The 555,920-nt window shown below is 40.8% G+C and overlaps 61 protein-coding genes, 1 long non-coding RNA gene and 1 other non-coding gene across 93 annotated transcripts; 29 read left to right on the top strand and 34 right to left on the bottom strand.

Moving 5' to 3' along the window:
• Nucleotides 1–36,988: 36,988 nt before the first annotated feature.
• Nucleotides 36,989–37,800, bottom strand: LOC108021416 (trypsin-like). Its single transcript, XM_017090128.4, has one exon. It carries the CDS (start codon nucleotides 37,788–37,790, stop codon nucleotides 37,014–37,016), a length of 777 nt encoding a protein of 258 aa, XP_016945617.4. The 5' UTR covers nucleotides 37,791–37,800; the 3' UTR covers nucleotides 36,989–37,013.
• A 3,498-nt stretch (nucleotides 37,801–41,298) lies between these two features.
• Nucleotides 41,299–42,166, bottom strand: LOC108021417 (trypsin-like). Its single transcript, XM_017090129.4, has one exon. The coding sequence runs from the start codon at nucleotides 42,137–42,139 to the stop codon at nucleotides 41,363–41,365; it is 777 nt and encodes a 258-aa protein (XP_016945618.3). The 5' UTR covers nucleotides 42,140–42,166; the 3' UTR covers nucleotides 41,299–41,362.
• A 4,087-nt stretch (nucleotides 42,167–46,253) lies between these two features.
• LOC108021415 (trypsin-like) lies at nucleotides 46,254–47,063 on the bottom strand. Its single transcript, XM_017090127.4, has one exon. The coding sequence runs from the start codon at nucleotides 47,061–47,063 to the stop codon at nucleotides 46,287–46,289; it is 777 nt and encodes a 258-aa protein (XP_016945616.2). The 3' UTR covers nucleotides 46,254–46,286.
• Nucleotides 47,064–54,456: 7,393 nt separating this feature from the next.
• Nucleotides 54,457–55,485, bottom strand: LOC108021420 (uncharacterized). The gene has a single exon (XM_017090131.4). The coding sequence runs from the start codon at nucleotides 55,340–55,342 to the stop codon at nucleotides 54,950–54,952; it is 393 nt and encodes a 130-aa protein (XP_016945620.2). The 5' UTR covers nucleotides 55,343–55,485; the 3' UTR covers nucleotides 54,457–54,949.
• A 24,983-nt stretch (nucleotides 55,486–80,468) lies between these two features.
• LOC108012133 (uncharacterized) lies at nucleotides 80,469–81,392 on the top strand. Its single transcript, XM_017077428.4, has 2 exons — nucleotides 80,469–80,612; nucleotides 80,744–81,392. Exon 2 carries the CDS (start codon nucleotides 80,752–80,754, stop codon nucleotides 81,073–81,075), a length of 324 nt encoding a protein of 107 aa, XP_016932917.3. The 5' UTR covers nucleotides 80,469–80,612; nucleotides 80,744–80,751; the 3' UTR covers nucleotides 81,076–81,392.
• Nucleotides 81,393–89,836: 8,444 nt separating this feature from the next.
• spir (spire type actin nucleation factor) lies at nucleotides 89,837–130,867 on the top strand. 9 transcript variants are annotated; one of them, XM_065868913.2, is made up of 18 exons: nucleotides 89,841–91,044; nucleotides 101,560–101,624; nucleotides 114,424–114,541; nucleotides 115,181–115,290; nucleotides 116,907–117,024; nucleotides 117,085–117,164; nucleotides 119,732–119,761; nucleotides 119,891–120,021; nucleotides 120,482–120,593; nucleotides 120,889–121,021; nucleotides 125,929–126,002; nucleotides 126,066–126,285; nucleotides 127,477–127,563; nucleotides 127,846–127,991; nucleotides 128,423–128,761; nucleotides 128,824–129,027; nucleotides 129,088–129,401; nucleotides 129,459–130,867. In XM_065868913.2, the coding sequence occupies exons 1-18, from the start codon at nucleotides 90,447–90,449 to the stop codon at nucleotides 129,676–129,678; spliced, it is 3,099 nt and encodes a 1,032-aa protein (XP_065724985.2). In that variant the 5' UTR covers nucleotides 89,841–90,446; the 3' UTR covers nucleotides 129,679–130,867. The 9 variants fall into 9 exon arrangements, with proteins under 9 accessions (XP_065724992.2, XP_065724990.1, XP_065724985.2 ...); XM_065868912.2 differs by having other exon boundaries at nucleotides 89,842–91,044; nucleotides 117,082–117,164; XM_017086944.4 differs by lacking the exon at nucleotides 119,732–119,761 and having other exon boundaries at nucleotides 89,842–91,044.
• A 2,232-nt stretch (nucleotides 130,868–133,099) lies between these two features.
• La (La autoantigen-like) lies at nucleotides 133,100–134,755 on the bottom strand. Its single transcript, XM_017090396.4, has 2 exons — nucleotides 133,694–134,755; nucleotides 133,100–133,588 (listed from the first exon to the last, which is right to left on the bottom strand). The coding sequence occupies exons 1-2, from the start codon at nucleotides 134,666–134,668 to the stop codon at nucleotides 133,394–133,396; spliced, it is 1,170 nt and encodes a 389-aa protein (XP_016945885.1). The 5' UTR covers nucleotides 134,669–134,755; the 3' UTR covers nucleotides 133,100–133,393.
• Nucleotides 134,756–136,623: 1,868 nt separating this feature from the next.
• TRNAQ-CUG (transfer RNA glutamine (anticodon CUG)) lies at nucleotides 136,624–136,695 on the top strand. Its single transcript has one exon. It is a non-coding gene; the product is annotated as a tRNA-Gln (tRNA).
• Nucleotides 136,696–138,779: 2,084 nt separating this feature from the next.
• Nucleotides 138,780–139,697, bottom strand: LOC108012340 (uncharacterized). Its single transcript, XM_017077645.3, has 2 exons — nucleotides 139,427–139,697; nucleotides 138,780–139,360 (listed from the first exon to the last, which is right to left on the bottom strand). Exons 1-2 carry the CDS (start codon nucleotides 139,560–139,562, stop codon nucleotides 138,885–138,887), a joined length of 612 nt encoding a protein of 203 aa, XP_016933134.3. The 5' UTR covers nucleotides 139,563–139,697; the 3' UTR covers nucleotides 138,780–138,884.
• A 16,082-nt stretch (nucleotides 139,698–155,779) lies between these two features.
• rk (G-protein coupled receptor rickets) lies at nucleotides 155,780–174,226 on the top strand. 2 transcript variants are annotated; one of them, XM_017090440.4, is made up of 14 exons: nucleotides 155,780–156,795; nucleotides 158,509–158,580; nucleotides 159,173–159,316; nucleotides 159,640–159,783; nucleotides 160,356–160,427; nucleotides 160,502–160,573; nucleotides 162,357–162,425; nucleotides 163,505–163,642; nucleotides 163,703–163,843; nucleotides 163,902–163,967; nucleotides 164,028–164,171; nucleotides 164,234–164,601; nucleotides 171,197–172,981; nucleotides 173,611–174,226. In XM_017090440.4, the coding sequence occupies exons 1-14, from the start codon at nucleotides 156,254–156,256 to the stop codon at nucleotides 173,925–173,927; spliced, it is 4,074 nt and encodes a 1,357-aa protein (XP_016945929.3). In that variant the 5' UTR covers nucleotides 155,780–156,253; the 3' UTR covers nucleotides 173,928–174,226. The 2 variants fall into 2 exon arrangements, with proteins under 2 accessions (XP_016945929.3, XP_070853910.1); XM_070997809.1 differs by lacking the exons at nucleotides 155,780–156,795; nucleotides 158,509–158,580; nucleotides 159,173–159,316; ... (4 more) ...; nucleotides 163,505–163,642; nucleotides 163,703–163,843 and having other exon boundaries at nucleotides 164,028–164,175.
• A 124-nt stretch (nucleotides 174,227–174,350) lies between these two features.
• On the bottom strand, nucleotides 174,351–178,455 carry NimC2 (Nimrod C2). The gene is made up of 5 exons (XM_017071973.4): nucleotides 178,296–178,455; nucleotides 178,131–178,233; nucleotides 177,648–177,703; nucleotides 176,670–177,588; nucleotides 174,351–175,780 (listed from the first exon to the last, which is right to left on the bottom strand). Exons 1-5 carry the CDS (start codon nucleotides 178,358–178,360, stop codon nucleotides 174,818–174,820), a joined length of 2,106 nt encoding a protein of 701 aa, XP_016927462.3. The 5' UTR covers nucleotides 178,361–178,455; the 3' UTR covers nucleotides 174,351–174,817.
• An 841-nt stretch (nucleotides 178,456–179,296) lies between these two features.
• Nucleotides 179,297–181,580, bottom strand: Cyp28a5 (Cytochrome P450 28a5). Its single transcript, XM_017090628.4, has 6 exons — nucleotides 181,328–181,580; nucleotides 180,914–181,160; nucleotides 180,745–180,849; nucleotides 180,131–180,677; nucleotides 179,804–180,070; nucleotides 179,297–179,741 (listed from the first exon to the last, which is right to left on the bottom strand). Exons 1-6 carry the CDS (start codon nucleotides 181,513–181,515, stop codon nucleotides 179,578–179,580), a joined length of 1,518 nt encoding a protein of 505 aa, XP_016946117.3. The 5' UTR covers nucleotides 181,516–181,580; the 3' UTR covers nucleotides 179,297–179,577.
• A 3,514-nt stretch (nucleotides 181,581–185,094) lies between these two features.
• Nucleotides 185,095–187,864, top strand: NimC1 (Nimrod C1). Of its 2 annotated transcripts, none has more exons than XM_036813937.3 (2): nucleotides 185,095–185,368; nucleotides 186,011–187,864. In XM_036813937.3, exons 1-2 carry the CDS (start codon nucleotides 185,156–185,158, stop codon nucleotides 187,736–187,738), a joined length of 1,941 nt encoding a protein of 646 aa, XP_036669832.3. In that variant the 5' UTR covers nucleotides 185,095–185,155; the 3' UTR covers nucleotides 187,739–187,864. The 2 variants fall into 2 exon arrangements, with proteins under 2 accessions (XP_036669832.3, XP_036669841.3); XM_036813946.3 differs by lacking the exon at nucleotides 185,095–185,368 and adding an exon at nucleotides 185,616–185,927.
• Nucleotides 187,865–189,065: 1,201 nt separating this feature from the next.
• NimB5 (Nimrod B5) lies at nucleotides 189,066–190,731 on the bottom strand. The gene is made up of 3 exons (XM_017085959.4): nucleotides 190,360–190,731; nucleotides 189,521–190,063; nucleotides 189,066–189,458 (listed from the first exon to the last, which is right to left on the bottom strand). The coding sequence occupies exons 1-3, from the start codon at nucleotides 190,659–190,661 to the stop codon at nucleotides 189,362–189,364; spliced, it is 942 nt and encodes a 313-aa protein (XP_016941448.2). The 5' UTR covers nucleotides 190,662–190,731; the 3' UTR covers nucleotides 189,066–189,361.
• Nucleotides 190,732–191,186: 455 nt separating this feature from the next.
• On the top strand, nucleotides 191,187–194,798 carry NimB4 (Nimrod B4). The gene is made up of 3 exons (XM_036813953.3): nucleotides 191,187–191,627; nucleotides 192,861–193,424; nucleotides 194,201–194,798. Exons 1-3 carry the CDS (start codon nucleotides 191,338–191,340, stop codon nucleotides 194,691–194,693), a joined length of 1,347 nt encoding a protein of 448 aa, XP_036669848.1. The 5' UTR covers nucleotides 191,187–191,337; the 3' UTR covers nucleotides 194,694–194,798.
• A 261-nt stretch (nucleotides 194,799–195,059) lies between these two features.
• Nucleotides 195,060–195,604, top strand: NimB3 (Nimrod B3). The gene is made up of 2 exons (XM_017085980.4): nucleotides 195,060–195,307; nucleotides 195,361–195,604. Exons 1-2 carry the CDS (start codon nucleotides 195,144–195,146, stop codon nucleotides 195,575–195,577), a joined length of 381 nt encoding a protein of 126 aa, XP_016941469.3. The 5' UTR covers nucleotides 195,060–195,143; the 3' UTR covers nucleotides 195,578–195,604.
• A 500-nt stretch (nucleotides 195,605–196,104) lies between these two features.
• NimB2 (Nimrod B2) lies at nucleotides 196,105–198,594 on the top strand. The gene is made up of 3 exons (XM_017084769.4): nucleotides 196,105–196,629; nucleotides 197,200–197,736; nucleotides 198,208–198,594. The coding sequence occupies exons 1-3, from the start codon at nucleotides 196,199–196,201 to the stop codon at nucleotides 198,515–198,517; spliced, it is 1,278 nt and encodes a 425-aa protein (XP_016940258.4). The 5' UTR covers nucleotides 196,105–196,198; the 3' UTR covers nucleotides 198,518–198,594.
• NimB1 (Nimrod B1) lies at nucleotides 198,515–200,809 on the bottom strand. Its single transcript, XM_017085947.4, has 4 exons — nucleotides 200,593–200,809; nucleotides 199,640–200,197; nucleotides 198,864–199,067; nucleotides 198,515–198,807 (listed from the first exon to the last, which is right to left on the bottom strand). The coding sequence occupies exons 1-4, from the start codon at nucleotides 200,766–200,768 to the stop codon at nucleotides 198,552–198,554; spliced, it is 1,194 nt and encodes a 397-aa protein (XP_016941436.3). The 5' UTR covers nucleotides 200,769–200,809; the 3' UTR covers nucleotides 198,515–198,551.
• A 292-nt stretch (nucleotides 200,810–201,101) lies between these two features.
• Nucleotides 201,102–211,854, bottom strand: NimA (Nimrod A). Of its 2 annotated transcripts, none has more exons than XM_017073280.4 (5): nucleotides 210,975–211,845; nucleotides 207,904–208,078; nucleotides 207,733–207,850; nucleotides 202,446–203,149; nucleotides 201,102–202,261 (listed from the first exon to the last, which is right to left on the bottom strand). In XM_017073280.4, the coding sequence occupies exons 1-5, from the start codon at nucleotides 211,275–211,277 to the stop codon at nucleotides 201,861–201,863; spliced, it is 1,701 nt and encodes a 566-aa protein (XP_016928769.4). In that variant the 5' UTR covers nucleotides 211,278–211,845; the 3' UTR covers nucleotides 201,102–201,860. The 2 variants fall into 2 exon arrangements, with proteins under 2 accessions (XP_016928769.4, XP_016928779.4); XM_017073290.4 differs by having other exon boundaries at nucleotides 202,092–202,261; nucleotides 202,442–203,149; nucleotides 210,975–211,854.
• Nucleotides 211,855–213,309: 1,455 nt separating this feature from the next.
• Nucleotides 213,310–261,453, bottom strand: Ance-3 (angiotensin-converting enzyme Ance-3). The gene is made up of 9 exons (XM_017086232.4): nucleotides 260,921–261,453; nucleotides 260,062–260,568; nucleotides 259,199–259,357; nucleotides 258,899–259,139; nucleotides 258,118–258,842; nucleotides 257,541–257,644; nucleotides 257,388–257,486; nucleotides 214,603–214,743; nucleotides 213,310–213,966 (listed from the first exon to the last, which is right to left on the bottom strand). Exons 1-9 carry the CDS (start codon nucleotides 261,155–261,157, stop codon nucleotides 213,651–213,653), a joined length of 2,529 nt encoding a protein of 842 aa, XP_016941721.3. The 5' UTR covers nucleotides 261,158–261,453; the 3' UTR covers nucleotides 213,310–213,650.
• On the top strand, nucleotides 222,151–225,142 carry Vajk3. Its single transcript, XM_017086259.4, has 3 exons — nucleotides 222,151–222,219; nucleotides 222,487–222,525; nucleotides 223,810–225,142. The coding sequence occupies exons 2-3, from the start codon at nucleotides 222,514–222,516 to the stop codon at nucleotides 224,644–224,646; spliced, it is 849 nt and encodes a 282-aa protein (XP_016941748.4). The 5' UTR covers nucleotides 222,151–222,219; nucleotides 222,487–222,513; the 3' UTR covers nucleotides 224,647–225,142.
• Vajk2 lies at nucleotides 235,888–238,018 on the top strand. The gene is made up of 2 exons (XM_017086265.4): nucleotides 235,888–235,964; nucleotides 236,744–238,018. Exons 1-2 carry the CDS (start codon nucleotides 235,953–235,955, stop codon nucleotides 237,569–237,571), a joined length of 840 nt encoding a protein of 279 aa, XP_016941754.4. The 5' UTR covers nucleotides 235,888–235,952; the 3' UTR covers nucleotides 237,572–238,018.
• LOC108018697 (uncharacterized) lies at nucleotides 241,384–242,242 on the top strand. Its single transcript, XM_017086275.4, has 2 exons — nucleotides 241,384–241,633; nucleotides 241,692–242,242. The coding sequence occupies exons 1-2, from the start codon at nucleotides 241,439–241,441 to the stop codon at nucleotides 242,043–242,045; spliced, it is 549 nt and encodes a 182-aa protein (XP_016941764.3). The 5' UTR covers nucleotides 241,384–241,438; the 3' UTR covers nucleotides 242,046–242,242.
• Nucleotides 252,116–254,109, top strand: Vajk1. Of its 2 annotated transcripts, XM_017086247.4 has the most exons (4): nucleotides 252,117–252,320; nucleotides 252,707–253,186; nucleotides 253,254–253,838; nucleotides 253,946–254,109. In XM_017086247.4, exons 1-4 carry the CDS (start codon nucleotides 252,309–252,311, stop codon nucleotides 253,949–253,951), a joined length of 1,083 nt encoding a protein of 360 aa, XP_016941736.2. In that variant the 5' UTR covers nucleotides 252,117–252,308; the 3' UTR covers nucleotides 253,952–254,109. The 2 variants fall into 2 exon arrangements, with proteins under 2 accessions (XP_016941728.2, XP_016941736.2); XM_017086239.4 differs by having other exon boundaries at nucleotides 252,116–252,320; nucleotides 253,254–254,109.
• Nucleotides 261,454–263,839: 2,386 nt separating the features above from the next.
• Nucleotides 263,840–264,343, bottom strand: Acyp (Acylphosphatase). Its single transcript, XM_017077781.4, has one exon. The coding sequence runs from the start codon at nucleotides 264,234–264,236 to the stop codon at nucleotides 263,874–263,876; it is 363 nt and encodes a 120-aa protein (XP_016933270.3). The 5' UTR covers nucleotides 264,237–264,343; the 3' UTR covers nucleotides 263,840–263,873.
• Nucleotides 264,344–265,109: 766 nt separating this feature from the next.
• Ance-2 lies at nucleotides 265,110–267,518 on the bottom strand. Its single transcript, XM_017072833.4, has 4 exons — nucleotides 267,110–267,518; nucleotides 266,106–267,052; nucleotides 265,491–266,051; nucleotides 265,110–265,431 (listed from the first exon to the last, which is right to left on the bottom strand). The coding sequence occupies exons 1-4, from the start codon at nucleotides 267,131–267,133 to the stop codon at nucleotides 265,125–265,127; spliced, it is 1,839 nt and encodes a 612-aa protein (XP_016928322.3). The 5' UTR covers nucleotides 267,134–267,518; the 3' UTR covers nucleotides 265,110–265,124.
• A 141-nt stretch (nucleotides 267,519–267,659) lies between these two features.
• LOC108021445 (Angiotensin converting enzyme) lies at nucleotides 267,660–271,798 on the bottom strand. 2 transcript variants are annotated; one of them, XM_070997822.1, is made up of 7 exons: nucleotides 271,613–271,798; nucleotides 270,232–270,859; nucleotides 268,866–269,229; nucleotides 268,241–268,807; nucleotides 268,034–268,174; nucleotides 267,800–267,972; nucleotides 267,660–267,736 (listed from the first exon to the last, which is right to left on the bottom strand). In XM_070997822.1, the coding sequence occupies exons 1-7, from the start codon at nucleotides 271,781–271,783 to the stop codon at nucleotides 267,720–267,722; spliced, it is 2,061 nt and encodes a 686-aa protein (XP_070853923.1). In that variant the 5' UTR covers nucleotides 271,784–271,798; the 3' UTR covers nucleotides 267,660–267,719. The 2 variants fall into 2 exon arrangements, with proteins under 2 accessions (XP_070853923.1, XP_016945659.3); XM_017090170.4 differs by having other exon boundaries at nucleotides 270,232–270,838.
• Nucleotides 271,799–273,592: 1,794 nt separating this feature from the next.
• On the bottom strand, nucleotides 273,593–277,537 carry LOC108021501 (angiotensin-converting enzyme). Its single transcript, XM_070994391.1, has 7 exons — nucleotides 277,400–277,537; nucleotides 275,991–276,597; nucleotides 275,254–275,617; nucleotides 274,190–274,756; nucleotides 273,983–274,123; nucleotides 273,749–273,921; nucleotides 273,593–273,689 (listed from the first exon to the last, which is right to left on the bottom strand). Exons 2-7 carry the CDS (start codon nucleotides 276,574–276,576, stop codon nucleotides 273,673–273,675), a joined length of 1,848 nt encoding a protein of 615 aa, XP_070850492.1. The 5' UTR covers nucleotides 276,577–276,597; nucleotides 277,400–277,537; the 3' UTR covers nucleotides 273,593–273,672.
• A 1,894-nt stretch (nucleotides 277,538–279,431) lies between these two features.
• Smg5 (Smg5 nonsense mediated mRNA decay factor) lies at nucleotides 279,432–285,234 on the top strand. 2 transcript variants are annotated; one of them, XM_017089249.4, is made up of 6 exons: nucleotides 279,432–279,606; nucleotides 280,093–280,243; nucleotides 280,393–282,035; nucleotides 282,109–283,464; nucleotides 283,788–283,946; nucleotides 284,019–285,234. In XM_017089249.4, the coding sequence occupies exons 2-6, from the start codon at nucleotides 280,104–280,106 to the stop codon at nucleotides 284,258–284,260; spliced, it is 3,540 nt and encodes a 1,179-aa protein (XP_016944738.3). In that variant the 5' UTR covers nucleotides 279,432–279,606; nucleotides 280,093–280,103; the 3' UTR covers nucleotides 284,261–285,234. The 2 variants fall into 2 exon arrangements, with proteins under 2 accessions (XP_016944738.3, XP_016944747.3); XM_017089258.4 differs by lacking the exon at nucleotides 279,432–279,606 and adding an exon at nucleotides 279,621–279,746.
• Nucleotides 285,235–285,572: 338 nt separating this feature from the next.
• CenG1A (Centaurin gamma 1A) lies at nucleotides 285,573–342,013 on the bottom strand. 2 transcript variants are annotated; one of them, XM_017082829.4, is made up of 8 exons: nucleotides 341,242–342,013; nucleotides 293,141–293,373; nucleotides 289,187–289,328; nucleotides 288,842–288,976; nucleotides 287,503–288,777; nucleotides 287,331–287,448; nucleotides 286,890–287,265; nucleotides 285,573–286,825 (listed from the first exon to the last, which is right to left on the bottom strand). In XM_017082829.4, the coding sequence occupies exons 1-8, from the start codon at nucleotides 341,588–341,590 to the stop codon at nucleotides 286,502–286,504; spliced, it is 2,952 nt and encodes a 983-aa protein (XP_016938318.3). In that variant the 5' UTR covers nucleotides 341,591–342,013; the 3' UTR covers nucleotides 285,573–286,501. The 2 variants fall into 2 exon arrangements, with proteins under 2 accessions (XP_016938318.3, XP_016938325.3); XM_017082836.4 differs by lacking the exon at nucleotides 341,242–342,013 and adding an exon at nucleotides 305,702–306,407.
• LOC139352317 (uncharacterized) lies at nucleotides 319,809–322,931 on the top strand. Its single transcript, XR_011603644.1, has 3 exons — nucleotides 319,809–320,391; nucleotides 321,937–322,476; nucleotides 322,693–322,931. It is a non-coding gene; the product is annotated as an uncharacterized lncRNA (long non-coding RNA).
• On the bottom strand, nucleotides 326,866–327,808 carry LOC108016257 (uncharacterized). Its single transcript, XM_017082882.4, has 2 exons — nucleotides 327,575–327,808; nucleotides 326,866–327,506 (listed from the first exon to the last, which is right to left on the bottom strand). Exons 1-2 carry the CDS (start codon nucleotides 327,772–327,774, stop codon nucleotides 326,954–326,956), a joined length of 753 nt encoding a protein of 250 aa, XP_016938371.3. The 5' UTR covers nucleotides 327,775–327,808; the 3' UTR covers nucleotides 326,866–326,953.
• Nucleotides 328,150–329,441, bottom strand: LOC108016223 (uncharacterized). Its single transcript, XM_017082853.4, has 2 exons — nucleotides 329,252–329,441; nucleotides 328,150–328,940 (listed from the first exon to the last, which is right to left on the bottom strand). The coding sequence occupies exons 1-2, from the start codon at nucleotides 329,394–329,396 to the stop codon at nucleotides 328,192–328,194; spliced, it is 894 nt and encodes a 297-aa protein (XP_016938342.3). The 5' UTR covers nucleotides 329,397–329,441; the 3' UTR covers nucleotides 328,150–328,191.
• LOC108016234 (uncharacterized) lies at nucleotides 329,557–330,585 on the bottom strand. The gene is made up of 3 exons (XM_017082863.4): nucleotides 330,480–330,585; nucleotides 330,245–330,410; nucleotides 329,557–330,190 (listed from the first exon to the last, which is right to left on the bottom strand). The coding sequence occupies exons 1-3, from the start codon at nucleotides 330,583–330,585 to the stop codon at nucleotides 329,599–329,601; spliced, it is 864 nt and encodes a 287-aa protein (XP_016938352.1). The 3' UTR covers nucleotides 329,557–329,598.
• LOC108016246 (uncharacterized) lies at nucleotides 332,024–332,991 on the top strand. Its single transcript, XM_017082873.4, has 2 exons — nucleotides 332,024–332,182; nucleotides 332,239–332,991. The coding sequence occupies exons 1-2, from the start codon at nucleotides 332,113–332,115 to the stop codon at nucleotides 332,949–332,951; spliced, it is 783 nt and encodes a 260-aa protein (XP_016938362.3). The 5' UTR covers nucleotides 332,024–332,112; the 3' UTR covers nucleotides 332,952–332,991.
• LOC108016266 (uncharacterized) lies at nucleotides 333,663–334,571 on the top strand. The gene is made up of 2 exons (XM_017082894.4): nucleotides 333,663–333,815; nucleotides 333,876–334,571. Exons 1-2 carry the CDS (start codon nucleotides 333,737–333,739, stop codon nucleotides 334,529–334,531), a joined length of 735 nt encoding a protein of 244 aa, XP_016938383.3. The 5' UTR covers nucleotides 333,663–333,736; the 3' UTR covers nucleotides 334,532–334,571.
• Nucleotides 335,736–336,586, top strand: LOC108016275 (uncharacterized). Of its 3 annotated transcripts, none has more exons than XM_070997803.1 (4): nucleotides 335,736–335,891; nucleotides 335,955–336,233; nucleotides 336,299–336,485; nucleotides 336,567–336,586. In XM_070997803.1, exons 1-4 carry the CDS (start codon nucleotides 335,853–335,855, stop codon nucleotides 336,569–336,571), a joined length of 510 nt encoding a protein of 169 aa, XP_070853904.1. In that variant the 5' UTR covers nucleotides 335,736–335,852; the 3' UTR covers nucleotides 336,572–336,586. The 3 variants fall into 3 exon arrangements, with proteins under 3 accessions (XP_070853904.1, XP_070853900.1, XP_016938395.3); XM_070997799.1 differs by having other exon boundaries at nucleotides 336,564–336,586; XM_017082906.4 differs by lacking the exon at nucleotides 336,567–336,586 and having other exon boundaries at nucleotides 336,299–336,529.
• Nucleotides 342,014–342,649: 636 nt separating the features above from the next.
• On the top strand, nucleotides 342,650–344,350 carry mRpS23 (mitochondrial ribosomal protein S23). The gene is made up of 3 exons (XM_017069613.4): nucleotides 342,650–342,806; nucleotides 342,862–343,023; nucleotides 343,083–344,350. The coding sequence occupies exons 1-3, from the start codon at nucleotides 342,763–342,765 to the stop codon at nucleotides 343,444–343,446; spliced, it is 570 nt and encodes a 189-aa protein (XP_016925102.3). The 5' UTR covers nucleotides 342,650–342,762; the 3' UTR covers nucleotides 343,447–344,350.
• Polr2C (RNA polymerase III subunit RpII33) lies at nucleotides 343,412–344,315 on the bottom strand. Its single transcript, XM_017069606.4, has one exon. It carries the CDS (start codon nucleotides 344,313–344,315, stop codon nucleotides 343,488–343,490), a length of 828 nt encoding a protein of 275 aa, XP_016925095.1. The 3' UTR covers nucleotides 343,412–343,487.
• Nucleotides 344,351–344,694: 344 nt separating the features above from the next.
• GatC (glutamyl-tRNA(Gln) amidotransferase subunit C, mitochondrial) lies at nucleotides 344,695–345,252 on the top strand. The gene has a single exon (XM_017090326.4). The coding sequence runs from the start codon at nucleotides 344,731–344,733 to the stop codon at nucleotides 345,175–345,177; it is 447 nt and encodes a 148-aa protein (XP_016945815.3). The 5' UTR covers nucleotides 344,695–344,730; the 3' UTR covers nucleotides 345,178–345,252.
• On the top strand, nucleotides 345,174–346,321 carry PolG2 (DNA polymerase subunit gamma-2, mitochondrial). The gene is made up of 2 exons (XM_017090325.4): nucleotides 345,174–345,864; nucleotides 345,920–346,321. Exons 1-2 carry the CDS (start codon nucleotides 345,174–345,176, stop codon nucleotides 346,312–346,314), a joined length of 1,086 nt encoding a protein of 361 aa, XP_016945814.3. The 3' UTR covers nucleotides 346,315–346,321.
• Nucleotides 346,271–347,963, bottom strand: Orc5 (origin recognition complex subunit 5). The gene is made up of 2 exons (XM_017090324.4): nucleotides 346,678–347,963; nucleotides 346,271–346,610 (listed from the first exon to the last, which is right to left on the bottom strand). Exons 1-2 carry the CDS (start codon nucleotides 347,770–347,772, stop codon nucleotides 346,326–346,328), a joined length of 1,380 nt encoding a protein of 459 aa, XP_016945813.3. The 5' UTR covers nucleotides 347,773–347,963; the 3' UTR covers nucleotides 346,271–346,325.
• A 47-nt stretch (nucleotides 347,964–348,010) lies between these two features.
• Arpc1 (Actin-related protein 2/3 complex, subunit 1A) lies at nucleotides 348,011–349,840 on the top strand. The gene is made up of 3 exons (XM_017090575.4): nucleotides 348,011–348,104; nucleotides 348,171–348,452; nucleotides 348,512–349,840. The coding sequence occupies exons 2-3, from the start codon at nucleotides 348,380–348,382 to the stop codon at nucleotides 349,570–349,572; spliced, it is 1,134 nt and encodes a 377-aa protein (XP_016946064.1). The 5' UTR covers nucleotides 348,011–348,104; nucleotides 348,171–348,379; the 3' UTR covers nucleotides 349,573–349,840.
• Nucleotides 349,841–350,079: 239 nt separating this feature from the next.
• PolG1 (DNA polymerase gamma, catalytic subunit tam) lies at nucleotides 350,080–353,803 on the top strand. Its single transcript, XM_017089506.4, has 3 exons — nucleotides 350,080–352,115; nucleotides 352,170–352,986; nucleotides 353,049–353,803. The coding sequence occupies exons 1-3, from the start codon at nucleotides 350,162–350,164 to the stop codon at nucleotides 353,704–353,706; spliced, it is 3,429 nt and encodes a 1,142-aa protein (XP_016944995.3). The 5' UTR covers nucleotides 350,080–350,161; the 3' UTR covers nucleotides 353,707–353,803.
• Nucleotides 353,804–353,996: 193 nt separating this feature from the next.
• On the bottom strand, nucleotides 353,997–356,902 carry b (glutamate decarboxylase-like protein black). Its single transcript, XM_017089507.4, has 3 exons — nucleotides 355,995–356,902; nucleotides 354,839–355,206; nucleotides 353,997–354,772 (listed from the first exon to the last, which is right to left on the bottom strand). Exons 1-3 carry the CDS (start codon nucleotides 356,709–356,711, stop codon nucleotides 354,175–354,177), a joined length of 1,683 nt encoding a protein of 560 aa, XP_016944996.3. The 5' UTR covers nucleotides 356,712–356,902; the 3' UTR covers nucleotides 353,997–354,174.
• A 1,550-nt stretch (nucleotides 356,903–358,452) lies between these two features.
• On the bottom strand, nucleotides 358,453–364,405 carry Sos (Son of sevenless). Its single transcript, XM_017089383.4, has 7 exons — nucleotides 363,029–364,405; nucleotides 362,619–362,976; nucleotides 361,557–362,479; nucleotides 360,642–361,490; nucleotides 359,672–360,544; nucleotides 358,976–359,600; nucleotides 358,453–358,913 (listed from the first exon to the last, which is right to left on the bottom strand). The coding sequence occupies exons 1-7, from the start codon at nucleotides 364,100–364,102 to the stop codon at nucleotides 358,870–358,872; spliced, it is 4,746 nt and encodes a 1,581-aa protein (XP_016944872.3). The 5' UTR covers nucleotides 364,103–364,405; the 3' UTR covers nucleotides 358,453–358,869.
• Nucleotides 364,406–365,923: 1,518 nt separating this feature from the next.
• On the top strand, nucleotides 365,924–368,093 carry LOC108006685 (probable cytochrome P450 28a5). The gene is made up of 6 exons (XM_017070227.4): nucleotides 365,924–366,147; nucleotides 366,420–366,666; nucleotides 366,731–366,835; nucleotides 366,903–367,449; nucleotides 367,516–367,782; nucleotides 367,922–368,093. The coding sequence occupies exons 1-6, from the start codon at nucleotides 365,960–365,962 to the stop codon at nucleotides 368,083–368,085; spliced, it is 1,518 nt and encodes a 505-aa protein (XP_016925716.4). The 5' UTR covers nucleotides 365,924–365,959; the 3' UTR covers nucleotides 368,086–368,093.
• Nucleotides 368,094–368,377: 284 nt separating this feature from the next.
• Nucleotides 368,378–369,357, top strand: LOC108021004 (uncharacterized). The gene has a single exon (XM_017089473.4). It carries the CDS (start codon nucleotides 368,745–368,747, stop codon nucleotides 369,255–369,257), a length of 513 nt encoding a protein of 170 aa, XP_016944962.3. The 5' UTR covers nucleotides 368,378–368,744; the 3' UTR covers nucleotides 369,258–369,357.
• Nucleotides 369,338–370,453, bottom strand: LOC108021003 (STING ER exit protein). Its single transcript, XM_017089471.4, has 4 exons — nucleotides 370,235–370,453; nucleotides 370,011–370,165; nucleotides 369,645–369,950; nucleotides 369,338–369,528 (listed from the first exon to the last, which is right to left on the bottom strand). The coding sequence occupies exons 1-4, from the start codon at nucleotides 370,353–370,355 to the stop codon at nucleotides 369,373–369,375; spliced, it is 738 nt and encodes a 245-aa protein (XP_016944960.3). The 5' UTR covers nucleotides 370,356–370,453; the 3' UTR covers nucleotides 369,338–369,372.
• Nucleotides 370,454–370,523: 70 nt separating this feature from the next.
• Nucleotides 370,524–372,084, top strand: Adat1 (Adenosine deaminase, tRNA-specific 1). Its single transcript, XM_017089469.4, has 2 exons — nucleotides 370,524–371,428; nucleotides 371,490–372,084. Exons 1-2 carry the CDS (start codon nucleotides 370,557–370,559, stop codon nucleotides 371,800–371,802), a joined length of 1,185 nt encoding a protein of 394 aa, XP_016944958.3. The 5' UTR covers nucleotides 370,524–370,556; the 3' UTR covers nucleotides 371,803–372,084.
• On the bottom strand, nucleotides 372,071–378,512 carry CAH1 (carbonic anhydrase 1). The gene is made up of 3 exons (XM_017089470.4): nucleotides 378,241–378,512; nucleotides 373,144–373,302; nucleotides 372,071–373,025 (listed from the first exon to the last, which is right to left on the bottom strand). The coding sequence occupies exons 1-3, from the start codon at nucleotides 378,272–378,274 to the stop codon at nucleotides 372,406–372,408; spliced, it is 813 nt and encodes a 270-aa protein (XP_016944959.1). The 5' UTR covers nucleotides 378,275–378,512; the 3' UTR covers nucleotides 372,071–372,405.
• Nucleotides 378,513–382,791: 4,279 nt separating this feature from the next.
• Sec71 (ADP ribosylation factor guanine nucleotide exchange factor Sec71) lies at nucleotides 382,792–389,077 on the bottom strand. The gene is made up of 3 exons (XM_017088147.4): nucleotides 387,980–389,077; nucleotides 383,539–387,581; nucleotides 382,792–383,417 (listed from the first exon to the last, which is right to left on the bottom strand). Exons 1-3 carry the CDS (start codon nucleotides 388,758–388,760, stop codon nucleotides 383,280–383,282), a joined length of 4,962 nt encoding a protein of 1,653 aa, XP_016943636.3. The 5' UTR covers nucleotides 388,761–389,077; the 3' UTR covers nucleotides 382,792–383,279.
• A 389-nt stretch (nucleotides 389,078–389,466) lies between these two features.
• LOC108008432 (E3 SUMO-protein ligase ZBED1) lies at nucleotides 389,467–391,897 on the bottom strand. Its single transcript, XM_017072285.4, has 3 exons — nucleotides 391,672–391,897; nucleotides 391,233–391,613; nucleotides 389,467–391,128 (listed from the first exon to the last, which is right to left on the bottom strand). The coding sequence occupies exons 1-3, from the start codon at nucleotides 391,806–391,808 to the stop codon at nucleotides 389,637–389,639; spliced, it is 2,010 nt and encodes a 669-aa protein (XP_016927774.3). The 5' UTR covers nucleotides 391,809–391,897; the 3' UTR covers nucleotides 389,467–389,636.
• Nucleotides 391,898–392,158: 261 nt separating this feature from the next.
• Nucleotides 392,159–399,176, bottom strand: Eato (Engulfment ABC Transporter in the ovary). 2 transcript variants are annotated; one of them, XM_017089496.4, is made up of 15 exons: nucleotides 398,748–399,157; nucleotides 398,458–398,581; nucleotides 397,847–398,047; nucleotides 397,308–397,778; nucleotides 397,096–397,248; nucleotides 396,852–397,030; nucleotides 396,236–396,452; nucleotides 395,876–396,176; nucleotides 395,501–395,813; nucleotides 395,284–395,435; nucleotides 395,041–395,224; nucleotides 394,696–394,933; nucleotides 394,012–394,635; nucleotides 392,954–393,953; nucleotides 392,159–392,891 (listed from the first exon to the last, which is right to left on the bottom strand). In XM_017089496.4, the coding sequence occupies exons 1-15, from the start codon at nucleotides 398,928–398,930 to the stop codon at nucleotides 392,447–392,449; spliced, it is 4,785 nt and encodes a 1,594-aa protein (XP_016944985.3). In that variant the 5' UTR covers nucleotides 398,931–399,157; the 3' UTR covers nucleotides 392,159–392,446. The 2 variants fall into 2 exon arrangements, with proteins under 2 accessions (XP_016944985.3, XP_036672084.3); XM_036816189.3 differs by lacking the exons at nucleotides 392,159–392,891; nucleotides 392,954–393,953; nucleotides 394,012–394,635; ... (3 more) ...; nucleotides 395,501–395,813; nucleotides 395,876–396,176 and adding an exon at nucleotides 396,507–396,582 and having other exon boundaries at nucleotides 396,313–396,452; nucleotides 398,748–399,176.
• Nucleotides 399,177–399,615: 439 nt separating this feature from the next.
• Nucleotides 399,616–400,878, top strand: LOC108021446 (protein FRA10AC1 homolog). The gene is made up of 2 exons (XM_017090166.4): nucleotides 399,616–400,085; nucleotides 400,148–400,878. Exons 1-2 carry the CDS (start codon nucleotides 399,645–399,647, stop codon nucleotides 400,487–400,489), a joined length of 783 nt encoding a protein of 260 aa, XP_016945655.3. The 5' UTR covers nucleotides 399,616–399,644; the 3' UTR covers nucleotides 400,490–400,878.
• p38b (p38b MAP kinase) lies at nucleotides 400,482–402,472 on the bottom strand. Its single transcript, XM_017090165.4, has 2 exons — nucleotides 402,332–402,472; nucleotides 400,482–402,228 (listed from the first exon to the last, which is right to left on the bottom strand). The coding sequence occupies exon 2, from the start codon at nucleotides 402,102–402,104 to the stop codon at nucleotides 401,007–401,009; it is 1,098 nt and encodes a 365-aa protein (XP_016945654.1). The 5' UTR covers nucleotides 402,105–402,228; nucleotides 402,332–402,472; the 3' UTR covers nucleotides 400,482–401,006.
• Nucleotides 402,473–403,433: 961 nt separating this feature from the next.
• On the top strand, nucleotides 403,434–409,938 carry LOC108021208 (uncharacterized). Of its 7 annotated transcripts, none has more exons than XM_017089805.4 (7): nucleotides 403,434–403,950; nucleotides 405,889–405,940; nucleotides 407,927–407,985; nucleotides 408,049–408,205; nucleotides 408,421–408,758; nucleotides 408,822–408,973; nucleotides 409,044–409,938. In XM_017089805.4, exons 1-7 carry the CDS (start codon nucleotides 403,863–403,865, stop codon nucleotides 409,116–409,118), a joined length of 921 nt encoding a protein of 306 aa, XP_016945294.1. In that variant the 5' UTR covers nucleotides 403,434–403,862; the 3' UTR covers nucleotides 409,119–409,938. The 7 variants fall into 7 exon arrangements, 6 of the variants coding, with proteins under 6 accessions (XP_016945294.1, XP_016945295.1, XP_036668827.3 ...); XM_017089806.4 differs by having other exon boundaries at nucleotides 403,435–403,950; nucleotides 409,176–409,938; XR_010653481.2 differs by lacking the exon at nucleotides 403,434–403,950 and adding an exon at nucleotides 404,128–404,426 and having other exon boundaries at nucleotides 409,176–409,938.
• Nucleotides 409,939–410,421: 483 nt separating this feature from the next.
• On the bottom strand, nucleotides 410,422–413,228 carry TM9SF4 (transmembrane 9 superfamily protein member 4). The gene is made up of 6 exons (XM_017089920.4): nucleotides 413,067–413,228; nucleotides 411,719–412,953; nucleotides 411,434–411,661; nucleotides 411,185–411,368; nucleotides 410,982–411,120; nucleotides 410,422–410,921 (listed from the first exon to the last, which is right to left on the bottom strand). Exons 1-6 carry the CDS (start codon nucleotides 413,070–413,072, stop codon nucleotides 410,821–410,823), a joined length of 1,893 nt encoding a protein of 630 aa, XP_016945409.3. The 5' UTR covers nucleotides 413,073–413,228; the 3' UTR covers nucleotides 410,422–410,820.
• Nucleotides 413,229–458,135: 44,907 nt separating this feature from the next.
• nur (nemuri) lies at nucleotides 458,136–458,746 on the bottom strand. The gene has a single exon (XM_017084658.4). The coding sequence runs from the start codon at nucleotides 458,723–458,725 to the stop codon at nucleotides 458,216–458,218; it is 510 nt and encodes a 169-aa protein (XP_016940147.3). The 5' UTR covers nucleotides 458,726–458,746; the 3' UTR covers nucleotides 458,136–458,215.
• Nucleotides 458,747–473,921: 15,175 nt separating this feature from the next.
• LOC108009615 (E3 ubiquitin-protein ligase NRDP1) lies at nucleotides 473,922–475,835 on the top strand. The gene is made up of 2 exons (XM_017074104.4): nucleotides 473,922–474,501; nucleotides 475,008–475,835. Exons 1-2 carry the CDS (start codon nucleotides 474,133–474,135, stop codon nucleotides 475,635–475,637), a joined length of 999 nt encoding a protein of 332 aa, XP_016929593.1. The 5' UTR covers nucleotides 473,922–474,132; the 3' UTR covers nucleotides 475,638–475,835.
• A 9,601-nt stretch (nucleotides 475,836–485,436) lies between these two features.
• Nucleotides 485,437–535,975, top strand: DIP-kappa (Dpr-interacting protein kappa). 2 transcript variants are annotated; one of them, XM_017085781.4, is made up of 13 exons: nucleotides 485,437–485,709; nucleotides 489,045–489,230; nucleotides 519,990–520,031; nucleotides 520,238–520,443; nucleotides 521,033–521,098; nucleotides 521,162–521,201; nucleotides 521,297–521,452; nucleotides 521,538–521,666; nucleotides 523,976–524,113; nucleotides 527,212–527,376; nucleotides 527,528–527,587; nucleotides 528,616–528,702; nucleotides 533,606–535,975. In XM_017085781.4, the coding sequence occupies exons 2-13, from the start codon at nucleotides 489,077–489,079 to the stop codon at nucleotides 534,364–534,366; spliced, it is 2,004 nt and encodes a 667-aa protein (XP_016941270.3). In that variant the 5' UTR covers nucleotides 485,437–485,709; nucleotides 489,045–489,076; the 3' UTR covers nucleotides 534,367–535,975. The 2 variants fall into 2 exon arrangements, with proteins under 2 accessions (XP_016941270.3, XP_016941271.3); XM_017085782.4 differs by lacking the exon at nucleotides 528,616–528,702.
• On the bottom strand, nucleotides 496,876–499,441 carry Gpo3 (Glycerophosphate oxidase 3). The gene is made up of 2 exons (XM_017085771.4): nucleotides 498,757–499,441; nucleotides 496,876–498,701 (listed from the first exon to the last, which is right to left on the bottom strand). Exons 1-2 carry the CDS (start codon nucleotides 499,273–499,275, stop codon nucleotides 496,995–496,997), a joined length of 2,226 nt encoding a protein of 741 aa, XP_016941260.3. The 5' UTR covers nucleotides 499,276–499,441; the 3' UTR covers nucleotides 496,876–496,994.
• LOC108018270 (uncharacterized) lies at nucleotides 523,821–548,953 on the bottom strand. Of its 6 annotated transcripts, none has more exons than XM_017085817.4 (6): nucleotides 548,344–548,953; nucleotides 545,735–546,119; nucleotides 545,002–545,117; nucleotides 544,420–544,941; nucleotides 542,944–543,103; nucleotides 523,821–524,151 (listed from the first exon to the last, which is right to left on the bottom strand). In XM_017085817.4, exons 1-6 carry the CDS (start codon nucleotides 548,662–548,664, stop codon nucleotides 524,105–524,107), a joined length of 1,551 nt encoding a protein of 516 aa, XP_016941306.3. In that variant the 5' UTR covers nucleotides 548,665–548,953; the 3' UTR covers nucleotides 523,821–524,104. The 6 variants fall into 6 exon arrangements, with proteins under 6 accessions (XP_016941306.3, XP_016941299.3, XP_065719003.2 ...); XM_017085810.4 differs by lacking the exon at nucleotides 523,821–524,151 and adding an exon at nucleotides 541,910–542,090; XM_065862931.2 differs by lacking the exon at nucleotides 523,821–524,151 and adding an exon at nucleotides 542,187–542,477.
• Between the last annotated feature and the right edge of the window lie 6,967 nt (nucleotides 548,954–555,920).

Here is a 555,920-nt window from a genome sequence, read left to right as displayed (position 1 = left end):
ATCTCAACCCTGTAGCTCCTTTAGTTTTCGAGGTCCCAGCGTTCACACGGACAGACGGACATGGCTAGATCGACTTTGGTAGTGATACTGATCAAGAATGAATATACTTTATGGGGTCGGAGACGCTCCCTTCTACCTATTACATACTTTTCCACGAATACAATATACGCTTTTACTCTACGAGTATTCAAATTCCAGTTTTAAGAAAATGTTGAAATAATGCCACAAAGACAGTTCAGAACTGGCAATCCAAATATTTAATAAACAAATTTAAATTTTCTCAAACATAATCAATTTTTCATGTGAAGTGGGTTCTGAAATGGTTAATTCCTTTTGAAACGTAATCCTAATATTTAATAATCAAATTTAAATACCCACAAAATTTATCAATTTACCTTTCAAGTGGGTTCTGAAATGGTAAATTCCGTTTGGCAATAGCCACATATTTAATACAATAGGGACTTCTCTTGTTCCGCAACTTTTTCCAACAAGAACAACAAATATTTACAACTTTAATCTGATATTATGCTTACAAATTGTTTAACAATTGGTCCAATTACACTGTGAGAGCTCTCAATGGAGGCTTAAACCGATAAGCTTCTGCTCGGTTGAGGTCAGTTCGAGCGACCTAGTAACTTAATACCTTTAGCATGCCATCAATTAATCCCTCAAGTGTGCAAAAGCGCACATGTGAAGCGGCTGTGTAGCAGTTTGATATATTTATAAATGCATATTCATGCAGCATTTGCTCACTGGGGCAGAAATATTAAATTAATGCATGCACAAGTTTATGTTACATATAAAAACACGCGTTGTTCAATGGGTTGTTCTGAAAATAAATTATACTGGATGTTTTAAATTGAAATTTTAGAAATCATGATTTTTGCATAAAAGAGTTTACTCAATGGATTATTGAAATATTCAAAAAATTTATATTTCGAAATATAAAAAAATTTTCATATACTCCAAGTTATCACCATTTTTATAAACTCATCTTTGCCTTTTCAGAAATTAAGAACATTTGTTGCCACAAGTCCTCCAAAGGCATTTATGCACACTTGCGTGCACTTTGTTGTTCCAGTTGCAAGCGTAAAATGAAATCGCGGCACATTAACTCTAACTGAATCCCAACTAGGCAGAGGAAAACGGTTAACTTTCGCCTGGCATAACCCAAATAGAGACACAAACACGCACCACCCACAGCCAAGTAAATACCATTTCATTTAATAACTCGAACTAAAATTTAAGAAAAACTGTGCAAATAAACGAAACGCAAACAGAGCTGCATAGTAAAAAGGCAAAGGGAGCAAGGTACGACGACGGATATTGCCACGGAAGTGAAATCAGGGCAAATGTCGCCGACAAGGACATTGAGTGCATGTGCACAGGGCATCGCAAACAACCCCCTTCGAAGACCCAGAGGTGCTATTCGCCCGTTGTTGGCACTTCCGTCGGCTGCTGGGGGTTAATCTGCTTCAATTAAGTCCATTTATTTGAATTTAATTGCTTTCCGAGCGCCTTTTGATGGGCGGATGGTTAAAAGTCCCCATCACTCGCAGCCTTAGCCTCGTGAGCCTCGGGCTTAGAGATCTCATCCTTTTGGGCCGTGTCATCTAATGCACTTGGATGCCTTGATTATACATGAACGTTACGGCCAAGGACCTGATCCTAGACGGAATATTTCACCCGAACCAACCTCCTGAGATTTTAAACAGATTTCATAAGGCAAATCACAGTCTAGGTGTTTAGATAAAGGGTTTTTGAAGGTATTCTTCTTTAAATTCTTAAAAGTTATCTAAACAAGAGTGGCATTTAAAAGGCAATGCCCATTTAAGTAGTTATTCATTTCATTTTATAATATAGTTTACAAACTATCAATGGCGCAGCAATTTGTTTTAAAGGCATTGTTACATCTGAAAACAGAAATATAAAATAGTTTTGAATCCAGAAGGCTTTGGCTACAACCTCGGTATCCAACGGCCCAAGATATATGCTCCGGAGAATAGCTTTCCCCAGCTCATTCCCTTCCAAAGGCTATCCCTAGCCAAATGCCAGTCCCTAGTACATCCTTTTTTCCCCGAGTCTCTGTGTGATTTTCCAAGCGCTTAAATCTCGGCGTGTGCCTGTAAAAGTGAGACACGTGCAGGGGCGTTGGTGTGTGTGTGTGGCGTAGTTCGCTGGTTCTACACTCAGAAAAAAACCGTATGCCAAAATGAAGTAAAACAATCTTGATTTAAGAAATATTTCTTGTTTAACATTTTAAGAACGTTCCCACTGGAAAGGTCTTATATTGAACATAATTTGGATTTTTAAAAACGATCAACTCTGAAAATTCCCAACGTTTTATTCTCAAAGTGCTTAGTATATATAATGCGCATAAAATACACGATGTAATCATATAAAATAAATTAAATTTATACATCACTTTATCCGTTCCCAGTTTCCAATTCGTTTTTCTCTTACTAGCACACCAATGGGACTATTGTGTAATGTCTATAGCTAAATTCCAATATAAATTTAAACTATGTATATTAATTTGAGAATTATTTCTACTTAAAGGCAACTTTATAATTTTAAGAACAAATCCAACTTGATATTGGTACAAATATGCATAGATTAAAGAATAATTCATTCTTAATTGTAGACATTAAAGGTCTAAAATCGTACTGAAATGTAGTATTTTCTGTTCTCGATATCAATTTTGGATGCTTGAAAATGATTGATTCAAGCATGAAATACTTAATTTTTATTCAGAGTGTAGTGTGTATATGCTAGCTCGTTCATTTGTTGGCAGGACTTCTTTTTGCCCCGACTCCTTGCTTGTTCCGGTCTGCATAATTACAGGGACGTGAGAGCTTTAAACTTCATGTGCGTTCTAAAAAAGAACTCTTTCACTATCACTTTCAGGCACGACATGCTCGACATCGCAAGAGGGTGGATGGGGATTGGTGTGAACAAAGTGTTTATGTCGGTGGTGCTGGTTCATTAGGAACTTGCGACCACCCCCACAAGCTCGAAATGCGTTCCATGCAAATGTATTCGGGCTCTACATTAGCTTGTCCAGACAGCAGTCAGCTGGTGGAACTACGCCCCCGTTTTCGGTTTCATTGTTTCGGATTACGCTGCGTATACGTGATGTGTGCGCGTACAGTGAACACGAATAGTTTCTGCTCATTTTGGGTCAGCGAGGCATGCTCAGCAAATGCTTTCAACGCACTTTCAACCCACTGTTTCAGCCACTGTTTACATTAAATTACAAAATGCTTCCTTTTGCCACCGGATGGCCATTTAAGTCGTCGTTTGTGGCTTTATGCCGGCAGCTAAATAAACTATTACGCGTAATTAGCCTGACTTTTGTGACTGGGATTAGTTATATTGCGGTTGCCGTGACGAAGGGATTAGCGCAAATTGAATGGAACAATTCACCCCAGGCTTTTTCACCAAGGTAAGCTATGAGGCTAAGAGAGCTCGAGTTCTGATTTAAGTCAAGTTAAAGTAATGTTTTTCCTTTTGGTCCTGGTCTTACTATCCCTTTTCGATTGCTATTCTCTTTGCCTGTTGCCTTTCGGTCGTAGTCCCTTAACCCAAAAACCCAAACTGCAACTACAAGCAACTGAAACTGGAGCTTGAGCTGAAATGTAATTATATTCGCATCTCCTTGCTAGCATTTTGCTAAAGGTGGTTATAATCCCACAGACACTCCAAAAAGCATTTTAAGCAGGGACTTATACAAAATGCATGAAGCCAACTTACGCACACAGAGCTGAGGAAACTGGGGGAAAATGCAACTCTAGCAGGATACAAGGATAATCAGTGTGACATACATGTGTTCTTGCAGGGAACGGACTGCAAATTATGATTTTGTGAATTATTAAATTTCCATTGCTCTTTACCATTTTACATCTAATGTTGTTAGATGGAATAAGTTTTCAAGAACAACTCCTTTGCCTTTAAGACCCTTGAAAATATTTAATCATCGGCAAAAGGAGCCAGGAGCAACCGCATAGGCACATCCGTGTCACTAGTATAGCATACTTTGTAGCGCACATGCACATGGGCTGTACAATACAGACGCATGGTGTTCGTATGTGCGCGAAAGTGAGTGAACATTACACGCAAGTCAAATAAAATTTTGCGCTACACAAGCACACAATCGCACAGTCACATACACACAGTCGCTGTGTACGTGTACTTGCTGCTGGCACTCAGGCTCGCAAAAAGGCGCGCATAAAAAGCGTCTTTAAAATGCGCTCGGAAATTGTTGCATGTGACAGTTGCCGTACTACCTAATCGAGTCCTAATACTTTGTAAGCTGGCTGGCAATGTAATAGAAAATACTTTTTTCAAAGGTCGAAAATTTTGGCTTGGCAATGAAGAGTTTTGATTTATGGCTTTCCCATGATATGATTGCATTTTCTAATATGTTTAGAAATAGCATTTCCCAGCAGGCTACCAATTTTAGTATTAAAATTCCAATACGAACTAAAGGCCGCTCATTTATTTAGATGGAGTAATCCTTTTTGAGTTTTTTGGCTTCTCAATATGAGAATTTTAATTCTCAAGTTGGGAATTGATGAGCACATTTTGTGATCCATTCAAGTTTGTTTTTTAAAATCAGTTCAACTGTTCTTAATATGAGCTTTTCCTCAAACTTTGCAGTTAAATTCAGTACATCCTCAAATTGAGAATAAAAATACTCAATTTGAGAACGTAATAATTTTCTCTGTGTAGACATCCTATAGGTTGCCATTACTTATTAAATAGAACCAGTAATTTAGCCGCACTTAAGGGATTATTAATTTCCTAATATACTTTAATACATGTAATAATAACAGTTTCTCAAAACTAATCGAATTTAAAATCTAAATTTAATTGTGTATATTTTTTCCTTGCTAGCGAAGTACGATTTAGGTAAACATCAAGAACTTTCAGGGGATGGAAAGTATTTCTGCTTCCTGAAGTGCATATGCAGATCAATTTGAGAGTGCCTTGATTTTATATCCCCTTTATTTTATTTGCTGATGCAGTTCAGGCTTAGGCATTGGCATTTGCCTTTGTAGATGTGAGCCACTGTGAGTGTGTGTGCACGTGCGGTTTTTGCAGTTGACACACTAACACAAACAAGGACCAAGAACACACACATGCTCAGAACTCACGACTTTAGCAGCGGCACGCAAAACACATTTCATTTACGTTGAGTTTTCCACAGCGCACCACGCCCCCTTTTCCTTTCTGGCCGCCCTCGCGTACCGAAAAGAACCTGAGGATGACTGTTTATAAACTGTTTTCCTGCGGCTTTCCAAATACCTTGCATCAATGTTGTAAAGTGTGCAAAAAACTGATTTCTTTACATTGTTTTTTGGCCTGCTCGTTTGAGCGTAAAATTTTCGTTTAGCTCTCAACCAGCCGCCAATGCACATAAAAATGAAATAAAAAATCCATAAACAGCACTGCGAAATCTGGCAACAGCAGCAAAGCGAGGCCAAAAACATGGGAAAAGTGTCAACTAAATGTTCAAGTCGAAAGCATTTAGTGCAAACTGTTTTCGTTGTAGATTGGGTATATAAAATACAAGGAAATAAAACTGAATTGGTTTTGGTGGTATGTAAATAAAATGGTTTTGTATCAGTTCAAACAATTTAGTTTTATATTCTGAAGAGTAATTTAAGACGAGCCTGGCTTAAATATTAGGTAAATACTTTCGTTAACTTTAATATTTATCAGCCATGCACTAAAAGCCCTTTTTGTATATCCAAGCAAAAGCCTCAGTTGGCCTGTACAAATTTAAACACAAAATTGAAGCCTTTTTTGTGGCCCATTTTTTTATCTGGCTGAATTTCCCTCTGTCTATATATTTTTGTTGCATTTTTTAAACCTTTTTTGGGCCTATTTGAAACACTTTTTTCCGCCAGCTTTGGCATTTTTATAGCCACAATTTCTGTTTATTTGTATAGTAGTATATCTACACTTGTTTGTTTTTATTTTTCCCGTCCTTTCTGCTGCACCGGGCTTATTTGTCTGTGCTCAATTGATTGAGCTTTATTTGTGTTTGTGTGCGCTGGGAAAGGCAAAGAAGTTTTTTTAATTAAATTTGAGCGGATTTTAAAAGTCAGATGATTGTGCGATGCTCTTTGGGGGAAAGGACTGTTTGCTTCTCCTATTTCCGCAATTGTAACGCATTGATTTAATTAAATTATGCCAAGGCAAAAAGGAGGTCACTTTCCATAGTGGTATTGCATTTAATTAACAGCTTACATTAATAATTACTGTGCTTATTCTGATTTACACATTTTTAAACAAAAACAAAAGTAGCATTTTTGTTATTTTGGAAGTGGAATTAATTAAATCAGTTTGCCTAGATATGTAGATGTTGTTATTGAATTGGCTCTATGGCCAAAAATCCATGTTAAATTAGGAATGAAAACGTATATTTACCAACATACACATAAATGGCTACTCACCCTCTGAGAAGTTTTGATTTCCTGCCCAATAATGTTTAAATGAGAATTTAATTTTCTTTTAATTAGTAATTAGTAAAGCCAACAGTTAGGTTTCATGCTTCCGTTTTACCACAAGCTGATATACAAACAGAGTTCTTTAGTTTATTTATCCATATTTAGGAAAGATGTTAAGGTATTGTTGGAATTGAAACATTGACATCAATCAAGAAATTGGGAAAGTCATTAATTTTATAAATTGTTGTATATGCAATATTTGTTTAATGACGTATTCTTATAGATTTTATGCATTTAGAACGTATGGGGTAGCAGAATTATTTATTTACAGACTCGGTTTCTGTTAAAAACATAGAATCAAAGTGCCATAACCCATAAATGTTTTTTGCGGGGGTGTCAATGAAATATTTTTTGGAACACCCTTCGAAAAGCTTTTAGAACTTCGTTACTAAAGTGTAGAGTTCTAAAGCTCAGTATTACATTTTATGCTTTTAATGACACCTGAAGACTACCTTTGTATGACAGCCGAAGAACAGTATAAAAGTCAACCAACTGTTATACTTAAAATTTCTTAGTAATTTGGCGTTATACCGTTATAAATGTAATGTAACGTTTTTTTAAACCATATGACACATACTCCCACGCTTTTCTAACATTTATAACAAATAAGTTTTATGTAATGTAACGCAAAATTAAATTCAAACATATGACAAAAGTGGGAGTGAAAAATAATGTTATAATTATACATATAATTGTTATACATATGGTAAATCCTCCCTGTTTTTCTGGCTTTATACAGTTAAAAATAAGTTTCATGTAATGTAAAGTAAAATTATAATCTTCTATGCATATGTCAAATCTACACTTTCCTTAAAAGTGGGGGTGGAAAATAAAATAGTGTATAATTATAATCTTTTATACTTATGGTACATTCTCCCTCGTTTTTCTGGTGTTATACCGTTACAAAAATGTTACATGTAATGTAACGTACAAAAATACAATCTGTTATACATATGACAGATCCACATCTCTCTAAAAAGTGGGTGTGGAAAATAAAAGACATTCGATTCATTTTCCTTTGAGGGGAAACTCGAGTGACTCTTGTAACTGATTTGCGCTATTCATTCTTGGTTTGTCGTTTTTTCGTTGTTTGTCATTGAAGTACGAGCATTTGCGGAATTTAATTTAGTCGACTTTCATTTGCAGCAGAATGCAGAAAAAGAATGACAAGATAATAAATAGTTTGATTTGAATTGCTTCAGCTCCGTTTCAAGTTTTTTACTTTCAGTATTAGTGTTTTCTAAATAATGACTGTGAGCGGCAGATTGGTAAATTGATAGAAAAAGAATAGAGAAACGAGCAGAGACAATGAAATATCTTTTCGAAATATCTTTTACAACAAGTGTAATAAGAAAATTTGGAGCCAAGGTAATTACTTTTGTCTGAAATATTTTAATATGAACAATTTTATATATAGACTAGAATTCATTTAATTTTTGGAGTATCGGAACATACACTTAATGACAAAAATTCTATCAGGGACCTAAATTACATTTAATTTGCGACCTTTTTCAAAATTTGTACGGTTAGGGTTGAGGTAGGTACATCAATAGAAGATTTTCCCGAATTAATTGCTGTGTCATAATTATTTTTATTGAGCATATAAAATCAAATTCAAGAACGAATGATTATTTATTGCCCATCATGATTTTGATCCTTAGATTACATAAAAAATTGTTGAATCTATAGTATGAGAATTTGATTTTCAAGCTACATCAAATTTGACAGTAGCAAAACTCTCTTTCTTTCCTTCTTTTTAGCTTGATATGTGCATTAAAAAAAGGGATATCCGTCATTTTAAAAAATATAACAAAGAGTTGTATACTATTATGAAAATCCACTGAGGTAAACATTTTAGTCGAACTAATCCGTTCATAAATGTAATTGCTATTAAAAACACCTTCCGACACCATGTCAGCAATCCAAAGCGAGTCATATCATGCATATATCATTTTAAAAAATAAATTGCTCCGACTGTCTGTTCTGTGGCTAGCCAAAATGACCACAGCCAGCAGATGAAAGAGCGAAAAAAGTGTATAGTAACGGGGCTGGACTGTTGATTGGAAAAACTTAACAAGCACATTAACACGGAATGAAAAATACAGATTTCGCCGGTGGAGCGGCAAATTAATGAAATAAAACTTAACCTCAAATTTCATAATAAATGCCAAACCATTTTCTTTTTTCCGTGGGTGTGGGTGTGAGTGGGTGATGGCCAAAGTTTGGCATAAAACTTCCTGCTGGGCGGGCACACAAACGATTTACACTTGCGGTTTTTCCGAGCGCTGCTCGCTCTTTTTACTTTTACCTACCACCTAGACCAGAGTCAACTTTATTAAAAATCACTTAAAAATAACCGAAAATAGCTGGCAGAGTAACAGCCACGGCCGCAAATGATGACAATGATGGTGTGAAGGTAGCTGTGGCTTTCGATGGGTTTTCCGGGTGGCTAATGATGAAGTTTTCAGGGGGAAAATCGGGCCATGTCCATGATGATGTTGTTTGTTCGAGTCCCCTTTTGGCGGCTGTGGGCGTAAATTTAGCATAATTCAGGCAACAGCTGTTGCCACAAACGATAAAGGCCATGAATGGGAATACAGCAATCTCGCAGCCAGGACGATGATGGCCAGAAGCTCACCCGGCCACCCTTTTTGGCATTCCTTCTGGAATTCGCCATCAGCCACCCCCTTTCATCATCAACTGCTGCTGCTGCGGGAAAGTATATGGCAAATAAAGCTATTGGAATGTTTATAAACACACAAAAATTTTAGCACGACTTCATTTTTCAAATTCCAAGTTTACCACCCCCCCCAGTAAGGTGGCCGAAACGGAAGGGAAAGAAAGTACGAAGTGGTGGGAAAAATTGGGAGTTGAGAAGTCAGGAGCAGAGCCAAGTCGTCGCTGGCAGGTGTTGCATTGAATTAATGGTGCAAATGGCATTTCTATTGCCTGCGAAATTGAGTTGCAATAAATATTTATGCAGTAAAGTGAAAAATTGGCAAAGCAGGAGACAGCCAAAGGGAGCATTTCCACCCGGCCATGTATGCGTGTGTCTAAGTATGGAATCAAAGTTGGCCCGTCCAGGCGTTGGCCAGAATGAATATTCCCCATTATTTAACTTCATTTTTCAATCGCCTTTTCACCCCCAGTCTTCCCTTGGTGGGGTTTTTGTTTGGGTCTGCGTCCTACGACGCATCATTCCGAATGCGATGCATATGGCCCGAAGAGTCTATTAATATTCATATATCGGCTCCCTGCCAAAAGTCGACCAATCAAATGCAGCAGGCGCCAAATGCAAACACAGTCTGTGTTGGTGGCAGGCAAACAAATGTGGGATGGCTAATAAATGGCAGATTTAACCTCGAAGAATGTTGTGAAGTTCATCTGGTCTTATTTATAAAAGCGAAAATGTGACAATATTCCCATGTACTTAGGGCATTTTCTCAAATTGTGTCTATACAATATGATATTAAATTGAAAGTAAGCACTTATAAAAATTGAAATTCATTTTAATATACAATCTAAAGCCAAATATGAATATTTTATTGACCTAAAATAAAACATCACATACCTATATATAAAAAATAAGTAATTCTTTTTATAGTTTTTAATATTAAGCAGGTAATTATGTTGTAATGTGGGTTCTCTTAAATAAATAAATAAGAACTTAAGTAACATCAAGTAACGTAAGTAAAGATCTAATTTCGGGATCGTATTGTATGATAGGAAAATTTCCGAGCTTTAAAAATATTTCCCTAATTAATCTCATTCCTGAGTGAGATATAACCGAAGTGATATCCCAGATTCAGCCGTTAGTTTGCATATGATTGGCAGGGAGGTAAGGGAAATTGGTAACCTCGTTTCCCTTTCTGCGAGCTTGGCCAACTTGGTTCGCTCCCACTGACGACAGTGAAGGCAACGATGTCGTTACCATTTTGTCTGCCATTACGTTGGAAAAAATCTGTCAATTACAAGCTGGGGAAGCGAAAAAGCGTGTCTATCACACAGTCCACTCGGAATCGGTTCAGAATCGGTCTAGTCCAGAAGACCGGGCCAAGCAGTCGGGAAAATCAGGCAAGCAAACAAACAAATCCATGGGAGTGGGCCAAGTGATGTGAGGATAGGTAGGCGCAGAGCCGAAGATGAGGGTTTTCAGAGGAAAGGAATGGCAAAAGGACGAAAACGAGACAGTGAACTGACCGCGACAGGTTGCATGTCCAATGTTTCTGGACCTGCTGCTCAGCCCATCCTACATCACTTATTCAATTTAACCGATTTTTTGTTTTCGTCTGGGATTGAACCAATGGACATTTAAGGCAGGGGTTTTCAAGGTAAATCCTTGAAAATTAAAATACTCACAAAAATTAAAACCTTCTTCGTTTCGTGTCAAAAAATAATATGTTTTATGATTTACTTATAACACTCTTTTAATATTCTTAACTTCTAACTTATGAGTACTTGATTGTTACAATTTGTTGTTCGCCAATTTTGATAAAGATTCTCTGTGCCCTGTTATCCCTAAATGGCAACAGCTCGTGGTAATGGCCAAGAAAAGGACAATGAAAGCAAAAGGAATAAGGGACTAGAATGGGAAGACAATCGAGAAAATAAAGCATGTCGGCATTATTCCCTTCTAAGGGGACTACACAGACAAACGTTGAAGCGAATTGTGCACTATTTTACACTTCTTTTCATTGGCGTAGAAACGAGGACTTGGCAGGCTCGGTTTGTTTTCCAGCAAAAGTCTGACAAACCTGTCACGTGATTGCTCAACTGAAACTTGGCCCAACTGGACACCAAAGTTGGCGGTCAGGGGTGGAGGGCCGATTTTTAACGGGGGATTGAGTTATGGGTAATACGAAAATATCTATAAAGTCATTTAGTAACTTAATAAAACCAATAAGTATTTTACTCTCAAATGTGGCCATAAAGTTTTTGTGAAATATTATTTAAATATATATTTAATAAAAAGTAGGTATACATTTGATTTAACGTAGACCTATATAATACATTATTAATCTTAAGACTTAAAATTATTAAAAATGGCACTTTACCTGCTATCAGAATTCATGTAACTATTTTCAAGTGAAGCAGGTTAAGTTTAGACCTGGTTGGCTGGTAATATTATTAATCCCAGGGCTTTATGTAAGGCCGGCTGGCAATAAGATCCTGGCGCCAGCACCTGCAAGCCATCCCTCCTCAGTTTGAAAGCGCCTAGTCCCTGGCTCTGTCGTCGCCGTGGGAGAACTGTTAACGGGGAAAAACAAAAATGAAGAGCCCGGGAGAATCCTTTTCGCCCATCCCTCTACTACGCAATCCACAGGATGGGCCTCTGCTGTTCCTATGTCATAGTCATAGCCATGGCGACGATATTTTTCTAGTGGCTGAAGCTTTTAATTGAATTTTCCGCTATTTACGGGCTGAAAGAGACGCTTAAAGAAGGCAAAAGGAGCGCTGCGAATTGGCTTAGAGGGAATCGGAAGGTAGAGGCACTGACAAGCCGCCAACTGAAAAATATGGCGCTGAAAAGTTAAAGAAAAGCTAGAGTTGCCTGGCAAAGAACGCCGAGAAATTATTTATCGTATAAACATTGTCCGATTTTTCTTTCCACCTTCACAAGAGCCCCCAAAGGCCTGTCCAGGGATTTCCTTTATTAACATTTAAGCAAAACAAAAAATTAACAAGAACTGCCAGAAACCCTTTTACAATAGAACTGTACCATTATTTTATTTTGCTCTTGCTGCCGAGTAATTATTGTGAAAAGTTTAATTTCCCCAAGATCTTAGATGAATTCATCTGGGGAAAACCGTCTGTCGCGGGAATATAATGGGCAGGTACTTGCTTAATTGTTGCCCAATACGAAAATTGGTTGGGTATCATGTTTCAGTAGCCCACTTACCCCAAGAGAGTCGTAGGCTTTTGCCTAAAAATACAAATCACAGTCCAAGCCAAAGATAATTGACAAGGGAAAATGTATTCTGGCTTTTGCTCACTCGTAAGCCGACCAGAACTCTCGAATATTCCGGAGTTGACAGTTGTCCATCAAACCATTAGGCTAAAAACAAATAAAACCGACTTCAGACCACAGTCGGTCTCTCTCTCTAATTAGAAGTCGGCTATAAGCCAATATTTTTCAATATCCCAGTAACGACCTGGCAATGCTGGCTTCGTTCTTGACCAACGCACAAGCACAAAGGTATGTACGTATATATCACTTATTAATAATCAAATGCACTCGATGAGCATATATCTTAATTTTTGGCAATTGGAATTAGACCACAAAGGCATACAGAGCCGAAGAGTCCGGCCAAGGAAGTCTTGACCGTTTGGTTTGGCCTTTGTTTAAGCTTTTGTCTGAATACTCTATCTCATAAAATGACATTTATGAGATGTAGAGTCAAATGAAACCGAATTTAACTGAGGCTGTAAAATTAAATTTGCAAGTAATCAACTTACGCTGGATTCAATCGTCTCTGCTCCCTTAAATCACTTAAAATAAGGTATTTATCGGAATAATATTTTCACAGTCTGCCAACAATTTTCTCTCCTCTTCAAACTCCATATACACTTGAATCAAGAAACTTTCAAGAGAAATCGTTTCCGAAAAACAAAGCATTCTCCCAACTCGGCACTAACCAATTCGGTAGCTTCGTTTACTTGTTTTACATTTATTATTATTTTTTGTGGCCAGAGGGGGTGTGTTATTTTTGGGCGAGTCCTGAACATTCGGTTGTCATCTCGACTGTCGTCTCGTTTGTTTGGTATTGTGCAAGTGCTTGCACTTTGTTTATCAGTCTTGGTAGCAGAGACCCTGTTCCTGAAGTGCTGCAGGATCTCCAGGAGCTCTCGTCTCCTCGTCCTCGTCCTGCCCGGCTTGTTGCTACAAAAGTACACGTAATTGGGCTAATGGATATTTCGGTACTAACACAATTTTGCTAATAAAGTTCGCAAACACACACATAGGCCGAAGGACGAAAGGACTAGCAGGACATAGGCGTCTGCGGCAGCTACTCTGAAAGTGTGGCGGCATAAGCAAGGCAGTCCAGTGCAAAGCAAAGGAAAGGAAAGGACACTGGACTGCGGACAACAAGGACATCTCTGCGGAAGGAGTAGTCCTGCCTGGACAACAGCTGCAGCAGGTTGTCTGCGATTTTTCGACCGGTCTCACCCACAGCTGCAACTGCCTATCAGCTACATTTTTGCCTATATTGGGCCGTAAGTGCGTCTCTATGTTTTTGTTGACAACTCCTTACTGGCCGCACAAACACAGGAATTTCCCACACAGGCACAAAATACCAGCTCACAGGGCCGAGAGCCGCACTCTGATTTACATAGCCAAGGATGTAGGATGTAGGATGTGGGATGTGGGATGTGGGATCCAGGATGCAGGAAGCCATAGATTTAGTTTTGCAGTCAGAGCATACAGGCCGGATGAAAAGTAATGGGGCAGCGTGGTCAAGGTGCCTCGAATGCCAATAAATGAATCGCCATCGATATCCTTACGCATTTCCAAAGTAGCCTCTTTAATTAAAAGCTAAATTTATTGAAAATCGGCATTTCATGTTGTTTTAGCCTTTGGCTAGTGGTATTCGATATACTTGTTTAAAAAGTGTAGATATGTGTAAATTGATTTCCAGTTCACTTTAATAGCCAAGAAAATAAACAAAAACTTTTATTGTTGGTCAAATGTATTTCAATTTCTGTGATTAAAATGGGCTGTGTAACTTAACTTTTAGTTCAATGCAATGTACTTTCAATATACGTTCAATAAAAATGAGACCATTAAATTTAGTATTTATTTAAAAATATTGTGTTCACACGCTGTTGACAATTTGATAAATCCCATTTTATACAGGAAATTCTAACTTAGTTGTATATAAGAGGCCGTTTAAATGATTTCTGTATTGAAATTGATTAGAGCTGTGACAGTTTCCCCAGTTTCTAATTGCACTTGCCAATTGTGGATGGCAATTTGAGTCGCAGGAAATCGTGCGGCAGCTGGAAACTGGGATCACATCGAATTCCGAATTATACATAAAAGGCCCCCGATAAATTCACGTCGACTAGACTTGCAGCCTTCTTGATGGCGCCTGCCGTTTACTTTTCACCACAGACTGTGGCTGGTTACCGCAAAAGGAGGCAGCATCCCTGCTCCTGTGGCCCCTGATCCTTCGATCCTGCGATATGGGTAGATGGTGCGTGAGCAGTTTGCACTATATGCCCAAGTTTGTTTTGCAGATGAGCGTTGGGTGAGTGTGCGTGTTTGGTTGGAAACCCCCCGCTCGTATCTTCAGTGGAAATTTCCAAAAATTTCGATGCCACACATTCTGTGGGGGATTGCCGAATGGAGTGGATAGGTGGATAGGTGGATAGGTGGATAGGTGGATGGCTGGATGCATGTCCTTCAGCTGGCTTTGACTCTCCTCTCGGCTGGCTGGGCTCCTTCAACCACAAACAAAACCCATCCAAGCAGCTAAACTCACACCCCCAAGACCCCTGGCTCCCACTCGCCTGCTCCCGATTCCATTTCCCATTTTGCAGTAGTTAAACTCAATTATTATGCAAAGTCAACAATGTCTATTTGTGCCACCAAAAAGGTGAAGTCTACTGCCGGGAGAGGAGCTCAGGCTCACTAGCAGGGAACTGGGAGTGGGGAAAACTGGGGCTGTATACCCATCACGACCAAATGCATTTAAATACATTTTGATTTGCAGTTAAAGTGAAAACTTGAAACGTGTTCAGAGCTACGTGGTGCGGTTATCTTCCGCCTGCTATTCTCTCACCCTGGGAAGTGGATTTTCGAAAGGCCCCCCATACCATCCCATCTCATCTCATCCCAGCTCAGTCCCACAGAGACGCTCACAGATGACAAATAATTTGTGCAGTTTTATTGAAAATGTTTGACTTTCGTTGCCGGTTTTTGCAATTTGCCCAAAAAACTTGTCGCGATCCGCTTGACTTCTTGGGAATATTGCTTGAAAAAGAGGTTGCGAATGGGGTAGATGGTTGTTGGGTGTTTAAAATGGTTTTAATCGGGAGTGCTAAAGAAATCCCCAAGTGTTTGAAATCACTTGAAGAGCTAGCTCACGTAATTGATTGTTTTTACTTTTCTATTTATATTGACATTAAACATTAAATATATACTTCAATGCGGTAAATGATGGTAAAGATCAGGAATATTTTGTTTTACCCTTGAATACTTAGCAAATGAATATAAAATATTTTTAATTTTTTTTTAAATGTTTCTAAGGCTTTGAATATTTTTATTAAATTTCTTGTATATTTTGTTTAGTACTTCTTAGAGCACTCACCATTCGACGTTGAAATCTGAATCCCTGCGTAGTTTTGTCTAGTCCTGCCGTTTGCTGTACTTTTGCTAACAATAAGTTTTTAAGTAGTTTGACATTTGAACTTGCATATACTTTTGAGCGCAATAAAAATGCGCAGCTATCCGGAAATAAGAGACGCAACAAAACAAATAAGCAAAGGCACAAAATGGTGGCCCCACTTCCGCCCGGGCCGCTTTCCCCCGCACTTTCTCCCACTTCCTGCTCTGTGTCCATGCGAAGTGATGGCGGTGGAAAGGGCCAAACTTTGTCAGCGAAAAATTGCGGCGCAGTTTATTGCAAAAGTTCATTACAGTGCAAATGTTGCCAGTCTTGGTTAAGAGGAGAAAGGGAGCGAGGGAAAGTTAAGGACGAGGGAAAGGACCCGGGAACGCCTTTAAGTCTTCTTTGTCTTTTGAGTTGTTTAATTATAAAGTGCGAAAAATGTTTGCATACTTTTCGGCTGTCTGTGACACTGATGAAGAGCAGAAGACAGCAGAGGAGGAGCCGAGCAGGTGATGCAAAGTTGGCCTCTATTTTTGCACTTTTTTGCACTTTTTTGCTATTTACTCCATGAGTAGCGGGCTGTGGCAAAGTTGGTAACTAATTTGCATTTTCTCATCAACGCAGCCCCGCCTGCATAACTAATATGAGCAGGGAGATTGATGGGGAAAGGGGCATGTGCAGGGCTTAAAATATTATAAATAGTTTGGCTGCGATTTTGCATAGTTATGTGCAGAGAGAGAGCGGAGTCACTGAGGATGGAAATCGGGGATCAGGGAACAAGGACATAGAATCCGGTCCCGGGCATTAGTGCTCACGTCAATCATACGACATGTGGTCCGCTCGGCCGGGGCAATTTATCATTAAATGTGTTCGAGAGGCTCGGTAGATCCTGCACACTTGATAAATGAAGTCCTCACTGCGGTTGCTGTTTTTTTTTCGGGGCTTTCGCTTTTTCCAATTTTTGTTTTACGGTTTTGTTTTATGGTCGCTTTATGCAAATGAGCGGGAAGAATTTTCCATTTGTAGTTCCCCACTTTGGTTTGGTTTTTTCCCTTGACTAATAGAATGTCAACTTCGCCTGGGAGCGGGATAAAGGTGTTGGGCAATCTGGAAAAAAGGTGTTGATTAATGACAAAAAAAGCTGGTCAAGGGACTGCCAATCTGCTTAGTGATTGAAATATCTTAAATGTGCTTGCTGGATTAGAACGTAAAAGTGATTTAAATAAAGTTGGTTCCATTTCAACAATAAATGAAAAACTGGTTTTTGTTCACTTCTTTTAACTTTCCTTTTCATTTTAGTATATTATTCTTGTATAACTTTGCCTGCAAAAATAATATTTCCAGTAAACTTTACCTCTCTATCCCATTTTGTGTATCTTACATTCAGCTTTCAACAACAGTTTATCACATGGTCACTCCTATCAATGTAAGCAAAAATATGCATTTTATCCCATCAATTCAATCCATTCGCTGTCAACTTAAATCTTTATTAAATGTGTATTTTTTAAATGTATATTTTTACACAAATTGTTAAATCCACTTCGCGTGATTGTCGCAAAAACAAACTTTTTGTTTTAAAAACAATTTCCCGCTAACAGCCGGTCAAAACCTTTTGCCTTTTTTAATTGATAGCCCATTTTTTCGACCCACTCATTTCGGTTTGCTTTGTTTCGATGGAATAAAATATTCATTTCACCGAGACCGATTTCAATTTAACGGTTCACGTTTATAAACTCATAACTTTTATGGACTAATTCGTGATGGCTGCGCTTGCCAAAGTAAATAAATGCGACCCTAAAAAGTTTACGATTTATACGCGACTTTTGTCGTCCCACGACGGCCAATAACTTTTACCAACAGTATTTTAACGCTAATTAAATTTCGAAAAGCAAATCATCGGCGGCGGCCATAAGTCATGCATACCAAATGAATTGAGTTTGGCGGATTGGCACGGATCTCACGAATTCTCATCGCCCCAAACGGTGATTAGGTTTTGTTTTTATTAATAATTTTCCAGCTTCTACCAATTGTTTTTATTTAATTTCTTGAGCTACGCGCTCGATTGGCCCTGTCTTATGGTTCGGGGGCCGGCAGCCAAGTCAGAAAGAAGAGCGAAAAAAAGGTCCTGGAACAACAGGTGTCCCAGGAACAGGCTTCCGAGACAGGCAATCAAAATGCCAGGGCATACACTAATCAGCTTGAGGACATGCGGCAAATTTTCTAAGAGAGCAGCTGTGCTTTTTTACCTACGGGTTACACTGCGGATTTCTTAGTAATAGTAAGTAAATAAATAAATATTACTTAAAATATATAGTATTTTACTTTAATATGTCTGAATAACAGGGCTTCTTCCCAATAAGTATTCCTCATGTATTGTAAGAAAATTTAATTATGTGTTTTAAAAGATTATTTTTTAATTGGCTAAGTTATGCATCTTCCCTATTATAACAACATAAATGACTTGAAGCACACCTACTTAAAACCTATTCTTAGTAAACATCCCTATTCCGATCAAACCAGGTCAGATTGTTATTCCCAGGCAGATACCACCGTGTAGCTTTTGAAGGACCTTTCTCATATCTAAGTATCCCATCATATCCATCATACCCCGCGCTAAAACACACATAGAGGATGGGATGGCAAGTGTAACAATGAAGTGGAGTAGGCACTTGAGGCGAGCACTTGCAGAGAGCGAGAACATTGGCATAAGTACCGCTCAAGGCGGTTACAAGCCAGGTGGTACACCCACCATCCCAAAGACCCAGCCTTTAGACCCCTGCCCCACCCACCTTGTCCCCTTTGGCCATATCTTTCACACGCTGTTTATATTTGCATACATTTAACCTGCGGCCTGGCTCGGTGTATAAATGTTTTTCCCCGACTTTGTTGTTAGTGCGGATAGGCAGAGATTTGTTTTTACAACTTTGTTGTTTCTATCCACGAGCATATCGAAGTTACAGATACACCATGTCTGCATTTGCATTATTTATGCGTTTTTTTGGGGAAAGGTGCGGGTGTACTTAGGTATTACCATTGATATTTTACCGGAACCATGTAATATTTTCTGCTTAATTAAAAATGCCCAAGAAGAGCCAGTAGAGGAAAATTAAAAGTTATTATATTGTCATATCTGAACCTTATGAAGGCATCCGTTATGCTGAAATATTAACGATTACAGCTCTTAGGATCTTTTGATTTATGTAGACCTTTGTAGACCTCGCTTAGCTACATGGAGATTCCATTTTATCTGCTCCACTCCCGTAAAAAACCCACAGGTGCACGCAGGACACAGAACTCGATTGGGATCAGGACATTTATCACAACCCGTCAGAGCATCAAAAAGCGAGCGGAGCCACTTTCCCGTTTTCTCATATCGGAAAAACGAATTGGGTCGCGAAACAGTTGCCTTGCCACTTTCCATTCTCTTTTTGGCCTCTGCGGTAAAGGAAAATATTTACACAATCAATTGAATTTTATTGTAAAATTTATTTTTATGAATTATTAATGACTTTTACTTGGCACCGTTGCCGTGACGGCAGAGAGTATGCTTCTTATCTGAATCCATTTATCCGAATATCTGCCATCGCAGAGCCAACCGCATTTATTTCAAGAATTTGTGGAATTTTCCGCATTTTGGCCGACAAATAATCGATGGCCAAAGGGTGACTTAAATATGTCGGATATGTGTGTAAATATTTTAGCAATTTGCGGTCTGCCAGGTTAGTCAATTTGTATAAGTTACCGAACCCGTGTTCAGGTATAAATTGTAAGTGTTGTTTTTACTCATCAAGCTCTAAAAATTAAGACCAATTCATTTGCACGACAATTTTCTGGGTAGCAGCTGCTCGTAAAAGACCGAGTAGCCTTTGGGGCAAAATTTTTCAAATAAATATAACACTTTGCTTGAAAGTCAAGCTCAGTCTTAGTTTGAATCTTTTGTGGATCTTATGCTTCAGGCTAGGATTGTGTTAAATAGATTCACAATTTTCGGTAATTGTAAATTGTTTTGATTACATCAGTTGAGCAAGGAACTGAGATACTTAAAGCACTTGACTTACCTCACTTTTTGATAAACAAATTAATTTTTAATTAAATATATTTCAACAGACTTTTCAAAAGCAAAACTATGGCTAAAAGTTGTTATGGTCCAGAAATTATTATTATTATTATTCGCATTCGTGTGACAATCATATTTAAGCTTATAAGGATTAATCACAACCAAATGTCTGTTTCAGTTGGATAATACTCGCCATGAAAGGGCCAAAACAATTCTTCGAGTCTGGAACTGCAAATCAGCTTTTGGCCAACAAGTTAAGTGAATTTCTACAGTTCATTAGCCATGATGTTCATCTGATGCATGTTTTGCTTAGATGGTTTCTGCATGAATTCCAAAAGCTTATAACCCTGGAGGATTGAATTTGAACTACGAGAATCTATGTTTTAATAAGGTTTCCACACACCTGAGATGTATTTGCATTGTTCAAATTGAAAATCGTTTTGTGTGCATGTTTATTTGACAAGGCTTACTGTTTTATTCAAGTGGTTTGCTGCTAACAACAAATTTTAAGAAATTTGAACAAATAATTATTATTTGGTAGTATTTACTTTATTTCTAAAATTATTTTCTAGGGATTCCTTAACTGAGAATTGAGTTTTACTCGTGACTTAACAGATAGCCTCATTTGAGCTGCTATGTTACAATATATCAGGAATAAAATGCACTCAAAAACTTGCGAGTGCTCTTTTAAGCTTGAAATACATTTTAAATTAACTCTTTGAGCTGCAATGTTAACGTTTATGCAGTCCACAGCTCACTCGAAAACTTGAGAGTGCTCTTTTGAGTTAGAAATACCTTTACAAATATTCTCAAACAAATCAAAAATCTCTTTGGAGTGAAATGTTCTCAAATTTTACGAACTGCTATTCGTTCACTAGCTCAATTTCCCGAGTCCTTAGCTTTCTCTTTCCCAGTTTGGCCGAAGATAGGAACTCACCACTGAAGAGAGTGTTTCTCCAATCACTTTCTCTTAACTCTCTCCAAAGCTCACTCAATGGGTCATCGGGAAGCTTTGAGTCACTCGGATTTAGCAGCTGAACTTCAAATTTTGGCACATTTTTTAGTACAAAACGTGTGGGGCACGTGAAATTTTATTTATTTATTGCGTTTATTTTACCATCTATTTTCTGGCGCTGCGGAGAAAGCTTGAATTTTGCTATTCCACTTTTACAACTGGTTTTTTTTTGTTTTTGCTATCTTTTTTTATTTTTGAGCAAAGAAAAGTGCAAATAGAGTTGGTTTTACTTTTCATCTGTGTGGATTTTGCTTTATTTATTTGCACTCACGATTGATAAATGAAATTCGGCCTGAATCGTACGCAAAACTATCTGCTATTCATGGCCGTGCCGGCGAAGGTCCTTTTGGCCTGGCTTAGACATGTTAATTTCGACTTAATGCTGTTTAAGTTAAGCCTCAATATTTGCGCCTAATACGCATACATGTGTAATGAATGTAGGCGCTTAGTCACACACGCACACAGGCGCACTCAAATATGAGTGACTTACATGTGTAAGTCGGTAACACGACGAAAACAGATGCTATCTTGCATACATTTAGGCGCACAGGACAGTGGGTTTTTGGCCAAAATAAGGCTGGGATTGGTACTGGGAACTGGAACCAAGGCGTCAGTCACGTGCGTCCCCAAGGGGGGGTGGGGGGTGGATGGACAAAAGGGGTAAAGGGGGCAGGGGCGGGGGCGGACCCATTCGGGTCAGTGACGTAGCCTGTGGAGCGATAAGCAAACATTGTCCATCAAAAACACACCAATGCCACCTACACACACCCCCAAAACACCGCATTGTATTGAGCATGACATATTTGTCGATTTGCAAATTTATGTCGGGCTGCCAGCTGACCATTCCCCACTGTTCCACTGTCCCAGGACCAACAGGACTAACAGGACTCCCAGGACATTGGCTTAGATCGAGCCAAAAACACAGCCAGCACAGCACAACCCGGTCATAAAACAAGGACTCCGAAATTAAATTAAACAATTTATGAATAAAATATCTGTCCGGCTGGGAGCCCTATTTAAATGAAACCTGACTCAAGCAATGAGCTCTTCTGCTTTTTAAGACCAAATTAAATATTTAAATTGCTTTTTAAATGTGTATTATTGGCATTAATGATTTTATGAAACTTTATGATGCCTTCACTAAGATGTGAAAATTGCAAATAAAGCTTGGCCAATACTGATAAGCTAATAGTAAACACGCAGAGAGAATTCTGACGTTCTCAAATGAGTTGAAAATGTTCTTAAAAATAGATCGATATTTTTGAAGTATAAAATGTTATTTACTTTGTTTATCACAACAACAAAACTTATGTTGTTAAACAATCTCAACTTAACTTTTCTCTTCTCACTATTATAATATTGAGAACATTGACATCAAAACTTACTTACACTGTTTTTAAGAAACAATGTTCTCAATTCAAGAACAATGTACTTTAATATTTCTCTCTGTGCAGGTATTTGCCTAACTAAACTGGTTCATATGACATTTAAAACAGACTTTACAAAATATCATCAAGATTCTATGATCAATACTGAAATGAGAAAGATTTAGAAGGTTTTATTTTTGGTAAGCTTTTTCAAGAAACAATTGCAATTTTGTCTCTTAAATTGAATATGTTACATACCTAAAACATTCCCCTGTATTTGCAAACAAATTAATTAAAAACCCAATGAATAATGCAAATTATACATAGAGGAAACTAAAATTGCCAATTAGAAAATAGATTAAAAAACGAAAAACAAGCTTTAAAAATTAAATTTGTGTTTAAAACGCCCTCTTTTCCCCAGGGGAAATACTTCCGGCCTCACTTTAATATTGGATAGTTTTCGATGGCATCAGTTTAATAGCCGCGAACAATGCAACGCCCTCCTGCGAACCCACACCCTCATAGAGCCAATGACTTTTACAAGCGCTTTGCATAAAATTATTCAATTACATTTTAATGTGGGATACTTTAGGCTGATTTGCGCACACGGCCCACTAACACAGCCGCAAAAAGCAAACACTTACTTGGGCACGTTCGCACACTCACACTCAAAACCCCCTCCCCCCCACACACACACACACACTCGATGCTGCCCACTTCATTAAAAATCCTGTCAATACTTATTAAACTCAAAAATCAAATCAATTTTGCGCTATAATTACAAAAATGTCTGCCGCCGGTCGTAAAGTGCTCACCAATACAAAGGATATGGCACGTATTTTCGACTGCATGTGCAGGCGTATAATACCAACACATAAACAAAACAAATGTCAATTAAAAAGTAAAAATTGCTAGAAAATGGCGCTCGACCTGGCTAAAACAAAAGAACTAAAACCAGCCAGGACAGACAGGAGATGGTGGAAGGGAGGGGGATCCTGTGAGGCTGCCAGGACGACTGGCTTTGAGTCCTGCATTCGACAAGCAGAAGCTTTTGGCATTTGTCGTGCATTTTGTGTGAGCGCACAAAACTTTTTCGGCCAATGCCAAGCGAACATTTTTCAACGCCACCGCTTCTGCTGCCAGTTTTCCCGACTTTTCCGAGGCCCAGTTTTTCCCCCATCTGCGTTTTTGGCCGTTGTTGCTCTTTTCGCTTTTCCCATTGCCACTGCACAATTGGTACGTGTACCGACCATTGCTCTGCATTTGGCCAGGTTTTCGGTTAAGTTCGCGGAGGTGGAGCGCCAGATTGGGACTTAGTTAGTTACAGTGAAAAGCGGCTAAGTGGCAGCGGAAGAGTTAAATTAGTGACAAAATTGGTGAGTGGATGACGCCGGTGAATGGGGGCCGGGGGTCTGTCAGCCACCGGGGAGCAGGGCAGTGGCCTACCCCATCTGGCCAACTGATCAAAGGACAACTGGCCCCCGTCGGCTGGTCCTGTGCTGATTAAAACAGGGACAAAAGCCGATGCTCCATGCCAGATGACCGAAAAGGAAGGCAAATCTCAGATGGTTCACAAATCAATAAACAATGAAAAACTCTCAAATCGTGGATTAGCTCCGCATGTGCAAAACTACTCAGCTCATTAGATGATGGTACCTTCCAGATTCTACGGTATTTAAAAAGAAGCCTCTAAACACTCTTATCTTTAACATTTTACCCTGATTTTTAGAAGGAATATGAACGAATCTTAAATTACAATTACAGTTAAAGGTTTATGTATTAAATTATAAGTTATCTACAAAAGTAAATCCATTTAGAAATTATGTTTATTTGAAATCCCTTATTAGAGCTTAAGTTTTTTCACTTTTTCTATTTTATTGCTTAGAAATATTTAAGTTTTGGATTGAAGACTGTATATCATATCCTCAATATCAACAGCTTTAAACATTTTAAGATTACATTATGATATAGATATATCATATGTGATATAATTGTAAATTTTTTGTCATTCCAATAGTAGAACAGTCTAGAAATTAAGTCTTCTATTAGAGCTTAAGTTGATACACTTCTTTCGTTTGTTGCTTAAGAATGTTTAAGTTTTTGATCGCAGACTGTATGTCTTCTATATCAAGAACTTTTAACATTTTTAGATCACATTATTATATTAATATATCATAATATATATATCAAAAGTAAAGAAACTGTTTAAAGAAATAAATATATTTTCCTATAGGAACATGGCTGTTTTAACTCTTAAGAATCAAAATCTTTTTACTTTTTAACAGAAGAAAGTTCGTATATGAAAAGTGCGTTATTATATGTGTATATGTGTAATTTTTTTTTTCGAAAAACATGGGTTTTTAGATACCTTGTATAGTAAATGGGATGTTTTATTTGGTTTGTGCATTCCACATTCAAGTTCATTCCGCTTTTAGATGGCCAAAAACAGGGCTCTTCGTTCGCGGACAGCACAAGTGCAATAGCCGGAGTGGAAGGACAGCACGGAGTGCTTGACACGCTGGCCAAGTTGCCGCTTGCCACTTGAATCCTTGGATCCTTGGAGGAGTGCAGCAGGCGGAGGGGACAAGGACTCGGCCTAGACAGTCGGAAAAGGTCTGAGTTCGCGTGTAGCTCGCTGGGAAAAAATATATAAAATCGAAAACGAATATATATATCTAGATAAATAAGTATAAAATCGGGAGAATGGAAGGACAGCAGGAAAAGCACTCGCGACTGAAATCAACAAGCAACAATTACAGAGACAGATGAGGCAGAGGCGGTATGGCGGAACAAAAAAAGCAACAACGAGGGTATCCTGATTGAGCTTCGCCTGCCACTCCCCCTGCGCCACACCGCCCACTTCTTATCCTTCGACTGACAAAGATCGAAGACGTTGACAATGGGCGAGCGCTTCAGCAGCGATAAGTGCATTGCTCGATAATCGAAAATGAAGCAATGAAAACAAAAGCTCAAACAGGAAGCCAAAGTCAAGAACCCCAGGATGACAGAGGGGCGTGGCAGGAGCCGGGGCGGGGGCGGTGAAGGCAACAACAATTATTATCCCTGCTGTGATTGGTGGGCGGGGGGAAAAAGTGAGGAAAATCCCATCCAGTCAACCCCCATTCGATTAAATTTACAGCGCTGTGTGTGGAAAATGCCTTTTCCTTGGACCTCCTCTTCGTCCTCAACTTCCCATGCATAAATAATATCGATGTGAGCAATGCGTCTGGTTATCTGAAATATTTGTGGGCCTTTCCTCTTGGCGGCAGGTGGAGAAATTTTGGGTTGATACAGCGTTAATGTCTAAGCAGGTGGCAATAACAAGGGGTCTTAGAGTGTAAGTGAAAACTCCCACTTCCGGTGGCGGAAGTCAGTTTTCCTCCCCAGGATCAAAGTAAATTTGGAAATATTCAGCAGTCAACGTAACTGGTAACCTAGCTTAATTGCCTATTAAAGCCTCTGTTGGAGTTGGGATAACAGTTTATACTTTATAGAAGGGGAATGCTTATAGATTTAAATGAGTTTGATCATTTGCAGGTAACTTTTAAATATAATTTTATTGTATAAATAGAAATAATGCAAGAACAAAGCTAATATTATTCCAAAAACATTTATGCAAATACCTAATCGATCTGTAATTAAAATCATAACTATATTTATTTTACAAATTAAAGCTAGTATATAATACTAAAATTAATATTTGTAAAGGAAGAAGCGCTGGAAGCTTAAGTCCTTTGGCCCAAATTTCATATATATTTTATATGTTGTTTCTACAATTTGTTTGTAAATCAAAATTAAAAATCTTAAGAAAGGGTTGTATCTTGTTCGGCAAATCATTATTATAAAATATTCCTATGTTTATAAATTAAAATTCGTAACTGTGTTGCCAATGAAGAATTTATAGGGTCGGAAACGTCTCTTTCACTGCAATACAAAGTTCTGCAGGGGTAAAAAAAAGAGTAAGCACACAAAAACAAAAGAATAATTTAATTAGCTCATGGTGCTGAACATTCTTTGGTCTCTTCCCCACATTGTTTATTTATTTAACCAGCTCAAAGCTTTTGTTTGGCTACGGTTCTGTGACAAAATAGTTGGGAGCCACAGAAAACATTTAATAATTAATTTAATGGAACATTGCAAAGTTGCAATGCATTGGGTATTTTGTTTTAACCTGATCAAAGGCACATAGAAAACCAACCACATTTAACTTAATTCATAAAGTAGAACATTTTCAGTTACCCATTTGAAATGTTTTTTCTGGCTCCTTTCATTTCATGGCACTTTATAGTATATAAATTATGATTTAGCCCCGATAGCTGGCGAAAGCTCAAGTGTTGCCAACAAGTTGCCAGGAACAACATTCAGATTACATCCTTATCGTTGTCGTAGACGCCTCATTTGGTTTATAAACGGGCGAGGGAGGGGCCGGAAAAATAAAAGAAAATCATGCGAGCGGGAAAAGAAAGGCAGAATTGTCGTATCTTGCGAAAATATCAATTACAATTAAATAGATTAAACCTTATCATGCAACAACTGTCGCACAAGTGTCCCGAACAAGGACGAGAATGTCGCCAAGGACGTGGAAAGAGGGGGGGGATGGTTGGTTTGGGGGGAGGAAGGAAACAAGCGGCACAACCGGCAAACAAACTTTGGGGTGGGGGTGTGGAAAGCGGGTGGAAAGCGGGCGGAAAATTTGGGGGAGGGACATGCCAAGCTGGAACAAGCACAAACCAATATAAACATACATACATACACAGCGCAACAGTGAAAACGCTTCACAAGATTAATGAACGTACAAAAGTTTAGAGACAATGACGACGCCGGCGACAACAGACAAAAACAACGACAACGACAACGACAATAACAACAGCAACGAAAACCGGCAACACCATGACATGCCCCGAACAACAACAACAACAATAACAGCCGGAAAAGTGTCGGAAAAAATGAGAGAGGAAAATATATGGCATACACTTAGGCGCGCCAAGTCGGTAAGTCGTGCAAATTTATTTTGGCGTAAATTTCATTTCACTAATCGAATCGATTCTTATGCGTTTCATTTCATTTTCAGCTTACTGACTTTTCGCCTATCTTCTCCGCTTGATTTCCCTGCCTTTTTTTCGGGTGTTCATCACTGGCCCTGATTAAGTGTATATTGGGCTAGGTCAGCGGATGGAAATGCGAATGATTTTGGGGGTCAATACTTTATTGTTCGTCCAGCAGACAGGATGAAGCATGCTCGAACATGTCCTGGCGCGAATTCGTATGGGGTTCGTTGGCCGGTTGACACTGGTAGACCCATTCAAATGCTAATGAATTCGGTATGGCACTTGTAATTTAATTACTTTGGGATGAACAGTTACCCTGAACTCTTAAATCAGTTTATTAGCAGGGAAATTAAAAAAAATTCGTTGAAGGTTTAAGACACTTAACAGACAAGTCTATAAATATTTATACATCAGAATATATCTTACTAATGACTAATTAACTAATTAATATTAGAACATATTTTATTTCAACTAAAAAATTTGTTTGTATTTATATTTCAATAATTTAAAATAAGACTATTTTAAAGTCAATTTTAACAACGGCCAAATGAGGAAGTAAAGGACAAATATACATAGTGAACAAATATATATAGATTTCACTGTTTTTGAAATCTTGTATTCCTTAAAAACTTTTAGAACATTTTTTTAAGTGCCATTAAAGGTTAAAATCACTTAACAGACAAGTCTCAAATATTTATACATCACACTAGTTTGTAGATCTAGTTTTCCTTAAAGGGATTTTAAAGTGCAAACCGATTTTTCTTAGAATTCAAAATTTTGTTTGTATTTATATTTTAATAATTTCAAATGAAAATATTTTAAAGCCAAATTTAACAAAAGGAAATGAGGTAGCTAAAGACACTTAACAGAAAAGTTTACAAGTATATATAGATCCCACTATTTTCTAGACCTAGTTTTCCACTAAGAAGTTTATAAAACCTTATAAAGTGCTAACAGACTTTAAGCAAATTTTGAATTATGTTTGTTTTTAATATTTTAAAGCAAAGTTTAAGAAAATCTTAGGAAGGTAGTTCGCTTATCGACAAACTCAAAGCGCGGATTCAACAAAACTCGTGCATAGTGGAAGCACATATTTCTTATTTTTAAAGGAATTAAAACTATAAGGTGCGAGAATATGCCATAAGTCCCCAACTCCACTGGCTTTTTAAGGAAACTTTTTGAGCATCATACACTTCGCCAAGTTATGTCTTTTTTCAAGCGACCCACTTAGCGGCTTGAGTGAAACTCATCAGCATTGTTTCAGCCCGTAGTTTTTCTTCCCTGGGCTCCCCGCTCATCACATAATTTAAATGTCGGCAAAGTGTCTCCTGGAATTTGTTTGAAATAGCATAAATACCCCCTGCTACACAATTTCCCACTTTTCCACTTTCCCCGCCCCCTTCCGCCACTCATTGTTTTTGCTCGTGAAGCTTCCGCCTGAGTTTCCGCTACAAAACGCACATACCCTCGGCCGCATTTCCCATTTTCCAGACAGCTCCATCAGCATCGCTTTTGCTTTCTTTTCCGACTGCCAGCGACTATCTTTCCCTTGCCTTTTCTTGTTTAGTCGTTTTGGCTTATTAAACATTTATTGTGTTTGCTGAGCTTCCGCTACAATTTGCTGTTGGGCTTCCCGTAAAGATTTTAGCCCTGTTTTTTGGGGCCGATTGTTGCTTAGATTGCGCCTTCTTATTTTAAATCCGTCACCGCCTTTGCGTCAACAACTTGGCACTCTGTTTTTTGACCCAAACCCGGAAAATCCCATGTGTCCCAAGTGAGCAGCCACCGCCGAACGCGACTTTTCCATCATATTCACTTACAAAAAGCCTTAGGGTCTCGGGTTTTCAAGGGTATAGGCTGCTCTCCTTAAAGAATTTAAGCTTAATTTAAAATTCCCATCGAATGCTTAAGATATTTTCTAAGAAATAAAATTAATATTCTGCTTTTTGTAAGACAAACAATTTTCAAATAACTTAAGACTAATACCTCAAGTGTATTTGGAAAATACCTATAAGTGACTTTTAGTCAATTATTAAATAAGAAAAGTCCCAATTTAAAAGATTTCTGCAGATTATTGCAAATTTAAGAGGTTGATGAAAAATAAATAACATTTTCAGACATCATCGCAGAATTAGAAAAAGAATGTTTGGCCTAAATACCCATTTGCACACATGTGAAATAAGCCAAATGAACGCACAGCATGGGAAAAATGGCAAACCAAAAATGAAACATTTTGTATAAGCCGCTCCTAATAGTCAACTCAATACAGACATACAAAAATAATAGCGCAATTTGTGTGAGCAACAAGAAAATATATGGCCATGCATTTTTTATGAATTTTTCCGGGAAAACGGCGAAAAAAAAGAAAAACGACAGCGTCAAAACAGCAAAGCGGCAATGGGGGACGCGGTTGCAAAGCGAAAACAATTTAAGTGTCCTTCGGTTGCCACGCTAAACGCCTTCAATTTAACGCCAGACACACGCCACAGGGGCAGACAGCCAGGGGGGGGGCTGGGGGGTGTTTTGAGGGGGTCCTGCCACTCCTGCGAGTCCTGAGTGTGCGTGTGTGTGTGTGTGCGAACTGATGCCGCAATGCGTGTTGACCGCCAACGCCGCTTTTGCCGCCACTTTAAAAATCTGAACGCATGTGAATGGCATCCGAAAGTATGCTACAGCGAAAATCACTTAAGCGTTGAAAATTTGTACTGCTAAAAAAAGGGAGCAGCGCATAGCAGAAAGGAAAAAAGGTTGAACTGAAGTGAAACTTTCCCAAAATGTTGATGAGGTGTGGGAAGCAGCAACAACTGTAACGTCTAGCGAGAAGGTAACAAAACTTTCAGTCAAGAAAAACATAAAACTTTCGCCCCAGCCTTTCACTTCTTACTACCCTTACCACCCCCCAGAACTGCATACTCTTACTCATTTATAGTATGGAGATGCTGAGTAGCTTCTTCAAGTATGCGTGCATGTGGTGGGAGCACCTTATGCATATGTATGTGCACTGCAAGAAACAAAATTCGGTTTTAAAAATATTTATTTATTCTTAAGCTTAAAACGAAATAAGAGCCCAGATTTTATCTTTATTTATATTTTTCAAGGATTTATAACGTTTTTAAGGCCTATGTATCCATTTCAGTAAGCAAAATGGATTTATCCGTGCCTTATTAAAAAAAAGCAATAAAAAAATTTTAAAAAATTTAAACAAAAGACTCATTTTGTATATAACATTTCAAGCTAGAATAAGAAATGGTATAATCTTGTAATCTTACCAATTTCATTAAAAAAATGGAATTATCCCTGCCCCATTAAACAGAAACTAATAAAATATTATAAGGATGTTAATAAAATACTAGTTTTTGAATATTATTTAATACATAAAATATTACTATTAAATTAAATATTAAATATTTAAAAATATTTCAAGCTAGAATATATATAATTATGATTAATAATTAATTAATTATATATTATATAATATTATATTTTAAAACCTAATTTTAAATCGTTTTTTCACAGTGCATGCGTCACGAGGACTGCAAGTGCAATCTGCAATTATGATAACATGTGCGCCCTCGCCGCCTTCTGTCCCCGGAACTCGGTCCTTTGGGCCCTGCCTGCTGCCAACAAAACAAGTTAATAGTTTTTACGCAAAATTTTCTCAACAGGCAGCTGCCTTGTTTCAGGTTTTTGCGGCATGTTGAGCTCTGTTCTGTGCAGCTTCCAGTGGGGAAAGTGCATTTGCAGTTCTGGTTTGCTGTTGAGCTCTTTTAAAATGTTGTTTTCTAGTGTATGCTATAGCGCATTATTATTGAAGAAGATTTACTTTATTAAATGGATGCGGGGACAACAATTTTTATTTTGACAATGAATTCCTTTTGGTAGATAATGGAATTTTGGCTGCGATGAAATTTCGATTTCTACTAACATATATCCTGCACAGCCTATTTTTGCTTGCCAATTATTTGCAAGAGCATGGATTCAAATATTTATGATGAGGAATTCGAAATGAATGTAAGCTTAAATAGGGAAAAAATTGGCCAAAGCTTTGGCTGACTCACGAACCATTGACCCCAATCATTCCCTACACTTGTTCACTCCACCGCCTTCCGACCTCGTGAAAAATGTCGTTCCCTCTTTGGAAAATACCAAAAAGTTGCTACAAAAAAAGTCAAACAAAAATGAGAGAAAACTTCTGTGGAAACATTTCCCATTCAACTTCATTCGTTTGAAACCGAACAATTCCAAGGCCTTTTGCAGCCACTTGTTGTGGATCTGGGTGGGTTTGTAGGGGGTTGGGAACTGGGGAACCGGGGGGACTGGGGCTCTGGCCAAAAACACATGTAGACCACGCCCGCTTTTTTCAAGTAACAAGTATGTCAAGCCAAATAAACCCCACAGATAAGAAAAATCAACCAAAAAATTATACGTAAATAAATTACATTTTAACCGAAAATCGACAAAAAGAGAAAATTACGACAAGGATTACCATAAAAGGCCTACGTAGCCCGCTGGAAAAATGATTGTGCAAAAACTCAAGCAGAAATAACAACAACCAAAAACTGTTGAAAAGTTTTTAAGTGCAGAATTTATAGCTACCGATTTGTTGTCTGGGCCTGGTCCTGCTGCTTTTCTGGTTTTGGTCCACCCCGATCCACTTGCACTTAGTGCTCGAGCAAAATCAATATGGCCTGGAAAAGCGCATAATGAGTGGGCCACCGTGTATGGGACTGCATTTTGGAAAATATGAAAAGTCGAGGAAAGTTTATGGCGAATGAGTAATGAGTGGCTGAGCCTGGTTCAAAATCCTTCTGGCCTCTCCTCCTTTAAAATATTTGCCCACTCGTATTAAACGCAATTTTGCAAACGCAAACTAATGTTTGTGATTTACAATTTTATATTAGTTGTTCAAAGTTAAGTTTGTTAAATTTATATATCAAGTTCTAAAATAATATCCTAGGTGGATAATGTTAGACCTAAGTTTAATCAAATTTCAGCAAATTTAAACCACAAAACGTGATATTTCCTTTTCAATTCGAAATGCAAGTTCACCATCAGTGTTCATACACTCAAGTATTTGCGATACAAAATAATTTATGTGGGTGGAATGCTACTTGCAGGCACTTCACATGTTGCAAGCTGCCATTGCTGATCCTCTTTTTTTTTAATTAGTTGTTGTTTGTACTCTAAAGTTTGTCAAGCACTTGAATAACTTTTTTCGCTTGACATTTAAATGCGTATACATACATGGCACTTGATGCGACTGTGTGAGTGCGGCAGTACGAATGTGTGCTTTGGTCGTGTGAATTAATTAATTAAATATGAGGTGGGCGGGGCTTAATTGGCAGGCCTGGCTTCGAGTCCAGTATTTACTCCGATCAGCTTAATTCAATTTGCGTGCAGTCAAGAGCCAAGCCGGTAAAAATCCACGACTTCATATCAGCGCTAACTTAACTTAATTAATTTAAATATGATTGACGATGTCATATACCCCCACACAAACACACATGCAGCGCAAAGTCCACTGCAAACAAACTATAAAAAAGGTATGTATTTTATGGGGAGGATTGATAGGTTTCATAAAAGTTATGGTGACATTTTTAAGCTTAAAAGCCAAACAGATTGTAAATAGTCCTATATGTGGTTTTTAGACTTTACAACATTTTGTAAAAAGCATAAATCTAAAAAATTCTTCATTATGATTAACGTTAATCCTCATATCTGATTTGAATAATGAGTATTAAATATGGAGCTTATAGAAATTGTGACTTGAATTTTTTACCTACTAACGTAAAGCAAAACTTTTAAAGCCACCCCGATACTGACACAATCAGAGGAAAAGTTGACACAGTTTCTCCCTTAATCTGCCACTCAGCCAGACGGGCATAAATTATTATTATATTATGCAGAATAAAAAGGAAAAAATGTAAGAAATCAAAAAGCGACGTTGAGGCTTCGCCCGAGGTTCAGTTTTTATGCGACTAAGTCCGCTGTCTGGCACTTTGAGCGTCCCCCGTCGCGGGAATCGAGGAGTTTTGGGCTTGGCGGAATTACTCGTAAACCTGTTCGAAGGATGCATTGGCGATGGGAGGTCGAGAGTTAAAAACTGCTGATTACATTTGAATCCCCTCATAACTGTCAGAAAGTTACTTGCCTGCAGACTGGTCCGCTCGTGGCCTGCCAACGGCAACGTGGCGTATGTGCAATCCGGGGTATACTATATACGGGGGTATCGTGCGGGAACGAGTTGGCTGTCATTATGTCATAAACACACGAGAATGCGAGATGTTTATACTTAAAAAGTGCTCATAATAGGGCTGTCTGTCAGCTCAGTTGGCTAGAGGCCACCGTTCGTAGACTCTGCGATCCGATACGATGCGATGGAATCTGCCACCTGTCCAGAAGTTGGATGATTTTGTTCTACGGCACAGAACTGCAGACCCCCCTACCAATCCTCTCTTGATTTTTATACCTGATTAATTTTAAATGCAGCCCCGATGATTGCTTTCCTGTATATCTGTTTTCAGTGTTGGTTAGGAGAACTTAAAGAATTTCATGCTGCATATAGTATAAACTTTGAAGTTCTGAATGGTCAGGTGATGAATAAATTGCATAAGCTTTGAAAACAAATTTATTTGGAAGAAATGTTCGCTGTAGGTATTTTAAACCTTTTTTTATGTACGGGAAAAAAATTTAAGTATTTTTTTAGATTTCATATAGCAGAGTATATTTAACTACAAGCTAAACTATTTCATTTTGCGTTGAGGGATATTATCCCTCATATCTCTGATATACTTTTAAGTATATCTTACATTTTTCTCTTCTCATTTTAGTCGCCAAATTACACCCAATATATATACGTACATTTTATGGTTGAATTTCATTCTGTGGGCGGCCACCTGCCTGAGTGCCCAGACTGCTGCGGTTGCCAATATTTCGCAAAACGCTGTAATTAAAATTGTTATCTTATGAAATTGAAGCGCACACATATAGATGCAGTGCCGGTGTAACGGAAATCCATGCAGGACGTCAGCGATTTGCGCAATGCCACACGGCTGGCATATAATTTTACACATGTCTCGATGACTAGGATGCTTGATGCCCGGCTGCCGGGGTCATAACTGCCAAATAACCTGGTAAACCCAACGCCAGCCCCTCTGGAACGCCCTGCTGCTCCTCCTCCTTGGATTAAACGATGTTGCTGCAGTCTATACATCACGATGCAAGGGTCAATTGCCGGGGCACAATGTGAGCTATTTCTGGCATTTTTCAAAGTTGGGTGATTTTTTGGGGATATGATATAGGAAGTCTGGTGAGTGAAGCTGTTACGGTGGTTCACTATATAATAGATGGCCAAGGGGGGGTCTGGGATAGTCGATGGGCGTCTGAAAAATGAATTGGTAGCCTTTTAGTCTGGAATTGAAGTGAAATACAGCAGCTTAACCCGCTAATTTTATTGGAAAAATCAAGTAGCGCAGAAATATGAAACAACCCGTTAGATTCCTTTTTGTAAAAATAAAATATTTTACATTGAGCAAATAGAATCGATGTTCAAAAGGGTAACCCATGTATAATTTCAAATAAAACCCCAGCTAAAGCTTGCTCACTTTCCAATTAAATGGTTTTCAATCGACACACACATATGTTGTCATAAATTAACATGACTTTTTGATTGGTCCTGTTCAAATATATATACTTTATTAATAAAGCGGACTTTACATGTCCGTGTTATGATAGCAATCCCAAAAACTGACTTTATTATTTAGTGTCCTTTGATTTCGGAATGCCAAGAGATGTCAATCTGTGCTGGCAGTCTTTCCGGTAATCCCTACATGCCACGACATGACAGCTACAGGAGTTGCAGACGAGGGGCTGCCTATAACTTGCTCATTTATTAAGTGATAATAGACTGGCTCCTGTTCACGCAAAACAAGCAAGGACACCCGGCCACCTACTCAAGGACGCCTGTCAGCCCCAAAATATGCAAAGAATCGTGCACTAAGTGGGTGTTGACAAAGTTGCCGTTTTGGCCACTCGGGCATATGGTGGCCACAACAATTTCATAAGAAATTCGTGTAAGTCTGTTGGCTTCCCAGCATATTACTCACCAGATACTTGGGCATACAACTCCCTCCCTTCCTCCCATTCCCCCTGTGGGCTTATCCTCGGTCGTTTAAGTTTGGGTTTGGCATATGTAAAACTTTTAGCAAACATGACAACACACAACCGAGTAATATCGCATGCCATAAATTACACTTAAGTATTTAACAGCTTTATAGAAAACAACCAGTGGTTGGTTACGCCCCCCAAAAACGAAGATCGGGCCAGGCAATAAAATACCGACGAGGGCGTTTAGACAGACTGGGCGGAATTGCTTTTCGGGCCAAGAGTTCGTATGTTCTTATTTGCATGGCTCTTTGTCGCATTCGTATACTAAATTTTATCTAGTATCTAAATACATTTTTCATCAAAATTCCAGTCTAGCCTGGTTTGGGTAGGAGGTTCTCAATTCCGACTGGGTGTGGTTTGTCTAGCCAAAATCGTGATGACAGCAAACTCAGCTGGGAAGCAACAAGGCGGGGTTCTTGAATTACTTTCAAGATTTTATAAAAGGGATTTTTGTTTTATTACGGCAAGATTTTTCACAAAGTTTGCGAGAAGCCTTCTTATGAATTTATATGACAGTTTGAAATCTGAATTTAATTTCCTAAAATTTCAAATAATTTTCAGTTTTACTTTTAGTCTATTTGAGAAAACATCTCCAGACTGTACTTGAAATTGGTAAATTTTATTAAGACAAAGGAATAAATAGTCCAAGGACTGTTATATAAACCTTTATTTGTTACAGGATTAGTCATTCTAAACGTTTTTGTATCTTGTTGTGGAGTGAACTTTTTTTTAAAAAAATGGGATGACAATGTCATTTTTATATTTCGGAAAGGTTAAATTTTACAGCACTTCGATAGGGGCTGACACAGAAATATTTGTAAAGTAATGTTTAGATCCAATGCATATTTAAACTAACTAACATTATAAAATCGGATTAGTAATTATATAATTTTTTTTTGTATTTTGTTTTCGGGGTAACTAGGTTATAAAAAATCGAATGGGAAATACCAATTTCAAATTTCGAAAAAGGCTAATTTAAAAGCACTTCAATGGGGGTGTTATGGAAATATTTTCCTTCGAAAAAACTCTTTTTAACAAGGCAAGAAACTAGAGACGATCGCACATTCAACATATAAAATTTCTGATATCAACTTTAGTGACGAAAATCCGATAACATATTTTCAGGATTCTATTTGAAAGTCGGCTAAAGTTCATTTAAATTGCATAACTTAGCAATGGAGTGTTGTATTGGAATGGTATTTTTGTATAGAATACCATCTTCTAAATTTAACTACCGAAATTTCTCCAGAACCAATCGGCTGATTAAAGATTTTAAATCCAAAAATTAAAGAAATCACAATACCTTGATTACTGCAGATTTTCAATTCTGCGGATATATATGTATAGTAGTCGGCTTCGCACGCTCTTCTGGTGCGCATCGTCACTACGTGTACTGCCGTCCACGAATTCCAATCGCTCTGTAGTTGGAAAAGATTTCCACCCATATGATTATTTAAAAGAGTCATAAAAACAGCCAATTCTCTTGAAATACTCTTGCATTTATTTAATTTTTTTACAATGAGGCACTGGTATCCTCGATCCACTGCTTGAGGGAGGGGACATCGGCGTAGACACCGGGGTAGTTAGACCAGGCACATCCTTGGCCCCATGAGACCACGCCTACCTGCTTGCCGTTGGCCACCAGAGGACCGCCAGAGTCACCCTGGCAGGCGTCCTTCTTCTCGCCGGTAGCGCAGACCATGGTCTCCATGACCGACTCAGATCCGTATTTGTAGGTACTGCTGGCGCAGTCCTTGTAGTGCAGCAGGTCGACGGCCACCTGGAGCAGGGTGTCAGGGGAGGAGCAGAAGAGGAAGCACTTGGTGCCCCAGCCGGTGACGACGGCACTGGTTCCGGAAACGGGCTGCGAGCTCTCCAGTTCGATGGCTCGGATTTTGCTGGTCTGGCGAACAGGGGTGCTCAGCTTCATGATGGCCACATCGTTGACCTTCAGCTTGCTGTTGTAGCCCTCGTGGAACTTGAAGGCCCGCACGCTGACCACCTCGCCGCCGGAGCTCCTGGACTTGGATCCCAGGCGAACCTGCAGCTCGTTGGCGGCATAGGACTGCATGCAGTGGGCGGCGGTCAGGATTGTTTCCGAGTCAATCAGACTGCCGCCGCAGAAGTGGGAGCCCTTGGTCGTCTGGATGGACACCTGGTAGGGGAAGCTCTCGATCTCGGCATCCTCGCCGTTGACGATCCGTCCGAAGGGGAAGTCGAAGTCCGGGTGTCCCTGGCAGCAGGCACTCAGGGCGACCAGCGCCACCACGCTCAATACCAAACGATTCATTTTCAAAGCGATCACTAATCTAAAAGCTGTTGGAGGCCTCATCTTTTATAGTTCACCTTATCGTTTGACCATTCATAGGCCGTAAATCAGAGCCTCTCTATCAGGAGTCCCGCTCCCTCACGCCTTTCCAATGTCTCATGGGTAGATGTTTTTGTTGTCGGCTATAATCGCGTGCCAATTCCCAGGCATTATCTGCCGATATTAAATCTATCTGGCAAAGTTCCAACCAAGTTTAAATAGATGGGTCTAAAATGTGTTCGATTATATTGATCTGGGTTTTTTTGGAGTACGTAAATGGCTTGTGTTGGTACTTGGGAAATACTCATTGTAAAGTAATAAAAGCTAACCCTTAAGACATCATACATAATCATGGATAATTATTTATTGATCTTAAAATAAAAAAAATAAACATAGTTTATTGATCTTAAAACTTAAACTCTCATTAAGCTAGACGCTTCAGAAGGTTCCAATTAAGTAGAAAACCCAGTATTGACGCTTTTTAAATATGTGTGCTAATGTCAATCAAATAAAATATTTTTTTTATTAAATGTGGAAATTTTATTCTTAAGATTAGCACACTGTTACCCAACAGGCAGCTTAATCTAATCGGTTTTTACAATAATAATACAATAATTAGTCTAAGCGTTAAGTTAAGTTTTCTGGCTAGGCTGTTGGGGTGCTCATTTAGCCTTTCCATGTATTTCAGAGTAAGTTCCTGCATCTTGTGTCCAAGTTTGGGCACGTTGAGATCATGTTTGATGTCTCTGGTCCCCATAAGCCACGGAGCTCCAGAGTTCCATTATGTCTATTGAGTTGCGTATAAGGAAAAGACGAATTTTTTTTTTATTGTTAAGACTGTCATTTTCTAGAAATTAGAACCTGAAAGCCTTGTTCGACTCAACAGTTTCCATGACTATCTTAAAGAGTTGATCCAGCCTAGCGTTTATATCAACGATTGCCTTCTCTAAAGTAGACAAATTCCTGTTGGGATTGCGGTCATCTCCAGGTATATGTGCGACAGACTAGCTAGCTTCAGTGCTGGTACTGCTCGGAAGGCTATTTTTTGCCATATTTGCATAATAGACGCCATCTCTGGTGGCTGGCATGGAAAATAGTTGACCGTGTCGGCTTTCGTTGGTCCTATTATTCGATGCGTTGCTTAGTTTTACTCCAGCTTTGAGATTTTTGCTTAATTGTATCCTGACTTTGCAGCCCTTAAAACCAGCACGGTGGTTTTAGTTGGTAGGATGATCCCCGGCACAATTCCCAAAAACAGGCTTCATTAAATAGCAAAGTAAAATAGTGTCCAAAATTTTTGCATTTATAACATTGGTCGAGGTCCTTATTGCGAGTAGCCTTTTCCACTCTATCTCTGTGCCTTCCAATTTCTTTAATTTTTAGCTACTCGGCGACATTCGGAGTCATCTTGACAATTTCATATATTTTGCCTATCACCATCACTTTGGCTGTGAAATATATATGTTCTTCGGCACCAGCTTAAATGGCTTGTCCTTAAGGAGTTGGTGATGCCAAAACTCGCAATTTAAGGCAGTCAGGCTACGGACCACATTGCGGAATGCCTCTGCACTGTCAGTGTATATGCAAGTAATTTCGAATTTAGATGTACGTATCTCAAATTTAGCTACAGAGATGATTTCATCTACGGTTTGTTCCAGAGTGAGTATATTAGTGACCTTTGTAACACATATGGGTGGAGGTTTTGGCTTGCGCTTAGCCATTGGGCTCAAACCTCTTATTTTTCCCCATATCCTCAAAAGAGTTCGTTTCTCAGCTAAAGGTGCCAATCAGTTGTTTCGCTCGGGCATTATATTTATCGAACTCGGTAAAGACACCCTGGTTGCTGATTAGGAGCCTAACACCAATTTCAAATTTCGGAAAAGCCCTATTAGAAAACACTCTAATGGGGGAGTTACGGAAATATTTCCCACCCAAAACACCTTTTAACATGGTAAGAAACTACACTCAGAGAAAAAACAGTTCTCAGCGTTCTTGATTTCAGTATTTTCGATATCAAAAGTGGGCCAAGATCGATTCATACTAAAAATCCTAAAATCGTCATCGAAGTCTTCTCGGCGAACGGGCTTTTGAGAATGGTCGATCTCGATTTCGAGAAAAGCCGTTCTTGGTTTCAACATCGATTCGATTCCGATTTCGAGAAGAAAATAAATCTTGGAATCGTTGTGTCTCGCCTCAAACCTCATACACCACAAATATTTTAAAGATCCATACTTTTTAATGGCTTTCGCATAATGGACCATAAAATGGTGTTTAGGCTTTACTTTGCCAAATGATTTAACGTAAATAGTGTGATGTTTTTGCACTAAGTTTCGTAGCGTTTCTAATTCCTTTTTCCTATAATTTGACTAAAAAAAACTCTATTACATCAAGAAAAGTTAATAACATTTTTCATTCCTAATTACCGTGTGGAACTCTGTCTCCAATCATTAAGGGCAATAAGTGGGTAAGACATTCTGTTTCGCTTGCAGACGTTTTTAAATTAAATGTTTTTAGTCGATTCTTCTATATTTTTACAAACGAATTGTCAACTTCTCCGTATGGAAATAGCGATTTGCTGCTATTTATTTTATTTAAAGTGATTATTCTGTAATTAACTAAAGAAATAATAATGTTGCAAATATCAAATTTATATACGCCTTCGAAAATGTCATGCATAATGTCGAAACCAAAATTATTTATAACTTTAAACCAGTTTCTTGAAAATGATTCAACTGTTAGACTTGTAATAAGATTGTTCAGTGCGTAAACTTTCAACACTTTTGAAAGAATCTATTTCCATTTCGGGTTTCGTTATAAAACAAACGCGGCAATATCGCTTTGAATTAAATGATTGGATATAACCAAGTATGCTGTTAACAAGTAAGTTGTCGCCAACAATCAATGATTATATAAACCGCACTTTTTTCAAGCCGTTTTTAGTTCTTATTTTTAATGCACTCTCAAGAACATTTAATTCCCGCTTTTTAAGCTTGTCTGTCGTTATGATTGCGGAATGAAAAATGTATTGAAATTAAATATTTTGGCTTCACTATAGTGACGACCTTCAACATACAAAAGTTCTCATATTAACTTCTATGACAAAAACTCGACTAACGTAGTTTCAGGTTTCATTTTGAAAATGGCCTAAAATTCATTTAAATTGCAATGGAGTGTCGTCTTGCAATGGTTTTGGTACCAATGGACGCGTATTTTGGTATAGAACATGCAAAAACTAAAAGATCTTCTAAGCTTAATCTTTTTTACTTTCACCGCATTTTTTTCTGAATCAATAAATAAGCCGAAAAGATCTTATAACCAAAATCCATCACTGAAGATTTTAAATTCTGCGTCTATATATAGTAGTCGCCTTCGTCCACTCTTCTGGGTAATTGTAGTGCCGTCCACAGGGATAAATACTAGTTCCAATCGCGCTTGGTTGGAAGAGAGTTCCACACATATGATAATTTAAAAAGTCATTAATAAAGCCAAATCTCTTGAAATACTCTTGCATTTATTAATTTTATTACAAAAAGGCACTCTTGCATTTAATTTTTTTACAACGAGGCACTGGTATCCTCGATCCACTGCTTGAGGGAGGGGACATCGGCGTAGACACCGGGGTAGTTCGACCAGGCACATCCTTGGCCCCAGGAGACGACGCCCACCTGCTTGCCGTTGGCCACCAGAGGACCACCGGAGTCACCCTGGCAGGCGTCCTTCTTCTCGCCGGTGGCGCAGACCATGGTCTCCATGATCGATTCAGATCCATATTTGTAGGTGCTGCTGGCGCAATCCTTGTAGTGCAGCAGGTCGACGGCCACCTGGAGCAGGGTGTCAGGGGAGGAGCAGAAGAGGAAGCACTTGGTGCCCCAGCCGGTGACGACGGCACTGGTACCGGAAACGGGCTGCGAGCTCTCCAGTTCGATGGCCCGGATCTTGCTGGTCTGGCGAACAGGGGTGCTCAGCTTCATGATGGCCACATCGTTGACCATCAACTTGCTGTTGTAGTCCTCGTGGAACTTGAAGGCCCGCACGCTGACCACCTCACCGCCGGAGCTCCTGGACTTGGATCCCAGGCGAACCTGCAGCTCGTTGGCGGCATAGGACTGCATGCAGTGGGCGGCGGTGAGGATGGTCTCCGAGTCGATCAGACTGCCGCCACAGAAGTGGGAGCCCTTGGTCGTCTGGATGGACACCTGGTAGGGGAAGCTCTCGATCTCGGCGTCCTCGCCGTTGACGATCCGTCCGAAGGGAAAGTCGATGTCCGGGTGTCCCTGGCAGGAGGCAGTCAGGGCGACCAGCGCTACCACGCTCAATACCAAACGATTCATTTTCAATGGGATCACTAATCTAAAAGCGGTTCGAGCCCTCGTCTTTTATAAAGCACCTTATCGTTTGACCATTCTACTGGCTTTGTCTCCCAGGCCGTAAATCAGAGCCTCCCTATCAGGAGTCTCGCCCCCTAACGCAATTCTAATGTCTCATGATTAGATGACTTTGCTGTCGGCCATAAACGCGTGCCAATTCCCAGGCATTATCTGCCGATATTAAAGCTTAATAGATGGGAAAATCTAAAATGTATTCGATTATATTGATCTGGGTATTTTTGGAGTACGTCAATGGCTTGTGTTGGTACTTGGGAAATACTCATTGTAAAGTAATAAAAAACTAACCTTTAAGACATCATACTTAATTATGCATCATAATTAAAATGAGCTCTCTTCAGCCTAGACGCTTTAGAAGGTTTTAATAAATGAGAAATCCCAGTTTTTACTCCATTTAAATATGTGTGCAAATATCAATCAAATATTATAACATTTATATTCATTTTCTAAAGTTCAAGTTATTGAAAATCTCTTTAAGGAGTCATCAGGCGTTCTTGAATTACTTTCAAGATTTTATAAAATAAATTTTTTATTTTATTGTGAATTTCAAATAATTTTCAGTTTTAATTTCAGGCAAATGAATAAAAAGCCAAAAGTCTGCCTTTAATTTGTTACAGGTTTAGTCATTGTAAACGTTTTTGTATCCTGTTATGGAGTGAACTTCTTTTAGAAAAATGGGATGACAATGTCAATATCACATTTCGGAATGGTTATACCCGTTACTCGTACAGTAAAAGGTTATACTAGATTCGTCGGAAATAATGTAACAGGCAGAAGGAAGCGTTTCCGACTCCATAAAGTATATATATTCTTGATCAGGATCACTAGCCGAGTCGATCTAGCCATGTCCGTCTGTCCGTCTCTCCGTATGAACGCTGAGATCTCGAAAACTATACAAGCTACAATACTGGGATTAGGCCTGCAGATTCCTGAGATTCCTGCGCAGCGCAAGTTTGTTTCAGTAGAGTGCCACGCCCACTCTAACGCTCACAAACCGCGCAAGCCTGTGGCGCCCCCAATTTAAATATACAAAATTGTAACTGAAATGTATTGGTCTCGTCAATACCTATCGATTGATCCAAAAAAAAATTTGCCACGCTGACTCTAACACCCATTACTCTTAAGTCTGTCTACTGCCGGTAGGTGGCGCATTTCAATCTCGCTTTGCTGCTTGCATATCTCCATTTCCCTTTGGTCCCATTAGCTGAGTAACGGGTATCTGATAGTCGAGGTACTTGACTATAGCGTTCTTCCTTGTTATACCCGTTACTCGTAGAGTAAAAGGGTATACTAGATTCGTCGGAAAGTATGTAACAGGCAGAAGGAAGCGATTCCGACCCCCTTAAGTATATATATTCTTGATCAGGATCACTAGCCGAGTCGATCTAGCCATGTCCGTCTGTCCGTCTGTCTGTCCGGATGAACGCTGAGATCTCGGAAACTATGAGAGCTAGGCTATTGAGATTTGGCGTACAGATTCCTGAGCTTCTTACGCAGCGCAAGTTTGTTTCAGTAGACTGCCACGCCCACTCTAACGCCCACAAACCGCCCAAAGTTGTAACTCCTACAGTTTTGATGCTAGATAGAAAATTTTAACTGAAATGTATTGTTCTCATCAATACCTATCGATTGACCTAAAAAAAAGTTTGCCACGCCCACTTAAACGCCCACAAACCGCGAAAACCTGTGACACCCACAATTTGCATGCTAGATAAAAAAATTTTAACTGAAATGTATTGGTGTCGTCAATACCTATCGATTGATCCAAAAATAAATTTGCCACGCCCACTCTAACGCCCATAACGCTTAAATCTGTCTACCGCCGGTAGGTGGCGCATTTTAATCTCGCTTTGCTGCTTGCATATCTCCATTTCCTTTTGAGTAACGGGTATCTGATAGTCGAGGTACTCGACTATAGCGTTCTTCCTTGTTTTATTTTACAGTTCTCTGATAAGAGCTGTCAGAGAAATATTTTTGGAGTAATATATTGTTCCAATTATTTTTCAACTGAACCTACATCTTAAAATGGGTTTCGTAATTTCAAATTTTTTTTTTGTATTTTGTTTTTTGCGACAACTTGGTTATAAACAGATTTTGTTATATTAGAAGTGTATATTTATTCAAATTTAACATTTGTTCTGCTACCTATGTGGTAGCTTGAGGAGATTGTAATTATAGGGGATAACAAAATGTTGGTTTCCAAGATTATACATTAATTCTATTTAATTTACATTTTAATTTCATTAGACTCTGGAAAGTCAGTCCTTTAAGCAAAATCACACTTAGGTACATGTAGTAGGACTCGTGTCGAAATGTCTGAGCCATTCATTGGACTTGTGGAGAATGTGACACAAGCACATTTTCTTGCGTGGATGCCTATATTCCATTATGCAGTCCACTTTTTAAAACGTGTGACGTACTCCTGCAGTACTCCTGACCATAACCGCAGTGTCGTCGGCGTATGTTGTGTCGAGGATGTTATCATCATCAACTTCGGTACAGCCCCAGGAATCTGGCATATCCGACAATTACACTAAATTTCCTTTCCAATAAGAATTCTGAATGAGGAGGAATAGCTGTGGCGTTAGTAGGTTCTTTAGCTTGATTAGGAGACCTTCGTGACATACCCTTAAAGACTTATTGAATGTTCATGGCTTCCAGAGCAAAATTTACCACGCGATGTAGCTGTTCAGGTGTACCGTGACTTTTTCGGAAGCCAAACTGCCGCTTAGGAAAAGCTCTGCTTGCACTTTCTAGTCCAAGGATCCGATCCAGTATCACTCTGTCCATCATTTTGCCAAATGCAGGTAAGAGGCTAGTTGGCCTGTATGCATCTACTTTGGTGGGTTGCTTTCCAGGCTTGGGAATCATCGTGATAATAGCACTTTCCGTGCACTTAGGTAATCACTCAGCCTTAAGACGCTGTTAAACAACAAGCCTATAAATAGTAGTGCTTTGGTGGGAAGAATCTTCAGGAACTAAAGCATTTTGTGGGTCCAGATTGTTTCTATTTTAGTCCGGAGGATGCCTTTGGTTCGGGGTAGCAGCTGTCGCAGCAGTGTATATTTTTCCCATAAACATGCATCTTCAAGATAATCTGAATGGTTAATCACAGTGTTGAGACTTATGCTTCTGTTCAGGGTTTCCTTAAACTTTTCAACGAAAGAACGGGCGGTAGTATTGACTTCCTTATGGCCTTGTATTGCGGTACTTAACTGAGCGTTTTAACAATTGACAAAGGATCCGAGGATAGCTCGTGTTTTGTTTCGATCGAAAGTTTATTAAGTTGAACTCCGTTGAAAAGTCCAGAGCAGTTGGCGTAAGTCTGGATTTGGATAGAGCTAGAATATATGCCCTCTTGAAGACGCTTTCCCCGACAACAAGATCTTAAATTGATGCTTGACCTTAAAGTCGCCTTCAGCCAAGAATTTCGGACACAGAGAGGCTAGTAGCTGGTCGAAATAGTTTTTGTCCAGCTCACGCTGGGAAGAAAATACATTGAAGCTATTTTATGGACACCTCCATTTGTTGTAAGATCGAGTAAAGCCAGCTGTAAATCAGTTCATGTTATAGACTCAATCTGAGTGTAAATAATGTTGGTCTTAATAATAATAGCAGGAACGCCTTTAGCTGTGTTATTAGGCTAATTGGCAAAGTATTGGTCATAACCAGGTAGGTACATTTTAAGACTGGGACGAATATGAGTCTCAGTAATGAGCATTTGTTAAAGACTATGAAATTAAGAAATCGGTACATTTTGCTTCTCCGATTTCGCTAGGTTAAGTCTTCTAAATTTAACTTGTTCTACTTCCACTGCAGTTCCTTTTAAACGAATTGGCTTATTAAAGACCTTATTAAAATTAAAGAAAATCACAATACCTTTTGATATTTATATCGTTATGATCGGACTATCACTGCAGATTTTCAATTCTGCGGCTATATGTAGTAGTCGGTTTAGCACATTCTTCTGGTACGCTTCGTGACTACTTGTACTTGTAGATCCAATCGCCCTGTGTTGGAGGAGATTTCCACCCATATGATAATCTTAAAAACAGCCATATCTCTTGAAATAACTTTGCATTTATTGAACTTTTTACAACGTGGCACTGGTATCTTCGATCCACTGCTTGAGGGAGGGGACATCGGCGTAGACACCGGGGTAGTTGGACCAGGCACATCCTTGGCCCCAGGAGACGACGCCCACCTGCTTGCCGTTGGCCACCAGAGGACCACCGGAGTCACCCTGGCAGGCATCCTTCTTCTCGCCAGTGGCGCAGACCATGGTCTCCCGGATCGATTCAGCTCCGTAGCTGAAGGTGTCGCTAGCGCAGTCCGTGTAGTGCAGCAGGTCAACGGTCACCTGGAGCAGGTTGTCGGGGGAGGAGCAGACGAGGAAGCACTTGGTGCCCCAGCCGGTGACGACGGCAGGGGTTCCGGAAACGGGCTGGGAGCTCTCCAGTTCGATGGCACGGATCTTGCTGGTCTGGCGAACAGGGGTGCTCAGCTTCATGATGGCCACATCGTTGACCATCAGCTTGCTGTTGTAGCCCTCGTGGAACTTGAAGGCCCGAACGCCGACTACCTCGCCGCCGGAGCTCCTGGACTTGGATCCCAGGCGGACCTGCAGCTCGTTGGCGGCATAGGACTGCATGCAGTGGGCGGCGGTCAGGATGGTCTCCGAGTCGATCAGACTGCCGCCACAGAAGTGGGAGCCCTTGGTTGTCTGGATGGACACCTGGTAGGGGAAGCTCTCGATCTCGGCGTCCTCGCCGTTGACGATCCGTCCGAAGGGAAAGTCGATGTCCGGGTGTCCCTGGCAGCAGGCACTCAGGGCGACCAGCGCCACCACGCTCAATACCAAACGATTCATTTTCAATGCGATCACTGAACTCAAACAACTTCGCGGCCCCTCTTTTATAGTGCACGTTATCGTTTGACCATTCTACTGATCTTGCCTTCCAGGCCGTAAATCAGAGCCTTTCTATCAGGAGTCTAGCTCCCTAACGCCTTTCCAATGTCTTATGATTAGATGTTTTTGCTGTTGGCCATAAACGCGAGGCAATTCCCAGGAATTATCTGATGATAGTAAATCTATCTGCCAAAGTTCTTAAAGAGTTAAGATAGATGGTAAAATCTAAATTGTGTTCGCTGATATTGATCCGGTTATTTTTGGAATACTTAAATGACTTGTGTTAGTAGCACTTTGTACTTAGGAAATACTCATTGCGAAAAAATAAGAACTAACCTTTAAGACATCATACTTAATGATATATCATAGCTTTATTGATCTTAAAATAAACTCTCATTAACCTAAACGCTTCGGAAGGTTTCTGTAAAGGAGAAAACCCAATATTTACTCCTTTTAAATATGTGTGCAAATGTCAATTATATATTAAATAATTTTTATTTATTTACAAAAGTACAAATTGTTGTACTGACAGCTCATCTCTATCAGGGGTCTAGCTCCCTTACGCCTTTCCAATGTCTCATAATTAGATGTTTTGTTGTCGGCCATAAAAACGTGCCAGTCCCCAGGCATTATCTGCCGATGGTAAATCTATCTGACAAAGTTTAGCTAGACGGGAAAATGTACAAAATGCTCGCTGATATTGACGATGACGCGTTAGTAGCACTTGGAACCTGGGAAATTCTCATTGTAAAATAATAAAAACTAACCTTTAAGCCATCACTACTTAGTCATACATCATAAATTAATGATCATAACATTTTTTTAAAGCAGAGAAATAAATATTTACCCCTTTTAAATATGTTTGCAAACGTCTATTAGGTATTATAAAATTTTGGTTCACTTTTATAAAGACAATTTATTGTGCTGACAAGCAAATGGAAACAAATTACCAAAGTTTGTTTCCTCGCAATGCCATAAACCAATTATGACAAATAATCCGAGTTCTTTAACCTACAATCCCGAGTGATTCGGTTATCTTAACTCGATGTAAAAACCTCAGAATGCATTCACATGCCGGAGACAGCTGCAATCTGCTCAACCAACAGAGCAGTCACAAAGAACCGCGAACAGAATAAAGCTTTATCTTATCATGCAGACTCTAAAGCCAGTCCGTAACTAACTTTCGAAGGACACCGTGGTTTGGGTGGGGGATAGTACAATGTGGATATTTGGTAGTGTAGAACAACCCCTTGGGGCCGCGTACAAGACAAACGATGGCGAACTGAGTTGAGTTGACCAGCCACGAGCAAGTGCAGCAAGAAGTTAACATGACCATGAATTTGAGCTGCCAAAGTTCATTTTTAATTTAGCGCACACACAGATCCCGATCCCAGTTTCCCGTTTCCTGTTTCCCCTTCAACCAGAGCAGGGAAACGCACTCCAAGGAGAACAATCTATTAAATCCGCAAAGGACGAGCCATGGAGGCAGCGGCATTGCACGGGATTCGAAAACGGTCTCATGTTCTTCTTGTTCCGAAAAGTTGTTGATATCTATTACCGAAGATTTGAAGCAGTTCGCCGGCATCTCAACTTAACTTAACTCCGGCAGGAGTCGCCCAAATCGGGGCAAGGATGTGGGCGTGCATGTCTGTTGTGGCAGGGACTTAAAGACAGTTGCCAGTTGAATGGAACTCACTGCCAACTGGGCAACTGATGCCGGGATGTGGGGATACTGGGATGCAGGAGTAGAAGGAGGAGTGGTCGGGTTCGGGTGCCCCCTGGCACATCCACATGTCTGACATGACAGTTGGTTATGCCGGGGCCACAAGGCACGTAGCGCATTGCAGTTAAGATTTGGATTTCCTTCGCCGGGCGTATCAAAGGAAACAACGCAAAAAATCTAGAAAATACTACAAAACACTTATCTGGGTGACAAATAGAAAAAGAGCTGAATAAAAGGCGTTGGCGGAGGAGCTTCGAGGGGGGTTCGAGATGGCAGCGGGTTCCAGCATTGAAAGAAAAATGTCTCTGAGTAGATTAAAAAAAATATGAGGAAGGGGATACAAACGAAGCGAAGAGTGACTGCAAAATGGAGCCATACAAAGCTAGGAAATGGCTCACGTTGTCGTTATAATAAAGGCTCCACAAGGCACAAGGCCACAGTGGGATGGATTGATATAAAAGGGCTCTAAAAAGTATAAAATAAAATATCAACAGATCAACCATTTAAGATTGTGTTGTTGTGTAAGCTAGAAAATACGAATAATGATTAGGTTCTAAATTTGAAGTAAATGCCTTGCTCAGTACTTGGTATGCTATTTATGAAATAGATCTTTTCTATATTAAATGAACTACCTTCAAGCCGCTATGCCTTTAATATAAGTTTAGGATGTTCTCATGAAATAAGTAAATAGGTATTTAAAGTAGGTATTTAATCAGTGCTATAGCAAAACAGTAAAAATTTTAACCTGTTAAGGTTATATGAGTATAAATAAACCATGCGGGGATCCACGGGTGGGTGGATATAGGGGTTAAAGCCCTCACTCGGGTTAACAAGTATATGTAATGTGTATTATATTCCAACTTTTTTTAATTCTCCTCTAACGTAAACCAATGCGTCGCTGCCCTTCTTTAAATCTAAACTACTTTAGTTCATTGTAGGAAGGTATAGATGTTTGGAATTTGTTGAGATCAGATACGATATGATCATGCGCGGATCCATGGGGGGATATAAGGGAAAGATCGCTCCACTCAGCTTAAAAAGTATATGTAACATGTTTTTATTCACATTTTTGATTTTTGCTCAACATATTTTTGTAAATCCCCCACAACCAAATCCTGTATGCTTTATTTTCTTGCGATTATAAATATATTTAAAAATCTCGAATAATATGGTCTGCAATGAGTTGACTACCCCTTTTAACCCCTTTTTCCCTACATAAAACCACTGTACCCGCGACATGGTCATGGCTGCTCATATGTGTGTCGCTGTTGTCTTAGCATCGACCGCCTAGACAACCTGCAGGCGATTTCCCCACCGTTTTTGCGTTAGTCTGCTGTTGCCATTTTGTTCGCAGTATTTATTTTTTCTATCAACGTACGTACTTGCTGTTGTTGGTAATATTTGCAAGGCGACTTTATCTTAACAAGATCGAGCCAAGAACCGGGGACCGAGGACGGAGGACCCAGAACTAGTGGGATGTGAGTGTGGCGAGTGTTTCTGTTGCGTCTGCCATTCCCTGTGTCATTTAAAATCATTTTGCAAGTTTTGAGCTGACTTTGAGTTTGTCTTTCTGTTCCACTTACCCTCGACTTTCTCTACAACATCCAGGCGTCCATTCTTCCTGTTGTGCGTTCAGTTCATGTGCACGGATTTGTTTCGTTATCGTTTGTTGGAGTGTCAGAAGAGACAAGTGCGGGACCGAGGCCAAATTGCTGGGAAGAGGAGCCAAGGGGCCAAGAAACCGAGTGTGTGTGGGGTCGGAAGGCCCTGCAAACAAAGCCGGGGGCTCAGCTAGTGCTAAGTCCATCAAGTGAGCAGACAAATACCCACGTTCGATCCGATTCGATCCCAGTTAATTCGTTTACTGCTCCGGCCCACAAAGGAGGTTAGCCCTTTCCCTCGAAAAGAGCCTTATAAAAGGCTAACAGCAGAACAAAATGCATTTAACTTGGCACACTCCCCATTACTCACTTCATTTTATGTTTTCCCAACTCAGAGAGCATTTTTCATTTGGCCAATTTCAGCTAAATTAACTTTACCTTTTCCAGTCCTCTCCAAAATAATATTCTGACCCACTCATAAAGCACTTTTAACTTTCGGACAGACACTCTGCTCTACTAAATCATAAAAAGAGATGAAAATATGATGTGTCCCGGAGACCGTAAAACATTTGAGGAGAATCCACAAAAAGCGAAACAAAGCTCCCATTCCGAGGACATTTTTATACCGGTTCGGGTTTTGGGGTTTCGGGTTCAGGGGGTCCATAAAACTCCTGGCGGGAGTACGGCGACCATTTCTGGTTAAGGCGCCCACATACGAGCCATAAAAAGAGTAACAACAAATACTGAATTTGTTATTAAATAACAACATAACGATATCTAATTTCAAGGGCCGTGTGCTGGTGTAGGCTGAATAATATTTAATAAATTTCGTTAGATAGGTATGATACGGGGGGGCGAGCTGCGACCTGGGAACTGGGTGCTGGGAGGTCATAACCATTGCATATTTCTCCCGGGGGTGCCCATTGTTGCCATGGCTGCCAGTTGGAGGCTCCGCCAGTCGGCCTATTAACCACATTTTAAGCATAATTGAATTTCGTGCATAAATTTCGGTTTATGGGTCGTCGCAGGGAGACCACGACCCGGCCAGATTATTACATTATTTACTGGGTGTGTTGTGTGTGCGTCTGTGTACATTTGTTGCCGCGAGCGAAAGAGATGGCCGGCTGCAGAGCGAAAGAGAGAGGCGACCAGGTGGCGCCACCAGACGACAGGGGCATCAATTTTATATGACTCTCTGTTGTTTCGTGCTTTTTTCCGCCTTTTCAAATGGTTCATTGCCTCCCGCTGCTGCTGGAGGACCCGAAAAAATATTTATTAAATTTCCCTTTATGATATAAACACAAACATGCGACCGAACACAAGCAATTGGTTGCAGTCTGGCCTCTAATATGTTTTGTGGCTAGCAATAGGATAGGGACTAGGCTCGGGGATCACCGATTGGGATTAGTTCCAGGCTAGATTGACCATTGGTTGAAGAATAATAGGGGTAAGTAAATAAAAAACCAATTGCATAAAAATTTGTTTGAGTTAATCTCATAACAATTTATAGTAAGGTTTCTTATGGTTATGGTTCAATATTAGTATTCTTAAAGTCTTAACCTCCTTGAAATTGCGTAGTTTTTTAAGAACTAATAAAATTGTGCAATAATACGAAAGACTACAGGTGTACGAGCAAAATCAAAGCATTCTTATCACAACCTGCTAAATATTGCTAGTAAATAACAAAGTTATCTTTACAACAGGACACGTGTAATACTCTTTACTAGATTGCACCTTTAATATGATACTATATTACCAATTTCATTCTGCAATTACCCAGAATTATCCAGAGACAATCATGGCCATGCTCACCAATTTCCGATTGAGATCAACCAAATCCAAGCTGGCGAAAACTTCTGTGGCGGAACAAACAAATCTTTGGCTCCCCAAGCCAGCAAAACCAAAGTTGCCAAACAAACAGTTGCCGCTCCATTTAACCGACTTTCCCTGCTCACCCACACATATGCTGCAGTCATATGTTAAGCCTCAAAGCGTTGCCAAAAAAAAGTAGGAGAAATGTGGTAAAAAATGCCAAGTATGTACAGTGAAAGTTCATTGCCGCTTTTTAGGCGCCAACAGAAGCTTACTATGAAAAATTCCGCGCAACAAAAAAATGGCAGCCAAGAACAGAGGCAACACATCAACTTTTTATTAGCTGCAAAATAAACACATGGGCGGGGAGGGGTTCCCGAAGGGGGTTTAGACTGAAGAGCAGAGAGCAAGACGCAAACAAGAAAACAAACAGCCGACAACACAAAACGCAAACAGTGGCGGCAAGAGTTGAGTAACAAATATTTACAGCGCGGTACAGACTGGGCCAAAACCCCCCAAGCCACCCTCAACTCGCCACCCCACCATTCAAGCCAGGCTATTTGGCTTTTTTTTTGTTGGTTAAGACACTGCCAAGGACCCACAGTCAATGTCGAGGCTCTCGCCGCGGTCCTTCGCGACTTAATAAATCTTATTAAAGTGTGCACAGCCTCTAAAATATGCTACGTTTTTATTTTTTTAGCCGCCACCCGGCGGAATTTCGCCCGTCATTTAAAAGGCCCACCGAAAAGGACGAGGGGTCTGTCTACCTTGTTTTTGCTTTACATAAATTTATTTCTCACTCCGCCGCGGCGGACTATTTGGCATCGAAATCGCAGGAGGGTCGGGTCGGACCGACTTTAATGTACATCAATTTGGCTTGATTGTCGGACCTATGGCCGTGGGTTGGGCGGGACTGCAATTGGGTTTCGGTTGGGGTGGAAAAAGTTTATCCAGAAAATGTTATTACACATTATGACTGCCGGTGGGGAAGCCTGTTTCTTGATTTATGGCCAGTGGCAGCTACTGTTGCACTATTTAGGTAACAGAAGCTAACCAAATAATATAGCTCTTTTTAAAAACTGGATTAAAACAAATAGTTTACTTGTTTAACTTTAGTTTTTGAGAAACCTAAAGAGAAAATCCAATGGTAAAACATTAAGATGTAGGTAAATTAAAATGGAAGTGGGTAATCTCACTTTTTAACAATGGCTGTAACATTATTCTGCGAACTTGGTACTATAAAATAATAATTGTTTTCATTGCACAGCAAAGGCTTCCATAAACCATTTCTACTTTTTAGAATAGAATTTGGGTGATTCTGAGCAAAATGCACACACAAACATATGTTTTATCACCTACAATTATATGAGGAGTGTGCAAAAATAGCAGAGATAATTTTCCAGTATAGCTATATGTCAAATTATAAGAAAGTCACTGCTACACCTAGAAATTATAAATTTTTTATACATTTCAACACATGGTGGTTGACCTATAAGGTATAAATTTATTTTCTTATTAACAAAAATCCTTAAAATGTAATATTTAATTTTTTAAAGAACATTTACGTGTTTTATATCATACCCTTTCCCCCACAAACATCTTTGGATATCCCTCCGAAAGGACATTATTCTTGTCAACATGGGCTTCCCTTTGGGCGGCACCTTGGGGTTTGGTTTTGGGGATATCGCCAGCAGCCGGCGCCCATAAATTTGCGGTCTTAATTCAGTTTAGTGGCCTGCCCTCGATTTTGTTTCGCTGTTTTTTCTCGGCCCTCTTAATCGCGCTAAATTAGATACAAGCCGATGGCCATGGCCAAAAGCGATACAGATTCAACTGGGCTTAGCATCCCACTGCCAATGGCCTTTTTGGTCTTTCACTTTGGCATCTAAAACAAATTATCGAATTAGTCTGTTTTTGTGTGTGGCCAATTTTTATTAGCTGTTTAGCGCTTTATTTGGTTAAGAAAATTGATTTTCCCTTTGTTTCTCTTCGAAGAATGCTGACCAAAAACAAGATAATTGCCGGACAGTAAATTAAGTTGGCCCGTGCAGACAGCTGTGAGAAGTCTACGTAATTGCAAAAGGAATTTCGCCCTATTAAAAACGGAATTCCCCAGTTTCTACTTAAAGTTCTACTTATCTAATCGCTCAAGTGCTTTTGGTTGGTCAAATAGGAATTCCCCAGGGAACTGGTCATATTTTTAGCAAGTGGTATCTGATTAAAGTAGCAAACCTTAATAGATATTTTATTTAAATTTCAAGGTGACCATTTCTTTGGTTTTTATTATTTTTATTATTTTTATTGCTTTGAATAAATAAAAGTGCCTTCGTCGACCCAATGTCGTCATCAGCGTGACTTGTATAACCTTTTGGCATATCATAATAATTGTGATAAGCATTCGCCGAATGCAATCAATCATTGGCTGTAGATGGCCAGTCCAGTCAGATTGATTGCCCATTGGTTTGGGACTCGGATTCGGATTCGGATTCGGAATGGTATTGGGAATGGAAATGGAATCGCTGTTGACGGATATCATCTGAGAATCGAGCTGTTGACTCAGTGCAGTCCGCACACACATTCCCGAATGGATGTTTTTCAGGAGAATAAGTTTTCACACGTCCCCATATCCTTTGGATATGTCCTTGCTCGCCCTCTTTCCTGCCGGCTGCCTTCTGCTTTTATTAAGGGGCCTTCCGCCGCCTGAATAAACACTATGGCTGACCAGTGAGCAGATTTCTTTTGTCACGACTCAGGCATCCGCGGGCAGCCGAATACTTCTCGTGGACCAGCTCGAAGAGCTCCTGCTGGAAGTATCCGTGCTCCAGAAAGTGCGTATCCTTGTGGCCACGCCGCCGTATTTGCTTATCCCTCAGCCGGAACTCGCGCCACAGCAACTGGATCTGCAGCCATTTTTTGGCTATGAATTCGAGAGTCTTTCGCTCGGATGGCGTCTTCTTGTAGTTGGAAATCGCATGGAAAATGAAATTCGCACTGATTTGTTGCTGCAGCGCCAATTGGTCCAGTACCAGGATATCTGCAGAATCCTTGTGACCCCCCGGAATGGGATGGCTGGTGCTGAGCTTCAGTGCCACAATGTTCGGCATTATAATTATTTTTTCACTGTTTAATTTATGGCTCGCACTGTCACTTATTATAATTTATTCGCCAGTTTCAGCCTTGTCCAATGTTTTTAATTAATACTATTAGTTTCCCTGCTCTGCACAAAGCCCGTCAGTTCGGCGGTATTTCTGCAACTAAATGCTTGGAATTAACTGCCGTGCTTTTATAGCGATTTCAATATGACTTTGATAAGCCCATGGACATTCGAATAAATTGTCGAATAGTGTGGTTTTATTAATAGGTCATTTCGCACCTGATAAAAGATAATATGAGGTAAGGCATGCGAGTTATGACGACTCTTAAATAAGGTACAGGGAAAGTAAAAGTATATGTAATAGTATTTAAAATTCCAATTAAAATGGTGGCTACTTAAAGAATTTAAGATACATTTAATTAAAGATCTTTAAAATTCTTATAATATTTAAGTAGTTATTACTTTATACTTGATGTAAGAACCGTAGGTTCTACTTAAATACCCTACATTATTGGAATATTTTTAGTGAACTGTCACATTGAATGGCCAGGAGTGTGGGCGGGACGGGAAGATAAAGCCAAAATACCAGTTATCAAATCACGCTCACGGATCCAACGGCTGATTCATGGGGGCCAGTCGTATGTGCGCAATGCGCTATCAGGGAATTATTGGGCGATAAGCTCGATAAGCCCCTGTCCGCACACACTACCTCCCACTACCACTTCCAGGAACCCCTACCAAAAACGCAGCCATAAAGTGGCTACAATAGGAATAGGGCCCGTCCTGACACATTAGCCTACTCAACAAAATCGTCAGACCAAAGTCAATGAACACAATCGTTAAGCGTTGCTCTAGGCAACAAAATTTTATCACCCCCAAGTGGGTGGGATTTGGAAAGGGGCTGGTCCATGTCGAAGGGGGGTTTATGGGGATCAAAGCGTGACAATGTTTGTCGTCAAGTGTCGCAGACTCATCGCTGATAATTGTTACGATTATCCACGCCCATGCCATCATTATCACGATACGCCCAGTACCACTTAGAATTCAGAGGGAGTTAATTGGGGGTGGGGGGTTCAAACCCATTCGACTGCTCCTTACACTCATGATTTAATTATGTTCCCATTGCATTTGTGAAGTGGAGCTCAAATCACGACAAAGCTACAATTTTATGTACATTGAACAAAAATGATGAGATGGCGAAATTCGCATAAATAAAGCAGCTTTTAGTTAACGTTTTTAGTAAAAATAGTTCCCAATGAAATTATCATTTGATTTAAATATTCGTCGTTGGTTTTTATTCCCTTTTCACTTCTAAAATGTATTCAATAATAAACTCATTACCAGCGCTCATTGGCAGCTGATAATTCCTATTTACAATTATTTATAAAACTTATCACTGCTGTTTAATAACATGATACATATTAATATAGCATTGAATTTGCTTTTAATACTGCTTTAAATGATTCAAATCAAATGAGCTGTCAATTGTGACCTTTTGCCATTGGCCATTTCTATTTTTGATGGTTGCTCACATTTGAATAAATTCAAATTTCATTATGGCTGCATCAAATGTGCTGTTAACACTATAACTAAATACATTTTAAAAACCAAATGATGTAAATAATAAATGACTTTATTTTCAGTACTACATATCGTTTTAATGTGCATTATTGTCATTTATTATTCTAGATTCGAAGCATCTGAACTTTTTTTTAGATTTATTAAAAAATTTAATTTTTGCATTGAATTTAAATAAGCAAACCCAAACAAACATAGTGAGGGAGTTAATGAAATTTCTGGTTGAAAATCGAAAAAAATAATGACAAAGTTTGAATTATTATTATGACTTTGGTCGAAATTGAATGGTAAGTACATTTAAATTGGTTCATAAATTAATTTTAAGAATATAACGAGCCTAGAGAAAAATTCCGATTAAAAGTAAATTAAATCCTGATTATTATTTGTAAATACATATTTGCTGATTGTTGCGAGAAAATAACGTTTTCAAAGTGAAAACCATAAATGATTTTGCCTAACGGCTACAATTAAGTTTTTCATAACTGTGGAAAACTCTTATTGCAATGACAGACATCAATTATAAAATTATTATTTTTAAATATTAAGTTAAAATTGTTTTAATAATTTTATCTCTACACGAATCAGGTTGGTTATTTTTCAAGTTCTTGAAAGAAAATTGTTAGTTATTGAAAATAAAATATTTTAATTAGCAGTTGCTTAATAGATAAACGTTGTTCAGTTCAGCTGATTGCAATTTTTGCATTTTAAGCTAAATGCTCATTCATATAGGATGAGTAACATTGGAGACACCCACAATCCAGCTTTTCCCACCATCGCATATGCCATTACCATCGGCCATTCCACATTAGACACGCTTCATTCCTTTGCACATTTCATTGGTCAATTGACTGTGAAAACCTGTGAAAACAAAAACACAACCATGGTAGGGACAGCAGGAGGACCGAGGTCCTGGCCAACAGGCCATGGAAAATTACTAATGCATTTCTGAAGAGTTTTTCATCAACTAAAGTCCCCAGCAGCAGCTGCTAACTGGATGTTACCTGTAACCTGACTCTCGCTGCCATTCTTTAAGGCAAATATCATTAGCATTATGATGCCACTCCACTCCGCCCGTCGGCCACGTCACACCCACTGCCATCCAGCTGGGTCCCCAGCTCCATTTCCATGCGGAATCCCCGCTGCTGTGGGCCATCAGCCACCTTCCGTATTCCATATGCACATTTACACAAACCGCTCTGGGCCACTCCTTCACACAACCTGCGGACATGTCAAACAAGTGGGAGCACACCGACTTTCTTATATCCTTTTCAGGACCATCTTAATGTAAGAAATATGAATTCAAACTTGTATTTTGGTAAACTAAAAATATGAGCTTTATATTTAGTTATAATACACTTTAGAGATCCTAAGTTATTAAAAGTAAAGCTTCATTAAAAAAAATATAAATACCATTAATTATTTACCAGCTGAGCAATTTATAAATTAATAATTTTTCTATGCCTTTATTATTTTAATGATATTAAAAAAAGGATATAAACGCTTGAAGAAGTTACATGTTCTTTTACCCGAAATAAAAGGTGTAATTAAAGTCTTGAATAATAATCGAAAGAATGCAAATGTTATTCAGCAGTTTTTCAAGTACCAAGGATAATATGAGCTTTAAAGTTCCTGACAAGTTTTATGTTTTTGCTTCTTCAGTGGCAAAGATAAGTAGCACGACTAGCTACAAATGAACAACAACGTGGACGGGAAAGGCAAGGCAAACGCACGTTGAGTGAGAAAAATCATGTGCGCAAATACAGAGCAGATTGCAAAATCTATTGCCCGCTTGTAGGCGCAAATGTTCACTATGCGCTGCCTGCACAGTGGGTAAAATTGTATTTAACTAAAGAAAAATATTTTTTGAGTTCCAAAAAATTATGTTATCAAAAAGATATTAAATGTACTTACTGCCAGAAAAGTTAATTAAACAACCGGAGTCAAACACTCAAAAAGTATTCGTTTTCTAAAAAATGTTTCATTTAAAAAAAATTTATTTTATTAAAGGATTTAAAAAATTCGTTTGATTTTTGACCAACTGTCTTTATTTTAAAAAGTTAAGTTAAAAACCTAAATTAAAATTACAAAAAATTACAATTAGTGAACTTATATGTTTAAGCTATAAAATTTGTTAACTAAATCCTGTCAGAAAAATTCGAAAAATTCACTCAACATTTTTAAAATTCAGAGCGAATAATTTTAGTGATAACTTGACCCACTGATACAACAAATTAAATATATTAATCCGATGTTTATTTCATTACCTATTTTATCAATTTTAAAATGATATGTGCAACATTTACTGGTCCCACTGTGCACCGTCAACTTGTGTGTGAGTGGGCCGTGTGTGGTTGTGTCAGTTGGTTGCCTGTGTAAGTGTTGCAATCGAGTTGCCTAGTGCAACTTTTTGCTATTCCATATTACTTGAAAAGCAGGCGATGCGAGCGATAAATATATACAACATATTTCCATTTGCAGGATTGCATAAGCTAAAGCCACCTGGCCATATTTCAGAATGGTTGGCGGTGGCTGTGGTGTTGTTAGTGGCTCTACTTGTTCTGGCTTAACCTTTGGCCCACGCATGGCAAACGCAGCCAGTGCTGGGTATTATTTTATTCAATTTTTGTCAATTTGTTGCTTGGATACCTGCTAAGATCCAGGTAGACAGCTTGAGTGTGGGAGTGAACCATTCAATCAGCAAGAATTTTCACCTCTTCCGAAGCCACCAGCACCCACTGACTGGCTAAAAATGAACTGCATACGTCTAGGCCCAACACTGTTTACTTTGGACCGGGCCAAAAGCCAGTCGACCCGGGAAAATTGTTATGAAATTCTCAGCTCACTGCAATTTTTCTGCCTATCTCAATCTGTGTAAAGTGGCCTCGTTGTTTGACAAGTTGTTGGAGTTGTTATTCGTGTTTTTGGTCCTGTTGTATTGTTGTTAGCCGATTGTGCTTCTGGTTTAAGCCATTGATTGCATTGAGCTTGGGCCTCGTTGATTTTTGACTTTTTCCATCCAACCAGCAGCAGCAGCATCAGGCTGAAGTTTTTAAGTCTTTTGGAAAATGTTTTAGCTCCACTCCAACTCAGTGTCCCTTTTGTGGGTTGGTATGTGTGTCTGTGGATGAGGACATAATCTGACTGATGTTGACTGAATGGATAGGCATTTTAGTAGGCCTTCTGCATTATCCGGACGCACAAGACAGCTCTGAAACGAAAGTTGAGGAGTACTTCAAATATCCTGCATAGTCAACTTGGCCTCAATATTCCTGAGCTGCATATATCCGATTTTAAGTACTTGTAATTGCTATTTCGGCAGACGGATTGCGAACATGATGGAATCCAAGTACCAAAGTAAATGCAGTTCAGCATGCATCGATATTTAATAAAACCGTAGGAGCATAAGGATTTAGTACGACTGATGGCATTTTTGTATGAGGTTTGCCAAGTTTGAGCTTTGATATTGCCAAATATTCACCCAAGGTAGCTGATTTTTACATTCGACTAGCAAAAGTTAAAGGAAATTTTTCATTGATGGCATCCAAGTACCAAAGTAATTGCAGTCTCAACATGCACAATCACCTTCCTAATGAAAGACATTTCGCCCGAAATATCGAATTTATTTAGCCACACTTAAACTTCTGCATTTGCCCATAGACACCTGTACAACACCTGAAAAACATTTTAACCCCCCGACGGCGGTGCTGAACTATTTTATTTATTTTTCCCTCGGATGCTTTGTTTCGAAAAGGGCGTTATTTTAATCACCGCTTTGCCGAAACCCGCACAGCAGACTCACCTGCCCCCGCTGCGACCTTTGCCCTTGCTGTTGCAATTCCTGCTGCCCGGGAGCAAAAAAGCTGGAAGGGTGGGTTCTACGAAAATATGGGGTTGGGGGGTGCGTTACATAGTTTGCAAATAAATTAGAATTTGCTACAGCCAGCGGCAAGCAAATTAGAAACCGCTTGAACTACACGAGGCGAAATGTGCGTGTTATAACTGCCAAGCACACAGATACTCAGGCACACAGGCACACAGATACACAGATACTAACACGCACGGAAGTACACAGCCCAAAATGAATCTAACTGCCGCCAGCTAAATGTGCGTGCAAAAGTAAACACGAAGCAGCCGATGAATAAGGGCGGGGGCGGAACGGGAAAGTGGGCGTAGAAATGGGTGGGAGTTTTCAGGTGTGGGGTCACAAAAACAACAGAAACGCCCAGAGATGAATACCGACAAAAAGTCAGAAAACGAAAGAGTAACCCCAAGTAAACATAGTTCTTGATTGTAAGTCTGACTTGGAAATAGGTAGGGATCCTGTGAGTTACCTGTATATTAATAATAATACTTAAAGTTGTGATCCTAACATTTATAAATTGAACAATATAATATATACAAAAATATTTATAACGTGTGCATATAGAAATTTCAAAAACAAGCTCTTGTAAGTAAATACATAGATAGATGTTCCTATTAAAAATATATAAAAAATGTTATCCTTTAAAATTCTACTTCCGTTCTGATGAATTAATAAAGAATATTATGAGCCAAAGAATATCATATTTTGTCTGTCTAATAATATATAGTTTTTCTGAACCTTTTGCTTCCCTATTGAATACCCAATTACCAAAAACTAAGTAGCTAGTAATGGGTACCTTTACATCCTAGTAAACTCTCTTTTTGCTGGTAAACTAACCGAAAACACCTTTAGCCTCTTTTTAGAGCCAGTCAACGCCTCCGTCGCCTTTGGGCCCGAGAGCCCTTTTCCCGTTGCGGAGCCCACCACATGCATTTCAATTAACGGCCACCGAAAGCACTCCACTCGCAAAAACACGTGCTCCTATCGTCCTGGCCACGCCCACACAACAGTCGCGGAGGAGTGGCCGCCCATCCAAGGTGGCTCCTGGCCACATATCCACATTGTTTATGCTGCGGGGACTGCACTTTATCAAAGCGCCAGGCCGGGCCGAAGCTAAAAACAAACTGCGGTCACCAGCGCCATTTTGACTTACGACCCGCCATCTTTTCTGATACCCTATATGGTGGATAGGTCAGAAGATGATCGGAAATTTTCCAGATATGTATAGCAGAGTTCGCAAGAACGTCTTTTATTTTTACGATTCATTTATTATATTTGTTTTTACCTTTCGTGGCACCAAAATTCATCTACTAACGTATACTCTTTTGCTAGCTTAGTAGTTACAATAAATCACTTTGTATAGTATGTTCACAATAAGTCAATATTGATTATTATACATTGCAATTGTAACTAAAACTTCCAACAAAAGTTAATTTTGTAGTGTTAGGATATGAGTAAATAAATCAAATATTAATGGAACAAGGATTTGGAACTGATGGGACAATTGGGTTTCTAAATAAAATAGATGAGTTTGCCATAGGAGAAACTTACAACAACTAACTACTCAGTTTTTTATTGAGTCACCATTTAATAAATACTTTGAATTAGCTAGCTATTAGACACTTACTTAGCCTCCAATTGTTTGACAAAGACTTTTACAACACTCTTCCAAGGGTAGTTGAGTGTCTGATTTTGCTGCACTTCCTGTTTTGAATCTGGGTGAAAAAGCTTTTCCCATGGCACGCGCACGCACTTCCGGTTCTTGTTGTCTGTTACCTGCAAGTTACCTGCCAGGAGTCGGTCAACGGACCAAGTTCCCTTCGCCCAAGGCTGTTTGGGGAGCTGTTTGTGGGGGCGGAAGGAGCACATGCTATGTATTGCTCCCCAGCCATCGCCCCCCGGACTGTATATTTTTGTTACCCATCGGAGGACAATTTTGTCAGCTGCATATGCAAACAATTACCGCAAAATAAAAGGTAAACAAAATTACTTCCGAGCAATTTCGCGTGCAAAAGCATGACGCACACCCAGGAACCCCTGTTCACCGAGTCCTGAACCTCCCATTTAAGGACTCCCCCCACCACCGAGCATCCCTAATGCATGTGTCTATATGGCAAATTATAACTTTTGCTCGTTTGGCAAAGAATACGCGGTGGGGCGCCGGATAGAACTCTGGGAAAAATTGATTTCCAAGCACAAATTAGGGTAAATAGGAAAAAAGGTTGTTAACTAACCCTTTTAAATAGTTTGCAACTATGGTAATACTTATCGGTACCAAAGCAAAAGCTGTAAGTACATTTTTTTTACATTTAAGTTTACTTATAACCATTTCTCAAATAGGAAAAAAAAAATTTAAATACAAGACATTGGAAATCAGTATATTAAATATGCTGTGGGCTGAACAAATATAAAGACCTAAAATTTAGGCGTTGTTTCATTATATTTTAGAAAAATTACCTTAAGATGGTTCCTCAATTGTTATTTCTCCTAAAATATAATGACAGATAAATTGTTTTAGTTGAGTTTAGGGTGTTTGGGCATTTCTGCAGAAACTAAAAACTACTTTACAAATATTAATAACAGTTAAGTTTACCTTTTTCTTTAACAATCTGTCTAACCCGTTAACCTGTTTTAAAGTAATCCATCAATCAACGAATTTCCCAAGCTAAAAACCAGTTCTATTTATTTAAAAAAATACCCACAATTGACTTAATAGCCTAAAAGTGGCCAATCGTGCAGCATTATGACCCGTGCTCGATCCAAGGGTCTCATTGGGCCTGGCAATAAGTTTTATACAATTGAAACAGTTCCAAGCAATTAATTTCTCCACTTAACACGCAAACTTAAAGTGTAAATATTGGTTTCTTTTGCTCTGGTTTCTGCCACTCCTCTGACTTTCTCTATCCCCAATAATACCTCCCTTTCATTCCGCTCGCCACAACCGCAAAGTATGCAATTATTATATGAAAAGAAATCGAGTGGAGAAAGGTTGGAGATGGAGTTATTCGAGTATAATTTCAATGGGCGCCACAATCGACTTTAAAAAGCAGTTGAAACTTTTATTCTTTTATTCCTTTTTGAATTCTCTCGCACTTTTAATGATTTTTGTTGTAGCTGTTGGTTTTGGGGTCTTTAATTGGCCCACACTCGGCGGGATATCTTCAGATGCAGCTCACAGTTGGGCGCCATTATTACTTCCCTTGCATTTACCTTCAGTCAGCCCTTTTTTCCATTTCGGGCCAGGCCAATAAAATGTCTGAGTTTTGTCTCCTCCCCCTTGGCAGCCCACTGTGCATTTGGTTTTATCGGCTCCGGGCTTTTGCCCCAAGGCGTGAATGGGTTGAAAGGCAGCTGTGGAACTGTACGGGGGATCTGGGGTTACGGGCACCGAGGAAACCGCTTATCAGGCAAATTTCTCGCCTTGTGTTGGCGCGTATTATTGAGAAATTAAGCGCTCAGCGTGTGCATTCACACACAACACGTAGCAAAGGGGTCGGGGTGCTCCTCGTATTTTGCAGCCACAAAGCGGAAGTTCCAAGCTCCGCTTTTATAGTCAGAAAGCATCATCAGGTGGGGCTTGACAAAAGTTAGGACGAACTTTAAAGATAAAACCGGAGAATGCGAGCGAGTTAGGGAAGTATTATCCCTATATATGCAGGCGTTTTGTTAAAGTGTTGAGCAAAATTATGATGGGTTTTCAACGGTTTAAAATAAGTTTGAGATAAGTGCAATGCTTAGAAATTATATAAAGATTTTCTTGTCTCCAATGTGAGCGTCTTTTTGTACACATCGAATATTTCTTAATATAAATATATACAAATTTATTAAAAAATGTAAATTCTGTTCACAACTCAATAGACTTTTTTGTGTTCAATCTATAACATTAAACAGCTTAGCTAGAATTTCAAGAATAGATTATAAATTTCTTGGATTAAAATCGGATATGATATAATTGATAACAATTTTCTAAGACGGATTAGCCATCAATTCCCACTTAGAAATTACTCTTGAAATCGATTCATTTAAAATTGACTTCGATTCAATCAGCTTGAAAGGACATCTTTGTAAATTTTAAAGCCTACTTGCGGGCGACCACCATTAACCACCATTACACATTGAATATTTCTTGCCTTAATATATACAAATTAACCAACAAATTTAAGTTCACTTCACTTACATTGTGGAACATTTAACAGCTTAGTTAGAATTTCAAGAACAGATTACAAATTAGTTGGACTGATATAGGATAAACAAACTAATAACAATTTTCTAATACGGATTAGCCAACAATTCTAACTTAGGAATTACCTTCAAAATAAATTCATTTAAAATTGACTTCCATTCAATCAGCTTGAAAGGACATCTTTGTAAATTTTAAAGCCTACTTGCAAAGCCTACTTACATATCGAATATTTCTTACTTTAACAAATACAAATTGATCAAAAAATGTAAGTTCACTTCACATACATTTTAGAACATTTAACAGCTTAGTTCGAATTTCAAGAATAGATTATAAATTTGTTGGATTGATATAGGATAAACAAATTGATAACAATTTTCTAATACGGATAAGCCATCAATTTCCACTTAGAAATAACTCTAGAAATTAATTCTTTTAAAATTGACTTCCATTCAATCAGCTGAAAGGACATCTTTGTAAATTTTAAAGCCTACTTGCGGGCGACCACCATTAACCATCGCACACTTACTCACATAAGTCCGCACCCACACGGTGACAAGGCAAATAAGTCACTGGCACTTAACGAGCGACGCTGGCCAAGGACTTGTATCGGTGGGATGGTCCTAACAGGCTCTACAAACATAATCACAGGATAAGCAAGAGGGGGGGTCTGGATATGGAGGACGAACCAGGACGAGTGCAACTCGAAGCGCATCCAGCCCAAAAGTATGCAACAATTTATGCATGTTTACAAAGGCAATTTCTGCAACACGATGAGTGGCTGTGGAGAACGGGTTCGAGGCTATATGGTTGGGTCCCCGGGCAGCGGCAGGAGCAAACAAACGACCAGTGGCCACTGGCCAGGACGCGTTGCATCCCGTTTTTTAAGGGGGAGGGGTTTTTGGCACACCGCAGAGCATAGACAAACATTGATCACTTACAGGAAGCCAGGGGACTGGCCACTACCGACTGCAACTGCCGGCAACTGGCCATGGCCATAAGCCAACTGGCCATTTTGTCAGCTGCGCTGAGTTGCAGCAGCCGTCGCATGTTAATATCTGCCCCGGCATGGGCATCCCAGTATCCCTGTAGTCCTGTATCCTGGATCCTGTTGCCCGGCATCCTGGCAGGTTGAGGGACTAGCTCTTGGCCGTGGTGCGTCCAGTGGTCAATGGATTAAAGCCAAATGCCCGCGTGGGAGACGTTCAAAGCCATCGCACTGGGAGCACTCTTGTTTTCTGGCCATGGTCGATAAAAACGGCCGCTTGACGTATGTTTTTTCGAAGATTTTTTGGGAAAATTCATTTTTTCCTTGGCAACTAGGTATTTTGTGTTTTAAAGAAGTTTCTGCGTGATGGTAATAGACTCTATTATAGGGCGGAGCCTTAGAAATAGCATAGGAATCAATTCTGAACGTGTCCAAAAGAATGCAAGAATAAAAATCCCTGCCTACTCTTAGACACCCTTAGAAATAATTTGAAATCCTTAGTGATTTTTTATAATTTTTAAGTAAGAATACATTAACTGTACACTAGGTATTTTGTGTTTTAGAGAAGTTTCTGCCTGATAGTAATAGATCCTATTATAGGGCGGAGCCTTAGAAGTAATATAGGAATCACTTCTGAATGTGTCCAAAAGTATGCAAGAATAAAAGTCCCTGGTTACTTTTAGACACTTATAGAAATAATTTGAAATCCTCAGTGATTTTTTATAATTTTTAAGTTAGCATACATTAACTGTACAACATTTTTCTTTAAATCGCTTTCAGTTCCAGATAACCTTAACAATTTATCAATTCGTATGAGTTATTTAATTACATTTGAAGGGAAGTGAAACCTTTAACTTGTATATATTTGTTGATTTAAGCAAGTAATGTTTTAATTGACTTTAAAACCATTTACACCCCTGTTCTTGCCCTGAAATTCCCCATTTCCGATTCACGACAAAGCAAATTATCAGACTGATTTGTTTACCAAGTCCATACCTTGCAACGCAAATAGATCACTCAGCCGGGTGAGTCATCATCATTTGGCAATCAGCTTTAATTGGTTTGGCACCGAAAGCCAAACCAACTCCGCTCGCAGGGTCCAGGGTCCAGCCACGTGCCCCTCAATTCAGGCGATCTTGAACCAACAATTTCCGCTGCCAATAATATTGGCAAACATTTTGGCGCAGTGTCAATTAATTTGCCACACACTCGCTGTTCGCCGCTCGCATTTCCTGCCACCGCTTTTGGCCCACTCGACAACAAAACTGGCAAAATGAAGTTGACGTTGGGTGGTTTTGGGGGGTTTTGGGGATTGGGTGGTTGGGTGGTTGGCAGGGGCCCGCGGTGGATGTCAGGTGTTTGGCATTCGGGTGTCGATGTCACTTGACGCCTTCTGTCGCGGCTTTCAGTCGCCGTCGCCCTTTGAGACCCTTCCTCTGGATAGGGCTTGCCCCCTTCATCCAGCTTGCCAAACAGCCCAGCAATTGCTATTTAGCTGATTGTGCGGTTTCGCCTTAAAACGTCTGCGATTTGGCCCCACCGCCCCTCTAAACGTGGATGCCCCTAGTCGACTTCTGGCATAAAGTGCATTCGCTTAATTAATTACAGCATTTTGTCTTGTTGCTTTGAGTGAATTAAATTGAGATGCCGCTGGGTAATGCTTTGCAGGCGGGGGAGCCAAGGATTAGAGATTAGATGGAGGTTAGACCCATTGAAATATTAGATTAATAAATCAGGGCCAAAAAACTTACAGAGCATGCCTTTCAATGCAGCAAAGCCAACAAATCAGCTAGAAAAACCAGCTCACATTATGATCGATTTTTACCAATTTGGTTTCTATTTTAATATTTGCAAACAAACATATTTGGGACCTTTTAACACAAGTTATTGATACTTTAAAAAACAAACTAAAAACTCAAATTACAATAATTCTAAAGCTAGGACTATAGGTTTTTGAAGGAAAATCAATATATGTTATTCCATATTTGATTCCTTTGACTTAAATGAGTTTATTTTGATTCCACTGCAGAAAACAGCACTTTATTAAACCGCTACATTGTTTACCAAATATGCAATTCATCTCTGGCTGTCAATATGCAATCGCTACAGCAAATTTACCCAGAAAAATACGATTGTGCACGTGGATGTTCATGTGAACACATATTACATATGAGTATTTATATTTATCTGTGTGTTTACTTCCCTGCCAGCTGTTAACTTCATACTGCATTTTATTTATTTAATTCGATTCGTTTTCATTAACTCAACTCTCGCTTTGCCATCTGTCTAACCAAGAACGGTATTTTATTTTGGTATTCTGACTTTTGTGCTTTACATTTGCAGGGTCTGAAGGGCAGGGCGATCTGAAAAAAGGACCCCGCACAGTTATGCAAATGTAATTAGTTGCATGACCGAAACCATAGAGCAATATTTATGGCACAGACTGTGCCGAGAAGTGAAAGCGGCCTGTGCTCCCCCCCAATTCCTCCTCCTCCCCTCCGGTCATGTGCAACTGTTGTTGCCGGACGAGAGTATCTGCGAGATACTTTTAATTTTTTACGATTTTTGTGGGCAAGAGAGCTTTATGTTACCCTTTTTTCCAGATCCCTCCACCGCTCCACCGATTTTTTTGTGCCGCTTAGAATATTTCCCTTGTCTGCCCTCCTTGTTTTTGTTAATTTTTTATGGTCCCAGGGACAGGGTTTTGGGAGGATGCAAAGGGGATGCAAAGGGATTCGGTTTTATGGCGGAAATGGCAACGCTTGCCACAAAATAAAACAAAAGATATTTGCAGTGCGGTGTGCGACGATAAAGTAGACTAGGTCGAAATAAAGATAAAATAGGCGAACGTTTTGGCTGCCCCAACATTCCTCTTGTAATTGCTGTGCAGCTGAAAATCTGGAAAAATAGAGGAGTGTTTAAATATTCGCCCTGCACTTTTGCCTTGCCTTAAAAGAAAAATCTTTAAAAAACAGGGCGGCGAGCGGGTAGGGGAAAAGCGAGGTAAAAGGAAAACAGTTGGAGAGGAAAGCAGCTGAAAACTTTTGCCAGCCATTTGCCGGTGAAAATTGAGATTTATGAGAGCACTAGGTAGGATAGAGATAGATAGGGAAGGGGTACGAAGAGAAAGGGGGACGCACACAAAGCCCGGCTGCATCTATTTTGCCGAGTTTGTTTTTGCCAAGTTGGAACTTGGCATATTTCTCCATTACGAACGGCGCTTGCAAATTGATTTGATTTGATTCGATTTTGAAGTCGATAAGCCCGCTCTTCCTGCGTGCATTACGAACCAGCCTCGGTTTCCTTTCTCCCTGCATTTATCCTTTCTCCTTTATCTTGGGCAGGAACGCCTAGGTGGGGAATTCGTAACTTCTGCTGCCTTCGAGCAGTTGTACTATACATAGTTCCCCATCAGGACCCCCTGGAACCTCCCAGTTGATTGGCAGACTCAAAGTGAAAGAGTGGGTCCGAGTGAGAGATGGGGATAAGCCAACAGACAAACGATTATGTAAATATCTGGCATCTGGCCGACGAGAGTGGCTGGTGGAGATCTTTTCTTTGCAGGCATGTGCAGATTGCTTTTATTAATTAAAAACGCTGTCCACTTCTTTTATAACAGCAAGGCGTGTGCCGCCACACTTCTCAAAGGTAAATTAAAAATGAAATCGATTACATTTATTAAGAAGATCCGAGTTGAGAAGATATTTTTGACATCTTTGTTTTTTTATATTAATATATATTTTTCCCAAAATAATTACGATTTTCATTTTGTTTTGATTTAATAATATTTGTTTTTATAGATACTTTTGTATTTAATTAAAACTGATATGTTTTGCTTGCTTGATTTTATTTCCCTCAATAGTAAAACAAATATTTCCAACTAACTAAATAAATTTCGCCTTCGCAAACACTTGGGGGTAAATAATTAAAATTACAAGAATATTAAAATAATATTGAATATCAAAAAGCAAGGTGAAATACATGTTTTATGCTTGATCGCAAACAACAATACCTGCCCGATTCATGCGTAATGTGAAATGCAATTAAATTTGCATTCGAATGAGCTTTGCTTTTAATGTTCACTTTATATGAATTATCGCACACATATCACTTAACTCAAACATCCTAGTTACTTTATACATTTTAATTTGCCAAATTTGTTTTAGCACCTGTCTCGCTCTCGCCCCCGCAAAAACCAACAATGCCGTGGCTAAATACTAAAATTTGTTGCATACTTTTGTGCGGCGGACGAAAAATAGGCGCCAGGCCACAAAATTGCTGGGCACACACCCAACACACACACACCCCAAGCAGTAACACAAACACCAACAAACATCTGCAAAACCAAAAACCCGAGCGGCAAAATAAATGGGGCGGATAGGGGTTAAGGGGCTACGTGGCTCGCGATAATTATGTATGAAGCAATTATTTCGCGTGTCCAGAAACAACAACAACAACGGTCAGACATGGTGGCAATAACTGTTTTGTTTTCATGTTTAAGGGTATTTGAGTATGTGTTCAGGTACAGTGGAACTTCTTTCGAAGGGATAAGATTACATAACTTCAATTTAATTAAAAACAATACTTTATTTTACAAAAGAAATTAGTAAAGGTATCAAAAAGTATGCAACGAATGCATCTTATAAAATGTATCCTTTAATCTTCTTAATTTAAAATAAATTGTTGCATACTTCTTGGCAGTTCTATAGGAGATTTCAAAAATGCTTCAAGCAAAAGAAATCAGTTGGAGTTTTCAATCCCTTCCAAAGCTGTCATAAAGTATGCAAAAAATAACCCATCGATTTCAGAAAGTATGCAATGAATGCATCTTGTAAAACAATTCAATTAATCTTCTCAGTTTTAAATAAATTGTTGCATAGTTTTAGGCAGTCATAGAGATTTCAAAAATGCGTTCAACAAAAGAATTCATCTGAGGTTTTCAATCCCTTCTTAAGCTGTCAAAAAGTATGCAATAAATGAATCTATTGAAATAAATCCATCGATCTTCCGTATTTGCAATTTTTTGTTTCATACTTTTAGATACTTTTACAAGAGATTTAAAAACGGTAGTGATTTCCCTTGCACCCTCGTGTAATTCGGGTTTTAGAAGTTTGCCTGTGCATTTGTGGTGCAAATGGTGCAACTGCATTTGTGTGTGGTTCTTGTTGCCGCTACGTGAGACCCACACAAATTGAAACCGACGAGACTGGCAACAATTTCGCTCCTGCTGCTGAGTTCACTAACAACAATAGCAACAAGAACAGCGAATACTGGTTAAATGCCTGACTGACGTCTATAATTATAAAGTGGACAACGGCGCTGCAGAAACAATAATAGCGTCGGTGGCAGGCTTAAAAACAACAACAATTTGCGCAACATTTAAGCACGTGTGCCGCGGCCTTCGCGGCTTATCCAATCCATTTTCCACCCACACTCTCCTATATCAGCTGGCCCAAAAAGAAAAGTGGAAAATATATATAATTAAGTCGCCAGCTCGCAAGTATGCAACACAAAACAAGAGAGAACGCTATAGTTGACGGCCTCGACTATTAGATACTCGTTATTCAGCTAAAGAGAGTGCGAAGGAAATGGAGATATGCATGCATCAAATCACCCGTTGCCCACTTTATTTGCATATAACTTTTCAATCAATGGTACGATTTGAACAATTATTGGCATGTAGGTGTATATTGGTATTCAGAACAAAATCTCATTTACACTTTTAAAAAATATTTCGAAATGTTGGTTGGACAGGTTTTTGCGTTATGGGCGTTAGAGTGGGCGTGGCATCCTGGTGAAACAAACTCACGCTGCGCAAGGACCTCAAGAATCTGCATGCCAAGTTCCACCTTTGTAGCTTTAAACGTTTCCGTTCATAAGGACAGACAGTCAGAATATATGTACTTTATAGGGTCGGAATCGCTTCCTTCGACCTGTTACATACTTTCCGACGAATCTGGTATACCCTTTTATTCTACGAGTAACAGGTATAAATACCCAAATGTACGCCTGCATTTTGTTTGCTTGTATTTCCCATTTTTTATAAATTGGTTTTTTGTGCTTGGCCGCCTTTTCAACTTTTAATTTCTCTAAAGGATTTTCGTCAATTGCAAAAAAAGAGAACCCAAGGACAGTAAAGCCGAATGGAATTTATGAATAAAATGCCCTCTGTTAAATCTTTGATTTAAAAGAGATTTATTTAAAATCAAATTCAATTTAAATTAATTTGTGCTACATTGAATGAGAAATGTATCGCTCTTAAAATGCCGAATAAAAATGCTTGTAAAGTGTGCAGTGCTGTTGTGGCTTAAGCGGATTTAAAATTGTGTTCCTCAAACTTTTTATTAACTTTTATCAGTTGTAATTAGTGTCTGCTGATCGACAGTAAATTGTATTTAATACGCTACCAAATATAATGGCCACGAGCAGTTTAAATACACCCCCGAACTATTCCAGACCTTTTACCTCCCGACAATAACTCGACCAACATTTTTCCAATGCCAGACATCGCAGAGGACAGGATCTGCAGGACCTCCTCCGGCTGGCAACCGTTTAAATGTGTAATGGGGCTGTGGGTCAGCTGGCAGGGATCCCATTGCTGCCCAGGGCCGAAGGTGAAAACACAGGACCCACTCTCACACAGACTAATTAAGCTATTTATTAGGTTTGAGGTTAAGTTCAACAGCAGTTAGTTGCAGTCATTTGGTGGTCAGAACCGAGTTTCCTTCTCCATCGGGGGTTAGCCATGTCAGAATCTCAAAATAGGGGGTGGTGAGGCCGGATGGGGGAAAAAAAACTGCAACGCGCTTTTGGCTTATAACTTTAACTTTGTTGGCTGTCCTTTGTGCGGCGCTGGGAGACCTGCCCTCTGCGGTTGGCATAAACCACTGCCACAGCCCCCAATCCAAGTCCCATTCCGCCCGCAAGCCCCTCAACGCTTCATGCACTTCATTAAAGCCACATAAATCAAGTCAAGCGGACCGAGAGGAAAACATAACAACGGCAAGCCATCCATTGACAGCAAAGGTTGATTTTTCCCTCTGACGTGCTTTTTTCTGGTTAGTTGCCTGGATTTTGCGGAGGTGTTGATAACCGCAAGGTAGTGCAAATTCAACTGGAAAATTTCAAATGCAGTCGATGCAATTAAATGATATTGCCTTTACCCTTTTATCGAATGCTGGATGTTCGGCTCGGTAATCCCAGTCGCTTTTAAATAGCATATCTCCTCCATATTTGCTTTAATTGTAATTTAATTATTAATATTAAAAGAAAACGTTAAAGTTCTACCCAATGGATGTCCACATAAAATGGGCAGAATAATTAGTCAGGTCCTTAAAAAAAATCAGTATGGCGTCAAACACATGTTTGGACCTATATCCATTACCAAATCCCAAATGGCAGTCGAATCTCTTTGATAAGAAATGCGAAAAACGTTACCAAAAAAATGGAAAAATATAGTAACAGAAATAAATGTGTGATACGAAATGGGCCTTGGCACAGATTGACGCCATGATGGTAGCATGTTGTAACATTGTTGACCATGTTTATACTTTTTTCTTTGTCTTTCCCTCCAGTAAACATTGTCTAGTATTGAGGGACTTAAAGAAAAAATGTACACTGATACATTTTTATTGTAAAGATTTTCTTAGTGCATCTTGGCCTTAATAATTATAAGCCCCTTAAAAATGTTGCCAAGCCTAAAATAAAAATCTAGATTAATTAAAAGCACTTGAGATTCATTTGTCTAATTGAAATTTTTCATTAATGTTATAATACCGATACATAAAAATATATCTCTGCATTAAGCTTAAGACTTATATTTTAAATGTAAAGATAGTTCAAAAAGCCAACAGTGTTTACTACACAGAGAAAGTTCTGACGTTTTCATCTGAGTTGAAAATGTTCTTTAATATAGAACGACATTTTTAAATCGAAAATATTTTTATTTTGCTCGAATCAAGTTGAATTGGCGGTATTTAAGTACATTGTATGTACAAATAAACTATTAGTTCAGTCCTGAGTGTATACTTATCAAGAAGTTGTGAAATAAACTCAATCTAACTTTTCTCTTCTCAACATTTCGTTCTTATATTGATAACAAAATGTACTTACAGGGTTTTTTAGAACGAATGTTCTCAGTTCAAGAACAATTTTCTCAATTCAAGAACAATGTTCTTGGATAGTTTTCTCTGTGTATATTTCTTTTTTTCAGTCTTCTGATTTCGCATGTAAATCTTTTCGCATTAATCCTCGGCCTTAACAGTTGTTGCTGCTGTCGTGCTGATTGTTGTTGCTGCTTGGGCTCACATAATGAAAAAGAGCAGAATCCTCGTGTTAAGGACGGCCTATCCATATGTATACATATATGTGCAATATAGTATAGGTAGGGTCCGAGGTATGGACTCGCGCCGTATTTTCCGCAGACGACCATGGGAAAAAATTTAATATTAATGCACTTAACACATTTTTCACTTACGCTGTAAAATTTATACGTTCACCCAACGTGAAACAATTTTTGTCACTTTTTTTTAAAGCTCCCACACTTTCGGTGCACATAATTGCAAATTGATTTTTTTAATGATAAAGTTGGGTAGTTCTCGACTTTTTATACCAGGTAATTGGAGAGTCTGTTCGACATTGTGAAATTTGTTCAATAAAAAACGTACATTTGAAGGTGATGATCAACCCACAGAAAGCTTATGATATGTTACAAATACTGCAAAATATCATAGAAATCATCTATTATGGAACAAAGCAGTCACATGAGAGTCACAGATACACATCGCAAATCCCTAAAAAACATAAAAAGAATATCAACAGTATTCAATTATTATATTTTAAGTTAAAAACAAAAACAAACATGTTTTACAGCATACTTTTAAACACCCATGGATGAGATTTCCAACCACAAGTGATTTATGCAGCACGCCTGATAAGCTCTTCGTGAAATGGGGTATATTATACTCGGAAAACTGGACGCCTTTATTATATCCCGCTTTTGCTTTTGCTTTTTGTGTTGTAGTTGTGCTCATTAAGGTCTTTTGGGCCAGTGATTAACACAAGCTGTTGCACACCCCCGGGCGTAGGTTGCGAGCACCAACCCAACGCAGAACAACAGGCACAATAAAAAAATTAAGTGTTGCCTGCCCTTAGGCTAACCCATTTTGGGTGTTGGTGCATGAAATCCCGTGCCACATTTACATGTAAAAGACAATTGCCAAATGAGTGAGCGAGAGTAGCAAAAAATACTGGATCTGGGTGCGAAATGAGCAAATAGTTGGGCAGCACGAACAACAAATAGCCGTGAGGTACGAGTCCTGTTGTGCACATGTTTCCAGATCTTTTTGAAGTGAAACTACAGAGTTTGGACGTAATTAAGCAAATAAAAGGGTCATGGGGGTGCCACAGCAATTGCTAGGCTTTTTAATTCACTTATAAAGGTGTCTAAAAGTATGCACTGAAAAAGGGAACGTCATCTTTCGGAACCAATCCATTGGACATACGAACTTCAAAAAATGCTGCATACTTTTAGACACTGTTTCATTTAATCTTACAATTCTAGTGATTTTTGTGGCAGCCACCTAATCTTCTAGCTCGAAAAACCAAAAACTTACAATTGCAAATCAGAAATACCTAGTGGTCACACAATTTTTTTCGTCAACGGAAAGTTCAGCGATAAGCCATGCTAGCTCACTCTTTTTTGGTAAACAAATAAAAGAACGCTTAAAGAACATAATCCCACCCAAAAACCCAGACCTACGCGAACTAAACCTGAGCTGCAACACGAATGCAGGGCTTTAACTTTCAATTAAGATCCATGTGTACTTTCACTTCATCGGCTCAAATCACATTTGATGCAAGCTTAGTTTACTTTATTTTCGCTCTTTTCTTTTCACTGTATTTTGCTATAGAGGACTTTTCGCATTGTTACCACAAAAACGAAAATAACAACTGCAATCCCGAAGCACTTAAGTCGCATGTAATTACAGGTTTGAAGAGGGGATGTGAGCTTTCAATACGGTCCCCTATTCATTGGGGCTCCCATATCTGTCAATGGATTTCATTTGGATTTTTATTGTTGTGCTGCTGCAGCCTGTCCTGCCATATCCTTTTCTTTTCCCTGACCTCCTCTTTATTGCAAATATTTGGTCACTAAATTCAGCTGTCCCTAAAACTATCTTTCCCAGCCCCTGACGAAGTTCTTTCTTAGTCATTTTCATTGTGGTAATTGTCCAAGTTACGCACATTAATGTCCTCGGCATAAGGATATGCCGTGACTTACTCCAGGAACTGTTGCAGTCAAGAGAATAGCACAGTCTATATTCTATGTATAATACATTTTAACTGTGGTAATTTTCCAAAAGTTGTAATTTATTCTAAAAATTTATGAAGAAAATTTATTATTTTATTACCTCTGTTATTGGATTGACTCATTTCTAGTTAGTTTTTTTTTAAATTATTTTGGATGGCTTATCTACTAAGACACTATTTCTTAAATAAGTCTAGTAGTTCCTAAATTGTAGGAAATTATTGTAATTATTGTAGGTGCATTAGGTATTGTTTATCTAAGAAAATTTGAATACATTTGTCATATTGATAAGCACACTTATATTCTTTTAAATAAAATATTTATAAGTGCAAAAACGATACCTAAAAATATAAACTGCACTGAACTTTTCCCCTTAAAGTCACAAAATCCCATTAACATATAATGGCTTGTTAGTTTTTTATATTTATTTATTTATTTATTTATACAATACTAACAACTAATTGTAAACAATTTGCTAACATAGGCCTTTAGCTCTTCGGGTTTTATATAATTTTCAATTTGATTTTTTTGTTCTATTTTATTATTGTCTAGCTTATCGACCATATGTTCAATTTTAATATAAAATATTTACATTGTTTTTTTTCCTCTTTCTAATCTACATTTATTATTACTTAATTATTTTTTATTTATTTTTTTAGTTTTTAATGCACATTTATAGTAATAACCCGAGTATTATTAATCTAATAACTTAGCCGCCGCTGTGCCCGCACCCTTAAAATCGCCCTGCTTTCCGGTGGCGCCCTGTCCCGTTGTTGTCCTGGTTGTTCGGGGCGAGTCAGCAGTCAAGTGGTTGTCTGTCTCCACTCAAGTGTCAGCAGGACTCAGGACTGTCCTCTGCTCATCGCACACCAACACAGCCGCACCGCCATGCCACACACACCAACACACGCGGACACAGGCTGGCAGCGCTCCAAGTGGCTGAAAAGGGAGACTTAGTTGGAGGACACTGCGTGTGCCATTTTCACTTCCACTTCCGCCCGTACACACACACAGACACACAAAAACACACAGACGTCCGCAATACGTGCATGCATATTATACATACATATGCATGAGTCCTTCACAATGTTGTCTGAATGCGAGTCCTGCGTCTAATCGTAAATATTCTTAGGCCCTGTTTTGCTGCTTGATCCCTGGCCTTAGTGGTATCCCCGCCCACTTCACCCCTCCCCTACCCCACCATCCCGGATAAGTTGTGTAATTTTCCGGCTTGAAAACTTATCTCGCTTTATACTTTCCCTCTGCTCTAGATTTCTTTGTTATTGGTGTAGTTTTGTTCCACTTTTTCTAGTTGTCCAAGTTTATGAGAGTTAGAGGCAAGAAAGAGTTAAATTATACATCATTATTTAAAAATTATTATAAGTGCCTTTCGACATTTAAAGGGCTATGAATAAAAAAATATGTGTTTATCTATAACAATACATTTGTCCAATTTTAAAAGCCAAAATGTTTTAAGTGACTGTAAATATATAAGGTACTCCTGTAAAATTTTTTTTTTTAATTTATGAAGAGCTAATTAGTAATTAAAATTTACAGCATGCGAGTGAGTTTATATCTACTTACTAAGGAGAGATTAATTATATTTGATGCTAAAGATTTGTAATTTTAAGGTAATGAAGAATCTTATACAGGCTTAAAGGATTCATTTTTAAAGTAAAAAGGTTTTAAAAAAATAGTGTATGCTTTTTAAGCTATGGGACCAACACCAAAGACCTCGTGGGAGAAACAATATTCTTTTGTAAGATCAATTGATCTTTTTTTAAATTTTACTTAGAACAACATCCCAAAAATGAAATTAAAAGTATTTTAAACACATTGACATTTATGAGAGTACTCAAAAAATAATTACTACCTTTAGAAGTGCAAGCACTTATCGCCATATTTATTTTATGAACCTGGCCAATAGGTAATTTCCAAGAACTTAAAATCCCCACAAGGATCCCCTTCCTTCGCCGATAAAAGCTTCATTAATCCTATTTCCCTGAAATCGTACACTTAAACAGGAAATTTCTCTTCCAAAGAACTTTCCCACGAACACCTTGCGTTTCCCCTTAAATCTTTAAAGCGAAACTCTCGCACAAAACTCGCTTAAAACTTGCACTCGAAACTTCATCTGCCGCACAAAGAGCAAACACAACACCGAAAAGAAGATCTGGCGCAGGACATGCGGGGAAGTGGGCGTTGTGGGGCGGAAAATTTGGAAAACCTGCGGGAGTGGGCGGTTGTGGGTGGCGGAAAAAGGCGAAACGGCCACTTGTAAGCGAACTCAAAGCGGGACAGGTCCCAGTTTCAAATATCAACGACGGATTCGGTGAGTGCTTAAGCTCATCTATCAAAATATTTGTCGTAGCTTAAGCGACGAAAAGTATGTTAAAAGAAACTTGGAAAAATTGCCAAAGCAACAGACACAAAAGACAACAAAGGAGAAACGAAAAGAAGCCCCAAAGAACACGACAAAAGGCCGCAGGTGCACTACAAAAAGGATATTAAATGTATAGGACCTGGGGTGCAAAGGGTTAATTGAAGATTTATGTCATCGTGGTATTTTTTAAATATTTGTTCCAAGCAAACACAACTTAAAATTTTTAAATATATTATATTAAATATTCAGAAGTATAGAAAGGGATTGATTTTTCAAATAAAATCATAAATTCATTGAGCCTAAAAAATTTTTATTTTATACAGTACGATAAGAATCGAGTGTTTAGAATACTGTTTTGCAGAAAAATCGATGTTTAAATAATCTACTCGATTAGAGACAAAGTTTGTCGTTTTTTTTTCATCGCTATAAGAAAATCTAAATAAAGGGCATTGATTATATGATGATATATGAAATTTAATCATATTTATATTAACTTAAACAAAATTATCAATATATTCATATGAGTTTTTGAAAAAAGGCGCCAGCCAGAATGCGGAAAAACATAAGAAATTGAAGATGAGACAGAATTTTGTGGCAGCACAATTTCTGTTATTTTCTCCAGGCGACCAGACTGGTCTAAAAAATGTTGATCACTTTTTTGTTTAAATATTTTTATAATTTTCTTAATATGCGTCCATTTTTTGAACTAAACGACTGTGTTGTATTATTTAGCTGTCAACAATGTGCGGGTTACTTAGCAAAGGCAGCAAACGAGCATGTGGTGTGGTTCTTTGCTTATTATTATCTTTCAAATGAGCTGACAACCCTAGCTGCGTGCTTTTTATTTCCAGAAGCAAAGCTTCGAATCCGCGGAGTTTTTAAAAAGGATCATATAGTCCCTTGACTAATTGTTCGATATAGTTACTCGATTCGCAAGATTTATTATCCCGATCAGGCCACACATAAAAGAAAGCGTTTTGCTAGCTCTTAAACTAACCAAACTGTTTCTACAAACAAAAAAGTTTTAAGTACAATTGACCAATACAATAGTTTAGTTGTGCCGAAGGACATTAGCTTCCAGCTCCCCGTCCATTAGAAATAAAATTTTTTGTATTAAAGCCTAGCTTTAATTTGTTATATCCATAAATTAAAAAATAGCTTAGTCAGTTTTACCAACAAAATAGTTACTGTCCCAACAAGAAAGTAAACACAGCTTACAAATTTATGGTAGTTTTACCATTAGGTAGTAACTAAAGCAACAATAAAATATGCGCAACTATTATTAATAGTTATTAGCCTTTTTTTTACAGTTAAGTAACTATCCGTATTGGTTAATTTTACCCATACAATTTTTTGTGTGTATGAGGGGTACTGGTTTAAGCCTTTCTTTATCATGGAAAAATATACCACAATTTGAACACTGATCTCTTTACTAGCCTCACACTCCAGAAAATAGTAATAAAATATTTAACAATACAAAATATAATCTGAAAAATTATAATAACTACACTAACTAATTAAGCTATTTCGATTACGTTTATATCTTGAAACTCAAGCCCTTGGGTATTAACCAATTGAATTGTTTCGACTGCAGTAAATCCACAACATGGGGATTTTCGCACTAATAGTAATCCGAAGGCATTCGCAGTTCATCGCACATTTTATATAATAATCCCACTCATCCCAACAATTGTCGGCGCACGGAATTCCAAATTAAAATTTCACATCTCTCCACAAGTGCTCCGTCTGCGGATCCGAAATGAATTGGAATCAGGCCTCCGGGCACATATCTTTCATTAGCATTTTTAATGCCTGTTTAACCTTTGTTTTTGAACCCTGTGTTTCGATTGTTTCCTGCTCAATTTCTCTCGCAGCTTTCAGCAGGCTGTGGGTCTTCCGTATTTTGCGTTGAACTGTCATATAAATATTTCTATATATCATACCATTTTCTTTTTATCCACACAGGCGTTAACACCTTTGGTAAGTTGAATTGAAAATAAGGAATATTAAACCATTTGTTTCAGAACTGTTAGACTTATGTTTATTTTTAAATAACTTCCTTATACAATATATATTTTCCTTCCAGTTATCTAAATCAAATCTATTTCTAGGAGCCAACATGAGTTTCTCTTTGGTGCGCAAACATCTTAGCCAAATGGGGAGCCCTAGGCCTCGTTCGTCCTTGGACCGAAGCTATATACCCATGGCCGGTCCACCCCGATTTCCGATGAGTACCGCCCAACGTTTGATCATTGGCGTCGGATCCTTGGGCATCATGATGATCATTCCCTATTGGTGCCTCTTCAACATGCGTCGGTGGTCGAGGATGCACTTGGGCCTTCCGCCGGAGGAGGAGGAGAAGGAGCCCCCACCACCGGAGGCACAGGAGGAAACAGACAAGGATAAGGACAAGAAGGACAAGAAGGAGGAGAAGAAAAAGTAGATCCTGGACCAAACAACACTCTTAAACGGTGACTTCAACGCCACTCTTTTACTGGGGTCTTCACAGTCATACTCCAGAAAATCCAACGATTTCAAAAGTCCCATTAAATTGTAGAAAAATGAGCTTCATTCTCAACACATTTCACTGGACACAAAAAAAAGTAGCAACAGCGTGGAGCAATTCAACACAATCATATCATATTAAAATTGCGAGTTAAATCGTTAAACCAGCGCATTTTATTCAGCCTATAAAACAAAGCAATGTTTTATTTATGGTTATTAATAAACAGGTAGCATATAACGTCTTAATAACAGAAATCTTTTTTTAACACATTTTTACGACCATCATAAAATGTCACCCTCAACGATAGTGAAAGTGGCGGAGCCTTATTAAATCATTTATGCCTGCTCAGGTTGTGACTTACTTGAATTGATTTACTTTACACCCCACAAATAGATCCGCTTTGATGTCTGCCCACCAATTAAGGATCCGCACCAGCATCGCAGACAATAAACCATCCATTGTCCACATCCAATTAGTTGGTTGAAACACCTCTGCTATAGGCCAAACCGAGAGCTCCTGTGGAAATGCTCCTCTAAAAACACAAGACCATTTTCCACGGCTGCCTGCCACAAATCAAAATGCTGAAAAACTAAACAAACCGAAAAAAATTAACAAAACGGCGAGGAAAACCAAAATAAAAACCCAAACAAGCCGAGGAAACCCAAAAAGCAAAGTGCCAACTTTCATTAAAAGTATTTTTGCGCTCATTGCCAATGCATTCAATTGTGGACTTTGTGGGTCTTTTCGAGTCCCATGCCTAGTTTAAGCCTGCGACTTGACTTTGACCACCTCCTGTTGTCTGTGGGCCTTGTATCGCATCCAATCCTCATGATCTACAACACACCATGACCTTCTTCGCCTTCCCTACACGGAAACAAAAGAGTTTAAAGGCATTTGAATAACAAATATATTTTAGTTTTAAATCATTAAAGAAAAACAACGTTTTTCCCATAATTATGTGTAAAAATATTTCTGCTACAATTTCCACTTTATAAATGTCAATCTCAAGATCGTCATTATCTTATAAAAATATTTTCCGTGCCGAGAGAGACTCGCCACAAGTTGAACCGAAGGAAAATCCAGAAACGGCAAACATTCGCACACAAAATTTGAAAAAGTAAAACCGTCGAAGGAAAGTGAATTTCTTTTTAAGCAAATCAACTTGCCACGCCCCCTATCTGCCCCAGCCCCCCAGCTCTTTAGCTAGGCCTGGAGATTCACAGATTTTTCGGTGAAACTTCATGTGCCATTAAACTGGTTCTGTCAGGCGCTGGACTGTCGATCGGATTTTTTGTTGGCTTTGGTTTGCTTTTCGGTCTGTGTTTGGGTTTTTTGTTTAGGTTCGGCAACTGCAAACACTCCTTGGTAAAAAGAAATGGTAGGATGGTATGAACTATCTTTTACCCTCTAAAAGGTCCTTTGAACTTGGAATTTTTAAAAAACTTTAAGCTTGTTCTGTAATCTAAGAATATATTTAGACTGAGAGTAGCATCCTCAACATAGAGAAATATTCAAGTAAATAGGAACATTCGTTCCTAAAAACCGTGTGAGTACATTTTGGTATCATTGTTCTCAATACTAGAACGAAATGGTGAGAAGAGAAAAGTAAAATTGAGATAATTTAATAATTTTTAATATGTACACACTACTGACTGGACTAATATTTTATTTGTAGGGATATACAATGTAAATACCACCAATTCAACTTGATTCTGACAGAATGAAAACATTTTTAACTTCAAAAATGTCGTTATATTTTTAAGAACATTTTCGACGCAGATGGGAACGTCAGAATTTTCCCTGTGAGGAAAAGGTTATAATCATTTTATGATCACTTTACATCTTAAGATACCTTATTGTAAGTTCTTACAACATTCAAATTGGTAAATTATTATGTATACGATTTATTTATGTTTATAGTTCTGCTTAAATTGGTATATGTTTCTGATGGGAAAACTCTTTTTTCTATAAGCATACAAATATCATAAGAATTTTTAAGTTAAAGTATGGATTGTATCCTCGTGTAGGGAATTACAGGGTATCCTGAGCATCTGCGGCGTGTGAATGAGGCATGTGCCCCCTTTGTTCCCTTTTGTCATCGCCCACATGAGGGGCTAAAAACTGGCTTAATTTTCCTTTTTGCCCCGGCATTCAAGTGGCATTTCAGGCAGCCAGGGAAACTGCCTCCTTGGACTTTTCGTGGGCGTTGCAAGTTCGCCTTTTTGGGGGCAGGAATCGGGAGGGGAGGGGGAACTGGGGGCGGAGAATGTCGACCGAGGGGCGACAGACACTTGCCGCACTTGCCACACGCTGCGTTGCGTCAGTTTAGTGTGTCAGAAGCCGCAAGAAGAAAGTTGCCCGGGTACGAAATCCAGCCGTTTTGATCCGGTTTAGTGGTTCGTTTACAGGTTCGTTGTTCCTTCGATTGGATATCGGAGTGCTTTTTTACTTTCTGCCGCCACGAAAATCGTCGTCCACTTTCGGTCGCAATTAATTATGCGGCGGGTTGAAAATGAAAGTGCGCGCTCAGGTTGCAAGTCCAGATCTTGGGTTCTCACTCTCTCTTTCTCGGGCTCCAAAGACTGTGTGGTCGCCTCTTTTCGAAATCGCTGGAAATGTCGCTTTTTTCCCATCATTAGACCGCCAGTGGACTTTATTTCTAGACACAGAAAAGAAAACATTTAAAGACTAGCTAGGTTTAAGGATCTGATTGTTCTTGAGCTAGTTGTTCTAAATGTATTATAAATAAATTTTACAAAAATAACAAAGATTGAAGAACCTTTTCAGAGGTTTAAATATTTAATTTCCTATTGATATTTACAAGTATACAAACACAGAGAGAAATATCCAAGAACATTGTTCTTGAATTGAGAACATTCGTTCTCAAAAACCGCGTAACTTCAGAATTTTCTCTGTGAAGGTTTAGTATTCCCTTTCTTTAGACAGAAGTATCATATATTTTCAGTGTTCCTCGAAAAGTGAGAACATTCTGGCGGAGATCTTCATTATCATCAAACGAGAACGCCGATCTGCGGATCCCAGAGCCCATCCTCCGATGGCTTCCCATCGAGATGTCGTTGTCATCGTCGAACATAGCGGCCCATAAAGAGTTTGCTTTATGCCCGCCGACCAACTCGCAGGTGGTCACTTAGTTTATGGCCGGGCAACCGCAAGATCGCACACCGATCCGATCCGAGCTGATTTGTAGTCGCCATTCCCGCGTCCAAGATTGCCGGCTAAAGCGGTTCCAAAGTGTTCTCTGAACGCTGCCACTAAAATATTGACCAGAAGGGGGTACACAAGCAGCGATTACTAAGACAGATCCTATATCAAGGAAAGTAAGAGAGATACAGATTGGATTTGGGTGGAGATATTAAGAATTATTAAGATTCTTTGTTATTATAGACTACATATGGTGATCCAAAGTTTCAATGAATACCATAACAATTACAAATGACTGGAACTCCTATTGTTTATTGCTTTCCATGCCTATTATGTCAATCGATTGACCCATCACATCGAGCCCATAACTTTTATTACCCCAATTATAGCAAGTCCGCCCACACTTTGGTGACCATTTCCAGCTCTCCAGCGGATTCGGAAGAAGGGAAACCTAACTCAAATTTATCGGGCTGTCAACACGCCAACCCCTCTGGGGACTACCGATCGATTTGTTCCCATGAAACACTCATTTCGGTTGTGCGCTAATAAAAATTAAGCGCCAGCCAATAAACGTTGTAGACAATTCTGTAAAATAAATAAGAGTAGAGGCCCACACAAAATGGCAATCGATCGACGGCTGGGCGACACGATCAGCGGTTTTATTTGATCTATATTGGGAGTGGGACTGAGTGGAGACTGTGACCCCGTCAGCAGAAAACTAGGAAAACACAATGCGGTATGGAAAAACTGTGGCATGTTTTCCCAACATCAAGTTGCCTCCGAGTTGGAGCTCATAATCGTTTAGGACGAAACTCGAAAAGCTCAGTATGCGCAGACTGCGGGTCTCGGCGGAAAATAACTCTAGACACAAATTATATTAATGGGCTTTTGTTGTGCTCTACTGAAGATCGGGTGGCGGAATCGACCGATTGGGGGAGTGGAGTATAGCATTTTGTCTCTGCACGAATCACGTTTTAGAAATTGCATTGCACATAGGAGGCTGCCGAAATGATCAAGCCACTACTAAATGTGCCCAGTCCACGATGGAGTCGTACACTAAAAAAATGAAAATATTTGTAAAAACCAGGGACCAAAAATAATCATTTCCCATGTTCTTTAGATTCCTTTAAAAACTTTTTCAACTTCGGGGTTCGCAATGAAAGAAATAAAAATTAATTGAATTTGAAGTATAAAAACTAGTTAGAATAAAATAAAAGACTCTCCCAACATTAGTTATTTCTAATAAAATATATTTTTTGGTTTTTTACCTCTTCTGTTTTAGTTGGATCTTCAGAATATTAGAAATGCTCATATACCATTATTTAAATTCGAAGCATTCAGGAATTAGTTTTCTATCTACTTTTTTTCCACTTGTACTTATAGTCTTCGGCCTGAGTCGGAATTAGAGACAATCTCTTTGGCTGTCAGGGGTTTTTGCGCAAGTTCTGGATGTGAAGAGCTTTTGGGCAGGCGGTCTTGAGTGGCACTTAGTTATAATACGCTGCCCTACCGTTTAAATGGGCCTCTCTGGCTCGCAGGCAAATCGGAGTTACCTGAAATAATTGCATGAACACAAATTAGAGCGCTTCGCATAGGAATCGTTCTGCGATTTCGGTGATTTTAGTGATTTCCGCCGATTCCTCCGCTTTCTCCGAAGGTCTCTTGTCACGTCTACTTGAGCACGGCCCCCGATTCTTCACTCTTCCCCCAATTATAGTTCTCCGATACGTTAAGCCCCCCGAAGAATGCTTTATAGCCGGCGAAAATAATGCGTATTGTGATCATTGAAGTTGGCCCAAAGAAAATAGAAAATACCTATTACTTACTTCCCAGCGGAGACATTCTTTTTGTCATCGGCGTTTTCTGGGTTAGCTGGCATGGTATTTGGCACTTGGGTCAATGTGCCACATGTGGCACAAGGTGTGATGAGAAATGGGTGTCAGGGGGCTGGAGATTCCCAAGAAGGTCTAAATTGCAGGTGGTTAGGTAATGGGAGGGCTGGAAATGGCAGAGAACTTGCGAATTTCCACCCTGAGATTAATAGAAAGTTTGAGAATTACTCGATTTGCATATGCAAATTAACTCGCATCTCAGCCGGCAATTAAGCGTACGTATTCTAGGCCTTTTCTGGCCCCCCATGAATATATGTATATACCATTAAAACCTGCACAAAATTCCCACATTCGAAAATACGGATTGTGATGAAGACATGAAAAAATTGATTACCTGAGAAGAACACGTACGATAATCATAACTCCGCCGCCCTTTTCACACAGTTTTCCCCCCTATTTTCATTCCATTCTTCTGGCCAACTGCAGCCTTCCAGAGGCCTAATTGCATCACGTTTTTAGAGCAGCTCCACAACTGCAGGCTGGGGCACAAACATGCCGACAGAATATTACACAATTGTAGAGGGCCAGGAGACAACAGAGCCGAGGAAAAGTAATGCCCATTAGTTGCACTGCCGTGATTTCCACACGTGAGTCGAGAAGCCAGGCCCTCCATTTCCGACCCTCTGTGTCTATCTATATCATTCCGCATCTGACGGGTTGACTGACTGTCAGGTTTTTGTCCATTTGCTTTAATGAACGCCAAGTCGGTGGCTGTGACAATAATAACCATTTCCGAACATGTCCCCAGATAGCAGAAGTTTTATTTCCCTCCCACCTAGATGATAACCAGTTGAATGGAGAACAGGAAAATGTACTAATCTTTAATTGGAAAAATGAAAATAATCATGACAACGTATGATTTATATTTGACTTCTTAAAGTCCATTTTAAACCGTTTTATTTCTGAACTTATAATATAGGTGTGTTATACGTAATTTTAATTAAATCTCTATTTTTCAGGAAATTTGTTTTAAGAATATTGCTTAGCTGAAATACCCTTTTAAAGGGCCTGAAGTGCAACTGTTTCGGCTGCGGATTTATGCAACTTCTGGGCAAAGTGTCAAGCGCATCGAAGCGTTGCATCCTCTGCAGAAATTGCTGCAACATGTGGCAACAATCATACGCAATCTGCAGCAACCAAATTTGGCCAAAAAGCGACTTCACTTACCTGCGTTTGACACACATTTTCCGACTCCCATTTTCGTTTGCTAGAACTAACACAAATTGCTGGCCTTTAGGCAGTGGAGTAAATGCAACTCTGGCCAAAAACGGATGCACATTTCCGGTGCTTTTTCGCGGGAAGGGGTCGATTGCATGACAAACAATGCCCAGTCGCAGACTCAGTAACCACGCCCACCTACTGACCAGCCAAAGTTGAAAGTCCAGGGGCTATATATAGCCAGATATATATGTATTTATCTGAAGTGCCACCCGCGCGACACACGTAATTGACCAAAAATGCAACGCTTGGCTGAACCTTCCCCATAGAACAACAGTCGTCAAAAAGCCATGGAGTTAGTGGAGGAAATAGAATGGAAACGACTAAAAAGTATCCTGTAAAAAAAAAAGATCAAGTATTGTGATAGCATAAAAAATAGAGTACTTTGGATCAATTAAAAATATATTTTAAAATTACTTTTTTAAAAAACCGAATAAGTCTTTAGGGTCTGATTGGTTCAATATATCGAGAGTTTAATGTTTTCTTTCAATAAAAAGCGTTGGTGAAAGAAAATCAATTTAAAGGTGATTATAAAATAAAGTATCATTAAAAAGGTTATAATAAACGAGTAAAGTAAAAAGGTACTTTAAGATATTTTAATAAACTTATTAAACTCAACTTGATTCAAGCTAAATTTTGATAAGATACAAACATTCATACTCCTGAAATAGGTATAAATAAATCGTTTTTTATTTATTTAAGCACACTTTCCTGAAATAGGGATAAAAAATCGCATTTATGTTATAATGTTCACCTAAACACCTATTTTTTTTTTCCCATTTATACGTAAACATGCCCCAATTTACGGGGCATCATAACTACACCTATCCACATTTGTTTCTGGCTCTGTTTTCGCATGCACATTTATTTGGCTCTGGCCCGTTGAGTTCTGTGAGTTATAGTGAGTGATTCATGCGAGTCAGGTTCCCATATTGTGCGCAGAACAAAGACCTATCCGATACAGCTGCAGTATGCCAACCGCGTTTGCAGTGGGTTGAAGTTCGCCACCGGCTGTTGAACCCGCCATCTCAGCCGGCAGATCTGGCTGCCTATTTGGCCAATAATTACCATTTTTTTATTGGGTGTAAGCCAACGCAGTTGTCTAATTAATTCATTAGCGATTGGCTCATAAAGTTGCGACAATTGCCGTGTCTGGCTTCTGCGATTTTAATGACAATCTGCGATCCGAGGTGTCGTCATTTTTTCCTGGCCAGCTGGGGACCATCGCAGCGGTTCCCTAGCGGAGGACACACTTTTTATGGCTATTCGATGATTACGTGGGCAGGCTCCCCGGCCAATTAATAAAGGCTGTTTTGTTTGCTTGTTGCTTTATTTTGGATTTTTGCGATCGGACAAAAACAAGTCGTTAAAGTTTACCGCAGATGCCGATGCTGTAATAATATTGTATGCAAATCTCTCCCCCATCCAGCGAGTCGGCATTGATATAAAGTTTCAATTTACGGCTCATATATCATAACTTGGTCGGCGGACGGGGCTGCTGGGCCGTACTTATGGGCTTATTAACTCGTAAAATGCGCCTGTCACTGATCTTTTAGTTACAAATGTTGTCGGATGCTGCGCGGTTTTCCAGAGACCTTGAATCGGCGGATCGGTGAAATTCCATATAGATTAGTATCTTTCTGCGGCGGTTTGGTGTTTTTTTAGGTTGATTTGAAAGTGCAATATCAAATATTAATTGTGTTTTAACTTATATGAAGATTTGATTTTTTTAAACTTATAAATTAAAAAATAAACACAAAAATTGCCTTTAACCTATTTTTTTTCGATGTGACATACTATATAGATAATGTAATGCAACTACTTCACTTAACTTCTATTTCATTAAATTTAATTGGTTGAATAAATTTAATTAACATATCTTTTCAATATATTTCCACTAAATTATTTTTTTTTTTGTTAGCATGAACTATTTTTACCTAAATTTTAGGGTAATTACCGGATACATTTGTTGTATAAGATTAAGCCAACATCTCAATGGCAAAAAAGTAACTCCAATGTAATGAGTAGCTCTCATTAAACTCAACTGTAATTAGCTTTTTAACCTTTTTTCCTAATTTTTCTTAAGATCTAACCATTTCCGCCCACTCACACAGTTTTTATGACCAAGTGCGCCATCTAGTGGTGCAGCACAGAGACCGCTGTTGACCTTAACACAAATTGCTCTCGAAATTAGCAAAATTAAAATAAAAACAGTAAATAATTCCAACCAGAGCAAAGGCAAAAGCCAAAAGCAAAGGCAGAGCCAAAAGTTTCTTATCAGAAAAAGCAAAGCGAAAACCGGAATCAAAATAAAAGCCAGAGAGCGAAGAGCGTAACAATGACAGAGAGAGCGAGAGAGTAGGGAGAGAGAGAGCGCAAAACAGCTGAGCGCGACTTCCAATCGGAATTGCGAGCGGTTTCCAAGCAGAAGTAAAATTTAAGTCGCGGCGAGCGGACGTGTTTGAAAAATAAAAGCGGAAAAACAAAGCGAAAAAGTGCGATTACCAGAAAAAAACAGATATTTAAAATTACTAAGAAAAACAAGTGGAATAAAAATTTAATAAAAGCAAAGTGCGTGATTTCCAACTGCTGCAGTGTTGTGAAACTACCAACAGAATCTAACGGCGATTTGCGAATGCCGATTCAAAAAGTGCCAACAAAAACGTGACGCCAGTTTTTCAATATTCTCGAGCCGAAAATCATGTGTTTTTTGTTATATCCTTGTGTTTTGTGTTAAATGTAGCTGACGACAAACAAAATATTAAATTGTGTGCGGCAAAAATACCTTCTGCTTTGTGTTACTATTAGTGTTAAATTCCCTTTGCTTTGCCCACAACCACACACAACAAACCGAAAAAGGCAAACAAAAAAAAATTAAGAAAAGCGCACACAAGTGCAGGAAAATAAACCAAAAACAAACCGCTAAATTTGCAGGTTAGCCAGCCCTCCAGAAAAAGGGCGAAAAAATCAATTATATGTTGGCCAGTGCCGGATTTGCGGTGGAATCGGGTTGAAGACCATCGATAGCCACACATCATGACGGAGCACCAGGCGGAGGAGCAGGCGGCACAGCCCCCGACCAAGGTCAAGGCCACGCCCACGCCCACCCCCAGCTCGAAGTTCAAGGACGCCAAGGAGGAGGGCTTCCTGTCCACCTCGCCGGATAGCGCCAATGGCGATGCCCAGCAGAAGCTGCCAGCGGATCAGCTGGCCATGTCCTCCACTGGCCTTCATCCGGAGAAGCCGGGCGGAGCCCGCCCCCTCATCCTGCAGGCCTTCCACCAGTGCTCCTCGCCGGAGCAGTGCGTCACGCTGCACAACATCCTCGACTCCTTCAAGGCCCCCCTCTCCGAGGATCAGGCCTGGGCCCTGATCCACCAGTTCGCCGGACTCTACCACCAGGTGGCCGTTCAGGCCCACACCTGCGCCGCGGACTACGAGGCCGCGCTGCCCACCGGATTTGAGCTGCACTTCCACCGCGACGGGAGCGTCCACTTCTCCGGCCGGGAGCAGCTGCCCCAGGAGGAGCGTCTGCCCCAGGAGCGGATCCCCCAGGAGGAGGGCGAGGTCGGGGATCAGCCGGACCACAGCGCCAGCAGCAGCGGCGACAGCAGCGCCATCGTCATCAACAGAGGTACGTAGATCTGGACTACTTATAGCACTGACCTACAGGAAAAGCACTACATAGTATGTATTCGGTCACAGTTTGCGGAAATCGTATAGATCTTTTTCTTTCAAAAACCCTATTTCAACATCCAAAAATGTATTCTATTTCTTAAAGTGTTTCATTTTAAATGCTTTCTTATTCTATCTACAAAATTAAATATTTTAATGGAGATACAATAATGCTGCATTTTCTTTTACATTTAGGTCTAAAATTCAAAAACTTCTTAAAAAAATATAGTTTGAAAATATTTTCCAAATGTAGTATATTTTAGATACATTTGGGAATATTATCGTCAACTTATTTTAAAAGTATTCCCTCAGTAAACTTAAGTTTATAAATACTTGTAAAAGTTGTCCAGTTCAAAATTTAAAATATTAGGTTCTTAAAATCCATTATCGTGTTTTGTTTTTAAATGGTAATACTATGAGTATTATGAATTTTCCCTATCAAAGCGATGGCATATAGTTTTTAGTATACTAATCTTTAGAATCTCCATAGAAGCGGAAAAGTTTAATTGAACATTGAACATGAATTATAGTGTTTAAATAAGTGATTTCGGATTGATAACATAATGAACCTAGCAACCCAAATGACATTTTAATGTCGTTTTCGCTTTGGTATACCCCTTCACTACAAATAATGTTTTGAAAAATAATGCAGAACATGTAGTTTCTATAGACATTATTTTAGTTTTTAACTTTAACTACTTCCGTGTCTTTTGATTAGGGTTCCCCCAATTTTTCTCTAGTGGTTTCCTGAGGCTATAAATATGTCTTCTTTTTTTTTTTGGTCTGTCAGAGGTCAGTTGGGTGTTGATTTCAGATGCGGAACTGTAACAGTGATGAAAACTGGGCCTGTGATTAGCTGGGCCGGAAAACCGGTTGAATTGATGCCCCTCCAAACGGACAGGGCTTTGTCTTTTCGGCAAACGCTTTCATTTTCAGTTAATAAGCCACAGTTAACTTCTTTCTTTGGCTCTTTTATTTTCGGACAGTGATGTGCGTTTCCGTGTGCCATCCATCTGACTATTGGCATCGCCACGGCAATCGCCATCGGAATCCCAGCACTTTCCAAACAAACAACCCACACTATCCACATCCAACTCAGCGGGCCGATGATGACCTCTGCATTTAAGTTATGCAGCCAGCTTTGATTGAGGTTTTTCTCCACTTCAACTTCTGCCTTCTGTCTGATTGCGTGCTGGCTTGGGAAAGTGTAAACGGTGACTCCCATGAAGAAGGTCCCATCCCAGTACACCCAGTCTTCAGTGTTTTTCACTTTCTTTTGTATCTCACAGTGCACTGGAGAAAAATTGACGTCATTTTCTGCCTCAAATCAGGGGATGTTGCTTGGTGGAAAATACTAACACTAAAAAATAGGAAAGTTCTAAAATAGTTTATAATCCAAAAAATAAGGCTATATTTTCAATAATTTAAGTCCTATTTTTGTCCGTTTTCTCATCCTCATGTTAAATTAAATTAGACTTCAAGCTAAAAATACTTTTAAAGCCACGTTTAGTTTAACTAGAGGTTGAGAAAACGGCGCTTAGTCTGCTCTCAATTAAATACAGTTTGATCCTTTTCTCCGTTTTCTCATCCTTATGTTAAATTAAAGGTATACTTTAAGCTAGAAATATTTTTATACTCCATATGTAGAAGGTTTAGGTTAAAAACCCACTTATAGTTTAACTAGAGGTCGAGTAAACGGCGATTAGTCTGCTCTTAATTGAATACAGTTTGATCCTTTTAGCTCCTGTCAATTATATCTCTAGATTTAAATGTACTTTAAATGAAATAACCTTAAACAGCAATAATTTTTACCTGTGTGATGATCACAACATGCTCTTTCTTGTACTCCCCCTATTTTCTATAATTGATGAGGGGTGTTTTTTAGTCCCCGGATCTCTAGATCTACAGAACGTGTCTGAGTCTGTCTCGTAGCTAATTGTTTAATCATTCGTCTGCGGGGACTGTCAAAATACAGGCCGGTAATCTATCGGCTTTTAGATAAGCCACGTTAATTGGAAATGCGTTTGTGAGTGGGTAGTGATGGGATCTTCATTCTCCTAGGTGGCCCTTGAAGTGACTCACACAGCTTTTGGCCCACGACATTAACTGCATTCTACTGCATTTCTATATGCCTTCTCGGTGATGATCTTTGTAGGGGCTTCTCTATTTGGCCAGGCCAACTCTGTTTATAGCCGGCTTTTGTATCGGCGAGGCCAATTAGTTAGCTCTTATAAGCAATTAGCCAGGTACATGGCGGCTCTTAAGGGCACGCAGATACAGGAAGTTGCTTGGAAATCATAATTGAATTGTGTATCTCAGAGGTGAGTGAACTGTAAGAAATAGCTGATATAGCTCGAGGAATATGATGCTGAAGGGCATGTTTTAAAATCTTAGGCATTCGAAAAACTCTGGCACAAGTTGTTCGATCCAAAACCTCTTAGCATTATAATCTTAAGATATCTAATGCACAATTCCCAATCCCAATTCACACCCCACCTTTGTTTATACTTATCAGCGAGACTTTCTTCGGGGCAAACAGAGATCACCTTGTAACACCTTAATTGCCGCTAATTTAGCAGCTAAAATCCAAGCCATCGGGTGAGATATCGAAAGGTTTGCCCGGGAACCTCGAGAACCGCCAGCAGGGGCAATTAGTCTGCTCAAACAAGTTATTACAGATGGTAGATGGTAGCTGGTAGATGCCATCAGACCCCGGCACCTTCTAATGGTTTTCATTCGGCTGCTTCTGTTTTATCCGTGGCCAACAGCTGAAATCGTTGGAATATTTTCGCAGGTTACATTTTCGGTGGGGGCTTTGAACTTGCCGCATCGATTTCGATTCCGGTCTTGATTTCAGTTGGTCTCCGAGTGAAAATCGCGCTCCATCGCCTCCTGATAACCGCATCGCCAGGCGGAGCGAATCATTGATTGTGTCGAATTCCGCTCTAGACCCTGGGAGCTCTCGTAACCCTCGGGAACCCTCGGGAGTACCCCGGACCTTGGAGAAAGAGGTGTGGGCGTTGGTAGTTTTGATGGGAAAACGTCGACGGCGCCGTCGGGTCGCCGCGCCCTCTGGCGCCTCGATTAGGCGCGCAGCAATTTCCACCAGAGTTTTCCACATTTTCACGGGCTCACCGATAAAATTGGCGCTTGAATCTGTCAACACACAAACTCGCCATTACGTTTTTCAGCAGGCTCTCAGAAAATTGGGCAAACGGATGCCAGCAGGTGTTTGGTTATTGAAAATTTTCCACTGGAAAATTCGCCCACGCTTACTGTGGAGCCTTCTCCTCAAGGTCATGGGTCATGCGCAGTTCTGGAAAATCGGAAAAGCAGAATTTATGGAAAATGGTAAGGGCGAATTTGTTGTGGTAGGTTCTCTCTTTCCCAGCCAGCTGTTGATTGTGCTCCACCGTCTTTTTCGTTGAGTTTGCTTTGATTCATCTCATATAATCTGGTTCTTCCGTTTTCAAACACATTTCTCCCGATTTTATCAAACAGATCTGAAAGAAAGCTGGAAAAAATACCTTTGGGGGCTCGAATCATCCGCTTGGGTTGGGTGATGATAATTCATTTTCATGTCTATGACTTTCTTGTTTTCACTGACAATACGAACAACTGGCCGCTCAACTGGTTTAATGTTTAAATAATTACACTAAAAATTACCCAAACAACGGGCAACGAAAAATGCCCCGAAACTAGAAAACCCAAACAAAATTATAACGAAACTAAAGCTCACCAACAAATTGGTTCACTTTTTGCTGTCCGTTGTTTGAGGGAAAATAAAAAAAAGACGCTTGGTGGAAGTATCTTTAATTGGTCGGGGGGAAATTGTGTCTAATTTTTGGTTAGCCCATGCTTATCTCTTTGTCTGGTAAGAGTTTTGGGTGGAGTCTAAATGAAGAGTTACCAAATGATAATTGTAATGGGCCGCCTATTTATTAAGCCAGTTCAATGGGCTCCATTGGCCATTAGAGCTGGGGGTATTTTTAGATGGAGGAGTTTTGAAATGCTTTAGTTCCAGATAAAGGTCAACGATTGCCCATCAATTATTTTATTATTAGCCGACGTGGTTTATAACCTAAAAGTAACCCGAAACCACTTAGGCTTAGCCAAATATTATAGTTAAAACATCTTCGACTATTTCACATCCTCCAAATATTTTGATTTTGCAACTCTGGCTGACTGGAAACCCACTCGAAATTTCTTGGAATCTGGGACTATACATTATGTTTATTTCAGATTAGGTAGCTGCCTGAAATGCATCTATTATAAACTTGCTGCAATAGCTTATGTTTTTTAGGGGACCGCAGACCACACCACGTGCTTTTTGTTTTCCGTGCTGGCTTATATTATTTTTTTGACACATCATAGACCCAAATTTAATTGCCAGCTATTGTTGACGCTCCACTTTTTGGGACACAATTAATATAATAATTTTTTCATAATGACAACAAATGACATAAGCACGACGACGAACCTGAACCAAATTTCAGAGACCCAAATGCGGTGGGTTGTTTTTTTCTTTTATAATTTGGGCCTCTCCTAAACTTGTCCACCTGTGCAGTTTGCATTCGAGTTACGAAATCCGCTGACCATTGGCTGCATTTTGAAATGGAAATACTTTGTGTCGCCCTCGGACAGAGAGACCCAATGCAAGTCCCCCGAGACTTGGGTTTTGAAAGTGCGTCCCAGGCCCAATAAATCACACGATAATCCAAATTGTGGCTCGCTTTTCGCTCCGTTGTTTGGATGACCCAACCGATCCAATTGACCCTGAACCGCTTGCTTACGCTCCAAATTATAAATACATTTTGATGCAATTAAACGCAATCGAAAGCGGCAGAAGCCTTCGATAGAGCCACTTTTCGTATTCCTATCTTATCTTTTTTGTAAATATATAATTCTATCTACGTACATGTCAGGCCAGTCGGTTAATGCATGTGTTAAAGTATATATTCCAAATGTGTGTCGAGTGGCAGCCACATAAACAGCTTGGACTCGGAAGGTAGACAAGAAAACTTGCTAAAAGGTTTGTTAACCCGTGTTTCCGACGAATGCGAGGAGTAGAAATCTACTCCATGGGAACCTGACTCTCGGATATGCGATAAAGTCAAGCTAGCTAGAAAGAAAGTGTTGGTGTTTGATAAGCTTAGCGTTTTATATATTTGATAAGGTTCTATTTATGGGTCAATTTTTTAAGCAAAGCAACCTTGTGATATCATGCTGTGGTCAGTTTATATAGGGTATATGTTATTATAGTAACGCTTAGGCAGACTTAAGCAATATATACTTTTAACCGCTTACTTAGATAAAAGTACCTGCTCTTATGATAAGCTAGAATGTGTTTATTTGATTGTGTGATTTGATTTCTATTTATGGGAAAATGAGGAGTAACAACAAAATGCACTTGACTCTTGGTTGTTCTAATTTGTTTCCCATAAATGCGACACTTTTTCAGAGATTAGATTGTTGGATTATAGCTATAATTATAGATTACAAAAGTCCAAAACGACCTTGTTGAGCTTGGTCATGTTATAAAACAATAGCAAAGAATTTATTTTTAAAATTCAAAATCGAACCTTTACTTAGAAATATATTTTAAGCAAGTATTTTTTAAATCGGTAGAGTACGTTTTCTGATCTCTTGATCTCTTGTGATTTGATTCATGGTTTCCATTGTTTACCCGTTTTTGGTAAAAGTTTTGTTGAATAAAAGAATTACATTCAAGGCTAGCGGTTTAAATCTCTTGCAACTGATTTATTGTAAATTTATCCAAAGCAAATCCAATTCAGTGTTTGGAAACCCACATACATCTCATTTTTGCACCTTCTGTTGCAATCGCTTAACCGTTTAATTTATGTGTTCGTGAGATACATTCATCTTCAGCCGCCGATCCAATTTCGCTTGACACATTTACTGGGGGGCGTGGGCGTCTCCGGCTGGGGTAATTCACCTTGATGGCGATTTTCCACGGGGCCGCGATGACTGCGCAGGCGCAACTAAACTGTAATCGAGACTCTCGCTTTCTACGCGGCTTGATACCGCGCCTTGATGACTGTGAAATTAGACGGCAGACTGCAGATTGGGGGCTGAAGACTGGAGATTGAAGACTGGAGAGTGGAGACTGAAGACTGAAGACTGCAGAGCGGGTGCCTTCGTATCGCTGTTATCATAACCGACTAACCGACCGACTGATTGACTGACTCCGACTCCGACTCGCTAAAAAAAACTCAAACCTCTTTCACTTTGCATATTGCCGGCGCTGAAATTACAATATAAATTTATATACACGGCATACGTATAGAAGAAACAATCTTTAATCAGCATTTACGCTTTCATCTTTCACATTTCTCAAAGAGTGGAAAACAACACCAGCAACACTGCCATAAACAACAATTGTTGTTGGTCCACAGCAGCAACCTGTTGACGAGTTGGCTTGAGATACAGATACTTGGATTGCCGGCTATCTTCAGTGGGTTTTTGGCTCGGCTTTGGATGCGAACTATTTTAATTTGGTGGCAAATTTGCATAGTCTGCATACCTTATGAATTTGTTCGTCTATTTGTCGCTTTAATTTGCCATCGGAGGCCATAAACATATACAAATCTGCTCTTTCTTTCGCGTGCACAAAAGATGAAAGCAAGAGTGACATTTAAAGCGGTCGAGCCCAAAAATTTGGGAATCTTTTGTCTCCCCGCCCTTTGTTGGAAATTATTTTCCAAGTCTTATGCAATAAACGAACACACACGACAATTGAAGAATGGAGATCATGGATATTGTGGTTTTTGGGGCTGATTTCGGAATGCCATTCACTTGATTGGGAATATCTTGGCAGGAATTGTTACTACATTGTGGTCACCAACGGACTGTGTTTGGACTTATGGGCAATACGGGTATTATGAGTTTCCTTGTGATGCAAAATAGCCGCTGTCCAAAAAAAATAGCCTGGGAACTTGGGAATATATGGGTTTTGACTTAATGAGGTATGAAGTAATTTTTTAAATAACTTTTTGGGCTGTGGGAATTTAGACTTACTTAAAATAGAAATTTAAAAGAAAACTGTTTCCCTTGGGTAGTAAGGCAAGGTTACCTCAACTAATGTATCCTAATTTAAATAACAAGCCTAAAGTTTGATTCTTTTGAAAATTACAAAACTTGGTTCCGCTTGATTATTGTGTAACCACTCCGAAAACCAACGCCCGTAATTACGTTAATTACCAACTATCTATCATTTCCTGATTCATTATTCATCCGCGCTTATTAATTAATTAATAATTTGGCCGTAGAGACGCGGCATGCACTTAAGTGTAACCAAAACAAAACCGAAAAATTTAGAGGTGGAGAGGAAACTCATCAACAGCTCATTGCCCGCATTTGATTGATAAATATTTTAAATACACCTAAAGATGTTGTAAACATTCAACGCCACGTGAAACGCATGCCAAAAAATTCCACGGCTGTAAATTATGGGTTAGAAACAAAGTTGAAAAGGCAAATTGAAAAAATATGGTCTTTAAAATGCCGAACATTTTAACATTTTAACGCCTCAACAGATTTCGCTCGTCTAATTAATTTTTCACAAAATCTGCATAGATATCGTTTTTCTTTTTTGCCTAGATTATTTATCAATTTCTACAAAATATATGCAAACAAAAGGCAAGCGGGTCGGTGTGCGGTTGCCGTTGACTTGCACATGACTTTCCTGACATTAGAAAGTAAATTGCCATGAGGCCACTTGGTCAACCATCAGAGCCATGCACTCCACCAGCAACACCGATTCAGCAAAAAGCCACAGCACATTTATAAAACTTTATTATATAGTTTTCCATTGAACCTGATGAAATGCAAGTGGAGGAGTACTGGGATGATGAGATTGTCGGGGTTGTGGAAGGCAAACAATTGAAAGTCAGGCCAGCAAAGTGCTTTGGCTTTATTATTATTAATTGGATTCGACGGGAGGAAAGTCCATTGTCTGACCCTGAGACTGAGACTGGTTTCCCTGTACTTGGACTTTTTTTGCAATTTTCCAATCGGAAATGCAATTTTCATTATAGAAATTCGAATGTCCACGCTTTGGAGCGGTTCCCTGACAATCTAATCTTATCGAAATGGGCTCGTTAATTTCTTTTTTTCAGCGGGCAAAGTGCACAACACCATGTGTATAGGAAAGTAGAATCCCATTCTCTTTGGAAACGAATGTCGGATCACCAATTAACCGACTCAAAATTGACTGGTGATTCATTTTGAGATAAGGCAGTGTGATTTTATTTTTTTTGATTATTGATTTGGCGCAACCTGAAAGGCTCCGCAAAAATAAACCATTTTGGCCCCTTATTAACCATAATCTAGATCAGGAAATACATTGTTTTGTAATTTGTTTTAACAGAAGAGCGCATTTACTAGGCATGTTTAAGCTATTAACCTTTATTTATGGCCCATTTATTACTTCCTTTTGCAAATGGCTTCCACTTTTTTGTTAATATTTACTATTTGGTAAAGAAACCAGTTATTTAAACAGCTAAAACGTAAACAGGATGTAATATTAAATGACCCCTAGATAAGTATAAATAAAACAGCAAAAAACAATCTTGTTAAATTTTATCTGTATATTTACTCATCTAAATCACGTCAGTTAGGACTCACTTGTTGAGATCGCTTATTTTGGCATATAAACCCTAATTATTCACAGATGTTGGCTGATCTGGTGATCCTCAGTGAACTTTCAAATTGTAACGCTCGCCAACTTATTCAATAAAGCTCAATCAAATGCATATGTTCCCAAAGAAAAGAACGTTACGGCTGTCTCATAAATCAAGCATTAATAAAACTTAAATTTGCGCAAATTTCGACAGCACAGCAGATGGCAGAGGCATTCTTTTCATTTGAAATTCTTTGATAAATGTCAATTAATTATTTACTGGAACCGCCTGCCTGCCTCGGAGCATACAATTTATAATTTAATTATTAAGTCGCGGCATGTCTCGTCCGCTTTGGAATTTTGGGCTGAATTTGCCTAAAAACCCAACTCCTTTTTGTCTTCCCCCGAAAAGTAGCCCCTGCTTGTCTCATTTCCTGCGAAAGTGATGGACAACCCAGCCAGAGTAAAAAACACATCATAATGATATCATGCTGGGCATTGGAGCTCATCTCTTGTTTTTGCGTACAGCCTTTTTTGTACTTTTTGTTCGGCTTATTTCCGAAAACTGTGTTCTGGTTGTCTGACCCGCTAACTCCACTAACCTGTGCTTAGGTCAAGAGTTTAATGCGGAACCAACACAATGAAGGGGGCCAAAGAGTTAAGATCAAGTGTCAATAATTCATGGGACTTATGAGTCATTTCGGGATTGTATAACCTTTTTGCGGTAGAAATAATTCAGGTAGAAAACTAATTATAAATGTAAGGAGCGGAAAATATGAGTTTTGAGAGTAAAAAAAACAGGTTTCCAAGTGCATCATAGTATTTTTAGCACAATATTTATAAGAAAATTGTTTAAACGATAGAAATCCTTTAAAAAAATGTTTAAAAATATTGTTAGTTTTCAAAAAGATAAAACTCCAATTAACTCTAAATAATTCTGGAAAATCCCATAGCATTACCATACCGTGCAGAGTTATCTCGCGCAAAAATCAAGTTGATTGCAATAATATTTGCCTCCCCTGCTGGAGTATTTATGGCTGGTATTTAAAGTTTGGGTGTACCAACCGGTTGGTCAGTCAGTCACGCTTAATAAACTGCAAAGTGGAATTGCTGGGCCATGATATGGGGGGACTGGCCACCCCTTTATTAGCCCCCACTCCGCCCCCTTTCCATGGCTTTATTGTCACAGCTTGTAATCAAAAGCCGGCCGGTCAGCAAATCAAACCGAAAAACCGACTTGGGCACCTTGGACGGTCGGCTAGCGGCGCTGGTTGCTGAGTCAACTATTTTTTATTTAGTTGAAAATTGCATTTAATTGTTTAACAAAATGCCTGGCGCGTTATGTGGCTTATAGAGATATGAGTTATAATACAATTGCTCGAGTTGTCCATTGACAATTTTCCGGCCCGCCCCTCCCAGTCGGCAGTTACCTGGTACCACCTGTCCCAGTCCCGCTCCCAATACCGCTCCCGATATCTGTCTGTCTGCACAACAAGTTTATGATTGCTGAACCCGTTTGCAAGTTTTGTTATTTGTTATTTCTGTTACAATTTCTGCCCGCTTTTTACCCTGTTTTTTTTTTTCTATGCTCTGGGCTTGGCCATCAAGTGCGGAAGTTGCCGCCGAGCCAAGAAAATAAGTTGAGACTCGAAATGTTTGCATATTTTTTAAATGCAATTGGAAAGGTGAACAATTTCTGCTGTTGTTTGGCTTTCTGCTTAATTGCAATTGACTCGTTTATGATTTCCCGCTAACTGTTACCGAATTTATTGATTGCACTTCTGAGCTTTTATTAATTTACAATACATAATCTCCGTTTTGTTTACTCAACAGCCTTCGACAACAACCATCATCATCATCATCACCATCACACGCCGCTCGTCGTTTCGCATAGAAAGGTGAGTTTTCCATAGATTGGTTTCGACGACAAGTATTTCCCTGTTAACGAATCTTGTTCCTGGTGTTTTAATGGCTCGTAAAGCCTTTGGGTATCTTTCACGTGTGCCCCGGTCGGTGACTATTAAGTGCCCTCAGATTACAGATTAGAATTATGGCCCGTAAAGTTCACGTAAATGAGTTCATTTCGTGGCCATGTTGCTGTCTTGTTACGGTTCCGGTTCGGACTTGAATTAAGATCCAATGATTTATTATAAAAGAAATGGGTTCTTAGCCTACAGCGATTTCGAATCAAAAAAAGCGGACAAGTTGAAACAAGAACGGATAAATTTAGAGTCGTTAAACGCTTTGATTGTCGCGTAAATTGGATCAGACTTTTAAGTGCACTGCACGGATTGATCATGGGGTTATAATAAGGTTTCGGTAGTCTTCTCACGGAACGAGAAACAGCAATTAAATGTCAAAATTGGAATAGAATGGATAAATAAGTTAATTAACCATAAGGAAAAGGTCTTATTTTTGAGATATGTAACTAAAAAAAGTTATTAAAAACAAGATGATTAGATTTGTTGGCTATAAAAAATCCAGCGATTTGATCCGCACACTTTCTTATTGAGTTCTTAACGACATATCCGTATTATAGCAATTGATTGGATATTTTATTGGTCATATTCTCAGTTTCTCTGCCCTCCAAACTTCTCCACTCCTCTTTCCAATCAGCCCCAAAGAAATCCCCCACATGAACACCTATCTCGAAAGGCCCGAAGCTGACATCAAATTGAACAGGCCATAAAACAAAATGAGCTACAACAAGTGAGACAAGCTCCCTAGCATAATGTGTGAAAGTGTTGGCGGCCCAACAGCAACATCACCGATTTTATGGCAATTTTAGCAGATGTTCAACACAGCCGCACATGCGAAAGTGTTTTCCTAAAAAAAGACCCACGAAGAATGCACTTTAAGGTTTCAGTTCCCATTGGCCAGGAAAAAAACAAAACCGAAAAGCTACAGAAAACTTAAAACGAGGCAAAGCAGCTGAGGAAATGCGCAGGCGCATCGGTGGAGAATTCACATGATGATCGCTGGTAACCCTGTTTGGGGGCAGGCTTAAATCTCCGACGAGGTAATTAAAACCATGAGCAACTGCAGCAGCAACAGGGCCAACTGCATTTAGGCCCAAGAAGATCGTAACATGGAAGCGCCAAGTTTCTCCACGCCTGGAAATTTTTAATGTATCTTTTAGTTTGCCTCTCGTTGTTATTTTCCCCTACTCTTTTCCACAAACTATATAGATGCCGTTTTCAATTAAGTGTTGCTGCCGCAATGGGTGTGTGTGAGAAATATGCATGTTTCGCCGCTCAATGGAGGTCGCTCCTAGAGATACTCGGTATATATTCATTCTCCCCAACTCGCACAAGGTAATTCCATTGTCTCCGGGGTTCATGAGAAATTTCCGAATGCATTCTTACCGCCGTGCTGGGGGTTACCTTAAAATTCCTATAATTTACGGTCATAGACGGCCTTATTTCAGTCGGATAGCATACATTCTTTCATAAATATGAATAGAGTGGAGGGGAATTCTTTCGAGGGGTTGCCGTTTAAAAAAAAGATTGGGTTACAGTTGGTAAACAAGAAAATTCTTGTTCTTATACCGCTTAATATTTACTATGATATTTGTTAAATCGGATATTAAGAGGCTTCGCTGTGTTTTCAAAGCAAACTACTTGTAAAATGTGTACTTTACATAACCCGGTTTATAGTAAGGGCACACAATTTAGGAAGTATTTGCCAAGACTCGAAAAACGCAATAGACATAGGAAATATTCGCCAATTAGCTCGACCACCCCATCGTGAGTCCCCCAAATTGCGATCCACTAAATCAAGAGGCCCGTCAGCGGCCGAAACGAGCTGAAATTGGACATTATTATACAACAATTGCAAAAATTACCCAAGGGGTGGATTGTCGCTGGTAAGGTCAGTCCTCCCCCTCAAAAAAAAGAAGGAAAATGGGCGTTAAAAGTGCGACTGCAATGCGCAAAAATGTTCATTTGTTTGTTTAAAGCCCCGACAACAATTGAAATTGAGTGGAAAAAACAATTGCCGGAGACCAAAGACTTGAGAGTTAAGAGTGACAGCGCGTGCAGTGACATTTTCCGCTCGAAACTGCACTTTAAGCATGTTTGACCTTTGTTTTGGAACCCGCGACTTGGGCCGCAGTCATTCCCATAGCTATATAGCCATGGCGATAGATGCCCAAGTTGGGGTTATGCAATTGCCCAAAGGACCGACTAGCGATGCGGAACTTATGGCGCCTATCATATGACAAAGCAGACATCATCATCATGGGATATTATGCAAAGTACAAAATTGATGATCACATATTCGCTAAGCGCGAGAGATAGAAAAGAGATATGTTTATGGATACAAATTGCAGCTGGCAGCCCACTAACCGCAGAAGACTTCATCGCTTTTCCGGACTCGAACTCGTGATCTGCAGCTAACTGGCTGACTAGTTGGCAAAACTGACTGACTAACTGACTGAATGACAGGCTGTCTGCCTTTCGGGGATGCGGACTAGGAAGTCGGTGGCGAATTTCTGCGGTCTGCTCAGCCCACTAAGGTCGCCTAGAAATTTGTAATCTATATCCCAGATAGTGAGTCAATCTGTGATGCGCTTCGCCACACTCCACTGCTCACCAGCTAAATGAAACCTTCAAAACTACGTACCCCCATCCCATCTATATTTTTAAATAAGGGCTTGGCCAGCTCCATTTGTTGCGCTTGCATTGCCATAAATTGCGTTTCGTAGAGTTTGACGGGAACGGAAACCTAAAATGTTCAATGCATAGGGGGCATTTCTGTAATTGGTTTATGGATTTCCGATACTATTTGGGTGCGCCACCTACCCGAGGGAATTGAAGTTGGCATCGGAATCGGTGGCTTTGGCGGCTTTTCGGTGCCGACAAATAGGATTACTTCTCTTGACAGGCGGGCTTTAATTTATGCTTGGCTCTCTAATTTCCTTTAATTGGGTTATAGGGGCGAGTTGCAAAATACTGAAAATGGGGCAGGGCAAAATTAAGCTGGATTGAGCGAGTTAATGATGCCGGAAGACGATTTCGGATAATTTTCGATCAAGGTGTTCTGTAATAAAGGTCAAATTGAGTAACTTTAAAGCCTCATGCCTGTAATATTTTTTATAATACAAAACAGCGAAAATAGTACATTGGATAAAGAATATAGTATAGCCGAAGAAAATGTTCATTTAAATGTAATTCTCATAGACTAAAGCCACATGCAGTTACTAAAATAAATAAACTGAGTTATACAACACACTTAGCAATTAGAAGCTTTAGTTAACGTGATGCAATTAAAAGTAGTTCTACTCAAACAATGAAAAACTGTAATTTGTTTTACCACCCAAGGTTATTATCTGGTAACTAATTAAAGATCACATACTTTAATTCCCTTTAATGGCGCAAGGTTAATAAGTACTTTTAAGGCTCCGATTTTCATCTCTGTTTCTTTTTAATCTCCATAATTTATTCTTCCGTCTAAAGTCTAAATTCATTACAGCAAACAAACAACTATTTCATTATGAAACCGCTTTTGGTTGTCAGGGCTAAGAGTCTCGTGCAAAGAGTTTTCATATCTCCAAAATAGATAACTACACGATGTGCAGAAGCCGTGGCCTAAATTTTCAAAGATACCGGGTGACACACCGTAGGCCATAGGTGTAATGTAATTCGCAGCTGACTTTAAATTTATTTTCAATTGGCCAGAAAATGAGGCAAAGTGTGGTCAACAAGTGGGATAAATATTTCCGTAGTGAAGTCACAGCGATGAGCAATTACCAATGCAAACTGCGGTGTGCGATCAAGGTTTTGTGAGTACTCCGAGCAAATATTAACTCCCAAAAGCGTGCACAATTATTTACAGTAAATATTTTGCATGAAATACGGCTCTCGGGTTTCCTTCTTTTGCGTCCCAAACTCTTTTTTTTAGTTTTGTATATAGCTGAAAAAATAAACGAAATAAGTCATCGCTTTTTCAGAGCGTGAACAGCTGGCCTACCTGTTCCATTTAACTGGCCCGCCCGTACTTTTATGGGTTCGGTTCGTCCCGGTATACTCGTACCTTATGCTCCAGTAGCAGCGGCAACAGCAACTAGCAACACCAGCAACACCAGCAACAAGCAACAGTTGCTGCCACTTCCACTTGCAACTTTGGTTGCTGCTGCTGCCGTTGGCCAGCTCCAAAAACAATGAGTCGCCTCCTCGGGATGGCGACTTGGTTGAGTGCCTCGCCGTTTGTTTTATGCTTCGTCTGGTTCTCTGGTTTTGGCTCTGGTTCTCTGACTCCGGCTTTAACTGCGACTCTGGATCGGACTCGCTGCTATAGCTACGCATTTATAATAGACGAGACATGGCACAGTGGAACGAGATTGGTTGAAAACCATGCACAGATTCATGTGGGGACATAGGGGATCGATCCCCCTACTTGGGTTAAAATATATATCCCCCACGGCAAAATTCTGCATCCGCTACTGTTAAAAACCATACTTGATCCTAAAATACAATGACTTAAATGCCACCCAAAAGCTTAATAGTTCATTTTTACACTTCGCAAGCTCTGAATTTTAGAAATTTTTTTTGTTTAGTCTTTATAGTTTTTTTTTTTTTGTTAGATAACTTTTGTTGATTTGAGAACTTGTCTCAATATGTTTAAAATTATGTTTTTTGAGTGTAATTTGTTCAATTTATATTGTATTCGTTAATCTATAAATTAAATTCTCCTTAATCTATCACCTTGCCCCACTGTGCCACTCGACGCCTGTTGGCTGTTCGCTTTGGTGACGGCGCAGACGCAACGCTCCTTGGCCCATTGTTCTAGGGAATCAATCAATGGATGGCAGCACAGCACCAGAACTGCCAAGAGAATGGGTACGGGGATCGTATGGGCTGGGGATGGGATGGGGATGATGACCATGTTGATGACGATGACAACGCGCGCACGACGTCAACATAAAAGTGTCGATCAACTAAACGTTCTCTGGCCTGCGGATGAAGATGATGGCTGAAAAGGGAGTGGAATTGGGTATGGTATATGGGATATGGTATCTATGTGGGGAAACATTTTGAGAGGCAGTCAAGAGGCAAGCTTCATGGCTCGGCGGAGCTGGAGCTACGGGATTGTCTTTGGCGCTGATTCTCTGGAGCAATTGTATTCACGAGCGTCTGTAATTGCATGCACCGCCGTACTTTTACCCATGCCTTTAGCATAAGCACACTGAGCGAAATAGGTATATTCTTCTTATTAAAACCCGAGCATAAACCATTTAATATATTCTTAAAAACGTTAAGAACTCTTGTCTCTATTTAATTTTTGATAAGAATATTTTTTTGCTGTCAGAATATGATTGATCAGTTCTGTTATTTTATAAAGGCTTTGAAAAAGAAAAAAGGTGCTTATCATAAAGTTAAGTTAATAGAAATTATTTAAATCTGTTTTAAATTATTTTTTAAAATGTTTTCATAAGTGCATTTTCCTCAAACTTCAAACTTTTGGGCGCCTAAACAAACATTGACTGTTTGAACTGAATGCATGTCAATATTTGACGCCTGCCGCCGTTGACCCCCCATCAACTTCCCCTTCTCCGTGACCACCCCCTTCCTCCGATGACCGTTAGGCAAACAATGAAAATTTCAAGAACCCAAAATCCACAAGGAGGGTCTCAAGTGCGGCCACACTCGAAATTAGAATAAATGCAAACGACTAGCACTCGGGATTTCTCTGTGGGAATGAAGCCATAATTCGTGGCTCTCGCTGGACGAAAACCCAGCCCATTGAAACCCATTTCTGGGCCTGCCAGTTCGTGGCACATGGACGTGATAAAGGACTCATTAAAACATCACTTCAATGGGCCGGCCCAGCAGCCTCCAAAGTCGAGCTGCAGTTGGGGTCCCAGGCCAGAGATACACACCAATGCCAGACACTCACTTGTTCAATTGCTCTGCCACTCTAAGACCCCCAAACAACACTCCAAAAGCGAACCAGTCTTTTTCTGATACCCTTTGCCTTTTTCGGGGGCTTTGAATGGGTGGGCTAGATGAATTAGGAAAAGAAAAAAGAATACTAAGTAAGGTGTTTAGTATTCTCTTACAAGCAATTTTAAAACTGATATTAATCTGTAAGATACTCTTAAAGATAAAATATTTTAATAGTTGTTATAATTTTGATATTTACGCAGAACAATCCCAATATTATTAATAGATCTGTGAAGATATTTCCAAAAAAAAACTAAAACATTTTCTTTGCCATAATAGTGAGTATCCGGAATTCGCCAGCTGGTTCTATAGATTGTGCAAAATGGAAAGAAGACGCCAAACAAGTTGCTGGCTCACTTGGGAGAGTAACAGTTACTTTTCCTACATATATACACGGATATGTACGTGAAGCTTATATATATTTCTAATTTTTTTGGGACCTGCCTGCACATAGAGAAGGAGTTGCTGCTGGCGTCCAGTTTGGAGCCCGTCATGGGAAACCGCTGGCAACTGGTTGCCAGTCACGAGTTGGTCCCGGCACCAGCCATTCTATTCTATTTGCCAGGTCCGACTTCTCTTGGCCAGGCTCGATTCATAAGCACACTTGCAATTTTGTGGCATTAGGGGTGTAGAGGTTGCTGTGGTCGGTGCACAGGGAAAAATAAAATACCTTCTATTCTGAGGGATCAGATACTAACATATTTAAAAAACAAATTTCTTGCGTGACTGATTTCACTCAACTGCCGAAACTAGCTTCTATCATTTGTTTTTATTTTCAGTTTATATTATCAATGATAATTTTTATAATTTATTTATTTTTAATACTAGTCAACTTACATCAGTATCGTATTTTAGTTGCTGACAAAATATGATCTGATCAGATCTTTTAATGTTTTTGGCGTACTATATAAATGTCACATAAAAGAGTCATATTATAAAGATGTTAAGTCCGGTTTTATGACCGATTTTGACCATATTTTTTAGACGTGTTTGTGGTCGTTTGATTTCGAGGGGCAGTTCAGTTAAGTTCTGCAGTCATGTGCGAGTATTTCAATTTCTGCTTTGGTTCGCCGGTGGTAATACGTACGGTACTTGAGCCAATTACCCAATTAAACGCCAGCGTTTTGTGCTATCTCATCGTCGCCATCGGTACCAGTATGATCGCCACCCCCTCTGGATCCCGAGATGCCCAAATATTGATATATAGCATTTTGTAGGCTATAACCCCCTTGGCCATTTCTTTGATTTGAGTCATGTTCTAGAGGCGTGTACAATTAGCGTTTTGTTTCGGGTTCCGTTATAATGCTGTTAGGGATTATGCTCCACCTCGCTCTCCAATATCCGAAAACTTGTTTATCGATTATTATCGATGCGTTGTCCGCCGATCTGTCGGTCTGTTGTGACGCCTGGATCTTGAGTCTGGGTTTTCGATATTGATGGCCGATCTGCTGGTTGTAGCTGCTCATTGATTGCTGTAGGGCTTTGATCGCAATCTGCGATCTCTCCTTCTAAGCCTGTCTTTAAAAGAGTGCTTGTGAGTCTGTGTGTCTGTTCGTGTGCTTGAGCAGGCTTTTCTAGGTGGCCTGGTGCGATCTTGGGACTCGAGAACTTACCGGAACTGCATTAAGCGTTTTGATTGAAGCATTTGATATTGATGGATGGGTTGGGTAAACTGGGAATTGGCGAAATTGGTTCCCATGGATCCATGAGAACACGAGGGCGAGGAGGTAATGACTTTAAGCGCTAAGATGGTCCACTGAGGAAAATTAACATTTAAAAAATTAGTAACATATTTGAGCCTTTAAGTAAAAATACAAAAAATATATACATATATACGAAAATTTATCTATATGAAATATGTATCTAAAATTTAAAGGCCATTATTAGTACAATTTTCTATACTACTCACTTATGACCAAACATATATAGAAAACATAAACATTCTATTTTCACTGTTTCGCTTTAATGATTCATAATATATCTGTTGCTCTAGGGGCTTTCCTGGTATCGCTCCCAGTGCCCCACATTCTCAACTTCATAATTGTCTTATCAGTTCTCAACAGATCGCATATTGGCCTCTTTCCTCAACCAAAAGCCAGCCATATATATATTTATGGTATCAACAAAGAAAGAAAATAATGGGGAAATATTATTATTCACTATTTTGGCCGTTGCGAATCGTGTGAATTGCCGTTTTCTATATGAACATAAACAATAATTGTAGCACCAGCATAGTTATATCTTGTACATAGATTTATATACGGGTATATATATTAATATATATAGAAAATTAACCCAGTTCGCACGTCTATGCCGAAACAAACAAAAGTTTCCGAGGCAAACGAGTCGCTGGCAACAAAAGACAAGAAAACGACGAAAGCAGACTCACCTGAGAAACAAGGCAACATGCACCTCGAAAAAAAGGGGCGGCGAAAGGGGAAAGGTGAGAGGGCGGGGAATCACCTGGCTGATAATCATGTCGACGTCTAATTGCAGGCGGTCTTGGCAAAATGTGCAAATATTATTTCAAGACAGTTACAAATTCCGAACCGCACTCATTCGCACTTAAGTCTACGCTTGTATTCACACTGGCATTCACATTCACACTCAGATTCTCATTCCCATTCACTTTCACCTATTTTTTTAAGTGCGGGACGACACCTTGCCTGATAAGCTGAGAACGCAATTATTAGATGACATGCAGCATGTGTGGTGCACTGAAAAATATTCATCTACTTCGCTTTATACAAATTTATTTTTTACGATTTTTAAAGAATCTTTTATGATTAGAAATGAACAGAAACTTGAGTTAAAAGGTGAAAACGAAATCTTTATTACTCAAACAAAAGTTTAATAGTTGAGAACAAAAACCGTTGAGTATAAATGAAAAGGGGTTAGAATATTGTTTTCAAAAAATGTGTAAATTTTAAATATTATTTAGATAGTATAATAAATTAATTACTTTTTAAGAAACGGCATTTTTAAAATTTTTTGTTTGTCTTAGACTTTATTGTTCTTTTAATAATAGAACGACTACATTTCCTCTTGTGTACCGCTCATATTCATAATTCTCTCTCGGTTGTTCGAGTCTTGTCTTGAATTTGGGTCAAACATGCATACTCATTGGCCTCCCCTGCCATCTCCTTATCACAAATGATCCCCCCTCGTGCCCACCTGTCGCCCCCTGTCATCCATCTTGGCCGCCTGGGCAAAGAAACTGGAAAATCTAAAATTGTATAACCTGCTCCCAGCCGGCCAATGTGGTTTTAGTTTCCTTCAGCCCACTGGCCTGTGGGCCAGGTCTCCAAGCTGGAGTTGGACCCGTGTATCTCAGTATCTGCGGCCATAAATTTCACCCACTTTGATCTCGCCACATCGAATGTAAAGTGCTTAATGGGCCCGAAACAGTTGACCAGACTGAACAAACAAAAATAGTAGAACGAGAAGCAAAAACCGAACCTTTTGTGTGCGGTACAAAATTGCATTGTAATTTACAAAAATATTTCCAGTTCTCATTGTCTCTTTGCTGTTTTTTATTTATTTATTTCTTTTTTTTTGTGAGCTGTTCCCCAGAGATTTTAATCGTTGTCGCCAGCGTCGCCTTGTCAACGTTGTTTAGCCCCCCAATCCCTCCCTAGAAAAAAGAGTTCCGACCGTTTTATGCTGCTTTACATTGGCGTCGCATTTTTTGCCCCTGTTGCTGTTGCGACAATGTTGCTGCGGTGCTGCGATGTTGCTGCTGCTGCTGTTGCTGCTGCTGCCAACATTGATCACGACTGTTCAGATAGCCGGTAGAAGTGCCCAAGTCGAGAGCTACTTGTATGCCAGCTGCCGATTGTCGTTTGCCTATATAAATGTATATATCTATATATATACGTATTTATACACGGCATTCTTTCTATGGAAACAATTGCATAAAATGTGAATCCTGATAGCGACAGAAAAAGCCAAAGCCAGCCACTAGGAAATGGTCAAGTCAAGTGGGTAGACCACAGAAAACAGTAGGAGATCGCAGACTGAAGACTGAAGACTGAAGACCGAAGACCGGAGACTGGAGACCAGAGACTGCAGATCGCAAAGAAAGGAGTGGAGGGCAGATGGCCAGACAAGGAGTTTATGATTCCCCCAGATGCTTAGTAGACAATGGGTAGTCATAATGGAAGATCGCGAGAGGTCTGCACATAAATATAACAAACTGAAATTCGCGACTTGGGGGCTTAAGTTTCATTCCCCTGAGAAAAGTGGTCATAAACTAGGAAGTTTCGAAAAGTTGCAGAAGTTAAAATGGAATAATATTTTAGTAAAAAGTGCTGAAAACGATACGTTGTTAAAATCTATTCTTTATAGTAATTAAATTGCCTATGGCTATGGCAGTTTTAATTGTATTGAACCAAAAATAGTCATGTATATTTATTGTTTCTTTTCTGGTTCAAGTTTTTCCTATGGGCTACCAGCTTTACAGTTGGTCACTTTATGGGTTGACCTTTTGTTTTCCACCAAAATAAACTCGAGTATCTTGCACTTGAGTGGACACTCGGAAATTGCAGCGGCTCCCCAAAGTGCATTCAAATATTCACACCTCGCCAGACAACCCGAATTCCCCTCCTCCGATTAGTGTCGCCTGACTCAGCAGCTCTTGTTTATAAAACAATGTCCAAAGTACCCCAAAAAAAGGCAGGACGGCACCAGAAGTAGCCGATGAGAACCAACAGCCAGTACAGTAACTCCTCGAACATGGAGGTCAGGCGAAAGGTTAAACTGACTAGATTGACAACGATGGGAGGAGGGGGCGTGGAGGCTTTGGGACCCTTTGTTGGCCACAAACCGAATTGGAACTTTGGCAACTGGCTTATAATTGCCGCATTGCATGTCCGTGGTTTCAACTTTGATATTAGCCCGAGTTCGGGGAGTAGTGTCTTTTATTTTTTTTGGCTTTTCGGTGAGAATTGGCGGATTGGGAACAGGCGCACCCTCAACAAAGACAGTCTCATTTACTAAGACTGGGTGTATGCAAAGTGGGGGAACAAAGAAATAGCCTCGAAGGCAATTCGCCTTTGGCATAATACACTTTGCTTCAGTTCAGTTCACCATCCACAATGCACATTCCGAATCGAAAGATAGTCGTAGTTCCCTTTGGGTTCCCAGTTCTGTTCTCTCTGCTAATTGCTTGGGAAAATTCACAAGGCGGGACTCGACGATGGAGATGGTTCCTGCTTAAAAGTCGCCTGATATTTACCTATATAGGCTGTAATTATGCTCTTAATTGCGTTGTATGGTGATTAGTTGATGAGGCCTTTTTTAGCCTAATGATACCAGGTTCTATTTAAGTTTATGGAGCTCAGAGAAAATAAATTACTACATGCGTAAAATGTAATTTCATCTGTGGGAGATAGAAGGCAGTGTGGTTTTATATACTAATCAAAAGCTATTTTAAATTCTGACCAAGGGAAATTACATTTTCGTTGATTCATCAATGCAAACCATTATTCATGCATTAAGATATAAATGATATTGGAGGAATAAAAATCAAAGAAATTTCATTAAAGTCTTTATTTTTTATTTCATTGACCTTAATATAATATTAAAATTAAAATTCTTGCTTGGTAAATATTTTGATTAAATATTATTTTTTTTAAAAGAGCATGCACTAAAACAATTGTTTTATAATATTAAAATACATAACTCTTGACGATTAAATAAATAGTTAAATTCAATTGCTTTTTCAACTTTAGGTCTGCTTCCTTTCGCAGACATGTCTGCAATATAGTGTATTACCATCTCCCACTTGGGCACACTTGACTTCCACCTCTTCCATAATTTTCCCATTAATTATGTCTCTCAACCTTCAACGCCTGCAACTGCAACTGCAATCTGTCGCTGCGGCAGTGCAACAACCATTGCAGCTGCAATTCTTCGGCAAATGATGTAAGGGTCCTACTCTATGGAGGGGCAAAGGAAAAAACGCTGGAAGCATTTAACTGACATTTGTTGTCAACCTCTTCAGTGGTGCAGAGCCTCTGGTGGAAATGCCACTCGGCACTGCATCCACTGCACAGCTGTCACAATGTTTTATCATTTAATTTCCACGATAAAAACAAATCCATGTGAACGTGTAGAAAAATGTGCCATAATGTGCATAAAGTGTGTGGGCGGGAACCCACGCTCGGATTCGGATTCGTATTCGGATCGAGATTGAGTTTGAGTTTGAGATGGAGATAAAGATGGGGACGGGTTCACTGGCTGGGCAAAAAATAACGCAACCGAATTATTATTTAACGACTTTGGCTTCTTCGGCTTGGATGTTTTAACACCTTGTAGCTTTTTCGGCAAGTGTTTTCGCCAACGCCAAAGTGAAAGTGAAACAACAGCTGACACTGCACTTGGTTGTTTGAAGTTGTCGCTGCTTGTTGTTGCACCTGAACTCTACAACTTCCCAAACACCAATTACAAATAAATATATATATATATATATCTATGCTTTCTGCTTTTCTGCGAAGCTCCGTCAACTTCAAACTCCAATTAGAGTGTCGGTTTAATGAACTGCTGCCTGAACGAGGCATATGAAATCCCCGTCTTGCCGATTTCAGGGCTTCAGGGGGTTAACTGCATTACACGCTGCACATTTTTTTATGGCTCGTCGGCCTTAACCTTTGGCCTCCACTTCAATCGCACTTTGCTGTCGGCATTCCATGCCATTTTTTCCATTGCCTAGTAATTATTATATTTAATGTTTTTATGTTCAATATTATTGCAGATTATCAGCGAACTGGCGGAAATCGTCTACACAGCATTGGATTACAATCTGCCAGAGGACGAGGAGTGCCAAATGTCACAGGAGCTGGAGAATCTATTCAACTTTATGACGGCAGATGGTAAGTTTTGAAAATACATTTTGTTGTGCTATGATGTGAAAAATATTTTAAGAATAAGTCATTGTCTTAAATATGTGGAAACTGTTACTAATTTTTAAGAAGTTTCATTTCTTAGAATGTTTTGAGATAAGGGCAACTTAAATCTTGAATTTTGTATATAAATATATCAAAATAAAATGTTGGAGTCCAGCAAACAATATTAATTAATAGATTAAACGAGTATTATGGTATTACATTACTTTCATTAAATGGTGAAATAATTTATTTATTTATTTATTTATATAATGCTAACAAGTAATTGTAAACTAAATGGTAAACTCATGGTCATAGCAGCTATAGGCCTTCGGCTCGTCTGGTTTAGATGGTGAAATAATATTGTACTAATTTCGTTGTGATTCAGATAAGAAAAATCTAACTTAAAAGTCCCTATCTCAGAGCTTAGCTTACTTTATTCCATTGGGGACTTTTGTGACCGGAAAGCCCCTTTTTATCACTTAACCACAAGCGAAAAACAAGATGAAGGTTAAGTAAGACCGCGTGCAATGAATCCGTGATTCATTTTTGATAAATTGAACGAAAATACTACAAATGTAATAAACATGAAATTCTTATTTTTAACGCTGACTTAATTCATTGCAGAGACAGACGATGATTGCATTGACGAGGGCATCGACGAGGGCGACAAGCGCTGGGACGACGATTCCGAGGAGGAGCGCAACGATACCAAAGAACTAGAGCACATAATCGAGGTGGGTTTCCAATTCGAGCCGATCGTATCTGACATTTGCAATCGAGTCGTGTCATGATGTGCCAAAAACCAAAAAGGCAGCCAAACAAAACAAACCAATGCAAATTCGAACTCCGATTGAAGTGTGAGTCAGAGTTTTTCTTTAATTTTTTGGGGGGTGCGCCAAGATCTGACCTTTTGACCACGCTTCAGTACGCTCCATTTGCCAGCGCTTTTGACATATATAAATGTATACAGAGCCAATGCATCGATATTTATCGGTGGGAAAACTTGTTTGGCTCACGTTACAGTTAGCCAAAGCGAGCATGCACTAAGAGAAATTTTTAGGATTAAATGGTAATTAACTTCAGAAATGATAGCGTTTATAAGAAAGATATAAACTTAAAAGCACAGTGTTCCTTTACGTTATTTCCATTTATATATATTAAATCATAAACAGAATAGAACAGTTTAATGACTTATTGAGCAGACATTGATATTTCAATTGGACCAAGACTTACACAAGCATTCTTAGTTCTTATAAAGATTTTTCTCTCTATGCAGAAATCAGAGTATCTGGCAGATACTTGTTGTGCGCGTATCTGTATCGCGGTTAACCGCAAACAAGCCAGATTCAGTCCGGGTTCTAGTCAGATACTTGGATTACGATGCCCGGCCGACTGGAAAACAATTTCAATTGCGGCTCGATTGCACCGATATTAAATAACCGAAATAACCATAAAACCAAACGCTTTCGTAATCGTAGGAAATCAGCCGCAGATCTGTAAATCAGAAATCTGAATCTGAAACCGCCTTGCCGCTGCACTTGATTGCGCATTGGGAATTTTCCTGCATTTTCCTGTATTTTCCGGCAGCCAGTGCATGTGCCTCATCTGCCAACCCATTCGATCCACTGGAGGATCCCCGATTTGGCAGTGGGGCGTGTGATAAACACCAACCTCACACCGTTGCTGATTGAGCCACAGTCTTTGGTTCTGTTTGAATGCCCCCGAAACGGGCGGGGTTGGGTGGTTCTTCTCTAATGAGCCACTTTATAGAATTGACACATTGCTGTCAGGCAACAGTGGGCACCAGTGGACCCCAGCTTACTCTTCTTTTTTCCACCTGCCTGACTTTTCTAGCACACCAACGAAAAGTGGAAAAGTATCTGCAACTAATAAAGATACATTTGCATTTTCCAATGTCTGTGTTTGTACGGTTAGATAAGATTTGTTTTGGCGGAGCAAATTGAGTTGGTCTATATACGCGATATGATTATCGTAATAAGAAGTGAAAGGAAATTGCCAAAGGCGTGAAACGTAATTAGCTTTTGGTACGTAGAATTTATGAATGCGGGATATCCGTAGATAAATGTAATCTTCAGGTTATTCCCAGAATTTGGGGAAGAAGTTTTGAAAAAGAGTGCTCCATGGGTAACCGCAGAAAAGGTATCGTGATTATTATGATGCGGTTTTCTTGGGAAATCAAAATAAATAGGTTACTTCTCACATGCACAATTATGCAAATGGTTAAATAGTCTTTCGATTCCTCTTAAGGAAATGGTTTTTGCATTGGTTTCTTTATGAAGTAAATATTTCATTAAATATGTATATTTGATAACCCGATTCCCCTTTATAGACCTGCAGAAATCACATAAAAACCACCCTGCCAGAGAATCACTACAAAGCTGTTTGCAGAGCTCTCGTGACGGAGACCATCGAGCTCCGAGTTTTTCTGCAGCAGGTCCTGAACAATGGTAAGTACTCCATTAGACCACGAGACAGACTGTTAATTAATTAATAACCTCAAATAGCAGGTGCCGAGAAGCTGATCAAGGCCTCGGAAACTTCGACCACCACGCAACAAGAACTGGCGAAGCTGGGCTTCAACGACTGGGTAAGATTCTTCAAGAGTCCCCATCCACCAAAACCCCAAGAAACCTACTAGTTATGCAATGGTGCTCCACTAATGGCCTACAGTGGCTATAGTGACGGCAACTCACGATTTGTTTGGCGCACCTCTTCGAACCCAAAACATATGCCATAAGCCATCATCATCATAATCATTATCGCAGAGATCACGAGCATTTTGCGGCGGGGTTTTCCGCTCGGGGTTGGAATAAAAAAGTGAACTATTTCATGCATTGCCAAATGAAATTCACTTTTAATTTCAATAATTGGCCCGCGGTGGTCGCCTCCATTTTGGCCATCATCCTAATGAGTTCAACGCCGCTCCACATACTTGTATATATTTTTCGCGAGGTATTTTAATGGCCGCATATATCATCTATATATTTTTCGGCGTTTGGTGTGACCTTTGGTGAATATGTCGAGGCCGTCACAGGAGTTTGCCATCATCACATCGGGCCGCCATATCGCCGTCATCCAACCTCCGAAACTCATTGAGACACACACGCAAATTGGCCAGACACGCAAACCAAAATTCGCTCTTGTTTTTGTTTCTATTTTTTCTTGACTTTTTGTTTTTCTGCCGTGAAAAGTTATACTATAGTTGGTTTTACCGTTCGAGGTGTGTTTGATATTTTCAATCAGATGGAAACCTGAAACTGTCGAAGAACAGTTGGCGAAGTTTGTCCTAAAAAGGTTGATAAGGTGGAAATATACATTTTTATGGGGTTTTTTGATATATTTGCATGTCTCAACAAATTGTACAGAACCGATTTAAATATTACGGTTTGTGATAACAAACAGCTTTTAATTTGCAATATGATCTGTCAGGAAATTGCATTTGAAAATTTGATTAAAATTCACATGTTCAATATTATTTCAGTTGCTAATTTGCAGGCTGGAAATATTAACCACAATTCCTCGACTTACTTCATTTATATAAACTGCTAATTGCCTAAATTTAATCAAGTTTTTCTTTGTTTTCGGCAGTCAATAGACTCTCATAAAAATGTTTTTATTTAAAGTTTACGCAGTAATCATAAAAACAATTAAAGTAAGCTATATCATTTATTGGATTGTATTTATATAAAGATCCCTAAAATTGCAGATCCACTGTACATCTATTTTTATTTAATGCTTCTATAGTTGGGTTTGGCTTTTCCTCGCCTCACTGCCAATCTTTGCATGTCCGAAGAAAAAACGCAAAAATAAGAAACCCTTGCGTGTGGAATAGACGACACATCATTGTGCCATAATATTAGCTTATACTGGAATACAGTACAAATGAAATCAGATAATGAAATAGACCATAAATATTTTTCGTTTTACACCCGTGAATTTGCATGTGCCGAAAGAAGGGGGATTAAAAAGAGGGTGCAGCCGTGGAATTGGCCAATTAATTGGCCAGCCATATACCATATATCATATGTGCAAAGAAGACCTGGTAACGAGTCGAGTGTGTTTATTTTGTTGGCATTGCGAAACGTAATTTCAGCCCATTGTAGAGGGTTGATTAAATGCCGTCTTATCATTTTCTAGTTCTTCGATAAGACCTCCCTGCCTTTGTTTGGTCTATTGTTTATAGGGAGCGTTTTTCTTTTATTTCTTCTTGTTCCTTTACTACTGTCAAAGTGCAAGAAGTGTGTCTTTAGTCAGCGTTTTATCGTGTTTTCTTGGAAGACAACAGCCTTCAGAATGTCACACAGCAAACCGATTGTTAAAACACTTTTTGACTGAATTTACATTGTTTTTGCTTGGCTATTATTATGCTGGAATTGCGGAAATTTAGCTTGGTTCTGTCTTATTTTCTGTTTGTACATTTTCTTAATGCCTTTGGACGTGTTTTTCTGCGGGCAAAAAAGGTTTTCCGAGGAAATCTTTCTTTTTCGGCAGACATTGAGTCTGTGTTTCGCTTAGTTGCCTCTGATGATGATGACTTGCTATGCTAATTTCTGTATCCAGATGATACCAATGTTGTACGCACATGGGCAAATGTATTTCAAAAGCAGCAGATACATCCCAGCGCTTGCGGAAGCTGCTGCCACTCAAAGGTGGGCTGATGTTGCTGCTGCTGCGAGTTGATGTTGCTGCTGTGTCTAATGTTGCTGTTGCCAGCGTAATTGAAGCGTGGCGCTGCATCTTTTACATACATGTGCAACATGGTGTCAAAACATGTGCCGCCATTGATGCCTTTAGCTGAAATCGGACCCAAGATGTGTACATATGTACACTCCACCTTCCTCGGCCGTTTTGCATGTTTAATGAGGTGTCTCAAAATGCATGGCCACCAATCGACGGCGAACAGGAAGACGGTGGCGAATGGAAAGTGAAATTGCGGATCACTGTTACATATTAAGCCCCATTGTGTGCTAAATAGTCTTCCTGCCGTCGCGCAGCATTCAACACACATTACTCATACGCACAGTTAACTTGTCATGCCGATGGATTGGCCCCCTCGCAGCGGGAGTCTAAATTATTGGCTAATTAAATGAAAATAATTGCAAAAGTGAAATGCGCCTCTCACTCTGTGTTTCTTTTTCTTCTTCCTGTCTCCAGCACGAACTGCAGCTGTGGAGGGCACTGCAAGTAGGTCCATGGTTCCACTGCATGTTCTCTATTTTGTTTGTGTTTGTCGTGTTTCCCTATACCTCCACCGATCCGTCCCAGATATCGATCTGGTATCTATTGATTAACCACACCTTTCCGAATCCACAGGCACGCTTCTGGGTGCAGGTGATCGACGAACTGCGAAGGGGAGTGCGCCTGAAGAAGAGCAACCACGAACGCACACCCATCGAATACGAGCTGACGCCCTACGAAATACTCATGGGCGACATTAGAGCCAAGTGAGTGTATATTTGATTGACTTATTGTATTATCCAATAAAAATATAGCAAGCCACCATGGAAAAACGAAATGAAAGTAACCAATAAATAACTCAGACTTTAATTGTTGTCATTACTACTATAATTCATTTATTATGGTTACAAGTCGAGTTTCCATTTATTTTGTTTGTTTTATTTAATGATTATTGTGGTAACAATAGTTATATGATATTTGAATAGTTAACATGCCACTAACATTGATTACCTTTTAATTATTTCGGATATTTGCTTGTTAAATTTTTATTTTATTTTCAAAAATATATAGATATATTAAATATTATAAGACCTCATATGGTTTATCTCTGGCTTAAATGTTTTAAAAATATATTTTTGTGTGACCTGTATGGTAACCATAACCCATTTGTAAGCCAATACAATGCCCAATCAGAAAACGCATCTAATCCAAAATTTCTCTTCACAGAAAGTATCAATTGCGCAAGGTGATGGTGAACGGCGATATTCCGCCGCGCGTCAAGAAAGATGCCCACGCCATGATCTTGGAGTTCATCAGGTCACGGCCGCCGCTGAAGAAGGTGTGTAAAGCCCCCAATCCCACTGCCACAACAAATTCCAAATCCATCCGCACCGCCAGTCTCAAAAGCACCCTCAGTTCCAACTGCAATCCCCCATCATCAAAATCCCCATTTGCCGCTTGCAGAGTGTGAAATATTGATCTGGTGGCTTTCCTTCCTGCCGATTCCATTTTATTTGTCTTGATCGCTTGACCTTTTTTTGTACCGAAGAAAAAATTCGATTGTTGTTCTCCTTTTAAATAAAAATTATTAGTTTACTACACGTTTCTGTATCTGTACTTCTCGGATCCACCAGGCCAGCGAACGCCAATTGGGGCCGCCGCGCATTTGCGAACCATCTCCGCGGGAGCAGCTGATGGAGTCCATTCGGAAGGGCAAGGAGCTCAAGCAGATCACGCCCCCGGAGGCGCCGACCCTGAGGCAAAGAAGTAAGTGTTCAATACCTTTTCCATTCATATATGAACTAATTTAAGAGGAGAAATCTATAAATTATTATGAGAATTTCTTTATGAGTTTTTCGGTTCTCAATATGAGAATATTTATTCTCAAGTTGGAAATTGAAGGGCGCATTTCCTTAAATAGAACATTTTCTGATCAATTCAAGTCTTTTTTTCTTAAAATGAGTTAAACTTTTCTCAATATGAGTCCCCAGTATGAGTATGAGTTTTTCCCGAAATGTTGTTCTTAAGTTAAGTACATCCTTAAATTGAGAATACAAATACTCAATTTGAGAACGTCATAATTTTCTCTGTGTACATTCTTAAACATAACTGACGATTTTGAGCCATAACTAATGGCAATTTTGGAAAAAAAATCTATAACTATAATTTTTGTTTTAAACACTCACAATATAGACATTTCTTTTAATGTTTTATAAAAATAATACCTTCGCGATCGTCAAGACCAAAAAATTAGTTTTATATTTATTTAAGTGATAATCCATGTGATATCATGATGTTCATGGAAAAGGTTTTCTTTAAAAACAAATAATGAACATCATACTCCTATTCCTATCTAATGATCTAATGGGCGCCACTCTCACTGACCTATCCTTCCAAAGGCCAAGCCCATTGTCAAGGGGAAACTCATGGATTTTGCACAGTGCCTGCCAAAAATAGATGCCGCCTCTAATCTTTTGCGGGCGTCCATCGTTTGTGTCCTGGTCTCTGGGTTCGTTGTGTTGTCATCGTCGATTCCAAATTTTGAACGCCAGCCGCCCATAAATTGTTGTCGCACATGTGTGTGCTTATATAGACAGCCGATGTCTCCTGCCGCCGAGAAATATAGAGGAGTGCTGGAGGAGTACTGGGGAAAACTAGTTACTGGCAAGACTTTTCACTGCACTTGTCGCTGGGGGAGCCCATTGTCCGTCCGTCCGTCCTTCTCTTTCTCTGCCGTGTTTGTTTGTTTGCCGTTTGCTGTTTGTTGTTTGTATGTGTTTGCCGGGCGCAGCGCGCATGCCAACATAGATCAAAAACGGCAACATTTTCCAATCCCAGCACTGTGAAAAAATTGATCAAAAAGTATGTTTTAATTCTTTATAAAAATCACAAGATGTGATGATTAGTTAAATCTGACCAAAAACTGTTTACAAGAACTATTCAATCTGAAAGAATATGTATCCCAATATTTTGTATCACTAAGATACTATATTGTTCATAACACTACATTGTTTCCTGTGCAATCCCCATCCCGAATCGAAAATTGAAATCCCCAATCCGCTCTGTTGGAGGAAGCGTGCAAAATTGTGACACACAAAGATAGCGACAACGCGACGACAACAACGACAACTGCAACAACAGAAATAATACCAACCACATTTAAGCCAAGAAAATCCAAGAAAAACCAAGCACGACAACCTCACCTCCGACGAAGTTGGCCATTGTTGTCTATTTGGGTTTTCTTTTCGGCTGGGAATCTTGTTTAGCTTCTCTTGGTTTTGGGTTATTTCCAATATTGCAAGTGGTGGTTAAATATAAAATTTTGTAACTATTTATAACCTGATCAATTTTAAGATTTAGATGCATTGGGAAATGGGAGTAAAAAATATGCAACATAAATAATTACGATCGGAAACAGATGTAATACATATTTTTTTATTTCAATAGTGTTAGATCAGAACCTTCAATCTTGTAACACTATTGTAACTTTTTTTTAACGCATTATACAATTTTGTGTCAAAAAATTATTATACATTCTAAAAAATACACTTTCTGAAATTATTAAAATTCGGAACACTGCAATAGAAAATCCCTCTATCGGCATGAAGCTCCAATACTTTGCTGAATCATGCCGAATAAGAACATTTTAGAAAGTGTATTTATTTAGTCGAATGTATAACAATTTTTCAAAGACAAGTTACGGTTGTACAACCTTTTTTTATTATTTATAGCTGGTTCCCGCCAAACTAACGGGGTTTTTCAGTAGTGGTTTCTCATGTTAAGCTCTTTAAAATCATATAAAAATTTCAAAAAACCAAATAAAATTTTCATTTTGAAGTCCCCCAAAATTTTGTTTTGTGTATACTAACAAATTAGGTGTCATTCGGGGCGTATTTTCAGTAGGAAAACAACTTTACTTTTTAACCTGGGTTTTTGTTCCCTACGGCCAAAATATATCAAATTTTCTAAATTGTTACTTTTACACTTTTACGGCTCTTTCTCACAACCCAACTAATTTTATTAAAGTCTTGGTATGCAATCCTTTAAGTTTTAAGTTACTCAATACGCTCGGACCATCACACTAGATGTCTAGTCTCTAGTCTCTAGTCTCTAGTCTTGGTGTGCTTCGTCACTACGTGGACTGCCGTCCACAGTGATTGATATCATTGAGTGATGTAGTTTTACCTTACATTTTACACCTTACAAATTTGTATAGCCTAACTTTAAGGCGAAAATCCATACATATGGGGAATTTCGAAGCATACTTATAGGAGCTTACTGAAAAAGATATATTTTCTCTCAAGAAAATTTAAAGTAAACAATTTCCTTTATGACATGCTGTGCATATTAAGATATTTGTAGTCTTGACCCCTGAACCGACCTCGACTTTCTATAACTTCTTCACTCTTGAAACTTTAATTGCCATGTCCTCGGGGACCGCTACGCGCTTACTCATCACATGTTTTGCGGTTGGGTCCTTGTTGTCTCTTGCCTACGTCACCACCCAACGATGACGTATAAATCACCCACGCAACAACAACAGCGTCGACGGCCAAACAACTTTTCGACTGTTAAATGTCAAAACAAAACATTGGCGCTCTCTCCGCGAGCGGCGCATGCGCAGATTGAGTTGAAAAGTGGGGAAACTCGAGTTGACAGCTGCCACATTTCTCAGTTCCGTGTTGAGCTTCGCTGGAGACGCCTCGTCTGTCGTCGTCGTCGGCTCTTCAGTTTACAATTGTTACTCTGTGGGCCAAGTGAAATTAGAAAACGAAAGCGATGGCTATTCAGTAAAATAAACAAGTACCCTAAATGTGACATCAAGTATTCGGACTGCAAGTCTAAACGCATTTAATGGGGCAGCCGGGCCAGGCCTGACCAGAGCTTATCAACCCTCTCCGAAAAGAGAGAAAAGTGCGACTCCGAGGGTTGGCTTCCCTTTTTTCCGGACTCGGATCGATAGCCTCCATGCAACCGTGTGAGAAAACCGAAAAGTGAAAAGCCAAGGGAAAGGAAATGTGCCAGGCTTAACCCATGGACGCCCGGCCAGCGAAACGCTCCACGGCGGCCTCTGTCTTCCGGTCGCATCACATGCCGCGCGAGTCGGATCTGGTGGACATTGGCAGCGATGCCTCACTGTACTGCGGCTCCGATGGCGAGTCCAGCCAGGCCACTGCCACTTCCACTCACAATCCAAATGCGGGCTCCCATCCTGGCCAGGATCTGGACCAGCCGCAGCCAACGCCTCGGGCGGCGCCGAGAGCATCGTCCTCCAATAATCCGCCAACACCCAAGCCACGACAGGCCGTCAAGTCATCAAAAGGTAGTCACCAGCATCTCCAGACCCCCCTCGAAAAGTACACAAAAGCGATTTCCCATTGTTGAATGTGCTCCGATTTGACCTGGTTTCGATTTTTGAGGTCTGCCCTAAAGTGCAAAGTGGGTGGTGGGGTTGGGGGCAGCTGGGAGTTGGGAGTAGGGTCTCGTAGACTTCCCCAAGGCAGTGTTTTGTGCTCAAGGAGCTACTCCGAGGCAACTGCAGTGATCCGGTAATTGCCGTCATATTATGACTTCGGTTTTAAGCTCCAGTCATTAGAGGCATGAAGAAATAAAGCCCAAGAAAGAATTGTTCATGTGACGAAGGTTGAATACTCTTTGTTGCCAGCCAGCATTGGAAGACTACACTTTTAAAGGTTTTATTTCTTTACTTCGATTTTAAGTCGAAGTCAAGGGGAAAAAACCAACAAATTAAAGAGGTGACAAACATATGGTAAAGGTATATCAAAAGTGCGAGGTCAAAACTTTTCTTTGGTTATTAGGAGGACTATAAATATGATATCTATAGTATATATAGATGTTTAAAATAACCTTGTAGAAACATTGAAGTAACAAATGGGTTAATTTAAATATATATATTTAAGACGTTGAAAATAATTTTAAAACAATTTACCATTTTAAAATATAGATATGTTTAATTACAACATTTTTTGGTCATATGGCATTATAATTTTTGTTTTGCTTATTCTTTTTTGGATAAGAACAGTATAAGAACATTGTTTTTTAGAACACGACATTTTAGAAGATAAGAATCTGATATATTGCCTCCGTATCTAGAAGATATTTTTCAATGGCAAAGTAGATCAATAGAGTCGTTCGTGTTTGCCCCAGGCAAAAGGTTTCAGTTGGTTGTAAATGTCTAGCTCTAGGTGGTCAGTAGTCGGTGGTCAATGGTCAGTAGTTAGCCGGATCACGTAGTAGTCATTACAGAGCTCGTAAACCCATAAACTATCTTTGGGTTGCACAGAGGCGAAGCGAGCTCTTCCGCTGCAGATTCGAGTTCCCAGGCGTTGCACAAGCGGAGTTGGTTTCACAAGTAGAACCATTAAGTGCGTTGGGCTTAACGGCTTTCATGGAGCGGCCAACTAAAAAACAAAAGAAAACAATGACGACTTTTGACTTCGCTGGAAGACCGAAGAACCCAGACATGTCACCTCTAATTGCGCAATGAGCGGGCAGAAAGGGCTGGAAAATCCAGTTTCATTACGAGTTATCCAGATATGCCTGCTCCATTGCCCAATGATATTCATTAGATAATCCAATCCAGCGCTTTTTTCCCACCACTTTCGCCTGAGAAATCGAGGACTTATTGTTGCTCCGATCTGTTTTTCTTGCAGTGCTTCCAAGTGCAAACTCCACGCTGTCACGATCCAGACAGCGGCTCATCAAAGTGGATTTCTCCAAGTTCCAGGTGAGTTCGAAGCCGCTCAATAAGCCTAAAGGAAACTCTATTTACTTTCGTGATATTCCCCAGGACGAAGATCTCTTCTACGATGAGTCCAGCATCAGCAGCACCCACTCCACAGCGGCCACCCACCACCACCAGCAGCACCACCATCATCCACATCTGGCCGAGATGCACCGCTGCTCGCAGCCCAAGATGCCGCCATATCCATTTGGTGGCTACATGGTGCCCAGCCAGGCACGACAAGATTGCCGGGAGACGGCGTCGCTGATGCGGCCCCGACGCACAAGTGAGTATCCGATTCTACCGGAGATTACGCAATGTATTTGTTTACGTCTATCTATAACCCACTCGGGCGCTTTGGGAGCACACAGCTCTGGAGCACAAAGTATTAGAGCGGTTTCGATTTTATTGTAATTTGAGAAGATATTGGTTGGGGAACTAACTTGGCTAAGAACCTAAGTTTAAGGTTTCGGTTTGGTAATTCTTATAGTGCATATATTTTAAGAAATCTTACATGATTCCTGCCACTTCAGAAATGTTTTGTAAATCTTTCTCCAAATTATTAATGATCTTACTCGTCCTTTAATTAATCAACCACTCCATATTGTTTACTTAACTTGTGCTCTATAAAACATATATTATCTTTAAGTTAAAACCGGTTTACTTTGTGCTCTAGCCTAAAAGCCATGGCCAAGCCATTGCCCTAAGTCTTTCTTTATACATATACATATTTCGGTTTTGAATTGCAGACAGAAAGTTGAAAAACCACAGGACAAATGAAATGGTATTCTTAACGTTTGTCATTTCACAAATTGCCTTGTAATAGTTCAACTCACTGTCTGTAATATGGTTTTAGTTCTTATCATTATAATTTATATTATTTTTATTTCTTACTTTTCCTTTCCTTCCACAAAAACCAAAAAATAAACACAAACTTAATTTTGCCAAGGTATTTGATCGTTTTTCTGTGAACTCAATGCTAACTTATAACGATTTATTAATTTTTATGATTTTGTATGACGCAAGCAAAGCCCTAACAAAATCGAGTGAAAGAATAGTTACCAAAAAATCGCACCAAGAAAAAAAAGAAAGCAAATTTCCAAAAAAATTTGGTGTGGGCAGATTAACAAACCACTATTAAAAATTGGCAATCGGTTAAGGAGGCACTCAAGCACACACAATGAGCAACACAAATATACAACAAATAATCTCGAAATATTTTGTAAAAAAGAAAACACCTAAGTAAATGTAGAAATAAAAGAAAGTCAACTGTAATTTGCCCTTAGTATTATTTTGTTTGGTACACCCGTAGTAGCTTTTCCTTTGGTACTAACTCAATTTCTTGGTTGCCATTACTCGTATAAAAATAATGTATTTTCACTTTTGCCAAAAATTATTACGCTTACAAAAATAAAAAATAAATGTAAAAAACGAACAAAATGAACTGCTGCCTGAAACGAAAATAAAACCCGATCAGTGGATCCAGCCAGACAGGCGGCGCCTCCAGAGGAGCCTTCCTTCACGGAGGACGAGTACCACAGGTTCTACGACACGGCCCTGGAATGTAAATATTTGATAAGAAAACCAAGAAAACATGATGCATTGCCATTTTGCATGATTGTCCCCCATATTGGATCTCGAAATTGCACCTAGATGTCAGCCATGAAAGCATATACCACACACACACACCCATTTATATACCCAGCTTGCTTTTGAAATAAACATCTGACATTTAACGTTCTCCACTTTTACCCACCAACACCACCCCCTTCACTGTCGCATATGGAAATAACCCATCCGCCCTGTTGACCCTGACTGACTGTCTTTCCATCTCTTCCATTGACAGCCTACGACCTGGCCACTCAGTGCGAGTCGAGGAGGGCTTCCCTGCGCCGCCACACCATCGTGGGCTGCCAGAGCAACCTGGACGAGACGCACTCCATGCCGCCCACGCGGCCCGAGTCGCGTCAATCGGACGACGTCAACAAGGAGGTGAGTCCTTCTGCCCAGCATAAAAATAGGAGGGTCCTCGTAACTTTTGTAATCTAGCCCACATCTCTTTGATGAGACAGGGCTTTCATTTACTCCTCAATATGCTCGTCTTTTTATGGTTCCCTATGAAAGAGAAAAGACCTTGGTTAAGCGAAAATACATATTCCTAGATGGAACAGATGGCTTCAGTTGATTTGATACCTCAATTTCTGTTAAATAAATAGGATTTAAAATGTCTGCCATTCAAATTAAAGAGAAACCCCTGGCTTCTGAATACAGAAAGCTGTACTTATTTCAAAAATCATTAAAGTGTTGCCTTCGACTTAATAAAAGAGTTGAATTCTCCTAAGTATTCTAAATATTCCAATGTTTCCATCCCTATATTTCTATTATATCATATTCAAAAATGTCTTCTTTTTAATCCTTTGCAGACCCCCAAGAGAAGTCCTGCGAACCAGACCCATCCCCCAGACGAGGCCAGTTCAACATCCTCGCTTGGGCCATGGAACAAGTCCTTCATGGACAAGCAGACCTGGATGGAACGGGGGGACGATCGCCTGTCCGTCACGCTGGCGGAGATCGTTCACATCCGTTCCGTCATGACCAAGGCGGAGCTGGAGGGCCTGCCGATGGACGTGCGCGTCAAGGAGGATGTTGAAAAGCGGCGCGTCTGCTTCCTGTGCCTGCGGACGCGCTTCTCGTTCTTCGGTCCCTGGGGCATCCAGTGCAAGCTGTGCCAGCGTACCGTCTGCGCCAAGTGCTACACCAAGGTGGGTCCTAGGGTTAGGGTTTGCCTGTTATAGAGATATATATATGTTGTGTCTCCCCCCAGATGCGCATTCCCTCGGAGCACTTCCGCAATGTGCCCCTCGTGCTGATCTCGCCATCGCTGCTGTCCAGTCCGGCCAGCTCGAGCACCCCATCACCCTCCCATCACGCCCAGCAGGCGCACTCGTCCTCGACGGGGAACATCATGGATGACCAGTTCCCCAAGTCGCTGATCGAGCGTCTCCTGCGCTCCGAGTCAGATCGAAAGGTAAGCTTTTGTGATACCTTTGATCCTAACCATCAGAGTAATGACCTTCTTGTACCCCAGACTCGCAGCACTGTGGGCAGTGCACCATCATCACCCAAGCACCAAAGATCAAACATGAGCACGCCGGGCATCAGCGTGGGACCCGGAGCATCCGCCTCCTCAGCGGCCGCCACTGGACAGGCTGTGGAGGCGCTGCACGACCAGGCGACCATGTCGGCCTCCTACTCCGCGGCCATGCGACCCTCGGGCGTTCATCAGCAGCAGAAGCAGCACTACAACAACGCCATGTCCAGGAGCATGGAGGGACCGCGGAGTCTGCCCGTGCACAGCCCAGCATATCGACCGCTCTCCAACAACAGCACGCTGGAGAGGAAGTGGGTTTTGCAACCTGTCTTAGTCATGAATTTGAGTTAATACCATTTCCACTTCAGATCCCGCTTCTCGATGGGCTTCAACCTCTTCTCCTCCGGCAGCCACCTGGCCCAGACGCAGGAGCAGAAGGAGAACCTGCGGGGCGAGCAGGTGACCGTGTGCAACGACTGCCAGGGACTGGTCAACGAGATCACCAGCTCCGTGAAGCAGAAGCGCAGCTCCGCCCGGAACCGCACCATTCAGAATCTCACCCTGGATCTGACGCCCGTCTGGAAGTAGGCGGGATCGGATGGGATCACACTGCAGTGCGTTTGAAGACCGTAGGATGGTTGCAATGGAGTTCTAACGACTGACTTGGCTCTATATCGCTATACATACTCTTATTGACCCATGACCTGGATTGACTCATTAACGGACAACGGACACTGTTTGATTACTGACCACATTTCCAGAGCAGTTTTGAATTTTCATTCTCAACGCAACTGTTTTAGGGCCTTCGATACGCACTTGGATAATTAGCTATTTACAAATACATGGATTAGATCGACTGTTGTACACTTAAAGGATAGAGCCTCAAGGAGCCTCGTTTGTAAATCGTGTTAGTCTAGTGAATAAGCAATGGAGAATACCGAGAATTCCTGGCTGAAGCTTTGTACATTTTCTGCCGGCTACAGAGAGATCCGCTTGAGCGCACCCCACCACATACTATTTATAAAGGAGATAACCTACACGTCGCTATACATTATATTATCGCAATACGATGCCGTTGTTTATAACTGTTTAATTTATGCGTAAATGTTGATTAAGTACATATGTATAATCATAACTCTTGTATCCGCGTATATCAAGTGCACATATATTCGATCTTAGTTGTAAACCCGGCTCCTGCTCTCGATTTAGCATGAGCAGAGTATCGTAGATAGTACATGCATCCATATTCGCTATACAGCTCCCAGTTCAGAGAAGGAATTTCGGTTGTCGAAGATAGTTAATCGAAAATGTTGTGAAACTTTTGTGCTTGCGCAGATCTTTGTTTACCTTGTGAAGTTTTCGTTTTGTTCCCCCATTAACTACGACGTCAATGTATAACGCAAGAACCACTTGATAGCTAATTTAATTTTAGTCGGTGTTGCAATGCAAACCAAACTATTTAGTTAATTCGTTTAGTTTTAATTCTCCCCTAAGTGCGTCTAATTTGTAAGCGACCTCTATTTAGTTGTATAAGCTTATGATGCAAAGCAAACCCCTAACGAAATCATTAAATTGCCTAATTGTAACTGCTATTATAGTTTTTCTAAACAATTTTTGAACATTTTTGTTTCTTTTCCGTAATTGTAAATGCATTTAAGTACTTGTAATATTACATTTTATGCTTTTAAGTAAAATTTATTTGCAATAATTTAACGTACACGCGAACACACAAAGAGATCGAAAATACACAAAACAGCAATAAAAAAAAATAATACTAGTGGTAGTAGTTTATTTTGACCTATAATAGGCTGGGAAAATTGCCGTTAGCCATTGAACGAGCACAATTTAACTAGGTGGTTTTAACAATTTCAGAAACTTAACACAAATAACATAGGCAACTTTATCTGAGATAGTATATTTCACCGGTTAATTACAATATCACTTTTAACTTAACAACATGTAGAAATATTCTGATATGATTTTATTTCTATATTTTTGGGCGCGCTCCATGTACGCTGCTATCGAGTCCCAGTTATTCCCATTTAATAGGTTAATCAACTCTAGCATCTTGCTAGGATGTGCTGAGTGTCCTGCATCTCTCGCGTTGCATAGGGGGCACTCATTATCTTTAGTTTGGTGGTGCAGTCTACATTTAAACTGAAACATTTCAACTCTTGCCTTGAATTTGAAGGATGTCTTCTCCATCCCCAACTCGTCCTGAAAGTAGTTCCAGTAATCTGCTAGATTGTAATTTAACCTTGAATATATATTTAGCACAAGGCTTTAGGCGCTTCATTTTCCCACATTAGTCTGTCCTGGTCAGCTATCGCTGGAATGCGATATACTCCTTCCATGTTGTGGGCCTTTGTCAAGCTACACCACTTTTGGAAGCATTTGGATCTATTCTCCAGGAAATGTTTTACACATTTTCTTACACATTTGAAGTGAGTTCCTAGCGCGTAGGAAAAAACTGAAGGTAGCCCGGCTTCGAAATGTATGGCGTAATCTGGTGTATTCTGTGGTAAGTAGATGATCATTTTTATGAAATGTGTTTGGCTTTTTTTCACCTCTGCTTGGAGGTCCCATTCTCTCACTTCCGAGGAATAGCATGTGATTGCTCTGGCAGTCGGCAGATATTTTGTGCTAGCATTAATATTTTTTCGTTTGACGAAAGCGTTTCATGTGCTGACAATTTGTATCCTAGTTTCTTGTAGTTTCAGTGTTGCATGTTTCTCAAACTTCATATCGCTCGTTAGCATCACTCTCAAGTATTTACTTATTCCAGGCTGGTTTCATTGATCGTTACGGGCAGTTCTTCCTCTCATATCGCGGACTATCAGCACTTTAGATTTTTCCCAGTTTATCTAAAGGTTATATTTTTCACAGAAGAACTGGGCGGCGTTTATCATTCCTTGCAAGGCTTCCGGCGATTCATATAAAGTTTTCGGTCGTAACTAAGATATTCACGCGCTGTCGCTGTTAGTACAAATATACAAATATACAATAAAACCCATCTGGTTATACCCGTTACTCGTAGAGTAAAAGGGTATACTAGATTCGTCGGAAAGTATGTAACAGGCAGAAGGAAGCGTTTCCGACCCCATAAAGTATATATATTCTTGATCAGGATCACTAGCCGAGTCGATCTAGCCATGTCCGTCTGTCCGTCTGTCTGTCCGGATGAACGCTGAGATCTCGGAAACTATGAGAGCTAGGCTATTGAGATTTGGCGAGCAGATTCCTGAGCTTCTTACGCAGCGCAAGTTTGTTTCAGTACAGTGCCGCGCCCACTCTAACGCCCACAAACCGCCCAAAACTGTGGCTCCTACAGTTTTAATGCTAGAATAAAAATTTTAACTGAAATGTATTGGTCTCGTCAATACCTATCGATTGATCCAAAAAAAATTTGCCACACCCACTCTAACGCCCATAACGCTTAAATCTGTATACCGCCGGTAGGTGGCGCATTTTAATCTCGCTTTGCTGCTTGCATATCTCCATTTAGCTGAGTAACAGGTATCTGATAGTCGAGGTACTCGACTATAGCGTTCTTCCTTGTTTTCACTGAGGAGGTGGTTATGTTCGACAAACTTAGGCGATTAAGTAGTACTGACGAATAGATTTACATGGTTGAGTTAAGGACCTATATTCCTTTATAATTTTAAACATCTTGTGGGGTTCCTTTTTTCTAAATTTGTTATGTTACTTTCCTGGAAGCTAGGTGAAAACTCGGCTATTTCAAATATCCTATTACATGGCACAATATTGTTATGTTCAAAAATGGGTGAGCCGTTGGCTAGGAACTTGATTGGTACTCTAAAAGTTCCCGTGGCTTTGTTGGGCTCATTTATTTTTAAGGCTTTGCTTCTTGGTAAGCTCTTTTGTCGTTTGCTGCGTTGGTTAGCCGTGATTGCTTCAGCTCATTCGTAGATTCCCTTCGTGCTCCTTAACAGTTTTCATCAAACCATTGCTGGTTACTGCTGATTAAAAAAACCAAATAAGAAACAAATTTTCAATTCGGGATTTACAAACTGGTCTGTATTTTTAACTTTCTGATTAAGAAACAAATGGATTCGTAGTCTTCTATGTAAAATAAATTAGAGTTCACCTCGTTATCTATGTAAACAGACTATACATATTTTTTGGAGAATATTCCGTATCTCTTACGATTATTTTGCAAACTACACGAAAGCATATGTTATATAAGTAAGAGCTTAATGCTAGGTCAACTAGATCTACCGAGTAACAGTTAAGCTTGGTTTACTGCCATTAAGACTCGGGTGGCGGAAGATAGACGGTCGAGTTAGTCCCCACGCGACTTCTTGTGGCCATGTTTGTGGTCGTTTCCGCCGTGGCGCTTGCGGTTGAAGCGCTTTCCCTTGTTGCGGGTGAAGTCCCGCCGCTTCTTCATAAACTCGATGGCCTTGTCGATGAACTCCTTCTCCTCCTCCTCGGTGGCCTTGCGCAGCGTCAGAGAGACCTCATCGTTGAACTTGAGCTGTGGACGGAAAAATTCGGTAATGAGTTATAAAGTTCTTAAATGTTAGTACCTCACTAATCGGAGTTACATTTGGTAAGCATGAAATCTATGTGGTATTCTCACCTTGCCCTCCTCCACCTTGGCAATGTATTTCTCCGCCGCATCGGCCTCGGTCAGTCGCACGGAGCCTTTGGTTTCGCCCTTGGCGAACTCAATGTAGGCCACCTCGAAGTCCTTGATCTTCTCGAACGCCTCGCGGATCTCCTCGCGGCTGGAGGTCTCCGGAGCACCCTCAAAGACCACAATGGCGTTCTTGGGCAGCTCGAAGGCTGGCTCCGGCTTGGCCTCCTTCTTGTTCTTGCGCTTCTCGTTCTTCTGGGCGTACTCCTCCTGCTTCTCCTTCAGATAGTCGACCTGCCACTTGCGCAGCAGCTCGCGCTCCTTGTAGGCGAGCTTCTCCAGGCCAAGGAAGGCAGCGGCCTGTTCCTTGGTCTCGAAGGTGAGGAAGATGCTGCCCTTGAACTTGTACGACTTGGTGGGCTTGTCGTAGTGCTTGCGCATGGTCAGGTTGACCACTTTGTCGTGGTTGGCGGCAAAGTCGAGCAGATCGCTCATCTGAGAGTCCAGGGGGAAGCCCTTGGCGTAGGCGGTGCGCTCTTGGATCTCCTTGCGCCGCTCCTCGTTGTGCTCTGGAATGGGGCGCTCCGGATGGCGACGCAGGCTGAGTTTGTCTTCGCTGATCTCGACGAGGCCCTCCTCGGATTTGTTTAGGGCAGCCACGATTTCGGCCAGATCCGTGGAGAGGGAGGCCAATCGCTTGAATGTGATAAGCACGGACAAGGGCACCCAGCCGTCCTCGTTCTTGCCGATCTGCTCGCGCAGGAACTTGTCGCGATTGAGATTGGCGTCGCCGAAATAGTACTCCACTTGGCGGATAATGGCGCGCTCCTGTTTGGAGATGTCGCCAGCGGGTTCCTCGGCCGCCGGGGCCGGCTCCTCCTTGGCGTCGCCGTTCTTCGCCTCGACCACCGGCACCTCTGCGGGCTTCGCCTCCTCCTCCTGGACTTCCACACTTGGGGTTTCAGCAACTGCGGCCATCTTAGCTGTGAGTATTTCGCGCAGAAATGAAAATTAAACGTGCGGTGACTAAAACACGTGTGCGGTGGTGGAAGCGAAATGCGGTGTTTCCCAACACTGCCGACGGAGATGCGCAAGCCGAAAACTGTGACTAGCGGCCAATATCGATCTTGAAATATCGTGAAGATATCTTGACATAACCATTTTTATTTATTTTGATTTTATTAAAAATATATAAAATACAATAAAGAATTTCGTTCTTTTGAGTTAAATCAATCACTTTATGGTAATCCCGATTACGGGATCAAATATTTCTTGGAAAAAGTAATGGTGGTAATGTTTATGTTAAATTTGTAAATATTGGTATAGTTTTAGTACTTTTAGATATTTTTTAATTATAAGGCATCTATTTATTTTGTTCTATTTATTCGGCTAATTGTTCATAATAGCTTACTTTTTTTTTAAACATATCTTTCGACGCACGTACAAATTATTTTTTTTGATCATTGTCCCAAAACGGTGAAAAAAAGAAAATTAAAATCCCATCTAAAAAGTTCAACGAATCATTAGGTTATATAACAATAAATTTTAAACAAGTGAAAAAAAATATTTCATGGTTAGTTCAAACTTTGAACAACAAGGACGCGAATGTGCATTACATACTTGAATCGTTGCCCAGTCCCTAGAATCTATTGGTTTTAATACTTATTTTAAAGAAACGTACCAAACTAGGTAGCTTACAAGAAGGCATAGAAATTATTTAAGGACAATAAACAATATAAAAGTAATGCTTAACAACATAACAGCATAGTAAAGTATTTGAACACTACTTTAAGATTACTCTTTGCACCGACTGTGAAAGCTTCACTACCTAGCGAAGACTTCAACCTCTTAAAAACTGAACACACCCTTATGTAAAATGTAGATATTTATGTAGAAAAAGTTTACTAGATGCTGCAGAAGACAAATTAAATCAGTACCATCTAGAGTTAAACTGGCAGTGGCAATTCGATTGGGAACCGACTATTATTCAGACAAGAGTCGAGCTTAAAACGAGCATCTATCATTGAACTGTCTCCCAGATTTTATTCCCGATTATATGACAACATAACCCAACGAGCTCTGATTCCGATGTCATGTTAATGAGATTGTCATCATCAAAGTTGGCATCGAATTACGTTCGCCTGAGCTGCACAAAGTTCCACTTATTTACCTCCATCACCGCCCCCACTAAACGCATGCAAATGATGTGATAATAATGTCGCCAGGAGAAAGGGAATCTAGGTGGCCTTCCCTACGGACATATATGTATGTACAATAGGGTTTTATTTAAAAATAACGCTTAAACCCATTTAAACCAGAGGTAAGCAAAGCAATGAACGTGTCCGGGCATTTCAACAAGTCCTTTCGGTGGGAGGGGTCCTCTGCAGAGGGGTAAAGCGATGGGGCTAGCATTACAAGTGTTTGGCTAATTAGCTCCGTTTAATTGTGCGACACCAGCACAAAGACAGGATCACAAACAAAGTCTGACAAATTAAAGTTAGCTGCACATAATTGACTTGACACGCCCCCAAAAAATCCAAACAAAGAAACTCAGATGAAATTTAGCAGGCGAGAAATACTATTTCTTATGGTTGTAATAAATTCTTTGGTTTATGGTTAAAGTTTAGATAAATACTTTAAACAATTTTTCGAAAATATTCATTTTTCTTAATATTATATAGTTTGGTTTTTTAACAATATAAACTCAGTCTGGGTAAATAGAAATATGAATAAATGATATCCTAAATAAGAAAGCTACACCTTTTTTTAATACGTTTTTATTTTTAGCCATTTAATAGTTCTTTAAGATTATATATTTTCCGATTATATTATAACAAATTTATTTACCTATGTATAATTAAGAAAATAAGCTTTTTCTTTCTACCCAACGACCTGTGATTTCAGGGGTTAAACTTTTTGAAAGGTCTTCACCCGGTTCTATGGTGTAATGGTTAGCACTTTGGACTCTGAATCCAGCGATCCGAGTTCAAATCTCGGTAGAACCTTGTGGATTATAATTTTTTTTATTTTCTTTAGATATACTTTTTTTTTAAAAGGCTTTAACAAAAATATACCTCTTTGTTTGTGCGCTAATTGTGGTACGAAAATGTTTGTTTAAAAATCATGGTTGGCCGCCTACATTCCTGCAATTGACCGACAAAATCCGCAACGGCTGTCTTTGGCCACGGAATTTTCTGATTCAATTTAACAACAGGGCTTCAGTTCCCAATCAAACGAGAACCAGCTGCATTTGCATATGTATGAGGGCCTGTCTGCGCTTCAGTTTCAGTTTCAGTTTCAGTTACAGCTCCTGTTATTTCCTTTTAGCCTTAACTGCAACGAATAGTTTTGGGTCTCCAATAAAACGGCATTGGCCATAAAAAGTGGCAACTCATTTCGCGCTGAAAGATACGAAATGCCTGAAAGCCAAACAATTGAAAATGTGGAGCTCTTTCATTAGCCACTTTGGCTGCCAACTTTGGCCCCAACAACATTGTTTTGAATAATTTGTCAGCTTAAAGTTTTTGGGCAAACACGGAGGCATCCCAGACTCATAGAGATAGTCTGGCAGACGGGGCTACCACTTGACTTTAGCCGACACTAAGCTGGCCATTATGAGTGTTTAACCAGCGCAGAGTCGCCAGTAAGTTTGTATCTCTGGGTAGCAGTTAAAGCGATAGAAAAACTACTGGTGAATAAAAATGGAAGGCTTTATGCGTATATGGTAAAGGGAAGGTAGTGAAAATGAAATCTAAAATGTGGAACTTAAAGGTGCTGAATATAAGGGTAAATTCATTAAATACACAAGGACAGAAAATAGTTTACCTAGTTAATTTAAAATTCATTCATAAATTTATTTTACTAAAACAATTTTGCCATATACTCAGTTTGCCCCAAAGCATTTAATCAAATATACGCCCCATTGACCTTCGACCTGGGGCTAACTAAAAAACAGAGCCCTTAGGAAGACCACAGGGCATCAAAAACAAGATGCTAAGAATAGAACTCCGGGGAAACCTTAATCAATAATCGATACTTGACAAATTGCGTAACAATTGCCACATCGCCTGGCTTTAATTTCATAACTCGAGTGTCGCCCTGTCAAGAGCTAATTAATTGGATTGGTTGAATTGGAGAGCTGGTTATCCACCCCCCGACCATCCATCCAGTCCACTTGTCAAATTTCAATAATTTAGCTCGTGAGCTGTCCCAGACAAACTGAAGCTGTCGGCGATAAGCCAGACAAGCAACAAAGACGAACAATTTGCAGCAGATTTTCTTAACCCCTTCGGTGAACTTGTTTTGGAGATACACAACAGGGGAGGGGGTTCGTTTGGACCGGGTTAGGTGGAAAACTGTTAGCGTTAAACTAAACGAGATTCGTCTAGTGGCGTTTACTTAATGCGCTTCGCTGACTCGTTCCCACATAAAAATTCACCGAAAATTGCGTTGATTGTTGATGGCACTTAATGTGGCGAGGTGGGATTGTTATGGTTTTTCTCCCCAAACGCATTTACCACACGATGCAATGAAAAGTGAGCATTCGTGGTGCCCATTAAAGCCGGAATAGATCAAACATCACATGGCTTATTAAATTTAATCATTAATGTCGCAACGGCGACACTTGCACTTGATGACTGAGCGAATTTATGGGGTTTAAGAAACGAGATTGATTTTTCACTTGAGAGGATACTTGAAGTCCTTGGACTCAAGTGATGGGTTGTGATTTATATTTATTCAACTATAACAACTTAAAAATTGCCTCAACAAAATTAATTTTGAAGGATAGTTAATCAACTAATGAATTTTTCAAAAATATTTCGTACCCCTTCACTAAACTATTGTTTGTTTCGGAAAATCTTGAAATTTCATAATACCATATAAAAACCTATGGTAGAGGTTAACTGGGTTTTAGAATCAAATATAAATCAGAAATTTGTATTCTTATAATAGATTTTTTTGAAATGTTATTAGAAAATGAATAATATATTTTATGTTTACTTTACATTACAAATACATCTACAAAATTATACACGATTCCGAAAAACACATTATTTCCAAATTGAAGGCATTCCTTGAGTGTAGCTATGTCCTTGATTTTAAGTTTTATCAGGTCTTTCCATATCTTGAGAGATAGACAATACGCTTTAATGAAGAGCGGCGGGATAATTTTATCTTAAGTCAACTTGACTCTTTAAAACTTGTGGTTTTTATGCTTAGTGCGTTCATTAATGGATGGTCGATGTCGATTGGAGCACAATGGGGCCATTCTGTCAACTAAGGCGGAAGTGGCCCTATCCTGGGGCCCATCTTTAATGCTCGGCTTGATCTCAAGCTTCAAGATCGCCCACTTTATCATCGTGAATATAGTGAATACAAGGCAACTGATTTGCTCAATCGGTCCCTGATCGAAAAGTATCAAGAAGAAATTACCCAAAGCTTGGCAAATCGTGTTTTTCTTTTCGGGAACATCCGCTTTTTGTAACTCTGGCTCAAATAATTTATTTATTTCAAGCTTCATGTTTTTGATCTTTCTGCTCCGTTTATCCATTGAAGGGGGAGGAGGAAACAAGATTTTTATACCTGAATTTTTACTTAAATTTTTTTCTGAGCTTTCGATTAGCTTTTCACTCTCGTGTGGGGATTTCTCGAGTAAATCTTTATTATCAACTAAAATAAAATATACAAATTTTTAAAGCTTACTTACAATTTGAAAAAGTGTCTGGACTTACTCACCGATTTTGTTAACGTAATCTAACCAGTCGTTTGTATTATTAATACCCACACTACCCAACAGATCCTTGAGCGACTCTGTGCATTTTTTCCTACCCCGCCTCGCTAATGAAGCATCTTTTCGTTGTTTCCTCTCCATAATTATTTTTAACACAAAACTTTACAAATCAGACAAATATTCTACTATTTTAAAACGAAAATTTGAAAAATAAGACTGTGAATTTGTTACTTGGGCAGTTTATTCAGTGTGAATGATATTTGTATGATATTTTCCTCTACCCCTACTTGATTCTAGAAAACGAATTTTTATCTTTGTCAGCTTCTTCTTGCCAAAAAATGTCGCACTCAACTTTGACCAAGCACGTTTGGCTTTATTCTCAACCATGAAGCCAACTTGTCCATTTACTTTGCATAAAGAAAACATTTTACTGCAGGTTTCCTCGCACAACAATTGCCTTTCATCGGTTCACTATGCTACAGATTTAATTTTCTTTCTTTATTTTTTGGAATTGATAAATCGCACCGATAAAGAATTATGAAGCGTATCTACAAAACAAAAATGCGAAGTGACCGAAAAAGCGAACCAAAGTACAATAACAAAAAACCAATATAACAATTTTCATAAAAAATGAATGCTGCAATTTTTCGCTGTGGCCGCTTTTAAGTGCTTGTAAGTGAATGCACATGTATGAATAAATGTTTGTTGGATTTTTTGGTAGGAAAACTTTTATTCGAATGCTCAACTTTGGTTTTTATGAGTTTTCAGAAGGGATTGGAAAAGGGATATTATTTAAATGCAGAAAAGCTTAATGTGAGTATTAAGTTTAAGTTAAATAATTTAATACTATAAGTGCTTTTGACTTCAAACCTTATCCCAGTATTAATTCCGCTTGTATTTCGAATGGTTCTCTTATTAATAGTAATCTCCAAATCAAATAGAATAAATGTCAACGTTTTGTGGCTAACTAAGGGCCAAGTCAAATTAATTAGCTTTTTTATCGCGATTATCATTGTGACAAATTTAAGACAACCATAAAAACTAAGTGTCGCATGCGGGATTTGTTGCCCCTAAATAAGAGCCTTTAAAGGGCCTACATTGTGCCGCAATTTATCAACAAATTAGCGCCCACTAAAAAAGCAGCCACAAAGTGTGGAAAAATTGCCGCCTCATTTGGGCCGGAATGTCAGAGGTTCGTCCTGGGACGAGGTCAATGGCCAAAAGGCCAGTTCCTAAGCTCCTGGCCAAATCCGCGGTAGCCTCTGAGCAACCATAACAATAATCAATATTTGTTGTGGTTTCGAAGACGGCCAAGACACTGGAGAAATCCCAAGTTGCGTGTTTGACATGTCACCCGAAGCCAACTGGACAAACTCAGGGGTAAATTTGGCTGGGGGCTTAGGGAAACGGGCAGCAAGCAAAAATTTCACGATTCGGCATCGTCAACAGGAAGCACATTAAGCATGGAGCTCACAGGACCTCAAAGTTGGGGAAACGTGGAGAAGGATAATGGACGAGGTGGTGGCGTGGACGATTTTGGGGACATTTAAATTGAAATGGCCTATGATTTGGCAGATTTTTTCGGCTTGACTTGCTTAAAGTTGAGCCTCCTCAAGGACGATAGAACACGCAGCACGTACACATAAGGAGGGAAAGGACAACACAGGAGTAGCTATTCCTAGAACGCGTGGGGTCAGAGGATGCCCGAACGATTGCTTTTTATGGTGATGGGGATAGTTCATAAGAAGATAACAACTTTCAGTTAACCTAAATTTGAGTTGGGAAAATTCACATATATCTCGTCAAGGGCTGTTGTTTATTTGGCCTAACAAATAAAAAAAACTTGATATGAATTTATATAAAATATTTGGGGGGTGCCATCAGTAGGGATTTTAAATTTTGTCTAAGGTGCCTAGAAGTATGCAGTGAATAAAGGATAGTCGCCTTTCCGAAGAACTAATTCTTCTTCTTCTTCTGAGCTTAAAATATAGCATTGCATACTCATAAACACCTCGAATGACATTCGAAAGTAATTTAAAAACCACATTGATTTATGTGGAACCCCCGGGTATCTAAACTCTAACGACTACAAATATTTAACTAATGAAAAAAGCCCAAAATGAATATAATTTATTTAAAATATATTTGGAGGTGCCATCACTAGGGTTTAGAAATCACATTTAAATATAGTTTAAGGTGTCTAAAAGTATGCAGTGAATAAAGGATAGGCGCCTTTCCGAAGAATTAATTGTAATTCTGAGCTTAAAATATAGTATTGCATACTTATAAACACAATCACATTCAAAAGTGATTTCAAACCACAGTTATTTATATTGATTCGACGGATATCTAAACTCTAACGATTATAGATGTAACTTAATTGGTAACGAACAACGAAACAAGTTTACTAGAATCCACTTTTTACGTTTTTAAGGACTATTTTACTAACTTACATATATTTAAAACTTAATTTACTTATATAAAAATAACAAAATCCTTTATTAAGTCACTCTAAGCCATGCCATAGCTGCAGAAAGCGAATAAATTCCTTCAGACATATTTCTCTGGTATCTAGAAGACATCTTAATGAAAATCACAATATGGCCAAGTCAAGACTTGTACAATCAGAGGCATGAAAATCTGGACATTTGGAAAATATCGTTACCTCGCACCGAATAATAAATATAAACTTTAGTTGTGTCACACAATTTATGCAGCCGTAAGCAATCTACATGTACAGCGACCAAATATATGTCTTACCAACATTTATTTTCATTTTGAATTATGGCCCTCCTCCCACAAAACATCGAAACCAAACTAAGCCCAACGCACATGAGAAGTAAATTAAAAAAATAAATAAATAAACCGCAAGGGCAGAGCAGGCAAAAAACCAATAGAGATATAGAAATAGAGGGACATATATAAGGCTAGAAAATGGTCGGAGTGGGTGTGACATGGGCCCGAACCTTGACGTGCGTGGGCCCGATAAAAATTGTGTTGTGCTGCCTACTTTTTGGGCTGCAAACCCCCCACAAAAGGGTAAAGCGGATCTAGTCAAAAGTTTTCTAGTCCAAGGCGCGTGTGTCGGTCAATGAACTCAGGACCTCTTCTAATGAGCTTGTACACTGGCCTGTGATTTATGAATATGCCCGATGCGAAATCCAAGCAATTCATTGCGTGGCTCAATTTTAAGTTCCTGGCTAATCGCTGTTTATCTGCGAAAACATGTCGTATACTTAATATTACCCCTTGTGGGTGCAAAGGGATCTTGGGGGCGTTCTTCCGTTGACTGGCATGCAGTCTATTTGCATATTTATCTAGGGCCAGGAGCTCCAACTGGTGACAACGTCGCCACTGCCCTGTCGGATTTGCTGGGGGTAAAAGTAATGGCAGTTTGATGAGTTGCTCAAGGGGGGCGAAGGCGGGTGCGCTGGATGTGCAAATGGGGGTCAAAGGTGCAATGCCAGCGCTAAAATGCTGGGGGATTATGTCGAGCCAGTTTCAGTTTAGTTGCAAAGCCGAACTAAGCTGCATTAAAAATGTACACAGAGAAAAATCACCCAATAAACATATTGCAACAAGAAAACCAACAAATATTGTCTCAGCATTGTGTCTATTGTAATTTTTTTAAGATTCCCCATTTTCTATTTTAAAATTAAAAGTATACGTTTAAAAATAAATTCCATATTCATTATCCATAATCATTACTGAAATTATCATTTATTTGTTTTCCTTCATATTTTTTGGGCTCTAAGCATTTTATAAACCGAGGGTCTTGGCAAAGTTTATGTCATTTTAAATAGTAAATAACACTTAATTTTCACTGTGTTCTGTTTTTGTATCTTAAACAATTGTGCCTTAAATCTTAAAAAGAAATCGTAAAATTCACTAAATTTCAAAAGATTCGAGAAATACGCGTTTATACTTTTATATTAGTATTTAAGTATATGATTTTACCAATAATCATGATTCCGTTTCCAACATGTTTACATATTGTTGCTTAAAGTTCGTTTAAAAGTGTGTTAGAAATCCCTTGTTTTAGTGTAGACAACTGTTGAGGGCAATAAAAAAGAGAAAATGCAAATCAAATATTTGTGCTGAGGCCCAGTGGAGCAGGCTAGGGGTCAGAGCCCCGCCACCCTTTCATCCATTTGGGGCGCAGTGGGATTGCGGGCTCGACAACATCCTTAGATTGGTTTGTGCCGAAGCTCGCCAGGAACGCTGCTCGGAGAAGGCATGGAAATTGGCGCACAGCAGACATGACAGGGCAGTCGGGCATCGGCATCGGCGTCCTGGCTGCCGGGACAGCATCCAACATCCCCAGTTAACCCGGCTAAATGGCAGGGACCGAGCACATGCATTGGCATCGCCAAACAGGATCAACAGGAATTTGCATTTTATGGCGTCTGCGAATGCATTACCCCAACTACAGACACCCAGCGAGCTCTTTGCGGATTTTGCCCACGCCTGTCCCAGTAATTGTTTAAATTAAGTTTCGTCCAATAGTGCTGAATGCAATTAAAGTCAAGCGAGAGCCGCAAATTATGTGGTCGCTGTCACTTGATTCGCAGGACGCACTGCATCCTTGTGTCCTTGTCGCTGCTCCTTCACAATTTCGGGGGCAATTAAAATGTCAGAAGTGCTGTGACACGACTCGTCCTCGGTGTTACTTTACAGTTTTAATTGTCTCTGACAATGCAGCTTGTTTATCTTTTGCTCGCCGAAGAGGAGAAAAAGTTGGAGGGGAAAGATAAGTTCAATGGTCAGCGAACTGTGACGAAGAGTGGCCTCGCATATATTTGAAAAATGTAATATAGTATATAATATAATTATTCAAAAATTTAGAAACTTAAATTTAAGTCTTTAATGAATGTAATAAAATTGTTTGTTTCCGTTTCCAAAATACATTGACTTTTATCTAAACATTTGTCTTTGCCTTTGACCCCATAATACCATAAAGTATTTTTCCAATAAAAACGAAATGCATTGGAACGTCTGGTGGGTTTGTTTTTCTATAGATCCCTCGTAGCTTAGAATGGAACCTTTTTGGCTGGCCAGCGATATCCACAAATTTGCTGTAACTCGAGTTTTATGCAGCACTCGACATGCAATTTTGTGTGCTCCATGCTCATCTCGGTTGTCTTCGGTTACAGTTCTCGCTTTCAGCATGGTACTTCCCAACCCAAATCCCCATCCCAAGGTCCTGGGTCCTCAGTCAACTGTCACACACACATAACGAATGAGAGCTAAATGCTGCCGTCTTGGATATTTTCCATCCTAGCCATCAATAAGCAGCGTTTCTAAGTAGGTCGATGTGGGTAAAAAGGCAGAGGAGTAGGTTAAAATGTTGCCGGCTGCCCTATGCTGCATGTTTATTGTTTGGACAGTGATCCCATATTTCCCAAATGAACCAGCATTAAACGGGTAAAATTAAAATAATAAACAACAATCCTATAAAAACAAACTTCTTCTTGAATTGAAAAATAAACATTAAAATGTTCTTGAAAAGATATTTTTGTTTTAAGGGGGATAGTTAATTGGACAATCAATCATCTCAAGTCCCATCCCCTTTTTAGCGCTGCCTAATTTATGATAATTTCAAAAACACACATTGGCTTTCCTTGGGCCATTGAAACGTTGATGAATTATGGGTTAAATGCGCGCTTTTCTGCATTTGGCAGTTTTTCCAATGCCAATGAATAGTTTATTATGCTTAATGAATGGCTGAAAGTGAAAAATATGTCAAGTGATTGGCGTTCCCTTGGGTTCATTTGTCAAGCCATGGGTGGCCTTAAAAATGTTACGCCTGATCCCAATTGCATAATTGTGGTTAAAACTCTGCCCGGTGCTCGGTGAAAACTCAGTGCAAAAGTGCACAGGGCAAACATCCTTACAAGGTCATTACACACACACTCGCAAGCTGACGAGGACTTTCGCCTGATTTAGTATGTGTAAATATTTTGCTCTCCAAAGGCCCCCTTCAACATGAAAGGCTCCCTGTTGTATGTAGTTATCGTCGTTATCCTGTTTGTGTGTGCATGGTCAGGACTCTCGTTACGAGGACAGTCGGGCAAGGAGTTCTTCTTCTCTGTTTCCCCCATAAAACTAAACCCCTCTGTTCCTAATGCCCTACATATACATCCCGCACTAGCACTTGCACACACACTCAATCTCATACGCCATTTGCTGCAACTTCCGCTTCCGTTTGGGTTGGTCGACTTCAATGGCGTGGCATGGTGAGCAAAAGGGGCAAGCTCTTGAAAATTTACGGTGCCTTTGGTCCTCTGTTGCATTCCTCAAATTACCGACACGCATATTTTATATTGGGCCTGCATTAAGGACCAGATCCCATTCCCCGTCCCCCGCTCCCGCCCCATATCTATTTCTCTGCCCCATGCCACGACTATCTGGTGCACTTTGTGGCGCTTTTAATTAACGGGAATTTATGCATAATGCGCTCGGCCAACCCCCGGCTCAGTCCATTCAAGGCTGGAAGTTATGAGCCGTCAGCGAAATGTGAAAATTTGCAAATGAAAGGGAAAAAATGCTGCTGGGAAAGAGTTTAATTTCGATTTTTAAGTTTGCACTGTGGGCTTTCATTAGATTTATTGGATTAATATGCTAATACCAGGCGGGATGAGATAATAAATCTACTGGCTACACACGAAATGAATATAATTTTTACATTTAAAAAAAATACCGGTGTGACATCATTGACAAATTGAAAATTATGTTAGTACAAGCAATTTTCTAATAATTACGCAAGCATAAAACAGGGCCAACTTAAATTTACCCACATCGACCACACGAAAACATTTCTGACTAAATGCTTTTCAATTAACAAACGACAGTTTTTCCTTTTGACTTTTTGACAATTTACACATTTTACGGCGGCACTGCCGACAATTGAACTTTTCCCGACCTCTATTATGCCGCCACAAAGCGAAACAGAAAATCTGTGAAATATTTCCAGCGGCTCGCAATAATAACAGCAGCAGAACAAATAAATTACCCAGCAATAACACAATTTTCTAGTTTCGAATAAGCCGCTTTGAAATGACTAAAAATAAAAGAAACTTTTCTGATTTTGCACTGGGCCATAAAAAAGTTTTCTTTGTAGCCAGCAGATGTAGCAAATGTCTGAATAGCGACAGGCAGACTCCAGCAGGAGTTACCCCAAAGCGGAGCAGCAACAGGTGTTTATGGCCACTCAATGGAAGCCGATGCCGGCGTAAATCTTGCATTAAGCAGTCCTCCTAGGGCAGGCTCACCGAAGGACTTGGCAGCATTTACGAGCTGGGACCGCAGATACAACTTCAATGGCCGGCGACACAGAACAGGTTGGCCATACAACACAGCTCCGGTATTACTGCGCAATCTCTGCAACATTTTAGTAAAGCACTAAATTCATAGGATCTGCTTCTTAGATCTTTTGTAAAAATGTCTTATATGCTAGTATGGAGTGACAACTAGCTCAATCTAAAATATCCTCTCTACACCTAAAACACAAATAAATCTAATACTGTTTCACTAATTTTTTAATAGTAGGCTGATTGACATAAAAGATGACATAGTATAGAGAAAATGTGGTTATTTTTAACTTTTCAGATCATATAAATTTTAATAAGTGCAACAAAGACATTGTTTAACGCTAAGTAACCCTTTCATTAGAGTTTTTTACAAACTTTAGTTTCGTACTGAAAGCAACGATTTTCAGTAAAATATTTTACTCATATTTTGCAGTCCTTAAGAATCAAATTCGGAGTTTCAACTTTTATTCTCAAAGAAATTATAACAATTTTTAATATGATTGTACGTGCTCATAATTATTAAGGGTAAAAAATGAAGGAGAATGGTTAATACGAATATAAACAATCAGTACAATGGTATACCATTATAACATATGCAATATTATAATAGTGTTAGTCTTGTTTTTAGAGAGTTGGTAAGACAAAATCAGTAAGAGAAATAGTTTTTGAATAATTTAAAATTAATAATTAAGTATTTAAAATCCCCTAAAAAAATTAAACACATTAATTATTAATTCATTTTCAATCATATAATATTTGTAATCCCATAGGAAGCCAAAGGAGCGAGGCAGTGGCAGGAATACTGGCAACATTCCTGTGTGTTGCTGGCAACCTGCGATATATGTTGCTGCTGTCGATGCTGCTGCTGTTGCCGCTGTTGCTGCTGCTGCTGCCGCTGGAGGCTCCTCCGAAAACGCTTTTCGGTTCAGTTCGCTTTGTGCGTTCGACGCGTGCGGTTGGCTCTGGCGGATAAATAAAGTAATTGTGCAGCGGATCGGCCAGTGGACATTACTGGATTACTGGAGGTGCCACCGAGTTTTAGGCGCGTGAACTCGTTACGCATAAATTATATTTTCTGGGCGCTGACCGCGTTTCTTAACGGATTGCGGCAAGGAGTCGGTAATAGTCGACAATACCGCTTTCCTCGCTTCACTCGGCCGCCGCTTTATGGCCGCTGTTTTGGTGTGTGTTTTTATTGGCGTTAAAGGTCGTTTACTTTTTGGCGGCATCAACAACTTTTGTTGCTGTTTTGATTTTCATCTCCCCTGCGACTGTGTTGGTGCCTGCATTTGTCACCCCGCGTGTGTGTGAGTGTTTAAAACACACTTTCAATTTTCAATAAAAACACAAAACGACCAAATCCCCACAGAAATAATAATAAAAGTTCGCACACCGATCTATGACGTCGATTCATTTAACGCAGCAGCTCGTGACGCTTTAAACGCCCAGAATATCGTGATCGTGATAGCATATATAGAATTGAGTGCCCATATGACACGCGCTTTGGAGATACGTGAAAACTGTGCCAGCCAAAATTGATAATTATTTCAAAGCTGGCATCGTAAAGTGATATGAAAATGAAATTTACATTTAAATGAATCAAGATAGTGCAGTTTTATTCACATGTTAATTGAGTGTCCAGCATGGAGAACTTATCGGCGAAGTACATAAAATAAAATCACAAATATCACAGAAATGGGCATGCCAATATTTCAATTACCTTTACTTTTTAGATTAAAAGATAAATTTTGTAGGGAGTATGAATAATTCAAAAGTGGGCCATATAAGTACTGTTCCGTTCAAGCTGTTTAAATAAAGTTCTATCTGAGTTTGTTCTAAGAAACGTAGCATAGCAAGTACCCTAACAAAATGAAAGATTTATTAACTCCCCAAGCACAATTTGCGCGCAGTTGAATGTCTTCAAAGTAAATTTCCCAAGGCGAGCATAATGCATGTGAATACTTCTTATTCATTACGACTATCTGTAGTCAGATTTCGTTTACCCATGGCGGGAAAACCCCGAAAAAAGTGTCAATGCACTCGGGGGCAGAACGAGTCCCCGAAAGCCAACAAATATGGTAACATCAACCTAGAGAGCGCGCCCCGAGTGCAATTCTTAATTATGTATGCCAATCTGGTAGCCAGAAATGTTCACAACACTTTAGCGCCGAAGATACGCCAGCAGACAGCCGAAATCTCATGCATTTCATTAAGCAGAAAACAAAGAAAAAATTCAACACAAATATAAGAAAGACCGAAATCATCACCCTACTCAGCACCACCCACTGACCACGGGCCACAAAGTGTTGACGCGTGTTTCGATTTCCATTTAGGCCCTGGACTCAGCGAGCGAAAAACCAAAAAACCGAAAAACCAAACCAATCCGAAACAAAAATTCCCCACGATTCCGATTCCCACTTGGCTCGCATATTTAATCAGAGATGGCCAAGTCTCTTCGACAATGCAGCCCGCATCAGTTTCGACTTAATTTGTAATCCATCAGCAGTCCCGAGGATGAGCGTTTGGAGCGTAACCCTTTTCTTTTTAATTTACGAGCTTAAAGTTTTGGCAACCCCATTACCAAAAACAAAAAGGTTGCTTCGAGGCGTCATCAATTTCGGCAAATGTTCTTTCTCAGGCAGTTGTTGCTGCGATCCGCAAATTGCAGCTAATTGAAAAATGTATACAAAACAAATAACAAAAAGCGAAGCCTAAGTGCATTTCCAAGGCAAGCCGGGGCAAGTTAACGAGCCGATGGCTTTCGGTGGGGAGCGGGGATTCCTATTGATGACGACAGTTTATAAAAATTACGCATGAACAAACTAATTTTCATTATGAAAAATCGCAAAGAAAAAACAAAAGCGTTGCAATGACAGACAGAAGTGTCAGGCCTATAAGCAAAGATGGTCGACTGAGAGATGTTCTTTGTCTCAAGAATCCTGAATATAAATACAAGTTTTAAAAAACATTATACATATATCCGCAAACCTCTACAAGAAGTATTAATATTATGCACAGACATACAAAATAGGACCTTTGTCCTTTTCATAGAACATCGTAGGAACCTTTAAATCCCTTCCTTCAAGATCTAAGAATATTTTTATTAAATTTTATTACCTATTTTAAAATTGAAAAATTAATTTGATTTGATTGGAAAATTTGAAAATTCTTACATCCCTGTTTTCAAAATCAAAGAAAATTTTTAGGGGATACCAATCAATTTTTCCAGCCAACATTCCCGCTTAGAACTAGAGTATTTTGCTAGCAAACAAGTCGGGCGACTGCAATCACAAATTGGTAGCGCAAAAATAAACATTTTCATTTAAAATGTTTTATTTATTGAATGGCGACATCACTTTTGATATGATAACCCAGGCGTGGGCGCTGGCTCTCTGTTTTTGATCTCATTGGCGGAAATTGTGGTACAGTGGGAAAAAGTGCTCAAGCAATTGACACGATTCCCCAAATATGTGTCACAATATATGGAAACTCTTGGCCATAAACTCTATATGTATGGTTTTCATGGTGTTAATCAAAAAAGCAGTGCAAGTTTTTAATGATGTTGCCACAGTGGCGTAATTAGGCAAATGGAACCGGGTGCTGAGGGAGCTGGAACCAGCAGAAGATGCTGACAAAATCGTTCAAGCTGATAGGAAAACTTTTGCCCTAATGCAATTTGCGCATTTGCCACAAATGGAAAATTTTCTACTTGGCTTCGAGCAACTCCATGGCGACCCTTAGCCTTCAAGGTGTGACGATGAAAATTTACCCTTCATTGACTCAAAATGAGATTTCACTTTCTTTATTCCCTTTAAAGGGAGTCCTCGGGCAGGCGTAATTAAGTTGCTTCATCAATTATTTCAAGCACACAGAGCAAAACGGTGGATTAAATAAGAGGAGAAGTAATTAATTAATCTTAATTCATTTTATTAATATTTTTAAAGATTATATTACTAGAAAATAGTTTGGATAGTCAAATTCCATATTAAGATAGTTTTCATTAATATTTTTTTGCAAATATAAGATTTAAAGTCATTTAATATAAAATGTATAAAATGATAATAGTATCATTGTTGCGGTTTTTCTGTGTAGGCCTTTCCCAAGATTAAAATCTTCAAAAGCAAATATTCCCTTTATGTTCCTTGTGTTTAAAGTGTGGGCATCAACAGGCTCAAAGCCTCGCAACGGCTATAAGCCAGCCACAAATGTCAGTCGGCAATTACCCAGATATAGGGGGTTCTGGAAAAGGAGCTCTTCCATCTTCAGGATTCTGCCACTGACATCTTCGCCCACCCATTTTGAATGTAACCAATTTGGGAGCTATAAAAATGTCTGCAGCAAAACAAAACACCGAAAAATGAAGGAGAAAGGAATCTTTGGTATTGTTGTCTAGTGCAGCGGTCAGAGTTAACTGGGTTCAACGGGTCGTATGCGTAATCAATTGTTGCAGCTGTGTCACGTTCTTCTAGAGATAGCCGCAAATAAGTGAGCCCCGAGATCTTTCTGGGCTCCCCCACTGCTGCGATTTACTTAATCGAGTTTTGGACACATTTTCAGGTCAGTTGCCAGTTGGCAGCTGCCTTTGTGCTCGATATTCTATTGATTGCCAGCCAAGAGAACCGAAAAATGATACAAATAACAATAATAAACAAAGTGGCATTTCCATTTGCCAAAATGAATTGCTTGCATGCACGTAATTTTCCGAGAAATGAGAGGGAAACGGGGAAAACGGAGAGAAAAAGAGTTTTAAAACGAATCAAGGGTCAAGATTTCGGGCATTAATTACTTTCGGGGATCTGCAAACAAAGAGTCAGAAAACGATTTCAGACACATTTCGGTCGCCAGACAATTGACCCAAACTGCCAATAAAATTGAGTACTACGAAATGTAAATAAGAAGCCTTCTCTCTTTCTGGCTAATAGCCCGATTATGATGGCGATGACGTTGCCCATTTGCACCGCACAAAGTTGAGGAGAAGGTAATGAGAAAGCCATAAAATAAACAGTTGAATAATCGCCAATAATGAGAGCTGCCAGCGAGTTGTACCCATCACTCCCTGGGGCCATCTTAAAGATACACGAAATCGATTCGACAGCAATCCCCGCCATAATAACATCGCAAAATACATGTGAGCTCTTAACAATGGGCCAAACAGAAGAGCTACGAGATCAAAGCGATCAAAAGTGCCCCGATCAGTGGGATAAAGCCGCAAAATAATCGGGTGGAAGGTGTGAACTTTCGTGTGGCCTCTGCTTTGATTGGGGAAAATCATAGTGATAATTGTCTGGCAGGTCTAAAAAAAGATCCACATATTTGTCAGTTTATGGGATGAAGATGTTTATATATTCGGAATATTTCAATAATTGATTTATATTCAGCCAATTATTTAGAAAAAGTATTTGTTTTTGAAAATTCGGAACATTTAAATAATTGATGTATATTCTGGCAATTATTTAGAAAAAGTATTTGTTTTTTGCTCTGCAAGCATTGCCTTGATATTATTAAACAATTCTGAAAATACCACCCTATTGCTCAACTTAAATAGTTAATAATTTGGCAGGTCTAAAAAAAGATCCACTTCTCTGCATGACTGAAAATATTTAAATTAAATCATTTGAATTTCTAATAAAAATGCGGAATATTTAAAATAATGATTTATATTGAGCACTTTATTTCAAATAAATATTTGCTACCTGCTCTACAAAGCATTGCCTTGGAATTATTGAAATTCTTGAAAATACCTTGCTAATACTATTTAATTAGTTAAATTTCATACTCATCAGCCACGTTTCTCCTTTGGCGATTTAGTAGAAAATTGATTTTCTCCTTAAACAGAAATCACATTTAATTATTTTGCTCTTAAAACAGATTCGAGCGCGCCAAAAAATTAAATAAATTATGCAACAGCTGTCATTAATAAAGTCGAGCGAGAAAAAGCCAAAAGCAACAAAAAATCGAAAATATCCCACAATGAATCAAGGTCAGTGTGAAACAGCATAAATGCAACAGCAACAGTTTCAGCAACAACAGCGGCAAATTGAAGTTGCATTTTGTGTTGAAAATCCAGTTTTGTATTTGGTGAGGTGCACTTGTAAAAAACACACAGCCAGCGATATACGAAAAACGCACTCACATTCGAGTGACTATTGACTTCTTTTACATTTCAAGTGAGCCAAAATTGATTAAATCGAGCCCCGCAAGTTTGCATCTCAGGTTGAGCGTTTGCCGGCGCTCTGTTTTTGGGGAAATATAAATTCACTCCATGTCAAAATCAATTTTCAACCCATATCGGGTTTCATATTTTTCATATTTCCCACCGACGTGCTCACACTCACATCCACAGATCGGTTTTTCTTTTTTGGGGCGTGTCAGTGTGTCTGGGTTCTTGTAATTAATCGCTGCGAATGCAAAAATTTATGAGATTTTCATGCATTTTTGAAGCCTTCTGCAGAGTTATGTGGGCTGACCGCGGATTGGCATTGAAGTGCGTGGAAAATCGAAAAACACTCACGGTGACTATGTGCCAACTGACCATATATCAATTAAAGTCTCAGTCACAACAAGAATCGTGTGACAATTAAATCCGCAAAATACCGAAACGATTGACTTGGCAATCGTTCAACTGTGAAAATTTGCATGGCTCAGCGAAAATTGCGATAAACCGCTTTAACGATTATGTGATAAACACCGAGATTGATCTTTCACAATACCCAGTCAATGTCAACTAATCAGCCGGCCGACTAATAGCGATATAATTAGTTAATTAAGACCTGTCCGAACAGCGTAGAAATTGGGGATTGAAGTGGACGCGATTGGAAATTCCAAACCCAAAAGCAATTAGCAGGCATAAATGGGTTGTTTATTCAGAACAAAACGTTAAGCCCTTATAATTAAACGTATATATAAATATTATTTTCTTGAAAAAAGGATGCATTTCAAAGAAAAAGAAGAAAAGAAAATCTGCCGAAATTCTGAAATCATGGCTTGGGTTAAAATTATGTACATTAAGTCATAAGCAAAGGTTGTTGATAAGCAAACAACTTCCAGAAACACTTATAGTATCAAAGATTTTTGTCTACCCCCTCAAGATCTATAAAAAACAATTTAAGCAGCCTGCCAATTTTCGGGCAAACAATCTCAATCTGGAAAACGTGTGTTTGCATTTGTCTGCCTTTTGTTTTTGATTTTCTTTCCAGCTATTTTCTTTCCTGTTTTGTTGTGCCTTACCTTTTTCTTCACACCCAACTCTGCGGGTAAATATTTGAATTTTCCCATTCGTTTACAGATGGTTTAAAGTTTTCGGTTGGCAAGGGTAGAAAGTTTACGTCGAGGATTTGTTGCTAGGGGAGAATAAAAGCTGGGAAAGCTAAGAAAAACAAAACAATTTTTATGTTCTATAGACTGCCATTAATGCATAACAGATTCCTTTTTTTTAATAATTTTATTAACCTTTTCAATGTTTACATAGTCATTTTCATCACCTTGTCGCCGAGCTGCACAAACTCTTTCAAATTCGCATAAAAGATACTAAATATCCGATCGTTTATAATCGACATTCATAGTAAATAAATAACCATCGATGTTTGTTTACAATTAGAAAAGGCGAGAGGAGCGAACAGATTATTATTCATGAATGGAAATGGGCAGGGCCATAAAATACTCCCCAGATTCGATTAGAGGCAATTGAAATCATCGCCGTCATCGTTTGCGGTATTTTTCGTGCTATTTTCATACCTTAACTTATGGATTAAAGGGGGTCTACTGATTTTTGGTTACATTTGTAACATTTGTTGCACTTTTAAATATTAATTAGACCCAAACAATTTTTGATATTAAATTTTGTGACGAGAGGTAATTGAGCATTCGAGCTAATATTCATTTGGAAAAATTAAACTTCTTCTAAGAACTTCATTCTCTGTCAAGTTTTAAAGTTAATACATGTACAAGTAAAATGTTTTAGCTTAATTATTTATCGTCAGATCTTATAATATTATAAATAAATTATGTGGAAGGTGCGATCGTCACCAATTTTCTACCTCTTTATAAAGCGATTTTGTTGTTTTGAATTTTAGTTGTATAGTAAAACTTGTATGTGCTCTTTTACTCGCTGACTTAAACAGTAGTTTAAAGTAGTTTTAAAATTTCATAGAAACCAAAATCATGTAGCAACAAAACAGAACGGAAAGATAAATAGAAGATATAATTTTGTTTAAAATTACAAAAACCTAGGGAAATAGTTCTGTATTAGCAGGTATCTTAAAGTCTATATTGGCAGTACTTTCCGCGTCTTTTCAAATACTTTTGCCTTATCCACGGGCTACGTTTCCGAGGTGCCCAACTATCCGCTCAGTTGTTGCTGTTTTTCGGTTGCTAGTTGCGAGGTCAGTGGAACATAAACATGCCATAAATCATCCGGCAAAAGTGTGAGCGATTCTGGGCGGAGGTGGACCTAGTGGGGGTTTTTCTGCCAGTGGCTCGTGCTGGGAAATCTCTTTTATTTTCGGACATATTTTTGTCCTTCCTCATCCTGCCCTGAGCACATCATCGTGACATTTCGGGCGCGCTGAATGTGAAGTTAAGATTCATTTAGTTGGTTTGGTGTACATATAAAAAAAGCGATTCGTCGACACTTTGTAGCCCATCGTAGATCTAAAACTGTCAACAGACTCATTAATTATGACTCTGGCATAGTGGTGAAAAATGGGCCCTGCCTTGGCCCCACCATTCTGCAGGAAGCATTCTGTGTCAAATTTGTCATTCATCAGCTTTGTGTGTGTGCTGCTCCTAGCCTTTTGTTTCTGACAGGAACAAGGCTCCATCCATTGGCCAGGAGTTTTCGGCCAGCTAGTGATTTGGGCCCATTGTTTATATGAAGTGTTTGATGGGCTGTTGGCTAATTTTGCACGCTGTGAGTCGGGGTTGATTGGGGGAAAAACTTTCTTTTGTGCTGCCATGATGAGGGTAATGTGACAAGAACTTGGCACTACAGGACATATTTTTTGACAGAATCTATTTTATGATTTCAACTAGTAACGACCAAGATATTCTATTACAAATTATCCCCTTTTTCCTAGCCTTTTATAAAAGTTGACATGTAAATTAAACGTAACTAAGTGGCTAAAGATAATGGCTCACATTAATCGCTAAGAGCCAATTTAAAATACTTCAAGCCCGTGACTGACACCTTATTATCATCCCCATTCCCACCTCCATCCCCTCAGACAGCATCAATCACCGCGATAACCCGAGAAACTGCTGCAATTGAGCCACGTTAAGCGTAAAAACGCCGGCAATCAAAGTGAATTCCATTGGCTGACGTGCAATATATAAAAAAGACAATACAGTGCAACTGAGGCGGAAAGTGAATGCAAAGTGAATGAAATAAATTCGAACTGCGGCTGGGAAGTGAGTGGAACCGCGACGGCAGACGAGAATCATGAGCGAGAAACGAATCGCACACAAAACTGTCATCAAATGACAAATGCTTGACGGCATCAATCAAGAAAAGCGACGACAGCGACGATGGCAGCGCGTTGCCGGTGGAGCTGGCGCCTGGCTTTCAGTTTTCTGGTGCTGCTGCTGCTCCGACTGCTCCTGCTGCCATCAGCGATGGGCCACGATGACGAAACCAAAGAAAGTCCCGCTCCAGGCAGGCAAACTCTAGGGGAGCAACCGCCACTTGTCCACCTGCAACATCTAGAAAAAAGCGACCAATCCAGCCAACCTACTGTGAATAGAACCTCCACTTCGACATCGACATCCACCACTGCCACGCCCCCGGGCATCCGGGAGAACGTCATGCTGCCCTCGGCCGACCCCGAGCGAGAGGCTCAGATCATGTACGAGAAGTCCATGCAGGAGTACCACGGCAGCCAGGTGTCCACCGCCTCCTCCTCCTCGGCATCCGACGTCATCGGCGGCAAGCGATCGCTGCACTCGGTCTGCGAACGCTGGCTGCAGAAGCACTGCCACTGCACCGGCAGCCTGGAGGTCCTGCGGCTCAGCTGCCGCGGTATCGGCATCCTGGCGGTGCCCGTAAACCTGCCCAGCGAGGTGGTCGTCCTGTGAGTATAGCAATACCCATTATTATAACTAAAAAATCTAAAAGCCCTTTAAAGGATTACTTCATCTAAAATAAATAAAAAATTTTTCAAGTCTTATAATTTTTTAAATTGAACTAAATTATAAAACAATATATAATTAAAAATGAAAATTAAATTTATCTTTCATAAAAGTAACCAATATAATTGATTTTAAATAAATGTACAGAATATTTTAAAATGAAAATTAACTTTTTTTTGAATCCTCAAATATTTGATCTATTCAATCAAATATCTAGTCAATCAACTGTTTTAAGATTAAAAAAATATATATTAATCTTCATTTAATAATATTCTCTACATTTATTTAAAATAAATTATATAGTTATAGTTATATAGTTGGTTTATGTAAAGCCATTATTATTTAAAATCTTTTTTAAATTAATGCTGCTTATATAATATTTTGTTCAAATTAAAATAAGCTACCAAAATGTTTTACATTGAACGAAAATGTCCATATAAAATTATAATTGTGTACCTATAAAAAAAGTCTATATAATGTTCGGTTTGACCCCTTATAGGTGCAGTTTTATTTAATAAAATTATAAAAGCATGCAAAAATTGAATGGAAAATTAAATTTATCTTTCAAAAAATTACCAACACTATTTATTTTTCGTGTGATTTAAAATGAGTTTTAATATGCAAATAGGTATGGTTATTATTTGCATATTAAGTTTGGTTATTTTTATATCATTTTTATGCGTGCAATTAATTAATCGACTATATTTAAATAACACTATTAAAATAATTACATTTATACACATTTAAGTTTGTCGTAAAATATAATAGCCCAGTTGTGTGAAAGAGGCTTTAATAAGCAGGTGTTCTTAAAGTTCGGTTTCATTCTTCGGGATACCTTTAGGTAATCCCCAACACGAAGCACCCACAATAGGTGCTAAATTAAACGATTAATATTTCCAAGACTTGCCCTTATTAAGCGATTGAGCCGACTCACAATACCCATAGCGCTGAACCATTTTCCGCCGCTGGAATTCCACAAATCGCATAATTACAAGTCAATTTCGCAGTCCTCGGTTCGATTCGGTTTCGGACGATTTTGGCATGCGGTTTAATCTAATTACACATACGCCACGTTGTGCAGCGTTTCGCAACCGTCGTCATCGTCACCGTCGCGTCGTCATCATTATCATCAGCCATCGCTCACGTATGTGAGTCACGTTTTCTTGCCGCCGACGGGCTCTCTCAAAGGAGTTGGGAACCGCTTTTGGCTTAGCCAAAGTTTCAGCTGATTAATGGCCAACTCGAACGGTCCATAAATAAATAAATAATTTATTAATTAACGCATCGCTGGGAGACACCAGTCATAAGCCATTAAAATCACTTTCTGATTTTTCAGAAACTTTTCGCTTGGCAAGCGGAGAATTTCTGAAAAACTGTTTTCCTGCCAGGCGGTTCATCTTCATTTATATGCCATTTTCCGCTGCGCCGAGGTCTCGGGTTATCTCAATATGTTTTTGTGCCATTTTCAGTTTGATTGATGGCCCCCGCAGAGGATATCCCTCTGTTTCCATCATTTAAGCCTCGCTTTCAATTCATGACAATGGCAAATATTTTCTCTTTGCCTTGTTGATAGATGAAATGTCGGCATCGTGGATGTATCAATACGGTTATTAATTTGTTTATTGTTTTGTTTCTGCCATTCATTTCGCCAACAGAGATTTGGGAAACAACAACTTGACCAAGTTGGAGGCGAACTCATTTTTTATGGTGCCTAGTCTGGAGGAGCTGTGAGTATAAGTCCCTGATTGATGTAAAAATGTAGCGGAAATTGCTCAGTGCTGCAGTTTAATTAATGATAAATCTAGCAATTTCATTTATGGTGCGGATTATCCTGCCCGTTCCAAATTAAGCTCTAGTAAAATCAACCCCTGCAAGCACCCTTGGGGTTTTGGAAACCACAGAACTTCCCCATTTTAATCTGTGCTGGACGGCAGCAACAAGAGTAAAATATGACAACAATATAAAAACTTTCGTCATTTCAACAGTCAAAGTTGCCGTCGCCGGGCATAGCAACTCATTATTCAATTTCACAGCGAACCCATCGCAAAAAAAAAAAGAAAATCACAGCGGTCAACACACGACCCAACCCTGACCAAAACCGCAGATCCCCACTCCTAACTCAAGTCCTGCCCTTTGGTAATATAAATTACTTGATTACGCTGTATATTTCAGCGAGTTGGGACGATTAATTACTCCCGACTTTGCTATCCTTGCAATTTCCTGCACTTTGGCCGACGACACCCGACTTTAGTTCGACTTTATGCCGGCCATATTCGAGAATTCGAGATTATTGTTGACCGAGGGAGGGTTTATTTGCAGAACCTTGTCCGACAATAGCATCATTAATATGGATCCCAATGCATTCTATGGCCTGGGCAAATTGAAGCGATTGAGCCTGCAGAACTGCGGCCTCAAGTCCTTGCCGCCGCAGTCGTTCCAAGGACTTTCTCAGCTGACCAGCCTGTAAGTATGCAGTGTTCCACTGTTTAAAACAATAAAACCAGCCCAGAAGTGTGCGGTGTGTGTGTGTGCTTGTGTATGTTTGCTTTTAAGCACTGCAATTAAGTTGAGGATACCGCCGAAAGGATATAGGAGCACAGCGAGGACTTCTCAGCCGGATGAATTTGTTTGCTTTTAGGGCAAACACTCTGCCACACGCACTTGCACTCGCCGAGCAATTACACGCTATTTTCTCATATTTTTCCGCTTTTCTGTGCTGTTTTTCCCCCATTTTATTTTGATATTTTGCAATGGTTAAAAAATAAAAAAAATAAAAAAAAACACAGACAGCTGAATGGCAACGCCCTGGTCAGCCTGGATGGGGATTGTCTGGGCCACCTGCAGAAACTGCGCACCTTGCGATTGGAGGGCAATCTGTTCTATCGCATTCCCACGAACGCGCTGGCCGGACTCAGAACGCTCGAAGCACTGTGAGCCCCTTGACTTCAAGAGTTCCCTAACCTAATTACTATCCTGCATGCTTCGAAAATTTGTAACCGACTGAATTGGCCCGGCATGCACCTTTGACTCTCTTTTATTTGGTGTTTCGCATGCATTTTGGTAGAGGTTTTTGTTTAAACAAACAAACCAATTAGGCTAATTATTTCATTATTTAATTCACGTGCGCGGGGAATGGCAAATGGTTTTGTCTATAATTTACTAATTTATGGGCTAGAAAACTGGCTTACAAGCCAAAAATACCCAGACAAAAAGCAAATTATATAATTAGAAATCCCGTTGATTAAATACTCCAAATAAACGACAGCCATTCAACAATAAACCCCTTATAAACTAACCACAGCCAATAATAATAATTTTATGTGCATGTTTTCATCGAGCATTGACCCCGTAACTTCCTCCATCACAAGTGTATTACCATTTTTAATCTATAAACTTACTCGAGCCACAAAAAGCATTGAATTATAAACGAAAGTTAGGGGATCATAAAACCCAGCGACTGATAATAATTTCTGTGCTCTGCTCCCACTCGAACCATCGACAGTAATTTGGGCAGCAATTTGTTGACAATAATAAACGACGAGGACTTTCCGCGAATGCCAAACTTGATCGTGCTGTAAGTAATTGAGGTCTGCCGGTGGCCATATTCATGTGCATAAGTTTAAGCATTCATTTCTCCTCGTTTTGCAGTTTGCTGAAGCGAAATCAAATCATGAAAATCTCCGCGGGAGCTCTAAAAAATTTAACCGCCTTAAAAGTTTTGTAAGTAGCAGGAGCCATGCGATGGAACTTCGAATACTTTAAGAACTTTATGCAGGAAACGCAAAACACACACATGAGCAAAGGCGACATGACATAAACACACTGACACCTGGGCGACCTACAAAACTGCAATTGATATCAAATAGAAAAATGATTTCTTTTCGGCAAAGGTTGGGCCGAAAGTCAAATACTCTAAAATATAGTTGATAAAGCTCTGGAGATAAATGTTCTTTAGGTATAATCATGCGCGGATCCTCAGGGGAGGGGAAATATGGGGGATAGATCCCCCTACTCGGGTTATATGTAATATTTTATTCCACATTATTTACTTCTACTCATAATATTTTTTTCATATCCCCCCACAATCAAGTTCTCTTTCCGCTAATGGATATAATAAATGATCTGTTCAGAAAGAAATTGTAGAAACACTATAGGAAAAAGGATACTGATCTAATTCTAAGTTCCTTGATCATTTATTCAAAATATTAGTTTGGAGAACTTATAAAAAAATGTATGCAGTTGTGTATGAAGTTATTATAACTAGTCTATATTTTTTTAAAATTTAAAGTGTTATACTTTACCCCATTAAAAATACCAGGAATAGAGAAAGGACGATGATACCTCAAGCGAGCTCAAGTGGCAAGTGGAAATGGTGTTTATCCGTTTTGCGGCCATGGCTCGAATAAATTTCAATTTTCCAGCAAAAGCGTGGAAAACTTTTCGTTTTTCTTCTTTTTGAGTTCAGCTTGGTTCGGATCCGACAGCTTAAACTGTCGTCGCCAGCGTTGACGTTCTGCGCTGCTGTTTACCGCAAATTTTTGGCTTTTGCGCTGCACGCTTTTCCGTGGGCCCATAAAACGCTCCTCCTTGTACGCCCACATATCCTTTCCACCCACAAGTCCTTTCCACCCACGAGTCATTCCCACCCACGGCGGGCAGCAGACAAATATGCAAATTTATGTTGTGGCTGACAGAGTTCCATTCTCTCCTTGAACAGGACTAAGGAGGGGGCGTGGCCAGCCTTCCGAGGAATGCATCAAGTGAAAGTGAAAAACTTTTACCCGTGCAACGCGTAAATCTAACCATTCACGAAGAATGAGGGAAATATTCCGTGTGCATACTGCCGTTTGGCTCCAGATTTATGGAAGCAGAGTCACGCCCGCCAAAAGTGGAGTCAGAGTGGGTCATATGTGGGGAAAATGAGATTGAAAGTTGGTGGCGAGAGCATCTGTTGTTCTTGGTCCCCACTTGGCATATACTTATCGAAGTTGCGGAGTATCGGAGAAACACATTCCCCATGAATTTTTAATAATATGGTATTTAAAATTTTTTAAAACGAATGATGAAAAATCTTTATACCAAAGGATTATATTTTACACCCCTCAATAAGACCGCATTGTTTGTTGTAATAGTTGATTGTAAGTGGGCAAGTTATTTGTGTTACATTTATTGGGGAATTTATTGCTGCCTTGGAAGTTAGAGGTTTCATCACCAAGTTTGTTTTCCAATTTTATAAATAATTGAAATCAGAAATACTCTTAGCTTTATGTTCACGTATAAATTTGCATCTCCTGGTATAGCCCCCCCATCGGAAATGGAAAACGCACCGCTAGGAGCTACGTGATGTCACGTAGCCCAAGAAAACTGACCCCCAAACAAAGTCATGCAAATGGCTGTGATTTCTGTGAAAAATAAAATGCGAGAGCAATATTTGCAACTCAATTTCTATAATCGAAATCAAGAAATGTATTTCAAAGCATCTTCCACTATTTTTCCTTCGCAGAGAGCTGGACGATAATTTAATAAGCAGTCTGCCCGAGGGACTCAACAAACTGTCGCAACTGCAGGAGCTGTAAGTATATCAGGTGAACGGGAAAACACAGGTGTTGGACCAATGTTATTAGCCCAAGTAGAGAGTGGGGAGTAGTTGCACTCGTGTTGTTGACTTGCCACGACATTTCCCACTTTGTGGGGCGGCAAACAGGCGGAAACCGAAAATCATAACGCATCATTACTTGCCCAATTTATGGCCATATCCAGTCGCAGCCTGCTCGGTTCTATTCCACATCCTGCCAACCACGAATCGAGAATTGCTGGCTGCATTTTGTTTTTGTCACACGCCCGCTTCCTTGAGCAACTCCAAAAGGAGCACAGCAGCAATATCGCTGCTGCAGCAGCAACATCTCGGTCCGCGGCAACTGTCATGGCAATGCTGACATCGTTTGCGATTGCAAGTAGCAAGAAGTCCCCGAGGAAATTCAATTTCTGGTAAACAGGATAATTATGAGCATGTTAAATGTTGCGATAAAAGCCACGCTGTGCTGCATCTCCAGAGCCAGTGCATCCATGATTGGGGAATTAAGCTGGTAAATAAATTCCTACGACTGTGAGAGCAAAAAAAGAACAGAAATCCCTCCATGTGTGTGCGGTTTGGTATGGATGTGGCACAAACAAAAAATCAAATTTAAAAGGATTAAAAGCATCCAGTAAGCGTCTGCGTTTTGTTGACTCCACTCGTAAAAGAATGGGAGTCAAGCCAAGTCAATGCAACAAACTAGAAGAGATAAACAAAAGATGTTTCTACTTGCAGAGATTCTAAACGAGACTTAATTTTTGTGGTTTAAAAATTTAAGGAAAGTGTTGAGGAATTGAATACGCCTTGTGGTCGGTGACCAATTTCTGGGGGTTAACTCTACTCAACACCCCGAAAAATGTTGGCCAAGAAACACAAAAAGACGTTAACAATATGAGCGCCCAAAAGTATGCTCTTGTCACAGTTTATTTTTGGCATTGTTGGCTTGTTTGCAAAACTTGACTTTTAAATGCAGCTGCAGCCGAGTGCCACTTGCCAGCAGTGTGTATCCGAAAGATACTTTTCTTGGCATTGGATAAACGTTTTTATTAAATTTCCCCCATCCCCTCGACCCGCAGCTCCATCACCAGCAATCGACTGCGCTGGATAAACGATACGGAACTGCCCAGGAGCATGCAAATGCTGGACATGAGGGCCAATCCCCTGTCGACCATTTCGGCGGGGGCCTTTCGGGGGATGACCAAGTTGCGGAAGCTGTGAGTGTCCTTCCGGTTTGATTTTAAAATATCCTGGGTGACTCTTGATTTTTTTTGTAGTATTCTATCGGATGTGCGAACCCTGCGCTCCTTTCCCGAACTCGAGGCCTGTCACGCCCTGGAGATACTGAAACTGGATCGTGCCGGCATTCAGGAGGTGCCAACGAATCTATGCCGTCAAACGCCAAGACTGAAGAGTTTGTGAGTATAGAAATGTAATGTAATATTTGTATGATCATTAATCACCTCCTTTTAACAGAGAACTAAAAACCAATTCCCTTAAACGCATCCCAAATTTAAGTAGCTGCAGAGACTTAAGGCTGTTGTGAGTATAGATCTTTTCACGGGGTTTCCCTACATTACTTTCATGTATCTTTCAACCCAGAGATCTATCGAGCAATCAAATTGAAACGGTTCAGGGGAAGCCCTTCAACGGACTCAAGCAGTTGCACGATCTGTTGCTCTCCTACAATCGAATCAAGGCGCTGCCCCAAGATGCCTTTCAGGGCATTCCCAAGCTCCAGCTGCTGTGGGTCACTATCTAATCACACATTTTCGTAGACCACTAAAGTTTATTTGTTTTATGCACAGTGACCTGGAGGGCAATGAGATCTCGCACATACACAAGGAGGCGTTCTCCGGTTTCACAGCCCTCGAGGATCTCAATTTGGGCAACAACATTTTCCCCGAGCTGCCCGAATCGGGACTGCGTGCCCTGCTCCACCTGAAGACCTTTAACAATCCGAAGCTCAGGGAGTTCCCGCCACCTGACACCTTTCCCCGGATCCAAACTCTTATTCTGTCTTATGCCTACCATTGCTGCGCCTTTCTCCCCTTGGTGGCCATGTCTGCCCAGAAGAAAACCTCCCAAGTCCAGGAGGCCGTGCTCTTTCCCTCCGACGCGGAGTTCGATATGACCCTATGGAACAACAGCATGATGAACATCTGGCCACAAATGCGTGAGTATAGGCTCGAGAAAAAGCTAGTAGTCTGAAATTTAGCAGGATTTCAATAAGTAAGATGGCCGTGAGCGATCATTACTAAATAAACCTTGGACATATTCTTCAAAAATAATCCTTGCCATAGGAAATCTTTTATAGGTAGTAAACAGGGTTAGTTCTTTTATTTTATGCGTTACCAGTATATACGAAAGATCTCTGAAAGTATCAAAAAGACTACAAAATGAAAGTCTTCAAAAAATATTTGGTTCATATCAAATGGCATTTTATATGGATATTCTAGTTTCGTTGCTTCTTCGATTGAGAAAAAATGGAATCCCAATGCAACGGTCGAAAAGACTGAAAAAAATATGACTTAGATTTATTATACCCGTTACTCGTAGAGTAAAAGGGTATACTAGATTCGTCGGAAAGTATGTAACAGGCAGAAGGAAGCGTTTCCGACCCCACAAAGTATATATATTCTTGATCAGGATCACTAGCCGAGTCGATCTAGCCATGTCCGTCTGTCCGGATGAACGCTGAGATCTCGGAAACTATGGGAGCTAGGCTATTGAGATTTGGCGTGCAAATTCCTGAGCTTCTTACGCAGCGCAAGTTTGTTTCAGCACAGTGCCACGCCCACTCTAACGCCCACAAACCGCCCAAAACTGTGGCTCCTACAGTTTTGATGCTAGAATAAAAATTTTAACTGAAATGTATTGTTCTCATCAATACCTATCGATTGACCCAAAAAAAGTTTGCCACGCCCACTTTAACGCCCACAAACCGCGAAAACCTGTGACGCCCACAATTTTCATGCTAGATAAAAAATTTTAACTGAAATGTATTGGTCTCGTCGATACCTATCGATTGATCCAAAAAAAAATTTGCCACGCCCACTCTAACGCCCATAACGCTTAAATCTGTATACCGCCGGTAGGTGGCGCATTTTAATCTCTCTTTGCTGCTTGCATATCTCCATATATCAGTTCAATTTCGGCAGTCGATACGAACGGTTGTGTCATTCTTGTGTTCTCTCAAGTAATAAACCTTCAATCTTCCGAATCGAACCACCCCCCGCGACCCCGCGCCTACCTATTGATTTCTTATCAGCAATTCAAATCAGCAACTACTGTCTTCGTCGCCAAAAACCGTCGCGTAGTCAACTGAAGACGAAAAAATGCTTGACCCCCCCTGGAAACGACCCCCCGCACCTGACGGGAAGTACCTAATTATCGCTCGATCCGACAACAACAACGACGGTTCCCTAGCAAAGGTCTCGCCGTTTACACTGAAAAAAATCATTGACGTAACCGTTGGAGGAGTAGTTGAAGAATGCAAGAAACTTAGAGATGGAAATATTTTGATCAAAACCAAAAACCAGACCCAAACGGACAAACTCTTAAATCTAAAAATGATCCCCGGCGACATCCCTGTAACAGTCTCAGAACATCGATCGTTAAACACCTGCAAAGGAGTCATATACTGCCCAGACCTAAATGGAATCGACACCGAGGAAATCCTGGACAACTTAAAATCCCAAAAAGTAGTCGAAATAAGGAAAATTACCAAGCTTATACAACGCAAGCCAACTGACACAGGATTATTAATTATAACTTTTTCGCTACAAAATATCCCGGAATTTATTTACGTCGGCTACGAACGTGTTAAAGTACGCACTTACATTCCACCGGTAATGCGTTGCTTTAACTGCCTGCGAATCGGACACCCATCCAAGTACTGCAAAAACGCCGAACTATGCCTTTCGTGCAGTCAACCAGCCCACATCAATCTCGAACTGGGAGAGTCATGCACCAACAACTTAAGATGCATCAACTGCGCGGACAGAAAATACCCCAACAACAATCACCATGCCAGAGATAAGGTATGTCCTGTCCTTATCACCTACAAGGAAATCCAAGCAATCAAGGCCATTCAAAAAGTAAACAACCGCGAAGCCTGGACCATTTATAAGACAAGACACCAACACGACGGATCCCTCTACTCTACAGTGGCTAGTCCTAACCATGGCAAGCCGCAACAACAAGCCGCAAAAACCTCCGCAACAGACTTCACACCACCGCCGACAACAACAACCAAACACCAAGATACAACGGACAATAAGAAGAACGGAGCAGATCAACCCTCCTGCAGTAATATTCGACCTTCAATTCAATATGAAAGCGAGGAAGAGATGGCTACAGCTTCTGACACCTCGCAACCACCTACTAACGATAAGTCTAATTTCACTACTAAAATCTACCCTTCCGAACTATCCAAAAGAGAGAAAAGATTCGTTAAACAAGATTATATGCTAACTAGGTCCAAAATTAAGGCCACAGTCAACTCCACCATTACAAAAACAACAAACTAAATCCTAAGTTACACTTTAAGCCATTACATTACCAACTAAATATTATGACTATTTCAATACTACAATGGAATATGAACGGCTACTTAAACCACTACAAACAACTCCAACTCCTGATAAAAAAATACACTCCACAAATTATATGCCTACAAGAAACTCACCTAATACCCTATAAAAACTTTCCCACTCCAATCAATTACACTATATATACTCTTAACTCTGCTGTCAATGCCTCTGGAGGCGTTGCTATCCTAGTACACAACTCAATCCAGCACACCGAAATTCATCTTCCACAAGACTTTGAGTCACTCTGCTCTAAAATCCAATCCAAATATACCTTCAACATAATCTGCTCTTACATCCCACCAAGACAACATTTTACATGCAACAACCTTGAAAATGTATACAGCGATTTATCTACCCCCACCCTCATTACCGGGGACTTCAATAGCTGGCATACCTTATGGGGTTCACCTAGGAATAACAAAAAAGGAAATACACTTGCCCAATTTATTCACCAATCTCCTCTTACCCTACTAAACGATGGTTCTCCCACACATTTCAGCACCCACAACACTCTCACACACGTCGATCTCACTCTCGCATCTGCGACCCTTGCCCTCGAATCCGTTTGGTTCATCGAGTCAAGTACGTTTGGAAGCGACCACTTTCCGATCATCACAACACTATTTGACACTTCTTCTACCCCTACCTTCTTACCTAAATTCAAATTAGATGACGCAAACTGGCCCAAATACGTCGAAGCTAGTAACTACTTCCACCTTCAACGGCCCATAAGCCACAATCTTAATAAGGAAGCCGCTAACCTTAAAAGAATAGTTCACCAAAGCGCTAATTGTTCTATCCCACAATGCATACCTAATCCCCATTCAAAACGCACAGTACCATGGTGGAACACTCACCTACAAACACTTAAAAAATCAAAAAACGCTTACTTTAATATCCTTCGAAGAAACATCTCCAACACGAACATAATTAACTATAGGAGAGCCAATGCCCTTCTCAAACGCGAAATAAAAATAGCTAAACGTAACTCACTAGTAATATTCACCTCCGAAATTAATCCAAACTCTTCGACCTCCAAAATTTGGAGTAATCTTCGAAGATTCTGTGGACTTCGACCAAGAATCGGTATCCATTGCATCTCACAACCAAATTCAACAACTAAAATAACAAATAGCCTAGAGATAGCCAATGAACTATGTTCCTTTTGGTCCTCCGAATCAAGTGACGATAGTTTCTCAGCAACCTTCACCCACCACAAAAATAACATTCTACCCATCCACCAGAATTACCAGCCTTCCACTAGTGCATTAAAAATCGATTCACCCATCACCTCCCTTGAACTCAATATAGCCCTGTCAAAGCAAAAAGGAAAGTCCCCAGGTCTCGATCGTGTCTCCTACCAAATGCTAAAGAACCTCCACCCAGCAGTAAAACTCAGACTACGTGATCATTTTAACAGTATATTTAACAGCTTCATCCCACAACATTACAAACTTAGTAAAATTATACCTATTCACAAACCCAATACAGACAAAACATCCCTAAACTCTTATCGTCCCATATCCCTTAATTCATGCTTCGCTAAAACGCTAGACAAAATCATTGCAAATCGGCTATGGTGGTTTGTTTCCTACAACAACTCGATCGATAGTCGTCAAACTGGATTTCGAAAAGGGAAGTCAATATCAGACAATCTACTGGTTTTAGATCACCTGATATCCTCTTCCTTATCAACGAAGAATCACTTATCAGTGATCTCACTGGATTTTACAAAGGCGTTTGATAAAATTGGAATCCATACTGTTGTCGACGAACTGCAGTCATGGAAAATCGGCCCTAAGATTATAAATTACTGCATTAATTTCATGACCAACAGAAAAATCAAAGTCTATGCCAATAACCATTTTTCTTTCACCCGCCCACAACACAACGGCATTCCCCAGGGTTCGCCACTCTCAGTAATTCTGTTCCTCATCGCGTTTAACAAACTAAATCTAGTTATCCTTAACCACAAACAATTCAACTTTTGCGCCTACGCCGACGATTATCACATATTTAAAAAGATAAACAAAGACACACAAATAAATATTGACCCCCTCCTCAATGACATCCGCTCTTGGTGTGAATACTCAGGCGCTGTCCTCTCACTCAACAAGTGCAAACACCTTCATTTTTGTAAAAAACACTCCTGCCAACTTCGAATATCCACTACACTTGCACCAATAGACAATACCAAAACGCTAAAAATATTAGGAATAACATTTAATAAGAAATTTAATTGGACAGATCACGTAGCTAGCCTCGTCTCTTCCCTCTCAAATCGCCTCAATATAATAAAGTGCATATCGAGCAACAAGTTCAACTGCAATCACCTCACCATCTTAAACATTATAAAAGCGCTTATTTTGTCAAAAATCGACTTCGGCTTACCCTTTTACGGTAATTGCCCAACATCCACAATTAAGCCAATTAAAAGCATTTACCACTCTGCCATCAGATCAGCACTAGGTGCTTTTCGAACCACCCCTATCCATAACATTCTCTTCGAGTCTAACATGATGCCAATAGATATCCGAACCAAGTTTTGTATCTCCAAAACTATAAAACCCATCCTTCTATCCCATAACTCTCCGCTAAAGTCTATAGTTACTAAAATATTAAAAAGAAAGAAGAGAATCCCAAAGATTCCATCTGTCGTCCACAGAGCCTTGAATTCCGCCGTAGAACTTGGTTTACCAATCAAACCACCCATTTTAAAAAAACCCATTAACCCACCTTGGTCGGACGTATCCAATCTGATAGATACAACTCTGCGTAAACTACCGAAAACCACCACTCCACAACTAGTCTACCAGCAAAAGTTTCTCGAGTTCAAAAACGAATACCCGACCAGCACATTCATCTACACCGATGGTTCCAAAATTTCAGACGCGACATCCTTTAGTGTAGTATCCAACGACATAAGCCAACAGCACTTACTACCATATTATAGCTCCATCTTCTCTGCCGAAATCATTGCTATCTACAATGCAGTCCTTTTAGCTCAACACTCACCAAACTTTTCAGTAATCTGTTCCGACTCCCTGTCGGCGTTAAATGCTATAGCAAATCCCTCCAATAATTCCTTCTACCCAGCCACAATCAGACAAATTCTGTTAAAAAATTTTAACAAAATAACCATAAAATGGATCCCGGGTCACTGCGGCATAGAAGGCAACGAAGTTGCTGATAAAACCGCCAAAAACGCCTTTGCATTACCCCTGACATTCTACGACAACCTAAACATATCCGATATGCTAAAACAAATTAAAAAACACTATAAAGAACTACAGTCTTCTCTTTTCAACCATACAAATACATATTACAAATCAAACAATACAGATCAAAACAATCTATACAATTATGGTCGACTCCAAGCCGACCTATTCATCCCACGTCATACCTTTACAAAAATTGTACGTCTTCGGTTAGGACACACCAACCTAACCCATAGCTACCTTTTTACGCGCCCTCCCACAAGACCCTCTTGCCCCTTATGCAACAACGAAATAAGAACTCCTCAACACATCCTAATAGAATGTTCCTATCTGGATTCCATAAGATCGTCTCTCTTCACTTCCACAAACCCCTTACAATCCATATTTAACCCCACCGCACCACAAATAAAAAAAATAATAAAATTCCTTAGCTTTAATAATATAATTAATGAAATTTAATAAGCTTGTAAACGTATAGATAAATGAAGTTATGAAATGAATATTGAAATTTGTTATCTAGTTTTTAAGCTTAAGGCCACGTAGCTATAGCTTATTTTAAGTTCGCCTGTAAATTTTACATTATAGTCGAATATTTTATAATAATAATAATAATCTCCATATAGCTGAGTAACGGGTATCTGATAGTCGAGGTACTCGGCTATAGCGTTCTTCCTTGTTTTCTTATATAAAAGCGAGATAAGCTTTTGGTTCATCCAATAATTGCATTAACATTGGTTTTAAATATAGATAGTAATATAAGATTTTGAACTAAGCATAATTTGATAAATGGGATTTATTTCCTGTTTTTAGCTTCGATTTATGTGACATTATTTTTATTTAATTAAAGAAAATTACCCTCTTTTCCATTTATTATTAAAATTAAGAAACACAACTTACGTATCAAATATTTTATATATCTTAAATAATATCTTAAATTATATTATAACTCTCTTCCCAGACAATCTCAGCAAGCAGCTGGGTGCCGCCATGCATGATCCCTGGGAATCGGCGGCCAACTTCAACGAGGAGCAGCTGCAATCGCAGACGGGGGGACAAATCGCCACCAGCTACATGGAGGAGTACTTCGAGGAGCACGACGTGAGTGGTCCTGCCACGGGATATGGCTTCGGGACGGGGCTCTTCTCCGGCATGACCGCCGAGGACTTTCAGCCGGGATCGGTGCAGTGCCTGCCGATGCCAGGACCCTTCCTCCCCTGCGCCGACCTTTTCGACTGGTGGACCCTGCGCTGCGGCGTGTGGGTGGTCTTCCTGCTCTCCCTCCTGGGCAACGGCACCGTGGTCTTTGTGCTCCTCTGCTCGCGCTCCAAGATGGATGTGCCGCGATTTCTGGTCTGCAACCTGGCGGCTGCGGACTTCTTCATGGGCATCTACCTGGGTATCCTGGCCATTGTGGATGCGGCCACCTTGGGCGAGTTCCGCATGTTTGCCATTCCGTGGCAGATGTCGCTGCTCTGCCAGTTGTCCGGATTCCTCGCCGTGCTCAGCTCCGAGCTGTCGGTCTACACGCTGGCGGTGATCACCTTGGAGCGCAACTATGCCATCACCCATGCCATCCACCTGAACAAGAGGCTTTCCCTGAAGCAGGCGGGCTATATAATGAGTGTGGGCTGGGTATTCGCCCTGCTGATGGCCTTGATGCCCCTGCTGGGAGTCTCGGACTACAGGAAGTTCGCCGTGTGCCTGCCCTTTGAGACCACCACCGGACCGGCCAGCCTGACCTATGTGATCTCACTGATGTTCATCAACGGATGCGCCTTCCTCACCCTGATGGGCTGCTACCTGAAGATGTACTGGGCCATCAGGGGCAGCCAGGCGTGGAATACCAATGATTCGCGCATTGCCAAGCGGATGGCCCTGTTGGTCTTCACCGACTTCCTCTGCTGGTCACCCATCGCCTTCTTCTCCATCACGGCCATCTTTGGACTGCAGCTGATATCCCTGGAACAGGCCAAGATCTTTACGGTGTTTGTGCTGCCCCTGAATAGTTGTTGCAATCCCTTTCTCTACGCCATAATGACCAAACAGTTCAAGAAGGACTGTGTTACGCTGTGCAAACACTTCGAGGAATCCCGAGTTGTGGGAGGCGGTGGTCAGGGTGGGCGTGGTGGAGCAGTGGCGCGCACCAAGAGGGGTGAGCTGCCACCACCCCTGCTGCCCGCTGCAGCGGTTGCCCACCCGCCAGGCTGCCGATGCCTGAGGATGCTGCCCAGCGAAATGCCTAACTGGCACAAGATGGAACAGACCCCAAGCTTGTGGCACCGCCTGAGGACCTTTTGCTGCGGGGAGAGCAGGAGGCGCCGCAAGCAGCGACGGCAACCGCAGCAGCGTCGCCAGAGGGCCTATACCGCCGCCGCCGCCAATCCGTACCAGTACCAGTTCGCCGAATTGCGACAGCAGCGCCAGAATCGAGCCAGCTCCATTTCCAGCGAGAACTTCTGCAGCTCGCGATCCTCCAGCTGGCGACATGGTCCGCCCTCGTCCGCCCCCCTGCCGCCCGGGAACTGCAGCATGCCGCTGAAAATGCTGGAGCCACATGGCCACCCCCATGGCCATGGAAGGAGGCGCCACTCCGCCTGGCTGATCACCCGCAAGACGTCGCAGGACTCCAACTTGTCCAGCTCGCGGAACGACTCCTCCGCCTCGGCCACCACCGCCAGCACCTCCACCTTTCGGCTGTCGCGATCGAGTGCCGGCAGTAGCACGCCCCTGCCCTCGATCATAGGTGAGTAGTCCCCATACCATTACCAGTTTTCGAGGGGGGTTCCAAGATACGTAAAATGATCTTAAGTGATGTTCGATTGGGTATTGATAAAAGACGCTGAAAAAACAACTTAGTAATTATATTCACTCATTGCTTTTTTGGAATTGAGCTTAACCATAATAGTTCTTTATGGACTTTAATCTTTGATATTGTTTTTAAATTCTTATAAAAATAATTTTAAATGAGTATATTCTGGTTTTGGGACAATTGCAAATTGCGACCAACCACTTATTCTAGCTATAGCTTCTGGGATTTTCTTATAAATATTAAGTTTATATATAAATTTATTTAATTTTGAATCTAATATGAAGATATTAATTTTTACTATTTTATTTAGTGTGGTAGAAGTATAAATCTTATGCTGCTTTCATGGAAATTAGTTTTTATTAAAGTAAAAGTGTATATCGACAATTAAGACAAGATACAAATTATAGGATTATATTGTTCTGTAGGTAAACTGTGCTACTAAACCATCACCTATATTTATTTTCATTTTATGCCATATCAAGACATAAGTTTCATGTATCAATATTTCATAAATAATTCCAATTGAATTGGTTGTTTTGTTCGATTTGTTTACCATTGTCCAGCCCACAACGGCAAGGCCCAGTTGGATGCAGTAAAGCCGAGACTAGTCCGCCAGGAAGCGGTCCAGGAGGAAGAGGACTCGTCACCACCTCGCCTGGGAGTGCGTTTCCTGCCCACCATACCCTCGGCTGCCGACAGTTCGGTCATCATGGAAGACGGCGACTCGGCCAACACGGGAGTGGCCGGTTTTCTGGGCATGCCCCTTCCGGGAGCGTCCAGTGGCTTCCTCATTGCACCCTCCACCGCCAACACCTCTCCACCACCGGTGGTGCTGCAGCCGGCGAAGCCACCACCCGATCCCAACGACGCACCACCATGATGGTGGGACCGGCGCTGGCGGGGAATGGGATTAGGATTGGGATTGGGGAGAGCCAACCGGGAGACCTTTCTGTAGGAGTCAAGGGAACAGGACGAAAGCTGACTGTGTTCATAGATTGTATACGGGGCGGGGCGGGGATGAGGGGATGAGGGCTGGACGAGGGATTTGGCACTTAGGCTAGTAAAGACGCAAAATAAACAAAACCCGCTTTAGGCATCTAAAATTATATATACTTGTAGCCTTAAGTAGCCAATTTGTTAAGTTAGATCAAGCCGAAGATCAATATCCACTTGAATCATTTGACCCAAAGGATAGCAACGTTGAAAAGATCAGTCACAAGTTCAGTTTCTTAAACTGTTGTTGAATTAAAAAGTCGTTAAAATTTCCCAGCCTCCACAATATATCTATTAATTGGACATCATATTCAGTTGAGTGGTTTTCTCTTTATTTATAAAAATATAATATAAAATATCCCTTGAAGCGCTTATAATTATTTAAAAGAATTATAAGAATTGATTAAATACAATTCTTAGTTAATCGAAACAAGTAACTTAACAACAACTTGAGAAACTGGCCCACATGGACAAAGAGTATTATGTATTCATAATTTATTACGGTAGATTACGTTCTTAACTTTTAACCATAAATGTTTAGCATAAAGTTATAGTTCTATAGATATATTTATATATGTGTGTATTATTTTCGACGATGCCAAGCATCCTTCGGTGTAGAACTTAATCGAACGAAACGATTGTAAACGAAACCAAGCCATAAACATTCAAATTAAACTATTTCCACAGACAAGGAGATGCGTTCTTATTAAAATTAGTTAGTCATGATGAAAAATCTATAAAATACAAAATATCTATTGTTCTTTGATCTGATGTTGGTTAATCCCCCAGACCAATCCCCAACTCGTTATCCGCCTCCTCACTGTTGGCCTGCACAACTCCGTAGGATGGGTTCTCGATGAGGTTGTTCCTCTGCTTGTCGCCCCCTCGACGACGCCGCTGCAGCTCCCTGAGCACCAGGAGGGGTACCATCACCAAGGCCAGGCAGAGCAGGATGGCCAGGATGAACATGGACCAGTGGAAGACCAGGTGTCTGCCGGTTGTGGGGCTAATCATCGAGTCGAAGCCCTCGCAGGTTTCCGGCCCAATGCATTCCTGTCCGGAACGACATCCCTTGGAGCAAATCGGTTCGCATTCGGTGCTGCTGTCGGCCAAAAATCGATAGCCCGGCAGGCAGACGCACTTTTCCGGTGCCAGGCACTCGGCGTTGATGCACTGCTCCCGGCACTGGGGTTGACAGCAGTTCGGCTCGCTGGAGTTGGTGACCACATGTCCGGGATTGCATTCGCAGTGTCCCGGGGCTGAGCAGCGACCATTCTCGCACCTGGGCCGACAGGTGGGCACACACTCGTAGGGCACTTTGGTGTCCTCGTAGCCAGCAAAGCAGGCACAGCTGTTGGGCTCCACACAGGTGCCGTTCCTGCATCCCGGCGAGCATTCCGGATCGCAGATGGAGGTGGATCCCGGCCTCAGCTTGTAGCCCTCGTAGCACCGACACACTCCCGATCCCTCGCAGTGGCTATTCACGCACTTCTGGGGGCAGTGGGGCTCGCAGGAGCCTCGGGGCCACCGCTTCGCATAACCCACATCGCACTGGCAAATTTCCGGGGCGATGCAGAGACCGTGTCCACAATCCTGGCTGCAGATGGGTTCGCAAATACTGGTTCCCTGGCTGGCACTTGGTCGGTAACCAGTGAAGCAGCGACACTCGTTGGGCGCCACGCAGCTGCCGTGGATGCAGGACTTCGAGCAGACCGGGATGCAGTAGAACGAGAGCAGAGCCTGGGGAAAAGGGATAGTAGTGGGGTTCAGTGTATGGAAAATCCCAGTATTATGACCAAACAGTATTGTGTTTTTGTGTAAGCTCTTAAACAAATGAATATTTTATCCTAAAATAAAAAAAATACTTAAAATCGTATTAAGTCCCTTAAGTGTTACTGGGTTTTACTCTGGATTTTTTTTGTAAATGGCCTTATTTGCGGAACTTTTTTTTCCACACTCAGGGAAAACACCTTGCTAATATCAAGTACAAACAGCCTTAATTTAAGAACGATTTCATGCTCACCATTAAAGAACGTTCGTACTGAAGAAATTCTCACATTGAGCACATTTTGGATTTAAATATCTTATAATCTGTTTATTCTGAAAGTGCTAAGTATAGTGCACGGCAAGTCGTAAGTAAACTTAAAACATTAATATTATTTAGATATAACTCGTTTATTTCCCATTCCAATACTCATTTCTCCAACTTTCATATAAAATAAACGCAATTTAAATTTACAACTTATGTATATTGATTTAAGAATTATCCGTCCTTAAATCATGCCGGCAACTTTCTTACTTTATTACTAAACCGTTCTTGTTTTTACTACACATACGACTATGTTTAAGAATTATTCATTCTTGATTGTAGACCGAAAGGTTCTGAAACCTAGTATTTTCGGTCTTGAAAATTCGTGCTTAAAAGCAGCATTTTGTTCTCGAGTTCTGTATTTGCAATGCTTAGCGAAGTTTTGATACCGAAAATACTTGATTGAAGCTCGAAATTCTTAATTTTTTTTCTGAGTGCATGGTTTTTGTCTTTTACTCAAAAATGTACTTTAAGTGATTGGAACCCGTTTTCTAGTCATAACATAAGTTTATAAATCAGGAGTATTATTTCAGTACCCACCTGATAGCCATCTAAGCAGGTGCAAACGCCAGGACTGCTGCATATCCCGTTCCGGCAGCTCCTGGGGCAGAAGGGCTCGCACTCGGTGGTGCTGCCGTTGACGAAGACGTAGCCCGCGTCGCAGGCACAGGTGTCCGGAGCGGTGCAACGGGCGTTGCGTCCACAGCCCGGCTGGCAGGTGGGTGAGCAGCGGTGCGGGGAGAGCTTCTCGAAGCCCTCGTGGCACTCGCATCGACCGGGGGCACTGCAGAAACCATTCTCGCAGCCGGAGCGACAGCTGGGCACACACTCGTGGCGCGATCCCTCGGCGAAAACGTGTCCCTCGGAGCAGGCACAGTGGCCGGGCGAGATGCAGGTGCTGTTCACGCAGGCGGGACTGCACACCGGGTCGCAGCCCGAGGAGAGGGTGCCGTCCTTGTGGGCATAGCCCTCCTTGCAGTAGCACTCCTCGGCGTCCAGGCAGCTGCCGTTGGCACAGCCGCTCGAGCAGATCGGGTCGCAGATCCACGGTTGGCCCAAACGCTGCTCGTGGCCGGGATTGCAGCGGCACTCGTTGGCCGCCACACATTGGCCGTGGTAGCAGACATCCTGGCAGATGGGCTCACATTTGTTCAGCTTGTCATTCCGCTGGAAGCCGTTGTTGCACTGGCACTTTCCCGTCTCCAGGCAGCGACCGTTGGAACAGTCTTCCTTGCAAAGCGGCTCACATTCCTTCTGGGAGCCATTGTAGAACCGGTGGCCCGGAAGGCACTCACACTCGTCCGGAGCCACGCAGTTTCCGTTTACGCAGGGCTCACTGCACTCCGGCTCACAGTGACTGCGATCCCGGCGGTTCGAGTAGCCCTTGTCACACAAACACACGTTGGGCGACAGGCACTTTCCCGCGACTCCGCAATCCTTGCACTGCGGCACACACTCACTTAAAAATTAAAAAGGATCTTACAGGTCTTAAAGTAGTTTCTCACTAAGGATCCTTACTTGTCCTCATTGCGTATATAGCCATCACAGCAAACGTCGTGGAATCCCATGTATGTCTAGGGGTAGAAGTAAAAAATACAAAGGGTACTTGAGGTTCAGAAAGAGAAATAAAAAGTACTCAAAACTGTTTTTAACTATTTATATTTCAATTTATATTTTAAATTAAATAGCTGACCATAAACAGCAATTAATTTTAATTCCGATATGCTTTTTGATCTTTTTAAGGTTCTCCGTTTCGAAAATATTTTAGTAATATACTGCTTTAAACTACAATTATTGCAAGCAAGACAATAATTTTTGTTGTGATATAAGTAAAATATTCAAATCCAATTTTCAAGATAATGCCTAAAGTAAAATTGTATTACCTCTAAACATTAAGTTATAATTACATATTTGGCCATTATAAGACCATTTTTGTGAAGATCTCTTTTAATGGTCTAACCATTTATTGATTTTTTTTGGAAATATAACAGACTATCTCACCTCAGTTCTGGTTCTTCCCACCAAGGGTCCACAGTTTGTAGTGCAGTTAGCATAATTTTGGTGCTTACGCATTGTTACCAGAGTTCCACGCATTTTAACAACCCTTAAGACACGTAAAAGGTTAAATTAGTTCAATACTTTTCTATTCCGTAGAATAATACTCACGGCACACGATTGACACAACCCTGCACCTGAAGACCGGCCAGTAAAACCCACACAAGGACAATCATATTTGAATTTGATTTTCGAAATAGGTATTTCGCGACCAAACGACTTCGATCAACTGTTCACTTTAAGTTACGCTTGACAAATGATCACCCAATTGACTTCCCATGGATTCCATGGGCAAGGAACACAGACTTGAGCGCTTATCTGTTCAACGTATTATTTCCCTCTCTCTATCGCCATTCATGTGGGAGAGATACCCATGCGTTATTCTCGTATGTGTTTAATGAACCCAAATGCAGGGAGCACAATAGCCCCGGAGATTGCGATACGAGTCCAAGTGCAGTCCACTCGCATTGAGATCCTTAACATTGAATTTACCTCATATTGTTGCTTATCGATCTATTTAAAATCACCATAAGCTTGTCCACGTTTTACAGGGCTCTACCAAAAAATGCGTGCATAAAAGAATCAAAAACAAAGAAGAATAAGGATCACAAAGTCTAACTTTTTGATTGGGAATTCTATTCCATGATATTTGGGTGATCCTGCCAACATATTAATAAATACCAGCATTACAAAATAATAGTCCTAGCCTTTGTACTTGACATATATGTGGCCTAACGTCAAAGTTGAAAGCCCAGATATTTCACCAAGTTTCGGATTAAAAGGCTGTTTTTAAAATGAATAATGAAAACAATTTTCATTTTTATCAGGTTCTGCAGTTTTATATACGCTTCAATTTTGATTTAAAGAGTATTCATGAGGATATTTTATTTTTAGAGCAATAAAAGCACACTTGATAAGTTATTATCTGCTTCTATATTTTTTTCAAATTTAAAAAAAATTACGACAACCTCTGACGTGTTTAAACATGTTTAAATGTATATTCTGATCTGCTCATGATTTATTAGTGTAAAAAGCACACTCTGACACAGATTTGAAAACATTTAAATTGTTATGTTCCGCGAAATAATAGGTGAAATACTTGATGGAGATGGGACAAATAACCATGACCGTTTATTTTCCTGTAATTTCCTGATTAGTACATTTTAATAATGTTTAATGTAGCCAAAAGTATATCTTTATAAAAAACGAAAATACATTTAATAAAGAATCAGTATATGTACAAAGATCAATATAAAAGGAAAGCTATTGCAAGCTTAACTATCGCACTGGTGGTATGTATTATATTTAATGTAATAATAGATTGGGAGCTTGTGCCGCTCACTAAGCCCGTTTATGTCGTCTTTCTGAGTTGAGTGATGGATCAATTGAATCTTTAAAGCTTTTCAAGGTCTAACCAAATGCCGCCCTGCAGACCAGAGATGAATTGGACAGGGTCAAACTCATTGTCTTTGCGAGTTTTGGCATTGATCTTGACATTGAACTTTGAGACCAGTTCCACAATGGCTGCCTTTATCTGCGCTGTGGCAAATCGCATTCCTAAATAAGAAATTAAAATTAATATCAAAGTTCCTGGCATTTTGTTTAATTTATCTACTAACCAATGCACACGCGTGGACCATCTCCGAATCCCATAAAGACACCCCGTTCCCTGAACGTTTTGGCCGCATCGGGCTCCAAGAAACGCTCTGGCTGAAAGGACTGAGGATCGGGAAAGAAGTCTTCATCCACCATGAAGCAATAGTGGGGTACGACCACAGTGGTACCCTTCTCCACCAGGAAGTTGGGGCCATCCTTGTTGGGGAGCTCGATTGATTCGGTGCAGAGTTTGTTGGACATGAAGGCGGGCGGGAAGAGGCGGATGGTTTCTGCAAATCCAAAGAAAGACGTATTTGGCAACAAGTAGTCTAAGACCCTCTATAACTCACCCTGCAGACAAGCATCCAAATAAGGCAAGTCGTTAAGTTTCTCGAAGTTTATAATGCCATCCTGCAGATGGGCGCGGATCTCCTCCCGCAGAAGCTCCTGAGCCTCACCATTACGTCCCAGGTTGAGGAGCATGTGAGCCAGCACCGTGGCCGTCGTCTCAAATCCGTCCAGCAAGAAGGTCATGGAATAGGCAAGCAACTGGCGATTATCCAGCTTCCGCTTCTCCCCGAGCTGCAGAATGTAGTCCAGGAAGTCGGACCTCTCGAACTGCTTTCCAGCGGATTGTTGGGCCCGACGGGCCTCCACTGCATTGCCCATCAGGTCGACGAAGAAGCGTTCCACTGGGAGCGGTACGAAGCGCAGTTTGATCAAGTGGCTCAGCGACGGAAAGGTACTAGTCAGCACAAAGAAGAGCACAAAGGTCCAGGGCTGGTTAAACAGGTCCTTTATACTCGCCATAATGGGAGTGGGCTTGTCTGAAAAGCTTTCAGCGCTCAGGCCCAAAACACAATCGGTGACCATTTCTGAGGTGAAGCACAGACTCATCTGTGCATTGTAAATAAACAAAACGGGTTTACTTTCACACTACAATTATTGTTATTTGCTAACTTACATGCTTTGCATCGATGCCATCGGACGAACCCAGACGTAATTGCTTATCCACCCACTCGCTCAGCTTTTGGCACACCTTGTTCGTCACCGGATAGACTGTCTTAATCTGTGAATGATTTACTCACATTAATCTAATTTCGATATGTGCGCACTTGGATGCACTGCCTCACCCGTCCCATTGTTAGACCAGGAGTCACGTCTGCCCGCCTGTTCTTCCACTTTTCGCCAGTTAGCGAGAACGGATTGTTTGCAAAAATAAAGTCAGTTTTTTCGTCAATGTTCTTGGCAATCTCATTGTCATGGAAGTTTTTAAAGTTGGATACGAACACTCGACGGGCCAGCTCGGGATTGACAACCAACAGCTGAGGAGAGCGGGATCCAAAAATTCCAACAGCGTCGTACTTGTGCTTGTACTGTCTTCAAATAATTGGTTTAATCAGAATGATCATTTAGTAAAATATCATTTATTTAAATTGATATTATAAACAATAAACAAGTTTGGTTATTAGAATTATAAACAGAACTGACACTTTTTCGGGTTCTATGCATACTTTTGTATTATGTTCTCTATTTTGCATACTCACCTATAGATGTCGTTTAGATCGTAGATAGCATGGCGCTTCAGAGTAAACATGTGTGGATAGTTGCCGCATAAGAGCTTGGGCTTGGGACCCGGCACCCCCCGCTTTCTCCAGTAGTCGTAGTTCCATATCAGAACCGCATACAGCAGCCCCACCGCCAACGAAACCAGGGTCAAAGTAATCAGAACCATATTCCCCCGCTTTAAAATGTGCCTCCACACGCGAAGAACTCCGTGTAGCGTCTGCCGCGGCACCAGAAATTGTGCTCTATTTGTAGCCGCTCATTGGATTCAATACACAGACCCCGGTGAGAGATTATTTGTACAGATACCTGGCTTTTCGTGAAACGAGCAGTACTAAGAGAGCAAACTACTCAAAACACACCTCAGGCACTCGAGTACTTACATATAAATGATAAGATTTAATCATTATTGCAGGCGGTCAATCCTCATATCAAGCTATTATTATTTATTTACGATGTTGTTCCCTAAAAAAAGTGTACTGTTGCAACCCGGCGAGCCAATACGAAATTCACCAAACTAATCTTACACGTTAAAAATTCCAGTTGCCAATTCATGCACAAATTTCATGGTTCTGAAAAGGTAAAATATAACAGGGAAAAAACAACAAGATCAAGGGCTTTTTAAAGGTACACTTATATATTTTATTAAACTGAATGTGATACAATTATAATGTGATACCGGATCATAAATACGAGTATAAGATGTTTTAATAAGCGGGGGTCTAGTTTATCTGAATCTCAACGGATGTGTGATTGTTCCTTGAGTATCTGATTTCAGATTTATACAATTTGATTTGAAAAGCTATACAGAACTCAGACACCCGTTACTCAGCTAACCCACTTAAAAGCAAGAGAGATCGTTATAGTCGATGGCATCGACTATCAGATACTCGTTACTCAGTAAAGGGGAGTGCGAGGGAGTTGGATATATGCAAGTAGTTTCCGGACAGACGGACACACGGAGATGGCTTACCGACTCGGCTAGTGATCTTGATCAAGAATATATATACATACTTTCAGACGAATAAAATATACCCTTAAACTCTAAGAGTAACGGGTATTAAATTTTTACTATATATATAAGCTGAATTTCACAACCTTGCTGATGTTTGCATAATGTCAAAGATTGTTTTGAAATTTTGATAACATTCGTTGACTTCCTACGAGCGCATTAGCCAAATGTTTGTAGTCGACCGCAAATGGTTTACTAGACCAGTCCATGAGGTGAATGAAGTTTTTTATGACGAACTTGGTAATATCGACTCGGCAAGTACTATATACCTATGAAAAATTGCGCATTTTTAAAGTTTCCGAGTTGTAGCTCATGATATACTTAATAAGTCCCTTCAGTTATTCGGCAAATTTATATGTTGACCTTACTGTTGTAAACTTAAACGTAAGCGTAACTCGAGTTATGATTAAAAACTTGGAGATATCAAAAAAATTATCTTAAAATATCTTTAAAAGATCTTGTCCATATTACCATACCAGAGCTTGTTCATACAAACAGAATGCCATCGTACTCGATGATGTCTCGATTTTAGCTATGAACAATACAGAAGAATATCACCAATATCGTTTCATAGGCATAGTCTACGTCATGAAAATCTATAGCAAACACTTATAGGTAAGGCACTATACAACGACTATGTCTATTTTACGATACCTGTTACTAAAAAAAATATTACTTTAAGATTAAATTAAACATGTTTTGAAAATAATAATAATTTAAAACAATAAAGCATTTTACTCGAGTATTTTTACACAAAGTACAGATAATATGTTGGTGATATAGAATCTGCGTTTGTTTGTCTCATATTAATTTTGTTAATTGAGTTTCAATGCCAACCTATTTTCTCTGTGCAATAGCTAATAAGTAGAGTATTTTATTACTATGTATAAGCATGAGTTGTGTTGCCTTTTGAAAATAGTTATTGTATGAGAGGGAAAGGTTATTGAAAGACGTAAAACAGACTTCCAGAAAAATATAATCGTCATGACAAATTTAATAGCTATTATTGATTGGTTACTTATGCAGACATATAAATGGGCGGAGGTGTAAACGTTTACCTAGACTTCTTGTTTGTTTATTCTAATATAACTGTAGCTAAAAGATTAGAGTTTGTTCAAAGTATTGTTAGCGAATAAAACGCAGAACTTTCAGTGTCCACGGACATTTAAAGGGGCGCGGTTTTTGCCTTGTACTGTTTAAATGGGTATACTAGATTCTACGCCCACTCTAACGCCCACAAACCGCCTAAACCTGTGGCTCCCACAATTTTTATGCTTGAAAAAAATTTTAACTGAAATGTATTAGTTTCGGCAATACCTATCGATTGTCCCAAAAAAGTTTGCCCACTCTAACGCCCATAACGCTTAAATCTGTCTACCGCCCACATAAACATATATTGAGATCGCCGGTAGGTGGCGCATAGCGACTATAGCGTTCTTCCTTGTTAAAGTTGGAGACGAGTAGTCGACTTGCCAACTCGGGAGTGATAACAAGGATCTAAGCTGGAGCTGAAAATGACAACAGTGTGACTTTTGTGTGTAATCTGTAATAATAAGAAATTAAACCAGAGAACACGCTATAGTCGAGTGAAAATTGAATTGAAAATTGTTAAAAGTTAAGTTCATATGTTAATTCGCAAAAAATCGCATTAGTATACTAATGGGAAAACATAATAATTTACAGCGCTGTAAAGTTTTTTTTTTGGCGAAAGTAAACGGACTGCAGGTTAGAATAGAGAGAATAACCTAATCGAAATTAGTTAATTGAAATTGGAATTGAGCTCATTGGACAGAGAGAGGGGGACAAAAATCAATAGAATAGTTAGCCGCGCACTCAGCTTTCTCCCTATTCCTCTTGGGAGGTTTGTGGGCGTTAGAGTGGGCGTGGCAAACTTTTTAAGTCAATCGATAGATATTGACGAGACCAATAAATTTCAGTTACAATTTTTTTGTGCGCACCACAGTTTCGGGCGGTCTGTGGGCGTTGCACATTCTGAGAGAAAATGTAAGAATATTTTCCGCATAAAAACTTCGGCTTGGGACCCAGAACCCCCCGCTATCTCCAGTGGTCGTAATTATATATCAGAACGGCATACGACAGACCGACTGCCAAGAAAGCCAGGGTCAATGTTATCAGAACCATTATCCACCTAAAATATGCCTCCACACTCGGATAACTCCGTTTAGCTTTTGTGAAGGCTTCAGAAATTGTGCTCTATTTGTAGCTGCTCATTGGATTGGATACTCAGACCCCGGGAAGAGGATATAAACTGGGTTGCTCTCAGGGGTTTTACATCTCGAGTATTCAAGTTGTTATATACAATCGATAAGAGCTAATCATTATTGTAGGCATTTATCGCCTTTCATATTATTAACTTGTTCCTTAAAAAAAATGACTGAAAAAGTTCACCAAACGAATCTTTTTTTGCACGTTAAACAATTTCGTTTGCCAATGTCATTAATTTCGGTTGCTGAAATTTCTTTACTATATATTGGGAAACACAAATAAAGGGCTATGGAATACAAACAAAATTACAAAACTACATATTTTTAACTAAAAGCTTTACTATTTTACATCAGGGTGACACAAATAGAATGTGAAATCGGGATATACAATTACAACTATACAAAATATAATATGTGGTGGTACAGCTTATCTGAATCTCAACGAATGTCTGAGAAACTAAATTAAAATAAGTTCATATAAAGAGTTCGGTTCAGTTCGGTTTGTAAAGCTATAAAGAACTCATTAAAGAAACACGAACGCTTAGTCTTACAAGTTTACTGATCATAGCATAATGTCACACATTCGATGTCTTTGGGTGTGCCTGGGCCTTATCATAGCATTCCTTTACTTCGTTCGAGGACTTTATCCAAATGCTTGTAGTAAACAGCAGTATGTTTCGTACACCCGTCAAGTCCACAAGAGTAAACTGGTACCTTACCAAGAGCATTCTTATTGGAGAGGTTGGCAGACGAAATATCGCACTGAATATTTCTATCAAGATGAGGTAAATTAAGGATTTTGAAACATGCCATTGTTGAACAGAATGAAGTTATTGACATTTTGTTACATCTAAGCTCAGTTAAAAAAATGCTAAAAATTTCAAATATTTTTAATGTATCTTGCTACAAAGCGAGTAAATGCAAATTATTTGGGAAATTTGAGAGTCAGATACTGTTTATTCTGACGCCCGGATGTGCTGATAGTATGGGATCCATAAAATAAAGAGCGGATTAAAGCGCTCCAATAACGAGGGTCCAGTTCTGACTGAATCATTGAGCAGTGCGGTTGCTGAAGATAACACATTTATGTACTTTATGAAATTAAACTGAGTCTCATTATTCATGCATTCATATTCACTACATTTTATGTGCCTGGCAGCGACCATTGGCATAAGTTTGGGCCAATTCTGGCTTGGTAATCGTGGTGGACATGTTTGCAGTAATCCGCAAAGGGTTACATATACTCAAAAGGTTCCCAAGATGAAATTAGTACCTTATCAACAGTATTCCTATTTCAAAGGTTGGGAAACAAAGTATAGGCATGAACCTATATGGGAAGACCAGGTAAAAAGGGGTTTTAAATATTTCGTCTTAAGTCATTAATTCCATTAACTAAACTGTCTTAAATCATATAAATTATACCCTAGATTGCCTACAGATTTGAGCCCAAATACAGTTGCTGTGAAGGGTACGAAGGATCAATCTACGACTGCAAGCCCGTCTGCAAGAACAAATGTCCTACCAATGGATTCTGCGCATCTCCCGATCAATGTAGCTGCAAACAGGGTTACGGTGGATCCGAGTGCCAGCCTATTTGTCCATTGGGTTGTGGAAAGAACGAGTTTTGCGACCTGCCCTCGGTGTGCAGCTGTAAAAGTGGCTACCATGGCGAAAATTGCCTTCCCATTTGCCCTGGTGGATGTGGAGATCATAGCTTCTGTTCGGAGCCCGGTAAATGCGAGTGCGAACCTTTTTATAAAACATTGGGAAACGGCACAGACTGCCGGCCAGTTTGCTCGCCGGAATGTGGTCCAAACTCGTCCTGCCAGGAGCCGAATCTGTGCACCTGCTTAGAAGGATACAAGGATGATGGGCGGGGCAGTTGCTTACCAATCTGCCAGGAGGCATGTGGCCCCAACAGCCGGTGCTTGAAGCCAGGGCTTTGCGAGTGCGAGGATGGCTATGCCGGCGACGAAAGGGGAGCCAATTGCCAGCCCGTGTGCTCCAGTTGTCCGGAAAATGGAAGCTGCCTGAGTCCCAGTGTCTGCACCTGCAATCCCGGCTACGTGATGAAAGACAATCGCTGCGAGCCGCATTGCGAGGAAGATTGCTCGGATTACGGACACTGCGTGGCGCCCAATCGGTGCGAATGCTACCCGGGTCACGAGGTGACCAAGGTAGACATGAAATGTGCTCCCATGTGCACCAAGGGATGTCCAAACGGCTTTTGTTTTTCTCCGGAAAAGTGTGTCTGTAACTTTGGCTACCTTATGGGCCCGAATAACACCTGTGAGCCACAGTGCAGCCTTAATTGTGTCCACGGCCAATGCACCCATCCGGACACTTGTTCCTGTGATCCGGGATATAGATTCAAAGAGAACTCCACACATATTTGCGAGGCGATCTGCGAAAGCGGTTGCAAGAACGGTGATTGCGTGGCTCCAAATGTATGTATATGTCACGACGGATACCAGCCAAACGACAGAAATCCTTCCACTTCCGTTTGCAAGCCGCAGTGTGCCGAGGGCTGTGAGTTTGGGGATTGCGTTGCACCACACGAGTGTCATTGTTGGCCGGACTACGAGAAAATCAACGGGGTCTGTAAGCCTCAAGAAACGACTACCCAACCAACCGACACAACTTCGGAACCCAATACCATCACGGTCGATCTTACGACAACTACAGAAACAGATCTCACATCACCCACCGAAGTCCTGCAAGTGCATCACACAAATTGCACTGGCGGTTGCATGTGCTGGATTGAGTACGATGAGGAGGGTACTTTTAATACGGCCAAGTGCGCCAAGATCTGTGTGGATCCTGAAGACGAACCGTGCCTTAACTTGGATAACTGTCACTGCGACCTACCGAGTGGCCAGTTGGTCTGCAAAGAAGACAGTAGCGAGGATAGTAGCTCAGAGGAAACACATTATATCTGCAAAATGCAGCAGTTGAAGAAGGCAAGATCGGAAGCCGAGGTCAGGGCTCACGAGAGCACTAAATCTTCTACCAAAGTAATGGTCATCCTAGGCTCGTGTGCTGGAATCATCCTTGGTGCGGCCATTGCAGTTATAGCCACGAAGTACTACCGCCGTTCTGCCTCCAGGCGAAGCTATGAAGCCGATGAAGCCATCTATGCAAATGATTTTGAGTAGTTTCTTCTATATAGCTAGTTCACCACTACACATATTATATAATAAAGCAAATAAGAATTATAATAAACTAAGAAACCTGTCCAGTACTTGATCTTAATAAAAAGTATAGGAAACATGCAGCATCAACCTTATTTGTTTAACACAGGAAAGGTCCCTTAAAAAAATAACGTTGTTAGTCAAAGTTTTTGGGAATATTTGTCTTGTGAATATTAATCATGTTCGCCTTAAGTGTTTATCAGTTTAAGAAATTCAGAATGAGTTAGGCCGTTGAGTCACATGAGAACCCGAGTGCTTTCGAGGGTTTCAATACATACATTCAAATGAATTTTGGCTATCGTTGCTCAGTAATTTTTCAGCATTTTTGAACTTGAAAGCTTAGTTTTAATTTTGGCACAGGGCAGAGCGGTTGCCTTAAGGAAGTATCCGGACTTATATATACAGAAATATACCATTTGCAAATATGCCTAAGTTTCAACTGATTGTTGCTTGCCTGATATTGTGCGCTTTTAGCGACGTGATTGGAAACGTTGTGAAGGATAATTACGAAACTGATCCGACAGGTAAAAACGTAAGTGTCTTATTAAATACTTCAAAAAGGAAAACGATTCAAATTAGTTATTATTATTTGCCCTTTAACTGCAATCAGTTGTATTTTAATAATAACAAAAATATGAATACCTACTTTTCTTTTTGTAGACTGATACAAGCGGAGTTACCCCATCAACTATGGATTCAACTTCGGATTCATCTCCGGTTTCATCTACGGACAAAAGCACGGAGGAAAGTACTGATGCAAGTACTAATAAAAGTACTGATAAAAGTACAAATGGAAAAACGGTTGCCAGTACGGAAAAAAGTACTGAAGGAAGCAAGGACGAAATGATGGTTAAAAGTAGTGATGAAGGTACAAAAGGAAGTCCGAATAAAAGTACTGACAGCACCGTAAGTTCGACTGACTCTTTTCTGGACACGGTTACAACGCAGAAAACAATTGGAAGAGCCGCGGTGTCTCATAATAATTCAGATGGATGGAACACGTTCCTTCATTGGATGTTCAGCATTGTAATTGCCTTGGCTATTTTAGCAGCGGCCTTATACTGCATAAAGCGGCGTCGAGGGTCATATTCTGTGAAAGACCAATGTAACAATACCGTAATAGAATATAGTAATCGTAAATAGACTTGCACACCAATAAATAATTTTAAAATGAAAAATTACACTTTTCTTCTAAGTAATACGTATTTCAAAACATTAACTCATGTATACATTCAATTTGAAAATTTAAACATGCCTACACCCAAATGTAATGTACAAATTTAATTATCCATTTGTGTTAAATCACTTGTTTATGAGTCATGGTATTATGTTCTTTTGATAATAGCTAAAATGTTGTTATCTTGAATGGCACCGGATGAGGGCCTTACAAAATAAAAGCTTGCAATCTTTTCGTATTATAATAAGTATAGTCATATCTTTTTGACACATGTTCAAGTTGGGGGTTTCCCATCATTTCTAAAGAAAAGGGTCTTTTGCATTCGATTTTTATTGGACTTATTTTTGGACTGTTTTAATATTTCAAATCTTCTGACATGGGTGGAGATCAAAACGTAGGACTTAGGATGCCTACACCGGAACACACATAGTAGATTGCTCATGGTAGGTGAATCCCGGATCGCAGATGCAGCGGTTGCGACTGACACACACGCCGTTGTTGCACTTTCTGTGGATGTTACGGTGAAGAACGTCAATGGGTGAAGAACAGAACAGAGGGTAATGACTCACTGGTAGCAATCGGCCTGGCAGACACCGTCCCTGGTATGGTAGCCGGGTGCGCAGTCGCACTGGTTGTTGTCCTTGCAGAGGCCTCCAATTCCGCAGTCCGGTTCGCAGACGGGCTGGCATCCGTCGTCGGTCAGCTGGTATCCCTTGGAGCAGCCGCAGACCTCCGGTTCGGTGCAGTTGTGCCGCGGACTGTTGCCACACCCACTGCTGCAGATGGGGCGGCAGAAGCGGCGCGTCTCGTCCAGCTTGTAGCCAGGATCGCACTGGCAGCTGCCGTCCAGGAAACACTGTCCATTCTGGCAGCCCAGCGGACAGGCGAACACACAGTCGCCGTTGTCGTTCTTCACGAATCCCTCGTAGCACTCGCACTCCCCCGGAATCCTGCAGCTCCCATTCTGGCAGCCACATTGCGCCCGGCACACGGTGACGCCCTTCAGTCGACTGGCCGAGTATCCGGTGCAGCAGACCTCGATGAGGGACAGCCGGTTGGCCTGGTCCGTCTGGATGACGCTGGGGTGCGCGTACTTGTCAACCGTATCGGGTCTGTTTTGATGCGAGACGAAAAAGTTTTAGTTTTGCTCAACACTCTAGAGTGACTAATCCAAGATATTGTTCATTGCGATACAAATAAAAAACTTTTACAGACACAAAGCCTTATAATTATCAACCCGAATTCTTATTAAGGAAACATGGTTGATAAAACATATTAAAATAAATGTGAGATTAGGGTACTTTATTTACTCCTAGTTCGACAAGCTTGTTTACTTATAATTTTGTACGCTAGTCATCACGTAAATAAATATTTCTCATATTGTTTTGCAGTGGAGCCAAGTACTTACGGCACCCAAATGCGGCACTTGTGCTGCCCTCTATCGGACGGCGTTTCATGGGATCGAATCAAGTATTCCCGACGTTTCGGTGGCTGCTCAACGATTCTGGGATCTTGGAAATTGGCTGCTCCAGGTCGATTAAAGGACAACTGCCTGCTTTCCACATAGCCGCGGCCATAGCTACCTGGATCCTGGGATACGGGTCTCCTGTTATATCGTTCCGAATAGTTGGGCACATTTGTGTGAATAGTGGGCAGACACACCATCAGCTGAAAAAAAATCAATCGAAGACCTAAATCTCGTAACCACATTTTCAAAACCCGCACGCTTGGATTCCGTTCTTAAAGTGTTTACAATTTGCCAGCTAAAATTCTACTAATTTTCGCCTTTGAGCAGCGTTTATTTTGTTGTCTTATCAGAAAGCTATATTCGATGCTAAGGCGAAAAGAGAGGAATTCCATTTAGTTTGTTTCTAAGAAACATGTAGAGATGAATTTTTAAGAGTTGGGACTTGATTGTACTTTTTCTATACAATTTTTTCGATACTTTTATCATTAAATATTTTCATTTACAGAATAAAACATTTAAAAATGCCTTTCTCACGTTAAATTTTGTTTTATTATTTGCCATTTTGTAAGAAAATTAATTTTCTACCTTTAGAAAGTTAAAGTTGATAACATTTCTTAAAAATAAATTTTTCAAAAAACTACTTTTTGGGTCTCCTCTCTATCATCTTAGACAAACAAGGCAAATCATACAATTAGCAATGAAACCCCATAAAACAATCTTTAGTTCGTTCTCACTTGACATACATTGGCCTTGCGAGCCCTGGATCTCCGCCTCCCGATCCGAATTAAAAGCTGAAAGCCCTCTTATCATTGCCTCCGGCTGTGATTAGAGGCTGGCCCAACTGCGTCGTCAGCAGTAAACAATCGCGACTTGAGCGCTTCGGTAGCGCGGCACAAAGAAATCTTTTCCGGAGCTGAGATGTCGCCACTTCTGCGCTCTTTGTGCCTCCACTCGGTGCTCCTGGTCCTGTTCCTCTGCGTCCTGCAGGCCGTGGAGCTGCAACTCCACGAGCAGCAGCTGCAGCAGCAAAAGGACGAGCAGTTGCGCCTGCGCGAGGAGCAGCGCCAGCGGGATCTGCAGCGGGAGCACGAGGCACTCCAGCGACGCCTCTCGTCCTCGACCACCAGCCGGAAGCCCTACATTATCCCCAATGGACTATCGCTGCCCCGGAGGGGGGAACATCCGGACAAGTGCTACCGGGAAGTGCCGTAAGTGGGTGGTGACTCTCAGTTGGATAATGAACCAATACTTTGGCGATCTCCGTGTTCTGTGTGTGCTGCTGGGCCTAATCAATAATTGTCCAAGATTCAGAAGAAATTATGATACGAGTAATCGAACTGTTCGGACATTACTTCTAATGTTTTATAAATATGTATATATTTATAACTATGTGGTTCTATTTATATCAAAGAAATATGCGATGTTCACTGGACTGATATTTTTTCCAAGTATCTTTTAATTATTTACAAACGAGTTGTTTAAATTTTATTAAATTATTCAGCTGCTTCATAAAACATTGTTTTTTAATATTATAATAAAAAACAAGGAAGAACGCTATAGTCGAGTACCTCGACTATCAGATACCCGTTACTCAAAGGGAAATGGAGATATGCAAGCAGCAAAGCGAGATTAAAATGCGCCATCTACCGGCGGTAGACAGATTTAAGCGTTATGGGCGTTAGAGTGGGCGTGGCAAATTTATTTTTGGATCAATCGATAGGTATTGACGACACCAATACATTTCAGTTAAAATTTTTTATCTAGCATGCAAATTGCGGGCGTCACAGGTTTTCGCGGTTTGTGGGCGTGTAAGTGGGCGTGGCAAACTTTTTTTTAGGTCAATCGATTGGTATTGATGAGAACAATACATTTCAGTTAAATTTTCTATCTAGCATCGAAACTGTAGGAGTTACAGTTTTAGGCGGTTTGTGGGCGTTAGAGTGGGCGTGGCAGTCTACTGAAACAAACTTGCGCTGCGTAAGAAGCTCAGGAATCTGTACGCCAAATCTCAATAGCCTAGCTCTCATAGTTTCCGAGATCTCAGCGTTCATCCGGACAGACAGACGGACAGACGGACAGACGGACAGACGGACAGACGGACAGACGGACATGGCTAGATCGACTCGGCTAGTGATCCTGATCAAGAATATATATACTTTATGGGGTCGGAAACGCTTCCTTCTGCCTGTTACATACTTTCCGACGAATCTAGTATACCCTTTTACTCTACGAGTAACGGGTATAATAAAAGTAAGAGAACGACTTAATATAACACACATACAAAAATATACAAGCCCTGAATTTCAGTAATTTTGAGTTAAAGGCAACTTATATTCAATTTTTGGATTAAACTTTTGCCATAAACATCAAATCTCTAACATTCAGTGCGAATATTTTTTTTCATGCCTTATTATGCCTATAGTAACCGATTGCATTTTCAGGGCGGTGTTCTTCCAGTACGACAAGGAGGTGAAGATCGTGGGCAACAGCTCCACCAACCCGTACTTCAACGAGATCGAGGTGTGCTGCAAGGGCTGGCGGCGCTACGAGTACGATTGGAGCCAGTGCGTCCCCGACTGCGGGGAGCGGTGCCAAGAGAACGGCTTCTGCTTGGCGGGCGGCATCTGCCGGTGCTTCCCGGACTTCGTGCTCAACTACCGCAACAACTGTGTGGCCACCTGTCCGCTGGGCTGTCCGCATGGCCGCTGCTACCTGAACGGCACCTGCCTCTGCGATCCGGGCTATGAACTGGACGGATCGCGAAAGTTCTGCCAGCCGCAGTGCAATGCCACCTGTGGCCACAACGAAGTCTGCTTGGAGCCGGGCAAGTGCTCCTGCGCCGAGGGATATGCCCGCGGACTGAGGGAGTCCGCCGCCTTGGGATGCCAGCCCGTCTGCATTCCCGACTGCGGATACGGCCACTGCGTCCGGCCCAACGAATGCGAGTGCTTCCCCGGGTTCCTGAAACGGCAAAACAGCGTTTCTTGCGAGATCGAGTGTTACATGTAAGTGCTTTGATTACGCCACTTACCTAGAACCTGTAGGTTAAGAAATATTCAAGTACTTTGTTCTTGAATTGAAAACATTCGTTCTTAAAAACCCTGTAAGTACATTTTGGTATCAATGTTCTCAATAATAGAACAAAATGGTGAGAAGAGAAAAGTTAAATTGAGTTTATTTAACAGTTTTTGAATAGGTATACAGTACTGGCTGGACTAATAGTTTAGTAATAGAAATATACAATGTAAATACCGCCAATTCAACTTGATTCAAGAACAATGAATACATTTTCAACTTCAAAAATTTCGTGCTATTTTTAAGAACATTTTCAACTCAGATGAGAACGTCAGAACTCTCTCTGTGTAGTCACTGGACTTAAGATTATATTCTTTTTCTTAAAAATCCGAATTTTCGCGATGTCAGACTTCTTAAACCGTTTCGATTAAACCTACAATTGATTATAGTTTTATATAAAATCTTCGAAAGTGGCTAGTTCTTTAACGTTGCACAGAATTAACAGAGCGCCCATTCCGCGTAAGTTTCTTATGTGCATCAATATAAAGTTTACATCACTTAACGCTGAAGTGATTTCTGTGGCACTCCTGATATTAATAAAATTATATAGCAAATAAATATATAGTTATATAGAAAAAAGTCATGTGATAAATACTGATAGAGGTGTAGCTTTATACTAGGCGATTCCCTCTACACATTTTAAGATCGTCTAAAAGAGTGCTACTTTGCAGCTTATGAAATTCTTCCAAATTGAACTGTCTTTTAGGCGCTGTGAGAATGGCTTCTGTGCGAACAGGACGACTTGTGTGTGCCAGAACGGATATCGCTATGACCAAAATACGACGAGCTGTCTGCCGGATTGCGGGGACAACTGCGAGAATGGGGTTTGCATCTCGCCGGGCAATTGCCGCTGCTTCAAGGGCTACGTCCGGAACCGGGAGAAATGCGAGGCGGTCTGCGTTGGAGGATGTGGCTTCTACGGCAAGTGCATAGCCCCCAATGTGTGTGGATGTGCCGTGGTCCCGGGTCCGGAAAGAACCTACCAACGGTGCGAGTTTGGGTTGTGCAACTCCATGGGACGCTGCCGCTGCCAGGTGGGAATGACGCGCTTCATCGACCGGTGCATGTCCCCGGATACGGTCACCACATACGCCTCCACGAATCCCATCAAGGTGAACGCTTCGCTGATCCAGGAGTTCAATCTCCTGCTGGGCAGGCACTTCAACTTGACCACTCTCAGCGATATGTGGTGGCTGTGAGATAAGGGCTCCCACTAAAATACTGCTTTACTTTCAGAGTCACAAAGAAATCACTAATAAATACTCATATATTTTTTAAGAATAAATAATCGTACGTTTCTCAAATGTCGCAGTCTAATCAGTGGATTCTACGCATATCTTGTGGCTTCATCTCTGGGTCTTATACTTTTTCGGAGCGAGAGAAATTTACTTTCTTTATCTGCCGAATTATGTGTACCTCTTCTACGAAATGAGTTCTCTTGCCTTATAATTTTTCTCTGCCGAATCAATATACCCCACGAATGCCGGGTACTGAAATAGTAATTATCTTCTTGGGAATATAGAACATTTCTTTCTCCGTACACTTAAAAGCCGAGCTTGGCGCAGACGACAATTTAGTAGCTACGAGACGTCGGTGAGCATTGCGCTCGCATCTTAATCCGACCTCACTCTCAGTTAAATTAGAGCGAAATGCACTTGACATCCACGCTGATTGGCCTCCTTATCGTCGGTCTGGGAATCGAGCTGCCCACTCCCACCGTCGCCCAGTTCTGGATGTCGGTTGATCCTATCTCCAGGTGGCGAAGTGAGACCCTGGCCCAAAGACCCTCCGGAATATGCTACAAGACTCGCACGTAGGTAAACCTATCGGTTCGCCAGGCCAAGCTCAAGATCTACTCCTTTTCAGTGTGGATACCGTCAATCCGAATTCTAGGATCCGACAGATCTCTTACTGCTGCGATGGCTATGTGAATGAAGGGACTACCCAGATCTTAAAGTGTGTACCCATCTGCAGGGAGGACTGCTCGAATGGGTTGTGCATCACGCCCGGCGATTGCGAGTGTGCTCCAGGATACTTCCGGAAAAACGGAAAGTGTCGTTATGAGTTGGATGATAAGGAATAAATAAATATTTGATGATTAAAATCCATACGATCTTAGCTCAATATTTATTCGTTGATCGAATCAAAGTTAAAGATCATATTGGACAGGTGGAAATCGCATCATTAGGCAAATTGCAGAGACAAAAATTATAGAAGAAACATTTTTTTTAATATATAATAAAATATAATAATTTTTTATCAATTCTATATTTTTTGTCAAAAACCTTTGTATTTATTTCTTAGAAAGCGAGTTGTTTACTTGTTTTGCGACTTCACAGCTTGTCTTTCATCCAGTCAACAGCTCTCACGAGTACCTGAAGTCATCGCTGTACGCCAAACTTTTCTTGGAATTACCCAAAAGCAATGAATTTTGTTTACGAGCGGCAAGTTATAGAAGCGATCAATGGCTCTGCCCGCAAGCTGATGAGAGCAAACCTTCGCTCCGTTTGCCCCATTGATAGGTCCAGCGACGAGGTGCTGATTAGGAGGGGGGCAAGAGGTCGCCGGAGGCGATTGGCGACGGAGAGATCCGCAGCTTGGCATCGGGAACCGATTAGTCGAAGTGCAACTACAGCCGCCAGCGGACGTGGACGTGGGCGCTGAATAAACTTTCATAAGCAATCCGTAATCAAGTGACATCACCATGAGGTCATCGTGTCAGCTGTTGACCCTGGCTGTTCTGCTGGCCATCTGCTGTTTGGTCCAGGGACAATTCAAGACCTCCGGCATCAAGACGCGACAGCCGCCTTCGGGAAACCTCCAGCTTGCTGGAAACGGTAGTGAGTTCACCCAGAGCGGCTTCGAATGGAGCAGCTACAACGAGAGCAACTATGGCTGGAACAGCCAGAATCAGAGCAACTACGCCTGGAACAACCACAACCATGTGGGCCAGGAATCCAGAGGATATGTGCCTGCCGAGACATACCAACCCTCCACCCTGCCGCCTCTTTATGGACACTATGTGCAGGCGGTGACTCCGCCGGCTCATCGGGCCCAAGTCCTCGATGAAACGGCCCTGTTCATCAACAAAACCCGATCTGGAATGGCCAGCGGGGTGTGCTTCAAGGATGTTCCGTAAGTTGCGGGGTTAACCCAATCCCAATCCCAATCGGGTAAAAAACAATTTTATAAATCCACTAAAAGTTATCGCCAATTCGGAAAACATTCGAAAACAAGGCAAACAATTAAAATAGTGAACTAACGACCTTAACTTCCTCTGCTGGCCTGATAATTAAATGCGCCTTGATTTTACAAGTACATATATGTATGTATGCCAAGCTAATAATGTGAATGAATTTAATATGCAAGTTCGTAGATAAGCTGGAAGTTTGTGCTATTAAAGCTTTTTAAAGAAATTATTTGGTTTCGTACTCGAGAATATGTAAGCTTACATAATAATGACTCAAGTTTAACATCATGACAATACCTACCTCTCAAGCAATATTATAATGCCATTTAATTTGTAAATTTCCATATTGCTAACAAAACATTCTAACTAAAAGAAATGTTCTTATTTATATGAAATAAATTTCAAAAGAAGTTGGTCTTTTAAGAGTGATTTTAATAATCTTATTCAACACTAACCAAAAACATTAGTATTCACTTAAAAGAAAATTTTAAAATATTTTATTTATTCAATTCCAGAACCGCCTCGCTCCTCCGCAGCTCCCGGGATAAGTTTGTGGGCAACGGGACCACTCCGGACATGAGTCGCATCCAAGTTTGCTGCGAGGGCTACGAGCGGAACCCGCACATTTACCGCCGCTGCGAGCCGATTTGCGCCGATGATTGCCACAACGGAATCTGCACTGCTCCGAACACCTGTGTCTGCATCCCTGGCCATGTTCGTACCTCCGAGGGCAAGTGCATCTCCACCTGCCCCTTGGGCTGTGGCAACGGGGTGTGCGATGACAGGAACGAGTGCAAGTGTCGCGAGGGATATTCCCTGGAGCCGGAGAGCCGTAAGTACTGCCAGCCGGAGTGCAATCCTGGCTGCTCCTTCGGACGCTGTGTGGCGCCCAACAAGTGCGCCTGCCTCGACGGATACCGCCTGGCCGCCGACGGATCCTGCGAACCGGTCTGCGACAGCTGCGAGAACGGCCGGTGCACGGCTCCAGGACACTGCAACTGCAACGGCGGCTACCTCAAGCTCCAAGGTCGCTGTGAGCCCATCTGCTCCATGTATGTACATCGAATGGGGCTTGGTCATTTACCTGGGAACCATTAGGACCAATATTCATTTTAGAACATTAAATACTAAAGCAAGAATACTCAATCATCATTACATCATTATTACATATCATTAACATCAATAATGCCTTGAGAAACATTAGAAATATGACCCTAAATACTACATTCTTAAAATCATGTAAGTGTCTTTTAAAGACGCTTTAAAGTGCTCAGAACCTCTCTATTGATCTTAAAAATTGAGACGAGATTAATTTAATTCTCAAAACATGGAATTTTTGAGCATTTTTTTATCTTGAAAATCAAAATCAAGAATGTTTTTATCTCAAAAAACGAATTCAAGAAATCTTTCCTCTTGATTTCACGAACGTATGTTTTTAGTTCGTTCTTTGTTTAATCATTCCTTAACTAGAAGAATATAATCTTACTAAACTGACCGGTTTTTAACCCTCCGCCCCATTTTAGACCCTGCAAGAACGGACGCTGCATTGGCCCGGACATCTGTGAGTGCACTTCCGGCTTCGAGTGGGACCGGAAGTTGGGCGAGTGCCTGCCGAAGTGCGACATGCCTTGCCTCAATGGCATATGTGTGGGCAACAACCAGTGCGAGTGCAAGACAGGATATGTGAAGGACGAGCACCAGCGGAACATCTGCCAGCCCCACTGCCCCCAGGGATGCCTGAATGGCTTCTGCAGTGCCCCCAACTTCTGCATCTGCAGGCCGGGCTTCATCAAGAGCGGCATCAAGGGACGCCAGACCTGCCAAGCAGTCTAAGTTGGACCTGAAATTTTTATTGTTTCCTTTAAGATCAAAAATCAAATAGACGTCCGATCAGGGCATTGAACTCGTAAGCCAGCTGTCGATTAAAGTGCTTTCTCTTTTCGCTGGTGTAGAGTTGCTGGCTTAGGTGCTCGGGCTTCAAACAGCGATCGATGAAGTGCGTCTCCCCCGCAGGACAACTACAGTGTTCCACATCATCGCAGCTTCCATTCCGGCAATGCTGTTGCCCCTGACCACAGCCGCATATCTCGGGGGCCACACACCGACCGTACTTGCCACAGGATCTGGATAAGAAGTAGAGTGTCATAAGCGGGGGAAACTTTAACCCTGGAACACAAACCTCTCACACTTGGGCCGACAGTCGGCACCGTGGGCCTCGTAGCCTCCAAAGCAGCGACAAACTCCGGGTGCAATGCACACCCCGTTCCCTTGGCCACAATTGTCGGTGCACTCGGGCAAACAACTCGTGGTGTTCTCGTTGTAGCGATATCCCTCCCGGCAGTGACACTTGTACCTCGACTCGCAAAACCCATTCTCGCAATTTCTATAGGGGACCAGAAAAAGGTTAAATATATTAATGGCATGTTTTGACAACGGTATTTTAAGATCTTAAATACTTTTACAGTGTCCATGCTATGCCTATTTCATGAAATCATTTCATGATATGCGTAATAATCACAATATTGAACGATTTATTTTCTTACAAGTATTGCAAGTCCGACTATATTTATTAACTATTGAGAAAAAAGGGTCTACAACTCAACAATACTTTGCAATTTATATACGTATATACTATGGGCTTATATGACTTTTTTTGTTAAATCTATTCAGTGCTTCGCAACTAAATTTATATACAATTTTAGGGCAACTTTCAGAGGAAAGGGTCTGCAACTCAGCACTTTTTTCGAATTTATATGCAGATATGCTATGGCTTGAATAAACCTAACCAGTTATTTGATATAAATGTCAACTAATGTGTGACTTATTATTATGGATATTTGTTACATTACAACAATTTTATAAAATATTAAAAGCAATATTTACAAATTGAAAAACATTAATTTTCAACTTGATTAATTTCTAAAATTGAGTGAATGATAAAAGCTTTAGACTCACAAGTAGCATTCAGCTTCGCAGACATTCCGGTTCGGTCTCTTAATGAATCCTGCGAAACACTCGCACTGGTTAGGCGCCACACACTTGCCGAATCCGCAATCCGGAGCGCAGACGGGTTGACATCCCAGATCCGCCGTCCTCCGGTAGCCAGGGGAGCAGTCGCACTGCCCGGGAGCCACACACTCCTCGTGGGTGCCACAGGACTGGGAGCACTGCGGACGGCAGAACTGCCGCGTGTCCTGGTCCAGGACAAAGCCCTGATGGCAGGCACAGGTGCCATTCAGATAACACCTGCCGTTCTGGCAAGCAATGGGACAGGTGTGGATGCAGGCGCCATACTCGTTGCGGACAAACTCGGCGAAGCACTCGCAGTTTCCTGGACTACGGCAAAATCCATTTCGGCAATTGTCCGGCGAAGATTCGGAGCAATCCGGAACACAATCCTTGGAGTACACATCTCGACGGTAGCCCACGCAACAGACCTCTATGCGATGGTAGTATATCGTTGAACCATTGCCGCGCACCGGGGAATCCTTCTCGGTTTGGAAAAACACAGTTCTGTAATCGGGTAATCTTATAAATCTAAGGGCTTCCCCGTGAAATGATCGAAATCAACTCAAATTTTCTCTATGTCATTTAAATTTTGTTTGTTTCAAATGTTTAATTAATAATGTGATGGTCAACAAAACTGAATTTAGAAAAAGGGGGCTTAATGGTTGTAAAGCCGAAATTCTCACTAAATTTTTTTTGTTCCAGACTCAAAAAAAATCATTCAATTAACATCATATTAAGAAGACGAATTTGTCTTTCTACACAATTATACACCTTGTTAACTTTTCTTGACAGTAACAACAAAAGCCGTAGAATGTTTAGATTTAAAAAAAAAATTGTTTATGGTATTTACCCATTAATAAACAATAGGCTCATTATAATCAAAACTATACTGTACTCACGGCACCTCGCGATGACAAAGATGTTGCTGGCGCTCGCGGGTTTGACTTAAGGATTCAAAATCGCCGTATTCCGAATTCTCTATATCCCCGTAAAGCTCCGTGGAAGCGGCCACAATCAGGCCAGGAAATGCCACCAGTAGAGCGGTAAGCACGGCCAACGGTCCACTAAATTGCATCCCGCCTTATTGTTCTGAGCTTCGATGTCGAAGAGCGAATGAATGAGCTGCCCTCCGAATGGGATGTACTTATTTATGAAGCCTCTCTTATCAGCATCGGCTCTCATTCTCGGAAATCAAAAGCACTCCAGAGAAAATCTAAATTTAAGCTACAATCATTTCGCCCCATTCAAACATTTTAAGTAACTCATAATGGTATTTATAATAATGACTCGAGTTATGTCCTTCAAGTTTTAAAGTATTTATTTTTTATTAGCCACCAAATGGATGTAGTTTATTTATACATTAACCTTTTATTAAAATAGGTACTTAAATATAAATAATATTTTTTTAGTTTACTTTATTGTAGAAATATTTTATATCCAATTCTTATCGGTAGTGCTTCCCTATGTGTAGTTTAAATAATTGTGGTAATGTCGAACCCAAATCAGTTGCGTTTCTCACTGGTCAGTTTTCTTTCTTCATAAATCAATCAAAATTCGATTCATAGAGAAGTGAATTTGGTAAAATTATTGTTATGACTTGCGATCATGTTTGTGACTGCATCGAAATAGTCCCAGAGTCTTAAATACCAAACGGTTTACCCATTGGTTTATCATTGATAGATGGATAAAGTTGGATTGACAGGACTCAGCTCTGGAATTGCGACAGTTTCTCTTAATAATCCAAATACAAATATACTGATTGTTCCTCGTAAAATGTCTTAAAAGGATATTTGAAATATTTTAGGTTAATTTAAATTTAAATCATTATTATTATAAGAGAGATTACCAGAATAAGAACTTATCTAGTAAAAATATATCATAAGCTACGTAACATCTCCTTATATGTACACATATTATTTTTACTGTCCAAAGTTGTAAGAACAAATGGAGTATATCTGAAAAAGTTGGCAACTTAAAAGAAAAATGTTTGAAAATATTTAAGAAGATTATTTCATGAATGTCAAGAAAAATAATATTGAATTCAAATTTATAAATTGATTTGTACAATTTACGTATTATTACCAAAAGTGTGAAATTTGTAATATCTACAGGCGCATTAAAATATTTAATAGGTTCAAGACCGTTGGCTTAATATTTCCGCTCATCCTCACAGGTGGGCAATTCTTTTGGCAGTGATCTGGGCAGGAACCTGCAAGAAGTTGGAGTTCTGTGGGGGGATTATCAAGTGGGTGACATGGTGCGATCGCTGATGGGGATGATGACCCCCGTTGGAGAACTGATCACTTGCTGGCATCACTGGCGGCCTGGCTGGCAAAAACGCGGAGGCAGTTGTGGAGTGCTGGACGTGTTGGTGGTTCCGAGGGTGGTGCTGATGATGGAGGTGGTGCTGCTGATGGTACCGGATCTCATCGTACAGATGCGAGTCCAGGCTACCCTTGCGCGACTTTGGCGAGACCACCGAGTATAGGGACTCCTTCCTAGCATATGCGTAGGGCGGTGTTTTAATCGAAGAGTTGTTGCTGGGCGTGTCATATAATTCTGGTTGTGCTGTGGGAGAAAATTTGAGATTTAGTTTTGAGTGCCATGGTTGTCGCAAGTTTTGAAAAAGAAAATAAAATAATTTTAAAAAGATTTTAATGTTAAATATCCATATCTTTGTTTGAAAAATATTAAAATAAAAAGTTGTGATCATCTGATAGCTACTTTAAGGTCGGCAGAGACACTTACATACCCTCGTTCGAGTGGGGCGTGACCGCAAAGACCACGGGCGGTTCGGGCAGCGGATCGTGGAAGTTTTTGCCCAGGGCCGCGGCCTCGGTGAGAACCACCTCCGGATTTGCCGGCGACGTGGTCACTGTCCCGTTGGCATTGTAGACGGCTGAGTTTTTGTGGTGATACCTCCGATAAATGTAGAGCGAGCCCACCGCAATGGCTATCAGCAGGAGTAGCATAACGCTAACCAGTGTGGTCACCAAACCGGACTGATGATCCGCTGCTGCCGCCTGGCCTGCATTGGAGTTACCTCCAACGAATCCGGCCAGATGTTCCTGAGGCGAAGTGATTCCATTGGTGATGACGTGGATGATTTCCGGAGTGGGTACACCGGCGGCTGCGGCCGAATGGAGATTCTCGAGCAGCTCACTGCCCGACTGGTGGACAATGATCTTGGGAACGGGCTGGGCGTTCTCTTGGTTAACGGGTTGCTTGATTACTATGACCTCAGGCTGGGTGGGGGGTGTGGTGGCGCGTGGAATAATACCCATCTTCTCCAGCGTGGAGTTCACAGTCTCCACGATGACATGGCTCACATTCAGCTCCAGCGGATGATCCTGTACTATGCAGGCACCAGTTTGTGGATTGCAGGGCTTCTCATCGCAATCGCAGGCCTTGCGGCACATAATGCCATGGGTTCCCTGCGGACAGGGCTGTTCGCAACTATACAAGAAAAATATAACATCAGCAACAGCAAACACAGGCAGACAAATAATTTCCTACGACGACAATGATGACGAAAATATGTCTACGGACACTGGCGAAGAACAAATCAACAATGGTAAAACACCTCAAATAACTATTCTTCCAAGAAATATAAGTAACAAAACTAAAAGACATCTTATTAGTAAGGAAAAATCTAATCCAACAATGTTAACTAGATCTATGATTAAAAATACCCCTAGCTCAAACGTAACAAATAACTAATAGAAAAACGTAGCGAACACATCATACCCCACAATAGTAAATATGGCACTTACTGTATTACAATGGAACATTAATGGCTATGTAAATAATTATAACGAACTACTAATACTCTTAAAACTCCATAAACCCAAAATTATTTCCCTTCAGGAAACCCACATAACACTCTTTCAACAATTCCCAATCCCAGTTAACTTTAAAATCTATAACACAACTGCGGCTTCAGCCAAAGGTGGAGTTGCTCTACTGATCCATAAATCAGTTCAGCATAAGCAAATCCCTGTAGGACAAGCTATCGAAACCATTGGATTTGAAATACAGTCCCAAAAAAAGCTTAATATCTTTTCAGCCTACATACCACCTTCACAAAAATTTACCAAGACAGATATAGAAACTACGATACCCTACCTAACAACACCTACACTGATCACAGGTGACTTTAATGGATGGAATAGCCTCTGGGGATCTCCCAAAAGCAATCGCAGGGGTAGAATCCTCGGAGATTACATTCACAGCAACAACTACATCATATTAAACAACGGCCAGCCTACACATTTCTCCACACACAGTTCTTACACACACATAGACCTTGCCTTTTGCTCTCCGAACCTCAAAATTCACTGCGATTTTAATATCATGGACACTCCCCAGGGTAGTGACCACTTTCCCATAATAATAAACATTTTTGCCCAAGAAAAGCAAACATTTAACTACACAAAAAGGTTTATAACTAAAAGAGCAAACTGGAATAAATTCGAAAGTCTTACCAACCGCTTTAATAACCAAATTCCAGTATCAACTAACACAAACAAAGAACACAGCAACATAAACAAAATAATATTAAACAGCGCCTATCATAGTATTCCCCAAACCCAACCTCCAAAAAGTCAAAATAACGTCCCGTGGTGGAATAAAAAGCTAGACGACTTAAAAGTCAGCAAAAACCGAGCCTGGAGAGCATTCAATAGGGAAATGTCCCTGTCCAACCTAATACATTTTAAGAAAACTAATGCCCAGCTCAGACGAGAAATTCGGCTTAGCAAAAAAAGTAGTATTTACGCACTAACAACCAGTATTTCAACTGACTCAAAGCCAGACATGATTTGGAGTAAAATTAGACAATTCTGTGGAATTCACAAATCCACACACATACATTGTATTCAGAACAACAATCTCAATACAATAGTCTCAAATCCAGAAGATATTGCTACAGTTTTTTCCAAACATTGGTCATCTCAATCCGATGATCACAACTTTTCGCAAGCTTTTTTAGATGCAAAACGCAACGCATACAGACAAAACAACGACGAACCACCTAAAAAAACAGCTGACTTCATGGAACAAGACATTGACTACCTTGAATTTTCTGTAGCTTTGAACAGTCTCAAAGGAAACACTCCTGGGAACGACAAGATCAATTATACAATGTTACAGCAAACGGCAAAACCAGTTAAAATTAGAATAATAAACTTCTTCAACTCTATCCTAAAATCTTTTATACCTCAGGCCTTTAAAATAAGTACAATAGTCCCAATTCATAAACCTGGCAAAGACAAAACCATTATTGAATCATACAGACCCATTTCCCTTAACCCATGTATTTCAAAAACGCTTGATAAAATCATCTCCAAACGGCTCTGGTGGTTTGTTACTTCCAACAAACTTCTGAACAGTCGTCAAGTTGGGTTCAAAAAGGGGAAATCTGTGACAGATTGTCTACTATATGTAGACTCTCTGATCAACAAGGCCCTCTCAGAAAAAAGACACGCCTCAATTATATCTCTTGACTTTGAAAAAGCATTTGAGAAAGTAGGACTGCACACGATAAAAAACCAATTGATTAAGTGGGGCTGTGGGCCAAGGCTAATCAAATACGTTACCCAATTTATGACGAGCCGGAAAATTAGAGTTAAAGTCAACCACAGTCATTCACTAATTCAACCACTTCACAATGGAATACCGCAGGGATCCCCCCTATCTGTGATACTTTTTCTAATTGCATATAACAGCCTATCAGACACAATAAGTAAACACAAGAACCTTAACTTTACAGCATTTGCAGACGACTACAACATTATAGTTGACCTAAAGAAACAGAAAAACCCAACAATAAACTTAAATAGTCTATTCGAGGACATCAGTAACTGGTGCAACTTATCTGGAGCGTCGTTATCCCTATCTAAATGCAAACATATACACATCTGCAGAAAACATAACTGTGTCTGCCAACTTTCTACAGTAACAAACTCTATATGCACAGTAGCGGAACTAACAATGCTAGGCTTATCATTCGACACAAAATACAAATGGCAACCCCACATAAATAAACTAGCAAAATCCTTAACAAACTCAATTAATATTATAAAATGCCTCTCAAACGATAAATATAACTGCCAGCCACTGACCTTAGTCCAAATAGTCAGATGTCTATGTTTGTCAAAAATAGACTACGGCTTACCATTTTATGGTCTAGCTCCGAAATCGCAAATCAAACCGATCCAAACCCTTCTCAACAATGCAATCCGTTCAGCACTAGGAGCCTTCTGCACAACACCCGTCATTAACTTACACTTAGAATCGAACATACCACCCTTAGACATTAGAACAAATCATCTTCAAGCCAAAATGTCTAATAGAATAACGCAATCATCGGATACTCCTCTAAAATCAATAATAGATAAAATTACAAAAAAGCATACTCTGAAATACAGGAACTCAGTCCTACACAAAACTATTATGTCCTGTGCAAGCCTAGGTCTCCCTATAAGCCCAGCAAAAATCTTACCAAAATCGAAACCCCCTTGGCACTTACAATCAGATGCTATAGACACACATTTAAGCCAATATAAAAAAGCAACAACAAGCATGCCAATATTAAGAAAAGAATTTCTCGACATAAAATCAAAACTGACCAACTACACTTTTATATACACGGACGCATCACAAAACCAAGACACAACTGCTTATGCCATAACCACAGAGAACATTGTTCTAAAAAGAGCCATCCTTCCAAACTATACATCAGTTTATACTGCAGAAATTATCGCAATACTAGAAGCCACCGAGATAGGCCTTAATAAGAAAGGAAAAATCTGTATCTGCTCTGACTCCCTTTCCGCAATTCACTCGATTCTAAACATAGACAATTCCGCTTATTATCCCACGAAAATTCGTGGTATAATAAATAACGCCTACCCCAAAATAAAAATCCTGTGGGTTCCGAGCCATGTTGGTATTGGTGGCAACGAATTTGCTGACGAAGCCGCAAAAAACGCAACTATCGCACCGCTGATCACCACACACAATATTAACCAATCCGACATAAACAGATTTTTAAAAAAACATTTCTGTAGCACCTCCCTCAATCTTTTCCAATACTCCTCCAGTTGGTACCAATCCATAAACAGCAACCATCTTAACATAAGCGACTACACAAAAGCTAAAGAAATAGTCAAACTAACACGAAAAGACCAAACCCGAATCATAAGATTACGCCTGGGCCACACCAGACTTACCCATGAATTCAGACTCCTTCAGGCTACAGACAACCCCTGTAAGTTCTGCAATAATAACTCAATGTCAATAGACCATATCCTTAACGAATGCACTGCATTTAATTACAACCGAACCCACATCCCGAATAATAACCTTACTCCACTTCTTTCCAATCCTACGACCACCAACCTCCTTCAACTTCTCGATTTCCTTAAGAAATCTAACTTATTAAACCTCTTATAATTAAGATACTTTGTTAATACACCTGAAATGTACTTTATTAATTAAGAAGCGAATACCATGAATAATTATACCCTTAGTAATTAAGAACCGAATAGAAAATTGAACTATAGACTTTAAGCCAGCCTAAAGCCTAAGTAGCTATGGCTGCCTACCCCTGTTGCTTTAGTTTTAACTTTAAGCAAGCAGTTTGTAAATAAATAAATAAATATAACATCTAATTAAGTTCAATTTTTCTAACTAACAAAAATTACTAGTAATACTCATTGTAAGGTACGATTTCTCATTGTCACGTTAGCTTTTGTCTTTGAGTTAAATTTCTGCTTTGGTTTAGGTTTAATTTGACTAAATACTCATTAATAAAACTCTATTCAATCGAAAAAAATAATTTGAATCGTGTGATAACAGACACTTTACAGAGTCATTCCTAAATCTAACATCATTTTTAGAAAACGAATTTTGCACATAATTTAATTTCATGTTAAATTATTAAACTGGAGCCGTAACCTGACATTGACAATCCAGCCCTTGGCATACATTTATTCGTTTTATTCATTCAAAGTTGGGGTTATAAAAGTAATACTTACAACTGTCCTGTCCAACCGGCTAGGCAGTGACATAGTCCTGATTTGTTGTCGCAGGCTGCTCCATTTTGGCATTGGCAGGGATTCTTGCAGTCCAAGCCCCAGCGATCATGATCACATCCTTTGAAAAGACCTTTGAACCGTGGAAATATTAAAATGTTTCTATATACTCACGTTGTGTGCAATGTTTGCCAACGTAGCCCTCCTCGCAGCTGCAAATGTCGGGCATTACGCAACTGCCACGCCCACAGCCGCCCCGACATATGGGTTTACATGTGGCCTGGCTGTCGGAGAGATTTCCCTCGTAGCCCTGGCAGCAAAAGCGAACAGTTCGCGTCTTGTTCAATTTCTGTAGAAGATATATATAAGTTTTCAGAAATAGAAGTATTTTACTCCAGACTTTGTTTAGTATAACATATAAATTTAATTAACGTCGATCAACCAACTTAATAATACTAGTTCCCAACTAATTTTGAATTATTATTAAAAACAGATCGTAGAAAACATGTTTAATGATTTATTAAAATAATTTGATAACAATGAGCTTTTAAACGATCAGAAATTAAGCAGAGCCAAAAAGTATGCTCCACTGTATTAAATCTCGACCCGCTTGCCAAGAAATCTCCGACCTTCCACAAAATCTCTTTGATCTGGAGGGGGCATCATCGCAAGGGATCCGTAATTGGATAAACTTGTGAAGAGCCCTCGTCTCCATCAACCCTGTCAACGCCTCAGTGTCACTTGCCCCTGTGGCCAGTGGACTTTGGCCCAGCTCTTGACAGTTACAGAATTAAGATGGAGACTATTGTAAGTTGTCGTGCAGATGGGGCAGATGGTCCCGCCCCCAGAAGTACTGGACACACCACCCTCGAATACCCCTTGAGTTGCCAATTTAATTGGATAACTGGATTCCGGGCGAGCTTCTCACACTCATTCCGGTCCCAGATTTTGTCCCAGTCCACATTTCCCGACTTACGCATTGTTCGCCGTCAAGCTGATGGATTCGTATCTGAATGTGTGTATCTGTATCTGTAATCTGCCTGCATGTGTGTCCCCCACACAATTAATAAGGCGGAAATTTTAATATAAACAGTGAAATTCGATTCGAGTTTGGTCTTTTGATTCATTGTGTCTGCATAATTACGGCTGGCTTTTCAAATGTTTGTCACAAAAAGTAATTGAATACAAGTTGAGCAATTTATTGTACATGAGCCACTCGAATAACACACCCCTTCGCTTTGCTTTTCTGTGGTTTCTGCCGTCAATCAGCTGCAATGACAATTTTTTCCTTTGGAAAGCTATCGAAAATCTTTCGGCACTTTTGTGGCTCAAGTTACTGACTCGAACTTCATAAGGCGTTCATGTTAATGTTAATTAATTAAATTAAATTGGTGAATTAGTGGCTACATTTTCTGACCAAAAGCCAAGTCTTGGCCAAGCAGGCGTTGACCAAAATCGTGAGGAATGCGATCGACAGGGTTAGAAAACTGTTGCGGCAACCGGAGAAATATGTTTTTCAGTGCTCGGGGAGCCGGCCATTTAGGCGATCCTCTGCGAACACCTTCTCAAAAAAGAGCCTCAAGAGCTCCAATTAAAATAATTATGAAATTAATTCGAACCAAGCTGTGAGCGATCTCGACTCGCACAAATCATTAGACACGAAACGGGGAAAAAAATAAACTAAGCCAAAACTGGCTGCCTCTTGTCATGGCGATTGCAACTCGGCTTAGTGATGCAATCGAATGTGTGTCAACAGCTTTGGCATCAAGTCGCCGCACACAAGTGGAGCTCTTAATGCCCCAGCCGATCCACCGATCCAGCGATCCAGCCTTCCAGCCTGGCCATAAGTGCTGGATTTTCCGCTTTTCATTTGCACTTTCCATCACTGACACCATGACATAATTATTTTGCCTACCCCCCGAGTCCACCGAAAAAGTGGCAAAATAAATAAATGAATAGAAAACATAAAAAAACCAGAAGAGCCTGATTAGGCCCCTCGGATCAGGCGACTGCAACCGGATTCTGGCCAGGCTTGGTCAACACTTGGCCGCTGCGGTTGTTTTCCTCGCATTTCCCACTGCGCAGTTCAAAATGGCCAGGCGGCGGGAATTGCCGACTTAATAGTTTGTTTACCTGGCTCGAACAATTGCCCAAAATCAATAATTATTTATTGACACTAATGCGGAATCAGTTATCATCATTTATCAAAGTAGCATTTAAGAAATTGTGATGTAAATGTACTCGTTCTCGTATTTTAAATAAATGAAGGATCGTTAAATTAAACATGACAAATGGATGGATTTTGTAAAATATTGAATGTCATACGCAATAGCACAAATCATTATACATATTGTCTTTTAGTTTTACATTATTTTTAATCAAGATTTAATCAATAAGTATTTGTAAAAATATTTTTTATAATTTTCCTGTAAATTTAGCTTAAAAAAAAATATTAATGACCATTTATCAATGTTATATTTACATATTCATTTTAAAAATATAAAATGTTCTTGCTTTAAATAACATTTACACCATAAATATACATTATAATAATTTTTTTCGTTAGTGCATAAATGGTTTTAAAATATCAAACAAAAAAATAAAATTATAATGATTCTATTAATGGGCGCCCGTTAGTCAAAGCATTTTTTAAAAGCAATGCGTATACGCCGCATGTGCCCAGTAGTTCAAGAAGTTTGGCAGCCAAGGACACACATGGCTGTCATCTCAGAGGTCTGGGGTCAAAACCGGTCGGTGGAATCGTAACCAAGTGAAGTGCATCTGCAGCTCCTGCGGCGCAGCACAGCTGCCACAAATGCCACTCGACTCGGCTTCCGTTCTCCGAAGCAAAAGGACAGGAAGCCCCGCTTAGATTGGAAACCAGAATTGCGCAATGCATCTGGTCGCCGAGAGAACCCAAATACCGAGCGATATACAATGTATGAGAAACGCAATCAAAGTCGGCCATCGGATCGCGGGCAATTTATGGATATCGTGGTGAGCGGCTTCCTGGTTGGGCAAATCGAAATCAGGTTTATGGAGCAGGCTCCCCCAAGATGGTGGAAAAAGTGGCCACGGCGAAGGTGTTGCCACTGGCTGGGGTTGGGATTGGGATTGGGATTGGGATGACGATGACGCAAGAGATGCCCGCAAAGGCAGAGCCGGCAGTGGAACACCTGCGACCACTTGGAAACTTGGCCATTCGGCCTGCTCCGTGCTCCGGAGGCAGAAGCAAATCGACTCACCTGCACCCGCATCACCTCGCGCATTTCCGTCTTGTAGGTGGCGCACCTCGGCGGGATCTCCATGCACCAACTGGAGGTGCGCACGCGCACAGGCTGCATCTCCGGCACCTGGACATGCTCTACGTAGGGCTCCTCGCGGATGCAGATGTTACCCGGTCCCTGGATGGAGGGCAGGGCCACGACCACGTCTTCGATGTCCTTCAGGTTTGTGTTGATCTTCAGGCTACTGTTTTGTCCGGAACCCAGTGGTATAACAAATACCAGGAGCAGAAAAAGTTTCCTCAGAAGCCTTTCTCGTATCATACTTGTCGAATTTTATTTTATTATGCGAGAATGAAAAACGGTTCACTTCATTATCGCTCGATTACAAATTAATTTTAATCCTTTTAGTACTTAATCATTCTTCAAAACTGTGTTATTTTTAAGGACTATGCTTTTTAAGTTCCCAGAATCTTGTTGATAATGGTTATTCCTTGTATAGTCTGGCTTATATCCTAGAACAAATTCGTATATACACTTCACTATCTTATATTCCAATAAGTTGTGCTTCCAACGAGGATCTTATCCGTTGACAATTATGATATGATATGCGCTGCGTGTACGGTTGGATCGCGAGTCTCGTGAAAACTGTTTCCCCGTTGGCGGCGATTCTGTTACTCACCCCGAATGTTCCTCCTCGAAATAAAGTAAACTACGAAAACAGCAACAAAATACAGTAGTCATTGCAAATTGTCGTCGAGCCAATAAAGGCCGTCCGGGGTGGCGAGGGACTTGAGATCGGAGAGCGGAAGTACGCACTGCACACCCGATTCCACGATTCTACAATTCTACAAAGCGAAAGTGAAATGTAAAGCACCCCGCAAACGGAACGCACGGCGAAGTCTCCACTGCAAGTGAATGAAACGAAACTCCCCAAAGCGATTATGTACGTACTAATGCCCCGTTCCCACCAGCCCCGCGATCATGACGATGATTGCATCTAATTGAAATGTTGATCATGTCCTTAACATGCGGCTGTCATTGCGGGGCAAAAACCCGACCAGGGCTGTTGTTTTCGTAGTCACTTTGTTTTGAATTGACTTGCGCTTTTCTTCAGCTCCAATGGCGTTGATCCGAAACTGAGGAGTAAATGGATCAACAGAAGTGTGGGAGAATATCAAAAAAATAATACAAGTAGTTAAACGAATGATGTCTTACAATTGAATAAAATTGAATAATAGTTAATCCAATTTACACTGTATTGGGTTTCTTAGGTGACTTATTGAAAATTAATTGCAATATTAGTCTACTGTCAGTTTAAGTAAAAATATTATAGCTTTATTGATAGTTAGCCCCTCTTGAAATATTTTTTATAAATAATACATCAGCATTTTTGCACTGCTAAGAAATAGAATGTTAAAAATAAATAAATGCATATTGACCATGATATTTCGTTTGGAATCCTGAACATATTACATATCTAAATGAATGTGTTTAAAAATATTTAAATATTATAAGTTATAATCAATAAAATTAGTAAAAATAAAAATCGAAAATATTAAATTTACTAAGCTGTAAGTGCAACATTACTTAATCGTATTAAAACTTTCTAACTGCGCAATTTACTCATTTCAGAATCTTTACGAGTTGCTTCTGTTAATATAGATCAGTCTTACTTATCTGGCTTAAGCAAATTCAAAGTGCTTTGCTCGTTTCACGCATTGCCATCCAAATCGTCTTCATTAAACTTGATTACAAGTATGCGGAAAGTACGCGGCTCCACCTCCACTCAACTTACTTAGCTAAAGTGTCGTATTTCTTAGCTAAACTTTAGAACAATGCCACCGAGATGACCGTGCCCCACCCGATGATGATGATGCCCCAACCGCCCGAGCGACCCACACAAGTGTTGATTGTCTTGTTTACACCGAAGTCGCTGCTGTTGTTGCTGCTGCAATTTATTAAATCAAATTTATACACAACGAAAAACCAGTTGGCTACTCCACCAGAAACCGCAGACGGGGCAGCAGCTGCAGCTTGGGCACAAAAACAAAAGCACAACGTTGAAATTGCAGCAGGTTTATTTATTTTATTTGATTAAATTGTAAGCAACAACCCAGCCAACAACAAACCCAACAAATGAGTGAGCAATGTGCGTGCGACGCCAGAGTTCCAATGACCCGCATGGGTTGCACTCACCATCGCACTCGAAGCTGCCCCAAAACCCCCTCATAATCCCCCTTCCTGAAATTGATACTGGTTTTGCAAGAGGGGTATGCAAAGAACAATGGTGCATACCAGAATCCTCTGACAGGTTTCAGACTTTAAGATAGAAGTTAGTGATTGCATTCTCATCTTAAGTTGACTGATTAGTAATTCATTTTTTAATAATTTCTCATCATTTTTCATATTTTACTTAAACAGATCACAAGGTATCCCCAGTTCGAGCATTCTCCCAATTTTATTTTTCAATTTGTTGCAATTTTTAGGGTGCAGCCAGTCGGCAATTTGTCAGATTTGCGTTTTTTTTTTTTCGTTTATTTAATTTTAGAATTGTGTGTGTGTATTTTTTGGCATTGATTCAAGTTCAACTTGGTTATAGGTGCGACTTGAATAAGCGGAAGTAGTAAGTGGAACAACATTTTGTCTGACTGTTTGTTTACAGATTCTTAAAATAGGCTTGTGTTCGAAAGAATTTCAAAAGAATTGTAAGCTGAAGTAAGAGTAAAATAGAAATATCAGGGGGTAGAGGTAAGATGATGACCCTGGGCGATTGCCTCCATTGTAGTAACCTCCAAAGATTTGCAGGCCAGCAGTCTCGATGCTGCGTTTGCAGTAGTCGCCATCGTAGTTCCATCCCACATACTCGTTCGTCCTGAGATTCTCCTGACGCAGCCATTCCTCGAGGGGAGCAAAGTATTCCCGCAGGGCGGTGCCATCCAAGCGACCCTCCCTCAGGGTTTCCTCAAGGACCTCTTGCCAGGGCTGGGAGGCGCCCTTCGACATGAGGGTTCTGTGGAAAATAAAATACAAAAGTATGATTTATGAATTGCTCACTACAAATATATGCGATCTTATATGAAAAGGTACTTCTATTGTATGATTTAAATGATATATTAGCTGCAGGTACTTTAAAAATGGTTGGTTAAATTATTTAAGGAATCATTAAGAATGTGGGAAGGAATGGCGTTTATTAATATTTATTAACTAATTGTTATACCGAATTGTTTAACACAATGATTATTATTTTTTTTAGGACTTAAAGAATTTAAGGAAACTTGAGTGTAATAGATATAAAGGTATCTGTAGATTTATGATAGGCTTTGATATGGCTGACTGAATTTAAAATAGGTGAATATGTGAACTTTTATAGGAAGAAATACTAGAGGAATCATCAAAGACATATAATATTACAGATATATGAAACTGTGCATTCATTATACGCTGTTCTAGATCAACATAATTAAAAATTCCGATTGACTTTCAGAACTTTTTAATTTTTTGTGACAACTACTTGTCAAAATCTAATGTCAGAAGGGGAAAAGGTTCATAACTATTTTGTTACTGAAGCATTCATTCGCTTATATGCTATATATATTTTAATAAGCTTTTCAATCCATATTTACCATATCTGCTGAGAAAAACTTACTTGAGAAGATTGCCTGCCGCCGGCTGCCGGTAGATGTCGCATTGGTGCAGTGGCTTCCTGGGATCACCCGGGATATATTGGCCAGACTCGCGGCACAGGCCTCGGTAGATCTGGAACTGCAGAACCGTGGAGAAAAAGTACCTGCAAGTGGACGGAAACATGGCTTTAATGCGATCATGGCTTAGAACGGCTGCGGTCACGCTTCTTGGCCGACATAATCGTTGTCAATTGTCGCGGGTGAGAGTTGCGAGTTGAGTCAGTCCGTGTTTTTGGTGTTGGCGGTTGTCAGTTGGATTCAGATTCGGATTCAGAGCTGCAGTCGAGCTGGCCGCTCGTTCGCATTCTGGCTCAAGGTCGAGCTCCAGTTGAAGCCTTAAACTAAAGCAAGTCGCCAGCCGAAGTCGTTCTCTTGCAGTTTCGAAATCATGCAAAAGTCAAGTTTTGTAGTCTTGTAATTGCCATTTGCTTTATGCTCATTTAATCACATTTATGTTTATGGCATTTTTATTGTATTTTTACGGCGGTGGCTGCGCAATCAAGTAGCAATTATGCGAAAGATAATTTCGAATTGGTTTTACCCTAAGCAGCTGGATTTCGCTTTTAAAAATCTAAATTTTAATTATATTTATAGAAACTATGTTTATTTTTGTGCAGAGTCACTGTTTATAGATTTATAATCGTTATGCAATATGTTGGCAGATTTTTGGGGATTTTTTTAAGCATTCAAAACTAGTAATAAGCTGAGGGCCAAGAACAAGTTCAACTAATGGATTTCTTAATGAGCGGGAAGAGCCGATAATTTGTTTTCGACCTTCTGCTTGGGGATTCCCGAAAAGAAGATCTATAGAGACTATTGAACTGGAGCTCTTCGGTCGTTTGTGTATGGCTCCCAGTGAGAAGAGAATGTTGCAAGTGGGGGCTAGGAAAAAAAGGCATTTTTAATGCTCACTTTTCACAATGTTCGATCACGGCTGCAAAACTCCCAGACGTAGAAACAACGTGCCCCATGCACCATTAAGTGCATCGGCTTCAGCCACATTGGCAAGAGCAACTGCAACTGCAACTGGCAACTACTTGGCCTGCTGGCTCAGTGCCTCAGTGGCTCAGTGGCTCCGGTGGTGTGTTATGTTTTTGGCACTTGGCAGCGGTTGCCACATTGCCACATCGTCGCCACATTTTCCCAGAGACGCCACATGACCCAATAACAGGGATTAGGCAGCTGCCTCGTCGACTTGGTGTGGCGATGTTGCTCCTACCGTTGCTGTTGGCTGTCTCAACGCTTGCCATTCGTTCGTTCAATCATTCAATCAAACACTCGGGCACTGTGGCAGTCTTTGGTCCAGTCAATCAGAGCCAACATTGTCGGCAATTAGTCCAATTTTTGTTGCTGCCACTGCAGCAGCACCAGCAGCAGCAGCACCACCAGCCGCTTTGTGCTAAAATTAAATGTTGCGAAAATTCTTTTCAACGTCTGGGGGACATGGAACATGTGTTTCATGAAAAATATGCGAAAAATCTTTAATTTCACGGAGACCACAAAGCGAGTACGATTATTCAACGGCCGCGGGGCGTATGAACGATGTCGTTTATGCGATCGCCGCTAATGATCGGTTTTTCGATTTTCGGGTTCTCGTCTCGTTGCCGAGCCATTCATTTTCGGCCAATTGCTGAATGGACCGGCCAGCTGAGCCATGCCATCGATGGCTATTTTCCCCCAAGTCTCTGGCAATCGATGGCAATTGACATTTCTGCATTTGTCTGCTGCTTTTGCGGACAATCAAAAGACTTGAGCCGCAAACTTCTTGCACAATGCCGGTTTTCTTGGGGATTTGCGACCGAAGGCATCGGCCAAAGGCCAGATGGGAACTCAAGGAAAGCGAATGGGGGGAAATTTAATTCTACTGCCTTTTGAAAGCCCGCTGCTTACCCACACAAACGAATCTGGTACTCTAGTTCTCTGTAAATGGTGTGCTTATAGATTACTCGTTTTAGCTTATAATTTAATTCAAACTCGATTCTTCCAACAGATGTGAATGTCACTTGTTGAGGTCACAGTGGGTTAGTGCTGTCTCGGATCGCTTTTGGCTTAGTCGGCTGCCGTTTTCTAGACAGTAGCTGCTAGCCATGCCCCTAAAGTGGTTCAATGTCCATGACTGACTGACTGATTGACTGGCGGACCCATGAATGCATTCAATCGTTTCGCGAATACTTTACAGACCGCCTCAAATTATTGTGCGGCCTGTAATTTGCTGCTAATGTTGTTACTCTTAGGGCAGAAATGTCACTTCTTCTTGTTTCGCTTGACAAAGCAAAAATTGCTTGAGACTTACACATTTTTGGGGTTTCTTTTTACCGCCGACCTTGACTTTCATGCCCATGTTCATCGGGTGGAAACGGGTCGGGATTTGTAATGGAACAGTGGGGGAATCCGAGAGCAATATCAATTAATTATAACACACCGAGTTCATGACTTGCAAACTCAAATTTGAAGCGAAGATTTTTGGGTCAGGTGGGTTTAATGTTGTGATTTTTCCCACATTGAGTTGGTAGGGAAGATTTATTAGAGTTTTTATAAAATTAACTAAATACTTTTGCAAAAAAAAAAACATATAATCAGATTTGTTTATAATTTGTTAGTATTTTCTAATGTCTTGTAATATTTAAGTTAAGCCAATTATTTATAAATTTAGTTAGTCATAGCTTAAAAAATGTATACATTTAACTACTTTTTCAATTTATTTTTTAAAATGTTTTAAATGTTAACAAAATTACAACTAACAAAGCTGCCAGGGCTATCAACTATACAGCTATTAGTCATCAGTGTTTTCTTTTTGATATTTTACATAGACCCAATTATTTTCACGAACATATGAACTATTATTTTGGACTATGATAAGGAAATATCAGCTTCCTCCTTGTGTTTTATCTTAACTCTGCACTTATGACAAATTGCTTCCATTAAGAAATCAGTTTAATATTTACCCCACACCCACGGCACCGGACTAATTCGCAACTTTTAGATTTATTTAAATGTTACCGAAATTTATGCGCATTTGTAATGTGCATTTTGCTGTAAACAAAAAATGAACCGAGGCAAAAACTGGTTACTTGTCGGAAATCATTTAGGCTTTTCACTTGATATGTCAAAATGCCAAAAGTTTGCACAGAAAACGTGGCCAGCCGATCCGATCCGATGCGAAGCCAATGGCCGGGCATCAGGCATACGCCCTGTTGGCCACGCCACTCTCTTGGCCCGGCCAGCAAATCATTTAAGCGCCATGGGCGTGTGGCCTAAACAAACTAAGGCGACCACGACAACGAATGGCCAACAGCTTCCTTCAAAAGATCGCCACTCAGATGGCTTAGTTTTTGTACTTGTTATTTTTCGCGTTGACGGTTTTTTTTCTCCTCTCGTTTAGAAACATTGCGGATGCAGTCGATCCAAGTGGGCAAGAAGTCGGTCCGGTTTTTGTCTTGGCCATAAATAGAGTTCGAGTTGATGTCGATGTGGATGTGGATGGCGATTCAGTACGTTGCACAATGCACTTTCAGTTTCAGTTTCGGATTCCGATTCCGATTTCAACTCCAATTCCGATCCGTTCGCGGCAGCACATTGCTCATTTTCCAGATACGACAATATCCAGTGCTCCACCGTAATTCCACTCTTAATTGTATCATTATTTATTGTTCTAGATCCGCTTTTTGGAACCTAATTAGCATATAATTCGCGATCACTTTTGTTTGTGTCTCGATTGTCTCCGATCGCTAGATCCGTGCGCATAAATCAATAATCTAGTGAACCCAATCGCCAGACAATCCACTCGAGGCAACCAAGACTCGTGGCAGCGAACTTGATCTAATTCCTTTCCGAATCGCCATAAAAGCGGTTATGTTTGCAGTAATGATTATTTTTACTTTTTATCATCTTACGTTATTTTTTTAATTTGGCTTGTTGGCAATAAGTGGTAAAAAAAATCGTTGTAGTTTGGCAGGGTAGTCAAAATGAAGCGGTGTAAAAAGTGATCAGTTTGCGCTGTCAGCTCGTAACTTTTATGATGATGGAAGTTCGGACAAGCGACGAGGATCGCCAAAATGTTGAGGTCAAACGGAATGATCGTAAATGAAAAATGTACGTTTTGCCATTTACTTCAGTGACTACAATTATTTAATATCAAAATTCCAATGAAGAACATACCAAAAAACCGTGATATTTCTGCATAATAGCCAATTTTGTTACACATCAGTTTCCTCTGTTAGTCATCTTATGGCGGACTCAAATTTCCCAGGCCGTTTTCCTACTGCAACCTGCAGCCCGACACGCTTACAATTGTGTGAATAATCGCATGGCAGTCGGCGTGAGTGACTGAGGATTGTGGCCCTAATAAGCCTAATTATTATTTGGCTAATTTGGGGCCTCTTTGGCATACTCGCAGGCCAACTAGCTTGGCCAAAACTCTAGAAAACAGACCGCAACAGCGAGCACAAGAGTCACAACAACCGAACATTAACACACTCCGAACAATTGGCCATAAATCAGCAGGCGGCAAATGCAAAGGGGGGTTTGCAAGAGGGTTCAAAGGGGTCCTCTGGTACACTGGGCTAACTGCAGTTATTGTTGTCGTTATAATCAATGAATTACGTCGCATCGGTTGACCACAAGTTATGGCGACTTCGAACATGAGAATCCGCACAGCGTCTAAAAATGCAAACTGAGAAACCGAAGCCGAAATGCAACTACAGCAGCCTGCAAACTGGATGGAATATCGGGGGAATGGGGGTCAATCGCATGGCTTTGATGTTGCAACCGCAACATGCCACGCCCCTTTCCCTTTCTCCCTTCACCGATATACCTTTAACACCCCCTGAACCCCAGTATCTGAAGTAACAGAATTGTATCGCCCGTTTTTGTGGGCAAACAGCTGCAAAGGCCCAACTGACTTGGCTGTGTTCCATGTGGCCAAACATGGAAAACGACACATTTTCAGCAGAAAGTAAAAGTTGTAAAGCCTTCGGAGGAAAAGCAAAGGGGAACTGCCGTTTAAGTCTGGAAAATTCCATACAAAAGAGAAGACAACCAAGAATTGTGTTCTTAGCGGTCAACGGTGACGTTCTGAAGGCAAATCCAGTTTGATCATTTACGTATTTCGTCTCGATTGGAAATTTACATGCTATCGAAAACCTTTCCTACATTCTCTTTTTGATGATTATATAATTTTATGCTGAATAAAATAGAAATTTATGATTATATAATCTTGTGCTGAATAAAATAGAATTTATTAGTCTACTTTAAAGATACATGTTAATATACATTTGTATGAAAGGAAGGCTTATTTTGAATATTGGAATCTAACACTTATGTTTCTTTATCATAAAAAAGAAATTAAATTAAAAGGCTTTTTCTGGATATTAAAAATTAACACATATGTCTTTTTATAATAAAAAAGAAATTAAATTTAATTTGTGTTTTTATATAAATCATAATTTTTTTAGCTTTTTAAGTAAACACTTTAAAATAAATCGAAAAAGGAAGAATACTTTGAATGTTTAAATAGCTTATTTACTTATACTTATCCATTTAAAGACAAAGCTCAAATAAAGAAACATACTATCTTATGGTAATTTAATGTGATATAAAATTTAAAATAATCAGTTGCCTTAAATAAGCAAACACCAAAAACTTTTTAGTACAAATGGTTTTAGTTTAGCAATTATACTTGAAACATAGTCGATAGATGTGTCATTTTTATTTGATAGTTGTTCGACGGGTCAATAAGGAATAAACTATTAAAACAGCTCCTCGCAGATGACGTTCTTCGCCAAAAATTAAACAAGCTCTTTTTATGAGTTCAGCTTTTAAAACCTTAAGTGTTGACAAAACATTTTTAGCATTTGGAAAGCGGCTTTATTGGGCGATCGCCAAATGTTTGTTTTAGTTTGATTGCCTTTGTAGAATCTGAAATAGACAATAGAAAATGCAAATATCTTTCCCGCCTGACAGGCAGAGCAAGACAATGGGACTAGGATTAGTCAATCACGGTGCACGCATATCATTTTGGCTGTCAGACGGCTGGAACGGGGTCCAACATCCAACAGGTTTCATTTTGCGCATTAACAAATAATTATGCTGGCAATTGCCCAATAACGGACTCAGCCCGGCTGATATGTAATCTGATTTTGTGCAAATGCAGCGGCAGCTACTTGAGCCCCGTCCCCTGCAACGGCGACCCATAAAGATAAAGGCCTTTCACTTTTGCGGCAAAGGCAGAGTGCAGATCTCACGCATGGCACCCGATCCAGTCACTGTTCCAGTCACAGTCACAGATCCATTTGCAATCCCAGTCCCAGTCGGGGTTCCCCACCACCCGCCTTCCGATAATCGATTGCGAGTTGGGAATTTGAGATCCGAACCCCGCGGTTATGCAGCGAAGTTGCATCAGTGCATCTGTGCATCGCCACCCCCAATCGCAGATATCTTTTCCGCCCTGCGAATTGAGACGTTCGCCATCAAAGAAGCCGAGAGATGGCAACATTGTTGCTTCCGTTTTTAACTTGTCTTTGCAGGAAGTGCCAACTGGAAATCCGAGATATCTAAAGGTGCCAGAAACTGAGACATCACATTCCTCCTTTCCTCAGATGACAGTATTGTTTTTCTTTTCATTTATATCTGATGATGCAAATGCAACAGGGTTTCAATAGATTAATATTTATATTGCTAACTAGGCTGTAAAAAAGCTTTAAAATATATTCGAAACTGTTAAATTTTGTGAACGTACTCATGATTCAAATTAGGCAACCCCTTTGCAATCTTCCAGATCTATAGTTCTTTATTTTAAATGGGGTTCCTGATTTATAAATATGATATTAATAAACTTATGTTTATTACTTAATAGAATCAAAACAAAAGCTATAGACTTTGTATTAGTTAGGCACCATATTATTAATTTTTAAAATCAGGTTCGGACAAATCTTTTCACTTGTGAAACTTGACAAACAAAAACATAACGATTCTGATAGACATATGACCTTTTGCAGAAGTTTATTTTGAGAACAATATGCTGAGAAGCCCGAAGATTGCTTACGCAAATCGAAACATAAAAAACCAATAAGTCTTAGTACGTTCTCCGGGATTTTCCCAAGATAAATTTCAATTCGAGATTTGGTTAATTTATTTAATTTGGTTTTTTATGACTCCAAATTGTTTCCAAAACTGATCAGATTTGCACCCATATTTTATGAGCCACTTTCAAGTCGGTGGCCAAAACCACCAATACAGCTGCAAATGTGGGGGTATTGGTGGTGCACCCCTGTATTGGTGAGCGCTTCCGCTTGGAACTTTCCGTGCGCACTCACACAAGCACAAATACCACCAACACATGCAAAAACCAAGCCGAACTCAGAGCTTTGAAGAGAGCACTTTGGTTGGCTTTGGCTGGGAAAAGCTTTTGCAAACCGCTCAGCGACTTGGCTTATCGGCGTTTTCAGTTTCGTTTTGACACAAAAACTCTTTGGGGGTATAAAAGCGCGCCACTGACCACAGACAGCATCCAGTCAAAGGTTTGGAATCGCTAGTGATTCTACAATCCTTCCACAGTCTATTTCGCTGTTTCTGAGTTGCTTGTAAGTGGGGTCTAAGCCCAAGTTAATTTTGTTTGTTTCTTAAATGCGTGTAAAATAATATGTGAAATTAAACAAAGTTTAAACTGTGATTTAAAAATGTTTACAATGTGTTCAGACTTGTGGTTTAAAATGTTTCACCTTTTTTAAGAATAATTCAAAAAAAATTATTAATTTTCCAAAGAATGCATTGTTATTACAAGTTTTTACTCGATAAACCTATGTTGTTTTCCTTATAAATAATTCAACCTTTTCTTTGTTTACTTACAGCCTTGGCAAGTCCCAACAGACTCCACAATGAAAGTATTCGTAAGTACAATAGTCGTAAAGAATTTAATTTCAAAACAGCCGATCAATCAGAATGCAAGAAACTTCATGTGATATATGTAAATGGGTGCGAATATGTGAAATAATGGGATTGGTAGTCATATTTAAGTGTGGGAAATCTAGAAAACAGTCAAAGAATTGCAACTCATTGCATTTAGAACAATACCAAACTGAACTAATATTTCATGTTGCAATATGACTTTTGCATTGCAAATATAATACATTGTTTAGCCGACCATCTTTAGTCTGAACCACTTCCTCAAGCAAAATAATACGATAAATTGCTTGAAGCAACTTCAACTTGAACGACTTGGCTAATAAGCGTCTATTAACTGAACGATCATAATTGGAGTGCCAGCCACGTCTAATACCAGGCCGCAATCAACTGGGTTCATGTGCCCAATTAAAGCCAACTCCAAATGCACTCGCCGAACCGCCGACTGTGCGTATGCGTAACGTGACGCCAGTCGGCGGAAGGCGGTGGGCGGGAAGTGGGCGTGGCACGGGCGAAGTCCGCTTTTGGGGCGTAACTCTGCACCGCTTCATTTATGCGCGGCACGCACGAATTTCACTTGACCATTTGAATCGCAAAAGAGGCGATGAGACAACGGACGACACAATGCGAATCGGGCGACATATCGCCTTCGCTTTCTAATGCGGTTAGGTAATCGATCAAATGGGTCATAAAAGTCTACCTGGCCGTTAGGTAATAAGAGTTGCATACTTCGGGACAGAATTGGTTCAACATAGAGGATGAATAAAATAAAAAATGTGTCGGGATAGTATCATTTTCGAAAAATATATTTTATAGTAAACCATTTTAAGGGTCCTAGAGTTGTAAAACAAAAATATAACAGTCCGTTAAAATAGAATTTTAATTTACTATAACAAGTAATGAAGATTAACAGACAGCATTTTAATTAATAAATTGGAGCACTTAATAAAATATATACAATATTTTGTATACAACTGGAATAATAAGATACACATTCTATGGAGAAGAAATATTATTTTAAAATCAATACTGGGTAGAATTATCCTTTTTTATTTTAGTAAATTAAATCGCTAATAAATTTGAAAAGTTACTTTTTTTAAAGAACTCAAAGAGTCTATACGAACCGCACCAGAAGTACGAAAAAATCCTTACTTGCAAATAGAATCTTAGTAAAAAACCATTAGTAACTTTTTGAGATGCATGAATTTAGGATCAGGATGCCATAGTCTAAACCTAATCCTAACCAACCCCACCACCCCATTCCCTTCCAGATCTGCTTAGCCGCTCTGCTGGTGGCCTCCGCCTGCGCCAGCAAAACCGAGGGTGAGAAGGTGCCCCTGGAGAAGAAGCTGGACAAGCGCGGCCTGCTCGACCTGGGCTACGGCTACGGCCACGCTGGCCTGGACACCGGCTACCTGGGACACGGATCCATCTCCGGCCACGGCAGCTACGGACACGGCTACGGACTGACCGGACACTCGGCTCCCGCCGCCATCGCTGTGGGCCACAGTGGTCCCGCGATCTCCATTGGACACAGCGCCCCCGCCGTTGCCGTCCACCACGCCCCCGCTCCTTATGTGATCAGCAAGCAGGCCGATGTCCACAAGACCATCACCATCACCAAGGGAATCCCTGTGCCCGTCCATGTGGACCGCCCCTACCCCGTGGTCCATGAGAAGCGCGTGCCCGTCGAGGTTAAGGTGCCCGTGCCCCAGCCCTACGAGGTGATCCGCAAGGTGCCCGTGACCGTCAAGGAGTACGTCAAGGTGCCCGTGCCAGTGCCCCAGCCCTACGAGGTCATCCGCCACGAGAAGGTGCCCATCCATGTGCCCGTCGACCGCCCCGTGCCCGTTGAGGTGCCCAGGCCCTACCCCGTTCCGGTGGCCAAGCCCTACCCCGTCTACGTGGAGAAGGCCGTCAATGTCCAGGTGCCCGTGACCGTGGACCGTCCCTACCCGGTCTACGTGAAGGTGCCCGTGGTGTCCCACTCCGTGGTTAAGCACGCCCCTTCCATCGCTGTCAGCAGCTATCCCATCAGCGGCATTGGCCACAGCGCCATTGGACACGATGCCTCCGTCTACGCCGACCACCATGGCTACCACAAGTAAGCGGACGGACGGACCGGACCGGACCGGAAGCGGGCGATTCCATTGGAGCGAGCGGGAGCGGACTTACTGGAAATGAGCCGAAGGAGAAATCTAGCAACATTTTCAATTACCATCTTCCCACACTCTACTCCGCCTTCCTTTCCCACCCGAGCAAACAAGAAAACTTACAACTTAAATCTTAAATCACCCCCGGGAAGTCCAACTTCCGACCTGCCAACTCTCTGTAGCTGTTAAGAACCCCCAAGATGAAACAAGCAATGCCTTTTGTAAATTATTTCCAATCCAGCCATCCAATGGAAGCCATTGTGCTGGGCCAAAAACTCCAGGTTTAGGATAAATACCAGCTAACTGTTTGTAAATTTCGCCATTTATGGACAGCTTAGCTGGCCACGTTTATCAGTGAAAGGTTTCGGCGCACAATGAATTGAATGGATAACAACAGAAATATCTATGTGAAAATCTATTAAGGACAAATAAAATAAAATGTATAAAATAATTGAATTTGTCTTTGTCACTGGTCCGCTGCTGGAAATAGTTTACCATCGGGTCTTTTGTTAATAAATGTCTTGTATATATATTTTGTAAATAAAGGGTATGTCGTTATAAATCTGCTGACTTTATTTTATTGGGGTAGTGCCTATCTTTAAAACAGGGATGGAAAATAATCATTATATTTGATTTTTTAATCAAAAAATCATTGACTTTATAAGTCGGAAATTGAAATAAAATATAAAATTTGGGTATTATGTAGATAGCCTTATCAAATCCGCAATAATTATTAATTTTTTAATAATTTTGGTTAGAAATTATTATTATTTCCGAGTTTTACAAATAAAATAACATAACTATTTCATTTAAACAGTTTTTTTTTTACAATTTTTTTAACCCATAACAGAAAATATTCAAGGGTAATAACATACAAAAAAATTTGATTATAAAATTATTACTGAACAAGCGAACTTTAGGTAAGTACAATTATTTTTTCAAAAATCCATAATTTTGAACCGCATATGTAGGATCATAATAGCACTAGAAACAAATTTCTAGAACAAAATGATATCAACTTCGTATAGACCAAGTGGAACTCTAGTTTTTCTTTACAGCTCTTAATTTAAAAATTTAAAATCAAAAAATACTTTATTCGAACACTTTCAAATTCAAGGTGGCTAAGTACATACTAGCAATGATTTAATAAAAGACAGAGATGAGAACCGCTTAGGTAATAATAAATCAATATTACCCAGTCACAATAAAAACATGTCTCAGTGCCTTCCTTGTCCTTAGAGCCGAAAATCCTCTCACCTTGCCAGTCACCTCAGCTGACATGACCCAAATTGGGACTACTTTTGCATTGGGACGGAAGGAAATGTCAGGTCGTGGATGCCACCAGCAAGCGAGCTCATAGGCTAATCGATTACAGGCCAAGTGATGTAAAAAAGCGAGATGATCCGATCAGATTGAGACGAGACGTGCGCAAGGTCGACCGGAGAAGTCGGTAGCCAAAGATGACGTGCACTTCTCCATTCCCATCCAGTTCCATCCATTCCCAAGTCAACGTCAGTTGAGTTCGCTTAAAAGTCGCTCGTAAATTTCGAGTAACATTTTGCCACATGCGTAGGACCGACGGACGGACAGAAGAAGAGTAGACACTTGATATTTAATGTTGGTTTTCAACTTTTTACGACAAGTGAACGAACTAAGCGGGGTTTTTCCTCATCAAATACCAAAATATCAACTTTCAAACTGCAAAAAAATTCTGAGAGCATGTTTGCTTGTGATGAATTGAATCAATTAAGTTTAGGGCTATTTAGCATTTGTTTACTTCAGAGTCAAACAAAAATAAACCAAGAGTCCGGTTCGAGCCATCTTACTTATTACCCAAACCAGGGCAATTAAGACAGTTTTTCTAAGCGTGCTTACCATATATTAGAGATCAGCACATTTATTTTCGGGATGATCCCATTTGGCTTTAATGTTCGGGGCCAAAGCCCTCTGGGCGACTTTGGGCTCTGATTCCGATATGATCCCAAGGACGCTGTTTGCGCCAAAGACGGAACTGAAACAACTTTCTAATACAAAGTCACCCGTTCTTGTTAATTTCTGACTTAATTTCCTTCGACTTCGGTTTAGAAACAAAAGAGAGCCGATCTTTGTCTCCGGACTGGAACAGAATCAGAACCAGTTCCCTGGCCGCAGAATTCATTTGGCTTTGCCCGAAGGTCGGCTGCTTTGCGGACAGCATTTGCACACATCCATTTTCGGGGGCGTGGCACTCCGGGGCACACCGCACTTACATGCACTCGTAACTCTGTATTTTCAACCATAATTTGTTACGAATTATACTCTGCTCTTGACGCTTGCCACTCGTAGGTGTTGTGCAAATGTTCATATTCCCATTCTTACACTCTCATAGTCGTTTCTACATTAGTTTCGTTCTTGACTTGGTTTGTGTTTCGGGTTATGCAACGAATGCAATTACAAAGCGGATCTCTCTATCAAGCTTAATTGTCGCCGAGCTTAGGGTCTAATTACATCAAATTATTTTAAACAAGAATGCTCTAAGTTGATCAATAGCACATATTGCTACATAGTAATTAAATACAAATATATTTTAATGGTTAGTAATTACATGGAATGCATAAAACCTTATCTAGGGGATAAGAAGAGTCAAAGGTTTGAGCTGCTACAATGTTGGCACCTTGAACTTGGCAACATTTTCTTTAAGTACCCAAAATCTTAAAAGGAATATTAAATGGTTCCATATATATTTATAATACAAACTTAATTTAATGTTAAGGTCTGGTAATGTCATCTGTCAAAATCATCATATATCATTTCTTAGGCATAAGAATCAAAATTAAGCAAGAGTTTTATGTATCATGTTAGTAATCAGAGTACTGCAAGAACTAAATTGTATCTTTATATCTTTGTAAAATATAAACCAAATTCAATTTATTTCCTTTTAAAGCTTGCACATCAATATGCATACCCACATCGGCGATATCAGCGATGCTCATAACTGGAGCACTGTCAGCTCATAAATTATCGGCTCGTATCCGCCCATAATCGAAAACAGATCCCACACACGCCGCATCGACGGGGCCTCAGACATCTGAAGGAATAGCCTGAATTGCAGCATTTACGCAATGATAACCATTCCGGCCGAGAGACAAGCCAACAAATTGCGCCAGCCGACGGTGGCCAATTAAAACCATATTTCTTGCACCGATCGGTGGGAACGAGTTGATGATGGGGGAGGTACGCATATTGGCTGAAACTTAATTAATTGCCACAAAATGATGGAGACACAATCGCAACGGCGGACGACAAAAGATGGCAGACTGAGAAACTGAAATTTTCGCAATTCTCGGCTTTTGGTCGAGTCTGAGAAAAGGCCACCTAAAGACGTTCCACGTATTGCCAAATGCGAAACTTTTGCTCTAATGAACGACTATCCAGTCGGCGGCGTTTTGAAGGTCACCGTCAACTTGTCCATCGCCAAAATCCAAGCCGAATGCGTCTGCAACGTCAAACAGTTGTCGACCGATTGCGAAATGAATTGGTTTAGTTTTAGTATTTGATTTTTTCCTTTTGCCAAAATGCATGTCTGTTTGCCAGCAGTTTGCACAGAAATAACGACAAAAAAAAACCTGCACCAGTTTCTCGATCACAAAACTCAAAACCCAAAACCGAAACCAAAAACCGAAACTCAAATTGCGAACGTAATCGAAGTCGCCGGTGCGCAAGTCAAGTGAAGCGAACGTCTTTGGCAATCTGGAAATCCCAGTGACTCCTCTCTGCCCAATCGAATCCGAGCCCCCCTCCAAAGACCCTCCCACAAGATCTCCCCCCATATCGTATGAGTCTTTTTTCTGCCTGCCCTGCAATAGTGCTTGCCGCTTCATTTGGCCAGCCAGTCGGCAAATAAAATACTTGTTATAGCCACAATGCAATTGACATGGTGCATGATCGCATTTCAGCTAAATGCTAAGACTGTTGACCCCAAGGGGATGATTTGTAACCCAAGATAATACATGGGATTGCTAGAAAGGCACAGAAAAATTGAATATTCTTGAATTTGTTAGTTGTTATAATCATATATTAACATATGTCCATTAAAAAATACAATAATATCTTTTTATAATTAAGGTTTAAGCAAGTAGTTTTCTTTATTTAAGTCTTAATTTAAATATAACATTACATCGTTATAGATCCCAGCATTTGCACTATGTATCTCATTTGTCCCGAAAATGAAATGCTTCTGAATTAACTAGTAAACGATCTTCATTGCATGGGAGTTCCTTAGTTGGCTTTCCAAACTGCCATCCTCTCCATCCGTACTCCAGATCGTATCTTGACTTCGACTTATGACTCGACCTCCCCGACTTGTGCTTAACTACCTGTCCGAACTCATCTCCGCCCCATCTGATGGTGCATTCAAATTGCAAACAATTAAGCGCACAAATGCTACCGCATCGCATTCGATCGTATTATGCAATTGCTATTTCTTTGAATTATGGCCGTAAATTGTGGTCTGGTCTGGCCTAGTCTCGACCACGGGTGTGTTTCGCTTCCCTCTCGCACGAAATGCGCGCGAATCCTTTCACCTGCGTCCAGTCCAGCGAACGAAACAAAAGACTCAGGCAACGAACTCGAATCTACCGCGATTCATTCCCAGTTTTTCGCTTGCCATTTCCGTATTGAAAGTGTTTCTCTGGGGCTGTGGACACTCCTTCAAGTTCTCTATCTAAGCGGCTAACTATGTCAAAAGCGGGACACCGCCTTTTTGGGGCAGTACAAACTGTGGAGTGGAGCAGTCGCACAGTCCCAAATTGAATAGGCAAAAATCGCTTGGAAAACATCTTTCCCAAAAGCCAAAGAAATCAAACAGCACTGCAGGCAGATTCCCAAATCTGGCCGGGGTACTAGGCCACTGCAGGAGTCCAGTCCAGCCAAGTTGGCTTACGACTTGCTGCAGCTGCTCGAAAAAGCGATACTTCGGATAGGTTGCATAATTTTTTTTTTTGCATTTAGGTGCTGTGGCTGTTGCAGCGGCTTTTGGAGTCACCCAGTTAGTGTGTCACTGTGGCATTTGCAGCGAACTGGCTCCGTTTTCTGTCCATTCATTGTCTTCTGTGGGATGGCTGCTGTTGATATTAGTAATTTTTTATTTCACAAAGTCGAGTCGAGTCATGACATGTTGTTGCAGTCGAATCATTTGCCTAATTTTTCATTGATCCGTGTGGGCGTGGCAGGCGGGTACTTGGCTAAATGTCAATCGGGCAATTGAAACTGTCTGTTCGTCTGGGTTAGTTAGGTGAATTAAGTTTGGAAAAGCAGTCTAACATAACAGAACTCTTTAATTGAATCATTAATCACACAGCTAGAGAAGAGCTATAAAATATTGTACATTGAAGCACACATTGGCCTTTACAAAAATCGTTGGTAAATAGATGATACATTAAAATGATTCATTAGAAAATCAAATTTTTAATCGTTCCTAGGTTAATTTCTATACAACTGCTATATCTTTTATGACAACCAATTGTTAAATAACTTTTATTTCTTTTAGCTTTGTGTAATGACCATCTTTTGAGGTATTTTGGTAACTGTTTTCTTGGTGCTGGCAGATTTGTAGCTTGGGAACTTTTAAGCTTGCTCCACTAAACTACAAATTTGCATCTCCTCACTGGGTGTTACAAACACTCTCACACTTCGCCGCCTTGCATAAAATGCAAAAACAAAAGTCGAGCAAACGACATAATTCCCAGGCCAAGCTAACTATTGTATTTCGTTTCATTTTTTCTAAGTTCTCTTTTTCTGATCTTATTGTTTGTAAACTTTTTTGCACTAATTGCTGCGGAGTTTTTGTACGAACGAACAATGGCCAGAGTTCAAAATGATTTATTTATTTTTATTGCCAAACACGAGCTTGGCTCAAACATGGAATCAAGAATGTCAATGAAGTCGGCAGGCGATATAAACGACCGCAAGAATGACTTTCGAGACATCTGGAAACGATTCTCAGGATCTTTGATAAACAAACTTAAGATTCCCATTAAACTTAAATGGTAAATTGGGAACATAACTAGAAATATCACTTTAATATTCAAATGCATGCAGCCGCTCTTAAAAATGTTATACCTGTATTTCTTTATCTAGATTCCTAATTATCTTCTATACTCACTCACGACACAACTCAACTAATATCTTTATTTGCATTATTTACGATTTTTGGGCAGCCAAACTGGCTGCTGTAGGTGTTTGTGTGGGCGTTCCAGAGGGCGTGCCAGCCAGTTCTTCACCGGATTGAGCCGCCAAGATCATTGGGTATCGAAGACCGGGGTTCTCTGGGGGCTCTGGGGTCTGGTTCCGTGTGCACTTCGGGTTCGACGGCGATCGAAGGCGGTGCTGCGGTACTGTCTTGGTCTGATAATTCAAGGTTCGAAGCGGGGCCGGGCCCCTAACCGCATTTGGCCAATTACATGGAAAATGTCAAATCAAAAAATTCGTTTTGGTCTTTTCCTCAGCCTCGGGCTATTGTTGCGCCGACCTGGAGTTTTCCCAAAAATATTACAGCACGAGATTTAAGTGCGAACTGCCGCCAGTCAGAGGTCATTATTTTTGTTCGTTTTGAGGGTGTTGAGGTCAAAACGGTGGCCAAGACAGTGGCGAAAAATAGTGTCCATCAGCAGGCGAATCAAAAATTTTGTTTTCGGCTCTCTTATGACCTTTTTGCGGGCAATTATCAAAGAAAAAACCAAAAAGAAGCACTAAAAATTGCTCCATGTAAACTGTTTTTTTTTTATTTCTAGACAATTTTCTTTGCTAACCAAACGTGCAGACCAAAGATAAACAACAACGAAACAAATTAAATGTCGAAGGTTTTGCACGATTGTCTTCGACCCGAAGTTGCTACAAGTTTCTGTTTTTCTGGCCATTTCAATTGACAAATGTTGTTTGCCCGAGCTCAAGCCCAAGCCGAACTCCAAAAGACCTTAGATCCAGCACGAAATCGTTTATGGCCATCCGAAGAAAATCTTTTGCCACTTCATTCGCATTCCAGTTTCAATTTCCACAATTTGGGTCAAATTATGTCGCTCGGCGTCTCTTTAATTATGATACATTTCTGGCCGAAAAAAGACCCTGACTAGTAACACTTGGTTAAAGAAAAAAAAAAGAGTGCTCAATTAAATAAAGCACTTACTTTTTCAGTGCTTGCTGGTATTACCTTCGCAGTTTCCTTTCGGAACTTGTGATTATGATAAATTAACCGGGTTAAAATTAAAACCTGATGATGAGCAGGGAGAAAAAGAAGTGGTTGACAATGAGTTTTGATTGGTATGAGTTTCCGTGTGCTAATCAACTGATCAAACTGCTCCGACTTTGTCACATTCAACCAAAGAACTCGACAAACATTCTCAAACGTATATAGTTTATATATGCAATAAGTTTGAGTTTCAATCAAGCTATAGCTTTCGGAGACTTGCACTTTAGACAATTTGGAAATCCACTCGAACGCCATTAAGCCGCAATTAGTTGGCTGCAGCACAAAAAGTGGTTCCACACTTTTGATTGGCCAAAAAAGCCAGGCAGATTTAATCAGTTTGCGGCATATTTGCACGGATCAGACATCGAAACATGTTCGGCATTCGATTGACAAATGCGTGGCATCTCAAAACTGGAGCAAACGCAATGGCAGAATGCCTGGGGACTCGGCTTTAAGAGGGTGCAAAAAAGTGGCCAACAAATGGCAAATGACAAATGTTAAGCAGCGTCTAATAAATCGAACGCGCTTGAATGAAATTCATGAGTGCTTCTGCCCTATAATAAATGGCAGGCTTTTGTGTTTGGATGGTTAATTGCCGTCTATATATAATGTTTTATTCCATTTAGCAAACTTCTTGTTTTCGGGTTTTTTGCCTTTGGATGCCGAAAGCAGAATAAAGCTTAAACAAATTTGAATAGAGTTTTTTAACTTTGTACGTGGTATAATTTATTGCCTGCTAACACGAAAGGTGTTTGCAGTCTTAGATTTAAATCATTTTTAATGGCACAATTGGCTTGCTGAGTAGAACATTACGGGGCAGCATCTCTGACAGAGATTTTATAAACAAAACTGTTCTAAAGATGTTTATTTCGTGTGGTTATATAATCCTTATTTTTTAACAAAAAATCCCCCAAAAATCCATAAATTGCAATCTGGCTCGTCAAGAATAAAGGTAGAATTATAAAAGAGGATGACTAGCTTGATATTGCTGTAAATACTCTGCCAAACTTTTAAATTTATTTTAAGCCCACATTTAATTTATTAGAAAAGTATGCATATAAAGAAACCTGATTTTAATGGTATTCGTATTTACGATAAATTAAAACAAACAAATATGAAATTCAGTAGTTTTTTATTTATCAATAGATCTTATTAAAATTTTCCAAATTAGTCTCATATATTATTCGCTAAGAGCATCTAAAATTCATAGTGTTCTTCTAATTTCAATAATTTCTTCTTGATAATGAGCTAAGCTTTGACGTCAATTTCGCATTAATTAATTATATTAGTTAGAGTGGCGGCCAGTGAACGCGAAATGTCAAACAACAAATTTAATACTAAAAGACCCTCCTCTTCAACAGACTCGGATAAAATCATATGCAAATGAACTGTAGACCTGTGAATTGAAGACTGAAAATAGCATTACCTTGCATAAATGAACGGAAATTGAATATTCAATTATTCATAATGAATTTCTCAGTGTTATCATATGGTTCTTGTGAAAATCAGCTACTTTCTAATTTATTTTGAGCCTTCAATATGGATTTTTGGTTCGATTTTATTGATCATTTAGTGATATTCTCGATCGTTTATTGGATTACGACCATTTTGAGAGAGGCACACTTTGAAAAACTTTGCATAGATAATTATAAAATGTGAAAGGAAAAAACTATAAATAATGAATAAACAAAACGCCGCTAAAATTCTAAAATAAAAGCGTCACAAGAAATATGTAAATCAACTCATGTTCATGATAAGATATCTTAAAAAAATAAATAAAATTTGAATAATTTTTCTGGAAGCTATGTAATCTGCTTATATATTCATTTTAATATATTTCATTTAAATTTATGAACGGGTTCGAGAAAAAGAGACCAAATGTTTGAATTAAAATACTAAGCCCAAAACACCCGATTACACTAGGACTGCTGGGTATTAAAGCTAAGATCTTCGATTTATCTCTGTCTTATTATTTAAGTTTTTGGCAAATCAACAACAAAATGAAAGTGATCTAGAAAAACCATAAAAACCGAAAGACGAAAAAGAAACCACTCAGGCCAAAACACGATGCATAAACTTGAACTTGAGCTCGGGCTCTTTTGTTGCCGTTGATTTGCATATTTTTGCTGAAGCGCTTAAGTCATCCGCTCTATTGCAGTCCGATGATTCTGCGGCTGAGACTATAGCCTCACATTAGGTAAAAAAAAGGCAAAAAAACACTGGCCACAAAAGAAGCGCCACACGGACAAGGCCCAAAGACCACCGCCACCCGCAGCTCCCGCCATTTATGTGGTTCAACTTTGACTCAGACTTTGCCACCGATTGTGATGCTGATGATCGCGGTGATCATGGTGATGATGTCTGGTGACCTTCGCCTTCAACTGCACATTACAAAGCCTAAATCGCTATGTTGGCATTATGTCCGGGCTTTATGTCCACAATTAATTTAATGCACATAAATCCAACATGATTTGGTCTGTGTTTGTTCTCCTTTGTGCGCGTTTGCGGTCCACTCATTGTTCACACGTTCCATTTACATGGCCATTGGCGAGTATTTCCTCTGCAGCATTAAAATGTCAAATTACCCACACCGCCGCAGCATTCAATCAATGCACCCATATCAAGGCTTGAACACTGCTAAGCCTGGCCAAAAAAAACATCAGCAAAAAAAGGGAAAAACGAAGCAAACAAGAATACTGAGCCAAACACAAATCAGAGATCAAAAGTTCAGTCACGAAGCCACACAGAATCAAGCAGACTATGCGGCGCATGTTTTTTCACAGCCAACCAATTTACATTCAATATGCAACTGCAACTGCGGCAGCCGAGTGCAGTTGCAACCTGAAATTTTCGGAAACGTGTGGCTAATGTGAATTTGACTTATGCCTCTGGAACATTTTGGCCAATGTGTCTAATTTGATTATGTGGTTGAGGTGCTCGCGGTCAGTTAATAATGGCTCAAGGCTTTGAAATTAAGAAAAAAGTGACGAAAGTATCTTTGCAACTCTAAAGATTTTTCAAAAATAGGATGGATTATTCTCTTTATAAATTCTAATAAATATTAAAATTGAACATTAAATTTTACTTAATTTTTTTTAGCCAGTTATTTATATTTTTAAGTAAAGTGTTATGGGAGGAAGTGAATTGTTTTTTTAAGTCAGTTTTTATACTTTTTTAATTACAAAATAAAAGGCCCCTTTATTATCCTTGAAACTAATTTTCTTCCTAAAAATATCATATATAAACCTGTCATTTCAACTTTAGCAAGGATCAATATTTATTTAATATCCACTTTGGTTTCATATTAAAATCATTAATAAACGTTTTGGCTAAGGATTTATTTTAATTTCTTTGATTTTACTTGCTAGGTATACAACAAATGTTATTTTTAACGTTCTTAAAGTATCCGATTTAATATTCAATATTTCCCAATTGCAAAACAACTTTTTTCTCCAACTCAAAATTCGAAAACTCTAGACTTCTTGCACTTTTGACCTAACAATTCCTTCCCCATAACGATTTCACTTGTGAATTTGTCAATTAAGTAAAGAAAAATAGATTGAAAATAAACGGTCCTTTTCACTGAGCTGTGACCCAAGTACTTGGTATCTGAAAACTGCAAGCGGATTGCAAAGATCGCTATAGTTGGAGCTCCAGTGCTCACAGATACGCACGCACACGAGTGAAAACTACACAAACGACACGGACACTGTTCGTGTGAGGCACCCTCGCGAAAAAAGCTCGCTTGCTGACGCATTTCCTTTAGGCCAAGTCACACCACGGCTCACACGGACAGTTGGCCAAGAGAGAGAAATACCGTGGCTAATAGAGAGCGAGCTTTTGTTTTTTGCCCGGCTGCTGCGATCTCGATTCGCGGCGACTGCGCAGCCGCGGCCGAAGACAATCCCGCCACAGCATCGGCCATATAAAAGCTCGCTGCGTCTGTGCGAAATTATTCAGTTAACTGTTGCGGGTTGGTTGAAACATACAAGCCCATCTTGATCGCAAAGTGTTGAGGAGCTAATCCTAGTGCAAAATGAAATCCATGGTATGTTCGGTCTAAGCTCAGTGTGGCCTCCTTCAAAGTGTTACCTAGAATAATTGTGCTTGAAGAACTCGAATTCAGTTAAAGTGGCTTATACACAAAAAACATATTAATGGAATAACGTAGACCAGTCGGTGTGGCAATTAAAAGAAATATAAAAACAAGTTATTGCTTGATTTAAGCTGATAAATTAAATCTAAAGAATAAATGGATATTCTAACCTGCTCGGCAGGACTAGATGATTTATACATCTTAAATAGTTTAAAAAAAAAATCATTTGTTTAGTTTAGAAAAAGGATATTCTATGATGTTTATTTGCAAATATAATAGAAACATTTTAGCAAAACAAAAACAATATTTTACAATTTTAGAAAGCAGCAATATAAGCCAAATATATTTCTAAAATTCTATACCCAAACTAAAATTGTTCAATATATATGAGTTGAATTTCATATTAAATAGCTGTGCCAGAGAAAATAGGTACGATGTTTCTGCCATTTGCCTGTTTCAAAATGTCGTTTACCTGAAGCATTGCGAAAACGTCAATCCACATTACGTATACGCCACATGCCCACTATGTTAGGGGGCCTAGGCCATCATTGAACTTGGCTGATTGCCCAGCCAACTTTCCAGCCATTGCATAATTGTCATATTCCGAATTATGGAGTGGCCGGGGCGGAGGTGGAGGTGGAGCCGGAAGCGGCTGCAGTTGCATAACCCGGCCGCCCCAATTTGGGCTTCGATCGATTTTAACGTACTTGCTTTTGCCATTGCCATTGCAGCTCATTTTCGGCCTTGTGGCGATGTGCGTGCTGGTGGCCAGCGCCAGCGAGGAGGCGCCCAAGAAGACCGTCGAGGCCGCCGAGCCCGCCGAGAAGAAGCAGGAGAAGCGCGGCATTGGCCATGGCCTGGGCTACGGCTACGGACCGTCGGCGGGAGGCGCCATCCTGGGATCGGGCATCGGAATCGGACCCGGAGTGCCAGTGGCCCAGGAGCTGCCCACCCAGGTGCACACCAACACCGTGGTGAGGACCGTGCAGGTGCCCTACCAGGTGGAGCGTCACGTCCCCTACCCCGTTGAGAAGACCGTCACCTATCCCGTCAAGGTGCCCGTGCCCCAGCCCTACCCCGTGGAGAAGATCGTCCATGTGCCCGTGAAGGAGATCGTGAAGGTGCCCGTCGAGGTGCCCCAGCCCTACCCCGTCGAGAAGGTCATCCGTGTGCCCGTGAAGATCCCCGTCGATCGTCCCTACACCGTGCACGTGGACAAGCCATACCCGGTGCCCGTGGAGAAGCCCGTGCCATACACCGTTGAGAAGCGCGTCATCCACAAGGTGCCCGTCCATGTGGAGCGCCCAGTGCCCTACAAGGTGGCCGTGCCCGTGCCCGTCCATGTCGAGAGCCACGTGAAGCCCGCCGTGGCAGTCACCCACACCGTCGCCGCTGCCCCGGCCATCATTGGCCACGGAATCTCCTCGTACGGAGGCTACTCCGGCCATGGAATCTCCTCGTATGGCGGCTCCGGACACGGTATCTCCTCGTACGGCAGCTCCGGACACGGAATCTCCTACGGCAGCTCCGGACACGGTGGCTACCTCCACAAAAAGTAGATGAAATCGCATTGCTGTCGAGGGCCGAATGAGAGGTGAAATCGGGTGAAGGCGAGCGAACCAACAAGTCGAAAGTATCCAAAAGACATTAAGAATCAAGCACCCCCACCCACTTTCCCACGCCCAGCAACCGCCAACGTACGACTTACAAATTTAGTTTTAGTTTGTGATACCAACCGAAATTCTAGGAGGTTTCGAAGCAGGAGAAAATCACACATCTGACACAATCCATTCTAGAAAGCTTGCCAAAACCCATCTGGGGCGTTCAGAAAGTGCCTGTCTCCTGGACTTCCGATTCCATCGAGTGTACAGTTCTTTTGTAGACAATCACAGAGAAATAACTGCTGACGAGTTGCTCCTTCGACTTTTTCATGTAAATTTCTTTTCTATGAAATGTTTGTACATATTTAAATAATGTAAATAAAACGAAAATTAAAAAAAACACAAGTTCTTATTGGTCGTGAATTGAAATGTTAATATGAGGGGTAGTTATAAAGTGATTTATGCGATAAAGAAATAATGAAAATGGGACCAATGTGCCAATAGGCATTTTTAGTATTTACCAGTGTAATAACTTAAAAAAAAGTAGGGTACAGCTTAAGTTTCAAAAAATAATTATCATCTGCTTCCAAAATAAATTTAAATTATTAACTACATCCCAAAAAATTATATTCGTATAGTTACGAAACTATAAAAATTATTTCACTTCTATTAAAGTAGTAAAAATTAAGTTGTGTTGCTTGGGCTGCCAATCAAGAGAAATCTGTATAAATATTGTTGTTGTTTTATTGATACAATTTCAGTTCCAAGGGTTGGTCCCATTTAACTATTATAAAAGTCAAACTAAATATTGGGTTTTTATGTGCGAATAGAGTTTTTGTGAATACTATTACCATAGTTAGTTAAAAAGTATTAAATAAACAAGGGCTTAAAAAATTGTTTTTAAAACAACAACAAGAGAAAAATAGATTTAAACAAATTAGGAAATTTCAAAAGTAAGACAATTTATTGCTAACGTTAAAATTAGATTTATAGTAATTTCATAGTCCCAAAATTATGCTACAAAGTCTACGTATTTCTTAAAGCTTTTTCATAAACTATAGAAGCTTTGTTATCGTGTTTTTGAATAAAATCCTCGGCGCCACTGAAATTAGTCCTGAGAAGAATTCTGATCTTCTACAAGCAGTACATTTTGAAACGTATCCCAGAAAAGGATCAATTAAAATACAATAACTAAGATGCTATGTTTCCTTTAGGAACTTAACTTGATTAATTCACAATGAGAACATTTTGAACTCAAAAATTTCGTTTTCATTTTAAGAACATTTTCCACTCAGATGAGAACGTCAGAATTCTCTCTGTGTAACTCATAAAATTACTAGTTGCAATGAAGATCTTTATCGGTGCTCTCGAAACGCTTTCTCAGAACAAAATTCTGGTCTAGATACTCCTAGCGAAAAGCTCAACTTAATTGCCATGGTAAGAATTAATTTAAAATAAAAATTGGTCGACAATGAACTTCAAAATTCTTCGACCGAAATGGAGTTGGAAAAGACATTATTGTTGCCCTAATTACATTCAATTCGATGGAAAATGTATGGAATTAAAGATATTCTCTGTTGAAGATAAAGTATAATCAATTTGTCAAATTAAGGCTGTTTTAATTGCTTTTTTTTTTTCGTAACGGTCTATATTTGGAAAAGCAGCGAACGAACATATTTTATAAGAGACAGTGGGCAAATGCTTGTCGGATCTGAAGTATAATATGTAATGTGAATTTATTAATAAAATAATTTAAACTAAATTTATTCATTTAATTCCAAATAAACATGCAAACACAAATTTTGATCGAAACTAAAGTCACTTTGCAATGAAATAGAATTTTTGAAAAATAAAGAAGATGTGATTCAATGTTACCTACGCATAGAAATGATACAACTACTTTATTGTTGTTGGGACAAGTAATGCAGATGGACATTGATAAATAAAACATAATCTAATACACATTTTTAAAATTGTGGATGCTAAAAGGTCGGAAACGCACGGAAACATACTTTTCGATTAGTTTAGTATATCCTATAACTCTACGAGTAAAGGGTGTAATATCTTTCCACAAATTTGCAGAAAGGACATGTAACATAAAATGATTTGATCACTTTCAAAAAAATTAGTAATACCAAACCAAGCGTTAATGTACCTCTGTTTTTTCTAGAAAAACTTAAAAAGTTTGATGACGAATCAATTCGAGCAATCTTTTTTATTTTTTAAAAACTACACATATCTCAGTTTTAAATTGCTAACTATAATTAAAAGCTACACATTTGTTAAGATCAGTGGTTTTCAAACTGTAAGTTTATTTGATACCCTGAATGTATGCAACAAATATTTGAAATAAATTATCCAAGCTTCTTGACTTTTAAAAAAGATAGAAAGCTTCACAAAGCTTTCAGGTCTAGTAAAATAAAAAAATTTGATGACATTTTTTTGGGACTCCCAACATTTACATTACTTACAGGGGTTGCAAAACATAAAATAATTCCGTTTCAATTTAATTTGAAGAACAAAGGATTTTTACATTTTTATACCCGTTACTCGTAGAGTAAAAGGGTATACTAGATTCGTCGGAAAGTATGTAACAGGCAGAAGGAAGCGTTTCCGACCCCATAAAGTATATATATTCTTGATCAGGATCACTAGCCGAGTCGATCTAGCCATGTCCGTCTGTCCGTCTGTCCGTCTGTCCGTCTGTCCGTCTGTCCGTCTGTCCGTCTGTCCGTCTGTCCGTCTGTCCGTATGAACGCTGAGATCTCGGAAACTATGAGAGTTACAATACTGGGATTAGGCACGCAGATTCCTGAGATTCCTGCGCAGCGCAAGTTTGTTTCAGTAGAGTGCCACGCCCACTCTAACGCCCACAAACCGCCCAAAACTGTGGCTCCTACAGTTTTGATGCTACAATAAAAATTTTAACTGAAATGTAATGTTCTCATCAATACCTATCGATTGACCTAAAAAAAAATTTGCCACGCCCACTTTAACGCCCACAAACCGCGAAAACCTGTGACGCCCACAATTTTTATGCTAGATAAAAAATTTTAACTGAAATGTATTCGTCTCGTCATTACCTATCGATTGACTCAAAAAAAAGTTTGCCACGCCCACTTTAACGCCCACAAACCGCAAAAACCTGTGACGCCCACAATTTTCATGCTAGATAAAAAATTTTAACTGAAATGTATTGGTCTCGTCAATATCTATCGATTGATCCAAAAAATTTGCCACGCCCACTCTAACGCCCATAACGCTTAAATCTGTATACCGCCGGTAGGTGGCGCATTTTAATCTCGCTTTGCTGCTTGCATATCTCCATTTAGCTGAGTAACGGGTATCTGATAGTCGAGGTACTCGACTATAGCGTTCTTCCTTGTTTAAATTGCATTCATATCTATGTAAATAATAATTATTATTATTATATTTTATATATATAATCAATTAAAGTTCCCTTCTGTCTTTTGACATGCTCCCCAACCATAGTTTAAAAGCATAGCACTATCCTCCAAACATGAAGCTCTGGTTAAGCCGAGCTTTGCTTAATCTTCTGCGAAGCTTTATTATCTTTTTTGCCCAGTGACGTTGCAAATATAAGTTTAAAAAGGGATTTTAAAAAAAATTGTTTAAATAATTTCCCAAAATGTAATATGTGATAACATTTAGAATTTAAAAACAAAATTGGGAGCAAGCGATCCCCTTTGAATAAATAATGTGACGCCCATGACATTTCTCAAGAGCAGAATAAAATACGTATCCCTCAAAAGGTTGGAACAGTTGCCTTTTATTTGTTTTCCGGAGCGGACTGATATTGCAAAAATGTTTAAGATTATTATATATACTGTACTGAGCCTTTCAATGTTCAAAAGGATCACTTGCGATGCAGATCCTCACTTGTGCCAACAACACGTGGCTGTTAACTACACGGAGATGGTAGCTAAGCCTATGGAGGAATACGGCAACTTTGCGAAATATTTCTCAGAATTGGGAATACAAGCAGGGAATAAAACTGTGGTAAGCTGCAAGCATTAAATACAGTTTATGTGGAATTTACAAAAGGACAAATTTTTAGACCAAAACCAGAATAGAAGATAAATATCTTTGTTGTCCTGGCTACAAAAAGTCTGCCGATGGACTATGTGCTCTCGACCAAACCACAACTTCGACCACACCATCGACAACAGAAGCACACGATTTAATAGAATCAACTGAATTACCCCAAATGGATTCATCTATATCTAGTTCTATAACGAAAGTAAATAGCAGCCACAAATCACTAATTTTGGGTACAATTTTAGGGGTTTGTGTTATGATAATTGTCGTAGCTTCTGTGATTACATGGCAAATTCGGAAGCGCAGAAATATACCAAATAACGGAAGCCGTCAAGTACAATTTGATGCTGAAATGCAAAGAGCTCTATTATAAAACTTTTACAATTCGCATTAAAGCGGATATACTTTGTTATCTGCTCACATTCAATACAAGTAAAAATTTCCCAGAATAAGAGTTACGACTAAAAACAGCCATTTCATGTGAAGCACCGTTCTTATCACTTTTAATTAACTGGAAAAGAGATAAATATAAATTTCACAATAGTCGGAAATAAAAAATAACAAAGTTCATTCTTCATATGATATATACTTATGGGATGATAAAAACAAAGCCTTTGTTCACAAGCAAAGTCATTTTAAAAGCCTACGCACCTCATTGAAAGATATGTATTTATTCTGAATAATGGTTGGTTCTATTATTATATTTTATTGTTTAATCATTCTAATCCAAAGAATAAATAATTTATATAAGATATTAGATTAAATATTAATATAACAAAATCATTTTTTTGCAATTTTTGAAGCACATTGTGAAATTAAAATTAAAGTAAATATTTTAATACAACAATCAAAGTTTAAAAAAGCTGATTAAAATGTGAAATAATAATAAAAAAAACAAGGAAGAACGCTATAGTCGAGTACCTCGACTATCAGATACCCGTTACTCAGCTAAATAGGGATATGCAAGTAGCAAAGCGAGATTAAAATGCGCCACCTACCGGCGGTATACAGATTTAAGCGTTATGGGCGTTAGAGTGGGCGTGGCAAATTTTTTTTTGGACCAATCGATAGGTATTGACAAGACCAATACATTTCAGTTAAATTTGTTTATCTAGCATGAAAATTGTGGGCGTCACAGGTTTTCGCGGTTTGTGGGCGGTAAAGTGGGCCTGGAAACTTTTTTTTTGGCCAATCGATAGGTATTGATGAGAACAATACATTTCAGTTAAAATTTTTTATCTAGCATGAAAATTGTGGGCGACACAGGTTTTCGCGGTTTGTGGGCGTTAAAGTGGGCGTGGCAAACTTTTTTTGGGTCAATCGATAGGTATTGATGAGAACAATACATTTCAGTTAAAATTTTCTATCTAGCATCAAAACTGTATGAGCCACAGTTTTGGGCGGTTTGTGGGCGTTAGAGTGGGCGTGGCACTCTACTGAAACAAACTTGCGCTGCGCAGGAATCTCAGGAATCTGCGTGCCTAATCCCAGTATTGTAACTCTCATAGTTTCCGAGATCTCAGCGTTCATACGGACAGACGGACAGACGGACAGACGGACAGACGGACAGACGGACAGACGGACATGGCTAGATCGACTCGGCTAGTGATCCTGATCAAGAATATATATACTTTATGGGGTCGGAAACGCTTCCTTCTGCCTGTTACATACTTTCCGACGAATCTAGTATACCCTTTTACTCTACGAGTAACGGGTATAATTATAAATAATTTAGGAGAGTTATTGATAAAGTTGGTACAATTATTTGCAAACACAAAATGGAAGTATATATTTTTTTGGCTCTTTAATGAAAATAAGTTTTCATTTTTATACCCGTTACTTGTAGAGTTAAAAAGTATTCGTCGGAAAGTACATACGTACCAAGTTGAAGGAAGTATTTCCGACCCTATAATGTATATATATTCTTGATCAGGATCACAAGCCGAAGGATGAGATCTCGGAAACTATAAAAGCTAGAATTTTGAGACTTAGCATACAGCTCTTAGGTGTTCTTAAGCTGCGAATGTTTGTTTCAGCGGAGTGCCATTCTAACCCCCATATAGATGAAGCCTTTCTTAGTGGAAGTGGAACTTGATTTTATTGATCAATTCCTGTTTACATGCCAATAATCATACCAATCGCTTTTATTTTTTTTTTTTTTTTAAAGTCTTGGATAACTAAGTTATCAATTTAAAAAGACCTTGCATGGTCAGTAGTAGCCTTTCCGATACGAGCCGCGCCAATAAAAATGCCATGGAATTCGTGTTTAAATGTTTTTTATTTTAAAGCTGAGTAACGGGTATCTTATAGTCGAGTCACTCTACTATAGCATTCACTCTAATTTAGTTAGAATTAATATATAAATAAAATATGACTTTGGTCTACCAAAGTTCGAGTGAACTTGCCCACTTCTATCTATCTATCTACTTCCCTCTCACTCCACTTCACTTCCCACATAATCTCCAAAGCACTTTAGCAAAAATATGGCAGGTAATTTGGCAAAAATGAACGAAAAGTGGACTGGTGAAAAGTGATGCAACAATTAGTGCACGTGAGCTAGGCGAGTGCCGGGAACTGTAGAGCAGCCACATTTATCGGCGCAATCAACTGCAATGACAGGCAGTCCAGAAAGAGCCGATACGCGTTTCAAGTTCGCTGCCTGAGTCTTTCGTTTTGGGAGAACCTGTTGCCGTTGCTGTTGCCTGGATTGACCAACGCCAGCAACATTGATCTTGTCCTAACCCGAGCAACTGGCCAACTGAGCCGTTGTTCGTGTTAGCCCGATTGGAACAAGTGTGTGTGTGTGCCAATGGAGAATGGCTCGACCCAAAAAGCAAAAGCAAAGTGAATGCAACAACAACAAAAACCATAATGAGCAATGCAGACGCAATCAATTAGCGATATGCTGATGACGTCGACTTGGCTGATATTATTGTGGCTTTTTCTTTGTGTGTGCGGCTGCCACATGTGGCGATTGCGTCATGGCGCCATGCAAACCGTCTAGCGGTAATTGACTTGCAATTTCTTTTGCGCGCAACTTTTCGGTTGCAAAGAAAATTTTCAAACCCAAATGTGTTGCCACATTTCAACAATCCGACAGAGCAACAGCCAAACGCGACGAAAGCCTGAGGAAAATGTGTACGGGTAATTTTTGGCAGTTATCATGGAGTAGATCTTAAATATGTTGCAACTGGCCCTCTGACATTTTCGCAACCAAAGACAAAAATCTCGAAATAATTCTTCAAAGCTTTATTGCTTAATATGTACAAATATTAATCATTTTATTAATCATTGCTTACTTCTCTTGACCGCTTTATAAAGTTTAGTTTAGCAATCAGTTGCTTTCCTTTGTATGCAGTCCAAAAATATTGTATGCATTTTTAATGCGTACTGATTTTACTTTCTCTGTTCACTAATTTTCTTATTCGGAAGTTGTTTCGCTCAATCAAGTTTTTACTACGTTTTTACATGCTTTTGAAATATAGGAAAACCATAATAAATTTGATTGTTGTACTTGAACAGATTTGTCTTTCTGTTCATTAAAGTCTACCAATTGCTTAAAGTTCTACCTCTAGTTGTTATACCCGTTACTCGTAGAGTAAAAGGGTATACTAGATTCGTCGGAAAGTATGTAACAGGCAGAAGGAAGCGTTTCCGACCCCATAAAGTATATATATTCTTGATCAGGATCACTAGCCGAGTCGATCTAGCCATGTCCGTCTGTCCGTCTGTCCGTCTGTCCGTCTGTCCGTCTGTCCGTCTGTCCGTCTGTCCGTCTGTCCGTATGAACGCTGAGATCTCGGAAACTATGAGAGTTACAATACTGGGATTAGGCACGCAGATTCCTGAGATTCCTGCGCAGCGCAAGTTTGTTTCAGTAGAGTGCCACGCCCACTCTAACGCCCACAAACCGCCCAAAACTGTGGCTCCTACAGTTTTGATGCTACAATAAAAATTTTAACTGAAATGTAATGTTCTCATCAATACCTATCGATTGACCTAAAAAAAAATTTGCCACGCCCACTTTAACGCCCACAAACCGCGAAAACCTGTGACGCCCACAATTTTTATGCTAGATAAAAAATTTTAACTGAAATGTATTCGTCTCGTCATTACCTATCGATTGACTCAAAAAAAAGTTTGCCACGCCCACTTTAACGCCCACAAACCGCAAAAACCTGTGACGCCCACAATTTTCATGCTAGATAAAAAATTTTAACTGAAATGTATTGGTCTCGTCAATATCTATCGATTGATCCAAAAAATTTGCCACGCCCACTCTAACGCCCATAACGCTTAAATCTGTATACCGCCGGTAGGTGGCGCATTTTAATCTCGCTTTGCTGCTTGCATATCTCCATTTAGCTGAGTAACGGGTATCTGATAGTCGAGGTACTCGACTATAGCGTTCTTCCTTGTTTTTATAATACTTTGATATTCTATTTTTAAGCGCTTTTTGGTATTTTATGTGTCTAAGATGATTGCTAAATACACGTATTTTTCTTTTATTGCTGTTGTTTTGTTAATTACAGTCATTTGAGTGCTGCCTAATTACGCTCCGCTCTATATTTTTAGACTGGCCGAGGTTAGAGGGAAAAGTTTCCAAGAGATATTTATATTAGGTAGAAAAAATTTCAAAATAATCCACTAATGACTATTAGCTTACACTAGCGTAAAATTAAATTCACTGTGGAAAATATACAATTTATTTAGCTTCCAACACTTTACGATAATTGTTTAGTCTAGTGACTTGCTATAAAATCTCCACAACTTTCCTTCCCTGAGCACATTATTTTAGGTAGTAAATTAAAATAATATTTTTAATATTATTCTAAAAAACCGCTGGAGCTCCTCTCGCTTGCCCATCCACATTCACACTAATGGCAACTTCGGCTTCGCCTCACTGCGGCTCAGAAGGCAGCAAAGCCAAGAGCTGCAAAGGCAGATTAACCAAATGTAAAACGAAAATGCCGACAAGAAACGGACCAGCCCGAATGTGTTTTACCCGATACCCTGGGCTGCACTACAGCATAATGTTTATTCAATTTACGCAATTTGCACCAGCAACAACGGCTTATTTGATTGCCAACTTTGTTTCGGACTTGAGGTGTTGTTGTAATTATGGCCACAAAAACAAAGGTGAATTGTGGCCAAAACTGAAATCGAAATTGAAGTCTTTATTTAAAATAGTTTCTGCTGAAGTAGTGACGACAGGCAGCGGATTTTCCGCATAATACTTCGCAAGCTTTTCACTGAAAACTCAAGATTTGTTGACTAAGTCAATGGGTCAACTATTACACCCCACCCCAATACAGCTGGCCGACACGAAGTTGGCCCCCAAGGCGGAATTATTATGCTAATAAATAGTTTTTCTTTGACTGGTTTTTCAGGCTTTCTTGCTGGGAAATCTGCATAAATTCGCAGGTGGATCGCAGGCGCAACTTCCTTATTAATCAGTTTAGCTTAGTGCACTACCCACAAAAATAGAGGGACGCCCAGCCACAATTTGTATTAAGTGTACGTCACGGTTAGCTGCAGATGCATAAAGATACTTAGATATTTTAGTTTTGTCAAAAGCATTCAACGGCGCGTGACAATGTGACCAAATAGTGTCTTGGCTTCTCGGACAATATGTGTCTAAACAGTTTCCATTCCGAAATAAAAAAAAGGCATTAACGAACTCGTCACAATATAAAAGAGGCAAGAGTTCAAATGCTTTTGCCATTGACCCCATTTCCTGTCTCTTTTCTTATTTTCGGAGTGTTATTTCGCTGATCGGTTCCGAGATGCGTTAAGCTGAGATCGTAAACCCCGATTGAGCTCTAATTGCAATGATCATTGGGGGAAGTGGTTGGCTATTGTTAGAAAATTAACAGCTGATCGCAGCCAAACGATTGTAATAGGGCAGTGATTGCAGTTTACACGTCTTGCAAGTTCATTGGAATGGTATTTAACCCGAAAACGAACGGATCATGGGGATAGTTGATAATTGGTTTGCCTAATGAAGTTTTTGGGCGGCGTGCAATGGCTTGGCATTGAACTTCGAGGGTTTCCCTTTTAAGATAACTGCAGATCAAGGAGGTTCACTTTCTGTTTCCATAACTTAAGTAATGGTTGCAACTTTTTAAATGAGATTTGGATGGGTTTAAGTCAAATATTTAATTCTTAAATTCAGGTACTACACATTTTTGATCTGTTTTGTAATTTGCTTTATAATATAAAAACATTTTTTTACAACGCGGATTTGGGTTAGGCTTATTTTAGCTTTAGGATTTTTAAGTTAGTCTAAACTCTGCTATAAACATTTCTATTTAAAGGATTTTAGATAATAAACTTCCGTTTAAATTTGATTATTTGACAAGATCCTCTCTAACAAGAAAATTCTCAAAGATCCTTTAGACAAAGAAATCTGGGTACTAAAATCAAGTAATCGAATTTTAACGGAAGTCTATAATCTAAAATTCTTGTAGATAGAAATGTTTACAGCAGAGTTTGGAGTCATCCTACTTATAAGGTTTTCCCACCATGACAAATTGCGTCGTTCGTTTTGGGAGCCAACTTTTCAGTCAGCTGGCCAGGGTAACAAGCCCAACCAACGACCTTGACCAGTAATGCAATGAACCCCGTCTGCGGTGGCCCGATCCAAAAAATGGCAGTAAACAAGACGCGAAACGGTTAAACCACCGAGACCCACAAGAAACAGTTACCTACACTTTGCCAAGTGGAAACCACAGGCGAAACCAACAACCAACAAGTTTAGGTGACAAAGAGCTGAATGGGACTTTGGTAAACGGCACATAAAGTGTCATAACTGTCATTTTCGCCTACACGGCATACAGCTCTATATATTGTTGGAAGTCGTCCAATACTTAAGACATCACAACATCAAAAATGGGAACGGAGTGGAATGGAATGCTCGAGCGATGACAATAAATTGTTACACAAATCAGGCAGCGAATGCAAATCAGAGCCAGTTTCTTCTAAGAAATATAATCAATCGACAGCAGGTTCAACTTTGACACCTTTGTCGGCGAATAAAGACCCACCGAAAAATGGATGAATGAATTTATGTAAAGCTTAGTTTATCGCCAAAGCGGCAAGGTCAGGCCACAGACAATGTAAACAAACGAGCTGCAGCCTGAATATCGGCACAAAGAAGCTGAGATCCCATCGAGAGATGGTATTATAGGCAAGGCAAAACAATGGGGATGGGGGGAGTCTAAAAAAAAGAAGCCAAGAGTGTATATAAGTGTGGATACACATAGTTATATGTGGGGGCACATGGTAATTAAGTCAAGGAAGTAAGAGCACTCCAACCGATTATGAGGGGGCTCAGACAATGTACTCGAAATCATCTCTCTGACGAGAAGGCGTGCGCCCCAGCAAACGAACATATGACATAATATCACCATCAGCTGGGGCAGCCTCCAAGCGCCACTCGCTGCCTCTCTTTCTTCTGGCCCAGCGCCATCTCTTTCCCGCAATTGTGGAAATGTGCTTCGAACAATGTGGTCAAGACATGCAACAAACGCGAATCGAAACGAAATCGAAAGTTGCATGCATGCAACGAAAGCGAGAAAATATTTGCTATCGTAACAAGTCTTGGATTATAAGATACTAAACATGACCATAAGACCACTCTATAACTATACCTCTCAATAGGTACAAGATTTTTAAGGGGTTTATCAGAACAAAATAATACTAAATCTATAAAATATTATAAGTTCTAACCTATTAAATGGATCTTTGAATTGAAAATACTGTTTTCTTATATTAGGTTCCCATTTCAACATATCATTAACAGTAAGATTATTTTTTTAAGGTTTCTGTTATCATATACAAAGGTTCAATAAAGTTATAGAAAGATACTGCTCACTTTCGGAATTATAATATTAAATACCTTGCTCATAAATCTGCAATACATCCCGAAGAAAGCATTAGTTGTTATGGTGTGCACCTTAAACTCGTATCCACACTACAAGTGCGATATATTTATACTCGATATGTGTGCCAAACCGCAGCTGACTGAAGACCCATTGACATAATAACGAGGAAGGTAATCGGACTAAGACTGGACCCGCCCCGGCCAGGGTCCACTTGGACTCTGGTGGCGCTACTGTTTGTGGTGCCGGTGGTATCAATTACGCAGCAATGGATATGGATATGGAATGGATTGGATTGGATTGGACGAGCGTCTCGGTTCGCGGACTTCTGTTTCTACTAGTTGTGATTGTGCTCTTTGTCTTAGGTTATGGTTGGTGAATCCAATGTGGAGCAGTGACACAACCACAGCCGAATGACCGAGTGACACACTCTCCAGGTGAAGTTGGTCCCCAACCTCGCGGAAACTGGTCCGGAATTACTGGGGGCTGGGTTCGGTGAATGGGATAATGGCATAATACGAATGGGGAAAAAAGTAAAAGGATGCAGATGACAGCCAGACAGAGGATTGTCTGTGGTCAGTTGAGGAAGGAGAAAACCAGGTGACACGGGACCAAAAAAAGGGGGTGTACCGAAAGTGAGGGGGATAAAGACTTGGAATAATAGAAAATAAAAACTGACCAGGATTGGTTGAGCATTCAATTAGGAAAAACGTTCAAAGCGGTGAAAGGAAAAGCTAAAGTAAATTGGTGTTATTTAGGGTATGGTAAAATGTTGTTGTGCTCATTTGAAGTACGATTACTTATTGACTAATGGACTTAAATGCATGAAGTTATGATAGAGAAATATATAATGATACCAAATATATTAAAATATGTTCGATCTATTGTCATTCTAATTTCTTAAATTGATTAAATATATATTTTAAAAACCGATCCATAAACTCACATCTAAAGTCCCTTAATGATTTATCTGTTGTCAATCAAAACATTGCACTAAAGAACAATCAGCAAAGAGCTGGCAAACAAAACATTCAGCAGCAACGAGTACATAACCATCTGTGATTAACATTAAAACAACATTGAAATGAAAACCCCCAACAAAGCGAACAGCTCATCACCTGAAGTGGCTTAAAGGCGGCTCATCCATTTGGGTGTTATTCAATTACCAGCCAGAAATTGTGGGGCCTGCTGCTGAAGTTGCCGCTGTGGCTTGGCTCTTGGTTTCTCAAGCCTTTTACGTGCATTGACTTGCGGCAGCCACAAGAAGCGAAAAAGCGGCAGCTGACGGTAGTCGAATTAAACAGCAAAATGGCACGCATCCATAGACCCTCGTCTGCTCTCCCCCCAATCCCCATGAAAATCCCCCCGCTATCGCCCATTCGCTTGGTCTTCTCTTGATATTGCAATCTTACTTCGGCTTTCATACTCGTGAAGAGGGTTTTACGACTTTGAAGATCGGTTTGCCGCGCATACTTTATAATAATGAGTCTATTACACGTATTAATTGTCAAAAAATTTACTCAAAGTATCGAACTCATTGGCACACTGATTTAATTGCCTAGGACCGACCTATATTTTTAAAAGGCAAAAGTTGGACTTATTAGTTTATGCATAGGGATGTAATTGGGAGGATGAAGAATATTAAGTCTATACTCTATTATGATTATAGTTAGTAAGTTAGTTTCGGCTTTTAGAACATTTGGTTTTATATACATTTTTAAAAGTGACATAAACTTAAAAAGCAGTTTTTGAAAAGCCATTTAATGCTTTAAAAAGTCACAGCTCTTGAATTAAATTCAGCACAAATAATTAACAGCAGTGCTTATATTATTAAATTAAAATGTATTAAAGAACCAAGTTCATCTTCTGCTTTGTATTTAAAAGAGCCCGAGTTCAAATCTCATAACGGTCTGATTCATTTTTCGGCGAAAAGAATTTATAGTATTTTATTATAACGCATACAAAAAAATGTTTTTAGTGGAAAGTAAATTTTTAGAGACCAATAATAACAGATACTTTATATAAAATAGATAGAATTTCTCTAAAAACGGAGATAAGTTTATTTTAATGCACTATTTTGATAGGTGCAATGATCTGTAGACTTTTATAATAAAGGTCGATAGTGCCAGATGTTTAAAAACTTGAGTATATCTTAAAAAATTATTAACAATTCCCTTAAAGGGTATTAAAAGGTTCGTATATTTTAGCTCGATTGCCATTCTTGTTTTTTTTTTTTTTTGCGGTGACTGTGGCGCTGCATTTGGCGCTTGGCTGCGTTGACTTCGCGCCTCCAAAATCCAGCGAACCACCAGCCGGCGGACCACCGAAGCCAAAGTAGACAGGCAACCGCACAGCAACAACAGCAAACACACTAGTTAGTATGGCGTACCGCTCACCATTCGCTGCGCCGCATGTGTTTTGGGCCATTGCGATTATTATTGGTGTTGCCGATGCTTTTGGCTCTTCGGCTTAACTTGCTTCGTGCATCCATTCATTCGGCGGTTTGGAGTAGAGTGGCTTTGCTTTCGATTGGGAACTATAAAAGTGCGCGCAGGCGCTGCAGTAGGCATCATTAAACCGTTAACCGTCGAACAGTCTACAGCCTAGAGTCGTACGGAACACGTGGACTAGTGATCAATAGACACCCCTCGATTAAAAACGGGATCAGTTCTCGCCCAGTTCTCGAACCGCGTGCCACACCACCTGGGAAAACGGATTTCCATTCCCGTCCATCGAAGGATAAACGCAGCAGCATGAAGTTGATGGTAAGTATCGGTGGCAGGACGAAAGAGTGCAGTGAACAAGTGGTTGCAAAGGACTCAAGAATATTAAAGATACCCACTCGATTGTTCAGTGATAGAAATGCACAGAAACGCATTAAGAATCAGTGATTTCAACAACAATTCTTCGAAACAATCACAAGGATGTGTATTGAATATTTGAATTAAATTCCTATTTGGCTGAAATGCAATAGATTGCTTAAATTTCAGAGCCCCAGTAGCTTTCCCAAATTAAGAAGTTTTTAAACATCCAATATTATATTTTAAACTATCAATGAGTTTACATTTTCATATATTTTTGTAAGCTTATGATTGCCAGTTTAATGTCCATACCACCAACACATTCTAACAAGGACTCCTTTAACTTGCAGCGCACAGCGACTTCGCTGGCTTTGGTCCTGCTCCTGGCCACCAGCTACGTCCGGGCCGAGGACGAAAAGGCAGCCGCTCCCGCCGAGGAGAAGAAGGCTGAGCCGGAGGCCAAGGCTGCCGAGACGGCGGCCAGCGAGGACACCACCAAGTCGAAGCGAGGACTGCACCACTACGAGGACTACCACCACCACCATCACCACGTGCCCCACTTCCCGGTGCACGAGGAGAAGACCCTGACGGTGATCAAGAAGGTGCCCGTGCCCGTGCCCATCGAGAAGATCGTGCACGTGCCGGTGGAGAAGCACATCCATGTGCCCGTTAAGGTCAAGGTGCCCAAGCCCTACCCGGTGATCAAGCACATTCCCTACGAGGTTAAGGAGATCGTGAAGGTGCCCTACGAGGTGCCAGCTCCCTATCCAGTGGAGAAGCAGGTCCATGTGCCCGTCCATGTGCACTACGATCGCCCTGTGCCCGTTAAGGTGGGTTGGGAATCGGGGAACTCATCAATATAGGGGCTCTAATCATTTGGCTTTCTTTCTCCTCCAGGTTCATGTGCCCGCTCCCTACCCAGTCGAAAAGAAGGTTCATGTGCCCGTGAAGGTCCATGTTCCCGCACCTTATCCCGTCGAGAAGATCGTCCATTACAATGTGGAGAAGCACGTGCATGTTGACAAGCCCTACCCCGTCGAAAAGGTGGTCCACTACCCCGTGAAGGTGCCCGTCGACAAGCCAGTGCCCCACTACATCGACAAACCAGTGCCCCACTATGTTGACAAACCAGTGCCCGTGCCCGTGATCAAGAAGGTGCCAGTGCCCGTCCATGTGCCCTATGACCGTCCCGTGCCCGTCCATGTTGAGAAGCCAGTGCCCTATGAGGTCAAGGTCCATGTGCCCGCCCCCTACCCGGTGATCAAGGAAGTGCCCGTGAAGGTCGAGAAACACGTTCCCTACCCGGTCAAGATCCCCGTTGAGAAGCCCGTCCATGTCCACATCGAGAAGCACGTGCCGGAGTACCATGAGAAGCATGTCACCTACAAGGAGCCGGAGTTCCACCACAAGCACATCGAGGAGGACCACCACCACGCCCCCATCCATCACCATTCGCATCCCATCGTGGAGCATGAGCACGAGGTGGAGCATGATTTTGCCTCTCATGATTATCATTCATATCACGGCTACTAAACTGGTGAATCGCACTCTTCTCTCTTTCTCTCCCCTTCTTTCGCTTTTCTTTACAGCATTGAGAATGAACTGGTATGGCAAGCAAAGACTCTTCCATTTCCACAATTTCCCAAATCAAGTTGAAAAAAAAAAGAAAATCCAGAAAAAGAAACCCATAACCCGCTACCCATCATTCCATTCCATAACATACCACCTTTCCTACACAACGTGATAACCGACAGAGATTCAGAGAAACCAGACGAGTAGCCGACGAACTTAGCTTTTAGACCGAACTCTCTTCTAGCCGTAAGCCATAACATTAAACCGAAAAACAGAACACAAATGGATACCTTGAAACGTTGACGAAACCCGTGAGCCCTGTGAACGAGTGGATTGTAAAGGAACTTAGGATTAAGACTTCGAAGCGACACATTTGGGCCGCACAGCCCACACAACAACTAGAACATCAAGAACATCAACATCTACAAGAACAAGAACACCAACCCACTTCCCGCCCCTCCAAGACACTCGATCGAACACAGACAGTTGCCAAGAGGATACCAGGCCTATTGTACTGCTACGACGATGTGGACTCTTGGATGGACGGAAGCGACACCACCTGGGTGCATCATCGATGTGGTTGCTGCTGCTGTTTTGTCCTCCAGCCGCGGCTCCTCCCTCTTCTGCTCTGGTCCACCCCGACTCGTGCACCCGTTCCAGTTCCCAAGTGAGATGGATCCATTACCATCCCGTCCTACGATGAGGATCGGGATCGATCCATCCAGTTGTGTGCAGCGTCCCAGCGTTGTGAGCGTGTGATAAGACTACTGATAGCGTTTAAGCTTGTGCGATATTCGAGATAGGAGACGCCTATTTAAGTCAGTTTGTAAACGAACGTATTGTATTAGTTTTTGTAATATTCTTCGCTACCTAGTTTGTAATACGTCTTTGTAATACTGCTTGTTCGTATAAGCAATCGAAACGGATTTATAAAAAGTACTTAATTTACCAAATATTTTTTGACTCTGTATAAAAACAAACAAAAAATCTCATACAACATGAAGCTGATGAATGACACACAATTAAATAAATGAAAACCAAGTGATCAAAACGAAAACACAACTGTTTTTTAATTCATTTCAGCAAACTACCAAAACAAAGTTATAAATTAATCTTAACAAAGGTTAAACATTGTTATTATTGAGAAGGAAATCAATATTAAAAAAAATTAAAATATTGTAAAACATATTCTAATTAATTTCAAGGATAATTTTATAACTGGCTTATTTCAAACATAAAAAAAATATAAATATATATAACAATCCCAAGGCTTACGCTTCTGAAGTAACTAAATAGCAATTTCAACGGACAATAAAAACAATTTCGAACAACTTGTTTTATAACACTTAATCTTGAAAGGCTCAACTCGAGCCAGTTGTGCTAGTTACAAAACACCGAATTATATAATTCTCTGGTATAATACCATATTTTACTAACGACTTGAAATCATGTCTTTATTATCTCTGTAGGTACAAATATTTGTGCAAAAAATAAAAACAAACAAAAACGAACCTTAATTGAAATCGTTTTGGCAACAACTACTTTATTAAGATCTGGAATTTATTATAATAAAAATTTAAAGGACTTAATTGCTTGTAGCTTGACTCCATTTAAGTGTAATTGCCTTTATTATAAACAAATAATAATCGCAATTTAACCTAAACATTTCCCACATACTGCAGCCATTTGCATTGGCCAAACTCACTTTCAGTCGAATCGCTTTACCCACAGAAAAGCAGACATAGAAGGCGAAGAGCCGAATCAAGTCGTTCCTTCATTGCCCATAAATGTCTTATCTAATTTTCAAATGAGGTAAACATCGCCTTGCATTCATAATTGCATATTCAAAGTGTCTCGCCCACAGAAAGACTGCCTGAAAGACAGGCGAATTTGGGGGGCTCCAAGGAGGAGGACAGTTCAACATGTTTATTACATTTTCCACACCATCGTTTCGCTTTCCCCGGGCTCTTGAGCTCAAAGTCTGTGCACCAGTGTCCATTTCCTAGCGTTTATTTTGCGGTGTGGGCATTACTTTTTATTAGCACCAGCAAAAAAGGGGGTCTTTGCTTTATTTTTCGGTCTCGGTTTTTGCACTCCTTCTGCGGCTTTTGCCAGCCTGTTGCAGCGACCACAAAGATTGGGTTTCAATTTGCATTTTCGGCTTCATTGAAGCCGCTGCAATTTGCAGAGTGGGTTAAATAAAGTGGGCCACGGATTTATCACGTTTTTCCCCAGTCGGTTTGTAGGACATGTGCTGCTAACCGATATTTGAGCCGTAAGACCCGTCGAGTCGAGCGCTGGGGCACAGCTCTTTTTTATTACCATATTGGGGCTAACTCTCTTGGTGGCCAGTTGTTTTCTGGTAGCTTTTGTTTATGTAACTGTAGCGTTTGCAGTTTATTGATTATGCAATAAATAATCGCCAGCACAATGCCCGATTTGCGACCCGGTGTTGTAATCCTCCATCCTCACCGCCCCCTATTTTCCTGACCGGGAGTGTGCGGCTAATGCCAAAAGAATGGCTGCAATAAAAATCTGGCTAATGGCTCTGATGGGGAGCCGAGCTAGCACTTCATTCATTTAGTGGAGCCAGTCTTTTTTCAAGAAAAATTAAATTAAGTAGCTTACAAGCTATAACTATGACGACTTCCTAACTTGCTGTTTTCATACTTGGGAATATATAAAGTCACACTTTTTATTGTTACAAGTAAAGTAAAATTTAAGTATAATCCAAGATTACTTTAATACTGAAATCATCTGATAGCATAGACCCACTTGGGATTACCTAATAGCCACTTTAAAAGAACTCAAGCCACACACGCTGGTATTAGTTATGGTGAAACCTTAGACAAAACGAATTATACAACAATAAAAAGAAGAAACCAAGGAGATTGAGACATATGATTCGGCATTGACACCTTCTTGGAAATGGAAACTCAAGCCAGAAAATATTTGTAGATTACTGGGTCAACGCTTCGAGCTTGGCAGTCGAGCCTGAACAGTTAAAATCGTCTGGTCTGGATTTTCGTAACAGTTTTCCAACCGGGCTTATTTAAATGATGGCCAACTAAACCCGCTCCGTCTGTTAACGGCAGCCAAGTGGAAAGTGAATGCGGGAAACATTGCAGACATGTGAGTTTTCAGTTTCAGCTTAATTTCATTTTCTTTTTCGCAGACCCGAGCTTGGCTTTCTGTGTGTGTTGGACATTATGCGATGTTAGTGGGCCAACTTTATGGCCGGTTCGACGATCTCAGCGATCGCAACGCGTAATCGCCGGCAATTTGACGGAAAATGTTTGAAATAGTGTGTAAATTGTAATCAAAAATAGCAAAATAAATAACAAGCCCCAGCATGACGTTTTAATTGCTCTGGTTATGCAGCACATAATTAAATAGGAGAAATGTTTGCCAGGTAATTATGCAATCAAACGCGTAATATAGAACATTTAAAACACTTACTTGATGTAGGGAATATTTGCTGGTATATGGTACTTGGCTCCCATGTCGAAATCCTTCTCTGAGCGCAGAACTGGAGGCTTTATGCCAGAATACTTTTCACTGGATAAAAAATATAATTAATAAAAGCTTAGATATGTTGCTTTAAATACCAACCGTAAATTCCAGTAGTGACAGTTCATAGTTCGTTTGTTCGCATTGCCACTGAAGACATCGTAACGCCAATTATCCAAAGACAATGCAAAGGGCAGAAAAGCCACCTGAAAGAAACAAATAAACCAAAATATAAACTCTACCAACAATTCATTTCAAGATTAAAAAGTTAAACTTTATTAAAACTTCAAAGTATGTGCACGGTTAATTTTAGAAGTAGTCAAAACATAAACCTTCCTGAAATAGTATTCTTAGCTAAAAGTAACATCAACTTTTATTCCTTCTCTATACGAAATATACAATTCCATTGTATAAGATGTCGTTCAAGCTTTGATATATTTGATTAGAATGTAACCAAGTTTCAAAACCACGTCATCGTCTTCTTTATCTAAAACTGTCTGGGTACTTGTGTTTCTCTCAGCCAGCTATCACTTTAAGGAAATGCCATGTATACTATAGAATCGTGAATCGACAAATATTATATTTATAGCTTTTTCTTTCTTTCGCTATATCTCAAAAAGTATACACAGTAAAATGTGTAAAATAATATGTACATTTCCATGAAAACATTGTTTATTACCTTGTCAATTGCCATGGTAAATAGATAGTTTATATCGTAGCTGGACTCGTCGAGGGACCTCTGCAGAAGTCCCAGGGTCTGTAAATGCCTGGGAGTCGATACGGAGAGGCCAATAGCGTCGCCCACAGCCTGATGGAAGGCGGGATTGGCACCATTTCTGAAGATCTTGGGCAGGTGACGGTACTGCAGGAAATACTGAATGTGGGCCATCTCATGATGCACACTTATCAGACTCCTTTGGTTGATGTCCGTACAGATTTTCACCCGAAAGTCGTGGCGATTGCAAAAGTCCCAGGCGGAGGGTTCACACAATACTCTCCTGTCCAAGGGCTGCTCGAATATGGAGTTTCGATAGAACTCCGGGCCCACGGCCGACATGTTGATGGAGGTAAAGAACTCCTCGGCCAGCTGGAACATCAACTGCGGTGTGTAGCCCTGCTCCACCATTCTCGGCGTGACATCGATGAGCTTGCGACCCGGATAAGGTATCAGAATATCTAACACATTGGACCACGACTGGCCGTACATATTGCCCAGGATGTGTGAGGGAATCGGAGCTATCCGGTTAATACGATCCGGACCATAGTAGTCCCTCAACTTCCGCCGAACGTAGGCGTGCAAGGCCTCGTAGAGCGGTCTTATCTGCTCCCACACAATATCCATATCCTGGCGGAAGTTACCCGACTCGTAGCCCAGATACCAGTACTCTCCGCCATTGGTGACATCTGCATATTAAGGGTTTTTAGTTTGGATTCTTGGATATGATTATACCCCAACTCACTGTTTACATATGCCACTTCCTGCATCACATCGATCAACTGCTCATAGCTATCCCGCATTCCCCGTCCCGCCTTCCTGTGGTATTCCACCCAAGTGTGCTGCAACTCATCCCAATCCCTGCTCTTGGCCATGATGTCCTTCAGCTGGGGTATGTAGTGAAGATCGCACTGGAAGGGCTGCTGGTAGGCACAGATTCCGGCACTGTTGTACAGGAACAGCATCTCGTTCAGCAGTCGATTGTACTGTAAAGCCATACGATTAATTGTTTGTTAAATTAAAATATTGCGAATATATATCTTACCCTGTCCAAAACATCTAGGGGAAGGGCATTGGGTCCTACTTCCGACTGCAACATCAGTTGTCTGTAGAGGCGACGGTCAAAGATTAGATCTTTATTGATCCGTTTTGATTGTTCGGCAGTGATTCGTTGAAACTCAACATATCGTTGTTGAGCGTTTAGCTGGTTAAAATAATAACATTTTTTAAAAAAATATTTATATTACAATCCATAACACCCTTGCTCTCAATAAAGATTATCAATAAATGTACCCCTACAGCGTTTTAAATCATTAATTGACAATATTAAAGCCTATTATCACCTATAGTTAGTAGTAACCTATGTTCAACTTTATTAGTTTTTTCGGCAATCTCGCAAAATGAATATAAGATTTTATCAAGATCAAGATATTTTCTAGTAAAGATTTCGAGATATTTTATATCTTTCAATGAAATATAAGGTTTTATACAATTCTTGTTGTCGTAAATAAGATGATCAAATTGTAGAATACCCGTTCGTTTATATCAAAGAACCTATGATATAGAACCAGAATTTTAAGTTCGCCATGCAGTAACACTTTAGGCCAGACTTATAACTCTACCTTCAAACAGCGATTAGTCCACACACAGTTTGTTTGGGAAAACTCAGAGACTTCATCGCTTTGACATTGGCATGTCTGCCTGGGAATCTGACAAGGCGATTCGACCTTCAGAATGCGACTTTTCTGACTTATTTGAGTGTGCGTGTGTAAGAAAACTACCACAGCGAACCATGGGAAAACTGCACCACCACCACCACCACCACCGCAAAGATCGCGTGCCGTTCAACCACAATTGCGCGATTTACTAGTACTGGTGGTTGTATTTGGCCAAAAAACGCTCACTCACCGCTTCCGTTTGGGTAAAATCATTGACGTTCGTCTCGAAATTCCACTGGGCAGCCACGTTGGCGGTGCACTCCAGAGATCCCTTTTGGTCGGACTCCACGAGCAGGATGCGCAGCTTCTCCAGTTCCTGCTGATAGCGACGATCCTGCTGGTAGCGCTGTCGTTCCAAGTAACCCTGATTCAGGTTGAACCGATCCTGGTTCGAAAGGAATGGGTTCTCGAATCGATTCCGATTGTTGACGCCCACAAATTCCACATTGGGATTATTATTGTAATTGTACTGATCGTTGGGATTGAAGTTACGCTCTCCTTGAGAGGAGTAGGGCACATCCGAGTATCGCTGATTTAGATTGGGATCGTTGCCGTAGCTGCGATCGGTGGTACTGGAAATGGGTCCGTAGTTGTGATTGGAAAACCTATTCCCACTAAACGGTGAGTCACTGAAGTTCACTTGGGGCGAGGGATAATTATAACCGATCCTCATGCGTTCGTCATCTGTCTGGCCATACTGAAAGCGAAAGATCAGCGGGCTAAGGTGGCAATCGAACACTGAGAAATATCCTTCTACTACCAAGAATATGCTTATTAAATTTGATTGTACCTATACTTTAAGATACTTTATTTAAGATCGTTGTGTGTTTATTTATTTTTGATCTATTCTTAAATTTGGTATAGGTACTTTGTTTGAAGTATGAAACTATTTATCATTTCACGTTAATAACGATTAAGCATGTGTTTCATTTCGTATATATTATATTATCCAAATGTGTAGAACAAAAAACCTCGTGGGCTTAACATTAGAAAGGTAAATTCTTGGTTCTAGATAGATTGGTTTTCAGTCGGTTCATTGCCACACCCACCCTAAAGTCGTCCAGCCCATCGTCTGTGTTGCCACCTCTTCCCTGATCAGAGTAGGGAGGTCCGTAGCGCTGATCCCGATCCCGATCCGCTCGAAGTTGGGCCGGAGTGGTGCCCACATTTGGGGTGTAGCCATTGTAGAAAACCTCCGGTTGGGGGGTGGGCAGGTTCAACTGGGGACTGGCCAAACTTAAACTCAGGCCGAGGCAAAGACAACTTAAAACCGAAACACTGTACATTGCGTTTATCTCAAGATCTATATTCCACACTGCCAAGGTCGCCGTTGACAGCTTACTTATTAACTCTTTCACAAGCAATTAAGTATTTTAATTGCCAGCCACTGGCAGTGTATTTAGCACACAAGATCACAAGATTCTATGAATTTTTCTATATATATGTGTAAGATCTCCCTACGATCTTGGGGCTTCAAGAAAGAACTCTTGTTTTAATCTTTCCGTTTTCACTTTCACTTAGCACGCGATTTCCTTCGCTTTTTTGTACCGCCCACGTAGCGTCCGGTTACGCGTCTAAAACTCTACTGACTAGACAGTAAGAATATTTTTCGAAATTACTTGCCACTTTTTTTTCAACTCGAAAATGAATTCAAATTTGAACGCAGTCGCAGTCGCCGTTGCAGCTGACGTCGCTGCCAACTTCTCTATATATTTTGTATATTCGTGTGAGATAATCGCAATTAGCACTGCCAACGACAACAACTACAATCGCATCTTCCATAAGCCTGGGAACAACAATGAGTTGGCTTCCCAATTGTGTGAGTGAGCAGTATGTAAATGTTTTTGCCATGCATGTTGGCCATTAAAAGGGAGGGTAAGGGTGCCCCCACAAGGTATATATATGTACATTCGTGTACTTATCAGGCGAAAAGCTCAACCGCATAAAAATGGTAGACTGTGAGAAAGTACACGGCGATTGAGTGGACTCAGTTGAACTGAGTTAGAAGTTGAGACATTGACTATTGACTGCTATTTGATCAGGAACTACCATTAATTTTAAATTCCATTGCAGTTAATGCCTCCATTGCAAGAAAATAAATAACAACTATCCTTTCGAATTTTGTTTTAAACTCTTTTTCTGTAAAATAAAATGATTAATCTTTAATTTTTTAAGAGTAGTACTTATTTATTTGTCTAGGACCTGCACATATTCATATCATTGAAGTATTTATGTGAATAAAAGTTGAAATAAATCATATGTCTCATCAAGTATCTTCAGATTTATAAATAAATTTATTAAAGTGAACAAGTCAATGTCCCACAATCAGTAAAGGTGTTTCCGATAATCTATTTGCTAGGCCTATGACTTGAATTAAACTCGTCTTATGTTTTACTGAAACGTACTTATATTTAGCATCCACCCGCATTTGCGATGTTTCCATTGTTGCTCTTGACCCAGAGAAATGTTGCAAATATCTTGACTCATGCCGGCAAATACTAAAAGCAGGTGTAGCTGATGGGGCTGCAGTGCAAATCACATTTTCAACACCGGTTAATGGGCAGAAACTAGTGAGTTCTAATGGCTGTACAGCTTTAAATTTGATTTACTACCCATTATACTAATAGGAATAGTAACCCCCAATGCAAAGTTTTTACAAAATAACACTATTAGATCCATGAATTAAATTATACCTGAACCTTAGGGGTATGGTTTTATTCAAAAACAAATACTTTAGGGACAAGTCATGAAAGTTGCATTTATTACGAGTAATTGCATACACAAGAGGAATACGTGCAATTAAAATGCAAGACATCAAGCTCTGATTCTTTCCACCCTCGCTTGTGGAATGTGCAATTCTTAAACTCGATCTTGACCCGGCGACATGTGAAAAAGTTGTGACTCATGTGAATGTGAATGATTACCGTAGAAGATCGAGATGGGATATGGGAGAGAACTATCCCCAAAGGTGTTAACTGGGGTTGCATGACTCTCCACCCCGATGAATCGAATGACTGGCATGCTGATTGATAGCTTGATTGCCAATCTGCTGGCATACAAATGAGAGTGCATATAGTATAGTAAAGTGTAGAGAGATATGTGAATCAGGCAGTAATTAGATTGGGATCTGCCAAGTCTATCTGTCTCACATATGAGCTCATAAATATTAGACGTTTTATGATGTGGTTGGCTGCTCCGTGATTTTGTACCTGGAACTGATCCCTCCAAAACAAAATTCATATTTTGGCCAAAAAGCTAATTACCAGTCAAGGTCAGCTTGGGTTTAACGGGCATTGGGCTATATTAATTCTTATACTATATAACTAATTCTGGACTGCTTAGAACCGTGGGAAAATAGCGCCAAGTGCCTGTAAATAATTAATTTACACGAGTGAATAGTTTGAGTAAGTCAATACGCCCGGCAAATCGCTAACCGCTTAGCATGACGCACATTAAGCACGTATTGTGGATACTTTTTATTTTCATTTGTATTTTCTAACTATAGCTATTTGCATGGTTTTAATAAGTGGCTATTGAGTGAAGAGCCCGCGAGAGTCATTATTATCAAGTGCATTTTAATTATAGGGCCTAGCTTATGTTTTGCATTTGCTTTGGATTATTTCCGGTTATTTAATGCAAACAATGCTGTCACTATGCACAAGTTAATCATCATTAAGAAGGCGTTGACTGATTGAGAACGAATGGAAACCCACCGAACTGTGAATCTTAGTATCCCAAATTCACTTCCCCTAAGTAAATTAAGGACATTTCCTTGTGATTTATGCATCTTATTTCCATGAAATAGATAGACTTAAAAATGGTTTTGCTCACCTAACATGTAAAAATATATAAGATTGCTTTCTTTTTAGTATACAGTACACTTATAAATATATCAATGAATTACTTTTTGATCTTATCTTGTGCTATCTGTGAGAAGTTTATAAAAGAAATTAGCTCAAAGTATGTTATGACCTTCAATTTTTATTGTTTCCCCAAAATCCCCTAATAGCTGTCGTTGTTGCTTGTACTACTGCCTATTGCTTGATTTTCTGGGGCCTCTTTATTCGGATCGGGCTTAATGTGAAAGTTGGTATAGCCGTATCGATCGCGTTCCCTCTGAGAACTGAACTCGACCTTTTCGATGTTGGAAAGCGGACTGCCCGTGGTCCTGAGCCACTCCTTCATAACGTTCATCTCGGCGGGTCGTCCCTCGATGTAGCCCTTCACGGTGCCCCTGCCGGAGTTCATGCACCATCCCCGGAGACCCAGGGTCTTGGCCTTCCGCAAGGCGTGCCGCCGGAAGTTGACGCCCTGCACCTTGCCGAATACCTCGAATTGGCAGGAATGAACACCCTGGGCCGCCATAGTGCCAGGGAACACACCATATAGGGACTTTTGCGGAAACAAAAGGGCTATAATTTTGGTTAATATCTACATTTGCGTAACAAAATACATTTTGACATAAAACCAAAAGTACATATATACGAAGGTGAATATGGAAAATTTAAAAAATATATTTTATGACATATTTATATATTTACTCTCCATATCGGTTTTTCTAAGTTCAAGCTTTAAACCCCTGTACTGCTAACATAGGCGATGTTCTAATTTCTAATTTAATCTCAATCATGACTGCTTTTGAAGTGAAGTGGGGAAATGGAAGAAGGGCAAGGATCTAGAACTAGATGAACTAGATGATGAACTTAATTGCGTATCGATTAATTAGGTAACCATTATTTCAAATTGCCTATGATTGGGTCCTGTTTTGCGGATTCAAATTTTCCATTTATCTTTTTAAAAAGGTTGCGACCTTCTCCCCCTTTTTTCTCCTATTTTTTATATTATCCATTCTCGTTCTTCTCTGTTCCTACACTTTTATCAAGCTCAAAAATGCAATATTTTTGAATCAAGGCGCCATGTGTTCTTCCTCTTCATGAACATGAGTCATAATTTTCCTGAGCTGGTAACACAACATCGTCATAATTAAATTAAAGTCATTATGACTTTGAAATGTATTTTACATGTAGAGACAAAAATTGTTGTAGCTTGTGCACGGCATACTTTTGGGATGATAAATACATCAGATTAATACATACTTTAAAGAAAATATTTTCTCTTATCCTAAGTACCCAACGACATGTGACAGTTCCTTCGGTGTATAAGTCCCTGAATAAATATATTGTCTTATGTGATGGATTTATCCACTTTGATGTACCACCAAAAGAGTATTTCAAAATATTTCCTGGACACAATTTATTTCCAACCCACTTCCAGGTCATTCTGTTGATTTTGCTGTTGCAACCAATCTTGTAGAGGCTTAAAGTAGGTCAGCAAGCCATCTATGCTGATCTCGGGTTTACCAACAAGTTCCTGAAGTACCTCTCTATAGTGAACCGAAGAGCCCAGCGACATAGCTTTAAGGAGAATCCCTCCTATGCCTCGCTGATCGGAAAGATCGCACAAGTCCAAAGGCATCCTGGGATTTCCATTTTCAAACTGTCCTGACTCGGTGCAAAAGTGCTTTAACAGCTGGAATTGCAGAACAATGCTTAGAAAGTGGCTGAAAGTAATGGTAATTTAATTTTTATAGAATTATATAAACGTGTTTAATTTTCCCACCTGGCATACTGATCATCTACCTCCATGAGAAGTTTGGCCGGAACATCGAACTGATCGTTGTTCCTCTTCGTTGGAGCCGCCGCTCCTGTATAGTGCTCTGTAAATCGCCAATAGGCCTCATTGTCATCCGCCTTGATGTGACCGGCCAGGACTTCCACTCGATAGCGATCCAGGACATAGAAAACGGGCAGGAGGAACACAACCCTCAGGCCCTGAACATACAATCGATTGAGACGAGCGGGCAACTCCTTCCACTTGGCATCCCTTAGTAGCCCAAGTTTTCTGAGGAACCGCGGTGAACTGGCTGCCATGGAGAAACACTTGCCAATGGCATCACTGAAATTGGGAAACGGCTCCTCTTGGAGTAAGGTTGGTTGCACTGAGGCAGCTCGATAATAGTGTAAGTCCGAGTGGGCCTCAAACATGTTGAAGAAACGCTCCTCGTCATTCAGAGGACAGTAGGTAAAGTTGGTCCTGGGCAGGGCATAATACCGCCAGGCTTTGTGCCAACAGCGATCGTCGTCATCGGAGGCTACCTTCTGGGCATAAGTCCAAAGGGATCTGCAATGGCAACGGATTATTATTATAATACGTTCAGATGATTTCATAACCTACTCCTCCAGCTGGGGCAGACCAAGGGCTCTGTAGTACTCGGCCACATTCCAGAAAACCCTTTGAGTGGTACTCAATCCCCGACGATGCAGCTCCTGGGTAATATTGGCCAAACCCGTCTCCGGTGAAGGCAGATCCACATACCATTCAGCCTGCACCCTTCTAAAGGCATTACCAATGAAGACCTCTGCCAAATGCTGGGGATAGGGTCGATTTCTGGGCACCAGCTCCTCCCCGTGCATCTTCCTCAGCGATCCCCTGACATGGGCGTGGAACTGCAGAAACAAAGGCCTTAAGCCATGCATTATTTTATCCAGCAGAGCCATGGTCTCCTGACCATCCAGTTCTAGGGATCGAAACCAGTAGTCCTCGGCGCGAGGATATCCATTTAGCTGGGCGGTCTTTTTATAAAGATCCATAAACTCTACAAACTGAGATCTGGTGGCCAAACCAGTGCGCCTTCGCCACTCGAACCAGTAATATTCGATCTCGTCCAGATCTCGGCTTCCTTGAACTATCGATTGGACCTCTGGTATGAGTCTCAAAGTGCAATTCTCCGGCTGTTTGTAAGCACACAGCTTGACATTATGGTAATTGTCGCTCATGTTGGAGGCCAGTGCATAGACTCGCTTCAAATCTCGGTCGTTCAGAGCCTCGTATCCCAGTTGGGGAAACTTGGAGAGTAATCTCCGCTGGCGCGAGTCTCCCAAACCCAAGCGCTTGAACTTGGCCTTGCGGGTCGTCAGGGTCCTGACATATTTTAAAAGCTTTTCGTCAGTGACCTCGATCTCTAAGAGAGCCACCAAGTCATTGGGTCCGCGCAACTCATTCAGCAACTGAGCCAGAACAGCCTGATCATAAATAACAGCGAGGTGTTGATTGGTTTCATTTAAAAATCTACCCAATGTTTCATCGGGGGGTGATTCAGCCTGGGTAAATCCCACCAGAAGCTGAAAAGTAAGGGAATTCAGGAAAGTTTACAAAATAATTTTACCAATTTGGCTCACCAAAACCGCTGAGCATATCCACATGTTCTCACACTTTCTGTTAAATTCACTTTCGCAACTCAATTTATTAGCTCATTAAAATGCCCGGCACTTTTACCCAGCCTGATCATCAAACGTTCTGCGCATGCGCAGCTCTCGAAGTCAACTGACTTGGGCCAACGACAATCCGTGGTCAGTCAAGCAAGTCGGTGGTTTACTGGGCGCCCAGCTGGCCATTTGTAATTATAATGTGTTCCACTTAGCAAACACAACAACGAGTTCACTCAGTAATCTAGACACTCTACAACTCGTTTATACTGACAATTATGTCCAGCACTCGAATTTTATGGTATTTCATATTTCTTAAAAATCAGCAAACCAAGATATTATTTTACTTGTTTTTTAACCATAAATGTAAACGGAGTAGAACTTATAGAACATTAATGTGGCTTAAAAAAAATATTTTTTTTGAGTATGTTACCATATTTATTGTGTCCAGTGTACTTTCTCAAGATTAGGAAAGATTTTCTTTGTATTTTCAATATTATACATTTTTAACTACTGAATAAAGTAGGGCTTTGTGAAACTTTATTGAGCATAAAACTGTGTAACAATACAAAAATCATTTCATTTAAGAAGCCACGCATTCTGAAATAGGGAAACAATATATTTTAACAGGGTTTCTTGATTTATAAAGAAAGGACAACTTACTATCTGACGTAGTCCAGCCGATGTGGACATTGTTCTTGATGTTCTCAGCCTCCAGCCAAACGCGAAGGGGCCCGAAGTATTCGGCTATGGGCTTTCCAGACATGACGCGCTCTCCGTTGAAGGCTTCCAGTGCATCGGGCCAGGGTTTCGAGGCGCCCATGGACAACATGTTACTAGAGTTTCAGGATAAATATTAGAATATACCTATTTATAGTATAATATTTTAAGACTTACTGGAAAGCTGCTCCAACCTCAACATTGCCATAGAAATCGCAGTTATCTAGTGGAAGCTCAGCATTGTTGGCATCATACTGCCCAGCTTTGATGCAAGCGGACTTGTAGAATTGGAACTGAATGATAAAGGAGACCAGGTACCTAAGGGATATTACCAACATAAATCAAACGCTTAAGTAAGAAAAACACCAATCATATACTACCAACCTAAGGTACTCGACATCAGCGGATACGTGGTACTTGGCCGGGGCATCGAAATCCTTCTCGCTTCGCACTACAGGTGGCTCAATGCCGGAGTATTCGTCTCTTAACTTCCAGAAGGCGCAGTTCCAGTTGGCCTTGTCCACTTCTCCGCGGAACAGCGACCAGCGATACTTGTCCATGGTGAAGGCGAAGGGCAGGAATACGATCTTGTCCAGGGCGGCGAGGAATAACTGGTTAATGCGGGATTCCTCGTCGCGAACATAGTTCTTAAGTAAACCGATCTTCTCAAGATGCTTGGGGGTTGAAACGGACAGGGCAAGGACATCGCCAACGGCCTCATGGAATCCAGGATTGGCACCAGTGCGGTATACGGACGGCTGGTGCTGGTACTGGAGGAAATACTGAATGTGTCCCAGTTCATGGTGGATGGTGAACAGCTGATCCTGGAGAACAAGGGTGCACTGCTTGCTGCGCACATCATCGATGAGGTAAAAGTCCCAGGCACTGGCGTGGCAAACGATATCGCGGCCATCGGTGGGCTTCTCAATGATCGACTTGTCCCAAAAGCTCCTGTAAAAATAAAAAGAATAGTCCAACATTTTTCGTTAAGATCTAAAGCTCTACATACTGCGGCAACTTGGTGAGGTTCATGGAGGTAAAAAAATCGTCTGCGATCTGGAACATTTTAAGGGCTGTGTAGCCTTGCTTCTGCATCTCGTGACTGATATCAACCGTGGGTTTCTCGGGAAATGGTGATACAATGTCCGCGATCTCCGACCATTGCTGCGCCCACATGTTGCCCAAAAGGTGCATGGGAATGGGTCCCGTTTCGGAGACCACAGATTCGCCATAGTGTTTCCGGAGGCGGTACCTCACATAGCCATGGATCTGTAGGTAGAGCGGTCGAATCTCGGCAAAAATGTCCTCCAGTTGCTGCTCGAAGGTTTCATCCTCGTACTCAGACAGCCACGTTTCGGCGCCTGACGTGAAATCTGGTGGGAACGAGAATTTTCTAATTGAAAACTTACAATAAAAACCTTGGATCTGCTAACTAAAATAAAATACGATTTCTTTATTGCTAACAGTAATTATAACCATAGCTTAGATGACGAAAGGGCTATGTATGACGAATTGCACTGCACTTATATTAATAATAGGTACAGTACTAGGTTTTTCAAAAATTTGAACATCATTTATATTTGTAAGATTTTTTTTGGAATATAATTTTTAGAAAGTACTTTGAAATATACAATATTTTCCTTGTAAAAATGTAGAACATAAATTATTGCCATAGTCGTGTACATAGTCGTTACTCAGCTAAAGGGACCCAAGGGAGTTGGAGAAATGCTAGCAGCAAAGCGTTATTGCAATGTGCCACCTACCCGCGATCTCAATATATGGTTATGTGGGCGGCAGACAGATTTAAGCGTTATGGACGTTAGAGTGGGGTGGCAAACTTTTTTTGGGTCAATCGATAGGTATTGATGAGAACCACACATTTCAGTTTTGGGCGGCTTGTGGGCGTTAGAGTGGGCGTATCACAATGACGAAACAAACTTGCGCTGCGCAGCAATCTCTAGAATCAGCATGCCTAATCCCAGTATGGCAGCTTTTATAGTTTTCGAGATCACAGCGCTTATACGGACAGACGGACATGGCTAGATCAACTCGGCTAGTGATCCTAATCAAGAATATATATACTTTATGGGATAGGAAACAATTGCTTCCACCTTTTAAATACTTTCCGACGGATCTAGTATAAACTTTTACTCTACGAGTAACGGGTATAACAACAAATTTATATCTGTTTAGTTTCATGTCACCTTAATTGTTGTATGGCAGAAATGGATTCTTTCTGTTAACCAAAAAATGACTTCAAAACAAGTAATACGGTACTAGGAATCTAATTTCCATTTACCTATTAGGTATTAATGCGCAAAGCTTTATCCCTCTCTGAACTTTTTGATAAATGGCTTTAAGGTTTATCCACTTACTGTTCAATTTGGCTGCCTTGGTGCTAAGCTCCACGTACCGCTCGAATTGGGATCGCATAGGGGTTCCGGCCTTGTCGTAGAACTCGCGCCAGAAGTAGGCTAGCTTTTCGTGGTCACGGCTCTTGCTGATGACCTCCTCGATCTCCGGTTCGAGCGCCAGGTCGCACTTGGACTTGTCCTTGTAGTCGCAGACCTTAACCTTGGCGTAGTTCGTCTCCATGGCGGAGATTGATTGGAGTAATTCCGTGAAATCGGCTTCGGGGAGAGCGGCATATCCCAATTTGTTCAAGGCTTTGAACTGACGCTTGAGGTCATCCGACTGGAAGGAGCGCCATTGGAACTTGGCGGTGTCTCTGGCCACCTCCTTCTTGAACTTGGCCAACTCGGCGGAGACTTCGATCTTTTTCCTCGCGTTTTCGGCGGTGACGTTGGAACCATAGGCCCAAGCCGCCTCTGTTGCGACATTGGTCCGCTTGGCCAGCTCCTTGTTCAGATTCTCCAGGTACTCCTTGGCCTCGATCTCCTCCTTGACCAACGCTTGGGACACCGCCAAAGGGGCCAGCAGTACCACCAGAAGCAGTCTCATATTGAGTTCGGGCTTTCCCACCTTAAAACATAGTAAACACTTCTGAATTTGGATTACTCTGGCTTAGTTCTACGACATCATGTTATGCCACTTTTGATGACGTATCTAACTTTCAAGCGTGTTGCGGATGAAATCTCTCGATTAATAAATTGATTAAAATGTCTGGTTTTCGAATGACTCCAGGGCAGATCGAAGTCTACCATATACATATGTGTTTTTAAAATAGAATATTATAAAGCGTAAAGCTTATCACATGCGGCGTGCATTGCATGATTCAAATAAGATTATCAACGGATTATGGTGACTGTTGGAATCAAACTTTGTGTATATTGATAGTTCGCAAATAAATTTAATCAGAAAATAAACATATTATGTAAGCCATAAGTTCTACGATTAAAGGTTAATAACCTTAACTTACACTAATTTACAAAATAGTATTTACGAAATGCTCCAAAAAGGACTATGGTAGTTCCTGATAGGTTTACACCCCTAGATCACAAAAAAGAAGTCAGAACATTTTTTTTGGAAAAGTTATTTTTAAAAGATTCTTAAAGAAAAGTTGCACTATTCTAGTAAGGGGGATGTATGTTTTATTCTGCAACTGTAATGTGATACTTTAATTTTGCCGAAAACTTTGAAATCAAAACTCAAAAAAAAAATTCCCCGTTTTCAAAGTTTGCCGAATTTTAGATCGATTTTTTTTGTGATCTAAAGTTTTAACTCTACCAGGAAATAACATAATCCTTCTTGGAGATTTTTGGCTGTAAGCTAGTGTTATTTACAAAAGGAACTTACGTTGCGATCGATGATATTATTCCAATGTATGTGACCGGTTCGCCAGCGGTCTGAACTAAAACTGAGAACGCTTGGGAAGATTGCTTGATTTTTATAGGAAACAGCAGAGAAGGCGCTGGAGAATCGGTCGACATTTATTGATAATACAAAATATAGACTTTCTTGTGGCATTACTCATCTCGTTTAGTTAATCTGCAAAAATGATTATGCATTTGTAAAATAATTTAATTTAACTTTTTTTGTAAAATGTTAAATTCTTTTAAGTGCTTCCCTTGAGCTTTTATTCCCATACCAAAAAAATTAAGGGATTTCATGATATTTTTAAGAAAATCAAATTCGACAAATTAATCTCCAGGGACGCACATAGAAAATTGTTTAAAGATAACAGATTTAATTTTTGTACATTTATGGTAACTGAAATATTTGTAAAAATATAATCTCTATAGCGTTATAACTATATTTTTGCAGTTTAACAAAGCCAGTGATTTGATGTCTGTACATTCCTTTTAAGTAAACTATTTTACCCTTATTAAAAAAATAAGATATATTGACATTAGTTATAAGTAATAATTATCCTTAACCGTTTTGGTATAGTTGACCAGTCAGGGTATCTAATATTTATTATTAATGTGAGATCGGCTTGATTGCTGAGGTTTCCAGACGATTAGGGGATCTCGAATCGAAGATAAGAAGCCTATGGAAGACCACTAATGTGCGTGATACATTTTGTAGCGCTTTAAGCAGGGTCTCGAATTTTAGTATCGCCATCTAGGGTTAGGTAGAATAATTTCAAAAGGCAAACGAGCGGTCTCTGTGTTTGGATATCAGTACTATTATTTGAGTGGCGCCGAGTATGTAACGTAACGTAATCAATTTTGGATAAAGTCGAATTTCGGTGTAGACGACAAAACAAGGGAGAACGCTATAGTCGAGTACCTAAACTATCAGATACCCGTTTCTCAGCTAAAGGGACCAAAGGGAAATGGGCACCACAGATTTGAGCGGCTTAGGGCCGTTAAAGTGGGCGTGGCATCTTCGCGTAACAAACTTGCACTGCGTACAAGGCTACGGTATCAAAATCTGAAATCTCAATTCTCTATCTTCTATTGTTTCTGAGATATCCGCGTTCAAAGTTACGATTTTTTGAAGTTTGTGGGCGGCTTGTGGGCGTTAATCGATAGGTATTGATGAGGACAGTTCATTTCAGTTAAAATTTTTATTCTAACATCAAAACTGTAGGAGCCACAGTTTTGGGCGGTTTGTGGGCGTTAAAGTGGGCGGGGCACATTGTTGAAGCAAACTTGCGCTGCGTAAGAAGCTCAGGAATCTGCATGCCAGTTCATCATCAGCGTTCATCCGGACGGACGGCTCAATCGACTCGGCTAGAGCTATAGGGATGTGATTTCAGAATTATATTCCTTATCTTCGTAAGTAACGAAAATCTATGCCCCCTCTGGCGGCCACAAGCCGCTCAAAACTGTGGCTCCTACAGTTTTCATGATAGAAACAAATTTTAATTGAAATGTATTATTCTCATCAATACCTATCGATTGACCTCCCACAAATTCCCATATCGCTTAAATCTGTCTCTTCGCTGCTTGCATAAATCCATCTCCCTTTTGTTTCCTTCAGCTGAGTAGTGGGTTTCTGATAGTCGAGGTACTCCACTATAGCGTTCTTCCTTATTTCGATTTCTGAAAAACGGAAAGCTCTGTAAATACATTGCTTCCATAAGAACGACTTGCAAGCGAATAAAAACTTTTGCACCCATTCTCGAAGTGTAGATTTTTATTATTTCATTTGGGAATACCTAAAGGCATGCAAAAATTCTTTCAAATCGGTTATAATTATGATAAGGGTTTTGGCCTATAGCGTCCCTTTTGTTTTTGTTTTGTTATAATGAAGTATTTAGTAGGTTGATTGTGCCAAACTTTTGGTTTGTAATTTATATAAAACAAGTACCCTTTAAGTAAAAAGCTGTTTTCAAGATAAGGAAACCAGTAAGGAATTGGGAAACTTTATTGAGCAAAAACTGTGTGGTAACACGGAAATCATTTCAGTTAAGAAGATACACACTCTGAAATAGAAAACAAATTTAATCAGGGTTTCACTATTGTTTATAAAGGGTCAACTTACTATCTGAAGTGGTCCAGCCAATGTGGACATTGTTCTTGATGTTCTCGGCCTCCAGCCAAACGCGCAGGGGCTCAAAGTATTCGGCTATGGCCTTTCCGGACATGATGCGCTCTCCGTTGAAGGCTTCCAGTGCATCGGGCCAGGGTTTCGAGGCGCCCATGGACAGCATGTTGCTAAGGGTTTATATTAAACACATAAAATAGTGCAGAAGAAACTAAATTTTTTTAGACTTACTGGAAAGCAGCTCCAGCCGCAGCACTGCCATAGATGTCGCAGTTATCCAGAGGGAGCTCAGCATTGTTGGCATCGTATTGGCCAGCCTTGATGCAAGCGGACTTGTAGAATTGGAACTGAATGATGAAGGAGACCAGGTACCTGAAGGATATTACCAAAATAAATAATTCGCTTAAGTAAGAAAAACACCAATCATATACTACCAACCTAAGGTACTCGACATCAGCGGATACGTGATATTTTGCCGGGGCATCGAAATCCTTCTCGCTACGGACTACAGGTGGCTCAATGCCGGAGTACTCGTCTCTCAACTTCCAGAAGGCGCAGTTCCAGTTGGCCTTGTCCACTTCTCCGCGGAACAGCGACCAGCGATACTTGTCCATGGTGAAGGCGAACGGCAGGAATACGATCTTGTCCAGGGCGGTGAGGAACAGCTGGTTGATGCGGGCCTCATCATCGCGAACATAGTTCTTCAGCAGGCCGATCTTCTCAAGATGCTTGGGGGTTGAAACGGACAGGGAAAGGACATCCCCGACGGCCTCATGGAATCCAGGATTGGCTCCAGTGCGGTATACGAACGGCTGGTGCTGGTACTGGAGGAAATACTGAATGTGCCCGAGTTCATGGTGGACGGTGAAGAGCTGATCCTGGGTAACCCGGGTGCACTGCTTGATGCGCACATCATCGGTGAGGTAAAAGTCCCAGGCACTGGCGTGGCAAACGAGATCACGGCCATCGGTGGGCTTCTCAATGATCGACTTGTCCCAGAAGTCCCTAGAAAAAATTTAAATTAAAATATGCTTTTAAAAATCTTTACTAGAGCCTTGCAAAAGTTCAATTTGATTTATATCACTTTAAAACTTGAAACAAAAAATGTGAGAAATTTCACATATAAGGTAACTTTCAACCACTCTAAATGTGTAAGTGAACTCTGTAATTTGGAAGTAAACAAAACTAAAACATTTTAGTTTCTTACTAAAATTGGACCAATATCGCTAGCGATGGCGATCAATAGTACATATTTTATGAACATTGGTTATACATCGCAATTTTAACTCCTGATCAAAATGGTATATTTTTTGAAAAAGTATACCAGGTAAAAACATATTATGACCACTGAGACTTTCTTTTGTAAGGCCGTTAATTCTTAATGTCCACATCGATTTTTTTACACGAATTTGTTTGGTTAAAGACTAGAAGCTCCTCGAAGACCAATTTGTATCTTCGTATGTGATTTATCAGGTAAAATTGTTATATTAATCTCTACTTACTGTGGCAACTTGGTGAGGTTCATGGAGGTAAAGAAGTCGTCGCCCATCTGGAACATTTTGAGGGCGGTGTATCCCTGCTTCTCCATCTCTTCACTGACATCGACCAGGGGCTTCTCGGGGAAGGGTGATACAATGTCCGCGATCTCCGACCACTGCTGCGCCCACATGTTGCCCAAAAGGTGCATGGGGATGGGTCCTGTTTCGGAGACAACCGATTCGCCATAGTGTTTGCGCAGGCGGAAGCGCACATAGCCATGGATCTGTTGGTAGAGGGGTCGAATCTCGGCGAAGATGTCCTCCAGTTGCTGCTCAAAGGTCTCGTCCTCGTACTCATCCAACCAAGCCTCGGCGCCAGAGGTGAAGTCTGTTAAAAAAATGTGGTAATTATAGAAAATTTATGTTTGTTTAAAGTATTTCTAAGTTACTTCAAAGTTTTTTTATACACGTAATTATATTCATCTCTCAGATGGCAAATGCACTTTTCGTCTATACTTTTTTGGATGATTACATTTGACAAAAACTAAACAGCCATTAGTTATTCTAAGCGAACGACAACATGCACTGCAATTATACATACCACCCTACAGAAGGTATTATTATTAACGGAGTATTTAAATATAACATCACGTAAGCAATTCGAACGTTATTAAAAAAGTTATGATGGGAAAATAATTTTTTGGAAGTACTATAAAACCTATTACCGTTTTAATGAATGGTTTACAAATGTATCCACTTACTGTTCAGTTTGGCTGCCTTGGTGTTGAGCTCCACGTAGCGCTCGAATTGGGATCGGACGGCGGTTCCGGCCTTGTCGTAGAACTCGCGCCAGTAGTGGGTTAGCTCCTCGTGGTCACGGCTCTTGCTGATGACCTCCTCGATATCCGGGTCGAGAGCCAGGTCGCACTTGGTGTTGTCCTTGTAGTCGCAGACCTTCACCTTGGCGAAATTCGACTCCATGGAGGAGAGCGTTTCGAGTAGTTCGGCATAGTCAGCTTCCGGGAGTGCAGCATACCCCAATTTCGTCAAGGCTTTGAACTGACGCTTGAGGTCCTCCGACTGGAAGGAGCGCCATTGGAACTTGGCGGTGTCACTGGCCACCTCCTTCATGAACTTGGCCAGCTCGGCGGAGATTTCGTTCTTTTTCTTCTCGTTCTCATCGGTGATGTTGGAGCCATAGGCCCAGGCCGCCTCCGTTTCGACATTGGTCCGCTTGGCCAGCTCTTTGTTCAGATTCTGCAGGTACTCCTTGGCCTGAATCTCCTCCTTGACCAACGCTTGGGACACCGCCAGAGTGGCCAGCAGTACCACCAGAAACAGTCTCATATTGAGTTACAACTTTCTCGCCTGGAAGTTATTGTAAGCAATTTTGAATTTTGATTAGGCTCGGTTCAATGCTAATTCTGATGACGTATCTGATATTTCATTGTGTCGACACGAGTCTCTCGCGTAATTGATAAAAGTGTCTTATTTTGGAATGACTCTGGGGTCAGATCGACACGCTTTATACTATATATGTATCTCAATTGATCACATGAATTCCTTACAGTTCGCTTGAATTCACTTCAACTGAACGAGTTTAACAAGAGATAAGATTCCCATTGATTGGGTTTTCGTAACGGATGACAAATCAATTTTTAAAATAAATAGTCAAAATTAAACCTTAAGCTTATCATTTAAGGCGATTGACTCATGTATTTCATTTTATCTAATATCAGATTTACAGAAAATATCTTGAATGCGACCTACACAAATACATGGTGCTATAGCTACAGAGAAAGCAGTAAGCAAACTATCAAGATCATAAATAACCCCGATTAGATCGAATACCCACAGAAAGTCTGTGAGATATTGAAGAATTTATGACCGTGTCCAACGAAATGACTGCGGCAAATACTTATTATGGATTCGAGGGGTGTATTGAAGGATCCAGATAAGATTATCAAGGGATTATAGTGACTCGGAGAATCGAACTTTTGGCTATCAATAGCCATAAACCGCGCAGCAGTCCGCTATGTAATTATGTCATAAAGAGCAAATTAATTGCAATGCTCAATTAAATGCTACTAAAGGTTATTTACAAATCAGCTAATTGCGTTCAACGACTTGTTTCAAGTTCTTAAAACTGTATTTCGAAAGAGAAACTTACGTTGTGCCCGACTATATTTTTCCAACGTATCGAACGTGACCGGTTCGCCAGCGGTCTAAACTAAAACTGAGAAAGGTTGAGCAAGATTGCGTGAGTTTTATAGCCAAGAGCAGAGAAGTCGCTGGAGAATCGACCGGCAATGAGCACTTAAAGAAAAGGTTATATGCAATTTGTACATTAAAACTACAAATTATCCAGCTTTTTTTTATATTCTTCTTCTCTTATAGGGAACCTACAAAAAAGTATTAAATTAAAACATAAGTACATTTTTTTGAAGATTTTAATTTTTTGTCAGTGTTTTCCCTGAGCAAAAGTACTTTAATACCAAAAATTCGCAAGGGAGTCATGCTATTTTCAAACGCTTCAAATTCAGTTTAATTAATCCCCAGAGGCACACATAGAAATTGGTTAAACGATAAGAAATTAAATTTTTAAACATTTGTAGTAAATAAAATGTAATCTCTCCCTTTTTGAAATTGTAATATTTTTTAACGTATTGAATTGACTTTCCAAAAGTTAAAAAGTTGCAATTTAACAAGAGTAAAACCATTTAAAATCTTTAAAAACTCGATATTTTTTATTTATTTATTTTTTTACTTAAAAAATAATGTCTTCATTTATTTGTATATTATCTTAATTATTTTTTTTTAGTGTGACACGTTGGTATCTGTCCCTCGACGTGCCCAACGCAAATCGTGTGTCCAAATGACTCGACGTCGACGAGAGAAATGTCCGATAAACGCGAGCATTATTTATTTTTAATGCGAGATCGGCTTAGTCGCAGCTGAGGCTCCCAGACGGATTGGATTGGAGGTTCTCGACCAGGTAGGAACGAATCGAAGATAAGCCGACATATGGGACATCATTAATATGCTTGACACATTTCTTCACATTTGGAGGCTTCATTGGCCACTTTGAAGGCGCCCTAAAAAAAATGAAAAAGAAAAGTGATAATTTGAAAATTGAAAAATAAACAAATCTTTCTTCGGGTACAGGGAAGCCCTTATAAGTGGCGACCAAAGCTTTTTCCATGCTTAAGATTACTTATTAAATTTGTATATTTTCTCTTTTATTTAGAAGCTGTGTTATGGCTTAATAATGCAGCGAAGAAATACAGAAACATAAATGGATTGGTTGGATTAAAAAATGTTCTTTTATAAATATATTTTCAGATTATTTAGGTTTATAAACTAAAACAATTTTCTTTTATTAATTAATTTTCAAATTATTTAGGTTTAGAAATTTGTATAAATTGAATTGATTTTTTTTCCAATTCCAGAGTGTGATCTTAGCTTTGCCACACACAAAAAACTTTGAGGCAAACTTTACCAATATGACAGTTAGATGGTCTCAACACACCGAATTAAAAATTTGATTAGTGAAATGGTTACTCTCCCAACAACAAAATACACACAGTTAACTATTATATTTAAACAAATTTATACACACGTGAATACTTGGATTAGTTGTTAACCTTTTTCTACAGTTAAATTTAAATACATTGGATTGTGGGCATGGACATAGTTCATAAGTAAAATATGTTCATTGAGCATATTTAAATATGTTTCCACCACATTTGTACTAATTTCAAAATATTTAGAAAATATACATGCATATATGTATGTACCACATAATTTTCTATACTTTTTCTGTACTACCATTTGCAAACACAGTACGTTTTTATTATTTCTTGCGTTATATCTAAAATTGCATAATTTTCCCATAAAAAAAAAATATTTTTGATGGTTGTTAATTAATATAGATTTCAATGTATTTACATAACGAAATTTTTAAATGCTACATACTTTTTAAAATGCCCGCCGATAACAAATGAATCGATACTTCACAGACATCGATAGCTCGTTACCCAACATTGAAAGGTGTAAGAGGAAGTGCACGATCAGATCGCACAAAACGCCGTTCATTTCAAAATATGTCAAACAAACAGCAACAGCTAAATTTTACTTAAAGTATTGGCCGTTACTTTTGTCAAGAACTTAAAACACAAATTTGTTCTGCTCATTCGAACAGCTTTCACGCTTAGAATAGCACATTCAAGGGCATTCCATCATACACCACATGTGGAGCATTTCGCTCTGCGCAGTCTGACCGTGTATGCGCCATTTTGTTGTTCAACAAAGGAAGAGCGAAAACGTGAAATTTTGCAGAACGACACACAAGACAGCAGCAACTGAATCGAATAAAAGGTAATGCAAATCGGTCAGGTAAACAGTAGAGCAACGTCATCCGATTCTACCTGAGTTCAGAATCTCGGAGGGGGCAAAAGTGCATCGGTTATTTCGCAATCGCAACTGCAGTATCGAAAATACCAGAGCAAAAGCAAGAGGTGTGTGTGCGTGTGTGTTTAATTGATTATTCAATAAAACGAAACTACGACATACATACACATATAAACACTCCCACACAGTGAAATACCCTTAATGCGCATGTGTTCGTGTGCGTCACCAGTTGAAACGAAAACAAAAACAGCAACAATAACAACAAGCAACCGTGCAATAAAGTAAAGAAATTTATTTCGAAAAACAATTCGTCAGCAAAAAATTGGGGATCTTGAGGTTGAGAAACAGCTGGAGAATTCCAGCATCTAGTGGGTGTTTGCCCCAGCGTTGCCAGCTGTGTAACATTAATCTGTTTTTTGGATAGTAACATATTCATTTCCTGTAATATCCCAGTACCTCTCGAAATGGAGGCGACACTCAGCTCGGGCGGATCATCGAATGCCTCCAGCGAGTGCGCCATGGATGGCGGGACGAACCGATGTCGGGTCCTGGAGCCCAACAATGGCACCTGCACCCTCAGCCAGGAGGTAAAGGATCTGTACAGGTAAGAGGACCAAAACCACTTTGCAAGTCATGCGGTTACTGTACTTGCCAGGATTCATATATAATCCTGGAAGAATTCATGTATCTGTATGTATGTATCTCCCCAGCAGAAGATACCACTAAATTCCATATCTAACCCGCATCCAACAGATCCCTCTACACCGCCTCCAAGCAACTGGACGACGCCAAGAAGAATGTCCAGACGGTGGGACAGCTGTTCCAGCACGAAATCGAGGAAAAGCGCTCGCTGCTGGTGCAGCTGTGCAAGCAGATCATCTTCAAGGACTACCAGTCGGTGGGCAAGAAGGTGCGCGAGGTGATGTGGCGACGTGGCTACTACGAGTTCATCGCCTTCGTCAAGAAGAGCTGGCACAAGCAGGGCCAGGATGCGGCCACCGCCCAGGAGAACATGCAGAAGCTGGAGCGATTCCTGTGCGCCGGTATCTTCAACTACAAGCGACTCTCGGCACGCATGGAGGAGATTTACGACCTGGACCTTAAGTATTTGATTGATTTTTCCATCATTAGTGATGGCTACATAAGCGACATGATCGGCGAGACCAAGGAGATGTCGCATTCGAGCACTCAGGCCGTGGACAAGAGCCTGGAGGCGGTGTCCTTTGCCCTCGACACCATTCACTCTTCGCTGCTCAGCCTGGGCGATCTACACCGTTATTTCCTCGACTTTCGCATCGACAGCAAGCTCAGTATCAGCAAGGAGCAGGTGGCCAAGTATTATCTGGAGGCCTTTAAGCTCAATCCGGCCATTGGCATGGCCCAGAACCAGTTGGGCACGCTGTACTATGGCCAGAATCATGATTTGGACTCCACTTACCATTACTTATACTCTCTCGTGTGCATCATACCCTTCGAACTGAGCGAGAATAATCTGAACAAGCTGTTTGCCAAGCACACCGAATATCTGGAGCAGATGGATCCCGAGAAGCTGGACTTCAGCATCGAAGACTTCTTCGCCCGATTCTATCTGATAGTAGATATTTTCTTCTTCGACAAGGAGGTGCCGGACTTCAACGCCCTATGCCACTGCGTGCTGATTGATCTTCGCAAGATCCTTTGCTCTCAGCAGCTGCGTGTACCAGAGCCTAGCATTTTCAAAATCGTCTCCATTCTGTTCTTTTGCCTGTCCAAGCTAAAGATGATCAACTCACCAAAAGTCTACTCGCTGCATGCCTTCCTGGTGGCAGCTTGCTCGGATCTTATGGACGCCTGCATCGTCAGCATCGAGCAGACCATCCTGGCTCGTGCCCAAGACAACGAACGATTCCAGGCAGAGTACGAGCAGCGTTTCCAGGAGTTCGATACGGTGGTGCGCAAGTCTCGGAATGAGTACAAGAACTGGCTGGCAGCAGTTGGCGAATGTGAGCGAAAGGACAAGAAGGTGATTCCGCGTCCGCATTCCCTCAAGGACTGCAGCTCTGATTCCCGTGACAGCCAGCACTCCGGCGAGGAGGCGAAGACCCAAGAGGTGGCTGATGTCGACAAGATTGGTGAGGCTGTCTCCACGCGCTCCAGCGACGAGGCCAAGGAGTCGGACCTGAAGACCCCACTCTCCTGCAAGAGCAAGCGCCGAGGAATGCGACTGCGCAGAAGACGACGCAAGATCGCCCAGTCGGACGACAGCTCCTGCTATGACAGCGAGAGCGAACTAGACACTGACTTCTACAGCGACGAGGAGGACTACACAGATCTCAGCTCAAACTTCGACACCGACTTCAGTGACATCGATGCAGCTGATCCTGGCGAGCCATGCGGCGAGGAACACTATGAAGCAGGTAAGACTTAAACAAACAGATTAGATTAAAAAACAGTTATTAATTCGTTCTAACATTTTACATTGCCTTCCAGCTTCTTACATCAAGAAGGAGCGCAAATCTGGTGGCGGTGGAGGAATCGGACTAGTGTACTCCGACAACGAAGACGTTGTCATTGAGGAGGAGAAAATCGTGTATCCCGAGGAGGCAGAGCGAAGATCCAACTCGCAGGAGGTGGACTCCGAAGAGCTGCTCCGTAGCTTCGAGGTTCTGCAGCTGAACTTTAAGAGCGCCGAAGAGGCCCAGACCAAGCCGGTGGAGGGCGTGCAGATTGCCCCGCCGCCTGTCAGCTTCTCGGAGCCGCCCAAAAAGTTGGTGTATCGCAACAAGTACACCAAGATCAATCCCAACATAATCATCGACTGTTTGCACAATGAACCCACCATCAGAGCCCTGAAAATGCTCTTTGACTGGCTACGCATCAACCCGGAGATTCTCATCGGCTGCTACCACTCGAATCCGGAGTTTGTGCACAAGATAATGAAGCTACTCAACTACTGCAACATCGACGTCTTCACCAGGAAGGTTTACTTTGAGCGTGAACTCCTGACCACCGCCAATGTGCGCGACTCCTTGGTCGAGTTATTTGATGTGCGGGCCAATGTTCCCCTCACCGAGGACTTCGCTTTCAAGAATTTTGACATCTTCCAGAGCACCCAGATCACTCTGGACTGGGAAACTATTATCCGGGAGCGCGTTACTCCCCAGGAAGAGTCCATACTCCGTATTTTCAAAATGGTCGACTTTGGCTTTTTCATTTGCAAACAGAAGAAGTTTAACTACAGATTCTGCGTCAAGACACGTCGTTTCACCGAGACCCAGAAAAAGAAACAGCGCGAGGAGAAGAAGGGCGGCGGATCACGTCGTCGCGAGCGTCGTACCGCTCCGAAAACCAACAGAACAAAGCGGAACGAAGGACGCACCCGTCGCTACTCAGATCGCAAGAACGGCATCGTCCGCAAGAGCTACACCAGCAACGAGGAGAAGGACACCGTGGAGGAATGTCGCAAGGTTCCGCGCAAGGGTTACCTACGTAACCGTAATGCCGAGAAGGCGGCTGCGGTCATAGCCAGTGCCACAGGAACCTCTGTAGCCGGCGGAACATCCGCCTCCACCACTACAAACAGCGTCATCGAGAAACTGAATGTACAATCCAGCTCGGGGGCCGATGAGGAGCGCTCGGAGGCCAAGTCGAAGAAGTGTGAGCTCATGGGCAAACTCTGGCTGCAGAACGAGGTGGAGACTTTGGAGGAGGAGCTGAGGGACAGTCCCGCACACGTGGTGATGTCCCCATTCGTTGTGGTCGATTCGAAGGCATTGACCGAATACAATGGCATAGTCAAGTCGTTGGTGAGGACCAAGAAGTGCATTGTCCTCATCCCCAATGCAGGTGAGTGTGCCTACCACAAGGTGGGTCGATTACTTTGACACAAAATCATCGAAGTGGAAAGCAACTTTAGCACAATAGTGTGGAATGTCGCTTAAAAAACTTTAATCTCATAACAATCTAGCGAATTTATTGGGGACTCCCAAAAGTCAAAATATTTTATTATCGTTGCAACGATACAGATATGAATCAGATATTCTTTTTAGCAACCTCATTTTTGTTATTCTTTTTTTTTGCCCTCTTAATTTGTTGTGTTATATTGTGTTAAAACAACCAACGCCCAAGGAGAAATTGCCAGTGCTAATCGAATATCTTTTACTACTTAGTGCTCAATGAGCTGGATGACTTGAAGAAACGCAGCGAGAACGTTCGCCATGTCATCCGTTGGCTGGAACAGGAGTTTAAGCAGGGAAATAGGCACTTGCGTGCCCAGCGCGATAACGAGAGCCAGCCGCTCTCCCTTCTGAAGATATCACGCAAGATGGGTGAGTTTAGCGACATTTTATCGCTATAGAATGTGCTAACTAATGGTCTTTTAATTGCGTTTCCCCGCCCAGATCGTGACGCCTCGGTTTTCCTTCAAATTGCCCAGTTCTGCAATCACCTGGTGGCCAACCATGCCGATCCGCACGTAAGCGAGCTGCAGAAGAGCGTGGTCACGTACTTGTCCGGCGATAATCTGCACGAGAAGAACCGCCAGCAGCAGAACTTCAGCTACACCGGCATCCTGGACTCGATACCCGTCCGCTATGCCCAGATCCAGAGCTTCTACGCCAAATTCAAGGCCCACAAAAAATGAACGGGTCCAAGCGGAGTGGCAACGGTAGCGGGCGCTAAGGCGGCAAAGGCAACTGCAGACCAGATGCAATGCAAGCTAAAAAAAAAAGGGTGCGAGCGTGTTCTCTCTGTACAATCACAAATCGACATGGAGTTCCAAAGTTAACGAAAGCCGTGGACGACGGCAAAACCAAACCAGCAATCGCTGCTGCAGCCTCGGTTGTGGCCGTGTTTCCCCAAAAAAAAACTGAAACTGTTACCATCAGCGGGAGCATGATTCCCCAGCCCAGCCCATGCAGCAACAGCATTGCGAGGAATTTGCTTGTTGTGTTTAGACCAAACTGAAACAAAATACCAATCAAAATCGTTCACTTTCAACTCGATGGCTAAAATGATGACGACCTCCCAGCTAGTGTTAAATGGACAAATGGCAAACACAATACCTACAAACAAAAATGTTATGGAAAAAAATCTAAAAGAAAAAAAACAAACAATTTTTCAAGATAACAGCAGGCGAGGCCTGAGCGGTTCACGGACAGGAGACCTTCGTGGAGCAGCTAGGAGAAGGGAAAGCGGAATGACGGCGACCAGGACGGACAGACATTATAATCCGTTTTATGCTTGATGTACCAATTCGTATTCAAGAATTCGCCTTTCCTGCGGCGAGCTGGACCAAGGATCCAAAACCCGCTCGATCTTTTGTGCAGTTGTGTTTCGTTCTCGGTTTGGCAGACAGAGTAAATTTAAATTTTCACGCTTCTGACTAGGCAATCTGCGTGATCTTCTCTAAAAAAAAACATGGTATATATATATATTAACTTACATTTTAATGCAGTCTTAACTAAAGTCTCTCTTGTGGGACACTCATTGCAATTTCCCGTAAAGAATAAAGGAAAATGCCGCACATATGTAAACAAAATTCTACATCATTTTAAATGTTTCCAAAATTGAAAGCTTGTTAGATTTTGTTTGATAAATAAAGCGCCCGACCACAAATATGTTGTTTTTATAACTGGGGAATTTCTGAAAAAGAAATAATAATAATTACATAAAGCATCAAAAATAATTCTGTAAGTGTTTTAAAATATTTTTTTGTTTTAAGTTCGTAAACTCCCAAATATTAGATAAGATTAGATTATTATCAAAACAAAAGAATCAGATAATAAAAAGTCGCTGTTAAACTAACCCATGTGCTAATTTCACGAAATATTCGGCTAAAATTTTACTCTGAGTTAACTCCATAACTAGAGTCTAATGATGCCCGATTCCCACTGCGTGCCATCCAAAGTTAAAAGCGACAATTTTAAAATGTTTAATAGATTTTTATTGAAGGGTTTTTCTTTTGTTGTGATTTTTGTGTGCTACTTTTCCTTCCAATTAGATTGAGTTTGTCACGTTGTGTGGTTTGTAATTCGTACAAATAGCGTACACAATATAGGGGGGTGTATACATATAGTAATATTTATAGATTGATTTATAACTATTTTGTATAATAGTTTTGAAATACTTTCAAATAAATTTTTGTCTACTCAGATTTTATACCATCAGAAGCTTATTTTCTGCAGTATAATCCGTTAAACGAGTTCTTTTTGTCGGAATTTATATAGCAAAGAATTTTGTGAGTTTGGTTCAGCATAAGCTACATTTTGGGCGTGTTCATTTGTTTAAACCGATTATCAAGCAATTTCAACTATTTATGTATATAATAGATATATGTTCGTGTATGTTGTTTAGCATAAGTTTGTTTTTGGCTTTAATCTTAGATTCATTTCGTTTTTACGTATAATTTGCATCAGCTTTTATCTATTGTTAAGGGTGTATAAGTATGTTTTTCATTTGTCGTGAAGTCTTTTTGCAATCTGCTGATGGTTATCGAGAGTTACAAGGTAATATTACTAAATAATTGTTTTGCAAACGATATAAAAACCTGCACACGATAAAAACAATAATAATAGTAGGTAATACGTAATACGAAAATAATAAATTATACACTTGAGATTACAACAAGACTGTACAGGTTTTTTGTGGCTTACAAACTAAAAAAACTAAAAAACATAAATAAAACTTGTGAATTTCCATTCAACGCTTGCCAAATAATAATAATATAAAACACATTTGCACAACATTCCTAAAACCTAACACACTAAACGCTCTACAAATTTTCCAGGCGAATTTAAACTAATTCCGTTACGAACAACAAAATCTAATGAATTGTACAATTGCTACGAAAATTCACGTTAATCTTATTTAAATTTTAACTAATTCAGATCACACCCGACACGGACTTCTCGTAGGGCGTGCCCAGCGTGTCGCGTCTCCTCGGCAAGGTGCCGCTGGCCGTCAGAGGAGCCGCCTCTGGGCAGCCCAGTCCCTCGAGCAGCTCCACCAGCGCCGTCGTGTCCTCCACATTGTACTGGGGAGCAGGAATGCCACCGTTTGTGGGCGGAGCAGGCGCCGGAATCGTGGTGCCCGCCTGCGCAGCCGCAGCGGCCTTGATCGACTTGGCGGTGGCCAGAGATTGTGCCGCTCGAGCGTAGGCCAGGCAGGTGCGACCCTCGTGATCCGTGTGCTTGATGTTGGCGCCGTTCTGCAAAAAGTAGGAGACACTTATTAATAACCATTCCACTTTTTTTTTTTATCTGTTAACTTACCCAGATGAGCAGCTGTGCTATGGCCAGATTGCCTATGGCACAGGCCAGCAGCAGGGGAGTGCGCACATCCCTGGCGCTCACATTCGCATTGGTCACCTCGGACGGGCAGTTGGCCAAGATCGAAACAATCGACTTGATGTCCGCCCTAATCACAGCCTCGATCAGCTGCTGACCCGGACTCGGGCTGGGATGTGCTGAGGATCCGCTGCCCAGCGGGGTGAGGAACTCCTTGGCCTCGTACTTGCTGCGCACCCATCGCTCCTTCTCCTCGCGACTGGCCTGCGAAGTGGGCTTCACCCGTTGCCTCGTGTTAGATTCCCAAACGGAGTTGGCCAGACTGTTGCCAATGGCCAGCATCACACTGAGATGCGGGGATCTGGTGGTACAGAAAATAACATGTTAGAATGGTTAAAGGAGATTATCATATGTAAGTGAACTTACGGCCAGTCATCCAGGCCCAGAGAGCGAACCTTGGATATATGCGAGCCAAGATTGCGATGCACGCCCGAGCACTCGATGCACATGAGTACGCCCAGGTTCAAGCTAGCCCATTCAGGATCTGGAAAAGTTTATTATTAGCAAAAATAGTAGAAAGAGCTTCGGGTAAACTCACTTGGCGCTCCACAGTCGACGCAGAATCCGTTTCCGGGAACCCGCTGACGGATGGCCAGCATGGCGGCCAGATCCGTGCTGGTGGCCTGTTTGGTCTTGCTGCTCTCGATGCTCTGCAGGCTCTTGAAGATCTCCTGCTCGACGGCCGCCACCCACTCGTCGCGCTCCTCCGAATTGGCTGCCTCGAAGTGCCACTGCTTGGAGTCCAGCGACACGATGTAGAACTCATAGCCATCGTTGTCGTCCGCCTCGTTGGCCTTTACACTGCTGCTCTTCATGCGGCGATGTCGCTTCTTCACATTCGGCGTCTGGGCCTCCAACTTGTTGGCCGTCTCGCCGGCAATGAAAGTCTGCGAATTTGAATTGGACATGGCTATGCCCTCGTCCCCGCTCGTCTGCTGTGAGCTGTTTGACTTCAGCGGCTCCCCACCGGCGCCAGCTGCTCCGGATCCGGCGCCAAGTAGAGAGAGTTTCTCGCTCAGCTTACGCTGATTGTCCTTGGCCAGGGTGAGGCAACCGATGCCATCACTCAGGGTGTTCTGGGCCCTTTGGCCATTGGCCATCAGTGAGCTGGTAAGCGCACTGTTCGTGATGATGCTCTTGGAGCCACGAGGCTTTTGTCCCGGCACCTTCACGGTGACGTACTGCAGCGGGATCTCCTTGCCGTGCACATCGTCCATGTAGTCGTGCAGCGAGGGATGATAGGTGAGCCGGCCGTCGTCGCACAGCGTCACGTACTTCTTCTTCCACTCCTTGTTCAGGGACTTGCTGGAGCGCTTGTACAGGTAGCCCTGTTTGATGGGAATGGACCGTCCACTCCCCAGCTCGCTGCTCTTCGGCTCCTTCTCCTTGTCCGCCTTCTTCGAGGAGGACGGGATGAACAGGTTGGAGCGTCGCCGGCTCTTGCGGCTTGTCGTGGGCGTTGAGGTGGGCGTGGGCAGTTCCTTACCCGGCGGTGGCGCCAGATCGCGTGGATCCCGCAGCTGCACCTGGGAGCAATCGCCCTGCAGCGAACTGGCCGCTCCGGGATTGTATTTGGTGATGTTGTTGTTCTCATTGGTGGTGGAACTGCTTGCCGCTTGCAGGGACCACAGTTTCTGCTCCGCCTGGGCGAAATCCGCGCTCATTCGCAGTGGCAGCTGCTGCTGGCCACGTTGTCCGTTGGTGGATGCCTGGTAAGGAGCCAGTCCCAAGCGATTGCCCTGCGGGGTCGTCGGTCTCGCCGGTTGCACCTGTGGTGGCAAAGGCAAGCGCTGCGAGAGGATCTTTTGACAGGCTGCAAGAGATGAAAGAAATTGTGTTAGCTATTTGGAAATGCGCTTGTTGACTGGGTGACTCACCATCCTGAAAGACACGCTCCACATTCAGGCCATAGGTGGCGCAGGTCTCGTAGTAGGAGCAGCGCTTCAGATCGCTGGCCAATTTCCTGGCGCGGGTGTCGTCGATCACGCGGGGATTGCGCTCACTGATGGCATCTAAAAAGTAGAGAAAGTGTAGTTAATAATAATTACAACAATTGTGAACAAACAGCCATGGGTTATATAAATGTTATGCCGCGGCTCTGCCGAAATGGACAGTATACAACCACTGTTCAATCAATAACTAGTAGATTTAAATCTCTTTTTTAGTAATACTATTACCTAGTAATACTTATTATTATGCAATCTCTAAACTAGTTGACTTACCTTGCGTCCCCACCAATATCATGGGTATTTCCTGGCCATTCCGAAAATGCGCCATTTTCGTGTAGTAGTTGTAGACGGTGTTGAAGCTGCCCTCGTTCTCCAGACTGAACACGAAGATTACCGCATCCACCCAGCCAGCGAACTGTAAGAAAAAGCGAAAAAAACCATGTTATGAGTTAAAATAAGGATAGGGTTGCGTTGGGAAACTGAAAACAAAGAGAGTCCTGCGAAGGCACAGAGCGTTTTGGGACGCGTCGAGTCCTTGACTTTGCGAGGGATTCTGGGGAGGAATGACTTGGATTCGGCATCGACGGGATGGGGAGTAAACAAAATGCGGCGTCTGGCGGAAGCGCGCAAAACAATGGTCATATATAGCCAGTACCTCCTTGTTCGAAGGAGTTTGCTCTGGAGTTGTTTTTGTATTTTAGCCAGGACTCCGAAGGACTCGACACACACACTTGAGAAAGTCGCTAATGAAGCACTTGAAGCCTTCTTTTCACTCCGCTCGCCAGGCAGGCGTGTGTTAAACTTTTTAATGATTTTTGTATGCCCCATACACATACAAACAGTTTGGCAGGATAATGAACTTTTATATGGGATGTAAACAGCCCATTTGCCTTTGCCCGTTTCTGCGCAGGATTCCCATCGAAGGCGAAGCCAGTAACTGGAGTTTTCCAGTTAATATTGATTGACTGTCCTTCGGTCGGAATCAATTAATAATGCAACGCATCGCAGGCATTTACCTGTGACAAAGTGGCTGAATTATTTATGTAACTCTCTCATGGAGGAGTTGTTGCTGGGACTTTCGAGCTCGGTGGTTATCCTGTGTGACAGGAGCAGAAATCCGGCAGCAGTAGTGAAAAAAGCCGCCCGCACGCGACGCCAGTCGACAAACAACTGGCTGCTAGAATGTCCTGGCAACGAGGACACTCGTCTGTGCCCGTGTCTGTGTTTGTGTTTGTGTCTGTGTCTGTGTTGCTGTGTGCATTGTGTTGTGGTGGGTGGTTGGGCTGTCTGCCCCCCAAAAAACCAGCTCCCTTCCACCCCTTGGCGCCGCCATCATTGCCACTTTTTATGATTTGTTGTGAAAATGTATGCAGAGGAAACAGGAAAGCAAAAACGAAGCACCAGCGCAAGGGGGTCGCAAAAAAGTTGCACCAAACGGCGACGAAAGGCTCGAGCTCACACAGATACTCGATAGCAGGGTGTGTGTGTGGGGGGGAGGGGGGTCCTTACTGCACATATGTATGCTGATGACGAAGAAAAACAACTGCAGATGTAAGCAGGACAATGGAGGACACAAAAATAGTTCAACCCTAAAATTAACCGCACAATACTTAACTATTTTTGATAGTACTTCTGAATCTATTTTTAATGTTTATGTTTTAATAAAGTCCGCTTTAAATTTAAATTTAGTCTTCAAAATATAATTTTGATACTAAAGACTATTCCATTTTTAGAGATTCTTTCCTTATCTAATAATACAAGATTTTAAATTTTTATAAAATATAAACTACAATAAACTATGTTATAGTTTTAAGTCAATATTTTTTAAACCTATTTTTCGACGTTAATAATATGTACTTCCTCGTGGCACTGGGATATAATATAACATAAATAATACATTTTTAAGCTTATTAGGGTTAACCTCAATTCTCATTTTATGGTAAACTTTTTAAACGATCCAAGTAATACTTTAAAAATCACTGTCAAAAAGATGTTTTTCATATAACCCACGACTACACTTACAACAAAAAACTTTTATTTGAAACATGTTCCTATCTGCCTGGACGCGAGTGTACACCCCCCCTTTTCGCTGGCTGTAACAATAAGGAATCGACCATTCCTGGTCGTATGCAATATTGTTGTCGCTGTTGTCGTCGTCTCGTGTCTCGTATATGGTAATGATATCCTTCGCTGGGGAAACCGAAAAAAAGCAACTACAAATGCGACAGAGTGGCGACGAGTCGACCATTGAATGAGTGATTTCACCCAAAGTTGGGCGACTGTTTTTCCTGCGAGGGTGGGACTTTCCGGGTTGTTCACATTTTGGGTGGGTTCTCCCTGTAACAGTTGCTTTTGGCGTAACTTTTGTGCCGAGTCCAACACAAATGGGGGTTATTTCGCCTATGAAATATGGGTTTATTATGTTCCATAAAGATGTGACTGACACGAGATGGCCAAGGAAAGTGGTATAAAATTAGTTGATTTTGTGAATTGGAAAGAATTACGATTGTAACGAAAGTGGGAGTTCCAGCGGAGTTTGTGCATTGAAGTGAAAGGGCTGATTGACAGTTTGACATGCAGCGAGCGATAACGATTGTGTAATATGCATTAGGAGAAAGTTGCATCATATTAGAAGTGCAGTGAAGCGGAAAACATTGTTTATAAAATGTGTCACTCCAAGTGGCTCTCAAACTTTAATCGTGATATTGTCAAACTGCAAGAACTTTTGAAGACTCAACGTTCCCTCAAAACCCAGTGGCTCTGAAACTGTAACTCCCAAACTGTTCCCAGCAAACTGTTCCCCGCTACATTTTAAGCCATAATCCTTTGTTATGTTTCCTAACGATAATTTAGGTCAATCATCTGCTTGACTTGCAAAAATTCTCCAAACTTATAATTAAAAAGGATGGAAATAAAAAAAATGCTATTTGAATAAGAATTGCTAACAACGGGATATAGCAAATAGTGAAAGACTGTCAGTCAGCAGGGCTAAGGCAAGGATTATAGGGATATTATTGGGATTTCGAGGGTCGCGTGTCAGGCACATTTTTTATAAGCAACCCCCTAGCTACGGCTAGACCGCCCCTCCCGCCCTTTCGAAAGTCCTGTAAATAGAACCGCAAATAAAAAATGAGCGAGACTAGTGAAAGGCAAAAGCAGCTTAAAATTTATAATCCTCACTTTCACCCTTTAAGCCGCAGGCGCAGAGGGCCTCGGGAACTTTGGAAATTGAGAGCAGGGGTTTGGGGTTGGTAAAATTGCAATTGCGAAAATGCAAATGCAAAAATACAGCACACATATATCAAAGCCGAGGGCCGAACAAAAGCTCCTTGAGCCGCAGAAGCCTCGGGGGAATCAATGAGTCAAGGCCCCGTGTTCAAATGTAAATAGCCCGTGGTTAAGTTGCCTTTAATTACGCTACCCAATCTCGGGCAATGCATATACATGTATGTATTGACAAAAGACGAATTCAATTGCATTCGGATCCGGGGGGCTGGAGGAACTTTTGATTGCCCAAGGGTTGGCAATCTACTAAAAGAGCTCGCCGGCATTGTGTGTATTGTGCTCGAGTATTTTGCACTGGGCAAACTCCATGGCCCTGGGGTCCATCGAGTCCTGGCTGTCGGCCAGGAGATGATGACGATGCCGAGGATGCTGCATCACGTTCTGCCATAATGGCCAACAACCAACAAAAACTAGACACGTTGAAATCGCTTATCTGGCATTGCGACAAAGTCTCGGCTGCCAAAGGTCGAAGTTCGATTGCCAGTGACTCATGCCTTGTGACCCGGCCAAAATTCAACTCCCCAACGTCCAGTCAAGGCAAACTTTGGCGCAAAAAGAGAGAAAAATAGTACTAAAGGAGAATGGAGTGGCCAAAACTTGGATAATTGGTTGCCAGGAACTGTGAATATGTCTGCGGGCCACAAAAGAAAGTTCTGGGCTCGAGTTCTCAGCGTTTCAATCAAATTATATTGATAAATAAAAGCCCAGTAAAGGGCAACTAACCCAACAACAACCCCCGGAAGTGCTCCCAGTTGATCCCACGTTGACCTCGATTCAAATATTTACAAGATGATAAGGGAAAATTTATTTGTCTACGGCACGGGAAACTTTGCCGCCAAAGTGCTACCCCCGGCCAATACATCATTTTACCATTCCCATGAATATTTCATGGCAATGGGGAAAAGCCGAACATAAAAAACAAACCCCAAGGACTCGACTTACCTGCATTTCGGGAGCTCCACCCTCGTCGCGTATGAGCAGCAAGTAGCTCTGGCCGTCGATGAAGACCTCCTTCTTGAAGCGACCGCCCTCGGGCGACTCCTCCTGCATATAGGATCCCGTGAGATAGCGATGCACCAGGGCCGACTTTCCCGAGTTGAGGGAACCAACGATTCCCAGCCTCAAATCTGGCACTGATCGAGAAATCGTCCATTCCTGACTGTTCACAAAGGAATCTGTAAGAAAGCATCAAATCATCATTAGCCAAAGAGTTTTAGTTTCAGTTTGGTGTATAATAAGAAACAAAAAAAAGTTCCCGCAGCGTAATTAGCGATCTCTCGGTAGGGACGAACCCGTTTCCCTTTGACCTACATGTCGCGGCCAAAAGTTTCCAGCTCTCGAGAACCCATCCTCCCATCATTATGCAAATGTATCCTTCGGTAAGGAACACATACATCATCCTTCGAGCGTATGTTTAGCCCTCTAGCATGATTGACAGCACAAATGTTTGCCAGGAAGCTTCCTTTTCAATTTTCGGCAATTGTCTGTAGCTTTCGAGAAAAAAACTTTTAAATTGTCAGCTTGCTCGAACACTTTTCTGATTTAAATTAGCTCATTGTCAAGTCGCAGTCAGTCAATCAGCCTTAAGGTATTCGGGGTTTCAAGGCTACGAAATGGTCCATAAATGGGTAGCTAATTGAAATGCCTGGCAACTTGATATCAAGGCAGGCCAGCTGTTGAGCTTTTGCCGATCCTACAGGGGATCCCTGTGTATACATCACGCCCCATGTTAAACTATCTGCTAAGCCCGGAATGAAAACACCATAAGGTGCCACCATAAATCTTTTCCCAAGAGCAGAGGGCCAAGCCCGAGCCATTAGATTTCCAAGTGCCCACGATCGATTTCACTTCAGGAAGAGGGGATTCCGGGTGGCATACTCCTTTCATTCAACCCAGATCCCGGGGAACTTAGGGTAGAAGGAGTGACAATGGCTGACCATTTGAATGGTTCCTGCTTGCAAGGCAATGATGATTTACTGGATCCAGGCAGAGGGATACGTGAAAATTGCTCTATTATGAGTTGTTAAGAGTTGCTTAAGTAAACACTGAGGACTTCTACCGATGGACAACAACGACAGCGAAAACGACAGGGACATGGCCATAGACACAGACATGGACATGGATATGGATATGGTCTCAAGGGTTTGTCTCAGGGCTGGGAACTTGTTTTCCTGCCGCTTGTTAATCGTCTCAAGGCGATGGAAATGGAAACGGACAGCGGACCAGACAAGTTCAACTGGTTTGCACTCTTGCCTTGCTGACCAGAGCGCAAAATTACAAATTAAAACGAAATAAATATGCCTTTTGTTATATAATACTGGAAACACCGAAATAAATCCGGGCAAGAATTGTTGAAACCAATTGAAAGCGATATGGGCAGAAAAAAATTAGCGCGGTTTTGCAATTTGCATGCCTTTTTTTTTTGAGGAGTACAATGGAAATGGTTTTCGGATCAAAGATGGCGGTATGGACTGGTTCTCGGCGATTCTTTCGAATTGTAACAAATTGCAGGCTACATGGCAGACAATCCCGCCTAATTAATGGCTGGTCATTAGCCTAAAGCGCTTAGGAGTTACAAGCCAGTTACAAATGCGTCTTTAAGTTTGACTAATGATGTCAAATGTCTGACACTGGGCTGGGGGTTAACAATCGCCTGAGGAATTGGAATAGAGCTCGGGTTAGGAATAGGGATCCAGAGCGATCGGCTTATGTGTGAAGTTCAAACCGCCAGCCTCGGGACAACCCCTTCCTTCGATGTAACTACCATCCTATCCCTCGGTGCTTCGTCTTTATCTCTCTTTGGGATCGTAACTCAAACTCATGTCAAATGTCGCCATCGTTGTCAAAATTCCTGAAATAATTACGTATGCAAACTAGCTGGAACCCGAAAGACATTCGATTTCGTAGACTTTCCATTTGCATTTCTTGTTCTAGGCCCAAAAATCAGGGGAGAGAAAGTGTTCGTGTTTGTTGGTCGAAGGGGTTTTATTTCGGTTGGGATTTGTTTTGCCTTTATTTTTGTGAGCTCTGTTTGTTTGTGTTTATACACTCTTGCCATTGAGGCGATAAGAAGGCTTGGGACTTACAGCTCTTGATGTGGGTTAAGCATTTTAATTAGCGAACAATATGAAATATTCATTTTCCTTTCTAGCCTTTCTTCCAAAGTCTGCTCCTCGGAAACATGTTTTCCCAACAAGACACCAGGTGACCTTATGACCCAAAACTTGAAGATATAGATGGCTTAGTTTTATGACTGACAGCAGCTGTAACCGAACTGAACCGAACCGTATAACCCGGCTGAGTTTTATCACCAAGAAGCGTGCCGGGCATCCAAGAAAAATATATACCTCAGTTCTATTTGACCAGGAGGCGCCAAGGATTGGTCGTAAAAATGTTTATATCCATTTAGTTGTTTACGGTAGCCACAACAAGAAGCAGTTAGAAATGTCATCGCCTATACTATTTTACGACCATCCTTTAGTCAAATACAGCTGAAAGTTGTCCGCGAATGGTTGGCAAAACCATAAAACCACAAGGAAATTGATAAAAACATCAAATGGGCCTAGCGTAATCGTTGAATATGATTAGTAAACCTTAAAACCTTAACCTTAAACTAAATAAGCAGCTTGGGGCAGCTGCAATATCCCAACCTTGTGTACAGTTTAAAGCAACCCCGAACCTCAATTTACGCCAATTAGATGCCACAAATGGCAAACAGTTCATGTATGGATGTTTTGATACTTTGGGCATGCCCGTTAATGGTCAAATAATGTGATTTTAATAAGCCATAACCAAAATAAAGGAATATTTTACCATTTGCCTCGCCTTTCATGGAAATATGAATAGCCAGATAGTTGGGATATGAGTTAGGATCACTTGGATACGAGTTGCATATTTGCATTGGCCCACGAAAAACCTACGAAAATATTTAGGTAGGCTGACCGTGTCGACAGTGTCCAGTCCCAAAGATCTGGAGGACAACAGGCAATAAATCTCAGGATCCCCCCACTCTATATGTCTCTCCTCGATTCCCTTCTTTGATTTCATTCTTGGCTGATCTTGGTGTTGGCGTTTCCATAGACCTCCGTCCGGCGTTCTGCACATCTGCTCCAAAGACGAGATTTACTTTCTTTTTGTCCCGCTCGCCGTTTGTATTTGCCCAGAGATCAGTGAAAGAAGATCACGGCGACTGGTGGCAAAGTTGCTGCCAGCAACCAGCAAAAAGTAGCCTACACAAGAATGGTTTTCTTTTCCGATTCTACTGATCCCCTGCCTGCGTCGACCCAACAAAGGTAGGGAAAATTAGCAAAGCCCACAAATGATTCGAGGCAAAAAGGGCGATCGCACAAACAAGATTACCAGAGGAGCTGCTGGCGAAGGAGGAGGATGTTGCAGACAGGAAAAGGTAGCAGAAATAAGGAACGAATAAAGTGAAAGGCAGTCGAATGGTCAAGAGACAGTTGCCAAAAGAAAATAGTTTAGGAATACGGGACATACCTTTTTAATATATCATCTAAAACTGTTTGCTTACTACATATTTAAACAAACTATTTGCTTAGCACTCCCTAAACTAAGCTAAACAGTTGCATTTTCCAATTAATTACAAGTCAAAGCAAACAAAACAATAACTTGTACACCTGAGGGGTAACCCACTCATCCAACTGCTGTCTGTTTTGGAGAGGAGACCCATAGAAAAGTTCTGCACGAATGATTGCGACACTTCAAGGTTCGCCCTGGGGCATCATCATCAGCGTCACGCAACCTGAGATGGGATGGAATACGATGGCATATAGTATGGGATGGCTTGGGTGTGTACCTGAAACTGTATCTGTCAAATCTATATATTATACACTCGCCCAGTGTCACGTGCAGGCATCCATTCCGTATGAATATTCTTGTGGGGGGCGGAATAAAAACATGACTTCATCGCCCAGAAATCCAAGGAAAAAAGAAAAACAATTCAAATTGACACAGAAATTCACGGATCATTAGCAAATGCGCGAACATCCAAACAAACAGACGAGCAGATGGCAGCCAATGGGTATATGGGAAGATCGCTCTTGTTAGCGAAACAGCAGTCTGAGATCTTTCAGAACGAAACATGTGCGGTATTTTGATAAATTAGATTGAGGAGCAATTTCATTCAATTCACTGTCCAAACACAGTTGAAGGTTAGGCACACACTCAAAAGACCACGCCCCGCGGCCAGGGAAAGGGTTAAACGAGGTCCTTTTTGAGGCGGCAATCCCTTAAGGATGCTCTGCTTAGGATGCTGTCATTGGCTGAAGGATTTATGTACTCAGGTAATAAAGCATCTTTGTGCCAGTTCCCCAGATCTCCATACTCCATTTTTACTCCTCGGTAAACTTGTTCTCATTTGCACCCAAAAAATTGTACATAGGCATAGACGATTTCTTTGTTGACGCTTTTTTGTTATTTTTCGGTCGTTTATCAGTTTTGGGGCCGAATTGAATTTGTTACTTGTGTGGAAACTCATTTATCATTCGAGCACAGGAAGAGTAAATTGCAAAACACGAGGCGGTAATAAAAATAAAAATAATACCAGAAAGCAAATAAAGAAAAAATCACTTCGCTGTAAGCTATGATTTCTTATCGTTCAGCAGTGAAAAGCCCATAATGAGGGAAGTGCAGAGTACAAAGTAATGTCTTATCAGCCTGAAAGTATTTGTAAAATCAATATTCCATACAAGAAGTTGAAGTTTCAGAACAATTAGATAGTTATGCCCTGAAAAACCAAAAGTAATTTAATTTAATTGGCTTTTAAAATGAAACAAGGAAGAACGCTATAGTCGAGTACCTCGACTATCAGATACCCGTTACTCAGCTATATGGAGATATGCAAGCAGCAAAGCGAGATTAAAATGCGCCACCTACCGGCGGTATACAGATTTAAGCGTTATGGGCGTTAGAGTGGGCGTGGCAAATTTTTTTTTGGATCAATCGATAGGTATCGACGAGACCAATACATTTCAGTTAAAATTTTTTATCTAGCATGAAAATTGTGGGCGTCACAGGTTTTCGCGGTTTGTGGGCGTTAAAGTGGGCGTGGCAAACTTTTTTTTGGGTCAATCGATAGGTATTGATGAGAACAATACATTTCAGTTCAAATTTTTATTCTAGCATCAAAACTGTAGGAGCCACAGTTTTGGGCGGTTTGTGGGCGTTAGAGTGGGCGTGGCACTGTGCCGAAACAAACTTGCGCTGCGTAAGAAGCTCAGGAATCTGCACGCCAAATCTCAATAGCCTAGCTCCCATAGTTTCCGAGATCTCAGCGTTCATCCGGACAGACGGTCAGACGTACAGACAGACAGACGGACAGACGGACATGGCTAGATCGGCTAGTGATCCTGATCAAGAATATATATACTTTGTGGGGTCGGAAACGCTTCCTTCTGCCTGTTACATACTTTCCGACGAATCTAGTATACCCTTTTACTCTACGAGTAACGGGTATAAAAATAGTTTCTAAGAAAGACATTACCTCTCTAAACATCATAACAAATAACATTTTACCTATACTACGTCTTTTTTTTCTAAAAACTAACTTCGTCATAACCGAAAAATGCGTTCTCGTTCTTAGAGTTCTTTTATTTCGTCGAACCAATCTTATCGAATACAATCTAATCTGTAGCGTAAACTTTTCATTTGAACTGGTTGAATCTTAGTTATGACATCAGAGCGGATATTTTAACCTTACTCAATGCGCTTACTAAATAAGAATTGAATCGTGACGAATTCTTCCGACTTCTATCGAGAGTTTAGGCAAATGTTAAATTTTCCTTTCCCATCCCAAAACGATTAAATGTCAAATTTATGACATGACTCTGTCCCGAGATCATCTTACAATGATCGGGGAAAACACGATATTTTTTCTTTTAATTTTTCCCTTAAAAAGATATTTCCTTCACCCCAAATATGAATTTTTTTCAATCAAAAAAAGCGCAAAAAAAATACACCCGGCTGAAGGATCTTTTGAGCTCGTGCGAGTCAATCAATGTTGACAAAGGCCCAGGAGAAGGCAAGTGAGAGCGCCCAAGGACATGCAGGACACCTTTCTCCCGGTGGTGGCTTCTTTCACTTACTCTCTCTCTGCCGTTTCCTCGGTAGCTCACTGTACTCTATTAAATATGACATATTTATGAAGTGTCAGTCCCGAAGACAATGGACGGGCAAAAATCTGGGGAAGAAAGCACCAAAAAAATGAAAGGAAAGTGCAGTGGGAAATGGGATTTTTCCTGGGATTCCTGTTATTATTGTCAGCTGCTCCTTGGGCTGATGGTCGGTCATAAAATCAAATAATATAAAATTGGAATCGTATTTGTGTTTAATATTTATGCGGTGAGATTGTCAATGATGAGCATTTGATTGTCCTGCGTATTTGAGGTTTTCCCTTTTGCGGTTGGGATTTGCTAAAAATACAAATATGGCTACAGAAACTTCTTATGGGCTGGGAAGAGATTTCCGTATGTCATTTGTATCCCATAAATTCGAGTTCAATTAAATCGATTTGGAATGGTCAGGCGCCTCATTAGAGAAGAAGCAGCTGGCCAATAGTATTCCACGATCCACTGCGATCTTCGATCTGCGATCTCCGACCACTGACCAACTGACCAGCTGACTTTTTCCTTTTCTTTTCCGCTTTCCCAGTCGCTCAGGCGCAGCAAATTATTAAATTGCTTACTTTTACTTTTCCTCGTTCTACACGAGCTACTTCTCGCTCCTTTTTGGCAGCCTCCTTAGCAGTAGTTTTCCTCTTGGCCAGTTACCCAGAAATCTCATCTCATCTGCCATTGTGCGAGCAGCTCGTTTACATCTTTTCTTTCCAGAGCAAAAAAAATTATGATGACCATTGTTTCGCACCAGGCTGCCATCCATTACAATCTTATTTATGGGTGTTTTTTGGGTGCTCAAGAGTGTGCGAGAGTGTCGCCCAAACAGGCATCGTGTGCGTTCGCAGCTCTTGCTAAAATTTCCTGCATTTTCCAGCATTTTCTCGGGCTGCCAGAAGTGAATTAAATTCTACTTAGTTTGTGTCGAAAGAGTTTTACCCGTGGGTGCCAGCGATCTGAGTCTCCTTTTCCCACTGTCTTTTTGCGGTTCAACGACTTGCTGGCCATTAGCTGTTGTTTCTGTTTCTGCCAAGATACACCAACCGGCGGAAACTTACTGCTATCAGTCAGACGCCAATGCAATACTCCGTATGGGAAGGCTATTGAATTACACTCGACAGCAGGGTAAAGTTTTAGGAAAAACTTCTACCTAATGTGCGCAAAGTGGTCGTCAAAGTTTGTAAAATAGTTCTAGTAAAGTTTTTTCAGCTCTGCAGTCGGAGCTTATATTACATATCGGAATATTCTGTCACTAAACCAATGTTTATATAATTCCAGGACTAACCTAAAGATACCCGCAACTTTCAGCAACAACAAAATTCTTATGTCTAATATCCCTACCCTTTAACCATCTTTTTACAGCCATATCCCACATATAAGACCTTTAGTTAAAATGTATACTTTATGACTATTACGATTGTAATCTGACGAGAAAACCCGCAGCAAACTGTAGGTTAGTGCTGAGATAAGTTTCCAGCAGCTACAGACAGATCATAACTACCCACAAGGCAACCGAAAATGCGAATAAGATGAGGAAAATACGAAAAAACGAAGGAGAAGTAAACCTGAACCGGTTATGTAAGATTCATGTAAGTTTCCGAGAAGAGAATCACTTGAGTGTGACTGAACTTTCGGCCAAGCCGAAAGGAAATCAATGCAATAATGAAGGGCACTCCTCCCAAATTGGGACGTACAAAATACTCAGCTTAATGATCATACGAGCCTTCGAATTGCCATTGTAAAAATTATGTTGGAATTTTATTATTATTTTGTGTAACCAGAAGGGACCGAGCGAACGCCCCATCGCCATCAGCAATTTGGCGGTGTCAACGCCACATTAGAATTTCAATGGGCATTAAACCTTAGATTGGAGCGGAGCGGGAACGAAACCTAAATAAGAACTTCCGCTGCTGAATGCGTTTGCCATATAGGAAAAACAATATAGTAAAGCGTAGGTTTGTAAGGGGCTTTTGGGATTTGGAGAATACAAAGGGCCACGCAAGGCAAAACGAAAATGCAATCCCTTTATGGTCAGCCTTTGCTATTCAAAATTCAATTTTCGATCGTTTTGTTCAGATACCAGATACACTTTGCATTCTGAATGGAGTTTGACCAACAAACCTGCCGCCTTTTCTATCCACTCCTTTCCCAACTGTATTTGGGGAGAAAACTCCACCGACGATTGACGCATTTTGGTGGTGGATAGATAGGTATTTTTGTTTTCCCAACAAGTGTCCCACTGTTTGAGGCGGAAGCGGCGTTTTAAACGTGTCGTTTTTCATCTAATTTGCATATTTTTCCAGCTATTTTCTCATTACAGGCAATTGCATTCAAATTTCCCTCGTTTCACTTTGGCATTTGACAGGTTTTCTTGAGACAGGGGTCTTCATATGATTTAATTGAAAATACGCAAATTTATTTGAGACTGCTGCCGTATAAGTGTCGAAATAAATTTGAATAGCTTCTACAGTTTAGCTGGGAATATATTCTTTTTAAAATTTTCTAGGATTGGATGCATTTCGTCATGGTCGAAAGCATGTGTGTAGGCAATATTTTTCCCAGGCTTAGATCAACAAATTAAATTGATATTTCGGAATTAGCTGGAGAAGAAGTGAGGGAGAAATAGGAAGTGTTTTATGAAGTTCCACTTGAAATGATCTCTGGGAACCTAAGAACGGAAAGTCAAAGCCAGTAAATGTCTTAAAGACTTTGCCTTTAAGAAACAATTACAAGCAAAATATCTGAAATTAAAAAAAATACATTTCCATCTGCCTCAACTAGTTAACCAAAAACCATGACTTGCTTGAAGTAAGAAATGCCTCAAATTTCAACTATTAATAATATGATATTATCGTCCAAGATAGAGACATCATAAACAAGATACGCAAAGAAATTATCATATTTTTATGATTACTGCGAGAGATCATAAAATTTCATTAATTACACGTTAGCGTAAGGTTTCACTTTTCAAAGACAATGTGGAAAATAAAGACGATAATTCGTAAGATAATTATAAGGCGTGTAGGACCGTTAAAAAGATACCGAATAAGAAAAGGTGCATTTTATCCAGAGTTTAAAAGGTGACGCGTGCGTTACGGCAGCAACAAGAGAAATATGTTTAACGCCATTTAGAGAGAGGACCATATATAGAGAAGCATCCCAAGTCGGCGACCGTGAAGTGGAGAATGATTAATGGATTGCCGGCCGTAGAACCGATCGATGAACTCCCGATCGAGAGTCTCTCCATGATTGACACCATCTTAGAGTGACACTTCCAACAATGAGTATAATCCAAGCCATGCGCCGATGACTCAACTTGTTGTTCTGACCAAAATCAGCGATAAAACAAAAAGTTTCTCCTTTTAATGTTTGCCAAATACTGATCTATGTATACTTGGTGGGCGGTTGGTTAATTAATGTGGGCAGGTCGTTAATTCAACTGGCAAATGCTGAGACTTCATCACTCATAAAACTCACAATTTGTGGGGATTAATTAAGGGCACGCGTGACAGTTTCCGCATCTCTGTGGGTCTTTCCAAAGGTCAAAGAGTGGGCTGAGGATCCCAAATTGTACGAAATACAACTGAATACTTTCGTTGACCAGATTAAACTCAGCCACTATACTTTCCCACAAAAATCTACACGCGAGTTGGGGTCATTTGTCCCAGTCGCAAAGCGAACGAGCCATGATCTCATCAAAATGATTACCATCTCCGCATAGATACAATGTGCAGATATTACTTGTTCAGATGTGTGGCTATATGTAGCCACCGAAACCCATTCACACACTCATGTTTGCCCCCAGCAAATACAATTGCGTTTTAATTTTAATCATACGTGTTCTTGTTTCTTTCGCTGAAATATTCTAAATTTTGTTGGCTATATTTGTTTTTCGCACAAAATGTGTTGAGCGTATTATTTCGCTCTTGTTGTTGACTCTTTATTTATCTTGTTTAAGCGTTGAGTGCACGAGCGGCTAAAGAAATAAAAAGTTTATGTATACAAAAACAGGAAAAAAAGAGCCAAACAAATAAAAAAGTATACAAAATAAAGTGTTGCGTGGAACAGATTGTGAGGTGATCGTCAAGAGACGCGTCTATTGAAATGGCTTGGAAATTGTGCTAGTCCCCACAAAACATTTTCTATAGAGATCTGTCCCACGTTTGACGTGATACTTCGGGGGACTTTCAAGCAAACAAAACTAAACCGAAAGCCTGTCAAGGTCTTTAAAAAGTCAGAGAACTGACAGTCGAATAGGAAATTGGAGCACCTGGGCTTGAATATCTCTGGATCTCAGGTATTTCGCAGTCCAGACCTATCTCGGTCACCTAAGCCTATCAGTTGGCGGGGGATAGGATAGAGACTCTTTTTAATTAAACAAAGTGAATGAACGGAAATAAATAGAAGCACATTTTACTTATTTATAAATCATGTATATAGACTAGACCGTCCATTTCTTATCTTATCAATACGTGGCGCGACTTGAGGCTCCAATAGGGGCAGTAAAAAATACACACCAATGAATAGAACACAAGCTGAAGCACTCTACAGTAATGGGATTCCGAATGGAATTTGCAATTTGAGTAGAAATTAATGAGGCGATCAGGGAAAAAATATCTGCACACATGCAAGAATGCGTTGCAGCATGAAAAATTGCAATGAAGCAAAGAAATAATCGTATAGCGTTGAAAATAGAAAATGATCAGGAAAGGGATAGAATTAACTTAATGTTACTCATGGTATGCGTTTTTTATTCCAGGGAATGAGGAAAGGCAGGTTAAAACATGACGAAGAGATTTCGATATTGATGAGCCATCGCAAAACGTACAGAAAAGAAATCATATGATGCAATCTGTATAAAAAGCTTGAAAATCTATAGGAGAAAATGTTTCCCAGAATCTTGGCCGCACTCTGTATTTTGAGACATTAAAAGTTAAGAATTTCACCATAAAATTTGCATAAATATTTGTTTTACTAGTCTAACAAAGAAAAGTTTATATATGCACTCGCTGTGATTTATAGCCACAACAGATGATGTATTAGAGTGTAACCGTTTATAATCTGCAACAGATCAATCAATATAATCTCTCGCCCAGATCTGTGGTGGCAAGAACCAGTTGACACATATTTCTAAAGTCCCAAGAGCGAACCAGCTTCTTGTCAGTTCTTTAGCTTGTATCCCATCTTTAAGCCTCGAACTGTGGCGGATACTTGACAAGCCAACCGATTAATGCCCACGATAACCAGGGACATCAAAACGCCCCAGTACTTGGCACCTTCCACCCATCCTGCCTCCGATTGACGTCATTAAGTGGCATTGATTGCAATGTGTCAATGCCACCTTCGTTTGGCTTCTTGGACCCGGCCCGCATTTTTCGAGAATCGATAATTGCATGCTAAGTGCCAAAGTGAGAGGTAGACAAACTTTCCTTGTTCGGTTGTCACGGCTACTGGTAGAGTCAATGTCGAACAATACGAATGTGAGTCAGTGTTACAAAACATTGATATACCTTCCCCCAAATGAACTTCCCTTTTGTGTATTAACTCCCTAACTTTCGCTCTTCACTTTTTTATCGACCTTTCACTCCGCCAGCTTTTGATAGAAACAAAGAAGTTTGGCAAACTTTTGTTTACTTGTAATTTTCATGCAAAAAAGCTTGAAAAATAAGACATAATGCTGTCATAACTTTGGCATAATAAAGCCCACAGCTTGAGTCGGAACTGAGGAAGTATCGGAGTGAAACTATGCCAAATTGCATTATTTTCGTTGTGGCTGGTTACAACACCCAAAGTTTGCCTCACACTTTGACACATGACACGCGATGTGCCATATTCAAAAGGTTGTAACTTATTTCTCTCTATTTTTTTGTACACTTTAATGGAGTTAAACAAAAGTTTATTTCGACTGTTGCACATTAAATGCTAATAATAAAACTTGCGCAAGGTCATTGGTTTACGATTTTTTTTGTTTGACGTAATTAACGAAATTGCATAAAAAGTTAAATGATTTTTAAGTTATAATAAACTAATTATCAAACATTTTAATGGATAGTGAGTGACGAAATAAATGTGTGAGAAATGCTCAGGTTTTGGTTAATGGTGATTAGGTGGCAAGGTCTGCAAAAGGGGAGTACTTAAGGTGGTGCTGTGGGAAAAACGGTTGAATGATGTTAAATACGAATGGCATTTTTTATGAGGTCTAGAATAGAGCAAGAGATGTTCATTAAATGGGTTTATTTTAAAGAGGGTTTTCTTAAATTCATAGGAATTTTTAATTCCTTTTTAAAAGATCTCCTATTTTTAAATGCTCTTTTTTTGAACTTTAACCCATTGTTTCCCATATTGGTCGCTTTACATCGACACTGTACCTCACCTGATTTACGTTTCTCGCTGCGATCGGGCACCACCAGGCTCTTGGCCCTCTTGACCCTCAAAGATCGTCTTCGGATGGAGCGAAGAAAGGCTTCCGGCATCCGGGAGAATCGTTGGGGAGTCTCCGGAGCTTTGGCCCGCTCTGGCAGGAAGAAGTTCTTAACTGCCAACATTTTGCCGCTTCAACTGTTGCTTTTCTGCCTTGGCGGCTTTTCTTGGCCCTCTTTTTTCTTGTTGCTGCTTTCTGCCCGTGTTGGCAATGAAAAGTGTTTTTGCGTTTTTGCTATTTTTACGCCGCTTTAGTGTTATTTGTCTGGTGTAATCCTTTTTTTTTCGCTGCGTTTCTCTTATTTATTTATTTTTATTTGCACTTATTGGCTTCCTCTGCCACATTTTAGCAACTTGTTTGGTCTTGTGATTTCGAATTTGCATTTTAGCACATAAATAAACTGTATGATGACTAACACATTTGGTCACTTTGCATTGAAACCACAATAACTTTGGGTAAATATGCTTGTTTATTTGTGTTATTTGTACAACTGCGGGGTGTTTATTATTGCTGACGTTATTTCATCAAGTATCCAAAAAATTGTCAAGCCGAAAATATTACGCGAAAAGTTACGCGAGGGCCCTAACACGCAGATACAACTGGTAAATCGAGTATCCGTCGGATACGTCTACACCGAGTGCTGTTCGGAACACAAGTGAGTGCGAGAGACAAACGGAGAGGGCTCTCACCCCAGCGAACTGGTGGAGGGTTAACGGATAACAGCGCTCTGTTAGCCAACAGCAGCTGTTGCTGTTGCCACGTGCTGTTAGCAGCTGCGGAGGTAATCAGCAGGTAAGTTTCCCATTCCAAACTCAGGATTCCCTGGCCGCTTGTTGCTGACACTCGAAACATAATACTTCTGCTTCCGGAAGCCACCCAAAGACTTTGCGTCGTTTTTTAAAGTAATTTATAATATCCAAAAGTTTTTTTTAAATTAAAAAAGAGATATCTTTTGAAACCGTAATATAATAAGAATAATAGCATAATAATAGTATGCCAAATTTGTAGGTAAATAACACAGTACTACTTAAGATTTTGCTTATTTAAAGAAGTTTAAAAGAATTTTTAAAAAGCTAATTTGATCAATTTTAGTGAAGAATAATAAGCACAAAGCCATCTGTTGAAGCACTAGAAGGTAACTCTAAAATGGTACTTATAAGGAATGCTGCTATCAACAGCATAAAAAGCAAGAAATTTCAAAATGTTATATTTTTAAAAATTGGTTTAACTTTTTGTTTAAAAAAATATAGAAATTAAAAGTCATAAATCTTATTTTAATCTTTTTTTAATTATAAACCTTTCCCTTATATATAGAAAATTACACAAAGAAATCCAGTATACCTTATACTCAACAAATACCGTGTATAAATTTATTAAAAGCCACAATTTAATTTGGCTGCAACGCAATTTGTGACTGATTCAGCGCTTGCAAAAATAAATGCTTGCTTACATTCTTAATTATCATAGGGGTTATTGGAAGATAAGGCCAAGAAAAGTTAACAATTGCCATTAATAAAATCTGAGATAGGCTACGTAAAAGAATGTGAGATCAGTTTCAATAGTACTATATCTGAAAGGTTTACCAGTAACAGAGCTATGTAAAGTTTTTAAGAGCGTAAAATGAATGTTTTTCACTTTGGGGATGATGACGCAAAAGAGAGCGCAGAAGAGAAACCAGTGACGCAAAAGAGTAGCTATAAAGAAAACATCATACGGAAATCAAAATGCAATAATAAACATTTGGCCGTTGTTGACGATGATGATGATGATGAAGACGGAGATAATACTGCTCGGGGGATACTGTTGGAAGACCTGTACAGGTCCACCTCCCAACTCCACCGCCCTCTCCAACTTCCGCCCCGTGGAAACTGTGCAGACAGTGTTTCGTGGTTATTGTTTTTAGTTGGGGTTTCGGTTAGTGGGCCGCTTGGGGCTCCTCCTGTTGTTATTGTTATTATGCGAATTCACTTCCTATTGAGCGAGATGCTGGCGGGGATTCATGGGTAACATGTGCTCACAGTATTTTATCAGGCACAATAATTTGTCGATGGTTGTTTTATGCAATGGCCGAGTGCACAAGGTGTTAATTGAAATTTAGAGGAGGCTGCCGGGCAGAGTAGACAGTGCAATACAGGGATTAAACGTGTAAATGCAATCGAGTGTGTATTGTCGAATTAGTGATATACACCTATTTGTATTCCCTTCTTTTTTCTTTCGCGAAGCTAAACCCCGGATGATTGTGGATTTGGCACATCACAAATCCAAGGAAATAACCAAGGCCTAGGTCCCAAGATCATCTTTGTTGCCCCAGTTTATCAAAAGCCAAGCGAACTCGACGATAAAAATAATATAAATTATAACCTTTTGTTGAATAACAAACTGCAGTTTTTTAGATTACATCTCAACCATTTCCCGCACAGATTGCCTTAAAATGCGAATCCCAAAAGCAGCCAGCGACACGTGAACTGCATTATATGCTCGATAATTGGACACGCTCGCCACTTTTGCTCGACTCACTTATCGGGGCCACACTCCGCACTTTACCGGGACCATGGAGAACCGGCGCAACCATCCAGCCAAACAACCAACCGACTAACCAACCCGATCCGAATCCCAAGCAGGGACACACTTTGCGACTTAATTAGACGACATCAGCGGCAAGCGACATTGAAATACAAATAAGCAGAGGAAGTGGGAGTTCGAGAAGTAAAGTGAAGGGGGAGGTACAACCATTGAATGGCAAGACATCGCACGCGATTGCAGAGGAACTTGGAGTTGGTACTTCGCCGGGGATGGGTGGGTTCTTCAGATACAAACCACCCCCAGAGGAAAACTAAGCACTGAAAAAAACCTAGCCCAAGCCAAGAAGTCAGAAAATAAACTACATTGATGATATGTAGAATATAAGTATTACTTTTATGTTTCACTATATGAAGTAATATAGTGAAACATAAAAGTAATACCTTAAAATATGTTTAGTCTTAAATACCCTTGTTTTTTAATAATATATGTATTGATATATGATTTTAATGGCTCCTATTAAAAGATTACAAGTCTAAACAGATTTAAATAACGTTTAATATCTTGTATTAAATAATAAAGTTACTTTAAAGTTACAATCGGAGGGATCTATATTTTTTGTCGTAAAAACAAACACTTTTCAAAAACTAAAGAAAACTTTCCAATTTCTTTAATAAAATAATGTATTTATAGTGTAATTAAAGCAGGAGCTGGGTGCGGCAGCTACTGTACGTACATTTTTTTTATGGAATTTTAATGGAATTTCTAATCAACCTGCGGCACAAGACGCGGCAGGCAAAAGGGAGCGCCCGTCTGGGTCGCACCCCGCGAGGATTTCCCCTGGAGTCGACGACTTGCCCAGATTTCATTGAAGAATGTTGCACGAGAACCACGCACCGTACTCGCCAGGGGGTTGCACTTGTGGGTGGGTCACAGTCTGCCCTTCGGCATGTGCGACACTTTCCATTTCAATTGTCCCAGTTCAGCTCGGTTAGCCATCGCCCCGAATGAAATCATCGAGATAAAAAGAACCAAAAAAAAGTAACTTTAATGACGTTAATAAAACTGCTATTTGTGCTTTAAGGGTTAAAAACTTTCAATCTAGTGCTTACCTCTACACCCCCTTCGAAAAACACCGCGGGCTAATTATATGCTGAGGGTGCTATGGTCGATGTGGCTTTAGGGTGTTCCCGGTTCCCCAAACTCCTGCCCAGATCCCCTTTCACACAAGAGCAATTCGTTAGTGCTTTTAATTGCCTGCAAATGTTTCAGTCAGGGGTGTAGTCGCGGTTTTTAAGGGATTCCCCTAAGTAAATACATTTGCATTCCACTTTGGTGTATTGTATAATATATAAAAAAAACAACTAATTTATTATTAAGACTTTATTGAAAGCGGTGTCCTAACTAGTTTAGGTAACAAAAAAATCTACAATTATTTTGCAACTATTTTCAGGGGACATAACCCCCTTTTGAAAACGAATACTGTAAACTACTACCCTGCTGCAAACAAATTAGGCTTCCCTCTGTGGCAATGGCCAACCACGAATCCTGCACCCCTGCACTGAAATTTGATACTTTTGCAGTAGTCCACCCACTCGCAGCTTGTTGGCCCAATATTTGCACGGGCTTAGCAAAGTTCATTGTGGTGACTTTGACACCCTCCCATCCCAAAAAAAAGGTCTCCAGAGGGTCGGAGGCGGAAGCATACGATTTGTCATGATGTATGACAACCCATTTATTTGATTTAGTTGAGTGCATTTGAACTTTATTTGATTATATTTAATATTCTGATTTGCTATGCAAAAAAGGAAATACGTGAAGAAGATTTCAAAACAAAAGGGGAGGAAACTATGCCTCATTTGCTATGGAAATAAATGTGTTATGGGTTCTTTTTTAGTGGGTCAGCCATCGGTTCACACATGTCTTTGCGCGGGCGGAAATATGATTCATGATTTGTTCCAAAATATTTCGCCCGTCGCCTATTCATGCGTAATCTTCCCAACTAAGGAATATAAATAAAGTATTTCGCTTAAACCTAATCGAATCAAAATGTTGAGTAAGCTAAAAATAGTTTTTTTAAAAGGGTGAAGAGAATTCCAAGAAGGGATTACAAGTCTCAGCTTCTGGGACTCTCCTTAAACTCCCCATCGGATCTCTTGCAAAATTACATTCAATACTCATCATCCAAAACTAATTTCGTATTCATAATTTTCATAATTTGCATGGCAAGTCATTTACAGTTTTTAACCCTGGGGTTAAACCTCACATTTTCCATTTTCCTTGGCTGCAATTACAAGCGAATTAGTTCTCACGCCCAAATGCGCTTACACATTGGACATGGAAGGCAAAAGGGGTGGAGTGGAGTCTCTATCTCGCTGAAAACCCTTGCCATAATTAATAATTCATAATTTCCTCGAAAATATTCCTCGAGATTTTCGCAAGTCCCTGCATTTGCCAATTTTTTACGAGCCCTAATAATGAAGCGTGAAAGAAACATTAGCGAAAATGTTCTGAAGTCCATGAAATTGCCCAGGGAACAGGAGCACGGCGATTTTTCCTGAAACATGACATAATTATTAGGGTAAGAAGAGTTACGGGGCATTGAAGGGAAGCAGTATGGAGAACTTCCCCTTTCGTTCAAGTTGACATCGCCGCCAGTCTCTTCTGATATAATCAACGCTCGTCGTTGTCGCTCCCATCTCCATATTGCACTTTTACGCAAATTGAGTTGATTAATTTAAATGTGGCGGCAAATGAGGGACTATCGGGAGGATTGGCGGGTTAACTGTGTTGGCCAAAGGGCAGAATTGCAGACGGCAGAAAATCAATAATTTTAATGGCACGGCCTGCAGAGAAATGCTTGCCCCCAAATCCCAGAACCCTGCTCCATCAAATGCAGACATATGAATACCGAATACCTAAAAAACATGTACATTTTGAATGTACTTTAGGTCTGTATCTGTATGAGGGTCCGCTTGTTAATGCAAATATGTTAAGTACCGCTGGAACGGTGAGGTTGAAGACGAGGGAGCTTTTGTGGAGCAGCAGCATCTGTATCTCTGTGCCAGCCCCAAAACTTGGTTCCCAGCTCCTCAACTCCAGGAGCCCTTATACAAAAAGAAGGAAAACTTAGTTGTGGAGTTGCCCGAGGCAAAAGGCAGCCAAATTCAATTTTCAGCTCCAAAAAATATTTTTAAAGAAATGTCAATTTGTGAAAGTGGAAGCAGAGGATACTCTTAAGAGTTAGGAAAAGTTTTAAGGAATTGAATTTTAACATATTGTTTTCTGATGTATTGAAAACTTAGGTAAACATTTAATATGGGTATTTTTACTTTAAATATTATTTCTATGCCCATCCGAAATAATTTATCGGATTCGTATCTTAAGGAAATATGCATTATATGTGCTAAAAATCATATCTATATATTTAAGTTAGAAAACCTATTTTTAGCTACCATTCAAACATAGTGTTGACTCAAAAGTATCCCCAAATCTTTCAAATTTGTAAAGAATCCTAAAACTCGTAGGGTATTTATCTTACACTTCCCCTTTTGAAGTGCCAAACTCCATTCAAATATTAAATATAATTTTCATCGTTTGCTTTTTTGCTCTTCTTTTCGCCTCGCGGCAATTTTCCCAAGAGGGGACAAACGAGAACCGCTGCCAAGTCATGCCGAAATATCAAGAAATATAATTATAAATTGCAAGTGAGTGTATTATATTTTTGCGTTTCTTAAAAACAATTAAATTATTTTCGCTTTCATATGCAGAACTCAATTATTTACATACGTAAATTCGGCAAGAGCACAACTGACGCAAGTTGCCAGAAACTGAACTCAACTGAACTGAAATACTGAAATCATGTAGTGGCAGTGTGGAAAGGGGGTGACCATAAATTGTATTCTTATTCAGGGTCAGTGGGTGAGGAGAACTGGGGGACTGCTGTGTTGTGGCCCTTGTGTTTGTTTTGTATTTTTACTTTTTTTCTGTTTATTTTATTTCTGTAAGTAACGCATCACAATTGTTGCAGGCCGCGAAATATCTTTCAAAAACTGTTTGCTTAGGGCATTAGTGGGCTAAATATCGAAGTATATTGGGTAAGACGCGATATGCGATACATCATACTCGTTTTCAAAAGAGGCTTCTAAAATTAGATGCGAATATGATAATTGAATATGGCCAATGGTAATTGAGTTTAACGAATTGGGTTTCATGAATATGCATAGAGAGCACAGGGGGTGAGCCATTTTAATTCGATTAAGATTCTAAGATTCTATGGATAAATGTCATTGTTGTAAATCGTTAGTTCTTCGAACTGTTTATTTTCTTTATTGGGTCTATTATTATGGCAACTGTAATTGACGGTAATATATTTTTATTCTGTAAAACATCTACTATCAACTATTAAATAAGCAATCCTTTTGATATGAACGACCTTTCTCTTTTCAACTTTTAGGCAACAAAACGTTCCCAGTTCGAATGTCGATCGTAAGAAAATTAATTAAAATTTCACATGTATAGTTTTTAGGGTGTTTCTCTACCAGATCTTGGTGGGCTAACCCGAAATCAGGGCACGCTCGAGTGATTTTTCTTTTCCAGAACACGGTCAAAGTTCAAATGGGAAAAGGAACTAAGTAGGGGTACGAATTTCGCAAGAAAGAAGATCAAATAAAAATGTTTCCAATATTTTTGAACATAAATTGAATTCCGTTCTTCTTTTATTATTTTTTTGGCCCAATAATTTTGAGGGGTGGAACGGCAAATCCTTTTTGGCAGATCTTCAAGGTTGCAATTGGCAATCTTGGGGATGCAATTTTTAAATGGCGTGCAAAATTTAATATTGAAGAAATGATTCTGACGTTTTGATGCGAATTCTCTTTTTTTCTTTTAGATTTTTTATGTGGTGTTGTGAGATCAGATGACGGTTTTATGATCGCATTACCAGAGCAGAAAAGTATCCCAAGTTGTTCAGTTTTTTCTGTTTCAAAGTTCTCAGAGGATTTGTTGCGGCTGTCTTGGGATATAATTTTGCCACAGAATTTATGTAACTACACGAGATTTTTTGCTTAGTAAAATTGTCAATGGATAATGGGTGATTTCACACAATAAATACAACCTTTGAGTCAGCTTATCCAATGATATCAGAATTTAAGAAAATTGATTGTGAACTTATAAGTGATGTGAGTCACGAGATGACTAAAAATTATCGAGTCTCTGAATAAGTAATTGATGCAATCGAGCTTACCTGTAAAAAGAAAGAAAAAAATGTATTTAAATCATGAGAAGCTAATATATCTTAGCGCTATAATAAATTACAGTAAATTATTCAATATCCGGCATTCAAGAAGAAATCCATTCCCGATTTTCCATTTTTCCGTATCCACACCGCAGTAACCTAAATCAACAATGAAAATTGCAAACAAATTGCCCGAAAAAAGAAATTTCAATTTCTGCTAAAAGGAAAACCATTTTTCATGCGAAAACCCAAGCCAAAAAGTGGAATTTTCTGTGCCAAAAATGTTCGAAATTTGTTTGCCAAATCAATCAAACAGCCGAGAGAATTGAGGGCTGTGATCGGGGGATCATTTCTGCGTAGAATTTTTCACTGTCAAGATCTTGCGGGACATCTGAGGAATGTTATGCAACCCCCTATACCAGGATATTCATCTTGCGGCTTTTCAGTTGACTTCTTGGACATGCGATAAGGTTTTGCGATACAGAGATCCCAAACTAAAAAAAAAGACATGCAATTGATACTTTTACCCCTAAAAAAAGAGGAGGAAAAACTACCACAAGAAAGGTTTTTCCCGACTACAGTCCGCGGGACACATGACGCGTGTCCTTTTTTCGACCAGTCATCCTAATGCATAATTGCTGGTTCCACTGACAAATCGCTCGAAATTAGTTAATTATATCCACGAAACACACAAATTCCCTCGCGGCGTAATTAAAATAATTGAAATTGAAAGTGGAATCGCCAAGGGAGGACAAAAACCCACAAAAAAGGCAATTAAACAATAAAGTTTACACGGCATTAAAAATGCAGCAACACCAACAGAAAAACATCATTTAAAGCTGTCCGGTTGAAAGTTAGGGTAAGGATCCGGGTTCGGGACAAAGGACAACTGGATGAGCGGGTTGAGTACTGGTTTTGGGAATCAATTTCGGTGCCCTGAATAGGAAGCAACCCCCGCTCAGTCCCTCAGTCGTTTTGTGTGATTTAACTTGATGGACATGCGTCGCTTTTGTCGCCGAAGGACAATGCAAGTCCTGCAAACGGATATCAGTATGAGTACCAACTACCAGTACCAGTACCAAAACGCTCTTCATTAGCGGACTGGGCAAACAATGCAGCCGTGACTCGCTCAAGTGTGCTCATTAGCAAAGGGAAGGGTTGGAACACCCCTAACTCACAGCTTATCCTTATCAAATGCAGTGCACGTTTTTGCCTCGGAATTATTTATTTTTCGTTTTACTTTTTTTTTTGCTTATCAAAGAGACACGTTCCATCGCCCAGCTCATCCCCCTCGGGCTATCAGAGATAATTCAAAGCTCATATCTTGATGTTATGAAATTTCATGTCCACCGCAGAGCAGATATGGAAAACCATCATCACAACTGCCCAGCATCCGTCCAACCCGATTCCATCACTCCGTTTCCCTTCAATGTTTGCCCAAACGTCACCTACTTCAAAGAGCTTGTCTGGGTGGTTGGATTATACCTTATAGGTTATGTGTATTTGGGTCGGCAGCTGCTGGTCGGAAAGCATCTCATCTCTGGACTGCTGGTGTGGAAAGTGCCGGTGAAAGTGATGAATAAAAAACCTTATGCAGATGAGGCCATGGATGGGCCATTTCGGGTTTGTTATGATTATTACAGCTGCTGTTGACCAGAGCGAGGAGGTTCTTTGTCCTGCTCAATTGGAAAGTAAAACACACATTATGCAAACTAATTGTTTATGTCCCAAAAGTGTGCCATAAAAAACATTATCTCATCTCCAACCGGAGATGGCTTGAGCATACTTTAATGGGATAGCCACATTTAATGTTTGTGGTTCGGTCACGTACAGTCTGTATAAAATAGAAGGTCCTAACTTGTAAGCTTGTGACTTGTTGGGAGAATAATTATAAATATTGGGTAATCCCTGCGCATAAGAAGTTTGGGATCCCCAAAACATAAAATTTATGATCATTCGGAAACGTACTTGCTTGGGATTATGAAATGTACGAACAATATATCTGAGTTTTCAAAAAATTTCCATTGATTTTCTGGAAGTGCTAAACTGTCCATTTCCCTGTCGTATATATTTCATGAATCACACCTCATTTGCAATTCCAATTATGACCCATCCAAGCCCCGCTGTCAGAACCTTCTACCTTTGGTATGCCGAATCGGGCGACATCTAAATTGCCGCAATCAACTTTGTCCCTTGCCGCATATATATGGATCTATATATATCCATGACATTCTTCGGCTTCGTTTACAAAAAGGAACAATTTCTTTACCTATTTTCTAGGCAATAACTTTGATTTGAGGCAATTTCCGTTTACAATCTGTATAATTGGCGCATGCTAAAAGCGATTTGCTGCAGTTGTCCCAGTTGCAGGACAATGACCGACCCGTAGCTCCGAAAAGGATGTGTATGTAAGTCTGCCTCTCCATATTCATATTTGGAAGCATTGACCAGGTCGGCAGGCGGCTTCTGTTGCTGTTGGCTTGCGTGTCGAATGCACTGGCAACTGCCAGGATACAGCGATACCAACATACCCGCGGTGCAATTGTCCTGCGCACGAGACACGCGTCATATTTTAATTATGACAGCCGACCAAAGGACTCCTGTCCTCCTCCCGGCGTATCGCCGTGTCCTGCCGTCCGTCGGTCAGTAAGTCAGTCTGTCGGTCCGGAACAAGGACACGCAACAGCCACACACACACAAACTCACAATCGCAGGCACAAGTCACACAAAAAGGGGTTGATCTGATCTCCGCACCGAGGGAAACAGGAAATGCCTCGATTCACCTTTGTTGACAGATTAGAGGCGATCGCCGCGTGGTCCATAAACTTGACATTTTTATTTGACACCTTGATTGTCTAAGCTGGCCACCATATTTCGCGTGCCCTATGTGTGGGCTTATTATTTAGGAGTATTTTTTTGGGTTTTCATAGGCAAAGCCCACATTTTCATAGAACCGGCACGTTCCATACATAGACCGCAATATCCTCAATGCTCCCGTTTATAATATTCATTCCCTTTTTTTTTTTTTTGCATACACATATGCCAGAAGCATTGTCCTGGCTAAACAAACTAGAACTAATGAGTGCACTTTCTGCACGCTGAGTGGTAACATTTTTAGCGAAAATGTTCCAATTATGCGGGCCGTTCGAGTCAAGGTGCAAAAAATAGCGCGGCACTTGACAAATGCCCAGTGGTTCGGTGGTTCAGTGGAGGGATGATGGGCATTTCGACTCCTGATCGGCGAAACACTGCACATGCCTGAGCAGCGGGCAGTCCAGTCTCTCCCCTATCAATGCACTATAGCTCTAAAGTCCGCTGTAATACATATAACCCTCGCCATAACTCTACTTTTTTTTCGGACCTTGCGTGCTCGCATTAATTTCATTACGGCGCATTTTCCTCATTACAAGGCTTGCATTTTATTTTAATGAACTGAGCAAGTCGCGTGTCCTGCGCCGCGTATCCTGAGCGGGATTTTAGGCGACGCGCAGGCGCAGACAGTTTAAGTGCAGCACGCTTTTCGGGGTTGCAGTCAGTTGACCAACGGTCATGTCCAAGTTACGAGGGGTTGACGAACAAGTCGGATCCAGAGAGTTTGATTGATTACTCAACTGACCGTTGAGTGGACTTAATGGTCATCAAAGCCTAATGCCATTTGTCAATTGTACTTCGGTCTCATTTGCATGCATTTCGGATTAGTTTGACAGGGGGAATCGAAATGATTGTATTAACTTTATGAGGGGTTCAAAACAGGGCGCTAAGTAGTTCAGAAGTTTGAGCAATATGCAAACAAGGAGCTAATGTTCTTTGTAGGGCTTATAAAATTTAAAGATTATGGTAAGGTACGGTATAGTGATTTCTTATAAAGTCTAATAAGAATAGGAACAGTAACAGAGCCTTAAGCGGTTAAAAAAAGTATTTTAGCTATAGAAGTTTTACTAAAATTGTACAATAATAACTAACTATTTCATTAATAATGATAGAGCTTCAATAAGTTAAAAAAGTATTATATGGATAGATTTTAAGGATGTTAAATTGAAATGTGCACTAAACTATGTAACATAAGTTTGAGTTTAATAATACAAATATTTGATTTATATTTTTCCATATTAGATTTATCCAAAATTCCCTTGTTTGGAGGCCTTTAATCTATGGCGAGTTCTTAATCCCCATTAAACCCAATCGATTCAATGTTTTTGGCTTTGCAATTTTTCGTTTCGAATTTCCAGAACAGGGCGTGCTCTATTTTGGCCTACGGTTGCGGACCAAAAGGTTTTTCCACATTGACGTTGACAGAATGTCAGCCCAGGATTTATGTCCTGGCAGGTAGGCCGTGTTAAAAATAGTAAAAAAAAAATTCAAAATAAAAGGTAGAACAACATGCGACGACTGTCATTCATGGACTTGTCCAAATGCGGGAAATTCCGTTGCGTTTGCCATTTTCGGAATTTGATCCTGTTGATGCTGCTGAAATCCCTTTAGCTCTGCTCTGCCAAGTAATTAGTCGCCTGTCAGCGTTTGGTTTGTGCTGCGACTTAGGATCCTGGCCGGGATTTGCCACCTGCTCGCACACAGAAGCGCTGCTCGAATGTCCTGCGGCAGGCGTAATCTATCAGCGGCAAAAGGCAACAATGTGCGACAGTTTCCCCTTCCAGGGAACGCCCTACATTTGATGGAATGTCGTCTGTGCCAAATGAGAAATCGCCATGTGCTGTGCAGCTCCTCCATTATGTTCCCTGGTCCAGAAGTGGGCTCTGCCCCCGTTTACCGACTGCATAAAAAGGATAACACAGTAAACACATCAGCATCAACATCAACGGCAGCAGCCACTAAATGAGTTTTGCTCTACATTGATGCCGATGCAGAGATGCTCCTCTTTATCCTGCATCCTGCTGTATATCCATTGTGAGCCAAAGTGGGTCGGCGGTTTGTTTTCGCAAAACTGTCGCCTGTTCAAAGCGCAACTCACAATGCCCTGACACACATAAAGGATGGAACTCTTCCATCCACCATCTCCCATCTCCGGAATACGGAATCAGAAATCCCGTCACGTCGCAGGCGACGTCAGAACAAATTAGCTTAAATGCGTCTGGGCTTTTGTCCCTCATCTCACACCTTCTCCACTGATTTACGAGACAGTCACAATATCCCGAACTCACTCAGCTGTCTGTGTAATTGGCTTAGATCAGTTTGATGATCTGTGACGATCGATTTGATATAATTGGGCGTATAGCTCTGCCATTTTTCTATGCGCAGAGGGTGCGAAGATCGTAAAGTATGGTAAAGTCTTAGTTTTCAAGCAAGACTTTGATTGCTTTAGAAGCAGACTTGGGTAAGGTTAGTACTAAGTTATTAAGGGACTGGTTACTTGTTGAAAAGTGCCTTTTACTACAGTCATGGATTTATAAAAATAAAAACAAATGGAATTTTTCAAACCCAGAAATGGCTGAACAAATGGCGCTTTGGAACAGAATAATCTAGACAAAAGTCCTTTATTCTTGTGAAGATTTTCAGCTTTTATTCGTTGTTCTTTTCTTGAATTTCATGAATAAATTTAGTTAATTTCTTCTTATCTTCACAGAAAGAGTACTGACTATTTTCAGAACTTAAGAACTATTGTGGCCTGCAGAAACCCACAAAATCCAACTTGAATGCTTTCTATAAAACCCCCAAAATAGGCTCTTAACAGAACATTCCCAACAAACCCATGGTAAGCTGTCCATCACACAGGCACAACTGCAGTTTTTAAGACTCCAAAAAAACAAAATGGGACGAAGAGAATGGTAAATGAAATGAGCTCGTTGCGAAATGGCAAAACATTTGCAGCCTCAACTGCAGTCGTTGTCAGGACGACTAGGAACAGGAACTGCCGGGAGGGAATCCAGAGGCAGACTTCTTCCTTGACACGGACATAAAAACCTAAATAGTTAATCCTTTTCCTTCTGTTGGGCCCGCCAGAAGATTGCGAAAATCGCCCGAAGGCGCAGGCCAAGGATGCCGAAGGATGTGAGAGCCGGTGGAAGGGGATCCCCGGTCCCAATCCCTATCCCGAGACCAGTGAGCCTGTGAATTTGTCAAAGAGTTGTGCAAACATTCGGGGGAACGGGTAGCCGAAAACAAGAGCAGCAACAAATCGAATGCAATCAAAATTAAAGCGCTTAGAGCTGTGACAACAGCGGGGCAAACAATCGCAGAGCCGAAGGAAGCAGGGCAATCCTTTCGGGATTTCGCACAAAGCAGCATCCCTGGGATGTCCTGCCGGCAATTTAAGCGAATTAAAACGGAGTTCGTATTGATTTAGGTTTTGGCTCAGCAACGACACAAAAAAAAAAAAGCGGAATACCCAACCAAAGGACGAGGACATCTCCTGCTGTGGCTTAAGAAAAAAGAATATATACCTATATAGAGTATATTGAAGAAAACAGAGCAAGCTAAGGGGGAAACAAACATGCAAACAAAAACAAAAATACAGCACTCGAAGCGTTTAACTTTGGCTTAAGTGTTTGCCAGGACGTGCCAGGACGAAAACCCCTTTACCTTTTGCCCAACGCGCAACGTTGCAATGGCTGCGGTGAGCGGCAACCGAAAAAATCCCTCCAAGTGTCATCGACACTTGTGCGGCTGCCTTAAGGGTTGTGCCCCCTCGCGGGCAGAGGAACTGGATTCCAGAACCGGAACAGGATCGGTGGAGGAAGGAGCATCCCGGCAACAGGGCCGCAGGATGAAGAGTAGGCCTGAATGTGTCGCCTAAGTGCTAATAATTGTGCCCTCGCACAGTTGGCGGTCGCCGAGGGTTAAGAGGGGGATAAGACGAAAAAACTTGAACCCAAGAGCGTTTTTCAGGACTTCCTACGGCTAAACGCTCTAAGGATCTGCACATTAATAGGTAAAGAGCGACAACTCCACCCAGTCGATTTGAGCAAACTTCGTCGATCTCAAATGCATAATAACTGAGATCTGATCTAGAGGCGGAATATTTACACTTTGGGACCTCATGATAGGTATGAGTTATCGTAATTTGTGGTAATACGGAAGGGTTAGGTAAGATATCTTTTAGGGTGTGCATATATAGATGGTAATTTATTGGAAAACCCACTATTATGAATTGTATTTTACTTTAAAATGTATTATAAATTAATCTTTAATATAATTTAATATTCCCTGGTATTTTAAACAATATGCATAATGTAGGATATTTATTTTCGTTTAAATTTCCATCTTCCGTCCTACATAATCTAACAATAAAATCCAAAACCATTCTTTCAAATTTCCAATACTATAGCCCTCATTGCGTGATTAATGAGGATCAAATCCACACTAAACTATGAACCCAATAAATGTAAGTTCAGTCCATTGACCAAAATTTGCTCATTAATGGTCTGGGCCATTGACACATCCTGATCTGTGTTCGAACATTTTTTGCCTGCCTGTCCACTCCATTAGTGCCAAAAAAAAAAAGATCACCATCATTAGCCAGAAACTCGACACATGAAGGATGATTAATGATCGTTGGTCCTGGGCAAGGAGTTCAGCACTCAAGTGCAAACCACCGAACCGTTACGAATAAATCATATCGGAAACCGCAAATTGATCGAAGTTTGATGACTTTCGAGAACAGTTTCCATATTTTTGAGCTGTCTTTCGTTTTTTACCGATTCTTTTTGTTTCTTAGTCTGGTTTTATTGCGTCTTTTATCAGTGTGCTCTCATCTAAGAAATTACTTTCACATAATTTCTGTTGTCATCTCGCCGATCGATTTTGTTAAGTTTTGTATGATTTATTTCCCTTCTTTTGGATTGCCGTCATCCCCCTGGAGAGATAAAACAGATCGATTACCGTTTTGTCTTGGGCGAAGCGTAATCGGATCAGATATAAGCAGCCGCAAAAGAATACAAAAACCCTTAAAGACTACTCGCTCATAATGGAAACTCCAGTGACACAATACAAAGTTAAACTCCGCAAATCTGATGGTGAAATGAGTAATCAACCACAACCACAAGAAATATCTGAGATCGAGAGAATTAACGGGTCCTTAGGGAGCGCAATTAGTCGTATCAATGTGGGTAAAGGGTATAGATCATATATCTAAATATATTTTAAGGAGATTCAAAAATGTAACAGTAAACTTAAAAAATAGGAAACTTGATAATAATATTAATTGACATACTTTTTGGTATCAACTAAATCAATGCTTATTAATTTAAAATTTGAAAGATGAGTTTCTCTCTTCTAAGTCCTTAATAAAAAAGTAAATGAAACATCCTTTCTTGAATAGTCGAATCAATTTGAATCTTTTAAAAAGTACAAAGGGCAATTTATTCAATGAACTGTTTACCCAAACAAAATGCAATTAAATTCGATGCTCAAACTTCCCTTCACACCTCGCACATGTGATTCCGATGCCATGTACGTACTTCCTCATCATCCGCAGGATCTGTCGGCAAACATTAGATGCTGGCAAGGAATCGGCTTGACTCCTAATCCCGACAACACGAAAGCTAAACTGAGAATCGTGTAGTGAAAGGAACTTTAATTACGTCTAATTATTCAAGCGTAACGTGACGGGATGAGGCGTCCCAAGACAGCGAGGATTACAGACACTCTCACACAATCCCGGGCAGGACGGACAGCTATTCGTCTGTCGTGTCAGAAATCCAGGATTAAACATATGTAGATCAGGAAGGAAGACCCTACCAGGGGGCTGATTTTTTCTTTTTCTTTCCTGGCTGTCTTAGATATTTTTTTCCATCTTGGCTTGCAGCTTGAGTAACCGCACGGTGGAAAAAAAAATACATCACAATTCGAAGGACAATGCCTGGCAGCACATCCTTATGAGATTAAAAATGCAAATCAGCTGAAGGCAGCCGCAAGGAAAATATGATGGACAAGGAATGACGTTGCAGTTGGGCGGAGGGATATTGTAATTGTTGTCTGTCGAACGAGGATGGCGATGGGGATGAGGATGACTGCGGTGAGTCCTGCCCAGAAACATGACAGCTTCATGTGTGCGGTGTGCCCGGTCGTCCCGAGGCAGCTGCGCATGCGCCGTGGCTGATGGAACTGATGTCTTGGCGGTTGCACGAATATTTGTGCACTTTTGCATTGATTTTCATTAGCATTTTGGCTTTCTTTTTTTCTACAAATTTTTGTTTATCCTCATGGAGAATTTTTGGGAATTTTTTAACAGCCGCTTGCATGATTTGACATAATTTTGATGAATGACTCGGGCTGGATTTGAGATTGTTGCCATAGCTGCTGACATGCGAGGACAACTCTATTTCGTCATGGTTGCGTGGTATTGCAAATGAATACAGAATTCGCTTAGGGACGTTGGTTTTCACAAAAATACTATTAATACCCAAAATAATAAATTGACGATGCAAAAATGATTTATGCAGCAAAATGTTAGATACTTTTTTAAATTTCTGCCACTGAAATCAACTAAAGGATACTCATACTGCTGCTCTGCATACCATTCACATTCAACAATTATAATCGCAAGTTGCTTTATGGGTCCCATAAAATCCTAACAAATGCCCCTAATGAAACATAAAAGTAACAAAGCAATGTAAACAATTCGAACACAGTTTGTATTTTGTAGCATTTTCAAATTCGAAGGTCTTAACCCCAGGTCCCGTAAGACAATGGCGCCAAAGGGTTAAAGGTGTAAACATTTGACAAAAGTGTCACATCAAAGATACGAGAGTTTGCCCTGCAACAGCTGCCCATTGCTGGAAGTTCAGATGGTGGTAGGACCCGAAAGGAGAACGGCAGGACACCTCCCCCTTTGTCATGTTAATCTAGCAGCTTGCTCGAGATCTGATTCGGATATAGAAACGGTATACACATAGAATCACAATCGCAGCCAACTGCAAGTGTCTGCATTTCTTGGTTTGACAGCTGTCAAAATGCTAATAAGTCATATTCAGTGTTTGCGAGTGCCTCCTTGTGCATGCCAGGCGAGGATTAAGGAGTGCAATTGAAATCACTGATTGATTGATTGATGGATCGGCGGAGTGCGAAAGAGTAAAGCTACGCACATGTGGGCTGGCTTCATTAGCGATACCAGCAGATATGAAAGTGATACGGTACACTGATAAGAATTCGATATAAAAATACATGGTTCAGTAACGAGAATGGATAACTAAATGTTACATTGATACATGGCATTTAAGGTTTTGAAATAAAGCAGGATAAAACATTAGATGCAATTTTCTTTTCTTTCAAGGAATTAACAAATAATGGTATAGGTATGCTTTAAAATCAGTTTATATATTAACCTTAATTTTAAGACTGTTTTTTTAGATATTTCTTTACCAATTTTTCCAGTTAGTTCGCAAGGGACTACTTTAATGATAGTGAAACTAAAGGAAACTGAATATTAGGCCTCGTTAACTTGCACTCCTGTTTGGTGATTTATTCATTAAGCCCCTCCCAATCCCACTTTCAAGGAATTTCTCAATTAGTGCAACCAGCAGAGCAACAAATTGATTGATTCCCATCACTCCCATCGTCTCAGGAGAGCGAGTGAGGTGGGACTTAAACAAGGAGATAAGCCCAAGTTGCAGACGAGACAGGCAGGTTTCGAGGAACAGACTGCAAGTAGAGGATGTAATCCTGTTAGGCAAAACTTTGGACAGGCCTCCAGGACGAAGTTCCATGGCAACCCATCTGCAACTCGCGGCAAATGCGCAATTTTCAGCTTGACTTGGCACATGAAACAAATTCGAGATGAGTACACACAGGGGCATGTCAACCTTAATTGAAAAAATAAAAAGTAAAGCGCACGAAACTGAGCCGCATCCTTGCACAACCTTCTGCCGCATCCTTTCTGCTCCCATATATTTCTTATTTTTCTTTTTTTACGGTGGCGGTTGTTCATTTACAGGACAGCGCACCTTTTCTTCGCGTGCGACTTTCAGGAAATTGCGATGCTCAATTACAGCGAATCTCTGCGCTGGGTATTTTGAATTTTCTCATCTCGTTTTCATCGTTGACTTGGCCAGGACAATTGCCGCGATAAAGGGCCAAAGGACGAGGAAAGTCGCGAACTTACTACGTTTCAAATTAAAACCCATTTAATGCGCAACAAGAGGGAACACAACGACGTCAGCTTCTTTAAGTAAACAAAAGACTATAGCATATGGAGGCCCGACCTTTGTCGTAACCCATTTTGTATCTTATCTCGTTCGGCTCGACTGTCTATGATTTATTTCCCCCTTCAGAATTGGCTTTCTAATGAAGCCTAATTCGAGTGCTCAACAATTCAGTGCATCATAAATTTTAAATTAACCCCAATTTCTGGCACTCAATCCTTGGCGCAAAGGGGTTGCCAAGAATGCAAATATTTACGTCTTTCACCAGTGTGGAAAATGAAAAGCAAAGCTTTGCCTCCGCTCTTTCAATTAGCCTTGTGGCAGAACTGGTGGTAGCAGGTGAGCTGAGGCCTAAAAGCCCTCAGAAAGCCCAAAAACAAGCGTAGGCAATTAAAGTTGCTCTAAGGTGGGATCCAAAGAAGTGGGCAACTTCAAAGAGGGGATTTTATGAGCCAGTTAAGAGGTTAAACTCGCTTCGAAGGGTTGGTTTAAAAGGCAAGATGAAACTATGAAAGGGATTCCAGCTAATTATCATACACATTTAAAAGAGCCCAAAAAGCTAAGGAAAAATAAACTAATTAAAAAGTTAAACTAACAATTCAACAAGTACTTTATGATCTTTAATAATATATTTAATTCATTCTAAGCGGGACTTTAAGAAATAAAGAAATACTTTAGGGATATAAGATTAAAGCTTGATAACATTAAAACATTTTATTTAGTTTTATGTTAAAGAAGGAAATCTTAAAAACACTACAAACAAAGAGCAACTCATGAATTCTATCCCTTGTGGGGTGCCAATAATGGATGCTTGAGATCCTTTGAGAACATATTCATACCTCCAGCTGAGATCCTCAAGCAGCCACCCAGGGAGCCTATGGCATATGCAAAAACCCACACTTAAGTCTCCCATTGAGGATGAGATGAGTTCAGTAGATTTTTTGTGGTCATACACAAATCGAGGCTAATCAAACTAGGCCAACGAGATGCCCGGGGAAGTCGGTGGGTTGGCGGTACATTCAGCTAAAAGAATTTAATGGCTTTTGGAAAATTGCCTCGTAAATGTCAACAAATGGATGGGGTTGGGTGGGTTTCCTTTTCCTAGGCACTTTTCGCTCTTTCGAATGGCTTGGCTTCCTTGGGTTCGGATTGCGGCCAAAAAGTCTGTTAGTCGGCAAGGACAATGCACAATGCAACAGACTGTCCGGTAGGTCGTAAAACTTCCTTCTAGACAATGCCACAAACAGCAGGATATCTCACAGATGGGCACTGAGCACGTACTCGTGACAAAAACCCACAACGGCTTTTTGTTTATTTTTGCATTATGACAATCTCTCTTGAGGAGACGCAAGGTGTGCACCGAAATAGGAAAATGTATGGAAGAAAGATGGCTCGTAAATTGCAAATGAAATGAGCCAAAACGAATTTCATTGCGGTGAAAGAAAGCCGAAGAGTTTGGAATAAAATAGAGTTTTTGAGAGGCCCAGAGATCAAGGAGATGCTCGACAGCACTCTGAACTAATTAACAACAAATGATGACATTAAACCGAAATCTAAAAAATAATCTCAACGAAATCTGTAAAAGGATATAAAAAGTGAGAGACAGTGAGACAATAAAAACAGCTGCTGGCAAAGCCACTCGCAAATCTGAGCCTAGAAAGTGTTGGACCGAAACTCGCAGGACCACCCGTCGATGTCCTGCTGCGACAGGACTCGTGCTTCGGTTCGAGCCCGGCGATTGAGATGTCCTGCTGGTGCTGCTCGGCAGCGTTTTTCCACATTTCCCAATCCGATTATGGACTTTGCTTTCGCCTCCCCTCAACGCACAAAGATCAACACTAATTTATGGTTCAAACGATTATAACACCAAATGGAGGTCCCCCAAAAATAGGAACCTATGATGAAGGCCGGTAATATTTTATGTACTCACTGCCAATAAACGGGAAATCTAATCGAGCTTACCTGCAAAGAGAGTTTAAGAAAAAATGATTTATTAGTACTTTATTATAATTAGTGAGCGAGCTAATAAAAAGATTGTTCAGTTTGAAACTAAGAGTACAAAAAAAGTTTGAAATTTGTAATTTAAAGATTTGATTCCTATAAGCTATGTAGAACCCCTTAAAAATATTTTAGTAAACCTCGAACCAAATCCTCGATCGAACCTCGATCAAATAGAGAAGTTCAGCAATATTTAATTAAAAGACTTGCTTTCTTAAATATATGTAGAACCTGGTAAAAACCAAAAAGACCACACGTAATTCCCATTAATTTGTTATCATCTGTTGTCTAAGTTTTTTATTCACATCTAAACACTTTGAACACCTGGCAGTCGACTTCCTCGACGGCAGCACTTCAGCAGATTGCCTCCACCGGCAGAATTCCATCGACCAAGCCCAAAATGATAGCGGTAATCTCATACCAGGCAACATTTTCCAGCACTAAGTTCATCGGCGGCACAATGAGCTCCTCCATAAACTGGGAAACTTCCGTGGGGTTTTCGTTGATCAAGATGTCTAGATATTCCTTGATCAGATCGTTGATAAATTTAGTGTACAAGCGACTGTTCATAAAGCCCGTGGTCTGGGACTTGGCCTCCTCCAACTCCCAGTTAACCTTCCAGCTTTTTACGTACACCCCACTGGTGGCCGACTTTGGACGAATGACGAAGCTGCCGTAAGCTCGGAAGTTGATCAGCTCCAGATTAAAGACACCATCGCCCCACAGAGAGAAGTCACCTCCAAACAGACGAGCCAGGAGATTTAGTTTATAGTTTGAGCTCTTTAGGGAAATCTTGGGGAAGTTCATATCGAACTTAATGGTATTCAAAATGTTGCTCCATTCCAGCTTGGAAAACTCGTAGCCATCTAGACCCTCGAGGATCAGTTCAGTAAAGTTTCCATTACAACTGTGGGTTAATATTTGGCATGTTAGGATCAATTCCCAAAATAAATATTAAAATATTGTTTTTATTACCCAAAGTTCTCGGTTCGTATAGCGATTTCCTGGTAAGCTATCTGAGCCGGGGCCAAAATTGGAACCCCTCTGGCCGGATAACCACATCGCATCTGCAAACGCAGGAACTCCGTCAGTTCGCGCAGCTCATCATCGAAAAGCTTGGCGGAGCCCAAGGAGAGACACAGAAGGGTCACAAAAATAACACAGGAAGCTCTCATCACGAATATCAAATGGCAACTACTAATTGTTGAACACCACCAGGTAGTTTTTACCCCCTGCTAATCAGCAATAACGATTAGCCACTTAAGTGGCAAAAATCGATAAGATTGGATTAGGCAGGTGCAATGGAGATAAACCTTTGCGTTCCCAAATTCACTCAGAATAAAAATGGAACAATATTTTAATACAAGCCAATGAAAATAAATTTTAAATGGAAACTATTTGCTTGAAATTAAAACTCATGTTGGTCCTCTTCAGTAAGTGGTTTTTAGTTTTATATCACCAATATTTGAATGATTTCCGAATTGGGAACGAAAATAAAAGTAAAATGTGGGTCGCCATACAAAAAAGAACCCCCAAAAGTAGACCAAGGATTAAATATATCGACAAAAATTTATTCACGCCCCTCTCTGAACTTAGGCCCAAGGATCGGCAGCGGGATCGCAATCGACGACAATCGGATCGTCCTCGCTCTCACCATCGCTGCTGGACATGATCAGGTCCACGACGGTCCAGAAGTCCTTGCCCTTGAGGGCTTTGTTCACTGGCGGCACGATGGCATCCTCAATGGTATCGGAAATGGTACCCTGATTGTCATTAATGGTCTTCACCACGATGTTCTCCAGCTGGCTGTTGATGGCGCGGTTGATCTTGCCGTTGCCCATGAATCCAGAGATGTCCGAAGTGACGGACTCCAGCGAGATGGTGGTCTTCAGCGAGGTGATCTTGGCGGAGCCCCACAGCATGGGCAGCTTGTATTTCAGGGTGCCGGCAATACGCAGGTTGACCAGGCCGAACAACAGCTCTCCGGATCCCTCGTACTCCACGGACAGACCCAGCTGACGCAGGGCATCGATCACGGTGTCGGTGCTGTACTTCTGGGCGGTGGTATCGATGTTCTGGAACAGGAAATCGAATTTCACCTTGCTGGTAATCACATTCAGCTTGAACTTCTTGATCTGGAAGTCATCCAATCCGGCGACCTTAAGGCGGAACAGGTTGTTCACGGTCTCGAAGATGCCCTTCTTGAAGTCCAAGTCGATCTCGTTGATGCGCAGAGGAGCCAGCACTGGGATGCCATACTGGGGCCATCCGCACTCCATTTGCTTCTGGACCTTGCGGATGAAGCGACGCGCCTGCCAGGACACAATGAACTGGGGGGCAACTAAGTAATGGTGTTTGATTTTAAGTTAGTAACTTATATTCATTGGTAAAACTTTGCTACTCCTAAGTTCTATCTTGTTAACTAACTTTAAAATATGCATTTACATTTAACTATATTATAAATGTTGAACCACAAAAAAAGCTCTATTGTATTAACAGTACACACTAAAAAAACTTTAAAGAAAATTTAAACCTTTTAAAAAGGGCATAAACAATGTATCAGTTGAAACTGTTACCAGGTACTCGTTCAAATTTGATAACTTTTTGGAATATAGAAAGTATTTATTTCCCTAGATTTCGGTCTAGTCTCACCTTCAACGCCCGCTTCGGGCTCCACGAACAGATCGATGTCACCATTCTGATCCGCCAGCTTCAGAAGACGCTGCTCAACCTTGTTGGGCAAAGTGCCGGCGGCACAGACGGCCACCAGGCAGGCCAAGACTACCAGAAAACGCATGGTTGATTGTGGCTTTTAGTAACTAAACTTGCTACTGAATTGGCTAACCCCCGGCCAGAGTCTTTTATACCAGAATCCACCCCAGCCGATAACGCCGAAAAGGTGATACTGACCGAAGATAGCAGGTAAAATGGGGGACTAATTAAAACGTAGATCGTGGTCTGGCTAGAATTGCTTTTTATTGATGGTGGTGGTGCCTTTCTTAGTCTATTTTCCTAGACTCCACGGCCAGCCAAGGGGCGGGGGTGGGGTTGCACGTGCCAGTGGTGGCGCTCAGCAGACTGAACAGATACCAGATCTTGTGACCCGTAAGATGGGCATTAACCATCGGCACAAAGATCTCCTCGATCTTGGCGCTGATCTGCTTCTGGTTGCCATTGATGAAGGCCGGCACCTCCTTGTCGATCATTTCGTTGATATACTCGTTGATCCTTCCGCTTCCCATGACACCGCCAATGTTCGAGGACACACCGCCCAGGCTGACCACACAGCTGAACTTGTAGATCTTGATGGAGCCGAAGATGAAGGGCATCTTGTACTTGAACTCGCCCTGAATCGACAGATCCATCAGGCTGAAGGACAAGGGGCCCGAGCTCTCGTAGCGCACAGACAATCCCAGTTGCTTCAGCATGTCCACCAGGGTATCGGTATCCAAGTAGTGGGCACTGGCCTTCAGCAGGGGTAGTTTAAAGTGGAACTTGACCTTCTTGCTGAAGGTGTAGCTGATCTTCAGCTGTTTGATCTCCATGTCCTCGAGGCCATCGAAGCGGAAGCGCAGGAACTGCAAAAGGGAACTAAGGATACAAATTAGATAAAAGATATGATTTTGTAGATTATCAGTTACTCACTCGACAACCGACTCGGCCAAGTGGATGCGCAAATCAGCATTCGTATAGGGTGCTAGTGGTGGGATTCCATATTGAGGCCAGCCGCAGGGCAATTGGCTAATCAAGCCCTTGATGGCCTTCTTGGCTGATCCATTCAAGATCAGGCCCTGAGTATCGGGCTTGGCAGCTATTTTCCAGGGGGATTACAACTTTATTAGGGCACTATATGGTTTGGAGATGGCTTTGAAACACTTACGATTGCGTTCCACCAGCTGGTTCCACTGCTCCTCGCTGAGCAGTTGGACATCGTAGGCTGCAACGGAGGCCAAAAGGGCCACAAAAACACAAACGATAGCTTTCATTGTATGGCTACCTTATTGATTGTTTCAGCTAGCCACTGGCTTTTATAGCAAAACTTGACGGATTTGGGTGGGCGAAAAGGCGGGAATCACTTAACCGGCTTAACATACACATGCTAATCGTTTTGTACTGATTAGTTAAACTGAACGTAACACTTAACACGAAGGAATTCAATCACTCGGCATTCGGTTTGACAGAACACAAAGCAAAATGCACACTTATATCGCTTAAGTGCCTTGTTTTGGCCTAATCTCTATGGCAAATTGGCCAATCGAGTGTCAAAATCATTTAACAAATATATACTGCCTATCTTTGCCGGGATTATAGGCAAATAACCTGACTACCGTGGGGTAAAACTGCGTCAATGCAGGTGTCCGCGGATTAGCGTTGTTGACTGATTCGTATCACTCAATTGGGGGTACATTCAATTGTCAACCAAGCTTCGCCGACTGCATTGGTACTCTTCAAAACCTTTTAGTCATCTCATAAAGTGATTTATGGTATTATTGTTTTGATTACGATTTTACGAGGGATTTTATAGTTCGAGCTGGATCACGTGCGTAATCATTTTTTGATCGTTGTATTGGGTCTAGGGCTGACAGGAACTTTAGGGCCCATAATTCATTTAGAGAGTATTTGGCTAGCCATCTGGTCTTGACCGTCTGGTAATGTTTATTAATAGTTCCATCCGTAAGTCCTTTAAGTAAGGCCATAAACCACTCAATGTACTCGAAAACAGTAAGATTGTAAATCAAAAAGCAATCTTCGCAGACTTTAGATTCACATAAGTGCACGGATGATTTTAATCCAAAATAAACTTATAAAGACGATTATCATTATGGGTGTTTTGTTGATTCTGGGTTATGGCGCATTTTTCCTCAGTTCTAACACCTGCATGACCTCAGTATTGGTACCTTAAAAATATTCTTCTTTGTTTCTAACACATGCGTGTCCTTAAAAGAATTATGAACGGAAAGTTTTGAAAGAACCATAGATAGCTTTTAAGTACTTAATTATCTGTAAATATTGTATTGTATTTTTGAATCGCTGAGGGATGTTGTCTGGAAAAAGACTAGCGACTTGTTATGCACTAATCTAAAAAAAGGGTTTACCAAACAAAAACCTTTTCAACCGATAACTATTATTATTCGAGTCACGCCTTAAACAGACTTTGATCACGCGACCGTTCAGGGCATGTTTTTGTTTGGGCAAAAACTATCTAACTTGTTATCCCATTGGCAGATCTCATAATTTCCTTGGGATAAGTACCCCAATGTATATATAACCAATCATTAAAATTAAAAAATATGCCAACCGGGGAATCGGTGGCCCAGATAAGACAGCAATAGGGCATCGATCGAATGAGCGGTGGCTAATCAAATCGAACTCGGGTACCAAGCCCCCTTATCACACCACCCCACCTGGAAGGTGGATCGTCTATAAAAAGCAACTCGTGCGGCCGGACGATTGAGTAGTATAAATACCGTACGTACTACGATCAGTTGGTAGGACTTTTAGTCAAAGCAATAATGAAAATCTTTGTGGCTCTTTTGGCTTTTGTGGCCGTTGCCAGTGCGGCTTCCGTGGGTCAGCCCATTGGTGAGTATTCCAGATGATGGTTTTTTCTCAGTTATTTATCTTATCCGAATACTTAGCTACCCAATCGATCTCCAGCTCGATTGTGGATTTGATCGAGGGAATCAAGGAGCAGATGCCCTGTGGCTTCACCGGACTCGGCATTCCGCCTATGGCTCCCCTGAGAATTGACCACCAGGAAGTTAACATTGATACCAGCGCGCTGAAGGCTGAGGGAACCATTGACCACTTCCGCCTCAATGGTCTGAATGAGTTCGACATCGATGAGATGAAGGTCAACGCCCTGACCAGCAAGGTCACCTACAAGTTCACCTTCCGCGACGTGAACGTGGACACCCAGTACGATCTGAGTGTGCTGCTGAAGAAGTACGGATTCACCATCAAGTTGATCGGCGCCGGTCACGCCAAGTTCGCCATCAAGGACATGGTCATCTGGGGCACCCTTAAGTACTCCCTGGGCATGCTCAGCGGCAACCTGAAGCTCAAGTCCCTGGAGGTGCGCACCCACTTGGGTGAGGTTGACTCCGAGATCGAGGGCATCCTGGGCGACGGCAGCATTAACGAGAAGATGAACGAGTACCTTGCCGAGGCCGTGGAGCTGGCCATCAATGAGAACGAGGATCTGATTGCCGATACCATCGAGAGCATTGCCCTGCCCGCTGTCAACAGCGTCTTGGACGACGTCAGCCTTGCCGATGTCATCTCCGGTTCCGGTTCCGGTGGTGAGGGCGGTGAGAAGGAGGTCTGCATTCCTCCCGAGCTCGAGTGGTAAACAAATCATCGGTCATTAAACAACCGTTTTGAATCAAGTATTCGTCATCCGGCCTTTTGTTTGCGAGGGGTTTTCCAGCGGGTTGTCTGAATCCAACAACATACTTAAGTTTTAATACTTATAGTTTTTTAAAACCTTAACTTTTACAACACCTATCACTTATGGTCTTATTTCAAAGGCGGTCTAATCTCAAGTTGTGTCTTATCTGCAATAAAACACTTTGCCAAATTATTTGCCGATTAATCAGGCTACTTCAGTAACGACACAGAAAGAATATTTCAGTCCAAATAAATAAGACCGTTTGAATAATGAGTAGCTAGATAGGTAAATTAGAATTGCCTTTTGACCGGACAATAAATAAATAAATAAAATAATAAGTAGTTATTAAACCGATGGATTTATGAGAGCCTTAGAGCTTTTGACCAAATTTTTGGTGTGGCTGATAAAATTAATTACATTATACAGCTATTTTATAAAATTTTCCGAACGATAAAGTCCACATTTTGAAGATAAAGGTAATAGGAGTACCCCTGTGATTTTTGATTAAATGATTGATAAATATTTTGAATTAAATATACAGATTTTTAAAGAAAAAGGTTATTATTTGTGTATAATTCTATACAGGGACCATTTTTTTTGTATTGTGTATGGCAGTTTTTTTCTTTGTGTACAGATAGTTTATCTCAACGGACGTATTCCTATATAAGAGGAAAGGCTTTGCTAGGCTTCGACTAGTGGATTTCGTTTGCTGGAGAGGCTAACTAGAGTGTTGTGTTTAAATAAACATGAAGTCTGTGTTCCTGATTGCACTTATCCTGGCTCTGGGCAGCTGTCAGGGTGCCGAAGTAGCCGAACCTATGTCAGGTGAGATTTGAACAAAAGGATTAAACTTGGAGGAGTTATTAATCCTGTTCATTGTTACAGCCCAGGACCGCTCTTTTTCCAGCGTGATTGTGGACGGAGTGGAGGCGTTTAGAGGAGTCTTACAAAAGGGAAGTCCAGAACATGGAATTCCCGTGATGGCCCCCATGAAGGCTGCCCAAAGGTCCTTCGAATTCAACTCTGGAGAGTTCAGTGGAACTTTTGGAGTCGAAAACTTTGTGCTGGAGGGCCTCGATCAGTACGAGGTTAAATCAATGAAAATGGAGGTGCTCAGGAGTCGCGTAACCTTCGAGTTCCACTTTCCCAGCGTAAATGTCACCACCGATTACGACTTGGACTTGGGCAGTGGCTTCCGCGTCAAGCGCACTGGTGGCGCCTTCTTTGCCCTCGAGGATCTGAACATCCAGGGCAGGATCAGCTACTCGCTGGGTGTCTTCACTTCCCAGCTGCGCGTGAAGGATATCCTGGTGTACCCGACGGTGGGCAATGTCAACTCGCAGATCGAGAACCTCTCCAAGTACCGCATCTTCAACCGCAAACTGAACGAGGTCATCGAGGAGTTCGTCACCCTGACGATCAACGACAACACCGACTTCGTGGCCTCCTGGGTCAGTGAGCAGGCCACCCCCATTTGCAACGAACTGATCGGAGATCGTACTTTGAGTGATATTATTGCTATTATCACGGGAGGAAACTAATTATAATACCCAATAAAATTAACCTATTTTCCAATTTAAATGAGGCATTCAATTGGCGGTGGTTGAAAACGTGGGAGCCATAAACCATGTGCGATCAGTTTATTATTTTGGTCAGTAGCAGTTGAAAAACACACAAAAACACACCAGCAATTTGGTTAATCTAATCATCCAGATTAAGCTTATAATAGAATTTCCTTTTGCCTAAGTTGATTAGGCCAACTAGCTGATCACGTTTCAATTATAGATTTTTTGGGTACATTCGCATTAAAGTCACATGAATAATAAACCATTTTCTATTATTTAACGGCGTGTTTTCCCTTTAATGGGGTGTGCAAACTAACATATCCAAAGTACCTTACTAACATTTAAAAAATGTGGCATACTTTTGGGCAACTCAAAATTGAAGCTGTTATGAGTTGAAGAGAATTTCGTTGCTTAATTTTGGGCTGAGCTCTGTAAGAAATTAAATGCTAACATTCCACTGCATACTTTTGTGCTCAAACTTAAGTAAAATGTAACTCACAATAACAAAAGTGATGTAGTATTTTGGATAGGGATCAATGACCGATTAGTTTTAATAAATATTAATAATAATAAATTAATTATTTAACAAATTTAAATATTAGTCAATAACAAATTAATTTTAAAACACGTGTTATATGTACAAATTTTGTTTATATATATTTCTTATTAATTTTAACCTCTTTCTATAATATATTATAAATAATATTTATAAAATCAAATAAGTAAAACAAAGCCTCCAACATAATATTCCTCTACTTTATTGCAATGAGACCTTTAAGAAGACTTAAAAAAATAACAATAAACTGAATTCAATGAATATATGTTAGCATATGGCACCAGGTACACGGATTACTGGCCAATATTTGTTTTGTGTATGCCAACTTATGTTATTTATAACCATACCCTTGGCAAGGTTGCACCAATGTTTGTTAGGTAGCTGATAACAGAATCATGCGAGTGCTATACCACCCAGGCAGCTAGACAGACCTTGACAATAAAAAGACAGATCACTTGACAATTTGTTCTCCCTGTTTCAAAAAACGTGCCTTAAAAACTTTTTCTAAGTCGCAATTTAAACGACTTAGATGTCTCACTTTTGTTGGGAAAAATGTGTTATCATCTGAGCTACCAGAGAGCGCTACAAAATTCCCCAAGCCAGAGAAACCCTCGGGAGCTTATCACCTATTTGAGAGGATCGAACATCCCACTACTAATCAAAGCAAGTCTATTATTTTCAATTAGTCTAAAAATATATTTCATTGAGTTCGGAGGCTTGAAATATATACATTCTCAAAAAATGTTGCTGAAATATATTCCTTTACTTTTGTTGGTCCAGGTAAGAAAAGCTCAACACTCTCACTTAGGATCCCTTAATTAAAAGTAATACTTTATTCAACAGCTTTTAGTAGCGACTGCTAAACCAACTAATCCACATCTGTTCAATTCCGATGATCCATTGCAAAGGGAATTGGAGAGACAGGCCAAAGAGCAGACAGTCCACCTCCTGGATTCCCTGTTCCGTTCTCAAATCGCCTATTTCACCGAGGTGAAGACCGCTCTGAATCCCCAAACAAAGCGATTCCAGGACATTAGTCTTTATATTACACGCCTAAATCAAGCCATTGCTGAGAAGGATCTGGACAGAAAGGATCAAATATGGAAGGACGTCTTTGAAGAGGTAATATTCTTGGTTATTTTATTTTAATTAAATATAAATCTAACACCTGCAAGTCGCTTTTACAGTTCAAGGAATCCCCCCTACTACTGAACAGGGAATCTGAGACTGGTCTCACCGACTCGCAGTACAAGACCCTGCTTACCGGTCAAAAACTCCAGGACATATCCACCAAGTTCGTAACCGATGTGGCCGATTACTTCTGGGAAATGGCCAAGATCAGTGGCAAAGTCGTTGGTAATGGCATATCGAGCGGTAATCAATCTTAATCACAATAAACCAATAGTGAATTAATCAAACGGTATATCTTATTTCGCATAATAATTATGCCAGCAGCGTAGTCAACAATTTATTGACAAACTCACAAAGCGCGGTGAATCGACACACTTAAATTTCCAAGTTTAAATTTTGGTTGGCACACTTTTTTGGAAAGAAATACTGTGCTGGATATAGCGGTAATATCAAGCTTTAACGGCTTTTTTCAGACCATTATCACAGATTACTTTGGCTACATTTCAGATGTGAATCAAAGATGTAGGGCTCTTCACATTAAAATGGATTTTTGTTTATTTATTTATCTTATATTTTAAAGTGCCATATTGTTTTCCCATCCACTGTATTACAATGGAGACGCCCGCAGTCAAATGAAATGATAAATTCCTATACACCCATCACGAATTCGTGAATCACTCAACAGCAACAACCAAATTGGGAGATATTATGACTTAATTGCAAAAGCGCAAAAACGAAAAAACTCTTCCGATTTGGCATTTCTTTTGTCTCAACTTTTTGCTGTCAATTGAGAACGAAAATAATTTAGCGGAATAACAGCAACAACGACGTGTTGTGCAATTGCAATTGAAATAGCAAATGCAAGCAAAGTGCAAGATATTTTTAATGCAATTTGCTTTAAAAATAAACGGGTACTTGATGGGTTAAGGGGAGGGGGCGAGCGGGGGATGGAAATGTGGGGGGGGCAGACGACGGACACGCATGCCTTCCACTCTGCCGGTTGCACATGTGTCGCTGATATTTGAAAATCCGCTCTGGAGCACTGAAAAAAATTTCAGAAGTTCGATTGGAATTTATTGATTTTTTAATGAATATTTAATGGCAAAAAATTAATATTTATATTCAACCGAATTCAGAGAGCTGAATACGAATCTGGATTTAAATATAATCATCATAAACCTATATTGCTTAGGAAGGACCAACATTTTTCATACATTTTTTATTTTCCCCTTTGAAAAAATGTCTTGATTTATTATAACGGTGTTATATTGGAGTTAATAAAATTCTTTAAATGAATTTAGTTTATGAGGGGTCGTTTTCTCATGTTATGCTGCGAAACGTACTTAAGTTCGACATAAGGAAGAGCAAACAGCACATTCCCATCTTAGTAACAGTGGTATCATAACTAAATGGGAAAGATTTATCATGATATAAGAAATTTCTTGAATTTTTTATTAATAATCAATATTTTTAGATTTAGTAGTCAGGCCCTAACCCACATTTTTCTCCAGTGTACTGACAGCATGTTTGTGTGGGTTAGTACATGTATTTGTGGCCCCAATGGCATCTCCATGTCACGCTCTCGAGCGTATCGACGCAAACAATTTCCACTTCCGAATGACACAGACAAAAAGCCATATCAAACAGAAATTCAAAAAATACGAAAAAAAACGTAATAAAAAAGGAAAAGGTAATGTGCCAATGACAGTGGCAAACAGTTCCCTCAAAATTCCGACTGTCAATATTATTTAACAATTAAAAGAACATAAACAAACGTTGCCCAAGGCGAAAAGGCAATAAAGACAGCGAGCTAAACCGCGGACAGATAAGAGGTCACAAGTTGAGATGAGATTGTTCAATTTAAAATAGGAGGGCAGGTACCAAAGTTAGAAATAACCTGTCTGTGCTTTCAGCTCTCGGTAATAATTATTCAAAATAACATAAGAAAATGTAAAGCTGTATTGTTAAGTAAGCTAGCAATGATAATGCCTTTAAAAATATTAATGAATGAGTTTATTGACAATAGCAACACAATTAAATGCCATGGAAAGATAAGGAACCCTAATGGCAACAAATAAATAAAAACTATAAATCGTTATCAAATAATACTCTTTAGGTAAAAGTAGTATGCAGTACCAAGTAATTAAATGGAAAAATAGGTAACAATCAGAAAGAACAGATCATAAGATAATGAAAACTAGGTCGGGAACGGCACATAAATGCTGTCAACTAAAAATTTTCCATTGGCTTTCACAAAATATTTGTCCACCTATTAAATAATTTATATTTAAGTGGCAAAATAATGAATAGAAAGATGAGTCATCTTGAGAACGAATAAATGGACCCACTTTTCTAAAGGGTAGACCGACAAAAACTTCGTTTGGGGCTAATTGCAATCGCTTTAATGGGGAGTCGCAAGCCATTTGAGATAAGAGAGGAAATTTGTTTTTCACTGCCGCCAGCGGCATTTCAGTTGACTGTTGTTATTGTGGCTGTTTTTTGTTGTATATAGGGCCGGCTATTACTTGGCTATTTACAAACAAACAGACAACACGCCTTTGTGTTTGTATAAACACCGCGGAAAAGCGAACGAGCATTCCAGGTAGGTTATTTATGTCCAGCGGTTATTGAACACCCCCAATACAATTATCAATCTGTAGTAATATTGCCATTGATATGCTGATATCGTGTAATCAATTTACTATTTATGTTCTGACGAAGACGGATGAATAGTGGAAGCGAATCTTAATGCACAGCATGTCTATTGTTTATAGAACCCAATTCATAGCTTCATATGCTAATTTTAGATGGCACATGTAGCCACACACAATAGCCTTTAGGTTACACAAATATTTAGGCATCTATTGTTAACCCTCTTGTTTACGAAACTTAAGAAACAAGCATCTGCGCAATTTCTTTAATTTCTGATCTATTAAAAAACTAAATAAATGTAAAGCTGTAATTAAAATCACATTTAAATTCAGGAATCCCTTTAAGATAACTTACTAAAAGCTGCAATTTATACATCAACTTTGATTTGCAAACAAGTTCATTGACATTCCAAGCATTTAAATGTGGTTTAAAACTCGAACTGATACAAATGAGTCACAAGCAACAAATATATTAATGGAACGCTTAGTTCAAGTTCTTGGCCAAAAACGATAACAAGTTTTGAGAATTTGTCGATTCTTTCAGGTTTATTACTCTTAAAACCTTTTATCTGTTAATGGTAAGCTGCTGTAAGATTCTTTATACCATAATCCCCATATCAGCGACATAAAACGGGAAGGGCTAACGAACAGAGATCAGCCAAATTCTTTTATTTATTTCTGTTCATCTCCAAGTTAGATACTTTTGACCTTCTCGATTCAGTAGAGACCGTTACCGAAACCTATAAATAAGCATTTGGAACGGGAAAAACGGCAATAGGAGTCCAACGAAAATATCATTCATCACGCTGACAGCGAATTAGAATCGGTATTCGGCATTCTGTTTGGTTAGATATACATTTTCAGCCGATCGAAAATGCTCGTGTTGCGGGTCAATGCCAATAAGAAAGTCGCGTGCAAAACGGTTTACGAGATCGTATTCTCGGGTTTCATATCTGGTTTGCACGATACAGAATGTGCTCCATGGTATGGTGTATTCATGAGCATGAGGCCTCTGCCTCTGACAATTTTGTTTACATTTTTGGTGAGCCTTTTGTTGTTGCTGCCTCTGCCAGAGATTTTCTAATAAACCATTTCAGAACCGGTTTTCGGGTTTGATTTCGTGAACGGTTTTCAGTTTTCAGTTTTGGTGGCTGCCACACAGAGGAAGAGGGCATCAAATTTCAGGCCCCGCATACACACACACAGAGTAAACGCTGAAAATTGGGCAGAAAAGCTTGTTTTAAACAAAAAGCGAAGCTCTTTCTTTCGAGGAACAGAACAACAACGGCCCGAGCGACAACACTTTCAATGGCCCCGGTCCGCTTGAATGGGCATTTTGGCAACAATAATCCTCGCACGGGGGTTGATGAGGAGGTTGCCTCATAGATTTTCGGTCAGAGATTAGCATAAAGCACTCCAAACAAAGGCAACCACAAGTCCAGACGCTGCCGATAAGGAACAACAATGAAGGTGTGGATACAATTGCAGCGATAAACATGTTTAATCAAAGGATTGCCATCCGTTCTTCCCGACATGACATTCAAAGAGTTCAGTCCGTCCTCCCAAAGTCATGGTTTCGTACCATTTCCTGACTTCGAAACCTATATCTCTCTTTGTATGCATTATGTATAACATATTTGTTTACTAATGTTTTCAGAGACACGCTCTGAAACTCGCATTAAAACCATCTACACTCACACTAAATTCAAAACTAAAGACTTTACAAGACGGGGATTTGTAATGGTCAATAAACTTGCAAAACATAATAATAACATGCTTATATTTGAATTGATTGCCACATTAAGTATTCATAAGATGAGTGTATTATGACTCGCGTTTATAAAAGCCCAATGATAAAAACCTTAAGAAAAAATACAATTCTATTAGTTGTTTATTTTCAGTCCCTTCAAAACTATAACTTTCTAATATTATATCGTCCATTTGCTTTAAACTTTAAGAAGTTTACGATTTATTAACACTTAATGTAAAATTTGAGAGCAGAAAGATATTAAAAATGTTATGACTTATTATTAACAGGAGGAAAATCACGAGTTTTAATTAAACAATAACTGTTTAAGTTTTGTTTATAAATCTCCGTTATTTAAAAGTGTATAATTAAACTGTTAATTGCCGTTAAATAGAAAATATATCCGCCCAGAGTATATGCAAAACCGAAGTATAAACAGGTGTTCAAACAAAACTCTCTGATTGGTGAGAAATTTGTTTCAATACAAGTCTATCATAATCATATAGTAAAAAGTAGAAGTACTATAGATAACTTCAGAGGAATAGGATTATCCCTCCTCTTTTTAAGCAATAAAAGTAGTTCGACTTATAGAGGCACTCACCTTCAATGCAGACCACATGATCCCGGATGGACTGGGCTATCCGGGCATCGGCTAACGGCAGCAGATCGATCATATCGTATATGGCATAGATCGATGGGTGGACGCTCTCGAATCGCTGGATCTCCTGGCGGATGGCCAGCGAGTTGCTGATGAGCGGCTGGGGAGGATGGGCCATCAGGATGGATGATGATGACGATGATGCTCCGGAGGCGGAGGCTGCCCCAGGGGTGGGCGTGGCATGGTTGTGACGCTGCGTGGGCGGCAACTGGTTCTGGAGAGGATTGAGCAGCTGATTCTGGACCTGCTGCGGATGCGGATGCGATAGCGCGTGCGGATGGTAGTTACTCATGGCGGGGGCGGCAAAACCGAGAGTTAGCTAAATTTTTAATTAACTTAATTTACTGGCACACACACTCGACACGCACACACACACACACGCCGCACACACTACGAAAAAACGATGGCACAATTTTCCCAAACGAACAACATTTTCCAATAACAACAATCGGGGCAATAATGCGCTAACTCGGCCGATTTTGGGGGCAGTTCTCAGTTCACTAGATCGATTTTGCACCTGCACAAACAATCAAAACACTTTTGTTTACGATATTAGAGTGCACTATATAATGGCATTTTAACTTTATTCAATTTGCTATCCAATTAGGTGTTTTTTCTCGTTTTTTCCGATTGTTTTGCTTTGATTTAACAGCGAAATGCGAACATTTACTACGAAACCAACAGAAAAGTGCGAGAATTTAAGTCTAGCGCAGCCGAGTATGTAGAAGTATGTAGCTACAAGGCACAACAAACCGAGCGAGAGAGCACGTACAGTGGTCTCTCGAAGGAGCAAAAACTCTGTTACTTCAAATAGTTAGTAAGTTTTAAAATAATATGATTGTTTACTGTCAAGGTACCGCATGTTTTGTAATAGTATATTGGGTTGACATTACTATAAACAATATGGATTTATTACATATTTAAATTGTTTCACCTTTTCGGAGTGAGCACTGTACATTTAACTTACTAGAAAATGCCAAAAACGCCTAGTACAGAAATCCCCCAGATTCGTATATACCAAATGTTTTTAGTTGCGATAGGGTGAAACATTTAAATCAATTAATTTAAGTTTTCTGAACTGTACAAAAAATATAAACAATTTTCCATTATTTATAAAATTAGGGTTTCCTTTTAATTTTTTAATTCAATTTTATATCGCTTGGAACTTTGTCATTCAGTAAAAACCAAAGTATTTATCAAGGGATAATCACAAGGACAAACAATGCTATTTTGAAATGCATTAACAATTTATAATTTATTTTTAATGCATAAAGTTTAAAAAATATAGCTTTTAATGAACACGTTTTACAACACTGTCATTGTGCAAATCGAAAACAAAAACAAATTCCTTGGCAACTCTGAAACTAACGATTTCAAACCAGCTGATTATCGATAATACCTACAACGCATGTCGTAATCCTATTTTTTAAAAATTCCCTTAAAATCAATTAAAACTTTATTAAAATGGCTCAAAGTAGGTTGGAAAAGATCGGCACCATCTTCACCAGGTACTTACACATCGATACAATATCATCCCTACCCTAAAAACCTGATTTCTTGCAGAGTTCAGGGTCTGCTTCGTGGTGGGGCTATGAAAACTGAGGATAAACCCATTTGGTACGATGTTTACGCCGCTTTTCCGCCTAAATTGGAGCCGCGATTCGACAGGCCCGCTCCCGAGATTCCAGTGCGCAATATATTCTATGCCGAGGATGTGGTGCGAGCGTATGTAACCAACAAAATCCGGCTTTATCAATTTTTCATGTTTACATATATCTTGACAGGAAGCTCCACAAGCAGAATAAGCCCCAGGAAACGATATCCCTGTTTGACCACAGACGCAGCACGCAGTCGCAGCAGTTCGTCCAGATCTACCAGGACTTGAAGGCACAAGGAGCCCTGGATGAGCAAAGGATCTACGAAACCGCTCTGGACCTCCTGGCCGAGCAGCGCCAACAATCCCGACTGGAGGCCTCCACGGAGGATTCCCTGCCCGAACAGGACGCCGAATCTAAGACCCAATTACTGAGCGACTTCAAGGAAGCTGTGGAAAGCCAGCAGACCAAGTCGCCATCTTCTCCAGCTCCACCCAAAGTGAAAAAGGACGCGGGCGTGGGCATTAACATAGACAGCTTGTTCAAGGATTAGGCGGACAATCTTTTATAAACTAAAAATAAACTTGTTATATATCAAACGGCCAGTGCATCGTTCTGGGATTCGTGGCTGAGCTGCGTTTGCAGGTTGGACAATTTGTTCTTCAGGACCTGCACGCCCATAACCACGATATTCTCGGGCTTCAGGGCGCCGGACGATTCGACGTTGAAGAAGAACTTGTTCGGCTTGGCCTCCCAGTTGTAGGGCGCCTCGTACTGATCGTCCTCCAGCTCGGTGTGTTCGCTCTTGGGCCACTCATCTGGTTTGGGATACAAGGTGTGTCGCATGGAGTTGTCCGGGTCGTACTCGAAGCACACGCCCGCCGTGGGATTCCACTTGGCGTGCTCCTTGCCGAATCCCTTCTTGGCGTAGGCGCGCAGCTTCAGCTCCTGACCCTTGCGCAGCTTGATGATTAGGATCTCGTCGTTGCTTTCGCCGTACTCGTTGTCCTCCTCCCCCTGGTTGCGCGACGTCACCGGCAGGACCTTGGCGTTGCTCGACTTAAGATCAGCGGTGGTCACGTGGCGAGTCTGCTCCTCGCTGCACTTGACGTCCAGAGTGAACTCTACGCTGCACTCGGGGCAGAAGTCCAGGCAGATGCAGTCACGTGTGTACTGTAGCCGCTCCACCACGTCGTCGGAAATCAGAGGAATTAGGCCAATACGGTGGGCCAGGAACTCGTCGGAGAGCACCGTGGAGTTGGCTTCCAGTTGCACCCAGTCGATGGCCAGCGTCGGCGTCTCAGCGATGAACACGCGCCGCAGGCTGTTGGCCACGCTCAGCTCCGTGTCCTCCAGGACGAACTTCACGTTGTCGTCGGTAAGCTCGGTTATTTGCACGGACGGCTGGTTGGCGTACGGCATTGTGGCTTTGTTTTGGTAAAATAATAGAAAAACCACGAACAGCAAAAATGCTCGCCGAGAAACAGTGATGGAAGTGCACCGATAGCAACCGGCGATAAGTCTGCCGATTTCGATTCCTGTTCTGAGCTAATTTTTCAAATCAGTTTTTCTAGCCATATTTTTATTTATTATTAAAAGTAGCTATTATTACAAAAATACGTATACTAGGTATTTCCTAAACTGTTGAAAATAAATATATTTTTTATAAAATTAAAACCAATATTGTTAATTTATAGAGAAACGCTCGTTAAAAGACAACAGTTTTAATACAGTTAAATTAAAGGTTCATAATTGTTAGTTACATTTCTATCTACTTTTCAATAAGACATAGCTACTTTTGAATTCTTAGTTCCATCACTAATGTGAGCCTGTAAGAATGTTGCGCCTGTTGAGTAAACGTTTTTATTGCAAAATTGCAACTAAAGCAAATGAAAAGGCCACTAAATTGGACTTTAAGCAGCTGACGCATCCCACCAAGGTGCCCCAGACGCCAGTGGACACGGAGTTTCCCGATACCAGCTCCTCCGAAATCGAGATCGACACCAAAACCATACAATTACTGGAGCGGCTGTCCCTGGTGGATCTTGATAGCGAACGGGCACTGGCCACGCTGAAGAGCAGCATCCAGTTCGCGGACAAGATAGCCCACATCGACACGGAGCACGTGCGTCCACTGTACACAGTGCTGGAGCAACAGCAGCTCCAGTTACGCAACGACCAGGTGACCGAAGGCGACTGCCGGGCGGAAGTGCTCCGGAACGCAAAGGTTACGGACGAGGACTACTACGTCTCCCCGCCGGGCAACATTCCGCTGGAGCAATGAGCCGGCTACAACAATGCTTCAAGTCCCTGGCCTCCACAGGCTTCTTTCGCAGCCAGGACGACAACAAATTGGAACTACTCTCTCATGGAAGGGAATATGCTAACCTACTACAACAGCATTGGCTGCGACTGCGTCCCCTGGCTGCTCACTTGGGGGACACCAGGGAATCCAGTTCCACATCTAACCAGCAGCGTTTTTCCTTTCCCCAAAGCCAGCAATTCCGTACAAATTTCCAAAGACTCCTAGATGATCATCCCCGGAAGGCTAAATGCCCCACTCTTCTCAAGCACCAGAGCACTTGCTCCTCTGCCCATCGCAATCCCCTCTTCGAGATGAATTCGCCTTCGCTACTCCTAACCACAGACTTCCTGGTGGAACCACATCGTGCCCTGGAGCACTTTTACAACATGCAGCGCGAGAGCAAGATCTGGTGGATGCGGCTCTCGTCGAACCCCAGTCGCTACCGCATTGTTCCCTGCGATTTGGGCGAAGAACTTAGTCCCAAAAACTATCAAGCCATCGACATTCGGTCGAGCTACGGCGAAGCGGGAGAAGTGACCGTGGAACAACTGAGTCTGGTGAGGATTGAAGACGACAAGGACTTTCATCTGCCCGATGCGCGAACAGGGGAATCTGTGCAACCGACTGTCATTCGATCTGTGATTCGGCTGGAAACTGCCACCTGCGGTAAAAGGTCTTAGTAATAAAATATTTATACATTGCTATATCATCTATATTTTAGCGCTTCTCTTGGATGGCTGTGATCATGGTCGAAATGAGCAATCCCTGCTGCTGAATCCCCTCCTGGCGCCTTATCAATGTGGAATTGCCTGTGTGGAAAGCGATTCCGAGCTGTCGAAGGACTTGGCCGATCTTTGCCTACACCTGAAGCATGTTATCAACCACGCGGGTCTGCGCCTCTGTCAAGGCAGTGGATTTGCTTCAACCAAGGATACTTCTCATCTAGCCGAACACCTGCTGGAATCGGATATGCTGGGAGTACCCTATACACTAGTTTTAAACGAAAAAACGCTAAGGAACGGGCTGATGCAGTTGCGCAGCCGGGACACAAGACTAGCGGAGACCATACACATAAGCGATGTACCGGACTATTTATTAAATATATTTAAAAACTGAAAACAAACGACCTACATAAAGTCGCAGAGATACTGGCGAACATTGAAACCCACAACCTTACCAATCTGCAGGACAAACTCCAGGCCAATGGTACACTGCAGGCGAGCAGAGCCGTCCATGATATTCTGTTCGCCAGAGACGAAGCTGAGCAGCTTGAGGTGCACTAGCGTTGAGATCTGGGAGAGAAGGTTGCAGGTCAGGCCCACTTTTTCCTCCAGAATGGCATAGAAAATGGCCAGCAGTCGGTCGATGGTGAAGGATTTCGGTCCCAGCGTGGTGGACATTTTGTCAGAGGTCTGCAAAGAGTTGACAAAGTTAAAAGCATGGTGAGGAATAAGATCCTTGCTAGCTTGAATAACCCACCTTGGCTCTGGCGTTCACCGTCTGCATCCGCTTGCGCTGTTTTCCGTGGTGCTTGACGAATAATCGCTTGTCCTGATTGGCGGCATTGTGGCTGGCCAGAAAGGCGGCGATCAGCAGGTATTTAGCATAGTAAGGAAGCTCCAGCGACTGCGCCATTTTGCGAACGCTCTGATCCTCTATGGCGGCGAAATCTGCAGCTTCCTCCGGCGGTTTCTCTATACGCATATAAATCTGAGTGAGCGCGGAACGCAGAGGACCGGCTATATGTCGCCAGAGTCGGGACACATCCGAGGCCTCCACAGAGCCATCTAGTACAGGCTCTAGATATATAGATAGGCACTTCCTGGCCGTTAAGTGGAGCTCCGGAACGTCGCGACAGGCTTTGTAAAAGACGCTCAGAAAGAGATTGAGGTAGTTGTTGTAGAATTCCTCCGTCACTGCTTCTTTGCAAATCTCCAGGCGTTTACTATCCTGACCAAACTGGTCCAGTAATTGACTTCGCACCTGGGTGAAATCAGATCCCAGGATCCGCTGCGTTTCTGCCTTGTTGTACTGTGCTAAGTGTAGACTAATGACCTCACTCAGGCCGGTCTTGTTGTAGAACTTTTCAAAGGGAAGTTGGGACAGGAGGATGACGCAAAGATTGAGGCTAGTAAGCTGTTGTAGCTGAAGGAGAACGGGCAGCACATTGGCATCCATGTCTCGCAAGCGTTCAGCATTATCAACGGCGATGAGGAAGGACTTTGAATCCGGAGCGCAATGCCAGCGACGCAGTTGCTCCACGAAATCCAGCATGTTGTCCGCCTTAAGGGAATCCCCTTGTTCCGGTGCCAGCGAATCAAGCAGGATCTCCAACATGATCTTCGTGGTGTAGCACTCGATGGCATTCAAATGTGCGGTCCGGACCTTTTGCCTCTTTGCGCATTCCTTGAGAAAAGCTCTGGTTAGAGCTGTTTTCCCGGTTCCACTGTGCCCGAACAGGTAAATAGCTGAGGGATAGGCCTCCCTGGAGTCTCCTATCAACTCGCCCAGGGTGGCAACGGCCGCTTCCCGGCAGGGAAACAGCGTCTCCAAGGAGGAGCAAATGATTTCCATTGAAGATTGTTTTGTTTTTTGTACGTAGAGAGGAATTACTTGGCCAACCTTCCGTGGAGGTAATTGCTAAGTAAATGTGAACAAGGCCAGTTTATTAAAGAGCTTAACTTTTGATTCCTTGATTAAATTAAGGACCGTTTTGTTATTAAAAATATGTTTACAAGCGCTGTTCAGTATGACCATAGAAAAGGGCGCCAATCTATCAGCTGTGGTATATATCTGGTATTATGGTTAATTTCCAAAGTACTGGTATTATTTCGATAAGCTTTCAGTGATTAAAACACATATCGATGTTTTCAAACCATCGATTTTTGTTCCAGCTCTAATTTCGGGTGATTAATTTTGTGCATTACTTTTCCAAAGAGTTTTTTCCACAACGCTCTGCTCCTCCTGCCCAGGGAAACCCAGAATCCATCCTAGCAACGCCAGCTTAATCGTGTAGACGGCCCAGAGTCCGCGATTAAAACGAGAGCGAAGCGCAGCCAGCGGAAACAACGCCCACTTGGTCCCAGCGAAGTGAAGTCCGAAATCCGGCGAACCAAACCGAAGCAGCTACGTGTGTGGTTGGACGAACACTCTGCATTCCGAGCGCATTTAGCCACCCACGATGGCTGAGACCTACACCTTTGGCACCTCGCTTGCCTCCATCACCTGCCACGCGTGGAACAAGGATCGTACCCGTAAGTGCTCACATATTACTCACCCGGAACCGTGACTCACCCACTGACCCACCCCGCAGAGATTGCCTTATCGCCCAACAACCATGAGATCCACATATACAGCCGGGAGGGCAGCGACTGGAAGCTGGCGGACGTGCTCAACCAGCATGATCTGCGCGTCATGGGCATCGACTGGGCTAAGAACACCAACCGGATCGTGAGCTGTGCCGCCGACCGGAACGCCTATGTTTGGACGCAGGGCGAGGATGGCAAGTGGAAGCCGACGTTGGTGCTGCTGCGCATCAACAGGGCGGCCACATGCGTCAAGTGGTCGCCGGCGGAGAACAAGTTTGCCGTAGGATCGGGCGCTCGACTGATCTCCGTATGCTACTTCGAGTCGGAGAACGACTGGTGGGTGTCGAAGCACATCAAGAAGCCGATCCGCTCGACGGTTACTTCTTTGGACTGGCATCCGAACAACGTCCTGCTGTTGGCCGGCTCGACGGACTACAAGGTGCGGGTCTTCTCGGCCTTTATCAAGGACATTGAGGAGCCGCCCACGCCGACGCCGTGGGGCAACCGTAAGCCCCTTGGCCAGCTGATGGCCGAGTTCCGGAACTCGCAGACCTCTGGTGGCGGTTGGATCAACAGCGTGAGCTTCTCCAGCGACGGCAACAAGGTATGCTGGGTCGGCCACGACAGCTGTGTGAGTATCGCGGACGCCACGAATGGCAACACGGTGATCCGCTGCCGCACCGGCTATCTGCCCTTCCTGTCCTGCGAGTGGGTCTCGCCCACATCCGTCGTGGTGGCCGGCTACAGCTGCGTGCCACTGCTTTATAGCCTGACTGCCGATGGAAAGCTGGTGCTGAGCGGCAAGCTGGACAAGTCGCAGAAGAAGGAGTCGAGCGGCATTACCGCTATGAGGATCTTCCAGTCGATGGACCGCAACATGCGCACGGAGAACACGGACACGGTGGTCGACTCGATCCACCAAAACGCAATCACCAGCGTGCGGTTGTACGCCGGTGACAAGGCCAGCGCCACCAAGGTGTCCACCTCGGGTGTCGACGGGCAACTGGTCATCTGGAACGTGGAGCAGGGCGGCATAAACGGAGGCATGCGCAACCTGCAGATCTAGTTCGGCCCCGCAACGGTCCAGCGTTACGTGTTATTGTCTGTTAGCGAGTGTGTTGGCCTGGCCAGGAGCGCAGTATTTGCCAAAATGTTTTCCAAAATCGCTTTTCCCATTGTTCTGTACCGTGCGAAAGCCTTTTTACATAAATTAACCGAAGAGATTGTTCTTTTCCCCCCACTTCCATAATGGTTCCGAAAGTCTGTGTGTGTGTTTTAAAGTGTTTCACCTTTATAGCAAACTGAATAAAATGTTTTTTATTCGCAAAATCAAATGGAGGCCTATTTTAAATAATTAAGAGTCCTGGAATGAGGCTAACCTCGTTTAATTATTTTGTGAGGCTCGTAACATTTATTATAATTTTTTTGTTTTACTTGCTAGAAACAAGTAATGTTTTATTTCGCCCAACTAAGTTTATATTTAGGTTATCAAAAACTTATTTAATTTTAACGGAAATTAGTTTCAAAAATATTTCAATGTGACCGCCGCGCAGGCGCATAAAAATACCCAAGTTTCCGGCAGTCTTTCGGAGGAGTGAGTGGCCGCCAGCTGGACTTGTGGCGCTTGAAAGGATGTTTATTGCAGCTAAGCTAGGATGCAGCTCCACCTGATTAGAAAGTATGCCAGCAAGGTCGGCCGGGAACACTATGCCAGCAGTAACCTGAAGATCTATCGCCGGGTGAAGCCTCCACCAAAGGTAAACAAACCAAAGAAGCCGGAGAATGTGGTGGGTCAATCGGAATATGCAGAGAATCTGGTCAAGGTGCAGATGATCTCGCGGAATCTGCATGCGCAGCTGTTCCCCCAATCCCCTCGCAGCATTTCTGAGCAGCAGGTGACCTCCGCCAAGGTCTATAAGGATGAGTTGCGCCGGCATGGCGTCGATATCGAAAGCTGTGCTCCTGTCCCGGATGTCCAGCTGAAACTACCTACTTTGAGGGGCGCCAACATCGAGGAGCACTTCCTCAACATAGCCAAAGAGCAAGTGCAGGCGTACGAGGAACTACTCCTTCCACTCGTCCAGTGCCAGGAGCTACCAAAGCGCCCGAAACGATGGGCATTCTTTGCCGGTTGGACAGCCTACGATCCCGACGATGGAACAGCTACTCCGGTGGATCAGCCGCTGGAAAAGGGACTCATCTTCGATGTGGAGGTGTGCGTCCGCGAAGGACAGACTCCAGTTTTGGCCACCGCCGTCAGCACCAAGAGATGGTACTCCTGGGTGAGTCCCAAGCTTACAAAACACCGCATGAGTATTCCGAAATCGGAGCCCCTGGATGTGGACACGGACTCAGAGCGACCTCACCACTCTGCCGATGAACTCATACCCCTGGGAACCTGTGGACCTGGACTAATAGTTGGTCACAATGTGTCCTATGATAGAGCGCGCCTCAAAGAACAGTATTTGATCGAGGACACTGACACTCGGTTCGTGGACACCATGTCGCTACACATGTGCGTCAGCGGAGTGACCAGCTACCAGCGAGCTATGCTAAAGTCCAAGAAGGAGCCGGCTCCCGAGGATCTGGGGTGGCTTGAGCAAAGCTCCCTCAATAGTTTGGTGGAGGTACATCGCCTGTATTGCGGCGGCGAGCCGTTGTCCAAGGAGCCTAGGAACATTTTTGTGGAGGGAACTCTCGATCAAGTGCGCCAGAGCTTCCAGTCGTTGACCAACTACTGCGCCGGCGATGTGGAGGCTACGCATCGGGTGCTTCAAGTCCTTTATCCCTTGTACGCCGAGCGATTTCCGCATCCTGCATCGCTGGCTGGCATGCTGGAGATGGGCTCCGCCTATTTGCCCGTGAATTCCAATTGGGAGCGTTACATCCGTGAAGCGCAGCTTACGTACGAGGATCTCAGCATTGAGGCCAAGTACCATTTGGGGCGCAGGGCCGAAGAAGCTTGCTCCTTGCTGCTAGACGATCAGTATCGTCAGAATCTCTGGTTGTGGGACGAGGACTGGAGCGTTCAGGAGCTGAAGCTAAAGCAGCCGCCGAAGCGCAAGCCTTTGCCAAGGGAGGAGCGCCAGGATCCTGGAAATACCGCTGAGCAGCGTCGCCTGCAAGCCAAATTCCAGCACCTCTACGATCAGCGATCTCTGCTCCCAGCTCGAAGACCACTGCTTCCCGGATATCCCCTGTGGTATCGCAAACTGTGCCGCAAGCCACCGACCAAGAAGAACGACGAAATCCTGGAGGACGAGGAAGATTCGTGGTCCCCGGGAGCCACTGAAATCAGCACCGGCATGCAAATAGCCCCAAAGCTGCTTTCCCTCTGCTGGGAAGGCTATCCTCTACACTACGAGCGGGAACAGGGCTGGGGTTTCCTGGTCCCTTTTCGCAGCGATGCGGAAGAAGTAGACCGATTGCCCATGGATGAACTCTTGGCGCGTTGTCCAGTGCCAGAGTTTGCTCGGCAGTGCGCCGCAAAGGCAGAGAGTGATCTGGCCTTGGATATGCTCGCTGGTCAGGTGGAACAGCATCTGGGAAAGCGGGAGCACTACAAAAAGTTGTCTCAAAAACAACAACGCCTAGAAACGCAGTACCGAGGTGGGTTTTGTTAATCAAATTCCCTGGAAGAACGCTAATGTATTTCTGTTCAAGGTTCTGGAGTCTGGTGTAACAAGGTCCTGGAGGACTGTTGCTTCTTTCTCAAGCTGCCGCACAAGAACGGACCATCTTTTCGTGTGGGAAACCCTCTGTCCAGGGACTTCCTCAACAAATTCTCCGAAAACGTCCTGAGCAGCGGAGATCCTGCTTGTCAAGCTGCCGCTCGCGTCATCGAAATTGCTCGCATGATGTCGTACTGGCGGAACAACCGAGATAGAATCATGGGCCAGATGGTGGTCTGGTTGGATGCCCACCAGTTGCCTAAGGAACTCAGTGGTGTCCAGTACTTGTCCTACGGAGCCATTTGTCCCCAGGTTGTAGCCTGTGGCACATTGACACGCCGTGCCATGGAGCCCACATGGATGACGGCCTCTAACTCGCGGCCTGATCGACTGGGATCGGAGCTGCGATCCATGGTACAGGCTCCCCCGGGTTACAGACTAGTAGGTGCCGATGTCGACTCGCAGGAACTGTGGATCGCTTCCGTGCTGGGCGATGCTTATGCTTGTGGTGAGCATGGGGCCACGCCTTTTGGCTGGATGACTCTCAGTGGCAGTAAGTCTAATGGCAGCGACATGCACTCTATTACCGCGAAAGCAGTTGGCATTTCTCGAGATCACGCCAAAGTGATTAATTACGCCCGGATCTACGGAGCTGGGCAGATGTTTGCGGAGACACTGCTTCGTCAATTTAATCCTACGTTCAGTGCTTCCGAGGCCAAGGCCAAGGCCATGAAAATGTTCTCCATCACCAAGGGCAAGCGGGTGTATCGGCTGCGAGAGGAGTTCCACGACGAACTGGAGGACAGGGCGTAAGTACTTCTCTTTATTTCAACCAAAACCCCTATTATAATTTCTCCACCGTCTTATACAGATACAGCAGCTACGAAGCTTCTCGAATTGCCATCCAGCGAAATCGCACCCTGCCCGAGGTATTTTATCGTCCCAACTGGCAGGGTGGCACCGAGAGCGCCATGTTCAATCGCTTGGAGGAGATTGCCACGGGTCCCCAGCCGCAAACTCCATTTCTGGGAGGACGGCTGAGTCGGGCCTTGGAGGCGGATGGCGGCCCCGAGCAGGAGCAACGATTCCTGCCCACTCGCATCAACTGGGTAGTGCAAAGTGGAGCCGTGGACTTCCTTCATCTGATGCTGGTCAGCATGCGATGGCTGATGGGGCCGCACGTTCGATTCTGCCTGAGCTTCCACGATGAATTGCGATACTTGGTCAAGGAGGATCTGGCGCCCAAGGCTGCGCTAGCCATGCACATCACCAACCTAATGACGCGGTCCTTTTGCGTTTCCCGCATTGGACTCAAAGATCTGCCCATGTCGGTGGCCTTCTTTTCGTCCGTGGAAGTGGACACAGTGTTGCGAAAAGAATGCAGCATGGACTGCAAAACGCCTTCGAATCCGCATGGCCTGCGTATCGGCTATGGGATTCAACCAGGTCAGAGTCTGAGCGTTGCAGAGTCAATCGAGAAGGCCGGTGGCAATGATGTCAGTCAGTGGCCTTGGATTAAACAGACTTAGCTCGGAAGTACCAAAGTTAATTGGTTTTTTTAAATTTTTAGAGAGATTTAAATGCGATTAAGTTAAGTAGTGGTTACTAGTTCTCTTAAGTGTTTTCTAAGGCAACCATAAGTAAATTTTAAGTGGTTATATAAAAAAGTTATCGGCTATGGAGCGCAGGGTTTCATTCGTTTAAAAGAGTTCTGACCAAGTATCTTGTAGATATCATCTACCTCATTTAATCAATCTGTTAGATAAGTTGTTGTTGTTAAACATTCAGTGGTTTTCCAGTTCCCAATAAAAGAGGATGATTTAATCTAAATCAAATGACCTATATATATGTATTTTTGTTCTTTGTTTTAGATAATACTTAACATCCGAAAAAATATACAAACGTGAGAAGTTAACCATACACTAGAAGATATAGTCGGCATAAGCCTAAAGAGAATGTTGTCAACACTTAACCTCATAACATGCTTTCGCTTCGATTTACAAATTTTCGGCCAGCGATTCGATCTCGTCCAGGAAGTAGGTCATGTCCAACTCTTCCAGACAGGAGTTCTGCAGCACCAGGCGGAAGAAGTTGGGCAATTGTCGCAGCGGCTGGTACGTAATCATCATGGAGCCCTTCTTGATCATGCCCTCCTTAACTTTCGGCGCCACCTTGTGCAGCCGATCGTAGAATTCCCGATTGCGCTCCATTTGCCGCAGACCGGGTGGTACATACCAGAAGCTGATGTTGGTGCACTCGGGACTCTCGAGGACCAGTTCGAACCCAGGGCGCTCCCTCACCTTGTCGGTGAAGAATTCGGCCATGCGGAAGACCTTCTCCACATGCGCCTCCAGTCCCTGGGTGCCCTTGGCCTTCCACATGAACCAGAACTTGAAGACATCCGCTCGCCGACCGCACTGGATGTGCTTATCGCCGGTGTCAAAGGAGGTGTCGTAGAACTTGTCCTTCTGGAACAAATAGGTCGCATTGGTCGAGTGGCACTGGGCCAGCACCTGTTGGTGACGCGTCAGGAAGGTAGAGCACTGCTGCGAGGCGGCCAGCAGCTTGTGGGGATTCCATGTCACCGAATCGGCACTGCATAGAAAACACAAACCCATGTTCAGCATCTCTCCCCAAAATCTTCTCCAAGGTCAAACTCACCGTTCAATGCCACTGAGCAGATGGCGATACTTCTTGGACATGAGGGCACCGCCGCCCCAAGCCGCATCCACGTGCATCCACATGTTGTATTTCTTGCAAACCTCCGAGATCCCAGCCAGATCGTCGAAGGCTCCTAAAACGGTGGTTCCGGCTGTGGCCGAGACCATCAGGGGCTGCCAGTCGTTCTCCAGGCACTTCTTCACCTGATCCTCCAGGTCGCTTACCCGCATCTTGCCCACCTCGTTGGTGGCTATCTTGCGCACATGCTCACTGCCGAATCCCATAAACATGGCCAGCTTCTCCACTGAGTAGTGGGCATCCTCCGAGGTGAAAATGATCAGGGGCTTCGCGTTGAAGAGTCCGTTTTTCTGGAGATTTAAGCATATGAAAGAGTTTTCACTTATTTATATTGTACTTTTTTTAAGTTCCACTTTACTACTTCTAAAAATCGTTGAACAATTTTAAAGAAATCTTACATTTTTTTCGTTTGCCATGAAGCGAACTTTTAAACATAAGGCATTTTTACTATGTTCTGTGATATATGATGTATTTTAAACACTTTTTGAAAACTTCCTAATAATTTTAAAACATGTATTATTATTATTATTAACTAGAGGAGTGACCTAATCTGAAAAACAATACATTTGAGGTAATGACACAGAAAATTTCATCATCCTATCGTTGCTGAAGACATGTGGCGCTTGAAATCTTTAATTGCGTCTATAGTATCCCTAAATATTATGTTTTGAGATATGTCACTCTTGTAGAAAATTAGTGTTTACTTTACTTGTATCTTTGTTAAATATTTGTGTCTTAAAAAGAACCACGTATTTTTCAAATCACGTTAACTAACTTCACATGCGTGATCAGTTAAGAACTTTTTAGGTGCTAGCGAAAATGTAAACCTATGTAGACCATCACTTTCACTAAGTTTTAATCAACACTTTAGTAAATACTCTTTCGTATTTGTTATTATTTTGATTTTTTCGTCATCATTGCTATATCTTTGGGAACTTTCGGTTTCACTTGCTTATATGACAGGTATGACTAACGGATCGGCCAGCAGTGTGGCGCCCGTCACTTGGCACACGGTGGAAGTGGATTGGACTTCCGTGTGGACTGGCGGTAAACCACTTGGCTCAGATCGGGCACTCACCTTGGACTCGGGCGAGTGTCTGTAGCGGGCGCAGCTGATTGCATAACCGTTGGCTATCGAGCCGCCAGGACAGAAGATGCCATCTCCCTGGCCGCCGTTGGGGAAGCCCACAATGCGACGCATCTCGGCCAGCACTTGCTCCTCCATCAGGGTGAAGAGTGGAGCCACCTCATACGTGTACACGCTGGGATTGAGGGCATCGGTTAGCCACTGACCCACCAGGGCATAGGGATCCACCCCCGAGTACAGCTGGTTGATGAAGTACGGATGACCCGTCTTGACCGAGAATCGGATAGTCTCCCTCAAGAGCTCGCGCAGCTTGTCCTGCGATTCACCCTTCTCCCTCAGCTGGAAGTCGAAGAGCTGACGCAGCTCCGCTGGCTCGTGCCACTCGACGACCTTGGAGGAGCGATTGGTGCCCTGGAAGACAGCCAGCTTGATGATCTCGTCGACGCAGGCCCGGATGAAACCCTCGAACTCCGCCGCCGGGTGGCTGGCCACAAAGCTGGATAGATCATCCTTCGCATCCGTGATGCCGTTACCATTGGTGGCTAACATTTTGCTGGCCGTCTCGAATGCGACTGCGGAGGCGGAATCAGCCGGTGACGACGTGGCCGCCAATGAGTTAACCGCTGTTAAATCATCGCCACTCGTACTGTAAGGCTTAAATATAGATTCCTTGAAGTGATGTGTGGGAAAGTTCTCGCTGGCCAGCATTTTGTTGGCTCTCGACTGATGTTTATACTGTAAAAGACTTGGCTAGCGCTGTGATCTGTGTGATCTGTGATGATTGCAGATGCAATAGGTGGATGTTGCTGCTGTTCCTGGTCCTGTTGCTGCTGCTGCTGCTACGGCTGCGGATTGCACTTGACAATGATTCTGAATGATCTGCTGGCGAACTGAATGAACGGGCGCTGTTGTTGCAGCTTTTATAAAAGCGGCTCGACGATTTGACGATTCAGAATCCGAAACCGAACGGCGCTTACATAAAGACAATGCCAATCCGCTCGAGACCCGAGCGATCCCGGGCCTCTCGTGGCTCCGTCGTGGCTCGGTTCTGGCTGGGCCACCTGGGCGAAAGTGCCTGGTTCCCGATGGCAGTGCAGAGATCTCTTCGAAGGGATTTCCCCGGACCACTCATCCCAGAATTACGAGAATTGCTGTCGGGGAAGGGCGAAATATTGCAGGTAATTGGCTGGCTAATTGAAATGCTCATGTAATACAATTATGTAGGAATGATTATGCGCAGAGGTCTCTGCCGGCTGCCATAATCTTCTCCAGCAATTTTCCGTGGGGGTTTCTCTCTCATTAGCCGCAATCAAATATGCATTAAATGCAAATTCATTGACTAATTCTTTAGCCAATTGTTGTATAAATTGCGCAACTGAAACGTGATATCGGGAAAACAAGTTGGTGTAGGTCGTCGCCTAGCTTCCGATAATTGCCACCTTTTTATGTTGGTCAAGTTGAAAGAAAAGCGAAATTACCATCTTATTTCGGACCTCTTGAGACCCACAAGTCTTCACGGCCAATGGCCTTGTCTATAGGGTATGGAGTACATGATTCTCTATAAATAAAGTGCTCATTCAACGGAAATTTCCCAAATGTCTGCAATGATATATTGAAATGTTTTCATAGGATACAATTGGACGTATGAGAGATTGCCCAACCGATTTGTTTTGCCTCCATTTTAAACCGAGAGATTCCTTTAACGCAATTATGACGTTTTTCGGCGGTTTATTCACCTTGGCAACACCAGCACATTCAGAACCGATCCGAACGTTAAATCTTCGGTACTTTACCGAAGATCCAAATCGGTTCGTTTGGGAGTGACACATCATTTTGGGAGGTGTGCGGTAACTGGGGGGATTTATTGGATGCACCCATTACTTCGCCAATAACTTGCGATAAGGGGCGCGATCCAGTATTCTCGTGAAAAAACGAAAATAATTCAAAAACAAAAACCTGTTCTGCCGATCAGCCCAAAATTTCAGGAAGCATTTTTCAACGATCATGACGTTAGAAAAGCGAAAGTAAACTCAAGTCGTTTCAAATACATGTGTACTGCTGTGTATTTCCAATTTAATTGCATTTAATGCACTGACTCAACAATTAGCGCGCGTCTACAATCGCTCTAGTTTTTCTTTCCTACCGAAACTAATTAGCTATATATGTTAATAATGGCTGCAGTTATGCTGGATATGGCAGGTGTTTAATAGCACAAAATCGGAGGTGTTGCGGTTTGTTCAAGATCATTGGGCCTATAAAAAAAGCATGAAGTCTTTGAAATGGGTGAGCAATTAAAGAAAGATCGTCTGCATTCGAAAGGCCTTGTTAGCACAACCAATTCTTGTTTTACAACCCATCAGATTACCTTGATTTTCGATATAAGTAGGTGCATTTTTATAAATACAATCATATAGTAGGAAGCCTCTTTTAACCATCAAAACACATCGACGACTGTCTAACAATAGGGTTATATTTTATTGTTTTACGTTCTACGATCAATACAATGTTCTCGATATTTACAAATATTTATAATAATAATTATATAATAACATAATTTCTTTTTTGCATTTCTTGTTGGTTTTTCTGTGTTTGCATTCGCGTGTATGTATATGCTGTGCTTCTTGTGTAAATGAGAGTGTGTTCTGTTTTGTTTTACTTTGTTTAATGAGTTTCGAATAATAAAATTCATCAGATCCAACTCGGTCCAAATTTGCATATGTATGCCAACTAGAATACATAAACTGTGCCTACGTATATATCTCACGTTCCGTTCATATATCTCTGCACGCCGGCAGTACTCTCAACTTTGAATCTTACGGATCATACTCGTAGTTGTTTGTCCTATCACATCGCCAGGCAATTTAAATTATTCTTGGTTTGTACTTGGGTAAAGAAACATCGTACCTTTATCTAAATGTAAAATAAATGAATTTAGGAATATGCTCGCTTTATAGATTATGCCTTCTACTCACCTGGATTGTTATAGAAGTTAGCGCTTAGACTAGGTTTTGGTGGAAGTTTGGGCGTGCCCTCGAGGCTCGTGGCAATCGGAAAGAACTCCTTCGGGGACGAGCGGGATTGCGTCGGATTCGAATGCTGGTGCTGGTGGTGATGATGGTGCGGCAGATGGGGAGCATGGTGGTGCTGCGTGTACATCGCCGGATGCGTCTGTTGCTGCCGCATTCGCAGCTGGTGGGCATAGCTGCTCGACGTGCTATCCGGTGGATAGCAGGGAATGTTGGGGGACATGGGCGTGGCGGGTGTCAGCGGTGATGTGGTCGTCGAGGAGCTAGCAGCGGGCGAGATCGATTGCGGTGGCGGTTCATCCGTTGGCACCGCCTGCGACACCGTCACTAGCGTTGTGCTGATGGAACCCCCCATCGCCGGCTCCGGCTGCTGGGTAACTGCCGCTGCCCGCTTCTCAATCGCCGAGTTGCGGCGTATCATAATACTGCTGGTGTTGGGCAGGAGCAGACTGCTCTTACCCACAAACTCCTTGCTCTTGCCGTGGCTTTGCCGCAAGTAGCTCATGCCCATGGAATGGTTGAGCCGTGGCGGTATCGGGGGCGGACTGAGTTCGCCATCACGCGGGGGTAGCTGTAAGGAAAAATAAAATGAATACTGTTACTTAAACATTTTAAGGAGCATATAAACGTAAGACTACTTACTGTGGGTGCGTCTGGCGCCTGTCGTTTTTGCGCCATGTCCGCACAGCTCTCCGTGCGCTCCTTCCGGCGTGGCGGCAGTGGTGGTGGCACTGCTCTGTACTCCAGATTGGAGGCCGTCGGTACATTGACATGCGGCGAGATGGGCACTGCCGCCGGTTGTCCCTGGTTTGCGTTGTTGAAATAGAAACCGCCCGTACAGAATTCCTCCCCGGACATAAGCGCTCCGGCCATCCCCGTGAGGGTCACCGTACTGGCAATACTATGCGTCGGGCTGTACTGCGGTCGCCCATGGAATGGTGATCGATTACCGGTTTCATGTCGCGGACTGACCACTAGCTTGGGCAGCGGCGATGGTGGAGCATCCGTGTCCGACATGCTAAATGGATTGCTGTCCGGAAGCGACTGAGGTGGAAGGTGCTCCGGCAGCGCTGGACTGAACACATCCATTGTTGACGCATTGGCCAATGACGCGTTGTTGGCCCAAACATGAGCGCCCGGCTTCCTAGGGAGATGTGGCGCCGGCACCGAAACCTCCCCGTTGTTTTGATCCGTGCGAGTGTGCTGTGGTGTTCCACTCCAGCTGCCAGTATTCCTTCCGGGTATGATGACAGGGGCGAAGACGGAGAACGCGTGCGGATTGTGCTGCGGACTTTGTTCGCCGGCGAGACTTCCAGACGTCGCTGTCGACGGGTCAACTGTGCTGGCCGGGTGCGCAGATGGAGCTGCTGCTGTGGCTATTGTGGTGGCCGTCGACGATGCTGCCGCCGCGGCTGACGAGGTGCTGTTGGACACCTTGCTGCTGCTGTTGGTCTGATTCTGCCGACGCGGCTTGATGCCCGGCGATTTGAGCGGAATGTGCGGCCATTTGCGGGGCTGAAAGGGAAAATTATAAATTTGTTATATGAATTGTGAAATTATAAGTCAAAAATTATCTTTGTTGTAGTGTGAATTCCCCAATCGAAATACTTACAAATTTGGGTACCGTCTTGCAGCCCCTTGGCTCAATGCGTAAGCTTTCGTTATAGAGATAGTCAGACATCTGCTTATCGGACATTCCGTTGAACGGATCCAGCTGCTCAAAGAATTGTCGAATGGTGGACTCCTCGTTGAGGCAGTATGGCTGGTTCTGGTACTGTTGAATTTCGCCAATAATCTCGGCCACTTTCCGTCGTTTTGAGAAGTTGATTAGCTCCGTATTGGCTAGCAGGTCTGGATTACCCTCTTCCAAGTGGAGAATGTTGGTCAAGTAGCGACCAAAAAATGGCACACAAGGTGGATTGATAGATCGCAATCGTTCCTGATACTTTTTAAGATGATCGTCACTAAGTTCGCGACATTCTTCGAGGAATTTTCTATAGCGCTCTGGCAGTCCCTGGAATGTCCACCTTAGTCGATACACTGATGCCGTGCCCATGGCCGCAACAATCGACAGGATTCCATTAAAATTGTTCAATTCCAGCATCACCATCATCACTTCGATAGCTCGTTGCATGATTGCCTGGCGCTCCTCGAAATTCTCCGCCTCGGTTATAGATTTCTCAATCCAGCGGGTCACGTTTGTGGTGTGCTTCATGATTTTCAGTAAATTTGGGCTCTTCACCTCCTTGTCCTTCTTCGTCCAGGGCGAACCGACCAGCTCCGAGGGTTTCACATTCTTGTACATCTCGAATTCCAGCAAGGTAAGCTGGCGAGCCAGTTCCAGTGGGTGCAGCGTGAGCAGCGTAATCTCGTCATTGGGGACACTCAGGTGATGCTCAATGGGCGGCGGATCGTGGCCATAGGCATATACAATCTTCTTATTGCTTTTCTCCTGTTCGTTCTGCAAGACATTCGAGTAGAATAAATAAAATTATGATTAACGTGTTGTTTTCTTTAAATGACTCACCTTTCTCTGAACAATCTTAAGCACCGAGTCCACCCATTTGCGCATCGATTTGCCATTTACGTGCTCTAGAAAGTTGAGCAGCTTCTCTAGCAGCATGGGATCCTTCTCGAAATCGTAGAAATGATGATCGACCCAATGACGCAGCACATTGAGCACTCGGAACTGCACTGGTTGCACGTACTCCTTGCGGTAGCGCTTCCAGTCCTCGCGATGCGTGTTCTTGTGCTCTTTGTCACCGCCAACGCCGCCGATTCCTCCAGCTCCTGTCGCTCCGGTGTCCTGATAAACCAAGCTAGGATCCGGTATGTTAAAGCGTTCCACCAGCAGCTGTAGCAGTTGCTGGGGCGAGCAGAAGTAACGATATGTGGTGAGGAAGGTGCGCACGAAGGTCGGATCGGCGTAGATGTGATAAGTTAGGCGCTCGATCAGTTTGCACAGCGTCGCCCCCTTGATCATCGGCACTCCAGCGCTTTCGCGCTCCTCCAAAACGATATTATCTCCGCTGTCCGGCACCGCGAATTTATAGATCTCCGGGCTGGGCATGCGCAGCGGGTGCTTGCGCTCGATGTCTTGCAAAATGCTGTCTAAATGTCGGTCTAGCATCGATTTTGTGATCACCATTAATAGGTCAGCCATCCAATCATGCTTGTGCTGGGCATTCTTAGCCGTCAGCACAATCGGCGGCTGCATCCTGGATACCAGCTCAAAGCTGTTTTTCAGGTCGTCGCTGTCCGGTCGGTCGTTGATGTCAACGCGTCGCATGAAGTACTTCTCCTTCAGACGGTAGTCGTAGGCCGTGGCTCCTGCCGATGGTGTTTGCTTCTTGGTGTTGGCCTTGCACAGCACCATGAGCCCGTCGAAGAGAAATACCTTGCGCTCGCTCCAGATTCGTTTGCCCGAACCCAGCTTGCTCAGCGAATCCTCTGTGAAATAGATATGAAAAATTAGTTAGGGATTACGATTAATTCATAGATCTGTTATACTAAGGACCGCATAGCATACTAAATAGTTATTGACATAATATTCAAATCTTCTCTTGCTATTTTTGTCGCCCACACTTACCGCGAATAAATTCATTGCAGTTTTGACCCACGTCCTTGTCCTCCCAGTGCTCCACTTTCATTTGCAGCTCCCGCGTCCGCTCGATGGCCAGTTGGCGTCGGACTCGGCCGCTGACGGGGACCAGTCGATCCTTGGAAAGGTTCGCCATAACCTTCTCGAGATCGCAGTGCAGTGGATGCAGCAGGCCCTGGACCTGTTCGAAGCTCTCGATGTCGTCCTGCGACGAGCTGAGATCCTTGAGATGCTTAATGTAGTCAAAATATACGAAGGCATGGCAAATGGGCACCAGGAGCAGCTTGGGCAGATAGTACTTAACGGCATCGCGGAAGCCGTGGCCAGCCGTTGTCAGGGATGAGGCCTAAGTACAGAGATTTTAGTAGAGATTCTCATGCGGAAAGATTAAAACTTACCCCTGGTTTGGACAGGAGATTGCTGAGTGCATCCCAGGAGGCCTGCGAAGTCACATCGTGAGCGTACTTCTTGTATACGTCGAACTCCTCGGCCTCGGCCAGTTCCTCAAAGCAGCTACCCACGCAGGGGGCACTCTGCTCCTGGGACATCTCAATCACGTCCTCGAGGGAGCCGAGCAAAGTCACCGTCACCTCGTAAATGTCCATGATGTTGGAGAAAATCGGTTCCAGCTCCCGAGGGTCTGAAACGATCTTCACCAGCTCTTCGCGAAAGACGCGTATAATCATGTGCAGGTCGCGTTGGTACTGCTTCTCGTCGTGGATCAGCTCCTTGACCGTCTCCTCGTAGGTGGCACTCGCCCGTTGGGCGGGCAGTGATAGCGGGCTGGGCAGGATGTGGGCCTCGCTCTGGTTGAGCATGTCCATTAAAACGCGGTCGGCGTTCATCACCACCTCGATATCCTCCTTGGTAATCTCGCAGTGGGCAATCTTGATCACATAGTCGCCGGCCATCTTGAGGATGTCGGCGGAGATATACTCGAGCACGGCCACCAGGAAGGCGGACACGGAGCTGTCGATCTTGTACTGTAGCACATCCTTCTGGAGCAGCGTGTGCACCCGTTCTGTGGGCAGCACAGACTTGCGTTTCTTCGAGTTGATCACCTCCTTGGCCTCGTTGAGGGCCCACTGGTCGATGGGCGCCGGGAAGGACTTGTTGACCTTTTCCTCCACATCCTGGACGGAGTGGGGCAGCGGTTTGGCGCACAACATGGCCAGCAGCCGGAGGCAGAGCTTCTCCACATACAGAAGGGCATCCTCCTTGGCGGTTACCCGTGGATGCACTTGCTCCAGCACCTTTTTCAGCGAGGGCGTGAACAGTCCCCTCCACCTGGCCGCATTCTCGCATTTAGTGAAGTCATAGCCATCGCAGTCCTGCAGCCCAGCCACGCCCCCTCCGCCAACGCCAGCACCTCCGCCTCCGCCGTGGGAGCCACCACCACCGCCTCCACCGCCCAGACCGATCCCGCCCCCGTAGTTAATGGTGTGGGCATGGCCGCTGGGTCCCGAGAACATCCTGTGCGCCGTGGAACAGTGGAGCACCTTCGTTGGCCGCCTTGCCCCCGCCTCCCCGCCCGTTGTTTGTATTGGTCGAGCGACGAGTGGAGTGGAGTGGAGCGGAACCTGGAACCTCGGCACCTGGCACAGCCGGATCACCCGGGCGAGCCTCGCATTGCAAGCACACACTCAATCGCACACACTCGAGACGCGTTCTTTAATATTTTTCGGCTCGGCAGCCGTTCGTTCGCAATTTGCTTAGTTTAAGCACTTGTTTTCAGATCAGAATATGTATCTTCTTCAGTGTGGAATTACTACGGAATTACCGATAAATTATACAGTCCGGCTCTCAGGAAAATACCATAATATACCATTTTCATATATTTAAATATACCAAAAGCATTACAACGGTCACGCTGAAATGTCAGGAGTGTGTACCGGCTGTCTGGAGGGTGTATCTGCTAGGCCAGTAGCGTGTAATCGTTAACTGCCACTGTTAAGACTGACATCTAGCAAACATAATGTTCTTCATAGGATTTAACAGGAGAGGGTAGCTTAACACCGCCCATGCCCATAATGTATAATGTATACTGATAGTTATACATCAACCCTATAGTACCATTCATCAGAAGTTCATCAAAAATACTTCGATGTTGCTGATGAATCATTTATAAATTTTCATACAATCGATGGATGAAATTAACTTGGGCATATTATAGTCTGACATCAGTGACATCATCAAAATGTCAACGAAAATACTGGATTTTAGCAACATTTCTAGGCTGATATCAATAAAAAATGCATCAACAATTCATCGCTAACGGCAGCTGGGTCGACAACAGTAAAAATTTCATCAATGACAGCATCCTCGCTCAAAACTCACCGAGAATTCATTGATGACGTCAGCTAGCACAAAATGCATCAGTTCATTCATCGGCAGCAAGGCTGTCATCAGTCTAAATATCGTCAACAATTCATCGATGACAACAGCAGGGCTGTCATTAGTGACAGATCCATTAACTTTTGTTCAAAACGGCTGGACTTATCAACCATCGGCGAAAGCTGGGTTTTGATATTAACATTTTACCAATGACGTCAAAAAGGCTTTAAAATTTATAAGCAATTCATCGATGATAGCAGCAGGGTTTCCACCAACAATTGATCGATGACAGTAGTTATGCTGTTAAGTTCATAAGCAATTCACCGATGACAGCGCTAGGCTGGCATTAGTCATAAATTAATCAACAATTTATCAATGACAGTAGATAGATGACAAAACCCCGGTTTTATAAACAACATTTTTTCGCCATGTTATTAAACTATAATCAACTTTATTGGTGCTCCTGATACCTAATGTACTGTAAAAATTATAACAAAAGTGATCTAAAAACCCTTGTTTTTAGCTCCTATCAATCATATGTAAATTTAAATCATCATTAAGCTTAAAAATTTCAATATGGATAATCGTTTTAACAAGCCCTTCAACTATTTATTTCGCGTTACACCAAAATTCGTGCAAACAAAATTTGGGGTTTGACAAACGCTTTGATCGCGTGTGAAAAAGCTTTGTTTGGTGAATTTCGCCACCAAATGAATTGATATGACGATTGACCGCCTGCAATAATGCTTAGCTCTTATCAACTATATTGTACTCGGTACTTCGTTTCCGAGGTGTATTTTAGAGTAGTTTGCTCTCAGTATCGCTTGCTTTACGCCCAGCAAGATTCCTGTATGATCAACTTATTTAATAATCTCTCACCGGTGATTGACTATCGAATACAATGGGCAGCTACAAATAGAGCACCATTTCTGGGTTCGCAGCAGACGTTAAACGGAGTTCTTCGCGTGTGAAGGCACAACCCAACGCAAAGGAGAATGGTTCTACTTACTTTGATCCTGGTTTTACTAGCGGTGGGGCTGCTGTATGCCGTTTTGATCTGGAACTACGATTACTGGAGAAAGCGTGGTGTTCCGGGTCCCAAGCCGAAGCTTTTATGCGGCAACTATCCTAACATGATTGCTATGAAGCGACATGCCATCTACGATCTGAACGACATCTACAGGTAAGTACTGCAGCTAGGAAGGACGTGAAGTATTTTAATATAAATGAAATTACTTTCCTAAGTTTTTATCAGAGCACTATTTACCGATTTTGTACCACTTTTTTTAACTTCTCAGTCAGGCAACGCAACTAGATATCCATTGGTCCATCCCAATGCAATAGTGAACTCTATACTTCTACTATAACTACTTTACTGAATCTTAATGCTTTTCATTATAATCTAATATAATTCATATTTATCGTACCGTAAATTTAACTGATCTATTATTTTAGGCAGTACAAGCACAATTACGACGCTGTGGGCATTTTTGGCTCACGGTCTCCACAACTGCTGGTTGTCAATCCCCAGTTGGCACGTCGCATACTTGTATCCAACTTTAAGAACTTCCACGACAATGAGATTTCCAAGAGCGTTGACGAAAAAAGCGACTTTATTTTTGCCAACAATCCGTTTACGCTAACTGGTGAAAAGTGGAAGAATAGGAGGGCTGACGTTACTCCTGGTCTAACAATGGGACGGGTGAGGCAGTGCATCCAAGTGCGCACATATCGTTATTAGATTAATGTGTGTAAACCATTCTCAGATTAAGACAGTCTATCCGGTGACGAACAAGGTGTGCCAAAAGCTGAGCGAGTGGGTGGATAAGCAATTACGTCTGGGTTCTTCCGACGGCATCGATGCCAAGCATGTAAGATTGCAAATAACAATAATTGTAGTGTGAAAATAAACCCGTTTTGTTTATTTACAATGCACAGATGAGTCTATGCTTCACCTCAGAAATGGTCACCGATTGCGTTTTGGGCCTGAGCGCTGAAAGCTTTTCAGACAAGTCCACTCCCATTATGGCGAGTATAAAGGATCTGTTCAACCAGCCCTGGACCTTCGTGCTCTTTTTTGTGCTGACTTGTACCTTCCCGTCGCTGAGCCACTTGATCAAACTGCGCTTCATACCGCTCCCAGTGGAACGCTTCTTCGTCGACCTGATGGGTAATGCAGTGGAGGCCCGTCGCGCCCAACAAGCCGCTGGAAAGCAGTTCGAGAGGTCCGACTTCCTGGACTACATCCTGCAGCTCGGGGAGAAGCGGAAGCTGGACAATCGCCAGTTGCTTGCCTATTCCATGACCTTCTTGCTGGACGGATTTGAGACGACGGCCACGGTGCTGGCTCACATGCTCCTCAATCTAGGTCGTAATGGTGAGGCTCAGGAGCTTCTGCGGGAGGAGATCCGCGCCCATCTGCAGGATGGCATCATTGACTTCGATAAACTTAACGACTTGCCTTATTTGGATGCTTGTCTGCAGGGTGAGTCAAGCCTATATTTATGACCATAGTTCATGTTTCTAAATACTATTACCTCCCGATGTGCAGAAACCATCCGCCTCTTCCCACCAGGATTCATGTCCAACAAACTCTGCACCGAATCAATCGAGCTCCCCAACAAGGATGGCCCCAACTTCGTGGTGGAGAAGGGTACCACTGTGATCCTTCCCCACTATTGCTTCATGGTGGATGAAGACTTCTTTCCCGATCCTCAGTCCTTCCAGCCAGAGCGTTTCATGGAGCCCGATGCGGCCAAAACGTTCAGGGAAAGGGGTGTCTTTATGGGATTCGGAGATGGTCCACGCGTGTGCATTGGTTAGTAATCCCTAGAATTAAACTAAAATATCAGAACAACATCCCAATTATATTGGGATACATTTAAAAGATTTCATATTGAATTTACCAGTATTACTAAAATAATAACTCAATTTCTAAATACATCTTTCCTTTTCAGGAATGCGATTTGCCACAGCCCAGATCAAGGCAGCCATTGTGGAACTGATCTCAAAGTTCAATGTGAAGATCAATCCCAAAACACGCCAAGACAATCAGTTCGATCCAATCCAATTCCTCATTACTCTGCAAGGCGGCATTTGGTTAGACTTTGAAAAACTTTAGCCAGCCATACCCATATGAGTGAATGAGCACTAAGGTTTGTGGAAAATACAAAACCAAAAGAGTTGGGATAAGGCACGAAGACTGTTGGAGTTTTTGCGTAGCGGAAGTTTATTTCAGCCAAAAGCCATGCCCACTCTAACGCCCATCTTTTTAAAAAAATCCTTAGTTTAACATTTTAAAAGATTTTATGATTTCCATAAAAAATTCTTAATTTGTCGTGAAAAAATGCTTTGTTTAATATTTTCAAAAAGTAGTTCCTCCAAAGCGATAGTAAATACATCCATATGATTTTCTATAAAATTGTTTATATGTTTAAAGACATCACCGCGTATGTAGTTCATAAAGCTTATCGCCTTTTAATTTTGGTCGTTTTATAGCGTATTTAGACTACTGGCATCATTGTCGAAAATAAAAAATATGTTGAGGGACTTTTACTACAGATGTTCTATTTCAAAGAAACTGAAATTTAAATGTTCGACGAATGTATAAAAAAGGAACATAAATAAAGGGGCTCAATGGTTCCACGGTTTCGAAGTGGTTATCGTGTAAGCTTCCAGCCTTACAATTAATGTTCCCTTACTAATAAATCATGTGAAAACAAATATAGCCAATCAGTTTGTTGTTAAATTTTCAGTGTGAAATAATCCGATTTCCATAAAATGTCAGCCTATAAATATGGCAGTATAAAGAGCACAGTGCTGGATCCCACGGCATCCTTTCGTTCCAGCACATTACTCGATGAGGAGGCAGTAAGGCAGCTGCGCGGTCAGTGGAGTGATTATATCTTTAGCCTTCCCAAGACGCCTTTCGAATTGCAGCTGGCCAAGTCTCGGGCGGATCAAGCCCTTGAGTTGGTCAGGAGCAAGCAAAAGGCAGTCGAAAAACAGGGCCCATCCACTCCGAAACGCTGCCGCCGTCCCCTCACAGATCTGCACAATTCGCCACGTACCACTAGCCGGATGAAGCAAGTTCTCGAGACCCGAATGCGATCCTCCAAAATTAAAGAGCCTGAATCGGAATACAACCTGTGTCCGCAATGCGGCCTTGTCAAGGATTCGATTTTAAATCACGATCACGCCGAGAGAAGACTACAAAAGTTGTTCGAGCAGCATCCGAGTTTGGTTCCAAAAGGGAGGTATAAAATATCGCCGAGGTACTTGCGTATACTATAACTAAGGAAGTGGAAATTTCTTAAAGAGAAGGCAGCGTTCTGTGTTTCTCAGAATGTACTTAGGCTCATATAATCTTCTGTTATAATTAATATTGTACTTAAAGTAAACAAGGTAATTATCTCTCCAGTAGCGTACCACGTTGCTTTTTCTGGGGTGGAGGTGCTTCCTCTGTTTTGCTTTTGATACCCACATCACTTAGCTTTCCGCCCTTACGCTGCAGCTGCTTCTCGATGATCCTTGCATTGTTCGCATAGCTGTCCGCAATCTCGCGCTGATAAAAGGTAAATAAATAAATAAATATGTTATTTATTGGTTCTAATAGTGTTGTTAGGCTGTTAGTAAATGGTGAAGCGCACCATTTACAACGAACTTTAAAGTTCAGCTTACCGCCTCGATTTCGTCCTCTTCCTCGTCGATGGTGGACACCGTGACCGAGCTGAACTTGCCCATGTTCTTGGTGTGCCTGGTGACCATGACCTTCTTGCCACTGGCATCCACTATGCCCGAGTCATCAGGGCCTGTGGAAGGTGCTGGCTTGGCAGCCGCTGTTTTGACACTGCCCATGGCCTCGGAGTTCAGGAGTTGGGTGAGGGGACTCTCGCCCTTGTTGCGGATCAGGGCGTTGAACATGACGAAGGTCACCTGGGAGTCGGGGCTATGGCGGTAGAACAGCGGGAGATTGCAGCTGCGGCACTGGAGGATACATATAAATTACAAGATGTTATATTTGGAGTTACTGTGCGGTTGACTCACCTTATAGCGGTACTGCTTCTCAATGCCCCTGCTTTTCCGCCTTATGTAGATCATCTTTGGAGTGGGATTGTAGGTGAGTTTGTTGGCATGGTCGTTGGCATTTATCACGCGGGCATTGTCTACCTCACGAAGGGGCAATTGGTCCAGAGTGCAGTCTGTAAATCCGGGTTTTACAATAATCATTTAGGCTCTCTTTATGGATGAGTATTTCCACCTAATCTTACCCAGAATCAAAGCCATCTTGTTGCACAGGCAGTAGTAAATATTCAGCGGTTTCTCCTCATTGTACTCCTCCTGATCTTTGGTATCCGAGCAGACGATCGATCGAGATACTACTTTAGGCATGGTTTGATTTTCTTAAGTTACTTTTAAGTTACTATTTTGTTTACAAAATAAGATGTTTTTCCGATTCAAGAGTCAACAAACATATGTTCCAAAAAATACTTAAATACCGCAACCGATTTCTGCATTCGATTAGTAAGTTGATCGATTTCATTCACTCGATTACGAATCTTATCGGTTCATGCATTGGGAAGATAAACAAAAATGTGTGATAAAAACAAACCGTCTGTTCAGGATATCGCCGAGCTGTGTTTCCGAAAATTCGAGTCCTTGCCAAAAACAGGAAAGCCCACTGCCAATCAATGGACCGTTTTGGCGGGCATTGTGGAGTTCAACCGGCGGACGGGGGACAGTCAACTGGTGGCCCTTGGATGCGGAACAAAGTGCATAGGACAATCCAAACTTTGTTCCCGAGGTCTCGTCCTCAACGATTCCCATGCCGAGGTGTTGGCGCGTCGCGCCTTCCTTCGCTTCTTGTACCAGGAGCTAAAGCACGAGAGGATCTTCCATTGGAACAGTAAACTAAGTAGCTACGACATGGATGAGCACGTGGAGTTCCACTTTCTGAGCACTCAGACGCCCTGCGGAGATGCCTGCATCCAGGATGAAGGTGAATCAGAAAAACAGGCCAAGCGTCAGCGGTTGGATGAGGAATCCGACATTGTCTTCACCGGTGCCAAGTTGATAGGTGACTTAAGCGACGATCCTATGCAGCAAACGCCCGGAGTTCTGCGAACCAAACCAGGACGGGGAGAGCGCACCTTATCCATGTCCTGTAGCGATAAGATAGCCCGCTGGAATGTGTTAGGTGTGCAGGGAGCAATACTGGATTTCCTGATCTCCAAACCCACTTACTTCAGCAGTCTGAACTTTTGTTGTGCTGATGCCCAGCTGGAATCGCTAGAAAGAGCCATCTTTAAGCGTTGGGAAGGCAAGCCCTTCCAGCATCTGCGGTTCCAGCCCCAAAAACCACAGATACGCATAGATTCCAGCATATCCTTTGAGTTTTCACAACGCTCCGACTGGCAGCCCTCACCCACTGGCTTGGTTTGGTCTCATCTGCCGGAGGACCTAAGGTACATCCACTTAAAATCTTATGATGTACATTTAAAAGTAATATAATTTGTTTATGTACAGACCCTATGAAATTTCTGTAAACGGAAAGCGCCAAGGGGTGACCAAGAAAAAGATGAACACTCCACAAGCTGCGTTGGCAGTTAGCAAATACAAGTTGTTTCTCGCCTTTTTGGATCTACTCAGATTTAACCCGAAACTTAGCGAAAAGTTTGGTCAAAAACTTTCCGATCTTGAGCTTATGACATATACTTCTTGTAAAGAATTGGCAATGGATTACCAGTTGGCATGGCGACAAATAAAAGATAAATACTTTCTTCAATGGACCAAAAAGCCGCATGAATTGCTAAACTTTTCTTCAATACCTAATGAATGAAAACGACTATTAAGTGTGTTACATGAAAACTAGTCACTTAATGTTCATATGCTAATGAATTCGTGGCTTCAGAGATGCCATCAAGATTCCATTGGATTGGAAGGCAATGGTAAAAAGAAATCCGCTGATATTTCACATGCCAGTTAATACATAATTTTCCCATTCTCGAAGGAAAGCCGATCAGCACGTAGTGGAACCAAAGGAATTATTGCATTAATGTACCATTTCTGTAAAGCAACCCCATGCCATTGAATTAAAATGCAACTGGTTCATCATATGCAACATCTAAGCGTGTTATATTTAGTTTATAATACCATAATAACATTAATCTAATTGTCATTTTGCAAACGTTTAACGAACAAACAAAACAGGCGTACATTTACAATTAAGGTTACAGCTACACATCCACTGATGCGAATACGGATACGGATGCACATATAGGAGGTATGCTTGCTGGGAGTACGAACTAAAGACGAGAATTGAACAGTGGGATGTGCCGGTCCAGCTCGAGGCGTACGGATGTGATGTGTGGGTGCGAAAAGCTAATCATACGACTCGAATCCGTTGACTATCCAAGGAGCGGCGACCTTATTCCTACGGGATTTAGTGGCCTCCAATCTCGCGGAGCTCACGCTTGCCCAGCGGCAGCGGAGGGCGGAAGTTGTTGATGACCTTGCCGTTGAACTCGTTGCAGGGGCACTCCTCCTTCACGTCGTAAGCGTTGAGATTGCGCATGGCGTTCAGCTGGTCGTCCGACACCTCGATGGGCGTCTTGAACACGATCCAGATGACCGACTCGGAGCAGGGTGGAGTGGTCAGGGAACCCTCGTAGGTCCAGTAGGTGTGGACATCGGGCAGCAGCTGGCCGGGATCACAGCCCTGGGGCAGGGTGACGCGATCGCCCTTGTGCAGGACGAACTGCAGCAGGCTGCTGACCTTGTCCAGCTCGGCGTGGTGATTGCCAGCCTTCAGGAACACTCCCAGAACGGCCAGGCCATCGGGAGCGGCGGCAGCCTCGCCAAAAGACTTGTACTTGGTGGTGTTCCAGTGCACCAGGTGCAGTTCGCCGGCATAGGACACTCCATCGACGGTGTGCTCGGAACCCTTGGAGTCTGTGCAGCCCCAGTGGCAGTGGAACTGCTCCAGCTTGAAGATCTGATTGCCCAGGGGCCCGCCAGTCAGCTCGGACTCAGCGCCGTTCACATCCACGCGCCAGCAGTATCCTGTAATAATTAAAAACAATGGTAAATATATTTGCACATTCTATCGGTGGCAGAGGGTTGGGGTTTATCTTAGCAAACAAAGGAAATAAACTGTATTCAATATACATTTAGATCTTACCAGGATTGACCAGGCTCTTGGTGTGCTCCGGCACATACTTCCACTTGAGCGGAGAAACCTTCAGGTCGCTGCCCTTCTTGGCGCTGGAGGGAGTGATGTCCACGGGCGACTGGCGATGTCCCGATGCTTGTGGGTAGTCCTTGGCCCAGTGGGCGGGTCCTGAAAGAGGAATATTGAATGGGGCGGGTAAGTACACATCCAGTAATGTCATTAGGTATTTGTTCTTCCAAATCAACCGCCTTAGCTACGTGCTAATCCGTCGATAAGAAACAATAAATCAAGTAAAAGCAATTCATTTGGAAGTTCCTTTCGGGATAATTTATATGTCATTAGGCTAGAGAGTCAAATCTTGATGGAAGAATTTGATTAATCTCCAAAAAAGCCATTTAATTATTGTTATAGCTTATCGCTCTTCAACGAATCTCAATAATTTCTCTCAATCATTTGCAATCCATGAATACTTAAGTATAATTTCTCAGTAAATGTGACATTCTTTGGTAATTTAAAAATAAACATTCTATTATAATGCAATATTTCAAATTGTAAATAAAAGATAACTTTTAAGTATTGATGTATTATACTATAAATTCTATTAAATAGAATATTACTATCTAAAACACAGGGTTCATTACCTAAAGTTTACTTTTCAATTAAACTTAAGAATGAGTATACAAATAAATGAAGAAATTAAACATATTTATAGCATGATATATACTGGTGTTTACTCAAGAATATACAGCCAGCGTAATCGTTTGCTCAACTGGGAGTAGTAATATTTGCATAGACCTTTTATCTGACCAACCGGCTGAGGCAATACAAGTATTTGCTGTTCCCCTGTTTGCTGCATTTTACGATTTCTGTGCGTGTGTGTGGACTCTTTTTAATTACTGGCGGTGGTGTGCAAAGTCAGGGCAAATGTTGACACAGAGAACCACGTCACGTGCCAGTAAAATCACTCTGAAGACCGCACGCCCAAGAGTCATGTGATAGGATCGTTGCAGATAAACCGCAAAAGTGTGGGCTGACTTGATGGGGGATGGGGTTATTGTTGTTTGTCTAAACTAGACCAAAAGAAAAACAATGAACCCCATACTGCAGTGATATATGCCGGCTAGTTGGTAACCTTAGCCAGGAAATGACTGGGGGGATCTTATCGAACCCGAAGACACCGAAGTAAAGCCTCATTTGTCATTTGATAGATCACCGAACTTAAGGTGTCAACAGCTTTGTAGCTTCCAATATTTATTTCACTGATTCCCAAAGTCCGCCATAAAATTGATAGTAAATAACAAAGTCAGGTGAAATGCATTTATCATTTATCAAAGTTGGAATCAAGTTCTTTATTCGCCATCTAGGTGCAAACAGTTTGTGCTGGTTTAAGTCAGGGGGTTCTGTCGTATGAAAGTCACGTATACGCCGTGTTGGGCATACAAAGGCAGAGAAGACTGGAGTTGCACGATCCTTTCATAACTTAGCAGCTCAGTGCAAATTTCCGGCCATATTTAACACATTGCCTTTTATAATCAACAATAAACTGGTGAAGATATCTCCAAAGTCGGCATACATATATATTTAATGATATATAATGCGGTAACTTTTGTTCATTTAAATGTCCAGGCTCATTGCCTTTGTTTACCTAACTAGTTTGTTGCTGACTGGCTGTAAATACTTTAAGATCACCTGGCGGCTTTTCGCAGTGCCTGTGATAACAATAAGCAGACTTAAGAAAGAAAGTAAACAAATACTAGGAAACGGAGCACTTGTTCAAACACAGTAGATCGGAAATAACCAGTTGGCGTTATAAGTATGGGTCCCCAAAAGCTGATCAAACGGGCCTTTGTTATACCTTTTCGACTCGACCACTTTACTTACTGCAAACTTATCTTTCGCACGCTCCTCAAATAATTCATCACCGCTTAACAGTTCATTTAGTTTCAATTGAGATCACAAAAAACAAAGGACGTAGCGTAATTGTGACCATTAATGCTGTGATAAAATCGAAACGATTTTTTAATTGAATTACTGCAAATGAATTGCCCACATCCATATGTTCGTAAATGCCCCGCCAGAAAAACAAAAACCCGAAGTTGTCTGGGAGAACTTGTTCCGGAAACGTTTAGATTGCCAAATGGAATCTATAATGTTCTTTTTGCTAAAGCTATATAGAATTTTTCCCTAAGCAAAGTCTCAATTTCCCCATTTGCCAAAAAACCCGATGAACCAGAGAACAAAACAAAAAAAAGTTGTGTTTGTCATTGAAAGTCATCTTGATACATAAAACATTTCGACAATAAAATAAAGAAAGCGCTTATATAAAGCCTGAGAGACATATAAAGAAATGCTCGTTACGACAGCCTTAAAAATGCTTAAAAACACGACAAAATAAAATTTAGCAATTAGCATTTACGAATTTACGAGCTAAGCGATTCTAAGCGAGTCTTGCATGATAATATCTACATCGGAATCGTCCGAATTGGAGGGAGGCATGAGTTTATCGCGTGTTTTTGTCTTTCCTGGGGACGATCGTAAGGAAGTGCTCGCCAAAACTGGTTTGGGGAAAGTACCCCCAACTCGGAATCGCGAATTTCTGAGTCAGTATCTGATGATATATAACTGCAGGTCCCGAACACTTGTCTCTGGGTTATATTGCTTTTTATAGCCACTCAATTGACCGGGCTAAAAAGCAACAACCCCTACTGCTTTTATCATCCACCTTGGCTGGAGGAAGCCCCAGAAATGGCCACTACCCTTGGTCTACCTTGGTCTTCCACGACACTTATCTAACGGCCACCCAACCAGCCCTTCAATCACCTGCTAAAATTTTCGCCTGTAATTATTTGTTTGCATGTGAGAAATGGTGACAATAAACCGCAAATGGAATAATTGAATGGCCATAAAAGTCAAGAAAACGGAATGGGTACTTAGCCAAAATGCATTTCGGCCTAATGAAAAGCCTCTCTGAAATGTATGGTCACGTCCGAAAGACGAAAACCTTAAAGTGTTGTTTGCCGAGAATTTTTCCAACCCATTTCCAAGTATACGTAAGACGTAGTTAAACGTGCATATTAAAAATCAGATATCATGCAAATTATTTTATTTGCGCGCCCAATAAAATATGTGGATTGACAAGTTTAATGGAATATCTATATGGCTGGCCAAAAATAATATTCGACAGACGATTTCCTAGCGTGAGAAATTGCTTTCGCAGTTCTATATTTTGATTTCGGAACCCTCTAATAAATATTGGCTTTAATGAAGGGGCCTGGATTTTATCTCTTCATTAAATGGCATACAAAAATGTATTGAAAGTGAACTTTGATGTTACTTTAGGTACACTGAAAGTGTGTATTTCCTAAGTAATTTTGATCTAACCGAGAAACTGAAAAGTCACCCGAAATATATCATTTTAGAACATTATAAATCCATCGATCATTGTGACTATGACAATTTAATGATACACTCATTTGTTTTGTTTGCAAAAAAATGTGTTTATCATTTCGGTTTCCATAAAGATATAGACATTAGCGAACTTTGGTTTGAACTAGTGGGACCAAGAAAGGTGTTACGAAAGTGGCGATCTAATCAGGCGTTACAGATAGATAGATAGATAGGTTTCGGGCATTTGATTGATCTTCACGTATAAACACGCGAGTTGTAATCTGTTGTGACCAGATGGAAGCGTGTCGCTTACCATTCAGACAGTTCTGACAGTGCCCAGGGGTTAGACACAACCTGTGCGATTTGATAAGGATGGCTGTATGGCTGCACTGATCGCACAATCTCAACTAAAAATACGAATATACGGCAGAGTTTCTCGTGTTTAATGTCGGCATTCTGGGCTCTGAAGGAGGAGAGCTTGCTGATAAGGTGCTTCTTGCGCTGGAAAGTTACCAGGGCGGCGCGGGAAAAGTAGGCTATATCAGTAACAGCATCGAATCAATCAGAGCAATCACAAGCAGTTAAGCAAATCAATTGAAATTGTCAAAAATTGAAGTTTTTCGATTTCTAAATTGATACGTTGCTAGCGCAACCAATTCGATATATGAATATATTCTACTAATTAGTGTGATATGAATGGTGTAGACATAACGCCCAAGACATTGGAACCGGTCCCACATGCGTCCTTAGCAGACGAAGAACATGCACTTGACTAGCCTTCAAAGCGGAAAAGAGCGAGGGGCACATGGTGCTCAGAAATAAACAGCCAAGACAAGGCAAAACAATCGATCGGGTATTCGGAGAACTAGTTTGCCCGCCCGCCAGTTCGCCAGTCGAGGCGTTTGACTCCGCCGGGGACTGGTTAGTGGTTAGTGGGAAGCACCAGATCACGAGACCCAGCTCGTGCGAAACTCCCCGATCCATAGCCACAAAACCCGCTCCCCTGCATTTTAATTAAGGCCCATTATTCATGAGTAATGTCCAAGTCTGTTTGCGCGATTCAGCTTATGAGGCATGAAATCGAATTGCAGGGCATTTACATTCACAGCATTGTGCAATCGATACAGCCAAACACCCGAAGTAATCCCCTACTCCGTAATCTAGGCCCTTTATGATAACACAAATCTTAGACGAGCTCTCTTTAGTGCCAAATTATCTGACTAATTGGCTATTTATTAAGGGTTTACTCACGCCTTTCTCTGATAACTGGCTTGTTTTTAGTGCTTTGCCATTTTATTGGGTAAGGCTGCGTCTTGGGGCGTCTATATCTGGCCAATATCTTATCGCGTAATTGCTCTTTAAACGAGAACCCCGTCTGATTCGGGAACGTGACGTTTACTGTCAGTTAGATCAAGTTTGTCATAAAAACAAAATGGTTAAAAATTCCTCAAAGATAACCGATGTTTTTGTCACCAAAGATAAATGCATTGTATAAGACAAGTGGAAATTCCGTTTTTTCAGGGGGAGTGAAAATCTTGTTATTGAGGCACGCATGCGCGGCGTGTGCAAATGAGTCAAAAAATCGGATCCACCGCAGACGGCGATGTCTGATTAGAGGTATAAGGCCAGACGAGACTGGTAAACAAACCGAAAGCGGGAACCGGAATACGGAGGCTGCCAAAACTCAAAACAAACAAGCCCGAAACTTAGAGAGCTTACCGTTCTCTTCGGTGTATCCCCAGTGGTGGCTCATCTTGGTTTTTGGTAGGGTTTTGGTTTTTAGCTTTATATACAGATTCTCCTGGGGGGTCTTGAAGGACACAGGGATGTGGATGTTTCACTCGCGGTTGGTGGCACGCGTCTGACTTTCGCTGGGGATCGCCCGGTTCACTTTATAGGGAATATGGGAAGAGGGTATCAGTAGAATCGTAGAATCGCGGAGCGGGTTGGAACGGCGACTGTTTGGTTAGTCCGCCGAGTGTAGACTGACGGGCACTCGGGGCAGCGCTGCCGACTTGAAAAGCGGCGGGACAGCGACGCGACTGCGAAGCGGACAGCACGCACCTTGCGAGAGAGCCGGAGAGCGTGAAAGTCGTAGAGCCAGTGAACTAAACTACTGTTTAACCCCCCAGTACGGGGGTGTGAAGGGGGTGGGCGGGGGAGCGGTACGACTGCGGCGTCATTAGAACCGTTGACAGCGCCGCTGGGTTCAATAGTTTAGTTTGGCCGCACTTGAGTCCGGACAATGGGGCGCATACGTAATGAGTTCGATCCCAAACACTCCACTGTCCATTTGTATTTTTGCACTATTTAGCTGCTTGACCTTGACTCTGCATTCGGCGCTGGACGGGATCGGTGGTCAGAAGCGGAAATGTAAGGAGAGGCAACAATGCATAACGTTAATCGGTTATTGTCGAGCACGATCGATCAGTTCCTGGGAGTTTTTAGTGGAACAAACAGTAGACAGATAGTTACACAATACTCTAAGTGCTTGATATTGAATACAGTTTTTAATTAAAGTTAAGTACTCTACTTACTAACTATATCTATATAAGATTTTCAAAACCTGATGTTATGTAAGAACAATGGCAACAAGCAGTGTATATATGTGATTGTTATTTAGTCTGATAATATGGTTTTAAAGATCCTAGACATGGTAAGAAAAATTACGATATTTACTACATAATAAAATCCAAAAGGTTTCGAAGTACTGAAGAATTCGCGTTTTCAATTTTAAAGATCTCCACTGCTTCTACTACTGTGCAGTGTATATATAATATTTGATCTTTATTAAGTCTGATAATATGATATATGGTAAGGAATATTAAAATGATTAATACGTAGTAAAATCAGTTTTTGAATGCTAAAGAATTCGCGTTTTCAGTTTAAGAGGTCTCCCACTGCTTTGCTTTTCACTGTGCTGCGTACATATATGATTTTAATTAAGTCTGATAATATGATATATGGTAAGGAATATTAAAATGATTAATACGTAGTAAAATCAGTTTTTGAATGCTGAAGAATTCGCGTTTTCAGTTTTAGGGATCTCCCACTGCTTTGCTCTCCACTGTGCCTAGACATTTTGTAAATTGCTCCATACATGCGGTAATTTTCTTTTTTTTCGGTTTTGTTGTTGAACTTTTGTGCATTGTTTTTGTTGGAGCAGTGGGACTTAAAGCGTGATCGCGATCGCGCGCTCGACAACGCACACAGATCTACGTATTTGTACAATGTACACATATATCTCAATATATTCGACGGATAGTGGTGGGGGAATTGGGGATGGGCCTGGTCTGGTGGTGGCGACACGCTAATCGCAGCAGTTTTGAGGGGAACTGGAAGCGCTCTCTCTGCATTTGGCTTGGTTGGGAGAGAAGGTGGACTGCGACGGAACTGGTCAGGGGCAAAGGGATCCATAATTTCCATCAACGCGCTGCTCATGTTATTCCATTAGTACATTAGGCACAGTCACCGCATAGCACGAAGCCACTTCAGCGAGTTAAGCACAAAATTTGTCACTAATTTCAATTCTGTGCCGCTTTTGTTTTTGCTTTCTGTGCGTTGCACAATAGGTTAAATGGGTAGCAGAATCTAACACTACCATTGTCGTTTGGTAAACGTTGTTATCCTCTGCGTTTTCGATCAGGGCTATCTTTTTCCCCTGGGCCAACACTGCGTATGCGCAATTAATTCGGCGCGTGTGAAATCTTCGTATGTGTTTGCACTTGGCTTAAATCTTATCGCCCACTTTTCCCCTGTCCCGAGCTTGTTTTCTAATTAGCCATGCATTATTATTTGCGCTTTACAGCGTTCTACTGGGCACCGTACCCTCCATAACGCCCCCTGGGACCCCCGACCATATCCACCACCCCCAATCATCTCATCGACCCCACCTCACGTGCAGTTCCTAGTCGTTCGCTTCCGCCTTTTGCCATTCCGCTCGGCGTTTTTGCAAAATGGAAATGGAAATGGGAATGTATCTGGCTGGAATTTGATTTAAGCTCCCGCTCTGACAGCCCCTTCAAGGTCGAGTAATTATTGTTAATGGGCATTAACTGAACCCATGTGACAGGCAAAGTTTTGGGTCGGGAACGGGACCACTGAGATCGTACTAATTGAATTGAAAAGGAGCAGATCAGAACCAAACGGCAAGAACCGATTTCAGAGCTGGTTTCAATTAGTTTGCACCAAGCGTAGTTTTAATTGAGTTTTGGAAATACTAAAAGAATAAAGAACTCAAGACTGTTAAATTTATTAGAAAATTGGCTATTCCGACTCTTTAATAAACTTTAATGATCTGTTTGGTTAAGAGATACTATTTTTAGGGCTTTTCAATCAAACTTTATATTCAATCTATAAAGCTTTGACGTTCATTTGTGGCAGACCAACCCAATTTCATCAAATATTTTCTTTTGGTAATCACGTGCGTTTTTTATTGAACTTTAACTCAAATCTTAAAAGCATAAGCCCCAGTGGTGCTACAAAAAATAAGTCCGAAGTAAGAAAAAATAAGAACAGTAGTTTCTACATACAAATATTTACTAAAAAGTTAGGAGATTATTTTTGAATATTTATTTAGATTATTCTTATCTCAGGATGCTATCGTGACTAATTTAGTATCTGCTATAGCAAAACTTTCAGACAGTTCAACCAACTTCTCAAGGCAAACGCGAAAAGTCGTGAACTTTCTCAGTGACACAAAAAATTGCTGCGCTTTTGTTAGCTAATAATCTGCTTCGATAAGGAACTTTAAGAAATGATCCGATGATACAGGTCCAAATTCTAACAGTTCTTTATTATTTTTATAAGTGGATCATGTTTATTTCGTTTAGTATTTCTGGGCTGGTAACACGCGTGGCTAAGGATTTCGTTTTATTTTGTTTTGCCAGCAACTGTTGAGGGGTATAATTCTCTTTTTATAAGGCATATAAAGTGACTGACTGCGTGGACTGTCAAGATCTTGAACTTCAGTTTGCAGTTAGCTCAACTGGGATTCGGCGGAGATGTTTGGGATACTAAGGGGTAAAATTATAGAGATACTCAACCCATACATAATATTTGTCTTCCTCTATACGTAAGCGCCCCCAATTAGCACCTACCAATGTGATACTTCGCAAATCGAATTAGAAATCGAGAGCGTGATTAAGTTTCCACTGGAATTGACATATTAACAAGATCAATTAGCATGTGGCTTAGAATTTCCAGCTCACACATTTAATACATACAAATGGCTTTACCCAGTAATTTTTTCCGCACAAAGCCCCATTGATTCCTACCCGATCATCTCAGTTTCGGGCAGTTTGCATTCGGTGCGTGTTAATCGATTTATTTAACTGGGAGACAAACAAAGCAGCACGAAAAATATCACTCCGTGTCATGTGGACACTGACTAAGGTACGAATTTTTGGCAAAAACAAAACTATAGACTTGGCTTGGAATATTCCAATGGCCTCTCTTGTTCAAACAAGGTATAAACTCATTCACTGCAGCGAAAAAGGGCCATTAAAATGGAGGTGTCGCCAAAGAAATAACTTAAGTTTATCGCGGAAATAAATTAGCATTTAAATTAGCAATGATTGGATAACAGTGATAGTTAAATACATAACATATTGTTTATTTACAAAACGGTCCTGATAGGAATTAAAGGTCTCTCCTGGTAATTTTAAACTTTGGAACTAATAAATTAGTACAAAAAATTGCACATCTACTATTCTTAGATTTTGTGATTACTTGTTAAATAAATTTAGCATGGTATGTTTTTTTCTTTTTACAAATAAATTCGCAGGTAAACATTAGATTGGTTATTTTTACTGTCTGCTAAATTGTATTAATCAAATCATTCGCGAGTTCTTCTATATAAAAATGCTGTGCATTACCAAGTGCCATTTTTTTTGCCGAAATCCAGCAAATAAAAATCATGAAGCTCTTCCCATCATTTGAACAAATTCGTCGCACATTTCGCTTTTTCAATAAAAATGCCATAAATCTGTGCCCAAAACAATGGACTTTTGTCCAGAGACTGCAAATGAATAAAATCCCAATCTAAAAAACTTAATTGGTATTGATGCAAATAGGCAAGTGCTCGGTTTTTGAATTAAAATATAAATTGGGTAACGTGCAAGCGAGAAATAAAGATTTTTTATTATTTGGGCTAAGCTACAGAATTGATCACATCACATACCTTGCACTTGATCTTAACATGCAAGATGAGTCCACCGAACAAAGCGTGCCAATCCCAGGACCGAAAAAATCAATGAATCGCAACCAGCATTGGTAATAGAGTTATATTGTATATTTGAAATATATATTTATATAGATTTTGATTTAAATTAACACTAGCAATATACAGGCTTCACATAATGCTGGATTAATCGATTTTTAACCTACTACACGCTAAACAATAGTAGGTGAATGTTAAAGTGTGGTTACACCGGGGGAAAACAAAATCCAAATTCGTAACTGAAGGAAACTATACACACGCACACATTAAAGCCTTACATAGCATACCCATAAGTATGTATATATATAAAAACAACAACATTTCTCGTTAAACCTAATAAACATTACATTCTGCCTATGTATTGTTTATAAATATAATAAAAATATATGTACTTGTGTGTATGATTAAGTGCCAACATAACAACAAAGCCGAGGGAACCAAAGGGTGCTCTATGAACTACGATTTGAGGGGAGTTTGGGAGGATCGATCTATTAACATGGCCGAGTCAACTAGCCAGGTGGCTGAGGCTCCTCCGTGACTATTTAACGCTCATTATATTGAATACTGGACCGATGCGCATAAATACACGCCTAAGGACACTTCTCAGTTCGGGCTTGAGGTCGAAGCACATCATCTCGCACAGCAGGCTGTAGTAGTTGGACACGTGGGTGGCGAACTGAAAGAAGGAATAGTATATGGTTTTAAAACTGATGCAACTTAATTTACAATCATTAACAGGATATGCACACATCTAGTTAACAAAAGTAAACCACAACATATATGATAAATCAACTCACCCTTGGATCAGACATTTTGAGCAGGCGCGTCAGGATGAGCAGCAGAAGCGATGTCCAGGCATCTCGGTGGGCCTCGCTCTGCAGACTCAGGTAGTAGCCCAGTGCCTCCTTGCAGACCTGCACCAACTCCTGCTCGATGCCCGGCCAGTCGCTGCGTCTGTTCTCATCCCCGTACATCTTGAAAAAGATGCGCAGAACGCAGGCCAGTGAAGAGGTCTCCTGCTTCAACAGATTCGGCTTCACCGATCCCTTGAACCCAGCCCGCCACAACAAACTGCGCTGATCGTGATCGGCGTTGAAGCGCTTGGCGAATCGATGTGACTGCATCAGGCAGTCGGCCAGGGTGAGCAGCTGACGGGTCCTCAGGTAGCCGTACATTCCCTGCTCCTCCCGCTGGCACTCAAGCAGCTGCGACTGCGATCCATTCCTTCCGCCCGTTAAGTCAGCGGCCGCCTGGGCGAGTGTTTCGGCGTCTTCCTTCCGCGATGTCGCCGGGAAAAAGACAATGTTATCCATGGTCTGTATCAATTCGAGCTGCACCACGCACCGAATGTGCAGCGCCTCGAAGTGATTGTGCTCCTGGGGTAGGTTATTACTGGAATGTGCTTTCGGCCGCCAACTGAGAAGATCCTGTGGCAACGTGGCATTGAAGATGTCCAGGATGCACTGACACGTCTTGTCCCAGGTGGACTCGTTGAACTTGAAGCCGTTTGAAATGACGAGGTTCTCAAGGCAGTTGGTGCCAGATCGCGCTAACTGCTCATTGCTCTGCTGAACACACCAATGCAACTGGGCGAAGAGTTCCTCTAGCAACAAATGTCCCAACACATCGAAGTACTGCGTGAAGACATCGATGATGGCGTACAAGGCGTGATTGCAGGTGGTGGTCATCCACTCTGACTTCTCGGTGACATGCTCTGGCAACTTCATGTTGTCAAAGATGCGGAAGATCACATTGAACAGATCTTTCCACCAGTTGGGCTTGAAACTCTCTCCATACGTCTTTACAATCTCAAAGAGCACGGTTAAGGCGCGCGTGCGCACATCTAGTTTGCAGCGATTAACCACGCAGGAAAGCGAGAACAGCATAGGGAACCATCCGCGCACCCACACTCGATCCTCCTCCGCCACCGAGGCATCGTTCTCCATGCCGGCATGCTCCGCGAACAATTGTGGTGCCTCGTGGACGCACTGGGCACAAGTTCGCACCAGCCGAATAGCTTCCATGCTGGTGTCCGGGAACCTGGCGGTGGCGAACTCTGACAGACACTTGACTGCGTCCTGGAACGAGTCCACCATGATGGCGAACTGACGCTGATACAAATCCCCAATAATCTTGCCCGTTGTCGTGAAGGCCAGTTCCACAATCGGCTCCTCGTGATCTCCCGCTGCCAGGTGGAAAATGCTGAAGATGTTCTTCCAGCCGGAACGTATGTTATGCGCTTGCGAGTTCACCATCTGGGCGATGCAGCGCACCACCATGTCTCGAATTGCCGGAGAAGCGTTTTTCTTCATTATGTGCTCGAAGGGACGCAGGAAATCCTTCTGGAAACGGAAGTTACTAAACTCGCCCTTCTCCATAAATTTCATCGACAGCTGACGCAGTGAGTCCAGTGCGAAGAAGGAGATCTCCTCGTTGCTGTTGCACCCGACCGCATTAAAGTGCTCGCCCAGTACTTGCCAAATACGAGACCATTGCAGACGAATACGTTCCATGTTGTAGTAACTGATTTCCACTATCTTCTGCAGGGAGAACATCCTCGGTTGCTGCTGCTGCAGTTCATCCACAGACACCTGGCAAAGGGCCTTTACAAAGTCCACGATTGCATCACCATCCAGTCGCATGGAGCCAGTGAATATACGATCGACAGCGACCACCACGCTCTGGCTGCTCGTCTCGCCGATGTGCTCCTTCACGCTGGGATTAAGCGAATCCTTCAGCGTGGTCTGCGCCCCGGAAAGGAACTGGGGTCGCACACCAGTGCCAATTAGTTGTGCCAGCTCAAGCTGACTAATGCACTTTACTATATCCAACCAGCTGCTGCCCAGGTAGTTGCCATCCGTGTGGGCCACCATGATAAGCGTCTTGATGGTGTCGATATTCTTGGCCTTCATCTCGTTGATGGGCGAGTTAGCATTTAGAAGGGTAAACCTCGCCAAGGCTTGAACATAGGCATCTCGCTCCAGGGACATGTGGAAGATGCAGGCAATTCGAATAGCGCAACGGATTCCATCCAAGCAGAGTGTAGCAATCTCCGGATCATCGCAATCCTGGAGACCCACCGAGAAAGCGGCCAGGAAAGGTGTCCAGGCCATTTTGAACATGGGACGCACATGTTCCAGATGTTTCGCAGAGGTGAAGGGTGACTTGACATGCGAAACAGACTGCATAAGATTGGTGGCCGTTAGCGAGATGACCTCCATCTCCATGTTCCACAACAACTTTCTGCGCTTCTCCGTGATGAAAGGCTGCTTCCCAGTGGGTTTCGGCTGTTGAAGCATCCCGGAGTTGTTCTTCATCTTGATCTCGTGCTCGGAAATCTCATCGTAGATGGAGGACAAATACTCCTCGGGCAAATCTGACTTGCTGTCGCTGATGCCGCGGTTCATTTTGATATACTGCTCCTTGGTCATCTTGTGCTTGACCTGCGGCGAATGTAGATCCGTCGTCAACATGATGATGCTGAATGCCAGCACGTAAACGGTGTCTGCACTTTGAAATAGCTGGTTCTGCGGATTGCACTCGCAGTACCTGCTGGCGAACTTCTCCATCAGTCGATCAATTTTCTGTGCTTCGCCTGGCAGCCGGAACTCTTCGAGGAGAATTCTTAACGCGGCCACCACCTCCAGTTGGCGGAAGTCAAAAGCGTCGATGTAGGCACACATCACCTCCTTGGAGTGGTCGTCGTTCTCGCCCAAGTAATTGCCAATCACTGTCTTATCCAGTCGTTCATCCTCGTGCAGCCAACGGGCAATGTCCTGGCATGTGGCGCCCAGCAGCTGCTTTTCCTGAAGAAACTGCACACCTTTCTGTGGCTTGCGGTTGAATAATTCGATGCCCGTTTCCATCACCTCCTTTCGCATCTTGCGCTCCTCCAGCGCCTCTGGAAGGTCCTGCAGCAGCTCCTGGTTCGAGTTTAGGCTGTGGCTAGATCCGCTGTGCATGGTTTGAATAGTGGTGTCCGCCTGATCATGATCCGCTGTCGTGGGCGATTGCACTTGCAGTGCGGGAACAGGCATGTTGGGATTGACATACAAGTCCTTGCTCCATTCCACCATGCACTTCAGGATGGAAACCAGACACTCCAGGCCGCGAATGCGCATCGACTTCTCCTGCATCGGATTGGCGCCCAGTTCGAGGGCCTGACGACCCTGGGCAATTTTCGAAAGATCGTTGACGAGTCTCTCAAAAAGATTAGCCGCCGAAAAGTCGCAATCGTAGTTTACATAGATATCCACCACGGACTGGGCATCGGCGCAGATTCGTGTTAGCGCCTGGATCACCATCCACTTGTGCTCGAAGCTGCTCGAGTTGGCTTCCAGAATGTTTAGGAAGATCTCCTTGAAGAAGACCTCGATTTGGCGCTTCAGATGCACCTTGAAGTTCGACAATAGAGCCACGAAGATGGAGAGCGACAGCTCGAAGACCTCTGGCACCAGGCTCACTCCGTTGTTGGATAGGGCCACGCAAAGGTACTGCTTAATAGCCATGATGAACATCTCGTTGGAACGGAAGACGGGCCCGGCGTTCTGGAGAATGAGCAGCAGCAGATGCAACGAAAGCACCTTGGAGCGCAGCTCATGCGACTTGGGATCCGGATGACCCTCCGGCAGGGGCTTCATCGATAGCTTGCAGAGCGCCCGGAAGACGAGAAACGCATCTTTCTGCAGGATGTGCGTGAACTTGGCGGTGACCACTGCGTCATTCTCGCTGTGCAGCTCTACACTGTCGTGATCCGAGTGCGAGGAGTAGTCGTTTCCGTTCACTGTGGGCTCAGGTTCCCCCACCGATTCCTGATCCTTCATGGCCTCATTGTAGGCGGCTGAAATACGAAATCGTCATTATTGTTGCGCAATGATTAATTATGGCAGGTGGGAGGAGTGGCGGTTAATGTTGCACCTTATCGTGGAAATTTCTATGCTGACTCATATGGAAGACAATAAAATGCTTGTCGTAGACGACAGGGCAGAAAAAAGCTTACAGCTGTTTGATTCTTTTGGAATTTTTTCTTCCGATAAGCGGAATTTGAAAAATGTAAAGTGGGTTTTTTGACCAGCATTACTTTAAATCATTAAATATTGAAATATTAATTAAAATTAAGGAGATTTTAAGTTTTTTTTTTTAGATTTGAAATCAATATGTACTATGAAACTACTCATTTTTGTTTAACGAGCAACATTGTAACTGCCTATCAAACTTACTCCACCGAGTGATACGCACCTGATATGATCTCCGCCAGCAGCTCCGAGGCAATGACTTCGTCGGAATCCCCCAGCAGCTCCTCTCCGGAGCCATTGCAGTCCTCCGAGTGGATGCTGCCGTTAATCGGATTGGAACTGGGTGGTGGTAGCTCGTACACCTGGTTCTCCATGCGGGCAAAGATCACGTTCAGCATCTGGGTGAGCGTGGCACGGGCCGTGGTCTGGTTGACCAGGTTCTTGCTGGACAAATAGATGTCGTAGCAGGTGCGCACCGCCTGGAGCAGAGTGAACTCATGGATCTCCACGTGCTGAGAGGTGACCACTGTGAGCAGCGCCTTGATGATCTGCAGCTGGACACCCTCATCGGTCTGGGGACCATTGAAGCAGCCGTAGATGGTCACAACGATGCGGTCGATCAGCAGGTGTCCAGGATTCGCAGAGTCCTGAATGGAGCCCGTCAAGTGGCCATAGGCAATGAGCTTCTGCAGGCAGTCCAGAGCGGTGACCACGATCCTGGGCGAGCGGCTCTTGCAGGCCAGCTCAAAGGGCAGGAAGTAGGTCTCCGCATTGATGATGCTCGATGCATCGTTCTTGGGTAGCGGGAGTGCGGCGCAGGGCAGCTCGTTGCCCTCCGCGATCTGGCCGGCGCTGATTAGCTCCGCCTTGATCTGCTCCAGCGCCGAATCGCAGGACTTCTTCAGCTGCGAGTGATGGGAGCGCCGTATGTCCTTGTCGGCAAGGATCTTCTCTAGAGCACGCACGATGAACATTTCCTTGGTCTTCGTGGAGTTGTTGTGCATATTGGGCCGCTGCCACTCCCAAGGTCGCCTCCACTGGGTGGGTTTCTAAGCCTCCTCCTACTCCTCCTCCCCCGGATTCTCCTCTGCCCTCCGCTTCCGGAAACGACAGCCACGCAACTTTCGCTGCTGCCTTCTGGGTGCTCCGCCAGCTGCGCGGAGTGCTCCTCTCGGTTGGTTTGTCGTCTGGCGGCACTCGGCGTGTTTTTAGCGTGTCGTGGCCGTTTGCATGTTGCAAATCTCTCAGTTTTTCCACATTAAAATACGCTTCAAAATACAATGCGAAAAAACGTCATCAGAAGTGTGACCGTGAAAGGGAAAATTACTGGGCTGTCGCCAGTGTTGGGAAGTGTCTAGTATTTTTCAGATTGTAGTACTTTTTTCTTATCACTTTGGGCTGACTGGTATTACCATTATTTAAACTTGCAACGGCTGTTGATGATAACAAAATCAAAAATTTGTTAAATTAAAAAATTAAAGATTTGTATTCTTATTATACAATATATTTTTGATTTTCCTAATATGATTTACAAGTTGATCTGACGCACTTGAAGTAACCAGAGATCTGAATTTTTATTGTTACGGAAATGTTTAAATTTAGTTTTTAGCATTTTCGTATGTTAAAACAAAAACGGTGTAGATCGTTGCTTGTTTTTAATTTAAATTTTTTTTGTGTTCCTTCCAAATTTAAGGATTTAGATAGTTCAAAGAGTTTCTATACTTTTTATTTAAAACTATTGAAAAATACTTATTTTCCGTAAACACTTTGAGTAATACCATTTTTTCCCGTAAACACTATTAAATTACAAATAAATTTCCTAAAAAGTGGAAACAATAAATGCTAAAACTATGGTGAGATTTAACTAGGCCTAGGCTATGCTATAAATTCCAGTCTTTTGTCGGGACATCTGCCAAGAAGAGGATGTCATCCAAGCCGTTTAGTTTGGCGTTCTGCTCTGTCACCGCAGCTCCTTCGGCAGTAAAAAGTCGTGCCGGCGGCTCTGCGGTGGCCGGAATGTGAAGGTACTTTTGGGAAACGGTGTGCAGGAAGGGATGAGCTGGCGATAGCTCCTGCCAGATCTGAATGGGATCCGCCTGCAGGGTGCTCATGCCAGCGCAGAAGTATGTGGCTATCTCGTCGTCGGCATCGGCGCCATTACTTCCGTTAATGAGCTGTTGCTTCTCGTGTGAAAAGGATTTGTAAGCCGCCCAGATGTCGAAGTTGTCATGGTCCACGGGATCTTCACCGACAATTGGCTCTCCGCTGTCCACATGTGCCTGCATCATGTCGTACAGCTGCGTCATGTATTTGGCCACCAGGGCCCCACTCTGAAAGGGAATATTCCGGAACCGCGGATCCAGCAGACTGGCCATGGCCACGAGCACGTTCTTCTCCAAGCCCTCGAAGTTCTCCTCCAACTGCTGCACCATGAACAGGCGCAACGCCTGGATCACCTCGTGTTCCGCGCTCTTCTCCTGCTTCAGTTCATTGATCAGGGTGTGGGCGATGGGTAGAGCTGTGCTGGCCGCCGGATAGTGCGTTCTACTAAGCTCGCGCATCGAGCTGGTCAAGGGTCTCAGCAGGTCCAGCAACTGCTGGCAAAGATCCACTTCCGCCGGCGAAAGAGGAAGCGGCTCTTCCAAATGAGCGGAAGAATGTTTCAGGTACAGGTCTAGCATATCATAGGTGGTAAGGGGTCGCTGAATGGCATCCAGCTGGAGCTTGTTCTGTGAGCAGTGAACTCTATTTTCCAGGGTCGACTCCACATAGGAACGCACTTTTTCACATATTCCACTAATCTCGGGCCGCTGCACCACTGCCTTCAAGATAGAGTTCAATTGGTCGGCAAGGCATGATACATGACGTGGGGCGCCCAGAAACAAGTTTACTGCTTCCTCCAGCAGGCGACTGTTCCTCGTCGTCACGCAAGAGATCTTTGACTTGGTGATGTCATAGCGCTGACATACACGCTCCATGTGTTCCACAAGTTGACTGGGAGTTAAGGTATCGGAAAGGCTCTGCGCAGAAAGCGTTCGGGAGATTCGCTGCCTTCCTTCGTAAAAATGTACGACCAGCTCCAGCCAGCTTGGACCCTCATTCTTTGTGTGCATGGAGCAACTGAGGCTGAGTGAGGAGGTGGCGGCCAACTGATGGCGGAGCTTGGATCTCTGCAGTTCTGACTCCCTACATATGATAGCTTCCAGTTCCGGCAGACTCGGTGGGTTGTAGGTGGGGCATAAAACTTTTACCAGGTGCTGGAATCCCTCTCCCTGAAGAAGCTGCATCGGTTGACGATCACGGCAGATGAAAAATGCCAGGTGCCGATGGAAGGAACGCAGGCTTGGGACGGCTACTTCTATGTTTAAGTTGCTACAAATAAAAAACAGTGGCTCTATTTAATTCCCAAACCCATTTTAATAGGTGATAAGCCGATTTCTCTTTGCAATGCCTTAAAAAATAATCTTATAACTTACTCAGCTTCGGGAAGTGTTATATCCTGCACCTGGTGGATTGAATTTCTGTCTGGCTCTTCGGTTTCTTCCTTCGGTTCGAACTCGATGATGTCCTCAGCGCTGACAGTCTCTGTTCCGGCCACTGCTGCCTCCGGAGTGACCCACGCATATCCGACGCTCTGCTCGGAGATGTGATCCTCCAAAGGGGTTTTGGCCCGTCCATGAGCCTCCACTTCGATTATATCGTCCGCCTCCTTGGCCGCCTTAAGCAACAGCTCGCTGTGGAAATCGGAGCTTTCCTCCTTCAAGGCCATCACTTTCCGCATCCTCCGCTTGTGCTCATCCTGCTCCCGTCGCTTGTAAATGCCCCGAACCACCACCGTATCGTCGTCGAAGAGATCTCTGTAATTGAGGTGGAAATAAGAAAAGGCGCCTTTGGATTTGGAACCTTCCGACTTACACTTGCGGATGGGTCTTCATGTGCTTCATCAGATTGGACGTGTTGCCGCTCGTCTTGATGATCTTCTCGCACAGCTGACAAAGGGCAGAATTCCGGTCCAACTTGTCGTAGTATTTCCATATTTTACTTCGGGACATGATCTGAATAAAATATAAGTTACTAACGATAAATAATATTTTGTAGCCGGATTTGTGTGCCCAGGTTGTGGGAACCAATCCCGCCAAACATTACCATACTAACGCTTAAGGCCGCTGTACACGTTCACTCTTTCAATTGGGTTTCTTCAAAAACAGCTCGTGTGAAGTGCTTTAGTATTTTTTTGACTCGGAATTTAAAAATATACTAAAAATAAAGAGCGCGTTGATTTAAATTAAAAAATAATAAAAGCAATATAATCACGGTTAACTAGTTTTACTATTGCGAATCACAAGATTTTTAAATTTAAATAAAAAAGTTACTACCGTTTTATTCCAAATGTAAATGCCGCTTTTAATGTTTATTTCAAAATTTGTTGTTTATTATTTTGATTTTTAAATATAATGTTAAATACATATGTTAAGTTCAATGATCCTGCCGACAGCCCTAAGCACAATCGACCGCCGTCGAGAGGATAACCCTCTGAAGGGTAAAGAGATTCTTAGTAGAAATGAATACTGGTCGAGAAAAGTGGTAAGTGGAATTTATACAGATGATAGATGGTGTCGCGGAAATGGCGTGCCCGATCCCCACGACGGCAGTCTTGTACTCGTTCTTAGTGATATTGCTACCCGCCACCTTAAACGTAGTTGATTTGGGGACTTCGTTGCACCGAAGTTTGTCGTGACACAGCCTGTGACTTGGACTCTTTCTCGTACTTGAGAAAAATGTCCTCCAGGGTGCACTCGTTCACAGAATAGTCCTCCACGAGGTCACTTAATCGATCGGCCAGATAGTCCTCCGCTATCTTGAACACGTCCGACCAGAGGACCACGTTCTCCTGGGTGCCTACGAAGTAGGTGAGGGTGCCGGCATGGCTCTCGCGCAGTTCCAGTCCCGCAAACTGCGCCTTCAGCGTGGCGGTGATCGTGCTCACATTCTCTTCCGTTTCGGTGTCCTCCTTCATTTTAAGTTTTATGGTGTAGCCGCTCAATCGCTTAAGGGCACAGATATTGTTCAGGCACTTGAACTTGCCATGTGCCATGATAGCTAGTCGATTACAGAGCTCTTCACACTCGTCCATGCTGTAGGTGAGGGCAAGATGTATACTTTAAAATCTGGTCAAGCCCTAAGAGGAAACACTTACCTATGCGACGTGAGCACCACAGTGCGGTCCTGTCCTTGAAAGTCCTTGATGCACTGCCAGAGGAACCTTCTCGAAATGGGATCAACGCCGGTGGTGGGTTCGTCCAGGAGCACCAATGAGGGAGCACCAATCATGGCCATTGCCGCCAGAAGCTTGCGCTTTGTGCCGCCCGAATAGTGGCGTACTTGCACCTGCTGATACTTGGTTAAATGCATCTTCTCCAGCCAGTACTTGACGTTTTCCTTGACGCTGGCTTGCCCCTCGGGGGCGTTGCTCAGTCCTCGAAGCAATGCCATGTAGTGCAGACACTGCTCAGCGGTCATGAACTTGTTCAGGGCATCGTACTGCGGGCAGTAGCCAAAACAATGGCGATATGCCACTTCATCCTTTTGAATTTCAATGTCATGGATGCGTATGTTGCCGCCATCCAGCGGCAAATTGGCTGCTATCATCTGGAATGTGCTGGTCTTGCCAGCTCCATTTACACCCAAGAGACCGAAGCACTCCCCGCGCTCGGCTGCAAAGCTTAATCCGTCCACAGCCACCGTGTCCCGGTAACGCTTGCGAAGATTACTCACAATCAGTGGATAATCCGGCGATGGGGTCTTGATCAGCTCCTTAACCCGCCGCTCCTCCTTTTCGCAATCATCAATCACCGACATCGGAGTACTGGGTAGGGTACCAGTCGAGTTGGGCTTCTTTTTCGGTAATGTCCAGTTCCAGAGGCCATCGTGTAGTCGTCGACGCAGATACTTGTGCTCCAGCACGATGGTGAAGAATGCCATGACCAGGAAACCCACGGCGCTGGCATAGACAAAGAAGGTGTCCTCGCAGAGGAGGTTCTTCATCAGCCCCGAGCGTCGACGAGCAATGAAGTTCTCGTTGATGACGCGCAACTGGTGGTTCAGATTGAAGTCCGGCAGGAAGCGGAGGAAGGCGATCTTGGTCTCGTGCAGCTTCATGGCCGCCGCATTGCCGGAGGTGATCAGTGGGGCAATGGCTGAAAGAATATAACACATTTTAATATAAAGTTCAATCTAAACAATTGCAAATATTACCCGACACGATCAGCATTAGAAGCAGATAGGTGGATATCGTTGAGATGGACTTGAAGTTGTTGCCCAGGGCGTACAGAATGGGAAGGTAGCTGCAGCAGTAGAAAAAGATGCTCAATACAATGACCTTTAGATCCGCCACGGAGTAGAGCTCGGCGGGCATAACCAGGTATTGCAAAAGAAAGAGTGTCACGCAGACAAAGATCAGGACCAGCATGTCGAAGGCAAAATGAGATAGCCAGTAGGTAAATCGCGACATGGTCTGCAGCTGGCGGAATCCGTTGGCGAATTCCCGGAACGGCAGCGAGATGAAGTAGAACATGAAGAAGAACATGCCGACGGACACGATGACCGCATAGTACTCCAGGCGGGAGGGACTTATATCGCTAACAAACCGACGGATGGGCACGTAGGTCGTGTCAATGTCCGCCTCTTGACGCTCAAGCTTCAGCATTGCGGAGTCCACCAAGTTGATGAGCTCTACTGAGCTGTGGTAGCGATTTCCCGAGTAAAAGATCTCAATGGTTGGCGTATCCGCGGTGCCACGCCCACCGCTGTACATGTCGAGGATGCCAATAACCTGTTCCAAGAAATCAGCCAAGTTGTCACGTTGCAAGTCCAGAGATTCTAGAGAACACAAGTATAAGTGAAATCATTGAAATTTTCAGCACGACGTGGAACACCCACCATTTTTCACATCATTACTCCCACGCAGCTGCAGTGTTTTCACCGTGATTCCGCTCAGCTCGATCTGCTGACGCAGCTGCTGCTCCACCTGGGCGTGATGGCCCGTCGGATTGTGGATGTAAACAATGCCTGTGCCCATCTGGCTGAGTTTCAGCGGCAGAGCCTCCTCGTTCTCCACTATGGACATGGCGTGCATCACAAGTATAGCCCCGCAAACGCAAACAAAGGGAATGGAAAGCTGGCGAGGAAGGGGAGAAACGAGGGAAACCACAGTAAATATAATAAATTGCACTGTTATCGCTGTGCAAAGTACAGAATTGTAAATGTTGTTTGTACAATGCATACCATTATCAGAGTATATAACCATTCGTTGGTGACAAAGGTCCACTTCTTGTAAAAGACCGCCATCCAAAGTTGGAGAAGACTGGGCTGCAGCGGATGACTGGGCAATCTTTTGTAGGGGGTCAGTAGCGGTGCATCGTTTCTGGATCCATCTGGGGTGTCCACTTGATCCTGCTCCCCGGCACAACTGCAAACCACAAATTATTTAGTTTTCATATTATAAATTACGATAAAAAGTAGATCAACCTTAGGAAAACATCCTCCAGGGAAGTGTCGGTCATGGAAATTGTATTTATGCCCAGTTGATTTGTTTTCGCCTCCAGTTTGTGTAGCATTTCAGCGAAGCACTTTTTATAGGCATACGGCAGGCAAATGTACACAGTGGGCTTCACAACGTTCTATTTGATGTTTAAAAGAACTTAAGTACAGGCCATATATATAATTATCTTATACGACATCTTACCAAGACCCTGGCTGTTGGTACAAAGTCGTGGATTATTTCCATTATTTCGTTTTCGCGATACGTAAAATCGTTGACCTCCAGTTTCAAGCGATAACCGATGCCCGATTTGCGCTTTAATTGCAAAGGAGACCCAATGCTTTGAAGCTTGCCATTGGCCAGTATGCAGATGGTGTCCCCAAGCACCTCGGCCTCCTCCATGTAGTGGGTGGTCACCAGAATGGCCTTTTCCTTGCGCAGGTTCAGAAGGATGTCCCACAGCTCACGGCGCGAGTTGATGTCCAATCCCGATGAGGGCTCATCAAGGATTACAATTCTGCAAATTTTGAAAACGATTTTTAGCAGGATTTTCCACAAAAAAGGAGATCCAAAGATTACTTGGTGTTTCCGGCAATGGCGATACCCAGTGAAAGGCGTCTCTTCATGCCTCCCGACAAATCCTTTCCGAAATGGTCTTTCTTATCTTCTAGTCCCAGTTTCGTTAGCTTCTCATTTGCCCAATCACGGGCATTGGAGCGACCAGCGCCACGCAGCTGGGCAAAGAATTCTAGGTGCTGCTGACAGGTCATGTAGCTCATAAAGACACTGTGTTGCGGGCAGAAGCCAATCAGGTGGCGATAGGAGGCCACATCGCGCTCACTGCACACAACTATCTTGCCCGAATCCTTGGGCACCAATCCTGTAAAAGTAACATCATTAGTATCCTTGCGTTAAAGAAGTTAAAACTTTAATGCTCACCCATTATCATGTTCATCATCGTGGTTTTGCCGGCACCATTGTGGCCCAGTAAGACTGTGATCTCCTTGTTGTTGATTGTCATATTTAGGTTGTCCGAAATGAGCGTTTCGCGCTTACTTGTCTGGAACTTCTTGCACAACTCGGTGATTATGATGGCTTGAGTGCCGCGGGGAGCAGTCGTGTACTCATTGCGTTGTCGTTTTCGGTAGGTATTGGGCTGAAATCAAAAACTAAGCTTTAGAACCGGGAGAAGTTATATAGAGGAACATACCAATAACTCAAACCGTAACCGAAACCGTAAGGCGCCCGATATTAAACGATTTTTGCAACCGTAACCAATAAAGTAACTGAAATAAAATAGCGTAATTTACCGATGTCTAAAAATTATAATCTTTTACCGCAAGTAAACTAAGAAAACAAGAAACCGCATAATAAAATAGTCGAATCAAACCGTAGAAGAATGTAAACAATATAAAGCCCATGAAACGGTATCCAATAAAAGCTTATACAGAAGGGAATAAACAATCATATAATAACAAGAAAATCGAAAACCAAGTACCGAAACGCGTGACCAACCCGAGACCGATAATTCACACTTTTTATGTCTTGTACTTACATCTAGGAAAAAGAAAATAGGACGCTTTAGTCCGCCAGGACCAGGAAACACACAACCCAAGTAGTTGTAGAGCAGGGCGTACAAAAAGGATTGGAAAACGAGAACAACATAGACCCAAAACATCCTAGAGGAATCGTATTTGATTTCACGAAACAGATCCGCAGCCCCGAATTCGCGATCTACAATAAACCAAGTCCAAAGACGTAATGCATTGTTACAGCTTGCTGCTAAGCGAAGTTCTTACGCTTGTTAGAGAACGTCTGGAAAACATCCAATCCCTCCAGGAAGGCATTGGTGCTGAAGAAGACAAAGGCCAGCGATGTGGCCCAGCTTCGGACAAAGGAGAACACATAGGGAATGATCAGCATCACCAGGCCGCCAATCTTCGCATAGAAAACTGCAAGGGTTATAAGAAAGAACTAGTAAATATAGACACATAACAAAATAGCTAGTTACCTGAGTGGAAACAAACAGAGATCAGATATGCGTACGACATGGTGGACAATATGTAAAGCAGAAACAACACCGCCACATAAGCGAAGCAGATCAGACCCAGTGCTTTGTACAAATAAGCAACGACCAGCACAATAAGTAGCAGCGCTGTATAGCACACGAAGCGAATGAGGAAGAAGGTGAGGCCGTTGAGGAAGCTCATGGGCGTGACCAGGTTCAGAAACTCCTTCAGTCCGTTCTGCTTCTCCTCCACAAAGGGCACAACAAAGGTACTGAGTAGAACCACATTGAACAGGATGCTGGACAAGGTGCCAAAGTACGTCAGACGATGGCTGTCCATGCTAATAACCTCTAGGTTGGGCATCGAGCTGACCAGTATTTCATAGTTGTTCCCCAGCTCCTGATACTTCATGTATTGTTTGTCCAAAATGTGCTGCAAGGTCAGGAAACCGGCACGAATGTAATCATCATCATCTGATAAAGAAGAATGGAAGAAAGCGCGGGTTCGTTAAACGGGAACAAGGGACAAATATAAAACGCACCTTTCTGATGATTAATCTCTTCGTCGTTAACGAAGCGCTTCCTGGGCGAAATTCGCATCTGATTTGAGCTCAGGCTGTACCGAAACTTTCCGCCAGATCCGCGGTCTGGCACCTGGTTGAAGCTGATGGCGAAGCAATTCGACCGGCACTGCTGCTCCATGTTCAGCTGCATCTCGAAACTGTTGTTGTAGGCCCGAAGTCCTAAGGGAGAAAGTAATTGTTATCATTATGCGATTTTATAAAGTCAGTATTATTATGCCACATTTTAAAGTCACTCTAAAAGCTTAGCGGAGAAAGTAACCACCAAAAATATACCTTTTTATAAGACTTTCAAAAAGAAAAGAGTATATAACCAATTAACATACATTTAGAAATAGTTTTTTCTTTTAAAAACATATGTGTCATAAAAATGTAGCTCCACCCTTTTGGAACTTATCTTTGGGCTGGCACTACTTATGTAAATAATGTGTTGACTGACTGTTGACTGTTTCTTAAAATATAATATACTTGTTTTTAATATTTGAAAATAAAAAAAGAAATCATACTTCTAAATTATAATAGTAATATAATATATTATTATGATTCTAGATCCCATATTTTTTTGCACTTACGCTCTGGTATTAACCCCAGGTCCACCCGCAGCAGATCCACAATGTCCTCCACATTCGAGGACTGGGGTGCATAGTATATGTAGTCCTGTTCATTTCCGGGAAAGTACGTTTCTTTGAGCGCCATCTAACAGAGGGTGAAGATAATTAGATTAGCGCTCAATTGCGGTCATGGGTTTGTGCTTATATTGATAACACTATTTTATAGAGAAATGTAGATATGGGGTTACTTCGCACTTACGTGTACGCCACTTACAAGGGCGTGTGACTCCCATTCATTCATATCGGCTCACCTCATTTTTGGGCTCAAACTCCTCCATTTGGAGCTGCACGGGCTTCGTCGACCAGTGCAGATAGGCGGTGAGGACTCCGCCGAATCCGATGCAGATCAAGAGCAGCGGCAGGAAGTTGCATCTTAGGTAGAGCAGGTTCTTCCGCAGAAAGACAAAGAACAGTGGGCTGCAACTGCAAGCCATTTCTGATTCACAGAAACTTTCCCCCACTTTTTCTCTTTTGCGACAAGGCGTCAACTGTAGCTTGCGATGTGCTAAATGTTTGTCCACGAAACTTATCGAAAAATGTTCATGGCAACCGCATTCCCCTCCGGGAAATCAGACATATATGTATAATGTGTATATTATAAGTGGAACAGCGAGTGCAATGCGATCAACAGGGCACCAATGAATGCATTCTGGGATAGTAAATTTACATACACATCTATGTATTTGCACAGATTACTTTTGGGTGCCATTCATCAGTGATGACGATCGAAAGTACAAGTAAAATATAGCTAGCTATAAATATTAACTGATGAAAAAGTTATGGGACTCAAAAATATTTGCATGGAACTATTTTCATATGAAATAATGAAATGTTCCCTTAAAATTATAGTTTATTTTTTAAACCTAACTGTACCAAGAGTTTGGAAGAAAAGCTTACAAAATAAGAATTATAATTTAATTCTATGAACATTTGCTTTAGAAATATTATAACTTTAAAATGAACATTTGCTTTGGAAACATTATAACTTTAAAATGAACATTTGCTATTTTGTTTGCTTGTATTGCTAAACAAAAGGTTAAATAAATCCCGTTAAAAGAAATGGCGTGAAAAAAGCCAAGGTGACTGCATGCCTGTCGATATATATCGATAGGCCCCCTTGGCAATCGAGTTGTTGTTTAGCAATAACAATGAGCGGCTCGCAATTATTCCCCGTAAATCTGAACAATCTGACCGCAAAGGAGCGACACAACTATATCCTCAACCACTACGTGCTCAACTCCCCGGCGGAGGCTGAATCTCGCCGCCACAAGCGGGACATCGATGTGATACGGGAGAACCACCGCTTCCTGTGGGATGATGAAGAGGCGGACACCGATTCCCTCAGCTGGGAGCAGCGCTTGGCCCTGCGCTACTACAAGAAGCTGTTCAAGGAGTACTGCATTGCCGATCTGTCCCGGTACAAGGAGAACAAGATAGCCCTGCGCTGGCGAACGGAGCAGGAGGTGGTCACCGGGACCGGGCAGTTTCAGTGCGGCAGTCGGCACTGTGGGGAGCGGGAGAACCTCCGCAGCTGGGAGGTGAACTTCAAGTACATCGAAAAGGGTGCGCCCTTGAATGCGCTGGTTAAAGTGGGTTCGAAAAGATAACCTTAGCTGGTCACTGGTCACTGATAAATCCACTTAATCATTAGGTGCGCCTTTGTCCCACGCACACGGATCAGCTTAACTACCGCACCAAGAAGAGGGAGTACAAGAAGCAGCGAAGGAGGGCCAAGGAGGAACGCCGGGCTGAGCGAAAACGAAAGCGTCGTAGGCTGGATGACGAACAAGAGAGTTCCACAGATAGCGAAGAAGTGGAGGAGGAGGAGGCTGGAAAATCCGCTTCCGAATCCCAACCAGAAACAAACGAGGTGCCCACAACCGAAGACACCCCGGCTGACGATCAGATCTGGCAGCAACAGCCCGATCTCGGCCAGGAGCAGACCTCCAGGGAGCAAGAGTTCGAGCGCTACCTAGAGGATCTCCTTTTTTAAAATACATAGCACATTTATTTGGATTCAACGTAGACACTAGTGCTCTTTTTATAGTTACTGGCCGCGAGATGCGTTCGCTTAAGAACTAGGATGTACATGTACACTCACATTTACAGGATTATTCACAAGAACTGCGTGCTAAGACCGACACCAAATCTAAAGTTGAACTGGACATTAAGGCTGTGACTGATTGATTTTTGGAAACATTTCCGAATCGCTACATTATATGCATGTACCTAGTTCAACCGCAATTTCTGTATTCATCGAATGCGAATCGGAGGTTCGAAAATACATTTTCACCTTACGTTTACGTGCGCCTCTGTGGTCAAAACAAATTGTTTAAATCCAGCCACTGAAGTGTTTCTAAATATAAATCGCTCTACAATAAATACCCTCCGTTTGTTTACACTCGACGAGTAGAGAAATCACGACTGAGCACATCCGCTTGAACTAGGCGTAAAGAAGACTGATCTAAATATATATAGCATCATTGAACGGACAGGGACAGCGGCCGGTATTACTGCTCCTTGGGCAGTAGTTCGGCGAAGGCGGCCGTGGGCTTGAATGCCGTCACCTCGGTGAAGACCATCTCCCGCCACTTCTCAACCGGCAGCTCGTTCTCCTCAAAGCTCTGATCGTAGAGCGCGGCGGTCTGCTCGTCGGTCGGATCGTGGTACTTCTCCATGTACGGATGGGCCAGCGCCTGCTCGGCTGTGATGCGCTTGTCGGCGTCCAGTTCCAGCATCTTCTCCAGCAGATCGATGGCCAGCGGATTGGCGCCGCGGAAGATGTCGCGGAAGTTGCGGCGCGGCATCACCGGCAGTGAGCGGATATAGTTCCGGGCGCTCTCAGAGGAGATGCGGCTCATGAACTCGTCGGCCGGCGTGCCCAGCACTTCCATGATCAGGTTCAACTGATGGATGTGGTCGGTGCCGGGGAAGAGGGTGCGTCCCGTCAGCAACTCTGCCATTATACAGCCCACAGACCATATGTCCACCGTCTGGTTGTAGTGCATCCAGTTGAGCATGATCTCGGGCGCCCGGTACCATCGCGTGGCCACGTACCCGGTCATCTCGCTTTCAGCGGGTCGCGCCAAGCCGAAGTCCAGGATGCGCAGCTCGCAGTCCTCGTTCACCGCGATGTTCGAGGGCTTCAGGTCGCGATGGATGACCCCGGCGCTGTGGATGTACTTCAGACCGCGCAGGATCTGGTAGATCAGAAACTGTACGTGGTCGTCGGACAGCTTCTGGGTGCGTATGATGTTGTTCAGATCGGCGTCCATCAAGTGGGTCACCATGTAGACCTGCTGAAATTGTTCCAGCGAATCGGCGGGCTGTCCGGGATGAAAGACGTCCAGCAGACCGATGACGTTCTCGTGGTCCATGTGCTTCAGCAGTCGCAGCTCCCGATACGTCCTCTTGGCGTGGACGGCCGACTGGAAGGGCCGGGCCAGCTTCTTGATGGCCACCTTTGTGCTTGTCCCGCGGACCACGGCCTTGCACACCTGCCCGTAAGCTCCCTGGCCAACGGGCTGCAGGTTCTGGTACGTTTCCGGTATCTCCCACTCGGTGCGGTTGATGTCCAGCTTATAGAACTTGGCCATTTTGCGCGACATTGCGTTGCGATTGCTTGTGCTCAGGTGCTACTATAATGTTTTTAATCCGCTGGCTCTTTTTGGGCTCTTCTTCTTGCTCGTGGGATTTGTTATCTCAATTTCACACTGCGCGGCCTCAACATTGCTGCAAATGAGTAATCGATGTGGTTGGTTAGTGGAAAATGTAGCCCAGCTCTAGTACTTCCTCAAAGATTCATTTGTATCTGCTTGTGCAGGATGTAACTTACATCTCTGGGATTTTATTTATGCTAATCCACTTCGCCTACACTTTTTCTGATTGGACAACAACGCTGCTTCGGTTATCGATAACCGCAGTTGGGCCGATTTCCAATCAGCTGTTGCTCGTTTATGCGTTAACATGATTATTTTAGGATTTTCCCTGCCAAATTCAAAGTCCATCGAGTCAACGGGTTAATTTACAAAGCTCCTGCGTAGTACGTACGGAGTGTATCCCAAAGATACTTTTTCTTTGTATTTATTGGTTTGGAGATTGCAGTTTATTAAGATTTATGGCAAACATTTATTTGTGAAATATACTTTTCTTATTTCCAAGTATACTAGCTTTTAATACACAAAATCATTTTTGGAATATTACAGAAAACTATTTACTTATTAGTTAAACTTTAGAAGTATTTATTAGTTTAATGTTTATAAAAGAGTTTTTCAAAGCGTTATAACATAATAAACATTTTCTTGATTTGTTAAAAAATGTATATCAAAATAATTATTCATAATAATACTGGTTATCAAATATTTTCAAAACCGTGGTCTCAAAATGAGTTTTAATTTGATTTATTTAATTTAATTTTTTTTCCTTATTTTTGGTTTTTTTTTTGTAAAATTATTATTTTTGAGGAATATTATAAAAATCACAAAATTAAAAATCATAATGATAGCGGATAAACTAAACAAAGAGAATCACCACAGTATTTTTCTTTTCTGCGTATGTCAATCCCAAGTTTTTTAATTAAAAAAACAGATCAATAGTCATTTACAGTCCCTGAAATTTTCATTGTGATAAGACTAACTAAAAAATGTACCTATTTATTTAATGTGTTTAAAATAGTTTATAAAAACGTTATAACTTTAAGCCTAATTTGCTTTCGAAATAATAAAAGTTAAAGTAAATATTTCAATAACCTCTTTAAAAAACTCTTCTTTCTGACAATACTAACATCTGTTTGTCTGTTAGTTCCATTAAAAGTGGGTAATATGTACAGAACCAACGCCCAGGAAGACCATCAACCCGTCGACCATGAAGTATACCCACTTTTAGGGCTCAACATGGCCCGGTAACAGAAGGCGGTCAGTTGGCATAAGCTGGTTTTGTTTCAATCGGTCGTCGGTCGTTGTTGGCGCTACATCCAAAGTACGGATTGCGACGCTTTTCGCTCGAACGTTTTTTGCACGAGTTTTTTCCATACGTATTTGTTCATTGACAAAAACTCAAGCTGCGCTCTGTGCGTGCGTGTGTGTGCCGAGTGTGTGAGTGTGCATGAGCGGCCGCTTGTGTGAGTGCGGTGCTTTGTGTGCAGAATAATTTTTGCAAACATTATGTAAATGCGCAAATTAAAGTTCAATCGACGCCAGTTTTTGAATACAAAACCAGATCGCCTTGCTTTAAGTGCCACGGAGCAACAGTTTATATTTTTTTGGGAATAAAAACACCCCAAAAACTCCCCCAAACATACACCCACAAGTTCTGACAGGATCGAAAACGATCCACCGGATATACCCTTACCGTTACGAGAATCGAAAATGGCCACGACAGCGGCCGCAATGGCTGCTACGAGTGTTGTTGTACTAGATCGGGGTAACAACACTACCTGTACCATCAACTTGCACGGTGAGCTGGAGAAATATAGTATAATCAAAAGAAAACAACGAAAACAAACCCACAATTAATCATAATTAACGAAAACAACAGTTTTTGCAGTCTTCGCCAAATTTTGGTGGCGTTATTTTTAGCGGATGATTGGCTTAGACTTTCATTCCCTGGGAGTTTCCGAAATCGAAACCCGTTTCGCCCCCTAAATTGATGTATTCCCGACCTCTGGAGGTTATCACTGTGTTCTCAAAACAACCTTGTTTTTACCTTTCGGTGTTCTACGCGTACCACGTAGAGCGCATTGAGCTATCTTATCAGCCAAGATCGGGGCGGCACTTCAGCGTTATATGGGGGGGCATATGTATTTGCTTCACTCGATCGCTGGAAGATCAGTTCGGTTCGGTTTTGGACCAGCTTAGAGCTCGGAGCTCCAGTCCCAGCTCAGCCGATGGGGCTCCTACTCGCAGCACATTTCGATTAGGCGTTTTATATACGTATGGCGTTATATACGAATATACAGGCCCCTCTCTATGAGCACCTATGTGTGTTGGTACCCAGCGTACTTTCAACAATTACGACTGCCTGTGTCTGGCCTGCCCACGTTAGTTTCCAAGTCGCAGCCGTTTGAGCAACAGTCAGACAGTCAGAGACACAACAGCGTTTGGCACAGACAGCGGATCGTACACCCAAAAAAATGTCGTTTCCAAATCACAATCTAATAGATCATTAATAAGAAGAAAGTTTTTTATGAGAGGTTCTTTACACAGGCAGAAAAAAAAACGGTTTTTAAATGATTGAAATAGTCAGCCTACAGATTGTTTCTTATAGAAAGCCTATTTAAAATAGAATCAGAATGAAACCAGTGGCGGATCCAGAACTTGCTTGTGGGGGGATATAAAAAAATTTTGTTTGGTAGAAATCAAAGTTTTGTAATAAAAAACATTTACCTATTCAGTAATTTAGAGGAAGAAATATACAAAAACTTAACATCTTCGAAATTTTTTTTGAATTCAAAGAAGATATTTGGAAAAATCTTGCTTTATAACAAAGTAAATTCAGTTTTTATCGCAAGTAAATAAAATAATATATACTTTTTGAGAACTCAAATAAATTTAAATGCAAGACAGATTGTTTTCAGTGTATCTTATCACATGTAATTCGAACGATGTTAATTATTAGTTTTCGAGTGCGCTCCAACTAAACTTTGTATAAAGTGTTTCCAATCATAATAATCAAAGTATCAGTCTTGTGGTTCTGGCCCTCTCTAAACCCATCGCACATTGGGGCAAGCGGAACGAGATTTTGGGAACAGCAGCAGCTCCTCCCACGCAGCCAAGTGCTCACCCACCCATTGGCCGTAGGCCATCGTCATGCCCAGATCCATATACCCGAACCGCAACCATAACCATACCCATATCCCAGTCTTTAACTGTACCAGAGATTCGCTGTCAGCCAGTTTACTTGCAGGCCAGTTACTTGCGATTGTGTGAGTTGGCCATGTGGGTTAGAAGTGTGTGCGTCATGTACTTGGCTTTGCCGATTGTTTTTGTGTAATTCCCACAGTTGATCCAGCTTCGAATTCATTCATTGATGCTCAAGCTCAGAGGTTACGGAATCTGCTTCAGGTTTTCCTCATCAATAAATAATTATACAAATTAATATGATCTCTAATGGAAACCTTCCTATAGTAAACAAATAACCATACATTTGTAATAAATATACCATAGCATTATAGGTTGATGTATTTATAGCAAGGAATACTTATTTAGCTATCTAAAAATGCGCATATCATAAAGAGATACCTTCAAAGATCCAATCGTAATTTTTTAAATTCAGTTCCAATGCCAATAATAATAATAATACACACATATCACAGAAATCACTTCTGTACCCATACATACTTTCTGCAAATACCTTTTGAATGAAGCCAATTATTTGCCTACCTTCTGTTTGCAGGTGCCACAGTCGTGTCCTGGCGGGTAAACAATCAGGAGCAGTTGTTTGTCAGGTGAGTGGACCGAACTTTGTCAGCTACCAACTAGCACCCTTTAAACATCGCTCATACGCCACGTCGGCCGAACTTTAAGCCCAAACTTACGCAAGCCACGGTGGGCTGTGCGTTGGTTGGTCATGCAACCAAAAAAGTGATTCGCAAAGTTTCCAGTGGCGGGGCTACACCCCGGGGGGCGGGGGGTGGCTGACAGGTTGGGCAGGAGCAGCCTTAGCCATTCTGTTTGGCGGCAAAATGTTTTTGTATGACACCCAACAAAAAACACGTCGGGACCGAGCGGGTCCAAGCGTCGAACCAGCGAACCGAACCAAAAGCGACCGAATGGCAAAAACACAAAAACACAGGGGCGGCGGGAATGGGGAGAAGGCCCCCCCTTCCTCCTCCTGGCGACTAGGAGCCGTTGCACTTGCACCAAGAGGAGCTGCCTCCATTGATGGCCGTTTTTTTCGCCCTGTTGCTGCCTACTCCTGTTCAGTTCAGTTCTGTACTGTTCTGTTCTGGGCTTCCCCTACTTTCGCCCTACGCCCCCCTTTTGTGGCAAAACAATGTGCAAGTTTTTATGAATGGAGTTTTTGGCGCGGCCAGCTAGATCGATAAATCCCCACAACATGGGGAGCCCTCCACACTGGGCACAGTGGTTCGCGGCCCATCAACTTTTGGCCAATTCCCGGGTTCTTGGCCAGCTCCCACACAGGCACGAAGTGCCATTCGAGTGTGTTAGCCCCTCGTCGACGGTCCTAGCTTCTTTTTTGTTTCGTCTGCTGGAAAGTTTTCGACGGTTTTTGTGGCCACCAGTCATTCGGCATTCGGAAACCCACTAAAAACTGGCAGTGGTCATGGATAAGGCGAGGAAGTGCAAAACTAAATTAATTATTTGCCTGCTTTAAGTAACTTTGTTTCGGAATAAACGGGAACAGAGAAGCTGAAGATAGATACACTTGAAACTCTGCATATTCCAGATCCAACGTAGAGTCGGACAAACATTATAAAATAATGATATAGGGTTTCTTTACAGTAAGTTTTCTAAACAATAGTTTTCTGTATTGCTGAGTTTTGTTTTGAGGTTTTCTTGCTTTATTTATTTCTTCCTAGTGAGTTTAAACTTAATTTTAATCTTATTCGCTTAAGGAATGTTATAATAATATTAAAGTTAGAATGGGAACATTTTAAGAACACTTTTAGAAGAATTTAAACATAAAATAATGATATACGGTTTTTTTTACAGTGCGTTTTCTATACAATAGTTTTCTGTAATGATGAGTTTCTTTTTGATGATTTTATCTTTTATTTATTCCTTTCTACCGAGTTTAAACTTAAAATTAAACGTATTCGGTTAAAGAAATACCGAAAGATGGTAAAAAATAATATAAATAGAATATAAATAAAATTAAAGTTAGAATGGGAACATTTAAAGAACCCTTTTAGAAGAACTTAAAATGATTTACCAACAGACCATTAACCCATTGCTGGCTGTTACAAAATAAATATTCCGTTGATATTCCCAATGTACTTAATTAAATAGACTTGAAAACTATTTCAAGAACTTACAGTGATCCCCCTCTTTCGTCAAATCCCTAGCTGAAATCTCTTAAATATTAATGACATTTGCCATGTCAAATGCGTTCCACAGCTGAAAGAGTTTACAAATGATGCACAGAAAGTGGAGGACAAGCGGAATCGGCAGCTTAGGTAGATCCAGGGTCAGAAGGAGCTGCTTGATGGATGCGTCGGCAAATTAGCTGAGACGAAACCCAAGGCAGGTCCCAGCTCGGGGCAACGTCATCCTCAGCGACAGGAGAAAAACAAGAAACAAAAAATGGGCAAGGAGCATTTCGCCAGACACTTTTTTCTGCTAATAGCATTTCTGAATTTCTGAATGTCTGTCTCGGTCTGCAAGCGTTTTTATGGCTGGCATATTTTCGAGTAGCGTCTAACCGAATTAATCGAGCCTTTTCCCTCCAACCGTCTTGTCTTCCCCCCCAGCAAACTGGCCTCGTTCGATGGCAAGAAGGCGATACGTGGCGGGATTCCCTTTGTCTTTCGTAAGTTTGCCCAGATCCAGGAACTTTGCACCACCAGCAGCTAATGCTTTCCCACAATTACAGCTCAGTTCGGTGCTTGGTCCTTTGGACCCCAACATGGATTTGCGAGGATTACGCGGTGGCACCTGGAGAGACCCCCAGACAGGCTGCACAATGGCGATGTCGAGGCCATATTCTCGCTGATGGACAACGACTTCACCCGATCTATCTGGAACTATCAGTAGGTTTACAAAATGATTCCAAATTCTATGTCGTGAATTTAATCTGGCAAAGTTATTGAACCTAGAAGGTACATCCAGTACTTTAAAATCTATTATAATTGTGTGTATCCACATCTTAAAAATATATAGGATACTAGGACATAGTTAAAGTAAATAGGGCAGTTATGTACTGTTACAAACTGTTTATTACATTACTAAATCCGATTCCTTTAAGGTTCCGCATCACCTACCGGCTGATCCTGCGGGAAAAGGAGCTCCACTTTCACATCGGCGTCTACAATCCCAGCAAGGAGCTGAGCTTCACCTTCAACATGCTGCTGCACACCTACCTAAAGGTGCCCGATGTCCGCCGGTGCCAGATCACGGGTCTCCAGGGCTGCCACTTCATCGACAAGACGCGGGAGAACGCGCTCTACCAGGAGGGACGCGAGGTGGTGACCGTCAACGAGTGGACCGACCGGATCTACCAGCACACGCCACAGGAGCACGTCATAACGAACGTGGTTTCCGGCCGTAAGATGAGACTGCACAAGTACAACTTTCCCGACACGGGTGAGTATATAAGGGTTCCATAAAGAACAATCTATAATAAAGTATACCTACAATGTTTTCTAGTCATCTGGAATCCTTGGATCGATCGATCCCGTGAGATGAGTGACTTCGGGGACGACGAGTTCCCCAACATGTTGTGCGTGGAGGCGGGCAACGTAACCTCGCCCGTGATCCTGCTGCCGGGCACCGCCTTCGAGGCCAGCCAGATCCTTCAGGTAGAGCAGCCGGTGCTGGAGTAACCCCAATCCAACCCATCCTAACACCAGTCCTCCTCCCCCCTCCCAGCAATTCAAGTGTCCCTATACTATAAACTCATCCAACTGGAAGGGCAATCTAACCGATTTCATTCAATACGACTAGAGTCACTCTTTCCATCTCCATACTCCAATTCAAATTCTTTACTTTGCATGCTATCAGATCATCATCGAGGGCAATGTTAGTCGCAAGACCAAGCGGAATCGCTAGCGTTTAAAGAATCGGAACCCGATGAGGTAAACCGATTCGCAACCATGTCAAAGCGCACTTTTCCACAGAGATCCAGGGGCAATGGATGCTCCCACAAGATGGTGATTCGCGCCAGGAGGATCAGCATGAGGAGGAGGAGGGAGAGGCAGTAAACTGTTTGGTTGTTCCCGACTCTAATCTATTTCTTAAGTAATCTTAATTCCCTCTCTAGCAATATGTGTTGTGCAAGGAATGTTAAAGGAATGTACACTTAATAACTTCGTTTACCATCCTTAGTTTGTGCCTACTTGGAACTGGCTTCAAATCAGTGCTAGCCAGCCTAAAATAAAATGTGCATTGTGGTAATTTAATCAGGTTTTATAGAGCAGGAAGTGGCGGTACCCTCATTTCCATCGAGAATCTTAGTATCTTCTTGCCAATCCCCATGGAAGTAACATTACTTCTTTGTTACTGAAAAAGTAATCTTCGTTCATTGTGATGACCTCACTTTTTGCTTCGAAATCTTACTTATTCAGCAAAAATAGATGAACTAAACTAATGAGTAATGGGCACTACTTGCTCTGGTCAGCACCCATACGATAAACGTGTATACGATTGAATATAGATAACTTACATAACGTTTTAAACCTAATATGTGTAAAATACTAAAAGCAATTATATGTACCAATTAATTTAATAATCTGCAAATAAATGTAATTGTAATTGAGGAATAAAAGCGTTTCACTTGGGCAGTTCTATATGTTGTTGGAATATTGATTGTTGAAAAGCAGATCATTTTAGTATTAGTCCCAAGCAAATACTTCGACCTCTTCAGCACCTATGATTTCATCCCACTCATGTTCGTCTTTAATGATCTCAAATGGTAAGTAGTTTTGAAACAACCAATAGAGCGTCATGCTAATGTTGGACATTATACGAGCCTTTACAGTGTGTTTTCGTTTCTGAAGAGAAAACATAGTGAGGTTAAAGTTTTTATCAAAAGGGAAAGCTTACTTTGTCAGCTATATGAAACCCCGTTCCGGAGACACATAGACGGCAGAAGCCAAATGCTATTACCAAAAGAATATAAATCAATAAGCGAAACATTATGAGGTTCTGTGAACTACCCTGATTCAGAACAAAAATGAGACTGAGTTGAAAACCGTAAGTCTGCGATCAACAGAGCTCGCTTTCCCGCTAAGAAACTTACACCTGCAGGTGTCGTACATTAAGCTTAGTTTATTTGATTTTTGTTTGTTTTATATCAGTTGCTTAGATTAGATTCTTTACATTCATTTATAAATTAGGCATTTCTAGATTGATTCTAAAACGCAACGCTCTCGCAAATCGAGCCACTCCGAGGGGTCAAGACATACACGCGGAATACAGTGTTTTGACTTAGTAAGTGGTTACTCAAAGGGTGCTCTTTGAAGCTGGGACAAGAAGGGGAAGTTAGCTCACATGGCTGAGTCGTCGAGTTTTTTTTAGTTTCATTTTCGGTTTGTTTTGATTTCCGCAGCTGGACGAGACTTTGCCCAGTTGCCCTATAAATATATTTATGATCGAATGATATTGCAAGGATAGTTTGGTGTACAGCGTGGCGAGTGGGTGACACAGCTTAGTCGATCTTCACAGCTCCGTAGATTCTCAGAATGAAAACGTAGGCGGCGAAGAAGCCAATCGAGCCGGTTAGCAGCCAGAAAGTCAGCACCATGAGGCCTGTGTTCAAGAATAGTGTATAAACGTAAGATACACCAAATATTTATAAAATTAACTTACCCGTGTAGCCCAAGTAGAGCAGCGTAGGTATGAACTCGGTTATCTCCAGCTTAGTGAAAAAGTAGAAGATGCTATAAAAAAGCACATAGACGGCCGAGCCGCCAGACACAACAAAACTGCGCCACCACCAGCGGTAGTCCTGTAATGAAATTTAATGAATAATTAAATATTCCCTATCTTAAAGGGACGCGTATCAATCTCACCTCCCCACATAGCTGGAAATATGTCATAACTATAGAGATCTGGGCACAGCTGACAACTAAGATGCAAAACACCAAGAAGAGAAAGCCGAACAGGTAGTAGAACTGATTCTGCCAGATGGCCGTGAACACAAAGAAGAGTTCTATGAAGACGGCTCCGAAGGGCAAAATGCCAGCCATCAGAGTGCTGCAATTGCAATGCGGTTGGAGTTTGATTAGCAAACTGGGATGATGTGAAAAAAGTCTGCTCACCTCAACACCGCATTCATGTACCAGTGCTGCGTAGGCACTTGCCGCGGAATCATGTTGGTGCGCACTGGGTGCTGGTACGGCTGCTTGCGGTAGCCCAGATAGAAACCCAGGTAGACCAGGGGCACCGAGATGCCAAACCAGAGGAGCAGCAGCGAGATCATAGTGGTAAAGGGCACGGCTCCGCTAGACGACTTGTCCCAGATAAAGAAGTTTAAAAAGAATCCAGTGCTGCGGGAAAATCAATAAGTTTATATTTGTAACATGCTATTGCTTGGTTGAGCTTACCCAAATACAATGCCCGGATAGAGGGTGGCGGTGAGGAAAGCAGCCCGCTTCCACTCGCGACCCTTCATAGTCTTGTAGAGTCGCGCTGCATAGTATCCTGCAATGGTGCCCATGAAGACGTACATAAAGATGCCCGAGGTCATGAGGGCGCCACGCGACGAAGGCGACAGCATGCCCAGCATGGCGAAGAAGATGGTGATCAATGCCATGAAGAAGATCTGAATGCCGCTGCCAATAATGGCGGAAAACAGCCTAGTGTTCTTGGGCGGACGGAACACGTCCCCGTGGACCAGCTTCCAGCCAGTCTCCTCCAACGTATCCTCAATGTTGTCATCTGTATTGTAGCGAGCAATATCCCGTCGTAGCGTGCGGATCATGATCATGGTGAGGATTCCGGAGAGGAAGAAGACCACCACCAGCGAGTTGATGATGCTGAACCAATGGATCTGAACGTCGCGCATGCCAAGGTAGATGTCCCATCGCGAGGCCCAGCTCACCTTGGACTCCTTCCACTCCACGGAGTAGGTGAAGTACAGCTGCGTCTCCCCATTGGGATTGACCAGCTGCGGCCGGGCGCTGTCCGGGAAATTGCACGTGTCCCCATGGAACTTGAGCTCCTTGTGACTGACCGACACCGTTTCCACCTCGAAGCCAACCACTCGGTACTTGTCCTTCGAGTGCATGTGGTAGGAAAGGATGAACTTCAGGTGGTTGTTGATATAGATGTTATCCCCGTCCACCTGGCCCAGCCGATAGCCGTGCTCGTAGGTAACTTCCGCGGGATTGTTGACGCTGACAATGCGCGTGGCCACCGGCAAGTTGTCCACGAGCAGGTGCACGAAGTACTCGTGCTGGATGCGCTCCGCCACCAGAGCGGAGTCCTCCTTACTCCAGGTGAGCGGCCGGTCCTTCTGGTTGCACAGCAGGCGACAGTTGACCTGCTGATTCATCCGCACCTCGTACGGCGTATTGACGATTCGGTCGCCGCGCAACACCTCGCCCAGATTCTCCGACTTGAAGATAAGTGTGCCATTCTTGGGATAGCAGAACTTGAGCGAGTAGTACTGGTAGGGCAGCTGGGTGCGGCTGCTGGTCATCTTCACCGCCTTCACGTCGATCTTCTGGTCCTGGACGAACTCCACCGGCGCCACGCCGGGCACGTAGAAGCAGTCGACCACCAGGACGAGGCCCACCAGCAGGACCATTGCCAGCCATGGCCTAGCCACAGCCCCGGACTGCAAGAGAGAGAGGTGGTTACATCCTGGTCTAGAATCCTACCCTGCTTAGTAATCCAATAGCTGGCGTGTCCCTCTGCCATCGTAGGTGCTCCGTATCGTGCCACACTCACCTGCATTGTTGGACGTATTCGGGAGTGCTGGAAAAGGTAACCCACTGGACCGAAGTTGACTGCAATTCCGCAGGAAACTTTATATTCGGTGTATATAATGTATAGTTTCTGCGTCTCCTGCTGGCAAATCTTCTTCTTCTCTCCGAATCTTCAGACTTTTGGTGCTGGCAAAGTCGTGGCGTTGGAACGGTCTCACCAATAATCGGCTATCGATAAGGAAAAATATCGATTAATTTTATTTGAGGCGCGAACATTCAAGCACCAGGCCAACGCGAAAAAATAATTTTAATTCATTTTTAGTTGCAAGATAGTTATTAGTTGATTAGAAATAAAAACTAAATTTTAACTCAATCCTGTATAGTTACATAAGTAAATTTAAATCTCATTAAAGATAAGATATTCATAGATTTATATTTCAAGCAAGCTTAATTCTAGTTTTCTTTAAACTTTAAAAATAGTTTAGTTGTTCCTTATGATAGTCTTGTAATCCTTTAAAAGAAATTAAGCTTGAAAAGCTTTTAAAGAGCGGTAGCTTTTAACACACTCAAGGATCCAAAAGCTTAATAAAACTACATGCAACTTGTTTACTGTAGAAATAGTAAAGTAGTGAAACAAATGGAGAAGAAAAATGTAGTTATTAGTTAAATTCTAAAATAAATAATAGTGTTATATAATGTTATCCAAAAATGTGGGGTTGATTACGTTATATAACCAAAATAGACCTAAATACAGGTAAAATAAAATATATATATTTAATCAAATCATATATGTTTACAGACCCGCCATAGGTTGCCATTACATTTTTAAAAAGCCCAGTCAGCAAGTCTAAACTTAAACAAGTGTTATACGACCATAAGCGTAAACGTTTATAAATTGATATAATAATACGCTGTTTAACTGTGCCAACAAAAACACTAATTATATCAATTTTAAAATCCCATTATCCCTGCCCACTTATGGGCAAACAAACAATTTTTTTGTTTGAGGCACCCTACGAGCACTTGTAAAACACATTCGACTTTTGTGTATTTGCACAATGTTGTTATTGCCTTTATGGGCACAAGGGCAACAACAGCGCTGGCAGGATCAACAATACAATAAACAGTAATGCTTAAACACAGACAAATAAACATAAACATTTATGTCAATAAAATGAACTGATGCTTGACCCGCTCGGTCAGATAAAATGTCTGGCAGAGGCACCCTGCCACATAAAGATATATCTATAAAACCCCACATGTGTGCACATAAGCGTACTCAGAGTCCAAAAGACTGCAATAGTTTCGCCAGTCTGGGCTAAATGCTGATGTATCTTTTGCTCAAATGCAAAATTACGCACAACTTGAAAGGTGTTACTAAGTCGTTCTCAAGATGAAAAGTTCCATTTATAAGATAAGTGAAGTCATGTATTATAATTATATTTATCCTGCATCTTATTTAAAAATGAATAATAATAATAATATATTTTTTCCCATAAGAACTTGGTTATAATTCATATATTTTGTTTTTTATGTTGAACTATAAAGCATTATTGAGAACGTTTTTTTGTAGCATTTATTTCTTGACTATGATAAATATAAATAATGATATACCCAACTTTCTGCTGCGGAACAAGTGTTAAAAAACATTTTAAGCTGAAACTTTCGCTTTTTTTGCAATTTTTATTAAAATGCTATTTGTTACCATTAGCACTAATTAAACTTACGGGTGGCTTTCGCAGTCGTGGTGGAACTAATTGCGTTGCATTTATAAATTAATTAAATGTGGGAAAAATTATTAAGCAACTTTTATGAAATATTTGTTTTTTTGCGGCTTAAAATGGGAATTTGAATGCGGTTTTCTTTTTTTTTGAACCGAAAGCATTAACATGTCTGTTGAAACTTCACAATAAAGTTTTGCACAAATATAAGCGTAGGGATATTACAAATATTTCGTACTTCTTATCGCCCTAACCATTTATTTAAAAGTCTTTCTATTTTATCTGGTACACAGTTGAAAGACTTTTTCCCTCAGCAGGATCCATGCATAAAAAGTGTTATCAATACATAATGAATCCCGCACATTTAAAATCATGCCAGCTCCCCAATGACTTTCTCCCGCCAGAGCAAACAGTTTTCATGAACTAAAAATGCAGCGCTTAATACATATATCTATGTTTATGAATAAATATTGAAATACTTATGCAACTCGGCAAATATATCATGACATTGGTCTTCCGCTCCCCAGCGTGGCATATTCTTCATTTCAACACGAGCTAAATTGCATTTTTAAATATACAGGGACAGGGAGAGCAAAAAACATTTGCAGTAATAAATAAGGGAAAATAATAAATATGGTGCGCCAAAAACTTACAAATGCACACAGAATGCAGCAAATAGACGAGAAACAAAACGAATGGAAAATATTTGAAAAAGCTTTTAAGTGTTATTGATAGTTTAGCCTGGCTCCTGCTCAACTGGAGCAGCTCCATTCGTTCCATTTGTGTTGTTTCGCCTTCCGTTCTGCATTTGCTGATTTTAGACTGTTGTTTTTTGCCCAGTTCGGTCCTGTTGCGGATTCATTGTATCGCTTCCGGTTATTTGAATGCTAACAAATACAAACTGCTGGGCGTTTGCAGCTCAGCCAAAGCGAATCCATGGTGTCCACACTCAACAGTTGTTTGACACCATTTTCAATGTCCTTCGGTCGGAACAAGGGATTCTTCGGATTTCCCTGCCGTATTTGCATTTACATATTTTCCACTTAGTATATAATATTGAAATATAATATATGTGTTGGTATTAGAAGTAATACATTCTAGAAATTCTTCAAAAGTGTGAGCTAATAAAATAAACTAGTTTGATTAACCTAAATAGAGGTTTTTACGAAATGCAGCCAGAAAATAAGGGCTAACCCTGTACAAGTTGAAACAAAATTGATAAATAAAGGGCAGAGTATGTTTGAATTTAGTTAGATATTTGTTCTGAACAAATTCTATTACATTTCATGCAATCCCTGTTCGTTGCGATGGAAATGGAATAAGATACGTTGGTTCCATTGTTTCGCCCACAATAGATATCAAAACATAGCACCGAGTGCTGTTCGCTCAATAATGGCAAATATTTAAACGCATGGTTTACCAAACTTCGTTTTGAATTGTATTTGCATGATTTTGGTTTCTGCATTTGCACATTGTTGTGTTTTTCATTGTGCTCTATTGTTTTCATCATGTGGCTTTTTGGACAGCTGACCCCCTTTGGCTAGTGCACAGTTTTTTAGGTGTTTGATACTAGGCTCTTCAAACTCTTTTAATTAAATAATAAATATAAAAACATGGGAGAAAGCAAGTTGCGGTCATCTGATCCTTATAGTATGTACTCTTCATCAAACTTAAGGTACACTACCGAAACCCTTAAAAGTATTTACCAAAGTATTTTAAATTTGTTAAAATTGTAATTGAATATTTTGGTATTAAAACACTTTTGTAATATACTTTATAGTATACATTACAGAGTATATACATCTTTTTATATACCTTTTTTTTTTAATAAAAAATTAATTCGCTAATTCTGCGGTCCTTACACAAAAAAATGTGACATTTGTGTGGGTAAGCTTATTGATGTGTGTGTGCCGACCGCAAATACATACTGTGCATGTGGCGGCAGAGAATGGGCGGCATAGAATGTAGCTCTAGTTTAAGCAGGTTTGTTTAATGATTGAATATTTTTTATAGTCAATTTTAACTTTAGAAAACAAGTATTTAAATCATTTTATTTATAATATTAATAAATACAATTTATTTATAATATAATATTAATAAAATTAATTTATACATAATAAATAGTATTTATTAACTGAATATACCTGGTTTTTTAGCTTTGTTTCCCTAGAGCTTCTGAAAATGAAATCACTGACCCATATGGTGTGTCTAATGATTCTCTACAGCTCCTTTTGCCGGGCTCAAGCTCGTTATTGTATCCACTCAGTCAGTTGAGGACTGTCGCAGCCACAGATTTTCATAATGTAAGCCATGCAACGCACCGGGTTATAGGATAGGAGGATAGGAGGGATAGCAAGGACATGTGCCACAACAAGTGGCAAGAAGCTGCCGCGTTGCCTACTTTAAGGCGCTTAAATGCTCGCTGGCAGGACCATAAATAAACTGGCATATGCGCCGTGAATATGCAACGCCAGGAGCAGAACAGCAGTCTAATGCAGTTAGATGACGGTTGGCTGGCGGTGGAGGTGCTTGAGTGCGGAACTTGCAGCGTTCTTCGCGTGTGGCAAGATAAATCTCAACAAGTTTTTATGCGTCTCCTCTCGCCCCTCGCCTCTTTGCATTTTTTGCTTTCCCTGTGCTTTTTATCCCAGGGCATAACAAAAGTTGACTGTATAAGCCGGGCCAAGTCATAGCGTAAGAAACTTGTTAACAAAAAAAAAAATGTAGAGAAGAAAAGTGCCAAGTCGAGCAAATACGCCGAGCAGTAAGCAGCCTCTTAGATAGTATATTTCTCTTTTTGATAGTGCTCAGACACTTACTTTCTTTGATTAGAATCTGCCGGCATCCTGGGCTGCTCTTTTCGCTTTTAGTCCTTTCAATCCTGCCGCTAAAGTCCTCAAGGTGGGACAAAAAAATGAAATGCAAGGTAGGGCTCATTAAAGCCAGTGGCAAAGACATTAAGCATACGCCACGGTGACCCAATTTAACCCTCTGTTTCACCCTTCTGCTGCGACATTATTGCTACTTTCGTCACCTGCCTGCCGGGCCAGTCTATCTTCTCGCTGTTGTTATTTATGCGCTTTGGATGCACCTTTTGGCCATGTTTTTGGCCCCATGAGCTCTGCTGGTGTTTGTGCACGGATTTCTGATGTTTATGTTCGAAAATGAACCCCACAAGGGCTCTCTTTATCGCGCAGTGGAAGTTTCCAGTCGAAGAGAACCTCTGCTCTCTTAAAATATTATTGGCACTTGTAGGTGGTTTTAATATTCTAAATATTTTCTAAACAGGTGAAAGCAGTATTTAAAAAAAATATTTTAATTGTTAATCAATTTTATAGTTTTAATAAGTTTGCAATAGTTTCACTATTTATCACAAATAAAAATATTATATTATTTTAAATCTCAACTAACTTATTAAAAATATTTTTTATTTTAGTTTTAAAAAAATGACAATATTATATAATGCTCTTTAAATTAAATGAATATTTATGAAGTGAATAAAAATACACCTATTTTATAGCACTAACACTACAAATAAATGTACCAATAATATTACAAAATAATAACCAAATAATATTACAAAATAATAATAATAAATGTTTTAGTAGAATCAAAATATTGGTTAAAAGCTGATTACGTATAAAAAATGTTAGCTTAAAGGGTTGTTTTCAATAACTGATCATTTCAAAAAGCGTTTCTAACAAAATTAAGTAATTTACTTTTTTTTAATTGTGGGCTTAACTTATTATATGTAATATTAAAGTACAGCTTGCACCCCAGCATATTTCTGATACACACAAAATTAAGCGGGAGCTGAGAACTTTTTCAAAAAATGTTTAATACCAAAGGCAGGCAAAAAACCAACTTTGGCCGACTGCCTTCTGAAGAGCACTTAAAGGATTAGGGCCAACACATTATTGGCACAATTAAAGTCGCCCAGGCGGTGGAGGGGGATTACAAAATGGGCTTTAAAAATACTTTTTTGTAAATGTTTACCCAGCCATCGAGAGATTTTTGTTTTGCTGTCCATCAGAAAATAACAAAAATAGTTGGCATCAACTGCAGCTGTTGGCCATTTTGTTGTTGACAGGCTGCAGTGGCCAAAACAGGCCCGATTCCAACACACAGATAGGGAGGCACTCGTACATGGGCACATGGACCAGGAATAGGCTATATGATTATGGACCGACTTGGCTCACAAGATAATTGCCAAAAGTTGTATAAAACTTTGTGCTCTCTTTTTTTTACAATTTGTTGTTTTCTTTTTTTTGCTGCTTTTTAAACATTTTTCAGCTAGTCAAAAAGTTGGCCCGTTGGGTCAAGCTGTGTCCTGATCCCCACGAACTGGAGGGCAGGGCCGGTATAAAAGTTAGCTAAACATTTTATTTTATCTAATTGAGTGTGTTTAAAGTTTAAAGTGTGCCAAAGTTTGTTGTGCTGTGCGAACTTAGCTTGATCGCCTCCAACCTACTGGAGGAATCGGTGGACTTGCCACAAACTGTTGCACAAAACGTGTAACAGACGAATCCACTTAGAACACCCTGAGATTATTAAATTTTATGCGTGTTTGCAGCTGCTGTGCACTGGGAAAAGTACGGATTTTTTAATATTTTTACCAAGATTTACTATCAATATTAATGCAAATTTACCGTATCCATAAAAAAAATTTAACTTTGTTGGCACTAAAAATATTCTACAATTATTTTAAGCTATCAATCTAACTTACATACAATATGCAAAAAAATCGAAAAAAATTCTATTTCCCACAATATGTATTTCACTCTAAAATTAAAAAATATAATAATTATAAAGTGGTATTAAAATCCGTATCTCTTCCATAGCTCAAACTTGAAAAATCAACTAATAATGTTATTTTTTTTCTGTGAATAGATGTTAATGTTATTTCGGAACTCGCAGACTTTTGATTGAGAAAATCTATCAAGATATATTCTACATTGACCAAATACTGTAAGTATATTTACTATTGTTGGTAATAAAAATGTTCTACATTTATTTTAAGCTATCAATCTACTTACCTATAACATATGTACCATTGTTAGTCCAAAAGAATTTTTCTAAAGTCCATTTTAAAAATGTTGTATATCATTGTAAATCATAAAAATATAATAATTTTTAAGTGGTATTAAAACAGTATTTCTTCAATAGTTCAAACTGGGAGAATCAACTTAATTTTTGATCATTTTTTTCTGTGCATTGATGTTTTTGTTATTTCGGAATGTGCAGCCTTTTGATTGAGTTTCAGCAATTATTAATTTATTTCTCTCATCGGGCGTGAAAAGAGGGCGAAGCATACAAATTTCAGCCACTTCTGGTCAATAACAGCCAAAAAAATATTGCTTGTATACCGAATGAAAAATAATAAAGTAACACAAATGCCAATTTCCGTGAATGCATATCGCGCATTTTGCATGCACATTGCGATTCGCATTGTGCACTCCCACACTGTTGCCTTTAAAGTTGTTGTTCGGCGGTGTGCAAATATGAAAAAGGACAATTCAAATTTATTTTGCTGCTACACACACAAACACTCGATGGGCGATTGCCATAAAAATTGTATCCATATTGGCTGATCATCATTCGTGACCGCGAGCACGAGACACGAAAGTATGTACATCCGTACAGTATGTACATTCCTGCAAAGGCACGTTAAATGTTAAATTCGCCAAAGTCATTCCTTTTGGAGCTGAAAATTTCACGAATTCGACTAATATTATGCATGGTCATTCGAATCAATAAAACACAATATTTAGCCCATCAATAAGTTAAGCCTGTAAAAGCAACGGCTTTAAAATCAGATACGCTAAATGGAACCAAACAAAACAAGTTCATTTTGTTGAAAATAAATACTAGAAATTTAATTTTATAAATAGGAATGTTTTTAAGTAAGGAACAGTAGAAATATCTATATTTTATAAAATTGTTAAATTGTATGTTGAGAGTTTTTCCTTAAGAAAACAAGAGTTAAGTTCATTGTGTTTAGCATATAATACTATAAATGTAATTTTAGAAAAAGGAATGTTTTTAAGTATAGAACAGTAGAGAGGTCTATATTATTCCAATCTGTCAACTTAAATGTTGAAGGTTTTTCTTTAAGAAAATAAGTGTTACATTTATTGTGTTGAAAATAACTACTAGAAATGCAATTTTAGAAAAAGGAATGTTTTTAAATAAGGAACAGTAGATATATCTTTATTTTTTGAAATTGTTAACTTGTATGTTAGGTTTTCCTTTAAGAAAATAAGTGTTCCAAAGTTTAGGCGATCATAAAACTAGTATCAGGTTCCCAATTTCGGGCCACAACCTGACATTGATAACAATTAAACAACTTTTGCACATGATTTTAAGCTTAACTGTAATTAAAGCTTCCTGCCAAGTGCAAGGCAACAAAAACATGCGAACTGCAACCAAAAACTTTGCTGGCGAACTCATAACTTTTACTTTGAGATGGAGCCAAAGTGCAACAACAATAACCCCAAAGGAAAGCAACTTTCCTCCATTGAAACACTCTTTGTACCCCCCAGCCTCCCAGTACTTTCCCTACGTATATACATATCTCTTATGCGTGTGGTGTTAATAATAAACCAAACCAAAAAAAGGGAAACTTTTAACGAAAACCAAATAAATTGCTTTGGCTGCCCCTGTTGTTGAAGTTGTTATAGTTGTTGTACTTGTTGGTTTTGAAGCTGCAGCTGCGATTCTTATAGCAAAGTGTTAAGCGTGTTGGTTTTTGGTATACCATATGTGCATGTGCCCCAAACAGAGAGAGAAATTTAGGTCGTTTTGAAATTTTTACAAAATTGAATTATGTTTATTTTTAAACGAAACGTATAGTAACAGTTCCCTTTTATCTTAAAAAAATTGTGATTTTAAAAATTTCTTAATTTTGGTTTCCAAATATTAAAAATATTAAAATTAGAATTTAAAAAAAAAATACTCTCAACGAGGTAATAATCTAGTGACGATCGCACCTTCAACAAAACAAAAGTTCTGATATAAACTTATATATATATATACAATAAATACTCATTTAAAATTTTTCTCATTCGACACGCTTTATCAAAATCTTACAGCTAAAATTAGGCATAATGAATTGCAGCGTGCCGAATGTAAAGAATTTAGAAAGTGTATTTATTTTCTCACTTCTCTTGGTATGCAATCCCATTAGCTTTTGCGATACCTTTCGATTGATGTATCACTCGTTACAATCGGACTATCACAGTAGATTTTCATTTTTTTTATATACATAAAGTAGTTGCTATCGCACACTCCCCTGTTGCGCTTCGTCACTAAGTGGACTGCCGCCCACAGTGATATTAAAATATAAATCTAAATATTAAATATATATACACTTTATATATATATTTTAAAACATGCCTTGCTTTAAATATGAATAGAAACTTACGGACACGTTTATAACAAAATATTTAAATAATTAGAGTAAACCTTAAAAAATGTTGTGCTGTGTATTTGCTTTTGTGTGTGGGCTAGTGAAAAAGAGCTGCAAGTTTTAAGAGCGGCAACAGCAAAAGTTTATGCTCTAATTTCCGAAAAGGAAAAATTAGCAAACTATTTGCACCATCGCCATATCATAAACATGGCTGGCTGGCAGAAAGGAATTGCAGCAGGACGTGGCCAGGCCCCATGTGGGTACAGTTGGTCACAAAAGTCGCATAAATTTGGAATGACAGCAACAGTTTTACAGTTTTTCGAGGTCCCGTGGCAATAAAGTTGCTGTAGTTCCCTTTACATATATTTTTGTTTGCGACAGTTCGTCAAAGTCTCAAAGTGACGAGAGAGAATGAAAATGAGTTTGCGAAAGAGGCCCTCGTAAAGTATATTTATGCTTGCGATGATTCTGGCATGGATATATGCATAAGATAGGCCTCCAGACAAAGTAGCATTTAAAACTAGTCTCTATAAAACTGGGGATTATGCCAGTTAAATGATCCGACTAATATTTGTGGGTCCTACAGGGGTAAGAAAATTATGGTTTAATTATTAAGCATTAATACCAAAGGCAAAAGTTAGAGTATATTAAATTTGTGATTTTATTAAAGAAGATAAACATTAAGTATTGAAAATTTCTTGGTAATGGGAAATATTATAATCTATCCTATAATCCTATAAATCCTATAAATCTAACATCTTTTTGTGATATTAAATCAGTAAAAAGTTGTTTAGTCTTTTACTTTTTTAGATTTGAAGAAAATGTGTAACTGATTCTAACAACTGTGAACTGTAAATCTAGATTTTTTAACCTAGATATTTATTTGGTAAGACTTTAATTAGATGGAATTCTTATTACAACCTTCTTTTTAAAGTCAAGCAATCCAGAATCTTAGCGTATCTATTTAATTTTATTTTATAAGAAATCAGTCCGGTTTCATTGAGTTAACCTATTGTTTCATAATAAATACGAACAACTCTATTTATGTATTTATAAGAGCATTCGTATTTATTTGCTTGCTCTTTCCATTTGTGTGGCACTAAATCGATCTGTTAGAATAATATCTGTATTTATTTGTTCGCCAAAATGAAAATTGAATCTTTTTGTATTCACGAACGAAAATCAGATAAACCAAACGTGAAACCGCGACACAAATCAAACCACTCGAAAATAGGGGGTGGGCCGGGTGGAATTTCCACGAATAATTGCCACAAAACAAAATATGTTTAAAATAAATTAAACAATGTGCCAAAGCGCTGACCGCACAACATGCGAAATGCCTGTTCTGGTCGCTCGCCCAGTAAAATGGCGAATAAATTGTAATTAAATTGACAGACGACTGGGGAAAAAACATCGCATGGAATCCATGCAATCCACTCTTTCAGCCCTTGGGGTATTATAGATATGAGTTTTCCGTTTGTTGCGTAAAACGATTTGTACGTTAATTATGGCAAACGAGCTACATGGAAGTCGGTCACAAAACATGGAGGCAAAATCAATGGCCACCGACCAGCGGATTGCGGCGATTTAGCCTAGTTCAAAGTCCGCTTTCGGGCGGATGTGGCCGCATTTCGGCTTTTGGCTTTGATCTGATGCTGACCCAAATGGCTAACTACTCCTTTGCTTTGTTGTAATTCTCATTTAATTATTTGGATGTACAATTTAAAATTTTAACTAAAATAAAATACACAATCTACTAGGGGTGCCACAGATATATCTAGGGTCTTGTATCTTTTATCCGTATCTTTTAAATGTCATTTTAGGTGTTTAAAAGTATGCAGTGAATAAATAAATTAATAAATTCTTTGTAATTGTGAGCCTAAAATATTATGTTGCATACTTTTAGCTACCTTAAATGACATTTAAAAGTGATTTGTGACACACCTATATACTTTTCCTCAAGAAGTGTTTAAATTAACTTGTAAAGTTGTCTAAAAGTATGCAGTAGGATTTTACGAAATTACCCAATTTTAAATTAATTGTTGCATAACTTTAGGCAATTTTAGAAGTGATCTCAATAGTATGACTAGACCAACGAATAAAAAATATATTAGATGGAAATCTTTAAATAATTCTTTAAATTAAAAAAGCATTAAGTTTTCTTAAGCGCTCCCCACCCTTCCTACTAAAGTGTGCTTAAACCTGAAAAGCGGCTAATTAATGCAAAATTAAATCAGATATTACAACCCCTGCCACTCTCAGTGACGTAAAGAAGATTTTCAACAACAAAATACTCGTGGTACAACATAATTAGGCTTACGGCAGTGACTTTTATGCCCGAAACAGGCCACCGAATGGAATCGCCGCCACTTATACAACTCCGCCCCCCGTCACCGATCCATCCCCATCCACCCACAACCCCGAAAACCGTAGGGCCCGCCCCCTGCAACGCCCATTTCACTCGAAAAGCCGCCCATTTGCGTGCGTCGCTAATTAGTGTAAAATGTTTCCTGTTATTTACCTTTTTCGGTTTTGTAAGCAACAAAACAAACGGCGCCAGGACCAAAGGACGATGGTGAGGAAGAGCAAATTGTAAATGAGCAACTGCCTCTGTGTATATCGTACATACCTATATAAACACTGTATCACTAAACCGTTTCGGTGTCGATTTTTATTTGAGCCCCGTTACGTGACCTGTTTGGTCAATAATGAAGTACGCAGCGCTATTTGTTCAGCAGTTTGTGCACAAACGAAGACAAAATCAACGCTAATTAACTCGTTTTAGGGCATAAACAGGGACCAAGGACTCGACTTTCCATTGCCATTCATTTACGATGATCATTCTGTGAGCTTTTCAGCGCGCGCTTAACATGCGCGCCATCAACTCGACTCAACTCAACTCAACTGAACTGAACTCAACTCGTTGCCGCGTAAATTGCATTTTAAAATAAATTATAATGATTATTATGTTGCAAACAACAGATGTCAGTTCTCTGTCTCCCTCCGACGTCCTGAAAGTAGGTCGGGTCTGGAAAACTCCCGCCCTTTCTGTCGCTAGAGTGCCCGCTTTCACCCATTTCCCCGCCATTTCCCGGCATCCTTTAACGTCCGCTCCTTCTGCCAGTTTGCCACTTTGGTCTTATGGCGCAAGCATAAAAATTTTAACTGAACAACATTAACGCAGTCACTTTATGGCGTTGATCTTAATATTATTAAATCAGCGACGAGTTTATGAAGCGCTAAGCGGATGAGAAGGACAACGCGGTGGAGCGAACTTAATCACTCCGACAAATCCCGACTTGTCCATAATTCCAGATGAAAATTGCTGCTAATAATTGTGATATTGCTCGATTTTCAACGCGGTTTGCTTTAAATATTTACTGAGAAAATCTGTACCAAATCTTTACTAACGGAAATAATCTGAATTCTATAATTATCAGTGGTTAAGAACCAGCAATAAAACAAAGTTTTTAGAACATCTAAAATAATGACTAACTTTAAGTTCCTATAAGAATAATTAAATCATTTCTTTAAGACTTAAAAAATATTTTTAAAATATGGATCAGTATTTTTAAACTAGTAATGCAGTAAAAATATAAAATTAAATGATTTATAATATAGCAAAAATGGAACTTATACAACTATTAAGCATACGCAGTGTGGCCATCAGCTAATGAGGGTCGAGTTTAGAGTGGAATGCCCACATGTGACCGCTCCTTGTTAGTTTAAGTACAACCCATCGACTTGAGGACCCTCTAGCTGTAGGTATTTAAGAAAAATGCTAACCCAAAACACTTCTCGCCAACCCACAGAGGTGTGCGATGGCAAAGTTTAAGCTAAAAACACTTCCCACCCCGCCGCAGGCCTGTGTATCTTGACATTTTGAAGACATTAAACTGAAACTGCTGGCAGACCGCAGGACATCCAGGTGAGATGGGTTCGTCTGGCAGCCCAGAATGCAATGGGCGGTTGGTCTGGGGCTGGGCCAGCAGATTTCCCCAAAGACAAAGACATCGTCCGAACAGCAGCTCTCGACCCGGTCCTTCGACTTGTAGCTCGAGTTATGAATAATTAATGTCCGTCTAGGTGTGTGCGTGTGGCCGTGTGGGCGGTTTCCGCCCGGATCCGGAAACTGACTTGGCTTTAAGTGTGCTTGTGTTTGTGTGCCGTGTCTGTGTATGTGTCTGTGTCTGTGCCTGCGCCTGTGTTTGTCTGTCCCTGTTTGTGTGCTTGGCTCCGTTCGTGTGAGCGAGTTGATAATTTGTTATAATTGCCGGGGGAGGCCACAGGTCAATTTTGCGGGCATTTATATAAATTTGCCCAGACAAGTCAGCAAAAGGAGGAAAGGCCAGCCTGCAGACAGCAGCACGAAAAATGTTGAAAAGTCGGCCGACTAATCAAATTACCGCAAAGGGAAGAAGGCTTAGGAAAGAAAAGAGCTTAAGTGAATCCTGAGAAACAGCATTGTCTTTGGATTTGGTACAATATAAAAGAAATCTTAAGCAAACTAAGCAAACATTTGAAATAAACTTTATATTAGAAAGTTAGCTACCTGAATTCATATAGAAAATCAACAATAAATAAAGCTGCAGAACATTTGCCAAGCTGACCTGTAAGTTTACCAAAATAAGAGAGCTTCAGTCAATTTTAAGAAATAGCCTTGGCTATGGATTTGGTAATATATAAAAATAAATTCTATATAAAAAGTGAAGTATTTAAACCAGCTTTAATGGGAAAGGTTAAAATATTAGTACACACGACCACTGCATATCCTAAAAGAGATTTCCAAACTGGTGTCTAAAAGTATGCAACAACAAATTTTAAGCCCAGAAGTACAATAAAAGACAACTATCCTTTACTCACTGCATACTTTTAGACACCTAAAAATTAAACTTAAATGTGATTAAAAAACACTAGTAATTTGAGAAGCACCCTCTTTAAATTTAAAACAGCAGAAGAAAAAATACTTAATGATGCTGTGTTTTACATCTTATGTTTACTCCTGGTTAAAAATAATAGTAACCCATGCACTCATTTTATTTTTCTAAATTGACCTGGTTATTGTTCTATTTTAATTCCTTTGATTTTATACTCCTAAAGTTAATATTTAAAAGGCTAATTGACATATGTTGCATTTATTTTAACCTTTGGTTTTTTCCAATTTTGCTTTTCTCCCGAAAGTTGTGCAATATTGGCGGACCGACACAAAGTCGAAGCCATTCCCGACTGCGAATCTGTCTGACTTCGTGGCGTCCTCCGATGACCATAAATACCTTGACGGCTTTCGCCTTACTTAAGTCACCTCGGTGGTCGAGAGCAAAAGTGGAGCTCTGGCACGGAAATCCTCGGACTGCATCCGCCAGTTCGCTATGTAAGCACATTAAGCGCCTTCCCAGTGGTCGGTCGGTGGGTTGTAGGTGCATTTAAGGCCCACATTACGTTTAAACGCGCACAAAATGAAACTTTTTTCGCTGGGCCGCAATGAAATAAGCGGGTAAACTCAATAATGCACTTGGCGGGCACCACACACAATTGCCAGGCTCTGAGCTCCATTTCGCCGTCCCCGGCCATCACACACTTAATGCCGCTGCATTTCACATGTATTTTTTTATATTTTATTTTTGTGTTGTTTCCAAACTCTTTTAAGCCCATTCATTGAAACATATGGCAGATGTCGTTACCATTTAACAGCAGTTGTTGCCGCTGCTGAAATGCACTGCTGGGTTTTTTATTTGCTCTTTGTTTCGAAAGTTTCCCCACTCAACTGCGAATCTGTTCAATTGATGGCCACCGGGGCGCATACTTAACGCCTGAAGTGCAAAGCTGACTGCGACAGCTGCAGGTACATAATGGACTTACTTTGACTTCGCTTTAATCACGGTCGTCAACTAATGTAATCTTAAATGGCACAGCTTTTAAGGATATAATAATTTTGTCAGTCCCGCCCTTGATGACACAGTATTTTTAAATAAAAGAAAGGAATGGACTTTGATAACATTTTTAACGGATGAAGAAAAAAAAATTATTTGTATAATTTATTTACATTTTATATATATTCATATCTTGGATCTAACTTTTAAAACAAGGAAGAACGCTATAGTCGAGTACCTCGACTATCAGATACCCGTTACTCAAAGGGAAATGGAGATATGCAAGCAGCAAAGCGAGATTAAAATGCGCCACCTACCGGCGGTAGACAGATTTAAGCGTTATGGGCGTTAGAGTGGGCGTGGCAAATTTATTTTTGGATCAATCGATAGGTATTGACGACACCAATACATTTCAGTTAAATTTTTTTATCTAGCATGCAAATTGTGGGCGTCACAGGTTTTCGCGGTTTGTGGGCGTTTAAGTGGGCGTGGGAAACTTTTTTTAGGTCAATCGATAGGTATTGATGAGAACAATTCATTTCAGTTAAAATTTTCTATCTAGCATCAAAACTGTAGGAGTTACAGAGTCGGGCGGTTTGTGGGCGTTAGAGTAGGCGTGGCAGTCTACTGAAACAAACTTGCGCTGCGTAAGAAGCTCAGGAATCTTTACGCCAAATCTCAATAGCCTAGCCCTCATAGTTTCCGAGATCTCAGCGTTCATCCGGACAGACGGACAGACGGACATGGCTAGATCGACTCGGCTAGTGATCCTGATCAAGAATATATATACTTTATGGGGTCGGAAACGCTTCCTTCTGCCTGTTACATACTTTCCGACGAATCAAGTATACCCTTTTACTCTACGAGTAACGGGTATAATTAAATACCTAATATTAATTGTCAAGATTTAAATATCTTCATAGCTCAGAGGTGTGATTTTAAAAATATGTTGCATACAAAATATATTTCACATTATAATAAGCCAGATATCAAAGAAGTAAAAAATTTTAAGAAATAGTTTAAGAAAAATAGTCACACTTAAACACAGTTTTTTTAAATTCCTATTTAAGGTTTTTTTTATTTCAAAACGAAATTCAACCACACCTCCATTTCTAACTACCAAAACTCAGAAAGAACAAAGAAACCTCAACGGACAGCGACACGTTATAAATTTAAATTTGTGTTGCCATTTAAAATGGCACAAAAATTACGATAAATTTATAACCGCCAAGACCGCAAAATATGGTTAGCCAGACAATAAAAGCTTTGCTGCGATAGGAGCTGCCAAAGTGCGAAAAAAAACCACCGAACAGACATCGAACATAAATCAATTTGGACAAGAAACATACAACAAAAAACAATGGAAGGGTGAAAACGAACTAGTTGGAAAATAGTGGCCAAGCGTTTAACTTTCGAGACTGTCAATTCAATTGAACTTCATTTTTTGCTACATCCAACCGAGAGAAACGAAATTAGAACAATTGAATTGTAAATACTAGAGCAGATGAAAGCAACTTGGTATTTTTTTGCAAGGGGAAAGATGATGATTGGGGGAGAAAAGGCAAGATAGCCGCCAAATTGAAAATGTTTGTCACGTATTTTACAAATTCACTGCGACGACTTGCCCTCCGAAGGACGAAACTGTATCTGTATCTGTATCTGTAGCTATATCTGTATCTGCAGGACGTGCATGTATCCGTATCTCGTCGATAGTTGCCTTTTTTGCCGCATCTGAGGTGCGGTGGAGGTGGGTCTGTGGTTAGTCTGCAGCATCGATTGTTCATTGATATCTTTTGCGGCTTTTTGGCTGACTTTCTTTTAGTCCTTTTCCATTATTCGGCTGTGGTCGTCGCCTCTGGGAATCTACGGCGTGGTCTTGGATTATAATGCAAGTCGTGTCCTCGTGTGCACACACATGTGTACCTTTCGGATAGCCAGCCTTGACAATTTTGAGCTGCAAAGCAAAATGAATTAGAACTGACATGCAGCTTTGAAATTCAACAGGAATATTCACAGTATATTTTAAAGGAAATTGGCACTGGCATTCATAATAATAGTACAAAGGGAAACAGTTTTGTTCAAAATATTCGTTGTACTTGCACGCCTTGTCCCATGTTTGTATAAAAAAGTTAGGTAACCTATCTCTACTTTTTTGTTGCGTCAGAAAAAATCTACAAGACCACCAGGTCTATGATATCATAAGAGTGTGAAGAATAAGAGTGTCTAAAAGTATGCAACAATATATTTTAAGCCCGGAGTCCAGTTATTTGTCACTGCATACTTTTAGACACATTTATAAGTGATTTCAAAACCCTATTTATTTAAGGCATTTGCCAATATTCTTTAATAAAAATGGATAGTTTTTTCTTTTCATATCAGTTCAACAGGAACATTCACAGTATATTTTAAAGGAAATTGGCACTGTCATTCATAATAATACTACAAGGATAAACAGTTTTGTTCAAAATATTCGTTGTATTTGCATGCCTTGTCCCATGTTTGTATTAAATAGTTAGGAAACTTTTCTCAACTTTTTTGTTGTGTTAGAAATGTCTACAAAAGAACTAGGTCTACGAAATCATATAAGGCAATAAAAGTGTCTAAAAGTATGCAACAATATATTTCGGGACCGGAGTTATGTTATTTTTCACTGCATACTCTTAGACACATTTATAAGTGATTTCAAACCCCTATTTATTTAAGATAATTTCAAAGATGCTTTACCAAAAAATATGGTTTCTTCTTTTCATATCATCTCACTCACTTTCCACATCCGACTTGCCAAAAGTTCATTTGAAACAATTAAAGAATGGGTCTTGGTTGTTGCACCCTGGGGAAATTATGACAGGAAGCAAAGAGTGGAAAACAGTAGAAAAAAAAAAACGAAAATCACACCGAAGTTTGACCAACTGGCACTAATAAGCGCTAATTTTGTTAGCCCTGTAAGAACCGCACTGCCGCCGATGCTGATGGCATGCCAAAAGTTGACGCAGTGACTTTGGACACGGAGGAGTGGAACTCTGAGTGGACTTCCGAGGCGATGCTCGGACGATTTAGCAAAGTCGCTGCAGCTCAAACACTAATTCCATTCATTAAAAAACTTTTTATATGCCAATTTTTCTTCTTGCAGCTTCTGCCCGCCATTCAGCAAACTTTTCCTCGAACATCGCTACTTGGCGGCCATAAAGACAAGCTGGATGCTTCAGCTGCCCAGCTTCCGTCCATCCTTTCGCGTGCTGAAATAAAGACATCAAAAATGGGGGGAAAAAACCTGATAACTTCCACAGCACTCGGCTGTACATCATCAGTCACATAATGAAGTAGCTGCAGCTGCTGAAAATACTCGTAACTTTCGAGTTTATGGCTTGTCCAGGCCATGAGACAAATGTTCACAGGATGACCAGGCGGAGTAAATTAATTAAATTTCCTTCTCGGGCTACGTGGTATGCTAAATAGCTGGCTTTTGTCCTGGTTATCTGAGAGCTTGCTGTTTTGCTGGTTATTGTGGTCCAATGGTAAAAGTTTTCAGCATCAGCTCGTCTTTTTTACTTAATTATGACCTATAGTTTGTGGTGAGCCAGAAAGTATTTCAAGTCAAAGTTACAGTTTATTGTAAGGAAAAATAATTTAATTAGTAGATAAATATTGTCTCTTATTCTCAGTTATATATTAAAGCCCTAGAAAATTTAAGAAAATTGTCTATTAGTATAAGCAAACTTTTTAAAAATAAAATACGCGCGTCTGAAGAATGACAGTTTGTGGGAATCTATTTATTTTAAGCTCACACATCCGTAACTTTTTTTATAAATTATTTATTAGACTTTAAACCTCTCAAACCATATGCTTCAACTTTGTTGATAAAAAATATTAATGTCATTGCCATTTTCACACCCTCAAGCAGTTGCCAAAGTGGGTATTAATGTGCAAGTAAGTGTGGATAAGTACATCATTTGCAGCGCACTCGACGTAATCGGGACACAACTGCAATGCAGTCATAAACTCGCACCAAATATCAATTTATTCACTTAATTAAGCACATATGTGACTGCGACATTCTGCGAAGCCAAGGAGTAGTCGTCTGGTTTGGGCGGTACACATATATATTTATATATATATATTCCGGGCTCAAAGTCAATTGCAATTTTATGAGCTGTTGAAACTGAAGTACGTGGAAGGAGAGGGCGAGGGCGAGGAGCCCACTTCACTTCACAACCCATTACGCTGATTGGCTTTTAATGTTTATCAATACATTACGCAGTCAGCAGCAGAAATGATGCTGATGAGCCGGCAGGCTGCCAAAGTTGACGGTTGAGGTTTCTGTGGTCGCCATAGAGTGCTCTTTAAAAATGCATGACCCACTAGGCACCGAAACGTACTGCCCACAAGGAGGATGGAAAAGGACCGGTTGCCGTGCCTGTCCCTCATAAATTTCCATTATCACATGCAAGACATTTAGGCTGCTGTTATTTTCATACAAGAATTATAAGATGCACCACACCACCAGCTCTCGGAGGCCGAAAAACCCCATGTCCTCCGTTCCGTTTAACAGTTGGAGGTATTTCCCCCTCCAAGTTACCTTCTTTTCCCTCTGTGCATAATTTATTTTTGTCAGCTAGGGCAACGCCACGGGTCAGGTGGCTTCCATTTCCACGGGGCACTGCGAAGGCAAGGAAAGTGACCATATTTGACTCTGCACAGTGGTGAGGCTAGTAATATATAATTCGGAAAACGAAAAAGGAATACAAATTAATGAATTATTATTATTAAATTTTACAAATATTATGATTACTTTTATTATTTCAACAGTTTTCAAAATAAAGAAGTCCATTTAAAGGAGGCAAAATCACAGACTCGTCGGTCTATAAATGTAAAGATTACCTAAATCGTTGTAGTTTTTGTTTTGATAATTTAATGTGCACGGCATAAATAAAATAATATGTATCATTAGTATAATTGGATAGATAAACGAAGGATATTTTTCTCAAAACCATGAATTCTTGGAAACAAGAGTACTTCTTTAGATACTAAACCAAAGATATTAAAATTGATAGTATGCCCATTGAACATTGATCAATGTTTATTGAATCATTTATTTATATATTTAAAAAATAAGTGATGGGTAAAGTTTACCAATACGGATAGTTTTCGTATTTAAAAATCTAACTAACACAATAATACCAATTGCAAAGATGTAGAATCGAAGTACGTTTTATAGGACAACGTTTTAAAAAACCGACACAAATATGCAAAGAGAAACTGTGGTTTCAAAAAGTGTTTTAATTTAACTGAAAAAATTAACATTTAAAATATTTTTTTAATTAAAGTTAATGATTATTTTTAATTTGTAATTTGTCCTTGTCAAAATTAGTTTTATTTACTAAGTAAGTCTCAGTTATGGCGGAATTAGGATGGTCTACAAAAATACCTATCCTACCAAATTCTAATTTTAAAACCTCAACATTTAAGGTTTTGCCACTGCCCATAGTTCAGTGTTTGACACAGAAAGCCAGAGCAGCAGCGACTAGGACTGCCGTGCATCATCATCATCATCTGCAGCAGGCCACAACCATCGGTAGCAGTGGCAACAATAACAACCAAAAGTGCTGCAACAAGCTGTACCAGCTAAATCCTATTACGAACTTTGAGCTTATGGAAAGACCTCAAGCGGCGCACGGAGAAACTTGGCAACCCTGCAACCTGGAGCCCCCCTTTCAATTCTGCATAATTAAGTTATATTCACTGCACTGGGGCACACAGAAACATATGCATTCATACATATGTTAGTTTGGGACTCACCTTTTTTATTCCCGACATTTTGCAGCTGCCCGCAGTTTTGCATTTCGCATCCGCCATGTGTGTCCGGGATGCCAGCTTTAATTTTAATAAACTATGCATAAATTAGGTGGCCAAATTAAAGTATCTCCCTCTAAGTGCAGTCTTTCGTATACCTATTGTTGAAGCCAGAAGCGAACAAAATTTGAAATTTCCCGCTTGGTTTAGCACAATTTCCGTTCCGTCCGTTCTCAATTTATCAGCTGAATATCGATGCTGGTCGCTGAAAACAATTGGCAGCTAATTTTCCTGAAAATTGAAAGCTATTTTTTTGTACGTTCGGTTTCTCCAATCGAGCTGAGATGCCGGGGCGCTGGGTCTTTGGCTCACCAGGCGATTGCGATTGCGATTGCCTCCGGCGGATCCATCCACACTGCAGTTGTAAAATGCAAAATAAATTTCTAATGAATATTGAAGTGTGAAATTTGAATTGATTGCATTTGATTTGTGGATTTACAGTTGGATATTTACTTTGAGGCAGTCGGCCAGAACGTTGCGGAATGGAGCCCGATGAGAAATGTGAATGGAAATGGAAAAGTGGGAAACTGAGCTGGGCTGTTGTTCAGTTGCCAATGGAAATTCAATTGAGCAGCTGCTTGCTATAAAAGTTAAAAAGAAAGAAATTGAGAAAATTGTGGGCGGTTGGATAAAGTTTGCTGATTCTGGTACCGCTTTAATCTCCGAAACATTAAATTATAATCTTAAGAAATATATAAATATATATATCTATTTTAAATTTTTAGGAAACACATAGCAACATTTAAGGGGCTGGAGACATTGATAAGACTCAAAAAACATCCCACAGTTGGTATTTGTTGGCCTGCAAAATCCATTTATGCCACATTCCCACGCTAAAAGCAAAACGCCTATAGTTGGTATAAGGGATTATGAAAGAGTTAATAACTTACATCTTTGCGCGTAGGATATTGAGCCAAATAAAAGTAGATTTGCAAATAAATATTTATAAACCAGATGCATCCTCTACAAGTACCATTTGACAGCTAATACTAAATAAAATTCGATTCGTTAAAAAACATATTACCCATTGATAAGATGGAACTGTTAAATCAACTGTGAAGAATCAATGTTTGAAGAATAATTTTAAGATATAGCATTCCATTTTCAGGAACTAAAGTCTTAAGTGCGATGGCAACTTGCTTGAAAACCGCCTCTGGCAATCAGATGCTGCACCAGTTTGTTCCGCATAATTGCGAAAGTATTGCAATTTGCTGTCTTCCGCTCTCGAGTAAGTCCTACTTCAGAACTTAATTGAATTATCCGTGTGGCGTGCCGCAACAAAAACCTCGCCAAGCCGCAAAATAAAATTGTTTGCCAAAGGACACGAGCGCAGATCTGGGCCGAAAGAACGGAGAACCCAACTGGAAACCCGAGTCATGTTTTAATAATTTTGCAAGACCAACATCGCTGGCGAAATTCAATTTTATTCAATAATATTAGCTGCTGGCATTCGGAGGAGCATATTCGGCTTGTGGTCGCCAAGTTTTGCCTGGGTCCCTGTCCTGCCTGCAACCGCATTGGGAATCTGGATCCGGTTTTGGATCTGGAGAAGTGAAGCCCCCAAAGGACTCCGTGTGAGCAGGGAGCTACTTGAGCAACCCAACTGCTGCACCTCCGGCTCGATTTGTTTGACTTGGCACGCAAACTTGGAGCCAAGTTTTGGCTAGTTAAGCCAAAAACCGCCATCTGCCGCATATGGAAATTGGGTCGGGCTAAATTCACTCCTTGGCCACCGGGAGTTAGGAACCCCCCGATGTTGGCTGTGTAATCTACTTGGGCTGCGAACACAAGCCAACTTCGAGGCGCCTTTGTTGATTTTATACCGCAGCTGGTGCGAAGTTATATCACAGACCCTTGGGGCCTGATTCCCTAATTTGTTATTGGCCAGCCATTCGATTCGAGGTGGCAAAACTCGGTGTTGGCTCATCGGAAATGCATATGGAATTTAATTGGCCTACCAATGGATGGCCAGCACAATTTTGTAAGCCCCTAATTTAATTGGGAATAATGAAGTAATACATTCCTGTTTTATGAGCTGAGAATGTTTGCCAAAATGATTTGCTAAGGGCAATGCAATGTATTCTGAATTGTCAAGGGTGTTTATTAAATCTTGAAAATTAAATTTGACTAAGAAATTTAATAATTCAATATGGTATAGTTTTGATTGTTAGGTAATTAAGTTTGCAGTCTCTGGCAATATTTACTTTATTATTATAAACACATCTACTAAAATATTTAAATAGTTGTATAGGTGAAACCGTTTTTACTGATTTTTCTCAGAACAGTCGAGGGAACTTTCATCGAGGTTTTTCCACTAAGTATCCTGATATTTTACCCGAAGTCCATGGACCTTTGTCCATGGTGTTTATTAAATCTCGAAAATGGTTAAGTAATTAGGTTTGCAATTTTTGGCAATACTTACTTTAATATTATAAATACATCTACTATAATATTAAAATATTTGTGTAAGTAAAACCTTTTTTCTGGGCTTCCTCAGCCGAGGGAACTTTCTTCGATTTTTCCCAATAAGTATGCTGATATTAGAGCCCAAGTTAAGTAGGTCCACCCACCCACTCCTTTGCCATTTAAATGTTCATTTCAGGGCTCCGACCAGATGCTGCGAAATCCGAGACGCTCACAAATTATATGTTAATGCAATTGTAATTGATACAAATTTGATTTCGGAAGGAATAAAAATGTGTTGCTCCAGCCGCTGCGGCTGTCGGCATTGGAAATGAGAAATCATTTGGAAAAACTCTGGTGGGTGAAAGGGGAGAGGGGGAAAAGCGGAAAACTGTGGGGCAATCTTGTGTGCCCGGCATATGTATCCTGCCACCACGTGTCAGCTGCCAGTGGGGCGTTGGGTGGATGGGTTTTTGGAGGGTGTTCCTGGGGGTGAATGCTCGAGATAACGCAATAATTTATATGAACTTTACAGGGTCATTAATTTAAAGCTTATTCAGTTGTTCAAGATTTATTAAATTAACTCAAGTTGTGGCAGCTGAGATGGGGATGGGTTTTTGGAGGGGGAAGCAAAGAAAATTTAGGAGTCTGGGGAAGTGCTTGGTTGCGTAAGTCGTTTGGGTTCCATTGGAAGTTGGCCTAAACGATTTTGGTTTTGTTTTCATAATTTCATGATATGTGATAACATCAATGCTAATGATTTCGAATGGAATAAATGAAGTAAAGAAATTAAAGATGTTAAGATTAATTTGGTCCCTGCAAAATGGCAACCAAATTAGTCCCATATAATTAAATTAAATACGTTGCAATGTCAGCAGCCACGAATCAAATAATAGTAATAATAAACATACCTACCTGCTCAGTAACCTCAGACCCAAACCAAATGCAATCCAATTTATTGCATTGACCGCGACTCGATGGGCGTTGGACGGGGGCGGGGGGCGTGGTCGGAAAGGAGTGGCATTTGGCTTCGAATTGCAATTTGCTTGGCCAGGTAAATGTTGCTACAAAACCAAAAATAATAGCATCAGCCAGACGGAGCTACATTTTGATGGAAGCCCTGGATGCTGGGCAAGGAGGACTCCGAGGACTCCGCGGCGAGAGGAAATTCAGGGGAATATTCATGGCAATGCCAATGCTTGAGTGGCAACAACCACAAAAACGCATTGAATTGAGAATGTTTGAATTTATATTGCAAGTTTTACTTGATTGAAGCACTTGAAATCGTTTCCTTTTTGGCGCAGCCAGCGACGCCACTCGACGAAATCCTCCACCCAGATCCACCCACAGTTTTCAACCCTTGGGATCATCTTTCCGCAGACCCCCTCTCCACTAACGAATTTCCATTCATAATTTAAAGTTGGTCAACTCCTCCTAATGGCCTGAGAACTCACTCTTATCGATAAAACCAGGGTGAAGTAAACAATTTGTAATGATATGCATTTCAGAGAATTATGAATGATCGACCAAGCATGTGTAAACAGTCTTAATTGGATTTAATTGACCCTTATTATCACAGTTTGTATTTGCTTTACTAACTTGCTAGCCATTTTGAATGGTTAAATTATATTCAAATCAAAATAAATTTTGATTTTATCGTACTTATGTTAACAGTTCACTTTGACCTAGGTTACTTTATGTTCAAATCATCTTCATGTCCTTTTAAAAGACGATTACTGTTAATAGAAAAATTAAGATGATATCTACATTTTAAAAATATCTCCAAATGTCTTTACTTTTCTAAATAGTTTACTATTTTGGATAGTCAGACTATATTCAAGTCGGAATAAAAATGAAAATTATTTTAATAAAAAATTGTATTTCAATTAGAGATATACATAATATATTTAATAGTAATAAAGGTATACATTTTTTTTGATTTTCTTACTCGGTAACTTTTTTTGATGATCGAACTTTATTAAAGTTTGACTAAGTTCAAATAATATTGTACTTATAACAAAATAAGACTTTAATAAAAAATGGTATTATATCTTGAGAGATTAAGAATAATACAATAAAACATTTAAAGTATTCACACTTATTTTTACTTCACTAAATAGTTAACTATTTTGTCTGGTCAAACTATTTTAAAGTCGGACAAAATTTGAATAAAATTTTACTTTAAAGAGATTTGACTTAGGCATAAATTTCAGTAACATAAAACTAAATAAGTACATAAATCTATAGAAATTAAGACTGATATAATGAAATATTTTCTGTGAGGCACATCAATCGCGATATTCGTGAGAATTAATTTCGCACTGGTACGCGTTTATTTTGTGGTATACCTAACTCTCTCATTTCGGTCATTGAACACTGGGCTGGACAAAACCATTTCACCGTGCGATGCTTAGTTTTTATGTGCCGGATGGACGTCCCATGGCAGCGAAGCCACTGAATAATAAAAGCCGGAGTTTAAACATTAATTAGAGCCATCGATGCGCAGCCAACGAAAATACCTATTGATAGGACCGGGGTTCACGTGTCCTGAATGCCAAATACGCATCACGTAAGCGGCGAATCCGCAGGATACGCAACTGCCGAAAAGTTGTGGCGACCTGTTTAATGTGGATAACAATTTCGGGGTACTTTCTGTGTGCTCTCCGTGGCCGTGTCATCCGCAGAATCTGCAGAAAACTAACCGCAAGACAAAATCCGTCGCACAAGTTTGTCGAGGAGTTTAGCGCCATTTTTCGTATGCGTGGCCTGCCTTGATTTTACGACATTTTTGGCTGCGATTTCCATAAAGCAGAGTCCCCACGGCTAACTCCATAAAATTACAAGATACTACCTGTTAGAAGTTCCTCTGTGCCCAAATTCCAATAAACTCTCTGCACAATATTAGTTTTCATGCGGCGCCCAGCCCAAAAAATAACACAGGAAATAAAAATACATGGAAAGAAAAGAAGGAGCAAGTACACTTGCAAACAAAAAGGAGGAAAAAGTTTCGGGCGAGAGGGGTGAAAAAACTGCGAAATCATTTAAGCAAACAGTCACAGACTTTGGCAGTCCTCCGTTGGATCTACGATACCTGCATGGAAAACTTTCTGCTATGTGACTTTCAGAATTTTTAGTTTTGATTTCACGAGTTTTCCACGTTGCCATTGTTGTTGGCAGCTTAGTTTTGGTTTTGGCCTTAGCTGCAAATATTGCAAGTTGGGCCAAAGTCACGTGCAAGTTTACAGACATTCGGTTTGGTCTGGCACTTGGCACCCGTAAAATGGATTTCAGTATCCGGATGCGTTGTCTTTAAGCTGCAGATTCCTATCTCTTTAGTGGTATCCATGGATGCAGAAAACCTCGTTAGCAAATGCTTACTAAAGTGTGTTAAACATGTTTGGGATAGTTGGTTAGTAATTATGTTTTCATTCTGCGGGGCGAGACAAAAGATTAATAAAATCAAAAATAATACAAGAAATATTTATTCTGCGATGAATTAAAAGTAAACAGAGAGAAATATTGAAGTACATTGGCCTTGAATTAAGAACATTCGTTCTTAAAAACCATGTAAGTACATTTCGGTAGTAATGTTCTCAATATTAGAACGAAATTATGAGAAGAGAAAAGTTAAATTGAGTTTACTTAACAACATTTTCATAAGTATACACTACTGTCTGGACTTGAGAAAACGAAAACTTTTTCAACTTCAAGAACGTCGTTCTATTTTTAAGAACAATTTGAACTCAGAATAATCTCTGTGTACAAAATATTTGTATATACGAAAACAATGGCATAACTCTGAAGAACTTTTAAAATATTAACAAAGTTATGTTTAAAAACGTTTTTAGATGGAAGACATAAGAATGGGCTGTGCCCCTCCTTAAAAATTTGTTTTATTGACTTTTTTAAAAAATTTATTAAATAATTTCTTGATATTTGATCAATCACATTTTTTAAGGGAAATATGAAATGATAGGGAATATTATATTCTAATTTGGTATCACAAAAATGTATCTGCGCTGAGTTAGAAGAGGGCTCATTAATCAAATGATTATCAATTGGTATCTATTACACCTCCCAGTTTCAACTAATGTGCAGTCAACTATACCCATTTGCCTTCTCCTAACGCGAATCCACACATGTTAATTTGAATTTGAGGCATCCCCCTGATTTTGGAACCCATTGCTGGCACACATCCCTTCGAGATCCAACGGAGCGTAAGGAGGAAGTGTTCAACACCTTTTGCAGTGAATGGAGCATAAGAAATCATATCAAGTGCTTCGGCGTACGGATATAATATATATAACAATTTTCACACCATTTTCCTAACACGTTATTTGCGCGTATTTCATATATCCTTGCTGCCAGGATCCTCCTGCTCCTTCAGTGTGTGGATGTGTGCGTGTGAATTAGCGGCAAACGGATGTTGAATTGGTTTGCCTTCGCCTTGGCTTGCCACTCAAGTGTGAAGGTGTGTGTGCTCGTTACACGTGTACATATACATCCCATTGTGTGTGTGAGTGGAGGAGCATCTTGTGGCTGGTTTTTCCTTGTCCAATGTTGACTGCTTGTTTTTATTCCTTTTTATTTTATTTTTATTTTTGGAGCGCAGGATGTGCGCAGTCCTGGCACGTTGGCGCGCTTAAATCAAAGCAATTTGCCAAGCACAATCGTGTTGTAAATTATCGCCGCAGGATTTTGTTTTATTAAACCGGGAGTAAGTGTGTCTGTGTGTGAATATGCGATAGGGTGTGGCTGTTACTCGTCCTTTTAGCTGCCCGAGATTCATCGCACTCTGGATCTGGCTCAGCGTGGCGTTGATTGCTGCTGGGATTATGTATGTGGAGGACCAAATTTAAAGCACTGCGTTATTCATTGTGAAATGAATAAAACATTCATCATTTAAGTGAGATTGTGAGGATATTTTTAAAGATTTTACATTTTAATTATGATACAAATTTTGGTAAAAGAAGGAGCAAATTTCTTTCATTCTAATCGATACTTCTTCATTTTAGAAATAACACACTTAACATGGAATAAAAGATGTGCTCTTTATATACATTTAGAGACAAATTGACTGAAAAACAGATTAACTCCACATTGTCTTCTATATGAAATTAAACTTATTTAAAGTTAATTTTATGAAAGGTAAATTTTTACGAGATTTTGTGTTAAATTTTTCCTTAAATTAAGGAATACGTTAAAAAATATATTAAATTTTTTGGGTGTATCAAAGATTTGATTGAATTTTAAAAGTCTTTTTAAGCATAGCAACTAGCAATACACTTCCTATGTAAGTATTAGTTTTGTAAACTGTACTATCATTTTAAACAAATAAGTAAATAAATAAATGTAATGTTTTGTTCTTGTACTTTAAAACCATGAACTGTAATTTTTGTCGTATAAGAGCTCAATTCATATCACAAAGAAAAGAAATCAATATTTATTTAGGCAGCGTTTGACAAGACAATCGGCTACTTCGTTTGCGGATTAGCAGAGATTAAGGGCATCGTCGATAAGCAATAATCAGTTTCGGTTATTAGCCGATCCGCCTATAAATTGAAGGCGTTTTCCTTAAGCGAACATCAGTGTCGACTAGTCAGTGAAGTCACCAAGTTCAGTAATAGTTTAAGTCCAAATTTATTATACTACAGTTTCCTTAAGTAGTAACCATTAAAGGGTTGTTGTTATAACAAAATCAACCGTTTGATGTACTACTTTATGAAACTGCAGACCATTTCAACATTTCAAAGTAAATTGAAAATTTTGTTTTTGAAATTAAAAAATCATGTGTTTAAGTAGTGGATACAAAAGGCGATTTGCTTAAAAACGTTCGCATTGTATGCCCTACTTAACTAGTTGGTTTTTTTAAGCAACATCAAAATTATTGTTTTTTAATTGTGAAATAACTCGGTTGTACTTCGGATGAGAAATGTTTAGGATATTTGATAAAATAAATGAAACTGCTAATCAATGAATACTTACGAAACACCGATTTCAAAAAGGTTTTGAGTCTATTAGGATAGAAAAATAAATTTATTACTTCAACAATTTTTAATTTTTATGAACCAAAAAAATATAGACCAAGAATTAGAAATTAAAATATAAGAACTTATTAAGAATATTAAGATTAGTGTGACTCTATTTTTGAATTTTTCTTTGATACCATATATCACTTCTTTATCTAACAAAAATGAGATTATCTCGATTGTTATGTTATTGAAATCGTAACCTGCATTGTGTTTTTGGAGAACTCATTAGTAACCTGTGCTGGAGCTCTTGACATGATCGATTTCTTGAGAGACATCGCTCCCTGTGTTTGCATGCATAAATCAATGTTGCGATAAGGTTAATACAATTGCTGCTTAACACCTCGTTGCCGGTGCGAGTTTGGCTAAAAGAAGCTGGCAGATAGACGGGCAGACAGCCGAAACGATTTAGCCGACATACGTAACAATGTTGCCAAAACAGCGTGACAGCACCACAATAGCAACGACAATGGGCCAGGGGGGCAGTGTGGAGCGGCAGCACAACCCAATCGCCACCCAAAACCACCACCCACCACCCACTGGGGGTTAAAGCCGCATAGCTGCCATTTTTGCCATTTTCGCCATTCTTTCGCACGTGTGCCAAAGCTGCGACAATGAAAAGTGTGTGTGTGCGAGTGTGTGACTGGGTCGGTTATGTGAATGATTTTTCACTTTTCCCGAAATACATTTTTATAAATTCTGACAGGGCATTTGTTGAGCTCTCGCTGGTGTCGATGCCGCTGGCAAAGTTGATAAAAATGTTTTACTCCTTCCTTGCCAAAGTATTTCCTGAAAGGAACACACGAGCTTACGGAGGAATGTGTCCATTGTCGTGGGCCATGACTTATCGATGCAGCTCGAATATTGATGTCGGAATAATAAAGATACGCAGTTTTGTATTTGCACATTTTATTTGAGATTTCACAGCATATAAAGAAACTCGATAAGCCAATAAGTTTCGTACTCACAATAAAGGTTTTTACTGTATTCTTTTTTATTGGGTTTATTTAAATTTTCTAAGTGCAATACATAAACTCTTCACTTTTAGCCAACAATTATAAAATATAAAATCAATAAAAAAGTCTGTACAATTATAATGCAACTTAAACAATATAACAACATTTTCACAGTTAGGTAACTTGAACACGTATATCTTTTAAATGGTACTTTAAATTTCAATTATGGTCCTTATCAATGGCGAAATTGGTTTATTCCGTTCATTGAGGAAATAAAAAAACTTATAATGAAAAAAAAACATTTATAAAATTATTAAAAATAACTCATAGGTACGTAAATGTAGTATGGTAATTAAAAGACAAAATAAAAAAGTTAATTTTTAGATTAATGCTAAACCCAGTTGAGAATTATAAACAACACATTAGAGAAAATTTGTAAAGTTATTGTTGCATACTTTTGTGTGAAAGATATTACTTTTGTATAACTAAATTTGATAGTTAATAAACTATTTACTATTGCAATAACAAAATGCACATGTCACGTGAACGTAACTATGTTAAAAGTGGTTTAACTTTCTAAAAGTAAGCAAGGCAATATCAAATTAATATACAATTAATATACAACATTCTATATAGTAAAGTACAATTTTGTATAGTTACTAAACTATCTTCATTGGTCAATTTTACCATCCAAATATTGTATCTTAAAGGTTAGACCAACTTTATTTTCCAAACCAACATTAAAAAAAACTTATAGGTTTAAAAGATTTAGCCGCTTAATAAGACATAGACAGAGCCCTCCGCTTTGTGTCATTCAGCATTCTCACTTGAAGGTAAAAAAATGAGCTGTCAACAGCTGGCTAAGCAGCGCCATTTACTCTGAAAACCACAAGCAGTTGGTATAATAAACCAAATAAATATTATAACTTCATCAGCAGTCCTCAACTCCTACAACATCCTCAAAGTGTTGAGGCGCAAAGATTGATGATAAAAGAACTGTTTGGGAAAATGACCGACGACCGTTGACCCCCGCCGTGATGGACAAACCGTCCTTTTCGGGGTTCGTAGCTCAAATAATTCGCCCGAAAAACCCCCGACTATCTGCCCATCGCCCGCCTATCATCAACTCATAATGTTGACATTTTTCCCACAGTTCAATGGGCATCGAAATACAAACGTGTCTGTATTGCTGCTGGGCGTTATCTGTAGGTGGTAGAGGCTTCTGCCATCGGTAATATCTGAGGGATACAATAGAGGAGTGGGGGGAGATGAGAAATGAGATGTCGACCGTCTCTTTGTTTGATTGACTCGTCTTGGCCTTTGTTTCAATGACTCAAAACATATTGATGATAACTTGTCCAAATACAGACAACGTTGGAGGAGGGAAGGAGGTCATCTTTTCGAAGACGTGCTGTTTGATTTTCTTTTATATTTTTCATTTCTTGGTTCAGTGCGCGGCAAGTAGTTAAATATTTCCAACGTCATTTTCCTGTCATTTTCCTGCATACATATTTATATATCTATGAAATATTGTCTTGGCCACTCCTATCGCCATCACATCATTAGGCAACGACACCCGCACATCTGGAAATAAAAGAAAACCCAAGAAAATTTCTAGGCTTCTGTGTTGATTTGTTTGCCTGGCAATTATTATGCTTATCGTTGACACAAATCGCCATTTAATTAGTTCAATGCCTTTGTGCCGTGTTTGTATTTCCCATTGATTTGTTGACGCCCCCCAAGTTTGGCAGCAGGAAAGGCCACTTGTCGATAATGCTCGAGTAGGTTAATAGGGATCACGGGTCTCTGCGGCTGACAGCTGGCAAATATTTCCCCACTTAAATGTCATAATTGGCTCGCTTAATTTCCATGACAACTCACGCGAAAATGGACGTTATTTAATCAGTTTTGGCTGAAATTGGGTCGGTAATGCAATTAAAGAAAGCGCGTTCTGTTGCTTTTAAAACTGTATTAATATCCCCGTTTAATAATACATTGAACTTCGAAAGGTACAGGTGCGCTAATGGAATAAAAATATTTTAATTATTACTCAAACCGGATTTTATTTCAATGGTTAATGATTGAAACACAAGGAATTTGTTTGATATCAAGAAGGGGATGTATAAAAAAAAGGTTTATTTATTTTTCTGTTGCTAGAATTGAAAGCTAGACTTGTAAGGATAAAAGTATAACAATATGTTTCTATTCCTTCCATCACAACATTAAAGTATATCTCATTGCATCCGAATATTTCTTTATATTTCAGTTTAAAGGGACACTAAAATCCCTGCTGGTAATAGCAAATTTCAATAAATTCTACTCTTTGGGTGCCGCACATACGGCCAATAAATCATGGGCTTGGCCAGGACATAAATTACAATTAAAACTGAAATATAATTATGTTATCTGGGCAACTTTTCATTGAGGCAGCACACCGAGGAGTTCACAAAACATTTGCCACATTTGTGTGTGCGACCTCTGTGCGAGTATCTCACCTTTTAGCAACTATTAATTATGTCTGCGCTAGACGGACACAATAGCCAAAATGTCGCAAAAGTTTTGCTGTTCGAGCAGTTCGGCCCCTTGGGTTCTTTGGCGGCCATAAATCTGCATAAGCCGAATCCCCAAATCTCTCCACTCCGGTATCTGCATGTTTGTCGGAGCTTAATTAACATGGAAAGTGGCTGCAATTCGCCGTTTCATTGGGCATCCGGCTCATCTGGGGCATCTTAAGGACAAGCATTCGATGCACTTGTGTAAGGCGATTAATGTCGGCGCCAATGCGATTAGCTTCGAGCGTCGACTTTTAGCACTTAAAGTGCATTTGCCATAAACTTCGTCCACTTTTCAGCTCGGCATTGGCAGAGGCGTACGAAAAAATATGATCAAGATATAGGGATAAGTTAGGATTGTCAAATTATATATTATATAGAAAGGAAGGATTACTAAATTGCAAAATTTTTTATTTTAACTATCATAATATGTATTTATTTGTTAAGAGCTTCCAGAATAATTAGTTAATAATATAGCCGAACCACTTTTTCTTTATGTTTCAAGATTTTTGATGTTTGCTATGTATTAACTCCAAGAACCAAACATATAGGCCAAGAAAATTCGTAATAATAAATGATACTATTTTTTTACACAAAAAATATCGGAAATGTTTGTGCTCATATATGATATATGTATATTTTTTTAATAGTTGGGAAACAGTGGATGTTTCCAAATTTAAAAAATTTAAAAATCCCCTTCCGACCCCTTTTTCTTGTGTGCGCCACTGCCCTTTTATTCCTGCTTGGTCAGTTGGCTTAGTAGTTAGTAGTTCGTATCTGCTGGATGTGTCGCAGTATTTTATAGGTTAACTTTTGACCGGCCACGCCCTGCTCCCGTTCCCTTTGACATTCCCATGCATCGTCCATTTTGTTTTCCCTGCAATTTTCTTCGTTGTTCTACACAATTAACAGCCATTGCCGTTGCCACTTCGTCCCTTGCCGCGTTATCCCTTGGTAACCCCGGCGACCCCTTCCCTTTCTCCCTTGGCCTGTTTGTTTGTTTGGGGCTGCCCATCTCCCCACTTCGATTTCTGGCTTGTTTGCCTTGTTAGTTGCCGGTGGGCGTGGCTCATTGTACGAGTAATATGCGTTTTAGATTGTAGTCGTTGTGCTGTGCCTGTGGTCGAGTTCCTAGCTTCTCATCTTGTGTTTCTGCCCCTCCTCCGAAGCTTCCCACGGCCACCCATGGGTGGCCATGTTTTCCCCCAAATCCCGTGACTGTGACTTGCATAATGAGTAACATGTTTGTCGAAGGCCACTGCGGCTGAGCCCACGATTAATGGTCAATAATTGAAAACGTTTAAAGGGAGGTCTAGACTACAAGACCATATATGAATTTTAGAATTAATATTTGAGGTTGCAATTAAGTTCAGTCGATAAAGAATAGAAGAAATATCACCTGAGAGATATGCATTAAAGTCAGAACCCTCGTTCATATTCATTGGTTCACATTGGTTTTAAAATAAATGGAAACTCATATATTAGTTCGGAAGAACAGAACTTAATTGTGGCAAACACCGAAATACTGGTCAATACTACGAAAAAAAAGAAATGATTACCTTTTGATACATTTTGTATTCAGAAAGAAATTTATTTTAAGAGTTTCTGCCATAATAGGAATCTGATTTCAGCTTCAACAAAAGAAATTAAACGCAACCACTTTGAAAGGACATTATGAAATGCCAACCTGTTGTCCATTTCGTACTTTTTTGGTTTTGTGTAATTGCACAATTGGTAGGGTCTAATTTTTCTTGTCCTTCCCTTTTAGACACATCATGTCGCAGTGCTATTTCTGAGCGATTGGCCCCTTACAATCCATCCAACCGAACGGAATGTGATGGAAAAAGTCAGCAGCCGGGACAGAAGACTATCAGGGCCATCAGCAGCAGTTGCAATTCTGAGGGAGCAGAGCAACAAATGATTTAGAAAATGATTTATGGCACACTCATCTAATTACCAGGACCCGCAGAGTGGACCCTGGACAAAAAGCCTTGGCCAGGACCGGGCTCCTGATGACAATTGTGCCCCATTTGTAGCCGATGTTGCTGCTGTGGGTGTGGCAAGAGTGTGTTTGTCAGCAACATCATTGGCGACATTAATGACGTACGCCATCAGTTAGGAGGGGCATCATGGGTGCCAGTTCCCTTATATAGCATATATACCCCTTACCATTACCCAAGCCTTTTTCCAAGCCCTTTTCCGCGACTGCATCGCATCAATCGTCATCAGTTGCGAATGCTGCGGCTGTAAAATGGGTTTCGTATTAGTATCGCATCAATTATAATTTCCAGCTGACATGCGAATAGCTCCCGGATTTGTTGCAATTTTTCCGCACACTCCCAGCCACTTTGATTGCCAGTTTGATTGACGTGTGTAGCCTGCTGCCATTGTGGTGTGTTTGTTATCCCGAATAACCATTTTCCACCGACATCGTAGCCCTCAATTCGAATTTAATTTACGTTGCTTTCACATAGAGAAAAAAAAGCCGGATTTTTGATGGAATGTTTTTGTTTTTCTTTATTGATTTACCATTATGCGTTCTGTGCCCGTTGTTAGCCGATTCGTGGGAGTGGTCACTGCCCGGGGATACGTTTTGGCTAATGATTGTTTGTGTACCAAAGCCATGTGATTATACGGAACTACCTCTGATAATCTACAAGCTATCATTGTTTAATAGACAGGCGAGGTATAATGAACAACAGATATCATATTGCTTGCATCAGGAACCAAATTTAAAATTCGGTAATTGCCATATGAAATCAATAAGGATGATTGAAAACTAATACATTTATGTGCTTATAAATCTTAAATCATTGTGCTTAAATCATTGTTTAATAGACGCAAGAAATATCAGGAAAAAGATTTAAAATTCGGTAATTGCCATACATATGTAATCAATAAGGATGATTAAAAAATTTAAATTTATTTATTTAAACAGCTTGAAACGTGAATATTAAATCATTGTTTCATAGACAGGTGAAATGTGATGTGTAGTAGATATAATATTATATGAATTTTAAATGCGGTAATTGCCATATGTAATCAATAAGGATGATTAAAATCTAGTAAATTAATGGACTTAAAAAATATATTTAAATAAATTATTATAAAATTCCGGCCGCCTGAAAAAATAATATTAACTTACTGTTTTATAGAAGGGCGAAATGTAATGAACAGTAGATATTATTTTGTACTGATTTTGAATTCGGTGTTTGCCATATGTACGTTTATGATTTAATTAAAACTAAATGAGTTTTTCAGTAGTTTTAAAGACTCCCTTTTACATAAAACCACGTTAGCTTAAATCTCAAATTATTGTATAATAGGCGGATGAAGTATCAGGAACAAGATCTACAATTCGGTGATTGCCATATGTAATCAATAAGTATGATTAAAAACTAAATATGATTTTTTATATCTCAAATTAAAACAGATGAATTATTCAGTAGTTTTAAAGACTCAGTTTAACATAAATTCCCGCCAGCTTGAATCTTTAATCAATGCTGTTTTCATTGTATTCCGAGCAATCACCTGTCCAAGCCGAAACCGAGACAGGAACAAATCAAAAACTAATTCCAGCTCACCAGGAGCAACATCCTTGAACAAACCGAGAACAGGATTTCAAAGCTTTTCATTGCCGACGGCGGCACTCGCCCCACTGCCTCCATCCCCTGGCATCTGTCAGAAAAATAAACAAAACTGCAAATTTTATCGTCGTGAACGTTTATGCACAAATTGCTTCCAGGTTTTAGCGCTGTCGTGTCTGTCGCCTTATCGAATTTCGGGACAAGGATGCCGCAGCAGACTCTATCTCGATGTAGGACTTCGGATCCGATTCTCCACTGGCAGTACGGCGGATTCTGCGGATTCTCCGTGCTCCGCGCTCCTTTCTCCACGACAAAGTAAAGTTTTCCTGCTCAAGGCGTAAAATGAAATCGACAGTAATTTGTGTGTTATCTGTCTCCCTCTGACGCAATGCTACATCTGTTGGAATAACAATTGTGACAACTTTTGCTACTCCTCGAGTGTGTGGGGAAAAGTTCAACAACAGGAAATTACTTTAATTCGAAAAGTTGACTTTATCAAACTATGATATCTAAACGACGCGTCGGCTGGTGTTAATGTGGGCGACAAATATTGTATTCGCCCCCCACGACTTTGGTTCAATAATCCCCGGCTTCATCATATTGTCATCTTTGAATGGGAAAGATGGAGTGGGTCGGGGCCAAAGTAAGGAGTCCCAGCAGCCCCTAAGTCACTTTGATGGCGCATAAGTAAGTGCCAATGAATAATTCATGTGCTATTTATACAAAATCGAAATGATAATCGTTCACTTTAGCATTTAAATCAGTTCATTCTGCTGGCGTTCTACCTCTCCATGGGTTCGTGTGATAAAAACCAATTTACATTTGATGGATTGGGAAACGCAATCCTAGGGTTAATTTAGAGTTGGAGTTGCTGAGAGGTCGTTTGTTTTATATTATATTCAGGGTTTGACAGATGACCTTAATAAGTGTTTAAATGTTTAGATAAACAGAATCATACTTTCTGGGGGGTGGTTTACTTTTTTTTAGAATATTTCTGGTTAAAATCGGGAACTGAATCGAGTTTTAAATAGAAAGATAGATAGATCCCTAATCTATTTATAAAATCAAACTGAAGTTAAGTACATTATTCCTTGTTATTTTTCTTGGCTTAAAGAAAAGTTGGTATGGGATCCTTGCAACCCTAGGGTTAATTTATAGTTGGAGTTACAAAGAGGTGGTTTACATGGTTGGCTTACATTTCTTAAAGACATGTCTTGATAAAATCGCGTTCCGAATCGAGTTCTCAATAGATAGAATGCAAAAAAGAAGGCTTAACCTATATAAGCTATTTACAAAATCAAGTTGAAATCAAATATATTTATACTTTCTATTTTTCTTAGCTTAAAGAAAAGTTCCTTGGCGCATGAAGTGCTATTTTTATTTACTCCTTTAAGTGGATTTCCCTATCGCTTTAATAAAGTGATACCCATCTATAATTATGACACCAGCTGCGGCGCTTTTCATTTCCTCGCCACTTATGTGCTTTCGCAGCTTTGGCTCTTGCCCCCCCCTTGAAATGGCTCCTCGAAATCCCGCCTGCCATGCCAATTGACATTTATGGCTTGTGCAAGCATGCAAATCCGACGATAACACGCCTCACCACACGCCAATGTGTGGGCGGAGTGGGCGGTAGAAAAAAGCCTAGAAAAGGCTAAAAAAAATGGGGAAAAGGGGTTAAAGGGGTGGCACTTAAGAGGCGGGTGCCTTTAGTTCCCATCCGTATTTATTCATAACTGCAATTGCAGTGCCCTTTCTTGGCCCACCACGCATTGGCAAGCTGTCGAGCATGAATTTTTCTGTTAAATTGTCTTGTTGAAAGAAAATCGCACACACTTAATGCCTGGGCAGAGGGATAAACCCGATTTGCATGTCACTGCCACTGTCAACTGGAAAAGCGGAGGTGGCTGAAGGCAGCTCGCAACTTGGATTTTGCATTTTGCATTTTGCATTGCCGGAATGCATTTCCCGCTGGCAGTTGATAAACGACGTGCAGCACTCAGTTCTTAGAGTGTCGGGCTTGCTTTTCCCTATTTTTCCCGCAGATATACATATATAGCATGTGGAAAAAGCAAACTGTTGGTGAAAGACTCTCTCCAAATGATTTCAATTCGCGATGAGTGGTGAGTGTTCTGCGAGTGAGTGATGATTGTCAGACAAACTCTCGCCTTGCACCCACATATTTTCACTCCGCAGGCCCCGCTTCTGGGCTTATCGCACACTTGTTGCCGGGCTTTGCATAATTTATGATCTTTGCCGTAATTGCTCTATTTTATGTCCTCACCCAACTGGGATTTAAGGCCCCAGCTCCCCCACTCGTCGTCTTCTTATCAAGGACCCGCTGGGAACCAAGGCCCGCCGAAGGCAGGCTCTTCGGGACCTAAGCCTTTTTAAATTTATGTCAAATGCATTTGTAAAATACGACAAACTTACGAGTGGTAACACCGATTTCTGTGCCATTTAAACTGAGACTGCACAGTGTGTTTTTCAAGAAGATATTATTTTCTTTAATGGTTTTACATAAGTTCGTTTTTCTCAGTCTTCTTAAGGTATGGAAGGTAATAACCTGATATTATTGCAAAGATGTTTTTTTTTTAATTTAACTTAACCATACTACTTTGCTATTATATTAATAATATTTAAGCATTAATAATCCTTGTACAGTACATATGATTGGTTGCAGCCACCTTTGCCCAAAAAGCTTTAAATAATTTGATGTTTGGGTAACAAGAAAGATAAATAATTAAATACATTGTTCTTGATTTAAGAACATTCGTTCTTAAAAGTTAAATTGAGTGTATATGATGATTTGATTTAGGCACAATAAAAACATTTTCTTCTATAAAATTTCGTTTCTTTTTGAGGAACATTCTAAACTCGAATTAGAACGTCAGAATTCTCTCTGTGAATCCTAAAATTTTGAAATAATTCTTATATATATTTTTAGAGAGCGTTATTGCATAGATAAACAGATTTATCTGCTATTGACGTGGCAAAACTAACTTTTTTTTTGCTTATCCGCATAAAGGTAAATTGAGGAACTATAGGAATTCACAAGTCTTTACTTTTAGGTCTCACTGTACAGCCACGTCGATTGTGAAGGAAGAGAGTAAATACTGAATGTGGGAACAGCGAAAAAATCTTGGCGCATTTTCGTGCAGTTGGTTGGTTGGTGGGAAATATTCGTGCAGGGAAAATGTAATTTCAGAGCACGTTGGCGGTCTCAACTTTTGCTCGTTTTCTTGTCCTCCGTGTTGGCTCCTCGACCACATATGCATATAAGTTGCAAATGCTACAAAATGGCGACAGCGGTCCCATTCCCCAAGTTCCAAGTTCCGAGTTCCGAGATCCGGGAATGGGAATGGGAACGGGGGACCCCTTCAATATGTGTTGTCTTTATCAGGTTCGCCATCGCCGCCATTTCTTTTGGGGGAACTCTGGGATTTGCTTGGCTTTTATGGAAAACACATTTAGGACGCTTTCTGGCTGGTAAGCACTTGGAGGACGAGCGCCTTAACTCAGGTCTGTTTTTCATCTTTTATCTTATGCAAATAATGCCAGGTGCATGCGAAAAAAAGGAGTACCTGACGCCATTCGAATGGCAGTTAAGGCAGGTGTGTGCACTATTTACACTCGAGATAGTGCGCTCCGAAAATTTGGTCACGAAGTGCTGGGAATATTTGCCGGCATTAAACAAAGTGGGCGCACGAAGGTGCCTCTCGCCAAATAGGCCAAAGGCGGAAAACATTTTAAATTCACATCTTTTTTGTATCGAGTATCGAAACGCGGAAAACATTTCACATGCATATGCCGCAAATCAATACGCACTTCGGTGCAAATATGTTGCTTCGTGTGTGTGTGTGTGTGTGTGCATTTCCATTCACACACACACACACATATGCATATATGTTGTGCAAATAAAATGGCGCCAACAAGCACGCACCATATTGTATTTATGTAAATTTATTTCCGTTACATTTCCGCCGCTCAATTGAAAATCGGCAAGTGATTTTCCATTTTTCCGCCCCTCCTGCGTACATTTCCTCCTTGCTGTTGTTGTTGCTGGCCAAAGTAACTGTGGGCTTGAAAAGTATTTAATAAAAAAAAGCAAAAACTGCAAATATGTATGCATTTTCGTTGGCCTCGAGTGCTTGGCCTTTGTGCCAAGTCAATCTGAATAACAGATTTTTGTTTTCATCTTGTTCGGCGGATTTGTATTAAGTCCCATTCAAGGAAGGCAATTGAGCTGCGAACCTTTGCGGAATACTAAATGGATTGAATAATATTTTCAGAGCCTCTTTGGTGGTTATTGAAAGAGGATAGCAACGTTTCAAGATGTTGGTTTGTGTAATCTAAGAGTTCTCCATGAATTGATTTTATATTTATCTTTTTAAACCTCAAGGTTAGTCTTACTATTTTGATAGCAGCCATTTTCTTACAATAAATACAACTAAATTCTTTTTAAGTCCCATTTAAGAAGGGCAGTCGAGCTGGAAGCCACTATCTAATATTAAATTTATTGAATAATTTTCTCACTTCCTCTTTTGTGGTAATTGAAAAGGATACCAAAGTTTGGTTCGTGTAGTCTAAGAGTTTTTGCATAATTAATGTTATAAATATCTTTAAAAACCTCATGGTTTATCTTTCTAGTTTAATAGCATTTTATAGCACACAGTATGAATGTTCGTAAAATTAATACTTAGTTTAAGTTACATTCAAGAAGAGCAGTTGAGCTGAAAATAATAAATTATTAAAAATAATTTAATAATATTCCCAGTTCTTTTTTGAAGGTTATTAAACAAGGACACCAAAGCTTCAAAATGTTGGTATTTGCGATCTAAACGTTTTTAAAAGGCATTTGACCCACTGCGGAATATGAAATCTATCAAATCAGTTCCCTTGAGTTGATAGACTTAGAGTTGTCTTTTTGTATCCATCTTAAAGAACTCTCAAGGTTTGCTAACAATAAGATAGCATTTTATAGCTGTCAATGCTAACTTTTTCTAAAAATAATTAAAATAATTTTATTTCGTTCATTAAAAACATGCTGATTATAATCCTAATATGTATTAGTAAGACCAGTTCGTAGTTAAGTAATGATAATTTTGCTTTCATTATAGCTTTTTCTCTGTCCACGTGTACATATATTCGTTTAAAAGTTTAATTTTATTTCGTTTTAAACAGCTTTCTTTGCTTTCTTTTGGAAATGGGGCGGGGGATAACTATGTAAACTAGAGCAGCCAATTTAATTTCCCGTTGGCTTATTGTCCCATCTAAATTGTTTGGCTCTTTTGGCTTTTGTTGCTGCTAAAAGCCAAACAATGGCCGCCTATTGTTGGCTGAACAAACTCAGACAAAGGCCAAACTTTTTGTCTGCATCTCGGTGTCGCTTAGTGAATGCCAATGGATATGGACACATGTTGCAGATGCAGAGGAAATTAAAAACTTCTCACAGCACATTTCGCAGGGCGGTGGCTTAATTAAACGTTAAGCGGATCCAATGTCGAACCATCATCTGCTCATTATCTTTCCCTGAATTCTGGATGCATTTCAATGGAGAGGTCCATCATCAAAATGTGCGGCCTGTGGCACTGTGGCTGATGTTCTCCATTCACATGAGTTTAATTTCCTGCAGGCCACAAACTATTTGTGGCTTAATGTGACCCCTCGTTGGGCGGACTCGTTTATGCAGTCCCTACACTTGGACAAACTTTTGTCTTGATGGACTGGCGGAGTTGCAGCTGGAGTTTGCACCACCAAATCCGAATGTAGTCGCGGATACGACTCATGTTGCACCATATGTTGTCTAATAATCCCAGAATGGACTGAAACTTGGTGGCGGCCGCAAAACTTTTCCACCGACTGCAGCACAGAAGCCAAGGAAGTTCGGCAGAGTGTAGTAGTGGCCAGGGCCAAGACCGAGGATGTGGCAACAGCCCAGCAACATTGGCACATTCATCATTTTTCGGGCCCTGTTGCCAGGAGGAGAGCCAAGGACCAAGGACCAAGGATCTCGGCCGGCAGGCGACAGCAGCTGTTGCAGCAACGCCGCGGCAACTTCTTGTCACATGTCACGTCGCTGCAGGGGAGGCACAGGACCAAAGGACAAAAGGACGACGGGACGTCACAAAGAATGCGAAACAGGCCCAACACAGCCCCCTTTTTTGCCATTTTTTCAAAGGCTTTCGAAAGTTTTACGTCACTGATGGGGGTCTTTAAGCAACTGTTGGTATAATAGAGTTTCAGTTATTAAGTAAAGCTTTAACTGTGTCAGTATGGAACCTCCTTTTTGTTGCTTTATTATTATTTTGGTAATTTAACTATACGTAGTTTGTACACTCAAAAAATATCCCTAAATTAATAATAGTTTAATAATTAAATAAACTATTTGGTGAAGACTTAAAGGCATAAACCTTAGATTCCGCTTTAAGGAGCTGCAAGAGAAAACGAGTCAAAATATTGATGATCAGCATACAGAACTGTACTACTAATACGCCTAAAAATAAGACATAAACTAATCTATTGCTACACTCAAAAAAAAAATCACCATAAATATTAGAAAATCGCCCGTGATTTCAAAACGCCATTGAATTAAGAAATATTTTCTTGATTATAGAAAAAATGTCAACAATTTAAGGAATTCGCCATAATTTATTTTTTTTTTGTAATGAAGAAGAGGAAGAACCGCATTTTTTTCTTAAACTAATGGCGAATTTTTCTTAATTTTTTTTCTTGAAATAATGGTAAATTCTTACTTAAATTTAGGAAAGAAATACCCATATTTTAAGAAAAAGTTACTTTTTTTTATACATTTTGATGGTGGTCTAGCTGGTAAAGACGTCCGGTCAATAAACAATCGAACAAAAGTACCTGGTTCGAGCCCACGCCACGGCAAGTGTACCCTTTGTTTATTATTATTTTTTTTTTTTAATTGATGTAATTTTTATTCTTATTAGTTTCACTTTTCTATTTACCAAATTGTTTAAACGGTTGTTAAAAAGGTTTAGATTAGAATAAACGTTATTGGTATGCGTAAAGCTGGACCAAAAACACCTTAGCCATGTTTAGTCATTGTATGACAAGAAGCACGCGTGGCCGAATGGTTAAGACGTCTGGCTATGGTGTGAGCAGTTGCGGGTTCGAGTTCACTCCGGGGTTGTCTGAGGTAAGGATTTTTCCATTTGTTATATTTATTTATATGTTTATAAAAAGTATTTATATAAATTAAATCTTTAATAAATTCAGGTAAATGTAAAAATTTTCAGACTGTATTCCCATGTAATAATTGCCATTAAAATTAGAAACGGTTTTATCCATTTAAAATCCAAAATTGGTATACAAAACCAACCAAATTCCTCTAATGTAAAGTGTAAAATGTAATGTAATCTTACATTATAAATATTTTTTTTCTTATTTTAATAAATTTTTCCTTAATTTTAAGGTTTTTTACCATACATTTAAGAAAAATTTGTCATTATTTCCAGAAATGGCAAACTATAAATTCAAGAAAATTATTTATTTAAAATAAAGGTGAGTCGCCGTTGGATGAAAATCATAGGCGATTTTCTTGATTTAAAGGCGAATTTCTTGATTTAAGGGCGATTTTTTTTTTGGGTGTACATTAGTTCGGAGTACAAACTTAATAATAATAATAATAATAAGTTATTAAGTGAAGCTTTAACTGTTTCAGTATGGAACCTCCATTTTGTTGCTTTATTATTTTGGTAATATTACTATAGGTAGTTTGTAAAAAAAAATGTTTCAAAAAAATGCAATATTTGGTAAAGACTTAAAGGCATAAACCCTAAATTTCGCTTTAAAGAGCTGCAAAAGGAAACTAGCCCAATATGTTGCTGATCAGTATACAGAACTGTATTACTAATACGCCTTAAAATAAGACGCAAACTAATCTATTGCTACATTAATTCGGAGTACAAACTTAATAATTATCAGTATTGAATCAATAACTACACTTTTATATCATCTTTGGTGTAATATCGTTTAAATTATTGAGTGAAGCTTTAACTGTTTCAGTATAGAACCGCCTTTAGTTGCTTTATTATAATTTTGGTAATACCATACGTAGTATGTACACACAAAAAAATATCCCTTAATGAATAATTGTTTCATAATAAAATAAAATATTTGGTAACAACTTAGAGGCGCAAACTCTAGGTTTCACTTTAGGAAATCCACATAACTGTACTTCTAATAAGCCAAAAAATAAGGCAAACATAGAAACTAATCTATTGCTACATTAATTGGGAGTACAAACTTAATAATAATTAGTATTGAATCAATTCCTACACTTTCATAACATCTTTGGTATATTATAAACTGTTGTTTTTGGGAATATGTATAGCAACATTTTTAATAGCCGAAATAGTCTAGTTCATACTTATACAATAAGAAACCCTTATATATTCATTGCGATATGGAATAACATTGGCTATGAAGTTAAATGAAACTAAAGCATTTTTCAAAGATTCGTAATCAGTTATCGGATCTATGGATTCACAGAATTATGGATACTTTCCTAACATCAATGATTGTTGAATTAAGGTGGTGCTGTTTCACTATTACAATACTTACGGATAAAGGATCTAGTGTGGATCGATCCGAACTGATCAAATATTTTTTGATAACTCTTTTTTGTTTAGTAAATATCAATACTAACAAATAAGTTATATAAAAATTAAAAAGCAATGTTGGTTGGACTACGTTTTTAAAAATATTGTTTATTTGTGCTATTCGAGTCAGGTGATCGGGCAGTTAGTCTTAGATGGGAGGGGAGATTCTTAGGCCTTGCCCTTGCCGGAGCGCCTCTTGACGGAGGCACGACGACGAGCGCCGCCACGACGTCCCCCGCGCCTGCGTCCACCTCGGCGTCCACCGCGGCGACCTCGGCGACCTCCGCGGCGTCCTCGGCGACCTCCCCGGCGTCCGCCACGACGACGGCCGGCACGAACGACGCGGCGGGCACGGGCGTCATTCTTGTTGGGCCGCACAACGGTGTCCTTGTCCTTGGTGGCGGTGGCGTTGGCGGTGTCCTGTTTGTTCTCAGTGGCAGCGGCGCCATCTTCGCTGCGGGCCTCCAGACCGTTCCTCTGCTGCTCCTGCTCCTGTCGCTCGACCTCCTGCTCCTGGGCGGCCAGAGCGGACTCCTCCTTGCTGTCCGAGCTCTTCTCGACCAGCTCGGAGCCACGGCGGGAGCTGAGGACTCGGCTGCGCTGGGCCGCCGCTTCGGTGGAGACCACCAGGCAGCAGAGGGCCGCCAGGGCAAAGATCAGGCTGAATTTGGCTGACATACTGGTACTCGGGTCGAACTGTTGCTTGTGGAAGGCCGGAAGTGGTTGTGATGCCTTCTGGGTGTCACCTCCGGTTTTTTATACTCCTAAAGAGCTCCGTTAGAGCTAACCAGTATCACCTGTTTAAATGTTTTCCCACTGCAAGATGTTGCAACCCACTTCTCACACCTTGCCCAGCTGTGTTTGCCCCCCGGCATCTCGATACCGTATCGATGCTATTAATTTGATCTTTTGTTTACCCTTTCGCCTTTCAACTGCAGCACATTTTCCGGTTCCTCCGCTTACGCTTCATTTCCTTACAAATTGCTTGCCCTCCGGCTGGCTTGGCTAACTCCACTGCGTCCGCAAATAATTGGTTTCTGGCTCCTTGTACCAGGGCCTGCTGGTTGGAACCGGGCGGAGAGGGGAAATATCATTTAAAAAGAATAAACGTAAATAATCGAATTGTGCACAAAAGCGTTTTAGCTGCGCTTTCGTTTGATTTAGTCGAGCAATGCTCGTGGCCCCTTTGGCTGGCTGGGTAATTCAGCAGGATTCCGTCTGTGGGGCTTCCGGAATCTGCACTGCAAACTATAATGCGATCTATAGATGAGATCTGACTCCTATTGAAAAAATGTTTGTAAACTAAAATTGGAACCGAAAAATTCAAAAATAAGTACAGTATTTAACAAATGTCATTGAGCATAAAAGATTCGAAGCACTCATCATTGAAGTCAACCAATTGCAAATTGGGCCTTATGAATCTTATTTGGTTAATGTTTAAATTACTAAATTTACTGATACTTTTTTGTTTATTTCGTATTTCCTAAATAAAACCTAAATATACTACAAGAAAGTCAGACTATTTGGTTTTGACGCAGCATATAAAACTTCACCTTATAAATTTGTATCATTTTTGTTCTTAGCAAGTTGAAAGATGTGTGATTAAATCTGCTAGGCGTTATTGCATTTTCAGGCGATTGGTGGGATAACCAGGCGTTTTGCGTGCACCCAAATTTTTTTAACAGGGACTTTGTCTTTTTGTCAGGGACAGGTCTCTAGTCAGTTAATCAAAAATGTAAAATAATAATTATAATTTTATGGCATGAAATTTAAGACTTCGAAAATTGCATACAAGAATTTTGTTGTAAAAAAATACCCATTTTAGCACTTTTAAAATTTAATTTAATAATTTAAGAACTTAGATCAGCATAATATAGTATGAATTATACAGTATTTATTATAATTCTCCACCAGATATTGAATTTGTCACAGTGAAGTGTATATAGAGTACAATCCGCGACTATTAAAAAGTGCAGAGCAAACAGCTTGAAGCGATTTAGTTGCGCGTTTAAATGAATTACAAATTTGCGCTGAGCCCGGAGCTAGTTGTGCGGGAGGAACAGGATCGCAGGATGCCCTGCCCCAGTGATTCCCGTACATATTTATCTTGAGATACATATACTTTGGGCAACTTGCCAGCAATCAAACATATTTATTGCGCTTAAACGCTTTGCCAATAATTTCTGCTTCGGCAGCTGTTGGCGGAACCGGAAGAAGGGGCGTCTTAAAGGTGGAGAGCACGTGCCGCCGGAAATCACGTGGCCGACATTTGTTGAAATGATTTACAATTGCTGACTTTTTTTTGGGCCTAAACAGCAGTTGCCGAACTGAAGCAGACAAATGTCTCACGACATTTAATTTGATTAAAGGCTACGGCATTCAGTAAACGAAAGGCGTTCAATTGTGAGTCATGTAATGTAAAGGAATTTATTGGTAGATCCTCGTGTCCGATTTACCAGACACCCATTCTGGCGTGCTTGAAAAACTAATTAAAAAGCGCTTAGTATGTGAACAAAGGATTTTCAATTTCAGTCAACGGCAGAGGGCTCGCATGTCCCACTAACTGGGATTGAATATCCTGAGTCCTGCATTGTCTTTTCCCGGAGAGGAACATTTTCCAGAAATATCATGACCGTAAATGAAGTGCAGATAATATTGTCCATTTCAAATAATTGAAGTGTGAGAACAGGCAGATTTTTAGAATATATATAGACATATTGAAATGCAGTGTTTAGAGTTTAATTATGATTGAATATGTTTTTATAAAAGAAAATTTGATGCACAAGTTATTTAGGATAAATAAATTTGTTTATAGAAACGAATGATATGATAAAACGGAGAATTTATACCTTAGCAAGAACGATGGATACCAAAAAGCTAGCACATAAAGGTTATTAATCAAAAGTGCAAAATCAACGTCCAAGAATATAAATGTATCTTTCAAATGTTTGAATAATATTTCAAAGAACCTTGAGTAGTAAGTTAAGCTTAGGTAAAAGTAAAAGTAAAATAAGAAGCACATAAACTAGGTCCCAGATCGCAGATCTCCGCATGGCGACTCAAGCTCGTCTAAGGCGGGGGAATCACTTGCTCGGGGCCATATCCTGACAGCGGAGCTGAGACAGAACTCTTTCGGCCTTTGCAGATTTGCCTAAGTTATTTGACTTTCTCCGGGTGCCTCACAAAGGCCCCGAGCAGCAAAAGGGCAAAAATACTATATGGGGGAGTTTGGGGCGACATTTGCCCGCCCTTTTTCTGGTGCCTTGTTGCCAAAACATTGGATTCTGGTTTGTGCCATTGTCAGGCCCGTCGGATCCCACTCCGGGACCTCTCCAGGAGCTGCCGTGTGCAGCTGGGGTCCCGGGAGCGTGTCAGAGTTTGCATTAGAGCCTGACATGCCTGCAGGGACAATGGCAGAAAACACTACGGAAAAATTCACTTTTCGGCTGGAAAACGTGCAATTAAATGTTGTAAATCAACAAAACAATCTATTGATACATTTAAACTTAATCCTGAGGTCAAAACGAACATAAAATATACTGATTTTGGAATGCTTTTTTTTTATTATTGTAGAATACCAATTTAAGGAATATATTTTGTTAAATATACAAATTTGGAAAATAAATGCTTTAAATCATTATAACAATCTATTGGTACATTTCAAAATTGTTTTGGAGGTTTCAAAATATATATTATTAATTAAAATAAACATATGAAACATACTGATTTTTTTAATGCTTTGCCAGAATGTTTAAAGAAATCCTTAAATATTTATTAAAAACCAAAAATATGGTATACATTTTATTTTGGGGGTTTTTATTTTTGAAAATTTGTATGAATATAAAAACACATATGCTCTCCTTAAAGAAATTATATCAAACACCTTTTTTTATAGGTTTCTAAAAAGCATTAAGTGCAAACAAACTAAGATTATAGTGAAGAGAAAAGCGTTAGAGGTACAAAAATATCATTCTATAGTATATAAGTATATAAGAATGGTGACTTAGCTGAATCTACCTAAAGTACGATATAAATTTTGCAGAAAATATATATTAATCTTCTTTTTATTTTGGCGTGAGTAATGACTTTAATTTCTTTAAAGAATTACATTATTTTACAAAATTTCGGCGAGTGCAGGGCAGACAAGTATGTAAAGGCCATTGATGTGTGCTGGTTGTTGTCTCGACTTGATTGAGTTTTATGCACAGTTTACTGCCCCTCCTCCTCAGCTCAGTCTTTCCCGTTCCGGAGTGTCGCTTAATAGCCAGCGGGCTAAGCACACGTGCTGTACATCCTTAATTTGGCTGACGAGGTGGGGCTCCTGGTTCCTGGTTCCTGGCTGCAGGATCCCCTTCTCCTAGCCAGTTGCCCCACATTTTTAGCCAGTTTTAAAGCAAACAAGCGTCGTCTGTGTGTGTGCAGCTTAAACTTGGCCAAGTGAAGTAAAGTGGATTTCTGCAACGGCAGCCCACTTATGCGTACTCGGGCGGCATCATGGCTCATTGTTGTCTGCTCTCTGTTTGCCATTCACCTTTATTTGCTCTGCGATTTATTTATTCAAAAGCACAACAATTTCCCAAATCTCTTTTTTCTATACATATATTGCTGTGTTTATTTATTTATCTGGCTTTTAGCTAAACTTCGAGTCTGGTCCTTTGTGCCAAGTTCCATTTCAATGGGCTCAGCTCGAGACCCGTTCTATCGAGCCATTCATGCTCCGTCTGGCATAATTTCCTTGGTCTTTCACTCCTGACTTGCCAGCTTTTCCATATTGGGGTGGGCGGAGGTGGAGTGCAAGTCATTGCTTCCATTCGACGTCATTATAATTCGGTGGGCAAACATACCAGAATGGGGAGGTATATAATATATATAGATAATACCTACGTATTTGCGCTGCTCCTGCTGCTGGTGGAGTAATTCAAAATGTGATTGAAAACATGAAGGAAAGATGGCCGAAAAAGAAGTGCATATTTTATCCAGCCAAAGCCTTTCCTGTCGCCAAATAATCGATATTTTGCCCCTGTCAGGCCGGCGCATTTCCACTTTTTCTTTCGTCGCAAAGTCTGAGCAACACTTTCAAGTCGGCTTCAATTACACAGCCTTGACAGCCCGGCCACCCCTGGAAAAGCTGGAAAAGCGAATAAGTGCTTTTCTATTTGCCATCGTCTTTTGTGCAAATTCTAGGCGCTTATGCAAAAGAAGACGTCGCCCATTATGCAAGGTAATCGAAGCGCAAAGACCGTGTTCTTGGCTCCAGAATAATATTCTCCCTCCATTCGCTGTCATCGAGTGAGATAGACGTTTCCGAAAGTGCGGGCCAAGGCCAGAGCGCCCTCTGCTGGCCATTTAATGCATCCAAAAATAAAGACCCCAACGAATTACCCAACGCATTGCGCCTCTGACTCACTGGCCCCTGAAATTAGGCCACAAAAATTATGATTATGATGTGTTCATTGTTCTTATGCGGCGCACTTTTCTGCTTCCGGCAATTCTCAAAATACACCATACGTGGGTACGTTTCATCGCAGACACACGTGTAACATGTACTTGCCAAGTGCTTACAAATCGTATTGACTTCTGCCCTGCACACCCATTGTTTGCGGGGAATACCATACCGAAGAATCACCCCATCTATACCTTCACTTGTTAAACGACTTTTTCTAATATTGGTAGAAGCATTTTTAAAATATTTGATACAATAATATATGGTACATTAATATGATTTACCTATATTAAACGAGTTCTTCTAATACTCGAATTTCAAATAGCATTTTTATAATAATTAATATAATATATACTTCATTAGGAAAATATGATTTGGATAATCATTTTGATTTATATGGACCTTAAACGAGTTCTTTAAACACTCGAATTTTAAAAAAGATCTTTATAATAATTAATATATCATATCATATTACCATTATCATACAATTTTAACAGAGGTATTTTAAATCATTATCAGTACTAGGGTTACCATGTTCTTTTAATAGGAAAATATGATTTGAATAATCATTTGGATTTATATGGAGCCTTAAACAAGTTCTTCTAATATACGAATTTTAACAACGATCTTTACAATAATTAATATATCATATCGTGTTACCATTATCAAATAATTTTAACAGACGTATTTTAAATCATAATCATCACTAGGGTAACCATGTTCTTTTAATATTACTTTGACTGCTGTATGTCTCCATTAAACATATTAATTGAGTTATGATTTCTATAGCTGTTTCTAAAGATGGGTATCAAGCAGTCTATCATAATCCTCGTCCTCATCTCTACAACTCCGTGTGTTGTTCTTGTCTTTTGGCACTCGAGTTTTGTTTACATTTCGTTCTGCTAATCACATGCAAATCCTTTTAAGTCGCAATGACTTTGTGACTTGAGCGCATAATAAGCTCATTTGTAATGGAAATAAGTACACACACATAGGCGCCAGTGTGTGCGTGTGTGGGTGAGTGGCTTTGTGTGAGTGTGGGTCTGTTTGTGCTTGAAATAGCTGCAGGTTATTTGGCAGAAAACCTTTTTTGCGATTCTGTTGTTGGCATTCACGGCAAGAATGTGTGTGGAGTTTCTGGCTTTTATTTATGCCCTCTTGTGAACGGATGGAATGCGTGTGTGTGTGAGAATGAGTGTGCCTTTCACACACACACACACACACCCCCCCTTCTGAGGTATAAAAATATGAATCTAATGTTCATTTTATACGCGTAATTTACGCTGCGAGGCATTTTAAGTGAGGCGCTCGAGCTTCATTTGCACTCGCACTCCGCCGGAAACTGATGAAAGTCCTGCGAAAGGACTCGCTAGGATGTGTGTGAATAATGTTTACGACTGGCTGCCGCCATTCTAATTGCACATGCTTTAACTCCAGCGATCCTATTACTTAAAGGGCAAGCCTTCGGTTTAAATAATTGGTTGAGCAGCACATATAACATTACTCCAATTAAAGCATAAATGGCCGTAAATCTCCAATCCCAATTAAAATATATTTCTTTATTTCTCTGACAATTAGAAATGATAATTTAATTTAATTACTCTTGCTTGTGCGCTGTGGTAAATTTATTAAATGCCCAAAGCTATACGACTTTTAATTTGAAATATATGATTTATTTGACATCACCCACATGTGTGTGGCCCACCAATTTGTGCAGCCCTTGAAATGCGAGCTAATTTATTAGCAATGCCCGAAGGTAGCACCTTTAAAATGTTGTAATAAATGTCACATACGCCGTGGCAGCCAGCCCAGAAAGTTATGGCCACGCATTTGTCACACGCGCGTTTCGCTGCGGCTAAAAAGCTGAAAAAAGTGGCAGCACCGAAGAAACACAAATAAATACGATAAATAAAAGTATTTTTAATTAAAATTCCAAATAAAGAAAGCTTACGGTGGAAAATGCAGTTCTACAAAATAAATGCGTTACTGTTTCTCCAAAAAAAAATGTGGATATCAAGTAACAAGCTTTTGGAAAAACTTTAATATGCTTTGATAAAAATCTGTATCTGCCTAAAATATATACATTATTGTATGTCCTTGAAATGAAATATTTTATTCCAATTTAAGGCATTTCAAACGTTGAAAAACTAGCTTTATAAATATTATTTAAATGCATACCTTTGGTACTCGAATTTCACCGCCATTTCATTTCTTTCATTTATTTCTTCTCCAGAACGCAAATGAATCAAAATTCCGTTCAAATGGCAAATTAAAAGGGAATGCGCGAGCGAACCGAGCTGCCAATTATAAACAAGTGAAATTTATGGTCCAAATTTATTTGTTTTCGTTTTCACGTTTTTGTTTTGTGCGAATTTAAATGAGCAGCCATTTCTCCAGCACGATTTTTGTTCGATTGGCTGGGTTTTTAAGGGTGGCTCAACTGAAATGAAGGGAAAAAGGAAAAATTGCTGCCGTTTTTCTCGGATTGTTGCAGCAGCTGTTGCACTCGAAGCGCTGATTATATAGTTTTCGCTTCGATCTCGAACCGTTGTCATAAAAGTCAATCCCATGCCGACATGCCTTGACCCTTTTTATTTCACACATATGTGTCCGGGGGCAAACACAACTTAATCGCAGCATTTTCATAAAATTTTATTGAATTTAAAAACGAAGCCCAGCTACTTGGGCAAATATCATTTATTTTATTGTTCAATTCCGGCGTAACGTATTTCTCTGCAACATGTCCTTTCTGCCAGGATGTGCTGTGTGTGTGTGTGTGTAAGAGAAAGTCCTGCTTTGATTTCCCGGCCGTCTGCTTTCGAATGGCAGCTGGGCCATAAGAACTAAGTTCCTCCTCCCCCAACTTTGCTGTCCGTATCCGTATCCGTATCCCTCTCTGTTTGTGGCACTTTGGCCCGTTCGTAATGAATGTTTATTGCACCGGACATGTACATGTTTTTGCTCTCTGTGCAGCGGGGCCAACTCCTGCCACATCCTATCTCCGTCTTGGCTGCTTTTGTGTTTTTCTAGTCGTTTCTGGTCAACAAGACTGCGTAATTGCTTTTGGTTTCCCCTCCATGTACTGGTCTTGTTGTCTTAACGGTCCTCCGATGAGGAGTACGTCTCTGGGAGCCAACAATTTGTGCGACAACATCTCGCCAGATCGCCGGAGCGATTATGTTTCCCCCATCGAAACAAGTACATGTTTACCTTCTGCCAGCCAAAAGCTTCATTTTGTCAATTGCCTGTGAGTTTAGATGGGAGAAAAGGATAAATACTACTACGTATAGTACAGTTTAAAGTTAAAGGCATTTGTTAAAATTAATAAAACATTTTTCTTTTAATTTTTAAGACAAGTTTTTACCCTAAGCCTTCCTACATTTTTAATTCCCCTCAGGAGTTTTTGCAACATAAACAACTGGCCAAGAACTACCGAGAAAGGCAAACATGTGTAACATTTTAATAATCATAAAAGCAAACACGAAGATCCAAAGTGCCAACAAAACCGCCAGCGCCCACAACACAATCTAGTTAAATAAGAATAAGCGCTGCCACATATTAAAAAGCCAAGGCAACTTGAGGTTCCATTGGGTTATGTTCCTCGATAAGGACGACCGTCAAGAAGGACGAAGTATGAAGTAAGTCATTGTTATGCATGACGCCAACTGCCAACTGCGAAAGCCAAAGCCAAGTCGAGGGTTCTGATTTCCATAAACAGCAACAACAAGTGCCGGCTGTGTCTGCTGGCAAGAGGAGAAATATTAAAGATTCTGGAAACCATAATCTTATTGACGTGATAGGATTACACTTTGCTAAGTGAATTAATAAAGTGTGCGCACTGGCGGTCTGCAAAAGGGAAAGGGGGAAGTGTGGCCAACTACTTAGGGCGACCCACTCAATATGATATGCACACAATATTATGGTCGAAAAACGGTCGAACGGGGCAGTGGAACGTGGCCTGATTCCTGACAAGAGATGAGATTGGGGCCCGGGAAACTTTTGCAGCTCGCAACTTTCAGCCAAGTTGCCTACTCAACGTTATTAACATAATTTATCAGGACGGCGACACCCAGCGTCCAATAAGGTAACACTTTTGTTCGCCTCCTCGAAAGTTTGCCAGCGAAACTTTTCGCCAAACATATTCATTACATAATCATTATGGCCGAGGGTATTTTTGTATTTTTTTTCTTTCGCTGTCAACGATTTTATTAGCAGCCACCGTTCCAAACTCAATCGCCCAGCGTGCTAACGAAATAATTATGTCGTCCCAGCAATGATTAATCATTGTTCGATTTGCCTGCCGAAACTCCTGAAATCCTCGGCTTGGAATTGCTTTTCTGCAGCAAAAAAAAAAGGATCGAAAATAAATTGGCATTTATTGTGATGACTTGCTGTGTCGGCTGGGGGACAGCCCGCAATTTTGACGACTATACATCAAAATGTCCAACAGTTGGCGAGTCCCTGCTGATTGGGCCCCAGGGAGCACTTAATTCCGGCGGACTTGATTTTTGCGTGCTGATATTTTGGAATAGGAAAATTAAGTCTGATTCGGGAGGGATGTGTTTTAATGGAGTAGGCGATTCGGGCTTAGAGGTCTATTAAATGGACTCCAGCAGTGGCTTGGAAAAATAAAAATAGGAACTGATCTCGTTAACAATTAAAGTATGGCTTGGTATTTTTGACAAGCAGTGGGGAATATCAAATATTTTAATGCAAATCTATGAATCATATGTAAAGAATACAAAAAAATTAAAATGCATAAATTTCAGTACCAAAATTTTAAATTAAATATGCAAGATTATATTTTGAATATTCTGTACATTAAAAAGTAATAATATTAATTGCTCCATATATAATGAATACATTTCAATCAATATAGAATATATAAGATACTATGTTAATAAAATAATACATCATTATTATGTCTTCTTTATTCTTGTATATTATATAAAAACAATGTTTAAAACCCAATAGAGTACTATAATTGTTAACTTTAATATATCCATATCTTATTTATTTAATTATTTATCAAATTAAAGCTAGTATATAATACTAAAATTAATATTTGAAAAAGAAGGGGCGCTGGAAGCTAAAAATACATTTTTCAAAACAATAATAGGCACTGAATAAACATCATGGCGGTAAGTATTTAGAGTTCTCCCCACAATTACTTGCTTTTTAAATTTCAGAACTGGCACTTGGCTGAAATAGATTTCTATGGCAGAACAGTTTCAAAAACTTTCAGAACGTTAGCCGCCTAATATTTAAATCAAAGAACTTTTAGAGATTCAAGCTCTTTGTAAACCACGAACTTTTCCGATTAATTCGGCAGTCAGGCCGCAGTGACCTTGACAGAAAAAGGGCTACGAATTAATGTCGCAGACATTTCGGGGCAGTTCACCCCTAGAAATCGCTTCGCCGTTTGGCAGGGATTCGAAAAGTTTTTGGCCAAGCCAACTAGCGAGTGTCTTGGCCAAGTTCCTCGAGCCGTTGGCCATTAAAAAGTTGTGTACTCTCATTTCAATTGCCTGGAACTAGCGAAGTTGTTAAGAAAATTATAAACTATGTGCAAATTTGAACTTGGCAGGGTGGTACAAACGGCACAAAGTGTTGCAACTTGCAAGTCCAATGCAAAATCCTGGCCAGAAAGTTGGTCGTTTCAATTGTCATTATTTATTTTTGCAGTTGCCAATAAATACAAATTGCCTGCCAATTATACGGCTTGTAAAGGGGCAATGTTTCCTGCCGTTTGACTTTTGGTCAAAACCAAAAATAGGCCCAAAGATTGCTCAAATAATTTGTCCCTCATTTCTGGCGTTCTGTTGTCGCCAGCTCGTAATTAATGCAAATTAGATATGGACCTGCGTCGAAATGAGTTTTTCATCAAGCCTAACAACTTAATTAGCCCATAAAAATGACGCCCCCAAGCTGTTAACCCACCCCAACCAAAATATCACCGTGTTTCTGCGTGTTGCGGCCACTTAAGCGCGGCACAGATTTCCCGAGCCGGTAACCCCCGTTTGCCGCATCCCTATCTACTCCCCAGACTCGGTTCCGTTTCCGGAAAGGCCGTTCGCGGGGGCAGGTCGTAGGTCACGGCGTAGGCGCAAAGCTAATTAGTATTAAGTGCTCTTGCGGCACTTGAGGCCGTCCGGCAATCCCGATGAATTCGTGGTGCTTGCTCCATGGGCTCCATCGTTCTGGGCCTTGGTTGTCGCCTCGGGTGTGGCAAAAAATACATATTTTGTGTGTGCGGTCAGTTGGTAAATTCCAGCAAAACGTTCACAGCAAACATTTTTGAAGCTTTACGATTGCGTTGATACTCAAGGCAAACGAGCCACTTCCTCGTTCACATACCTATCAAAAGATTTCTGAAATCGATTATAATTATATTCATAACATAACTTGACCTTCTGGAATTACATATTTTGTTAAAGTCAAGCTTAGTTAAAGTTCGTAAACTCCCGGCAGGGAAAATAAGAAAAATTCAGTGCCATTGGCAAGCTTGTACAAGCAATTTAGTACCGCTTGAGCGGACAATAAAGTCAGGTCAAGGTCTACGTCCACGGGTTTTTCCTAATTTGTGCTTATGGCGATGAGATATGCCTACTTTGTTTGCGATGCGAAGCCAAGGTCATTAGGGAACTTAAAAAAAATGTTTTGATCAGTGTTAGTTTGCTTGACTCACCTTGTACTTTAATGTGCCTTTTATATGTAGCTATCAAAGAAAATGTATAAACCCAAAATTATCCTTGCTATTTATTAATTTGACAACCACAGGATTATTCTTACTGCTCCTCGCATTCTGGTTACTGATGAATTTGGAAGCTTCAGTTTAAGCTTCTAGTTTAATGAAAAAATAGTCCAAAAATAATCATTATTATTATTATTATTATTATTATTATTATTATTATTATGATTTTTAAATTTTCATTTTCCAATTTGTATGTTTTTTTAACACTTTTTGGACAAGAGTAGTTAGAGTTTTGTTTGAGTTCCAGTTGGGCTAATTTATAGAGCAGCGTAAAAATATTGCAAAAACCAAAAAATTATTTACTAGGATCCTGGTATAAATTTATGCTTTTTCCCCAGATTGCTACAACTTTTTAACATAAATCCAGTTAGCCAGTGCAAATTAGTTTAATTAAAAAGTAACCACCTAATTCCCTACTCCCAGCTGCTCTTGTTCAACCACTTTCGAATTATGATATTAATTTGACCAGAAAAACTCTCTGCTGGCATCCTGCCGCGTGGCCAGGACCTTGCCCCATCTCGGTGGCACGTAGTCGCTTTACTTTAGTTCAACTCATTTCCGCTGCTCACATGACTTTATGCAATAACATCCAAATAAAATTATCTTATCAGCCACTGAAGCATCCTGCGTGTCCTGGGCGTGCAGAGTGTGGGCTAATTTTATTGCATAAAACTTGTGCTTATTGCGTTCCCCATCCAATTCCCCTCGCTCCATGGACAAAAAATTGCACGTTCCGGTCATACGATGCGAACGTGACCGCTTGACCATCGCAGGGCCCAGAGATCGGACCAACACACTGGCCCCTCTGCCCGGTGACGATGTCCTGTGACATGTCCCATTTCCATGTAATGGACATGACTCAGGGCCGGGAGCAGCCTCCGATGGCAGCACAAGCGGAATTACAGTAATTCATGGTAATTTTTTGTATCCTTCGGGGGCAAAGCGGTCGAAACAAGGATGACAATTTGCTTGTTGCTCTAGGAAATGGATCGCTGTCAGTATAAAAAGTGGATAAGAGAGGAGAATCACCATGCCTGCTAGGGCTTAAAAGAATACCTATCAAAAATCTTGAACGCCTGCCTTTTTAAACTAAGATTTTAATTACATATTTCACTATCTGTTTTGCAGTTTAAAGGCTGTGCTACAATGGTAATTAAAATAATTGCCTTATGTTATTACAATTCAAATATTTCTGCTTTGAGCACTGGGTAAACAATCTCCGAAGACTATTAAATTACTAATCAACCATTATAGAACTTCAGACTAGGTTACAGCGAACTTGAGCTGGCTGCTTCGTATCCCCTGTCATTAATGACTATCCTTGAAGTCGGGGGAATGTGGGTACCAGGATGCTGGCGACTTGGGCACAATGTGGCACGTACTCCTGTTGCAATGAAATGACAACGACGGAAGAACAGCAAATATAAATGCAAATAAACATTGTGTGGCAAGCATTTGTGGCTCGTTACATACCAACACAACAGCACTCACGTAATGACTGTTTACACGTTGCTAACCTTATTAGTCGGGAATTGTGCATAAATACACTCAGAAAAAACGCAGCCTGCTTGAAACCTAACAAAATTTAATGTATCTATCAATGTATCAAACTTGCTTGTTTTTTGACTAACTGACAGGAATTATTTTAAGGCCCTAACTTAGAGAAAGAGAGTCTGCAACTTTACAACATATTATAAGTACATATATTAAATCTTGTTTAGGTTGCCATGCATTAAAATAAAATCAACTTAGTCAAAATTCAAGCAATCGTCATAACATAATATAATAATATAATTGTGTAATTTATGTAAATATATTTTAATATCTGCACAGAGCTAAAAAACAAGTACATTGTTCTTGAATTGTGAAAATTCGTTCTTAAAAACCGTGTGAGTACAAATGTTTTTACTTTAAGCTGAATTTTCTTAGTTCAAGAGCAAACTGGTATGAACTAAAAAAGAAATGATTTATTGTATTTTCGTTCCTTTTTTTTGTCTTTGGTCTTAGTTTACGATTTTATTTGGATCAAATGGTATAAAAATAATTTCTTTTGTTCTGTTTTCTTGTAGTTTATTTTCCGAGCTGTGTATTTTTGTGCTTGCTGGCATTTATCTGTGTTGTGTTTAACTTATTAAATTAGCCTGCTTGAGTGGTTCGTTTTGTGTGCGGTTGATTGTCTCTCTGCTGTTTGGTTTTTATCTGAACCAAGTCAAATGAAAATTGTTGATTATTTTCTAATGCGCTTCATCAGTTCAAATATTGGCATTGAATTTCACAAAGGCAATAGATGGATAAACGAATCGCACATAAATTTAATTATTTTGACCAAAATGCAATTTGATAAAATATTTTTAACACCAGATGGAGAGAAAAATGGAATAAACACAGTTCAAAGGTGATTTATTTGATACATTAACATGGGCCTTCGGTTGCCAAGGTAAATGAAAAAGTAGAAAGGGAAATTATGGAAAACTGTATGCTTAAACGTGAATTTAGAGAAGAACTTAGAACTGACAGTTGCATTTGGAGATAAGCAACTAGATGCTTTTGGCTTTTTGCCCCTCGCAATGCATAGTAAACCAAAATTGCAAGCCAACGAAGAGCATTCGATGCTGTAAAGTTGTCACACAAAATGCAAAAAGCCAGACAAAAGCAAATGCCACTCCAAGGAAAAACATGAAATTTAATATCCAAGCGGATGGCGCAGCCAAATGAAATTTAAAACCGAATTTCCAGTCACACATTGTCCTCTCTATACGAACGTATTGGGGTTTTGCATCCAGCGTTTGCATAGAGCAGTTGATATAGTGTAAATATTTTGACATGGCAATATGTTGTCACAATCATGCCTGTGTGCTGCCGTCTGACGAGTGTTTGTTCGAAATTCAGCCATTGTCGAGCTGAAGATGGAAAGTTTATTTGTTTGCCCATGTCCCAGCATTTGCTGTTAATTTGTTAAAATTTCACTTTATAAATAAAATTCGGCTCTTGGCTTCGTTTTGACCAAGCGGGCTAGGAGGTGGGCGCCGAAGGTTGGTTGGCCGGCTTCATTCCGGTTTGTTCTGTCGTACCATAAGTTTTCCAATTTGCATAACTTCCGTAACAGTTGGGACTATAAATATGCAAAGGGTTTTACGACCGCACTATATGCAAGTGCCTCAAGAAAACGTTTTCTCGGCACCATCACCATCAGAATCACCATCCCGCCCTCCAAAAGGACGAAAATGGATGGATGGTTCCCGGCTTTCTGTTTTCTGTTTGTTGTTTAGTTGGTTTCAGTTGCGCTTGAATTGAAATTGAAGTGTCCTAAATGACAGAAGGCTCAATGAAAGCTGTTTGCATAACAGATGAGCCAATGAGATAAGCCATACATTTTTTGATTAAACAAAAAGAAGGATACAAAAAAATTACATCAAAATTGTTATCAAAAATATTTTATTGTTCATATTAATACATATAAAAACAAATATCATATGTTATTATTTTTACACTGAATGAACAGTACTGAAATCAAACAAAGCTGACATCAAAAATATTATTTTATTTAAATATATGGTTCAATTTGATAATAAATATGTTTATTAAGGACAACTAATGCAAATATAATAAGTAATTTTATTTCCATATATGATTACGTAGCCCTAAAAGAGAACACTCTAGAAAATTATAATAAATGTGGCCATATGTCAACCAGATGTCACCCTTGACACTACTCGCCCAAAAATAAATAGAACATTTTGATTTGAAAATTATAAAAATCGAGTATTTCGGCAAGAATCTAAGTATATAGCAAACTCATTGGAAAGCGAGGAAAGTAGACAAAATCTCCACTTCTGATTCATAATCGCCAGCGACATTAACCTCGGAACCGAAATCAAACCTACCATCATGGGCTTCGATGTAAACAGCATTGTGGGTCACGTGGACGAGGAGCTAATCTGCCCGATCTGCACGGACGTCCTGGAGGAGCCGGTTCAGTCGTCGGGATGTGAGCACGCCTACTGTCGCGCCTGCATCGACAAGTGGATGCAGCAGAAGCAGATTTGCCCGGTGGACCGCTCCATCCTGCTGACCTCCAACCTGGTGCCCGTTTCGCGGCTCATGCGCAACATGCTCGGGAGGCTGAAGATCAAGTGCTCCTTCTCGCCGAACGGATGTGACCAAATGCTGGCCCTCGAGGAGTTCCGCAACCACGTGGCCACCTGCCAACACAATCCCAAGATGGTCGTCTTGTGCAACCGGGGGTGCGGAATGAAGGTAAGGCGGTATGATTTTCTGGGGGAATTTGATAATACTCTAGAAGACAGTGATAACCCTCTAAGTTCTCAAAGAAATTATCCTGAATGGAAAGCGATTTCTTAGATATTTTAATGAAGAAATAATGTGTGTAAGGAAACCAGTCTCTACAAAAGCGAACTAAATATCCTTAATAGACAGCGGTTACTTAAGAACTCGCGTGACCATGAAAGTCAAACATCTATTATATGAATCTAAAGAATTCGCGGTACAAGGTGGACCGTTTATTTGGCTGTTCTCAGCAAGTTTTATATTTCTTTTTAATTCTTCAAGGAAAAGCCTAAATGTAAGGTTGACAATGACGTTATTTCTTCATTCCTTTCTTCATTCTAAGGAATTCATTCAATTCCTAAGAATTCGCGATTCGATTTTTTAAAATCTTTTTATGCTAATTTGGGATTGAGTACCCTCTTCCACTTAGAATCTTAGTAATCAAATACCAAAATTTAATTAACAAACCTAATAAGGTGCCCAAGGACGAAATGGCGCGCCACAACTGTGTCTTCGAGCTGCGTGAGCTGGTAGAGAAGCAGGAGAAGGAGATTTCCGATCTGAAGGATAAGCAGGCCATCCAGGAAATACGCAACCTGAGCCAGCGACGGGAGCTGGAGCTGTTCCAGTACTACATCGCAGCCCTGCGATCGACCAATCCCGTGTTGCGCAACATTGGCGAGCAACTAGACCGCTTCTCGCTGATGCAGTGGGGCAATGGCCTGCCGCTGGCCACTGTCCACACCTGGGGCAGCCTGATCTCCACGCCGGACACGCCCATGCACCTGATGGTGCGCGACGTCCTGCGCTCCTGCGGCTGTCCGATGCACATGCTCAACCAGATGGTGGACCGCTGCCACGAGGATCGCTGGCCCGAGGGTCTGATGACCCTGGACTCGCGCCGGGAGAACCACCATCGCATGAGCCAGTATGTGACCCGTCTGGTTCCCGGTCTGGTCACCGGCAAGCCCTGTGTGGTTGTCCTGGCCGGCGACAATACCCACATGCCGGAGAACCTGCGTCCCAGCCTCGGCCTGGTCATGATCTTCGTCGACGGCGTGGATGAGATGCTGCAGGAGCCGCTGCCGGACATCGAGTTTGCCTAGGCCAGAGAGATCACACCCGCATCTTTCGACAAAATTCATTTTGGTAACTCAACTATCGATCATCGCCGACAGGCCGATTTCCACGTCTTTGTTTTGGAAACGTAGCCATGTTGCTTTTAATGTCTAAAATTACACGATCAACACGAGTTCATCGTATGTCCAATGGTTTTCAAGGGAAAAATAAAACGAGGAAGAGAACATATGTATTTTAATTTCAAGCGAAATTCCAAGTTAGGAAATCTTTAAAAATAAATGTATAGTTCTTCAAATGTAAATAGATTTCTGTGGCAATTAAGATCGACTATTTGATTTATGATTTGGTCCGTTGAATTTATTTAGCCAGACAATTCTAGCACTGATATATACGTAGTCCAGTTGTCTATTTGGTAAGGACTTACAGAATAAGAAGAACAACCCTGGTTAACTTGGGCGCTGAATTTAACCCAATTATCATGAGTAGGGTACCTAAATATACCAACTTTTAATCCAAACTTATGATACTTAAGCCGAACTGCAGACGTTCAGGAACTAATATTATGTTCAGCCAATATATACATTTTCCTCAGTGCCTCTATAAAACCAAATATATACTCGATTGTCTTCAGAAATCCAGTTAGAGAGCTTTGAACTTGAATCAACAATCTTTTGTCTGCCTCTCATCTGCCAAATAATCAAAGCTGTGCCAAAAGGAAACACCCTACAGATCCAGAAGTAAATACCTCAACTGAAAGTTGAGTATTACCCATACAACGTGATCAGAACACCACAAATCCCACGGAATTTCTGCACTGGAAGATTCTACCCAAAAAAAAACATCAACTGTCAACAGCCACCTAAAAGTCGTTTGATCTAAAAAGGTTTTTAAAATTCTTAAGCTTCAGCGGAAGAAACGTAATCTAGATATTGAATTGTATGAGATACACGTTGACGAGCGGCTTAATCGTTTGCGATTGGAGTCCACGGAACTAACTCCCATGACGAATTTAGAACTTAAGTATGTTAATAAGCCAAATATTGTTAAATAGCTAAAAATTATTTTAATATTTATTACAACAAATATATAAAAGGGTAATTTAAAATGTGGATTTAATTGAAAGTATTAGATAATAGTTATATCTGGTTTAACTTTACCGAAAATAATTATTCGTTTTAAGCACATATCATTTTAAAAAGTTGTAAATTACAAACAAAACAAGTATTTTCTACTAATCCATTGTCTATTTCTAAGCGGTGAGTCATTCAGTGCTTAAAGTTGTCATTGGAGCTGACAGTTAGTCTTCTCGGCAATTACACGGCAATTATAGGAGCTCAGTGAACACCCTGGCGTATGCGTAATGTTCAAGCGAAATTAAATAAACGCATAAGCTGGGATTGAGGTTGCTCCCTTTGGGTGGGTGGGCTTCTGGTTTGTGGTGGGTGCATCAGTAAAACTTATAATGGAAATGGTAAAAGTTTGGCTGAGCTCGGTTCGCGGCAGTTGGCGACACCATTTGGAAAAGTTTCACAAATTGTACAAAATTTAATTTCCCAACTGAGATAAATATTCGGGGCTATTACGATTTTAGCTGGCAATTGAAAACGAGATCTCAGATCGAATGAAAATTAATGGACTGCGAGGAATATATTTCTGGCCCTTTCAGCTAGAGCAAATATTGTCCTTTGAACGAAGTACACACCGAATTAGTGTCAAATCAAACACGACTCTTTGAACTAATTAAATGGCCTGGCAAACACAAAGGGCATGTACGGCTAACTTGATTAAGCCAAGACGACAGTACAAAGGAGCAACTAACTAACCACCTAATACTGAAGCTAATAGAATGATAGATACCGGCACCTGGGAGCCTTTAACTGCAGGCTGTTGGGTCTGCTGCAAAAACCGAAGCCTAATGCAACAAAAGCCAAAACTTAATTAATATTTACATGGGTCCTCCTTCGTTTGGGGAAGAAAGCCGAAGGCTCAGAGAAAGCTGCTGTTGTGGCCTTATCTTGTGTTTGCTGCCGTCATGTTTGCATATGTGCAGGCGTCGCTCTTCCTGGAGGCTCCTGCCAGAGTGGGCTTGGGATTGCAGAGGCGATGATGGCGATGAGGACGAGGATGCGGATGGGCTGGGCTGGGCTGGTGGACTCCGGCTCCTGCATGGCTGCTAGAAATCAATTCGCATTGTTAACCCATGATTGGATATTATTGATTCAATTTGCAGCCAACCGACCAAAACATGTTTTATGCATGCCCATGCCCATGCCCATGCCCATGCCCTCGTCCTCGTCCTCCACAGAACTTCCCGCCTTTTGTCTGCTGGTGCCTGTGTGCCGATAATGTCCTTCGGTATCGATAATGGTCCATATGCACGCTCGCCCCCTGACACAACAACTCACCCACACACCAACACCCCCGCCAACACACACTGGCAGTTGGCAAAACTCGAAGCTCAACTAGGTTTAATTTATGCGTGTGTTGCACTTGACTGTGTGCTACAGTGGTCCCTAATTGTTGCTATTAAAATCGTCTAACTTCCAAGTGGGCAGAAAAAGTTAATTATTTTAATTGCTATAGAACATTTTATTGTATCAGTACTTAATTATTTCGCTTGTATCAAAATATTTTTAAGCAATCATTAAATAGAACAAACTGTTATTTGTATGATTAAAAGAAAGTCTAAAATTCTGTATGCAAACAAAAAGAGCACCACCTATCGTTCATGCCTATCGGCTGCTTAAGAGATTTCACTAGCTCGCCAAATAACGTGATACCTAGGTGGCACTAGTGAAATTTTGTAAGCAACGGACTTGCTGTATAAATATATTTTCATCCCTCTCGTCCTCATTAAATTCGCTGATTATTTATTCTTGTTTGGTTCTAACGATTTTAACGAATAGTCCGATTTAAATCATATTTGGCATGTAGATGGGTATTGATAATACGCAAGAAATCTCATTAAAATTTGTACAAAACATTAAAAAATGCGGCAGCTAGACGGGTTCTAGCGTTATGGTGTGGACGTTAGAGTGGGCGTAGCACGTAAAGTATATATATACTTTAAGGTGTTACATATTTAGTTTGAAATTTAGTACCACCTTATACTCTACGAGTAATGGTTTTAAAAAGTTGTAAAAATAAATCAAAAATATTCAATTTCAATTCGTTTGACGAATTACTTAATACTTGTGCGACTTAATAATAACTTTATATATTTTAAAAAATGCCAAATGTCTATTGGCATTTTAAATGAACAATTTCTTTTATATTTTTCATTCTGTCTTCAAGCCAATTAGTTCCTTTTAATACAATAAAACCTATCGGTATGTAAAGCTACCTGTTATTTCACTGTAATGACTTGTTTTGAAGCATCGAGAACAATAGAAGACCTCATACCTTCATCTCTTCAATTTATATATATGACAACGTCTAAATTGTCGTCGCACCTTATTCTTCCTCATTTTAACAAAGCCTTTGTCATAAGCAGGTTCGACTTTTTAGTAATGCTCGCGCACTTGTTATTTTGTTATTAACATGAGGTATTGATAGCGAAGTAAACAAATTTCAAAACAAGAGAGAACGTTATAGTCGACAGCCCCGGTTAACAGATACCCGATACTCAGCTCAGAGATGGAAATATCCCCGCAACAGCGCCGTCTAGCGTCGATTCCTTCACTTGCTTATTACTTTTTAATGAATAGTCCGATTTGGACATATTTTGGTATGAAGATAGATATTGATTATCAAAACAAAATTGCAAATACACTGTTACAAAAATTCTAAGACCGGTTTAGGTGTTAAAGTGGGCGTGGCACCGTTCTGAAATAAACTAGCGCTGTCTCAGAACCTCAAGAAAATGCATTCCCAATGTCAACTTTCTGGCTTTTGTGGTTTCCGAGATCTCAGCGTTCATACGGACGGACAGACAGACGGACATGGCTCTATCGACTCGGCTAGTGATCCTAACCATGAGCAATATTCATTTTAAAAGGTACATATTTTACGCAGAATCCAGTATACCCTTTTACTCTACGAGTGCCGGGTATATTTGTTGTTTCTGGAATCGCTGGAAATCGGACTTAAAAAAAATAAATTACATCTTACATTCACATTTTACACTGACAATATCCTTGGTAGATACGGACTTAAGAAATAGGTAGCAAATAAAGCTATTCATAAAAAGAAACGGCAGCAACAGCAGTGTCCAATTTTCAATGTAACGTATGGGCAGAAATCTAAAAAGAAAATTCTATAACGACTGCCGAGTGATGCCAAAGAAATATCGAAACGACATTTTTTTGTTTTTCTGTGGAAGTCCAGAAAGCCTTACATTGGAGGAGTAAATTATTACATGTTGTTAACTTGGTTGCGTAATTTAAATATAAATTAAAGAGCAATTACAAAACTTCAATATTTAATATTTTTATAATATATTTGAGGGCTTTCCGTCTGGGTATCACCCATCGTACAATACTATTATTAGAAAAATAAGGCAATCTAGCAGTCCATGACCCGGAGTCACCAGCAGTCCAAGACCTTTAAAGGACCAAATTGTTCACTTCACGATACAATTTTCCAGAGACGAGCAAATTAGCCAGTTTTCTTCCAAATTGTACTCTACGAGTAACGGCAAGACTTCAAGATCCGTAACAGTGCATACCCTCACGGCGGCCATCGAGATGGACAGCTGGATGCCAATCTCGAGTAGCAGTTTGATCTCAATCTCATCGCGGCTGTGAAGCTGAAGCCAGGGATATACGACAGGTCGCACAACAATTACTAGCACTTTGTGCGCAAGGCCCAGACCTGGAAACAAATAGCCGAAACGAAATAGCACACCGAGAGTTCCGGCTATTTGTTTCGAAGGGTGGGCCTTGCGTACAAAGTGCTTGTAATTGTAGTGCGACCTGTCGTATATCACTGGCTAGTTTCACAGCCGCGGTGAGATTGAGATCAGACTGCTGGGGTGATTCGATCAACTGCCTGATGCAGGACAATCAGGAGCTGCTTCTCTCGCCCCAAGCAACTGATCGTATCTTCTCTGGTGGATAGTGACCGGGCTATGTCGCAATGCAGTCCAGTAGGTGAAGAATAAAGTCTCGTGGAGTATTCAATTTATGACATGGCTCGATGCTGAAATTTTGTCGGGTATGAGGCGAAGTCGCATTGAAAATATTTTGATAAAATCGGAGCTGCATTTCTCGCTGCTCCTTTCTTATCTTGTGGATAATACAGTAAAACTATTTAATTCAAAGTACAATTAATTATTTTTAGTTACTCGACTTCTGTATCGATGAATTCCTGGGCAGCAGTCTCTAGTGTCCAATTTGTGCATCCTGTTCATCGGACTCTTCAGATTCGTTCTTATTTGTCATCGATTTCACATCCGAACAATCCAGAAATCGCGCTGGCATCATTCATGTATAATATTTCTATCTTAATAAAACAATTGTAAATTTTATTGTTTATGCCATTGAATTGTAATTGCCCGTTACTCAAGCGAGGGAGATAACAACAAACGGGTATATAACAACTCTAAAACAGGAGATTCCTTTTACACAGTTTATATATATAAAGCTAATGAATGCTGTTAGTACATTATCTGTTAATATTATTAACACAGACCTTCTGAATATAATTATTGCTGTCAATGGTAGCAACTATAACTTAAGCCAGGCCATGCGAATATAATTCTGTACCCTGCCGCTTGAGTATGTAAGTTCCTTACTCCATGAGGGAATGGAATTTGTATCGGCAGATTGTTGAAATCGATGCCGGCACAGTGGGTGTATAGCCCGATAGTACAACACTAATCACCTAAAGGTAAATCACCGGGGCAGCACAATGGAAAATGTGGCAAGAAAAATATGCAACAGCGACTGCTTTCTTCGCCAAGGCTAAAAAAATTTGAAATAGCCAGTTCAACACAAAAACAGCGCGAAAAAAAGCAAGCACACAGCACAGCAGTAAATTGGCGGCGATAAAATTGAAACCCGCTGGAAGCTGCGCTTACCGATTTGGCCCAGTCTTTGGACCATGGACCACCTGGAGGTGCAAAGGCAAAGCGGGAAGTCGGCGCGTTGAGTTGTGAAAACCAAACGGAAATAGCGGCCATAACTCGTCGGCTGGAGCCCTGAAAATCGCCATGGAAAAGCTATTTGGTGGGACTCTCCTTGCCCTGGACGCTCTTACCTGTTACCTGCACGAATTGATTCGGCCCTGTGGGAGGCAATATTGGGTAGCTTTGATTAGCGGAGATTGGCAAAGGTTTCAATAGCGCTGTATGACCGATTTGGGGGTAGTTGAAGGGGATTACCTCCGGGAAAATGTAGAATAGAGGCCTACTGCCGAGGACAAAGAATATAGTTCACATACAAAAAGACTTATAAATAAGTAGACAAATGCCTCGCAAAGTGTAAAGATAATTTGAATTAATTAATTTTACTATTTTATAAGAAGCTATATTGGAGGCTTTCCTGATACTAGTATTATTTATCAATATCGAAATGTATATCTTGTAGAGTTATTTAGACTTAGCAGAAGAGCTATGATTTTTTTTCATTAGCAACATCAATTTAAAACTCTTGGATTTGTAACAGAATGATTACAATTCACAAATATTTCCAAAAATCAAAGGCTTGGCCACACATTCAGCTAGTCTAGATCCACTTGTGCGAAATTGTCAAATATATCACCCAAACTGTCTGAAAGCTGCTAAGCGATTTATTCAATTTATGTACCTATACGCATCCATGGACCAGCCACAATACCTTGACCATAAATTTGCTTTGCCATGCGGTAGAAATGTAATAAAAATGTAATGGCATTTATTAAGTACTCATTAATTTGATTGACGACCACGCAGAATATTTTTATTCGAGTTGAAGAGTTCTTTTTGGTGGGAAGGGTGTACAATTTGTTTTGGGTGCCCAGACTGAACACAAAAAAGAAATAATATCTCAGGATATAATTTTGCCTCTTATATCTAAGACTATTTCTGTTCCGTTCCTGGCATTTTTTCAATACTAATACAGAGAAAAATGAAGGAGTTGACCGTTTAACATTTTATCCACTTTGAACATCTTTTTGTCATTTGGGTATATTTGCTGATCTCTTCAATTTTCAGCAGCAATTTTCGCACTCAATGCAATCAGCTTGTTTTTCCTTCGGCTGATTGTTGCTAATGCGCTTTAAGTAGCAGCATGCCACGCCCATGCAGTCGCCCTGAGGAATCAATTGCCCCTAGATGGTCCCAAAAAGCCATTCAGTGCGCCATTGGGAAGGGTTTTGTTTCCTCCGCCAACTCCACTTTTTGTGTTGGCAATTTACTGCAATTGCATCAGGAGCAAAAAAAAGAGAAACTTTCCTTTAATGCCCACACTTTTGGGTGTCGTTTCCAGCATGACACCAGCAGAAAGCAGAAAATGCTCTTGGATTTCAGCTAAATGCTGATCCCTAAGGGGCAATAACCGGCTACCAGGAAAAGGAGATTCGAGTGGATTTTAAGACAATATCCATGCAGTGAAAGCTATTCACTCAATCGCAGGATTAGTCTTAAATTTCCTCCTTAAACTATATGACTTTATGTTTTTACTAAAGTAACAAAGAAAACTGAATTTTATATCAGTATCTTATTATCAGTATAGAAATAGTCTGTGACCTGTGGACTATATGAAAATATACCATGTCATTTCCATCAAATCCAGTTATGAAGCACATAACTATTGAATATTGTGTGTATGGTGAGGCATACCAACCAGTCCCAAAATACCCAAGAGCACAAATGTTATAAGCAGTCTCACATTTCGTTTTGTACAATGTCAGATACGCCAGATTTGTGTTTAAAAAAGTAAAATCACATTTTGAATGAATATTGTTAAATTATAGTTTAATTTAAGAACCGGCTACTTTACTACTTTAAGTTTACCATAAGAAATATCCAAGATAAATCCTACAACTGTAATCTATATTTTAAGTATACTTAAATATTCATAGATGTAACCCTTTTCCTGAAGCGATATAGTCGCTGGCAGACCCATTTGACGAACGCGATGAATGATGAGCCGTATTTTAACTTTGCAGGTCGTCATCATCGGATTATCCTTTTTCCTTTTTCAGTTGTACCGAACCACTGCTATTCCTAAAAGGCCCACTTTTGTTAATGTTCCAGTTCGTAGTGATGGTCAAGGGGAATTCGTGTCAGCTTCTGATAAAGCTGATGGTCTAGCTTTAACTCTAACCAGTCTAACCACTTGAAAATTTTTGAGAGCTCTGGGACAATAGCATATTAGTTATTTTACTTTTCGTTTGTATCCAGTTGGTGTTGTTGTCTATTTTATTCATGGCTTAAACTACTTGGCTGGGAATTCGGCTCTTTACGTGTATGCGTTTGTTCAGATGACCGGTCCTTTCCGATCTGCCCCCGACTTGGTTTTAAGTTTCCGAGTTATGTTTATCTAAATGATGCCAGCAGCCAACGCTGCGTATGTGGAATATTTTTTATTGTGGTTAGCAGTCGGTTTTTGCCAGTTTTCAGTTTTGTGGTAGCTGCTTTTGACATCGGGTAAGGGGATGGAGTCCAAAAGAGTGGTCCGACATTTTAGTGTGTTTCACCAGATAAGCCAATTTATTCGGTTGTTCTTTTTGAAAATGCGTGTTAATTTGGCTGTGAAAGTTATGCGTGGCATGGAACAGGATCGGACTACAGTCCTATATTAGCAGTTGTTGTTTTTAATACTGTTGTGGTCGGTTTAAGTTTGGACCCACAGGTCATTCAGCTGTTTTGGGCTCATTAAAACGTGACAAAATATATTTCATAAGGTCAAAAATATATTTATATTTGTTGCCTCTTTATACCCTTTACTCGAAGAGCAGAGTAAAAGGGTATACTAGATTTGTCGGAAAGTATTAGGTGGAAGAAAGCGTTTCCCACTTTATAAAGTATAAATATTCTTGATTAGGATCACTAGTTGAGTCGAAATAGCCATTTTCGTATGTCTGTACGTCCTTATGTGGCTAAGATCTCGGTTTCTATAAAAGCTAGAAGCTAGATCCGATTTGACATGCTGGTTCTTTTTAGTATTTTGTAAGAGTGTAATTGAGATTTTGTCCTTATTATCAATACATAGCGAAAATTGTTCAGGTCGGACCATTCATTAAAAAGATATAAGCAAATAAAGTATGCAACCTCGGAAACAGCTGATTTGCTGCATGCATATCTCCATCTCCCTCGCACTTACATTAGCTGATAATAATCGAGGCCGTCAACTATATTTTTCTTGTTTTAATATTGATAATTATGAAAAGGACTACAGTGTTAACCCTTTAGGAATTACTAATACATTTTTAGCGCCAACTTCGATTGGGACAATTGCTTAAGGACTAAAGTGTTAACCCTTTAGGTATTACTAGTACCTTTTTAGCACCAACTGCGATTGCTTAAAAAAATCATATTTCTAACATTTAGCTATAAATTAAATTGATTGTTTAATGTTTAATAAAAGGACTTTGAGTTCATTTATTAGTAAACCTAAATTCTATTATGTCAGTAATAGGTATATTATCACTGACTTGTCGGTTGGTCGGATAATCATCCCCAGAGGAAGCAGCTTAAGAGATGGGACCAAAACTTATGGCAGTGAAACTTCCCGTCAGGCTTTCCAGTCGAAGACTCTCAGAAGCCCGAGAGTTCATTCATTCTCTCTGCGGATGAATTTCGAAAAACCGAATGTCGGCCGAAAGCCGAAGCGATGGGGACACGAATTGGCATCGTCGTTTGGGCCATTATGGCAGGGGCCGTTCCACCAATGAAGTCGTCCGCCCGTTCAGTCGTGAATCGGGCTTTCAACTGAACGGACGGAGTGCGCCCAGCGAGGGTCGCCACCAAACTATCTGACGTGCGAGTTGCGATACCACGCGAGTGTCCACCACGAAATGTTACTCGGCGCGTTGTCGTTATCCTTGCCGCTGTCATTTGCCGGATTTTGGCAGACCTCGCCAAAGTTGTGAGCGAGTGAAAGTTTTGTGCCTTTGTCGTGAGGCGACTTCGGTTCACCATTACTCTTGCATTCGCATTTGCGTGCTTAATTTGAAGTAATTACCAAATTGTTTGTTGTTTTGCAAAAAAATGCAACGTGGCTCTAAACTGCTGGTCCCACCTTTTGACGACATGTGCTGTGTTTGCCTGCACTCTGAGAAAATACTTGTAATGGGTTTGCAGATCTGTGTAATGTTATAAATAGCAGATCATTGATAGTTTTCTTCTATAGTATTTTTAGGGATCTTACTAGTAAATGGGTTTAAACATGAACTAGCTAGGAATATTGAAGTATCAAAATTATGATTACAATTTTTGTTGAACTCAATGTTAGTTTTATTTTACAATATCATATAAATATTATAAATTTCTTATTTAGTACATTTCGTTGTGCAATGCACTTGTTTATTTAACTTGTATTTATTTTGCATTCATTTTCCAGCCGTTGATTAGCAAACTGTTTTCTTTCATGACGAAAATACTTTGCACTTGCCACGACAAAGCAATTTAACCATAATTTATGGCTTTTACACTCGAAATAAATTGAATGCAACTGTAATACCCTAATTTGTCAGCAATTGTGCAAAAAACCGCAAAAATCCCAACACCAAATCCTTTTAGTGGAATGCAACAAACTAAATGGCCATAAAAACCGCTTACGAACTGGGACTGAATAGTTGGGGGCAAGGCATCCAGGGGGAATGGGATGTTGGCCAAGTTGAGACACAAACAAAGAGCCGCCATGTAACCAGCAAAATAATTTGTTGCAATAAATATTTGAAAATCCAGTTAAGCGAAACATTTTCGTCACGAAGAGGCCAACTGGCCGCAGAGTCTAAGGACTCTGCAAAAAAATGCACTTCGAGCCAAGGGGCAGAAGGTATGGCTGGGTACGAGGGCTGTTGCAGAAGTCCTGGTGCCTCAGGCGTTGGGCTGTGGGTTGGGCTGGCCTGCTGGAAGATTCTGGTTGGCTTACAGGGTAGATTGGGTTGCTCAGGCATCCCTACCTTAATACAAAACAATGCACATTCATTTGTTTCCTATTTTACCAAAGTAAAAAAATGGTTTTATAAAATCATATTTAAAAGAAGTTATTATAAACAAATAAAAACAAATGGCTTTAAAAATAATTATAAATATTGGATTTGGTTTTCCGTTTAACAATTGAAAAAACTTGTATCAAAATATTTTTTCGTGTATATTTAGAAAAATGTATTGATTCATCTCATACTCTTTGTTTTTATTCTATTTAAGATGACATTTGTCATAGCATACTTTTCGGGGGCATTTTTAAGACCTTAAAGATTTAGTTTTTGTGTGCTGGGTAGCAAAAAGTTTGATCGGAAATTTTCCGTTCGCTGTACAAAATATATTTTTGTTTGGCATTTTCATGCAGTTGCCGCTTTTAGCATGCCCCGCATGCCTTTGGCGATGTTGCTGCTGTTGCACGCCGTGTTGCATTTTGTTGGTGGTCTTGGGCGGCGGGGTCCTTTGGCTTTTGTGTCTCTATACCGGACGCTTTAATATTAAAAGCGTTTAAATTTTCGTACGTTTCGTCGGCATTGTTCCGTGCTCTGGTTGACGCCCCAAAAAACGAAACTGAAAAAAAGGAAAAAATCCCCCCCAGCCTGCGATATCCGCAATCCCTTTGTCAGGGGCGGCGGATAAAAAGGGGGGCGACTGTTGCACCGCTGTGGGGCAGCAACACTAACAAGCTTTGTTATGTTTCGCCATCGCCGTCGCAGTTGCGTTTGAGTTTGAGTTTGCGTTTGAGTTTGAGTTTGCTCAACGTTTTGCCAACTGTGCGAGAAAGTCGCCCGCAGCGTCGGAAGCGGAAACGGAAGTGTTGCCATTGCCATTTTGCTGGCATGGCCATTGCATTTTGGGTACGCTCCGCTCGCTTTCGGTGTTTGTGTTGGTACGGCGATATTGTTATTGTTTTTGGCTGTGTCAGTGCTCTTCGATAATACTCCTTTCTGGCTTTCCGCCTGCGAAATGTTGCCAGGCACAACTGTCCTGTCCGCTTTTTCATCAACTTTCACCGGATTCCATGGGCGGGGTGGGTGCACAAAAGTTTCTGACAGGTGGTTTGTGTGTTACGTGTCTGCTGTTTACTTTGTGTAATCATTTCATTTGTCAGACTTGATTTGCCAGCGAGCAGAGCGTTGACAGCTTGACGTTGCAAATTGAGATTTTGACGAAAAGAATTTTCACGGGGCTGCAGCAAAGCATTGTGATTGGATCGAAAAACTTCTGTAAATAAATAGTTGGACAAATACTGCTTTGAAATGCTCTGAACTTTATAAATTTTTGTGATACACTCTCTTGTTATTTTATTTAAGTAAAGATTTTATACAGAATTTAACTAAATTTCGATATGATTTTTAATGATTTTAAAAATTTGAAATTGTTAATTTACGCGTTTTAAGCTTTGATTGTTATAATCATTTTATTGTACTTCATTAGTTTAAAATGCTCTAAAAATTATGAATATTTTTTACCTTGATGTATATATTGTCATATTTATCATCAAGTAATTTAAATATTTTACATATGTTTTTAATACAATATTATCAATTCAATATAGTGTTGTAACACTTAACTTTTTTCGAGTTTGTCAATTTCAATTTTCACTTATGCAAATTGCAAGACTAATTCTTAGTTGTTAGTTTTCAAGTACACATTTGTGTTTTCTTTATCCACCATCTTTAATAACACTCACTAACTTGCCATTCTAACAGCACTTTAAACTTTAAATGAAAATTCCCTTTTGTCTGAACTATTTCCTTTGCCCTCTCCATTAGTTACACAATCAAAAAGTTAAAGACCAAAGTTAAATTAATGGTGAGATAAAATGGAATTTCCGGCGACAAATCAAATTACTGTCTGCCTGCTGTCTGAAGATATTTAATCCGGCTGAGCCGAAGACTAAAACGCTTCAAATTAACGCACAGAGAATTAACTTTGAAGGGGCACCGGGGGAATGGGGAAACAAAATTCAAGGTAAAGCAAACAGAAGTTGGCGTAAAGTCAGAAGTCAAAAGGCTGGGGCCAAACTATGTAGGAAAAACGCGTGTAAACAGCAGCAGCAGCAGCAACTTTGGCCACGCATCCGTATCCGGATTTTGACTTGGGGCTGATTCCCCCCATAAAGTTCCGTCAAACTGGCTCGTCATCATCGCGATGACGCTCCATTTCAATCGCTTTTGGTGTTGATTGCAGCCTAGTTGTTGTTCCTGCTGTTGCTGTTGATTACGCAACGTTTAAGTGATTAAAGGTGAAAACGTTTGCCGGCCAGTGAACACACCATCCGCCCCACTAATCCTCGAACATTTTGGCAACTTGACGCCGTTGTGCTGAACATTTTCCCCATTACCATTACCCGTTGCAGAAGGAAAGTAAGGTAAAGGATTTCCCACAGCCATGGTTGAGCCACACTGGCTGCCACGCCCACGCCGCCGCTTCCGCCCACGGCCGGAGGTTAATGTCCGGCAGTTGGCCATCGCGATAATAGCCACTGCCGCGGTTACCATGCTGATGACAGCCACGCCCACTCTCGCCGAAATCCCCACAAAAGGTAAGTGCTTTGATAATTTAATGAGCCCCTCTTAATGGGCTTCTTGGTTTGATTGATTGACTGACCGAGGGATTGACTGGGGGCTGTCAAAGAATAGTGTCAGGAGAGGAACTCATTTTTCGCAATCATAAGTACATAGTTCAAAAGCTGCTCTAATTGGGAAGTAATTATTCGCAATTTACAAGGATTCAATGTGAGCTAATTGAAATCATTGAGCTCTTACTAAGAAGCCCGACTCTGTTTCCATTGGAGTTAATACATTTTAAGAACAAACTATTCATTGAGTAGCTTCCTTGTTATTAATAGAATTTAAGAAAGGTCAGTAAATGAAGTAATAAGTAATTAGAATAAATTAAGTTTTTAAAACCATTAATTTTATGTAGTCTCGTTTCGCAGCCTTTTTATCAAGCCCAAACACATGTGTTTCTTAAAAAAACTTTTTTCTCTTAGAAGAAAATGGTAAAGATTGACTTATCGATATCGATTAAAATTTAAAATCTTTAAAAGCCTGTCTAAATGTCTTCTCTTTGCTAACTATATGCCACATTTACAGCCAACACGTGCTCACATATTGCACTTTTCTTTTATGGAAACTTAATGGACCTTGATATTTGGATGTGTCCAGAAAAGTGTTTGTTTACCTTTACCATTAAAAGCAATTTGGGAGGAGCAGAATAATTTCAATTTTTGTTTGCTGCTGCTGTGGCTGTTTTCTGAGCCTATCCAAAAGGTTGTTCACATCAAAATGGCCAAAGACAAAATTGTGCATACTTGAAAAATTTATGAAAACAATTTTCCGTTTCACTCTGGCCACTCGGAGGGGGCGTGTTTTATTTGCATATTTGTTAAATTTATCTTTGGCTAAGCAAACGAAGGGGCTGCCGCTCAAGGATATTTTGTGACATAATCAAATATGCTTTAAGCCAAAGCCAAAAACTCAACCCTTCCGAAGTCGCTGCCAACAAAATGAATGAACTGCAGATAAAAGATGTTGGCCCCTGCCATGTCATGCTTGTTCAGTTATTTCCACACATAAGTATACATGGATATATATATTTTACAGCCAGAGAGACTTTTCCTATTTCCATCTTATTCCTTCTATTTTATGAGCAGGGAAATGCAAATGCTTACAAGACGTTTAACATGTCACCTGCGGGCAGAAAGACGCTCCGCAAAATGGTAAAATGCTCTCCACACTTATCAGACAGTTGTGCATCTCTGGTCCTCGTCTTTTCCCGCTTTTCCCGGCCATCCATATATGGATATATGTATAAAACACACATTTGTTTGCCTTACCATGTTTGTCACTTATCGTTTGGTCCAATGTTTTGCAGCTGAGTGCCATTTCCCCGGCCACCATCATGCCAATTTCCACTTCAACTCGGCCCGAGATAACTGTGTTTGCGTGTTTTCTCTATTCGGAGATATATTATGATTTTATGCATGGTTTGGCCAAGAATTACTATTTTCCCAGTGCTGGAAATATGAAAAACTGCCATGGCTGTTTGGCATTCTATTTGCAAAGATGCGAATTGCTTGAGTGCAGGCAAAGCTCTAAGAAATAAATTATTTCAAATAATTGAATTATGTTTTTAAGCTTCCTTTCGAAAAATATGAATGCATACATTTTGGTAGAAATATTTTCCAAAAAATATAAAATATGTGTATAAGATCCTTAAATAATCCAGGTTCGGATCTGCCACCTGATTTTATTTTAACGCTGCTATTTGTTTTAATATCTGTGAGACACTACTTTTGCATTTTCCTGGTCATTAAATCTTTTCCGCCAGATCTCTTTTCCTACTTTTTCTCTGTTCCCTGGTGATTTTCACTCCCGAAGTACTAAAGCATATTTTATGACACACTATTTTCCTGTTATTTCCGTTTGTCGCCTCGCATTATTTTCGGCATTTTATGGCACTACTTCCGCCATAAGTTTTTTTATGCTCCTTATTTTCGGCCATTTCAACGCTATTTAAGGCGTTATTTCTTATTTAATTTTTTCTTTTTTTTAAAAGCATGCTAAATGTCCTTGACTAGCTTGTTCGAAGTGGCTGCATATAAGGCCGCCAGCTGGCCGTAGAGCTCCTTCTCCGGACCGTTGGCAAGAATTCTTATTATTATGAGCTCGCGTGTGCATCGCCTGCATTTTTCCCTATTACTTACTTCCTTAGACTGCTGGCCCGAACTTATTAAAATTGTTGGACGCCGCAGTGGTTTTGGTTGGAGGGGAAAATCGAGTGGAACACCCTGGTGGACCGACCCTTGGCCTGGGCATTGCAATTTATGTTTCAAGTTTGAAATTCCCGAAATAGTTTCGCGTGCTGCAAATTGTTAACTCAGCTAATCAGCATAAAAATGCGGCCCAAGAGACCGCAGAATGGTTTTTGCTGGGAAGCGTGGCGAAAAGTGAAAGTGTTTTGAGTTGGACCAGTTTAATAGTTTTTTTTTTCCAGCAATGCAAAATTTCGCGCGTGACTTCACGAAAGTGCTTCCCAACCGGCATTCACATCGAGTGCAAAAACGATGTGTTAACCATGAGCCTACAAAAATGTCATACATTTGGATTTAAGTCATTGAAATACTGGGAAATTTAAAGAGTACCATCCAGGAAAAAAAAGTTAAACCATAAACTAGACTTCAATGGTATATGTTACTTTAATTTCATTTTGATTTCCACGCACTTTAAAAATGCGGCCATAAAAAGCTCATTTGCGTGGCTAACGAGCAGCGGCGGAAAAAATGTGGCGCTTATATAAATACCACCCACATTCAGACTCATTTTCGGCCCCCAATCAGCCAATAAATAAAGCAATATATGAACGATAAGCATATTCAAACAACAAGAAATGGTTTTCAGCCCCAATAACAATAATTCAAAATCACCAACCCCTCAGAATTTATCTCCCTCCAGCAAATAAAGCTAATTTATAAAAACAAACGACAGGAACAGCAGTGTCGAATTTCCAAAGTAACGTATGGGCAGAAATCGAAGAACAAAAATCTATAACGACTGTCGAATGTTGCCTAAGAAATATCGAAACGAAATTGTTTTGTTTTTCTTAAGAAGTCCAGGAAGCCTTACATGAGAGGAGTAAATTATTATATGTTTTTAACTTTGTTGCATAGTTAAAATATAATTTAAGGAGCAATTACTAAACTTCAACATTTAATTACAATTTGTTATATGTTTGAGGGCTTTCAGTCTGGGTATCACCCATCGTACAAAACTATTATCAGAAAAAAAGGCAATCCAGCAGTCCATGACTATCAAAATTTTATAGACATAAATTTAGAGGAGCTATACTTTCAGTTCACTCTGGGATTTCCCAGGGGCACAAGCTCTACAAGCATAAAAATATATAGTTATCAGTTACCAATTTTTGTTTCTTGGCAGGTAAATTATTTGATAAAAAAGAAGTGAAAAAGTGTTAATACAAACTTGTAATCGCTTTCCTTAGGTATTGTCATCTATTGGCAATGTACGTGCAGTGTGCCAGCGGACATTTAAGAGTACAAGAATCAACTTCATGGTGCAAGTGTTGCATTTCGTTATTTGAAATAAGGAAAACCTAGCAGACCATGGTTTATACCTTTAGAGGAACATATTGTTCAGTTCACTGTACAATTTTCCAGTATTTTCCAAACTGTATTTTACCAGAAACGGCAAGTACCTTCCAAAGTACGAATTCCCTAAAATCGTTCAATAACAGCAAGATCCTCACGTAAAAAGAACCTCACCTCAAGAAGTAGAATTCTTCCAAGGACTAGGCCAAGTTCCACAAGAGACGATGACGTGATGATTTATAAGCTGACAACTAAAGATTCTTCTTCGATTTCTTGAGAACTGACGAGATGTTTACTATCGGAAATAAGTAGATTCGTCGTCGTCAACAGGGGGTGATACGATCAACTGCCTGAAGCAGGACAACCAGGAGCTGCTTCTCTTTCCCCACACAGAAAAAAAACCGAGCCAGGATCAATTTGATATGCGCATGGTAAATTTGTGTTTTTTAGACACATATCATTTTTACCATCAAATAATGTCAAATTGATACCAAAAAATGTCAAATTGTCGATTTCTCTCTTTTCGGAAATTTCTTGACATCGAAAAAGAGAGGATTTAGCAATATGGCGACATCAATCACGTGAGTGGAAGCGAAAAGGATATATTCGAAATTCGAATTTGGCTAATTCGAACATGTTGTCTCGCTTGCACTAGGATGCGTTTTAGTGGATTTTTTGCCACTTGAATTTTATTTGGTGCAGGTCGGACGTGCATGGTCAGTGTAGTGTTTCTCCAAGTTAAAAAAAACAGGTAAGTAAACTTCATATATAATGTGTATACGTATAAAGTGTTATAAGAACATAATAAGTGGAAAAAAATAAAATCGTGTGCGGTTTTCTGAGTGGCTTTTATTATACGACTGCCCTACGACAAGAAAAACACGTGCAACTATGTGTGTACATACATACATACGTACGTATGAAAGCGTGCGTATCTGTAGAGGCTGCGCCGGCGTGAAAACAAATTTAATAAGTAACATAACATAATTGCATTTAAAAATTAATTTTTATTTCTACGCCGTCCTGCAAAGTCGCTTCTCATACACACTTATGTATGTATGGACAGATGCACGTACTTTTCATTGCCGTAAGAATGAATGTGCGTGTGAGAAACTAAAAATGCTAAATCAAGACACACATTGTCATACACAAAAATGCGCAAGTGAAACTAACTAAATTTTCGCTAAATCAAGGCACACATTGTCATACACACATAGTTACGCATGTACATACATATGTATGTATGGACAGATGCACGTGCTTTTCATTGTCGTAAGAATGTGCGTGTGAGAAGCAAAAAAATGCACAAGTGAAATTAAATAAACTCTCGATATATAAATTTCACTTATGCATTTTTTTAAACTACCCACACGCACATTCTTACGACAATGAAAAGCACGTGCATCTGTCCATACATACATATGTATGTACATGCGTAACTATGTGTGTATGACAATGTGTGCCTTGATTTAGCGAAAATTTAGTTAGTTTCACTTGCGCATTTTTAGTTTCTCACACGCACATTCATTCGTATGAATAAACATTTACAGTGTTTTTGCGCTCAAACACGTGTTTAGGCTCAAACACGTACACACTAATGTAAATATTGGCCCTTTTTTTTTTAGAAAAAATGACGGAGTCTGAAAAAGATGAACTATTAAGTTTCTTGACTGATCAGGACCTACCAATGTCCTGTTACGACTGTCTTATTGGTAAATATAAAACAAATATAGTGTATTAATTTACAATTTTGGTTTTCAGATTGTGGTTTTACTTTCCAAAGGCTCAAATATATAAATGATAGCGACTTGCTGCATATATTCCCAAAAAGAGAGCAGTGCGGGATTCTGGATATTCTGGAAAGTTTTTGAAAAACAATTTTTGTTATTACCCAGTTAATTGAAGTTTCCAATTTTAGCGAGCATTATCAAGCTTATGTGGTGGGTGCTGAATTGGAAAATTATAAGATTGATAATATAGAAAACTTTGAGGGCCCGCCGATTCATTTGTACATAAACTCTAGTAATAAGCTAATAAGAATAAAGAAATTTTAGTTAAGTATATATAAGTACAAAAATAAAGATTCAATGTAAATATAAAAAAAAGTGTTAATATGAAATATATATTTAAGTACAAAAATAAAAACTCAATGTAAATATAAAAGAGGTGTAAATATGAAATACAAATTCTTTGTAAAAACTGTAATAGGTAATAAAAACGTATAATCAAAAAGATTTGGTATATTATTATTTATTTAAATTTGTGTTTGACATTATAATATCAAATTTACAATAATATCATTTTGGTATTTTTAATATCCAATCTACTACAATGTAGATTTGAAATTATAATATCAAATTTACAATAATATCAATTTGATATTTTTAATATCCATTCTACTACAATGTTCATTTGAAATTATAGTATCAAATTTACAATAATATCAATTTGATATTTTTAATATCCATTCTACTACAATGTACATTTGAAATTACAATATCAAATTTACAATAATATCAAATTTACAACAAAAACATTTCAAAAAATTGATACGCTATAATGTAAAAATGATATTACCGAAATGTCGTTTTTACAATTTCGAACATATCAAATTGATATGTGCCGTATCTAGGCCGAATTGATACTGGATTTCATCAAATTGACCATCATATCATATCAATTTTTTTTTCTGTGCAAGCAACTGATCGTATCTTCTCTGGTGGATACTGACCGGGCTACGTCGTAATGCAGTCCGGAGGATCGGGGGTCAACAGAAAGTACCTCTCGTTACAAGATTTCTGTGACAGTTCAAGAACAGCGAGAACTTCCGGTATGATTTCTGTAACATTTCAATAAGTAAAATTCTGCCGGGGACTAAGCCAAGATCCACAAGAGACGGTGACGTGATGATTTATGAGCTGCCACCTAAAGATTTTTCTTGATTTCTGGAGACCTGGATTTTTTGAATACTTGGCAAGATATATAACATTGGAGTTAAGAAGCTTCGTCGTTTTCCACCGGGGATGATACCATCAACTGCCTGATGCAGGACAACCAGGAGCTGATTCTCTCGCCCTAAGCATCTAATCGTATCTTCTTTGGTGGATTGTGACTAGAGTACGGTCGTAAAGAAGTCCAGTAGGTCAATTCAATTTATGAAGACATGGCTCGATGTAGAAACTTGGTCGGGTGTGAAGCCAAGAATCTGAAGAGTGCGATGAACAAGATGTACCAATTAGAGACTGGAGAGACAGCAGCCCAGGATTCCATCGATATAGAAATCGAGTAACTAAAAATATTTAATGGTATATTTTGCTCCGATCTGGTATCTGGTGGATACCATTAATTATTTTTAGTTACTCGATCTCTATATCGATGGAGTCCTGGGCTGCTGTCTCTCCAGTCTCTAATTGGTACATCTTGTTCATCGGACTCTTCAGATTCTTATTTGTCATCGATTTCACATCCGAATCATCTAGAAATCAAGGTAGCATCATTCTCAACATGTTTGAAATTTCATTATCTAAATAAAAAAACATAAAACAAGGAAGAACTCTATAGTCGACTGCTCCGACCATCAGATACTCGTTACTCAGCTTAAGACGCCAAAAAGGAGATGGAGATGTACAAGCAGCAAAGCGAGATTGTAATGCGGCGCTATCTCAATATATGGTTATGTGGGCGACTGACAGATTTAAGCGTTGGTGTTTGTAGGCGTTAGAATGGGCGTGGCAAACTTTTTTGGGTCAATTAATAGGTATTGTCAGTTAAATTTTTTTTGTGGGGCTGAGTGTAACAAACTTACGCTGCGTACAAAAACATGGAATCTAAATCTGAAATCTTAACCCTCTAGCTCTTATAGTTTCGGAGATCACAGCTTTCACACGGAGAGACGGACAGGCGAACATGGCTAGATCGACTCGACTAGTGATGCTGATCAAGAATATGTGTACTATATGGTATTGGAGACTCTTCCTTCTTCCTGGTACATACTTCCCCTTTTACTCTGAGTAACGGGTATAAAAATGTAAATACTACTGAAGTAAACGTGATCATTTTTAACTAGTACCAAAACAGCTGGAGTGCGCCGATTTTATTTTAAGGCTAGGAAAGACCCGCACAGAACAAAATATGTTAAACCCAAAATTTTTAAAAATCATCCGAGCTCATCAAACTTTTACAATATCTAAAAATATGTCAGCACATGAACTTGTTGCGCCAAGCGTTGATGATAAGTTCCCTCTTGCCAAACGACCAGCCGCCAGTGGCAATGGATCTAGATTGATCATTGTCCATCACAGCCTTGTGGGTAATGCCCGAGGTGAATGGCAAGAAATCTGTAGTTCTACGGACATTTTTGCTGGATCTTTGGGTGGCCAAGGGTTGCATGTTGTTCTTGCTGGATCTATGTGTGGCCAAGGGTTGGAAGTAATTTTTCTTGTATCTCTGAATAGGCAAAGGTTCGAGGATTTTATCCTTGCTGGCAACTACGATACTTGGGTGAGCCCTGGAGTAGCTCCTGGCCTCCTTGCGAGCAGCTGCTCGGCAGCAACATCCCTCCGAGGAGGCCTTCTTCTTGGGCTGACTCTTGCTCGTGCCCCTGGGTCGGACAATCGTACCGAGTCCCATTTGGCGCACCAGGAACTCCTGGGCCGCCAGCATCTGCTTCTGCTGCTGCTCCTCCTCCCACCCCTTCTCCTCGGCCATGATCTTGAGGATCTTGGGTAGCATGTGCAGCGAGGCAGCCGCGTCCACAAAGGCGATGCGGAGGCGCCTTGCGATTATATCCACCAAAGTGCAGGCGTACTCGTTCCGCACCGCATACTGGACCTCTGCCTCGATGTACGGGAAGTTGGGATGCAGGCGTTTCCTCAGATCAGGAGCATCCGAGAACAGGGCATGTCCATTCCAGCCATAGGAATCGGATATGTGCTGCGCCACATCCATGGGCACATCGTAGTCTTGCACAAACTCCAGCGGTAGCATGCAGCACCAGGATTCGGCACCGTCCAGCTTGAGGTCCTGCGTCCAACTGGAGGTCACATGGTCGTCGCACAATCCACAAGACTTGATCGCCACGTCGACGGCATCGGCGGCCATCACCCGATAGCTACTCCAACGTCCACCAGCCAAAGTGATGAGTCCATCGCCACTGACCTCAATCACATAGCTGCTGATCGGGGAGCCCCGCTTTTCCTCTTCCTCCTCCGACTTGCCGGTGGGACAGCTCACATTGGGCTTTACTCCCGTCCAGGCGCTTAGGACGTGGCAGCGTCCCAGCTCCACGCAGGGTTCCATCTTGGCCTTGGCCGCTTCCAGGAGGCAGTCCACGTCATCTGGATCGGGAGTGGGACTCCCACGGCCGGGCACTTCGTCCAGCTCCGTCTCGCGAATGCCCAGAACCGTGTGGTTCTCGAACGGCACCATAAAGATGGTGAGATCATCTTTTTTGTGCGCCGGACTCAGCAGGCCGTAGTGTCCGGAGCCAAAGTACCGGGGCAGCGAGACATGGGTTCCCACAGTGGGCACCAGGATGGGAGCAGTACCCTCCTTGTCCATCTGCCGGATGGCATCCGTGCTGGTTCCCGTGGCGTTGATCACCGACTTGGCCTGGATGTAGAACTGCTCGCCGGAGATCTTGTCCCTGACGCCCACCACTCGGCAGCAACCCTCCAGGGGCATGAGCTCCACCACCTCCATGTGGTTACCCACATTGGCGCCCAGGGCGACGGCGGTCATTACCAAGGCGATGCACATCCGGGCATCGTCCACCTGGCCATCGTAGTAGACTACTCCACCGCGGAGGCCCTTGGTCTTCAGAAGCGGAAACTCATAGAGAGTGGCCTCCTTTGAGAGCAAGTGCGATCCACGCACATTCGAAGCGGCAGATATAAAGTCGTAGACCTTAGGAGGGGGCGAAAGGGGTTTAAGACCTATAGACTCCTTCACCTCCACCTACCTTCAATCCCAGCCAGGTGCAGGGCATCTGGAGTACACTGTATATGGGTATGATCATCGGCTGGATGCGGTTCAGGTGCGGAGCGTTCTTCAGCATGGTCACTCGCTCGCTCATCATCTGAAGCATGATGTACAGCTGCTCGATGTCCTTTTCCCGGAGGGCGGTGCCCAGGTAGGATCCACTGCCGTCAATTAGTTTACTAGATCGCGAACTGGATCCACTAGCAAAATCATCTGCCTCGATGAGGGCGGTTTTGAGACCCCGACAGGCCGCGTCCACGGCGCAACCACAACCCACTGCACCTCCGCCGATGACCAGCACATCGAACTCCTCACCCTTCAGGGCGTTCAGGTGCTCTTCGCGGGAGGGCACCACTTTCATTCCCCCGCAGCAGTGCTCTCCGCGAACTTTGACCCTGCTCAGCTTCTGGGCAAACAGAAGGGACCGGTTGAGTATATGGCGTTTATGGCTGGGTCGAACTATCCTTTGGGCCAGGATGGCACCCAGTTTGGACATCATATTGGCGGGTCCTTCAATGCAGGCAACACAGCGAAATTTTGAATTTTGACGGGTCGCGTCTTTTTCCAAACGCTACCCAATATTTCCAAAAATTTTCCAAAAAAGGTTTAAAAAAACAAACTGTCCTTAAATGGTTCGTGGCATTCTCCAATGGCATAACAAGCAGGCCTACTTTGTTATACAATTTCGCTATAACTAACACAAATTTTTAACGAAAATAATATAGAATAAATATTTTTTTATTTTTTGTACATTTATTTTTTATTGGCAAAGCAAATTATTGGAATGCCAATAACATTAATTATATTTATAATAAAGTTTAAGACATATTCCCCAAATTTTCAGTTGTCATGACTGAACTATCATCACTGTATCTATTCAATAATATTTTGAATGTTGTGTATTAAATATTCCCAGATTTTAGACGTTAAATTGTCAATTCATTCTCTATTAAAAAAAAAACCTCCTATTTATGTCGATTTTTCATTTAAGATTAATGCTGAAAATGCAGTTCAACCCTTTGGCAATCGGGAAGGCCCAAAACGAGTTCAAAATTCAATAAAAAGTTGAATACGCTGTAATTGAGCGGCGTCCACCCACACCCACACCCAGGGCCAATTTAAATTAATGAAAATTATAGATATGCGCCTTGTCGCCTCGCCGGTCTCCTCCACACCTGGGCCAAAGGTGTCGGGCTGTCACAGTTTCTGACAATTTAAACTCGTGACTGGCAGGCGGGCGGACAGAAGGACCTCCTGCGGGGGACGGTGGGCAGTGGGTGGTAAATTACTATGCTTAGCACATTAAGGTTGGAAAATTTAATTACATGCGATGGCGAAATGGGGGGAAAACGGGTAAAAACTCACCGCTATTCGATGGCCAATGCTCACCAGGGGCGGTGATAAAAGCACCGCCCACAAAACGACATTTGTGCCGGAATATTAATGCTTGTCCGAGGATGAGGATCCCAGGGGACTGGCGCTCCACTGGTGTCAACGCAGGCTCAGGACTCTGACATTCCGTGGGCCTAATGAGTTTGTTTAAGTAATTTCAATTCATTTGTTAATTTTCAACTATTGTCCCTCTATTGACTTTATTAATGTGCCCGGGACCTGTCCATCACTCTGTCATTCCGTCACTCAGAGTTGAAGTGTTTTGGCCATCGTGTTCTGTGTGTTTACCCAACTGCCTGCCCGAGTGTCCTGTGGGAATGCGGCGCTTTTGACTTTTGCGTGCCGACCACCGGCATTGTCCTTTTGTCATTGGCCTGGTCATTAACACGGTGTTTGGTGTTTGGGCATAGATAAATATTCAATTGCTGATTGCCCACATTATTGATAAGGCAACAACGCACATTAACCAGCAGAAGTCAGTGATTAAAATTGTATAAGGCGATATTTCCATACGGCTAAATTGGAGACTTGCCAAATGACCAAAATATCAGATATCCTAAAATCATAGATTAAAACAAGAACGCATTAGAAAAATTCTAGAAATTCCAGAAAAATGTTCTGGTCATAGCGGTTTTAGTAAACTTTTAGAAAATAATACCATTCAGATCTACGGAATATATATTATAGATACAAATATGTTGTTCTGTATATACAAAAATGTATTACTCGATATTTCCATACGGCCAAATTGTAGAGTCGCCAAATGACCAATAGATAAGATTTCATAAAATCATAGATTAAAACAAAAACGCATTAAAAAAATTAATAAAATTCCACAAAAATATTCTGGTCATTATGGTTTCATTAAAATTTTCAAATATATACCATTTAGGTCTACGAAATTTATATTAAAGATACAAGTATAGATGTAGATAAAGTATAACGTGAAGCTAATTTTCAGGTGATGTATATGTATAGTGAGTTAAAAGCGTCAATTTTGCATAGGACATTTTTTGATAATCTCTAGGTGTCAATCAGGAACTTGAGTAAAATCTTCCGTATCTTGTTAAAAAGTTAAATTTAGTTGACCATATTAGGGTCTTATCCTTCCCCTCGTTGGGGCCACAAAAAAGAGCAACAAGAATTGCGCCGGCGGCCTTCTAAACACAAATTTCCGGTGTAAGCCACATAACAAACCTGACCTAATACCCCCGCACGGAGGACCCCGCCAAGCTGCCCCCCTTTCATCAGGCAACCGCCACGCCCCGGCACTTTGTTACATTTCGTTACCTCGCCAAAGTGCCTCAACACATTCGGCGGGATACGGCGTGGCCTTGTTGCTTCCTGGCCATTTTACCACCTGGCCCACCTGCTCCACCCACTAGTCATCACCCACCGCCCACCACCCCCTGCTGGCTGCAACTAGCTTTGTTTTCCCGCTCGTTGTTGCTGGCATGTGGCTCACCTTTTTGGGGCCAGAACCCCCCTCCCACTCATCCGCCAGTTGGTCTACGGGCATTATTGCAGCTATAAAGTCAGTGCCTTGAACTTTTCCTCTGGCTGTTTTTGTTTTGTCCCTTGTTCTTTTGGTCCGGCTGCTTTTTTTCACGGATTTTTTTTTTCTCATAGAGCTCTCTTTTTGTCGCCTTATTGCCATTGAAGTTTGTTTTTTATGGCCTGGCCGAGCTTGACAATAAGCACGGCGGCGGCAAAACTTTTCCACTTCTCATTTATTATTACGCTCGCCAGGTTTTGTTGTTGTTGTCCTGACAACCGAGCGACACAAATTGTCGTTTGTCCATGCTGCCTTCCTTGGGCAGCAAGAAAATCCCTGGAAAAACATGGGGAAAACATTTTTAAAAAACGAAAAAGGCAGCTGCTAAAATGCTAAAATTAAAATAATTCTAAGTAAACGATTTGTTTCGCTTCGGCTGGCAATCAGCGAGGTGTTAAGTGGCCCAAATAGTCTGGCAACGAGCAACTTTCATCTTTCTTGCCAGACATTTTAAAGATTCCGATTTTTGGTGCTTTATTGGAAAAAGTTTTGATTTATTTCGAGCAACAAAAATACATAGCTTGTTTAGGTCAATGTCAAAAGTAATCCTTCGGTCTCAGGTGCGGTGAACATTTAGGAAAATTAATTGGTTTAAATATTTAGCTTAACATTTAGCCAACTGATTTTATTTAAATAATTGTATTTGAACTTTTGATTATAAGTTATTGGGGATAAGTGACCATTTTAAAGACTTAATTTATTTTTTAAAAAATTTTTTTTAACGATTTTACCTTATGCAATTTGTACTCTATTGTGGTTAATCAGATAGCTATTAATTTTTTTTAAATAACCCCTTTAATTCATTTTTTTCTTTTTTACTTATTTGAGATATAATTGCATTAGAATTTTTCATAGATGTTAGAGGTAAGTGAGCATTTCGAGGAAATAATTTACTTTTTAAAAAGATACAATTTTTAAGAAGTTACACAACGTTTTAACAACGTTTTTATTAATTACATCGAATTATGCTCTCACATTGTAAGCAGTTTTAAAACAACTAGTTAAGGCAAATGTTTGTTAAGACGAAGAAAGAACTGGCGCTCCCCTAATTACCAAAGTGCCAGTTTAACCGACTCCGAAATGCTCCACCAAAAGGCATTCTCAATTGTCAACAATTGAGCCAAATTTAGCAGTCGTATTAATGTGTATTGTGGCATAATTGAGTTGCACACGCACACCAGGGGAGGGGAGAAGGTCGGAAGTGGGGCAAGGACCCCCAAGTCAGGACAAAGGGCCGGGAAATGCTCAGCCAGTCCAGGAGTCGTGGTCTTTGGCAGATCCACGAGCAGTTGGACCGGGCATAAAGGCGCTAATTTGCAGCAATTAGTTTGGCACTCGGCCATGGCAACAGCAAAGGGAAATGGAGAATGGCGAATGGAGAATGGCCAGTGGTAAATGGCGAATGGCGAATGGGCTCGGCCCGAGGAAATACGGTAAACATGCACACAGGACGCAGGACATATCGGTGGACACGGGACAGAACTCGGAGTGTCGGCATATGGCACGGACCGAGCACTTTCCAAAGGACAATTGATAACAATTGAACAAACGTCACGCGGCCAGCCGCGCGTTTAAAGCGAGTTAAAATGCCACATTTTTAACGGCATGACATCAATTAAATTTATTTCTTTTCTGCCACCCAGCAGAGCACGCAGTGTCTGCCACATGAAAATTTTTTATTTTTATAGCTGTCTCTTTATTTCCCTGTAAGCAAAAGACAGCATGTGCAATGTACATATATAATGTATTTGTACTGACGTACTTAATTGCAAAAATTTAAAAAATCCTTTTGTTTAAAGTGTAGGTTTTTGTGTTTTAAATGATGTGCAGTTTTTGTGGAGACGAAGGTTAATGGTTAATGTTGCACTTTAAGTCTTAAATTAATATTTAAATAAGCACCTAACAAATTCTTTTTTTATGTATTTTTTATCGAATTATCGTGAAAATGACTATTGATAATTTTACTCAAAATGATGTATAATTTTACCGCATCACTGATTAAAAATGTATTCTTGTTAATCGGCTTAAAGTTAACAACATTCATGACCCCTTTACACATATAAGCTTTTCACCTTTTTAAAAAAGTGATTAAAATAAAATGGTAAACAAATCCCATCAAATCTTCACAATTAAATAATATATTTTTAATTAAAAAAATCATTTTACTTTTCCAAAGTATCTGCATTCAATTTCTTAGGAGAGGGTATCCCTGAGTTGGTTCCCTCCACATTTCACATTCCATGGCTATCCCTTAGCTTGCCCCCATATCTTAACAATTGTTGTTCCCCTTGTTGTAGGCAACACTATTTGTGTCATGCAACAATGTAATTGCCACTGTCGTTGTCATTTCCGCTGGACACACGTTTCGACGACATAAAAAAGGGACAGGCTAGGAAAAAGGGGAAAAAACATTAAAGATATTGCAAGAAAGGGGCCAGCGGGACACCGCCCTTGGGGGTGGGGGGTGAGAAAGTTGGGCGTGGTCGGAAGGAAGTGAGTTGTAGGTCGGCCATTGTGCAGTTTTGCGGTGAGCAAGTCGGATTGTGGCGCCCCTCGGAGGGAAAGTGAAGGGGCAAATGTCCTGGCCAATTGTCAGAGGCGCGGGCCATGTTAAGTTGAAAATAATAGACGTGGACATGGCTGTCATTCTGTCAGTCCGAGACGATGTGCGCCGGACACTAATCGATGTGGACAAATTGCAAAGGTTACAGGCTGACCCACCGCCCCCCCAATCGACCGTACATCTTACCTTTACCTTTGCCCCGCCTGGAAATTAATGGCTCAATGAGGCAGCGCATTAGCTGCTGGCTTGTTTGCCCCCAGGAGGGATTTTTAATTGCTGCCCGGTTGGCCATTCTGTGGTCGCTCCATTTATTTGTGCCCTCCACAAGCAGCAGGTTCAACTCCTGCGGTTGACCTTTCCCATACCCCCCGTCCCCCCTCCGATTATCCACTCGGATTCCACTCCCCGGTGATTCCCCCGCTTGCTTTTTAGTTATGCTACAGTAAACTTGCGGTTGCCCAGAGCTTGGCAATCCCACTCCCCCTACAAATGGCATCCGCATCCCATGCATGCTAAATAGCCCCGGGTGCGGTTTATTTAAATACATTACCAGTGAATGAAATCAAGTGACGGTTAGTGGATGGGGTGATAGTTTGGTCGCAGCTGGCTATTATCTCAGTTAATGAGATAAACGAAGAAGCGTAATATACCCCTCAGGAAAACACTTAAGATAAAGACAATAAGCAAATAATACATGTAAACTTTGGGTTGACTAAATAATATTACTGTCTACATAATACTTTAACCACACTTGCCTAAGCAATTATATAAATTAGAAAATTCTCACTTTTAAAGTACGCATATTTTTCAGCTGGCTTTTATCTCGTTAATGAGATAAAAGAAGAAGCGTAATAAATATACCCCTTAGGAAAACACTTAAGATAACTAAAATAAGCTAATAATACTTGTAAACTTTGGGTTGACCGAATAATATTAATCTCTACATAACTTGTCTAAGCAATTATATAAATTACAAAATTCTCCATTTTAAGAAACGCCCATTTTCCAGACTTTAAATTTTAGAGCGATAACTATTTCAGTTACATTACATTAAAATCATTTAAATAATTATAATATTTCTTAATTATTTAAATGATTTCAAATGTAGGTTAAAATGCTATTTCTGAAGAAATCTTCTTACAAATTACATAGTATTATATAATAAAATTAAAATTAATTAAATTATATTTTTATAAAATATTTCAAAGAACTTTAACTTACAGCTTAATTATCCTTTTCTTTGCAGGTAATTCCATCTCCCCATCAGACTTAAATTTTGGCTGCCCCTTAGTAAGTTCTCACATCCTGTAACCTATTAAACAAAAGTTGCCTATGACTGCTATTAAACTGCAGTATGTCCAACTTTGTTCAATGGGCCAAAGTTTTCTATTTCAATTTCAGTTTTCAGCTTGAGGCAGTGAAATGCAGGGGCATTCAACAGCCAGCCAACACCTACACTTTTCGATTCCCGGCTCATCCCGACTGCAAGCCGCATTCGACACTTTATCACCTGGTTGGACACTGGCATTCAATGGCTCGTGTTTTTCCACACGGCCATAACATTTAATGGGGCTCCGCTTAACGCTTGTAAACACGTCGGGGCAATCAGAGTCCGGACCACGCCCCCGCCTGGTACTATACGGGATTATTTGGGGCGGGAGGAGAAAGTGCTGGCGAAACTTTGGCTTTCTTTTCACAAATTATGCCCATCGGGCATGCTAATTTCACTTTGGCTTTTGGCCACCTCTCTGAAAGTCTACAATTACCGCTAATAGCTGGCTGCTAAAATCAAATGCAGCAGCCCATTAATTATCGTTAATTGCGGTAACCAGTTGGCGCCCGTATTATTGCAAATTAACAAATCACTTGGCCGCCGAGGGCAAACACAAGTTCCCTGGGAAACTTGAGTTTATAAAAAACAACGAAATTAATTAACCAACTTATTCAACTTTAACAATTTAGGGTAAAGAATCTGGAGCGCACTTTAGGCCAAAAATTATAAGGGCAAGAGGAAAATTAAGATTATGGCAGATCGACTAAGGGCCTACCCTGTATTCTTTATAAAATGTAGATTTTATTACAAGATTATGGGTAATCCAATTTGTGAAAACTAAACCACATTTAAATGATCATAAGGCCTTAAAGGAGGTATATAGACTTTTCGCATTCATAAATATGCATAATGGTAAGCCGTTCCAGAATCCCTTCATTGCCATTTATGGCCGAAAGGATAAGGGCTCACAGAATCGGCCAAGTTGCCATTAGGCCTTTACGCTTCGCTTAACTCGTTATTGGAGCTGATGCTCATTCGCACAAAAGTTTTCGGCTGGCGGCAGTTCTCGTTCCGAAAGCAATTATCCTCGGGGAAGTGTATTCGACTTAATTGATTTTCCTGCCGGCAGTCGCTACAGTTTTAAAAGGATTTTAATAAGCGCATTGGGGATGTCTGTGTGGGTGAGCTCCGGTATATGTATATGTATATGTATATCCTTTGTCCAAGGGTCCGCCTTTTGTGCTCCATTCTCTATCCTTTCGGTTGAAAAGTTCAGCGCGCATTTAGATAACAACATTTCGTCGGCTTTTTCACACTTTGCCTCCTTTCGGGGCCAAGTAAATTTTGCAGACGGACGTGCCGAGGTCCTTAGGCCTTAGACCCTCTGAAGGTTGCGGATTTCGTAGGTTGAAGTTCAAGTGGGTGCCTCTCTCTGTGTGTGTGTGTGTCTCTGGCTATTTGACCGGAAGTTAAGCGGCCTTTTTTCTGGCCGACTCGCTCTCTAAGCAGCCGTCTAAGCCGATCCGGGTTAAGTGCTTTGTGTGCGCCAGCTTGTACTTTAAATACAATTTGAAAATTGTGTTTATTTAATTGCCCGGAAAGCATTCAGTTTCGCTTCTTTGCTGTTGGTAAACACTTTAATTTTCGCACCTGATTGAGTTCTACGGCATTGAGCCACAGAACACGATATTAAATTTAAGTGATTATGGCGAAATGAAGGCCATTAAGAGGTGGATCGAAAAATATTATTATATTTGGCTTAAATGAGTTTTATTTTTGAATAGCATTAGAAAAGTGTTGTAAGTAAATGAGCCTTGCGGTCTTAAATCGTAGAGAGTTCTTACATGAAACTATATCCCCGACTTTCCCATCAACCAGTCTGCTCCTCGAGGGCCAGAAATGCATGAGTTTTCGCCAAGTACTGACATAACCGGCTTTCCGAGTAGCATTTCCATTCATTTGCCGCACATGGTGGTCCCTTCCAAAAGGCTCAATTTTTGTGCAGGCTTCTTCAATGCGTCTCCCTGTTCTAACTACTATATCTCCCCTTCGGCGCCTTCCTCTATGTTAATTTCGCAGGGATCTATGGCCAGGGCGCCTCTCATGTTTTTTGATGATGAAGAGGTTGCTGGCATGGAGCCAAAAACAACAGCACCCACAAAAAAACAACTCCAAAACTACGGGCATTTTTTTTTACCCAGACGCACGCTGCATTTGAGGACGGAGCAAGGGATTCCAACCATGGAGATGGCCGAAAACCAATAACAATAACGACCACATGTACGCCTCCGAATGCCCAGGTTCCCAACTTCCTGCCTTCTACTTCCTACTCCCCGGCCTCGCTTTATATTCTATTTTCCTGCTCGGTTTGATGAACTTCCCAGCGCGGAAAAGAGGGGAAAATGGAGTTCCCTTTGGTTCGGCAATTGCCGCTGCCTGGTCTCGATTGTTTTTCTAGATGATTTTGACGATGCGGATGGGGATGATGATTACGTGGTAGACATGGATGATGTTGTGCCAGCATTTTTTTTTCGGGGAACCCACACCGTCGCGATTTCGTTAATAGAAAATGTAATTGCTGTTATTGATATTTTTACAGACTTTGGGAATGGCAGTGATTTAAGGTAAGATTGATGGGTGTTTATCGCTTGACTGCTCCCATAGAATTGTATGAAATTTAAAGATTCTTTAATTGCCTTTTTGACTCTTCACATCGACGCCATACAGGCAAATTGAAGGTGATGTGTTTGGGTAGCCAATAGACACCTGGGAAGCCAACTGGCGACAACGATTCCTGACCCTGTGGTTAACCACAGGAGCCATGGAATCCCAAGCACAGACCAACCGTCGGACACTGCCTGCAATTTGCATGCGCACACCCCCAAACGAATGCCAATGGAGCACAACCGTTTCCTTTTTCTTGGGCTTGTCAATCAGTTCATCGACTGCCAGACTTCCATGACATTTTGATTGACTAGACGGGAAAAAAAACAAAAGTGGATGGAGAAGTAGAGCAGAGTCAAGAGTCAATTGAGCTTTAGGTGCACCGAATTTAATGGAGGAATAGAAATAGCTTAACGTTTTGGATGGATGGCTAATTACGTTAATACACTTGATGGCCAAAAAGTCAAAGCGAAGCTCATCAATAATTACAAAGGAAGTGGAGGAGTCAAACTGTGGAAAGTGGAAAACGAAATCGAATCGGGACTTCTCGACACGAAGGCCAGTTGAGTTGATGCTTTTAGTTGGGCAAAGTCAAATGCCACACAATCGCTGCAAGAGTCGAATATAAACACATCAATCTTAATTACAATCCGACAACGAAGTGCCTTGGCACAAATCGAGAGTGAACTTTTCAGGCTTCAGCCAATTTGCCGAGAATTATTTTTGCAATAGAATCCCATTTCTCCGCCACCTGCTTCAATTGCAAACTAATTGCAAGTGATGTTTCGCATGATTCGCCCTTCGAAGAACTTCTCTTGCCCACAAGTGCGTAAATATTGCTAAGAAACAAAAGAGCAATTAGCTAATTGTACCATATTAAGCCATCAGTTATTGGGATGAGTTACTCCAATTTTTGTTCCCTATAAGTGAGCACAAAAAAGTATTTTCGCATTGTTAAGCCTTAGCAATCTGTTTGCGAAATAGAAAATTTAAGGCCAGTCTGAAGTTGCATTTACAGATGCTGGCAATAACCGAGTTCAGATACAGATACCGAAACACAGTTAGTGAGGCTGCGCCTGCATCTTGCACAGATGTCCGGACTTTGGGTAGATCCCGGCCAGATGGCCAGACTTTTAGCACTCCGGGGATAAAGTTTCATTAGGAGCAGCCCAACACGGAGCTGCCCTAGTAAAGTGAGGCCTCGCAAAGAATGAAACAGACGGGGGACCGCCACCCCACCAACTATTATGCTTTGCAGATGTATGGCGCACTTCTCTGCAAATAGCACTTGAGCTTATGACACTGCCACCAGACCAGTTCCAGTGCCAGATCCCCCCTTAACCCACCAAACTCAGGCACTCCGACCCCAAGTCAACCCCTTCTTCATTCACCGCCACTCCACTTCAAGTGCATGTGAAACCGCAGTTGAAAGGCATTTATTGTACTTGTCGTTGTTGTTGTGCTTGGAGTTGCAGCTCAGACTGTGGTTAGCCCTAGGGTACGCCCAGTCACCACCCACAACCACCCACCACCCTGGCATTGGGCTCACAAAAATACTGGGCTCACTCTCATGAATGCCAATGCATGCAGGACTCATAAAAAGACGGTGGGCGTGCAGTGGAGATGACTTCGTGAGTTGCAAAGACACAAAATGGAAAAAAGAGTTTCAAAATTAAAAAAAATATATAGCTAGTATTACAAAAGGTAAGGGGTTGAGTGCAAAATATAGCATTTAACCTTAGTGAACTCCTAATTTTACAAGCCAAACTCAAAAACAGATAGACCGTCAGCAGATTCGATACTTACATGGCTTTTATAATTGATATTTTAAAGCCTTGTATATAAATCGAATATAAATGATTTTTTCTTTAGTTAACTCTAAGAAGGTTATAATAACAACAGGTTAAATTATTATTGCTGTTAAGTCAGAAATACCTTTCTAAAAAAGGGCTAGTAAGAAACAATTTTCTTTTCTCAGGAAAAATTTGTGTTTGCCAAACAATTTTATTTAAAATCTAACGCCTTAATCACTAACCAAAGAAAAAGTTTTTGAATGAAAAAATAGTCTTCATTAAGCCTGGTCTCTCACGAGCTCATCTCTAATCGCACTGCGTCTTTTTGTGGGTTAGGCATTTGCTAAACGACCCTAGTTAACCTCCAGGCCAAATAATTTGCATCAAGCACTTGCACCATCACCATTGCAGAAACTTTGGCAAAGAAGCCATGCTCGGAATCTGGTTGTGCCCTCCGGGATAATATGTTTCACTCCCTTTGCTCCGCATCCTCGTCTGTACCGCTCCGTGGAAGCTTGCTTATTTTAGTTATGGCATTTGGAGCATTTTTGCCAAGTTTACAAGATTATGCGCTTAGTGGCTGCTCCAGAATGTTCGAGCACCTCAAACTTCCATTCGGGTGTGTTGAAAACTTTCTGTGCGAGGTGCAAAACGAATATGGTCTCGCACTTTGCCTGGGGTGTAATTAAATTGCAAGCCTCTTTTTAACGAGTGTGCTGAGCATTAGAGTTAAATCCGTCTAAATTGGAGCTCCAGAAGCAATTGGTTGGCTTAAGAACTGCTATATAGTTGGGGTGAAATAGTTGGCCCATGACCCGCATTTTTTGACTACCGACAACTTGACTGGTTGACTCCTTCAAACTGTCAACACTTTTAGGATAAATGTCAGCCTGCATCTATCAATGGTAGTCGTACATAAACAATTTATAGAATTTATTAAATTGGCCAAGAGGCTGCCATTGTTTGCCAACAAAGACCCCCGGGCGACTGACAAACAAGGCAAACAAACAAACAACAAACATTTCGCACACGGCCAAGAAAATCTTTTCTTCCTTTTTTCCACTCTCACTTTTCCGGATGGGCCGCACGGCAAACACTTGGGGAAATTTATGACAATGAGCCAACAACTGTGAGTGGTCATAATATAAATAACAAGTAGGGCAGTCTGCAAAGAGGCGTTCCGCCACGGGCGTCCTTGGTGGGCGTGGCCGGTGCGTAACTGGTAACTGGTAACTGACCATGGCAAAGTGTTGTTGTTTTATGGGGGTGCCTGCGCTTGGAGTTTGGAGTGGGAAAAGCATTCGCTTAAGCGATTCAACGGCCCATTGTGCTTGATTGAAGAGGGAATCCCGGGCCGAGAGAGATGCTGAGAGATGGCTAAAGGGATTTCCCACAACCCTGTGTGTGTGTGCGGCACATGAGCCTGCAATTGGGAAATTATGCCCCTAGGACACACTGAGCAAAGTGAAAAGCCGACTGCTTGACTTTCTGGCCTTTGCCACCTCAGTCAGTCTGAAACTGGGTCCCATCCACTTACACATCCACTTCCCAGATTGGAGTCAAGTTGGCCACATTCATTTTTTATGCCTGCTGTTGCTGCCGGGCACTTCGGCGACAGCCTGTTGAAATTTAAGACAATTTAAGTTAAACGGTCTGTACCAAAACAAATTTGCCTTTGCCCTCCCAAAATATTTGGTAATTTGATACTTCTCTAAGGGCTTACAAAAACGTTCAGATAAATTATTTATATCTTAAGATAGACTTAAGTTACTGGGTGTTTTTAAATGTTTCATTTCTTTATTTACTGAGGGGTTGTTCTTTCTAATAAATTCAAAAAAATTCTCTAAGGGCTTGAAAAAAAATGCACTAATTATTTATAAAGCTGGTGTTCTGCTTGTAAATCAATTTTTCAAGTATTCTAGGTAAGCAACTTTACCAGTAAGTAAACCAACTCTTTCCTTTTGACTGTTGATTTTTAATTACCAAGCGAGCTTGTTCTACGTGAAATCCCTCAAAGACATTAAAACAGATGTCGCCAAAATGACAAGAAAAAACAAAGGAAAGGGGAAAATTTTCGTTTGCCTTTCGTTGGCCGCTAAATAAAAAGCCAAAGAGTTTGCCACAAAGTTACTGAATAATTCAACGAATGTCCTCCCAACATTTTAATTTAAGTTTGCGCTTCGACGGTCCGCAAGATAAGGAATTGCCGAAGAAACGGCGGGTGGAGCTGGTTGTATTTATTTACACTTTGCTGGCCGCCAAATGACGGCCACAAAAATTAATAGAAAAGTTTCCCCAAAGACACTCGGCAAACAGCAATGGCGACGCGGGGCGGAAAGAACAAATTATGCAGCAATTTCATTTTGATATTTTTGTCAACACAGGATGAAAGGATGTTAATGTAAATGACTGCCCCCAAAAGAAGCCCACCAAAAAGGGGGAAAAGAAAAACTTTTAATAATGTCTCGAATGGAGCACTTTTTTCCTTTGTTTCTGGCCGTGGTCCGGCAAAAAAAAGGGAGTAGCCACAAACTCTTGTTCACACTTCATTTATAATTCTGGGACAGCAAGGACTGGGCCTTTGTTGTGATCCAGCCCCTAATTATTATTTCCATGAATTCGGGCCGAGATGAGAGTAAATTATGTTTACGATTGCATACTGGGACCGTTGGTCTCTACTCGGCCACATTTATGCATTCCCATTCGTTTTTATATTCTAAAAGTTGTTCTGTCTGAGCAGTTTTCTTGGCATTTCTTGGCGTTATGGCCCACTTAAGGCAGTTAGGATGAAACTTTTCTGAAATCTGGCATTGGGATTTCAGGGTTGATCTTAAAGACTTCTTGAGGTGAGCACCTGCGTTAAACTTTAATCTTTAAAAATAAACTTTAAAAAATTGAATCAAAAACTTTCAAGTCAAGGTAAATAGCACAAAATCTATCTAATAAATTCTCTTCTATTTTTCTGTGCACATAGCAATTTCAAAAGAAAAATTTAAAACATTTTAATATGAGCTCATAAATTGAAAACGAAAAAAATTGAACACTTTTTAATGGCAAATGATTATTTATAATTTCTTGTAAAAATTCCAATTTATTCACAAACATTTTTACAAATTAAATCATTTCTACATAATTTAAGGCAATTTAAGGGAGGCGTGTCCAAATAGTATTTGGGTAATGACCTACACAGACGAAGTTTATTTAGTTACAAATCAAAGCAATGCATTCAACCGCTTCAGCGGTATGAATAAATTTGAATATTTATCTCATTAAATTGAATCGGCGCAATTTACACCTATTCCAAACGAATTCGTAACCCAACCCGAACTCAAACCCAAACCACACACACAATGCCATTTTCCCCGCAATCCCAAATCCAAGGCATATGTTAACTGTCTGTACGTGCCAGACTGAAAATGGCTGTGTCTCAGTTCCATTTTCCATTTCCCCATTTTCCTGCCCCCCTGGCCCCCTTTTACCCCTTTCTCCACCCCCCTCGTGACCACTCTGTCTGACTGTCGACATATCTTAATTCCCATAACCAGGCGAAAGGCTGCATGAATTTCAAATTCAATTTGGCGCATTTTACATAATTTATTAAACAAAAGGCTCAACAGCAGAACAACAACAGCTGAACGTTTTATTGCATGAGCGACGGCTAACAAGGCACTTGTGTGTGTGACTGTATTAGTGAGGTGGTGGGGGGGTTTCTATATGTGTGACTGGGCGCAAAACGTGGCTTTTTCCATAAATAATTTAGGTGTGAAGATTAAATCGTTGCGATATGGTTGAAATTGTTGACAACTTAATTTGTAAAGTGGTTTCTGTGGCCGGAACAGTTTGCCCGGAAATGCATGCTCCTCGTAGAAGTGTGCGAAAAACAGTGATTTCAACGGCATATCAAAAATGATCGACCACTTGGGCACTTGAGACCATCCGGAAGACAACGCGGCGCATACGTAATCTGCCCGGGAAAAGAACGAGAGGCCGATTGAATTATTGAAAAATTAACCAGCCGGCAATTAACGGCATGGCATGAAGTGCATTTCTCGACGCGTAAGTGTGTGAAATATTGCCTGAATAATGCAGAACGCACTCACGAGTGGAGTTCACTGCTGGCGGCTGTCGATTGCTGCACTTGACACAACTCGACTTCGGTCCCCCTGCCCTCCTCTGTCTGGCTGCAGTTTAATTGCCGTCATCTGTTTGTTAATTGCTACATAATTGTTTGAAATAAATTCACTTACGACTCGTTTCGCCCGGCTGTTTCGCTCCGTTCGCCCGTCTTCCGCCGGCAAGATGTCGCCAGCCATCGAAGCGCTGACGGGGCGTATGAGTAATGCTCTGCACAGTGCGGGCCCATTTGATGGTCATGCAATTTGCATGTGCTTTAATTTTCCACTGTCACATCGCCGAGCTGAGTGACTGCTGTTTGGCAAGTGAACGAGTTGAGTGAGTGGCAGTAGCATGTTTAATTCAGGATTGGGTGGACCTTCGTTGCACTTGCATCCGAAAGCCAAAGCGGTTTATTGACCGAGTAAGCTTAAAATACGCTACAGTCTTGATGTTCCAGAACCATTTTTACTATTCTACTGTATTTTACATTAATATTTTAAATTTATTATCGACTTAAGGCCTTTCGATAAACATTTTGCGAATAAATAAGAAGTTTGTTGTCTTGTACATCAAAAAAAAAAAATTTTAACGACGTAAAATTCTAGTGACGATCGCACCTTCAACAAAAAAAGTTCTGATATCAATGAAAGTTCTGATAGTGACGAAAATGTATTATACGATCTACTAAATAAAACCACTTTCTAAATTTTCCTCATTCGACACATCTTATCAAAATTGTACAGCTAAACACAGGCATATTGATTTGCAGCGTGTCGAATGTATCCTTTTAGTTTTTGCAATACTTTTCGATTTATGTAGCACTCGTTACAATCGGACTATCACAGTGGATATTCATTTTTTCTTGTATATATGGTAATCGCCTTCGCATCTTGTTCGTTTTATAGAGGTTTTCTCCATACAATCATTAACATCCTTTCTTTCAACCATAAGTAATTTATTTACATAGTATAAACATTTCCTACAACCGTTTTTGAGAAAACATAATACATTCCCATAGCTTACAGTGTTTTTTAACCTCTTTAAATAAATGTCTTCGACTGTGTGAAGCTCCCCGTATTTTAAGTGAGCAAGCCGCAATTATATTTGCATAGTTCCACCTGCCCGTGATCCAATCTACTGCGTTTGTCACAATCATTTATTAAAACGTTAAGCGCAGCTTAAGCGCAGATGCTGTCAGGTGGCTGGAGCCATGGCCAACACCTCAAGGACCCGTCAGCCAGTCCGCAGGATCTCCGTCCCGAAGTCCCGAGCCCCACGAGCTGGCAACATAAGTCATAAGGAGGAGGGCGAACTGCAGTTTGGGAAGGCGGATGCTTCTGCTGGCTGGCGTGTTTTATGTTCTCGCTCACTTTCCGACACATTTTCGCACATATTTTGTTTTTATTTGCAGCACGCTTCGGGGGCAAGCTGACTTGAGCTGTTGCAGCTGCCATCTCCATCTCCACTCCACTCCAGATGGACCCAGATTTTCCGTCCCGTGCCTTCGTGTCGTTATGAATAATGAGTTTTCCCGCTGCACTGCCATCCTCGCACTCGCCGTCTCTCGATTTAATTAAAGTTCTTAATGAGTTTCCAGCATCGCGTCATCGATCAGATCGAACGTGGAATTGAACTATTGTCTCGCCATGTAAGGCGAAAATTTGCTACACAGGCTGGGGATTTTGGTCGGGACACACAATAAGTATCCTCCTAACATGTGTACTTCGGGTTCACTTCGAGTTTATTTGGCTGCCAAGTTGGCGAAATGCACTTTTGCCGCATCTGCAATTCGTTCTGCGGTCTCCTCTGTTTTCACTGAGCATATGAGTACATATATTGTCGGGTAGATATTTGCTTTGCATTCTTAGACACTTTTTCGTACCGCCCCCCTCCTCTATTCCCCTTGCACAAATTCATGGCATTCTACGGCTTGGGTTTTCTGTGTCGGATTTTCTGGGAATCTGGTTGGCATTCACTCTATGACAAAAAGTAAACAATTTGCGCAAGGCATTTCATATGCTCCCAGCTTCAGAATGCATTCCTGATTAACAGTTGCTAACCTGTTGGGTTTGTAGTAAAGTTTGCAATTATTTGATGATGGTGATGTACGATAAACATACTTGCTAACGGACTAAGGAATCCCTAAATATTTATTTCGTACAGAGTTTAGATGGAGGAGATTTCTGTTTCACCCTGCAAATATTTAATTTGTGATAAAAATAGTAATATTGCTTGTTAACTAGAAATATAAAAAAATCTCCAACTATTTACTTACACTTTGAGCATAACTAACACTTTTCCCAATGATTTGCTGACATCTTTTAACGGGCAACTACCTACCTTTCCTTGCCTGTTTTAAGTACACTGTTTAGGCTAAAACACCGCCCAAAGCTAGCTTCCAGTGCAGTTATTTAATCAAACCTCCTGTTGAAACCATCGGTAATCAAAATTCAATATAATCATCTTGTTTTGGCACTTAAGCTTTAATGTAAACAGGCCCCACTGCCTTCGGCCACCTTATTAACCGCACGCACACCCAGGCTCGCACTCACAGCTGGGTGTTGGGCAATAAAGGCGGCCCACAGAGTCAGTTGCCGGTTAATTGCATAATGACCGAGAGCCGGCATTTAATCAGCTCGTTTGTCAACAAAGTGCAAGTATAATCAGTTTGTGGAGCGTTCGCAGGACGTGGGGGCTATGGAAATAGAACTCGGCGGGCAGTGAAGATTTGCTGGCCTTGTCAAACGCTAAACTAATTACGTATACGCAATGTGATTATGAGCTCGCTGCTGATTAGGCTTCGTGGGTGGCAAGCATATGGTTGAGAGTCCTTGTAATAGGCCGCAAAGTGTCCTGGACGATGGCCATAAGCCGCCATAATGGCCCGCACAAGAACCATCTGGGGTACGAGAAAAAAAAAAACAATGTGCTCGTTGTCCAAGTATTTGTTGACATATTGCGGATTTAAAATGATTTGTGGCTGCCAATCCCCGGGAATTAAACAAATACATTTGAATAATGTGAGGCAATCAGCAAACAAAACGCAAGACTGATTGCCGGCAATAAAAGTGGACCATAAAAAGCGATAACATCATATTTATAAGCGCCGTCAAGACCCACGTCCTGGCCAAACCATCTCCCAAGGCGCCGGCAAGCGTTGAAGGCGATTATATGCGTAAATATAAAAATGGCAAAAAGACAAATAAACGACAATAAACGGCCAGCCAAAGTATTCCTGGAGTTCCAGCCATCCTCCGCCCCCCGAAAAAATCCAGAGCCAAGTAAACGGAAAAAATGGCCAACAAAAAAGATGGGCCCATAAAAAGGGAAACGTAAGAAAAGCTTGGCAAAGACCTAAGCAGCTTACAGTGGGGAGAAGATACAAAATTGTGGATAATAAAATATTTTTGGAGTAGGAAAAAATATCTTTTTTACTCTGATGTTGAATATATTCCATAGATGAATTTAAAGGAAAATTAATTTCACACAATTTATAACAACTTACAAAAATATTCTGTCAAAGGTTAAATAAAAAGCTACGTTTTTTAAAAAATGTCAAAATCCCAAATTTTAATTTAGAAAGCTAACAATTTTTCTTGAATTTCTCAAAGACCGAATAATTTGTGTGAATGCCCAAAATTCTACTGTCTTTTTCGCCATTTTTATCCACTGTATCATAAGTTTATTTGCCAGCATTGCCGAAAATCGAGTAGGCGGCACGTCTGGCCAAAAGGTTTCTTTTGTGTGTGTCCTTTGTTTATGACCACCATTTGGTTTCCGGAGCCCGTCGAGATTATGCCGGAGAATGGGAAGGTGAAAGCTGCTATAGACCTGGCTAACTCACCGTCACCACAAGCCGTAATCTCTCTTCCCACGGTGGAAAACGACTGCATTGCAGATTGGACGTTTTTGAAGACGATTTGCCAGAGTTGAAAATGTTGATCCATCGAATTCTGCATTTAAATTTCGTATTTGATTTTTCCTGCAGGCTAAACTGTATTCTCAAAAACAAAGTAAATAAATACAATTACTAAAAGAGCTCTGTTAAATTTGCTTTCAAATAGTGTTTAACGTTCTATTTTTCATGTTTTCTTTTTATTTAGGGTATTAAAGAGCATTTTGGGAGTAAATATATTATGGTGGTATTATTTTTTGTTTCATCGATTAGTGGCTGCAAGCTTTACTTTAAAGGCATAGTTAAATTATTCATATTTTAGTGATTCAAAAACATTGTGGCTTCCCAATATTAATGGGTATTAAAACGGGTAATCACAGCTGCGAATTCGGCCCCCTTGGTGGGCTCATTGAAAGTGGCTGGCACTGTTCAGCTCGGACATTTCCCCGGTGCGTTTTGTTTGCACAAAGTTCAAAAGGCAGTTTAGGTTTTGGCGGGAACCTGCCGCCGTCGAGCCTGACAAATTGAATGGTTGCCCGCGTTTGCACAAAGAGGCCAATGGGTGCAGGTGGATGTGTCCGCAGGACAAACAGAATCTCGGACGCCATATCCTGAATGTAGCTGACGGATTGACTGGCTGACAGCCACCGTCGAGGGCTAAGAGAGTTGAGGCTGTGTGTCAGCTAAGCCATGTTGACACACACTCCGAACAAGAGCTAAAAATCAAATTAAAGGCAAAACTTAAATATATAAATTACGAATGCAAAGGCTAAGCGCCGTCGAATGGGGTTCACTTTACATGGCCAGAAGCCGAGAGAATGGCAGGCGCCGTCCTGCTGGATTAAGGCCAAAAGAGTCAGGGACAAATCTCAGTGGCGATAAAAAGAGCTGCTCATTAAATTGCAAAAGGAAAAGTGAAACAGCACATTCAAATGGCGGAAAGCTGCAGAGTGCAACCTGTCAGGATGAACCTAAAAAATGGGGTGGAATAGGGAAAAACAGCAGCTAAACTGTACGAAAAACGTGCTAAAACGTAAATCAACAGCGAAAATCGTGTTGAGCATTTTTCCGTAGCTGAAAAGGCATAAACAGCAGCTGCTCCAGCAAAAGCGAAGTTGAAAAGTGCCAGCACAAAATCGAGATGGAAAGGGGCGACTGGGAAAAGTCGGGGGCGGTAAGCCAATGGCCAGTGGCAGGAAACGGCAGCAGTTGTCCTGCTGGCCAAAGGAGAACTGGCCAAAGTGAACGTAATTCAATATGCGGCACCGTGTTAAAAGCTGTAAAAATGCTTAAGCGTTTTTCAATTTACCCGGTTTTATGTTACGGACAGCGTTTGTAGCGCTCTCCAAGGCGAATGCGATTTGCAGCTAGCTCAAATTTCTTTAACGCTTTTGCTCAACTCATTTGTAAAGTGTTTGACACGCCCATAAAAAAAAGAACAGGACCGAACATTCTCGATATTGCGAATAACAGTCACAAACAAATTTGACTTCTTTGCCATCCGGACATAAAAGGTTGAACAGAACATCGCTAGTTTGCAGTTACCGTCAAGTTTTTATTTGAAAAATTTCCTGCCCAACACCTTTCACCTTTTTTGCACAAAAATTTCCTGCCATCCTCGAACAGTAAAAGTTTCCGCTGCAGCTGTGGGAAAATGGGGAAAAAGCGCCAACGCAGCCAGAAACAATTAAACTTGAACTTTTGTCATAGAGCGAGTGCAATAAATGGAACTAAAAACAAAAATCTGAAAGCGCAGCACAAATTTCTGCCGTATCAGCACAACATGGCGACAGGCGGACACAGAATTCCATTCCTGTCTTTTGTCCAAGACCAAGTTTTTGGACGGCGTGGCTAATTAATTTTTGTTTATCACCCATATGGAGCGGGCAGCCAAAATTCCGGTGGAGAAATTAAATTAATTAAATGTTCTAACGCTCTTCATTTCGTTCCTTTCGCTTGCAGGCAAACACACGCGACTGGACAGCCAGCAGACGGCACAGGATGGTAATTAATAAACCCTCATTTCCCCCTTTCAAGGCTGGTCACACGGGACGTATGCGCAATGTGCCGCAGTGCAGCGGGCACGGAATGCAAGCTAAATACCTCTTCGGTTCTGTGCCGTTTTGTTCCCCTTATGCCTCTGTTAGCAGAAGGGAGTCTATGGTACTTTAATTGGACTAACTGAAATTATTCCGGTTTATTCCTCTCAGATTCGGACTTTCCGCGATTCGCGGAACCCATTGCCAATGTCACCGTCTCCGTGGGAAGAGATGCCCTGATGGCCTGCGTGGTGGAGAACCTCAAGGGCTACAAGGTGGCCTGGGTGCGGGTGGATACGCAGACGATTCTATCCATTCACCATAACGTCATCTCACAGAACAGTCGCATCAGCCTGACCTACAATGACCATCGATCGGTGGGTGTTAGTCCAATTTGATTCGAATTTAGGATTACAAATACAGACCACCGATACTCCTTTTTTTATAAAATATTTTTAAGTTTAATAAAAAAAGAGAGATCTATATAGTCAGTGGCCTCGACTATCAGATTTCTGTTACATATACATTTTTAATGGATGGTCCGATTGTGGCACCCTACGTCATACTTACGCTGCGCACGAATGTCTAGAATCTGCATGTCTAGTCCCAACTTTCTAGCTAAATAGTTTTCAAGATTTCATTGTCCAGCGGACATGGCTAGTGTGATTTGGATAGTGATCCTGGTCAAGAATATGTATACTTTATAGGATCGGAAACGATTTCTTTTACCACTTACGTACTTTACGAATAGTCTAATATACTCTTTTACTCTACGAGTAAGGGGTATAAATAAAAGTTTTATAATTTATAAATAAATTAGATCTCTCTTTAGGGAGGATTGCGAAACACATCTCGAAGCCTTCATTTTTGCCGATATTAGGGTTCATTTCTATTTTTTTATTGTTATTTTTAAAAAATACCAAACTAATGTAATGTTTGTAATCAACACAATAATGCATTCTGCAGTGGTATTTGCACATCAAGGAGGTGGAGGAGTCGGATCGCGGTTGGTACATGTGCCAAGTAAACACGGTGAGCTCGGGGGTTCTAAGCAACTTAAGGGAATCACCCAGTTAATCTCTTTATACCCCACAGGACCCCATGCGCTCCAGGAAGGGCTACTTGCAGGTGGTGGGTGAGTACGAAAACTAATCCATATCGCTGTCCACTGACCCCGAGTGTGACCCATTGGCCTTCGATAACACCCCGTGCTTTTTCCCCATCCCCCAGTGCCCCCGATGATTGTCGAGGGCCTGACCAGCAACGATATGGTGGTGCGCGAGGGTCAGAATGTCTCGCTGGTCTGCAAGGCACGTGGCTATCCGGAGCCCTACGTCATGTGGCGTCGCGAGGACGGCGAGGAGATGCTAATTGGCGGGGAGCACGGTAAGCCACCCACTTCCGCCGCATTGCACGTGGCTTAACCAGCTCTTTTCCCCTCTTCTTAACTGGCAATCCCCCATCCCCGCAGTTAACGTGGTCGACGGCGAGCTGCTGCACATCACCAAAGTGAGTCGCCTGCACATGGCCGCGTATCTGTGCGTCGCCTCCAACGGAGTCCCGCCATCGATTAGCAAGCGGGTCCACCTGCGAGTGCAATGTGAGTAAACGTCAATCGGTTGGCCAACCAGCCAAGTTGGCTAACTGGGTCCCCCGTTGGCTGAGACAGAAGTTACAAAAAGGAGGGACTTCCCTTTGGGGTTCATTACTTGACTAATGTAATCATATTTTATCTAGATTAACTTAGGGCCGATTTCTCAAAGGCTAGATATCTTTATAAAAGATTATTTTATCCTTGGGTTAAATTCCTGTTTCTTACTAGCATATTAGGTTTTATCTGACTAAAAACTCTAAGCCCAAGACAATGTTCATTTGGTTATATTTGTGGGTCGAAAAAACTTAAAGATTCCCTATTTTTATTATTTAGGTTTGTCAGACTTAATTTCCCCAAATACCGAGTCATAAATAAACATTTACTGAGAAAATAAATTTGTCTATTCGAGCAATTAAACTTCACTTTAACTTTCTAGGTAACTAAAAACCTTAACAAAGTACCAAGAAAATCTGCCCTTTGCCACTCTAAGGTAGAAGCCAAAAATCATTGAATCTATATAAAACAAAGAACTTAAAAATAATCAAAGAAGTCTATTTCACATATCGGTATTGTTTTCTAGTAAAAGTTATTTCAGACAACCAGAAGAAGTCGACATTAGGCCACTGAAAGACAGAGAAATCTGAAATATAAGCAAGTTACTTTTCATTCAAAATTTTTAATAACCTTCAAGAGATAAATATAATGTTTATAATTACCCAATTTAAAGACATGAGGTACTCGTAGAGGAGCATGGAATCTTAGCTACAATACCACTGAAAGTAATCGCATTCATGGTTTAAACGAATTCGGCCTATCAGAATTTTCGGAAGGATTTTTCCGGGCTGCGTAAAACGGAAACGGCAAAAATAACGTAAAATCCATTTTGGGCTCAACGCTGCTGCAATATTTATGGCACGTAGGGATGGGAAGGGAATGGGATATGTGGCTGTGACGAACGCTGCATTCAATGCGTAAAATACACAAAAGAAGGCAGCCACCCAGTCCAAACACACACACACACACCCCTCCCCCTTTCACCTACCACACCCCGCTGCATGTTGCAAATGCAGTTTTTGGGGCAATAACCGCAACGCGTCCTCAACATTGGCATACACAGCGGAGATGGACGGGCCAGTGGGTGGAAAGGGGTGGCCAACTTCCCACGCACTTGGCCAAAATCGACCAAAAGCTGCAGTCACGTTAAATTAATTTACCTGTGAGAGTTTGACCGTGTGTGTCCCACTGCCTGTGTCTAAAGGTTTTAGAGATGGACGACTTATGATGGCATAAAGTCAGTAAAGTTTACAAGCCTATTCATAAAAATTAAGAAACTTACTTATGAAAAGTACTACCAATTAGAGTGAAAATCCCATTCTATGAGTTAGAAATCCACTCCACTGATAACTCAAACCCCGCGTCAAAATATTTCCACATACTGGAACCCCATAAATATTAGTATTTGAATTTATAGAGCATTTAGCTGCCAGTTTTGCCCAGCTACCATCTCTATCCTCGAAATCCTGATGCACTGCGCTCATTTCACTTTGTTTGTGGGCGTTTGTTTGTTTGTTTGCTGGTTTGTCGGCAGGTGTTATTTTGTGCCCCCGTGATGTGTGCGTGGCCAAAATGCGTTCAACATTCGCAGAGCAGCTTTTGTTGTTACTGCGGGTGGGGAGGGGGAGTTGGGCATATCCACATCCCCACCCACAAATAGCCATTTTCCCGTTAGTATCAACAGCGGCAACAAAAGCTATTTACGCACACACACCCTGCCCAGATGGACGGCCATGTCCCAGACACAATCACTCGCTCCCAGGCGCACTTTTAATGACTGAGTGCATTTTAATCCAAAAACAGTTTGTAAACTCACGTAAAATGGTATGCAAAATTCTCGGTAAAACTCGGATGGTGCCGTAGAGCTGATGAAAGTCCGTGACGTATTTGGTAGTACTGGTATGGGCTCTTAAAAAGGGCTCTTGCACAAGTCTGCAGTTGTATGCTGCAGCTGATGGGATAATGGATTCCATTTCAAGATAATGAATGTGGATTATTTTCTAGTGTATCAAGCTGGCAAGGAAGGCTAAATGTCTGTTTGAAATAAAAGCAAGCCTTATGAAATAGTACTTCAAACACACCGTATAGGCACTGTAATGCTTGATATATTAGTAAAAGAGAGCAAAAAACTTTATTGAAATGGGTATAGGTAAAGAGCTTTAAGGTGGAAACGACTTAAGGAATATGTTTTCAGCTTAACACTATTTAATTTAAAAGTACCGAAACTCTGAATTATTTATTTAATTTTGTATCGCACACAGTTCCACCCATGCTCTCCATTCCGAACCAGCTGGAGGGAGCCTATCTGGGTCAAGATGTTATACTCGAGTGCCACACCGAGGCCTATCCAGCATCGATTAACTATTGGACTACGGAGCGTGGTGATATGATCATATCGGGTAAGTTAGGGCCGTAAATCGGTCAGCTGAAGCAGGGCCTGTAAATAAAACCGAGTAAAAGAGGCAGATTTATTAAGTGGAAAACGTTTGTAAATAAGCTTACAATGTAATCATCATGCATGCCAATACCTCAGACTCCTCAGACTCGCTTAAGTCCGGTCCGCGGAAAATTGTCATGGGAAATGCGAGAGAGGGAAGCAAAATGAAAACTTGCATCAGAAGCGAAAAAAGCGAAAACCTCAGTTGAGCTGATCCCGTTTATTTCGCTTTTTCAGATGCAAGGGAGTGCAAGTGAATGTTGATGTGGGGTCCTTTTTTTTATTATTTTACATGGAAGTTTTCGGATGTTTTCCCGTGCAGTGGTTCGCCATAAAATGCGTTGCCTGTATGTACAGTGTGACAGGCTTAAAACTCACATTTATATACATGGCCGCACACGAGGCACAGACATTGTGGCACTTTGAACTGGGCTGCCTTAAAGTGTCTCGTCTTTATGGGGTGACGTTTTAACAGTTCTCTTTTGATTGACACCGGACAGTTTTCAGAGCAAGCCGAAAAGTTGAAGCCAGACAGAGATTGAAACGTGTCAGAAGGATCTGAACCCCAGATCCAATAAAATCACCTCGTGCGGTGAATATGCATCATGCTCAAAGAGAAATACCTAAGGCTGCATAGGTTTAAATGGGCATAATCTAGTGTTTACTCTAAAACTATACACATCCATAATGCATCGATTTTTGTAGTCCTTTCAAATTCTAAAATAAACCTCAACATTATGTTGATGTTGAATACCAATACGTCCGATAATAACATTCACAATAATATTAATTAACCTCACAGCTCTCAAAATGCAATCCAAATTAAATATGTTCAAAATTGAAATAATCAAAACTAATAAATAACATATACGCTGCGGTGAAAAGGGGCAATTCCAACAGGAAATAAATAAGCAAATCCCGATGCACAGCACAAATTGAATAACCAAAATGGATACTGTCAGACAATATTATTTTGTTGCGGAAATTATTTAAACACAACCATACTGGCCGGCATATTTTCATGGGTGCCAAAATATCATAGGGATGTGGAGATATGCAACAACACAAATTGAATGCCGGAACTCTTTGCAATGTAGGCAATTTAAAACGGAAATAAATATAATTATTCGAATATTTAATGGGGCGGCCAAGTTATTAGTTTTTTGAATGGAAAACCAAAAATACTGCTCAATAGTCTTTGGAATTCCAACAGCCTTTAAGCAAACTTTCGATCCAATATAAGCCAGCCCCATGACTCATTGATGGCAGCTCATATGCATAAAATTGAGCTAAATATAGAGAAGCCTTTGATGGACTGTCATTCGGTTTCATTTTATGCTTAAATGTCACTTTGTTTGTTCGATAAGAAAGACATAGCCATGGCCAAATCAAGGCAAAACTATGGCCAGGTAGAAAATTCGGAGGCGGAAATATCACATTTCATATGCACACACGCACAGGCGACAAACTCAGCTAAAGCAAGGAAAATGCGAACTACGATATGAGATATGAAAGCCATGGTCATGATGTATGGCTAACAGCCCCCTAAAGTTTAGGTAATAAATTTTAACCGCTTTCCCATAGAGTTTCATTTTAGCTGTCTTTTAGGTGAGGTACGGTATTGGGTGTAGCTTGAAAAGTTTGAAGATAGTGCCTATTATACTGTTATCAATAAATGAATGTATGTATTTTTTTAATAACTAGTCTCCTCACTTATTCGTGAAGAAACTTTCTTAAAATCAAGATGAAAGTGATCTCAAGATGCTATTTCAAGATAAAGCGATTTAAGAAATGAAGATTTATTCAATCAAGTCTGACTTTTAAGGACAAAAGACGGGCATTGAAAACATATTATTTTCTGTAGATTTTTATTAAACTTTTGGGAATTGGTTTCCCAATTAATTTACAATTAAATGGTTCTTTTGATAACTTGCGTGAAAAATAAAATTTAAAATCGGATTTCCCTTATATTTGTTTATAAACCACCCTCGTTTAACTGTCTCCGGCAGATGCCATATATCTCAAAACGTATAGTAAGCCAGTCAAGAAAAGACAAGCAATTCTACTGGCAGTTCAAGAAACCGAAACTTTCCTTTAATGCGGCGTGCATTAAAAGTATAAAGTTCCTCGAAAGACTTGGCAGGCAGGGAAAAGAATTGCTGCCGCTGCCGATGATTATGAGAAAAATTATATATTTGCGTGTCGGAGGGACTTACATGTGGGTCTCCGGATAGTTGTGGCATGTGCAGAGAGATGGAGAAGTATCACAAAAGGTGACTGGGTCTATAAAAAGAAGTCGCAGGAGCGGGTCACATGCAAGTCGGGCGCTATGTGGAAAATTGTTTTTCCTACATTGTTTGGGGCTGACGGAAAAGAAAACAGGGAAAACTAAAGACATTTGTCACAGGAACCCGCAAACACACACGCTGGCATAGACAAAGGACAACATGACGTATGGGTAACATGCGATATCGCCTTACAATGCGCCAAGCAATCAAAGTGAAATTAAGTTTATATATTTAATGCTACTTACTGCCAGCTACTTGGTATCGTTTTCCTAGTTTCCCTACATAGCGTAGGGCCCCGAAAAAGTAGGCAACACAATACGAAATGAAACGAAACGAAATGGAACGAAATTAAAGCCGCAGACGGCAGGAGAACAAAAGTTTTTCTTTTAGATTTTCACTGATTAATGAGAAAAGTTTTAGTTGGCGATGGCCATGGAAATGGCTGAAGAACTGCGCCAGTTTTAATTACACACACACACTAGCTGAAGGAATGGGGGTGCTATAGTATGGTGTGGTATGGGGTGTAATTAGTTGGAGTCCTCCGATTGAGAAAGCGACTCACTTCACTGCTCATGGCCAGTTTCAGCAACAACAGCAATGGAATGGAAGTCCAGTGCAGGTGACATTAATTAATTGATTTTTTCCCCTTACATACATATATTTTCCAACCATTACCCTATTGCTGGGAAATTGTCACTGTAATTTATGGCACGCCCGCTTTAAGGATCGCCGCCGCGGACTGACGGTTTTTCCGCATTTTTCGCACTTTCAGACACCTCGAGAGCCGGCGATAAATACGAGACCACATCAACCGTCAGCGGTTACACAAAATACATGAAGTTAAAAATCCGTGCCGTTGGGCCCAACGATTTTGGCACATATCGCTGTGTGGCGAAGAACTCGCTGGGCGAAACCGATGGAAATATAAAGCTGGACGGTAAGAGGATATGAATTGCCATTCATTTACATTTTTTATTTTACTACATTGCATTGCAATGAATGTTTTTTCACCTTAAAATTGATTTAGTGGTCCAGACTACTTCACTTAATTATTTTATTATACTGACTATATCCTTGATTGCCTACAGAAATGCCAACACCAACAACGGCCATTATTTCAGAGATGTCCTTGCTCAACCGCAGCTATGGTAAGAGTTAATTTCGTTATTACCTATCGAGTACACAGCTCTTATTAAAGTTTGCCGTTTAATGTGAGCTTTAAAGAGCTAATGTGGTAAATGGCTTCAATTTGCATTATGCCCAGTTCAGGGCCATTCGATCAACTCCCTAATTGATTAAATTTCAACCATAAGCATTGTAGCATAATTTTTTTGCTTGGTCATGAATAATATAACACAATAATGGGTTTTTAATTTTATGCACTGCAAAGCACGAAATCACAGTCAGCACTATACATTAAATTGGTTCATGAGGGGCAAATAATCATGAAGGCCACAACAATGGCTAGACCATTCTGTTTATTTTCATAAAAATCAACATTTTTCAGACCAAACACAAGGCTTTTAAATGTTGAGCGATTCTTCAAACTTTTTTTCAATTGTAGCTAGAAAATCACTTAGCTTCGGTTTACAAACGTTGTGAATTTGCTAAATGAAACCGATAAGGGTCTTAATTACAGTAATCATCGCGAATAGCCGAAAACACAAATCATCGTGAAACCACACCACATAAGACCGCACCCATCCCTCAGCCATCCACCTCTCGTTTCTACTCCATCAAGTCAAAGTTGCATGCAATTTCTGTTTCCGTTTATTTCCACTTTGTTGGTTGTTCTCCGGCTTTGTTGCCCCTACAAAGGGCTGTTAAATGCAAATAAATGCAAAATTTAATAAAAATACCTTAGCATACAATTACCCCTAGCATCTGTGTACCTAAATGTGTATAACTAAATTCTTTTTTATATTGTTTTTTCTTCTCTCTTCATTGTTTCCCGAAACCTTCCTTAATTTGAATATTTCTTTCATGTTATTGCCCCTTCTCCAACCAACAACCAACAACAACCGACAACCAACAACCAACAACCAACAACCTACAACCGACTACAACAACCGCCATTACTCACGTACCGCGTTATCCCGAACTCTCCCTGAACTATATCTCTGCTCCTTGACTGACGCTTGCTGCATAAAATTAAAAATGTGTAAAAAATATAAAGATGGCAAGAGACGTCATAGAAATAAATTTGAGTCGGCTAACGCTTTGCCTGATTATGGGGTTGAGGAGTGGCGTGACGGTGCCCAAGGTAAGTACTATATCCCATCCAACCTTTCATCCGTCCCAAAGCCAAGCCCCTCCATCACCACGATTCCCCCATTTTTCCATGGCTATCTCTTCTTTAGTGGCATTTTATGGACCGTGCTGCATTTCCTACTATATTTGCACATTGCGAGGCCAAAGTTGCCCCTTGTGGTTGCATTTTTCCTTTCATGGCATTCATTCTACTTCAAGTGCGTCGCCGTGTGATCCCATAATTTCTATCTTTTTTTGACTATGTTCTTGGCCGAAAACTTGGACTGCGCATAATATTGCCAGCCCTTCGGGGGGCGTCAAGTGTTTACAAACGTTAAAACTTAATTAAATTTCCTCGTTCTATGCGAAATGACGCTTTCAGTTGGCTGCCTTGTTGTTATTTTCATTCATCCGCATTCCGTGGCAAATACAAATTGCACTTCGTTGCTGCAGGCATCTTGGATTTGTGAAGTGCCACAAGCATTGACGGGAAAAGCAATAAATGGGGCTTACAGCACAATAACTTTGGCAAACAAAGATCGCGAAATTCGCAATAAGAATGACGGACGACGGGACAGTGCAACCTTAAAGGGCAATAAAGGTTTTTATACTCCCATTGGAAATGGTAAAATTTATCTTAGACGACTTTAATGTGATTTCTTGGAGGTAGTTTTGTAAACTTGTATTTTGAATATAACTTTCTTACCCCATGGCAACACAACCCACTGATAAAGGTGTCTAAAAGTATGCAATTAAATAAATACAACTGTTTTATTCTATAATGTTGCATACTTTTAGACAGCCCTATAGGTGATTTAAGAACCCTCTAAAAGCCTTGTTTCCCATTTTAAATAACCTTTTAACCTAAAATAATATCAATATAACATTTCTAAAACAAAGAATACGAATAAAATGTATTTCATTCTGTCACACTTTAAATCCGTGTTATACATTTCACCCCATTGTATCTGTCGCTTTGGGTTTTGTGGTTCGGTGTTGATCTGTTGATCCCTTCTGCTGCAAGTCAAATAAATTTTGCTGCAATAAAAATGCCATAGGGCGACAGCAACACCAACAAGTTGGGAAGAGCAATAAAAACTAGCGACATTGTTGATTGACACTGACATTTTGGCCATGTCAACGACAAAGTCCACTTGGCTGCCCATCTATCTAGTATTTGCGAATGTGTGTTTTGATCGGAGGTGTGGACACAAAAAAACACGTGTCCTGTTGCATTCGTTTTATGTGCTGTCAAATTTGGCGGTTGAACACCATCCGGGTATGATAGTAGATATGGCCAATCCCGACCGCAGCTGCCAGCAAATTAGCCATAAACATTGGATTTTCAAATTTTCTGCTGCCTGCCTCTAGGCTGAATTAATCCTTGCTGAATTACCAGGCGAAACGACCGACCAGTTGTCTGGCATTATTCTGGTTTCCTTTTTTTCGGACTTATTCCTGCTTGTGTTTATTGCATTTAAAATGCAATTATTTAAGGCACGCGTCCGTAAAATGCCATTCAACCGACTGCACTAATGAACTGGAGCCCAAACTGCTTCAGTGGGTGCGTGGCGGTTCCCCCTCGTCCTTTTTCGCTACAGAGTCCTGGCTCCCGAGGCATTCGTGCATTTCAGGCCCCAAAAAGGGAGTAAGCAAAGACTGCAAAAAACCAGATAAAATGCCTGTTCATTGTGGGACGGTCTACAGATGGAGGAAAAGCTCAGACGATGGGTTATCGAGCTAGTGGGAAGCAAGAAGGGTTTTCTCCTAGTGGGCCGTTGACTTTATTGATTCAACATTGGAGTTTGGAACTCCAAGCGGTTGGGAAACTTAATGAAGACGCTTAGCCAGAGATGCTGAGTTTGAGAAGCAATTAGGGAATAAAACATGATTGTTTCAGATAAGTGGGAAAACTAGTTCTGTCTACCACAAGAGCAATATTAGCGTTTATAAAAGAAGTAAATTAAACAGTTTTATAAAATAATGAGTTTAAATATAAAGTCAAGCAAGAACACCTAACATAGTACAACAGTATATACATTTCCAAAATGTACAAATAATTAAAAAAAAACTGCTCTATAAGCAATTATTATAAAAAAAATTTTCTCAAATTAATTTTAAAAACATTTTTTACTTCCTCAACTCAACAAACATTTCTAAAAATATTTTATAAGTCTGCATACGATCAGAAAAAACGTTTGAAAAAATCTAAAGCAGCTCCCTCTTTTAACAGATGTCATTCTAAAAGCACTTTTCAAAAATTAGTTAATTTGTTGGTCTCTTTCATGGCAGTTAAATCATACAAAAGTAGATATATGTAATACTCAACTCTTTGCAAACGACCAAATAATTCTTTTTTTTGGATGCTGCAACGGGAATAAAAATAATGCTGACACTCAACTGCGTGCAAAACAAACGGCTGGCAAAGTGTGCCGCAAATGCCATTGGGAAATGCTTTTTTTGATTGATTGTCGATTGGCAGTTTCGACGTTGATTTCTCCGCGAATCGTCGCGGATTATAAATAAAATATCGAAAAATGTACGGTTGGGCCAGGCCAAAAAAAGGAAAGCAAAAACCGGGCCAAAACGGAAATATTTATTGGCTCACATCAAATGAAATATGCCATCAAAATTGTGTGACTGTCGGGCTGACACCTTTCCAGTGTGCTCTCAATCAGGCGTAAATGCGGGCATTGACTGTCTGTTTTCTCCGCCTCAATCTGTATACCGCTGACATCAATCAAATGCCAAGGGGATAGGTGGCACCTTTTTGCTATGGCTTTAAGCAGGCAGACGAAGGTAAACAATCAAATTGATGCTGGGATCCATATGTGGGTCGGAACTTAAGGGATTTCCGTTGCAACACTTTTGAAGTTGGCTTATGGATCGGAAGGATTCCCGAATGATTTCGCACCCATCAGATACTTAGCTTAATGATTTGAGATGGTTTTTCGTATAAAAGTTCATGCTTAAATTGGTATCGGTTCCACTGTCCCATCGCTGTCGTAGACAATTCAATTTTGCTTTGGGTCTGCCAGCCCATTCCCAATGTACACATCTATCACTTTATATTTATGACTCTGACTGTTGTGGAAACATTCTCATCCCGCGCAACGAACAATCCATTCGGAGCCAAGGGAATGCGCTCTTAAAGCCCACTTTGTGGTTATTTATGGGGTCAGCCGACGAAAAGTCAAACGTCAAAGATTAAAAGCAGATAAAATATATTTAATAGCCCCGCAGGTCCTGCTCAATCAACATCCCCATGACAGTGGGCTGCACGCCAAAAAATATACCCAAAGGGGCGAAAATTAGAAGGATATTGATGGGTTTTCGCAATTAGTGAATGATTTTTTAAGTGGACCTCATTTTAACTTCAACTCCGATTTCAACAGTTGTGTTTAACCTGCTCCCAACCACTGTCCCTGTATATATACGTATATATCCGACATTGACGTGCGGTCAACAAAGTGCGTTCAATGACGTGCATAAAAACCAACAGCAGCTGAAAGCGCCACAAAGACACTCAATCAGCCGGAGACAGTGGGCTGTGGGTTGGAAAACTGGAAAAGGGGAAAGGGCGGACAAAGAACGGTGAAATATGGCCAAGTAATCGCTGTCCGAATGTCTTGACGGTATAAAGAAGTACAACGACGTTATAAAAGAGAGGAATGTGCTAGTAAATATGTATGTTTATACAAAAAAAGCTGTGAATAGGGCAACGGCGGGAGGTCAACAAGCGGAATGAAGTCGTTGACTCAAGTGGTTTTTTATTAATAGCACAGTTAGGAATGAGACTGCAGGACTACAGACTATTAAAAGGATCAAATGCAATAAATAAATAGTTATTTATCATTAAAAAACTAGGGTATAATCTTACTTTTTTGAACAAAAAATGGTATAGATGTTTAAAATATTAAGTAAATTTATCGACATTTTAGATTTTTTTATCTCAATGAAAAGTTGTTGTAGTGATGTAAAAGCATTTTGAACTCTCTTATTTTAACAAAATAAATCTTCATTAGGTATTTAAAAAAACATCGATTTTCTAAAAAAGCTTCCAATTTTTTTTCTGTATCGATTTTAAAAATATCCGTTGGGTTTTGTGATTTTCAATTATCAGACTAAGGAAATCGCAAGCAACGCATTTATTCGGAAGTCTACCGTCCAGCGAATTAACCTGAGGGAACTAGGTTTTGTAATGCTATTTTATGTAGGTTGGGCATGAAATTAGTGTGACCAACTCAATAAAATTTCAAAAAAATTTCGAATTTTTGATATTTATCCCAACAAACATATTACGATATAAATATATAAATAAAAAATAAATAAATATTTGTATTTAGATATATGTTCACCAACCCTAACAAACATTCAATAATCAAAAATTTAATAAATAAATGAAACAAGTTTAATTCAGTAACGATAAGCATTTTTCAATTTTTTAATATAAATTTTTTTTTAAGTTTCTAGAACACATCTCCCTGTATTTATCCAACTTTAATAACAAACTAACTTCTTTACTAAGCCCTAAAGCATTTAGCCATTGATGCTCTAAGCCAGGGACATAAAATCAATGAGTTAACCAGCAAAGTAACCCTCACACGCACACAATGGTCTATTAAGTGCACAGCACACTTTCCGGCAGGGGAGAGCAATTTACTTTAATGCCACCCAAAATCCATATCCCACTCGATGGCACTCCACCAACGGTCCTCTCATCCTGACCAGAACCAGAACCAGTCCCAAAAACCGTGATGATAATGTATCCAGTGCCAATTTGGCATTCGCCGAACGCACAAAATAAATGAAAACATAAACCCGACTAACCAAAAAACTGATTACTACATGCTTTCCCTCTCGTTCTCTCCTGTTTCTCTCTCTCTCTGTCTCTGTCTGTCTCTTTTGCTCCTCAGGCAACCATGGTGGGAACAATGGCGATAGCAATCAAACGCCCGTGCGTAATCCGCCCGGAGCATTTCACAATTCTGCAGGCTCACTGGCGCAGCATAATCTACTTGCTAAAATAATGCTCGGCATTAAAACGCAATCATTTGGGATTTTCAAACGTTTATCGAGTTCTTTGCCATCGGCGGTGGCCCAGGGCTTTCTCTGGCTGTCGACGTTATCGCCGGTCCCGCCAAGTCGGTGGCGTATGAGTAATATGGAAAGCCGGCCGAATTCACCGGAGACCGTTGTCAACAACGATACCGCCGCTGGATGCTGGATGGAGGAGGGGAGGAGTCATTGCGGGGAGGCCAACAGCAACAGCAATAGCAACAACTTCATTACCAACAGCCCACCAATGTGGGCGGGGCAATTGCGCATATTTCACATTGCTCATACGCCGTGTGGCGCGTCAACGCAGCACTCGAAACGCGAACGCCTATGGCAATCGCTGTGGAAGTGGAAGTGGCAACGTCAATGGCAGTGGCAGTGGCAGTGGCCAATGCTCATTTGCATAGTAATATTGGCTGGCTGTTTTGTTCGGTGGCTGCCAGTACTACTGCATTTTATCGGTCGCCACATCGGAACATTTTCTATTAGCGCGACGCATAGGCAACATTTAATGTGCACATTTTGGGCCATCGGTGGTAATAAGGTTGTCGCCAAAACCAGCAACCCGGCCAGGCCAAGCACCCTCGAAATGCTGTGCCCTCGGAAGTTTTCGAGATGAAATCAAATAATTGCAAATGGCAAGAAAGAAACTCATTTAGGGCACAAGCAGCTTGAAGAACAGAATCAAACCTTGGCCAGACGAGGACCAGGATAAGGAAGTGCTGGGGAAAGAGGAGCAGTCCAGACATAGCTGCACCGGTAGAGTCAGATATAGATATGTTTATACTAGAGCGTAAAATGAAAATCATGTTAAGGACGAGCTGGCCAAGAGCGACAGCTGATGTGCAGGAAATAATGGTAGCTACATCCGGCATCCTGCAATCGATGGAGCTCCAGTGTTTATCGAAAGTCAAACAAAATTTAATGTACCTATTTGTATCAAAATTAATGTCATTTAATACAAAAATGTATTGGAAACATTTTTACTTTGATTTCATATGACCTTTGAATGTAAAAATATAATTATTATTGCAATTACCATTTTGATTGAGAATCAAAAGAATGAGATATATGTTTAATTTGTTATACTTTCAAAACAATTAAATGGTATCCTTAAGGTTTACGTTCAGAACACACACACATTCGAAGCCACAGCAGAATACAAAATGTTGCATTATGTAAAAACCATAATAGATCCAATTAAATGGAAATAAATTAATTATAGTCCACAAAAAAATGCAAAAGAGGAATGGCAAAAAAGTGAAAAACGGTTAATCAAATTTGCATTTAGATGAAAGTATTTACGCATACTCATACATAGCGAATTTACATAGTAAATTTAGCATAATTATAAAACAAAGCAAAAAAGATAAAAAAGAAAAATGTGAACCACAACATAGCAAAGCAAAAAAGTGTTGATATAAGTAATTTATTGGATATAAAGTTGAATCTAAAAATACAATTGAAACAGTTTGGCCATTTTTTGTCAAAGAAAAATTATGCTGTTAACAATATAGGCTTATTCAATTAATTTGATTTGTATTGCATTTAATTTGAATAATTTAAAGATATTAATGAGCAAACCAAACATGTAATAATTAGTATGTTTCATGAATACCACATTGATTTACATTTTTTTCTTTTATTATTTATCTTGTTGTTGACAATTTAATTAGAGCATTTTTATACTCCCCTTGAATGTAAATATCTCAATAGTATAAGCATAAAAGAGTATTAAATGAATTTAAGCAAACTACGCTGTACATATGAAAGAAAACTATATGTGAACCTATAAATGTTTATTTCTATCTAAGGCTCTTAGGGCCTATATGGCCCTATTGAAAAAAATAAAATAATTAATACAAAGCTATTAATGTGCTTTAGTTTGCATTTGTAAATAAATCTACCACATTAATCTACACAAGTTGAAATCAATGTTAACGCGTTAATTAAATAAAATATATATCTATATGTAGGACTAACAAAAAAGAAACGCAACCAAATTCTGCAGTTATGAAATGAGACCTATTTATTTAAGCCTACTTAAGAAGCTCAGAAAAACTAAATATAATGTCGGAATATTATACATAACATATAAGATAGCTATAACAAATAAATATATGTATTGAGCTCTATATATGTGAATAAGTGGCATATCTATGTGACATATGTGTATGTAAATGTACGCAAAAGTTTGCAGCAAAAATAAAACCAAAAAAACAAGCCCAGCCCATTGTTACTATATGTAGTTCCCTTTCAAGGGCAACACAACCTGCAGCCTTGAATTATTTTGCGGCATTGAAACCATTCTGTTTCCGGGTAGCAGACAACTATCCAATTTTCCGCAAGTAACCAAGCAGAAGAATGAAATAAAATGCAGCTGGTGAGTACAAGCCTGGATTCAGAAGGATAAAGGTAGGAAAAGGTGTTTGGAATATTGCATACAAATAGGTGTATGATTTTCGTAAGTATATATTGACTTGTTTGTTCTATAGATATGCAAGCATAATTAATTTAAATACCATTTTGTGAAACAGGGGAGGCAATTAGTCCTCTCCTGGAAAAGCACCTAATTGCCCCCACATTCAACAAATTAAGAAAAGCAAAAAAAGAAAATATAATGGATAAAAACAGAAGCAAGGCCAACATAAGAGAAAACGAGAGTAAATGCCTACATACGCCCAGACTTTATTTAAAACCAGGCCAAAACGATTTTCTTTCATTTTTTGTTGCAGCTTGTTTATACGCATTGTTGCAGCTTCTTCTGCCTCTGTTGAAATTGTTGCGGCTGCCATTGAAATGCCTTGGAGTAGAAATGAGCGAAATTTCCATGCAATTAGCAAAGGCAGAATGGGGCATGCCACATGAACGACTTATTGTCGTCATTTTCATCTCGTTCTCTGCCATTTTGCTGAAGGAAATAACTTATGCTGGAAGGGGGGCCAAAACAAATAGCCATCATTTGTTGAGATACAATTTGCAAAATGGTAAAAAAGAATCAGCTTTGTTCTATTTCTGAACAGTTTTACCTTGGAAAGATAATGTTAAGGTATGAATGTTCCTGTAGAAAGTAAACATTAAATTCAGAATCATCTTTGTTCGCTAGGCTGTCACCCCATGTTAAAACAATGTATACACTGTTTAAAAATGGAATAGTAAAACTAAATATATGCATATTGAATTATAAATTTTGTATTAAATATTTTAATTAATAAAAGAACATAATGTTTAATATAAAACATTTTAAATGGCGTATTTTAATTTAAAAATACTTAAATCATGTTAAAAAACATTAGTTAGTCATGTTTACTCTAAATATTTTACGATATTGAAAACCAAAGTTTTATTCAAATTTTAAAATAACAATATTTAATATAATTGTTAAATGAATAAAGCAATAAATGAAAAACGTACCCAAAAATATTTAAATAATATATAAAATCCTCAGACTTACTACGCTTTTTTAAAGTGGTTTAAAATATAGTGGCCTCCAATAGAACACAATTTAATAAGAAATTCAAAATATCTAAATTAAATATGAAATCATTAGATTTACTACGCTTTTTTATCAGTGTATTAAAATTTAATGGGGGCACAATAGAAACCAATTTAGTAAGAAATTAAAAATATTTAAATTATATATGAAATCCTACTACGTTTTTATGTCAGTGTATTAAAATATAATGGAGGAACAATAGAACACAATCTTGCAAATCAGTGAGTGCCCCAAGCACATGTGTATGTGAACTGGAAGAAAAGCCCTGGTTCACGTGCAACAAAAGTTGGCTAAAAGGTGTTGGTAACTAAGTTGTCAGACTAACTCGGTCCCCCTTGTCTTCCACGGGGCTGCTGCGAATGGAGCAATCCTGGGACGAATGCAAGTGGAAAATTCAATTTGTAAAGTGCATGAAAGTAGCGTCAGCCGGGGCAGACCAAAAACGACGGGATATGGTGGAGTCGTATGTATGTGGATGCTCGGCGCTCAGGGTGTTTGTTGTTAAACAAAGGCGGCAGCTACTATTCCCTACCAGGGGGTATTGCATTCCAGCTGGCGGTTGTTTACACATACTGCCATAACAAGGACGACAGCTGAGTCCAAGTTGCAGTGGCATAAACGTGAATGCAGCACCAACATTGTAATTAAATCTGCGTCAACATAAGCGTTGCCAACTGCAAAGAGTGTGAGAGCAAAAATGGCCAAGGAGGAACAAACGTCGAGCACTTTTTTCCATGCACGTGATTGTGAATGGCCATGTGTTTGTTTGCCTTTCTGGATGCTCACTTGTTGGCCCAGACAGGTGAACATATGAGTCGCACAGGTATGAGCCGGGGAATCTGATCATATTCAATAAAGGATTGATAAATTTAAACTGTTTGAGGCATAACTCATTCTTGTATTATTCTACATTTATTCCTATCAAAAAGGAAACCTTTCTTCAAACTGCTTAGAGCTCTGCTGAACTTAACTGCATTGGTCTGCACTCAAGCTGTAAAAGTGCCCTAACAACATATGGTAATTGAGCAGAAAATCATAGCCCATATAAACTCGGCAAAAAAATATTGACGAAGAAATATAATACCACTCTCAGTCACTTCTCCTTCGCATCCATCTTCCTTGAGCCATGTTTATTATCACTGGGCCTGCACGCATATTTGCGGCAATTAAGTCAGACCTGAAACGCATAAATCACGCATACGCCCCATTGAGCCCGTTTCCCCTGCCCACCCGTTTTGACCTGATTTGCTTCGATTAGACTAACGATAAATATCCAGTGCTAGTGCCTTTGACTTTGCCCTTACCCACTCGAATGTTTTTATGTCGTAGAAGGGTTAAACAGCCGGCCAGCAAACTCTGGGCCGCCTGAGTTTATTAAGCTGTATAATGTTTTGACAAAGGTCTGGAGCGATAGAGGTCGATGGCAATTACCAGGGCAATATGAGTGGTAAACCAACACGAGGATTCGGGCGAGTAATGGCCGGATGGAGGGCATAACTTAACGTTCGCCAGTGTTGACGCTCACATCCTTGGGCGGCCACTTATCATAACGCTCGAGTTCGAGCCTCTCTGTTCCAGAGCGACACGCACATGCGCCGGCAATTATGCTAAAAGCGTTGAATTTATAGTTTCCCACACTCGATGGCCTTTGAGCATTTTTAACATGGCTCAGCCTGTCCGCATTGGGCCACTAAATAAATGGCTTTTAGAGCACGCGTTAATGATGTTGATTGTGGCCCAGGGAGCCAACGGGAGTACCTCCCATCCCATGCCATCCTATCCGAACCCATCCCATCCGAGCCCATCCACCGATTTCATGTTTAATGTTTTATAGCCACTGCGGCGAAAGGGGCAGACAGCACGTTCCTGTTGGTCTCTGTCCGGTTTATTTTTATGATGATAGATGGCCCGGCCACCCTATTCGCTATCTCACCGTTGCCTGTTGTCAAAAAGGATTTAATGCCATATTTATTAGAGGTGTAAATGCATACACTCCAGCCTGAGTGTATGTGTGGGGCCAGCACTGTTTGTTAATGGCTTGCGTTCGGGATAGTCCAGTGACATTAAAAAAGAATGCAACATTTTGAGTATATATCTCAGGCCATAAAAAGGTGATAAATAGGGGCTTTTAAAAATTGTACTACTTTTTTAATTTGTTAACAAATATTTTGTATCCCTATTGCTTTATCTGTGGTCTCACCGAATTATGGCTGTACTGATTTTAATATAATTTTTTAAATCTGTGATAGTTTGACCCTTTTTAAACATTTCGGATTCCATTAGCTTTCATTTATTTTGGTTTCAATGAAGTGGGATACAAGTCAATTTTATTTTTATTTTTATTTACCCACACTCTTCATGAATTTTTAACATCCACCCCTCCATTGAAAGATAACTTCTTTTTCTAGCACTATATTTTTTTTACAAATTACACGGTTAACTAAACAGGACTTTCTACCCCTAGGAAGGAGAATAATTCAAAACATCCTGCGCTTAAAATGCAAAGTGGGCATAAAACTAAAACTAACAAATAAAAATTGAAAAAAGATTAAAGTGTTGGCAAAGCAATGCATCCTCCCCACCAACCTGAAAGAAAAAGGAACACAGGAACAACAAAAAAATAGAAAGGAAAACATTTACAGCCCAAACTCATCACTCAAAGGCTGGGCCATGCCCCCTTTTCGCCCCGCCCTGTCTGGGAAACAAAAAATACACATAAACAATCCGGATGCAGTGGAAGCGGAGGCGGAGATCGGGGCAGACCAGCAAAATGGTTTAAAACTCAATTAAAGTTTTAGCCGCAAAATAAATGCAAAAACGACGACGGCAGCGTCGACAGGAGGAAAAAATACTCGAAAACAGGAAACAAAAAAGAAGAAAACAAAAAATAACAACGATTTGGGAATACCCAAAAAATGACTTCCTGATAGGTTGAATACTCTAACACAATTTGTAAGTTCGGTGGATTATAAAGAGCAACTTGGTAACAATTTATTCAATTCAAAAAGGATAGAGATGCAATATACTTTAATATTAGTAAACAAGTTTAAATAAAATAAAATTATTAACTATTAAAAAAAGATAAAGATAGATAAATAGAGATCAAAATATAATTAACCTGTCTATAAATATCTATAAAAATAAGATGATACTTAACATTGAATTTTAACCATAGACCATACCAATGCAACAAACATTTTTCTATTAGGTTATTCCTTGAGTAAATATGACAACAAAAATCTTTATTAAATTAAAAAGGTTTGTAAAATAAAAAAATTTAACTTCAGCTATAGTAAGTTAAAAAGATTCAACAAAAATTTATTTTAAATAGGCATCAGTTAGAGAAACCAGTTTCGCATTCCTCCGTGTAAACCGCTCAAAGTGCGGGCCATCAGCGCTAGCCACGCCCACCGGAATGGCCGCCCCCTTTTCCTCTAACCATGGTACTTTTGATGGCTGTAATTCAAATGAAAATTACACAAATGAATTGAATTTCCGAAAAATGCAGCAGCAGCACTGGCAGCCAGCGAACTAGCGAAACTTTGATGAGCCCCGGATCTGGGATCTGGTTTTTTGGATCCGGAATGAGCGTAATGATTGTGTGTGGGTTCGAGCACTCGAGTGTTTGTTTGTTTGTTTGTTTGTTTGCGATTAGTTTACGCGCCCCTGGTGCCAGAATGCCTTTGGCCACGGGCTGCACCTCTTTTGACTCGCTGTCGATTGGAGTGCAGTTGGCCTAACGAGTTCCTCGAGAGTTTCACGGCAAATGGGTCTGAGTTTGGGTTTTTGTTTTCGGTTTTTAGGGGGAATTTAATGGCGCATTCTGGCCACACGCCGCCTTTGCCGCAAGAGTTTAAATTTGTTTTATTGGAGCGTGAAATCGGGTTTTGTTTTTAATTTTGTTAGGTTCGTGAGAGTACTGCTGCTGGCTGAAGTATCGTTTCAAATCGCCCCCAAAAACTATACTTACCCTTCTGGGTTTAAATAATATCCCTTCAGGAATAAATCCCAGGAAATCTGAGAATCTGCAGTTAGCAAAGATACAATCGCCGCGCACCTAATTTGAATGCAGAGATGTCATTAAAATTAAGGCATTTAAGTGGCCAACGTGCATTAAAATGGAATGTCCCGAATGCGGCAATGTGTTAATGACTCATTACACATGCAACACCACCAAATGGGCGATTCTCGCAACGGCAAACTTTTGCCACAGTTTGTGGAACGCGAATGTGGCTAAAATGCGGCAAAACATTAAGTTGAATTATGCAATAAAAATAATGCAATAATAGTTAAACTGGCACATGGCCCACAAAAACCCCAAAATATGGGGAGAGAATATGAGAAATCGGAGCTTCACATGAGAACAGTGCATGTCATAAAAGTAAGTCCTTGAATTTAACAAATGTACATTTCAAGACACCCAAGCTGTGGCTGTAGATTTTAATCAGCACTTAAGAGACTCAAGAAAAATAACGATTTGTGTTATTTCTTTTAATACATGGTAGCCAATTTTGATATTTGGAAATGCACATAAGACACTCGTTATATTTTTAAATATTTACCCAAATTACTGTGCAATTAATTTTCCAGTCTTTACAATTTAAATATATTATACAAAGATTTGGGCAGTCTCAGCAATTATTAGGTTTTGAAGAAAAACTGAAAATGCGAAAGAACTCTTTATTTATTAGGTACACCTTACATGACATTCAATTTATAAATTGCACATTTTGAACACACACTGAGTTCCGATAGTTGGGTTAAATGATAAAATGAGGCACAACACATCTAGTAACGATACTGAAAACTGGGATCCGAACCATAGACAATGCAACCACATGGATAACCTGTAAGAGGCGTTCAACGAAAGTTAACATAAAAAATCATTAAGCAACGGATGACAGTTAATAAAAGACTGACAATTAATCACACACATAGGCATATATATTTTTGACGTTTATTTTTGTGACACCAGCAATTAAGTACTTTATAAAGACAAATTTGTACAAGTCTTAGGTTATAAATTCATTCGCTTGCATTTGATACATATAAATATTTAAAGCAGTATTATCTTTTTGAAATAATAATATCGAAACGGCTTAGTATTTCAGTGTTTCACCAATTGAAATCGTGTGGGGAATTGGATATTTTTGGGGCCAACAACCTGCTAAGTCTCTAGCCACCAAACAAGGGGAACCGGGTCCAAACTACTTGGCCAATGCTGTTTATGGCAACTGTTTTGTGTACAATTTGGGAAGCATGAAAGAAACGTGGTTGATCAAAAATTTAGAAATATTTGTTTGGGTTAATTTAGCACACATATATAGTATAAGGCTTAGAAAGAAGAGTAGGAGGTAGGGATAGAACGAGAGATAGAGAGAGATACCAAGGACCCCCAATCTTCGCCTCAGCCCTAGGGGCTAACATCTGAAACGAAAGAGAGTTGATCATTTGGCGGAAAAGAAAGATTATAAATCCGCTAGCATATCATGTTTTCCCCCGCATCTGCATTATTGTACAAGCTAGCTCAGGATATGAGTAAATTAGGTTGGTAAATTCATGGGTTTCACACAAAGCCTCTTGGTAAATTCATTTAGTTACAGTTACAGCACACAGACATACACAACAAGCCTTAGTTGTCGCTGCCGTAGCGCTCAGATGCCATCACCCAATGGACTAAATTGCAACACTTGAACTTGCCTCGCGGTTTGCACTGCAGGTGCTCTTTGATGTACTGGCAGGGGCACTGGAACTGTCCGCAGTGGCGTCCCGGCTCCAGGGGGGTTACGTCCACGAGACCCCGTAGGGCCTCCATCCCCCAGCGGGATCCGTAGCGCAGGAACAGCTGCAGGCCGCGCTCCTGCGGAGATTCGGGGAGATCGGGTGGTGAGACACGGGGCAAACAGATAGGGTGCAGATGGTTGGTGCAGGTGAGTGGGGTTAGGAACGTGGGGCATGGTAGTCGGATGAGGAATGAGAATAGTTTAGTACATTGCAATGGATGCATTGATGGTACGTTCTACGGCTACTGCATACTTTGCGGCAGCAACAGAAATTAACACGGATAACATCCACAAAATACAAACGCTTACGAAAATAAACAAAATTGTAAATTCCTAGGACCTAGAACATTTTTAGTATTTTAAGTTAACACATATACTTATCATATATGATCGAAATTTAACTCTATGATTTTAAACAGGGTCTGTAATCCATATAAGTTATATTTCTAAACTCAAAAAATAATAATTACTTTTAAAACAAACAAATTTAACTGAGAAATAATCATTATTATTGAGTTTTATAATAAAAAATAAAAGATTTAAATGCCAATAAATTGTAGGTCAACAAAAAAATACAAAGTTACTGAAATAATATAATCCACTCAAAATAATTTTACATGACGACACACAAACGACATCCAAATTATTATCAAAGTCAGCAATCATTTTTAATTCAAAGTTAATTTTATACGTAAAAATATGCAAAATATATATAAATTTTATTTTAAATTTGGGAAAATGTATACTACTTTATATTGTCAATACTTCAATATTTTATTCAAAAATAAAACTAATAATTACTTAGGCACTTTCGATTTAATTAAGTTAGGTTTGCTTAGAACTATATTTTGAAAAAACTCTTGTATCGCCGAAATGCAATGTGTCTGTGAAATAGTATGTAACAATAAAATAAACTCGTTCTCATTTTTGGCTAAACAATTTAATAGATTCTCGGCCATCTAGGAAACGAAATACGTTGAGGATTACATGTCAGGGGTTAGAGCCAACAGCCCATGCAGTTGATGCCGCAGCAGTGGCGGTGCTGCAGGCTGATCTTGATCTTGTTGCGCAACAACTCCTCCTCGTATTGGCAGGGGCAGATCGACGACTGCAGATGGCGGGGCGTCTCGTGGACGCCGGCCTCCTGGACGGTCCAATCCAGACGGCGGCGCAGGAAGTCCTTGCCCCAGCGCTGCAGGTAGCTCAGAAACAGCTCCTGGGCAACGGCCTAAAGGGAGTAGTTAGACATTGGATCATGAGGGGCGTGAGTGAGAGAGAGCAAGATGTGGGCTTTGGGTTGCCAGTGCGATCCCGTTCCCGGGCGATGGAGATGAAGTCAACTACCCCTACTACCTAAGAACAGTACCCTCCGAAACTTGGTATTCCTGCTTACCTGCTTGCGGGGCATCCGCACTGGCTGGCTGCCCTGGATGACGATGTCGTTGAGGTCAATGTCCAGCTTCGCCTCCCAGCCGGCCTTGATGGCATCGCCGCCCGTCTGCTCCGTGTGCTCCAGGAACTCGTTCAGGAAGCTCACGCACTGCGTGGCATCGAAGTACATGAAGCACAGGTTGACCTTGTGGCACGAGATGCGACCCCGGTCGTCGAGCACCAGCAGGATTTTGTGTCGCATCAGCTGCCGATTGACCCGGGCCAGGCACTTTTCCAGGCCCCGTGACAGGCGCAACTTCACCCACATGCACACGAAGATGGCCGCCGCGTTCAGGAAGAGCCATCCCACGCCCAGGGCGAACAGTGCCACGCCCTGCAGACCGGAGAAAAGCAGGGCCAACAGCACGGCAAAGGCGAACAGGATCCAGCAGACCAGGATGCGCTTGTAGCAGATGTTGTACACGGTGAAGCGGTAGTCGTTCACCAGCGTCTCCATCGCGTTCACATAGTCCTCCACGGTGAGCTGAGGGATTTCGGTTGATTGTTAAGATATCTTTTAATTAATGTTGCTAGCCATGCTCACCGTCAGGCCCTGGGCCATCAGCTCCTCGGGCACCAGCTCCGGCCGGAATATGGCAGGTGTTATCCAGGGCCACTTGGTGTTGGCCGGCAGCAGAGTGACAATCACATCCCCATTTGCTGTAGAAAAATGGTGATAACCATATGTATAAATTAGTTTTAAGACTTAGTTTAAGCTATCTATATTAATTAACTAATTTTATTCTCTGCTTAAATCATTTTGCAACCATTTTCAGTGAGTTCTTATAAGGTGTGGTAGTGAAATAGCAATTAAAAGTGGGATGGTAAACGCATTCTAAATCAGTATCAATGCATTAGTATTGAAAAAACAAGGCCTGATATGTTATCTTTTGGGAAATAGTATCTACTACTCTTTCTCCATAATATTTGGCACAAGGCATGTGCGCATTTCCAATAAAAAATTCGATATAAAGTAATTAAATGTCTAGCTAGCTTAAACGTTGTTTGCTTTCGGAAAATTATATGTGCAATTGATAAGTTAAAATTAAAATCTTTTGTTTTACTTCTAGTCCATGTAATTTATTATAAAGATTTATTATTCATATTTACATAGGTAGACAAAGCATATAATATTTAGATGCTAAAAGTACTAAAAGCACTGTACTAAAGTATAGATTACCAAAAATAGGTGTATTACATTTATTGAAAAAACATTCCAAAACATTTATTAAACAATTTAGTACGTCCCCTAAAGAGATATCTTGACAATCACTCACCGAATCCCTCGCGGATGCGGCCCGTCGACAGTTCGATTGTGCGCATCCCGGAGCCCTGATCCGCCGGCTGGCCAATCCCAGTGCCGTTAGCGCCACCTCCATTATGATGATGGCTAGAAGATGCCGCTGCGGCCGGCGATGGAGAGAGGGCAGCGGAGGCTTTTTGGTTTATTAGCTGCGCGGGGTGTCGGACCGTGCCAGCCGCAGATGCAGATGCAGATCCACTCGCTGTTGCAGTTGCTCCGCTGACAATGCCACTGCCGGATGCACTCAGATTAACGTGCGTGCTCTCGGTTGTCAAAACAGCGGGTGCCACATCCGGCAAGGGGTTTTGAACCTGCCCCTCTCCCGGCGTCGCAGCTGTGGTCGAGGAAACGGCCGGGCGCTACAAAGTGGCCAACAATATTGGGTTAATAATGCAACGGTCTTGCCCTTAAGACTACATCGGCCCCAAGGGTCAAACGTTGGCCAGACAGCCGCAAAGAAAATTATGCAAATGGTCGAGGAAAATCAATTCTATTGATTTGTCGTCAGGTTCTTAAAGCTCACTTGAATCTTATATCTATAAGTTCGCCTACAATTGCACAGCGAACTGAAAACAATTTGGGACAGGGCACGTTCTCAATTGACAAAAGTGGATTTGTGAAGGCAATCCACTGACTTCAAAAGGTGACTGCCATTGAAAAGCCGAATGCGATTTATTAGTTTTTGCTTAGCTTTTAAATGGCATGCTGCTTTAAAGAGAAGCCATTTAATATTTTATTCTGGGTGCCCTAATTCCAAGCTTCTTGGGCTTCTTTGATTCTGTATAGTTTGGCTATCTCCTGCGATAAGCCAACCAAACAATGATAAATTTTGGCAATTTAATATGCTCATTTAAGTAAGCTCTAGAGCAAACTATTTAAATTTGATAATCTTAGATAAATAAAAGATAAGTTGAGGAAATATTACTGAAATCTAGTTCATATGTCACACGTCTGGCATTAGTTAAGGTTTGCTGTTAATCTATACCTATGTATGTGACCAATGTTTGTTTGATCCAAAGAAAAGGAAAGGTATGAGAACGTATACCCTATTTATAGTAAGTATAGCATTTGATATTTTGGAATTCTCAATTTTCAAGGTATTCTTTAGTTACATCATCCTATGAAGTACCAATCACATTACACTCTAACTTCGTCGCTTGTAATCATTTTTAAAATGAAAGTGTCAGGGTATCAGTAATTGAAGGCCGAAGTCTGTTGACAAGCACCGAAGGGAGTGAAATAAAATATACAAAGATAACTGATAAATATTTACGGTGAAAAGTAAAGTTACCAGCATAGCAGGTGAAATATTTCAACAATCGCATATTGGCATTGAAGTACCCATTTTGTTTACCTTTTTTTTACTGGGCGAGTCATGTGTGGTGATGTGTATAAAAATATATAATAATAATAATTGTTTTAAGAAACTCTAACATTTGCACATTTAGTGAACTGAAACAGAAATACAGTAAACGTATAGGAGATAGCCTTCTTTAATATGGGTTAACATCTTTTAACAGAACTTCTGTGACTTGTTGGCAAGCAAACAAACGAAAAACATCGCAAGTGAAGGTAGGTTGAGTCAGAGTTTATCACCGGATGGGACCCGTTTCAGATTCAACTCTCAGCTGGGCCCCAACTTCATTTGTCATGCGTGCAACGTTCCGAAATTCAAGCAAAAGAAAGTTAAGAACCAACACTACCTCACATAACAACTCCATTAGGCGGCATCAGAAAAACTACAGTGAAGACTAAATGAAACAAATCTTAACAAGTTCTGAGAAAGTGATATTAACAATTAACAATGGAACTGTGAAACAGATAGTAAAGAAGAGTATCCGATTCCAAATATCTTCATTTATTGTACATACAAATCGTACTCCCAAGTAAAATATTATATAAATAACACATTAAAAGTATAATCTCTCTATTCAAAATATTATGAATTATTCAATTATTAGGGAAGAATAAATTACAGCCAATTTCATGGTCATTGATTAAATACAATTGTGATTTAAATAATTTGTTTCTCTGAAAAAACAGAAAGAACACATTTGATTTGAGCAATCAACCTTATTTTTTCTTGCGTCATCTTACCTACAAATTCAGAACTTGTTTTTAACTTCTAACAATAACTGTATATTTTAGTAGAACATTTAAAGGAAAAGTTATTATTTTGAATAAAGTTTTTAAATGTGGTTCTAGATATGTAAGATGTTGCATTTATGATAATTTTTTGATTTTGTGTATTTGCAAACTTTTGTAAATTCCACTAGTTTGAGTGTTTATTGTACCGCTAATCGAATGTGAAAATGGTTGAAATATTTTAAATGCCAAATATTTTTGTACTAAACATTCTACAGTCATTTATAAGCTCCGAGGTTTCAAGTAAATAGGACCAATTTTTAGTCTTTACTAATTGCACTAATTCCACTACTTCGAGGGATTCCTGTACCGCCAAACGGGTGTGCGAAAGAGAGGGCCAACAAGGGCCTGACTTGCATTGGAATGCGTTTCGTTGCGTTGGGTCACCATTGAGAAAGAGAGAGAGAGAAACGTGGAGAGAGAGAGTGGGTTAGTTACCTGGACAGGTGTTGTTGTTGTTGCTGCGGCCGGACTGCGCGAGCGCGCCCGCCTGTTGTTGTTGCTACTAACCACCGACGGTGGCGGCGGCAGAGTTAACTTGTTTTGTTGTTGCTGCTGTTGTTGTTGTTGTTGTGGTTGCTGTGTGGCATTGCCGTCGTTACTGTTATTGTTTTTTTCACCGCTGTCCGCCTCATCGTCGAATTTAACCCAATTTTTGGGCGTCTGCTTGTCGTCATCGTTTCCATTGAGGGAAACGTCTTCCAAAGGATGACTTTGCGGCTGCGGCTGCGCCTGCGCTGGAACCTTCCCGTCCTCCATTGCGAATGCGTAATAAACTTAAACGTTAGCGCGTGCTTGGAATTGTCGGTGTTTTTTTTTAATTTTTGCACAGGTGAGCGTGTGACCTGACTGAAATGCAGCTGCGTTTTGTTTTCGCGATTTTACTATATATTGTTACATAACCTCAATATGGATTCACACTTCAGTTGCGCCGCTGCCTATTATCGAGTTGGTTAGTGTTGTTGTTGTTTTCTTTGTTGTTTTTTCCCCAGCTGCACAACGCGCCGCTTACGTGTTGGCCGCTCGCGAGTTCACGTCGAACTGCCGCCGCTGCCGCGCCCAGCAACAAAAACAGCCACTGAAACCCACACACACACAAATGGAAGAGGTAAAAACATTTGGCTCAGAGCGGAAAGCTCGGCTCAAAGGCGCGCTCAGTCCGCGTTCCACTGCCAATTGGTCCGCTCAGCAAGCTCACCTGTTGCTGAGCTTTCCCGCTCCCACACTGAGAAAAATGGGTCAAGATCGGCTGGATAATGTTGAAAAAAACAATAGGTGTGCCTCTACTCATTATAAATTACTAAAAAAAATTTTATAAGGTATTTCAAGTTATGATATATATTTAATTTTAATTTATTTTGATCTTAGTTTTGAACCAAATTCAAATTGATTTATGTTTCTGTGGAACATAGTGGCTTAAAATCATTAAAAATTAAATTATTTCTTAGGACAAAACAATTTTATTAAGTAAAATCTCTCCCTCTACTCATTTTAAATAACTAAAAAAAAGTATGAAGATTTCTTATATAAGGTATTTCAAGGTATAAAATATATTTAATTTTAATTTATTTTGATCTTAGTTTTAAGGCAAATCCAAATTGATTTATATTTCTGTGGAACTTGGTGGCTTAAAATCATTAAAAATTAAATTATTTCATAGGACAAAACCATTTTATTGAGTAAAATCATATTTAAAATTATGATCATAGTAAAAACATCTCATTTCTTTCAGTGCACTTCAATATTTATCTTAAAATATCAGCTGCAAAATGTAACGTTTCTTTCTAGAACCGCTCTCTCTCTCACGTTTTGGAGTTTCTGTTTTGGTTGCTCACATGACATGTCTTGAGCTTTTTCAAGTATCTCCAGCTCCCCATTGTATCTGTATCTCAGTGAGTCACAGGTCCACCGCAATGATCACTTTTTTATCTTTGCTTGTTTAGAGATGGCTGTAGCTGAATATTTCGCAAAACAAACACCTCTTTCCGCTGCTGCTCTTGAATGATAAGCCATGCCGCGTTGTCTCCGATTTCAAAACCAATAAACACCTCATATCTGTCGCAAGTAGAGGGTGGAGTATTCACACTTGGCTATCGGTCAGATTTGCAAGAGCTTGGGCAATTTTTACCACCTGTAGAATCTTATTTTGTCCCGAGAGATAATCCGATGACTTCCATGCGCCGAAAAGTAAACGGTAATAACATTGTGAAGATTGAACTGCAGCAATAATAATGTATTTTATTAATGACCTATTTTATAATAACAAATCATGATATCACTTGTTATTATAATAATTATTGTCCCTTTTATGCGATTATTAAGACAGAGCCTTAGTTCATGGTGTTACACCTAGGAGGTTTTAATAATTAAGTTTTCCTTGCAAAACTCAACATTTAAATTGGCTTTGCCATCTATTTTATTAACCACTTCGTTACCACAATTTATGGTATTATTTAGTGAAATTCCAAACGAAGAATGCAATTTAAAATCAATTTTGACGCTTGCTATGCCATTCAGTGCGATCGGGTCCTGTTTTCCATGTCCTCCTTCCGATAAGCGGAGCAGCATGAATTTATGGCATCACGGGGATGTGGCGAGGGAAGGATGCGGATGGCTGGACCACATAGTTCACGCCTGGACGGAGCAACAAACATTTTTTGGCTCGAATAATATGAGAAATGCTAGAGAGCCCACAACATTATAGTGGCAATTGTTCGACTGGGCAGCCACAGAAAACTTTTGCCGCCCATAAATTATGCTGAAAAATTATTATATAAGCGTCCAGTGTCGAATGGCGCCGAAGAAATTGGCCCACAGCCAAACGGAAAATCGGAAAAAGTCCAGGAAAAGTGGAGAGGCAGGGGAAATGGGGTGTGCCAACTATTGGCAAAAGTTGTTAGGCAAATTATGGCCTGCCACACAGAGGCATTCGAAACTGTTTCATTTCAAGTTGCTCGCATTCGGGTGCATTGGATATAATCTTTAGGGCAGTTAAATGCAGCTGACAACTTGAAAATAGAACAGCCATCAAACACTTTACAAAATGTTTTAATTTCTGGACTAAAAAATATTAAGTTAAAGTCAAAGTGTACAAAAAATTGTCCTCAAAGTAGTAAAGGTACATAAAATCTTAGTTACAGCATTTTGCTTTTATTTTGAAATTTTCTTGGCTTTCAAGTCTTGTGTAAGATGCTGACCCTTGCCCCTCTCTTTAGTAAACTTACCTAAAATAAGTCTTTTCCATTAAGCCATAAATCGCTCAACAGGCCAAAAATCCTTTGTGGCTCTAACAGACTAAAAAGCCACAAAATCTGCAGTTTCTCCGGGAGGGCTGAAAGGAAGCCAGTGAAGCGGGCAAGCAGCCAGCCAAGAGTCTAATTAGGCCAAATTAATTGCCTGCGCTTTTGACACTTGCAAAGACTGAATCGGCCCGAAGCCCAAAGAGTCAACAAGACAAAAGACGGCAAGACAGCCTGCTGGCGAGGCGAAACCAAGTACAACACTCAAAAGTCTATTTGCAACCGACCCTATAATGCCCCCTCCCCCTTCTGCCGGAAAAGAGTAATGTTGGCAATTTGTTGGTCGTCGTCTTATTAACCCGCAACAGGAGGAGACGAGCAAGTTGGCGGCAACTTTTTGGCCAACGCGAGAATGTCCAACGGGCATATAAATTAGCCGAGACAGAAGTTTTCACTTCCCCCCTCCTCCCCCCTACAAGACCATCTTCTGATGAAAAGACAGGCAAAGTTTTGGCATCAAAAAATGTTTTCAAATTAAGCTAATTTATATTATATAAACACGCCTAATGAGTTCCCCAGCGAAGGCGTTAAGAAGGGGTGGTCATAATTTTGGAGGAGCCATCTAGTGGAAGGCCAAAAAATACAGGAAGCAAACATACTATATAAGTACTTTTGGTCCTGGCATGGTGAACATTTTGATTTGCCTCGTCCACCTTTTAAGACCCTTTGAAAATGGCAAAAGTTTTGCCCAACACTCTGGTGTTGTTGCATTTATTGTTTTTCGGTTTGTTGGTGTTTTTGTTTTGCCTTCACAGTTGGCTGGCGGAATTAACGTGACTTGCATAACGCCCGAAAGTATGCAACGCGGCTGTAAAGTGTCACCATCACCATTGCCATCACCATTCGCGGCGAACCTTTTTGCTCCTTTGCTCCGCAAGGACTCGCTGCTGTGCAAAAATAAAAACAAAATGCAACTGGGGAAACGTGTCACAAACTTTATGCTCCTGCCACGCGTCACGCACGCGATTTTCGCTTAGTTGTTTGTCACTTTGTCGCCGCCTCTCTGCCGCCCCAGAAAACAGAATCCTGGCCAGGATCCCAACTCCTCGCTCCCTTCGACTTGGCCAAGAAAAATGGCGCTGGAAATTAAGCGAGCTGCCATGGCTGGAGCGGCATAAATTAGTGTGCTGAGATTTGAACCGGAGCGGACTTCAAACTGAAGTAAAATAACGACAATCTTTACTTGCGATAAAGTTTTCGGATGCGGAAGTTTATGAATGATAGACTAACTGCCGGGATATATTCGTAAGGATAAGTTACTGGATCTGTTTTTAATTTCCGGAAAACATAAAGTGGACTTGGGAGAGTCTTTCATTTTGATAAACTCCAATCAAAAATTCTTTGGACAGTAGTTTTAAGTTGCCGTAAAGGTTACTATAATATAGTTAATATACTAATATTTTTTGTTAAAGAATTTCTCAGGGTAAGAAAAACCTTTATTTAAGGGGGTATTCTAGTCTAGAGGCTCTAGTTTCGAGCCTTTTTTAACAATTAATTAAAACTAAACAATTGATGTTTTTACTGTCGGGTTTTTTATCATTTGTTTATTTAACTTAGAAGAGTACATAAAATAAAATTTAAAAAAAAAATATTTTTTTTTTCATCGAGTTATGCGTCCTTGAAGTAGAGGGGGAAAAAAAAGGCCGTGTCCTCGTCGCCATGATTTCTACCCTTGTGGTCATTTGAAAAAAAAAAAAAGAAAAGATTCTTAGTCAGTACGAATGTCGCTATGTCATGAACCAGCCAAACTAAAAAAAAAAATTTTTTTCATAAAATGGCGGCCACTTAAAAAAAAGGTCGATTTTTTTACAAATTTTGTAATTTTATCGAATTTTTTAAAAATATTACAAATTTTAAATTCCAATTTTTTGTTGGTTCATGCGATAGAGAGATATTGAAAGAATATTCATGCCAAATTTTAAGTAAATCGGCTGATTAGAACTTGAAATATTATGGCTACCGTATCAGAAAAAGTAGTTTGGAGAAAAACGCGTTTAAAGTTTTACGTTAAATTTCAGGCAGTGTAACTGATAGAATAGCACGTATAACTTACATTCTCTTAATCAGCCATAATTTTAAAAATAATTTGAATTTTGAATAATCCGTTTAGGGAGATATTTTTAAATATCTAAACTATCGAATTATGAAAAAAAAAATTTTCGATTTTTTCAAATTTCTAGACTAGAATACCCCTTTAAACTTTTTTTAGTTTTTTATATGCACTTGTTAAAGAATAATAATAAATTCAAAAAATGTCATATTCAATGTGAGCAATTTCCGGTATAATTAGGCAACAATATTAATTTAAAAAATTTTAATTTTTATATGATTTCAATTATTGTATTGGCATAAGTGTACAAAATTATTTAAGTAAAATAATTAATTCGCTAATAATATTTTCTGCTTTGATTTATTTATCGAATTTAAAAGTATTGGTTCTTAAGTAATGATTGTCGTATTTAAATAAAAAATTTATGCATTACAAAACAAGATACCAAATGTTGTATTATTCCATTTTTGTATTAGAGTATCCATTCTGAAGCCTTTGTCCATCCCAAATTGCAGTTAAATGAAGTTTAGCCTTACATACTTTAAGGTCTTTTAATTACTGACACAATTTAGTTAGAATTAAATTAATTTAATTACTTAACGCTGAGCCATGAGTTTCCATTTCTATTTGCTAACTGTTGCCACACTCGAAAACCACTCGAGTTTATAATAACTCACAACATGTTGCAGAAGAAACCGCAAGAACACACATATGCCGAGTCCCAACATGAGCTACACGACCGGGTCGGCAACAATGGAACTGACATCACAATGGGCCAAGGGGTCGACCAGGAATGTGGCTAGGGCTCGACTGTTGTTGGCACATGTCACCTTTCATAAAACATAGAATCACTTTGGGGTTGCAGCTATATGGCCCTTCACACGGAGCAATCTGGCCAGGAGTAGCATGTGGCCAGCACAAAGCTGAGAGCTGTCTTGAAGGAAACATCGGGCAGCTTCCAAGTGGGCCAATCTCAGCACTTGAAAATTGAAACGTTCAAATGCGAGTGCGAACGATGGAGATGTATTTGACCGCCAAGTAGCCAGATTTGACAGAGGTACAAGTGCAGAACGGATTAATTCCACTAGAAAACCCCTTAGCAAAGTGTTAAGAACAAATTCGGATTCCTGAAGCACGGACGTTTGCAAACAATGAATGAATGTAAATGGTTTCTTTAAAGTGTTTAACCTTATAAGTGTTGCAATGTATTTTGAGTTTTTATATTTTAAGTGGGATTTTGTTTTGATTATCAATACCCATCTAAATGCCAAAAATGGTTTAAATCAGACCATTCATTAAAAAGTTATAAGCAAATAAAGTGTGCCATCTCAAAAACAGCCGATTTTATGCATGCATATCTCCATCTCCCTCCCTCTCCCTTTAGCTGAGTAAGGGGTATCCAATATTCGATATATAATATTATTTTTAAACGCTTCAAGTTGATTTCTTGCTGTTGGACTTTATAAAAATCCTTAGAGATATTAAAAGAAAATAAATAATTTGAATAATCAATAAAACCAAAAAGATAACTTCGTTAAGTTTAGACTTCAATTAGTCTAATAAAAAGTTTGTATAAGATATTACAACACTCTAATTGATTAAGTCAAATTTAATTTGAGCATGACAAACGCAACTTTAAACATTCTGGAGCCCTGGTCATTACCTCTGGCTTTCCCGTGGCAACTGCCACTTCAGCGTAAATCATTATAATAATTTAACTAGAGGACCCTCGCGGAATAAAGTCAACGGTGAAAGTTTTCCGGAAAGCAGACACAGCGAAGAAAATAGGAGGGGCCAGACAGCTGGACATCTTCAGACCGAAAAACGCCAAATGCATTTAAGTAGAAAATCTTGCCAAAAAAAGAGAAGAAAATCCAGACGAGGAGATGCCATGATGCTTAAACGTTCTGCCCGTTTTTTCGCGGAAGTGGAACTTTTTGTTGGTCTAGAAACGAAGACGGGAAAAAACTAGTTTGCTTTATTTAAAAATCCCATGGCAACAACTTTGCCAAATCAGTTGCGAGCTGACCAAATAAAAACCTCACAACTTGCACCAGCAATAATAAAATCATATTTAAAACTTTCGCACCAAAGCAAAAAAATAAAAACGAAAAAAAACAAGCGACATGGAACGAAGAAAAATATGAAAAAGTAGCAAGAACTTGCCGCATTTCCATAACAAAACTTTTGCCTTAAAAACAGAAAAGTGTTTTGAGCTACTCGACACTAGGCAAAACAGTACAAAGAGTGAAAAACATTCTGAAAGTAGCCGACTAAACTTTTATTAAAATTGTAAATATTTATCAACATTCATAGACCACAGCAACCGCAGCAAATATGGTTTTGTGCTTGAGCACTATGAATATTCCTGATAAATGACAAAGTTTTATAAAGAGAGTGAATCTTCTAAGAATTTTGATTGGACTAAAAGCAGAGAAACGTTTTGATTAAGAGTTGGGAAAGAAATAGGGGTTTGATTCAAAATTTTAAATCACATGCCAACTAAAATCATTGTAAAGGTGTCTAAAAGTATGCAATACTCTATTTTTAATCCGGAACCTAAGGAGACCATCTATTTTTTTATTAAAATTTAAAATAGTTATCAACATTGATAGACAACAGGATACAGCAGCCAACATGGTTAAATGCTTGAGCACCATGAATAT

This window comes from Drosophila suzukii, chromosome 2L, assembly GCF_043229965.1.
Source record: "Drosophila suzukii chromosome 2L, CBGP_Dsuzu_IsoJpt1.0, whole genome shotgun sequence".
Classification (NCBI taxonomy): domain Eukaryota; kingdom Metazoa; phylum Arthropoda; class Insecta; order Diptera; family Drosophilidae; genus Drosophila; species Drosophila suzukii.
The sequence above is the reverse complement of the archived record's forward strand: the minus strand, read 5'-3'. Positions and strand labels throughout refer to the sequence as shown.

Bases quoted from the DNA above. Each gene is read 5' to 3' on its own strand.
- LOC108021416 (XM_017090128.4), bottom strand. From the start codon at position 37,790: ATGAATCGTTTGGTATTGAGCGTGGTGGCGCTGGTCGCCCTGAGTGCC.
- LOC108021417 (XM_017090129.4), bottom strand. From the start codon at position 42,139: ATGAATCGTTTGGTATTGAGCGTGGTAGCGCTGGTCGCCCTGACTGCC.
- LOC108021415 (XM_017090127.4), bottom strand. From the start codon at position 47,063: ATGAATCGTTTGGTATTGAGCGTGGTGGCGCTGGTCGCCCTGAGTGCC.
- LOC108021420 (XM_017090131.4), bottom strand. From the start codon at position 55,342: ATGCCGAACATTGTGGCACTGAAGCTCAGCACCAGCCATCCCATTCCG.
- LOC108012133 (XM_017077428.4), top strand. From the start codon at position 80,752: ATGAGTTTCTCTTTGGTGCGCAAACATCTTAGCCAAATGGGGAGCCCT.
- spir (XM_065868912.2), top strand. From the start codon at position 90,447: ATGACGGAGCACCAGGCGGAGGAGCAGGCGGCACAGCCCCCGACCAAG. The intron at 120,022-120,481 runs GTGAGTGTATAT...TTCTCTTCACAG, and splicing joins ATGGGCGACATTAGAGCCAA to AAAGTATCAATTGCGCAAGG. The intron at 126,003-126,065 runs GTGAGTTCGAAG...GATATTCCCCAG, and splicing joins TGGATTTCTCCAAGTTCCAG to GACGAAGATCTCTTCTACGA.
- La (XM_017090396.4), bottom strand. From the start codon at position 134,668: ATGGCCGCAGTTGCTGAAACCCCAAGTGTGGAAGTCCAGGAGGAGGAG. The intron at 133,589-133,693 runs GTGAGAATACCA...TTCCGTCCACAG, and splicing joins CCAAGGTGGAGGAGGGCAAG to CTCAAGTTCAACGATGAGGT.
- LOC108012340 (XM_017077645.3), bottom strand. From the start codon at position 139,562: ATGGAGAGGAAACAACGAAAAGATGCTTCATTAGCGAGGCGGGGTAGG. The intron at 139,361-139,426 runs GTGAGTAAGTCC...ATTTTATTTTAG, and splicing joins AGATTACGTTAACAAAATCG to TTGATAATAAAGATTTACTC.
- rk (XM_017090440.4), top strand. From the start codon at position 156,254: ATGGCAGCGCGTTGCCGGTGGAGCTGGCGCCTGGCTTTCAGTTTTCTG. The intron at 159,784-160,355 runs GTGAGCCCCTTG...AACCATCGACAG, and splicing joins CTCAGAACGCTCGAAGCACT to TAATTTGGGCAGCAATTTGT. The intron at 163,968-164,027 runs GTGAGTATAGAT...CTTTCAACCCAG, and splicing joins TGCAGAGACTTAAGGCTGTT to AGATCTATCGAGCAATCAAA.
- NimC2 (XM_017071973.4), bottom strand. From the start codon at position 178,360: ATGATTGTCCTTGTGTGGGTTTTACTGGCCGGTCTTCAGGTGCAGGGT. The intron at 177,704-178,130 runs GTGAGATAGTCT...TTCTACCCCTAG, and splicing joins TGGGAAGAACCAGAACTGAG to ACATACATGGGATTCCACGA. The intron at 175,781-176,669 runs GTGGGTACTGAA...CCTTTTCCCCAG, and splicing joins CCTGCTTAGATGGCTATCAG to GCTCTGCTCTCGTTCTACTG.
- Cyp28a5 (XM_017090628.4), bottom strand. From the start codon at position 181,515: ATGGTTCTGATTACTTTGACCCTGGTTTCGTTGGCGGTGGGGCTGCTG. The intron at 181,161-181,327 runs GTGAGTATGCAA...AATTATTTGAAG, and splicing joins GATCTAAACGACATCTATAG to ACAGTACAAGCACAAGTACG. The intron at 180,678-180,744 runs GTAAGTTAGCAA...TACAATGCACAG, and splicing joins ATGGCATCGATGCAAAGCAT to ATGAGTCTGTGCTTCACCTC.
- NimC1 (XM_036813946.3), top strand. From the start codon at position 185,706: ATGCATTCATATTCACTACATTTTATGTGCCTGGCAGCGACCATTGGC. The intron at 185,928-186,010 runs GTAAAAAGGGGT...ATTATACCCTAG, and splicing joins AACCTATATGGGAAGACCAG to ATTGCCTACAGATTTGAGCC.
- NimB5 (XM_017085959.4), bottom strand. From the start codon at position 190,661: ATGTGGTTACGAGATTTAGGTCTTCGATTGATTTTTTTTCAGCTGATG. The intron at 190,064-190,359 runs GTAAGTACTTGG...GCATCAAAACAG, and splicing joins AAGTGCCGCATTTGGGTGCC to ACCCGATACGGTTGACAAGT. The intron at 189,459-189,520 runs GTGAGTCATTAC...TAACATCCACAG, and splicing joins TGCCAGGCCGATTGCTACCA to AAAGTGCAACAACGGCGTGT.
- NimB4 (XM_036813953.3), top strand. From the start codon at position 191,338: ATGTCGCCACTTCTGCGCTCTTTGTGCCTCCACTCGGTGCTCCTGGTC. The intron at 191,628-192,860 runs GTAAGTGGGTGG...TTGCATTTTCAG, and splicing joins AAGTGCTACCGGGAAGTGCC to GGCGGTGTTCTTCCAGTACG. The intron at 193,425-194,200 runs GTAAGTGCTTTG...ACTGTCTTTTAG, and splicing joins TGCGAGATCGAGTGTTACAT to GCGCTGTGAGAATGGCTTCT.
- NimB3 (XM_017085980.4), top strand. From the start codon at position 195,144: ATGCACTTGACATCCACGCTGATTGGCCTCCTTATCGTCGGTCTGGGA. The intron at 195,308-195,360 runs GTAGGTAAACCT...ACTCCTTTTCAG, and splicing joins ATATGCTACAAGACTCGCAC to TGTGGATACCGTCAATCCGA.
- NimB2 (XM_017084769.4), top strand. From the start codon at position 196,199: ATGAGGTCATCGTGTCAGCTGTTGACCCTGGCTGTTCTGCTGGCCATC. The intron at 196,630-197,199 runs GTAAGTTGCGGG...ATTCAATTCCAG, and splicing joins GTGTGCTTCAAGGATGTTCC to AACCGCCTCGCTCCTCCGCA. The intron at 197,737-198,207 runs GTATGTACATCG...GCCCCATTTTAG, and splicing joins TGTGAGCCCATCTGCTCCAT to ACCCTGCAAGAACGGACGCT.
- NimB1 (XM_017085947.4), bottom strand. From the start codon at position 200,768: ATGCAATTTAGTGGACCGTTGGCCGTGCTTACCGCTCTACTGGTGGCA. The intron at 199,068-199,639 runs GTGAGTCTAAAG...GGTCCCCTATAG, and splicing joins TGCGAAGCTGAATGCTACTT to AAATTGCGAGAATGGGTTTT. The intron at 198,808-198,863 runs GTTTGTGTTCCA...CTTCTTATCCAG, and splicing joins TGTCGGCCCAAGTGTGAGAG to ATCCTGTGGCAAGTACGGTC.
- NimA (XM_017073280.4), bottom strand. From the start codon at position 211,277: ATGATACGAGAAAGGCTTCTGAGGAAACTTTTTCTGCTCCTGGTATTT. The intron at 208,079-210,974 runs GTGAGTCGATTT...TATCTTCTACAG, and splicing joins GCGAGGTGATGCGGGTGCAG to AAATTGAACAAGACGCGAAC. The intron at 207,851-207,903 runs GTGAGTATATAG...GTCTTTTCAAAG, and splicing joins TGGCAAACATTGCACACAAC to GATGTGATCATGATCGCTGG.
- LOC108018697 (XM_017086275.4), top strand. From the start codon at position 241,439: ATGTTTAAGATTATTATATATACTGTACTGAGCCTTTCAATGTTCAAA. The intron at 241,634-241,691 runs GTAAGCTGCAAG...ACAAATTTTTAG, and splicing joins AAGCAGGGAATAAAACTGTG to ACCAAAACCAGAATAGAAGA.
- Vajk1 (XM_017086239.4), top strand. The intron at 253,187-253,253 runs GTGGGTTGGGAA...TTTCTCCTCCAG, and splicing joins ATCGCCCTGTGCCCGTTAAG to GTTCATGTGCCCGCTCCCTA.
- Ance-3 (XM_017086232.4), bottom strand. From the start codon at position 261,157: ATGTACAGTGTTTCGGTTTTAAGTTGTCTTTGCCTCGGCCTGAGTTTA. The intron at 260,569-260,920 runs GTGGGTGTGGCA...TTTCGCTTTCAG, and splicing joins ATGGGCTGGACGACTTTAGG to TATGGCCAGACAGATGACGA. The intron at 257,487-257,540 runs GTTGGTATTTAA...TTTTTTATCCAG, and splicing joins TGTCACTACTGGAATTTACG to TGAAAAGTATTCTGGCATAA.
- Acyp (XM_017077781.4), bottom strand. From the start codon at position 264,236: ATGGCGGCCCAGGGTGTTCATTCCTGCCAATTCGAGGTATTCGGCAAG.
- Ance-2 (XM_017072833.4), bottom strand. From the start codon at position 267,133: ATGTGGATATGCTCAGCGGTTTTG. The intron at 266,052-266,105 runs GTAGGTTATGAA...TTGCCATTGCAG, and splicing joins GGTCTGCCCCAGCTGGAGGA to ATCCCTTTGGACTTATGCCC. The intron at 265,432-265,490 runs GTGGGAAAATTA...CATTACTTTCAG, and splicing joins GTAGATGATCAGTATGCCAG to CCACTTTCTAAGCATTGTTC.
- LOC108021445 (XM_070997822.1), bottom strand. From the start codon at position 271,783: ATGCCACAAGAAAGTCTATATTTTGTATTATCAATAAATGTCGACCGA. The intron at 269,230-270,231 runs GTAAGTGGATAA...CGTTCCCACCAG, and splicing joins CAAGGCAGCCAAATTGAACA to ATTTCACGTCAGGCGCCGAA. The intron at 268,808-268,865 runs GTATGTAGAGCT...TTATTTTTACAG, and splicing joins AACCTCACCAAGTTGCCGCA to GAGCTTTTGGGACAAGTCGA.
- LOC108021501 (XM_070994391.1), bottom strand. From the start codon at position 276,576: ATGAGACTGTTTCTGGTGGTACTGCTGGCCACTCTGGCGGTGTCCCAA. The intron at 275,618-275,990 runs GTAAGTGGATAC...TTTTTTTAACAG, and splicing joins CAAGGCAGCCAAACTGAACA to ACTTCACCTCTGGCGCCGAG. The intron at 274,757-275,253 runs GTAAGTAGAGAT...AATTTTTTCTAG, and splicing joins AACCTCACCAAGTTGCCACA to GGACTTCTGGGACAAGTCGA.
- Smg5 (XM_017089249.4), top strand. From the start codon at position 280,104: ATGGAGGCGACACTCAGCTCGGGCGGATCATCGAATGCCTCCAGCGAG. The intron at 282,036-282,108 runs GTAAGACTTAAA...ATTGCCTTCCAG, and splicing joins CGAGGAACACTATGAAGCAG to CTTCTTACATCAAGAAGGAG. The intron at 283,465-283,787 runs GTGAGTGTGCCT...TTTACTACTTAG, and splicing joins TGTCCTCATCCCCAATGCAG to TGCTCAATGAGCTGGATGAC.
- LOC108016257 (XM_017082882.4), bottom strand. From the start codon at position 327,774: ATGAGAGCTTCCTGTGTTATTTTTGTGACCCTTCTGTGTCTCTCCTTG. The intron at 327,507-327,574 runs GTAATAAAAACA...ATTAACCCACAG, and splicing joins ATACGAACCGAGAACTTTGG to TTGTAATGGAAACTTTACTG.
- LOC108016223 (XM_017082853.4), bottom strand. From the start codon at position 329,396: ATGCGTTTTCTGGTAGTCTTGGCCTGCCTGGTGGCCGTCTGTGCCGCC. The intron at 328,941-329,251 runs GTGAGACTAGAC...ACCATTACTTAG, and splicing joins GCCCGAAGCGGGCGTTGAAG to TTGCCCCCCAGTTCATTGTG.
- LOC108016234 (XM_017082863.4), bottom strand. From the start codon at position 330,585: ATGAAAGCTATCGTTTGTGTTTTTGTGGCCCTTTTGGCCTCCGTTGCA. The intron at 330,411-330,479 runs GTAAGTGTTTCA...CCTGGAAAATAG, and splicing joins CCAGCTGGTGGAACGCAATC to CTGCCAAGCCCGATACTCAG. The intron at 330,191-330,244 runs GTGAGTAACTGA...TTGTATCCTTAG, and splicing joins TTGGCCGAGTCGGTTGTCGA to TTCCCTTTTGCAGTTCCTGC.
- LOC108016246 (XM_017082873.4), top strand. From the start codon at position 332,113: ATGAAAATCTTTGTGGCTCTTTTGGCTTTTGTGGCCGTTGCCAGTGCG. The intron at 332,183-332,238 runs GTGAGTATTCCA...CCGAATACTTAG, and splicing joins TTCCGTGGGTCAGCCCATTG to CTACCCAATCGATCTCCAGC.
- LOC108016266 (XM_017082894.4), top strand. From the start codon at position 333,737: ATGAAGTCTGTGTTCCTGATTGCACTTATCCTGGCTCTGGGCAGCTGT. The intron at 333,816-333,875 runs GTGAGATTTGAA...TCATTGTTACAG, and splicing joins AGTAGCCGAACCTATGTCAG to CCCAGGACCGCTCTTTTTCC.
- LOC108016275 (XM_017082906.4), top strand. From the start codon at position 335,853: ATGTTGCTGAAATATATTCCTTTACTTTTGTTGGTCCAG. The intron at 335,892-335,954 runs GTAAGAAAAGCT...TTTATTCAACAG, and splicing joins CTTTACTTTTGTTGGTCCAG to CTTTTAGTAGCGACTGCTAA. The intron at 336,234-336,298 runs GTAATATTCTTG...TCGCTTTTACAG, and splicing joins GGAAGGACGTCTTTGAAGAG to TTCAAGGAATCCCCCCTACT.
- CenG1A (XM_017082829.4), bottom strand. From the start codon at position 341,590: ATGAGTAACTACCATCCGCACGCGCTATCGCATCCGCATCCGCAGCAG. The intron at 293,374-341,241 runs GTGAGTGCCTCT...GCTTTCTTACAG, and splicing joins TCATGTGGTCTGCATTGAAG to ATTCCTTTGTGAACAGTCAG. The intron at 286,826-286,889 runs GTAAGTTAACAG...TACTTTTTGCAG, and splicing joins TAGCACAGCTGCTCATCTGG to AACGGCGCCAACATCAAGCA.
- mRpS23 (XM_017069613.4), top strand. From the start codon at position 342,763: ATGGCTCAAAGTAGGTTGGAAAAGATCGGCACCATCTTCACCAG. The intron at 342,807-342,861 runs GTACTTACACAT...GATTTCTTGCAG, and splicing joins ATCGGCACCATCTTCACCAG to AGTTCAGGGTCTGCTTCGTG. The intron at 343,024-343,082 runs GTATGTAACCAA...ATATCTTGACAG, and splicing joins GCCGAGGATGTGGTGCGAGC to GAAGCTCCACAAGCAGAATA.
- Polr2C (XM_017069606.4), bottom strand. From the start codon at position 344,315: ATGCCGTACGCCAACCAGCCGTCCGTGCAAATAACCGAGCTTACCGAC.
- GatC (XM_017090326.4), top strand. From the start codon at position 344,731: ATGTTGCGCCTGTTGAGTAAACGTTTTTATTGCAAAATTGCAACTAAA.
- PolG2 (XM_017090325.4), top strand. From the start codon at position 345,174: ATGAGCCGGCTACAACAATGCTTCAAGTCCCTGGCCTCCACAGGCTTC. The intron at 345,865-345,919 runs GTAAAAGGTCTT...TCTATATTTTAG, and splicing joins GCTGGAAACTGCCACCTGCG to CGCTTCTCTTGGATGGCTGT.
- Orc5 (XM_017090324.4), bottom strand. From the start codon at position 347,772: ATGGAAATCATTTGCTCCTCCTTGGAGACGCTGTTTCCCTGCCGGGAA. The intron at 346,611-346,677 runs GTGGGTTATTCA...AACTCTTTGCAG, and splicing joins CGGTGAACGCCAGAGCCAAG to ACCTCTGACAAAATGTCCAC.
- Arpc1 (XM_017090575.4), top strand. From the start codon at position 348,380: ATGGCTGAGACCTACACCTTTGGCACCTCGCTTGCCTCCATCACCTGC. The intron at 348,453-348,511 runs GTAAGTGCTCAC...CCCACCCCGCAG, and splicing joins GTGGAACAAGGATCGTACCC to AGATTGCCTTATCGCCCAAC.
- PolG1 (XM_017089506.4), top strand. From the start codon at position 350,162: ATGCAGCTCCACCTGATTAGAAAGTATGCCAGCAAGGTCGGCCGGGAA. The intron at 352,116-352,169 runs GTGGGTTTTGTT...TTTCTGTTCAAG, and splicing joins CCTAGAAACGCAGTACCGAG to GTTCTGGAGTCTGGTGTAAC. The intron at 352,987-353,048 runs GTAAGTACTTCT...CGTCTTATACAG, and splicing joins GACGAACTGGAGGACAGGGC to ATACAGCAGCTACGAAGCTT.
- b (XM_017089507.4), bottom strand. From the start codon at position 356,711: ATGCTGGCCAGCGAGAACTTTCCCACACATCACTTCAAGGAATCTATA. The intron at 355,207-355,994 runs GTGAGTGCCCGA...TTAAATCTCCAG, and splicing joins GACACTCGCCCGAGTCCAAG to AAAAACGGACTCTTCAACGC. The intron at 354,773-354,838 runs GTGAGTTTGACC...TTTTCTATGCAG, and splicing joins CTGCTCAGTGGCATTGAACG to TGCCGATTCGGTGACATGGA.
- Sos (XM_017089383.4), bottom strand. From the start codon at position 364,102: ATGTTCTCGGGACCCAGCGGCCATGCCCACACCATTAACTACGGGGGC. The intron at 360,545-360,641 runs GTAAGTATTTCG...TTTCCCTTTCAG, and splicing joins GCAAGACGGTACCCAAATTT to CCCCGCAAATGGCCGCACAT. The intron at 359,601-359,671 runs GTAAGTAGTCTT...TTTTCCTTACAG, and splicing joins AGGCGCCAGACGCACCCACA to CTACCCCCGCGTGATGGCGA.
- LOC108006685 (XM_017070227.4), top strand. From the start codon at position 365,960: ATGGTTCTACTTACTTTGATCCTGGTTTTACTAGCGGTGGGGCTGCTG. The intron at 366,667-366,730 runs GTGAGGCAGTGC...AACCATTCTCAG, and splicing joins CTGGTCTAACAATGGGACGG to ATTAAGACAGTCTATCCGGT. The intron at 367,450-367,515 runs GTGAGTCAAGCC...CCCGATGTGCAG, and splicing joins TTTGGATGCTTGTCTGCAGG to AAACCATCCGCCTCTTCCCA.
- LOC108021004 (XM_017089473.4), top strand. From the start codon at position 368,745: ATGTCAGCCTATAAATATGGCAGTATAAAGAGCACAGTGCTGGATCCC.
- LOC108021003 (XM_017089471.4), bottom strand. From the start codon at position 370,355: ATGCCTAAAGTAGTATCTCGATCGATCGTCTGCTCGGATACCAAAGAT. The intron at 369,951-370,010 runs GTGAGTCAACCG...TGTATCCTCCAG, and splicing joins AGAAGCAGTACCGCTATAAG to TGCCGCAGCTGCAATCTCCC. The intron at 369,529-369,644 runs GTAAGCTGAACT...ACCTTTTATCAG, and splicing joins AAGAGGACGAAATCGAGGCG to CGCGAGATTGCGGACAGCTA.
- Adat1 (XM_017089469.4), top strand. From the start codon at position 370,557: ATGTGTGATAAAAACAAACCGTCTGTTCAGGATATCGCCGAGCTGTGT. The intron at 371,429-371,489 runs GTACATCCACTT...GTTTATGTACAG, and splicing joins CATCTGCCGGAGGACCTAAG to ACCCTATGAAATTTCTGTAA.
- CAH1 (XM_017089470.4), bottom strand. From the start codon at position 378,274: ATGAGCCACCACTGGGGATACACCGAAGAGAACG. The intron at 373,303-378,240 runs GTAAGCTCTCTA...TTCCTCTTTCAG, and splicing joins GGGATACACCGAAGAGAACG to GACCCGCCCACTGGGCCAAG. The intron at 373,026-373,143 runs GTAAGATCTAAA...TAATTATTACAG, and splicing joins CAAGAGCCTGGTCAATCCTG to GATACTGCTGGCGCGTGGAT.
- Sec71 (XM_017088147.4), bottom strand. From the start codon at position 388,760: ATGCACAACAACTCCACGAAGACCAAGGAAATGTTCATCGTGCGTGCT. The intron at 387,582-387,979 runs GTGCGTATCACT...TTCGTATTTCAG, and splicing joins GCTGGCGGAGATCATATCAG to CCGCCTACAATGAGGCCATG. The intron at 383,418-383,538 runs GTGAGTTGATTT...TCCTTCTTTCAG, and splicing joins TCAAAATGTCTGATCCAAGG to TTCGCCACCCACGTGTCCAA.
- LOC108008432 (XM_017072285.4), bottom strand. From the start codon at position 391,808: ATGTCCCGAAGTAAAATATGGAAATACTACGACAAGTTGGACCGGAAT. The intron at 391,614-391,671 runs GTAAGTCGGAAG...CCTCAATTACAG, and splicing joins ATGAAGACCCATCCGCAAGT to AGATCTCTTCGACGACGATA. The intron at 391,129-391,232 runs GTAAGTTATAAG...TTTTATTTGTAG, and splicing joins ATAACACTTCCCGAAGCTGA to CAACTTAAACATAGAAGTAG.
- Eato (XM_017089496.4), bottom strand. From the start codon at position 398,930: ATGGCTTGCAGTTGCAGCCCACTGTTCTTTGTCTTTCTGCGGAAGAAC. The intron at 398,048-398,457 runs GTAAGTGCAAAA...TTTCTCCCTTAG, and splicing joins CCTGGGGTTAATACCAGAGC to GACTTCGGGCCTACAACAAC. The intron at 396,177-396,235 runs GTGAGCATTAAA...TTACTTTTACAG, and splicing joins GATGATGAACATGATAATGG to GATTGGTGCCCAAGGATTCG.
- LOC108021446 (XM_017090166.4), top strand. From the start codon at position 399,645: ATGAGCGGCTCGCAATTATTCCCCGTAAATCTGAACAATCTGACCGCA. The intron at 400,086-400,147 runs GTGGGTTCGAAA...CTTAATCATTAG, and splicing joins CCTTGAATGCGCTGGTTAAA to GTGCGCCTTTGTCCCACGCA.
- p38b (XM_017090165.4), bottom strand. From the start codon at position 402,104: ATGTCGCGCAAAATGGCCAAGTTCTATAAGCTGGACATCAACCGCACC.
- LOC108021208 (XM_017089805.4), top strand. From the start codon at position 403,863: ATGGCCACGACAGCGGCCGCAATGGCTGCTACGAGTGTTGTTGTACTA. The intron at 407,986-408,048 runs GTAAGTTTGCCC...CCACAATTACAG, and splicing joins CGGGATTCCCTTTGTCTTTC to CTCAGTTCGGTGCTTGGTCC. The intron at 408,759-408,821 runs GTGAGTATATAA...AATGTTTTCTAG, and splicing joins GTACAACTTTCCCGACACGG to TCATCTGGAATCCTTGGATC.
- TM9SF4 (XM_017089920.4), bottom strand. The intron at 411,662-411,718 runs GTAAGCTCAACC...ATTTTCCCGCAG, and splicing joins TATCCGGGCATTGTATTTGG to CACTGGATTCTTTTTAAACT. The intron at 411,369-411,433 runs GTGAGCAGACTT...TTGCAATTGCAG, and splicing joins TACATGAATGCGGTGTTGAG to CACTCTGATGGCTGGCATTT.
- nur (XM_017084658.4), bottom strand. From the start codon at position 458,725: ATGTCAGCCAAATTCAGCCTGATCTTTGCCCTGGCGGCCCTCTGCTGC.
- LOC108009615 (XM_017074104.4), top strand. From the start codon at position 474,133: ATGGGCTTCGATGTAAACAGCATTGTGGGTCACGTGGACGAGGAGCTA. The intron at 474,502-475,007 runs GTAAGGCGGTAT...AAACCTAATAAG, and splicing joins ACCGGGGGTGCGGAATGAAG to GTGCCCAAGGACGAAATGGC.
- DIP-kappa (XM_017085781.4), top strand. From the start codon at position 489,077: ATGGTTGAGCCACACTGGCTGCCACGCCCACGCCGCCGCTTCCGCCCA. The intron at 489,231-519,989 runs GTAAGTGCTTTG...TTTCGCTTGCAG, and splicing joins CGCCGAAATCCCCACAAAAG to GCAAACACACGCGACTGGAC. The intron at 524,114-527,211 runs GTAAGTTAGGGC...TCGCACTTTCAG, and splicing joins TGGTGATATGATCATATCGG to ACACCTCGAGAGCCGGCGAT.
- Gpo3 (XM_017085771.4), bottom strand. From the start codon at position 499,275: ATGATGTCCAAACTGGGTGCCATCCTGGCCCAAAGGATAGTTCGACCC. The intron at 498,702-498,756 runs GTAGGTGGAGGT...CCCCCTCCTAAG, and splicing joins GCACCTGGCTGGGATTGAAG to GTCTACGACTTTATATCTGC.
- LOC108018270 (XM_017085795.4), bottom strand. From the start codon at position 548,664: ATGGAGGACGGGAAGGTTCCAGCGCAGGCGCAGCCGCAGCCGCAAAGT. The intron at 546,120-548,343 runs GTAACTAACCCA...GCCACTTTGTAG, and splicing joins CAACAACAACACCTGTCCAG to CGCCCGGCCGTTTCCTCGAC. The intron at 544,255-544,419 runs GTAAGCAGGAAT...TACTCCCTTTAG, and splicing joins TGCGGATGCCCCGCAAGCAG to GCCGTTGCCCAGGAGCTGTT.